At 38.8% G+C, this 576,716-nt stretch overlaps 5 protein-coding genes and 1 pseudogene across 12 annotated transcripts; 2 read left to right on the top strand and 4 right to left on the bottom strand.

Moving 5' to 3' along the window:
• Positions 1 to 20,395: 20,395 nt before the first annotated feature.
• Positions 20,396 to 25,390, bottom strand: CTLA4 (cytotoxic T-lymphocyte associated protein 4). 2 transcript variants are annotated; one of them, XM_061204142.1, is made up of 4 exons: positions 25,282 to 25,390; positions 22,351 to 22,698; positions 21,783 to 21,892; positions 20,396 to 20,500 (listed from the first exon to the last, which is right to left on the bottom strand). In XM_061204142.1, the coding sequence occupies exons 1-4, from the start codon at positions 25,388 to 25,390 to the stop codon at positions 20,396 to 20,398; spliced, it is 672 nt and encodes a 223-aa protein (XP_061060125.1). The 2 variants fall into 2 exon arrangements, with proteins under 2 accessions (XP_061060125.1, XP_061060126.1); XM_061204143.1 differs by lacking the exon at positions 21,783 to 21,892 and having other exon boundaries at positions 20,433 to 20,500.
• Positions 25,391 to 140,443: 115,053 nt separating this feature from the next.
• CD28 (CD28 molecule) lies at positions 140,444 to 167,671 on the bottom strand. The gene is made up of 4 exons (XM_061204141.1): positions 167,482 to 167,671; positions 146,489 to 146,842; positions 146,113 to 146,237; positions 140,444 to 140,663 (listed from the first exon to the last, which is right to left on the bottom strand). The coding sequence occupies exons 1-4, from the start codon at positions 167,669 to 167,671 to the stop codon at positions 140,535 to 140,537; spliced, it is 798 nt and encodes a 265-aa protein (XP_061060124.1). The 3' UTR covers positions 140,444 to 140,534.
• Positions 167,672 to 245,793: 78,122 nt separating this feature from the next.
• Positions 245,794 to 246,001, top strand: LOC133100166 (large ribosomal subunit protein eL38-like; annotated as a pseudogene).
• A 69,454-nt stretch (positions 246,002 to 315,455) lies between these two features.
• RAPH1 (Ras association (RalGDS/AF-6) and pleckstrin homology domains 1) lies at positions 315,456 to 406,054 on the top strand. The gene is made up of 14 exons (XM_061186668.1): positions 315,456 to 315,515; positions 347,675 to 347,794; positions 351,391 to 351,496; positions 352,322 to 352,827; positions 377,762 to 377,839; positions 378,289 to 378,448; positions 380,498 to 380,619; positions 387,751 to 387,816; positions 389,126 to 389,269; positions 390,146 to 390,256; positions 394,103 to 394,201; positions 395,255 to 395,375; positions 399,078 to 399,220; positions 401,882 to 406,054. The coding sequence occupies exons 2-14, from the start codon at positions 347,675 to 347,677 to the stop codon at positions 403,850 to 403,852; spliced, it is 3,747 nt and encodes a 1,248-aa protein (XP_061042651.1). The 5' UTR covers positions 315,456 to 315,515; the 3' UTR covers positions 403,853 to 406,054.
• Positions 406,055 to 410,199: 4,145 nt separating this feature from the next.
• ABI2 (abl interactor 2) lies at positions 410,200 to 500,489 on the bottom strand. Of its 7 annotated transcripts, none has more exons than XM_061186625.1 (12): positions 500,139 to 500,489; positions 471,151 to 471,318; positions 453,788 to 453,964; positions 444,982 to 445,079; positions 441,602 to 441,748; positions 440,740 to 440,861; positions 434,804 to 434,962; positions 425,522 to 425,608; positions 422,856 to 423,029; positions 414,704 to 414,796; positions 413,182 to 413,397; positions 410,200 to 412,590 (listed from the first exon to the last, which is right to left on the bottom strand). In XM_061186625.1, exons 1-12 carry the CDS (start codon positions 500,253 to 500,255, stop codon positions 412,427 to 412,429), a joined length of 1,722 nt encoding a protein of 573 aa, XP_061042608.1. In that variant the 5' UTR covers positions 500,256 to 500,489; the 3' UTR covers positions 410,200 to 412,426. The 7 variants fall into 7 exon arrangements, with proteins under 7 accessions (XP_061042608.1, XP_061042601.1, XP_061042616.1 ...); XM_061186618.1 differs by having other exon boundaries at positions 440,740 to 440,864; positions 500,139 to 500,488; XM_061186633.1 differs by having other exon boundaries at positions 410,200 to 412,568; positions 440,740 to 440,864; positions 500,139 to 500,488.
• A 12,750-nt stretch (positions 500,490 to 513,239) lies between these two features.
• Positions 513,240 to 576,362, bottom strand: LOC133100155 (cytochrome P450 20A1). Its single transcript, XM_061204139.1, has 13 exons — positions 576,199 to 576,362; positions 571,681 to 571,730; positions 570,891 to 571,057; positions 568,238 to 568,380; positions 547,566 to 547,733; positions 541,347 to 541,425; positions 537,767 to 537,882; positions 536,876 to 536,930; positions 534,040 to 534,160; positions 529,731 to 529,842; positions 528,496 to 528,560; positions 513,734 to 513,823; positions 513,240 to 513,584 (listed from the first exon to the last, which is right to left on the bottom strand). The coding sequence occupies exons 1-13, from the start codon at positions 576,268 to 576,270 to the stop codon at positions 513,434 to 513,436; spliced, it is 1,389 nt and encodes a 462-aa protein (XP_061060122.1). The 5' UTR covers positions 576,271 to 576,362; the 3' UTR covers positions 513,240 to 513,433.
• Positions 576,363 to 576,716: the final 354 nt, after the last annotated feature.

Raw genomic sequence — 576,716 nt, 5'->3', positions numbered from 1 at the left:
AAAAACATTAGTACATGGAAACCTCACAAAAGGAAAGTGGGACTCGAAGAAATGAATAAAACTGTCGAGCAGTAAGTTTGAGTCCTGGCTGGGGGGTAAGGCTGCCCTTCTGACTCCAGAGGATTTGCTCCTTCCATTTACCATTTCTTCAGAATTGAGACAGGGGACAGGAGAGGGAGAAAAAAATACAGGAAACTTAAAAAGACATTTGTTTCTTTTCATTTGTTTCTCTTTTCCCCTACAACTTTTTAAGTCTCCTGGACGCCAGGAAAGCGCCAGACATTTTGTAAATAATAGCAGACAATATGCGCATTTGTAAGCAGTCTTGTGCTAATGATATCCTACATTTTCTAACAACCCCTAAAATAGCTGCTGATCTATCAAGTTTTCTTCCCCCCACCCCCCAGGATAAAAAGTACAGAGAAAATAAAGCTATAGCTCTCTTTTGCTTTACTAATAAATGTGCTCCATTAAAGAGGACTTGAAAAACAGTGTTGGTCCCAAATCCCAGGGGTTTTCATTGTAGCCAGTGAGAGACGGTCTGATGAGGAAAGACATATAGAAGAGGCTGAGTCCGTAACCCTTCACAGGAAGGGAGTTAGGCGCAGCCTCTGCTTTGGACAGTCTAAGTCCAGCATGCTCGCTTCCTGCGTCCACACCAGTTCTGAAAGGGACAAGAGGAGGTATATGATTCTTGACCAGCAAAGTTCAGATGATGGGTGAGGGCATGGCGTTTTCTGCCAGAAAGACAAACATGTCCATTAACAAAGGTGGCCAAGAAGACCTTGGGTCATCAGGTATTTGGAGGGATATAGGAAAAGGCTGTTGAGGAAAAGGAAATTGAGGCAGCAAATCCCTGTGTCCACATGAGACAGGGATGCTTTTCCCACAGCCAACGTCCTCGTGTATCATGGTTCGGAACACAAAGCGTTCTAGGTACTAGGGAGAATGTAACCACTGCGATCTGGTTCCTCCTCTCGGCAGACTACTCTCATTTTAGGGAATTTGCTTATACTAGAAAGATGGAGGCTTTCTGCTCAGATTCCTCAGAAACGGTGTGAGAAGGGTGGATCACATCCTCAGCTAAGCCAGAGCCCTGATCAGAAAAGGGGTGGTCCTTGGAGCAAAGGGACCAGAAAGCAGTATGAGAGTCCCCAGCCTCAGTGACCCAGAGCAAAGACACAGGGTCTCAGAAAGTTCACCTGGCTCCAAAGTGACTAACTCTGCCCGTCCCAGTTCTTGCTGAGCAATCTCCAAGCTCCTGAGTCTTCCTGATTCATAGCCATCAGCCTTTCCCTGACCAATACATTTTTTTTTTTTTGGCCTGGGTTCCCTCTGAGTTCGAGTGCCCATTCCTTAGTTCTCAGCATCCCTCTTTTGACAAGTCCCATTTCTAAAGCCTAATAAACCAGAATGGTGGTGCCCCACTTGACCCTATCACATCACAATAGATCACCGAAAGAATTCTTTATGTTCAGTGTTTCTGGTGCTGTGAAATGAGATTGTTATCTTCTTCCTTAGTCATCCAAGTTCACATTTGAAAATGAATTCCTTTAATAGGGATTCTGGAAGCAGGAGGAAAAAAAAACACAGAAATATTTCCCTGCCCTAATTTTATTCCCCAATTGGCCATGACAAGAAATATTCAGTTGCACATAGCAGCTTGTTCTCATCGAGCCCTTTATCTGTGGTTCTCAACCCTGGCTACACATTAGAATCACCAGGGGAGCTTTTTAAAAGTGAATGCCTGTGTCCAAGCCCTGGTGGTTCTGATTCAAATGATTTGAGCTGGAACCCAAGCAACGATAGTTTTTAAAGGATCCCCCGAGATGATGATTGTAATGAACAGCTCAGGCTGAGAACCACTGCTAACTTCATGAACAGTGCCTGACTGTAGCCATTTTTACGAGTCAGAATTCTATGTTCATCTCAGAGGAAAGAGGCTCAGAGGAGATATTTCCTTCGTTCATGAGCTGCTCTTGCCTGTCACGTACATTTTCTTCATAATTGACTTAGACATGCTATGACTCATTTCAAAAGTCAAAAAAGCCCAAATTCCATTTTAGGTAGATCTGAACAACTACAACAGTCTTCATGCTCTTGCGTTTGAAAAGTGCATTCTACTTGACAGACCATTTTCTTGACAGCATCTCATTCCATCCTCACCACAGTCCTAGGGTAAACAAGTCAGATGTTAGTCTCCCATTTTAAAGAAGAGGAAATCAATACCTAAGGAGAGGGAGTGATTTACTCAAGATCACACTGAAGGAAAATGGCAGAACTGGGTCTAGAACCAGGTCTCGTATCTCAATCTGGTCTTCTTTGCACCCCCAAGGCTGCCTACAGTCAAGTTTGCTACCCAATTCTATTGGCCCAGTATTAAGACCTGCCTTTATTTGCCACCTAAAGTGCTTTCTTAATCCCAAGGTGCCTGCGAATCACCTGGGGATCTTGTTAAAAATGCAAAATCTGAGTCACTGGGTTTGGAGTGGGGACTAAGAGTCTGCATTTCTAACCTGCTCCCAGTGGCACCGATGCTGCTGGGAACGATACTTTGAGTAGCAAAGTCATAACAAAATCACAACATACATTCCTTCAAATAATACTGACGAAAAAAATTAAACTGAGCTGCACTCCTCTACTGGATGCTCATGAGACAACACACATTTATTGAAGCAAATCATCCAGATCCTTGGCAGTTCTCTCTCTGGCTAGAATATGTGTTATTCTTTTGGCAGCCAAATCATCATTGTGCTCATGTCTGGAATCGTATCAACAGCTGGAGTTGCAGCAGCCACTGGCTATAATTTCTCTTTCTCTTTCTCTCTCCCTGTCTCCCTCTGCTCTGCTCTGCTTCTAGTTCTCAGGCCAGCAGGATAGGCCCACTGGGGCCAGAGGGCCATCTGGCTATGCAGCTGGCCTGGGCTTCTGAGTCTGAGAACACAATGATGATTCACTGCATGCAATCCAAGTCCTTAGATGATACCTTAGGTTCCTGGAAATAAACTACCAGGAACAGTTATATTGACAAAGGCTTTTGTCTTGAAATCCACTCAAATAATATTGTATTGGCACTGATGGAGATGTTCTTTTTCAGTTTGTTCTTACCCTTAAAGTAACTTATTGTTAAATACCTTTGCGATACATAAGAATGTCCTGGAGAGCACAAAGAACAAGGACCCAAAGACTTAGGATTAGTTCCTTTCTTGCCGTGGACTAGAAAACTTGGAGCAAATGTTATTAGCTTTCCATCCTTTAGAAAATTAAGTGATAAAACCATAGGCTGTCCAACAATCTTTCCTAGCACTAATACTCTTTGAGACAGTGGTTCTATCTTCACAAAATAGTAGGAGAAATGATTTTAGAGAAATTCTCTCTCTCTTCCTTGTACTTACTCATTCCTCTCCCCCAAAGTCTTCCTACATTACAACTGCCCCACAGGCCATTTGATAACTGCCCGCTATACTATGGAGCCATCCCATATTAAACAGTCATTTTTAAGAATGACCCATTTGTATGTCATCCAATTTTAAAAGGTACCATTGAACATGTGCAGCTATGTCTTAACACGCGGAGAACCCCCCCTCAATCCCCCGTGAGTTGGATTATTTCTTCCTAGTCCCCTTTCCCTCTCCTTTTACATCCCCTGCCATTTTGATGAATGTGTACATTTACATTCATAGGGTTTTTAAAGAATAATATTTTGAAATAGTAATTTATTCCCTTTCACTTCTTCTCTCTACTCCCCCCACCCCCCCCCAGCCGCCATGTTCTCATAACCTGCTTCTGCTCTTATTTGCCTCAAGGAAAGAATGTGCCAGAGAAAAAGGCAGAACTACTCCCATTGATCTTTCTGCTTTTTTTTAAACAAAAGTCCTCAGGGTACAGGAGGCTCTCCAAGAAGCGTGAACTGAGGATTTCCCTCAGCCCCGAAAGAGACTCCCCCAGAGGTCGGGGGAGAGAGAGAGAGAGGTCAGGGAGCAAAGGGTACCTGTGCCTCATTCCCTGGAGACACCACCTGGAAAATATCGATACCACAGAGAAGACTGGGAATGGCTGTAGGGTACACACAGGCCAATGAGACCAGAAGCAGCCTCACCCAAGACCCCCCTGCCCAAGCTGCGCATGGCTGTGGCTGAGACCCACCATACCTGAAGGGTGAAGAAGACAAAAAACAAAAAGAAAGAAAGAAACTGGACAGGTGTGGAAAGACCTGATATCAGCCTACCCTAGTGTCTTAATATTGCACAAGATCCAGAAGTGTGACATAATCCTGGGGAGAGATGGGGAAACCCCAGGAGGGACTGAGGTTAAGATTTCTTTCCACTAGCCTAGCAGAATGAAGCTTGCAGTCAGAAATCAAAATCTGAAATTGAGTTACTAAAATTAAGAAAATGAACTGAAATATATATTATCCCTCCCTAAAATTCATAACTGCTCTCCATCCATAAGGTGTTGTGCTGTATTGCCTTGCATGATCAACTCCAGTAGGAATCGACACTGCAAAACACTAGGGAATCTAAAATACTATTCATTCAGTATTCCTTGGGAGCTAAGCATCCTTGAAGTATCTGGAGCCATGCATGGCATACAGCAGTCTCTGTGAATACCGTTTGCTGGCTGGCTGGTTGTCTGAATGACCAGCATATTTAATGAAACACTGAAACAACTCCCTTTCTTTATTTTAGTGTGCTAGTTTGAATAGCGAAAGGCAGAAAACTATTTGAATCAGTAAAATGTGACCTAAGACAGGGCCCTTAATATTAGCTTTTACCAGATCCCGTTTCCTCAGATTACTCCAAAGATCCAGCCTGTAAGAATTTCATCCTTTCCAGCAGAGAGCTGACCCTGGAAGGCAGACAGCTGCCATACGTGCTTTTACAAGGACTGTAAAGGCGTTAAGAGTTTTGAAGCTCCAGGACCACTGTGAAATCTGGGATGCTATGTTTTGAAGTGTGAAGTTCACCTCTGGCAGCTGTGCTATAACCAGCCATGCCCGGGTGTTAACTGAAATTGAAAATAGCCTTTCAACAGCCCTAGGTCCTCATTATTTTTAACATTATAGTTCGTGCTGCTAAAAATATTCCTAAACCTCTCCCTTTTGATAATTTGGAAGGGGAGGTATTATACTAAGAAATAGATGAATAATAACCACTCCTTACTGGAAGTACAGGATAAACCCTAGTGAAGGCATCAGGCTCCCTCTCAGAGGCAGCCGTATAGGATTCTGTTTGTTGCTGCAGAGGTCTCTCTCCCACTGGCTAAGACACACTTCAAACAACAGCTTCTGCATTTCTTCTCATCTGAAAGTGACATGATTTCACATCTCACTTTAACAGTGACTGCTCAAAAGTACTAACTTACCACCCACGAATCCTGTTTTGTTGCTTTCTTTCTCTTAAAAAAGATTTTTTTTTTTAAACGGGGCTTGGAAATTTAAGTATATAAGAAAACAGGGAAGAGATATGATTTTAATGCTCAATCACAAATGGCAGGATTGTGATCCTGGTTCTTATTTCAGTGTCAATCTTACGCCTGATAAGAATGACTTCCTTACTGACGTTTTCCATCATAGCTCTATTTAGCTCACTGCCCAGGTGATTTTACTAGGTACTGTACACATTAAACCCAAAGCAAAAAGAATGAAGTGGTAAGATCAATTTTTACTATCCACATCTAGAAGAATGCCAAGGACTCTGCAGACACTAAATAACTGACAAGAATCTCATCTCTAAGTTTTCAAGACAGCAACTATAAAAGGAAAAGCCACAGACCCAAGATTTTCTAACAAGTCAGAAATGTGAATCTAGATTATAGGCAAGGATAGAAACATTCTCAGCCTACTTAGCCTAGATACTCTTCCACAAGCTTAGTTAGGTCACTTGAAATACTCCCCCTTCCCTAAACCCCACACAGTCACACAGGTCTTCACTGTCTGTGTGATGCCTGCTCCCCAATTCTAATCTTATGGATGAAGGTAATAATAGTTCCTACCTCATCATAGGAAGATAAACTAAATAATTCAACTTTCAGCATTTAAAACAGTTTGGGTGCATAGCCAGCTCTAAATATTTGTAATTATTATCCCTGAAGACTCTGAAGGGTGTTTCCTAAATGCACACAAACACAAAGATATCACTTGCCAATGTTATAGAAATGCCATTTTCATTGGATACATCCTGATAATTCTAGAACCTGTAGGTTAATTACGTAGTCTTTGTCAGGGTCTTCTCTTAGAGTGCTGAGTCCACCATCATTTTTCCTGTAGTTCCTTGGACAGGGCAGCCTTTGTGATCACCCACCTCACTTAGAGTTTCCTTATCACACAGTCAATAAGACACACAGAGGCATCATAACTGAATCTAAGCTTAGCCCCATTGACCCAGAAGCCATCCCTCCATTCTCGGTCTGAGAAAGTCCTTTCTGCCAACCTACCAGCAGCAGGAGAGAATGTTGATTCTGCAGCTGTACAGAGACAGTTCGGGGCTCTTCAGCTAGATACATAATCAATGAGGGATGGCTGAAGAAGATTTTTCAGGTGTAACTCTGCTGGAGAAGCTGCACTGGGGAATCTCAGAGCATGGCTAAATCTCAACAACATTGACCAGTGCTCATCTCCTGTCCTCCCACTTTGCCCTCTTCTCAAGTACTAGGACTTGAAGCCAAACAGACTACCAAGGGTTATGACAGCATAACCCTACAGAAAGGAGGCGATAATTCCCAGTCAAAAGTTGTTAGGACAAACAGAAAATTTGTAAAGTTGGGGCAGATATCACAGCTCCAGAGTGACTACACAATCAAGCTATTACTCAAAAATGGCTGCTAAGACAATGAATAGATATCCCATAGGTTCCCAGTCCAGCTTTTCACAGGCTTCCAAGGGTTCCAGCCAACAGGCAGCGCAATCCATTTTTGACAAATGTTCAACAGTATTCTTTTTGCGTGACCTATCCCTCAGCCTTTCCTGATCTCAAAATCACAGCAGTTCACCTGATAGCTCTGGACTTGGACTAGATACAGTAGTTTAGGGCTGAAAACATTTACTTAATTCTGACTTCTTAAGCAGCCACAAATTACCAAATGATCTCCTCCTGTTCGCTCCCCTCAACAGTCCTCACCCCACCAGCCCCCATCTCAGTTCTTCTCTTTCATCTCACAAAATCTCATGCCTTTGCTGCTTCTCTGTCCTTCCCAGATCTGTCTTAACTTAATGGCTGTGTGGAGGTAAATGATCAGATTCTGTGCAAGCTTCAAGGAGAGATGCTACCAAGAATGTGTTTGTGCAACGTGTTCTTATTAAGCATGATGTGTACTTGCCCTGGTAGCACTGTGCTAGGTACTCTAGGAGATACAGCAGAAATGCAAGGCATAGGCTTGACCTCAGGAAGCTTATAAACATTAACCTCCTCTAATAAACAGCACCTCCCACTCTACTATGTTCTAAGAAAATGGTTAGTCAATTCCATGTGTGGAAAATGATGTTATGGTGTAATATGGTGACAGTAAATGGATGCTAAATAAATTCCCTATATTCCCAACCCCAACCCAGCAAAAGCATTAAGTATCTCTAATAATAAGAGGGCCTTTGAATGAGAAAAGCCATCAAATTATATGATGGGATCATCAAAGGCATGTGTATACACAAATGAGTCAAAGGCTTTTCTCTAAATCATGAATCTGAAGTCCTTTTGCTAATTCTTGATAAGTTGGCCAAGTTCAGGCTATGCGTCCTTTTAAAAAATTCACATCTGTTTCTTGTAATTCATTAAGTGGCAAAATGCCACTCTCCTGGTTCTGTGCACCTATTGTTTAGCTCGGCTCTGTTTCCAGCAGTCTGAATAGTGTTCTTTCAGATGGACAATGTGTTTATTCATGTAGCTGTAGCTGTTCTGTTATATGAGAAGTGTGTCTTTGAAACAAACTTATAACGTCTGGAAGGAAGAAAAACACCCAGAAGAAAACAATTCAACGTATAGCATTTTTTCTTAATGCTCTTTGCCCCCTATCCAAATATTAAACACATCCTACTCCTCAGCATGTCTTTATGAAAGATGTAGTTACCAAAAGAGTAGTAGACTATCCTGAGATTGAATCTAAGTGGATTAGCTTCTATTTCTTATTGCTCAAACATTGATAGACCTTCTCAGGATGCCTTGGTCCTTATGAAAATGCTTCTGCTCCTCTTATAATGCTAAAAATGGCAAAACAAACCCTCTAGCTCAAAGAAAATGAATATCTTCGTTATCATAATTTGTAGTAAAACAAATCACTCAAGGCACCATTTTGCAGTGCAGGGAGCCTAAGATTTTGAATGGCAGTATGGAAGGAAATCGGAGAGAACTTCCTGATGGAATATGTCAACAGAGATGAAGAGAAGGACAGTGGGGTCCACCTGATAAGGATTCGACATGTGAAAACTTAATGACTGCTCTTGGGAGAAGAGACCTTATGACCTCTTGAGTCCCTCCAAGCTCTAGGGTGGAATGATTCCATAATAATAATGTGACTGTTTTTGAAAAGTATTGCGGTGACCAGATTGGCCAAGGAGATAACATGAAGGAAAATCTGAGTAATGAGTGAAGCTGCCTGTCAATCATAAAGGAATTCAATAGGTGAAACAGAAAGAGGTCTCTTGAGAAATGGTTGGCCACAGGGTGCAGCACCTCATCACATTTCTTGCTGGCGAAACGCTCTTGCTTTGCCTAGAAGGGCTCGTTTGCTGAGCTTTCACAGATGTAGAAATATGGACTCAGCAGATTACAAAACCAATTGGCAGTTTCAATCATGTCACTTACAAGAAGAATTTGATAACCAATTCAGAAATGAATTGTGCTCCTTTCCTCTCTTGATTAGCACACCTCACCAAACCCATTCTGACTGTTCCAAGTGTGCGGTCTCAAGTCTAATTTGTTATGGAGCTTATGTACTGAGTTCCTTCCAGAAAGCAAAGCTCTGAGGTTTGGGGTGGGGGGGGGGAGGGAGGGAGGGAGGAGAAAAGGGCATCTATTAAAAAATCACATGACTTTCTTTTCATTCAATAATAAAAATCAATGTTCTAGCAAGAAGGAACTAGAACACAGCCCATGTTGTATAAATTTTACCTGCTTATTTTAAAACTTACAGAACAGCAACTATATTAACATTTATGTTCCTTATCAAATATATCACAAAGTCAGCACCACAATAAAATGAAGCTGAAAATGATTGATCAAGTAAACACTTCCTGTATGAAGGTCTGGGCTAATATGAGCCTTTTTCTTAACTAAGTTAATTAACATCCTTAAACCTTGAACTTCTCATCTCTAAGCCATGACCAGCTTGGCACTGCCTACTTCTTAGGGTAGTGATGATGATCAAAGGAAATACCATTTTCTTTGACTACTTGCATTTCAGCTATGTACATGAAAATGCTTTTAAAACAGACGTATGTTCCTCAAGTGGAAGGTGGTGAGAAAATTCAAGCCCGGAGAAGTTAAGTGGCTTGTGTGAAACTGGCAGGCTGATTAGCGATGGGTCTGGGACTCAGAGCTAGCAGTCTTTATTTACGATCCAGCAGTATTTTCTCAGGAGAGTCTGTTATCTTTCCAATTTCTCCTTGTGAACCAATTGTGAAACCAAGAGAGCAATTTGAAAAGACATGCTTTAGAAATAAGCACTACACTCAGGTCTTTACCACCCAAAAGGAATGGAAAGAGTTTAACATCACGATGTGGAACAGATCTATTTGAAGAGTCCTGTTCTAACTAAAATGACTGAATATTCTGCTTTGAAACTAATGTTTGAGAAACATGTAGACACAGTCCTAGGTGGTCCTTCTCTGGGTGACACACTCCCAAATCATCCACCAAGGAGACGTGAACTTCTGCTTGCTCTTCTGCTACCCAAGGCCTCCTCTGGCATTGACCACAAGCCAGGTCTTCTTCCAGCCACTGGAGGAACTCCATTAATGGAGTCTTGTGCTTGAGGTTTGTTCTTTAAATGTGCAGAATTCTAGATTACAGCTTATTCTTATATCATTTCCTGGGAAGTAGGTTGCAGGTCTATACCTACTAAATAAAGACCCTACAAGCCTTTGAGGTTCCCTCTTATATTGGTCTTAGTTTCATTCAACTCCATTGAATGATTATAGCCCCATTTTCATATTCAATCAGGCACTCATTCTACTAGAGATATTTACTGAAAACCTACTCTGTATCAGTAACTGTTCAGTGTCCAAGCCGTTAAAGTGGAAAAAATTGGGCAGAGTGAAAAGAATACATTCTCAAGACCCTGACACCACCAATGACAACACACCAATCCCTGTACATTGTAATTTATGTCCAGGATTACACTCATAATTGGCCAAGATACAACTTGTTCTACATAGTTCATTTCCCGGACACAGGGACTTGAGATGTCCCTTCATATGAATGATGACTGCTCCTTGATCTACCTTCAGGCTCTAACAAAGGGAGGAAGGGAAGAAGGAAAGAAGAAATTGATCTTAGTAGAAGTCAGTTACCATTTTCAATCTAACTCTGGGTTTCTTTTCTCTTAAGTTCAGCTCTTCTAAATTACTGAGCCGAATCAAATCACCACACCCTAGCCTAGCGTGTGCAGTGACAAGCAACTCCAGCGGACCACCTTGTACTTCCTACAGATCACACTCCGCGTCTATCCCCCAGATTTACTCAATGTGGGCAGCATCAGCACAGCTTACTCATCCTGGAGTTTTTTGCTTGTTTCTTTCTTTCTTTTTGCTGATGCACTTGCACACAGCCAGCCGTTTATCACCTGACATTTCTATAATTTTGCTTTTCCTCCCCAAGCACACCCCTCTACACTTGTTCTTAATGGAAATTCACCTTGTTTATATCTGAAAATCTCTGCAGCTTCTCAAGGTCGCTCTGAATTCTAATGCTAGCTCCATAGGCTTTCAGACCTAGAAGGGACCTTGGAGGTAGCGAGTCTGACCAGCCCCCTTCCACTATAGAGAAGGAAATGGGGATCCAGAGGCACAGAGGACATTTCCAAGGATCTGTAATTTATCAGTTAGGATCTCAGCACAAAGCAGAGTTCATCTCAGATGGTTCAACTGAAGAAACTTGAATAAAGGGACTTCTTACAGAGGTGTGGACAGCGTTAAGGGCAAACAGTGGTTGTTGAGATTCCTCAGCAACCAACAACCACAGAAATACTTTATTTTCCCTAGAGCTTAAGGAGAAGAGGGAAAAGTAGTGACCAGAGCTCAGTGAGGGCAGGAAATGAGGAGAAGAAGCCACCCAACCAGAGCTGAAGTCAGGGAAGGACACAACTACTGCCCTTGATGTTGTGTCAAAGCAGGGATGACTGGAAGAAATACCCCAATCACTGTCTCTCCAGGCCCATCTCCTGCTGGTGCCTTCCATCCATCATGATTTCCAGAGGGCAAGGAAGGCAGGTGTTGTGGTCCATTCAGGTCAGCTTTCCCCACACAGAGCAGAGTAGGAGAGCATGGAGAGTAGATTTGGAGGAGAATAACTAGGGGATACAGTGAATTCAGCCACCCAAACTAATGCACATGTCCATTTTAACCAGTAGCAGTCTTATTTAAAAGGCTCTATCTGCCTAGCAAATATTTGCTGAAGGGGAAATGAAGGAAAGGTGCAAGAAAGGAAGGCAAACAGGAAAAATGTAGACCTGACCTGTGCCAGGCACCGTGCCAAGTATTATAAGGGGTCATGAAGAAATAATACAAGTAGTCTGTAGTCATACAGTTACTATGTATATTGCTGCACAACACAGAGTTCAGCCCATGCCAGGCCCATGCAAAGCACTTTATAAACACCAACTCATTCAATCTGCAACCTCGTCCTACAGAAGAGGAAACAGAAGCATAGAGTATGGAGAAGGATTAGCCCCAACCCCCTTGCAGCAGAGGTCATGCTGTAACTATTACCCCACACTGCCTCCATGAAGTAAAAGTCTCTTGGGGAATTCAGTATGTATTTGGGGACACGGTAATATTAATGCATGGGTACTTAATTATGAGCATTAAACAATAACAAATTACATAAGTACAAGACAGTGTAAGAATAAGTCTGGGGATGGGAGTTTAGCTGGGGCTAGCGCCATCAATGAAGAGACCAGGGTGGCTCTTAAAGGGTGCTTAACCCATAAATGGTTTCAGGCAACTGCAAACCCACTGGGGCAGAGCCAAGAGCAGAACGAGGTCTCCTAGCTCCAGACAAGGACTACTAGTCCATTTACCCTTGACAATTCACTTTTCAGGGCTCCACAGACATTTCCTTGGAGACAGGCTTCCAAAGGACAGATCTGGTACCTCACTCCGCAGGACAGGACCTTAGGGGGTCACCTTGGCCAGCCTCCTGCCCTCAGGCCAGGACATATTGGTATGCTCTCTTGTCAAATGGATCAATTTTTCTGCACTCATTTTCTTGATTCTGTGGAAAAGCCAGTGACCAGTATTTTTAAGGAACTGAACATAGACTTATAAATCTATGCACAGGAAAACATTCAAACAATGGAATACAAGCAAAGTAAGACCAACCTTGTATATTACACATTTGTCTCTATTATCATCACTTTTGAATATAATTTAGACTCCGGGTGGATGGTACATTTGCTTTCTTAACCGTCTCTTAGAAACATGAAGTATTTAATAAGAATATTAACAGAGGTCCTTTTGTTCAAGGGCAAAGCATGTAATTTTCTTCTCATTTGCACATGCATTTTGACCCTGAAGGGACTAGACATCACATTTGGTTTTATGTTATTGCTGTGTGGTTTTCCAGTTAGGTTTCTGTTATGTTCTGCAAATAGAAAAACCAGTCCGTATCTAATTTAATACCTATATATTTCCACAGATGGTCACAGAATATTGTAGAGTCTAGTGGATAAAGATTTTGCTGCATGTTTTCAATTCATGACTTAAATTTGTGTTTCTACCACATTCTTTTTTTATTAAAAATTTCCATTGACTATTTTGTTTCCAGAGAGTGAGATTATAAAATAATTCTCTCAGTTTCACTAGGCATAGTGATGTCTGATTTGAAAAAATTTATAGGTTAGGCAACCAAGTTAGACAGCATTAGTACAGCTGTGACTGATGAAGGCAAAAGTGTTAAGACAGTTGGCAAAAGTCAGATTCATCCAGACTAGTTTGATCCCAGTGTATATAAAGCACCATACAAGAGGAAAGCTTCTGAGGGTGGAGTCCGGGATTCCACTTCCCCTGATTCTTTTCCTTCCCCACCAGCTGATGTTGATGAGGCTCCAGCAGGCCTGCCCCAAACCAATCTGCAATATGACCCATTAGAATTCACTCTCCCTGGCTCTGAATCCAAGTCTACACATTAGAAGGAAAATCGTGCTAAACCTCCTTTCTATCATGTGCTCCATGGAACACCAGGGCTGAGTGCTCCAGGAAGCCCACAAAGCAAATCTAGCTCCTCTTTCACATGACAGCCCTTCATGTCTTGAACACAGCTCTCGTGCCCTTCCTAAGTCATCTCCTCAAGCACAAATTACAAACACCATGAGCTCTCAAATCGGCACGAGGCCAGTCCAGGGTGCTTAGCTTCGCACAGGCTTAAGGCGCTCCATTCAGCAGTTCTTTTGTGATGTTCCCCATAATCAGCTTTCACCCCTGCACAGTGCCCACCCCACCCCACACACATACCTGCCTCCACCACCACCCATCCAGAGTGGAACCATTGCCTTTCATATTCATTCCTGGCAGGGAAGGGTTTTTTTTCCAGTGGTTCCCACACTTTGACTTCTGGTAGGAATTACATCTACATGGCTACTTCAGTCACAGTCTCAGCTGGATGGTCCCCTGCTTCTGACCTGGGCTTCTCTCAGTCTTCTATGTGGCCTGTGGCATTGGGTCTTCCTTGACAATTTTGTTCACAGAATATGGGTCTACTTCATTTGCCATTTGGGGGGAACTCCAGGCTTCTGTCTTTTGTTTCTTTCTTTTGTTCTCCTCAAAGGGACTCATTGATATTTTCCAGGACCCCTCAGCCCCAACTCAGAGACTCTCCTTTCTCTTTTCCCCCATCCCCCAAATTCACCTTCTATTCCAAGCTGATTATTATCCTTCTAGAAACTAGCCCCATTCCAGGGGTCACAGGTATACATGCAAGGTCACTCCCGCTGACTTCCACTGGTCATTACTTTCTTTTACCTCCAGCCTGTTTTGAACGGGGAATGACCCCATTTACAAGGAGCATGCTATGGTTATGCGAGAATCGAATCTTCCCATTGGCTGTATTAATGGTTTCCATTTTCCCCATTTTTGAGTGAGAAGCTTTAATACCCAAGGCCAGCCAGCAACGTTGCTGCATGGACTTCAGCGCCAGTGACTGGGAAAGCAGCTACTGCGTAAACTGTGGATTGCCACCCATGGTCCATTTTAAATGTCTTCGATTTCCTGTTTTCCTCTTTCTCCGGTGACAATTCTCAGCTGCTGGAGCTAATCTCATAATGAACACCTTCAAAAAGCCTTTTAAAACACTTGTTTTGAAACAGTTATTCAAAATAAGAATATTTGCTTATTCTGAAACCCAGGTATAACCCCCATGAAACACGTTTTGCTTCTCTAGCACTTTGGTCCCCATTCACTTTCCATTTTGCCCTTTTCCTTTTGCAGATAGACCCCCAGAATTCAGACATGGTCATTTGAAAAGAGCCTGGACTTTGGAATTCAACATCAGTTCTAATCCTGACTCTGCCACTTACTAGCTGTGTGGGATTGGGCAAGTAATAAAACCCCCTAAAACCTCAGCTTCCTCAACTGTAAAATGCGGGTGATGTCAGTATCTCTTCTCCAGGGATCTTGTGAGGATTACTTTAGCTAATTTACACCCATGCAGTGTTGAAGCCTTCATGAGTCGGTTTCCGTTCCCTCTTCAATCCAAATAAGGAGCTCATGAACTGTATCCAGCATGGCGGCTTCCTCAGTAGGAAAGCAACACTAGAGAATGCTAGTCTTCATTCACAAATCCAAGCTTCCTGTCCTTATAGTCATGGTTAAGGATAACTTTGATGTGCCAGGGGCAAACAGGTGCTCACGGGAGACTAAAGACTATGTCTGACTTGCAGTTAACTACAAGGAAGGAAAGCAAGGCTCGTGTTCAACCCATTGAAGAAAATAAGATAACAATGGGATGACTACTGAACAAACTAAAATGTTGTCAAGGTGAAGCAAGAAGAAAAAGGCAATGTCCTCAGAAAAGTGTAGTTCGTGAGACATCACTTTCGTTGCATTCTAAAATTTGAAGTCACCTCCTGAAATATATTTCTTACAATTTCTCCCAGAGAGAGCCTCCTCTTTTTGTTCGAATAGATAATATCACTTTGGGTGACTAATATCATGTTTTTAAAACAAGGTTGGTTGCTATGGTAACCTGATGGCATGTGATTAAAAAAAAAAGAACATGTGTCTTTTCACTGGGTTGTTCCATGACTTCCAGCAGAATTGAGAAGCTTTCTCAGGGCACTGTAGGCTTTGCTGACAGAAGGTTGGCAGCAGTTGTTTTGTCTTCTCTTCTGCTGCATCCTTCTGCTGGATTGCTGAGGATCACCCGAGACCCTCTTGCTAGGGCCCCGGAAGGTTAAGGGAGAGATAGAAAAGATGGAGCCAACATCAGGCAGGAAAGAGTAGTAATGGTCACACTGAGACTTAACAGAGCAGCTGGGGTGGAGGTGAGAAGAAAAACAGGTTTTCTAGAGGTAGCCTGGGGTGGTGGCAGTGATGTTCCAGAAGCAGCCTAAAAAGGACAGTCCCTGAGCAGGAAGGCTCAAAGTGTCACCCACAGCACAGCCCTGATGTGAAAATCTACAGACCTGTCTTCTCAGACTTCGTGACCTTGGACAAGTTTCCTAATGTCTCTGAGCCTCGTTTTCTTCTAAAATGTGAAGACAATTTCCAAGGTCCTCTCTCCAGTCCTAATCATCTGTGATGGTAGGCTCCTGAGTTAGACCAGGGCATCTGAGAGTAAGATCTCAAAGACTCACTGAAGAATTAAAATCCCTCAGGCCCTGCCTCAGATCTTATAAACAAGAAGCTCTGGATCTGAGGCACCTCAATCCACATTTTTTCCAAATGTTCCAATAATTATTGTGCACAATCAGTGTAAGAACAGCTGTAATAGCATCCACCCATGAAAGCAAAGATTTCCAAGAAGGGTCTGAATGTCAGACTCCTCACCGTATAGAACAAAGTGAGTTGACCTCTAAGAAAAAAATTTAGTAGATAAGTAACTGCCACCTTTGTAGGACCCATTAGCCCCCAGCGATACTGAGCATCCATCCAACATGTGCCCAGGAGTGAGAACAGGAGATTGTGTTAGTACTGAAACAGCAGCCCTGGTCTCAGGCTGTTCCTGCCCAGAAACTCATGGGGAGGGGTCTCCAGAACACTTTTTATTCACACCATATTAAGGTACAAAGTTTCCTGCTGATAAGGTTGTCAGATCAAACACAGGGCATCCTGTTTTTGGGTTTTGGGGTTTTTTGTTTTTTTTTCTTTTGGTTGAATCTGGCAAACCTACCTATTAACTCCTATCCCAGCCTGTAGACAAGGACACATAAAAGAGGAAGTAAAGAACCTTTCCTCCGTCTCCACCAATAGGATGTGTCATCTTTCTGGTCTGAACAAAGAAAATTGACCTGAGCTGAGAAAAACAAATTTATAAAATAAAACAAGGTCTCTAAGCCGCCTAAATCATCGCTCTAACCAGGTGCAAAAGAGAAGTAAAACAATAGAAATAGCTTTCCAGAGAAAGCCAGCTTCTCCTTCACTTTGAGAACTCCAAAAACAATAACTTAAGTGTATAAATTCTTAACCTTCCCGACTGGTCTTGCTCCAATTAACAGCACAGTGACATCAACAGTTTTGGTCCCAAGTAAAGTAAATGTGTATCAACTGTGGAGACAGACGAAGGTACAGACTCAGTATAAAAATATAGTCAGTTTTAGCAGCAACCCACAGTTCAAAAAACAGAGAATAAAAATGAGAATTCATCTCCCTCCTCCCCAAAAAAATATTGGAAGATTAGATTGAGATAAAAGTAGAATGCGTGGGGCAAAGGGAGCCAGAGGGACCTCACATTCCAGTCTTAAAGGCTTAAGCTGAGAAACAGATTGACCTACACATAATTCTCTTGGTCAAAGAGGAAGGAGATTAGGCTTGAAGCCACCTTCAGAAGCACAGCCATGTTCTGCATAGAAGACATGTCCCTCTCATTGTCCCAGATGTCCTAGCTCCCCAACTCTCCAGTGTACTTATTTGAGCATCTATTGTGTGCCTAAAGCTGTGATGATGCCTATTTTGGAGAAGTTTCCATCCAAGCTAGGGAGAAAAGCCATGCGCATCTGAAATTATTAGAGACGAAACTGAATATAGCTGCGAAACAGAAGAGAAAAATCCATGTAGGCTTGAAGTCTCGGCACATACGATGGACGAGGCAGAATTTGAAATGAGTGTTTATGGATGCAAAAATGAGGGATAATGATATTTGGGGGTGATGAATAGGGAAACAGGAAGTGGCAGAAATGAGAGTACCATATTGGAATAAGGGAGATGAGCAGAGGTATGTGCTGGGAACTGGTAAGAGTTGGGGTTGACCCAGGCAACCCCTGGTAGCTCTCTCTTGCTCCTCTTGTCTCCACATTCCTACCTGAGACTAGTGGTTACAGGAGGAGGGGCACAGTGGACCCCTCCCCTCTCAGCCACGGTGGACCAAGCCTCATTTGATGATGACTGGAGTCTTGGGGCTTCCCCAAGACCTTGATCCCAGAGATGGTGATGGTGATGAAGGTTGGAAGGCCATAAAGCCATTGGTCCTCTGATCTGAGGGCAATGCATCTCTCTGAGTATTGCTGACAATGGATCTACCCTCATAAACAAGTTAGGGATTAGAAAAGGCTTTCCTTTGGTCCCCAGACACCTCTACCCCATATTTGCTTTCCACCCTTTCAGGTCACAGTATTTCTTGCCTATTTCTTCTACCATAGGAGAAACTCTTTGGAGCCAAAGAGTATTTTATTAATATGTCTTCAAAATTGAGACTGAGTGAAGTAGGCAATGCTTAACTCAATGAATAGCTAATGGTAGAATTTCAGATGATAGTAGAGGAGATATTAAGCTTATGTAAAGTAGTCCATTGTCTAATGGTGTCTGAAAGATGCCCGAGAGATCCCTTGCCTAAGGCCCTCTGTCATTTAGATCTTCCATCAACTATGGAGAAGAATGATCTCTCTAAAGACATTTGGAGGAGCAGAAATGGTATCAGACTATCCATTGGGCCTCATAAACTGTGTGTTTCTTCATGGCTTCCAACCGAAGACCAAGAAATCAAGAGAAACAGTCTTCTGCATAGTAGGAGCTTATTCTACGTAAGTGCCATTACCATATTTGGAAGACCTATTTCTTTTTATTTAACACATCTTTCTGGAATGCTCACTTTGTGCTCTCTCATTTGTTTGTTAGCACTTGCTTGCAAAAAAAGAGAGAGCTTTAGTGAGCAAGAGAGAGAGAGCTGCCTAAACAGCAATCCTCAAAACCTGGGGGGGTCTAAGAAGCACTGAGGAGGCTGTTGGGAGAGCAAACTCCTGGCCCCATCGCCCAAAGGTTCTGATTCAGTGCATCTGAGGTTAAGCGCTTGAATCAGCATTTTTAGGAAGTGACCCAGCTGATTCAATTATAGGTGATCCCTGGCCACCCTGAGAATCGTTGCACAAAACAACAACAGGATGTGGAGGTCAAGAATGAGAAACCTTAAGTGGAAACCAAGCAGGCTGAGGCTACATACTGGTTAACCAAGAATCACAGAGCGGATGTGTTCCTCACATTTGTGAAAGAGTCCCTCTGGAAGCCGCAAGGGAAAGCTCCAGTTTACTACAGAAGCAGAGCAAAATGGCTGCCAGGACCACGGTTGACAACACTGGAGTTGCCATGGCAACTGTAATCAGTGCTCGAGTAGAGCTGGGAAAGGTCTGGGTGAGAAAGAGGGGGTAAAGAACCTGTGCTAAAGGGAACGCTGTGTGATTTATCAAGGGCTGCTGTAGCTGTGGTAGCTCGCTTCATATCCCAAACAGTGGTGAAGCAATCGAAAGGACAGAGGATGAATTCCTTCCAAGAATGGCTTGCAGGTAAAGGGCTGATTCATGAAGCATTATTTGCCCTTTTGGGTTTTTTCGATTTGTTCTCAGTATTCCTAATATTGGAGACTCAACCAACTGCTAAATGAATCAATCAAAAATAAACTCAAACACGATACTCACATATAAGGAACGTCAAGAACAACTCTGGAAAACGACCACCACAGATTTTTATTTAATTAAAAATATTATACATGTTGTTGCATTTTCACGGAAAATATCAAGTTAAAAAACACCAACAGTGTTAGTTTTCAGAGACCTTCGCATCCTGTTCTGCCATCTGCTGCTTTTTTCTGTCTGTGGCATTAACCATGTGTAAGGAATTGGGGCCCCCATGGAACTGGAGCTTCCTTGAGGTTCATACCCACAAGACTCCTGAAATGAGCCATTTTCTCTATGATGAAGGTGCTCTATCAAGTTAACTCAGATACCACCAGCTTTGGCTTCCTTGCAAACCAGTGGAAAGAGTTGGCATAAAAGCCCAAAGCCCATGTCAACACCAATTCAGCCCAACACGTCTGCAAGAATCAGCTATGACCTTATCCAGTTTCCAAGCCAGTTGGCAAGTGACCTTGTACTCTACCTGGTGTATTAGTGTCCTGAGTCTCTCCGCAAAACTTCCCCTGAACCCATGGTGGGAAGACACTGCCATATAGTGTTTATACTCAAACTACCAGCAAATACACAAAAGCACATGTGGCCCCCATGCACAATACTATCAAATAAAAAATACATATTGTTACAATACAACCTTTGGAATCACTGGCTAAAATATAGCCATGTGAGTATTTTTAAAGTCTTTATGTAATTATATATTTGTTAAGAAAAATAACACAGCATAAAAATTTTACTTGAAAACGTCATTTCAGCTATAAACTTCTCACAGGTAAATACAAGATGTATACAATACCATCCTCTCTCTTACTTCTTCCTTTGCTTTCTTGGGACTGTACCATTCCCTAACTTATGTCCTTGACTCCACATTGTAATGCTGCATCCCCATATTGCTCCCAAGTGATGCTTTTACTAAAATTGGATCAGATGTGACAGAACCAGCCCGGCTCTGTTTTTCTGCTCCTTTGTTTTAAATTGTAGTACGCTTAATTTGGGTTCTGCATCCTGCTTTATATTAAAGAGAGATGAATCCCCCCAAATATACAAACAAACAAAAATAGCTGGATAGCAAAAAGTTAGAATTGCCTCAGCTCTTACAAATTGGAAAATAGTCTTTTTTCTTCATAATGTTCTCTCAATTGATGGGAATGAAATAAGGCTGAAATTGCTTTTCACATTCTGGCTCTGTTGGGGGCATTTTCACATAGACCCCTGTAGTAAGAGGGCTTCTTTTCTTTAGCTGCCAAACATAAAAAGAAACAGTAATTAGTATTGAGGAATACAGAAGCCACTTCTAACTATAATAGGATTCAACAAATATGGGGTCCCTACCCCACTGAAAAATAGATGTTCACAACATACAGAATTATAAGCCCCAGGAGATTTTCTTGATTCAGCTATTAAAATTCATTTCGCGTAAATAACTCTGTGCTATTGACTTAAGATAGAAATCATTTTCCCTGACTGGGAGATAGCAGAAAGAAACTTCAAGAAAGCTTTAGAAAGAACACCCAAAATGCCTATGATAATGGACTGGATCTTGTTTGTGAAGGGATGAGCTTGATAAGATAATAAACTTCAATTATTCTCTTTGGGAACAGCATGCCTCATCTCTACTCCTCACATACTCTTTATTACTTTTTTCTCGGTCCACATTAGTTCCCAGTTTTTATCACCTCAGTAAATTGAGGTCTAGTCTAGTAGTTAGTGTGGCACTTTGTAGCAAATGAGGTAGAAAGAAGCTACAGCAACAGAACAGATTGAGTAGAGGATCTTGGAATAGAGTGTAGGGGTGCGGGAGGGAGAGAAGGAGGGAGTAAGGGAGTGGAAGAGAAGGGGAGGGAGAGAGGAAGGGGAGGGAGAGGTTTGTGATGGCAAAGCCAGCCTCAGGCAAAGGAGGTTGCAAGCGACTGTCAGAAATCTTGACAGAAGTCCGGATTCCATACCTCTGCTTCTTCTACAACAACTGTAGTAAATGAAAACTGGGTTCTCATTTACTGGGTTGGAGAAGAGCGTAAGGCTTGCCAGTCGAGCAGACTGGGTAACAGGGAGCCCTGGGCAGGTGTTATGTGGATGCCTACAGCTTGGTCAAGGAAGGCTCAAGTAGGGTGGCACAGAGAGATGCCTTCCAGGTAAAGCAGAGGGACATTAACCACCCCTGTGGTCTTCTCCAGCAGCATTTTGCCCAACCTAAACTTATGTTTCAGGGTTATTAACTTAAGTACAATTGTCATGAAGATAAAGAGCAAACCAGCTGCCCCGTGTTGTTCAGCTACTCAAAATGAAACCCTGTGCAAAAGCACACAAACATTCAATGTCAAACACACTCATATAAAATATTAGTCATCCAGAAACCTCAAAGGCCAATGCCAAGGGTTCTAGTGTGTTCTTTACCACTGTCCTTCCTCTTCTTCGTTTATTGCTTCATCTCAAGAAAACTCGACTCAACAGCATCATTTGGCCAGTTGTTATCACTAAAGGTATTCTGACCAGGGATGGTGTGTTGTCGGCACTGCACTCACCATTTTGCTCAAAGAAACAGCTGTGATGAGGAAGCTGTAGAAAAACAGCCCTGAACTAACTGCTGCCAGGATCCAGAGGAGGAAATCAGAATCCGGGCATGGTTCTGGATCTGCAACAGAGAACAAAGCAGAGCTTCCCTGAGATGCTTTCTAAATTCTAGGGCGGTACTCCCCCCATTGGTGAGAGAAGGAAGAAGTTCAAGCTTCCAGACCTTGATGTCCACCCCTAAATGGAATCGCTGGACCCCAGGTAAGTCTGACTCTTGGAGCTACTTTGCCAGGAGTTTCAGATCAAAGGCCAAGGCCAAATTTCATGCTGGGTATCACTCCAGTGTGAGTGCCCCAACCTGCCGGGAGGAAAAACACCTTCCCCAGCTCATTTTATTTTATAAACAGAATGCCGTTTGCCTCGCCACCCATACTGAGTAGGACTACCATGCTGTATGCCAGAGAACTCTTAAAGAGAATTCCCACAATCCTAAACAAGAACAACCTGAAATCAAGGAGCAAAACTGTTTGCACACAAAGAAGAGACAACAATGCAAAAGGCGTCGTCAGTGATGCTTACCAATGACGTAAATTTGGGTTCCATTGCCCATGCCCACATAGTAGGGCGGCGGGTACATGAGCTCCACCTTGCAGATGTAGAGCCCGGTGTCCGTGGCCCTCAGCCCTTGGATGGTGAGGTTCACTTTGTTCCCACTGGAGGTGCCGGCGCAAGTGGAATCCTCCAGGAAGGTCAGCTCATCTTCCACCATGTAGGTCGCAGCGCAGACTTCGTTCAGCTGGCCGCCTGCCTTCCGCAACACCGTCACCCGGACCTCGGCGGCTTTGCCTGACGACCCATATTCACACACGAAGCTCGCAACACCCCGACTGCTGGCCAGCACCACTGCGGGCTGGGCCACGTGCACCCCTAAAGCAGGAAAACCAAAGGGAACTCAATGAACTCATGCTCGCCCATGACCAGGTCCAGGCAAAACCCTCGGGCCGGGCAAAGTTGATCTTTGATGGCCCCCTCCAGTTTCACCTGTCAGCCTTTCTCTCCCCAAATCAACAAACCCATCACGCTCCCCTACCCCCTTCCTTCTCCACCCACCCCAGCACCGCTTCCATCTCGCCACTGTCTTCCAGTTACTCTCCATGAAGGTGCTTCCTTATTGGAAAACAGTGCCTTGAAGGCAGTTGGTTGTGGCATGAAGAATACTGATGTGACAAAGAGAAGGGCTGGCTCTACCATGAAATACGTGATTTGGGGAAAGCCATGCCTCCCCCGTAGGCTTCATTTTTCCCTCACATGCAAAAGAGGGGATTAGATCAGATGACATCAGAGTGCCTTCCCACTCTGGTATTCTAAGGTTATGATAGAGCTGTAGGACCTATAAGAGTAGTAGGGGAAAGTTTGGAGGCTGAGGTATAGAGTCTTGCTTTATCCCTCAAAGTATACCGTAATAACCTCTGCCCACATTGATCTGGTCCTGGACCTCAATCGCCCACGTGGAGCTGAGCCTTGGCTCACGGTGCCGGCCGCCCCCTTCCCTGCATTATTACCAGAGAATGAGGGATGCTGCTTGATGAAGGAAGCCACCGAGCCGAGGGCACCGGGTCATTTCCTCTGTAGGCTGAGGCAACCCTGCTGTTAACCCTGCTGTTACTTCTATGGGCTTCCCCTGCCACTGTCATCACCTCTTCCACCGCCCTCTCTCCTTCACTTGAACACCTTGTGTTCCTTTGTTCTTTTCCCTCTGGCTTCTACAGGAGAAGGGAGGCCAGCTCTCCATACAAAAAGGCTCACATCATCTAAAAAATGGTGGCTTCATGACAAATTACTTTCCTGTAACTAACTGGGCCCCTCTCTAGTCAATCAATCACACAAGTGACACTCAAAACTTGGATTGAACCATGTCACTCATTCTGTTCAAACCCTTTCATGCCTTATATACCACTGATTACAAACACAAATAACATTCACTGTCTCCATAATCTGATCCCAGCTCACCACTCCAATCTGAGCTTCCAGGACACCTCTTCCTGTGTATAAATCACTTTATTCTGAAAACATTAGTCCTTTCCCCCAAGCACCTGTAGTAGACAACCTGTGTCCTCAGAAGAGAGAACAATATGGCAGCAGCCATTGCCATGGTTAATCCAGCAGCCCTGTTTGGCTAGACAGTAGTTTTCTTTCCCAACACTCATTTCTGTCTATCAGAGTTGCCCTCTGAGCATCCTTTGTACTATTATAACTCCACCACAGTACTTAATCAAATTCGGCCCTGTATTAAAGGTTTTTTGTGCATTAATCATTATATCCTGCCCATTTGTTGTGTTGACTCTAAGCTTGAAGAAGACCAAGTTTCCTGCCCTCCCCTGAGGCAAGCACCCAATTATCACCACTAAATCTGGTTGCAATTTTCCAATATCCACCATGGGAGGATCCCAGTTACAGGTTGAGATAAATTTTCTTAAAAGTAAATTTAACTTATTTCTCTGGTATTTCTCTGGTATTTTATATGTTCTAAACATGTAAAATAAGAAAATGTGTATGAATATTTCTTACACAGTAAAAATTAATAATCAAATATCTTTTGAGCACCTACTTTACATAAACCACATGGTTTTTCAACCGAGAAGGTCTAGAGGGAGAGAAGGTTGAAATTCACCTTCTGGTAAAATGGTCACCATTTTACACCATTGTAACAGACCAGGTATCAACCTCTAAAGAGCTTTATTTCATCTGAAAACTGGGGAATCTGCACCTAAAGTCCAGAGATAAGTCAGGCGGCAATTAAGTATCTTATGCCAAACAGACCTATGGCTCTTTCTTTCTTTCATTCTTTTGTTCTCTCTTTCATTCATTCTTTCTTCCTTTCTTTTTTCTTTTTTTTTTTTTTTTTGTTTTACTACTTCAAATTGCTTTCATTTTTTAAAATAATTAGCTAACTATAGAGTTGATTAAGAGGACCTTAAAACCCTGCATTGAGTAAAGAATGCTGAAAGTTTAAACAAGCAGGCTAATCCGTTTATAAAAGTGAATCAGAGGACCTTAAAACCTTGAATTGGGTAGGAAAGAAACTTCCCATAATTTGCCTAAACCAGTGTTGTTTAAAAAGGGAAATCTTGAGCTAACCCTGATTCCAAGCCCAAATGGATTTAGGATGGTGGGTATCTTTTCTCTCTTAAATCACTTAACTTTGCAGTATTCTCTTCTAATCTTATAGAAGTGTCTGAAATTGCTCATGTCTCCCAGACCAACTCACATGTATTCATTAAGCTCCCACTCCATGCCCAGCAAACTGCTAAGAGCTGTGTCTCTGCTGATTTGCTGCTGCCAGCTGTCCCCTGCCTGCCTTGGAATATAGAGCTGCCCAAGCCAGGAGATTGGAGTCTCACCTTTAGCTTCTGGATTTGCTATAAATCACTGCCCTTGACTGCTAAAAGAAATGAAACCCAGGTGGGAGAAACACCTCCTCCACCTCCATGCTCCAATAGCCTCACTCACCTTTAGAGAAAACGGGGATGAAGAGAAGAGAAAACAGGGCAGTACAGGGCCAGGTCCTAGAAGCCAGGTCCAGCCGAGCCCCATGACTCTGGAATCCAAAGCAAGCCATGGCTTTATGGGAGCGGTGTTCAGGTCTTCAGGAAGCAGAGCGAAAACTTTCAGGATCCTGAAGCTTTGAAATGTGTTTGAACCCACACAGAATCAAGGACTTTATATAGCTGGCTTTGATCCCAGGTATGTACTACACATGTGCACACACAGAAGGCACCTGAATTTCTAGCCTTTTTGTTTTGGTTTTACGAGAAAGGAAGCCGTGGGTTTAGCTGTTACGTCGAAAAGATAACCTCAAATACTCAAAGTAAAACTGAACAAAACAAGCCAATCCATGGATGGAAAATGCACTCAATTTGAAACTGAAGCTTCTTGTTCATTTTGAGGATAAGTGGAGACTTGGAGAATTTCCTGGAGTGCAGGAGTCCCCCTAAGTCCCAGTTTTATCCAATTGTCTAGGCATATTTTATGACCCAATTTATTTCATTGACACCCCCCCCCCCAAACTGCTAAGTTGCTGGCTCTCTGAGCCCTTGTGCTACAGACAGAATTAGCCTGGGCATCATTAATAAAAGCTTTGCATTCCACCTGTGAGGCACCATCTTTGGCATGCTTTGCAAATCAGAGTTTATTTCTCCTAGCTCCATTTAAGATTTTTGTTAAGAGAAAATACCAAAATCACAAGAAATAAATTGATCTGCCTCTGGTTTTGCAGATTAGGAAAGAATTCTGGTGCTCTTGAAAGCCTTAACTCAACAAAGACAAAACAGAATTGAAGAAGAAAAAGTCAATGAAAATGATCCAAGAAATTCAAACCTTCCATCAGAGAATAGACTTTTTTTTCCTAATGGGAAGTTTTCAAGCAGAAAATCCAAGGACTGAGGTGAAATATGACTGAAGTTCTTAAATTTATGAAAGTCGCAGACAGAGCAAATGTTCATCCTCTAAGAAAATACTAAGCACAGGAGACTACCCCACTCTTAAAACTGGGGAGTTTTCTCATATTTCAATGATGAAAGACATGTTTATTGAGAGCCTATGATATGTCAGAAATTGTGTGCGTGTAGGACTGAATGACGCCAAAACAAAAATGTAGTCAATGCCTCAAAGGACTTCCAGAAGACCGACACACAAGCAGACAGTATGGTGTTTGCTTCCTGCAGCCCTTCATGGTTTCCCTTGCCCAGGCTCCTCAACACAGCAAAGGAGGCTGTGTAGAGTACGGGTCTGATGCCTCTCTTCTTAGACTATCTTCCAGCATCCCCTCACATGCCCCCTTCCTCTGCTCATCATCTCTCCAACACACCTCTTTCAGGTTTCATCAGCTTAACCAACACTGTTCCTACTGCCTTCTCCCTCCCATTATCTTGTTTTATCCTCCAGGTGTTAGCTAAGGTGTCACCTCTCTCTTGACCTGCCTCTTTCCCATACTCCTCAAGCTCCTTATGTAAGCCTTCAAACCCCACCTGAAATGCCAGCAGGCAGTAACAACTTAATGGACGCTTAACTAAGGGCCAGATCCCAGTCTGGGCACTGGAGATACAAAAGTGAAAAATGTATGTTCCTAATCTTGAGAGGAAGCCACAGCAGTCACAATGCAAACATTTAAACCCATGATCATGAAATTGTGGATAAATGCTGAAGTTGAAGTATTGCCGAAGCCATAAAGAAGCAGAAGCCATTGGTTCAGCCTGTGGAAGTCAGAAAGCGCTTCTCAGAGAAGTAAATGCTGAACTTATTGTTAAGGACAAGGGGCAAGAGGCGGGTATTCAGACCAGAAAAACAGCATGTGCCAGGCTAGAAAGGGCATAAAAAGCATTCATTACAGCCAGAGAACAAGCCTAGTATGGGGATCACCAGTACGTGGCAGACTAGGTTCTTAGTCTTCAATGCACCATAAGGAGCAAATAGGCATGATTACGTGCACATTATAGAGAAATTCCCCCAGCACAGAAGGAGGGGTGGTGAGGATGAGTTCAAGGAGGAAGAAGATATAACCAGGAAAACCAGGAAGGAGACAATTGCAATACCACGGGCAACCAGGAATTGGCAAACTGTTTTCTATAAAGGGTCAGACCGTAAATATATTGGGCTTTGCAGGCCATATATAGTGGGCTCTGTTGCCACTACTCAATGCTGCTGTGGTAAGGTGAAAGCAATCACAAAAAATATGTAAATGAATGGGCATGGCTGTGTTCCAATAAAACCTTATTTTTAATGTCAATCATACCTCAATTTTTAAAAAAATTATTTACAAAAACAAGTGGAGGCTGGATTTGGCCTTCCGGCCATAGTTTGCCAACTCCAGGTCTAAACTAAGGCAATGACAGCAGTGGTGACAAGGTCCCTAAGGGGACTCATCCTCAAGCAGTGAGTGGATGGAGGAGTTTAGGGTGACACCAGATTTATGGCTTGGTGCTGCCAGGAATTGTTCAAATGTTTGTCAAGTTTTATCTGATTCAAGTCTCCAAACCATCCTACAAGGCAGGGATTATTGGCTTTCCCAACTTATAGAGGAGAAAACCAAAGCACTGAGAGTTAAGGAGACTTATCCAATCCCCCATCGTTGGTAGGAGAGCCAGGATTTGAAGCCAATGGTGCTGTTAATCACTATACTAAAGCAAAGGCTTTGAAGCCAAAGAGAACTGGATTTGAATCCTAGCATGAAGACTTGCTAGCTGTTTATCTGGGGCTAAGGGCCCAATGACCTTCAGAAAATAGCTGCAATTCTATTGCAAGGATTTCATGAGATAATGCATGTAACGTATATAAAAGACCTATTACGGAGGCTGGCTACTCAGTAACTAGGAGTCCTTTTTATTACAGAGTCACTGAGAAAACAGAAGTGTAATTTACTGGAATAGAAAATATAAGAAGAGCAGATCAGGAAGTGAAGATGATGAGTTCCATTCGGGCATGTTGACTTTAAGGTATCCATAGGTGGTAACGTGGAGACCCTCAAAAGCAATTGCCAATGTGGATCTGGAGCACAGGAGAAAGAGCCGAGCTAAAGATATTAGCTTAGGCAACCATGAAGCCACAGGTAAAATTTTCACAGTGCCAAGGCACATGATGAGCACACTATAAACATTTTAATAGATAAATGAATGAAAACAGTTTAACATGAAAAGAGATGAGGGTCGTAGTAGAAACTTGTAAAGAACTCTTACCAGCTCCCCTAATTATACTTTTATGAAACTATTTCTGCCAAGCAACAGTTGTAAAAACCACTGGGTGAAAGAATGCTGGTGAAAAAGATATATTCACATATATCATCCCATAGATGACTTGATAATTACAAAGGGGAGAAAATAATGGGTAAATCTAGCATATACTGCCTTAACCAAGTGATCAAACTGAAGATCACCTGTGATGGGCGTTCTGACATCAAGCCCAGATGCAATACACTGAGAGGAACACACCTCTGTAGTGTTATTGCCAAAACTGCTTAAACTGAATCCAGTTATGAAAAAACAACTAGAAAAATCCATAGTGGGAACATTCTGCAAAACAACTGGCCTTCAAAACTGGCCTTAATATCATGAAAGATTAAAAAATAAAAAACCTGAAAAACTGTTGTAGATTAAAGGCGATTAAGGAGGCATGACAACAAAATCCAATGTGTAATCCTTGATTGAAAAAAATTCAACTATAAAGCGTATTATTGAGATACTTGGGCAAATTTGAATACATACTATATTTGATAATTGCATTGCATTAATTTTAAATTTGCTGAGTGTTATCTTATTGGGGTTATGTAGGGAAATGTCTTTGCTTGGGGGTGATATTTGCTTAAATATGTAGGGATAAAGTCTCAGGATGTTGGCAAATAACTCTCAAATGGTTCAGCAAAAATATGTGTATATGTTTGTGTCAGCAGAGAGAAAGAATAATAATAATAGAACAACAATGACAAAATGTTAACAACTGGAGAATCTAGGTGAAGGTTATATCACTGTGTGCATAATACTTTTCTTATAAATTCTTTGTAAGACTGAAAATTTTCAAAATCAAAAGTTGAAAGTAGAAATTATAAGGCCACTATTAATATGGTAGGCACTATAGCACAGATAAGGAAACTGAAATTTAGAGAGAGGAGGTGATTTGTTCAAGGTTATTCTCCATCCCCTTCCCTCACAGCCGTTCTCCACGTGGGAGACAGACGCCCATAGAGGACTGGGTTCTCAGGCAGGTTAGCTTCCGGGAGGGATCAGCTGATTTGAGGCACCAGCAGAAGATCAGAGGGCATGAGGATGGAGGTCGGGGTACTTCTTCCCCGCTCTTTCCCAGCTTCAGACCCTGTCTCTGGTAGTGACAGTAGCTCTGTACAACTATGGCTCCTGTCGGGTACCCCCACTTCTATGATGCCAATTCTCACTATTTCTTGCCCTGCTTTTTTCAGTCCTGTAAGTGGTATGAGCTTCCACTGTTGCTAGAGTCTGAGTGCATTAATATCGTCTGCCCCTGCCCTCCTTAAGACCTCTAAAATACAGTTGACCCCTGAACAATAGGGGTTTGAACTGCATGGTCCATTTATATGCAGATTTTTTCAATCATAAATACTACAGTACCACACCATGCTCAGTTGGTTGAATCCACAGAAGCAGAACCACAGACATGGAGGAACCATGGATACCAAATGTTGACTCTAAATTATTTGTGGATTTTCCCAAACTCCTGCACTGTTCAAGGGTCAACTGTAGTCCTTTCGCTGAGTCTCTTATTTGAACCACCTGTTTCCTGTAGAGTCGCTGATTGACCCAGTCCCTCAGCTAGTATGTGGTGAAAACTGGATTTAAATCCTGGTCTCATCCCGCCCAGTACTTCTTTTCCCCTATTATGTCATGTGCAGTAATAATATGTCATGTCATACCGGTTTGTATTTATTACAGTTGTGTGCAATTCTGTCTCCCCTATTTCAAATTCTATTGATAATTCCATCTTGCACCCTCATGCCACACCTAGCATCTAACTAGGACCTCCTTCGTACATAACAGATGATGGAGGATTTCTGCATTTCAGTTTTGTTCTCAACACTTTTTCGAACTTCTCTGATCCCCAGCTATCTCATCTGTAAAATATGGCTAGTTATATAACCATCTTATAGGGTTATTGTAATGATGGTTATTGGCATTCAACTATGCCAATAAATTGTTGAAAACTGGACCTAGAATATAGTACGTGCCCAGTAAACGTTAACTCATCTATTAAATACAGAGAAAACTATGGATTTCAAAATTCAGCTGTTATATAAAGCCTTATTTCATTATCAGCGCTAGTGAATGGATGGTATATTAGACTAACATCAGGTACTTTCTTTTCTAACACTCACACATTTATTGAATTTCTGCTGCTGTCAGTGTCTCTATCGGTATCTGGAACCAAATAGCTTATTATCTGCTACCTGATTGAGTCTGAAAACTCACAACGCTAGACATAATCTAAGATTTCTCTATTGTGAGCTCTCAATTATTCAGTGGTTGAATATTTAAATGTCTAAGGGTACCGCATCCTTGGATGTTTTCATTTCAGGGAAGGAAGGGGAAAATCAATTTTGTTATTTACTTTTACCACTCCAATTAGAAAAGAAAGGTTGGTGGTAAAGGAAATGAAAATAATTGGCTAAAATTAGGGTTCGGGGATTCACTGTGATTTCATTTCCTCACCATCTTCCTATATCCTACTAGTTTGACTAAACCCCAGACTGGTTTTGTAGTACTCTTAGTGGTTACTGGATTTGAAAGATCTCTCAAGATTTGCATAATTCACAATGATGCCTAGAGTGAAGTGCCTTCAGAATTCCAGAGGAGATACGGGTTGGGTAGGGTAACTGTGTTGTTTTACTTAACTGTGAAACTCCTCTGAATTTGTAAAGCTCATCCTGAGCTTAATTGAACTTTTAAAGGTTTTTATTTTTTCTGAACATTCTCCTATTATCCTTTCCCCAACTGGTACACCACCACCACCCCCCAACCAAAAAAAAAAAAAAAAGAAAAACACCTTTTGTTGAAAGATTTGCACCTGGCATTGACTGTGGTACATACTGCAAAACATCCTTTGCTTGATGGTTTCAGATGTAACGGGAAGAATGAAAAGTCTAATATTTGCATAGCGTGCAGTTTCAGGACATCCCGTTACGTTGAGCCTATAATCATGCCTAATTAAGGTTATATACGCTGTGTTTTTATGCTAATTAGCTCATCACAGTACATCTTCTTTCAAAATCGACTTCAAAGGAAAAAGAAAATCATCTACCAAAGTGATTGCTAAAGAAGGATCTAACAATCATCTCACTGCGAAAGAGAGTTAAAGAGAAAGGAAATGATATGCAAAGTGACTGGAAAGAAATTTTAGCTTCATTACCATTAAAGGGTGAAAATATGGGCTGGGCAAGAACTTACTTAAATAAATGTGGTAGGTGAATTTTCAGTCCCTAGGAAACTGTAATCTACATCATAAAGTCACGTAAAAATGGATGGTTCTGAGCTGTGGACTTTCTGCCAATCCCTTAGTGGGGAAATAGAGCAGATTCCTGCTGGCTTTTTAGTCTACATTGTCCCCTCGCTGGGGGGAAAGTGGAAACTGTTGTCAGGGAAGCAAAGCTTTATTTGGTGGTCTGGATGACAAAATGAAATGCAGGGGCTGCTTCAGCTGAAGGTTAATCCTTACCTATCAGAGCTTTACTTATGCAGAGATGAAGACAAATATTTTTGCGTGAATAAATGACATAGTCAACTGTGATTACAACCGTCACAAAGTTATGTGAAGGGGGAATCTATGTTCTAATTACCCAAGCTCTTTACTTTGTATGATTGAGTGCTTTTGAATATCTTACCTCCATTTATGGATAATGATCTCATATTTCTGGTGTCAGCCATTAACATCACTGATTATCTCTCAATCTTCTTAGCTTCTCACACCTAAAAAGTACAATTAAAGTTAATTGTGTTTTATCCTTAATCCTTCACCCCTGTTGCAACACACCCAGCCATGAATATTTTAAGTAAGTGACTTTATCAAAAACCAAGAATAGATGTTTTCAAAATATCAATAGGTGATACTTTTATAGATTGGATAACCAATGCTGAGAAGTAAATTGGCTTGCCCAGGATCACATATCTAGGCCTTATTCCTTCATCATCAAGGACAAATAGACAGAAAGGGAAGGATAAATAGTCCAATACTTAACCTGTGATGCTGCACCCCAGCTCTTTTCACCTGAATGGTACTCAAGAGCCTGCCTGATTCCCATTTAGAACAAGTTGAGATGGCCCAGTATCATTTCCATTTTATGAAAGAAGAAACTGCACAAGTCACTGTTTACTTGCCTCAGTGAAAGAGGAAGAAACCTTGGAGTATGACTCAAAATTGTCTTTAATGCTGAATAACCCACCTGACACCCAAATAGTTGCTAGCTATAAATAGTGGACATTGGAACTGTCAAACATTTAATGGAACCCATTTCTCCCATGATATTTGTGGCTGGGTAATCTCAGCCTGAAGCACTTATTTCAGATTCTTGGTAACAGAGATAATCACTGTTTTCATATTTTGAGCTGTGTTATTTCAAGCCCTGCTGCTACTGCAGCATTTATGATTTCAGGCCATGACCTCCTCCACACATCCAGTTCAAAGGAAACTGTTATAGTCACACCTTGAATACAGAAAAGGAGCATCTTTAGTCCTTTGCAGTGTGAGTGATAGCAACTATGATGGTGGAGAAAGGTGTGTTAGATGATAAGGAACACCATGGGTTTGCACAACATGTTGCAGGCACTGAATCCTAGAGGAAATGTGAGTTCTGCTCTCCCATTGTATAGATGGTAAACAAAGGCCCAGGGAGGCGGACTGATCTACCCAAAATTACGCGCACATCCTGTTAGTGGCAGAACCAAGATGAGAGCCCAAAAGTCCTTAACTCTAGTTTAATTCTCTTCTCATGCTTCCACCATCATTCCCCATCTTCCCAAACCCTATTAAATTAACAGGGCTTCTGACTCTAATTTCCTGCTAGTTTGCAACTTGAAACCCAGCCCCACCAAACTTCCTGGTTTCAACTGATGAATGGATAAACAAAATGAGGTATATCCATACAATTGAATATTATTCAGCCATAAAAAGGAATGAAGTACTGATGCATGCTACAACATGGATGAACCTTGTAAACATTACGCTGAGTAAAAGAAATCATACACAAAAGGCCATATGTTATATAATTCTATTTGTATGAAATATCCAGAATAGGCAAGTCCATAGAGACAGAAAGCAGTCTATGGATGGCCAGGGAGAGGGGGGAGAATCAGGAAATGAAGAATGACTGCTTGATGGGTATAGGATTTCTTTTGGGGGTGATGAAAATGTTCTTGAACTAGACAGTAGTGATAGTTGCGCAACACAGTGAATGTATAAATACCTGAATCGTACACTTTAAAATGTTTAAAATGGTAAATTTTATGTTATGTTTATGTTTACCATACACACACACAAATATATAGTCAAGCCAATGGATTCGGGTGGCATTCACCATCTTAAAAAGCATATCATTGATCTTACAGTACGTATTGGCCATACTTTTTTGTTCTTCTCTGAGTGTAATCTGGACAGAACACATAGGCAATTTTGCTTCTTTCCGAGAGTAAAAGGGATGAACTGGCAAACGTGTCATTATCTGGCTGAGGCAAGGGAGAAAGATTCTGGTTATTCCTCATCGCCTACAATTCTGACCACACATCACACTGAACCATTACCAACCAGAATCTAAAATATGGATTATTTGGCTCTGCCTTCTCCTGGGCACAATTTTCTAATAGGTTACTTGGTTGTAGAAAAACTAAATGAGATAGAGGGAGGGCATGGCAGGAAACTTTGGCTCAGTGAACTGTATTATTCAAGCATGCTTTAGGAGAAAATAATTTAGAAGCAGCTGGTTACATTTAGCAGCTTTCCTTAGCAGGCTCTATTTCATGGATTATGCTCCAAGAGGAAACTCTCTGGCCCAGAGCTTCATCCATGAGTAGGAAGCTAAATAATTGCACTTACTTGGTCACATCAGGACCTGTTGAAGGCAGCAAGGGTGATACACCAAGACTAAAACCCAGGATCTTTAAGTTTTGTCTGGCACATGTGTAGAGCCCAGTTTCTGTACTCATCTAAGAGCATAATGTTACAGCAATGAAGTTGCCTTTAAAACCCTGAGGAATCCATTTCTTGTGTTTTTGCTATTTCTCAACATTATTTAAATTCAGTCTGATCACATAAAGTTCTCACCATTTCTGGTCATTTTTTTACATTGGTTGAGAAATGCTGACAAGTAGAAAATACCAGAAACATTTTTTTCCTGTCCTCCCCAAATATAAGCAGGTCAAGAAGCATTGGTCAACTATCTCCCCTGCATTTCACTCTCTGGATAAGAGAGACAGACGTGTGCTTAAAACCAAATGAAGTTGTGAGGAATTTTTGACTCACAATATAAAAAAGAGCTAAAGGAAGTTATGACTTATAAATATTAAGTCTTTGCTACTGGAGTTTATTATCTTGATCTATAGGTTAAATTCAGTAACCAAGTTTATGGTGATAAATATTGTTGAGTAAATACATTTTTTTTCTCATCATTTGGAACCACTCTTTTCATTTGAGAAAATAAATCACTTCCCAATTCTCTGGCTCGCTCTCTAGATATCCAGGCCTTCTTTTAACTAGCATCATAAAATGTCTATGTAAGTGAATGCCATTTGTATAATCTGAACATATTGATTGACTTCAAAATCTCTTATAGCAAAGAAAAACTTGGGGAAACATCCTCAGGATTTTTAAGAGAATGGGAGTAAAGAGGAATATGAAAAGAAAGAAGAAGAGAAATGAAAGACAAATGGATGGAGCTGAGGAAGGCAAAACAGAAACTTTTTTTTAATACATCTTTATTGGAGTATAATTGCTTCACAATGTTGTGTTAGTTTCTGCCATACAACAAAGTGAATCAGCTATATGCACACACATACCCCCATATCCCCTCCCTCTTGGGCCTCCCTCCCACCCTCCCTATCCCACCCCTTTAGGTGGTCACAAAGCACGGAGCTGATCTCCCCATGCTATGCGGCAGCTTCCCACCAGCCATCCGTTTTACATTTGGTAGTGTATGTATGTCAATGCTACTCTCTCACTATGTCCCAGCCTCCCCTTCCCCCCTGTGTCCTCAAGTCCATTCTCAACATCTGCATCTTTATTCCTGCCCTACCACTGGTTCATCAGCACCATTTTTCTAGATTCCATATATGTGCGTTAGCATACGGTATTTGTTTTTCTCTTTCTGACTTACTTCACTCGGTATGACAGACTCTAGGTCCATCCACCTCACTACAAATAACTCAATTTCGTTCCTTTTTATGGGTGAGTAATATTCCATTGTATATATGTGCCACATCTTCTTAATCCATTTGTCTGTCGGGCATTTAGGTTGTAACCATGTCCTGGCTATTGTAAATAGTGCTGCAATGAACATTGTGGTACATGTGTCTTTTTGAATTATTGTTTTCTCAGGATATATGCCCAGTAGTGGGATTGCTGGGTCATATGGTAGTTCTATTTTTAGTTTCTTAAGGAATCTCCCTACTGTTCTCCATAGTGGCTGTATCAATTTACATTCCCACCAACAGTGCAGGAGGGTTCCCTTTCTCCACACTCTTTCCAGCATTTATTAAAACAGAAACTTTAAATGAAAGATAGTTTTCATATATTCAAAAAAGTATCAATTCTGACCTACCTGACAGAATTAATCAACAATCAGAGAACACTGGTTTTGATTGTGGGTGAAACTTTCATAAAATTCCAAAAAGCTCTCAGTATCACAAAACCCCAAAAAAGATGCTCTGTTAGATGTTTTTATACAAAGAATGTACAGATAATGTCACTCTAGTACTAAATTTAGCAAATAAAATTGATAGTAATTGATAAAACTGATTCATAGAAACTTTTTTTAAAGTCTTTAACTCAAATTACCACAGTATAAATGGTTTTTTTAACTCACTAGCTTAAAAGTCAGGAAACTCTTACTTAGATTTAACCACATTTCTATTGATACTGGCTTAGATAATAAAGTTTTAAGATTTATAGCAGTTTGGGATGTACCAAGATTTAATGCCGCAAAACTGGTTGTTCTGGCAGAGAGGCCTCAATTTGAAGCTTTAAAGATTGAAAACCAATCAAGAAGATTCACAAATTATTTTCTATAAAATATTTTTAATAAGTTCTGAGTTAGTTAATCTTTCCCACTATGTTTCCCAGCAAACATTCAGCCAAGATAAAACACATTAGGGGAAGATAAAGACTTTCTCATGCTCCCTAATTCCAACTTATTGAGTCAGACTTTAGTTATACTATATAAGAGATAAAATGCATAAGATGGTGCCATGGGATTTAAGAGTTTGGAGTTATAGATGTGGCTTTTATGCTACCTAAGTGGAAACCACTTTAGTCATATAATTTCACTATAGAGTTTAATTTTTGCATCTATGAAAATGAAGAGGCCCAATTAGGAAGAATCTCTAACTTTCATGATATGTAAGTGGAAAAAACAGGTTAGAAAATTATATTTAGAATATGATCCATTTTGTAAAAATAAAGTGAAAATACATGCAGAATTTAATACAGCAACATGCTAATGGTGATTACATAGAATTTTTATTCTCTTATTTCATCTACTTCTATTTTCCATTTTTATGAATGTACTTGTACTATTTGTAGTCAGCAAAACAGATAAGATATTACAAACAATAAAAATTAAAAGTCTTGTTAATGTTTATAGAGCACTAAGTGTATGCCAAGTTATCAGAACTTTAGCATTCCTATTTCTGTAAAAAGTTTAAAGGAGATAAGATATGGATATAGCTTCCTTTTCATGCAGGGATTTGAAATTCAAGCTAAGTCTATATAAGAACTCCAGTTTCTAAACTATCGACCAAAGAAGAATTTCTCCAGTGCAACATATTGTGCCATCAGCTACCCATCACCATCACAATAATCTAAAAGCATTTCTTGTGTTAATTTTCCTAGAATACTATAAAAAATACTGTACCCGTTAAGAAACACATTCCTTTCCCCAAAGATACATAATGTTTATGGGTACAGTTAATTAGACATGCAAATAAATGGATTATGTGACCAACATAGGAGAGAGACATTAGTGGGCTAAATTTTAGAAGAGGAAGTTTATTAAATGTAGTCTGAACTCTTCAGGTCTTAATTCATTGAGACGTTGAATGAGGGAATCTTAAGTTTAAGGTCCATCTCTTACTGGCTGTGACAAGGAGAAACTGATCCTTACAGGCAGATAGATAAGCCTGGCTTCACATCCCACTGAAGACTTTCCATTCTCTGAATGCACGTCCTTGGTTTTTAACTTTATAGAAACTGCACAAGATACACCAAGCAGGTCATTCAAACAGATGACCTGCAGTTTAAGGTGGACTTCAGGTGTCAAGGGGTAAAAATGTCAGAATCAGGTATCAGAGAATTCCTAGAAATTCTCATATTCAGTAACATAAATTAGACATGATCTTGAGCATAACAAGGGCAGAAAATTAAAGGACCAATCCTAAGCAATTTAAGAAATTCTCTGGCCAATTTCTCTATGTCAAAATTGTATTCCTACTTAAAGATACTTTTCCCTTTATGCTATGGGAGTGTAGTCTAAGGCCCTCAACCATGCCAGCCTCTTCTCTGGCAGAAAGAGGCAAGGGGAAAAGAAGAGACTCAGCTTTCTTTAGCACAGGGAGTTCTTTTATTTATCCACACTTAGGCTACACAGTAACATTAGAGGAGACATCGTCACTGTGTCACAAGGAGAATCCCAAGGAAATGTGAGGATGACTAGCTCCCCACAGCTCATTATAGCTGGGAAAACAAAACAAAACAAACAAAAAAAAGCTCCGAGTGATGAAAGATTCAATTGGTTCATCTTCAGGTGGATATGAGCATAAAACTGCAAATCCAAATGGTGGCAGTTCATCAAATATGCCATCTTGGAAGACTGTATTTTTCCAGTGACGCTGTCATTGTTCAAGACATCCCTGGGACGCCTCTTTTGAAATTATTCTCACTTTTGTGGTGGAGAAAAAAATTCAGTGTCTTGTTACTTTACAATTATATTTTGGTTTTGATACAAAATTGGAAACACCTGGTTTGGTCACCAAGGTCCCTCAGTTAATGAAGAAATGGTTGAGGGAAAAATACCATATTCATATTCAGGCAACAAATAAGTGCTACCTTTGAAAATGTTGGAAGGCTGGTGCTACAGACCTTTCAATACCAAGAACATTTCCAGTAATGGTGGCATCACTAGAACAAAGGATGAGCTATCACATCTTGGATTCGAGCAGGAGATATAATCCTGCCACACAAGTCATGTGGAGATGGAGAGGAAGGCTGATTCTCTCATTACCCATCACTAGTGCTGGACTGAAGATAAGCTTCAGGCCCGTGGGGGATCAGATGAGGGGTTATTCTAAACCTTCACAAGGCACAAGTAGCAGTACTGAAGCCCAAGGAAAAGACTGTATACGGTGAGTAGAACACAAAAAGTAGGAATCCAGGTAGATAGTAACTGGATACTTCTTCATTCAGAAGGTTTCCCCACAGACTAATGAGTCCAAGGTCCCAAGATAGAAATTTTCTGGCCTCAGGGAAAGGGCAAGACAGAGCAAGACAGTCAGAAGTCTCAAAGCAGAAACTCAGTCCTGAGATCCAGACAAAGGGACTTGGAAGAAAGCTGGGCCTTGCCTGACTATGGAGAGAGCCTAGTGACTATTTCCCAAGGTATAAGCCCAATAGTCAAAACTTCTTTGGATCCAAGTCTTGGATAGTTACTAATGCTAAGCGTCATTCAGTGAAAGACTGAGAATTTTAGGAGTGAGGTAAAACAGAGTCTGAAGGTGAGGTGAGACATTTGGAAACACAGATGAAATAAACTGATCAAGATAGTTTCTTGATTATTTATATTAACTAATGGCTGATTGGATGTCCAAGGTCACTTTCTAAAGTGATCAGCACTCATAAATTCTGATACATTTATTTTAGAATATCTATCACTTTACTGACAAACCTAACAAGAAAAATAACATTTCCCTCTGGGTTACTGCCCTTAGAAGGGCGCTATTATATTCCATTGGTTGGTGGGATTTTCCAGTCACTATTTTTTTCAATTAAACTATCCAAGTTTAGATGGGTTGAAACCACACTGTGGTTTTCAAAGAGCAGGCAAATTGAGACCAGACTATATTCTAAACTCCCCCATGTTCTGGTTTCATTACGTTCTTGAAACCCAGATCAATTTTATGAAAAAGTTGATTAAACTGGGCTTGATTATTAACAAACCTGACCCAGTTAGAATTTGAGGTTGGAGTGAATTCAGCTTTAATTTGGGGGTGCAGTGCTCACAGTAGAAGTGAAACTAAATGTGTGCAAGTGTGTAAGAACTGAAGAGGAGGAAAAAATTATTAAGTGATAAAATTATTAACCCAACTCTCGGAGCAATGAGTGGACAATACCTGGTAAGAATATATTTCCAAATCTAAAAGCCCAGCAATTACTCTAAGACCATAATTCAAAAATAACTTTTCTGATTAAGTGCAAACTTTCCAAGAACATTCACCCTTTATCCGAAACTGAACCATGAGAAATTTCAAACTATAAGTCATTGTTAAATGTTTGCATGAGAGTTGCATTCTCAGGATGGAACTATCAAGTAATCATTGTTATTTTCTTACTACTATATTGAGGTAAGAGACAAGAAGTCACTGGGGCCAGAAAAGAGAGAGTGGGAGGGTATGGAGGGAGAGGGAGAGAGAGAAAGAATGAAGGATTGAAGGAAGGAAGGAAGAGAGGGAGGGAGGGAGGAAGGAAGGAAGGAAGGAAGGGGAGAGGGAGGGAGCGAGAGAGGGAGGGAGGGAGGGAGAGGAGAGGGAGGAAGGGAGGGAGGAAGGAAGGAAGGAAAGAAGGAGGGAGGGAGGGGGAGGGAGGGCAGAAGGAAGGAGGGAGGGAGGGAGGGAGGAAGGAAGGAAGGAAGGATGGGAGGAGGGAGGGAGGGAGGGGGGAAGGAGGGAGGAAGGAAGGAAGGAAAGAGGGAGGGAGGGGGAGGGAGGGTGGAAGGAAGGAGGGAGAGAGGGAGGAAGGAAGGAAGGGAGGACGGAAGGAAGGATGGGAGGAGGGAGGGAGGGAGGGAGGGAAGTTAAACAAGCAGACAAGGATTATTAAGTCCGTGCATTCTCAGAGCAAGCCAGTTCTGACCAAACCCCTCAGGAACAGGATACTCTTAGTCAGACTGCTTCTCAGAAACATCATTTTCCTTGGTGCAGCATCTGCTATCTGGACCAAACCCCGAGAGCTCTATCTCCAGGGCATCACAAAACAGTTAAGCCAATATTGATGCCCAACTCCCATTGTTATTATCTCTCTAAGCCAGGGTTTCTCAAGCTCAGGACTATTGACATTTGGGGCCAAAATGTGATTAAACATACAAGGGTTTTGTTCAGGGAATTATCTGTGACTGAAAATAGGGAGGGAGATAGGGATTTCTGGGATAAACATCAGATCAGGATGCAAATCTGACTCCCAAGGAAAGGAAAGAGGGAAGGAAGGTTGAGTGGAAGTGCTCTAGACCCCTGTGCAGTCTAAGAAAGCTTTGGCCAGACTGTCAAGGTCCTTGAGCCGAGGTGGACCCCCTGGAACAGGTTTGCTTTACAGTTCCTGCCACACACAGTGGGAAGCAAGAGCTCAGCATAAACAGGGTGGTGGCTGGCAGAGCGCAGCAGCTTGGACCCTTGGCCATTACCCTTCTTACAGTAGAGGGTCTGTGAGGCTCATTCTCATGGATGCCATAGTCCACCCCTTGTGTCACGGAGATCCACTTCTCCACATAGGTTCTGGTAGCTCCTCTTCCACAGTTCCTGTGGGCCTTTCTTCCTGAGGGAAAACTCAAAAGAGGAAGATTAATGAACAGACAACAACCCCCCATAACTGTAATTGATCTCAAGCCCACAACCAGTCTTCCTCCTCCACTCTAAATTTCTTCCCAACAGGAGGAAATCCTCAGACAGGTCTTGGTGGCTTCCCTGGTGGTGTGACCCAAACCTGCATTCCCGAGGGGTCTTAGCCTTAATAATCATACCCTTCACAGTTTGGGGTTGCTACACATGTTTGTTCACAGTTACAATGGGGCGAGATCCAAGAAGTGGATCATCTGTGTTCCACTTGTATTCTTCCATCCCACTGTGTAGAAGCAGCCATACCCCCTCTTCTGATCAGGGTCAATTATCTCTACCAATATGGTGACTCTTCTTCCTGCCTGCTGGTCCTGGGACACAGGACTTCAAGGCATCCTCCTGGCAGCTGGGACATTTGCTATGTCTTCTACCAAGAATGTGCTCCCTTGGAGGAGCAGAAACAGGAAGCACAGAAACCCCCAATGGGTCATTCAGTGCAAGTGATGGTAAATGTGCCCACATCTGCTTCCATCTCTTCATCCCTGGACTCGTGTTCCCCTCCTACGGGGTCACAGCACCATATAGGAGTCTCCGACTTAATAAATACATTGCATTCTAAAGGATGATACCCTATCCTTTCAGAGTATTTCCCCAAAGCTGGCATTTCAACTGCTCCTTTCAATGGACATTGCAGCACCACGTGAGGCTGACTGTCTCTGGCTACAGTATGTGATACAACCAGTGAACATGAGTCCATTCCAACACCTCCTTCAATGTGAAGTGTGTCCCTTGGTCAGATGATATTCAGAAGGGAATTCTCTGCTTGTGGATTTGGCATTCTAGAAGTCCCTTGATAATAATATTGATATGAGACTCTGCAGGCAGAAAAAACAAGTTTATCCCCAGAATAGGTATCTGTCCCTGATGAACCACTGGCCCTTCCAAGATAGAAAGGTCTCAATGCGGTCAACTTTTCACCAAGTGGCCAATTGATCTCCCCAAGGAATAGAGGCATATGGGGGGCTCAGTATTGCTAACAATTTGGACATCCATAGATAGCACTAGCTAGATCTGCCTTGGTAAGTAGAAGTCCGTACTACTGGACCAATGTGTCACCTCTCTCTTTTCTGCTCTATTCATGTGTCCGTCATACCAGTTCTGGAGTGATCAGTGATGAAGGCTGGTTAATGTTAACTGGCCAAATCATTTTATCCACTTAGTTGTTCAGTGCTTCTTCCACGGTGAATACTTTGTGGTGGGCATTAATGTATGGAACAAAATATTTGCACTCTGTGCCCTTTTCCAAATGTTTAGCCTCAAGACTCTACCCCAGGCCTCCTTTTCTCCAATCTTCCAATCCTTTTCCTTCCAAGTCCTTGATCAAATGTCCATGCCACTGACCATGCCCAAAGATCTGTACTTTCATTTTAGGCCACTTCTTCCCACACAAAGTGGATGACTGGGAGCATGACTCACAGATCTGCCCACTGGGAAGATTTTTTCCTCCTCACTGTCTTTCAGGGCCACCCCAGAATAAGGCTATAATGCAGCCACTGTCAACATTCAGCTTGCACCCAAGTACCAAGCAGAGCCACCCATAAACAAAATTCTGGCTTTTTCCCCCTCTCTCAACTGGTCATTCTGGAATATGCATTTGGTCATAAGAATAAGCTGGGGAAGGGCACTGATACAACCGTGGTGGATGACATGTGATCTGGGCCACCTGCTCATGCAGCTTACTTTTGCCCTCTAGTTCTTCTTGGGCTCAATCCCAGATATACCATTTCCAGCTTATGACTGACTGTTTTGGTGTCATATGACTTGATGGCTTGGTGAATCTAACAGAACGCGGCTTATAAAGGGCAGTTCTGGATGCATAGTCACTTGGAGTTCAATGGTCAAGTTCTCTACCTCTATTGGCGTCCAGTCACAAATCAAGAGCTATTTCTTAAAAAATAATGCTGCAATAACATGGCCTTACTCCAGAATCCCAGAGGCCCTCACTATGATTCTCCTGCTAGAGCTTTCAATACCACTGATACCCTCTGCACATAGGGTCTGCAGAGTCATATGACCCAAGTGGCAGGGCTGATTATAATACATCCTGGATCTCTGCAGTGCCCTTTTCTGCTTTGAACTGAATGCAAAGCTGGCAGCCTTCCATGTCACCCGGTACAGGGGTGGGAGCAATATTCTTAGATGTGGGGTGTGTTGCCTCTAGAACAGCAGTCCCCAACCTTTTTGGCACCAAGGACCAGTTTCATGTAAGACCAGGGACCGGTATTCATTTTTCCACGGACCAGGGCCGGGGGATGGTTTTGGGATGATTCAAGCTCATTACATTTACTGTGCACTTTATTTCTATTATGATTACATTGTAATATATAATGAAATAATTATACAACTCACCATAATGCAGAATCAGTGGGAGCCCCGAGCTTGTTTTCCTGCAACTAGATGGTCCCATCTGGGGGTGATGGGACGGCCTCAGCTCCACCTCAGGTCATCGTCGGGCATTAGATTCTCATAAGGAACATGCGACCTAGATCCCTCGCATGCGCAGTGCACAGTAGGGCTCAACCCTCCTATGAGAATCTAATGCCGCCACTGATCTGACAGGAGGAGGAGCTCAGGCGGTTATGCGAGCGATGGGGAGCGGCTGTAAATACAGATGAAGCTTCGCTTGCTCACCTGCCACTCACCTCCTGTTGTGCAGACCGGTTCCTAACAGACCACGGACCGGTAACGGTCCATGGCCCGGGGGTTGGGGACCCCTGCTCTAGAACTCAAAGAGGCCTACCAGATGCTGTTTCTTTTCTTTTTTGAGTTTGTGTGTATTTGAGTGTGTATGTGTGATAGGAGATACAAGATGCAGCAATTTGTCTTTAACTTTGGAGGGGATATTCCAGCATGGCCCTGAACACTGGACCCTAAAATCTGGCCCTGAATCTTCCCACCGACTAGATCACATATGGTTTACCAAGGTCCTGCATGCCAGTCATCTCTTGCTTAACCTGTTCAATCATCATGATATCATTGATGAAATAGATCGGCTTGATGTTCTGTGGGATGTTCAGGCAGTCCAGGTCTCTTCAGACTATTCTGTAACAGAGGATGGGAGAGAGATAGACCTGAGACAAAATTGTAAATGAATATTGTTGCCCATGCCATGTGAATGTTGTTTCTGATCCTCTTTCCTAATTGGAATGAGAAAATGCATTTGCCAAGACAATAGCTACATACCACAAGCCTGAGTCCTTACTAATCTGCTCTAGGAATGATTCCTCATCTGGTATAGCAGCTGCACTTGGAGCTGCTACTACTATTGTAACCTACAGAACTATTGGGATCCATCCATTTTCTAGAAGGGACTATTCTGGTAAATTAAATGGAGATATGGTAGCAACCACCACCCCTGCGTCCTTTAGGTCTTTAATGATGACACTAATCTCCACCATCCCCTTTCCCCAAGATATGATATTGGGGGGGTCTATTATCTTGGATGGGACAGAAAGGGGGTTGGGAAATTTCAAAGGTTTCCACTTGGCCTTCCCTGCTATGATAACTCTTATTCCACAGACCAGGAAACCTGTGTGAACTTACTCCATTTCCAAATATATCAACTCAATTGTGCAATCCTCCAGGATTCCATTTATTACTTGGCCTCCATAGGCTCTAATTCTAACAAAGGGTACCATGGTGACACTTAGGGGTTCCAAGAATTGATGTTATATCAGACCCTATGTCCATTAACCCTCGGTATATCTGGTTATTCCCCTTTCCCCCATCTGAGTAAGTTGTCATAAGTCCCTTGGGAGAAAGACAGAGGTAATTGTCACAGTATATTCTTGCCACAGTGCTGAAGGGTCCTTCCTCCTAGGTACCTGGTCACCTCTTCAGTTAATGGATTCCAGATCTGAAAACTGGCTCAGGTCAAGGAATTGAGAAAGGGATTTTGACTTTTTATTGGCGCAACAGTCCTCAGCCTCTTGATCCTCCACTCTTGCCTCATTTTTTTTTCAGTCTCATGGCTTCCCAGAGCTCCATCATCCCCACGGATGTTAATAAGCCCAGATCTGTGACTGCCTGTCCTACCATAATCTCTGGCATCCAGAGGAGGCAACCACTGAGCTGCTGATGCCCCTCTCCCCAGCACATTCCCTATGGCCTTGGTGAATGATTTGCCCATGCCCACTTCTTCAGGGTCTTTATTCCTTCTTTTACCATCTGCCAGGGCACCTCAGGCATTTCCACGTCGTGAGTGGTGGCCATTGCTTTATCCAGACTTCTAAGAGTTTGTGAGTTTGACCCATCCCCTAACAACTTCACTAGGATGATAAATCCCATGTCTCAAGAAAATGCTCTTAAGTCAATTAATTCTTTCTTATCCAGTCTTACATTCCAGCCCCCTTGATCAAACACCCTCAAAATTCAATCCCATGAGTATTCCCCTGGCTCCTGCCAAAACATGCTAGCTAATTATTACAATTCTTTGGATGTCAAGTCTCTTTCATGCTGGGTTGAGGCCCAGCGTGACCTCAACCATGGTATACTGGGGTTTAGCCTTAGTTAATGGCTTGGCAAGCAGGAGAGGAGGTGGGGTCAGGTCCTGAAGGCGGCCTCTGTTATGGAGGTGAGATTTCTGCAGCATACTTCAGCACCATAGGACTGCTAGCTCTTAATACAGAAGGTGGGCCACCTCTGCAAGCCTAGAGAGTTTGTGAAGGTTGCAGAGTCAACATCCTCAGGGCACTATCTAGATATCTTTAGCCCATGTTTCAGTATTCTAGATTTTCCCACCAGATCCCTGACCTTTGCATAATAGACCTGCCTTGGCTGAACATTCAAATGTCTTTGGAGTTCTGTGACTCTAACAATTAGGTCCTCAATCTGCCTTTAATTACATCTGTGCTTTTACTGCAGGGGATACGGGGCTCTTTGAGAGCTACCACAGAAGTTCTCTGACTTTCACACTTAGCAATGCTTCCTAACATCCTCAGTCTGCCAGTATCCTTCTGCGGGGCATTAATACAACATAGTAGTAGCCAGCCAACCCCACTATCTTTGTTTGCATTATTCCTTCCATATTTTTTAATAGTCTGGATCATCGCACCTTACTCAGTACTCCCCTCCACCTGGACATTTTCTTAGGTCACGATTGGTGAAATCTTTAGCAATTGACCTTATGTCAGGGACTATCCGTACTGCATCTACTAGTGAGGACTGTGTCCTTTCACCTGCTGGTTGATGGGAAAGCTAGCCCCAAATTCCAAGATCAAGGCATTTGTCTTCTCAGAAGAAACAAATGTCAAAATGAAATTAAAGATTTTATTCAAGCAGATGCACAGGATACAATGAGGAAGGAACTGGAGAAGGCTGGGAGAGCCATCAGATTATCATGCAACTCTAATCCTGAGTGAAGGTGGAAGGGAAGGAAGGTTGGTTAGAACCTCCGTAGTCTAAGAAAGGTTGAGCAAACCTCTGGGGAATCTTCATGCTAAACACAGCTATAAACAGTGTCATGTGTCTCCCATACCTAGGGATGCCTGCCTAGGTATCCCTGCCACATTCAGGCATTAGCTGGGAGCAGCCTGTGGGAAGACTGGCTTCAGCACAAACAGTGAGGGGCTTTAGAGTGCAGCCTCTGGAGGCCTTGGTCAATTATGCTCCTTGTAGATGAAGATCTGGAAACCTGGAAGTTTGTAATTTATTTATTTATTTTTTACTGTGAGCTCATCTTCACTGAAGTTGTTTACCGTTGGCATCCCAGGGTGTTCTAGTTTGGAGATGTCCCGATTGAGCAGTTTCTAATTTGCTTCTGCTGGAACCCTAAGTGTTTTACCAGATAAAGACTAGTTTTAATGTTATTTCTATTTGGATTACCTACTTCATGCAGGTAGTTCTAATTCAAACTCCATGCACTCACATGTAGGCTTACTTAAAGCTTTCTCAAATAACAAGCCATAATTTTCCCAATCTCCTCTTCATTGGTGGTGTGACAGTCATTCATGTTCCTAAAGTTACACAAAAAAAACTAAGTCCCATATTTTATCTTAAAATCAAGGATTAATTTTATTCTAAAAGGTTAATTTCCAGCAGTGGGACCATGAGTCAAAGAATTGTATGGCTTTTGACATACATATATAAAGTTCTGGGCAAGTCTATTAATTTACATCCCCATCAGAAGCATATAGATTTTGCAGCTTTTCTGATATTCCTATCTTTTTTTAATATCCACTAATTTCATAAATGTGAAAGTTTTCTCATTATTTCAGTCTGTTTTTATTAATTAGTTTTTGCTCATAAAACTGAACATTAACTGAAAGAGAAACAGCAACCTGAGGTACTGCTGCCTGGGGAATGTTTAATAATATTCCACAGAATGGTCGGGAGGATGAAGATCCAACTTCCCTGGAGGTTGCTGCCTGGCTCTTAAATCTTCCACATTCCTGCGCCCTGCTCTTTGGTCAGACCAATCCACTTAACCTACCAGGCTCTTTGAAACTTATTTTGCTTATGTAACTCCTTCTGCCTGGGCTGCCCTACCTTTTCATTAGCCTGGCAAATGCCTACTTTTTCCATGAATTCTTTTCTTCTTTCCCCCTCCCTCATCTCCACCCCAATAGATTTACCACTTTTTCTTCTGCCATGATGCACCTAATCAGCAATTTTTGTTAATTTACAGGTCTTCTCCTCATATTCTATTCCTTGAAGGCAGGGACCATATCATTTTTATTTTCATGTCATCAGCATTTTGAATAGTGAGTGTGCACATAATAAATAAATAAAATGCTTCAGGATTATCTCCCAGAGGAGATGGGAACATGTAGCATAGCTTTACATTTATGTTTATTTTTTTTCCTTATCTGCCCTCTTTGCATTTCTTTTCTTTGGTCAATCAGCACACTCATTTATCCATTCTATCAGACTGCCTTCCATTATGGTGGCTTCTCAAAGGCAATAACAAAACCTTTCCAAAAGTACAAACAATCTGTGTTCACATGTTTCGAGGTTCCAGGCAGGTATCAAAAATCACAATGAATATTCCAACAGTCAGGCACCGAGACTTTTTAAAAATCTAGATGCGGAATGTTAAATTGAAAAACATATGGACGGGGGCTTCCCTGGTGGCGCAGTGTTTGAGAATCTGCCTGTTAATGCAGGGGACACGGGTTCGAGCCCTGATCTGGGAAGATCCCACATGCCGCAGAGCAGCTGGGCCCGTGAGCCACAATTACTGAGCCTGCGCGTCTGGAGCCTGTGCTCCGCAACAAGAGAGGCCGCAATAGTGAGAGGCCCACGCACCGCGATGAAGAGTGGCCCCCGCTTGCCACAACTAGAGAAAGCCCTCGCACAGAAACAAAGACCCAACACAGCAATAAATAAATTAATTAATTTAAAAAAAAAACAAAAAACATATGGACGCCAAATCAGAACTTTCCATTTTAACCTGGACACAGCCGTACTTTTACTAGGAAGCTGGAAGGAATGCTGGTAAGAATCACAGCTGCTCTTATGAATTTGCAACTTCCCAACTGCATTAGAGTTGATAGCACTTGTTTAGTCTCCAACATGCACAAGGAGGAGGTCCTAAATGGTTTCCAGATGTCCATGGAAAGAGATTTCCAATGGCTTTGGGCTGAGAAAAGAATAATGCTATTCTTAAGATTCCTGCATCACAGCCTCTTTACACCTTGCTTTAAAGCAACCTTGAAGTGAAGGTATAACTGTCAGGGTCACACACACACACGACCCTGGTCCCACACAGCGAATATCTCAGCAATGTTCTCCCTATCATTCCCAGAATAGTAATAGCTTAACAGTGAGCTTGGAGTGTGGGAGAAACCCCTCACTCCTCTTCCCATCTACATTCTCCCACAGTTCTAAGCCTAAGCTTCACTCACATTGGTCCAGAAGAAACATAAGGCTTATCATATGCTTGACTGTGGGCCATGACTTAACATTAGAAATGCATGAGGAACAGGGTCTGCTGGAAGGAAATCAAGCAAAGGCATCTGTGAGCTGAAAATATGTTGAAAACATATTACAACATGATAACCTAGAGTTTTGGTGACTTCGCTAAGCCAGAAAGAAGGAAAAAAGGAAAGAAAACATGTTTCTCATTTCTAGATTTGCATCATCTGGGGTAACTGAATACTTGTGCAGTAGACTTCCTCAGGTCTCAGGCTCCAATAAAGCTGAATTTAAAAGATGTTGCACCTGCTCGGTCTTCCTATAGCCTATAAAATTCAGGATTATTGAAACTATGTCTATAAAGCAAAAGAGAGTCTTTAAACCAAGTCTGGTCAGGATGGAAGGGAAGGCAGAAAGTCTGCCTGACACAGTTCCTACTTCTCTCCTTTCACTGTACAGCTCCTCTTTCAGCCAATACAGCTGAGTTCAAGGTGCTTCCCTGTTAAAGTCACTTGACTACCTTTAGTTCGTGTCCAGTCTTGTTTGGTCCTGGAAGAGGGACTAGTTAGAACTGGACAGAAAATCTCAGGGAGTACTCCCATACTACGGACCGATCTGAAATACACTGAGACGTACTGCCACTGACTCCTGGCTTCCTTACCAGGAATTATTACTCATTTGTGTATCATGTAGTCTGAACCAGAAAAAAGCACCAGAGTGGAGAGAAAACAACAGGAAAGATGTCATGAACAATACTTATGCAGCCAGATATTGATATACCCATACATGTTATGTGCATAATAAATGAAATGAACTTGATTTTTCTCCACACAAAACTGGTAGAATATTACTGATGACTTGGATATAGAAAAGAAAGGATAGACCGTGATGAAAAAAAAACCAGTGCAAAAGAAGAAGAGGGCAGAAAAGAACATGATTCATAATACATAAGGCATCTACTGTATTAGGAGAGCATTTATGTTCATTTTTTATTATTTTTTATTATGAAAACAATGTGGTAGCTATGTATAAGTTGGAAAATTCATAAAAGCAATAGAAATTTCTATATCCATAAATAGTGTGCTAACACAGTGCTGAATGTATACTTACTAGACTGTGAACAAAGTACTCTACCAGTCTTGTTCCCCACTGTTAATGAATAGTCCTAGGCAGCATGAATTGAGAGATTTTTCTATACATACATACATATAAAATGGAATTATCTTATCACACTATTTTGCATTTGACAGTATATCATCGATATATTTTCATGTCAATATATATTCATCTACAGCATTTGCTTGTTATATTTTATGATGGTTGTTTGTACCATAACTTACATAAGGGATTCTTTTTCTATCTGAGACCACTGGTAGGAGGCCTTTCCTCCCTTCTTATTCTCCTTCATCAGAGCTATTCCTCATTCCTTCTTCTTCTTTTTCCTTATGTTTTATAGCAGCATTCTCATACTTTTATAAGCATTATGGCTTCCTGAAGAGCTGGTTAAAAATTCAGACACGGGATCCCTGCCCCTAGAAATATGAATTCATTTGACTGAAGCCAGTCATAAGAACCTGTACATTTAAAAAAGATCCTTAATGCCATTTGCAGCAACATGGATGGACCTAGAGATTTTCATACTGAGTGAAGTTAAGTCAGACAGAGAAAGACAAATATCATATGATATCACTTATATGTAGAATCTAAAAAAAAAGGGTACCAATGAACTTATCTACAAAACAGAAATAGAGTTACAGATGTAGAAAACAAACCTATGGTTATCAGGGGGTAAGGGGGGAGGGGGAGGGATAAATTGGAAGATTGGGATTGACATATACACACTACTATATATAAAATAGATAACTAATAAGGACCTACTGTTTGCACAGGGAACTCTACTCAATACTCTGTAATGGCCTATATAGGGAAAAAATCTAAAAAAGAATGGATATATGTATAACTGGTTTATTTTGCTGTACACCTGAAACTAACACAACATTGTAAATCAACTATATTCCAATAAAAATTTTTTTAAAAACCAATGAATAAAGAATCTAATGCATATAAACACAATCAGATAAATGAAAAAATGATCAAATAAACACTGTAAGGTTGGGAAAAAAATAAATTAATTAAAAATTAAAAATAAAAATGGTCCCAGGTGATTCATCTGCAGGGGGGATGGGGAGACATACTGTGAGAATCACCATTTTGCCAAACTACAGAATACTGCAAGCATGTTTTCACTCTTTCTCAATACTTTCAATCTTCCACCCTCTGGAAGCCCTGGCCCTGTTTTGAGAGGAATATAAAAGGTCTGCTTCTAGATCCCAGAAATCCAAAGTAAAGGACTTGGTGCTTACAGGTCTTAGCCATAGGAGGGGCCAAAACATATAGTCAGTCAGAGACACCCAGGCCTCATTACTTCTGCTGGCTCTGAAAACAGCAAAGATTTGAGACAAAACAGTGACAGAAGTACCCCCTCCTAAAGTCCTCTGATAAAATTGTAACCTAACTCCAATTTTACAGTTGCCTTTGAATGTGTGTGTGTGTGTGTGTGTGTTCAGTTATACCGTACCTCCGATTAGCCTACAAAAAGTCCAAAAAAGTTAGAAGACATACTGGGAAGTTCCTTTGTTGTTTGTCCTTGCCTGCCCCAAGGGTGAAAGATAGGGTGGCAGAGTTCAACTTAGAAAGCCACTCTTTGTATTAATGACCAGAGCTATCCAGGAATGAAACAAGTTGACTCAAAAAGCAGACAGTGTCACTGGACGTGTTCAAGCAAAGGCAGGATGATCACTCAACAGGACACAAAACAATTAGAATTAGAGGGTGGTTGGTGTAGATTATTAGGTGACCCTAAGGCTTGTACCAACCCAGACTCTATGGTTCTAGGGTAGGCTGGGAAATCAGTGAATGTACAGCTTTGCTGAAGGCTTAATAAACACATGAATTTGTTCTTATGGGCTGTAAAAATCTAACAGAGGATTAGTGGGGAGCGGGGTTATCTAGCAGAACATACAGCCCCATAGCCAATTTTACTTATCTTATTTTCTAACACCCAAGTGTATTATGTAGTAGCTGCCTTATACAATATTCCAAGGTTAAGCTCAGAACTGTATTATCTTTTTCTCAAACTATACTTAAAGTTGAACTGATGGAGTATAGTAGTAGAGCAAATGGGTGCTCCAACTGAACCTAAGCAGAAATCATGAATGGATATAACAGAAAATGCATTAGTCCCAGCACAGGGAAAAGACAAAATGGGACAGAGTGTGGAGGAGGTAAGTCACTCTTCTATGCCATCATCTCTGGGCTGGGTTCTCCTTCCCAGGCCCCTCACCCCCTACACACCTGTCACGCTTAGCCAAATTCACTTCTACTTGAGGGCTTTAGCACAATTTGCCCCCTCTACCTGACATGCTCTTCCCACATGTCTTAATAATCGGTGCCTTCTTGTCATTCAGATTTCTACTTAAACCTCATCTCATCAATGACATCAGTGACCACCCATGCCAGTGCAGGCCCACAAGTCCCTCCCTATATTCATTTTGGTGCTGATCATAGCCTGATACTATTTTATTTATTTATGATCTGTTTCTCCCTATCAACTCAATAGTTCCTGTGCCTAGAGCAATGCTTCACACATAGTAAACACTCAGTAAATGTGGGTTGAATGAGTGGATGACTAAATGAATAAACACGCTTGTAAAAAACTTTCTTCTTGCAGAGTCTGCTGGGCAGCTGTGTTACTCGCGGTACTTTAAACCTAAGCCCTGACCGTAACTTAGCCTTCACATCTTTGCGGCATTGATGGGAAGGGTGAAAACTAGAACCACCGCTTCAAGGCTGTAAACACTTTTCTGTCTCGCAAGGTGGAGACTCAAAAGAATGTTTGGTAGAGACCAATCTGTGGTTCTGGGAAAATTGTTGGAGTAGGCCTTCAGTTTATAGAACAAAGACCCTAATCATAAATACAGGTGTCTGAGACGTGTCGCACCAGGAAAACGAACTGCTCTTCTGAGAATGTAAAAGGTTGTCTGTAGGGTGGGGAGACCATGCTTCCTTTGAAGAAATGTTTCTTTTCTAAGAATGAACTTGGATGGTGCTGGGCCTGCATGTTTGTGCTGGTTCCCATGGAGCAGGATTTTGTATGAAGAGAGGCATGCAGAAAGTCTGTTGCTAGGACCTTGAAAATGCAGGATGTACAGACTATTTCACTTCACGGAAAAGTCAACTGGCCTGGGCTTGGTGGCACCCAATCAGAACTCTGTCCTTACAACCCAACTTGTGGTGCTATGGAAACCCATGTGACCCCAGCTCTGAGAAAGGTTTAAGTCAATCCATCAGTCAAGCAATCAATAAGTAAGCTGCCCTTTACTTTTGGAATTCAGAAAGGGAAAATATAAGACCTCACACACACACACTTACCCACACACATATACCTCTGTATGTGTATTGTCTGTAAAAATACTGGCCTGTTACATTCTGTTGTGATGGTCTATAATCTACTCTGTGAATAGGATTGACCTCCTTCAGAAATAAACTAATCTAGGAAATAAAAAGAGCACTGGGAAACTGGACCTTGGAATGAGTTAATAAGGAAAAGCCTCCCACTGTTTGGGACTCACTGTTCTGAACCTGGACCCTGAAAATTTAAGATGTTTTCAGAGTGCTCCTTACCAATTGTTTTTCTTTATAGTGAAATGACAGTATTTGTGACAATAGCATCCTAAATTATTATAATAAACCTTTCATCCTCACAAAATAATTTGTTTCAGTCATTTGGTCATGTGATAAGTATTTGTTGATCACCTGCTATGTGCCAGATGCCTTGTAGACACTGAAAAAACAGTGGGGAGCAAACCAGACATAACCCCTACCCTTGAGTTGCTCACAATATAGTGGGGAAAGACACGTTAGTCAAATACAACAACCCAATTTCAAATCATGAAGAGAGCAAGGAAGCCATGGAAATGTTTAATAGAGAGGCCTCTAGTCTAGGGAGCAGAGGAGGCTCTCCTAAAGAAGTAACCATTCTTGAGCCGAGATCTCAACATTGAATAAGACTACCCTAGGCAAAGAGGAGGGGAAGAATATTCCAAGCACAGGGAGTAGTGTGTACAAAAGCCCCGAAGGAGAAGAGAACATGGCACATTCAAGGACTGGGAGGCAGGTGAACAGGCTACAGATACATCGAGGTCCAGGATGAGGATAGAAACACAATGTGCAGGAGTCAAATCATGCAGGTCTGTGGGTCATGGTAGAGATCTTTGCCTTTATTCTGAGATCATGAGAAGATTTGGAGGGCTTTGGAAAGGTCATTCTGGTACAGGGCGGGGGTTCCATTGGAGAAGGCAACCAGTGACCCAGGAGAAGCATTTAGATGGACCAGTCATTAAGTGATGGTCTCTCAGCTCAAATCAATTCTTCTATACTCTGCATTGTGATGCTGAGGCTAGGAGTCTGAAAACTACGTTTCTACTTTTGACAACTGGATCCATTTAGGCTCTTGCCAATAGAGGCTCTAGAAGGAGACTGCAAGGCTGAAGCAGCAAGAAGGGACTTGCTCTTCTCCATCTGGCCCATGTTTGTGTGAACATCACCCCAGGGCACCGCGGCAGCAGCAGTGCCTTCCATTAGCATCAGCTGAATCCACTTAGCAATTTTTTCTAAGATGTGCAGAGCTAGTTTCATTACCCCTACCCACACTCCCCAGAGACACCAGCCCTAACTGGCTGGAGACCCCTCCTCAGAGGTCTGGGTTCCAGGCATACAAGGCTCCTCCTGTACGTTTCTAAGTTTTAGTCTTTTTTTTTTTTTTTTCAATTATTAGCACCTTTAATTATTATTTATTTATTTTTTTTTTTTTTTTGGGCTGTGTTGGGTCTTCGTTTCTGTGCTAGGGCTTCCTCTAGTTGCGGCAAGCGGGGGCCACGCAGTGCGCGGGCCTCTCACTATCGCGGCCTCTCTTGTTGCGGAGCACAGGCTCCAGACGCGCAGGCTCAGTAGTTGTGGCTCGCAGGCCTAGTTGCCCAGCGGCATGTGGGATCTTCCCAGACCAGGGCTCGAACCCGTGTCCCCTGCATTAGCAGGCAGATTCTCAACCACTGCGCCACTAGGGAAGCCCTAAGTTTTAGTCATTTTATTAACTTTTCTTCTCGTTCCCCCTGCCCCAGGGGTGGTCGTTGCTGTTGCTGCCTCCATGATACATTAGAGTTCTCTTTTTGCTTCTCAATTACCTAGGTCACATCATTATGCCTGGTTAACAGTTCTTTATGTTAAATTCTCTCTGTCCAAATAGTGTGCTTTCTGTCCCCCTACTGGACCCTGGCAGATACAGGGAGCTACCGTAGCAGACAGTTAGGGGTTTAGAGAGCAAGGAAAATGGGGAAACATAGCTTTTTACTTGAAGTTTCTATTCCTACTTGATTGCTCCATAATTGATTTGGTCTTTAAGATTATGAGGAAAGGGTCTGTCTTTTTGTGAGTAATTGATAGAAACTAGGTTCAAAAAAGGTACCTAATAAATATTTATTGAATTCATTTAAATGGGTTTTATAAGAGTTTAAAAGTTCTCAAGGAACATCTTTATAATTTCTAATTTATTCCACCGTCTTCTAAATTTATTCTACCATCTTTCTAAACATATATGTTTAGAAATAGGTATGTCTAGAAATCAAAGTCTGGAAAGATATAATTGCCCAGTTGACTCTACTAAAATAAATGGGAATATTGTCTAATAATTTTAATGCCGGATTTCATAAAACACCCTTGAATCCTACTCATTGATATGAGGCACAAGTTATTTTGCCCAGCTTGATAACAGATTCCCTTTCAAAGACTATTTCCTCAGCAGAAATGAAACACACGGACGTTGTTTGATTTAAGGTACATATTTAAATGCCTTGGGAGAATAAAAGCCACGAGCTTTCATTTATCTGGATTATGAAAAAGCAGCCTAACATCCCCAATGCTATTAATAAAATATTTAAACTGTGCAATACCTCTATGAAAATGTTAATTATTCTTCAAAGAATATAACTTTTATTAAATTTTTATTTCAATTTAATTTAAAATTGCAATGATTTCTTTTAATGTTTGTGTCACTGTACTTGTCAAGGCTATCAATTCACAGAATCACTACTCTATGTCAAGTTAGCCAATTTTTTTTTCCTTGAAATATCTAAATTTTCTATTAGAAAATTAGTCTATTAGATTCTAGCTCATCTTTCCATATTATAGTATTTCAAGCCACATGATTTTCTCTTATCAGTTGTGAAGTCCTATCGATTTTACCTTGTCAGTTCTTTCACATCCACACCCTTCTACCAGTTTCTTCTTGCACTGCCCTGGTTGGCCTTTGTTACCTCTTACTTGGACTATTGCAGTAGCCTCCTAAATAGGACTGCCAGATTTAGCAAATAAAAATACAAGTAACTCAATTAAATATGAATTTCAGATAAACTACAAATACTTATTTTGGTACAAGCATGTCCCAAATATTGCATGGGACATTCTTAAACTTAAAAAAAAAATATTTTTTGCTTATCTGAAATTTAAATTTAACTGGACACCTTGTATTTATCGGCAATCCTACTCTTAACTCAGGTTTTTATCCTCTCCTTGTTCCAATTCACCTTTTATATATTTCTACATATATCTAAAAAAGTACTTCTGATAATATCACACCATCACTACTACCCTTTCTCTGCTTTTAATTTTTCAGGCAAAAGGAAGTCATTGATGATTTTAAAATACAGGCACCTTACCCTAGCATTCAAGACTATCACAGTTTCCACTCAAAATGACATTTTGGCATTTTAACTTCATTGTTCTCAATTGAATTTCTGCTATTCACTGACCCCATAACTCCATGTTTTCCTGTTTCCATGTCTTGTCAACATGGGCCAAATTTTAGAATATCTTTTTACCATTAAAAAACATTTCAGAAACAAAGAGTAATACTACCTATACAGAAAGCACTCAATAAATATTTATTTTTTAATTGTAATTGTAAAATTATAATTATCAGCATTGTCTTGAGACTCTAAGCAAAAAAAGGAAAATGGATGAGATTTTATTTTTAATTGAAGCAAAATAATAATCCAATTCTTATTGCACATTTACTATTTTGAACCCAAAAGCTCCAACCTGGAAAAGGATGTAATACTCTATAATAAATGTGAACACTATTGTGGAAACTAACAATGCTAAATCCTTGACACATGAGAAATCAATTAGAATTATCTAAAATGGAAAAACCTGGCATCTATAGGTTAATGAAAACACCCCACCCATACCCAAAATGCTGCTCCAAAAATAAGCTGTAGTTGTTTTCTACTTTCTACTATCCTTGAGTCACAATTTGTTCTTTCTATTTATATTAAAGAACCCTTTTGAATTTCTGAGAGTTTGTCCTTTATTCTAAAATTTGGGTATTTAGCTTGAACTCATATGAAATACATATTTTAATTTCGCAAGTGTGGTTTAAAAAAAAGAATAAATAAAATAATCTCAAACATCCCAAATAGATTTTATTATAAGTTTATACACACACACACACACACACACACACACACTCACTCACACAAGCCATCAGGATCCCAGCTTTTACATTAATTTCCAGCTGGGTGTATTAAGAAGGGTAGCTATTAACTTTATTTTTAATGGCCCTTTTAAATTTTTTTCCTTCAGAAAGAAAAGCATTTTTATTTATGTATTTTTTTTTTTTTTTTTTGGCCACACCACGCGTGGCATGTGGAATCTTAGTTCCCCAACCAGGGATCGAACCCACTCTCCCTGCATTGGAAGCATGGAGTCTTAACCACTGGACCACAAGGGAAGCCCCTGTATTTTTTTAATTGAAGTATAGTTGACCTACAATGTTGTGTTAATGGCCCTTTTTAAACACCAGTAACAACAGTGCTTGCATTATGCTTTCCTTCCCCCATAATACCAACTTACATGGAAACTTAAGGTGAGAAAAGAGGTTGGCTTCTGAGAAATGATATAAAACAACTTACAGTACCTGAGTTCAATGACTCAAGATGGTGAGGTAGAAACAACCTACTTCTCCTTGACCTCTAGTTTTACCAGTTTACACATTTCTAAGTACTCTACATAGATGCTTAACAACCTGCTTCCTTCGCCAATCTTCAAAAAATCTCTCTCCCACTTTGAGAACAGTTAAATTGCTTCTGTATTAAGAACACCAGATGCTAGTCATAATGGAAGCCCTGGCATCCTCGAAGTGCTTGGGAGAATGAAGCATGGGCGTGGTTAAGGGTGAGACCTCAGACAACTGGGAAATGACTCTGGTTCTTACCAGGGTCATTCAGTCCCCACGATAATGAATGGATGAGCCAGCACCTTCCCCTACTAGAGCTGCTGAGTTGGCCTCCAGGAAATGAAATGTCTCCACCAACACCAAACCCCAAACTAATGAGAGGAGCAGCGCTTCTGGCATTAATCATACCCCCACTCAGCTCTATGGAAACAAGACTGCTGGCTTGCAAAGAAGCCAGAAATAACACTTCCTCTACTGGTTCAGGCAAGAGCTGACAGACATATTGAGAGGTTACCGGGTTCCTGCTTCTCTACCTAGAGCTACGTCTTATTTACAAAGCATTTTGGAGACTTGTACTTTTGGTTGGAGAAGGGAAAAAGAGTGCCAAGAAGAGAACTGTAAAATCATAGGCATCACTGTGCCCCCAGTGTGAACACTGTGCCTGGCACAAATTAAGAGCTCACCGAGTGGGTGCTGGAGCCGGCTGCCCCCGGCCCACGGAGCCAGTGTTTAGCCTCGCTTCTCAACTCCCAATTCAGTGACACCATGTGGTTAGTTTGAAATTAGCTGCGGTGGGAGTATGTACCCCCTGGCCATCTGCAATGCTACGAGTCCTCCTCCTCTCCTTCCCCAGAGAGCCGCTTATTAACCATTTATCAGCTCAGTTAATGCTTATTGCCGAAATGTATGGATTGCTTATTGTATTCCAGGGATTTTTACATATACCATCTCACTTGATCATCACAACATTAAAAGCTGAATATAATGGGCAGATATTAGTGTAAAGTAGCTGTGATATCTGTCATCCCTCAGAGAGCCAGTGTTCACTATCATTGCCTTCATTTCACTACACAGATGAAGAGACAGTGGCTCACGTGATGAAGTAATTGGTCCAAGGTCATCCAGCCAATATGGGCTATTGAACCAATACTGGGGACTTGAACCAAGGCTGGCTGAAATGAAAGCCTCTGGAGGCTCTGTCACACACACCACTGCCTGACCAGGGCAAACCCAGCAGGGCACTGAGGGCTCTCTATAGCGATACTACACAAAGAATAAGAAAGTTGAGTTCTTAGTTCTCAGTTTATTTGCTAGAAGCAGCACTGCCTTGCCCTTGGAACCAAGCAAGCAGTGCCCCTACCCTGGCCCATTTCAGGAGCACCTGTGATTTGGAATGCCTTCCTTGAGCTCCTCTCCAGTGCCTGGGAATACCCAGGATCAGCAGTACCATCCAGGCAGGAGCACAAACAGGGACCTATGTTGGCCCGTCCCTGCTTCTCCCTTCGGGGATGTTCTTCCACATTCCAGCCCTCTACCCCAACCCCTGCACCCACCTGGGGAGGGGACCACATGGCCCAAGGAGCTCTGGGCTCATGCTCATGTGTAGTGCCAGGCCCCATGGCCAAGGTTTGTTCCAAGAAGGTGGACTGCTAAGTGGATTGTTCCTGCTGGCCAGTGGGGTATTTCTTTCATGAGTCCTTACAGTTATTGAGCTGCCAGAACGGTGCTGACATCCTAATTTGGGATGAAGCTTATTCATATCAGACACAGGATGAATTCAGCGTTTAGGACAACCAGCAATCCTTGTGGTAGGCAGAGTGATGGCCTCCAAAGATGTACATAATCCAACCTGGAACCTCTAGATCTGTTATGTTATATGGCAGAAGGGACTGTGCAGATATAATTAAGGTACAGACCTTAATTAGGGAGAGTAGTCTGGATTATCCAGGTGGGCCCAATCTAATCACATGAGCCCTTAAGAGCAGAGCACTTTCTCTAGTTGGAAGCGGAAATGAGGCAGAAGGGAAAATCAGAGAGATTCAAAGCATGAGAAAGACTCAGCCTGCTGCTGCTGGCATTGATAATGGATTAAAAGGGGGCCACAAGCCAAGGAATGCAGGTGGCCTCTAGGAGCTGAGAATGACACCTGGTCGACAGCCAGCAAGGAAATGGGAACCTCATTCCTGTAACCACATGGAACTGAATTTTGCCAACAATCTGAATGAGCTTGTAAGCAGATGCATCCCTAGAGCCTCCAGAAAGGAACACAGCCCTGTCCACACCTTGACTTTGGCCTTGTGAAATCTGCAACAGAGAACCAGCTGAGCCATGTGTACCCAGACTTCTGACCCATGTGACTGTGAGATAATAGATGAGTTATTTTAAGCCACGGATATGTAGTAATTTGTTATGGCAACAATAGAAAACAAATACAGACCACTGGTTTGAGCCACGTGTGCAGGCCGGTACATGGGCTCTAATCTGTCCACGTCCTGACCAAAGTGCTGCCTCTGGCTACAGCACTGAGGGAAGCAGGATGGGGACAGGCGTGCTTTAGGCTGTGCACCCCTCCCCCCCCCCACAGTCCCCCCTCTCACCACAGGCTCTTCCAAGTGATGTCCCCCTTGCCTACAATTGGTTGGTGACCTCATGCTCTCCTGGGTCAGTGTTAAGCTGTGCCTGGCATGGGACACCCATTCCTTATATGAGTAAGACCACACTCTTCTCCACCTGCCCACGATCACTTCACCTCTCCTCCCAGCTTGGGTGGTATATGAAAGAGGGAGGTGCAGTCATCGTGGAAGAAGATCACGTTGTAGGAATGCAATGATAATGATCTAACAATTTCAAAAGAATATGTGATTGGAAGATACGCTATTCCACCTTATGCTACAAAATTCTGAACATGGCCAAAAACCAAATGATCGTGCACATTTTCCTGTGCACTCTGAGTATGACTTGCATTTGTGATCATCCTCAGAGAGGTCCAATAACAATCTCAGAGACAGGCACCGGAAGCCAGTATTCACAGGCAGCCTGATGGACGAGGCAGTATCATGACTAAAGCCGTAATCAGCATTAAGTAAATGAAATGAAGGGATGGCAGAGGCTGGAAGATCTAGACTGTTTCAATACAAACAGGTTCTGAAGAACCATGGCATTGTGCTAACAGCGTTGTACCTTTTCTTCGTGGAAGATATGAAATTATCCAGGAACAGTGCATTTGACAACAAACAGGTGGTTGCCAGACCTAAGCAAGGATCTTCATGTGCATTAACTGGACAGTAAGTAAATCCGTAAGTACCTCTTCTCTACCCACTGTTCTATATCTTCATTGACAAATCATATGGGCCTCACGTGGATCCATATATTTTTGTGATATGTTTTTAATTAAGTCATTTATATAGACAGGGACTCTGGAAGAAAAATTTGCCCAGACCCCTGCATACCCCAAGGCAAACTTGGCATTGTTAAACCCTTCAGCAATGTGGTGGTGACTGGCTGATTGTTCCCCTCCATGAAATACTTGATCGCTGACTCTCAGCCGGAACTCCCCTCACATCCTAGACAACAAGTGGAAGCAGCAACATGGAGCAGAGGCAGGGGCTTCTCCCAAGGCCACCGCCACCCTGCCTGGAATGGAACCCACATCACGCCTCTCGATCACCCCATGTACATCCCCCCACTCCCCCATTAACTGTTGGGGGACTCCCCATGTTCCCTGCCTGCATAAATAGGGGGTGGTGTGTCATAGACAAGACACTCAACATAGGACCTTCCCATGGTCCTGACCACTGGTCTTGACCGACAACTTCTGATTGACTTTTCTGCAGAGGTTAATGCCAGGTCACTAGAGTGTAATTTGGTACAAACCATCAGATCATAGATCATTAGAGGCAGAAAGCACCTTAGAGAATCATCTTCTCCAAAGTCCACACACTGCATGTTAGGATACTGAGGCCCAGTCAGTTCCTCAAGTCTCCACAGGACAGACCCAGGGGTCTGCACCCAGGGATGGCAGATGGTAAAAGGATATGAGCTACAGAAGGTGGTGGTTAAGGGCTTGAGCTCTGGGATCAGATTGTTTGAAACTACAGTTCAGTTTTTCCATAAGAAAAATGAGCATAATATTGGGTTGGCCAAAAGGTTCGTTCGTTTTTTTCTGTAAGATGACTCTAGTATCACTTAGTTGTCTTTAACTTCATTCGAAACAATTTTGTTAGATTGTATTGTGACAGCTGTCATATCAGAGTGCATTTTTTAAAAAGTTATCAAAATTGGCGAATTTTTGTGTAGCCCTTCTAGTATTGAAGATGGAAGAAAAAGAGCAACATTTTCGGCATCTTATGCTTTATTATTTCAAGAAAGGTAAAAACGCAACCGAAATGCAAAAAAAAATTTGTGCAGTGTTTGGAGAAGGTGCTGTGACTGATCGAACGTGTCAAAAGCGGTTTGCAAAGTTCTGTGCTGGAGATTTCTCACTAGACGGTGCTCCACGGTCAGGTAGACCACTTGAAGTTGATAGCGATCAAATTGAGACATTAATTGAGAACAATCAACGTTATACCACGCAGGAGATAGCCGACATACTCAAAATATCCAAATCAAGCGTTGAAAATCATTTGCACCACCTTGGTTATGTTCATCGTTTTGATGTTTGGGTTCCACATAAGTGAAGCAAAAAAACCTTCTTGACTGTATTTCTGCATGCAATTCTCTACTGAAACGTAACGAAAACGTTCCGTTTTTAAAACAAATTGTGACGGGCGATGAAAAGTGGACACTGTACAATAATGTGGAACGGAAGAGATTGTGGGGCAAGCGAAGTGAACCACCACCAACCACACCAAAGGCCGGCCTTCATCCAAAGAAGGTGATGTTGTGTATATGTTGGGATTGGAAGGGAGTCCTCTATTATGAGCTCCTTCCGGAAAACCAAACGATTAATTCCAACAAGTACTGCTCCCAGTTAGACCAACTGAAAGCAGCACCCGATGAAAAGCGTCAGGAATTAGTCAACAGAAAATGCATAATCTTCCATCAGGATAACGCAAGACCGCATGTTTCTTTGATGTCCAGGCAAAAACTGTTACAGCTGGGCTGGGAAGTTCTGATTCATCCGCCGTATTCACCAGACATTACACCTTTGGATTTCCATTTATTTTGGTCTTTACAAAATTCTCTTAATGGAAAAATTTTCAATTCCCTGGAAGACTGTAAAAGACACCTGGAAGAGTTCTTTGCTCAAAAACATAAAAAGTTTTTGGAAGAACTTTTGAAGTTGCCTGAAAAATGGCAGAAGGTAGTGGAACAAAACAGTGACTACATTGTTCAACAAAGTTCTTGGTGAAAATGAAAAATGTGTCTTTTGTTTTCATTTAAAAACCAAAGGAACTTTTTGGCCAACCCAATAATAATAGTGCCTAACTCATAAAGTCGTTATGAAAATTACATGAGAAAATATATGCAAATGGCTTAGGACAATGCCTCGTGCCTAGACAGCACCAAATTCACATCACTCATACTACTATATAAGGCTGCCTCACTGGTCAAGCAAGTTTCACCTAACTACACCTAAGCCAGTGCACAGCAGAGGAAGGTCATTCAACAGGCGTGAGTGTGAACCTGCTACGTGCCACATAATATGCTGGTCCCTGGGGGAGTCTGCACAAAGACTTCACAAGATTACAGACACAGATGGTAGGAGCTGCCACACTCCAACCTAGAGGCCATACTTGCATGTAAAACATGTGGTCCTTCCTCCTGCTGATGTTATCCTTAAACTCACTGCAGCCTGTCTTCTGACCGTGGTACTTCCTTGCTCTTGCTAGGGTCACAGGATTGCCAAATTCAGAGAACACATGTCTACTCTTATCTTTATTGATATTTGTCTTTCTTTAAACCATCCTTGAAACTCTCTCCTCTCTTGGAGTACTAATCTACTCGAGTTGCCATAACAAAATACCACAGGCTGGGTGGCTCAAACAACAGACATTTGTTTTCTCATAGTTCTGGAGGCTGGATCTCCAAGATCAAGATGCTGGCAGGGTTGGTTCCGGGTTGGCCTCTCTTCCTGACTTAAAGATGACACTATCTCTCTGAGTCCTGACATAGCCTCTTCTCTGTGCATGCAGAGAATGAGAGAGAAATCTCTGGTGTCTCTTCGTCTTCTTATAAACACACCAGTCCTATTGGATTAGGGTCCCATCCTTATGATCTCCTTTAACCTTAACTATCTCTTTAAGGTCTATTTCTAAATACAGGCCATTGGAAGTTAGGGTTTCAACATACAAATTTTGGGGGGTGGGTGGCACAATTCAGTCCATAACACTTTGCTTCCATAACATGACTCTCTCATGATTCCCTCCTACCTCTCTGGCCACTTGTTTGCAACTTCTCTGCAGTCCTTTCCATTCTTCTTCCTCTAAATGCTAGAGTTCCCCCAGAATTCCACTGTCTGACTCCTTCTCTTTGCACCCCCCCCCGCCCCAATACACATTCCTTGAGCAATCACACTTATATGCATGGCTTTCACTACCATATCCATGCAAGATGGTGCCCAAATCTATATCTCAAGCCCAGATTTCTCTCCTAGCTCCACATCTGTATACTCAACTACCTGTTGGCTGTTTTTTATGATGTCTTACAGAAATGTCAAACTTCCCAAGGCTAAGCATCTTCCCACATCAACCTACTGCTTCTGGGTTTCCTGGCCCATCATCTAAACTAGAAATATGGAGTTATCTCTGATCCTTTCTTCTTCATATATTGTACAATCCACGAGAACAAGGAAGACATCTCTCTTGTTGTACCCTGTATTTCCAGAATTTACTACAGTACTTGGTTTAAAGCAGGCACTCATTAACACTATGAATAAAATTAAAATTTAACCCAGATATAGACATATATAAATATAGTCAACTGGTCTTTGACAAAGGATCAAAGGCAATACAATGGAGCAAAGACAATATTTTCAACAAATGGTGCTGGAACAACTGGACATTCGTAGGCAAAAAAAAAAAAGAAAAAAGACTCTAGACACAAACCTTATGCTCTTCACGAAAAATAACTCAAAATGGATCATAGACCCAAAGGTAAAACTCCAAACTATAAAACTCCTAGTAGATAACATAGGAGACAACCTAGGGTATGGCATCTTGGGTATGGTAATGACTTTTTAGACACAACACCAAAGGAACAATACATGAAAGAAATAATTGATAAGCTAGACTTCATTAAAATTTAAAACTTCTGCTCTGTGAAATACAATGTCAAAATAATGAGAAGACAAGCCACAGACTGGGAGAAAATATTTACAAAAGACACATCTGATAAAGTACTGTTCTCCAAAATACATGAAGAACTCTTAAAAGCCAACAATAAGAAAATGAACAATCCAATTTAAAAATGGGCCAAAGCCCTTCACAGACACCTCATCAAAGAATATATACAGATGGCAATAAACATACGAAAAGATGTTCCCTATCATATGTCATCAGGAAAATGCAAACTAAAGCAACAAGATACCACTACACAATTAAAATAGCCAAAATCCAGAACTCTGACAACAGCAAATGCTGGTGAGGATGTGGAGCAACAGGAACTCTCATTCATTGCTGGTGGGAATGCAAAAGGGTACAGCCACTTTAGAAGACAGTTTGGTGATTTCTTACAAAACTAAACATACTCTGACCATATGATCCAGCAATCATACTCCTTCTTATTTACCCAAAGTAGTTGGAAGCTGTGTGTCCACACAAAAATCTACCCATTAATATTTATAGCAGGTTTATTCATAACTGCTAAAACTTGGAAGCAACCTAGATATCCTCCAGCATGTGAGTGGATAAATAAACTGTGGTACATCCAGACAATGGCTATTATTCAGTACTGAAAAGAAATGAACTATCAAACCATGAAAAGACATGAAGGAAGCATAAGTGTATATTACTAAGTGAAAGAAGCCAATCTGAAAAGGCTAAATACTGTATAATTTCAACTATATGACATTCTGGAAAAGGCAAAACAATGGAGACAATAAAAAGATCAGTGGTTGCCAGGGAGTAGGAAGGAGGAGGGATGAATAGATGGTGCACAGAGGATTTGGAGGGCAATGGAAATACTCTATATAGCACTGTAATAATGGGTACATGTCATTACACATTTGTCCAAAACCATAGAATACACACCAAGAGTGAACCCTAATGTAAACTATAGGCTTTGGATAATAATGTGTCAACATAGGTTCACTGGTGTAATAAATGTACCACTCTGGAGGGGGATGTTGATAATGGGGAGGCTGTGCATGTGTGGGGGAGGGGTATATGGGAAATCTCTGTATTTCCTCTTAATTTTGCTATAAACCTAAAACTACTCTAAAATACTTTAAAAAAATTAATGGATCCCTCATTCATCAGATCCAATCAGTCACCAGGTTTTGTTGACTCTACTCTCCAAGTGGCTCTCAAATCTGCACCCTTTTCTTCACCCACATTACTTCTGCATTTCTTTCTAGCCCTGTTTTAAATTCTCTCTCCCCTGCACCTCTCTCTCTCTCTCTCTCTCTCTCTCTCTCTCTCTCTCTCTCTCTCTCTCTCCTGTTTACATGCACACCAACCATGGAACAGGTTCTCACACCTCTACGCCTCTACACATGCTTTTCCTGTGGAAACATCTTGGTCATCCTTCAATCACTTAGCTCAAGTTTTACCTCCTTCAAAAAACCTTCATGAACTACCTCCCATCCAAACTTTGGCTGGGCTCCTGGACACAACAGTATTATAGGATGAAACACATGGTATGGTGATGTCTCTTTTCTGATGTCCAAACACCGCTGAGGGTAGACACTGTCTGCCAGTCAACTCAGTATCCGGAGCACCAAAAATCATGAGAGACAGTGGCTAGAATCACAGACTTTGGAGTCACGTGATGTGGATTCAAATTTTCCTGCCTCTTAAGCTCTCTGAACCTCAGTTGTCTTATCTTTCAAATAGGGGAAGGAATTAGATCTACTACATAGGATAGGGCTGTTGGAGGGATTATTAAATGAGGTAATAAATGTAAAGCACTTAGTGCGATGCTTAGTACATAATAGGGTCTTAGTAAATGGTTACAGAGTGAACTAATATATATATATATATATATACCTACTCCCTATGTTCCCTTGGATCAAGACTTGCTATTGGCAATGCGGAGGTGAAAATCATATTAGAACAACCCCAATTCATTTGTTGCAACAATGTTGGACTAAGTTGGACTGTCTGAAATAACTGGACCAACACCAGCAGGGTTTAGGAAGGGGAGTGCTCTCTGGAGGGTAAGCTTGCCCAGCACGATTCAGGAAGTTCCATTTCCTGGCTTCTCGCCCTTCCCGCCAAGTCACTCTCTCCTTTTCTCACCACTATGCCACATGCCCTGCACTCTGAGACTGCACCTCTGTGTACGAGTGAAATTTTATGAACTGGAAACTTATGGTGCCAAAGTGACACAGTACAAACCTAGTGAGATATGACACTTTTTTTCCCATCTAAGTAGAAGTGGCCTTTTTGGCTCTAATTCTGATTTCTTGTAAAATCTAAGGAGATATTGACTAAACGAGTTAAGAAAAACCTGATTATCCCCACAGAGGTTTTAAGGACTGAAGCTCTCCCATTTGGAAGTTTCTAGAAACATAACCACTATGTACAATTCATCAATCTCCATGAATGAAAAATAACCCATACCAATCCAATACCATAGCCCACCAATAATGTAGATTTCTAAAGAGGAGAAAGAAGAAGAAAAACTCCCTTAAAAAATATTTAGAAGAAGCCAAAATCTCCTAGTAGAGTAAACTTTAAACAATTACATTTGAAATCATTCTCATGGTAGCCATGATTTTCAAAGTTAAGGAATAAAGCATCTCCTTGCTATCGTGTTTACTACTGGTAGTTTTTGTTTTGCTTTAGTTTGGTTTTTAATAATCTGTGTACAGCAAGGTCTTTATCCTCTTTCTTGGGGAAGGTGATACTGGTATAGTTTAGTTCATATCATGGACAGTTTTCACTCCTTTTGACTGCCTACCATTTATTTGAAGAGTTGTCTTTCTTATGAGTCTTCAAGAAAGGCAGAGCCCACTTGCCACTCTAAAAACTGAAATGTTGGATACTACCTTTCCAGGCATCCCCTGCAAGTAGTTATGGGCCCAGGATCCAGGACCCACCAATCAGAAGCACCCACTCTGTACTGTGAATCAGGTACTAGTGACACAAAGAAGCAGCGACTCTGAGACCCTCTCTAGCAGTGGCGGCATTTGCAGCAAGATCATGTTTCCATGGCAGCAGTGGTTTCATGCTGTCCCCATCCTCTACCTGGAGCACAAGTGTTGCTGCGTCAGCGACAGAGTGCAGTGTCTGGCAAGGGCAGTGGCAGTGGTGCCCTCACCAGAGCACTGTGGGGCACGATTGTGGGTATCGTGCCCTGCTCCTGTAGCTCCAAGCCTGGTTCTCCTATTCTGCCAGCAACCCTACAAGCAACCCAATGTCATTTTAATAAGTGAGGTTAAAGCAGCTGATGTCTGGTTGCATTGCCTACAACTAAGAATTCTGACAGATTCTGAGAACCTAAGGGGAGAATAAAAATTCAGAAAGGTGGAACTGGGCTGTTCCCACCTCTGGGGAGTCTTAGGCCAGTAGTGATGTCTCCTCCTTTTCAGACCCACCACCAGAGAGCTGGCCACCTATGGATGGCTTTTAACATCTCAGCCTGCAACTATGTGTTCAGTGAAGCATAAAAGAAAATAGATCAAAGCAATGAACTGTACTGTACTGAATGTGGAAGTGTCAAGAGAGAGCAAGCAATGGGCACCCATGTACTGTCAACATTTGAAACCACATATTGAAAATCTGTGCTCCCTTGGGTCTTTCTCTTAGTCTGTTTTGAATAAGGCTCCCATTTCTGTTAAGGTAACTCCAGAGGTATGCAAATAAGTGGTTCAGACCATTTACTTTTAAAAAAATTAATTCAACAAAACTTCAGCAAGGCTGTAGCATGTATAGAGTACCTAGTGGGGTTTGTGAAAGACTCAGAAATGAATTAGATGCAGGCGTCGACATCTATCCATTTATAAAAATGTCACGTTACATGCTCACACAGTACTCCAATTAATTCCAAGTGTTGCATTCTTTTAATACTTCCTATAATAAATATTTTCTGTTAGCAAGGTAATCTTGTTTTTTTAAAAACAAAATGCTTCCAACATGCGTGAAAAGAGTTTATTCTCCTACGTAGATAAAACATACTTATGCAATCTTGTATGCACTAAACAATAATATCCCAGACATTCTGGAAAATCAGAAATTCTGGATATAGAAAAATCTCTACCTGGCCCATAGATTACAAACTTTAGATGTACGTACTCTTTAAAATATTTGTTTCTACAAGAATTCAGAAAAATCCTTCATCTTCAGGATTCCTCAGCCAGGGCCTTTGGGGTGACATTATGAACTCTGATTTTGTTGTGTGAATGCCAGATAAAAGAGAAGGAAATAATTTTACTTAACACACAGTTTTGAGAGTACAATATGGAGTCAGATTTCAGTGTGGTCTCTTTCCAAATTAGACTACTTCCAATAACAGGAATGAGAATAATAAGATTTCAATGCAGGCCCCTGGAGGATGGCCTGCTGGGCCTGGGGCCATCCTGGCACACATGTATAAGGCTTATAGCAGGACCAGATACAGTGTGTTCACAGGAGCATACAGCTGGCCTTTGGCCCTGCATTCTCCATCCCACTGGGTAATGTCAATAAGTATCCTGTGGTACCAAGAAAGCCTAGGCAAGACCTACTGCTGCCCCACAGAAAGCCCGGGGTCCAGATCAAGTCCATGGCCACATGTTTGCTGTCACTCTGGGTCTTCAGATCCCTGGGGCTGCCCCAGGGATCCCTGTATTTGGTGTCCCTCTCTTTTGCAGCTTGCCTTCTCCTGCTTCTCCTCTGTGGGTCCTTAGAACGGGTCAGTTCTGAGAGACCACTCACTGCCCATCTGCTGCCACACCCCAAACAGGGAACGCCCAAGGAAGAGAAGACATAGAAATTCAACTTACCACACTTCCACGTGCTCCATGTTCTTTGTCCTGTGATCTAGGTCTTTGGGGTGACAGTACGGACCTTCCCTTCTGGAAATCAGTGGCCTACAGTCCAATTGCCCCACAGCTTCCCACTCTTCCCAGTGCCCCACAACCAAGGTATTTTGGCAGAAGTCACAGAAAACCTCTTAAGTCAACAACAAAATCTTTTCAAGATTTCATGCTCAATTTTTACTCAGAAAGTAACCCTACAGGCTCATCCACAAGGGTACAAGAGGACCACCTAAGGCTGAACATGATCCATGTTGGACATTGTGGTCGAATAATAAATATACTTGGTCTTTGTCCCTGGTTCCTGGTACAGAGCTCCTAAAACCTTGGAATTTCCTGAGTGATAGGAATGTCTTTTACTATTCATAATGAGCCCCTTTCAATCACACCTGAGTTTATGCTAATACAGTGACTTTGGGTAGGGCCCTTAGATAACCTTAGGGTGGAGCTGATCACAAGAAAAACCAGGTGATCAGAGCGTTGGAAATTTCCGCCCACTCAACAGTCTTGGAGTCCGGGAGGGAGGGACTGGAAATTGGGTTATAAAAACTCTTGAACAATGAGATTGGGAGAGCTTCTGGGTTGTAAATACACTGACATGCTGGGAAGGTGGAACGCCCGCAGAGGGCGTGGGAGCTCCTCGCCACACTCATCTCATACCTTACCTTATGCATCTCTGCCATTTGGTTGTTCCTGAGTTTCATCCGTTATAATAAACCAGTAAACATAAGTAAAGTTTTCCTGGGTTCTGTGAGCCATTCTAGCAAATTGCCAAACTTGAGGAGGGGGTCATGGGGGCCCCCAATTTATAGCTAGTTGATCAGAAGTACAGGTAGCTCGGAACTTGTGACTGGCATCTGAAAGGGGGCAGTCCTTTAACTTGTGGGATCTGATGCTAACTCCAGCTAGATGAGGTGAACTGTTGGACACCCAGCTGGTGTCAGAGAATCGGCTGGAGTCAGAGAAAACATCCGAAGCACATCCATGACTCCACTCTGGGAAAGACTTGGTCACTAGGGCCTTAGTAGACATGGCTTATAAGTGCCGCAGCTGAGGAGTTCCTTCTTTTCCAGAATCTAGTTTATTTTTCTATTCCCTTGCCAATGGAAAAAGTTAAATGCAAATTCTCGCAGAGGCCACAGACCAATAAATCACAGTCTAGCTCTTGAGGGATGAGATATATTAGTCTGCTTGGGCTGCCGTAGCAGAATACCATGGGCTGGGTGGCTTCAGCAACAGAAATTTATTTTCTCACAGTTCTAGAAACTAGATCAAGGTGCCAGCAGGGTTGTTATCTGGTGAGAGCTCTCTCCTTAGGTTGCAGATGGCCACATTCTCACTGTGTCCTCACACGGCCTTTCATTTGGGTCCACAGAGAGAGAGGGAAAGAGGGAGAGAAAGAGAGAGAGAGGGGTGGGGAGACAGATCTAGCATCTCTTTCTCTTCTTATAAGGACAACAGTCTTATCAGATTAGGGCCCAACACTTTGACTTCATTTAACCTTAATTAACTCCCTAAAGGCCCTATCTCCAAATACAGTCACATTGGAGTTTAGGGCTTCAACATATTAATTTTAGGGGGACACATTCAGTCCATCATAGGAGGGATGCCTGTATTTGTTTTCTAGAACCAAGCTGCATCACTACCTCCAGTTACTGGATCATAGGATTATAGGATGTGAGAGATGGAAGGGACATCACCTCCCTTACCTTATAGTGAGGAAGTTGGGTTCCAGGTGGGTGAAATGACTTGCTCATGGACATAGTTTCAGAGTACTGAGGCTGGGAGTAGAACCCAGACTCTCCCCTGCCACGTCAGTGCTCTTTCCACTGCCTCAGCAATGCCCAAGGGGTAGCTCTTAAGAAGAAACTTTGAAGAACTTGATATTTTAGCAAAGGAGGGCTTGAGAACATTACCTGCTACCTGACAATGAAAGATTTTCCTTGGGGGAGACAACGGTATGGCCAATAAAAACCCAATACACATTCCTAAATCCAACACTTGGGGTTTTCCCCTGTCAGAATAAGGATCATGGTGTTAGCCAGGCCGGATTCAAAGATCGTAGTCAACTCCGGGTCTATAGCCTAAGCAACTCCCTCTGAGCCTATGAGGGTTTTTCTAAAACTTAAAGGGGTGTCAGTGAGCCTTCATATGCCTTGACCTCATTACCAGGGAAACATACTATTATCATGGTACAACCATCAAGACCTAGTGTCCTACCCTCCCCTTGGTCATTCTCACATCTCTTTGGCCAATCAGGAGTCAAATGACCAAGACTGAATGCAAACACCAGTTCCTACTTTTGTCTCAGCTTTGCAAAACCAGGTGCTTCCTGCTGGCAACCCAAAGCGATCCTCTGATGAGCCTCAAATAATCCTGGCACTAACTGCTGAGCCAGGTGCCCCCTGACAGCTGGTCTGCCCCTCTGGGACCCTTAGCACCCCAAAGACTCTGAGCCCCAGGTCTTCCTTCAGACCGTGCTTCGTGGATTCGGTTCCAGCCCTAACACTCACCGCTCTTTCCTGGGCTGGTCTTCTCCAATTCAGCCTAAATACTGCAGCCAAATTAACCTCACAGGATACCTTTTCTCTTTCTCACCTTCAAAATAATATATACATTATTATATTTTTAAACATGACCTCAAGACTTTATTGTATTCATGATAAAACAAAAGATGAGGCTTAGAACTGGATCACTTGGCCCTTCTCACCTTACCTCCTCTCAGTTCAGCATGCTTGGATCTGGAGTTGGGCTCAACCCATTCAAACCTCAGCACCATCTTCTTCGTGGTTTATGTATAGCTTATTATATATTATGATGTATACTTTAAAAGGTTGCACTATGGACATAATTCACCTTTCCAATTCTCCTCTGCACTCTGGGAAATGCCTTTTCTCAATTAATTCAGGGAGAAAAGTCCACTCTCCCTTTTCCTGAGTTTGGTGATCTTATCATGCTTCAACCAGGGGCCCCCCTGCACAGTCACCGTCCTACTCCACCCCCAGGGGCAGGAGTAACAATAGTAGTTCCACCCCAGAGTGTTTTCCCTCCTCTGCCCACAGGACCGGAGCGCCTGCCCCATTTCTCGGCTGGGAAAATGGCACCCACAACATTCTCTCCCCCAACCCTACCATGCATCAGTGATTGAGCACAGTTAGCTTGGCTTCTAAATAAACCTTCAAAGAAAACTTAATGATGGAAGAGGTACAACTTTCCTGCTCTTTTTCTCCTCCTGACCCCTCCATGGAACTCTTACTGGACAATGGGGATACAGACAGTCCCACACTTGCAATATAGAGAAGACAGGTGTTGGACCTGTAACCCCACAGTTGTGATGAGAGTTCCAAAGGAGAGGGAAAAATGCAAAGCACAGCGTGCACAAGGAGATCCCATAGAGTCTAGGGTATAAGGCAAGGCCTCCTTTAGGAAGTGACTTTTAAGCTGAGATCTACAGCATGAAGAGGACTTACCAGGGTAAGGATGGTTCCAGGCAGAGGGGGGCAGCAGATGCAAAAACCCGTGGTGATTGCAAAAACCCACTAGTGTGGTACTTTCCAGAAACTAAAGGAGACCAGCATGGTTGGACCAGGGAGAGGGTAAGGGAACTTTGAATGGAAACAGGCAGATGACAAAGACATGGAGACTCAAAGGAAGAAAGGTTAATATGAGACAGCCTTATGAGAAACAAGTTTCTTCTTTTTATGTGAGGTCTTCTTGATCTGTAGAGAGGACAGAGGGGCTTCTCCACCAGCCCATCCCCCTTTCTTGCCACCCTCATTTTTTCTAAAATCCAGAACCCACCTCATGCCCTCTAAACAGTCCTCCCTGACTTCCCTTGCCTGACCCGCCCTTCACAGCACTCGAGGTTCCCTGTGTCCCAATCAGTGGGTTTCCCTAGGCCAGCTGGTGCAAAGAATAAAACACTGGGACAATAGAAAGCAGAAATCACTCCAACTCCTGGTCCATCCCCTTTTCCAGTGAACTGTGGGAAAATGCAAGCCTCATCAGATTTTTTTTTTTTAACATCTTTATTGGAGTGTAATTGCTTTACAATGGTGTGTTAGTTTCTGCTTTATAACAAAGTGAATCAGTTACACATATACATATGTTCCCATGTCTCTTCCCTCTTGCATCTCCCTCCCTCCCGCCCTCCCTGATCAAACTCTTAGAGGAAAACATAGGCAGAACACTCTATGACATAAATCACAGCAAGATCCTTTTTGACCCACCTCCTAGAGAAACGGAAATAAAAACAAAAATAAACAAATGGGACCTAATGAAACTTAAAAGCTTTTGCACAGCAAAGGAAACGATAAACAAGACCAAAAGACAACCCTCAGAATGGGAGAAAATATTTGCAAATGAAGCAACTGAAAAAGGATTAATCTCCAAGATTTACAAGCAGCTCATGCAGCTCAATAACAAAAAAACAAACAACGCAATCCAAAAATGGGCGGATTTTTTAAATGACCTCTTGGTCATTTAATGTAGAAAGAAGGCTTTCCTGGCTGTGAGAAACATGTTAGCAAATGGAATCCCGGGCATGCAGTGCCCTCTTAATGCACAGCTGCATCTCAAGGCAAAATTTCTCCCCTTGTTCCAAAGAGAGTACTATTGATAGTCACCAAAAGTGTTGCATCTACCAAAAACGAAAACAAAAACAAACTAAAAAATGAGAAAGGTTTTCACCGGCAAAAGGGAGGTGTGACTAGTTTTTAAAAATCAAATCAACCACGTTGTGTCTGAAGGTATCACAGCCTACTCTCCTGATATTGCAGTAAAGCATATGGACCCATAGATGGCGCAAGGTGACTGCTGAATAAATACCTGATTCCAGATCACGTCACAGAACGAGTCAGGTCTAACCCCCGCTGTCTCAAGGCTGGAGAGCCTCCAGTCCGTCTCTCATCTTTGCTACGACCATGTGGCTTCCACTTCTCTATTTCAGTTAGATAATCATAGAGGAGGACTCAGATTTCACTATCTCTTCAAAAAATCTTTCTGGTATTTTAAATTCGATGCTGAACGGAAATTAGCCCAAATTCCTTAGACTGGTGAGTTTCATCCCACCCCTATCCTCGGTGGACAGACATGAATCTGGCCCAAGTGCACTGCATGACAACTCCAACTCTTTCTCGTGTCTGTCCTTGGCCTCTGAACCTTCATGTTTTCCACAACCTCCTTTGGTTTTACTGCCAAGACCTGGTCACAAACACCAGATCCGTTTGGACAACGACGGTTTGAAGGGCTACTTCAGGTTGTTAATCTAAGTGTTTTTATTTGTTTTGTGATCATCATTTATAAAGCCCTATCTTTGCCTAAGTCCTCACACGATGCAATGAATGTGGTGGAGTTACTCCAATTTGGAGGCAAGAAACGAATTTAAGAGGCCAAGTGTTAGCATTTTCTAGGCTTGTGACATCAGGCCAAAGACAAAGCCCAGTGGCTTTTTCAAACCATCTGGCTGTGTCTCTCCATGTTTTGTTCATCTGTGTCCTCCTAATTTTGTTTTTTTGTTGTTGTTTGTTTGTTTGTTTGTTTAATTACCAGAGCTACAGAGGTGATCTATAGTCAGTTTGCTATTAACTGTTATAGTTTAGAGAATTTACATTCCTGGGTATAATCATAATGTCAGTACTGCTAACACTACCCCCCTTTCAGAGCCCTTCCAGAGCGCAGGCACTTTCTAAAGTACTTGCTTAACCATGTCAACGCATGACAATCACGTGAAATAAGTAAAGCACTGTCATTAATCCCCAATTTATAGGTGAGGAAGCTGAAGCACAGAGAAGTTAAATCATTTCAATAAAGATCACACAACAAATAGTAGAGCTGGGATCTGAGCACAAGCCATCTGGTTCCGGTGACCACATTCTAACCCACTAGACTAATGCACACTTAGAACTGTTACTGGGGCATGAAATGAACTAAGTTCATCTTCCCTCTCCTTGATAAATTTGTGACAGGTTGGCTTGAGGTTGAGCGTAGGAGTGGAAAGAGCTCCCTCCTGGAACCTCATGGTTCCAAGTCCACACTGGTCGAGGGAATCCAGTATAGACCCAAATAAGGCTGCCACATGCACTTGGTGAGGCTTCCTAAGTGCAGAGTCAGGGAAAGTTAGTGGAGCTCTCATTACCAAGAGAAGAGTGGGTAATATCGCTGATTTAGCCTCTTCCATTTGTTTCTCATTTCTAAAATGAAAACTCTATACAGCTCACTTTAGCCTATACTACACAAGAGTCCCTTAATGGAGGCAATGAGCAGTATTGCCCTGCTGGGGGTAATCCGCTGGGGGTAACCTGGGTCCAGAGTAGGTGGCCCCTTTCTATCAGAATTTCAATGTGTGGTTTCAACACTGGCAAGTTTGTCAAGACTAAATAAAATGTAAAGTGCATTTGGTGGATCCTCAAAAAGTTAAACATAGCATTACCATATGATCCCTAGGTGGGTGGAATTGAAAGCAGAAGAATTGAAAGCAGGAACTTGAACAGAGGTCTGTACCAATGTCCCTAGCACCATTATTCACAGTAGTGAAAAGCTGGAAACAACCACTATGGTCTGAATGTTTTTGTCTCCCCAAAATTCATATCTTGAAATCCTAATGCCCAATGTGATGGTACTAAGAGACAGGGTCTTTAGGAGGTGAATAGGTCATAAGGGTAGAGCCCCCATGAAAGGGATTAGTGTCCTTATAAAAGAGGCCCCACAGAGATCCTTCACCTCCTCCACCATAGTGAGAAGTCGGCCTTCTACAAGGCAGAAGAGGGCCTTCACTCAGAACCAGACCATGCCGACACTCTGATCTTGGACTTTTCAGCCTCTAGAATGGTGAGAAATAAATTTCTGTTTTTTATAAGCTACCCAGTCTCTAGTATTTCATTATAGCAGCCTGAATGGACTAAGACACAACCCAAATGTCCATAGACAGGTGAATGGATAAACCAGATGTGGTATATCCATGCAATGGAATGTTATTCAGTCATAGAAAGGAATGAAGTACTGATGCTTGCTACAACATGGATGAACTTTGAAAACATTATGCTAAGTGAAGCGAGTCAGTCACAAATGGATAAATGTTATATGATCACTTATATGAGGTACCTAAAATATGCAAATTCATGGAGGCAGAACGTAGAATAAGGTTATTAGGGGCTGAGGGCAGATGGGGATGGCGATGGGGTCATTGGTTAATGGATACAGAGTTTCTAATTCAGCTGATGAAGTTCCGGAAATGGATGGTGGTAATAGGTATACAACACTGTGAATGTACTTAATGCCACTGAATTGTATACTTAAAAATAGTTGAAAGAGTAACTTTCATATTATGCATATTTTACCACTATAAAAAAATTTTTAAAGTAAATTGCCTAGGAAATATGGGAGAGATTGCCAGTTGCCTAGCCAATATCCATTCTCCTCTTTTTCTTTACTAACAGAACCTGATTTGTTGGGGGAAGCAATGAGCCCTGCTAAAATTCGATGTTTCCCAGGCTCCCTGCAGATAGGGATGAGCATGTGACCGTAAGCTGTGCAATGAGATGTAAATTTCTTGCTACTGAGTGAAACTTCTGGGAAAGTTCCTTAAAAGGTGGGGGTGGGAGATGCTGAATCATCTGGCATACTCCCTTTTACCTTTGACTTTTTCCTCCTTCCAGCATGGAACATGGGCATGATGGCTGGAACTTCAGCAGCCATCTAGAAACCATGAGGATGGAAGTCAGCACTGGGGAGGCAGAGCAGAAGGAGAGAAGGAACCTGAGACATTAATGGCATTGTGGAGCTGCTACACCTTTTGTGGAATGCTTATCCCTGAACTTTACACATTACATGAGCGAAAAAGAGAGCTCCCCTCTAGTTTAAACCAGAGTTTTTAAGGTCTCTGCTACATTACTAACTGATTCAGCACTTTAATCCCTAGTGTTATTATTGTTGCTAGTGGTTTTACTACCAAGAAGGGGGCTCCCCAGGCCAGGGTTGGTTTGGCAATATCAGAAACACCTATAAGACTGGAGATGTTGTAAAATAAGATATCCACAGGCCTGATGGATGCTCACTAGACGCCAAAGGATCTGGTAAAACAGACCCGCCTGTTCCACAGCCACACAGGCCATCATAAAAAATGGAGACATCGTTGCCTGTCCCCGGAGGCAGCCACATTTTTTGATGCACTTCCTCTCCAGCAAGCTCAAGTGCGGAAGAGTTTTCTGCTCCACAGAGTGGAAGGAGGACCGGAAGACATCGGCATCTTTTCCTTGCCGGATTTAAAGGAAAGCTTGAAGGTTTCTCGAAACGCCTTGCACAAGATCATAACGAAGTCACCCGTATGGAATGACTGGCTCATCATCTGGGTGAGTCACTCCGACACCTCATTGTTCCTTAACTTCCTCTGCTTCGTTGACCTCGCCAGCACATCACCCCACACCAACAACTTCCGGCTGCGGCCACACCCTGGACTTCGTCAGCGGCAGGAGCTGCTCCACCAGAATCCCCATATCTCACATCTCACTGTGGCTCGGCCCCTCCCCGCTGCACTTCTGGTCTTTGACCTCCTTATGACGGTCAGTCCCATGGGCGTGTATGTTGGTTCAAGGGCTTTCAGTACTATCTATCAAATTTAAACGCACATGCCTTTCGACTCAGCAACCCTCTACCTAGGCATTTATCTTACAGATCATTGGCATGTGTTCAATTCACACGCATGCAAGATAACATATCTGGAAGAAAGATTTTTTTTTAAAAAAAACTTATCAACGAAGGACTTACTAAATTAATTGTGGTACACCCATCAGATTGAATGCTAGGCAGCTATTTTTTAAATTGAGGCTTTTAAAATCTATATGCAATGATATGAAAAGTTCCCCAAGATACATTTGTAAAAGAGGCACAGTAATCTATATGTACCACTTGTGTGGGTATGAATAACATATATATTACCTGTACCTATAATATATATATACACACATATATAATACCTATATCTATAATATGAGTATATATACATAATCCCTACTATACTATCTCTAAAAGGATATACAAGACACTAGCAATAGTAGAAGATGGAGGTGGATGATGAGAAAAGAAGACTTATTTTTCACTGTGTATTTTTTCATACTTGAATTTTGTTCCATGTGCCAATATTACCTATTCAAAATAATTTTCCAAAAAAATGTTCATCGCAGAAGTGTTCCCTGCTCTCCTAGTCTCCTCGTAGGTTTGCTGCGTCTCTGACCCTACGAAAATGCATGGTCCATCTGTAGCAGACACTCTCAATGCCCAGTCTTATCCCCTCAGGCCTTATCTTTCAATGTGCACTGGTAGACCAGACTTCCAACAGTCAGTATCTCTTTGACTGAGGCTTTCCTCTGGCCACCAGAGTCCTCTGTATTCACACGTGTGGCAGCCCTCAGCCCATGCATGTTTGCCCCGGAGCAGTCCTAACCCATGGCTAATGGGAAGTGGTGTGTAAGGCCACAGTCCCCCATGCCCCTCAGGGGAGATAACTCTGAGATGCATTTCCACACTGGCTCCCAGAGTCCCCCTGCAGGATTAAGCTCCCCTCCCATCGTCTGCAGTGTACACCCCTTATTGACTTGTCTCACTCCCCGTCTCTCACTTACAAGCATTTTTCCTGTAATCACCTCCCAGTAAACTCCTTGCTCTTGACTCTCTGTCCCAACGTCTGCCTTCGGGGATCTGAAACAAAGATGCAGGCTTTTCAAATACACTGTCAATTTCTCTTGACCTTCTGTGTACCTCCCATGGCAAACCTCCAAGTGCTCCTACCGCAAACAACAAGCAGTCCGGTGCCCCTAAGAAAATCACTTAACCATGCCACATAACCCTCTCCAAATTCAGTATTTACAACCTCAAGCCGGCTCGTCAATGCTGCTGAAAATTCCTGGTCAGTTTCTTTCTCCTTTCCCGGAAGCAGCATCTTCAAACTGTAACTAAGCTTGAGTCTAGAGTCCTCCTTACTCCCATTTCCTTCCTTCAGAGTCACCACCTACTTCCCCAAGAAAAGAGAAGCATCGGCAGTGAACTCCTGGTGATTTCTATATCTAAGTATCGCGTACATGCTTATTTTCCCTGATGGATAAGTTTTCTTCTTTGGGATTTTCTTTGTGTGTGTTACAGAATGACTATGGCACCAGATGAGGGAGGTAGGTTCACATCCTGATCTGCAATTTACCAGTCTTGCGACCTTGGCCAATTGACTCAATCTCTCTCCTCTGTAGTAAAGAGATAAGAACAGTACCTACTTCACATGGCTGTCTGAGGAGTAACTGAGTTAATATAGGTAAAGCACAGGGATCAGAGCCAGACATCTTGGAAGTGCCAAATAAATCTTAGTTATTAGTTTTTGTATTTTCCAAATGTTCTGCAATGAACACTTGTTACTTTTGAAATCAGAAAAACTGAGTAGTAGTATACGTATATGGATGGAGGTTCACATATCGTTTCTTGCAAGACCAGAGGTCTCTATTTCCCCATGATAATGCCTCCAGCTGTACTCCCTAACTCAGCCTCTAATTTGTCACCTAAAACTCTGACCCATTACTTGTCCCCCTTCTCACTTCTATCTTCGTTCTCTCCTTCTCCATCGAATCAGCCTCAAATATGCTCAAATTTTTCTCATTCAAAGAAACAAATTTCCTTCCACCCTGCTGTTATATAAAATTACCTCTTTCCTGTCCCCTGTTGCCTACCTTTCTCACCTCATATTGCCCACCAAAATCAGACTCTCACCCCTGCCATTCTAATAAGCTCCTCTAGCAATGGCTTCTGACCTCAGTTACCAAATTGCCATTTTTTTTAAAAGTTCTCTTCTACTGAACCTCTTTCTACAGCATTTGAAAATATCTGTTACCACCTCCCTCTGTTGAATGATTCATCATGACTTATGGAGCATTTACCACAAAGGTAGTATTATGTACTCTTTTAGGCACCAGAAGTATAGTGATAAGGTCCATCTAAGGTTGTGTTCCTCCCAGGAAGCAGACCCAGAGACAGGAATTCAGTATCAGTAGTTTTCTGGGAAAAGGGATCCCTGTAAACACTGGTAGGGGAGTGAGGAAGTGAACAGAGGAAGTGAAAAAGCCAAGCAGTATGGGTAACTTGGCTCAGTCCTGCTTTGGACCTCTCAGAGACAGCAGAAAGCAAACTTCAGCACTGTCCCCCACAGGAGGTGAGGAAACAGCTATTCTGCCACCAACTCTCACCCCTCGGTAACTTCCCAGCACCTCCAGCAGGCCTCACATGGGGCCAGCGTGCCAGAGGAAGCCTCAGACAGAAAGTCGCAGATGCCTGCAGTGAGAAGCTGCTGGTATCTATGGTAACAGGGATGTGTCAGGGGCATCAGCGGAGTCTGCTCCAAAGACAGGCAAAGTTCCTGTTCTGTGTAGCTTCCAGAGACAAAGAATAAAATGCTAGCAAAACATGAACAATGTAATTGCTGATAGGGCCAAATGCTATGCAGAAAATGAAACAGTGTGATGGGATAGCGATTGGATATGGGTGTTATGGGTTGAATTGTGCCCCCTTATATGCTGGAGTCCTAACCCCCAGTACTTCAGAGTGTGAGGAGATAGAGGTAATCAAGTTGAAGTGAGATCATTAGCGTGGACCTTTATCCAATATGATTCATGTCCTTATGAAAAGGGGAAATATAGACACAGAGAACCACATAGAGGGAAGACAGTGTGGTGAGATGCAGGGAGAAAACGGCCATCTGCAAGCCAAGGAGAGAGGCCAGGGGCAGATGCTCCCTCACAGCTCTTAGAAGAAACCAACCCTCCCAACACCTTGATTTTGGACTTCTAGCTTCCAGAACTGTAGACAAAAAATTTTTGTTGTTTAAGCCACCCAGTCGATGGTACTTTGTTACGGCAGCCCCAGCAAACTAATACAGTGGGTGTCTGCTAGTGAGATGGGGTGGTCAGGGAGGACCTCTCTGTGGAGGTGATATTTAAGCTGAGGCCTGACTTAAGACAGAGCCAGAGTGCAAAGTCTGGGGCAGAGCACTTCAGACCAAGAGGGCAGCAAAGGCAAGGGCCCTGGGGGGATAGACTTGGTATGTTCAAAGACTAGAAAGAAGGCTGTTGTAGCTGGATTTGGTGAGTAAGGGGAGAATGTACAGAATGGGGTCGGAGAGCTGGGCAGGGCCAGATGTGGATCCATTTAAGTCATGATAAAAAGCTTGGATTTTAGTTGAAGTGCAATAGGAAATCATTGGAGGATTTTCATCAAGGAATGGTGTGATCCCTACTTTGTGCTTTTGTAGAGTGTTCTGTCTTCTGGGTGGAGAATGGTCTTGGTTGAGGGGGGGACAAGATCAGAAGCCGGGGGACCACCAAAGAGGCTGTTGCAATTGCCCAGGGGAAAGATAGGAGGGTCTTGGAGTCGTGAGGTGGGGCGTTCTGGATAGAAGGGGAAGAAGTGAACAAATTCAAATATGATTAGGAGTTGAATTGCTAAGACTTGCTGATGAGAGAAGGGGGGTGGATAATCAGAAAGATACCTGTTTGCTTACTTAGGCAGCTGGGTGGAAGGTGAGCCATTTACTGAGATGATGAAGCCTGGGAGAAGACAAGGTTAGGGTAAGAAGGGAGGAGAACCCTCCTCTTCCCTTGGCTTTCAGGATACTGCCCTCTCCTGCTTTTCTCCTTCCCTCTCTGTGTTTTTTCTATGTTTCTTCTTGGCTCCTCTTTCTCTATCCACAGAAATTTTGGCATTTCATATTCCTTTCTCCTTGCTCCCCGCACTCTCCCTGGGTGATTTCAGCCATTCCCAAGACTCTGGTACCACCCATCTGCCAATCACTACCAACGCTGCGTGTCCAATCCAACCTCTCTCCAATGGTCCTGTCAACTGTAAAAAATGCACAACGTGCGAGTTGTGAATTAAGTTTTATTTGAGACAAAATAAGGCCAATAGCCTGGGAGACAGCATCTCAAATAGCTCTGAGGAACTGCTCTGAAGAGGTAGGTGGGGGTCAGGGAGTGTCAGTACGTACATGATTTCGGTGAAGAGGAATACGTGCCATCAAGCACACATTTTGGCAGAAGGTTGCTGCTAGTCATGAGGAGCAGATGTCTCTGTTAATGATTTTAGTGCTTTTCTACATATGAGAAGATGCAAGAATTTGGGCTCATAAAATCTTCTCCTAAAAAAATATCTAACAATCTGAAGGCCTGTTCTGCCATTTTTTCCCAGAGCACAGAGTGCCTCATTCCTGATCTCCACCCTGAACTCCTTCAGGGTGTGATGAAGGTCAGCAACTGCAGTGGCTAGTGACTTAATCCTTATAGAGGCAAATGGCGAGGGACAATTTTCAGTTGGCATTCCAGAACTATAGTTTCAACTGCCTTGTAGGTTACACACCTGGAAATTCAAACTGATGTGCCCAAGCCTCTATAAGCCCATCCATGCAGGTTCATCCTCAAATCTACTCATCCTAGTTGATTCTGCAACTCAGCTAATGGCTCAACCATCCATCTGACCTCTCTTGTTCTCATCTTCTCCCACTTCCACCCCACATTTTTCCCCAAGCTCCATAATGGTTAAATGTGGTTATGACAACTGTCACTGTGGAGATTTAAAAAACAGGAGAGCATTAGGCATTAGGATTTTAAATAGCATTAATGATTTAGCTGGAAATGGAAATCCTGTTTCCAAGACATCACTCTAAGGTTATGTGAAATATTGTGAGGTTATCTGAAATATTTAGTGATTGGAATGATTTTTTTTGATGAAAACATAAGTCTCCTAGAGAAAAGAAGAGGGAAAAAAAAAATCCCTGGGCCGGAAATTAGGAGCCAAACATTTAAATATAGGCTATGTCACCTATTTGCCATTTGTTCTTAGCTAATAAGTCATTTACCACCTCTGTGTCTCAGTTTTCTAATCTGTCAAATGGCTATGAAAATTAATACAATTCCTACTCAACTCACAGGGATGTTTCACTGTAAAGGAAAAAAGATTATTATCATGAAAAGTGTCAGGGAGGAAATAAATGGAATCAAATAGAATATTAAAAGAATAATCTATCATGACCAAGTAAGGTTTATAACAGAAGTAAAAGCATAGTTTAATATTTGGATATCTATTACATTAACAAATCAAAAAAAAAAAAAGAAGTCATACAATCACTGAGAAAGATGCCCAAAAACCATTTTAAAAAATTCAACATTAATTTATGATTTTTAAAACCCTTACCAAGCTTAGCAACTTTTCTTTTAATTTTTGGCTTGCTCAGTTACATTTGTTATGTGTTTCTCGTAAGTGTAGTTTTAGGGTGAAAAGTTTCAAAAGTCGATGCTTTCAAAAATTCTTTTCAATTAAAAAAAACTACCAAAAATGCTTATCAGTGACAACAAGCATGAAGGAATAGAATTTGAAATAGAATTTTGTTATTTGAAATCATCTTAAAGGCTTATACTTATTGCATTATTTTCTTTTTGTGAATATTATTGGTCATAGTCTTAATTTATGTGTGCACAGTCTTAAATCAGAAATGCAATCTCTAATAACATCTGTGAAAGAACACCTGCTCTGGGAGCAAAGATGAGCTCAACAGTATAAAGGCAGTGGCACAAAATGAATTTTGATATTTCTTTTCCTTTTTTTTTTTAAAAAGAAATTGCAAGCTTTCCTGTCTCTTTCTAGCAACTCATGCTGACTATATCTAATTGGACCACAAAGACCAGTCATTCAGCTCTCCCACCCCTGGCCTTTCCCGCAGCTTCCACACCATGGAGTGAATGCTGGCAGTCCTGAATCATTTCCAAGTCACTGGCAATGCAGGGAAGTTAGCAGAGCTTGTATTTGTCTATTTTCTTCAGTGTAAAAGTGATTTGCCTAGATTTCAAGCCATAGAATCATGGGGCACTGTTATTGAAAGGAATCTGAGCAACCCAGTCTAGACCAGTGGCTTTCAACCCCAGCTGCACATTACAAACACTTAATGATGCTCAGGCTTCACCCTCAAAGAGCTGGATTTAGTTGGTCTGGTAAGGGACTCTGACTCTGGTATTTTTGAAAAGCTCCCCCAGATGATTCTAACATGTAACCACAGTTCAAAACTGCTGCTCTAGTTTAATCTTTTCATTAAATGAGTAAATTTAAACCCAGAGTGACCAGCCGATAACGGCAGATCTCATTGACTTATAGGTAATACTTACCTCAAGAAGATTTCCAAAACTTAGAAGGAAGTCAAAAAACTGTCTCTATTTAATGCCTTCTTAAAACACTTAAGCCCACCCAACAGTCATCTGACTGTCCAGGGGAAAGTAACTTTTATTTTACTTACTATTACTATTAACTAAGGTCCTGACATTTTTAAGTCTGTAAAGGTTAGATGTTAACTTGTGGAAAATGAATACTATACAAATGAGTTTTTATATAATAGAAATAAAAATTATTTCTGTTCCACTGAGAAGATAAACTGAAAGGTTATAATTTTATTGGCCTGTGGGACATTAATAGTTTTATATCTAATTGACCTAACTTATTCCAACATATTTTTCAATTTATATTCTCTCTCCCTTTCCTTCCCTTCCTCCTCTCCTCCTAATAGATCTGCCTTTATCATCTTTCTGGTTACCTCATTAATGAGAAATAAAACTTTGACACTTGCTTACTGAGTATTTATATAAAAATTATGAGTGTAAAATCATGAGAATTATGTTTCGACACTTGAAAATGATGTAAGTTTTATTAGGATGTCCTAAAACATTAAGAGACTTTAATTGATCATTCAAGATGTAATTTATTCTGTTCTCCAAATAAATTACTCATCAACCACATTCAGAAGCCATAAAGTTGGAGACTTTTGCTTCAGGCAAAATGGAGTAACAAGGACCTAACTAACCCTCCCTCTAAAAAGAAGACAAAACAAACAAACAAAAAACCACTAAAAATAAATGGGAAAACTATATGAAATTACAATTGTTAGAATTGGACACCAGGCAGCAGAGGACAATGATTTCTTAGAGAGAAAACAAATGAGGAAAGCTCTATTATTGAGCTTACTGCCTTGAAAGAGTTTCCAAGACACAGTTCAGGGAGGAGATAAAACTGGGAGTCCAGCAGCCAAGGCAGCTAGAGTTTCGCAGAGCAGAATATCAAACAAGTATCACAGAGAAAGCTCTAGAGATCTTGAGAGGCTCCCCATTCAATCTTCAGCTAGGAACTGGTCAGTGTATACATATAAGGAAACTACCTGAGGTCAGGGAAAGGATTAGAGGAAATAATACTTGTTGCTCACACAAGGCTGGAAATAGTTCCTGTTCCTACCAGCCAGAGTAGAAAATCTTATATTTCATGACCTATTGGTTAGAAGAATCAGTAGTGAGGAAAAATTGCCCCTAGACTGAAGGCTGCTCTTGGTCCCACCTACAAAGTTTAAAAGCAAGCCTGAAAAGAATCAAACTTTTTCCAAGTAATTTAGCTGTATCCCAGAATAAGTAACAAGAATATTCATAGGAATATAAAAATAACCAGCATCCACAATGTAAAATTCACAATGTGTGGCATCCAATCCAAAATTACCAGGCATGCAAAGAAGCAGGAAAATACAACCCATAATAAAGAAAAAAAGCAATCAATATAAACAGATCAAGAAATGACAAGAGATATTAGAATTAGTACACCAGGACATTAAAACAGTTATTATAACTGTTTCATATGTTCAAAAAGGAAGGATTAAGTATGTTTTTTAAAAAGACATAGAATATATAAAAATGACCCAAACAGAACTTCTGGATATTAAAACTATAATGTCTGAAATGAAAAATACACTGGGTAGGATTAATGGTGGATTAGGCATTGTATAAAATAGAATTAGTGAACTTGAAGACATAGCAATAGAAATCATCCACAATGAAACTCCTAGAGAAAAAAAGACTGAAAAACAAATGAGCATCAGAGATCTTCCAGCAGCCTAATATGCATGTAATTGGAGTACTGGAGTCCCTAACAGAAAGTGGGAGGAACAGAAAAATATTTAAAGAAATAATAACTTAAATTTTTCTAAGTTTGATGAAAACCATAAACCCACAGATCCAAGAATCTCCAGCTAACCCTAGGCATAAAAAACAAGAAGAAAACTTCATTAAGGTACAATATAATCAAATTGGTTAGAATCAGTAATCAAGAGAAAATCTTCAATGCAGTGAGAAGAAAAACACCATAAAGTGCAGTATCTTCCCTAGATTGTTTAATGTTCAATTCTACACATCCTGGCCTTGTAAACCATAGGAGGTAGAGCCCAGGACCTCTGCACCTAGGGAATATAAGCTTTACTTTTCAAGTAGAGCTCAGAATGCAAACAAAATTTCTAATGTTCTCTATGAATTTTTTCCTCATTGTTGTTCTTCCCTAGCAGGGCAGGAACTAGGGTGAGGCAAGTAAGGCACTCACTTCAGGCACAAATTTTATTGGGATGCCAACAAACTCAGGAATTAAGACAAATAATATTTTAATGTAATATTTTTAAGTCAGAATGAATACAAACAAATCCATGATAAAATATCAAAAGTTTGAATAAAGATGGGACCTCACCCTGTACTTGCATGCCTCAGTCTCCTCAGTACCAGCCCTGCTCTTTAGAAAAACTCCTGAAATCTTCAGAGAAGTTCCATCTCATCTCCCCTCTGCATTACCCGTGTTAACTCAGCTCTCTACCCACCGTCCACTCCAATTTCATTTTGATGCCTAGACAAGCAACCTCTAAAGCCATCTCCAACTTTATTAGTTTGTATTTTCTTTGTTTCTCCCCTGGTAAAGTCATAAGAGAATTATCTTTTGCAAGTACAGATTGTATTTCTAAAACTTTTGCCTCTGTGTTAGAAAGTGTTATCAAGAAATCTTCTAGTGATGCACTTTTTCTTTTAAATATAAATATCTCGAGGATATTTTGAGTATTTTATTAGTAGTTATAGCAGTTATAGTAGTTATAATTCTCAATGTTATTTAATTTTTACTTCAAAAATAACAGAAACAAAACCACAAATAAGCAAGATTATTTACTCAGCAACAATGAACATACAGCAAATTAATACATCTTTAAAATATGTATTTTCAAAATCCTGAGAGATGATACAATTACCACCTTCTATCTATAAAATTCATTTTTTTTAAATATCTTTATTGGAGTATAATTGCTTTACAGTGGTGTGTTAGTTTCTGCTGTATAACAAAGTGAATCAGCTATACGTATACATATATCCCCATATCTCCTCCCTCTTGTGTCTCCCTCCCACCCTCCCTATCCCACCCCTTTAGGTGGTCACAAAGCACCGAGCTGATCTCCCTGTGCTATGCAGCTGCTTCCCACTAGCTAGCTATTTTACATTTGGTAGTGTATATATGTCCATGCCACTCTCTCACTTCGTCCCAGCTTACCCTTCCCCCTCCCTGTGTCCTCAAGTCCATTCTCAACGTCTGCGTCTTTATTCCTGTCCTGCCCTTAGATTCTTCAGAACCATTTTTTTTTTATTTTTAGATCCCATATATATGTGTTACGATATTTGTTTTTCTCTCTCTGACTTACTTCACTCTGTATGACAGTCTCTAGGTCCATCCACCTCATTACAAATAACTCAGTTTCGTTTCTTTTTATGGCTGAGTAATATTCCATTGTATATATGTGCCACCTCTTCTTTATCCGTTCATCTGTCGATGGACACTTAGGTTGCTTCCATGTCCCGGCTATTGTAAATAAAGCTAGCAATGCACGCTTAATCAATTGGATAAAAGGGAAATAAAAATAGACACAAAACTTTACTTATTAGTAAAAAGTGAAAAATGGAAGGGTGGTTTTTTGGTTTGGTTTTTTGGTTTTTTTGGTCAATTAAATGCAATTGAAAGAGGTTTTTTAGCATGGCTTTAATAGGACTATTGTGTTGCTATGGTTGCAAGTTTGCATTGGCATTTTCACTAGGAAATGATGTGGTCTGAACATTCCTCCCACTTCTCACATCTGCCCACATGCTCCAGACAAGGATTTAGTAACCTGATTTCCAGCCCCAGGCTCCTCTGCCACCCCAGTGAGTGCATATTTCTCAATGCCCTCTCAGAAAATCTGAACTCCTCCAAGATGTGAAGTTAGGCCCTGGCTCCTACTCAACGTGTGTTGCAAACCCCAGGACATTGATCTGCTTCCTTTGTGCAACTTAATAACATTTTACCTTTTAGCATGATATATACATGAGATCACTATGACATAATTCATTTATTTTAATTATGAGCTCTTTAAAAATGCATTTAGGGGACTTCCCTGGTGGTGCAGTGGTTAAGAATCCACCTGCCAATGCAGGGGACACGGGTTCAAGCCCTGGTCTGGGAAGATCCCACATGCCGCGGAGCAACTAAGCCCATGCAGCACAACTACTGAAACCCGCGCACCTAGAGCCGATGCTCCGCAACAAGAGAAGCCCCCGCAATGAGAAGCTCGCTCACCACAACCAAGAGTAGCCCCTGCTTGCCGCAACCAGAGGAAGCCCGTGCACAGCAATGAAGACCCAACACAGCCAAAAATAAATAAATAAATAAATAAGAAAAAAGAATATTTAGGAAAAATGCATTTAGAAATTAATTTATTTTAGGACCTACTGTATAGCACAGGCAAGCATACTCAATATCTTGTAATAAACTATAATGGAAAAGAATATGAAAAAGAATATACATATTATATACATAATATATATAGCACTGAATCACTTTGCTGTGCACCTGAAACTAACACAACATTGTAAATCAACTATACTTCAATAAAAAGTTTTTTTTAAGTTTTAATAAAAAAGTGCATCAACATAAAAAAAGACATTAATTTATTTAAATTTATCTTCGTCACACTAAAGAAGATATCCAACTTGAAATTCTGGGTTTGTTTTTTCTTTTAAAGCAATCCTTAAAAGATATTTTTGCAGCCTAAGAATGACCTCTTGATGATTCTTCTTCTACGTTTTATACATTCATATATCTTTTCTCTCTTTCTTTCTCCTCGCCTTTTTACGTCTTCTCCACTCCTCTCCTTACCGGTTTCTTTTGTAACCTTTATACCCATCATCCAGGAACATATCTCTGAAATCTGATTCTCAAATCTGCTCATTGGAATGTCTTCTAAATAAAGAGGCAGTAGGCAAAACATTCCCAGGATCAGGCCTCCTGAGGACCAGCCAGTGGCAGCCACTGAAAGTGATCGTTCTCAAGCATGGGATGATCACTTAATCAATTGGATAAAAGGAAAATAAAAATAGGCACAAAGCTTTACTTATTAGCAAAAAGTGAAAAATGAACTAATGATAAGAGCCTTAGTTCAGGCTCTTATTTCTAACTGGTCTCCATTTCTGGACCCCCTTTCCAACTTCTCCCCGTATTCCAACCTGAGTGATCTTTCTAGACTGCAATTCTATCACTTGAAATTCTCCTCTGGTTCCCTATTGTCATTAAGATGATGTCCAAGCTCCTTAAAAGGAGGCCCTGAGTGATCTGGATCCTGCCTCCCACTCTGACCTCATCTCTCAGTGTTCATGCCCCTCCCCATCCCTGCCAGTCCTCTCTCTCTCTCTTTCTCTCCTTCACTTAACCACACTAACTTCCTGTCGTTCCCAGTTCCCCTAATGCACCATGTGTTCCCAAGCTACCATGCCTTTGTACTTGAGGCTTTCTCAGCCTAGTACCCCCTTTCTTCCTCGTCCCTCTATCCCAGCCCAATGGTATCAAATTATAATAATATAGTTTCAAGGCTAATCTTTTATCCTGGAAGAGTACACCCTGTCTCAGACCTTTCATTGTCTCTAACCTTTGCAGCCAATTTTATTTATAACCGTGAATTGGAATTCTCTACAGTTGTGGTTTCATGATGTCAGATGCCAGCAGGAAACCGAACACTTAAATCAGTGATCCACATGTTTGAAAATATGTGAATGCTTAGTGCTGTGTAGCTCTGGTCCAAGAGGAAGTGAATAATTAGCCAGTCTTTGGGTTACCACTCTCTGAAATCTCTGAGTACTTTTAAATATGTCATCTCATTCACTGACTCTCTCTCTGTGGCCACAGTGACAACATTCACATTCTGGTGCTCTGCACAAGGTGCTTGTTATGTGCAATGGCAGCACGAATTCTGACTGCCCAAGCCATGAATAGGTGTGTAGTGGCTTTAATGCTCCCTGATGTGTGGTCCACCGCCCCCCTGGGCACGCCTGGGCAGTGAGCGCAGGGCTGCTCTAACCCACATATATAAGAAGCACTGTGATGTAGTGGAAAAAGCACAAGGCTGCAGGTGACAAGACTTGAATTTAGACTCTCACTCTATACCTCTGCCTCTATCATGCAATCTTAAGACATTTTCTCTTGCTCTGTCCATTTATCTCAGCTGTAAAACTAGTGAGTTGTACTAAATCAGTGTTTCTCCATCTGGAATCCACAGACTGCCTGCATCAGAATCAGGAGGGATGCTTTTTGGCAATGCAGACACTTGGGTCCCTCCCCATCCTATTGAACCATACTCTTTAGTGGGAGTGGGGAGGTGAAGGGAGTTTTAGAGAGTAAGAGAAATCCAAAATCAACATTTTAATAGCTTCTCAAGTAACTCTTATACTTACTAAAATTTGGGATTCACTGAAATAAATGACCCGGTAAGCAGTGGTTCCCTACCATGGTCTCACCACACGGTGCTAGGTTACTATCTGTTGTGAGATGTGTTATAAAGAAAAAAAAAAAAAGTTTTATTAATGATTTTTTAATTATTAAAGTTTAGAATTGTATTAGAATGTAAAATTTAGAATTGTATTTAAAAATTAATTCTAGAGAATGCAAGGTGATCACTATCAATTGCCCCGTGTCCATTCATTTCTTTCTCTTTTATTTCCCTGAGTGGGAAAGCAAAGCACAAATCTACTCCTAAAACCCTAGGAATAACATATTAACTTGCTTCTTATTGTATCTATTCACAAGCTACTGTAGCAGATTTCTTTGGTGCCGACATCACTTCCCAACTCACCTCTGATTTCAGCATGGCAGTAGTTGGCAGTTTCATGGGAACTCAAATTCATCTTCAGCTGGCAGTGCCCCACCTCAAGCACCCACCAAGTAGTTTGTTTGATTTTTCAGTAAAAGCTTTACTGAGATAAAATTCACATTTCATAAAGATCACACTTTTTTAAAAAAGTGTTCAACTCAGTGATTTTCAGTATATTCACGATGTTGTGCATCAATTACCACTAATTCTTTATTAACCTGCTTTCAAGTTCACTGATTCTTCTGCCGGTTCAGAACTGCTCTTGATCCCCTCTAGTGAATTTTTCATTTCAGTTATTGTACTTTTCAACTCCAGAATTTCTTTTCTTTTTTTAACTGAAGTATAATTGACATATCCAGAATTTCTATTTGGTTCTTTTTTATAATTCCGAACTCTCTATTGATATTCTGTATTTGATGAGTCATCATTCTTATACTTTCCTTTAATTCTTTGGACATGATTTTCTTTATATCTTTGAACATTTTTATGATTGCTAATTTAAAGTTTTTGTGTAGTAAGTACAACTTCTGGGCTTCCTCAGGGGCAGTTTCTATTGGCTGCTTTTTTCCTGTGTATGGGTTATACTTCCTTGTTTCTTTGCATGTCTAATAATTTTTTGCTGAAAACTGGACATTTTAAATAATATAATGTGTCAACTCTACAAGTCAGATTCCCCAGCTTTTCCAGAGGTTTTGCTGTTGTTTGTTTGATGACTTTCCTGAACTTGTTCTTTAAAGTCTATATTCTTTGTCCTATGCAACCACTGGAGTCTCTGCTCTGCTAGCTTAGTGATCAGTTAATAATTGGACAAAGATTTCCTTAAATGCCTTAAACCAATGAGTCTCCCAGTCCTTGCCTATGGGTTGTTCGTCTTGGGGTGCACCTTCAACATTCCTATAGGCCATTTCCAGCTCTGCCTTTGCCTTCATTTCCTGCTTGTGCTGAGCTTTGAGGTCAGTCCAAGGTGAGAGCTTAAGGCCTTCTAGGACTTTCTCAAGCATGTGCACAGCCCTGTGTACTCACGTGGGCTTCTGGATTTGCAGGAATATGTCAGAGCCTTTTAAAACATCCTATGGACATTTAATTCACCAGTTTTTCCGCTCCAGTTTTGTGGTGAGCCTTGGAATGCCAGAATCTTGCTGTTCTTACTAAGATTTGGCCATTTTGCTTTAATAAATAGTCCTTAGATTATTGCAAGCTTTTAATTTTCAGCGTTCTAAAAGAGTTGATTTTGACAGTTCTTATTACTTGTATGGAAAAGCAAACTTTTGAAGACCTTTACTCCACCATTCATTCAGAGGGCTCCCACCCCTGGTTTGTTTTTGTGTTTGTTTACCCCACGGCCTTCTCTAAATCCCAACCCAACTATGTGCAAAATAAGCCCAGAATTTCAGCACAGTTAAGCTCCCTGAAAACCCTCAACAATGGATGACTGATGACAGCCCTTCAGATGAACGATTCTGAGAGGCATTCTATATGCTTCTCCCAGGTTCTGGAACAATCTGGCCCCATTGCTTAATGTGACAGCCTCAATAATGCACCCTTTGTTAGCTTTTCCTCCTTTCTCACCTCACTCTCTCTACTCCTTTACTCCTGCTTCAGAGGATCATCTCCCAAATAAACTACCCATACCTTAGTTCTTATCTCAGGCTCTACTTCAGAGAGGACCCAAACTAAAACACCTATCAGTTCCGGTGAACTGTATATAGTTGTGACACTCATGAATTACCGTGTGCTTTCCTTCACCAAAATTTGCTGCATTTTATCAAATCTGGATACATTCAATGGGAGTAACACTCATGTGTATCCCAGCATAAAAGGGGAGTAGGCATTAAGAAGAGTTGTTCTAAAACACAATGATTTCTAGGACAGAAAAAGAACTCCAGCACATGGACTTGGGAGAAAAAAAGCAGGATGCCTCCATATGCCACAATCACTTTGCTCACTAAGCTAGATTCTATAACTAGAAAGGCAGTCTTCCTTGCTCTAAATTCATCCTGCAATTAACTAGAATGAGGTCTGGGCAAGTTCTTTCTTGGTTGAACCCTCAGATAATAACCACAGGACCATGTTAATGATGATCATGATGCCAACAACAACAAATAATAGTTACCATTATTGACAGCTGGCCATGCCAAGAATTCAGCATCACCACTTAAAGCTTAGACTACTCCAGCTAATGAGAGTTACCACCTGATGGGAACATGTGTCTGAGTTGCATTCCTTTATTGGGTGCCAGAAGGCCATGGTGTTTGTCCAAAGTGAATTTGGATTTACATAAAATGCATGTGTATCCCCTGACTTTCAAATGTTCTTTTAACAATATAAAATCTCATTTGCAGCATCCTTCCAACTGGAGATTCTTGTTGCTATTCCAAGTGGCCATGGGATGCATTAGCCACTGGCACACATGGTTACTGTTACCAGGTACTTACAGAAAAAATTGCACTAGTGGTTTCTATCAAGAAGCCTAGCGACAGACTTTGGAAAGACTTGAGGGGTCCGTGTCATCGCCTCGCTTGTGAGTCAAGGATGATTCTCACACCATCAAGAAGCCTTTCAGCTACCACTGGGCGAGGGGGCTGGCCTGACTCAGTGGCAGAATTACTGAAAATATAGGCTGCCCTGATTCAGAAACCAAAGGCATCTTTCAATTAAGCACTTGACAGAGGCGACAAATACCAGTTTAAAAATTGCAGAGAAATACTGAATCTACTTTGTGGGATAAGACATATACAGTTTTATGCACTGTTAATTATAAGTGGCATTTAACACACTGTGGTATCAATTCCTCTTCAATGGAATAGTTGTGAAACCCTTTGGCAAGAGTAATAATAATAATAATAACAGCAACAACAGGTTCTATTTTTTGGGTACCTATTGCATTGCCAGGAACTTCACATTCAGAAGTACTCTGTAAGAAGGTAAGTAGTACTCCATAGGAACTCCATTTTACATATAAAGAAACTGCCATTCACAGAGGTTACCTTGCCTAACTTAGCATATGATATTTGAATGAATGAATATTTGAATGAATGAATAAATGAGAATAAATAAATGAAATTAACTATTTTAATAAAAGGGGAAGTGGGACTGTTCTAAAGCTGGTCTGGTAATGCTTCTACTTTTGTCATATTAATTCAAAAGTAACATTTTTTTTTTTTGACCTCTCTTCAATACCTCATGCCAGGTTAAGATTTCCCTGATAGTGGAGCCAAAATGCTAATTTCAGAGAATTCTCATATTTTTCTGTCTGCAATTTCTTTTTTTTTTTTTTTTTTTTTTTTTTTAAACATCTTTATTGAAGTATAATTGCTTTACAATGGTGTGCTAGCTTCTGCTTTACAACAAAGTGAATCAGTTACACATATACATATGTTGCCATATCTCTTCCCTCTTGCATCTCCCTCCCTCCCACCCTCCCTATCCCACCCCTCTAGGTGGTCACAAAGCACCGAGCTGATCTCCCTGTGCTATGCGGCTGCTTCCCACTAGTTATCTATTTTACATTTGGTAGTGTATATATGTCCATGACACTCTCTCACCCTGTCACATCTCACCCCTCCCCCTCCCCATATCCTCAAGTCCATTCTCTAGTAGGTCTGTGTCTTTATTCCCATCTTGCCACTAGGTTCTTCATGACCTCTTTTTTTTTTTTTTCCCTTAGATTCCATATATATGTCTGCAATTTCTTATAGTTACTTTTTGAATGCAGAGATTTTTGACCAAACTAAAGACAACTTACTGACAACATATGTATTTCTGCCTTTATTTAGTATTTCACAAATCTATGTAATGCCAGAAATAGTGAAAGAATGACTAATAATAATGTCTACAAAATACTTATAAAGGCTTTGTGTGAAAATAAACTTTTGTACTTGAATTAGAAAAGTATTTTTTAAGTTTTTTAGGTTTTTTGTTATAAAAATATTGCAGACTAATTATAAGTTTGACAAAACAGAAAATAATAGGAAGTACTATTTATAAACACATATGATATCACTTTTGAAATATAGCCTTTGTTTGCATTCTGTTGCACTGTATTTCCTTCCTGTCTTCTTTCTGTGCATAAGGTTTTGTTTTTGTTTTTGTTTTTGTTTTAGGGAAGGGTATTTCCAGCCTATCATTCTTTGTTTCTCTTAACATTTAATCTTAAAAAAGTTTTTGGCCATCTTTTTAAACATCATTTTTAATGACAGCACATAAAAGATACCAATTGCAGTATTATTTGGGACATAATCTGTATGTCCAACAACTGGAGAATTTAAGGACATCTACTTGAAAGCATTTAGTGCAAAGAATTTTCAAAATTTAGATTTATTTCCTTAGGAGATATATATATATATAATCTTAACTTTCACAGGTTTGTTTAAAAGCCATCCATTTGTTTCCTCACTAATATATTGCTATTTAACTAATGCATGATCACAACTGCTCATGCATGCTACCTTGGGTATGAGAGAAAAGATGGCAGATATTGCTAAGGTGTCTTCCAATTCTAAGGCCAACCAGAGGACCGAATTGCTAGCTTTTACTTGCTTATTGAAACAAGTGAAACAATACAGTTTAAAAGCATATAAAAGCAAAGCTAATTATATCCCTGAGCCCCCGCTTCTCTGCTTCCACCCCCTGAGGTGACTGATAATAACAGTTTGGTGTGCACCCATCCGCATCTTTCCTCTTTCCTAGTTCATGATACCAGTACAAACAAACATAAAGATACATGTTGGAAATTCATACTGAAGTATTTCTAAAGTGTTATGGCATTTGGGATTTGCTTAAAATTATTTATTTGCTTAAAAATTTATTTATATGCAAATACACACACACACATACATCCTTTAACATAAATAGAATTCTATTTTACATGTTGGACCATTATAGGAAAGCCTTTTTTGTTGTTGTTTTGCTTTTTTTTTTTTTTTTAACTTCTATCTCCCACCTCCATCTCCTCTCCACTCACCCTTATTCCTCATGTTAACTACCAATGTGTACCCCGCTGTACTTTGTACAATATATACTTTTGGCTACATTTATTCATATTTATTCATATGTAGTGGGTTTTTGACATTGTTTGCTTTACAAAAATAGAGTCATAGCATGCTACGTATCTCTGTATGTTACTTTTCTTCTTTGACAATACTCTGTGGCAGTCCCTGGGAGTCAACAAATCAGCTGAATGAATTCACATTCTTTTTAATGACTGTGTGATATTCCATGCTGTGAATGTATTCTAACTTATTTATCCTTCTTTCCTACTCATTAGGCATTCACTTTGTTTCCAGCTTTTTCGTCACTATAACAATGCTTCACTAAGCATCTTGCTTTTATTTCTATGAGATTGGTTCCCCACAAGGGGATTGCTCATTCAAAGGGCATATGAATTTTTAGTTTTAAAAGAAAGATGTATTGTTACTTGTAATTATAGTTGTCATTAGCTTTTAAAAAACAGGTTTTATAGTATTTGAATAATCTCATTTTTTCCTATTTTGCTTATAGTTTTTATTAGGAATGATTAATCAGTGTTATCAAATGTCTTTTTAGCATCTATTGATATGATCATATGTTTCTTTCTCTTTCAATTTATTAATGAAATAAATGGTGTTGATAGAGTCTTGTTTTAAATCATTCTTGTAATCATGGAATAAATTCTATATGATGATGGTATATTATTATTATGGTATATTGCTGGGTTCTATGTGCTATTAGATTGTTTCATCTATATCTGTTAGTAAGTTTGGTCTGTAATTTTTTTGTTTTTGTTTTGTACTATATCAAGTTTTGGTATTAACATTATGCTGACATCATAAGAATTATTCTATTATTTTCTATGGTCTAGAATAGTTATATAAAATTGAAAATACTGTTATTTAAAGGCTACATAGAACTAGCTATAAAAACATCAGGTCTAAAGCCTTTTCTTAAGTGGTAGGTCTGCAATTACCTAGCCCAATCTTCTACGACAACGTTCCCTAACTTCATTGATGACAGGAATCAACTGGAGCTCTTGATAAGTGTAGAAATTACTAGGTCCCAACACTGAAGATTCTGATTCATTGGATCTGGGATACAGTCAGCTGTAGGAATTTATAGTTTTAGCAAGTAGAGGCGATTCTTATCTATAAGAATCTATAAGAGTTATAATCTATAATCTATTCTTATCTATAAGAGTTATAATTACTATAACTCTATAGTAATTAGTCTAGTCAAGTTTTCCAATGAATTTTGGGTTAACTTGGGTAATTATATTTTGTTGGAAAATTACCCATTTCTTCTAAGTTTCCGAAGTTGTTGCAATTGAGTTATGTGTGGCATACTGAGTTATATGTGGCCTTTATCTTTTAATCTTCTACTTTTCTGTGGTTACGTTTCCTCTCTCATTCCTAATTTTATGTATTTTTGCTCTCTATTTTTTCCTTAATGAAGTCCTCAAAGAACTTATCTACTTTATTGAATTTTACAAAGAACCAGTTTTCAGACGTATTTAGCCTTTGTATCATTTTTAAATTTCATTATTTCATTAATCTCAACCTCCTTCTCTATTAGTTTCCTCTTAGTTTTTACACATTCAAATAGTCTATGGTTATCCGTTTTGACTTAACTATATGTATCGCAAGATCCCTTCCTTACCACTGTTTTCTCCCCTAAATATCTTCCCCTATCTTGAGTTCTATGGATTTTTATTTATTATTTGTTTAAAGTCTTTCCTCAAGCAAATTCCTCAGATTTTGTTAAGGTCTGTTCTGATTATTTACTCTTCTCTATGACTGCTGGCTCCTGGGGCGTAGTGCTATTTTCCTTTGTCTATTCTTGGAGGTACTTTAGGGTGGAATCTTGAGAGTGGTGGAAGTACAGCAGTCTCTTGTCATGTGACACATTGCATTGAAGAAAAGATTTTCAGTCCTTTGCTGAGGATTGGGAGGAGGCCTCTTTTCTCTGTGGGCTTCTCATGCTCTCTCAACCTCAGAAGTGGAGAAGACCCAGCCTCTTCTTTGGCTTCCCGAGGGCCAAAAAGGCAGGCACGCTCATGCTAGCCAATGTCAATCTTTTCCCTGGGTGCTCAGTGATGTCCATGGGCCAAGCTCTCCCCAGGAATTGCAGCTTTCAAATCTTTCCCCAGGCTGTATCTGGGCTTCATCTGGCTTTAGGGTGGTAAGGGGAAGGGAAGCCCAGCCCTCTGTACTCCACCTGCCTTCCAGCCCTAGCTCCCAGTTAGCCCAGAAGAGGTTTTGGGTTGGAGTTATTGGCAATAAAAGGGAAGAGAAAGTGGGACTTGTTGAGACATCGTCTTCCCATCATGCCCTGTGCCATGTTTAATATATACTTTTATTATGTAAGTTCTGCAAAGATTTAAAATTATCATTCACAGATATAGTATGTGCCCCTCCTTTGAGCAGCTCCCTCCCATTACCCAACCCCACCTGGCCCAACTCCACCTCCTTGAAGAGCAGTCCTGCTCAGCTGAGGAACCAATAAATCCAGCTCCAGGGTACCTGGTCCAGAAAGTATGGACATTCATCTTTTTTTCTGAACAAACTTCTCTGGGAGATAATTCCTCACCATCTGTATCTTGAAGTGAAAGCTAAAAGCCCTGAAAGATAAGGTAAAGGATGTAGGTTCTACCAATCAGATACTTTCAGCAGGGACTTTGACTCTAACCGTGGTGACACAAAGATCTGGAGAAGGCTGAGATTGTACACAGCAACAGCACCAGAACCATGAGTCTAGTAAGGGTGGCATTGATGGTGGTGAAACCTGGCCACGTTTACTTCATTCAAACCTCTCTTGGCCCTTGTTTATTTTCCAAGCCTAATTCTTTAGTCCTCCCACCAATTCTGTGAATTGCCCAACAATTCTTTTTTCATATAAGTTAGCTGGGGTTGATTTCTGATGCTTACAACCGAAAACCCTGAGGAATACAGAAAGCCAGAAAACTCCTCTGTGCTCAAGAACTGATTAGATGACTGTGCCCCAAACCAGATGAATTTCATTGCCAAATCCAGGATGGCATGCTACACTGGTAGTTACGACTTTTGCCAGTTCTAAGCAACACCAGTTTTTCATCACCATCATTTTAAATCCTACTCTACCCACCCCTACCCCCCCACACACACTCTTACCTTCCAGTAACTAAAACCCCTATAATAACCAACATTCCTCTCCTGAAATGCAGCCAGATTAGGTCATAGAAGTAAGAAAACCCAACATTTCAGATTACTTATTTTTTTGCTTATATTTTTATCTTAAGATGAGAGTCATACAATTTTGTAATAACATCCTCTGGGATATCCTTGGCTTTAGTGCAACAATATACAAAATATTAAAATAATAAAATATCAGGTTGAAACTGGGTGAAGAAATCTTACAGAGGTTATTAGAGGTTATTTGGTAAATTTTTTATTTGGCCCACACAATTTTCTTCAGATTCACCCAGTTTTATTAAGACCATAATTAATTTACTCCTAACTCACTTCTGTTTTTTTCCCCATACACCTAAGCTAAGAAAATAGGAAATGCCTAGCAAATATTTCAACACCCAAAGTATTGGAAAGTGAGAATAGTCAATTTGTTCATTTCTTATGTGAAGTTTCTTACCCTACCTCACCACCTCAATATACAGTGTAAACCAAAAGAGGTAGTTTTCTTAAAATTGGTTAATTTTATTATTACATACAGAGTGTATTTGATTTTATAATTAATTATGTGCCTGTAAGAGACATGGTCTAGAGAGCAACAGATTTTCCCTATATAATGGTTTTGACCTTTAATCTCTTCTGGTTTCCAGGGAAATAAATAAATACATACATACATACATACTCAGGGTAAATTTGACCAACCTTTATCTTTGTTAACCTCATAAGACTGCTTTTAAGCTTTCTGGCTCATATGCTAGAAATCTCTGGTTCTGACTCAACTTGCTGGAAAAGTAGATATAATATTTCTTATCACTTACATGACCCCTGTTAAGTCATGTGTTGTCTATTTGGACATATGTTAATTATCTGATAATCTTCTAACTTTTATAACTTCTACTTCTGCCTCTACAGAGAAGTATCCCAAAGCATTTGCAAGATCAATGCATTCCCACTGGTGGCCAAGTCTGTCTCATTTGGGGAATTTTGTTGCTTTCGTTCATCTTTTTCCTTTTTATCTTTTGGTTCTAAAACTAGATTGTGGCCTGTGTTTCTGTAAGTTTCAGAGTGTTTACTCTGATCCTGGCACTGCACCAAGTGCTTAATGAAAATTATCTCATATGAACCTAAAACTCTATAAATAGGTATTATCGCTAGCTTCATTTTATAGATCATGAACTGAAGCTGATAATTAGGCAACTTGCCCAAGATCACACAGTGAGTTAGTTGAGCTGCAACTGGAATCTTGGTCTAATTTCATCTGTGCTGTAACCACAAAAAATATTGCCATTTTTAGCTGAGCTGTACTTACATACCATTCCCAGCAGAGAGAACAGAAAGGTAAGCTTTCCCCTTTAGTTAATTACTTGGTTTTACCGTCATTATCTAGGAAAAGTTTCAATACATCATTGGCCTGCCTTCTAATTACTCTTCCAAAGTAAAGCTCAATATCAACTATATCAAAAACATCATATGTGGTAGATGACCAAATATTCTTCTCCAATATTTAACTGACTTATGGCTAACAACCTTATAAAGCAAATCAAGTCAAGACACCTAAGCACATATTTTGTAATCCATTTATGTTGGAGGTTTCTCTAGAAAGTGTAAATTCTCAAAGCGAGATAGTCTGTCGGTATGTTATTGAGCTTTAAATATTTTGAAAACTAAAATCATTATGGCCATAATCTAACAGCATGGTTATTTAAATCTAAATTAAATTATGTAAATTAAAAGCTCAATTTCTCTGTTGTACTAGCCATATTTCAAGTCTCAATAGCCACATATAGCTAGTGGCTACAGTGTCAGGCGACACAGATGTAGAGTATTTCCATCATTGCAGAAAGTTGGATTGGACAGCTCTGGGTCTAAGGCATACAATTTTGGGGTCTTTACAATTGTCTCAGAAAATTGAGATTCTGTATCGTGTTTCTATAATTTCTTGTTCAACTTATAAAATAACTTTTTTACAGTAGGACTATATTTCCGGATGTTTCTAATTAAGACCATCTGGAGAGTTTATTTTGATTGAGTTAATTAAGACTTAACCAATGAGGTCATAGTCAGCAGATCAGTTAGCACAAAATTGGTTATTATTTAGGATTAGCAGTACGCAAATAATAATAGTGGCTTAAATAACACAGTCGTTTATTTCTTTCTCATATAAAAGAAATCTGGAGATAAGAGGTCTTTGGCAGGTATGACCCGCCCCCACCCTTCATGAGGTCAGAAACCCAGGTCCTTCTATCTTTGCTCTTTATAACTAAAGTTCTTTCCTTGTCTGCATTTTCCAAGATGATTTGCCATGCCAGCCACATTCCAGACCCCACAAAAGAGGAAAGGGAGAAGTAAGGCATATTCCATCCCTTTGAAATAGTTTCACAAGTTTACAAATTACTTCCGTTCACATCGTATCGGCCATAATTCAGTCACGTGGCTATCCCTCACTGTCTCTATTCTAGGTATTCCTATACCCAGCTAAAAATTCTGTTACTATGAAAAAAGGGGTGAGTAAATATCAGTGCAACAAAAGTCTCTTTACAGTTTACAAATAAAACTTCGTATGGAAAAGAGAGTTTTCTACTTTAACAGTTTTTTTTATCAAAGATACTACAAATATAATCTTTTAAGCATTTGAACCCTCAGAATTATGTCAGCAGTCTTTGAAACTATTAAACTATTAAAATTTCAATGTTTTTTGAAATTTTTTTGCTTTTTTAATTAAAGAACAATAGACAGAAACTCAGCATAATGCTAAGAAACATAATAAGGATTAAATTAACCCAAATTTTATGGTGACTGGTATGCAAATATTTTCTAATACACTTTCTTGTCTTTCAAAACAAGATGTTCAAAGCCAGCTCAGTATTTTGTATTTCCAAAGCCTATGTATCAACAGTTCTTCATCATTTCAAGTGTGCTGTTACTAAATATTTTCAATTACTGATTTCAGCTTAATTTTACTGAAGGCTGAATCACTAAATTTGGGGTTTGTGGTTTTCTTTTAGTTCTACAATAATCCATTCTTCTGTGTGTTGGAATCAAGCCCCAATTTTTTATATAAGAACATCCAGAAGCTCTCTCTGCAGACCTGTATTCTCCCCTTGCACACGATTGGAGAGGGGAGATGACAGTCTACTTAAATATAGAATCTCAGTGAGTTTCTCCAGTTCCTTACTGCCTTAAAGGCAATGGCCAGCATAAAATATTTTCACTTATCCAAAGGTGTAACCTAAAACTCACTGCTGTTCAAGAAGTAATATTTGGAAGGACTTATTCACTGCACTGGATACACTAAACATTTATCCTTAGTTTAAATCAAATCTTCAGAAATTTGCAAACTGAGTTTTGCCCCTTATTGAATTATTTTATTGAGTGAGCTTTGGTATCATCGTGCCATAGTCAGATATTAAAATACAGTGTAAAGAAACTTGTTATTGTAGTTACAGTAAAGATGTTAAAGATGGTGTTATCATGAAAGGATGCTCAACATCACTAATCATTAGAGAAATGCAAATCAAAACTACAATGAGGTATCACCTCACACTGGTCAGAATGGCCATCACCAAAAAATTCTACAAACAATAAATGCTAGAGAGGGTGTGGAGAAAAGGGAACCCTCTTGCACTGCTGGTGGGAATGTAAATTGATACAGCCACTATGGAGAACAGTATGGAGGTTCCTTAAAAAACTAAAAATAGAATTACCATACGACCCAGCAATCCCACTACTGGGCATGTACCCTGAGAAAACCATCATTCAAAAAGAGTCATGTACCACAGTGTTCACTGCAGCTCTATTTACAATAGCCAGGACATGGAAGCAACCTAAGTGTCCATCGACAGATAAATGGGTAAAGAAGATGTGGCACATATATACAATGGAATATTACTCAGCCATAAAAAGAAACGAAATTGAGTTATTTGTAGTGAGGTGAATGGACCTAGAGACTGTCATACAGAGTGAAGTAAGTCAGAAGAAGAAAAACAAATACCGTATGCTAACACATATATATGGAATCTAAAAAAAAAAAAAAAAAACTGTTCTGAAGAACCTAGGGGCAGGACAAGAATAAAGACACAGACATAGAGAATAGACTGAGGACACGGGGAGGCGGAAGGGTAAGCTGGGAAGAAGTGAGAGAGTGGCATGGATATATATACACTAACAATTGTAAAATAGATAGCTAGTGGGAAGCAGCCGCATAGCACAGGGAGATCAGCTCGGTGCTTTGTGACCACCTAGAGGGGTGGGAGGGAGACGCAAAAGGGAGGAGATATGGGGATATATGTATATGTATAGCTGATTCACTTTGTTATACAGAAGAAACTAACACAACATTGTAAAGCAATTCTACTCCAATAAAGATGTTTTTTAAAAAGATGGAGTTAAAACATTATTCACTGACTTGCCCTATGATCATAAAAAATTATTATTGTCCCCTCATAAGAAGCAGTAGGTGGAATCCAGGTAGGTTGACCTCAGCTGCTCTTATACCTGGGCCACAGGACAATTGTCAGAATGACCTTTAGCAATGCCTACAGAACATATGTTTGGAAATCATAGCATTTGCCCCTACAATAAAACCCAGAACATGACTCCCTAAATAAACTTAAGAAATTACATTTGTGGAAAGAGCTCCAAGTGTGTTTTGGGGACAGAAGAGAGAAGCAGATCAAGAGCCAAAGTAAACACACACTCTTGACAGTTAGGACACTTGGAACAGAAATAGGAGCTGCATTGATTTTTGCTTTTTAACAACGGCTAAATCTGCAACCTGGATAATGAAGATAAGAGAATCTGGATTCAGACTGACATATTAAAGGAGAAAAGGGATTACTATAACAATAGTTACCTCCTAGAGGTATAAGAGCTAAATGAGGTAATATATGTAAAGCCTTTGCCTAACACATGGGAAACCTTATGTAAATGATTATTATTGATATTATTATTTACGAGTTTTAAGTCTGCCTTTAGCATCAGCAAAAATGAACTGGACTTAATATATCATTCAAAGGGTAAAGACATCCAGTTTAGCAAATAAGAGGAAAGAAGAAAAGGAGGAAAGGAAGGAGGAGAGAAGGATGGAGAAAGAAAATGAAAAAGGAAATAAGGAAACAAAATTCAGAGCCTAAATTTAAAGTTAAAAGATTATAAGGTCTGGCACTTGTCCTGTTATGAGTTAATCTAAAATTATGCCATACAACTCCACTAAATTCAGTCAAACAATATATATTTTAAACCAGTGCTTCCCAATCAGAGAGCAGAAAACTCCTAAAGTGCTTGGGGAATTATGCCGTTGGGTGCATAAATCCCTAGATACAGGTATTGTCACATTTCTCTTTAGGTAGCATTGATAAAAGATGCTGTTGATAATTATATTCATATAAATTATATTCAGAGACATTTTTAAACAAATTTGTTTCAAAGTATTACCAAATTCTTAGAGGCTTCTTGTTATTATCTCCTCATGCAAAAGATAACTCTTCTGTGGGAAAGGTGATAAAGAGATAAGGGTACATGATATTCTTAAAAGAGATTCGTACTTCTATTTTCAATAATGGCAGGCTAGGTTTTTAGATCAGTCCTTTTACTGAAAATAAATAAAGATATGTAGTTATCATTTTTATGGACTTAATGGGCTTTTTTTGGCATTTGGGAGCCCAAAATGAATAGGTTATGGTCCCCATATTCAAAGAATTTATAAAGAAATGTACAAAGTGGGAACTATCATAGTTGCCGAGATGATACAGAAAAATCAAAGTGGGATAAGTCTCATCTGTAAAGGCTTTTTGAAAGAACTGAATTTTGAGCTATTCTTGGAGGATGCGAATTGCCAGAATGATGTGGGGGAAGGCATTCCAGGTGGCAAAAGCACAAGCAATTTTCCAGAGGAAGGAATCTAAGTCCTGTGTGTGGACAGCAAGTGAATGGACATGGCTAGAACAGAAGGACCCTCATAATCTAGAATGGAAATCTCTAAGTTCCTATTGAAGAGGATCGTGGCTGGCACTTCCACGTGATCCCAACACAGGACCTAGCACAGGCCATTTTCTGAGCAGGTAATGAATAAATTCTTGTTAACTGATTGATTTAACCTGACTCCAATGCAACACATATTTTATCCAGCACTTACTCTGGATAAGACATGAAGCCAAAGAGAAATGAGGGGGTTGGGAGGAGGAATTATCATGTGGAGGGAATATCATTGGCCACCAATTCTGAGAAACTGGGAAACTGAAACTAAACTATCTGAACAAACTCTTCCTGGTATTCCTGTTTACTTGGGTCTGTCGAGTAAAGGCCAAGAGATACACAGAGAAATTCCCCCAAGATTCTGAAGCAGAAAGATATGGGTGACTCCAGTCGAGATAACCTTCTGGTGTTTCACTGTTTCAGTTCCTTGGCCTGCTTAAACAATTTGCATGCCTCTCCTTTCCACAGGCTTCTTTCCTACATGATAGCAAAGGGTAATAGGGGCACATTCAATATTTGAACTGGCTCCTGGAGAACCTATCTCTTTTCCTTTATTCAATCGAAGGACTATTTCTTAAGCAATTGATTCATGGTCATAAAACAAACCAACAATGTATTTACCACTAATCTTTAGATTCAAAGTGAAAATATTTAGATTTTTGTCATCGGTCACTGTTGCTCTGCATAAAGTAGGATTTTTGAAGGAACCGTCAAACTAATAAGCTAATAACCTAATAAACGACAACAATGGCTTTAATTTTAGAAACCCATCTTGATCCTTGGCTTCCTGCAAAAGTTCACAATATCAGTTCCAATACTCACACTATAGTGTTTAATACAGATTTTAAATCACACAGCACGACTAGTGTCACGGCTACAGAGACCCTTTTTCTAAGTCTTCCCTTTGTCATAAAGACAGAACTTCTGTGTTGTAATAGAAAATGGAAATGTCTCAGAAAAGTCAGCCTCCAGAGGTTATACAAATTGCTAGTTTAGCTTTAAGATTCAACTCTTTTCCCTCAAATATATACCAGGGTACCATGAATTGTTACGGGGTTTTCCACACTAAGGAAAATTTCAAAGTTGCAGATTGATAACCTCCATTGAAACAAATGCATTATGTCACTTGAAATAAGAGCATCTGTAAATGCTTTACAAAATAATGTTCTTTGTTCAGCAGAGGAAGGCCAGATGATGCAATATCTAGCTTCCGGCTGCGCTTCCCTCCTCTGGTAATTCAGCTTCTTTTAGTGCTGTTTGCACGACTCCTGACCACTTACTGTGCCATTCTGATGATGTGCTTAAACTCCGTTCTTCATCTGATCACTTACGAGGAAGAGGGAATAGAAATTGTATGAGAATGCACGTGTGTCCGTAAAACATCAGCAAGATGGTTATCTTTCTCTTGGGCATTATTTTTTAAACACAAACAGTGCCGAAGGAAGAGGAAAATCAGTCAGAGACCTTGGGGGATTCAGAGTGAAGGAAATCCTTCCACAGGATGAAGTTATACATCCCATAGAAATTACATAAACAGCATTATAACCTGGATATGGTTGTGATTTGTCTGAAGTTTTACATTTTCCAAGCTTTTAAAACCGTTCATCGTTTTAGTTTGCCAAAATAGATGAACTAATAGGTTGGCTGCCCGCTTTTAGGAGGTTAAAAGACAAGCAGAGAAAAATCCCTAAATGGACCATAACAGAAATATTTTAGTTGATTTAAACTTATTCTTAGCACTTAGAATTGATAATATTAACAGGGCCAGATGTTAAGCGGTAAATAATGAAAATCAGAGTGTTGAGCTAAAACAGCTGTTTAATCAGCCATCTAATAGAGGAGGGGGTGGAAGTGGCCAGTTAATTGTTTTCTGTTGTGAAGAATAAAACAAAACAAATGCCTGATAAGATTTTTTAACTTTTCAACTTGGTATATGGTCTGAATCCAGAGGACTGGACTTTTCCCTATTTTCTGTAACTTTGCCCCAATATCAATGTCCTGTGCTCTGGTATACTGGAAAAATTTTTTTTTAAAGATTTATGACTTGGAAATCTCTTATGCGGACCTTCAAATGTGTCGTGTTGTACCACCGTTGTTGTTGGGATGTGGATTAGACTCTCCAAAGGAGTCAAGGGTCTTTCCCTCTCCCATGAATGCTCTCTGACCTGCACGTAATTATGTGCACCAACACCAAGTCCCCCCAAATTAACTACCCTTTGACCCAAAGAGCCAGGTGGGGTTTTGTTTGTTTTGTTTCTGCTTTCAAAACCTGGACCCAGCCTGTGTTGGCAGCCATGGGAGAAGTCGAAGGAACTCTCTGATCTTGTCCCCAGCTTCCCTGCTCGGTACCATCACCCATGTGTCCCTCCAGGTCATGATGACCACTGGCATGTTGAGATTTCTCAGATGGAGAAAGAACTTCAAAGCATGAATTCTTTCCACGGGGATGCAGCCTATAAATGTCTGTTTTTCATAACCAAACAACAGAAAAAATGCAACCATTTGAGGATACACTTAACATTCCTAGTACTCTGGACGTTAACACCAAGCTCACATAATTCTGTACCTGGAATGATGAGGTAGACCCTGTGGTCTGAGCAATTCATGGCAGATACTTTAAGGAAACATCTAATCTAATGTGTTGTGAAAAGAAATACTGCCTGAGGCTCCTTGGTTCCTAAATGGGTCAGCATATGCAGTGCATCTTGCACAGTGCCTGGCCCACATTAGACTTTGAAACTTTTTCCTTGCAGATGAGCTTCAACTCCACAGAGGCTGTGAAATGCATCCAGTTAATTTTCCACTCATTGTAAACAGATCTTGATCCAGTACCTGCCCCAAATCCACTTATGTCATCCCATCTGTGTTTCTCAAAATCACATCCACAGACAACCTCCATTGCAAAAACTTGGTGGAGTGAGGGTTAAAAATGCAGATTTCTGGGTCCTGCCCAGACCAACTGAATCTGCAGCTCTAGGAAAAGGGCCTAAGAATCCACCTTTTTATCAAGCTCCCAAGGTGATTCAGTGAAGCTCGAGAATCCCTGATACAGAGCTTCACAGTTCTAACCTTCCATTAACTTAGACCCTGGAAAAAGAATTTTTGCTCTGTAGCAACAAAGCCTGTTGCAAAAAATGACTTCATTGTTACTTCTTAAAGTTATGCCCTCTGTCTTTATGGATGGCCGATTGAAGAGCCATCTGAGGGGCTTCCCCAGTGGCACAGTGGTTGAGAGACCACCTGCCAATGCGGGGGACACGGGTTCGAGCCCTGGTCTGGGAAGATCCCACATGCCGCGGAGCAACTAAGCCCGTGCACCTCAACTACTGAGCCTGCGCTCTAGAGCCCGCAAGCCACAGCTACTGAAGCCTGCGTGCCACAACTACTGAAGCCTGTGCGCCTAGAGCCCATGCTCCACAACAAGAGAAGCCACTGCAATGAGAAGCCTGCGCACCCCTACGAAGAGTAGCCCCCGCTCAGCACAACTAGATAAAGCCCGCGTGCAGCAATGAAGACCCAAGGCAGCCAAAAATAAATAAATAAAATAAATAAATTTATTTTTAAAAAAAAGAGCCATCTGAGGCTTTGTTTCAGTATCCTCTATACTGCTGAAGTTAAGATTCTGTTCACTCCATAAATCTTTGTGTTTTATACAAGAACCCCATGCCATTCATTCGTGATTTCATTTAGTTTCAGGGGGGAAAAATCTCTGTTGATGGATTTATTTGCTTCCTGTTGTCAGAAAATGAAAAATATATAACTCTGCGTTTCTCCTGTAGCTTTAGCAACTGGAAATCTTACAGCAATTTTCTTGCCCAGGTGTGGCAATCTGTTCAACTCTGTTGTCTAAATATATTTACTCTTTATCCTCCTTGTAGATGAACTCTGTTTTGTTTTACATTTAAATGACACATTGTACTGCTGTGGTCTGTAGTCACCTCTGAACCACTGACACAGGGTATAAATTTTTATAAACTAGACAGTGTACATTTTTCTTGCAGTGTTTAATTCTCAGCATGAAGCAATTCCTGAATGGCCACTTGAATCAAGATTAAAACCTTGCTTGTTATAATATGCGGGATTAGTAGTACTGTATTCTGTGCAGTTGAGTCTCTTTTTTTTTTTTTTTTTTTTTTAATTTTATTTATTTATTTATTTTTGGCGGCGTTGGGTCTTTGTTGCTGTGTGCGGGCTTTCTCTAGTTGCAGCGAGCGGGGGCTACTCTTCATTGCGGTGTGCAGGCTTCTCATTGCGGTGGCTTTACTTGTTACGAAGCATGGGCTCTAGGCAGGCGGGCTTCAGTAGTTGTGGCACACGGGCTCAGTAGTTGTGGCTCGCGGGCTCCAGAGCGCAGGCTCAGTAGTTGCGGTGCACGGACTTAGTTGCTCCGCGGCATGTGGGATCTTCCCGGACCAGAGCTCGAACCCGTGTACCCTGCATTGGCAGGCGGATTCTTAAACACTGCGCCACCAGGGAAGCCCCAGTTGAGTCTCTTAATTGGATTGGATACTGGGTCCAGTTGTGTTGGTTTTACACATCTACTTTTACAAATACAAGCCAGAGACAGGAAGTTATGATGCATTTCCTATGCTTTCAGAATCTATTCCTTCTTTGTAGGCTGTGAATTTCTGAAGTAACAAAGTGTCTCCATGGCTACCTGACAAAATTACTAAGGCTGCCAGAGCCTGCTCCTATTTGGCTATGAACTAAATTAATCACTAGAGCCAGCACATGATAGATAATTCGCATCTCCAAGCCCTGCAGGGGGAGATGTTGAGCATCCAATGAAAACTCAGCAACACTCCTTACAGTGGCTCTATCAAGATTTGCTTTGGTACTGGCTAAATCCTCACACGTGGGAATTGGCGCCATGGGTCATTTTCATTCCCCAAATCTCCCAATACTGTTTACCACTTATGGCAACCACATACTTACGGCAAAGTTTGGGTTGGACCAGCAGTAGCTTTTAAGTCTACTTCCCTGTATGATTCCTCAGTTTCCTCAGCACCCTCCAACACAAAAGCACTAGTTACTCAACAGAGCTTCTCGATGTTCCCAGAAGCTTTTTACACATTCCTATCATGAAACGCCTTCCATGTCTATCCATTTCTAAGTGTTAGGTCCCTAAGGACAGTATGGCATAGGATTTAAGTGCACGGGCTTTGGGTTCAGAAAGACCAGGATTCAAATCCTGACTCTGCCCCTTACCATCTGTGTGCCATTTGGGCAAGTTACTTAACCTCTCTGAGATTTGGTTTCCCCATTTGAAAAGTAAGGATATTTATAATAATACTACCTCAAGAGTGGTTGTTATGATTAAAATGATAAAGAATTTAGTACAGGGAGATGCTGGTCAAAGAGGACAAACTTCTAGTTACAAGATAAATAAGTTCTTGGTGTCTAATGTACGGCAGGGTGATTATAGTTAATAATACTGCATTATATACTTGAAAGTTGCTAAGAGAACAGATCTTAAATGTTCTCACCGGAAAAAAGAAATGGTGATTATATGACATGATGGAGGTGTTAGATAACGCTATGGTGATAATCATTTTGCAATGTATAAGTGTATCAAATCAACATATTGTACACATTAAACTTACATGATGTTATATGTCAATTATATCTTAAAAATAAGAATTTAGGACATAGTAAGCACTTAATAAATTATTATTTCTCAGTACTCACAAAGTATCTGTTCTGGGATGACCAGGTCTATTGAGAGCAAGCTCTTTCTTATACTAAACAGATTAAAATGTGTTTCATAATAACATCACTCTTTGTTCCAAGTTCTGCCTTCAGAAGCTACCTTGAATGTGTATATTCCTTCTTCCACATAACAGCATTTTCAATATTTGAGGAAGCTATCATGTACCTCTTTTCATATATTTGGGGACAGCTATCATTTTTCCAGTATTACTATTTCTAATCCCTTCAACTGTTTTCCATATGCCTTTGAATCTGTCACCACCTGTGGCAGAGCTGGCTAGATGCTTACCAATCCTGTTTCCTCTTATTGGGCACACGGGAACATTCCATTTCCCAACCTCCCTAGATGTAGGTTGGTGTCATGGCACTGGGTTCTGGCCAAGAAAACAAGGGCAAAATGTACACGTGCCACTTCTACATCAGGTCCAATGTCCTGTGAGAGCCTCCTTTCTCTCTTTCACTCATTGGCCTGTGTAATGCAGAGGATCCAGTGGATGATTTCAAGGATACGCAGATGCCAGAGACAGAAGCTTGAATCTCTGAATCATTACATAGAAGTCTACCTGTTAAACACCTGCCAGACTGTGACACGAGTGGGAAACAAACCTTTATTGTATTAAGCCTTTAAGACAAGGATTTATTCATTACTGCAACATATCCTACCATACCAAGGCTAATACATCTTTGTAGTTACCAGTCTCTGGATATATACCAGCTTGTCAGTGGCTCTCTTAAAAGATGATACAATTTTTGCATCATCTGAATACAATTTTTTCAAATGTAACCAAACTGCATACAACTTTTCAAATGTGACCTGGCCCTGATGAAAGAAAACTACCTCCTTGTTTCCCTGGGTACCACATTTTTATCAATGCTTTTTATCCAAGGTTGCTTTATGCTTAGCAACACATTACACGTACACAGGTGGCACAAGTTCAACTTGTAGTTGACAACAAAAATGATATATTTTTTCAAACCAACTACTGTTAAGCCAGGGGTGGCACGGATAGCGTTCACCAAATATCCCGTTTGCTCCCCTACACTTCCCAGCCTCCCTGGCAGTTTGGCTGGGGCCAGGTTTACATTTCTAAGAGCAGAAATGGCATGTGTCTGGGCTGAGGCAGTTAGGAGACAGTATGTCTCCTCCATCACTCTCTTCCCTGCTGCAGTGAACTTGGAAGACATACGCTAGATGAAGGTAACCTTTACAACCTGCATAGGACTTGGCATAAATGAGAAATAAATGTTTATTATACTAAAACACTAAAATTTCAGAGTTTTTTGCGGCATCTGACATTAATTAACTTGACTCCCCAACCTGGTACCTGTGTAATTCATTTATTTATACTTTAATTCAAAACTTTGTATTTACTGCCATCAATTTTAAATTATTTATTAATTATATTCCTACAGAAAAGTGTCATATCTTACGTGAATTAATGAATTTTCACACATTGAATGTACCTGCATAACTAACACCTAGATCAAAAAAGAGAACATTACCAGCACCTCAAAAGTCCCTTCATGCCCCTTCTAGACACTATTTGCCCAAGAGTAGATACTGCCCTGATTTCTAACAGCAAAGATTAATTTTTATCTGTTTTTGTGTTTTATGTAAATGGAATCATACAATATGTACTCTTTTGGGCACATATTATGTTTGTGAGATTCATCTATATTGTCATGCATGGCTATTATTGGTTCATTCTTATTGCTAGATAATACTTCATTATGTAAATATGCTGCCTTGTCATTTTCTTAATGGTATTTTTGATAAAAACAGAATTCCTTAACTTTATGTAGTCCAATTTATCAATTTTTCCCTTATAGTTAGCACTTTTTATGCCCTATTAGGAAATCCTTGCCTACTGCAAGATCATGGAGTTGTTCTACCTTTCCTTTTAAAAACTTGTTTTATCTTTCTAATAGATTAGCAACTCATCTAGAATTAAATTTGGGAGTATGGTATGAGGGAAGGATCAATATACAGTTTTTTCCATTTGGATATCCAACTGACTCAATGCCATTTATTGGAAAGACCATCCTGCCCTCCTTGCATTGAGTTACTCTTTTGTTGTAAATCAGGTAATATATGTATGCAGATTCTGTTTCTAGACTTCATGTTCTGTTCCTTTGGTCAGTTTGCCTCTCTTTTGCAAATACCACACTGTTTAACTCAGTACTGATGTATCTGGTAGTGTACATCCTCCAACTTTTTTCTTCTACTTCTGAAATGCCTTGGCTATTCTTGGTTCTTTGTGTTTCCATACGTATTTTTGAATTATCTGGTTAATCTCCACAAATTAATCTGCAGTGTTTTAACTGGAACTTTGTTGAATTCATAGATTAACTCATGTAGAACTGACTTCTTAACAATGCTGAGTCTTCCAACCCATTAGCTTGGTTTCTTTCTTCACTTGTTTAGACATTTCTAAATCTCTCTCAGTAGTGTTTTGCAGTGTTTAGGGTAAAAGTCTTGCACATCTTTTGTTAAATTTATTCCTAGATATTTAATGTTTTTTGATGCTTTTGTAAATGGTATCTTTTTTTTACTTTATTCTGTTCATTGCCAGTATATAAAAATACAATTGATTTTTGTATATATGCCTTGTATACAACGACCTTGCTAAATTCACATATTAATATAGCTTGTAGATTCTTCTGGACTTTCTACATATGCAACCATGTCTTCTGTGAATAATGACAATTTTTTTCTTTCTTTCTAGTCCTTACGCCTATCTCTACTGCATTTTATCTTTTAGTTTTAAGTCCAAAATTCCAATGGGTTGAGGTAATTTCAAATCATGATTTTATAAGCCAGAACATTAGCTGCTTCCCCAACAATTTCTCAGATTTGTGAATGATAAGCATGCATTTTATATGCTCATTCAAATCAGTGTCCAAAAATAATTTTTTAAACAAGAAAAAGCTGAGAAAAAGGCACAGAGAATGCCCCAGGAGACTTATTTTCAAGTTGAAATTAATCATTAATTAGTATTCTTTGTAGGCAAGTGTTCAGCTATCACTTGATTCACCCATACATTTCTCAGCCAGTATCCATTTCTTCACTAGAATATCCCAAGATGCTTTCAAATTTCACTTGAAATCCACATACACTTTGTGCCACTCTTATCTCTTTAGACTGAAGATCCTATGTAAAATGTATAGCGTTTACTCCTTTCTCTTAATGAACCTATGCTGGCTTCTTAGTAATGACTACTTTTCTTTTTAAGTAGTCATAAAATATCTGCTTAATAGTTCATTCTGTCATTTTTCTGGGATGCTATGAATGTGAATTTTCTGTCCTTTTTTGGAGACTTCAAGGACCACAAATGTTCATATCTAGTTTCCTGTCATGCCTCCTATCTGCCACAATTTTTAAGAATTATTAATAATAATTCTTAGAGTGCTGATGCAAATGATTTCAGTTCCATGGGTCACAATCTGTATGTGTCTGAGAATGTAAATGTCCTAAAAGCAAAAGGGAAATGTCTCACTATATCCTCAATTAGTGTATTAGTCAGGGTCCTGGCAGGACACAGAATCCCCTCCTCACTCCCAGAGAAGAGACTTTAATAGAAGGACTATTTATAGGGTTGTGGGCAGAGTTAAGGAAACAAACAGGGATGGTAAAGCACCAGAGATGATGGGAAGCTGGTAAGACCTTGAATCTATCAAGGTACCAGCAAGACAAAGATGACTAGAACTATGACCCAGTGACATTTGGCTACTTTCTCACCTCCCATCTTTTGGATGTGGACTTTTAAACTCTGAGCTCACCAGCAAACCCTCCTGCAACTTTATTGGTTCTGTTAGTTGTTTCTATGTTTTCCTTACTATAATCACTTTATATCACTTCGTCAACATTTCCTTTTACAGGATTGCCATCCACTTTGAATTCTCTCCCCACTTGCAGTCTCTGACCATGAGAAAAACCTCCAAAACATTTGAAATCAGTTTCTGTAAAACAGACTAAGCCCAATATTGTCTTCATTGACTATTTTATGAGCTCTAAAATGAGTGTAGTCACTTTTTCCCCAAATGTTGGCTTAACTTTCACTGTAACTATTTTTTCATTGCTTTTCAGTTACTCCAGAGTTATGGTTCTTCTTATTGTGTCCCCTTTATCCTGAAGGATTGGGTCACTAGTAAACTGTGTTTTAAAAAAGAACATATCAATTGTTTCTTTTAGGAGATTGAAACTTCTATCAACGTCTCAATTTTATGCTATTCTGTGCATAAAATTTTATGCTATTCTGTGCATAAAATAAACAAACTTAATATATACCTGATAATAAACATCAACATAATAAACACACTGATGTGGAATCCTCAAGCCACAGTGATTCATTAGGGAGTCCTACATTTTTTTTCCACAAACCTGTATTAGTATTCTTACCCTGTTTAGTCATTTGCTGGGAGCAACTCATCGGAAGTTTAGGCCTTGGTGTGAGTGAACATTGCTGAATCCAGTAAGAGGGCAGCTGAGGCCATAGCCAATCATGCTCCTTGAAGCAGGATAGACGTGACACATTTCATGGGCATGACAACCACATTAATTGATACGACTAGAAAAGCTTTATTATTAGCTTTAAATGATGTAGGAAAAAATACCTGTTTTAGTTCAATGTCCATTTGTGATTTTAAAAGAATCATTAGCAAATAAGATTAGAAGTGAACATACTTAAATTGGTACAGTCACTATGGAAAACAGTATGGTGTTTCCTCAAGTAATTAAAGATAGAATTACTATATGATCCAGCAATTCCTCTTCTGCGCATATACCCCAAAGGATTGAAAGTAGGATCTCAAAGAGATATTTGTACACCCATGTTCATAGCAGCATTATTCATAATAACTAAACCGTGGAAGCAACTCAAGTGTCCATCAGTGGATGAACGGATAAGCAAAATGTGGATATACATGCAATGGAATAGTGTTCAGTCTTAAAAAGGAAGGAGATTCTGCAGTATGTTTACAACATGGATGAACTTTGGGGACATTATACTAAATGAAATTAGCCAGTCAGAAAAAGATACATACTGTATGATCCCACTTATATGAGGTACTTAGAGTAGTCAAAATCATAAAGACAGAAAGTAGACTGGTGGTTACCAGGGGCTGGGGGCAAGGAATAACGGGGAGTTATTGTTTAATGGATATAGAGCTTCAGTTTCACAAGATGAAAACAGTAATGCGGATGGACAGAGGTGATTTTTGCCCAACGATGTGAACGTATTTGACACCGCTGAGCTGAACTGTACACTTAAAAAATGGTTAAGATGGAAAAAAAATTATTTATCATGAAATATATCAAATACAAAGTGTAAATAAAATACATATGTATAATTTAAAGAATAAAAAAAAAGAAGTGAACATACTTAACTGGTAAAGAGCATCAAAACAAAGCAAAACTAGAGCAAATCTCAAACTTAATGGTGATGAAATCATTCTCTTTTAAATAAAAACAAATATAGTAATAACTGCTCTCACCACTTCTATTCAGCATTGTATTGAAGCTCTTAGTTACAATGAAAAGCAGGAAAAAGAAATAAAAGGCATTAGCGCTGGAAAGGAAACCATCGTTATTCTTATGTGACTGTCTAACATATATAACACAAAATAATAGCCAGAAAATTATAAGGATTAAAAAGAGGGCTGGGCAAAGTTGTTGGATATAAGATCAATGTGTAAAAGTTAATTACATTACTGTATACCAGTAATAAAACATTAGAAAATGTATCTGCTATTTTCTTCTTTAAGTTGTTATATATTTTCTAGATTGATTCCTAGATACCATTTTTTTTTTTTTTTTTTTTTTTTTTGCTTTTTAAAATTGTATATCTTTAGAAGGCTAAATACGTGGAGTGATACACTATGTATTTAGATGGGGAAACTTAATATTACAAATACGTTAATTCTCCCCAAATTGACCTTGAAATTCAATGAAACTCCAATCCAATTCCCAGCAGGATTTCTCATGGAACTTGACAAACTAAAATTAATATAGAAGACCAAGTAGCTAAGGTACCCCTGAAGAAGAAAGTCAGAAAGCAAGATTATAAAGTGATTGTAATTAGTGGAAGGTAGTTTTAGCTTATCAAAATAGATAACTAGACAATTGGAGGAAAGTGGAGAGCCCATAAATAGATGCATACCCATATGGAAGCTTGATGAAAAGGGTGCATTGAATATCAGTGTAACAGTGGGACAAATGGGATCTATACAGAAAAAAATAAAATTATATTCCAACCTCATGCTATCTTCAAAAGTCAATTTCAAATAAATTGTGAACTTAAATGTGAAAAGCAAAACTTAAGAACTTTTAGAAGAAAATATGTTTATGATCTCAGGGGAGAGAAAAAATTTTTAGATGAGACAAAAAACACATAAAACTGAGGGGAAAGACTTATAAATGGAAGTTATCAATTTTATCTCAGCCAAATTTATTAGGCGACACCATAAAAATCAGGTAAAGGTAAGCCACAGGATGCGAGAATATATTTGTAACACATATAAATAGCAGAGAACTGGAATTCAGAAAATATAAATAATTTGTTTAGGTAAATTATAAAACAGCCCTCCAAAAAAATTTTTTTAAAAGGCTTGTACAGCTATTTCACAGAAGAAAAAACACAAATATCCCCCAAAATTGAAGGAAATGTACTCATTTGTAATCTGAGAAATGCAAGTAAAACACATTAAGATACTATTTTATACCCATCAGACTAGCAAAAATTAAATGACAATGGTGTTGGCCATGATGTGGAGAAACAGAAATCTTAAACATTGATGATGGGAAAGAAAATTGATACAATAATTGGAAACATTTTGCCATTATCTGGAGAAAATTAGTATAACCAATAACACAGCAATTCCACTCCTAGGTATATATATTCTTTAAAGAAAATTTTTCATGTACACACAAAGAGATAATAGCTTCCTTCCTTAAAATAGGGGGGGAAAACTCAGAAAACAATTTAAATGGGAGACTGGACTGAGATATAGTCAAACAGAAAAATTGTAACTCAGTGAAAATGAAGTATCAAAATGGATAAATATCTCCTGTCTAATAGTGAGCAACAAGCAAGTTGCAGTATGAAACATACAATAGACTCCTTACATAAAGGTCAAAAACATGCAAAACTAAAAAATATATTGCTTGAAGAGGCATACATACATGATAAAATTAAAACAAAGCAAGAAAATAACAACGCAAGCCAATATTTTGCTCTGGCAAGGAGAGACGGAGGTGGAAGAGAAGAAAGATACAGGAAGCTTCCAGGGTACTGGTCATGTTCTAGTTCTTATTCTAGGACATGTGTACACAGGTTTTCATTATATTGCTTTATTTTGAACCACATGTATGTGTGTATACACACACAGACACACACACTGATTGTACAATATTTGTTCTCTTTTGTATGTATGATATATTTTGTAATAAAAATAACACACACAAAAAAGAAGACAAGCTCATGAGGGCTTTTGACCCTTTAACCTTCTTTCAGAATGTTATATAGACATGATTCAAGAAATGAAGCATATAACATGCAGACTTGAGGCCAAGAGCCACATGCTGAAGGTGGTGGCACAGGAGGATAGAAGCAGCCTGGTTTTGATCATGTGGTTGAGCTCCGGTACCATCCCTGGGCAGCCTAGGAAACTTCTTGTGATGTGGGCAATTTGTTACTAAAGCAGGGCTGTCTTTCACTCTCAGCCGAATGAAGTCTTCGAAGATAGAGTATTAATGAAACTCTCAGGATTCTAGCCCCTACTAGAGTCTTCTGTCTTGATCCTCTGGTCACATTAATGTCAATGTGATACGTTGATTCATACCCCATTCTTGTATCAAATCTAACAGGCACAGACCAATTACAACACATCCCCAGTTTCCCTATCTGCTAGAATTTCCCTAACCCACACTTTCTAATTCAACCACTTGCCTCATTAACTATGTCTCTATTGGTATAGCTCATAATACTCCTGAATGTTATTACATATATTCTATGTAAATGCCGAAAATTCAGGAAAATTCAGCAAAGCTCCGGTAGGGAAATACGTTCTAGGATATTATCTTCAAATTATCTCCTCCAGAAGACCTCCACCAAAAAAAAATGGGTTTTGTACCTATAAAGATGATATTTTTAGAGATCTCCTTACCTGAGGCAGGAAAAAAGTGTGGCTTCTGGGCTTAGTGTGACCTGAATCTCTCTCCTCCATTATTCATAAGTCTTTTCCTTCTTATGGTTGTTTTTTGATTCATACTATGAAAATTCCTCCCCCCCTTAAATTCAATAGCTTGACCTAAAAATTATGTTTCTCGACTCATCAAGATCTTGTAGTCTAAGTATATCGTGCCTCACACAGCTGTATAAAGACATACACATGCACTCACACAGAGGCACATGCATATGTATTAAAGATCAAACCTTTGATTCTTGAGAACAGTATTGTGGAATCTAGAAAAATGGTACAGATGAACTGGTTTGCAAGGCAGAAATAGAGACACGGATGTAGAGAACAAACGTATGGACACCAAGGGGGGAAAGTGGCGGGATGGGGGTGGTGGTGGGATGAATTGGGAGATTGGGATTGACATGTATACACTAACATGTATTAAATAGATAACTAATAAGAACCTGCGTATAAAAAAATAAAATTCAAAAAAAAAAAGAATCCTTGTTAAAAACGTTTGGCTCTGACTATTCAGAAATCCTTCTGGGAACTAACAAATATTATTGTCCTTGTTTTAGCCATGCTCCAATTACAGGGATAAGATGTTCTGCAATACAGCAGCAGTGCTTTTTGTGCCCTTTCTTCCCAGTGATTAAACTGTTTAGATTTTAAAAATTAAGACTAATTCAAACCATACTAAGCATGGAGTCATTATGGAATCCATGTTAATAAACAAAATAAACTATTTTGTCTAATGTCCATTGGAGATACTGAAGATGGATAGATTCTGTACCCTTTGGTCTGCCCTGCCAGAGTAACCCAGGCTACTCTCCTCTCCTTAAACTACTTTGGTCTTCTTCAGGGCAATTCTCTGAAGCTGGATGCTGACCTGAGGAGAACAAGAAATCTCTAGCAGGGAGTGTTGATCATCCAGAGAGAGACTAGGAAGTTCACTGATATATATGCAATTACACACTTCTCTCTCCTCTCTTTCATCAATCCCCAACCCAGCTCGTTACACATGTTTAATCAAGTAAATAGATTCACAAAAAACATTTTCAATAGCATGATCAATATGGGCTTGTCATTTAAATGCAGAAGACTAGGGTTCAGCTCTTTTCTCTTCTATGTGTGTTACCATGACAACTACTTAAACTCTCTATTCCTCATCTATAAAATTGAAACAATAATGTCTACCTCAGCGTGTTCCCATGAAGATCAACAGAGTAAGTATATGTGATAACATTTCATAAATTGAAAAGTGCTATGTGATTTTGTTATTATTATTATTACTATATTAATTCTCAGCTTCAAACAGGATAAGACTGGTATTAGCAACCTTGTATAGAGGCCAAGGGTATAACCAAGGAGGGTCCTAGACCAACATCCCAAAATGTGGTACAGAACACTAGTTCCATGAGTTATTAATAGATATCATGTGTTCTTTTTAAGTAAAAGGATCAAAATTAGTTGGGAAATATTTGTTTAAAAGGTAAATCAGGGTTTTTTTAATTACAGGACTTCTCAGAACTTTTAATATGTAATGTAGTTGGTGACACTCCGAAAGGAATATCATCTGTAGTGTTTACCCCAAATATTTGCACCCCACAATTTCTTTTTGCAAACTGCAACCTCCAGCAAGTACAATTTTATCTTTTGCCCACTCTCTTCAATTTCTGCACTCCTATTTTCTGTTACCTAATTCTTAGAACACTTTCTCTAATTTCTGTTTTGTTGGATTTCTGTTAACAGGCAGAGAAAGATTTTCCAAAACAATGTTTTATTGGAGCAAAAACCACATGGCTAAGCCCACTCTATATAACATAGTTACAGGAACTCAAGGGAACAAAATATTAACAGGAAACCAAAACATCAAAAACATGAATTGCACTGTAGCAATACTTACCCCTCTCTGACCTACAAAGCAAGATTTCATAAAGGTAATTAATCAATCATCATCATTTATATTTAATTATTCCTTCTTATGAAACAATACTATGATATGAAATCTTAATCACAGGTCTCTTTACTTTAGATTTTTAAGACCTACCATCTCAGCTACATATTTTCAAGTTCCATGGTAATTTTAGGGGCTTGTACTCTAAGACATGGAGCTCAACAGGCACTGGTTTTACACTAATATAAAAACAGAGTGCAAAGTAAGTTTTTTCACTTGGCACATTTTAGGCCTTAGCATAGCCTAAGTGACACTCACTTCCTTATTTGGGGCATAAGAAAGTTCCAGCACACTGTCAAAGTCACAAACTTGCTGGCCTCTGTGTGTGCACTCCTAGATGCCTGAAGCACACACCTTCCCCTTCTCTCAAATGTTTTCATGTCTATGAGTCAGATCATAAGTTCTTGGGCCAAACTCAGCTCCCCTGCCCCTCTTTTTTTCCTTTTGTAGCATATTTAGTACTTATGATCCTTCCCAAACACCCAGAGGCCACCCAAGTGTAGTGTATCTCTGATTGTGGCAGTTGTCTTTCTAAACTTCACCTATACCTCCCCCACTGTGACCTCCACACTCCCACAGACCCTCATGGCTCATTTTCTCCACTCCGGTTAGGGCAGCCAGGTACAAGCTCCACCTCATTTACAAATGACTACATCTGCCAAAGCCTGTCTGGAGTCAGAAAACAACCTTGGGTTTGATTTGAGTGTGAAAACCACTGTACTCACTTGTTTGTTAAAAGACTTATGAAGATGTGTTAATCATTTCAATTTCTGGACCTCCCTACATCCCCTAAAAAATGAAGAAAAGAAAAACAAGTGGGAAGGAAACCTACAATGTTGTTTCACCTCCTTTTGTTACCATGCTGTGACACAAAAGTTCACAGACTTGTAGAATCTCTGAATGAGAAGGGGTTTTAAGGTCAAGATGGTTTAAAGCACCTAACCCATGATGAAATTGACACGTGTACTAGTGAAAAGAGAGTAGGCTTTGAAGCCACACAAAATGGGTTGGCTTTGCCACTTCCTAGTAACATGGCCTTAGACAAGTTACTTAACTTCCCTGAGTCTCAACCCCCTCAAATGAAAAATGAAGAAAATAATGTGCAAGGTTATCATGAAGATATGAGGTTATGTACTTAAGATGCTTCATGTTGTGTCTAGCACCAAACAAAAGGTAGCTATGATCTTATTTATTTATTTACTTACTTATTTAATTTCTACATACTTGACAAATGATCATCCAGCTGTCTTAACTCCCCTTCAGGGATGAGAAACTCTTTGCTTTCCTAGTCAGCCCATTCCATCTTTGGAAAGTCCTCCAAGAGTTACAAAGTGTTTCCCTATTGTTGGGATTGCCAACTTCCCAAGGAGGAAGAGACTGGGGTGGATGGCTATGTTAAAGACTAACAAAGGAGGCTGTGGATTCAGATCGATCCGAAGAGAAAAAAATTCAGGCTCAATCAGGTCAACATGTGCTCATTAGCTCTCCTACACATGTATGCATACCGACCCCTCAAGCCCCCTAGAAGCTTCACTAGATCAAAGTTCAAAGTTCAAAGAAGGTTCACTCTCCAGCCTTTCCTGTGTGGATGGATGGGAGGAAAAAAGGCAGTGTGAATTAAAGCAAGGAATCATTATTTCCCCATACTGCCATCTTAGGAAGTTTGGAAGTGGTGTTTAGGAGATACTGGCTATTTGTCCCTCTTATAAGATGTTGTTAACCAAAGCTCTGATGTCAAATAGGTGGATACTCTTTGGGATCCACGTGCCCATTAATAGATCAGGCGTCTTCCCCTAACACTTTGGATTGGGATGAGGAATTTGAGGACCAGCATCCTGGTCCCACATTTTAAAGAGATCACCCTTCCTGAGCCCAAGCAAAGCACCTCATTCTTGCCTTAAACATATATCTTTTGCCATTTTGGAATGAAAGGGACAGAGGCTTCAATCATGTTGTTGAATTTAAATTGGTTCCTCTAGGATTTCAACTCATTGGTCCTCATTCTACATCTGTGGGCCACAAAAAAATGAAACTCATCTAATGCTCTTCTACCCAGAAGGTTTTGAAGACTGAAAACAAATTCATGGTCAAATATAATATTCAAGTATCTTGTTTACAGTATGTCAAACACATGATTTCTGGAAATATACAAGCAATTAACTGAATTTTTCTTTGGACAGAAATGACTTCAGACTTGTATATCCTCCTGTGAACTGATTCATCATGAGGATGAGTTCAAGAATACACATTCCTAGGACAAACAACAATAGATCCCTTGAGAATTGTAAAGATGCCCAAAGTCACAAACACCATGACATACAATTTTCCTTCTTTTTTTTTTTTTTTTTTTTGAGGATCTGGGTTATATATATATACATATATTTTTTTTATGGCTGTGTTGGGTCTTCGTTTCTGTGCGAGGGCTTTCTCTAGTTGCGGCAAGCAGGGGCCACTCTTCATCGTGGTGTGCGGACCTCTCACTGTCGCGGCCTCTCTTGTTGCGGAGCACAGGCTCCAGACGCGCAGGCTCAGTAACTGTGGCTCACGGGCCCAGTCGCTCCGCGGCATGCGGGATCCTCCCAGACCAGGGCTCGAACCCGTGTCCCCTGCATTGGCAGGCAGACTCTGAACCACTGCGCCACCAGGGACCCCCACCCCCCAATTTTCCTTCTTAAAATGCAGCTTTTGCACTGTCTTCTTTAGGAGTACTTCTCCACAGGTCCAAGAACTACAATAAACACCATAAAACAAGAGGCAAACTTTTGTGTGTATGTGCTTTTTTTCTGGGAAAAAAAATTCATAACTTTTAAAAGATTCCTAAAAGGGTCCATGACCCATCAAAAATTAAGAACACTTGAATTTGTTGGTGGCTCACATATGTAATATGAGCAAGTCTACAATACATCTTACACAGCAAAAAAAAAAAAAAGATGGAGGAAGATTCATGAAACTTTGCTAGTAAATAAGCTAATGTGACATTCCAAAATTTTTATTTTCTTTTGAAGAACTAGAATTTCTTAGACCTGTGTTAGACACAAATTGGGTGGCAGCTCAGCTGACAATGATATCTCCAGAAACCATACCTGTCCTCTGATTCCCTTCCTCCAACAAAGACCCCCTTCCTATTGGCACTTGATCCAAGCTAAGCAAGTCAGAACAATTCCCTGAAATTTTTCAGGCTGAAAATCTTGAGGAGGAAAGAGAATGAGAGAATGGAGATTACATCTAGAAAGAAGCAGAAGCAAGAGGTTGAATGAAGTCCTAGGAACATGGGGGTCCTGGTTCCATTGTCTCCTCCCTACCCTACATACATGAGCTGCTAAACCCCCCTTTTTTTTCTACTTGCACTAGGTGAAGTCATGTTTCTGTCATTTGCAACTAAAAGAGTCCTGACCTCTTTATTTTCAACATCAGCTCTACCAGTTATCTTCATTTTCAGGCTCCTTCTCAGTAAAGGAACAAAGATACCCTCACAAGAAGAGGATATCTGCCCTGGCATGCTCTTAGCAGAGCTCATTCTCTGGGTAAGTGACTTGCCTCCACAGATGAACCTCATGGGCAAAAATTTCATATTCACGTCTAAGAACAATTACAAATTACCATAAGACCTGGGCCCTGATGGTTCTCAACAAGTTGAAAGAAAGAGACTATATAAAGCAAAATGATTAAAAATGTGCCTCTGGAAATAAATTCCCTGAGTTTGAATCCTTGACAAGTCACTTAAATTCTCTAAGTCTGAGTTTCATTGCCTACAAAATAAACAAAATAATAATAAAGCCAAGTGCATAGAAGAGTTGTGAAGATTGGATAAAACCATGTATACAATGCACATGTTATGGACTTGATATTTATAAGCATTCTCTAAACATGGACCATAATATTATGATTGAAGCTTCAAATGTTTGCTTCTCGAATGCCAGTATGTGAAAGCTATAAATATATACATGCCATTTGAAAGGAATTTAGACGTTATATGAGATGCTGAATATTCATGAAGGGTTTCCAGCAAACGTTGACTTTTATATTGTCTTTTGACATCTCTACCTCCAAGCTTCTAAGGCTATGGAGAGTGTTAAGTGATCTTGCATAGCAAATTAGTCACCAGGTTAAGTCTCCTGATTCTAAATTCTATAACCTATCCACTTTGCTTTGTTTCATTGCATTGTTGTTGATTTGGGATATGGTTATTTAAAAATTCTTTGCCCCTCCTTCCATCTTGAGATAGAGTCTAATTCTCCTCCCTTTGAATATGGGTTGGTCTTAGTGACTCACTTCACTAATTTCTAAGGCAAACTGCTTCTGTCTGGATCTCTCAAGGGATCTTGACCCTTGGACCCCAGCTGCCATACTATTAGGAATCCCAGACCAGATGGATAAGCTCTATGTAGGCCAACAGCCTCCAGCTAACAGCATCCTCTGAAACCCTAACTGGAAGCCAACATTGGCTGCCAGACTCTGAAGAGGCTTTCAAGAGGCTCCAGAGACCCAAGTGAGGATTACCAAATTGAGCCCAGTCAACCATCAAACTGTAAGAGATAGTAATAATATATTGTTGTTGTTGTGTGCCATTAAGTTTGGGATGGTTTGTTACATATCAACAGATATGTAGATAACAGAATGGGAGCAGGGGTACAGAGAGAGCACTCATACATTTGGGCACTATTTGTAGGTGTAGGCAACAAACTTCACAGAACCAATTGATCCCATGTAGGCAAGGCTCAACTGCTCTGCCCACACATAAAAGGAATATAGTGCAAGCTCTGATGATTTGTCTTTGCCCCTCTAATATCAAGTCACCCTGTGCATTTTGCACCAAGAGAAGAATAGAAGAGCTTGCTTTGCAGGAAACAAATCCCCCATAGTCCATTCCTTTCCATTCAGCGCATAGTGCAGCAAAAAAGTCGGGAGCAGCTGAATGCAATGGCCTTTCCCCACACTCTAAAAATAATGGATGCTCAGTGCACTCTGCACATATGTGTATGGATGAGAAGGAGACCAGCATCCCTCTCCAGACCAAGATTCATTGCTCCTCCTTCCAACCCTCTACTCTCTCACCTTCCCCAACACTACCACCCCACCTCATTGCTCAAGGATCTTTACCATCTATTATTTTCTTATTCCTTCAGCTTTCATTTCTCCATTGCTACTAGATGCCCTCTTTCCTTAGACAGCTTAAATCTTTGCCTTCTAACAAAAACAAAACTTTCCTTTATCTTATTATTTTTCTCTTGCTCTCCAATCAACAAATATCTGTGAGCCTGCCATGGCCCAGTTACTACATCGTGTGCTGGACTTTGGAGATGCCATCAAGGAGCTCCCAGACCAATAACGGAGCTCAGGTGCCAAGAAGCTTCTCTTCACAAGGAAACTTCCTGCCATAAGTTCAACTCTCTTGACCTCCTATTCTTCACTGTCTGATCACAATTTTCCCTGCTAGGACCTCACTTCTAGTCCCACCAGCTCACTGCAACTACTCTTGCCAAGGTCTTAGTTGCTAAATCCATAGAGCTGATTTCATCCCTCATCTCACTTACCTAACGGACACTGTTGACCACACTCTCGAACTTAGAATTTTCTTCTCCTTTCTCTTCTTTACATTAAACTATATGAAGTAACAGTTTTTGTAAATCAAAAACAGTCAAATAGCCAAGATTTGGAGGAAGAAAGGATGAGTAGGTGGAACAACAGGGAATATTTAGGGAAGTGAAACTATCCATATGATATTATAATGATGAATGCACATCACTATACATTTGTCAAAATCTGTGGAACGTACACCACCAAGAGTGAAGCCTAATATGAACTATGGATTTGGTTGGTAATGATGTGCTGATGGTGGTTCATTGACTGTAATAAATGTACCACTTGGGTGGGAGATTTGATGTGCGGGAGGCTGTCTGGGGTGTGATGAGGGCGCGGAGAGAGTATAAGGGAACTAGTTGTACTTTCACTCAATTTTGCAGTGAACTTAAAACTGCTCTTTAAAAACTCATCTATTAATTTTTCTAAAAAGGCCAAATATCAGCAGTTTTACGTGGTTCAACCTAACAGTTCTACTCTCTTCCTCTCTGGCTATTCCTTCTAGGTCTTTTCAGGCTTACCTCCCTCAGTTCCTTTCTTAGCTGTTGGTGTTCTCCAGGGTTCTGTGTTTTCTTCTCACTCTGAGATCCCCACAGGAAAAAGCCTTCTATCGTTAGAATCCTGCATATCAGGCTCCCAAAAATGCTCTTCCACATCTCTTATCCTATGACCTCAAAATACTGGGCGACCACCTCCAAATGCCATGAAGGTTGTAGGTTGCATCTCTGCCAATCTCAGACACAAACACTGCTTCCAAGTTTGGGGAGGATCGAGTGCCAGGAACTTTCCATCAAAGGAAAAGAAAAATTAGCCTTTTAAATTCTTCCTCTCAGATAGCATGAATGCAATAGGTGCTTTTATGAGAAGATATCACTTCCCACTACTGCCAAACATCCTTTTTCTTGCTTCTCTTTGGGTTCCGATTTGTGGCTCCAGAGGTGCTCACAAATTAGCACAGTGTTTGCAATAGTTCCACATGATATTTTGGAACATTTTGCAATATTAAGCAATTTAAATGATCCAAAATATGTATATCTGTAAACCTAGACATCATGCATGAAAATTGATGCTGATTTTTTACTATCATAGGTTAGGTTTCCTGGGACCAAACTCTGAGACTGAAATTTATTAGAGTTTTACAGGGAAAAAACACTCAGTGGGGAGGGGCAGTGAGGGAAGCAGGATTGGGCAACAGGGAGCAATTGAACTTTGATGCAGTTGTTGATGCAGAGCCTCTGTCAATACTACTGGAAGCTTCGGAGAAGGGATGGTTGGCCCTTCAGAATTATCCCAGTGGTAGCACCTCAAAACTGACCTACCATTGAACAAAGGCAGCTCCCAGGGAGAAGGCATAACCTAGGGTGAGGCAGGTCCCTTCAGCAGAGAGCAATTCCTGGCGAGGGAGCCATCAGAAGCAAACACTGCAGCAGCTGCAGAAATGAGGCCTCAGTCCTGCAGGGAATCTGGATTGCACATCTTAGTGTCCATCACGTTGATGTGGGCAGCTAAATAGACTTTAGATGGTAGAATTGCAAATTCTATAATATTTATTAAAATTTTAATACTGTTTGTTTAAATCTTGAAAAAGTTAAACAATTTTCGTTTTATTTTGTTGTTTTTTTTTAACTGTCAAAGGAAAGCCTATGAAAATGACACTAACATGGTTGAAAAGAAAAATGTATACAAGCCAGAATTTTGGCCAAAAATAGAGAAGTCACATATGTCTCACTGTTTATACTTGGCACTGTGAGTTGTGAGTTCGAATGTGCTGCAAGTAATGACATTCTTTGGAAGAACTCAAAGATTACACACAATATTTTACGGATCTGGTAAAAGACAGAAATCTTGATGAAACACATAGCAAATCTGACCTTATAACTGCTTTGAACACATGATAAGAATGCCCACTAAATACTATTACACTAAAGCAATTAGACTTAACTAAGTCTAAAATAGATGATACATTAGAATAATTATGTGAAATAATAGAAAATCCTCAAATAAAGAACAAATTGTGGTCTTTGTTAGAAAAAGAAATTATTTCTATACTTGTTCTGATTAGTTATTTTGTATGAACTATTGTTTATTATTCATTATAAAAATAAAGAGATCTAAATGTGGATGTTTTATTTTTAAAAGAAATTTGAAGTATTTTCATTTTAGAGTAAATTATTTTTCTAGATGAAGAGAAACTACATGTGGAAAAAGGCAAAAAAAAAAGTGGCATTTTAATTAAGAATAAAGAAATTATTACAAAAGCCAAATCTGTTTGCATAGATGTGAAGGAGAAGATTCACCTATAAATAATCCTGAAACTAATTTCTCTAGAGACTATTTTCTGGCCATTTGAGATCAAGGCACAATCTCAATTGAGACTAAGAATGACAACGAATATAGATAAGTTGTCTCATTGAACAGGAACCCCAAAGAAGATCACTGTTGCCTGGGGAACCACTACCAGAAGCTAAGAGAGATTGAAAGGATAAGGGTCCAGGCCCAGTATACTTACTTTGACCTTCTGATAAGATTTCATTAGAAGAAAAATGGGGAAGGATTCTGCTACTTAAAGAAAAAACTTAAGCCACTGATCTAAATTAACAATGCGATTTTTTAAATTTACATTTTTTATTATAAGTATATTTTGAATTTTAAAATTTAATATTTTTTCAAATATTTATTATTTTATACCTACTAAGACCTATCTTTCCTATTGGCCCCTGCAGTTTAAGGTGGCATTTGGGAACACAGGGGTAAAAGAGACCACTCAGCTAGAAGAATATTGAAAGACTTTACTGGTGTGTGGTATCCTATACTGCAGTGAAGTAAGCCATTGTTCCCATTTTTCACATATATATTTTAATTCAAAATATGACTATAAGTTCCCCAGGCTCCTTCCAGGAGGTGTTCCTTCTCATTAATTCATGTAACAGAAGGAAAAGAAGGTAAAGTCTTTATGATATCTTGCGTGGGCCTTGAATTTTCTGCTGTTCTATGGTCTATAGCACCCTTAAGAGGCAATGTGTTCAAAGAAGCCAGTGGCCCAGATTCAATGTATCAGTAACTATGGATACTGTTCCAAGTGTAGTTATAGCACTTATTTAGTCCAAGTTATCAGAGACTAATTTGAACATGTCAATAGGACAAGATATTGAGGCAAATTCTTTGTATCCTCAAGTAATTAATTCATGAGTATTTATAAACATCAATAAATGTGAAGAAGGAGTTATCAGTTAGAATGCTTTAAGCTTCATGCAATAGAACATCCAACTCAGAATGGCTTAAATAATAAAGCTATGCGTCGTCTCATATGACAGGAAGTTGAAGGAAGAACAGTTTTAGTGTTAGTTCAATCTGCAGCCCAACAATGTCTTCAAGACCCAAGTTCCTTCCCTCTTTCTGCTCTGCCTACACCAGCATGTTCATCTCAGGCTAACTCCCCTCATGGTCCAAAGACGGCTGTCCAGATGCCACCTGCAAACACAACACTCTGGATCAGAAAAGAAACTGTTCGTTTTCATAGATCTCTTTCTAAGAGTACTGAGAAACTTCTCCAGAGGCCCCTCAGAACAAACTGTCAGGGCTATTGGTCAGAATTTTGTAACATGTCCACACTTAAAACAATCACTGATGAGAAGGCTGGGACCACTCTTCTGGTTTAAACCAATCATTATCTGCTCCCTGGGACTCCTTAGAAACACATGGCGGGTAGATAAGCGAACACAATTAGAGTTCTGTTTGTTGCCAAGGAAGGGTAAACAGCTTTTGCTTCTGAATGTCTGAACAGTGTCTTAAAATGTGTATTCATACAATCCGTTTCAACAATTTAGGAAATGGTAAATCTTTCTCAGTAGCCCTCACTTTTCCCAAGTCTTTTTATAGTACTTAGTTAGACCAAAACAGCTTGCAGATATTTATCTAAAGAAAGATATTCATTCATCCATCCACTTATTCATTCAGTTAAGATGTTCTGAGTACCTATCATATTCAAGATATGGTTCACTTATGGAAGACTCAATAAAGCAAAGTTTATGTCATCACTAAATTTATTATTTGGAAAACGCCAAACTTTAAAAATGATGTAATAGTTTCTCATGCCATAATGTGAAGGTGACTTTCAAATTAAATTCACCCGAGTTCCACAACATTTGCAAGATTTCTAGCCTAAACTTACAAATAAAATTTTCTTAAGAGAAAGTAATGGAAACAATTTGGATAAAGTATTGAATTTAAGAGTTACAGGGGAATTCCCTGATGGCCCAGTGGTTAGGACTTGGCCCTCTCGCTGCCAGAGCCCCGCTAAGATCCCACAAGCTGTGCTGTGCAGCCAAAAACAAGGAAAAAGAAAACAAACAAAAAAACAGAGTTATAGGAAATGGTAGATTTATTCCAACAATCCTGATTGACAAATATCAAACATAAAATACTTATGTCTGTAAAATTTGGGAATGTGATGATGGGAGAAAACCCAAAACAATGGCATTTATTTTGGGATGATTATCCTGGAAGAGTTATAATAACAAATTTGAAAACTATTATAGGAATTAGACTTGAGGTTATTTAGTCTAGCCCCTCCATGTACTGATAACTACGAAATAAGAGAAGACTCTGCCATTAACTCAAAAATTCCAGGGACATCCTAAGAACTAACCCCAAACCTGGTATTCTCCAGGACACAAAAACTTATTTGTTTTCCTTGGAGATCTGAACCAGGAAGTTTCTTCTCACATTACTCCTAAAAGACAACCCCACCAGATGCATGTCAAGAAAAACCAACTAACTGAATTAAAGTGTGCAGAAATGCAGGGAAGAGAAAACTAAAGAAGGGAACCCAGAGAGAAACTGTGATGGTATTAAGAACAATTCTATGTTTTTGTTTTATTTTATTTTAACTATTATTCATCCTGGATAATTCCTGTTTTGAAAATGGGTATCTAACTTATTCTATAAAGAGCTCAGTAATCAAGTGGCAGAAAGGTAGGCATTCTGTCAGCACCTCAATAGCTCATAGGTGTGGGCATTGGAGAAAGGCACCCTCTCCAGGTGGGCATAGCTTTTCCAGGAGAGTAGCTTAAGAAGGGGATCCTGACTGGATTTCAGCCCCCTCGTCCCCTTGGCTAGGGGCCCTTGCTCAGGGCACACAACACATAAATGTACACAGTGGCCATGCATGCTGGAGGAGAAAAATTTGGAATTCCTGAGGTTGTTCACCCAGACCCAGAACTTGAATGCCATGTACAAAGTCAGAATAAATCCACTCTACCAAAATCTTTTTTCATTACTGGTATCCTCAACTGTTGGCACAATAATCTTAATCATCTGACCTTTTAGAGGCAATTTCCTCATCCTGGCTGGACAGATCAGGCTAAATGCTGAGTTTGGCCCTATTTTTAAATTGCCCAGATGGTGTGAATGGGTGTGTGGCTCAGGGTGCCCACATAGGCTGGGCTCCTTCCAAGGACTATTTGTACCTTGGGTGTAACCAGCAGCTGTAGACAGGAGTGGGGAATGTAGGTGAAAGAATGGTAAGGGTAGGGTCAGTGCCTTTCTTATCTGAGTAAAAGTGATTTCACCAATTACCCTGGGAAATGCTGAGCCTTAGTTTGGATTTCAGAGGGGTCACTCTTGGTCACCCATAAAATGGCAGCCAGGTACACAACTCCCAAGTTCACACATAGTCACACAGCCAAACTGATTCCTTCCAGCCCTACCAGTGTAAATGGTGGCTGGAACTCAAAGACAAGCTTCTAGCTAAAACTGTGGCTTGGGTCCAAGCCCAAGCCAGCAAACTGCAGCAAACTGCAGCCTGCAGCCCAAATCCAGCCCACCGTCTGCCTTTGAGCAGCCCATGAGCTAAGAATGGGTTTTTACATTGTGAATGGTTGGGAAAAAAAGTCAAAAGAATACTAATATTGTGTAATGTGTAAAAGTTACATGAAATTCAAATATTCACAAATAAAGGTTGATGGGAACACAGACATGTTCATTTGCTTCCATATTGTCTGTGGCTGCCTTTGCACTCCAATGGCAGAATTGAGTAGCTGCAAGAAACCGTATGGTCACAAAGCCTAAAATATTTACTATCTGGCCCTTTCCAGAAAAAAGTTGTCAATCCTAAGCTAAGACATTAAACATGTTAGAGATGGTAGATAAGAACATCTCAAAAAATAAATTTCAGGCAAACCAATAAGACAAAGGCTATCAAATAGCCACATTCCAGTCTGAACCCATAATTAAGACTAAGTGATTACCCTGAGGATTAGGGTATTAAAAAAAAGAAGGGACATACAACGTGTACACTCTGCACTTGGTGAGTGTGGAGATAATAACACCGTGTTGCTTGCTGCCACATCTCCATCCTAGGCCACTTCTTAGAGCTGGGCAGGTGCTCATTAAATAGTTATTCAGTGAATGAAAAGGAAGGGAGTAGGAAGAAACAAAACAAGTGAAGCACGAGTTGCATAGGGTTAGGAGTGCAAAAGGGACCCCAAGTACAACGATTTGTCTACCCTCGTGTAATATGTGATGATTCTTAAAAGGTAGTAGAAATGCACGTTTTGGAAGCTAACATATCAAATGCTAAGTGCGTGTCCAGGAGACTAAGAAATGACTGCGTAACTATGGTGACGGCCATGATGCCCATTCAAGCCCACCTTGTCCCACTCCCTTCCTCAGTCACCAGACACTCGTCTATTTAGTCCAGAGACTAACTTCAGACTTGGAGATTAATGAGGGGAAGGAAATCAAATCTGAACCTCACGAAATAAACAGCACCACTTGTCACTGTTGATCTTTGATTAACTGGCTCTTTTTTCCGAACCAGGGCCTCTATCTCTCTCTCTCTTTCTCTCTCTCTCTCTCTGTGTGTGTGCTTGCAGGTGACACCCACACATATCCTTCAGTGTTGGCAGAGATGCTCACTCAGATAACAACTGGAGTTCATGCTGCACATTTTCATCGTCGTGTGTCATCATCACCAAGCAAAACCACAACTATAGGAAAACAAAGCTGTTTGCTGCTCTTCTGTCTCAACTGACATTTCCACCCAGCTCTCACAATTTGTTCTTTGGAGCCAGAGGAGTGTTTCAATCTGTCATTGAGATAGCTATGCCAGTTGAAGTGTAAGTAGAATCCGATCCACCCCTACTCGAAGATAAATTCACCTTTCTGTGACTTTTTGTCCCCTAGAATTCCCAGCATTCCAAAACTTTTCACTGAGTTCACACAGACAAATAAGATAAGGAAATGGGCTTGGGAAGTACACATTCTGGCCTTTAGAGTGGCCTCAATAATGAGGTCAGCTCAGAACAGATGAAATATTCTTGGGTCATCCATATTTAATCCTTAGTGTTTTTCAAGCGTGGAACCCAGTGTCCATACCTTGAAAAGAACAAAAGGCACACTGAGGAAGTGTGCTCCATTCTTCCCTGGACAGTGGCCTGGGTCTCTAAGTGCTGAGAACCTCGGAATCTTCAAGCGGAAAGCGCTCATTCCTTTGGGATGCCAAATCAGAGAAAGTTGGGAGGTCCACCCACTCAGATTCATTCCAGAAGAACCAGACTTTTTCTGAGCACCACTATTGAAAAGCCAAGAGTTAGTGCCTCAGCTAAAGAGATACAGATAAGGTAACAAACAAGTTTCTGGTGTGACTCCCAGACCATCCCATTTGCTGCTGCTTAGGGTGGTGGTCAGGGCCCCCATTTTGATGGATCCAGAATTTTCTTTGATTTTTCTCACTCATCCATTATCTCTGTTCCAGACAAGGGGAGAGAGGAGAAAGTGTACTGCTTTAAAAGGAATCAATCTCTTTTATCAGGCTGGATTAAAAAAAGTGAATTCAGGGCTGCAGCAAATTACACTCTTCACCTAGTTATGAAGTTAGAACGTGGTGGGAGGTCTGTTAGGTGAAGTCGCGAAGTTTGCATTTTATTTCATTTTGCACTTGAGTTTCAAGGTGCTAGAACCTTCTCACAGAACTAGGTTACACTATTTATATTAGCCCAATAAAGGAGTGCTTATTGAGCCGATACATTTAATGCCGGAGTTTTTACCAACTTATCCTTCTCCAGTTGATTTGGTTTGTCCAATCAAACTCATGAGCTAAGTCTTTTTTGGAGTAACAGGTTTTGGTTATCTTTATTAAGTTCAATGAGCTCCATTTCAACGAAGAAAATAGTCCGTTTGGAGATGAACTCATAACACACCTATGTGACTTCAGGCCACACTCAAAGCACAATTTGCAATGAAGTGATAGGAGTTATTACGTGAAGTATCAGACCAGCTCTTGTGTCTCTTGTTCAAGGGCCTTTCCCTACCCACAAGAGGATAGCAGTGTGTGTGTGTGTGTGTATGTGTGTGTGTGAGTGTGATGATTGATATGCCTGATTTGAATTTTCAACTTGCTCCAAATGCCACAATTTTGTTTGTCGTTGTTCTTTTATTTTTAAACTATTGCAAGCCATTAGCGTGTTCAGTTATGACAAGAGCATGACAGGTGAAGAATCTGAAATTGTCTGTCCCCAGCATTCCCGTCCTTGAGCTCTTTATGAATCACAGCCAGGCAAAGCATTTATAGAATTTGTTGGGGGCCAGGGGAGAAAAAATAAAAAGAAAGAGCAGCAGTTTAGTAGTCGGATGGGATTTTAACAACAAAGGCAACATTTTCAGAAGTCTTAGACTAAAGGCATGTTTAAAACATAGTCAATACTCCATTAAGAGGGAAGTTAAGGACTTCAATGGGAAATCAACTTAATTTCAACTGTGGCTTATTTAGTGTGACTTTTTAAGATGACTCTAACAGTATTGGTTTTCGTCACTGCACAAACATTTCTAAAATGTAAATGAACTTATAGCTACCAGGTTTTCTTTCACCAGGCTTGGCTGTGTGTATGTTTTACATCCTGTCTCACTAATAAAATGGATTTTTGAGCTTATTAATAGGAAAGTGGAAAACAGAACTGACTCTCTCCTTCTCAGAGTCTGATTCGTACATTTAGACTGACCATTAATTCATAAAGGCATGTGAAATTCACTCATCCAGTCGATAAATATTTGTCACATGCCAGGCACTGTTCTGGGCACTGGAGATATGGCAATAAACAAAACAAAGTTCAATCCCTCCTAGAGCTTACATTCTAGTTTGGGGAATTAGACAGTGAACAAATAAATAAGTTTAAAAGTCAGGTATAAGAAATGGTGAAATGCTATGGAAAAACAAACAAGCAAGGAAAGTAGATGGGGCTTGGGGAGATTTTACTAGGGTAGAAGGTGACACTTGAGCAGGGACATGAAGGAAATGAAGGAGCAAGCCAGGTAGATATCTGGGGAAGAGCATTCCAGACAGTGGAAACAGTATGTGTAAAGGCCCTGAGGTTGGAACATGCCTGTGATATTTGAGGAGGAATATATCAGAAAGTATGTATATACTTATAAGAAAGAGATTTACTGAGCCTCAAGTGCCCTTGCAGATACCAAAACCTGGGTAGTAACAGGTCTATAGCAGTGATGATTTTGGTTCTAGGTTCATCATTGCCACCATCTCCAACCTCCAGCATGTAGTTAAATAACACTTTGGGATCAATCCCCAGGCCTACTGTTGCTCCTGTGCAGCAGTACAAAAGGCCAGGATGAGGGATCTGATATCCATTTAACCACCAACATCCCCATTAAATTAGCCATGAGAACTAGTGGCTCAGTTAGTTAACCTGAGGGATTGATGGAGTCAAGGCTGAAGTTTGATCTCTCTGATAGAACATTTACCTCACACAGAATGCACAGGTAAGCCCAGCCTGACATCTCAGAGATATAATCCATTGGTCTGATGAGAAGTTGTGACTAAAGCCAAGCAAACAAACCAGAAGTGTACTTTGCTTTGAAATGAAACTAATATTTAAAAGTCTGGATTTTTTTTTTCAAGGCTAAACTAGAGATTTATAAAAAGGGTTTATCCCATACCTTTTTTAAATAACAGGTTTTCTCCAGATTCATCACCAAAAGTGAAGCATACCTGCTCTGAAAAACAGTATTAAAGCACAAATTTAAAAACAGGCACATGGTAGTTCAGTAATTTTATCACTGAACACAGAACATAATGTATACTTGGTCTCTTTAAATTGGTATGCTCATCCCCAAATAAGTGAGCTCACAATCAAAAATCATAGAACCACTATTAATTATAAGACTCTTACAATAATAGCAGCAAATGGCATTGTTTTCTTCATAATTGCCATATCTGAAACTGTAAAAGCATTGCTCCAACCACTGTTCTTAAACCATTTCTTGGTTCACAGTAATAGTGAAAACGGACTTCCCTGTTCACATTTCTACTTTGGTTCTGTTCAGAGTGAGTAAGAAAAATCTAAAGTATGATTCATCTTCAGTAAACCTATTTTTCCCATCAGAAAATAAAACCATTTATTACCAAAGAGCAAATCTTTCCATTTTTTAATTTATTTTTTGTCATTGCCCTTTCTAAAAATTCTCCAGCTCTGTCCTTTTCAAATTCAATCTGATAACTTGGATTAAGGAACTCTGTATGCCAAGAGGCTGGCAATTTGGCACACGTGTCTGTATAAATTCAACAGTTTTCATCACCCAAGTACTGCTAAGTCTGACCTTCTTTGAAATAATTTAATTCATGGAATGGAAGCCCATTTAAAAATCAACCAAAGTACAATATCCTCTGAATGGAATTATAAGATTTCGACCCCTCCCCATGTTACAAAAAAAAAAAATTAGAGAAGACCTCTTTATATACATAAAAGTGAGAGGCAGAATGCTGTACATTTTATTACAAGCTAAAATATTTGAAACAGGAAATGGGAGGGAGTTTAGAGGATTTCAAATTTTGTAGCACCTCATCCCTGGGTAGTGAATTTAAATTTGTGTTATAATAGTCTCTTCCTTCTCAGGTCATTGCCCAGTTTAATTTTTATACATAGTTTATCTATATGACAATAATAATAATAGCTAACATATGTCAGTCATGGTACTATGTGCCAGGGACAAGCAGAAAAAAAAAAGACAAACTTGAGACATGCCCTCATGGAAATGATAGTATAGGAACAGACCTTTGTGATCATTATCTTCATTTTATAGTTGAAGAATCAGAGTCTTAGAAAGGCAGTGACTCGCCTGAGGCCAACTAGCAATAGTACTTGAGCCACGCCTATCTGCCTCTAAAACCAACGTCTGAATGAATCAAAGCACTGAACAAATTATAAGGGCAGCAGTAAAACCATTCTTCAAGGTCCCCAGACATACTCCAGTTGACCCAAACTGGAGCCAGAAAAATATTCATGGTGTTTCCAGGGTCTGGCCTTGCCTGGTATCTTGAGAACTTTGATGCTATCTCAAAAGCATCAAACACTTTTCCATGTCGATGGACCTCCAGCGTAAACAGGCAACTGAACCACAGAGTTCTGGAGCTCTGAGCCCTAAAGCACAGAAAGTCCCAGAAAGAAGCTCTCGCCATTTCTCCTTCTGCCTTCTGTCTTCTAGAAAACTCCTACCAGATGTCGGCCACCCCTGCGGCACGTGGCAAGAATTGTGTCGTTCCCTTCAGAAGTTTCTCGAGACCCATCCCTCATACGCTAATGGATACTAACATCCCTTTGTCACAGTATCATCACTTCTCCAGTAGATGCACTCTCAGCATCCCGCTGTAGATCTCCATGCAGACAATAAAGAAACCAACTGAGCAAACCTAAAATACATGGAACAGAAAAGTCCCCTGTATGATTCGACTGAAATGAGCTGCTAAACAAATAACCCTTCATAGTATTCAAATAATTTTGACATCAAGTGACCTTATTTCCTGACACATTCTTCCTTGGTGTGGCAGGACTACTTTATTCTTTTGAAATCATGTTGTGAAGACTACCTTGAATTCCCATCACAGGGAGTAAGGAAAGCAAGTTGGTTTACCTCCCATTGCTTTGAAGGGATTCCATTGGTCAAAATGACTAAATAGGACCAGAATTCATCAAAAAGAATGTCTACATCTTTACAAACTAAAATAAAACAGCATTAAATAGGAACTAAGTGACTCATTTCATGAGTGACAGACAGTGTTTTAAGGGTTTTTTAAATGTTTATGTCTCACCACTCCCTCCCCCATTCCAACTTATCTCCACCCTAAACCCCCATTTAATCAAAGGGAATGATTTCCTAACCTTTTCTTCTCCATCTAAAAAGTCTTTCGATATCATACTTCACTTGGCCGCAATATGCAGGTGAGTTAGAAAGGAGTGGAACTGGAAGCAGATGTCAGGGCTAACAGAATCCACTCACTTTCAGTTTTCTACCCTAACCTCTCAGTCAAGTCAATAAATACATGGTGAGTTTGAATCTGGGCCATGGCACTACAAGAGTCTGCCACAGTAATATTCTTTAACTTCATTTCAGAGTCTCAAAATGATGTTATTCGGTCTAGTTGTTCAAGAAAAATTGGCATTGGTGGCCTAACAGGAGGCCAAGGTGGCTGGCTGAAGACGAGGCAGTCCTTTCCTATCCAGAGCAATGGTGTTGAGCAGGCGAAGAGGGGCCAGCCGGCTTGCATCTGGATAGGCGTCCGTGTCAGGAACGGTAGGCTGCAAAGTCCCGTGCTGGCACGTAGGGCTGGTAGTGCTTTCGGGTGGGCCCCGGCCTGCGAGGTGTCATGTTCATGTAGTCGCTCTGAAGCATCCTGTTTCTCTTACTCTTCATCTGCAGAAAAGAGAAATGTCACTGTGAAGGGGGCCAGGGAGACAGAGGGAGATACCTGGGAGGAGTGCTAAGATTTGGGGGCAGCTCTTCAGAACACAGACAGTCAAAGGAAGCTGAACAAGCCAGAATTCACTGAGCACCTTGGACTTGCATAATGACCAATCAAACCCAACTACTTTGGACTCTTCCAAATTAACCTGAAAAATCTGAATCAAAGAAAGTATTTTAGAGAAATGCACCCCTGTTACTCTCAGTGCAACCATTTGAACTGAATTCCAAAAGCATATCTAATTAACATATCTGCTGCTGATATGTGAATATTCTTGAAGGCCCTTCCTCCTTTGAAAAGGTTAAGCATCCGCATTGCAATCTTCTTGTATTAGTCATTTGCTCAAGAAGCCGTTTTTTTTTCATGATTAACCAAAGAGGACCTTCAGCCCTCCAGAGTCTGGAATAGTCACAATTTCATAGCAGTGGGGCCCAAATTAATTGGATGTTACAGTTCTAGACAACTAGATACAGTCCTATTCCTTTATATGTATGTGTATTTCCATAAAGACAATAGCGTCATTCATCTCCATCCCTCAGACACAGCTCCCTCTGGATGAATTTCTACCAGGAATGAGGGGTGATACTAACCCTAGAATAAGAGTTATACTCACCACGAATCTTAGCAAAGTTTTGACTGAGGGTTAGGAACATATTTTCTCAATCAGTGTGATGGTAAAATTTACATGTTTGATAAAAGTCCCATAAAAATTCTAAAAGTAGAAAGCCATCCAGATTTCTGGATTCAGAATTCTCTAGAATGAAAAAAAAAGTCTATTTCTTGGCACATAGGCCTGGCCTGATGCATAAGTAAATATTGATACGTTGGACATGAATGTCATGAACACCAGAATAAATAAACCAAAGACTGGCCTTATTTCCATGCACTCCTACCTGAGCCCTTCCCACCTTCCTTATCAAAGGGGCAGGAGTAAGTGTTAAAGGTTGGTAAAAAAATGGACCTCCATATCACTAAATAAAACTAACATGTTTTCAGGCCTCATCTTTTGAGCTCTCAGCAGCATTCTGGATTATCCGTTCCCTTCTGAAATGCTTCTGTTTTGCCTTCCGTGAGGTGCTACCATCCCAGTTCTCATCCTGCCGCTCTGTGGCCACTCCCTCCTTGCCTCCTCTGCAAGCTCATTCTTCTCTAACTAGCCGTTCAGCATTAGAGTTCCTCACAGTTTGGTTCTAAGCCTTCTCCTCTACTCATGCCATCCTCTCTCCCTAGGCAACCTCATCCACATTCACAGTTTCAATCGCCACCTATTCACCCAAATTTATATCTCTGGACTCGACCTCAAAGGTACTTTAAACTCAACATGCCCAAAAAGAAACTCAAGATCTTCCCCTAAAATCTGGTCTTTTCCAGTGTTCCTCATCCCAGTGAGTGACACTACCATATACACAGTTGCCCATACCAGACCTCCTAAGCCTCATCCTTGACACCTCCAACTCCCTTATCCTCTGTCCCAGAGGACATTTTACAACACCTGAAGACATTTTGGGTTGTCACACTGGGATGAATGCTACTGGCATCTAGTGGGCAGAGGCCAGAGATGCTGCTAAACATCCTACAATGCACAGGGCAGCCTCTAACAACAAAGTATTATCCAGCTCAAATGTCAGTAGTACCAAGACCGAGAAATCCTGATCTGAAGAGTCTGATCGTGAAAAAGAAAGGAATGAAAATGAAACAATGGATACAAGGTATATCACCAAGTTAGAATGAACATTGTTAGACTGCCTGAGTCTTCCTTCTTGCTCATACTCAAAGATGACTGATGATTTGAGCCTGGGTGATCAGGAGGTTGATGGTCCATCCATAAGTATAAGGCAAGATGATAGGAAAAGTGGATTTGAAAGAGGCTATCAATTCAGCTTTGGTCATTTGGGATTTGAGATGATGGATGGGGTTATCTAGCTGAAAGTAAGAAGAGGACAGCATTAAACAGACATAATTGGGGGATGCATTCAGGGAGAGGTAGCTATGGAAACCAAGGGGGTGAGGGAAGTTGCCCTTCAAACATCTTGGTTCTACATCCTTTCTATAAATAAAGGACTAGAGTTCTCTTGGGCACAGGGTTATGGCAGGGCAGGAGTAAGGCAAGGAACTGTCTGCCCCCAAATAAATGTGGAAGGCTGCTGCTGATATCCTGGGAGGCATTAGAGTACCTACTCTTAACTCTGATGACTTCCCTTGCCAGACTCCCAAGAGACAGACTTTGCTTCTGGACACTCAAATTAAACTATAGCTAGTTAGAGGGGCCCCCATAATGAAGATGTCTTGGCTCTGAGGTTCTCTGGGTTGCACCAAAATTATGAAAGATCTGTTGCAATCCGTTCCCATGCTTACCCTCATGCTGTTATCAGATAGCAGATTTAGTCATTTTCACCCTAACTGTAAACACAACAGTGGGATGGAAATGAGACATGCTGGGAACAGTATACAGAACCCACAGTGTCCATGTTCATCTAGCATATGCGTATACGTGTGCAGAGTACTCACCTTACATGTCTGTGTGACTAAGTCATTTAGCCCTTCAACATTCACTGTCTGCTAAAGATGTGTGATTTCAGGACCACTCCTCCCTTCCTCTTCCTTCTACTCCCATCCTTACCAACTTGTTTCTCGGAAGCAACAGAAAGACACAGGCACACACAGGGCAATTCATTTAAAAGACATGGTCTTCAAGAACCCACTGGATTTAAAGGCAGATACTACCTGTACATACACTATCCACATTCCCCACAGTGTGATTTATAGTGGAGAAAACTGTGTTTTTTAAAGCCTCCTTTAGACTAAGAAGGAGAATGGGTTTACCAGCTCAACGGAGTGAATGGAGGATTGAGTGAGAATAACAGGTGCTGGTCTGTGGCTGCCTGGCAGAGGGGAGCTCTTTATTTATTCAAATGTCAGCAACAGGTCAAGAACTGAGATAGAATCTGCAGCTGTTCCCAGAAACCCACTCAGCCTAGAACTGCCTACGGCAGTACATCACAGACCCTCAGGAAGTTCCGGAAAACAGCAGCTTACACCAAGGCACAATGCAGACCAGCCAAAAATAGGATCCCAGAAAAGTACCCTGGAAATGGCTAAACTCGAGGGATCCCTGATGACCTGGCTGCCTATCTCAGCAAGGTACTGGTTGCTTAAACAGTATCCGGAAAAGATGAGCCCTGGGTAAAAATGCTCTGTTATTCTATGAAATATACATATATATTTATTTCACACCCTTTTGGTCAGAGAGTACAAAGACCTATGTTTGAGATGCAAATAAAGGGTACTTCTTATTGCGTAACCTAATTAACCACAAGAGGCCACAGAAGAAGATAAGGTATGCCAAGCACTGGGACTTCCCAATTTTCAGGGAGCTCATGAGACAGAATAAGACCAAAATAAGTTTTCTCAAGACAAAGCAAGATGAACCTCACTAGGAATTAGTAGTGCTGCCAAAGAAAAACATATTGCATTTAGGATGTTTCCAACTTAAAAGTAAACTTTTTAAACTCATTAAAAATAGAAGCTACTTTTGTCCCTTTGGGTAATTCGAGTCACTTAGCAAATTAGTCCCTGCTTATAGTAACTGATATTCTAGTGTATATTGACAATAAGTTTTAAATGGTGAGCAGTACCTTTCTGGCCACTGAAAGTTAAAACGGTTTTCCAAAACTACTTCTCACAAAGCTAGTAAAGTACATTGACCTAGGTCAGCATACTACAGGGGAGCACCTGTCCTGGAAATGTACCCCAAAAGGCACTGCACCTGGCTTTTAGATTAAGAAGTTGATATTCCAAGGGGATCAAGATAAAAACAAGAACTGAGATTCTAAATTCTAATGTTATTGGCAAACTCCACAGAGGTTCAAAGATGAAAGGTAACTAGGATGAAGACACCAAGATCCAGACTCAACTGACATCAGAGGAAGAACTTAGGCAATATTTCACTACATAAAAAGCCCCCATCAGGGTTGGGCAACTTGAAGAAGGCAGGATAGGCAAATTCTCATGATCTGATATAAAGGATTTCCAGGAACAAGCAGCCACTTTGGTGGTTACAGATTTTGTTGGAGGTACAGATTAGGCAACAGGCAGCCTGACAAGCATCCATCTGCCCCCTAGTCTCCCAAAACGAGAGAAGCATTTGGGGAACAAGGGAGAGGCAAACTTTGGCAATAGGCCGACAAGAGTTTAAAAGGATCCCAGGCTGAATCTATCCTTGGCATGACTGTGAACCCAGGGCTGCCCTCCTCCACCACCCCGACCCTGCCCAGCACCAAGGCTATAGTAAATAGGATGGCTTCAACATGGCATGGCTTCCAGAAATCACTGATCCATGTATGAATTCGTTAGATGTATGGAATATGCCTTAAAGATAAGTATGATACTTCAGGCATACTCATTTAAGTCCTTAGTTTGCACTCTATGGGGGTTATCAATTCATCAGTTCATAAGCATTCTTTAAGCACTAAGCTAAACGTACTTAATACCAGATGGATGGTGAATGTCAAGAGAAATAGTCCTATATCCTTGAGAAGCATACATACCCTGTTGAAGAAATGATTCATACATGAATATAACTTCTAGAAAAAAATTCAAAGACAATATGGAATCAGTGCCACACTGTATACATAAGAACTGGAAGTTTCTGAGTAAGAGAAAGGAAAGAAAATAAGGAGGTCCCTGCCTCACAGTAGATATGGTTATCAATATGCATTCAAATCTAGGCCAAAACTTCAACGTTGAAGAAGGTAGAGAAAAACACACCAAGTTTATTGCATGAACATTTGCAAAAGTTCGTAAACTCCAATTCAGTGGTAAGAGCTCAGAAAAGTCTAACTCCCATTATAGTTTCATAATGACAGCACCATACTTGGCCTCTCAAAATTCAACTGCTTCGGAGGAGATAAAAATATGACTCAGATAAACAGACCTAGTTTCCTTGCTAGGTTTGAATGCATAATTTCAGTAGACAAATTTCTCATGATTTTTGACCCTGAACCAAAGTTATTCATTGGCTTCAGTTTCTTAGATTCCCAAGTCGCTTAGATTTTTATACATATGTATATATTAGAGCTATTTTATATGTCATAATGACATTGCAAAGTGGGGAGAAGAAAGGTAATTTTCTACCCTAATTTATCTCCCACACTTATTTACCTGTTTAGCGTCTTACTCTGCCTGGCCACTTAATCAGCGCCTTCTGGAACATAAACTAACATCAGATTTTTATCTCAGATAAAGTTGGATAGGCTAAAAGAGAACCTACTGAAACCTAGCAGGGAAAAAGAAAATAATCACATGTTCAACAGAAAATAAGCCACATAGGCAAAATTCTTGAATATGTCCAATTGCATATGCAGTAGAAAAGTTACATGAAAACAATGCTGCTTCTCTTACCCAGCAGTTAGAAAGAGCCACTGTTGCTAGCAAGCTATAGAAAGCTAGGACTCCGTTTACCACCACAAGTGCCCAAAATGGCTTAGAGGACTCAGGAGACCGGGGAGCTGGACAAAGATGTTTCTCTGAAAAATAGAATAGATTAGATTAAATGATATGGGAATGGCACTTGAGTACATTTCCTTCCTTCTTCCTAGAGGAGAATGTGAGAGGAATCAAAATATGCAAAATATCACTGGCTTAAGAGGTGTAGACTTCCTCATTGGTCTGTCCTCTTTGGGAGTTAGCCAACCCCACCACTGATCATGACCTAGTTTTCAAGACTGCAGTTGAAAACCATTACTTGAGAGTGGACATTGGTCGAGCCGTGCGTTACCTTTCACATGGATAATGGTCCCATTACTCTTCTCATTGTCTATGTAAGGAGGAGGATACAGAACCTCGATTTTGCAGAAATAAATATCCGTTTGGTTAACGTACAAATCCTGGAGGTAGAATGTCACTGTTTCGTTGCCCAAGTTCACAGTGCAGTTGAATTCCTTATTTGTAGACTGAAGTGACTTGGAGTGATTTCCATTCACAGCACAGACCTCCACAGCACTATCTACTCCCTTATAAAGGGATGCCCGGAACTCCTTCGAGAAGAGGTTGTAGGTATACTTGCAGCTGAGGTTGACCTCATTGTTGTTTACCACAAGCATGGGCGACTGATTCACCAAAATCTTGTTTTCTGGATGGGGAAAAAATCATTTGCTTAGAACAAGAATATAAGGACTTTTTTTTCTGAAGTCAAGATATATTAATTAACAAAATAAACAGATCTCCAGCAAAGGATCTCTCTTGGCAGATGAAGACGCAGGAGCTCTTTGGAAGATAATTATCCTGCGAGTTTACATTTTGATATTATTTTCATCCTCCTTTGAATGGAACAGTGGAGCATGGTTTCACTTGGAAGGCAGAACGTGGCCTTCTGTTGGCATTGAACATCACAGCTATGCATTTGGAATTTTTGAATCTGTGCTGAGGTTCCTAACATGTTAATCATGCTCAATTAATTTTCTAATTGAGTGTTTTACTTGGAAATGGCTTTTAACACCTGACACAAACAAATAGATTTGCAGTTTAAGTTGTGATTCAGCCTTTTGTGAAGGAATTTAAATGTTTCCAAACATTTTGACTTTTTTTTATTGGCTGTTCCAAGAGTAGGATAAAGAGGTAAGAGAAATGTAACCCCAAGAATTTAATTTATCCTCCACAGCAAATTCTGAAAACAGCCTTGTCAGGAAGTTTGCGTATTTGTTTCTTTAAATCACAGAAGATGGAAGAGGCCCAAGAGGCCCACGAGAGTTCTTTCTCTAGTCCATCTTCTACCTTTATGCTCTCCTCGTAAACGATCAAAGAATCTGGAGACCACCTCGTTCAATCTCTCCACTTTTAAAGCAAAGAACCTGAAATCTGCATGATGGAAGAGAACATACCTATTCTATCTTGTTTCTTTCCCACTATACCCCATTCCCTAGCACGTGACAATATATTCCCTTTTCTTGTAGTGACTGTATGAGGTCTAGAAACATTGGATGATCCGTCTAATATCACTGGGCAGATGGTGAGCAAAGCAAGGACTGAAACCCAAGCAAACTACAACCACCTGAGCAATGGGCCACTTAAGCACTGAGAGTCGACTTTGCAACCAACAGTCCAAAATTTCTTTAAAACAATAAATCACTTTGTGTCTTTGATTCAAAATTCAGTACAAACAAAAAAACATTTTTGCTACCGTTTTTAGGTATACTAACAATTGTCTGCCTGTTCACATTTTTTTTAAAGGGTTATTTGAAGCAATACCCCCCATACACATACTAAAGGGTCAAATAATCTATTAAAATGAAATTTACAATCTAACCTGGATTTGAATCCATGTACTCAAGTATTTTGTTTTTGCTTTGGAGAAAACAGAGCTGCATAGAACTAAATCACTAATAGCTTTTCATCTCTTACATAGTTCTCAATGCTAGCTGTACATCAAGAACCTGTGCCTGGGTCCCATTCCCAAAAATTCTGATTTAACTGGTCTATGCTGGTGGAGAGAGGGATTGATTCTTTTCGTTTTTTTATAACAACTGATTAAGATATAATTCATGTACCATAAAGCTCTCCCTTTTTTTAAAGTTCACCCTTTTAAAGTAAACTTTAAAAGTTCAGTGGCTTTTTGTTATATTCACAAGGCTGTGAATGGATCACCACTCTCTGATTCCAGAATATTTTATTACCCCCCAAAAGAAATCCCATACCCATTAGCAGCCCCCTCCCCATTCTTTCTTTTTTCCAGCCCCTGACAATCACTAATCTATTTTCTACCTCTATGGATTTGCCTATTCTGGACATTTCATATAAATGGGATCATCAGTATGTTGCCTTTTTTTTTTTTTTTAACATCTTCATTGGAGTATTATTGCTTTACAATAGTGTGCTAGTTTCTGCTTTATAACAAAGTGAATCAGCTATACATATACATATATCCCCATATCGCCTCCCTCTTGCATCTCCCTCCCTCCCACCCTCCCTATCCCAACCCTCTAGGTGGTCACAAAGCACCAAGCTGATCTCCCTGTGCTATGCGGCTGCTTCCCACTAGCTATCGGTTTTACATTTGGTAGTGTATTTATGTCCATGCCACTCTCTCACTTTGTCCCAACTTACCTTTCCCCCTCCCCGTGTCCTCAAGTCCTTTCTCTAGTAGGTCTGCGTCTTTATTCCCGTCCTGCCCCTAGGTTCTTCATGACCTTTTTTTTTTTTTTAGATTCCATATATATGCGTTAGCATACGGTATTTGTTTTTCTCTTTCTGACTTACTTCACTCTGTATGACAGACTCTAGGTCCACCCACCTCACTACAAATAACTCAATTTCATTTCTTTTTATGGCTGAGTAATATTCCATTGTATATATGTGCCACATCTTCTTTATCCATTCATCTGTCGGTGGACACTTAGGTTGCTTCCATGTCCTGGCTATTGTAAATAGAGCTGCAATGAACATTGTGGTACATGACTCTTTTAGAATTATGGTTTTCTCAGGGTATATGCCCAGTAGTGGGATGGCTGGGTCGTATGGTAGTTCTATTTTTAGTTTTTTGTTGCCTTTTGTATCTAGCTTCTTTCACTTAGCAGAATGATGTCAAGGTTCATCTATGTTGTAAACGTATCAGAACTTCATTCCTTTTCATGGCCAAATAATACCCCATTGTATGGATATACCACATTTTGTTTCTTCATTCATTAGTTGCTTCCACTTGTTGGCTATTGTGAATAATGCTGCTATGAACATTCATGTACAAGTTTTTGTGTGGACGAATGTTCTCAATTCTCTTGGGTGTACACCTGGAGTGGCATTGCTGGGTCATTATGGTAACTCTGTATTTAAATTGTTAAGGAACTGCCAAACTGCTTCCTAAAACAACTGCACCATTTTACATCCCCACCAGCAGTGTATAAGGGTTCCAGTTTCTCCACATCCTTGCCAACACTTGCTGTTGTCCATCTTTTTTATTATAGCCATCTTAGAGTTATGAAGTGGTAGCTCATTGTGGTTTGATTTGCGTTTCCCTAATGACTAATGATTTGAGCATTTTTTTCATGTACTTACTAGCCATTTGTATATCCTTTTTAGAGAAATGTCCATTTAGATCATTTGCCCACTTACCTGGGTTGCCTTGTTAGTGTTGAGTTATCAGAGTTCTTTACATATTTTTGATGCAAGTTCCTTATCAAGATATGTGATTTGCAAATATTTTCTCCTATTTTATGTGTCACGTTTGGCATTGGTTTAACAATTCCCCTGGTTGATTCTAATATTCAGTCAGGGTTGAAAACCACTATAGCCTAACAGAGTTCTCAAGCTGACAGCATATTAGAGCCATCTGGGATCTTTAAAAACCCTTGATTCCCAGGCCAATTAAATCTGAATCTTTGGGTGTAGGACCCAGATGTCAATATTTTTAAAGTTTCTCAGGAGATTCTAATTTGCAGTCAAGTTTGTGAAGCAGTGGCTTAACAGTTGAAACTCACTTTTAATCCTCAATTCATAGGCTTCCACTAGCATTTCCAATCTCATTTCCTCGAACCAAAACCCTCCCAGTTAGCCAGATCATTTAGGGACACACTGTGAGTACTCATCTCTCTGTACTTTGTTCACCGACTCCATGGCCTACAATGTCTCTCCCTTCTCAGGTCTCAAAATGATTACTCTCTGTTCTACATTTTGAACATCTCTTGTTTCATAGGCTTCCATTTGTTTAACTTTTGATTTGTGTGTATTTCCTCTACACCCCTAGTTTCCAAGTCCCTTTTGAGCAAGGACAAGAGGTTATGCTTCTTTGCATGATACTGTGCAAACAATAGCATCTCATTAAATAATAAGTGAAAGATGGTGATCAGACTGTACCATTCTTAGCAGCAGCTAGCTCTGCCTAGCATCTCATTAAGTCCTCATTCAAAATCTGTCTCAACAACAACTTTAGCTTCATTTATTATTCATTATAACAAATACTCTCTAAAAGCACTGAAAAGTAAACACGTAAAGACTCAAAACGTTCAGCCTGTCTTGATAGGAAAATCCAACTCATTTTCTGTTTTGTTGTATCTTGCTTGGCCTTTTTCTTTGCTTACTTAGCAAGAATCACCGGGCCGGTTCTGATCGGAAGAGCCAACCCCAGCAAGAAATGCCAACATCTCCTCTCCTTTTCAGCTTAGGTATCTGTGTTTCTGCCTATTGAGGACTCCAGGAAGTGTGTTTCTGTTATTAATTACTTGAATTCTGTTCTAATGGGCATTCAAATTCTTCCTGATCTTCCTTTGAGAGCTGATGTAAGAAAAGATGAGAATAGGACTCCTTTGCAGGGATTTTTAAAAAGCGGGGAGGGGAAGCATGGGCAAGGAAACAGAGTAAGGCTGAAGAGAAATCCTGGATGGTTGCTCAGTTTGGCCTCCTTCTCCCAGCACCCACAGCAAGCTGGAGAGGGAGGGGGGCCAGAGAAGCTCAAGCATCTACACTCCAGTAGTTTGCTTAGTGCCTCTTGCATAACTCAGGGTGAGACACCATCCCAAGAGGCACTGGGAGAGAGAAATTGATTTCCCAAAGGTAAGCAGGGCTCAGAATCTATCCTTGGGCAGCTCACAATCTGGTGGGGGAAGAAAGATACAAAAACAGACAGCAACTTTAAAAAGAGCGGCAGAGTGATCTGCAAGTGTTTGTGAGGGCAACTGGGGAACCAACTAAGGATTTCTGGAGGAGGTGACTGCTGACCTGAGTCTTATAAGGATTATGCACACATTAATTCAACAGGTTTTTATGAAGTAAAAGTTATGCTAGCTAAGATGAGTCTTTGTGTTAGGGGGCGCGGGGGAGGTAGGAGAATGTGTGGTGGGGTAGGGGTGAGGTAGGGGACTGTGGGGAAGATAAAGACAAAGAGAAAAAAAAGAATAGTCTAGGCAGAGCAGATGAGGAGGGGAGAAAGAGTATGGCAGGTGTTGGGAACTGCACCTACCTGAATTTGCTGCACCTGAGTTGTAAAAGACAAGACTGGCAAGGTAAGCATAGTTCATAGGTTGGACTCTCTCCTGCAGGTAATGAGGACCTTTTGAAGGATTTCGAACAGAAGAGTCATACGTACAACTTTTCATTTTATATAGATCCCTTTAGCACAAAGGTGGAAGGTGAATTTGAAGAGAACAAGAGTAAAAACGTGGAGACCAGTTAGGATGCAATTGTAGTAGTCTAGGCAAGAGGTGATAAGGGTCTGAACTATGGTTAGAAAGAGGTGGATGAACTCAAGAAATATTTCTAGGCTGATGTTGGCAGAACTCAGCATGGGTTTAGATGTGATGAGTGAGGGAGTTAAAAATGCTGTCCTCAGGCCACACCGACCAACCAGTAAGTAACACTGTTTTCCTTTTGCCTATGTCTTTTCTTCATTCATTCCATGACCGGAGCAGACAGCTCAGAAACTGAGGTGAACTTTGGACATCTGGGCTGTGAAGAAGACATTCTCCCAGCCTAGCGGATCATTGAAAAGAAAAAGGAAATTACCTCAAAGGTTCCTGGGCACATAGTTGACTCCCTGGAGCTTAGTCAGTGTTTGCTCTTTTTCAGAAGAGGGAGGAGCAGTGGTCTTCCTCTGCTTTCCTTCACAGAGCATGATATAATGAGATAACTGGAAGATAGATTTCCCTTCTGTTCATGATGGGGCCTCCAAATTCAAACCTCAGCATTGTTAAAACTGATCACATTTCTCCTGAGCCCATTCTCCCTCAGCGCTACAAAGTGAGAAACTTCTTAGGGAAGGACAATCTGAGGTCCTAGGATCTAGGCTGGCTGTTACTTATTCAATAGTCCCCTGGTTGATGGCCTATCCAACAGTTGAGCAAGGGAAGGAAAAGTCACTTCTTGTGTGACCCTATGTATTAATATTTTGTTGGAAAGAGCTTGAAAAATATTGGTTACATGGTCATTGGAGGGAAAAGAGATGTCCAATTTATCTGTCAAGGTTTACTTTCCTCCCTCTTCTATGTCAGCACAGATCATTTTAAAATTAGGCACTATGCTTGAAGTATCAATAGTTCTCTTAATATATGCTAGTGTGTGACAACAGCCTCCTAGCTGAGGGTGCAACTTGAATTCAAGTTTGACTGATAGAACCTCTTGTTTTTTAACATGTATCTCCTTATAGTACTTGCTTCCACCTTGATTCATGTCAATCATTCAGAGAAACCTAAGTGAGAAGCCATCTCATAGGACTTCAAAATCTACATCTGCTTTGGAGAGACACTAAAGGAAGGAAATTCACTTTGGGTGGTAGGAAAAGATAATCAATTGCTCTAAGTGATATTGAATATTTGTGATCATTATGACTTCCCATAGACACAGTAATCCTGATTGCTCTTATTTTTTCTTAAAAATGGAGCATGTGTGAAAATGCACACCCCTTACTCTGTGAGAGTAAAGTAATAACATGCATCAGTCAAAGCAACAAGTAACCAGAACACCAACTGACATTTGGCTTTGATATGTATTTTGGTTGTCTGAGTTTCAGGGAATCTACAGTATGTCAGATGATTTAAGGACATATTTAAGGACATATCTAGACTCATATCTAGACTCAGAAGAAGAAATTTAAGGACATATTTAAGGACATATCTAGACTCATATCTAGACTCAGAAGAAGAAATAAGAGAAATATTTAGCTTCCCCATACTAACTTCTGTTTGATTCCTTTTTCCTTTCCAGTTAGTGCTAGGAGTGGGAAGCATCCTTCTCATGTTAATTTTTTCTTAGCAGACCTACCCCTTTCCCTGTAAATATTCAGTTTTCCCTCTTGTGAGTAGTTAGGCAAGGTCTGCCTAGGTCAAACCTACTAGGTTAAAAGAGAGACATTGTCAATCTATCAGTTGTATTCGCTTCTGGTGTCAAAAGACTGGCTTGACTGACATGTCTCTAATTGAATTGGCAAGTTGTTTTGATGATGAATTTAGTGCTTTGCTTTTCAAAGCCTTTCCTAGCAGCTAAACTAGCTAAAGGTGTGGAGACAGGAAGCAGTAACCTCAAACCTCTTTCCCTCACAACTCCTCCTTGACAACAGGCAACATGAAGAGTAAGATTGGAGGTGAGAAGGTACTTATCTGCTACTTATGAGCAAGGCAGTGAGAGCTGAAAGATTTCCCACAGATAATCTGTGAATTTTGTGATATAGTTGACTTCTGGAAAATTGAAAGTTGCTTGTGCTTCCATGAGAAAGGGGGAAGGGAGCTTGGTTACCAAAAACAAAACAAAACAAAACTTTCCCTTTTTGCCTATGGTAAATAGGTCAATTACTATAATAATAAACAACTCTCTGCACAGGTGGAGTGGATAACCATCTCTAAGGTGTGGCTCCAAACACCAGAGAAGGAACCCTGACCCTAAAAGGACACTCCCCACCAGCCCAGTTAATGTTTTGATTTCAAAATATGGTGAAGCCTAAAATGCAATGTGGGAAATACATTGACAAATTAGTAACTATGGTCTATATTCATAGGGCTACAAAGTGCTTTCTCCTATTTTATCTCATATAAACTCCACATTAACCTGTGAAATAAATAAGCAGGACAGTTATCTTTATGCCCATTTTATAGATGAGGAAACTGAGGTCAAAAAGGTCTAATTCTTGCTCAAGGTTACAGGACAAGTACATGACCCTTAGGACTTGGCTCAAGCCTCATCACTTCTAACCTAGTGTTCTTTTCCCTCTGCCAAGTTGCATCAAAATTTCAATCAATTTTGGTGATTGTTTCTAGACCTTCTCAAAGTTGGACTTGATAGTTGGATGGCACAGAAGTGAGACTTAGGGAGGAGAATACCATTGAGCAGGGGAGTAAATGGAGTGGGAAGAGGACAGGACCAAGATAAATTTCATTTTCTACCCCGTTTTGCTGGAATACCATCCCGCAAAAAGTGCTCAGCTGGAAGGGAAGTTGGAGATGATCTCAGCCAATCCCTTATTTTACACAAGAGGCAACTGAAAACCAAAGAAGTAAATGGCTTTCTAAACAAGGTCACAGAAATTGTGGAAGAACTAAGATATTATTTATTTATGATTCTAGGAATAATATTTTAAATCATGAATGAATAGAAAACCAATTTTGTACATTCAGCAAGTTTGACTTGATTTCATGTCAATCTTGACTTTTTCATATTTAGAAAAAGTCTGTTACCAAACTTGCTTTGTCTCTACACAAAAGATTTTGCTTACAATTGCAGAGACTTCCTGAAGGTCATAGATGGATCCCAGATAAAGCCTACAGACAATATAGTCCCATGAAATGCCTCTTATAAATTATTTCAGATCCACACGCAATAATTACACCATTGCAGCAATTCCATTTCAGCTTGCCCACGTGTCCAAAAGAGTTTGAACACAAACATTAGTCAATACATAAAATCACTTTCAGTCTAAACCTCATTGAGCAAACCCTTAACTTCAGGGCCTTTGTGAATTACATTTATTTGTCATGATTAATTTACAATATTCCATCTTTCCTTTTCCTTATCACAGCAACATAGAGAAATCAAATGGCACACAGAGGCTGGTGAACCAGAGAGTGGAATACACAGCACTCAAGACTGAAGGCCGCATTCCTTAACTAAAGTTAAGGAAGCCCTAAAAAAGATAGAGTACAAGTTTCTTTAGCAATGTCATTGCCCTTTGACCTCTTGACCTTGTCAATGTCCATTGACCTCTTAAGAACTTTATTGGGTTCCATCTCTGCACACCATGATCAGAGTTTCTTCTGCAGTTTAACCATCAGGTTGTAAAGATCCTAATCACGTTGCTTCCTTTTTAAAATTCTGACTGAACAGAATTTAGCATGTTAGATGGGAACCAAAGAAAATGAAGCTTTCTCTTTTCAACCATCTTGCCCTGTGATGTTTGTGAACACATTGTGAAGGTGACACTGGTTTCCCTGGCACAGAACACCTCCCTCCTGACCACAGAGCTGGTGAAGTTACCGTAACTTTCCTCTGAGCACGTTTCCTGTTCAGGCCCAGGATACCTTTCAACACATGGCCATCTGACCACTTCCTCCTTTTGCAGACTCCATAAGGGGCAGGCTGACCATAGGCCAATGCAGTGTTTGCTCAGGAACTTGTAAGGCGAACTGTGCTTTCTGGGAGGAGAGGGATGCTCAACCATCTGTGGCTCTGGTAACTCTAGCTTGTGGCTTGGATTCATAGAGATGTGAGAAAGAGGAACACAAGACACTCAGACTACAGCACCTTTCACCATCCTCCTCAGTGAAAACAAAGAGAAAAACAAAGCTATCAAACTTTGAATGGCTCCAGACTCTCTGAAATCCATGTCAAAATGGGAAAAAAGAAAAAAAAGTAATTCAGATTATGTTTTCAAAATAACTTTGTGGTCATTTCATCTAGTTTCCTGTTGACTGTCATCTTGAAACTCTCCTCATTTTCACAAGGAATAGAGATTTAAGGAAAGCCTCTCCAAAAAAAAAAAAAAAGTCTTTGAAAAAGCATGGTCCATATACGTATACATGGTCTCATTCAGGATCTTAGCAGAAAACAGATGGCACACTCAAAACTGGGCAATAGGAGGTGGGTTTATTTATAAAAAGACTCTTGGCAGTGGTTTGGAACCACAGGGGATAGTACTAGAACCTGTAGCTCATAGCAGCAGAGTTATAATCACACTCAGATCTAAAGGGGCAAGGGGAGGAAGAGGTTCCAGAATCAGAAGGAAAAGAGAGTTGTGTAGAGGAGGCCACCATGACAGAAGCAATGACTTCTGTAGGGAAAAACAGTCAGGCCAAGCAACCAGCCCTGCCCAAGATTGCATATGCACAACTAGCAAGTTAGATCAAGCACATTAACTCTTACCAAGAGCAAGTGTGACTTTCAAACAAAATCTAAAGAGACCTTAGTTCAAACAAGTACATACAATTACAGATGATAATAGAAATAGAAGTTGCTATTGGCCAGCACCAGTCTAAGCACCACCTTTAGCCTTGATCTGTGTTTCCAGACAGGCAGACACTGTCATGTAGAGGACCATCATCCTTGGCCTTTTAAAAAATTGTTGTGCTCCAGGCCACTGTCAGAAAATAACTCAGAGGTCAGATAGTAGCAAAAAGTCCCATCCAAGCACCTAGACCTAAGGTACTAATTATTGAGAGAGAAAAATTATCAATACAATCAATGAATTCTTTCTGAAAAGAAATTTCAATGTGTCAGAAAATTGTTCTGGTATTCTGACTTCTGCCTTGACAAAGTCAAGCATTCACTCAGCAAATAAATAATGGGGCCTATAGTACTAGGTTCTTGGGAGATGGGAAGATGTAAAAGAAGCTGCAGCCTCTTCCTTCTAGGAGAAGTCCTAAAGCAGGTTCACAATTAGCTACACTACAAAACCAGGTTTGGTGTGTGAACCCTGTAGAGGGTCACTGACAGTCACACGGAAGAGCCCTTGTTTCCAGACAAGATGAGTCTTCTTCTGTACAGACTGGCCTTTAACTGGGCCAGGAACTTTGGAGTAAATTCAGACAGGCTAAGGTAAAGGAAATGCCCTTTAGTGTAAGGGCTTATTGGGAACAAGCTGAGCATTCCATTTACATAGGGGGGAAGTAAGTGAAGATGGCTGATACCAATAATGGACAACCTTTATAATGCCAAGAAAAAGGCACATGGATTTTACTAGAAAGGCAATGGGAGACATTGAAAACACCTGAGCTGAGACTGGGATGGTAAGTACCACTTTGGCAAGATGAGCACAGAGGGGTGCGTGCATTTGCTTGGAGCGAGGGCAGGGCTGAGGCAGAGACCGGTCAGGAGGCTGAGCCAGTAGCGTCAGTGTGAGCTCCTAGGGCCTGAGCTGTGGAGGTAGCAGCTGGGATGGAAAGGATGGACAAGGTGTTGGTGCTGGGTTATGCCTGGTGATGGTGAACAGGAATGAAAATGACGTGGAGTTCATGGACTGGGTAAGGGACTATTAACAAAATTAGCTACATGAAGAGAGGAAATCTGTTTGGAAAAAAAGCTGTTGGGTTTTAGATATGTTGGGTCTGAGGGGTAGGTAAGGCATCCTGGAGGAAAGGTCCAGGAGTTTGATGAGTCGGACTAGAGCTCAAGAAAGTCAGAGATAGACATGTACATTGGGATGTCATCTGTATTAGGGTGACAGTTATTATTAAACCTGCTAAAAAACCACTACCTGTACTACAACCCATCCCTACCACTCAGAGACACTACCCAGCAATGCAGGGTATGAGCACTCTAGGACCAAAACTTCCTAAACACAAGGCAACATAAACTTGGGTGTGATGTGACCCAGGCCCTACCACTCAAGGGTCTGTGTTGTCCTCTCAGCTCCTAATGCTGGAAGAACCGTCTGAGAGGACAACTGACAGAGCACCTTAATTTATATGAAAGAGCTACCTATACCAAAAGCCACCAGACCATTCCAAAAATCAAATTTTATTACCTTAAAAGGTTACCTGGGGGCTTCCCTGGTGGCGCAGTGGTTGAGAATCTGCCTGCCAATGCAGGGGACACGGGTTCGAGCCCTGGTCTGGGAAGATCCCACATGCCGCGGAGCAACTAAGCCCGTGAGCCACAGCTACTGAGCCTGCGCGTCTGGAGCCTGTGCTCCGCAACGAGAGGCCGCGATAGTGAGAGGCCCGCGCACCGCGATGAAGTGTGGCCCCCGCTCGCCGCAACTAGAGAAAGCCCTCGCACAGCAACGAAGACCCAACACAGCCAAAAATAAAAATGAATAAATAAATAAATAATAAAAATAGATAAATAAAGGAATTCCTTTAAAAAAAAAAAAAAAAAGGTTACCTGTAGGTCAGATAGCAGGTAATCAGGGCTTTATAGCTTTCTACATAAATATTATGACAGTAATCCAGTTAACAGATACCCACAGGTATCTAGAGACCTCATGTATTAATATATTATATCCTAAATACATATTTTAATCTGGTAACCAAATTTGGGAACCATATTTTCCTCCTGAGCCACCATCATTCTAAACCCTCATTCAAAACAACTCTGTAAAGAAGACGACAGTACATTTTTCCTGTCTGTTTCGTTCTCCGTGAATCTTATACCTTTGCAAAGTCTGCTTAGGGCCACCTTAGCACATTCAGATTCTTCTACATAAGAGTCATGGCTTGGAAGTTTGAAAATAATTACTGTGTTAAACTTTAACATTATGTCGGAAGATAGGGGAGAACAAAGGCAATATTGTCCCCCAAAACTCTGCAGTCATTTCTAAGCACATTAGCGTCTAAGATCCTGGTTCACAATCTCTCCAAACGATTTCCAAGACGGCTGGGTGCAGTTCTCGTATTTTCTCTATCATATCATAAGAGCATCCACAAAGGGGTGGGGTGGTTGAGTTGCCTTGCTAGAGCTGATAAAAGCTAGAGCTTTTATCCCACTTAAGAAGCATTTTTGAGCCAGAAATAGACCTGAGATGCCTTTTCGTCCAACCCCCTCGTATACCAGATGAGGAAATGAAGGCCTAGAAAAGTTAAGTCAGAGTGTAACAAACTAAAACTCTTCATTACATCCCCTTACCTTGATAAATCAGGGGTTTTAGATTTTGAGTTTGGAAAAAGAATAACAGACGTGGCCTCCCTAAAGTCAAAGGCACGCCACCATGTCCTTTCTCTGAAAAGCACAGAGAGTTGTTAAGATTAACATCCCTGACTGGAAACTGGAGCCCTGCCTGTGATGCTGGGCAGGCTTGGTCTGAACCTTGTGACCCTGTTATCACAGCCGTGAGCTGAGGCCAAGCCCAGCCACAGTGTGCAGTTTTGAAGATTCAAGCAAATTTACATTACAAACAGGTTAACTCTTCAAAGTCAAGGTATGTACTATCCCAGCGGCCCTTGATGAGACAGGTTTAACACTATGACCTGTCTTGAGAGAGTCAAATGTATATATATATATTTGCCAGTATGGAACCACTCATCTACCCTGGCTTCATCCTAACACATATCTACCCCTATAAATCTCTTCCCTTCCTCCCATTCTTGTTAGACATTTGTCCTCCTCTCGCTAATACTCCCATTCTCCAAATCTCCATCCCCATCTCCTCAAGAAAACTGCCTCCATTCTCTTGTTTTCCTCTCCCTCTTCCTCTTGTCTTTCGTAATAGCCCTCTCTCTCCTCCACCCATGCAACACACACACACTCAAAACCAACACTTGGCTCCTTCCACCTGTCGAATATAATTAAGTCACTCAGTTGCAAACATTCATTACACACCTACTATGTACAAAATACCGTGGTAAACATTATAAATGTTATAAGTTCCTGATTGTCTTCACTTTATCTGGCAATTTCCTCTCCTTTTCACTCTCTCAATTTTGTCCCCCTCCACCTTTTCTTAAACCTTTGAAGTGTTATCTTCCTTCCCCATCACTTGCCTAAACTCCGAAGCCCCAAATGGCCTCCTTTTAGCCAAAACCAATGGCCTTTCCAAGTCATTACTCACTTCTCCTTCCCTTATGCAGTCAATGCCATTAACCACTGTCTCTTTGGAAACTCTTTCCTCTTCTGGCTCTAGTGACATTCCACGAGCCTCATTCCCCTCTTCCCTCCCCAAACACGTTCTCTGTCTCCTTCACTAGCTCATCCTCCTCTTCAGCTGACTCCGAACCAGGCCTATTTTCCAGACTCCGTTCAAAACTCTGCTTTTCTACAGTTATACCCTCTCCTTTCTATTAGCCATCCATTTCCATGGCTTCAATTTTATTCCAAAGTTGAGGATGCCTAAATATTTTATTCTTACCCAGTTCCCATGTCTTCAGCTTTGTACCAGACATCTTTCTGATACCTCAAGTCCTTACTTCAGACTCAGTGTGTCTAAAGTTAAACACTAGTTTCCTCCAGAACTCAGTTACACAACATCTCGATTTCAGGCGGAGACACCACCATTCCTCTTAAGCCAAAAATCTTGGCATCATTCTTTATCCCTCCCTCTCTTTCACAAACCGGGCACTAAGTCCTGATATTTCTACTTTCAAAACATCTCTCAGAATAGTCACTCCTTTCTATTCCCACCTTTGCCACCCAAATCCTATGACCCTCTTCCTGACAAAGTGACAGAGTGTTCTAACATGATCTCCTGGTCCCTAGTCTCCATACACTCTAGACCATCCTGCTTCCACAAACTTTCAGCTGTTTCCCAATATCTTGAAAATGAAGTTTGAATTTCTACTATCAGTATTCAATCCTTTGTTGGACCTGACTCTACCCTGCCTCTCCAAGCCTCTATACATTCAGACTGGTCAACTGTTCCAAGAACATGCAATGATATTCCTGGTTTAATTTCTTCATTTGCATTTCTTCTCCTTCCTGTGGCAACATGGCTTTGGTAAGAAGATGAACCCTGGAGCAAGTGTGTATGGATTGGCTCACTTACTGTGTGACCACAGGCAAGTTGTTCTATCTGCTTCATGCCTCAGTTTTCCCCTTCTTACAGACAAGATAATCATAGTAACTACCTCAAAGGATTTAAGGAAAGAATAAATGATTTAATACAGGGAAAGCCACATAGAACAGTGTCTGGCACATTATAAGAGCAAAATAAATATTAGCTGGCAATTATTATTAATAACATCATGCATTCACATCCTATCTAGCTTTAAAGTCCAGCTTAATTCCCAGCTTTCCGTAAAAGCTTACTATTTATTTTATGCTGCCTCATTTTAGTACTAATTCATTCATTTCCTTCAACAAATATTTGTCCAACACCTACAATGATTCCTGCACTGTACATAGTACCGAGGTTATAAGGATGGATATGACATGATCCTGTCTGCAAGGAGCTCACAGTCTAGGGGGAAAAAACAGATGTATCAACACACAATAATAATTTTAGGAACCCTGATGAGGAAAGAAGTCCCTCACTTTGCCATGTAGAGTCTCAGAGAAGACTTCTTCAGATGAGAGGACTAGAGGACACAACAGATTACAAGAATAATATATGCAAAGCCATTAAGGCATCAAATAGCATGATGAGGTAGGAAACTGCCAAGTTTCATTTATCTGTTTCCAGCTGTTATATCCTGTCACATATAGTCTTCTCAACTAGATCTGAAGTCCATAAAAGCACAGAGAACTTGATTAATTACACAAGCAGTTCTTGTGTGCTAATGAAGTCTTTATATTTCTTTTCCTCTTTTTATATTCCTTCAGATCCCAATAGAGGCTAAAATATAACAGAGGTTTAATAAATATTTGTTAGATTGTGTTACACTCCCATTGGGGCTCCTCTTATAAGACCGTAATAAAGGCTGAATACCCAGGGAAAGCTTCCTCAGGGAGATGGATCTTGCACTAAAGACATAAAGTGAAAGTCAAGTAGGATTTGGATGTGTGGAAAGGGAGAGGGAATTCCAAAAGGGAAACAGCATCAGAAAGGTCATAAACGTGGAGTGCAGGTGTGTGAGACATTGAAGAAACCCTCAGTATTGAGGTTAAGGATCTTATATTAGGGTATAAACGGAGATAGATTGGATAAGTAAAATGGGTCCAGCCTAAAAGCATCCCAAAATGCCAGGAAACATTGCAATGTCATCTTTCTATTAGCATCTTCGAGGAACCATCAACACAACTTCCTCTTCTATAAATTGAGAGATGTCTAAGTTCCCTCCCATCTCTAATAAATGTCTGTGGTTGAATTCAACAGTTCTGTGGATGCTTTGGCTTATCATTGTTTTCCATAAAATAAATTAGCATGGATAGGAAATCATTCACAGTGGTCCTAAACTGAAAGAGAAAAAAAATTCTGGAAAGGTTTCACAGTTCTCATTTTTAACTTCATTGTAGCTCAAACTGGGTTTTTGTATCAGTCACAGAACCTAAAATAGCACGTAGAAGATGTTAATAAATACCTATGGAATGAGCACATGAAAGAAGATCTGTCTTCCCAAAGCATAAGAAGGAGCAGGAACTTTAGAGAACAGTAACTTACTAACACCCTGTTTTAGTCCCCACAGGAGTCTCACGGTGGGAGGACACATTCTTCTCCTCCTATGTGCCCATTCTCATCCACCTTCTATGGGATAGAGTCTGTGAATTGGAAATGGAACCCTCCTGGACTCAACATTGCTGAAGCTGGTCTTAAATTATGTACCCTTATTATTAGTACTGTTGAATTTCAACACAAGTCGTCCGGTCACATGCAAGCTGCAAACACAGCCACAGTGATGTTCTGACACTTTATCACATGTCAAGTATTCCTAAGAAATGAAAAGCACAGCCCTCTATCTTCTCAAGTTTAAAAAAAAGAAACACCCACCTAAGTCCTTAACAGGGGAATCCATGTCATTGTTAAAAATGTAAGACATGTCAATAATTTAGATTCTTGTGTGAGAGAGTGGGTAATGACCAGGAGTTACTGTTATAATCAATACGTTAAGTGGTGGATTGTGAGCCAGAGAGGTGACTCAGATACTGCAGGAAAGGGCTCACAAGCAGATTAGAGGTCAGAGTGAACTGTGAGTGGGTGACTCTTATGACACCATCAGGAACCATTAACCTGGTTACCTTGGCAACCAGAGTCCCCAAGATAATAAAGATGATGACAAATGAAAAAGATGACGGTAATGGTGATGCAGAGATAAAGTTGCAGCTCAGAGTTAAGTAAGAAATTCACCACCACCATGCGTTTGTTTTCCAACAGTGAAAATATAAACTCACATAACCTGAATGGTCACACACAGACTAAATTAAGATGCTTATGAAATCAGCATTGAAATCCTAAGGCCCAAGAAGTCTGAACTCTCTTTTTCACATCCTCTAATAAAGGGCTGAGTAGCCCTCGAACCCTTCCAGGACACCTCTCTTCTAGTGTTGAGAGTCATTAAAATGAGAGTGATAAGCAAGAAATCAGACACCTACTTTCCGTAGGGCTTGGGTTACCTTCCCTCCAGCTTCTGGGACCAATTCTCATGCAACCATTCTCAGACCGAAAGTTCTGGGTACATTTTTTGATGACAACATCATGTCATTGACCAAAAAGGGTCAAAGAAATTAACATAAAAGAGACATAGATTCCTCAACAAGTCTTAGAAAACCAGACACCCCTTCAGTCTGTCACAAAGCCCCCCAGATATCATTTTTTTCCTGAAGTTCAGCTAAACTATCTACTGAGAAGAAAAGTCCCAGCCTCTGTGAAGTTTTATAAATAAGAAATGTCTTGAAGAAAAAGGCAAACAAAACTTTAACCAAGATGAAAAGGAAAAAGGATAAATAACTGTGCTCTGAAGGAGGGCCTGCCCTCTGATTTTCAGACAAGAAAGCCTGCAATGAACTGTGTATCCTTATCAATGCCTATATGCGTTAATAAAGAGCTATTGTTTTAGAGATGATAAACCACAAACGGAATTTTCTTCTGGGATGTTGGTGGCCTAATAATTTTCATTTTGTAAATGTCAACACACTGCATGCAGGAAATACTTGGAGGAAGATAGCCACCCATGATAAAAGGTGAATGGTAGTCACATGGCATTTTGATACTCATGAAAATAGAGTAAAGATATTAAAAAGGAGGACGGTTTATGTTTAAAGGAAAGGCAGCGAGATCCTCCCCCACCCCCCATAGTAAAGGTTTGAATGTGAGAGATTCAGAGTAATGATCACAGATTCATTTCTTTTTCTAATCTATCTGTGAAAATGACTCATTCTATTTCCTGGTATTGATATATTGGTATTAATTTTACATTCCTTGCTGTAAAAGTTCTTTCTGGATGGTTGCCTTTAAAAAAAAAAAGTTATCTTAGGGTGTGAAAGCAGAGTAAAACCAATTCTTAAGCAATGGCTACACTTTTGAAATGTCCATCAAATTTACTGGAACTGACAAAACACCCAGTCAATTTTTTAACAGTCAGAAGAACTGGCTACTGTGTATGGGGTGTCATGTAGAGACAGCAAGCTGCTGGTTACATTTGCATTTTCTATGTCCATCTTTCTACCTTACTTCCCCGAGCCCCGCCTTGGAGCAGCACTTTCCTAAGAGAGGTAAATGGTTCTTTTTGTGTACAACTACCTCAGAGGGGTCATTTGCTGAACTAAAAATAAGGTCTTTAATTACCTTGCTTTGCTGATGGTTTTTTATTAAATACCAATCATTTTCCTGCCTTCTGTGCCTCTCTCAGAAAAAGAAGTGCTGGGGGGGGAATGCAGCAGCACTGGAGAAACCAGTCGTGTTCAAATTGGCCATTTTTGACAGTTTCTTTGCTAGGGTTTGGGAAGAAATGAAAAGAAATGCTCTCGTGAAAAAAAAAAAAAGTGTTGTCCTGATTTTTGCCTTCATCATGGATGATTAGCTTGCTGAAAAATAACCAATATTGGCTGAAAAACCTATGAACAATACTATATATTATAGGCACACTTCTATCATCAACCACAAATTGATTCCCTTTCAAGGGCCTGCAGTTCTAAGCTGGATTCATATTCCAAAATCCTCTATCGTGGATCTCAATTGCATAATTATCTGGTAGAAAACATATCATGTTAGTAAAGAAACTGTGTCAGTTAAGGTTTTCTCATGCTTCCTAAATCATACTACTTTAATTTAGCCATAAAGATCTTTCTATAGTGTTATTAATCATGAAGCATCAGGTTAGGTTTAAAATACTTCATAGAATAAGTATTTTAAGCTATGCTGTGAGGCGATGAGTTAGAATTATTAAATTAGTCGGGGGAAAACTCTTCTTCATACACACACACACACACACACACACACACACACACACACATACACACACATATCTCAACACAGATATAGAAGTAGTCTCTCACAATCTTAGGGAGGACAAGTACACTTTGACCGGCAAATTTCCTTAACTGTAACTTCTTCATGGAGGGTAAAGACAGAAACAAAAAGCACATGGAAGATTTTGTACCACTGATTAGAATGGATCATTAGACATTTTTGTACGTTGTAATTATTTTTTCTCATAAGTTTTCTTACTGGAAGAGACATTTTGAAAGTGCCTTCTCTACCTCTTTCCTACTTCATTAGATGGCCACTCAGCGTCAAATCTTAAAAGTTTTTATGGGGGTGAGTTGGCATTTGAAAAGTAGAAGTACCTCAAAGTCAAAAACAGTTTCCATGTGTATGAACTCTTCACTGCTTTTCTAGCTGTCCCCTTTTAATAAATGTTCTAAAGGAAGAATATAAAGCTTTGAGTCTTACAAAAAATATCTTCAAAGGAGAGTGAATGAAATGATGATGGATGGCTCTCCACAAAGAAAAGTATTTTGTGTACAATTACCAATTTTAAAGTTTTCTGTCAGAGTGAGGCTTCTCTCTCTTTTCTGTCCATTCTTTACTGCCTAATAAATTAAGAAATTTTAAATACTCTTTAAAAATAAATTTTAGAAATCCCTTAAAAACAAAGTTTTTTTAAATCGATGTTGAAGATTCTTTTAAACTATACTTGGTAACTCTCAATGCTGGGTACCAGCTATAGGAGCATAACCTATCTCATCACCTGTTCATGTCTTTTATTATATCAACACCTTTTATAAATACACACAATTTGTAAACGTGCTTACTGGCACCTCAGACAACAAAATGGATGGGTATATATGTAACTAGCGTACTTGTGCACGTTGGGTAATTATATTCTTTGGAGGTCATGTACATAATATTTAAGAACAACAAAAAATCATGCAGTCCCCACACTACCAAAATAAGTGAGAAAGAAAATGGACGATACTGGTTTTTCAATGTATCTTCAAGGGAAAAATAACTATCCTTATTTCAATATGCCGATTAACCCATATCAGTCCAATTTTTGAGCCAAGTGGGACCCTCTTCTAACTCTGAGAACAAGTTGAACAAACATCTGACTCCAGCCCACATAAGCAACAAACTCTTTCTTTTTGGAATTGTAATTTTGCAAAGATGATTTAACATTGGACATATCTGGAGCTAAGAAATTATAAAGCACATCATGTTAGGTGGAGTAGCACAGGCTCTAGAGTCAGACTAAAGTAGTTCAGACCCTGGTTCCGATAACTCCTATATGTATATCCTTAGCCAAATTAACATTCCTACCCCCATCTCTTCATCTGAAATGCAGTTAACTGTGATAGTGTCAAGTTTTTTAGTCTCACCCCATCACCACTGGAAACGTAAAAGAATTTCAACCTAAGAAAACAGATTTCAGCCAACTGTTAAAAAAAAAAAAACTAATTTATTAGCATCTGTATTGTACCAGACAACTCCAGAATTCATTCTGGCACTCATTCAGTTCAGGTAGACATGGTAATTACAACCAACATTTATCTTGCTAGCCAAGCACTGACTGTGCTAAACATTTCACATGGATTGTTTCCTTTTATCCTCACAATGACCTTGAGATGAGGTTATTATCATCCCCATTTTACAGGCAAGGAAACTGAGGCTTAGAGAGTTTAAACACTAGCCTAAGCTCAGCTAGCAAGAAATGGATCTGCGCTGTGAATCCAGGCAGTCCAAGTCCAGAGCTTTCAGAACCAACCTGCTTACAGCAATTTTCTCACATTTCAAAATATATATGTATAGACAAAAGCTAACAATTATTGGGACACTATCAACTGATAGCTAAATAAATCTGATTTCATTCCAAAGGCAGTTCATTAAAATATTTTGCTGGCCGTAGTCTGAGAATCAGTGAGTTTCTAAATAACAGGTTGCCATTCATAGCAAAAACTACGCTTCAAATGTCCAAATTTCATGAGTTCTTTGAAATTTGAAAATGAACCAAAGACCTCAAAAGAAAACGTTGGGGGAGGAAAGAAATCAAAATTGTTTACCTGCTACTTGAATTGAGGGGAAGAAGTTGAGAGCCAGGACCAGCCTGAGGATCATCGTGCTAACGGTGGGCCAGGGCTCCCGCCCCTCCTCCCTGAGAAGCCCAAGTGTGAGGTGAGCTGAAGACGCACCTGAGCAACCTGACTCGTCATCCGCAGCCACCACCACCGACTTACTTCTCTCAGGGCACATGATTAAGGCACTCAAACCACTTACTTCCCTCGGGGCACATGATCAAGGGACTCAAACCTCAAACTTTTGTGACTGCAACATTTCACACAGGATATTGCATTGTTTTGATGACTTTTGACTTTTCCTCTTCTTTTAAAGGCAAGTCTTTTCTTGTCACTGAAAGACAATGTCAGTCACTCTATGATGGGCTCGTGGAAATCATTCTCAGTGGACGGGTGTCAGAGCTGTGAAAAATGGGTGCTTGAAATCCAGCAGGAATGTAAGGGTAGAAAAACAAGGTGTTCTAAAGGGGGAAGAGATTTTCATAGGATGGAGATAGACTGTGTCCAAAAGGCACCAATAAGAATTATATTGAGATTTGAGAAATATTTATCAGTGTTGAAAAGAGTTATGAATATTAGGAATTGAACGTTTGTGTTGGATGTAAGCGGCCCCATGGAGCATTTAGCACACACACTGCTTGGTTTATGCCAAGCCTTTCCCATCTCACTTCTAGGAACTTTGAGAAACACATTTGCAAGCACCCCGCCTACTGACTATCTGGAGGAGGTCCCCTAAGCAAAGGGAGAGTCAAAAGTATCCTTAGGAGGACAGTAAGGTAACCAAAAGCCCATTGGTACCTCATGGTATCCATGTCCCTCAAGGATTCAAGGCTAAGTGACAGGCGTGAAAGGAGGCTCCGTAGCAGCCTCCCCAAGGCTGGTGACCTTGCCCTCTGGCCAAGCCTTCTGCATTTAGGGTCATCCCCCTGGCGTGGCCAGCTCCACTCTCCTCTTCTGGCACCTGGGTCAGGATCTTGTACTCGATGGCTTTCTCAAAAACTTTCCAGTAACTTTTTTCTGCTTTCCTGAAAAACCTAAGCTTTATATGATTACCCTAGTTTGGGGTTTGTGTATGTGGTTTTTTTAAAAAACACAATTTGTATTGATTTTTATTCTGACTATAAAAGTAGGACATATTACATATAGAAAATTTAGAAAAAAGACACATTTTACTTTTTTAAATGTCAAAAATAATCAATAAAACAAAACTTACCCATGATCTTATTGCTCTGATATAAACACTGTTAACATTCTGGTCCATTACCTTCCATGTGTTTTCCTATTAAGATTTTTACGTATTTAATATGAGGTTTTATGTATCATTTTCAACAGATCTATACTATTATCTGTTATATCTTGAATATTTTTCCATGACCTGTAAGTATTCTTTATAAACATCATTTGAAATTGATGCATAATATTTCATCCTATAATCACCTCATAAGTTGTCTAACAATCCCCTGGTGTTGTCACCAAATTTTTGCTATTTTCAAATGCTACATTGAACATCTATCATGATTTAGCTGAAGTGAAAGAAGGCTTCATGTCCCTTCCTCTTTGTCTGATAAATGACAGATCAAAAGTATTTCCCCTCCTAATAGACCCTCTTTGTCCATATTTCAATGTTCTCACAAACACAGTCTTTGTGACCCCCACCCATACCAATATATCTTTCTGCCCTTTGGAGCAATTTGTCCTTGGCTACGGTTCACTTACACTTCTGAACTAAAGGTAAATGATGAAGTCATGTCTCCAGTCCGAGAGAAGATTCACTTCTAGAATTTGACCCAGTATTCCTAGCTCTGACTCTCTAAGATATAGGGGAAGTTATATCTTACCCAGGGCCTGATGTCTTTCTAAGGACAATTTATAGAAAGCAGTGTGCCCTTCTCTAAAAGGTTACCCTTATTCAGGAGTCCCCAGACCACCCAGATCTAGAACAAGAGACTCTGAAATTCATCATAGAGATGAAGGATATGTACAGTAGAAACAAAGACTCCCCCAGATTTCCTCTGATTGATAACAAAAGGTTAAGGAGCAAATTAATAGCTGCTGTGAAGCATTTAAAAGAAATATGCTTCAAGCATGTAGCATGTAGTTAATAATATGCATATGGTAATGCTTAATTGAATCAACATTAGCTGGAAAGAAGGAGTGCAATTATCTGGTCCAGCTCCTTTATTTTGCAAAGGAGGATGCTGAAGACCAGAGAGGTTAGTTGATTTACACAAACCCACAAACAATAATTAAGTATACTTGATTTTATTAATTGACTAACCGTATTTGGTTTTCACTCTTTAGAATAAAAAGAAACACAAACTTTGGCATTTGCCTTCCTTTTTTTGCACACTAAAGAAACAAATCATTTCATTAGAGTCCTTTCACATTTGCTCTTGAAATTCAATGGCATTCACTTATACTAAGAAGTAGAAATGATAGAGATGAAATAAGGGACCTTAAATCCATCAATGCATGGAGTACTGAGACCCTCCTACATTTCCTATAATAATAACAGTTATGAACCAAACACTTTACATGCCTGATCTCATTGAATATTCACACAACCTGTAAGAAACATGCTATAATTATCCCCATTTTACAGATAAGAAGACTGATCCCGAGAGAAGGTTAAGAAGTCTCAGGAAGCAGTGGAGCCAGGATTAGAACGTACACCTTTCTAACTTGAACTACCAAGCCATAATCACAGCACTAGACTGCCTCCCTACTGTCAACCCTCTCTAGGATTGTAAATTCCTTCAGGACAAAAGGATAAGGAATGTACATTACCTTTCTGGTACAAGTCATTTAACACTATGTCTTATTAGAGCCTGAGTGACCAGGGGGTGGAGAGGAAAGGGGGTAGTGGCCCAAGAGGACACTGGGCAGACTTAATCAAACTGTGTTTCATAAAAACCCACCTGTACTTTTCTGGAGAAATTCCAGATTCCTTAAATCCACACGTGCTCTTGAAAGTCAAGGACAGATGCTCTGTGATGAAACAAATGACCTTAATAAATCAACACGTATACTGAAGTCCCACCTATAATACATGGCTCGTCAGAGAAAAATATAATACACATCACCAAATTCTATAGGCTGTTTGAAACATAACAGGAATTAAGCCTAGGGGTAAGAGCCTTAAAAAAGAAAAAGAATAAAACTCTTTTTTGTGATATATTAAGAAATATGTATTTTGGTCTTCATCCTTGGCTCCTAGCAAGAGCTTCTAAAACCTGTGAAATTCCCTAATCAATAAAGATGCTAGGAGTATCTTTTGTTTTAATAGTTGGGTTTTGACCCCAGTTCCTGACACAGAGCTCCTAAATCCCTTGGAATTTCCTGTGTGACGGGAACATTTTTTTTTTTGTCCTAACGAAGGGACTCTTGGTGGGCTCCTGGAGAGCTTTAGGATGGGAGCTGGCCACAGAAAGATCAAGTCATTATTAGAAGTTTGGAACTTTTAGCTTCACCCCCTATTCTCCGGGGAGGAGAGAAGGGAAGGAGATTGAGTTAAAAATTAATCATGCCTAAGTGATGAAAACTTCATAAAAATCCCTGAACTACAGGTTTTAGGGAGTTTCTGGGTTGATGAACACATCACAAGCTGGGAGGGTAGTGCACCCCAGTTTCACAGGGACAGAAGCTCCTGCACTTGGAATCTAGAACTCACCCTACATATCTCTTCATCTGGCTGTTTATTTATCATTTCCTTTATTGTGTAATAAACTGGTAAGTCTAAGTGTTTTCCTGAGTTCTGTGAGCCACTCTAGCAAATTATTGAACCTGAAGAGGGGGTTGTGGGAATCCAACTTGTAGCCAGTTGGTCAGAAATACAAGTGATAACCTGGGACGTGTGGTTGGCTTCTGAAATGGGGGCGGTCTTATGGGACTGAGCCCTTAACCTGTGGGATCTGACACTAACTCCAGGTAAATAGTGTCAGAACTGAATTGAATTGTAGGACACCCAGCTAATGTGGGGGGGAAAATCACACATTTGGGAATTCCAGTGGCTAAAAGCACAGGACTTGAAGTCCCATGGGCTTAGGAGTCAAATCCCAGTTGGGTCACCTTGTAGCCATATAATCTTAGAAAGTCATAATGTCAACTCCTAGTGTGTAAAATGGGGATCAAAATGCCTCACTCAATAAGTTGTTCACATGTCACACAATGTGTGAATCTCCCCCATAAGATTTAATGAATCTCCACATCATTCTTATTATAAGGGGCTGAATAAATGTTTGTTGGATCAACAAAAATAGACCATTGAATATGTGTTCCATCTATTTCTGTGGATTGATTTTACTTCATAGCAAGAGTGCCATCAGAATCATTTTAGAAATTAGCCCAGTATTCCTCCTTGCCAGGCAATCCTTTAATAATAACACAAACCAGTGTTAACTACAAAGTATCACTGAAGAGTCTTCAAGAATCAGAGTGGCTAAGCTAGTCAGTGGGAAACCCTTGGCAATCTCTAACTCATATAGAGCAAGCCTACCAGGATAATATCTTCTTTGATCTAAATTCCAGCTAGAAGCTTGCCTTTCATTTTAGTTTCTAAGTTTTCCCAAACCTCTGTCTCACAGAGGTTCAAATGCTCACATGGCGATTGTGGGAAAATAATGAGGCCTTAGATTCTCCCTTTGAGCTTTGATTCTACCCCAGGTGTTTGTATGAAAATCTTATTCAAAAAATAGACAAAAATGAAGTCTAAAAAGTCATGCATATTATCACAAGCCAGCAGGACCAAAGCCTGAAAAAAATTAGGCTACCACTAATAAAAACAAAAAACAAGAAATAACTGCCATACTGATTGACTAATCCCACCAAGTAAAGAAATATTACAGAAAGACATATATGCAGGAACAATCTGGGAGGGTTTACCAAGGATTACATGAAAAAATATGGTGAAAAGTAGCTTAAAACAATTACCTAAAAATCTTTTGACCACTAACAGAGGCAGGCCTATCTCTCCATACGGTAAAAGCAGTTGCTAACATTTCCTTGGGGGCTGCCGGCTAGCAGGTGTGTGCTAAGCATCAGGCATGCATTATCTCCTTCTATCTCCACAACAACCGTAGGAGGTTGCTACTATTAATATCTCCATTTTATAGGTAAGGAAACAGAAGCTTAGAGAGGTTGAGTAATCTACCCACAATCACACAGTAAGTAGCAAAGCAGGGATTTAAACTAGAGTCGAACGTCATGGGAGAAGTAGACACCATCCCAATCAAATCAACCAACAGCTTGCATCTGTGACTGATAGTGCAGTGGGTAGGAGCATTGTTTCTAAAGAGGCATGTATCCTCTTGATAGACACACCTATGATTCAGCACCAACTTCATAAAAATTCAGCAAGAATTCCATAGGACTTGCAACGTCTTCCTCAGTCAGGAGTATGGGATTCTCATACTCCCCTGCTGACCCTATATTCATGGAGACCCAGTCAAGAGGAAAAAACAAATTTTGTGTATTCCTGACATCATCCTAGAGGAATGAATCCTGACGAGACCAGGAATTTGTGTGCTGTCAGCAAGGATACATCACGAGCCCGGACAATGCTGATCTGAGCTTTAGGACGGTTCTATGACAACAAGTTCATCCACTTGGTAATCTGAAAAAAAGCAGAAGGGGAGTGGTAGATACAGAAAACCTCGATCACTGTCGTTAAAGTTTGAGAGAGACTATTGCCAATCAGACTTGGGCGAAACCATTAGGACAGTGTGACAAGGGACAGTCTTAGGACCCAAAGATGTTGTCATCAAAGAAGTCTACTGTGCTGCTCTCCAGTCCTATTATTCTGGAAATCTAATGGTCTCATGGAGCCACGTTCCTTCAGTCTCATAGAAGACCACCCCCTGCCTTATTGTCGGCATTAAACAAAGGTACCAAGGGTCCTGAGTTGGCTGAGTTTTTAAGTTTTTGAAGCCGCTGGGACATTTTGGATATTTTCTAGAAAGAGGAATGTTAATTAAACATGACTGAGGTTGGGAGGGCAAGGTAAGGAATGTATTTCACTCCACAGCTTGTCTTGAACCTGATTTGACCTTCTTCTATAACCCGGCTTTGCAATCGGTGGAATGGTAAGGAGGCAACCTCTGACCTCTTCAGGAAGTACAATCTTGTCCAGGCCTTGGGAAAACCATCATGCCTGGCTTTCCTCCTTTTGGAAAAAATGTAAGGGCCTTCATCCCCTCACATGTTTTTTAGCACAGAACCTACAGGAAATAGGACTGTTAACTTCAACATTGCTTTCAATGGTCTCTCGTGTTACTGGGAGCCCATGGGAAACTTCCCACCCTCCCCCTTCTTGTATCTTCCTCCCCCCTACCCTTTCCAACCATTCCCACACTCATTGAATAAGGAAGGTCAATCTGAATACATCTGTCCCCATCTCTGGAATGCCACAGAGGAGTAACAGCTGTTGACCTCTGTTCGGAACACATGATCCTGTTTGTCCCAAAAGTAGCTTGGGTGAACTCCAGATAATATATACAATCTCCACTTCCTATGGAGAATGTAGGGCCAGGAGAGTATATTCCCCACACTTGCTTTATTATAAAGACAGCCTGCTTTCAAGTACTGGATCCTATGCCTACTAAGAGTAATATTAATAATTATAAATAGAATTGTACCTAAATTTTTTTAAGCATTATGCTATATGCCAGATATAGTACAAAGTTAGAAGCATCCCAAATTTTTAAGCCTTAATTTTTCCTTTAAGTTTTGGAAAAAAGCAGTACTTTTCTTTCTTTCTGTACTTCCATATCTTAATACACACACACACACACACACACACACACACAAACACACACACACTGAAAACCTTTGCTAACCTCCTGTGTGTACAGGCAATAAGATTGAAGATTTTGTGTTTTCTTCTAGAAATATTGGAGGGGAAAAAAAGGAAGTTGAGGAGAAAAAAAAAAAAAAAAGCCTTGGACTTCCCTGGTGGTGCAGTGGTTAATATCCGCCTGCTAATGCAGGGGACACGGGTTCAAGCCCTGGTCCGGGAAGATCCCACGTGCCGTGGAGCAACTAAGCCCGTGAGCCACAACTACTGAGCATGCGCTCTAGAGCCCGCAAGCCACAACTACTGAAGCCCATGTGCCACAACTACTGAAGCCCGTGCACCTAGAGCCCGTGCTCCTCAACAAGAGAAGCCACCACAATGAGAAGCCCGCAGATCGCAATGAAGAGTAGCCCCTGCTCACTGCAACTAGAGAAAAGCCCGTGCGCAGCAACAAAGCCCCAACGCAGCCAAACATAAATAAATAAATAAATTTATTTTTTAAAAAAAAGCTGTAACTGGGATGTTACAAAAGCCCAGTAGTAAGAGTAAGGAGCAAGAATACAGAGGCTATGGCCCAAGGCAAGTTCTCGACAAATCTAGGATTTGTCTAAAAATCCATCCAGAGACATCCATTAACACCACGGTACATATGATGTCTTTTATACATGATCTTAAGGAAAATTCCAGACTGAACTTGTTCTCACAGCATTTAGCTTCTGTTGTATTATAGGCTGCTTAGAATTGGGGTGACTACAACCTCACCATTCTTTTCATTGAGGGGCTAGAATCAACATTGGAAACATGGGGAAATCTCATCCATGTCAGGAATCTAACGTACTCTGCTTTTTCATGCTGTTGCTCATTGTATGAAATGTGCCCAGCTTTGCTATCCCAAATTGTTACAAAGGACTTTTCTAGAAAAATTGGAATTGTTTAGAGGGCTTCAAAGCGGAACAAACAAGAGTAGGAACATCTAGAATGACCTTGAAAATGCACTCATTCTTCCAAGAAACCTGGATTCAGGGCCAGCAATAGGGAAGGCTTTGTTCTACACCCTGGGGAGCCAGGGGAGATGACAGTGGTACCCATGTTCCCAGGGAACTCAAGTCTGGAAAAAATACTGAGGAAGAAGCCCTTAACTTACCAGGAGAGGCTTTCAGGGAAGAGATGCTATGACATGGAGGCTAAGCAAAATTGGACAGAGCAGCAAAGGGGAAGAATGGGACTTCCCTTCCAGGCAAAGTATACACTATTTGCAAAAGCCTATGGTGCATGGCTTGCTGGGGGAACCAAGGAGCTCAGTGTGGCCGCAGCAAGAAGAACACTGAGGAAGGGCAAGGGAGGTGACAGGCAGTCGGGGCTGGTCAGGCCATGGTGAGAAGTTTGCTCTTTGTACTGAGGGCAATGAGGAGACATCACAATATGGGTCAGTGTGCAGGTCAGGGATGCTGTCACCAGTTTAGGAGGCATCAGAATATTGGATCCAGGCTTTCAAATAGGTTTAATCTCTTACATTAACTCCAGCTGATCGTTCTCAACTGCCTGAATCACAGCTGAACGGGATTTCTGAGACCTCATACCAGATTGATGGGAGCATGGGAAGGACACGAGGGAGGATAGAAAAGGCTCTCTGACTCCCTGACCAGAATTATAATAAAGCTATGACCGCAGATCAGATTGCAGGCTGCTCTTCCCCACCTGTCCCCTAAATCTTGGCATTTTTCCATTTTTGGGGTTTGAGGTGGCTAAATTATCCCCTTCTACTTGCTAATTCAGTTCTTTTTTTTTTGAATTTTATTTTATTTTTTTATACAGCAGGTTCTTACTAGTTATCTATTTTATACATATTAGTGTATATATGTCAATCCCAATCTCCCAATTCATCACACCACCACCACGCCCCGCCTCGCCACTTTCCCCCCTTGGTGTCCATACGTCTGTTCTCTACATCTGTGTCTCTATTTCTGCCTTGCAAACCGGTTCATCTGTACCATTTTTCTAGATTCCACATATATGTGTTAATATACGAGATTTGTTTTTCTCTTTCTGACTTACTTCACTCTGTATGACAGTCTCTAGACTCATTCACGTCTCTACAAATGACCCAGCTAATTCAGTTCTAAATCAAATAAGAGGGGCTAGGGAAGACAAAGGAGTCACGGTGGTGGAGATGCATATATCACTGATAAAGTACCACTGGAGGATGTGGCTAAGTGTGCAGCCACAACGAGCATCCCAGACTCACACAGACTTACCCGCCAGTCATAGGCATTGCTAGAAAACCACAGGCCCTGCCTGCAGGGGCGGAGTCTTTACCATTCAGCTACCGCGATGCCCAGAGCAGAACACAGGCTCCCTGCAGGAAGGCAGGTCCCAAAAGTGGGGGCAGGAGGCAGCAGGAGCCAGGGGGAGAGGAGAGGTCAGGGGAAGGTTTGTTTGGAGTGGAGAGACAGAGGGAAGCATGTTTTCATGCTCTAGATGTGGAAGACATCGCAGAGAGAAAGAATGAAGAAATAGGAGAGAGAGGATAATCTGTGGCGGTAAAATGGAGACGATAGGAAATAGGCCTAGGACATAAGCTAACACCTTAGCATTAATGAAAAAGGAGGAAACTACTTTGAGACCATCACGTTTGTCTAGCAAAATGGAAGTTACAGGAGTTAGAGATTAACTAACGTGGACTGTGCACGTTTCAACACACGCACATTATCTCATAAAATCCCTGTGTAGGAGCCATTACTGTAGGTCCATTTTATGGATGAGAAGACCTGGTAAGTAACAGAAAAAGACTGAAACACTCTTCTTCCAGCTATGAGACTGTGATCTTGGGAAAGGTGACAAACTCCTTGAGTATGAGTCCTTGCTCTTTGCCATTAAACCACCGCTTCAGAAGGAGCTTCCTCTAGACAGGGTGAATCAACAGGCGAGGCATCTTCAGAAATGATCCTTCAGTTCGTGTGGTGGAGGCTGGAGGGTCGGAGTGAGTGAATAGCCTCTTCAGCTTTCGATTCAATTTCCAAAATCTCTGAAGAAGTGAACAAACATCTCTTCTTCCCTCTCCTCCTCTCCCTCCTTTCAAGATGCAGAAGTAGAAGCATGTAATTTCAGTAGAAGCATTTTAATTTCAGCATTTTCATTTCTCTGGATGCCACCTCAGACTTTTGGGAAACTGGGCTGACTTCTCAGGGCTTTGCTGCTGGTACTCCGTCTCTGCTGAGAAATTAGACTTCCCCAAAATAGCCTCCATCAAGTGGGAGAGCAGTGGGAGGTGGCAGCTGCCTCCTGATTTGTACTGGGCTAGTCTCGGTCATCTCTGAGTACATGAGGCTTCAGCCCAAGGGAATGGGGAAGGCTCAGGCTGGCTGGCTGGACTGTCACCAGGTCCTGCAGGTCAGAGGCTCATGAAAATGACGTCTGTTTTCCCAGATCTTTAGTTAGGAAAGGTTTGTAGAAATGTACCCTTTGTAGCCAACATGGTAGGCATGTTCTATCAGATCTATCTCTAGTCTCCCTGGACCTATCACTCTCTTTTTGTTTCTCAGGAATTCAGTCTCTGAGATGGTCTACAAGCTGCATAAAAATATGTATGTGCTTCTGCACAGATATGGGGTTAGCAAGTACCTATTACCTCTTTCCCTTTTCTACTCGGTCCAAATACAAAAATTGCCTCATACGAAAGTGGATGTGCAGCTTTTTTGTCCCCAACATTCCTATTACATAGTCCAACTGACAAGACTGTATATAATAACTCTGGAAATTCTTTTTTTTTTTTGAGTTTTAATATATATATATTTTTAACATCTTTATTGGGATATAATTGCTTTACAATGGTGTTAGTTTCTGCTGTATAACAAAGTGAATCAGCTATACATATACATATATCCCCATATCTCCTCCCTCTTGCATCTCCCTCCCACCCTCCCTTTGTGGACACAAAGCCCGAGCTGATCTCCCTGTGCTATGCGGCTGCTTCCCACTAGCTATCTATTTTACATTTGGTAGTGTATATATCTCCATGCCACTCTCTCACTTCGTCCCAGCTTACCCTTCCCCCTGCCCGTGTCCTCAAGTCCATTCTCTATGTCTGCATCTTTATTCCTGTCCTGCCCCTAGGTTCTTCATGACCATTTTCTTTTTTTTTTTAGATTCCATATATATGTGTTAACATACGGTATTTGTTTTTCTCTTTCTGACTTACTTCACTCTGTATGACAGTCTCTAAGTCCATTCACCTCACTACTAATAACTCAATTTCATTTCCTTTAATGACAGAGTAATATTCCATTGTATACATGTGCCACATCTTCTTTATCCATTCATCTGTCAATGGACACTTAGGTTGGTTCCATGTCATGGCTATTGTAAATAGAGCTGCAATGAACATTGTGGTACATGACTCTTTTTGAATTATGGTTTTCTCAGGGTATATGCCCAGTAGTGGGATTGCTGGGTCGTATGGTAGTTCTATTTTTAGTTTTTTAAGGACCCTCCATACTGTTCTCTATAGTGGCTGTATCAATTTACATTCCCACCAACAGTGCAAGAGGGTTCCCTTTTCTCCACATCCTCTCCAGCATTTATTGTTTGTAGATTTTTGGATGATGGCCATTCTGACTGGTGTTAGGTGATACCTCATTGTAGTTTTGATCTGCATTTCTCTAATGATTAGTGATGTTGAGCATCCTTTCATGTGTTTGTGGCAATCTGTATATCTTCTTTGGAGAAATGTCTATTTAGGTCTTCTGCCCATGTTTGGATTGGGTTATTTGTTTTTTTGATATTGAGCTGCATGAGCTGCTTGTATATTTTGGAGATTAATCCTTTGTCAGTTGTTTCATTTGCAAATATTTTCTCCCATTCTGAGGGTTGTCTTTTCGTCTTGTTTATGGTTTCCTTTGCTGTGCAAAAGCTTTTAAGTTTCATTAGGTCCCATTTGTTTATTTTTGTTTTTATTTCCATTTCTCTAGGAGGTGGGTCAAAAAGGATCTTGCTGTGATTTATGTCATAGAGTGTTCTGCCTATGTTTCCCTCTAAGAATTTTATAGTATCTGGCCTTACATTTAGGTCTTTAATCCATTTTGAGTTTATTTTTGTGTATGGTGCTAGGGAGTGCTCTAATTTCATTCTTTTACATGTAACTGTCCAGTTTTCCCAGCACCGCTTACTGAAGAGGCTGTGTTTTCTCCATTGTATATTCTTGCCTCCTTTATCAAAAATAAGGTGACCATATGTGCGTAGGTTTATCTCTGGGCTTTCTATCCTGTTCCATTGATCTATATTTCTGTTTTTGTGCCAGTACTATACTGTCTTGATTACTGTAGCTTTGTAGTATAGTCCGAAGTCTGGGAGCCTGATTCCTCCAGCTCCGTTTTTCTTTCTCAAGATTGCTTTTGCTATTCAGGGTCTTTTGTGTTTCCATACAAATTGTGAAATTTTTTGTTCTAGTTCTATGAAAAATACCATTGGTAGTTTGATAGGGATTGCACTGAATCTGTAGATTGCCTTGGGTAGTATAGTCATTTTCTCAATGTTGCTTCTTCCTATCCAAGAACATGGTATATCTCTGTATCTGTTTGTATCATCTTTAATTTCTTTCATCAGTGTCTTATACTTTTCTGCATACAGGTCTTTTGTCTCTTTAGGTAGGTTTATTCCTAGGTATTTTATTCTTTTTTGTTACAATGGTAAATGAGAGTGTTTCCTTAATTTCTCTTTCAGATTTTTCATCATTAGTGTATAGGAGTGCAAGAGGTTTCTGTGCATTAATTTTGTATCCTGCTGATTTACCAAATTCATTGATTAGCTCTAGTAGTTTTCTAATAGCATCTTTAGGATTCTCTATGTATAGTATCATGTCATCTGCAAACAGTGACAGTTTTACTTCTTCTTTTCTGATTTGGATTCCTTTTATTTCTTTTTTTCCTCTGATTACTGTGGTTAAAACTTCCAAAACTATGTTGAATAATAGTGGTGAGAGTGGCAACTTTTTCTTGTTCCTGATCTTAGCGGAAATGGTTTCAGTTTTTCACCATTGAGAACGATGTTGGCTGTGGGTTTGTCATATATGGCCTTTATTATGTTGAGGTAACTTCCCTCTATGCCTACTTTCTGGAGGGTTTTTATCATAAATGGGTGTTGAATTTTGTCAAAAGCTTTTTCTGCATCTATTGAGATTATCATATGGTTTTTCTCCGTCAATTTGTTAATATGGTTTATCACATTGATTGATTTGCATATACTGAAGAATCCTTGCAGTCCTGGGATAAACCCCACTCGATCATGGTGTATGATCCTTTTAATGTGCTGTTGGATTCTGTTTGTTAGTATTTTGCTGGGGATTTTTGCATCTATGTTCATCAGTGATATTGGCCTGTAGTTTTCTTTTTTTGTGGCATCTTTGTCTGGTTTTGGTATCAGGGTGATGGTGGCCTCATAAAATGAGTTTGGGAGTGTTCCTCCCTCTGTTATACTTTGGAAGAGTTTGAGGAGGATAGGTTTTAGCTCTTCTCTAAATGTTTGATAGAATTCACCTGTGAAGCCATCTGATGCTGGGCTTTTGTTTGTTGGAAGATTTTTAATCACCATCTCAATTTCAATGCTTGTGATTGGTCTGTTTATATTTTCTATTTCTTCCTGGTTCAGTCTCGGAAGGTTGTGCTTTTCTAAGAATTTGTCCATTTCTTCCAGGTTGTCCATTTTATTGGCATAGAGTTGCTTGTAGTACTCTCTCATGATCCTTTGTATTTCTGCAGTGTCAGTTGTTACTTCTCCTTTTTCATTTCTAATTCTATTGATTTGAGTCTTCTATCTTTTTTTCTTGATGAGTCTGGCTAATGGTTTATCAATTTTGCTTATCTTCTCAAAGAACCAGCTTTTAGTTTTATTGATCTTTGCTATTGTTTCCTTCATTTCTTTTTCATTTATTTCTGATCTGATCTTTATGATTTCTTTCCTTCTGCTAACTTTGGGGTTTTTTTATTCTTCTTTCTCTAATTGCTTTAGGTGTAAGGTTAAGCTGTTTATTTGAGATGTTTCTTGTTTCTTGAGGTAGGATTGTATTGCTATAAACTTCCCTCTTAGGACTGCTTTTGCTGCATCCCATAGGTTTTGGGTTGTCGTGTTTTCATTGTCATTTTCTAGGTATTTTTTGATTTCCTCTTTGATTTCTTCAGTGATCTCTTCGTTATTTAGTCGCGTATTGTTTAGCCTCCATACGTTTGTATTTTTTACAGATTTTTTCCTGTGATTGATATCTAGTCTCATAGTGTTGTCATCGGAAAAGATCGTACTTGATACGATCTCAATTTTCTTAAATTTACCAAGGCTTGATTTGTGACCCAAGATATGATTGATCCTGGAGAAAGTTCCATGAGCACTTGAGAAGAAAGTGTAATATGCTGTTTTTGGATGGAATGTCCTATAAGTATCAATTAAGTCCATCTTGTTTAATGTATCATTTAAAGCTTGTGTTTCCTTATTTATTTTCATTTTGGATGATCTGTCCATTGGTGAAAGTGGGGTGTTAAAGTCCCCTACTATGATTGTGTTACTGTCAATTTCCCCTTTAATGGCTTTTAGCATTTGCCTTATATATTGAGGTGCTCCTATGTTGGGTGCATAAATATTTATAGTTGTTATATCTTCTTCTTGGATTGATCCCTTGATCATTATATAGTGTCCTTCTTTGTCTCTTGTAATAGTCTTTATTTTAAAGTCTATTTTGTCTGATATGAGAATTGTTACTCCAGCTTTCTTTTGATTTCCATTTGCATGGAGTATCTTTTTCCATCCTCTCCCTTTCAGTCTGTATGTGTCCCTAGGTCTGAAGTGGGTCTCTTGTAGACAGCATATATACGGGTCTTGTTTTTGTATCCATTCAGCCAGGCTATGTCTTTTGGTTGGAGCATTTAATCCATTTACGTTTAAGGTATTTATTGATATGTATATTCCTATTTTCTTAATTGTTTTCTGTATGTTATTGTAAGTCTTTTCCTTCTCTTGTGTTTCCTGCCTAGAGAAGTTCCTTTAACATTTGTTGTAGAGCTCATTTGGTGGTGCTCAATTCTCTTAGCTTTTGCTTGTCTGTAAAGGTTTTAATTTCTCCATCGAATCTGAATGAGATCCTTGCTGGGTAGAGTAATCTTGGGTCTACACCCAAGATTTTCCACTTTCCCTTTCATCACTTTAAATATGTCCTGCCACTCCCTTCTGGCTTGCAAAGTTTCTGCTGAAAGATCAGCTGTTAACCTTGTGGGGATTCCCTTGTATGCTAATTGTTGCTTTTCCCTTGCTGTTTTTAATATTTTTTCTTTGTATTTAATTTTTGATAGTTTGATTAATATGTGTCTTAGCATGTTTCTCCTTGGATTTATCCTGTATAGGAATCTCTCTGCTTCCAGGACTTGTTTGACTATTTCCTTTCCCATGTTAGTGAAGTTTTCAACTATAATCTCTTCAAATATTTTCTCAGTCCCTTTTTTTTTCTCTTCTTCTTCTGGGACCCCTATAATTCAAATGTTGGTGTGTTTAATGTTGTCCCAGAGGTCTCTGAGACTGTCCTCAATTCTTTTCATTCTTTTTTCTTTATTATTTCTACCGTAGTTATTTCCACTGTTTTATCTTCCATGGTAGTTATTTCCACTGTTTTATCTTCCAGTTCACTTTATCCGTTCTCCTGCCTCAGTTATTCTGCTACTGATTCCTTCTAGAGAATTTTTAATTTCAATTATTGTGTTGTTCATCATTGTTTGTTTGCTATTTACTTCTTCTAGGTCCTTGTTAAATGTTTCTTGTATTTTCTCCATTCTATTTCCAAGATTTTGGATCATCTTTACTATCATTACTCTGAATTCTTTTTCAGGTGGACTGCCTATTTCCTCTTCATTTGTTTAGTCTGATGCGTTTTTACCTTGCTCCTTCATCTGCTGTGTGTTTCTCTGTCTTCTCATTTTGTTTAACTTACTGTGTTTGGGGTCTCCTTTTCGCAGGCTGCAGGTTCATAGTTCCCATTGTGTTTGCTGTCTGCTCCCAGTGGGTAAGGTTAGTTCAATGGGTTGTGTAGGTTTCCTGGTGGAGGGGATGGGTGCCTGTGTTCTGGTGGATGAGGCTGGATCTTGTCTTTCTGGTGGGCAGGACCACGTCCAGTGGTGTGTTTTGGGGTTTCTGTGAACTTATTATGATTTTAAGCAGCCTCTCTGCTAATGGGTGGGTTTGTGTTCCTGTCTTGCTAGTTGTTTGGCATAGGGTGTCCAGCACTGTAGTTTGCTGGTCATTGAGTGGAGCTGGGTCTTAGCGTTGAGATGGAGATCTCTGGGAGAGCTTTCGCCATTTGATATTATGTGGGACCTGTAGGTCTCTGGTGGACCAATGTCCTGAACTCGGCTCTGCCACCTCAGAGGCTCAGGCCTGACACCCAGCCAGAGCACCAAGACCCTGTCAGCCACACGGCAACTCACTGTCCGCCAACTGCGGGATGCGTTCAAGTTCGTGTGACCGCGGGCAAACTTGGGGCGGCGGAGTCTCCAGGCTGTGCCGGCACTTGAGAGGCGGGTGTCCATGGCAGCTTGAGTTTTAATATTTATTTTCACTCTCGGTTTCATACAAGTGGGCAATATGAAACTGAATTTCAACACTGGACAAAGTACAGGGCTTAGAGTCCATCAAAGCTAACTGAAAATGCTTTAAACTAGATTCATAGTCTGTGTTCACTTTGAACATAAGCCCAAGTTGTAAGTGAAATTCCTTGGCTAGACAAAAGCTGGGATCAACATAAAGCACCTCTTGAAATGCTTTAATTGCCCTTCCAGTAGTCAGACTGTAAACTGTAGTATCTCTGATAAGCAAATAATGCTTTTGGATAATCTTCCAATAAGAGGTTGAAGTGACCAGACAAAAGAATTCAGGGGCTTCCCTGGTGGTGCAGTGGTTGAGAATCTGCCTGCCAATGCAGGGGACACGGGTTTGAGCCCTGGTCTGGGAAGATCCCACATGCCGCGGAGCAACTAGGCCCGTGCGCCACAACTACTGAGCCTGCGCGTCTGGAGCCTGTGCTCCGCAACAAGAGAGGCCGCGATAGTGAGAGGCCCGCGCACCGCGATGAAGAGTGGCCCCCGCTCGCCGCAACTAGAGAAAGCCCTCGCACAGAAATGAAGACCCAACACAGCCAAAAATAAATTAATTAATTAATTAAAAATTAAAAAAAAAAAAAAGAATTCAGACTCCACTTTTCCTTCAGCTTTTAAGATTAAAGATGCGTAGCAGTGAACAGCCCTCCAAAATCGAGTCCATCAACTCGCAGAAGTTTGTCGATTCCTTGCTCCAACTGCCAAGTGCTGGGGTAGCCAGTGATGCTTCAGGGAATTTTGAAGGGAAGATCCTCAGTACAAATGGTCTCGGCAGCTGCTGGGGCCTTGCCCCAATATCGCCTGACTGGGGCCAGCTAGCCACAAACAACAAGGTTCCTGGCTGGCTAAGCCAAATTTGTTACAGGCTAATAAATTGGGAGATGAGGCAAGGGATACAACCTTATTCGGCAAACCAGCAGACTGAGAAGAAGGCGGACTAGGGTTCCCAAAACACCATCTTCAGTCTGGCATTTCTTAATCTTTTTTGTGTCAGGGACCCCTTTGGCAGTCTGGGAGCCTAAAAGCCCCTTCTCACAATCCTATTCTGAAATGCCAAAAAAAAAAATAAAGCCCACATAGGATTGCAAAGAAAACCAGAAGGATTGAAATGCAGTTTTTAAATATTTTTTAAAATGTGATATCATAAAAATTTGCTTTATTAATACATTAAATGACAAGATCTAGCTATGGTGTGGTAACTACTGTAATTTTGAAGTAGTGATTAGCATAAGTGATATTTTGAGACACCTGCAACAACTATGTGATATGAAAAGATCTGTAATTTCTATTGATGGCAAAGTCACAAGTACTGCTAAAATTACTGTGGTTTGTTGCCTAAATACATTGCTGAAATGCTAAATTTCAGTTAGAGAGGTTAATGAAAATAAAGATGTAATTTTTTTCCTGCCCAAGATTACATCAGACCCCTGGTCAAGAACTCCTGCTTAAGTCAGTACATCTGGCTGCCGTCAGCATCTCATCAATCTACATGTGTATCACACACACACACACACACATCAAGCACTGCGTGCCCTATAATCTCAGTACTGGAATCTGACAGCATCTTAATGACACCTATAAAAGACACTTCCCACATGTCTATATCCTGGAAGATCAAGGAGCAGAAAGTGTACATAACAGTGTAGATCTGAATGTCAGTATTCTCTTTAGCTTCCAGTTCCAAACACTGACCAGGTGTGGATGGCCACTCTCAACCGTGGTTTGCTCATTTTAGCCTGATACTTGGGTGACAATACTAAGCTCTACAGTTCCACCTGCACTTGCTTTTCTCCTACATTTCAGATGAATTCCAACTTTCCATTTTGCTCACCATTACTCGACAGAATGGGACATATAGTTGCTGAGACAAGACTTTGAATATGTAGTGGAAGGACCACACTCAAGCTCAAACCTCTTCCTCTGGATAATGATGTCAAGCCCCCTAACTGCCCTGTAAATGCTCCACATCCTCAACCTGATATCCTGTCCTCGACAGTAGATCAAAAAATCCTTGGAGGACTTCTGCCAGTTAGGGCAACCTCTCCCTGTCACTCTGCTGCAAACCCATGAGCATTGTTTTTCTTTTATCCTCTGAAACACCAATTTCTTTTAGGTGTCCGTTCCTTAATATGAACTCTTTCCTCTGCCTGGAAAGTTCTTCCCCTTCACACTCTTCCCAGGGCTCGCTCCTCCTCCTGATAGTCATTTCCGACCACTTTATGTAAATTGGGTACTTCTTTTATTCCCTACCTCAAAATCCAGTTTGTTTTTCTTAAATTTCCACAATTTGTAATTTTTCTCTATTTTTGGTGTGTTTTCTGTCTATCTCTTCTATTAGAGGCTAAAATCTTAAGGGCAGGGACCACATCTGGCTTGTTCACCCCCAAACCCCAGCACCAATACAATGCCTAGCACATAGCAGGCACTCAATTAAAATTTGGTGAGTGGGTTATTCAGTGGTGAACATTGTCTTTTATGATATGCAGCTCTGTAATCTGTAACATACGTGTTATACTCTTAAACCAGAGCAGCAGTGGAAGGTAAGGCAGGGTGAAGTATCAGGTAGTATATATTAAAAAGCATACCTCTGCTTTAGGACCAGAAGTAGTATCCCATTTGGCCTCGTTTGATTGTCTGTCCCCTGTTGATCCAGCTGTCACATTTCACTCTACTTGCTGTGCCAGTATGTAACACATTTGTGTGGGAAATTCTATGCCTATCACTCCAGGGAAGATGGAGTTTGGAAGCACAGAACTGTTTAACCACTGGAACCATGGAGTTTGATAGCTCAGGGATGCTCCAATCTTGGCTGGCCAGACATACCTTCTGGTAAACTCTCTCATCTCATTGAAATGGTACCAAGGAAATCAGTTTTGGAGTAGTAGTCCCCTCCCTGGAATTCACTTCCTTCACAAGCTATACTTTCATCCACAGATAGTTAATGAGCACTGCATTCAGTGATGGGCCCATTAGTATGGTCTGGGAAGACAAAGGCAAATGAAGCATGCCCTCAAGTGGCTCAAGACAGACAAGTAAACCAATAACAACTTGTACAAGGTAAGTTTCTGCTTTTACATTGATAGGGGCAGAGAGCATTATCTTGGCTCCTAAAGACATTCTCCTTCTAAAACATCTATAAAACTATTTAAATGAACCAACATGATAAGGGCACCCACAGACATGCTACTCTATGTGTATGTGTATGTGTATGTGTATGTGTATGGTCATATTTGCCATCTCTCATAAGATCCTGAAAGCATCAAGTAGAAAATGGATCTCCCTCCAAGGGACATATGAATCAGACTTTATCATTCAGCACGATTATGTTTCCTTTAAGGGAATGTCTGGAGCTGCTGCACTGCCCAGCCCAGTAAGCACAATGGAATATTTTCCTTGGGATTACCTCACTCCCTGTGACCCACACAGGAAATAATTATTTTGGTAGTCACCAGTAAACAGTGAAACACACTTACTTAAAAAATAAGCTCTTTTTTTAACCCTGCAAGGCAGTGGCTTCACAAGCATAGCTAGACTTAGTTTCTACCCAAATTCAACAATTTTGTATGTAAATGGTGCCTTATTCTTGGATTGTGGGTTCCCAGATCCAGGCCACACTTCAGAGTTCTGCCAAAAAGCCACAGCAAACAGTGGTTTTCTTGTATTGCTGGATAAAGAAGAATGTGGCATCAATGAAAAATTAAATTTCTTTTTCTGGGATAGAATATGGAAATTTCATAGATGTCCTAACAACAGGTTCAAACAGGATTTTGGGGTCTAAGTGAAAAGTCTAGATCTCCACTCCCTATTCTATCTGAGGCCTAATTTCATAGCCCTTTCTTTCTCTGTGTAACCCCCCAAAAGGCAGCACCCTAATTGGAAGCTACAGAGCTCTGAGAAGAGGAAGGCTACCTGTTGAAACAGATGAGTTAAATTAACAAGGCAATGTTCTCAACTAAAAGACTCTATTCTATTGAAATCCAAAGTTATCAACTTAAGATAGTCCTGAGACCCAAGATAATAAGGGTTTAAACACAATAGATGGTTTTTCTTTTCTCATCTAACAGTCTGGGGGTAAGTAGTCCAGGTCTGGTGTGGCAGCTCGAGGCTCAGAGACCCAGGTGCCTTCTATCATGTAACTTTGCCATCCTTGGACCCACATGATCCAAGATGGATCACCTTCACACTCACATTCCAGCCAACTGGAGGGTAAGATGGAGAAAGGGATGGCCTGCCCCTTCCTTTAAGGACACAACTCAGAAATGGCATCACTTCTGCTTATATTCCATTAGCCAAAACTTAGTCATATGACCAACAGAACTTCAAGGTTGTTCAAGCTACATATTGGAGATTCTGTTACCATAGAAAAAAAGGGGGAGAATCAATATTGGGAGACAGCCAGTGGTTTGCCACAATGGTCAATTTTCAGATTATTCCTTTGACAATGGATAAGTTATCAGAAGACCTAGCCTCTTTTCCTTCAAAGCTATTGCACTGTGCCCCCTTCCAAAATTATTCCATTTATCAGACCACCTATGCCTGTACGATATACTGGTATGCTTAAGGAAGAAAAGGCCATGAGAAGAGAGCTACGGTGTCCATGCTCCTTTGTGTGCTGACATCTGGCCAGATCAGTAAGCTAGGCTGTACCTCCTCCTGGGAAACTTCCTTGATGATGGATCTGGGTGGGTCTAAGTAGTGTCACCATTTATTCTACAGACCAAAGACCCTGCTTTAAGACCAGAGGTTATCCCATTGTTGTAAGGATTAGCTTGTCTCACTTTGTCTTCTCTCTAGCCCTAAAAGGAGAAAAAAGTAGTAATGAGTCAGGAGTGCAAAACTCCCAGACAATTTCACCTTTGGAAAGGGGGGAGGATTTCTCCAACCTTGAAACCCTGAAACCCTGTATAACCTAGTACAAAAAAAGAGGGCTACATGTTAACTTGGAACTTTCCTGTGTGTTTCTGAGGTCACTCCAAGAAATATGCGGTGAATAGGGGAGGCATGGGAGTCATGGATCCAGCCCTCTTTTTGGGTCCTTTTAGAGTGAGACTCACTGACTTCAAAAGTTTTAGAGAATTTCTGAGCAGGGACTTTCCAAAGATTTTCATTCATTCAGGAGGAAAGAGTAAGGGACTCTGTGCTGAGTGGATTAGAATCCCACCTGGTGTTTACACTGAACTGCAGGATGTGCTTAATATCCTGTCATGAATAGGCCATCACTTGGCAGCAGCAGGCAGCACCTGTTTACAGTATCCAGTCTGGTCATACAAACCTCATGAAACCTCCTCTAGGATCGAGTGATATAAAAACCAAAGGTATGGATGTTCAGTATGTCAAAGGTGAGCCGTGAGATGATTCACCAAAGGGGGCCAAGTTGAAAAAATTTCTACCCAGAGGTATGAAACAGAAGAGTAGATTTGTCTTTCATTATTAGCAGACATTGTGATATACGACTACTAAATTATGATAAATTCATAGCAAAAATAAATGTTTGAGAGAATTCCACTTAATAAAGAGAAAATCATCTTCATTTGACATAAGACCTATATAGAGAGAAGTATAGGAATTTCACCAATCTCACAGCTGATTTTAGTGATATTTTTGTAGCATATATATCACGGCTGTTATATAATATAGTTGACACACACATATACATATTATAGGACAACAGAATCTTAACAATGATTTTAATCACAAAACGATTCCGAATTCCAACTTAGGTCTCTAGTCGGGGAACATTAGGAAATCCTCTTCCTGTTTCTGCCTTATCCAAAAGCTGGAACAGAACTCTTGGAAGGGGTCCAAGATGTCAGGAAGAAATTAAGTGCTGTTATGCTTGGGAGGGACAGCAGGGCAGCATGAATCGAGCTCTGTATCTGACTTCATGTATAGTAACAATAAAGACACCACTATGTTCATCTCTGGCAGTGGACAAGGGAAATCACACAAATGTCGTACACATAGACCTGCGTAGTCAGTCCTTCCTCTCCCCCTTCGCACGCTGTACATCCCTCCATTTGCACTTACCTCATTCATTACACTGTAATTATTTGTTCACAAGCCTGTTTCCAGCACTGACCTGTGACATGGGACGGAGTTAAGAACACTAGCTCTGGAGCCAAACTGCAGGATTTAAATCCTAGCTCTGCCCCTAACTAACTGGTGACTTTAAGCAAGTCCCTTAACATTGCTAAGCCTCAGTTTCTTCAAATTGTAAAATAAAGTTAGTAATAGTATCTGTCTAATATGGTGGCTGTGAATATTTCATGAGAAAGGAATGAAAAATACATCCTGCCTTAAGGAGCATCCTCAGTAACCATTAGCAGTTCTTATTATTACCATCTAGGGATAAATCGTATCCTCTTCATCATTGCATTCCCTGCATCTATAGGATGCCTAACTCCTGAAAGCATCTAAGTTGAATGAGTCAGTGAATGAGAAACTGTGGTGGAGAAAAGGCAGTCCCCTCCAATGCCCTTCCTTCACTCTGCTCCAAGGCAGTGGAGAGACCTCTCTGCCTGGTAAGTTTGAGAAGAGTAACCAGGCACATGTGGTCCAGCCTCACCCATTTTCCTCCTGGGCGTGAGCTGCCCTCAGAGGCCATACACTGGGCTTTACACTTCCAGCTTTGCCCCTGTGGGTGGGCCTGCCCCTTTGTTCCCCATCTTCCTTTGAGGAAGGGAGGCAAACTGCCCACAGAAAGCATACATTTCTGCTTTCTCTCCCACATGGTTTGGTGCCATCTGAGACAGGGTGGAGAAGACTGACGAATTTTGGGCTCAGCTGTGGATTCATAGGTCTTCCCACCAAGCTGTTCCCTTCAACCTAACTTGACCAGTCACAAACATGGTATTTTGGCTTCTACCTGCCATTCATCTGGATTATTCCCCAGTATGTTCTACTTACTGAGCCCAGTTCTAAACCCATCAGTGGCTTAATAACAAAAATAATTTTTTCAGATTTTTAATTGAATCAAAGTGTTGAAAAAGTAGGGTGTTGGTCGTTCTCTTTTTTTCTCTCCAGATCTATTCTTGGCTTTTCTCTTTCTTGCTGTAAGAGGCTGACCACTTTGGCTACATCATCTAGGCCTTCTGGCTTCCAGTTGGATTCCACCAACTGAATGAGACTAGAGGGTGAGAAGAGAGAGACCAGGGTATTTGTTCTGTCTGCACCTCCCCTGACTGGCAAGGTTTTGGCAGTGGTGCATTCCTCTGCTTAGGGCCACAGCACTTGTTGGTTGCCCCTCTCCATGGCTACAACTCATGCTGGGTTTTGTAATGCCACTCACTCTCCCTGTCCCTTCAGGCCGAGGAACATTAACAGCATCCCAAATATGCTACTCCCCTAGGTGCTTCATCATGTTTGTTAGTTCCCTTAACTCTGCCCACACCCCTGTAAAGAGTCCCTTTGGTAAAGTCTCTTCAATGAAACTTTTGAGTGTTCCATCTCTTTCCCACCAGGACCTTGATTGAAATAAGTGATGAAAGACCCTTTTGGAGGTGGACACATTGGGAACACATAGCTTGATGTCACCAGATATTTGTCTTGTCAAAAAAGTACCCTTATTCTGATTACACCTCAAGTAGAAGCTTTCTGGTAACTTGCCTTTTCATGTTGTTCTAGCTAAAGAAATAGAAGACCCTGGTCAGACTATTCCTATATATAAGTTCTCGTGAAAGTTCAATATCTCTTCTCAAATCAGTAAATTGTTATTGTGTGTTATAAAAATAGTGAATGGAAAGCCAAAGGGAAGTAGAAATGGCAGAATTAACTTAGTTTACTTTTAGTTCTATGGAAAAAACCCACTAATTTGAAGGTGTGGCATTCTAAGATAAAGAGTTCTAAGATCAGGGTTCAAACATAAAGACTCTGAGGTTTACCAGACACAAGCATCTGGAAATATAGCCTATTGAGTGTACACTAAATTTTTGTTTTCTCATCTGTTTCCACCTGTCCTTTTATATTTTAATGTGTTTGACTATTTACCTCTGTTTACAAGTATAGGCAATTTCTCACAGCCTCAAATCTTCAATGCAAGAGTGAATCTGACTCACATGATAACATCAGTAAAGATTAGAGCTTTGAGAAAATTTGAAAAAGGCAGCAGCCAAACAATCATTACTTTTCTACAGAAAAAGTTAAAAGCACAAAAACAAGAAACCTCAGTCCAACATTCCAAACGTTTCACAATCTGAAGCTGCGATACCTGGTAAACTCACCGACCTCAAAATCATACCATGCTCCTTCCTGCCATTTGGTCTTTGCTTATTCTGTGACCCACAGCTTGAAACACCTTCCCCTGTTCTCTCTGTCCATCCCAACCTGACTCTTCAGCCTTCAACACCCAGAGGTAACCCCATTCCTCCAGAACGCTTTTCCCAGATATGGCAGCCCACAAGCTTCTCTGTCTTTTATATATTTGCCACTTACTAAATCGCATGTCACTCTTTCTTCCTTGAGCCATTTCACTGTCTCCCTCCAACACTATTCCTGGAATAGTTCTTGGTGGTTTCAATATCCATCCAATATAACCTGGCCTCTCATATCTTTTTTATTGACCCCTATTCAGTTGTCCTCTACAACACTACAACCACCCAATCCTACTTTGTCATTACCATTAACTGCACCCCCTCTGTAATCTCAATTTCAAGCATTCCATTCTCCAGTTACAACCTCCAATATTTCAGATGACTCTCTTACCCCCAACTCCTTCCATTTGACCAAGCCTACCCTCTTTTCAATGTCTCTCACAACCTTCATGTTCTCATTTTTCTCCTTAGCCATCTTAAAGTCCAATATCCATCACTATACTCACTAACTCACATATACCTTTAACTCCCTAGGTCTTCTTTTCCTCCTTCATAGCCCTCTGGTAAAACCCCCAAATTGGCTAAATCCAAAGCTCTACCTTCTCCATACCTGAACTTGAATGTGGCTGGGCACAAGTGTACAACCACCTTGACCCTTCTCAATTTAAATTTGTGACTCTCTTTATTGGTTCTCTCTAAAGCATTCAACTTGGTGTTTGTAGAAATAATAATCCTCTTTCTTTTTCTTTCCTACACTTGCCTGTTATTTTCTTGAATAATAACTAAGTATGGTAACAAATGCAAATGGCATTAACAGGTTTGGGAACAAACCAAGTTGACTCTTGGTAAGCATATGACTCAACTGGGAAGAACAGAAGCATGAGCTGTACTAGCAAGTAGCCTACCAGCCTGGAGTTTTCCAAGTGCCATGGACCTCAGCCAGGATGTATTACAGAGGGTATGTTAGAGGGTATGTTAATCTGGCAAGTTAATTAAGAGAATGGCTACTGTAAATGTACACATGAAAACTATAGATTCTGTAAATAAGCAAAGAAGGATTTATGTCCTTCCCCTTTTTTATTGCCAATATAACGAGTCTGTTTGGGTCCTTCTTTGTTAGATTTATAGTAAGGCTATTGAGAAGCCTATCAATTTGTCTCAGGCTCGTCTGTCATTTATTAGCTGTGCTACTATTTTGACTTCATCCTACCATGGTCATTTCCTAGTTGATGCTGTAACATAAATATCAAATTCTTTAAGATTTAAGTAATTTTTAAAAAAAAGAATAAATGACCAATCTTACAGCAAAGAAAAAAGATTTAAGTAATTTCACCAGAAGTAAATTATCTCCTCTACACAGCACAAAGATACCGTCAAGGGCGGTGTTTCTCAAGCATTTGTTTTCATTATTGCCTTCCCCTGAAGAACCTTTTTAGACATTTTTTAAAATCACTCCCCTCCTCCATGAAATGTTAATGTGATAGATATACTGTGTATAAACTAATTGTCAACTCCTTGGCGATGATATCACCCTGCAGAGAATGCATGATTTAGGGCATACGAAGTGCATCTTATATATGTTTTTTAATAAAAATTATGTATATTTAAGGCATACAACATGATTTGATATACACATACATAGTGAAATGATTACTACTGTCAAGCTAATGAACATGCCATCTCCTCACGTAGTCACCTTTTTAGTACATGTGGCAAGAACACTTAGCAAATTTTCAGTATTTGCTACAGTATGATCAACTACAACCATCATGCCATGCATTAGATCTCTAGACTTATGCATCTGACATAACTGCACCTTTGTACACTTTGACCAACATCTCCCCACTTCCTCTACCTCCCCGCCTGTGGTAACCACTGTTCTATTCGCTGCTTCTTTATACAGTTCTTATCTGGCTGTTATCTGTGGCCAGTAAGATGAACAGAGACGGGACATTGATTTGGGGAAGTATCTACTTTAGTGGTGATGATGTCAGTGGTGTTTCACTCTTTTATTTTTTCATTTCTTTTATTCCATCTTTCTTAACTTGCTATCTTTATTCTTACCAATTCAGCTCTAGTATTTTTATTAAAACAGTAAGCAATTTAACAACAGACTAGGACTAAAGATCATATTTTCACAGCATTAAGCAACAGTAGTAAATAAGCCTTTCCTTTTCAGATTATTATCAGTTTCCTTGACCTGAGAAATCAAATATCTGTGGAAAGTATTCTCCAATATCATCACACCATTTTGTGTGCCCTCTCCCCCCATACTTGTTTACTATCTATCAATAGCATATGTATCATGAATATTAGCAACACAGCTCAGAGGTCCACATGATAGCATTCAGGAAAAAAGAAAGAGAAGGGAAAGGAAGGGAAGGGAAAGAAAGGGGAAGGGAGGGCAGGGGAGGGGAGTGAAGGAAAAGGAAGGAAAAAGAAGGAAAAGGAAGGAAGGCAAACAAGAAAAAAAATAGAAAGAAAAGAAATGAATTCTGGGATTTTTTTCTAATTAATGTCCACAAATTTCAAAAGAGACTATGAAACATCAACTGACTAGTAGTATGTTGTCCTGCCATATTAAAGAGGTTAGTTTGCCCCTCCAGTGTCTACCTTCTAATACTAAAAAAATTAAAAGTTATTTTAAGTTATTTTCTTAGATCTGGAGCCAGAAAAAAATATGTTGGGCTATGTATAATTATTTCATAAGCTTCTAAGAGTAGTCTTCCTGACATTTGGATAGCAGTGCAAATGACTGTTACTCATATTTTATACCTCTGTATCTATTTGTCCTTTCATATTCTTAATGTGCAAGAATATACACCCCTGATTATGGATGTTGGTAATTTTTCAGAGCTCCAAAACTTCCATGCAAAAATGGAATTCTGACTCACTCAATATTGGAAAACAACTTGGGGGTAAATCAGACTGGTGTTTACCCCAAAATGCGTTTTGCCATTGGCCATCGAGCCGAGCCAAGTAATAAAATAACTAAAATAAACAATAATTTATGATATTTTTACTATAGAAGTCTTAAGTTTAAATAATTATTGCAGGAGGATGAGGGGAAGAGAGGAAGAAAACATGAGTTACATCCAAAAATCGAACAAAACTTTAAACTTTCCTGCTATATTCAGCTAAAATCTTTTTTTTTTTTTAATTTTTATTTATTTATTTTTTGGTCGCATTGGGTCTTCGTTGTTGTGCACAGGCTTTCTCTAGTTGCGAGAGCAAGGGCTTCTCTTGTTGTAGAGCATAGGGTCTAGGCACACGGGCTTCAGTAATTGCAGCAAGCGGGCTCAGTAGCTGTGGCTCGCAGGCTTAGTTGCTCCGTGGCATGTGGGATCTACCCAGACCAGGGATCGAACCCATGTCCCCTGCATTGGCAGGCAGATTCTTAACCACAGCACCACCAGGGAAGTCCCAGCTAAAATCTTTTATTTCAATGTTTTTACCTACATTGCCTCTTTTGATAGACTTAAGAACTAGATACCTGAGTGATTATTTATATGAAGTCTGTCTTCCTCCATCAGACTATACACTCCACAAGAGCCAGTACAATGTCTATTTTGCTCACCATCGTATCTCCATGACAAACACAGGGCCTGCACATGGTAGATGCTCAATAAGTTTGTTAAGGATTGAATAAATTGTATGGGAAGAAGGATATTTTGATATACTTTTCTCAATGCAAGATGATGCTGTGAAAGCAGCTATTTTTTTTCTTCATCCATCTTGACTTCTTTATTTACTCATCATAGAGCTATATTGTACCTGAACAGAGACTATTAAGACATCATCCCTCATAGAGAACAGACTTGTGGTTGCCAAGGGGGATACAAGAAATAATAAATGTTTATGCAAGGGTTAGAAAAAGAGATAGCAATCCAATTATCTCCTGTTGAAATTAGAATTGTATCTCTGGCAGGCAACCATCAAAGGGTAGGAAAAATAAAAGATCTAGAACTGAATTTTTGTCTTGTTTTGTAACAGGATCATTGAAAATGAAGCCGAACTAAACTGAGGACTTTGTCCATCTAACCTCTTTCAGGTCTTGGCTTAAACATCACCTCTTTAGGGGAATGTCCTTTGATTCCTCTTCACACACACACACAAACACACACACACGGGGTTAGGTCTCCTGCCATCCCTTCCACTAGAGTGGGAAGCCCATGAAGCCTAGTCCACTGACTATTATATATCCAGAGCCTAGAACTATCTCTGGCATATAGCAGGTACTCAATAAATGATAAATAAAATCTTCCTTGCAATATATTTATTTTTCTCTTTTCAAACCAATTTATCTCATTTTTCCATTCTATAAGTAGGAAAAGTAATTCCCCTCCCTAAATAATGCTATTTGACTTTTCCTTCAAGACGGTTGTTTTTCTCATTTTCAAGACATTATCATTCAATAACTGGAAGTAAATTGCATTTTATGCATCTACACACAATGGGGAATTGGACCTGAAGAGTACATATGAGGCTGCTTCCTCCACCCCTGCCAGGTTCCTTAAGGTACATATTGCAGACTCTCAGAATAGGTTCCCCATGAGGTTTTTCCACATCTCTTATTCACACAATTTTCAAAGGATTTAGGCTGAAGAAGGGAGCCTTTCTTCTGGAAAGTAGTTAATGACTAATAATGTGTTCTCAGAGGAATGGTGAAATGTCAGCATTCACTGTCTGTGCCCCAAATCAATTCTTACCCTCTGCTTTCGCTAAAGGTAGGAGGAGAAGAGGAGCCAGATCTTGGTTTAAGGCTTGAAATGCTCCAGATATTTAAAAACAGAAACTTAAAAGGTATCCTGAAAGAGCTTGCAGTCCTAAGACACCAAGTTCTAAGGTCAATGAGGCTTGTGTTTGGTGCTTCCCCAGGCCATCTGGCAACCAGAGAGAGATATTTTAAGTTACGGCAAGGCCATGTGGCAACCTCAAAAACCACACCCGTTGAATGTCAGCCTCCTCCACTAACACGGGGCAAGTCTGATGTATGACAAGAAATAACGGCTGAGCTATAGTGATATAGGCTCCACTGACATGCTCTTGCCTTTAAAAAAAAAATGATCAGTATAAGTTCCTCATTCTTTTATTTACTAAATATTCTGTTGAAAACTCAGTCAAATTTGGATGTTTCCAAATGTCCAGATGTGTCCTAGATACAGCCTAGATGTCAGGAAGAGACTTGAATTGATTTAAATATGAGGTATTTTTTTCTCAGTGTAGAAATATCTCTTCTGAATTATACACAGTCTTTCACATGACCCTTGGAGAAAACAGGGAAATACAGTTACTGAAGAGGAATAATGTTGGCCTTCATAAATACTGGCTAAAAGTAGGCATATGATTAGAGTAAAAAGTTTGAAAGTTTCTCTTACTAGTGTCTTTTTCACACACACATATATATATATTGCTATTAAAGTTTCAACATATGAGATGTTATATTATTATAAACCAATTGTAACAACTAATATAACTGAAATCTCCTGGGATCACCTATTAGTTATTATTCCGTCTATATAGAAACAGGGATTTCTCCTGATATCCTTAAACTAACTCAGATTTAGGGGAAGAGTACCACATTATTAGGTCCTGAGATGGCAGCAGGTAGAGCATCTCTGGATGATTTGGGTTCTAGTACTATCTCTGCCACTTACTATTCACCTGTAAAATAGATGAAAGAATATCTCTAGGGTTCCTCCTCATGCCAGTATCTCACAGTTTTGTAGTCCCACACAATTATTTTGGAGACAAATCAGGGGAACATTGATTCAAGTGTCCAAACCATGTCTGCCTAGATACACCATGCAGCTATTTCCTCACTGAGGTCTTGTCACTTCCTCCCAAGACTTGTGAGCCTAGAAAAATCTGCTACTTTGTATTTTGGGTTTTGTTTTTATTTTTGTTGAGTGGTAAACCAATGGGGAACAGAAAATACTGAGATATATCAGCTAATGTTTCAAAAATGGCAATAAATTTGGGAGTCATAAGCTTATAAAATACATTTGAAGCCAGAGATTTTAATGGAATCACCATGGGAAGATACATAGAGTGGGAAAAGACATAAGACTGAGTGCTGAGTCCCCTTGACAATGGGAAAGGGATGAGCATAGTCTAGAAGGAGACTGAAAAGGAGAATCAATGTGGCTAGTAAGAAAACTGTGGTGCTTTGGAAGTCAAGGGAAGAGATTGCTTTAAGGAATCAGGGATCAACAAAGTCAAAGCTTTCTGCAAGTCATGTAGGATAGGATTAATTCATTAACTATTGTTATAGGTGCCTTTAAAGAGGCACCTATAAAGAGGTGAGTGGCAGGCGAGCAAGTGAAGCTTCATCTGCAGCTCCCCATCGCTCCCCATCACTCTCATTACCACCTGAACCATCCCCCCACCCCACCATCCGTGGAAAAATTGTCTTCCCTGAAACTGGTCTCTGGTGCCAAAAAGGTTGGGGACCGCTGAACAATAACACTGTGGAGCTGCTATTAGCAGCAAAAGTCTCCATAGGGTGGTGGTAGCAAAAGATAAACGGCAAGTGGCCTGAGAAGTTTGTAAGAGCTGGAGCTGCAGACTAAGCTAACATTTACCTTCTCTCCATTATGAACGCTCACACGAAATGTTGCAGAACTATGCAATATATAGCTGAGCTTTACAAGAGAAGGACGGTAAGGCCAACTCCAATTGATTCTACAGTGATCCAAAAGTGAGCGTGGCCAAAAGGATCAGTTACAGAGTCTAGGGAGGCAAATAAGGAAATGATACCAGAAGACTGCTGATAGGGAGGAATGTATCAGTTGAGGAAATAAAACAGTCAAGGAAATGAGAGTCTAGTGGGGTCCCAAAACAAGTATGACGGTACTGAGAGCAAAGAACAAGTTTGATTCCCATCTAATTTAAATTCAGATCTAAACAGACCATTATTTCTTTTTTTTTAATCTTGTCCAGCTTTCTTACTATAAATAAGCTTTAAAAATAAAATTAAATAGAATAAAATTTTTGAAAATCTGAAAAAAAATATAATCTATAGGGCTCTGCAAGATGTAAAGAACTAATTTACCATTATGTCTTCCAAAGTTGAAGTGTGTCTTAGGAAGTTATCAGTCTTTAAACTATAGAGAGCCTTGAACTCTATTTTACAGTTGTGTGAACAGAAAAAAACAAACAAACAAAACAAAAAACCAATCATCTGTTCAACAACCAAAACTTCATTGGCTCTTGCGGCAATCAGGGCACAGAAATCTAAAAAATATCTAGGCAACAACTGACCTTTCATGTAACAAAATGTAACACACATTTCCTTTGGTAAAGTTCACTTCTATTTTTCTGCATCATACATCACTGACTTGAGGAAAATAACTCTTACAATGCTTGCAAGGCCCGGTAAGTGGAAACTTTATTTCTAGGCTCAGTGTATTAAGTATGTAGCTATAAGCTCCTCAACAGGCCTCCATCTAATGAGCTGCTTTTAATTTTTAAAGTTTCAGCTCACATACTACATCCTCCTTAAGCCTTCCCCAACTTCCTCAAGCAGAATGTGTCATTGTTTCCTCTGTATTCCCTCTTCATATTGGTAGTATGGTTAATATATCAGTTATTCTAGTCTACTTATAGTACAAGTGTTTCTATAAATCCTCATTTCTCTTAAGATTATAAGCATCTTGGGGACAAGAACCACTCTTTTGACTTCTATTCTGTATAAAAGAAGGGACAATAAATATGGACTATAGACAGTAGGTCCATTTTTCAGGATAAGGAAGCATGATTTTGTTTTGTGAGCATTTTATTTTTCTCCTTTAAACTAAAGAGGTTGCTTGGCCTAACAGTACCAGGCTGACAAAAGAGGATAATTGATCTTCCAGAACATGCAACCAAAGTTCTCTCCACTCAAAAGAGCTATACTACCAACAAATATAGAATGATTTAGTTCAGTGTATTTTGATATTGCATCTTTCTAATTTTTGCCTTAACTAGAAACAAGTTTGACCAGTACCCCTACTTCTTTTTTTTTAAATAGATCATTATTGGAGTATAATTGCTTCAACAGGCCTATCAAAAGTAATGAAATTGAAACCATAATTAAAAATCTTCCAACAAACAAAAGTCCAGGACCAGATGGCTTCACAGGCGAATTCTATCAAACATTTAGAGAAGAGCAAACACCTATCCTTTGCAAACTCTTCCAAAAAATTGCAGAGGGAGAAACACTCCCAAATTCATTCTACAAAGCCACCATCACCCTGATACCAAAACCAGACAAAGATATCACAAAAAAAGAAAATTATAGATCAATATCACTGATGAACATAAATGCAAAATTCCTGAACAAAATACTAGCAAACAGAATCTAACAACACATTAAAAGGATCATACACCATGATCAAGTAGAATTTATCTCAAGGATACAAGGATTCTTCAATATATGCAAATCAAGCAATGTGATACACCACATTAACAAATTAAGGAATAAAAATCATGTGATCATCTCAATAGATGGAGAAAAAGCTTTTGACAGAATTCAACATCGACTTATGATAAAAACTCTCCAGAAAATGGGCATACAGGGAACCTCAACATAATAAAGGCCATGTATGACAAACCCACAGCAAGCATCATACTCAGTGGTGAAAAACTGAAAGCATTTCCACTAAAATCTGGAACAAGACAAGGATGTCCACTCTTGCCACTATTATTCAACATAGTTTTGGAAGTCCTAGCCATGGCAATCAGAGAAGAAAAAGAAATAAAAGGAATACAAATTGGAAAAGAAGAAGTAAAACAGTCACTGTTTGCAGATGACATGATACTATACATAGAAAATCCTAAAGATGCCACCAGAAAACTAGTAGAACTAATCAATGAATTTGGTAAAGTTGTAGGATACAAAATTAATGCACACAAATCTCTGGCATTCCTATAAACCAACAACAAAAAATCAGAAAGAGAAATTAAGGAAACACTCCCATTTACCACTGCAACAAAAAGAATAAAATACCTAGGAGTAAACCTGCCTAGGGAGGTGAAAGACTTGTACTCAGAAAATTATAAAACACTGATGAAAGAAATCAAAGATGACATAAACAGATGGAGAAATATACCATGTTCTTGGATTGGAAGAATCAATATTGTGAAAATGACTATACTACCCAAAGCAATCTACAGATTCAATGCAATCCCTATCAAACTACCAATGGCATTCTTCACAGAATTAGAACAAAAAATTTTACAATTAGTATGGAAACACAGAAGACCCCGAATAGCCAAAGCGATCTTGAGAAAGAAAAACGGAGTTGGAGGAATCAGGCTCCCCAACTTCAAACTATACCACAAAGCTACAGTAACCAAGACAGTATGGTACTGGCACAGAAACAGAAATATAGATCAATGGTATAGGATAGAATGCCCAGAGATAAACCCATGCACATATGGTCACCTAATTTATGACAAAGGAGGCAAGAACATACAATGGAGAAAAGACAGCTTCTTCAATAAGTGGTGATGGGAAAACTGGACAGCTACATGTAAAAGAATGAAATTAGAACACTACTTAACACCATACACAAAAATAAACTCCAAATGGATTAAAGATTTAAATGTAAGACCAGACAGTATAAAACTCTTAGCGGAAAACATAGGAAAAACACTCTTTGACATAAACCACAGCAAGATCTTTTCTGACCCACCTCCTAGAGTAACGAAAATAAAAACAAAAATAAACAAATGGGACTTAATTAAACTTAAAAGCTTTTGCACAGCAAAGGAAACCATAAACAAGATGAAAAGACAACCCTCAGAATGGGAGAAAATATTTGCAAATGAAACAACAGACAAAGGATTAATTTCCAAAATATACAAAAAGCTCATGGAGCTCAATATCAAAAAAACAAATAATCCAGTTAAAAAATGGGTGGAAGACCTAAATAGACATTTCACCAAGGAAGACATACAGATGGCCAAGAGGCACAAGAAAAGATGTTCAACGTCACTAATTATTAGAGAAATACAAACCAAAACTACAATGAAGTATCACCTCATGCCGGTCAGAATGGCCATTATCAAAAAATCTACAAACAATAAATGCTGGAAAGTGTGTGGTGAAAAGGGAACCATCCTGCACTGTTGGTGGGAATGTAAATTGATACAACCACTATGGAAAACAGTATGGAGGTTCCTCAAAAAACTAAAAATAGAACTACTATTTGACCCGGCAATCCCACCACTGGGAGTATACCCTGAGAAAACCTAATTCAAAAAGTCATGTACCACAATGTTCATTGCAGCACTATTTACAATAGCCAGGACATGGATCCAACCTAAATGTCCATCAACAGATGAATGGATAAAGAAGATGTGGCACATATATACAATGGAATATTACTCAGCCATAAAAAGAAACGAAATTGAGTTATTTGTAGTGAGGTGGATGGACCTAGAGTCTGTCATACAGAGTGAAGTAAGTCAGAAAGAGAAAAACAAATACCGTATGCTAACACATATATATGGAATCTAAAAAAAAAACAAAAACAAATGGTACTGATGAACCTAGTTGCAGGGCAGTAATAAAGAGGTAGACATAGAGAATGGACATGAGGACATGGGGCAGTAGGGTGAAGCTGGGGCGAAGTGAGAGTAGCATCAACATATACACACTACCGAAAGTAAAATAGTTGGCTGGTGGGAAGCAGCAGCATAGCACAGGGAGATCGGCTCGGTGCTTTGCGATGACCTAGAGGGGTGGGATAGGGAGTGTGGGAGGGAGGCTCAAGAGGGAGGGGATATGGGGACATGTGTATGCATATGGCTGATTCTCTTTGTTGTGCAACAAAAACTAACACAATATTGTGAAGCAATTATACTCCAATAAAGATCTATTAAAAAAAAAAAGAAGGGGACATGTTAACTAAATTACTGTAAATCCATATGATGGAATAAGGATGCCTCTGTGAAAAGAATAAGGTAGTTCTGGGTCATCAAAAGCAAAAGAACAAGTAGCAGTACAATGTGTAACATGTTTATTAGAACAAATAAATAGATGCATATATTATGTGAATATATGCATTAAAACATTTTCTGGAATGAGTTACAGGAAACTATTATCAGTGGGATGGAAGCTGGTGTTAAGAGAAGGAAAGAAGCTCTCACTTTCATTTTGTATCTTTTACTCATTAAATTTTTTATCTTATACATGTTTTATATATGACATTTAAAAAACTGTCAGCAGCAGTTTCCTTTTCTCTACTTCTCCCAATGCAGTGTCCAGAGATACTTTTTGGGTTTTTTCTATATGTATATAATAAAGATGCAAATATGCATCTTTGCATATGCACAATTATAATTTTTGTTATTACAAAAATGGTATTATATAGAGTTCTGCAATTTGCTTTTCCTATTTTATATACCATTCACATCTTTCCCTTTAAAGCCATACTGCATAAAATTTCACAGTACGAATATACTGTAACTTATTTACCCATTCTTCCATTAGGTTCCTCCCATTTTTTGCCTTTACAATCAATTCTACGATGACCACCATTTTGTATATTTTTTGTGTACATGTGTATTTCTGTAGGATCAATTCCCCAGAGTGGAATTCTAGGGGAAAATGTAGGTGACAGGAACACAGGAGGTCAAGCCAAACCATGCAAGTGATTTAAAGCCTGTGTTCCCATCACATCTTTTAACTTTCCACTGGACAAAGGCAAGTCACATGGCCAACCCTGTCAATAGAGAGGGAGAATTACACTCTGCCCATCATTCAGCCATGGTAAGGATAGAGGAGGAAGCAAGACTTTTAGATATATGTACAATCTGGCTTAGTCTGACAAATAAATAGAAAGGGTGTCTGTAAAAAAAAAAAGCTTTTCACAAAATTCAACACCCATGTATGATGAACCCCACCTCTTTTTTAATGATTTGCTAGGAATAATTCCCTGGAGAATCATTTAAACCATGCATGTGCTCCAAATGTACCAACCCTCCTGTTAAGCCCATGAAGAGAATCCATTATCTGAGTGATTCATTACCTATGTCAAAGGCTATCAAAACATGGGCCAGTGTTCACAATGCCTAATGAGAACCTTATTGAAATATTTTCCTCTCATTTCCACCTTCATCTGAGAAAGAGGACAATTGATCAAGAGCCAAAATCTCACTGGCTCTCAGGGCAATCCTTGTCAGGGGTCCCAGGTTAGGATTAGATTATTACAGCTACAGCTGTAGCAGGCCTTAGACAACACAAAGCCATAATGACACATTAGTGTCAATTATTGTCTAAAAATAATGCTAAATGTGTTTAGGTACCAGAACTAAAATCTAAGAGTCAGAATCTAAGTCTCAAGTCTTCAATTCCTGTTTTCTGTAGCATAGCAAGGTAATTTACCCTCCAAGTAAAACAATCTTCTGTTTTCTGGATCAGTGGTTCTCAAAGTGTGAAGTTCCCAGATCAGCATCACCTGCAAGCTGGTTGGAAATGTAAGTTATCGGGCCCAACCTAAGACCTGCTGAAGCAGAAACTCTGCAGGTGAGACCCAGCAGTCGTTTTAACAAGTCATCCAGAAGATTCTGGTGCACAATAAAGTTTGAGAACCACCTCTCTAAACTAGACCAAAGTGTGGTCTGTGGACTAGGGCAGGGGTTTCCAACCCCTGGGCCAGGGGTCAGGGTACGTGGCCTGTTAGGAACCAGGCTGCACAATAGGAGGTGAGTGGCGGGTGAGGGAGCTTGAAGCTTCATCTGTATTTACAGCCGCTCCCCATCACTCACATTACTGCCTGAGCTCCTCCTCCTGTCAGATCAGCAGCGGCATTCTCATAGGTGTGCGAACCCTGCTGTGAACTGCGCGTGTGAGGGATCTAGGTTGTGTGTTCCTTATGAGAATCTAATGCCTGATGATCTGAGGTGGAGCTGAGGCAGTGATGCTAGCACTGGGGAGCGGCTGCAAATACAGATTATCATTAGCAAAGAGGTTTGACTGCACAGAGACCATAATAAAGCAATTGCTTGGAGATTCATATCAAAACCCTATCAGTGAGTGCAAGTGACAAAAAGCTCAGGGCTCCCACTGATTCTGCATTATGGTGAGTTGTATAATTATTTCATTATATATTACAGTGTAATAATAATAGAAATAAAGTGCACAATAAATGTAATGCACTTGAATCATCCCAAAACCACACCCTGACCCCGTTCTGTGGAAAAATTGTCTTCCAAACCGGTCCCTGGTGCCAAAAAGTTGGGGACTGCTGGACTAGGGCATCTCTGGGAGCATGTTAGAAATGCAGAATCTTGGGCCTCACCCCAGACCTACTGAATCAGAACCTGTACTTTAACAAAATCCCCAAGTGATTTGTATATACATTAAAGCTCGAGAAGCACAATCAAGGATGCAATTGAGCAAATTAATAATCTGAATAAACAAATAAATATGACACTACGGAGTTTACAATGCACTCCTTTCTCATTTAATTATACCTCACTGTACCTTCCACATTTAATCCTCTCAGTAACCCTGTGGACCAGGTATTGTTGTGACTTCCATCTCACATGTGAGACACAAGGAGACTGGCCAATTGACCTGATGTCACAAAGCCAGCAAGCAGAAGACCCACAATCTGGACACAGTTTGTCTCTGAAATCTAGGCTCTTAGCCACCACCTCTAGCTATTCTGCTTTTAACTCCGGGGAATGGGAGGGGAGGTCTTTTTTATTTAACCACGTCACATTGCCTCTCTAATGGCAAGTTTATTCGTGAGTAACGAGTTAAGCCTTCTTTAAAACTAAAAATAATATATATCCATTTTAGTTGAACAAATATTTATCAAAGTCTATTTATAACAAACAACCCTAACCTGGTGGGGCTTACAGAGCTAAGCCAATAAGAGTAAGTGCTCGATAAATATTTTTTGAACCAATGAATCAGTGAATGAATTTATTATAATATGCTAAGTGATACAGAGCAGAGATGGGGTGCCTGTACACATCCTGAAACCCAAGACGTTTCCTGTAATTGATGAATGCTGAGTTGAACCCATAAAGAGAGGAAGAGTCAACCAGACAAAGGATGAGGTAAAGGAGATTTCAGGCATTCAAAGACCTTGGGCTTTATCTGAAGATGATGGAGATTCACTACAGTATTTAAGGGGGAGAAATGGACTCAAATAGATATGTGTGACAGCATATATTCATAAACAGTTACATACAATAAATTCAAAATATCAAGAACGAATCCCCCAAAGCCATCAGAACTTCAAGTCTAAAACTAAGCCACCAGGATTTGAGGTTATTATCTATCCTATCCTGTCAGAGGATGGAAATATGTGGTTTGTAACTAAGGTCTTTCCTCTCTGTACATGGGGACAGAGAGAAATGAATTAGTACCCTTAGTTGTCTGCAGAAGAGAGAAGGGCCAAAATGAAGAAACAAAGACTTGGCCTGGGAATTGTCAGAAAAGAAAATGGAAGCCCTCCCCTAGTTTCAGTATCAGTTCTTAGAAAGAAAGACTTAAAGAAAATAGGAGCAGGAGAACTAAATTTGAGTGACAAGCCAATTTTTTCTTTGACAATTAAGTGACACTCCATTAAGATGTCTGCCCCTGAGAATTCCTAGCAAGTGGAATTCTTCTCTTTAGCTTTGTGTGCACTTTTTTAAAGTAGATTTTCTTGGAACTTTTATTAAGAATTATAGACACTCCAGGGAGAATTTCCATATCTTAGTGCCTATAAACCGTAACGGGGAAAAACTATCATTTTCCCTTCTCGCCTATTTTTGCTTACATTATGCTTTCTCTGCAAAGAATTCTAAAAGTATTAAATACAGGTTAAGTAACAGTATTTAGGGAGACAGGGTTACTTGTATCATCTGCTTTATACATCAAGATTTTTCTTCATCAAAGAAACCATCAAAGAACATTTTCCTATGTTCTTTATTAAGGCTCCAGAATTGAAATCGTTTCCCTTGAGGTATTTTATAAAGCACAAACGGTTCAAAAGAAAAATGCTTTCACTCTCAGTTGCCCAAGCCAAAGTTCAGACTTGTAAGGCGCCCTCTTCAATAGGGTATGTTGGAATCTGAACTGGGACAGGCAGTCAAACACCCCACAGTCAAAAGTGCAGATACAGCGTTTCTTCCTTGTTCAGACACCATCACAGACTGAGAATCCTCAAAAAGAGACATGACCCAAGAGATCAGGGTTGCTTGCAGGTCCAGCAGAGATCAAAGCAGCCCTCCTTCTGAGGGACCCCTCAACTCCCCAGCCTGTCCTTACAGAACACCATCAACAGTCTGTGCGAGGACAGAAGGAAAGGAGATGAGGGGTGGGATGGGGGTGGCCAGTTCACTTCCTGCCAAACGACATGAAAGCAACTCGAGAGAATGTCCACCACCTGCAACAGCCTTGTTTGCCCTTAATCTTTTTTCCCTCCATATCCTGGTACCCCCAGTGAAAACAAAGTCACCCAAATATTCTAATTAAAGATCTTCTAAGAACAGACTCAGAGTATTGGAACAACTGTAAACGAAACCAACATAGCAATGAGAAACCCCACCACAACCACTCCTTATATAAAGACTTGGTTCAAAGATGAATTCTTGATGGTTTTTTTTGGTTATAAAAGCATTAATCAGGGCTTCCCTGGTGGCGCAGTGTTTAAGAATCCTCCTGCCAATGCAGAGGACATGGGTTCGAGCCCTGGTCCGGGAAGATCCCACATGCTTTGGAGCAGCTAAGCCCATGTGCCACAACTACTGAGCCCGCATGCCACAACTACTGAGCCTGCACTCTAGAGTCCACAAGCCACAACTACTGAGCCCGTGTGCCACAACTACTGAAGCCCGCGGACCTAGAGCCTGTGCTCCGCAACAAGAGAAACCACCGCAATGGGAAGCCCGCGCACCCCAACAAAGAGTAGCCCCCACTCGCCACGACTAGAGAAAGCCGACGCACAGCAACGAAGACCCAACGAAGCCAAAACAAATAAATTTATTTTTTTAAAAAGCATCAATCACATTGAAGGGAATTTTGATGAATAAACTTTAAAATTATCTACAAATTTCTACCACTTTAGCACAAATATTTTCATGTGTGTTTGCTTAATTATATAAGCAAGAAAGTATTTATATACAAAGTTATGGGTCTATTTTTGAAACTACCTGTGAAAATGTTTTTCTGTTTTGCAAAATACTAAAGTGAAATGAAGGAATGATCAGCTAAAGAGCATATAAAGATTGTGTCTAACATTATACCAAAATTATTATCCATTCCCATTACCCTCAAATTTTGGAGACATAAGCAAAGCTGGATAAATAGGCATTTGATAAATAAATCTGCTTGGTTTCCTACCCTTTAAAAAACCATGCACTTTTGTTTTACCTCAGCAGTTTGACTCTCTTGGTTATACAAAAAAGTGGGTTATCGAAGAGAGTAATATACTCACATTTCGTTTTATAATTGCTTTTGATCTCTAAGAGAAGTTAAGAAATGACAATTGCCAGACAATGTCAAGTGGTTGATCATCTAGTGTGATATCTTGTCTCTGTGAGTACAGTTCAAATATGGACTGTGTGAAGCCATGCTTGTCCCCCAAAATGGTAAAGGATAAATGATCCTCCTCGCAGAAAAAAAAGGTGCAGTTCCCCTACTAAAGGCAAACCTCCCCTTATGTGCTCTCAATTCTACTTTTTCCCATATCCTCTGGGAGCTTTTGAGCCATCCCTTATCCCAACCACATCCCACCCCCACCCATTTAACTACACAAATGCCTGAATCATTTATATCTTCTCTCAATCTTCAGCTCTTATTTCATCTCTCTTCATCAAATCTCTTGCAATCTACACTCTGTGCCTCCAAATCAATCCTTGCAATTTGACTTCAAAACCGATAACTATGAACCAAAACATTATTTTCTCAAAGACACCAACATCCTACTAAAGATCAATTCCACTCACCCCTTCTGAGTCCTCATTCTCATCGGCTTCTCTTCCGATCTGTAATGGGCACCATCCCAGTCTAGGCTCCCCCTTTGCCTTGTCCACTATCTCCTCCCATGTGGCTCTAGCTTCTCCTATCTCTGTCTGCCTGGCAGGCTCCACTTTCTCTTCTTGTCCTGCAGATGAAGGCATTATGCATGGGTCTGTCCAGAGCCTCTCATCTTGCTGGACTTCGTTCTTCTGATGATCCTTTATAGACTAAAGATGCCCAAATGTGCCATCTCTGATCCAGGTCCACATTTCTCACTGCTAGAGATCTCCACCTACATCCAACTCAAACCCAGTGTGTCCAAACTGGACTTAATATTCTGCCAAGCCTGCTTCTCTTTCCCAGACATTAGGAGAGAAATCTGAGTCATCTTCAATTATCTCCTCTTTCCCAACTTCCACATTTAGTTACTGTGTCCTATATATTCATACACATTCCCACTATCACCACTGCCTTTTGTCTGAATTGTCCCAAAAGCCCAGAGGTGGTTCCACATATCCAGTCTCTCTCTTCTGACCCTCAATATATCCTTTTTTTTTTTTAATCACAATTTCAATTTCATTACTTGTGATTGGTCTGTTCATATTTTCTATTTCTTCCTGGTTCAGCCTTGGAAGCTATACCTTTCTAAAAATTTATCCATTTCTTCCAGGTTGTCCATTTTATTGGCATAGAGTTGCTTGTAGTAGTCTCTTATGATGATTTGTATTTCTGCAGTGTCCGTGGTAACTTCTCCTTTTTCATTACTAATTTTATTGATTTGAGTCCTCTCCCTCTTCTTCTTGATGAGTCTGGCTAAAGGTTTATCAATTTTGTTTATCTTCTCAAGAACCAGCTTTTAGTTTTATTGATCTTTGCTATTGTTTTCTTTGTTTGTATTTCATTTATTTCTGCTCTGCTCTGCTTTATGATTTCTTTCCTTCTACTAACTTTGAGTTTTGCTTGTTCTTCTTTCTCTAGTTCCTTTAGGTGTAAGGTTAGATTGTTTATTTGAGATTTTTCTTGTTTCTTGAGGTAACATTGTATTGCTATAAACTTCTCTCTTAGAACTGCTTTTGCTGCATCCCATAGGTTTTGGGTCATTGTGTTTTCACTGTCATTTGTCTCTAGGTATTTTTTTATTTCCTCTTTGATTTCTTCAGTGATCCCTTGGTTATTTAGTAATGTATTGTTTAGCCTCCATGTGTTCGTGTTTTTTTACATTTTTTTCCCTGAAATTTATTTCTAATCTCATAGCATTGTGGCCAGAAAAGATGCTTGATATGATTTCAGTTTTCTTAAATTTACCAAGGCTTGATTTGTGACCCAAGATGTGATCTATCCTGGAAAATGTTCAGTGTGCACTTGAGAAGAAAGTGTAATCTGCTGTTTTGGGATGGAATGTCCTATAAATATCAATTAAATCTATCTGGTCTATTGTGTCATTTAAAACTTGTGTTTCCTCATTAATTTTCTGTCTGGATGATCTGTCCATTGGTGTAAGTGAGGCTTTAAAGTCCCCCACTATTACTGTGTTACTGTCGATTTCCTCTTTTATAGCTGTTAGCATTTGCCTTATGTATTGAGGTGCTCCTATGTTGGGTGCATACATATTTATAATTGTTATATCTTCTTCTTGGATTGATCCCTTGATCATCATGTAGTGTCCTTCTTTGTCTCTTGTAATAGTCTTTATTTTAAAGTCTATTTTATCTGATATGAGTATTGCTACTCCAGCTTTCTTTTGATTTCCATTTGCATGGAGTATCTTTTTCCATCCCCTCACTTTCAGTCTGTATGTGTCCCTAGGTCTGAAGTGGGTCTCTTGTAGACAACATATATAGGGGTCTTATTTTTGTACCCATTCAGTGCGCCTGTGTCTTTTGGTTAGAGCATTTAATCCATTTACATTTAAGGTAATTATTGATATGTATGTTCCTATGACCATTTTCTTAATTGTTTTGGGTTTGTTTTTGTAGGTCCTTTTCTTCTCTTGTGTTTTCCACTTAGAGAAGTTCCTTTAGCATTTCTGGTAGAGCTGGTTTGGTGGTGCTGAATTCTCTTACCTTTTACTTGTCTGTAAAGCTATTGATTTCTCTGTTGAATCTGAGTGAGATCCTTGCCGGGTAGAGTAATCTTGGTTATAGGTTCTTCCCTTTCATCACTTTAAATATATCGCCACTCCCTTCTGGTTTGTAGAGTTTCTGCTGAGAAATCAGCTGTTAACCTTATGGGAATTCCCTTGTATGTTATTTGTAATTTTTCCCTTCTGTCTCAGTGTGTTTCTCCTTGGGTTTATCCTGCCTGGGACTCTCTGCACTTCCTGGACTTGGGTGGCTATTTCCTTTCCCATGTTAAGGAAGTTTTCAACTATAATCTCTTCAAATATTTTCTCAGGTCCTTTCTCTGTTCTCCTTCTGGGACCCCTATAATGCGAATATTGGTGCATTTAATGTTGTTCCAGAGGTCTCTTAGGCTGTCTTCGTTTCTTTTCATTATTTTTTCTTTATTCTGTTCTGCGGCAGTGAATTCCACCATTCTGGCTTCCAAGTCCCTTATCCATTCTTCTGCCTCAGTTATTCTGCTATTGATTCCTTCTAGTGTATTTTTCATTTCAGTTATTGTATTATTCATCTATGTTTGTTTGTTCTTTAATTCTTCTAGGTCTTTGTTAAACATTTCTTGCATCTTCTCGATCTTTGCTTCCATTCTTTTACCAAAGTCCTGGATCATCTTCACTAGCATTATTCTGAATTCTTTTTCTGGAAGATTGCCTATCTCCACTTCATCTACTTGTTTTTCTGGGGTTTTATCTTGTTCCTTCATCTGGTACATAGTCCTCTGCCTTTTCATTTTGTCTATCTTTCTGTGAATGTGGTTTTTGTTCCACAGGCTGCAGGATTGTAGTTCTTCTTGCTTCTGCTGTCTGCCCTCTGACCCCCAATATATTCTATATGCTGCTTCCAAAGTAACCCATCAAAATATGGTTCTTATGGCATCACTCTCCTACAAAATGAAGCAAATATCTTAACATGCTATTCAAGCCCCCACAAAATTGCCCTGTCTCATCACAACAGCTTATGACTCCTCCAATACAATGATACTGGACAATTCAACAACCAGAGTACCACTTTGCCATTGTTCATGGCTGTAACTTCTGCCTGAAACGTTCTCCACCTCCCAAACCCTCTCCATCCATTAAATTTAAGGAGCATTTCAATTTCTGCCCTTCTATGAAGTCTTCTCTGTTTTCTTAGTATTTTTCCTTTCTTTATGGGACTTAGGACTCTGTTACATTAAGGTAAAGAGATGTTTTTAATAAGCTTACCAGTGTGTGTGGAAATTCTATTTTGTGCCAAACACTGCACTCAGGATATAGAGAATACCATCCCTGCCTTCAAGACACTTCTGCTTATGAGGGAGAGAACACACTTAACATACTAAATTGTAATCATGTGTATGTGTGTTCTGTGTTACAGCTGCTCCCACTGGCACAGGGAAGGAGCACATAACCCAGCCTGGGGCATCAGGATGACTTTCCACAGGAGCAGCTGAGCTGAGCTCTGACGGAAGGATAGTTGTCCAGGGAGAGATGGACATGTGCTTTTCAGAAATAGATAATAGCATGTAAAAAGGCATGAGAGACCATATCTCATTTTAGGAATTCAGGTAAATCAGTTGCCTGAAAGGACATAAAGTGGTGATTGGACATGAAATTAAAGAGGTAGACAGGGGTCACACTGCAAAGAACCTTGACTGCCTGTATCAGTTATCTATTGTCCCAATGATGCTGCATAACAAATCATCCCCAAACTCTGTGACTTAAAACAATAGCCATTTATTACTGCTCATGAGCCTACAGTTCAGCTGGGTGGCTCTCCTGGTCTCACCTGGTGTCACTCACAGGTCACCAGTCAGAAGTGTACACTGGGGAGGCTCTTCCACTGATGTTGGCTGAGCGTTCTCACATGTTTGGAGTTGGCTGGCTGTCAGCTGGTTTAATATGGCCTTGGCTCTTCTCTAGTTGTTTCTCACACATCTGCAGTAGGTTAGCCTGGGCATGTTCACAACAAAGCAGAGATGAAAAAGAGAATACACCCAGTCGTGCAAGAGGGCAAGAGAAATCACACATGTTTTTCAAGCCTCTGCTTGCCATCGTATTTGCTAACATTCCATGGACCAGAGCAAGTCACATGGATGTACCCAGAGTCTAATTGGACAGAATTACAAAGATACAGGGCAAAGACTGGAAACTGGGACAGGCCATTAATGCAATCAATCTACCATAGTGCCCTATAAAGGAGTTTGAATTTTTGTACTTATGCACATGTCATCATGCCTATTGATTACAAACTCTTGAGCATAAGGATTGTATTTTATTATTACTATATCTCATATAGCAGTTAGTATAATAACATACACAAATACCCACTCAAAAAATTTTGGTAAGGTACAACTGAATCCCTAGTTTGCATAATAATTTATTATACATACACCGTCCCTGAATTTTCTAAACCCTTTTCAACTCTATTTATATTTTCGATCTATCAATATGTCATCCTTGAAGTCTATAGTTGTATATATTTATTATCTGCTGTGCAAAATAACAATTCCTTTTCACTGCTTAAATATCACCTCTGTAAGCTTAGCCAGGCAAATTCTAATGTTGAAAGGAAAGGTGAAAAAAAACCTGTATTTTTTTTTCCCCATGCTCTTCATAATTTTGCAAATTTCAAACTGACCTTCATTCTTCCAGAGAAAAGACTTCAAACTTCTCAGCCTGCCCTCCAGCTGCTTAGACAGAGTGTTCTCTCTATACCCTCCTCTCTACACTTCTCTCATCCTTGAGGAGGAGTAAGTAGAACTGCCTTCAGGATTCCAGGGGAAAATATTTTGGTTTGGGTTTAAGGTTTCCCAAATATCATTACAAACTCTGGGTACCAAATGGATAGATTGAACCAAAGCTATTTATAATTATGCACTGAGAAACAAGCCACCTAAATCCCCATTCTGAGCATATCCTGCTTCCTTGTGACCTCATTCCTGTCTCCACAGTCCCACCCACCATTCACATCTAGAAAAATTGCCAAGGGAAGGGCCATTTCCCTGGGCACCAAGTGGAAAATACCTTGGAGTCATCTTTGTCTCCTCTCTTTCTTTCACACTCCACATTCAATCCACCAGCAAATCACGTCAACTCTATCTTTAAAATACACCCAGAGTCTGACCACTTCTCACCACTGCCACCACTACCATCCTGGTCCAAGCTACCATGATTTCTCACCTGGATTATCAAAATAGCCTCCTACCCACTCTCCCTGCCACCATGTCTCCCACACAGCAGCCAAAATATAAGCCTGATCATGTCACTCTTCTGCTCAAAACTCTTCAGTGGATTCCTCTCGCTCAGAATAAAAGCCAAAGTCTTACACTGATCTATAAGAACCAATATGATTCTCCCCTCACCCTCCATCTTACCACCTACCAGTGCCGTCCTGGCTCACTCTGATACAGTCACAATGGTCTTCTTGCTGGTCTTGAGCTTGCCAATCACGCTGCCACCTCGGGTTCGTTGCCTTTGATGTTCTTCAGCCTGGAATTCAGTTGCCACAGATACCCACGTAGCTCACCAGTTCTCTGTTCAAATGTCACCTTATCAGAAGTCCTTCCCTAACTACCCATTGCGCATTAGCACTGGTAGCTCCCTTCCCACCCCATGACTCTCTGTTCCTCCCTTTCTGCCATATCGTGTATTTATTTGTGTACTTTATTATTTTCCCCTCCCAGGAAAAACAATGGAAACTTATCTGTCTTATTCACTGTTTTATCGCCAGAGCCTAGAATTTAGACTCAGTACATAGCAGACCATCAACGAATGTTTGAACCAGGTATTGGCCCAGCCACACTGCATATAAGCACTAGGCACAGCCTAACTCTGAAATGTTTTGGGTTTTATTCACCCCTTCTCTTTCTGGCCCATTTCTCAAAACTACTCAGAATTACATTTGCCTACGATACTATGAAAGTTGAGGAATGAATTCTGTGGTATTTAAAAGGGATCAACTTCAGATATTTGCTTTAAGACAAAGGGAAAGAAAGTTTCCCAGCCAAATTTCTAAATTAATGTGCATATGAATGAAATAAACTTGGCCAATCTCCTTCGAATCACTTGGGTGATTTGACGTGGAGTGATAATACCACAAGCTTCTCTAAATGCATGCCAGGGACTTGTCAACCTAATCCTTTAATACCAAACAAGTGACAACTTTTAAGTATATATATTTAATATTGTTTTCCATGTATCCATCTCTAAATCATCAAACTATGAGAACCCATTGAAATTCTTGACTCATTATCCAGACTTTACCAAGCTACCTCTTGTCTAAATGTCTCCCAAAGCAGCCAGCTCTGAGTGTCACTAACATGAAAAGCATTGTCATCCCACCCAGAGAAGGCAAAGGTCTGCTTTCAGATGCCAGTGTAGCACCATTTGGGCAAGCTCCCTCAGATGCAGTTCTGTTTTTTCATTCTGCTCTTTTATCATGATTTACTTTTCAAGTATATAGGGCAGTGGTTTTTAAACAGTGTGCTATGGCACCCCAGAATTTGAAACTTCACCAAATTTTGCAAAAAAAAAATTATCTTTGCTGCTACTGAGTATACATACTGTTACTGAGATGTCAAGATTCATCCTGCAAAGAGTAACAGCAGACCAGCAACAAAGATTGTATGTTTTCTGAAACCTGTAAACAGTTTTTTCCACGAACATATTATACATCAAGGTAAGGGCAGTAAACAGCTGTCCTTGAACCTAGACATAGCACAGAAAGGCAAGCACACAAGCTGTGCCCTGCTGTAGTTATTTTTATGAACACTGTGAGATATTGTTTTATCATAATGGGGATGGTGGTGTAGCTTTGATTCTCTGAAGTCCTTCATTTGTGTTGCCAAAAATTCCAGCACTTGAAAGTATGTTACAAACACAGAAGATTGAGAACCTCCAATATAACAGAAAGCTCTACACTTTTGTGGAAGACCTGGGGAATTCACACAGATTTTGGTTATCTGTATGATTATCTGGTTTCGGTTATCTGAACATACTCCCTCACAGGAAATCTGGAATAAGGGGAAGCCTTAATTTAAGGAGGGGTTCTGCATCCCAGAGGCCATTTTCAGAAATGAGTAGTCAAAGTAAATTAGACCAACCCTAAATCTAACATCTCCATCAGAGGATATTACATGATGCCGGAAGTTCTCTTTTCTGCAGTTTATGCTTTGAGATGCAACTACCCCTGAGGGCACCAAAAATAGGAGGTTATGAACATCAGAGCGCTCAGAACTCCCAAAAGTGTTCCTCCTCCTTCTGTCTCTCTAGCTTCCAGCTAAATTTTATTGGCAGACTTTTTCTCCCCTGGAGGTTTGTATCTGAACCAGATACACTGCTTGGGCCTCTTCTGGAGAAGCTTTTGCTTCAATAAATTGTATCGGAGAAATAAATGTGAGAGTTTTCTGTCCCTGGCAATATCCATTCAAAATAATAGCACTTGCCAGGATGGGAGGTTGTGGGGAGGGAAGTTAGAGAGCGGGAGGAGATAATGTCAGGAATTGTTCCCCTGCAGCTGGTATTGCCCCGTAACAACTGTTCCTGCAAAACAAAAGCTCACTTCAGAAAACCAGAGACAGACAGAGAGAGGCCAACAGACAGGGATCATTATAACCCCATTTTAGAGATCAAACAGCTTGAATTACATTTGCTCAAGCCGATTTAAGTCTCTTAGTTGTTTCAGATAAACATAACAATTTAACATACTTGACTATAACAATATAATATTAATATTATGACAAAGAACTAGTCCCTCCAGACATCTACCATCTAGCAGGTTTCTTATCTTCTACGTAGCTTCCACTATGCTGGGGAGAAAAGAAGAAAGTTGTTCTAACACAGAGAGGCAGTGTAGCACATTGGTTAAGAGCATAGGCTTGGCCTCATAGCAGGATACTGTCCCAGCTTTGCCTCTTACTGTGTGACCTTGGGCAACTTTCTCAGCCTCTCCAAAGGCTCAGTTTCCTTCACTGCTAAATGAAGATTGAAACTTACCTGCTTGACGGTATTGTGAGAACTAAGAAAGAGATTGCATGGAAAACACTGAGCACAGTGCCTGGCCCCATAAAGAGCACCTAGTCAATGTGTGTGTTTATAGTCAATAAACGGGGAAAGAAACTAATACTTTGTTTTTCCCCTTAGTCTTCCCATTTTCTATCCTCATCCCACCCCCAGTCTAAGCCAACAGGAGGGAAGTCTTTGGAAGTAGTCACAGCATGCTTGTCATGTCATGTTGGTTGCTAAAGCAGAATGCCATGTCTCTAATTGGCTGGACTCAGCTTTGTTGTTGGATCAAAGATCTGCTCCACAGCTGTGCTTGCTTCTGCGGATTCCTCCCCTCACCCCTCTGGTATGTCCCCTCCCGTCACCCAGCAGCCACCGTGCCTGTCCATGTGGGAGGTGAGTATTATGTGTAAGCACTTAGGTAGGTCCCATTCAGGAAGTAAGGATTACACAACTTTTATGTAGAGACACAGTCTCCTGGGGCAAAAGTCCACAGTGATAACAAGTGACAGGCATGGGGGGTGGGGTAGGAGGCTTCTGAAGAAACTACGTGTCTTTTTTATAGACAAAAATATGAAGTGTTCCTAGCTTTAGATCTTAGCTATTTCCCTAAGATGTTTACTTAACTGTCTATAACTTCTTCAAAACAATATCAAGACTGACCACATAGCACATAACCAGAAAAAGACAAGGGAACATTATTTAGGTCTATGTGAACGATGAAACCAAGGAGGAATTTTACAATTACAGGTTTCCTTTGACAAAAGAACCAAAAGGCCCTCTGCATGCCAAACTGACTTTATGACTGCTTTGGCCTCCGAAGAAGTGGGTGTTACCGTCACTTGCAATGGTTTATGGACTATCTGCATGCCCGCATCAGCGAAAAGAAATCTGTTCACATGCAAAATCTGACTGCTGCTTCAAATGAGTTACTGTTAAAACAACGTTTTAAAAAAAAATGCTTCCTAAAGGAATACAGAATGCACTTACTGTGAAGGTATTTGCCTGTGTCAGAAGTTACAGAAGTGCTAAATGACATGGAGCTTAGCTGGCCTAAAGCCAAGTGAAGCACTTCACCCTGAAGGAAATTATAGTGCTCTCATTGGGTTGTAATAAGCCTCTATAAAATGAAGCATTGTGTTTCTGCTGAGTCTTAAACAAAAAATGAATCAGGATCTGGCTTCCTTAGAGGAAGGAGAAATGTGTCTTTGCTTCCATAGAAGAGGATATTCAATTGGTCTCATGAAGTATATATTTTGCTCATCTTTTTTTCTTTTTAATTCTGCCTTTCAAAGAGAGCTATCTTTGACCGAAATTTGCAAACACTTATTATGTGCAGAAGATGTTGCCACATTTGGTGCCACAGATTTTTAGAAGAGCACTCACTGCTTATAACCAGCTTAATATACAAGAAATTTGTGTGGAGGGAAGAAAGTATTGAAAATATGACACACAGGTGACGCTGAATTTTTCTGAGCCGTCTCTAGCAGCAAATGCAGAAACCTGGTTGACACTTTAATGAGCAGGTCCACAAGATGTTCCTGCATTTTTAAGACCCAACTGTTACATGGAAAATAAGCTCAGGTACATATGCTCAAGTACAGTAAGGCAAGCATGGTGAAAACCAATAATGGTCCTAGTGCAAAAAAGGTTAAAGAAGTTTGTCATTACGAAAGGTCAGTTGCTAGTTAGGAAAGAACAAAGATCACGATAGTTCAACGTTCACATTTTTTTTTTATTCTCTGGAATTGTATAATGCTTTAGGCTAGAGACTGCTTGAAGTTATTTTTTAACCTAATAAAATACGGTTACTCCTATCTGGCCCAATCCTATTCTTCCCCTATTTCAATCAACTGAGCACCTCTATCAGTTTTGAAAACCAAAAACTTAATTTTTATCTACAGACATGTTTCAGATTGATTTTGTTAAGAGTCTCAGACCTAATCTCTATTAACATTTTAGCTTCTGGTTGCCTCCAATACAGAAGTTGATGTGTCCACAAGAGTAGAAGGCAGAAATAGCCAGTGATATCGTATTTTGTTTGGAGGGTAGGTTTTGTTTTGTTTTGTTTTTTAGTATATCTGTTCCTTTGAGAAAATAATACAGCTACTGTTTATCAAGTGTTACACTAGGCACCATGCTAAAGGCTTTAAAACATGATCCCTTTAATCTGTACTTTCTGAAGTCAAACCAATTACCTTCATTTTACAGAGAAGGAAATTAGGATTTAGAGGAGTTACGCAATTTGCCCAGGGTTATAGAGCTAACAAAATCAGAAAGCCAAAAGTTAAACTAGGCCTATTTAACATCCATTACACAATGCTGCCTCCCAAGCTCCAAGTCTGTTTGCCCTGGGCAAATATTACTCTTATATCTCAAAAGCCAAAGGAAAAGAAGGAGATGGAAGCTGCTAAATGAGGGAGAAGCAAACAGAAAGTTTTGTGTTTATTTATCCATCTGCAAAGTTTACAGAGGGACAGACACAGCTTACAAGATCCTTGCAGCGTTGCAGTACAGTTCCTGCCTTCAGGGAGCTAACATTTTAATTGGAAAGACACCTAAGAATATAAGTGAAAATCAGATATGTTGCATTAGAGGTATATACAAAGTATTGTATGTAAGAGTGTGGAGGAAGAACTTTTTTCTGACAGCTTGGCAAACAGTCGGAAAGACTCGTTTTGCCTACTAATCCTTAAAGTCACATCTGTTTTAATCTACTCAGTAAGAATGACACGTGTTTGCCAAAATTCATGTATATTAGTATTGAATATTTGAAGACTTGCAAGTCAGTGAACTGAAGGATATGCTACCATATTCTCCAATGTTGTCGGTAGCAGTGAAAATAGGTAAAATGTAAAAAGAAGTTTTTGGACAGCAAATGAGTGACATGGATCAGACTTATAGGAATTTATCTGTTTTACTGGTAATTCTACATGTATAAGCACTACTATATACAAAATAGATAACTAATAAGGACCTACTGTATAGCACAGGGAACTCTACTCAATACTCTGTAATGGCCTACATGGAAAAAGAATCTAAAAAACAGTGGTTATATGTATGTGTATAACTGATTCACTTTGCTGTACAACTGAAACTAACACATCACTGTAAATCAACTATACGCCAACAAAAATTTTTAAAAAGATACATGTATAAAATGTTAACTCAGCCCTTGCTTATTATAATCATAACTAGAAACAACCTAATATCCATCATTTGGGGATTAGTTAAATTCTGGTATATCTATACATGGGGCGGCTACATAGATGTTAAAAGGAATTTAACACTTATTAAAGGAAAGAGAATCTCCATGACAGATTGTTGAGTAAAAAACAAAGTACAAAAGAATATTATATCATTTACATAAATACACACACACAAACGTAGATGGACAAAATAAATGCATAGAGAGACATCGGGGGGAATGTTTACCAAAATGTTAACATTTCTTGGGTATTAGGATGACTTTATTTTTTAATACTTTTCCATATTGCTTAGATTTTCTCCATCAATCTATTATTTTTGCAATCAGTAAAGAAAAATGAGAAAATGACCTTATTGGGGGAAGGGGGAATATATCTCCTTCTAGACTTACATTTCATAAAATAACATATTCCAGAAATTACATTTCAAAATATATTTCTACTGAAGTAATCATAACTCACCTTGAAAAAAACCTTTTCTCTCTCAGATCATAGACTTGAACATGCTTTGTGGATTTGGCATCATCAGAAAACTACAATCATGTCAAAGACAGTGGTCATGCAGTTGGACTTGGCTCTGTTGTTCTTTAATGCAGAGAGACCGTCAAAAAGAGCCAAAGATTTCATTTAGCATATAATGTATATTCTAGCAGAGAAAATGTAGGTCTATGCCTTTTATTTATGGCCACTCTAGAGGCAACAAGGAATAAAATATCACTGACTTTGAGGGCCTTTCTAAGGTGATTCTGCTGACTTATAACCTGGCTTCATGCTGAAGAGCCCAAGTAGCCGGAAGAAATATGCTGTACATTTACTTGTTCTATCTTTACCAGTGATTCTATGTTTATAAACTATGTTTATAAATGCTTTTGGGTCCAAAAGCATTCCCAACTTTGCATGTATTATAATATACACCTCCAAAACCAAATCAACTAAGGGAGCAAGCATTACAGATTCATTTAGTCAGTACTATAAAGAAAGGACATCATTTACTTTAGGTTATATGACTCAGATTACTGGCTGATGAGAGAAACCAATTTGCACTTGGGCTTTTGTTTTCTGCTGTGCAAAATTAGTCCTCTTCCATGGTTATTCTAAGATTGTATTACTTAGGGCTCTAGCAAATGTGCTCTTGAGGGTTTAAAAGTTGTATGATTCTCAATACATAACACATCAGAAAGAATTTATTCCAATTATGGGAGTAAACTGATGACATGAGGAGTAAGTGTTCTTGCTACATTCCTGTCATTGCTAAAGAGCACAGTTAACAATCTCTAAAATACAGTTCGGTGGATTTGATGTAAACAACATCATGCCATGTGCTGAGATGTAATGGAAACATAACTCAGTAACAAGAAGTGGAAAAAAAGTATCAAGAGGAAAAGAATGAAGGAAAAAAATGTTTTTAATAATGAAAAGTATAGAAAAAGGAGCTTTAAAGACTTCTAATGAATTAAATTGAGAGGAAAGAGCCAGAAAAGGAGTGCCAGTCTCTATAACTAAAATGATATAGAGGTTTATGCAATTTATACTTTTACATAAATTTTTCTAAATTGTCTCAGATTCTCTTCTTTGTCATTTAAACTATTCTTACTACCTATAAATACCTTTAAATAAATGATGTATCACAGTTCCAAAACAAGGAAAATCCTTAACTTTCATATACATTTCTGAGGTTATAAATCAAATCATTTTCTACAAAGGCATATAATTTGCAAGCTTCCCCAGACCAAAGTGAAAAGAAAGTTCTCAGATGCTCAAGTAGTTTGGTTCACTCTTTCATAAATTTTAAATATTTGCATCTTTGACAGTAGGAAATTTCTAGAAGTTTCTCCATCAGTAAATCCTCACCTAAAGTATTTTCTTCCATAACTTTGTTAAACACTGAAAATGAAACAGAGAGGAAATCATTTGTTGCACTAAAGAGCAGTGGGCTAGGAGACAAATGGATGTGTCACTGGCCCATGGCAAAGACTTGGGCAATTCACTCAGCCTCTGAGCTCACTTTCAGCTTTACAGCCTCTCTTTTCAGAATTACATTCAGACCTTTAGAGTTCTTAATGATCTCAGTTCAAATCCCAACTCTGGTACTTACCAAGTATGTGTGAATTTGAGCAATTGATTTTGAGTTTGTTTCCTCACCTACAAAAATGGAATAAGAATACTACCCACTTAGTAGAGTTGTTGATAATTAAATGAGAAATTATATCATATGCTTACAGAAAAAAAATACTTAATAAATGTTAGCTCTCTTCCTTTCCAGCTCTCCTTTTCTATATCCCTGTCCTATATCTTTAGAAATGTAATACAATATTTTATCATATATTTAAAGTATAATGACTTTAATCACTTTTTTAAACTTTTTAAAATCGAGGTATAATTTACACACAATAAAGCATGTAAAAGTACACAGACAATTTTTATACATGTATACACCAATGCAATCAGCACTCACAGCCAGATATGAAACATTTACAGGCCCCAGAACATTCCCACATACCACCTCCAGCCACTACCCCTTCAGAGATAACAATTATTCTGACTTCCACCATTATCCCTAATCTTAAATATTTTTAAACAATAGCAAAAAAGTGGCAATACATCTATACCAAGAAATAAAAAAGCAGTAGTTAAAACAAAGGCAGCAGATCATATATACACTAACATGGAAAAATCCCAAAAAATATTGGTCTGTATTACTGGTGTAATTGAAAATTAATAACAAGTGATAATAGAAAGAATGGTAGATGGAAAAGAGAAAAGTGGGACTTCCCTGGTGGCGCAGTGGTTAAGAATCCGCCTGCCAATGCAGGGGACATGGGTTCGAGCCCTGGTCCAGGAAGGTCCCACATGTCGCGGAGCAACTAAGCCCATGCACCACAGCTACTGAGCCCACCTGCCACAACTACTGAATCCCGCATGCCTAGAGCCTATGCTTCGCAACAAGAGAAGCCACCACAATGAGAAGCCTGCGCACCGCAATGAAGAGTAGCCCCGGCTCGCCACAACTAGAGAAAGCCCGCGCAGAGCAATGGAGACCCAACGCAGCCAAAGATAAATAAATAAATAAATTTGTAAAAAAGGAAAAGAGAAAAGTAATACGAGGAGTAAAGCTATTTTGAGTGTAGCTTCATTTAACAGCAGAGGAAGCAACCAAACTGAAGTCAGCCACCGGCCACCTATTAACACACTGGAAGACAGCAAGCGGCATCCACGGACCAGGTATTTACTGAATGCACTCCTATCCCTCTAACTTGGACCCATCACATCCTGAGTTGAGACTCCTCATAATACTTGCAGGGCCCAACTTCCCTATCGCCATCCAAAGGGCATAAATGAGAGGCAGAGAACCCTTCATTGCAGTCTTACTCTGCAATATTTTGGACACCAGCACTGGGGTTTGTCAGACTGTTCCTAAAAGTCACAACCAAATATAGTTTCTTCCAAGACGTGGTAAATAATATAGCCTGCGAGCATTTTAGTTGCTGTTAGCCAAAACCAGTCGAACGGGGCAGGGCCTTGTCTCAAGAAATTGTGAACCTATCTAATTTACGTCTATAACTTCAAAGTAACTTTTTGTTAATAACTGAATTTAAATGGTAAACAACTATATGATATAAGCCAAGGGTAACTGGTTTGTTTTCAAAATAATCCAAAAGCCAGTATCTGAATACCACCTTTCTTCTTCCTTTGAAGGTAAATGTGAATGAGTTGTATCCCCATAGTTGTACATAAATTCTTTTTCTTTTCCGATGCCAGCATGAGCTTTGACAGCTTCCTCGGTAAAATTCTAACAGCCCAAAACCTTCTAAAGTGCAGTGTAAGCTTCTTTCCTCTTGTCCTGTTATTTGTGGAGATGGGAAACAACTGATGTCTTTCATATAGTGACCCTTCAAATCTGTTAGACCTTTATTCTCTAAGCTAAATAACCCCACAGCTCTGTGGCCTTTCCTCTCAGCCCTTATTTCCCAAGCCTTAATTACATTTTTGCTCTTCTTTGGAGTTATGCCAGTTCCCCACATCCTCCTTAAAGGGGAGACACAAAGTGGCCACAGTTGGGGTCAGACCAGTGCTGGGAGAAGCTGACAGGCCACTTCCTGCCCTTTGCCTTCCCTGCATCCCACTATCTTATTGGCTTTATAAATAAACAGTGCTCATTCGACTATTTCTACTGGGGCCACCACGTTGAGTTGAAGTCCGCCTTTCCCCATCTTGCATGGCAGCGTTTTGATTTTGTCCTGTGAACTTTTGGTACTTACCCCTTTGAGCTTTATCTAATTCAAAATATCTTGCCCAGTGAATTGTCTGGCTCACTTTACATTTGATCCCTCCTTTCTCCACTTCTCCAAAAAAGATTTTGCAAATTCAGCAAGTGCCTTCCCGGAAGCTGAGTCATTGATCAAGATTTTCTGAGAGTTAGATGGGACCCTGGAACAGAAAAAGGACATGAGATAAAAACTAAGGAAATCTGAATAAAATATGGACTTCAGTTAATATCAATATATCAATACTTGTTCATTAATTGAAACAAATGTACCTCCCTAATGTAAGATGTTAATACTAGGGGAAATGGCGCAGGGGCTATCTAAGAACTCTTTGTACTATCTTGCTCAATTTTTCTTTAAATCTAAAACTATTCAGAAATCAAAGTCTATTCATAAAAAGAAATAAATAAATGGGGAGGGGAGTCTAATTTAAACAGGCTGGCCTGAGAAAGCCTCACTATGGAGTTAGTTTGAAGCCTAGACTTGAAGGTCTAGGTCAGATGAGGAAAAGAGAAAGTGTTTAGAGCTTAGGAAACAGTATGGGCAAAAACTCTCCAGGAACAAAAAAAAAAAAAAAAGATTTACGAGCTTTTCCCTATCTCCCCCATCATCCGCAAGGCAAGTGCTGACACTACTGTGATAATAACCACCGCTTATTGAGAGATTGTGCTGGGAAATTTTGCATACATTATTTCCTCACAACGGCCATATATAAGGCAGATCTTATTACCCTCATTTTATTAAAGAGGATCCTGAGGTTAACTAGATTAAGTAATTTGCTATGGCCACAGAGCAAGTGAGTGCCGGATTCAAACCTGGGTCTCTCTGACTATAGAATTCTCTGTGCCACAATGCCAGGAAATCAGTGCTCACTGGCATTTGGGTGTAACCCACTAGGCGAGTGTGACTCCACTTGTCAAAGACATGTATGGTTTATCTCAAAAATCAACCAAAATCATGGGTGCCTGACTGACAGAAAAAGGAAAAAGGGGGAAAGTAAAAGAGAGAAAAAGACAAGAAGGGCATCAAAATCTGTAAGGTTTTCAGGTGCCCCGTTCTTTCTGATCATAAAAGTAATAACATGGGATAGAAACAAGTTGTTTAAAGGTCCAGGCAGAGTGTAGCTCATTTCCTATGTTCCCCTGGTCACTAACAAAGAATTACCCAAATGTAGACTGGCGTAATAGGGTCAGAGAAAAGATTCCCTAATGAGACGCATGTGTTTAATCGGTTGTTTGAACTGTTAATTTACTACTAACTAACTGGAGGAGATAAATATTATTTGTCCTTTTAAGTCTGGTACTGCTTTATTGACAAAATGAATTTGGTGAAAATGGGATAGAAATGTGAAGGGAAAACTCAGAAGTCTATATGTGCCAATATAGTTGTATGTGTATGTAAACACCTAGAAACCATGCACAGAACTACAGCTGGAAATAATCTGAGGAGGAGGGTGGGGGGAGTCTTTCAAATAATACCACCCGAATCTTTTATTACAAGAAGATGTTTGCCTATTACATGGTTTTTAAATTTTTTAACATGTCATCTACCCCAAACCCATTTTAAGGAATTTTATTATTTAATAGAAAAAAAATCTCAGTTCTCTGGGCAAAATATGTTTTTAAAAATACAGTAAAATAATGTAAAGTAAAATTTAATAAGAAATCTGGATTTGGGGAAGGTTGGCTTTTAAAAATTGATTCTCTGAAATCAATTTTGAAAGCTCCTAAGCAGAAATAGAATTCTTAGTTCTCGATCGATATCAGTTCTACAAACCCAATATTATTAGGAAGAATGCCCCAAATGTTAAACTTTTCCTCAAGGATTTGATGAACTTTCTCTACTGTTAAAAAAAAAAGTCCTACTTTTTATTACCAATTCTGACTAAAACTGGACCCATACTAAATCAAATAAGAATTACTTTAACTTTTTCAAACAAGTTTCATGAGTTTTCTAATAGCCTTAACCTTATATATCTCAGTAACATATATTTATAGAAAACTGACAAGTTTATTCATGCTTATTTAAATGCCAACAATTAGAGAACCTCTACTGTGCAGATTTATATGTTTATCTTATGGAATAAAGACATTTGTTTAACTTCCTAAAGAAAATAGTTTCAAGGTTTCTCAATAGTCCTTCCTAGCCTTCTTGCCTCTGTAATCTGCTTGGTTGCAAAAATAAATTCATTTCAATCACTGCCTGGCCAAAGTTTAAACTTAAAAATCGACTTAACAGTTAATCAATAGGCTGATCTGCTGATGCAGTGGAGTGTAGCTACACCCGACCAGAGGGCATCCTGTTAAAACAGTAAACAACTTATTCATGATGCAATTCAGCATTGAGAATCCAACCTAGCTGTAAAACTGCATCACATGGATTAAGTTATATGCAGGTCCTCTGAAACTGATGTCTTATCAAATACCTGTGTGTTAACTTCCTCCATTGTATGATACCATGACAATAACCTGTAAAAGTTTAGGTCTGCAATCAAGGTATTGTCTATTTTTCTACAATAGAATTCCTTTAACACAGTATGTTTGTTATTAAATAGTGTAAAGAAAGAGTAAATATATAAGTCCAGAACCCAAGCCAAAATTAATGTTCTCTGTGTTCCTGGATGTCTCTATACAAGAAAGTTTTGCAATGAGAAAAAAATATAAATGGTTCTATGCAACCTATATGGAATTATCAATTTAAACATGATCTAATTAGGCCACCTTCTGGTCGAATCTGCACCTGACTTAAAATTTGTACGAATAGTGTTAAAAGAAATTTAAATGGCAAACATCTATTCTTGGTTTTGTTCTTAAAGGGCTGTATTGGCCTAGATTGTCTACAGGCTCAAAATGTTTGGGAATCTTGCAGAGTAGCTTTGAGAAAAACATGTAGTCAGTTTAAGTTCACAGTAAATTCTCCTCATCTGATAGTGACTGAAGGAACCAGTAAAACACTAAACAATTTACTATCAGGTAAGTTCCGAATCGCCCATTTTGGAAGTAAATGCATCCAAAATCCACTGAACCAAGACCAATGAGGACAGGCAAGTAACATCATTAACATCTAATTGAAAGCAGCAGGGCAGAAAGTCCTGAATTTTCTTCCTTCCTCTGCTAGAATGTGATGGGCAGTCCTGGGTGATATTTTTATGGTATTTGTGCCTCGTCTTCCCCTTCTTTGCTCACAAGACTCCTTTGAATTAGATGCAAGCCTTAGCAAGTGTTTTGAGTGTCTTGAAATCACCACCTGGGCAAGTATGTCATCTAAGGTAGAGGCCTGTGTACAAACATAACAGACAATGAGGTAGAGTGATAACAGTGGTCCTAAGCTGAGTCCCAGCCTCACCACAGTGGCAAGGAAAGGCCAGGGACCGAGATGCTCAGATGCAAGTTGCGGAAGCATGGTCGAAGGTGAAGGCCCTGAAGCCAGACCATCTAGGTTTGTCTCCCAGCTCTGATACTTCCTAGCCAGGTAATGCTTAGAAAGTGTCTTTATTGCTCTGAGACTCAGTTTCCTTTTCTGAAAATGAGTGATATTTAAGAATGCTGTTGCAAATATTAAATTAAATAATGGTCATAAAGCACATACAACAGTAGTTGGCATATGAGAGCACACAGTTCATGTTGGCTATTTATCATTATAACTAGGTATCTCTTTGTCACTGTAAGTCTCTAGATGGTTTAATGCTTGGATTTACTAATAACATTGATTGCCAAGCCTCTAGTTTCTCCCTCCTCTGAACCACCTTACAGATGCCTGCCAAGTAAATCTTTCTAGTAAGTCTCTTCCATCATTTTACATCTCTGCTCAAAAACTTTCACGGGCTCCCTACATCAGGAAAAGGCCTGAATTCGTCAGACTAGTCAGAAACACTGTGTATAGCCTGGCTCTGATCTGCTTTTCCAACTTTCTGCTCCAGCTAGACTGATGGCCCTTTTCTTTGTATCACCCGTCTGATACATATTTCTATTTCACTTTTCATATACAACTACTAGGTACACAATAAGTGGTTAGAAACTATTTGCTAGTGTTATTTTTGCTCTGGCAGACAGCTGTGGTCTAACTAGAGGAAAGGATTGCACAGAAACTCCGGTTTGAGCACAGTGGATGCTGGGAAACTCAGCAACAGTAAGAGGGGTAAGCTAAGGCCATAGCATGGAGCTACCATAATGGTTAGCCTCAGATGTGCTCAAGGAATATATACCATGTATTAAAGCTATTTTTAAATAATATCCCTAATGAAGAGTTTAGAGAGAAATTCTCAGGTGAGAGGTCTCTAAGGCCCTAGAGGATGGAAAGCCATAGTTGTACCCTTGACTAAATATTATCATCCCAACTGTAAATCTTATCCATTCAAGCTTCTCCCCATAGGGGCACCCACTTTAAGAAGAATTTATTTTGATTTATTTACACAAAGCAACAAAGTAATCTCTCCTTCTAATCAACAAAAACTTCCGTCCCTATTCACAGAACTGACTTAAAACTCACTGTTATGATGGCTTGTTTCCTTTATGGTGCCACTGGGGTTTGGAGAGGACATAGGATGGAGCAGAGTGTGCCTGGAATTAAGGAGAGGCCCAGAGTAGTGTGCTGATAACCCCTGAGGTTAGGGTGGAGTGACAGGCATTCGCTGAGTGTTTACCCCTAGCTGTTCATTGAGGAAGTGAAGGGCAGCCCCCCTGACAATTTCCAAAATGAATATCTTCCTTCCAAGGATGTGGTCTTCATTTTATGACAAGAGAAAAAGAACAGGGGAAAAAAAGGAATTTTACATCATGACAGGAAGTTTAGACAATAAGCTTTCCCTTATGTAAAGCAGTTTTACCAGACACTTTCAACAAATAAATATAGCCTGAAATTTCAGACCCTCAAAGTTGAGTTCTCACTACATAGCAGTCACAAACTGATGCCCTTGAGTAAAATGCAGCTCACAGAAATGTTTTGTTGGGTCAGCGTGGTGTTTTTCAAAAAAAAATTTTTTAATACCTTTATAGCAGATAAGTGTGTTGCAGTTTGACACAGTTCCCACCATTCCCTATAGTCTAACAATCTCTAACATTTATATTATCCACCAGAGCCTTCCTAGAGGCATTTGAGTTTGCAATTCCAACCAGAGTCTGCCTCTCTGATGGGCCTCTTATGGATGGACTTAGGTGATACACCCAGCATGCGACCCTCACACATACCCTCATTTCCTTTCTACCTCTGTACATCATTTTCTTCAAGTTCCTATCAGTTTTATACTTGGTTCCTTCTCTGTGCAATATACTGCAGAGGTCCCTGGAGGCTCTTTTTTTTTCAATCATGCAATGAGGAGAGGCCACCCCCACTTTACACTTTACACTCTGCTAACCTCAGCCCTCACTTTATCCACAGGGCTCAGCCAGATTGATGGGGCTTTAAGAAGTCAGTTCACACCGAAAAACCTAGCCTTGAATGTGCCATCAATAGCTTTTGGCTAGACAATATCCTAAGGAGAAGAAATTATCTTCTCTAAAAGGAGATGTAGAAGATAATAAACTGGAATCTTAGTTGTTCGCCATTTTCAGCCTGTCCTAAAACCTCTCCCCAGTTCTGTTCTACCGCCTGCCTTGTCTGGCCCACCAAGAGACTGAAGCAGGCTTTGTTGCCTTGGGTTTCACCAGAACATTTCATGTTGAGTAAAATGCATGGCATTCCATTTTTTGGCCATGAGAGAGGAGAAAGGACAGAGTCAGCTTTTGACATAAACAAGACCCATCCAGTAAATAGCCAGAGGAAGATGTTGGCAACATGCAATTAGCCAGCTGGTCATCCTCTATTTAAATCCACTCTCTTCTCTAAATGCCAAGTTTTGAAGAGCTAAATATTTTAGCATACCAGGCATAGTTCAAAGCCAAATTTTGAACTATGTTTTCACGTTGCCCCCGTCTCCTTAGCCAGTTGCATGTACAAACTATGGGTCAAGTAAGTTAATACCTCAAATAGAAGGGTGCTGAAACTTTTGGTTGGAGCCAGTTGTGAAGTCAGTATAAACATTTCTTGAACTCTTGCTCAAGAAGAAAACTTCTTGAGTCTTAATTATCTTTGAGGCTAGAATGCTCAGAGCTCATCTCACAATCTAGGATAGCTCCTTTGGTTAGACAAATATTTCCTTTATGCCTGAGTTACAAAAGATATGCTTCGTTATCGAAACAGACCCAAAGCATGCATGAAAACCACGGCTGCACTTGACAAGACCCAGGTCTCATCTTTTTTGCCCTTGCAAATCCCAGTCTTCGGAAGCCTGGGAAGTAAACAGTCTTTCCTGGGATTTTGATAGATCTACAGCCCAGGGCTCCCCCTTCTTTTAGTTCAGCATTCCACATGCCACCTCCTCCTCATCTCTCTCCTCAACTTGGAATGTAGTTACTTCAATTAAACTAAATGCAAATGATGTAGTCCTAATCAAAGCAAGAACATTTCAGCTCATTAATTTTTCTTTTCACCTTCTGATATTCAAGTCTGAAAATCTCCATAAGTTTGGATAGTCTTGGTCAAGAAATGGATAGTAGGGGGTCACAAACATAAAAGGGTTGGAGTGTCTTATCATGGAAATGTAAAAATCCTGTCTCACATTCTTCTCAGGTTCAACAGTGAACAGTTGATTTGTGACTTCAGGAAAAATGACTCTCCCAAAGGAAGAGCTTGAGGCAACCACTCCACTTTGGGGTATTCATTTACTGAGATAATTTCCAATTTTGTTATTATTAGTTGCTCTTTACAATGCATAATAAACATTTTTTAAAGTTCTAGTTTCAAAGAGAAGCGATAACATGTCATCTTTTGCTCTTCAAACCCCAGAGCTAGACGTTGCATATAAAATTTCATGTATATCCTCTTAGGAGTATTTAGTCTCGCCAAATATGCTACCAGTTCTTATGGGCTTTACGTGTCAGAAAAATACATGATTAGGACAACTGTACGGTGTAGCTCAGTGTGTTTCTCACAGAACATAGAGCCAACACATTTTTTTCTTTTATGACTCCTGGGAGAAAAATGCTTGTCTTTTTTCCTACCTACTTCTTTTCATGCCAGACTCTCTGATGTGGATCTGGGGTCAGATGCTAAGTAGATACCATGAGCCAAAGACAACCGGATATGCAAGTGATAAACAGCATGGGACAAGATGGGAGTCATTTGATAGACTTCAGCAAATTACTCTTCTCCTTCACTAACCCCAAATTCTTCTCTCCCCATGCCTGGCAACATCGCCCTATTTCTGAAACAGTTTCTTCCTTTCTTGTTCTTAGCACCCACCTGCTTGGCTCTCCTTGTTCCTGCCCAGTTGCACTGACCCAGACCCTCAGCTCCTGGCTACCTATGGCTGGTAGTGACTCAGGTACCCTCTCTGCCCAGTCGTTATATTATGTTGGGTACACGGGCAGGTTATTGCCACATCACTCGGTTTCAAATCCCCTATAGTTTCTGTTGTGGGTTGAATTGTGTCCCCGCAAAAAGATATATTCAAGTTCTAACCTTGGTACCTCTGAGTATGACTTATTTGGAAATAGGGTCTTTGCAGATGTAATCAAGTTAAGATGAGCTCATACTGAATTGGGGTCATACCGAATCCAATATGAATGATATCCTTATAAGAAGAAGGAAATTTGGACACGGGGACACAGACACACAGAAGAGACATACACAGATTGAGAGCACCATTGTAAAGACAGAAGCGGAGACCGTATGGTATAGATGCCAGTCAAGGGATGCCCAGAATTGCCAGCAACCACCAGAAGGCAGGAGAGAAGCATAGAACAGACCATTCCTCAAAGCCCCCCAGAAGAAACCAGCCTTACTGACATCTTGATTTCAGACTTCTGGCTTCCAGGATTGTGAGAGAATAAATTTCTGTTGCTTTGAGCCACCCAGTTTGCTCTACTTTGTCATGGCAACCCTAGGAAGCTCATACAGCTTCTCTCACACTTTAGGCGAATTGCTCAGCTCATTTAACAAATATTTATTCAGCACCTACCGTCTGCCAGGGGCTCTGCTAGGTGTTGTGAAGACCAGCACAAGTGAAACACAGTTTCTGCCGCTCTGAGACTCTTATGCAGCCTCATTGGTGAAATGATGTCACGTGATACAGGCAGTGATAGAGGCGCACACAGGGAGGACACTTACTCCAGCTCAAGGTTAAGGGGGACATCTGAATGAGATAACAGCTGAGAAGAGCCTTGAAGGATTCGCTTCCTAGAGGAAATCTGCAGGAGGCAGCCTCTCCTGTTCCACACCCACCTCTGAAAGCAGCCTCTTCCTGCAGCAAAAGTGTGTAAATGGCAAGTTCAAGCCATGTTGTACCATAATATGATCTTCTCCAAGTGCTTTTCCCCAGCCTGAAGTTTCTTGCCAGTTGGTTTTATGAGAAAAGAAAAATATAAGTCCGTTTCTTGTTAGGCTTATTGGGTAGGGATGGGGAGGAGCTATTTATTTTTTACCTTCTATATCTAGAGTTCATACAATTGGAAATATTAATGCAATAACATTTTTCTTTGTAGATATTGTTGCCCTTTAAAACACAAAATTCTTTGGATTAAATTCAAGAAGGTTAGGTGTAGGCTCTTTCAGAAAGGAGAGTTTATTGGGTCCTTCCCATTGCAAAAGTAATATAATATATAAAAAAGTAAAATAACTAAAAGAAAAGGTGATGCACAGATAATTAGGAAAATAGAAAACTATAAAGATGATTTTTAAAAGATACTCTTAGCCCCACTATCTAGAGGCTATCATTGCATTAACATTTCAATGGATTTCCTACTAGTTTTTCATGCATAGTTTTTATTTTGTTTGTTTCTTTGTACTCTGTAAACGATCTTGTATCCTGCCTTTTTCACACAGCATTATAGCATAAATATTTTCCCAGGACTTTAGAAACTCTTTGTAAACGTAATATTAATGACTATAAAAAGCTTGGTTGCATAGATACCCATAGTTTACTTAACTGGGCTCTGTGTTGGCCATTTAGATTAGATCATAACTTTTTAAATAGCCTTCAGATAAACTGAATGAGTTTTAAAATGGAGATTTTAAGTAATTTCATCATAGACACAGTCATGTGATGATACAAGGACTATTTTATCATGAGGAAGTTGATTTTAAAACAAACAAAAAAAGACAAAGATGTTGACAGCATCAGCAGCTGTCCTCTCTGCTTCCCCACTTCCCCCCACAGTGTGTGTGTGTGTGTGTGTGTGCGTGTGTGTGTGGTGTGTGTGTGTGTCCCCACCTCACAGATTTCCCTTCAGTGGCTCTCTATTGCTGGGCCCATTCTTTTGCCCCTTCATGTGCTGCTTACCCCAGTTTCCTAGTCAGCTTGGCATGAAGAAATAAGTACTCTGGAGCAGCACCCCTCTCCTTGGGCTGAGTACTGATCAAGTCTCCCTGCCATTCTGGCCCGTGATGAGTGCATCATGTTAATTCAGGGTCCTACTTTGCACCCCAAGTCATACCCTGTGGGGTTCACTTGAGTTTTCCTTACTGCTAATCTGGCTCAGAACACTGGCAGAGCTCATATTCTTCCCAAGTCATCGTTCCCACCCACCTCAAGGTGTTCCCTAATAAAGAACCTTTCTCATTCAAGTACCCTAGACAGTGTCTCACACACACACACGTACACACACACATTGATACAACTGAGCTTCTGCATCAGTCCCTATTTCTTCAGTTTCTCTTATAGTAACCTGTGTCCACTGATGCCCTCCCTAGCCCTTGACCTGAACCTCAACTGCTAGCTGATACCCAGATTCCCTTACCTGTGCCTGGTACCTGGGCTTTTGAGAATCACATACTTGTGGGATACCCTGCTACTAATTGAATCCCTTGAAGGGACCGGCCATTTGCCTGATTCGTGGCTAGAAATTACTGTGCTCCTTAGGTAGAACACCTTTGCCCCCCCAGCTCAAACTTTGCTATTGGATAGGCTCACCCTTCCCCCCTCTCCCAACATACCTCAATGTCCATCTTGCTGCACAGTGGGCAATGCTAACAGCAATTCCAGACCCCTCCCCACCATTCTGACCAGCTGTGAATGAACAAGACAGCCTAACAACCACTTTGAAAGATACTTGGGTACCAGTGCTACATACAGGTCAACCACCTATTTACAATTCCCAAAGGCAAAAAACTGACAACTCAGAATTCTTTTCATAACTCATTTGGCAGCAAAACCTGACTGAATTAGTTTCCTATGGCTGCTGTAACAAATTACCACAAACTTGGTGGCTTAAAACAATAGAAATGTATTCTCTCAGAGTTCCAGAGGCTAGAGTCCAAAATTAGTTTCACTGAGCCAAAATCAAGGTGTCAGCAAGGCCACACTCCCTCCTGAGGCTCTAGGGGAAAATTCGTTCCTTGCCTCTTCCAGCTTCTGGTGGCTGCCAGCATTCCTTGACTTATGACTGCATCACTCCAATTTCTGCCTTCATGGTCACATCACCTTCTCTTCCATGTGTATCAGATTTCCTTGTGCCTTCCTCTTATATGGACACATTTGATGACATTTAGGGCCCACCCAGATAATCCAGGTTAATCTCACATGTCAAAATCCTTAACTCAGTCATGTCTACAAATATCCTTTTTACTACCAGGTAACATTTACAGGTTCCATGGATTAGGACATGATATCTTGGGGTGGCCATTATTCAGCCTACTATATGGATGTAAATGAAAATGAAGCTATTTATGATCTATATTTATCCCTTCTAATATGAATAGTCATGTCTTGCTAAAAAAAAAAAAAAATTGTCCCTGTGTGACATTATAGGATGCTGCCTTAGACCTCAGTAGGGTTAAGTAATATGCCAGATGGGCACTATTTTTCCTTTCTAAAATCAGAAAAATGCTGCTTCATTCTGACACACGTTTGGCCACAAAGTTTCAGATAAAGGTTTTGCACCTGTTTCAAGTCCGCACTGTCTGAGGCATGACATAAAGTAGGTAGTTCTGAGTTACCCTGCCTCAAGAACAGAGGTCCTTGCCATCAGCATAGCATTGTATAGCCCTTTCACATTCGCCGTCTCAGTTACCCCACGCATCAATCCTGTAAGGCAAGCAGTGCAGGTATCATTACCCCTGTTTAGAGGTAGGACCCTTGAGGGGTTGAGTATCTTGCCCAAGGTCCCATAGTTTGTCAGTAGCAAGGATGAGAGCCAGAATCCGTGGTTTTGATTTTCAATGCAGCGTTTCCAGTTCATCAGAACTGCCTCCCCATAGAGAGACAATATGAAGTGAATTACTCTTGAAAGCCTGCAATTTGAATATTTTTACTGGTGAAGGTTAGAAATAGCACTTTGAATCCTGTCAAATGATGATTCAGATAGGCCCTGAGCCAAGATCAAACAGAGGAGACAGGAAAGGTATGAGAAAATATTGTCTAGGAGCCAAAGGCAGCTATGAAGTCTACATTGCTTATTGACTTGCCTTTTTATTTCTGGGTATTATTTGACTTTCTATGTACGCATTGTCTAGTTTTGCAATTCAGGAAGAAAAATCTGCATTCCTATGGAAATTCACATCATGTTACAGGCAAGTTGACATATCATTTATAAAATGAGGATAATGATGCTTCCTTTGCAGGATTATCATGAGAATTAAATGCATGTGAAGTGCCTGATGAGACTTAATAAACATGAATTCCCTTCCCTCCTCCCTCTGCCACTTTCCCCTCCTCTCCCACCAGTCGCAGTTCAAGGAATCAACCCCATAAAGCTGAGTCTTCTGAGACTGTCCATTTCAACATCCCCACCTCCCAGGATGCTGAACCCGTGTGTAACCTGGCAGCCCAGCTTCCACAGCCTAAATCCTGACCAGTACCACTTTGCACACAATGCCATTTGGAACCTACATGCATCCCTGCCAGCCCCGGGCAGGAGCCAAAGTGTAATCCTCTCATTTCATCCCTCTCCTCCCCGTCTTTACATCCCCATCACCCATGGGATTCTACGTCTTTTGTACATGAAACAAAATGAAAAGGTAGAGTGGATAGCATGCCGAGAAAGTCTATGTCTTAAACAAGATGAGGATTTTATACAGTGTTATCAGCTCTTTTCTTTTCTTCAAGCCCTTTATTATTCTTTAATTACAATGTATAACATCTAGTAGCATGTTGTTTAGTCTCCACATGTTTGTGCTTTTCCCATTTTTCTTCTTGTAATTGATTTTTAGTTTCAAACCACTGTGGTAGGGGTGGGGGGAGACTTGATATAATTTCTATCCTCCTAAATTTGTTAAGACTTGTTTTGCAGCCTAGCATGTGATCTATCCTGGAGAGCATTCCATGTGCACTTGAAAGGAATGTGAATTCTGCTGTTTTTAGATGGAATGTCCGGTAGATATCTATTCAGTCCAACTGGAATATTGTGTCATTTAAGACCACTGTTGCCTTATTGATTTTCTGTCTGGATGACCTATCCATTGATGTAACTAGGGTGTTAAAATCCCCTACAATTATTGTATTATCATCAATTTCTCACAATGTGTAAAATCTAATCAACCTTAGCATCAAATTTCCATGATCTCCTTGACTCTAATCCGCACGTGCATTCCAGCCAAATATCACTGACTCCAATGGCCTCATCCAAGGTCCTGTCACCACCTGCAACTGCTTCACCTCTGAAATCTTGAGCACTCATCTCCAGGGTTCTCCTTATCATCCATTTCTCTCATACCTGCACTCCAGTTCCATATGCTCTTCCTTGAGTTCAACTGAGAGTGGGTCAACCCCTTGGGGGCATCACTTCTCTCCCTATCCAATCTCCAGGCTTACAGTCCATAGAGGATTACCTACTTTACTCTCTTACCTGCACTGTTCTCCCTTACACACCTGTTTCTTCTAACTACTTTGCACATCAGCACTGCATGTTCTACCCCAGGTAATTTACACAGACTATCTCCTCTGCCCACTACCTGGGCTGCTAACTTCTCCTGGGGAAAAAAAAATAACAAAACTGCACAGATTTTTGCTATTCAGCATTCATGTTGAACAAACTCAGCTTTGCCCTTGTGCCACTAGACAATTCTTTCAACTGTCTTGATCAGCAACCCTTGCATTCTCTACTAAGCAGTTACTCCAAAGTTTCAACGCTCTCCTTAAATCCCCAAGCCACATTTTTCTCCCTTCACTCTCAGCGTATAGCTTTATCTCCTCACTGAAAAAAAATTTTTAAGCAATCACAATTTGCCTCAACGTCCCAATTACAAATGTGTCCAAATTTGCCACTATCTCCAGCTTTGGAAAATGAATCACCCCACCTCTGGTTCAAGGTCAATCCCTCCACCTGTGCTCTGGACCCCAATCCTCTTCTTGCATCATCATTTAACACTTCTCTCTTGTACCTTCCACTTTCCCTCTCTGGTAGCTCCTTCCTGCAGCCGTTAAATATTCTCTAATGCCTTCCATTTAAAAATTTGACTCTAAATTTGACCTTATTTGACCCTAAATCCCATTCTAACTGCTGTCCTTCCTCTTGCTTTCCCTTGTCAGCTAAGCTTCTTGAAAAAGTCATTACACTCCTCACTCTACCTCCACTTCCTACCTCTCATCACTTTTCAACCTTCTTCAATAGGAATCTGTTCTGTCTGATGCCACCAATGACCTCCATATTTCCAGGCCCAACAGACACTTTCCAGCCTTTAACTCCCAGGACTTCTCTGATACATTTGACATCAGATCAAATGTCCTTTAGGAACCATTGGCCACTCCATTTTTCTGAAACTCTCTACTCCCTTGATTTCTGTGGAAATACAAATTTGGGAGTAATCAACATTTAAATGCTCATTAATGACCAGTGGTGAAAAGGATGACCTTATCCTCAATGGTGTCTAGAGAAACGATCTGGCCAGAGGAACCTTGTACAATAGAGAGCCCACTCTAGCCCTCTGTCACCCCCTTCTCACAGGCTGAAGAGTCTGCAAGGCCTATGGAGTGTATCAACTTGAAATCCATAACCTGCCCAAGACCAGGATCCTGGCACATCCTCCCCAGATAGCCTTCCAAGGCTTGTACAGTCCTGTTGCCCAAATCCTGAAGGTTGACTGCACCATTAGGATGCTCACACCTAGGCCTGAGGGGTGGCTGGGGCAACTGTTTGCAGCAGTGTGGGCAGAGCTTGGATATGCAGGTTGGGGTGGCCACACGTTTGCATATAAGATTCTTCATAATATGACTGAAGATATTAGAAGAAAAGTGGCAAGCCATGGCCGTGGCTGTTTCTCTCCATGCTGTCACATTCCAACATGGAACTCGAGGAGCAGGAGAATTCCGGGTTATAGTGAAGCTATATTTTTCAAGATAGAAAAGTAAAACATACATTATTTAACAGTTTGTTAGCTTAATTTATAACTTTTAAATATTTAAACATGTAGTATGTGGCCTCCATTTGTACTCTTCTCCAACACCACAAATGTTAAGACTAGGCCTGTGTGGGAGCTGAGTGTTCATATTTAACAAAGGCAGCAACTAACTTTCATGAACTTAGATGCCACCTCCAGTGGATCCATAGCACCTGACTGGGGAACTGCTCTGAGAGTCAGCAAGGAGGAATTCCTGGAGAGATTAGTGATGCCTGCCCTGGGCACACCTAACACTTCCTTGACCTGTCACACCTCCTCATTTCATGTAGGAGAAAATTGAAGTCAAGAGAAGTTAAAATGCTTTCCCACTCTAGTGAGGGGCAGGGTAGCCCCTGGATTCAGGTGCTCTGACTCCAGATCTGTTCTTGTAATACTGGAGGTAGGACATCCTCATCCTCAAAAGACATATGAAGAAAGGTCTTCCCAGGTTGCCCACAGGGCTCCTGGGCTTGTGTGCAGAAAAAGGATATAAGAGAATGGAATAATTAATTCAAAAAGATGTCATCTGAGAAAAATGCAATTAGGGATTTTCTAACAAAGCCAATTGTGTTCTGAATTACTGAGAAATTATTCTGGTTTAATTTTAATGAAAAGGATATGAACAATCAGTTTGGAGACACAAGGAAATATTTTACTAGCAAGACTGAGTTTGAGGAATCTAAATGGGGATAAACTAGTTGGGTCTTCTCAATGGACTATCTTAAGGGGACAGACATAAGCTAATACTTAATATTACTCTTGTAACAGGTCATAGGACATAAGTGGCAAACATTAGGTGAATAAAAGAGGTGACTGATGTGGTCTGGAACCTGCATCTGTGGTTGACTAGCTGCATGGTCTTAGACAAAATAACTCCCTTAATTACTCTAAACTTGAGCTTCCTCACTTATAATACAGGGGCAATCATATCTAGTTTATATTGCTATGACAATCAGAGATAATAGTGAGATAGAAGACATAAATGCAGAGAGCAGGCATTTGTGTCATTATCTATGTGAACTGTATCATTCATCCAGTCATACAATAACCCTTGACTGAGCATCTATTATACACCAAGCTCAACTGTGCTGTGGGCCCTACTTCACCATCAAAGGGAAGAGAAACAAAGCGAGATACCACCAAGTACCCACCCAACCCAACTACCATCCTCTTTTTGCACATTCAGGCTTGTCACCCCTGGAAACCAGGTTAGTTCTGAGAATGTTTCCAATCTTCTTCATGGGAGTATGACAGAACCTCTGAGGACCATTGCAACAGATAGCGCTTTGTTTAGTGTAAGAGGCAGTTCAATGCAATGGTTAGACACACTGTGCAGCCGATGGCATGCACAACTTTCAGCTGTGCCACTTACTAGCTGAGTCAGTTACTTAACCTCTCTGTACCTCAGCCTCTTCTTCTGTGAAATGGGAATAATAATAGCGCCTCTTCATAGAGTTGATGTGAAGTCTAAAGAAATTAATATATGTTAATGTAGCTAAGACAGGGCCTGGCAAATACTCAGTGCTATATAAATATAATTATCATTATTTAAATCTCCACTCATCATTGACATCTAAGATTCTCCTATTTCCATTGCAAACATGGGTCTGTGCATTTGGAACTGTTCCTGCACTGGGAGTTGCTTAGAAGAAATGTGGTGTGAAGAACCTCAAACTATTGGCACTACACAGGTAAGCAAATTATAGGTTCTTAGGAAAATTCCAGTACGCACCCTGGCACCACTTAACACAGGGTCTAGCTTACACATAACAACCTGTTTCACGCCTGAGTCAGCCTAGTAATTCCCCTTCAGTCTCAAGGTTGAGAAAAACAACCACATGTTTAGAATGAAAATACTCTTTCCAAATCCTTTGAACCAATGATTTCCCTTCTGGAGAACCATCCTAAGGTAAATTACCATTTAAGAGAAATTGAGGGACTTCCCTGGTGGTGCAGTGGTTAAGAATCTGCCTGCCAATGCAGGGGACATGGGTTCAAGCCCTGGTCTGGGAAGATCCCACATGCCGCGGAGCAACAAAGCCCCTGCGCCACAGCTACTGAGCCTGCGCTCTACAGCCCGTGAGCCACAACTACTGAGCCCACGTTCCACAACTACTGAAGCCTGTGGGCCTAGAGTCCATGCTCCACAACAAAAGAAGCCACCTCAATGAGAAGCCCGTGCACCGCAACAAAGAGTAGCCCCCGCTCGCCACAACTAGAGAAAGCCCGTACACAGCAACAAAGACCCAATGCAGCCCAAAAATAAATAAATAAATTTATTAAAAAAGAGAGAGAGAAAATAACACTCCCAAAATATTTTTTAAAAAAAGAGAGAGAGAAATTGAAAGATATGCATACAAGCATCTTTGTAACAGGAATTAAAACTGAAGCTTCAACTGAGGCACAAAGATACAAGTGTTGCTGCATTCCAAAAGAAGTATGAGTCCATGTGCAAATTACTTTTAAGGATTTAAGTAAAAACTGGTTACATAACTCTTTTAAATTCTTGACTCACATTGGAGATGTTAAAGGGCTGAGAGAGAGTGGGGAGAAGGAGGGTTTGGGGAAAGACCATCTTGGGGAGGAAATTGTGCTGTGGGTCCCTCTTCCACACCAAAGGAGGAGGTGATGCTTCCCCTTCCTCTCAAACCCCAGAGGGGGATTCAAAGGGACCATTTAAAAAGCATGGTATGGAAGGAGTGGGACTCCAGAACAACTGTAGTGATGGATGCTCTGGTTGAGAACTGCTCTCAGAGGCCATCCCTTATTCAGTACACAAGGGTCTGGATCCCTGACCCTGATGAAGTGTGGCACTCAGCTGAATTAACCAAGGACTACCAGACAGGTTCTAGAAAATGTCCAGAAGCAAATTCAGTCCATATAGCTACCTTCTCCCCTTTCATCTGGGTCTTAGAGACCCTCCCTCAGACAGAGAAAGTGGAATGGACTGACCTGTACCCCTGCTTCTCTGGAACATTGTTGTGGCACCCCCATTCTCCCATCTTCCTTTTCTAAATCATTATTTTTTAAAAAATAAAAATAAAAAGCTTGGTATGTTTAGCTATGTTTGTTCATTTGTCTTATTTTTTATATTCCACATATAATTGAAACCATACATTATTTGTCTTACTCTGTCTGACTTATTTCACTTAGCATAATACTCTCTAGGTCCATCCATGTTGTTGCAAATGGCAAGATTTTACTCTTTTTTATGGATAGTAATATTCCACTGTATACATATACTACATCTTCTTCATTCATTCATCCATTGATAGGCACTTAGGTTGCTTCTATGTATCAGCTATTGTAAATAATGCTACAATGAACATAGGGGTGCATACATCTTTTCTAATTTGTGTTTTCATTTTCTTCAGGTAAATACCCAGGAGTGGAGTTGTTGGATTGTATAGTAGCCCTATTTTTAATTTTTTGAGGAATCTCCATACTGTTTTCCATAGTGACTACATCAATTTACATTCCCACCAGCAGTGCACAAGAGTTTCCTTTTCTCCACATCCTCACCAACACTTGTTATTTGCTGTCTTTTTGATAATAGCCATTCTGAGAGGTGTGAGGTGATAGCTCATTGTGGTTTTGATTTGCATTTCCTTGATGATTAGTGATGTTGAACATCTTTTCATGTGCCTGTTGTCCACCTGTATGTCTTCTTTGGAAAAATGTCTATTCAGATCCTCTGCTCATTTTTCAACAGGGTTGTTTGGGGTTTTTTTGATGTTGAGTTGTATGAGCTTTTTGTATATTTTGGATATTAACCCCTCATCAAATACATCATTTGCAAATGTCTTCCCCCATTCAGTAGGCAGCTTCTTCATTTTGTTGATAATTTCCTTCACTGTGCAAAAGCTTTTTAGTTTGATGTAGTGCTGTTTGTTTATTTTTGTTTTTGTTTCCTTTGCCTGAGGAAACATATCCAAAAAAATATTGCAACAGCCCATGTCAAAGAGCATACTGCCTATGTTTTCTTCTAGAAGTTTTATGGTTTCAGGTATTACACTTAGGTCTTTAATCTATTTTGAGTTTATTTTTGTATGTGGTATGAGAAAGTAGTCCTGTTTGATTCTTTTGCATGTAGCTGTCCAGTTTCCAAATACCATTTATTGAAAAGGCTGTGTTTTCCCCATTTTATATTCTGGCTGCCTTTGTCATAGAATAATTGCCCATATAAGTGTGGGTTCATCTCTGGGCTTTCTATTCTGTTCCATTGAGCTATGTGTCTGTTTTTGTGCTGGTACCATACTCTTTTGATTTCTGTAGCTTTGTAGTATAGTCTGAAGTCAGGGAGTATGATTCCTTCAGCTCTGTTCTTCTTTCTCAAGATTGTTTTGGCTATTCAGGGTCTTTTACATTTCCATACAAATTTTAAAATTATTCTACTTCTATGAAAAAAGCCCTTGGTATTTTATAAGGATTGCATTGAATCTGTAGATTGCCTTGGGTAGCATGGTCATTTTAACAACATCAGTTAATATTAATTCTTCCAATCCATAAGCACAGTATATCTCTCCATCTGTTTGTGTTGTCTTCAATTTCTTTCATCAGTGTCTTATAGTTTTCCAAGTATGGGTCTTTTACCCCCTCAGTTAGATTTATTCCTAGGTATTTTGTTATTTTTGATGCAATTGTCAATGTGATTGTTTTGTTCATTCCTCTTTCTGATAGTTCATTGTTAGCATTGTTAGGTTTCTGTATATTAATTTTGTATCCTACAACTTTACCAAATTCATTGATGAGTTCTAGTAGTTTTTGTTGGCATCTTTAGGATTTCCTATGTGTAATATCATGTCATCTGCAAACAGTAACAGTTTTACTTCTTCCTTTGCAATTTGGATTCCTTTTATTTGTTTTTCTTGTCTAATTACTGTGGCTAGGAAGGACTCCAATACTGTGTCGAATAAAAGTGGTGAGAGTGGGCATCCTTGACTTGTTGCTGATCTTAGGGGAAATGCTTTTAGCTTTTCACGAAACATAACAAAACAGATAGAGTCAAACAGATGGTTGCCAGAGGGGAGGGGAATGGAGAAAGGAGAGAAATAAATGAGGGAGATAAGAGGTACAAACTTCCAGTTCAATATAAATGAGTCACAGGTATGAAATGTACAGTGTGGGGAATATAGTCAATAATTACGTAACATATGTTATGTTACATTATATAACATATTTGTATGATGACAGATGGTAACTAGACTTATCATGATTGACCATTTTGAAATGTACAGAGACATCAAATCATTATGTCATATAAGAGGAACTAGCATAGTGTTGTAGATCAATTATACTTCAAAAACAAACAAACAAACTCATAGAAAAAGAACAGATTCGTGGTTACCAGAGGTGGGAGTTGGGGGAGGGGGAACTGCATGAAGGCAGTCAAAAGGTACAAACTTCCAGTTATAACATAAATAAGCACTAGGGATGTAATGTACAACATGATAAATACAATTAACACTGCTGTGTGTTACATATGAAAGTTGTTAAGAGAGTAAATCCTAAGAGTTCTCATCACCAGGAAAAATTTTTTTCTATTTCTTTAATTTTGTATCTCTATATATACCATGATGTATATAATTCAAATCATTATGCTGTACACCTTAAACTTATACATAACTGTATGTCAATTATATCTCAATGAAACTGGAAGAAAATAAGAGGTAATAAAATTGAAAAAAATAATAAAAATTAAAAGGTTGGTTTGCACTCCCTGAAGTTCAGAGTACAAGGCACCGGCTCCTAACGCACACTTGACTCATATTTGAGAACATTGTAGTGACTGGCAGCAGGATAGCGAGTTTAGTCTGGGAGGTAATGCAATAGATCAAATGTGCATGTGCGTTCATCTCAGGAACCCAGTGCAGAACTGTCTCCCTGAGGTCATGTTGAAAGGGATGCCACATGGGTGGCAATGTTAGAACCCCAACAGAGAGCTTCTCAGTGAACTTATGCCATAGATTTTACATCCAAGTACCCAGGACTGTATGTACTATCCTTGAAATAACTTAAATTAGGAGCCAAAATAAAATATGGCAATTCTATAATATATACATTTGTATAATACTATAACTGGAGAAAGAACGACCGACTTGGAGAAGGAACCTGAACCTGATGAAAACACAGAGAGCTGTACCATTCCATACCACTCTCCCTGGGAGAGAGCATGTCGGTCTTGCTCCCTAGCAAGAGTAGTGAGAATGTTTCTTACCCAAAAGGGCCCCCAATCCACACACAGAGTTTGGAAATCTAGGTCAACCAGCATCACCCTACCACCTTGCTATCTCTGTTTTATCCTGCTTCCTTTCCTGCCTTCTTCATCTATACCCCAGGCACAACTGGGGGTACCCAAGGGCACTGCTTAACCACTAGCAGTCAAGAAGCCCCTGCCCCCCACAGTCATGCAGCCTAGCCTGGGCCACTTCTCCCCCGGTCCTCTCCCTTGTTCAGTGTTTGCAAACTGTGTTCTGTGAACCATTAATTCCAAGATATGCAATTCCTATTAACACATTAAATATGTTTAATGCCTTGCAGAAAAAGTAATTCCTTGAAATGTATTCAACCCGGGATTTTCCACCCTTTTTTTTTTTTTTTTTTTTTTGACCATAAACAGTGGTTAAAAATACAAAACAAAACAAAATTCAGCAGTTCAGCTTCTTGCCGCTCGCTGTTCCGGCCGCGCTCTCCGCTCCGCGTCATCATGCCTCGCAAAACTGAAGAAATCAAGGACTTTCTGCTTACAGCCAGGCAAAAGGACGCCAAGTGACGCCAAGAAAAATAAGGATAATGTGAAGTTTAAAGTTCGACGCAGCGGATACCTTTACACCTTGGTCATCACAGACAAAAAGAAGGCAGAGAAGCTGAAGCAGCCCCTGCCCCCAGGTTTGCCAGTGAAGGAGCTGAAATGAACCAGGCACGCTGATTTGAACTGTATTAACATTTTAAAAATTAAAAAAATAAATTAAAAAATCATCAGTTCAAGCAACTAGTGTTCTGGGGAATCCTGTTTGGGAAGTGCTACCCTGATTTTCAATTCAATTATTACTATGGAACTGGGTGGCTCTGGGAGCCCACTCCATTCTTTCCAGCAAGACTTCCTGACATAAATCTTGCTGCTTTGCCCCTTAATAGAAAACAGAGGAGGCTCACCCCACCCATTTTAGCCGGAGATAGCTAAAATGAAGGGAAAATAGAACTTTGATTGAAGGATGCATCCAAGTCAGAGGACTTTTAGAAGCAAAGTTATAGCTTGGAGAGTTTCTCTGGACTTTGTTACTTTACACCTCAATGCTTTTCGTTTTGAGGGCGATTTCTCCCCTATGTCTTGGGTAGATGCCACTCTTTGTCTTGTTGAAGTCCAAAGTTGGAGTGCCTTAAATCAACGCTGTGACTGATCTAAACCTAGGCAGTAAGAGCAAGTTGTGTAAGAGGAAGGAAAAGGAATATCTACCTAACCCTATAAATTCAGGCACAGAGATCTCCCTGTTCCTTAAAGTTGCCTGGAAGTAGGGACTCCCTAACTCCCTTCCTATTAGCAAGGCCCCAAGGAGTCATCTCCAAGGCCAGTTAGCTGCACAGAAAGCCTTCAGAGCCACTAACACAGTGGTGCATATGGTGTGGGCCTAGGTCCTTTTCTCTTTGCCAAATAATTTCCCACAGGGATGCCACCCAGTGACTTGAGGTCCTCTGCAGGAATTGACATACCACTTGGGATTTCATCACACACACCTAAACCTTAACCCTCCTGGTACACAACTTCATTCCTCCTGATCAAAAGTGGCCAAGCCTTGTATCCTCTGACATAGTGAGAATTTTGTTTTTGTTAGTTTGTTTGTTTGTTTGGGGGGTAAGTATAATTTCACTACATAATGATTGAAACTTTCTTCTTATACATGTGCAATATTTATTTCACCCAATTTTATGTTTCTCAAATACTAATCTCTTAAAACACTGACTTTATCTCCATGTTCCCACTTTTGAAACTGAGCAGGGAAACTCCCGAATGCTAAGCATTAACAGATAAACGCTTACATCCAGAGGGAATCGAAGACATTTTTAAGACCAGCTGGAAACCATTTCATAAATGTGTGGGAAGTGTTTCCTTTTATAATCTATATTTCACTTTAGAGCTACGTGACCGATAGTGGCAAGAAGTGTGTGGTTTAAAACACAGTAAGTGGACAAGAAAATACTGTGACCAGAGGAAAAAAATGTTATATTAGAAAAAAACACCAAAGGCATAAATAACATATTGAGAAGGTCACTCCGTGTGAGCATCCAAGTCACTCAGAGTTATTAAAATCATTCATTATTTATGGACCCATTTTTACAAACCATCGTTCTGCCTTTCTCCCACCTGTGTTCTGAATGGATGATGCTGTCCCTCTTGTGCTGTTCTGGTTAATTCAGAACTTCAGTAATTCTCCTAACGGAGAAAAATCAAACTCATAAAAAATGTTCACTGACTACCTGGCAGAGGGCCTGAGACCACATTCAGGATGTGATATAACACATTTATTTGATTGCTATCTTTTTTCAGCACACATTGGAACTCTCCAGAATTAGTTTTGCCTCCATTCCAAACCCTGTTGGCACAGCTCTTTCCTAGGTCCTCTGAGGGAGTAAAAGTATCCACTGTTGGAGTCTTATCCAAGGAAACAGATGATACAAGTGAATAGGTCCAAATGGAAACAGTCTAACATGAATGTCATGTGAGAATTCACCTTGATGCAAAAGGAGCCTCTGAGAACAGTCCCAGGCAAATCATGCCTGAGGCCACAGAACAGAAAGGCTCAAAGACTCAAAACTGAATATGCTCATATTGCGTGTTTTAGTAAACCAATTAAAATACACCATTAGAAGCAAAGGGAAAGAGATGGGGTAAGTGAATACACTTAGAGAAAGGTGCAAGTTAATGGAAGGACCACACTCATATCTCCTCTCTCTCTCTCTCTCTCTCTCTCCCTCTCTCTCTCTCTCTTTTCAGACTTCCCCATGGATGGTGTGATTATGAGGACCAGAGATTCGGATGCAGCAAGGGGGACCATAGACAGAAGGTACCCTGGGCTGGTGACACACACTTACTACCTCAGAGAAACACAGGGGCAAGTTCACCTGGCTATAGCTTCCCAATAACTGCTGAGAAGCTCTGGGGTTTATGTTCATTTCTTGGGCAGAGGACATGTGGGACCAGAACGGGTATCACCAATGGGTGGCCAACTTGGGGATGACATAGCTGTCTGCCCAGAGGTGGCATGATCATGACCTGACCTCTTCATCCCTTTCTATCTATAAGCAACATGCTTGTCTTTTCCCATAGATATTTTATTTATTCTATCTTTCTTTAACATGTTTTAAAGACTGATAACTTACTATCTGTATGTAACACATCTTATGAATTCTGCTTGTCTCACAAGCTATTTCCTTACTCATCATCTGTATATAACATCCTAGGAGTTCCACCAATATCTCATAAGTTGCTAGCTTACTTTCTATGCGTATTCAATATTTCTTGTGAGCTTTATCTTTCCCATTTGCTTTCTTGTCTTCTACAGCAGAATTGAACATATAGAATCAAATGTAGAGGCTATGAGCAGTACGGCAAATAGACTTTCTCTTGTGCCTTTCAACAGAACACACAGAGAACATCACAAGAGGCAGTGAAATACTAAGCATTGTCTTCAGCCTTCTCTTATATTTTACAAACTTTGATTCCTTCCAGGAGAACATGAATAATTATTTTAAGTGTATTTTGAGTATTGGTCTTGGGGGCTTGACCTAAAGCAGAGAAGACTGATTACCCTATAAAATCCCCAGAACCATGGACTGTTTCAACTCCATTTTGGGGTCATTTAGTTGAGCACATGCAAAAGACAACCCTTAAGCTAATTTCTCCTCAGAAAAGTCACTTAGAATGAATCAACCATGTAGCTAGAAAAGAAGCCTGGGAACATCACCCCACTGAGACAAGGTATAGAATTAACAGTGTAGAAGCTGGCAACGCGAATGCTCAAGTGATCAAAGGACTCGGCAGTCCTTGCACTGGGATGCCAGAAACAGAATCATTCCATGAGATGGAAACTCAGTCAAGGCATCTGCTGACACCTAATCTCCTGTATATGGCCATCTGTGCAAGAAGGGCAGGATAAGATACAGAAAGAAAGAAAGGTAAGGAAGACCTCTGACCTGTTTCAAAAGGGTCCCCTCAAAGCTTAGCTTTCCCCAGTATGGCACAGAGAGTGAGTCCACCCCCAGTCTCTGAAGGCACATGCACAGAGGGTCAAATCCCAACTCTTTAACCTTACTAGCTGCATGAGCTAAGCAAATTACTTAACCTCTCTGAGCCTCAGTTTCTCCATTTATAAATTGATCATTATAATTACACCCACTGTAAGGCTTACGGTGAGGATTAAATGGAATGATTTACATAAAGGGCGTGGCACACTAGAGCTTAGCACATGCCATTCAGATGGTTGCTGCAATCATCGTTATTACAATTGTTGTTGCTGTTATTATTAGCAAGGCCAGCCTTAGAGTGAGAATTATATTATTTTAGGAGTAGTGCTCCCAAAATACTGGATAATGCCCTAATGTCTTCAATGAAATAAAGTCTTCTATTTTAGAATTGGTGTAGGATCTTAAAATGAGACTTTCTCCTTGGAATTGTGACATGTTGATTTAAATTCACAAAGACCTAGATGTCTATGGCAAATTCCTTTTCTGTTGGAGGTTTTGAAAAGGATAGGATAAGAAATAGAAGATACCTGAAAAAGAAGAGAGTCAGAGTGGGAAGATTGGAAACTTTCATCAAGTTGCACAGGCTTTGAAATCAAACAGAATGGGGTTTGATTCCAGACTCAATCACACCAGCGTCGGTGTGACACTTTGTAACCTCTCTGAACCCCTAAGTCCTCATTTATAAAATGGGGATAATTACGGTACCGACCTCCTGGGGCTCTTTAAGGGTTCAAAGAGATACAGCATATAAAGCACATTGGCTGACACTGAGATTCTCATTACAGATCATAAGGATCGTTCCTGCACATTTACAGTGCTGCCTGGAACTGACTTGTTTTCTCACACTGGGTTCTCCCTCCTGGCTAGTGCTGGCTTTCCTACAGACCATGAACAGAAAGATCAGAGATTTTTAAGATTAGATTTCTGTGTGAAAGAAACAGCAAAGAGAAGCTGTATGTTGATGATGTAATTTAGCTAAGAAATCTAAACACTATCACCCTGCTACCACTGCCAGGAGATAGCTAAAGTCTCTCTAGCCCTGGATGAAATTCCAGACTGGAAGTCTTCAGTTCATCCAGACCTGGGTGACCTTCCTAAGCCTTGGATTTCCCGGGACTGCAAAATTCACCTAAGGTCAGGCTGGTTAGCAGATAGAGCTGAGAGTTCTGCCCTGCTCTATAGTCTGGAGTCTTCTCTGAGCCTCTGGGTCTTTCTCAAGAACCTGGGCTCTGCTGAAGCACTACAATTTCAACTGGTCCCCCAGATCCTTGGGGCCATCCCTGAACCCCCAGGGCTGAGCCTGGGAGAGGGAGGGCAGGCAAGAGCTCTCAGTGCTCTTGCACAGCTAAGGTTTCTGGGTCTACCACTTTCTCGCCACTGATGTGTTCCTGCTCAGGTCCCTGGGAGACAGGGGATGGTGCCCCACAGATCTGGGGAATTGAGGCTTTCCTAGTAGCTCAAATTTAAAAAGAGAGGATGAGCTATACAGTCTGAGAATTCCAAGATTGGAGGTAAGGAGTGAGGAATAGGTAGGAGAAGCATCTAGTCAACAAAGTTCTCTTTACAAAATAATGAAAATTATTAACAGTTTATATGGTGCTCACTGTGTGCCAGGCAGTGTTCCAAGGGCTTACTTCATTTAACCCTCACAATCACCCAACAAGCTGGTAATCTTTTCCCCATTTTACAGTTGAGAAAACAGGAGCAGAGGGGCTGAGTAACTTGCCAAAGATTGCACAGCCATTAAGTAGTAAAGGCAGGATCCAAAGCCAGACATGCTGGCACTGGAGTCTATGTGCTTAAGCATTGTGCCTAAACCATAGTGACAGCAAATGTTTATTAAGCTCTATATTCCAGGCACTGCACTAAACTCCTGTTTTACATGGACCATCTTCATTTAATCTTCACAGTAACCCCATATGATATCACTTTAATTCCCATTTCACAGATATGTAACTGAAGTTTAGAGACACTGATGATTTGTCCAAGGTCTCAGAGGTCTAGTTTGCCCAGATCGACAAAGAGGAAAGCTATGAAACCGAAAGAACCCCTCTGCCATCCCATACCACAAAGCCAAAGTCTTGAGCTGTTGCTAATGAGTAGACGTTAGACAGTTTTTGCCACATCTACTTCAAGACTCTTCATTTTTATTGTGTATGGATATTAGGGCATTTTTTTTAAAAAAGGGTCTATATGAGGCTAGAGGCTTCACGTGTGCTTTGTTTTACTGGTCAGTAAAAATCTAGGCTGTTCATGCTGCATCAACCATGGTTTTTATTTGTGTTTCTTCTACCCAGTTGTAAAAGACATTAGCTAATGAGTTCTGTGCTTATGTCGGGGAGGGAAGGGACTCTATTATTCCTCAGAACAATGACAGTCCTTTCTACGTCCTCTGATCATCTGAAACCCATCCCAGCTAATGAATATTGCATATAGTAAATGATTCTAGTTTTCTTACTGCCTAAAAATAATAAAGCAACTTCTAAATTTCCATATTTTTGATGATTTTTTGCCCCTTTTTTCTTTTTGCAACTAGTATTTGACTTCAGTCACTCCTCAGTGTCCTCTCGCTTCCTCAAGCATGGTGAGTTGATGGTATTTTTGGTTTGGGGTTTGAGGCAGGGGAAGTCTGGGGAGGAAGCAATGGAGCAATCTGTGATTTCTTCTTAAGTCATGCGCACAATTGACATTGATTCCGAAAAGAGCGAAATTAAATGTGAAGGGATCCACCAGGCCTGACTCTGAGGTAAGCCCCACCGGAAAACCTGGCTGGCAGAAGACACAGCTGTCTGAGTGATGGCAAAGGGCTACTACATCCTGGAAGTGAAGAGCGATGTTGTTGGGCGTGGGAAGGATTTTCCTGGGGTTGTCCCACAGGAGCCAGTGAAATATGTCAGGTCATCTCTCGGCAGCAACAGAGGTTGCTTCCCTTTTGAGCTCCAAATCAGGGCTGCACCCTGGCCTCGTTACTCAGACCCCAGCCCTGCCCTGACAACAAGCAGGACTTAGACTCGGCTAAAAGAGCCCGGGCAAGCCCAGCACCTCAGCCTGCGGGAGCCCTCATTTGTGCATTCGTTAGCCCTTGGACAGAACCAGAGATTGGGAGCCAGAAATGCCTGGAAAATCTATCTGCCCTTGAAGCACAAGGAAAACAGCAGGATCAAGAAATGGTCTCCGCATTTGCAAACTCTTGCTTCCATTTCTTTCCTTCTCTCTGTTTTGTAGACCATCTTTCCTGCAATTCACTTCCTGAGTTAAGGCCTCCTGTTTCTCTGTTTAAATCAAGTGAAAGAGCATTTATCTAAGGCCAGGCCCTACAGGGAGTACAGAAGTAGATACGACAGACCCCTGCCCTCAAGGGGTATACGACTCATTGGAGAGATATGGAGAACCGCAGGGTGGTACTTAGGGGCCAATCAGGACCACCACGAGTACATTTGATGTGAGAATCTGAAAAGGCACCCCTTTGGCATGGAGAAAGGAGCATGGGCTGGATGTCTCCCACACACAACTCCTTGAGAAGAACACAAAATACATGTGAAACATGAGGGACAACCCTGGGCACAATAATAAAAATGTTCAGTCCAATGTAACCCATGGCAAATAGGCATAGCACAGAAACCACCTGACATAGCCAGAAAAGGGAGTAGTAAATATTGGTTAGTTTTATTTGGAAGGCTTTGTGTAGAAGGTGGGCTTCGGGCTGGTAGGGTAAGCTGGGAGAAGGTCACTATTCCCAACAGGGCAGGGCATTCCAGAAGGAGAAAAGTGGACACACAGAGACACGGAGGTGAGAGAGAACATCAGTCCTGTACTTCTTCAAGTCCTTTCTTTTTCCCTTTTGCTCTTAAGTGCCTTCATTTAAAAGATTTCCTCAGATTCCTCAGTTGCGTTAATCCATCTTTTTTCGGCAGATCCCCTTAGGAAGGGATGGGCAGACACTCTGCTTACATGAGGAAGCCTGTTCTGGTTCTGTCAGAGCTGAACCACCTCAGTGGTAAATAAATCACCAGTCTCCATAGTTACTAACCTCGATCATGTCATAAGCTTCAGACACACAGTAAAAATAAAGATACTTTAGGCTGCATAAACATCAGATTTCGTGAGCCTCTGAAGTGACGTGGCGTTGGCCCTCAGCCCAGCAACTCGGTTCCCAGAGCCTGATTTTTCATGATTATTCTCTTATTCTTTCGTCTCTGTGTGTAACTGGTTTTAAGGGAAATGGCTGAAGAGTAAGAGACATCAGCACTGATGTGCCCATGGTCGGTGGATAAACAGAAATAAGATTGACATAAACATATCAGTGAGTCATTTATCTGGACCAGCCTGCATCATATTTTTTCAAATGGAATTTTCTTTTCAGACCTCTCTCAGCTCTAGTTAGCAAACTGACAGATGAAAACATAGCAGGTTGCCAGAATATTTCTTTGTTTATTTCCTTCTCAGTCCAATACAAATAAAATAACAGTTATGGAAATGAAGAAGATTGTCCAATGTCTTTGTCCATTCAGGAATTCTTTCTACAATATCCCTGAAGGACTTTTATCAAATCTCCACTAGAAGAGTATCCATGACAGAGTTCACCACGACTTTGAGGGGCCACATCTTCCACTATTGGAAAGAACTTCCTGGTTTTTTCTTAAAAACTTCTTTATGTTGCATTTACTGCCTTCTGGTTCAGCTGACCCATTGGTCCTAGGTTTGCCTTCCACAAGAGCACAGAATGTGGAAGTCTTAAGTTTTCTATTGCTTAAGGTAATTGAAAGAGCACTAAACACAAGTCAAGAAACCTGCCTTCTAGTCCCAGAATCTCCATTCAACTGCTATTCTGTTTTGAGCAAGTGAAGTTTACCTCTTTGACCCTCGTTTTCCTCATTTACAAAATGAGAGCAGTATCAGCCTCGTCTACTTCACAGGCCAATGTAAGAATCATGTTAAATAATAAAAATGAAAGAGCTCTGAAGATTGTGAGGTGCCATATATAATGTAAGGGATTACTGTTATTCACATGCAAGCCCTCCAAATATTTGAAGACAGCTGGTATTTCCTTAGTCTTTGCTGCTGTAATAGTTTCTAGATTTCTTTCCCTGCCAACTGTCCTCATCTAGGAGCTTCCCATTTGTCACTGTGTGCTTTAAACTTGGTGCTCAGAATAATACCCCAGAGGTCATAAAACCAGCAAAGAAGACGGGAGTGCTTCCCCCTTCCTGCCGAATTGAGCACAGTACAACACTTCAGTGACTGCTGCCTAGATTGTATCAGTGCTTCTAACAGCCTCTTTGGACTGTTGCTAAACATTAAGTTAAGGACACCTAACACCTCTATGTCTCTTTCACATGAACTGCTGTCAAATCAGGTCTGACCTTTCCCGAATTCATTTAATGTTAGGGTTAACATCAATGAATAGCTTTATATTTATGCCCATAGAATTTATCTCTGTTGATTTTCATCTCATTGGTATCAGCTCATGGTCAAGGAATAGAATGCCGTTCCATTATTCTCCAGCTACTTCAACTGACCTTGGTGTCTTGAATGGGGGTTTCTGCAGCAGTGTATAACCCAAAGACTTCTGAGAAGTCCCAAAATGTTCAGTAAACAAAAACACTTGGAGAAAGATCTATGTACCACAGAAGGAAATCTCCCTAATCAAGGTCTCATAACTGGCATTCCTGTGGTGAGGAAAGATTGTTTTAATAAGATTTTATTATTAAGATGATTGATCTAGTAAAGTATTTTTAGCATTAAGAGACATTTCCGTTTCTAGAGAGCTGCAAACATAATTGCAGTTCCAAAGTTTGAAAACATTTTTCTATGTTCTGAGCATTTAACATGAATTTTTTTTAATTAAAATACTTTTCCAATAAACAACACCTACAGATTCACATTATCCATCATGTGAAACAGAAGTGATGAGACTTTTTCCAAAGGAGAAGCCAGTTACAAAGTCTGAAAGCAGGAGAGTCTTGAAGAGACATCAAAAATGCTACTTTATCCTTGGTCTCTTTGAAGGGAATTAGAGGAGGCCAGGCAGATGAGACAAGGTGTCCCTTACCTCCAACAGGCAAGGATTAGGTAGGAGTTCTTCGGTTGCAAGTGACACAACCCATTGTCAAGTGGCTTAAGCAAAAAAGATAATTTATGTGGTTTATGTGGTAACTGAAACACCCAGTAGTTAGTTTCAGCAATTCCACTCCTGGGTATACCCCCAGACATGTGTGAAGATGTCAACGACAACATTGTTCATGGAAACAGGGAGATTGAGTCAACCTGGGAGCCCTAACTAAGTCAGGTCAGTGAATTTCAGACAGTAAGGCAATTAGAGCTTAAAAACACAGTATTGAGTTGAAAATAACAAAAAAGGAAGAAACTTAGTGAAGTCTATAATACAGTGCCATTTATTTATATTAAAAACACAAATACACAAAACCATGCCAATATATGTTCTTTGCTATGTGTGTACGTTTGAATAATATAGAAACACATATAAGTAGGCACCTGTAATGGAAGGAGAATGGCAGAAGGGATAGTGGATGAAGGAGAACAATAATTTTTTAAATGAGAGGCATCTTTTACAGACCAACAGTGATGTATGACAAGAACCGTGGGGGATGATTATTGTCAATTGACAATTCTAATTGTCAGCCTGTTCATGCACCTACCTTTGTGATAGGGAAGGCAAGGCCCTTTGATTAACAGCCCCACTAGCAGTGACCACCACCCATGACAGCAAAGCACCTCCAGCACAGTCCTGGAGTTCAAAGAAGTCCTAAGCAGACCAAACTCAGAGAGAACTGTACTCTGACAAAAACATGTTTATTAATCAGGCTGGACTTTGTAGAGTGCAATCAGGAAATTACTTAATTTTTCTCCCATTCTTGTGCTTCAAACCTGCTCTGGCAGATCTTTTCCTGACCCCAGACAATAACTTGAGCAAACTATATAACTTCTCCAGTGGCTTTTTCCTTTTGTAGCAGTCTTGTTTCAAGGCTTTATACAGGTTCAATTTTCTCTAATATCCAAACTTCACTCTTTTCTCTTCTTCAAATCTTCCTCCCCTATAGTCTAGGTCAGGTCTTCATAGGTCTCAGTAACCTGCAATAGGGAAGGGGCGGGGGGGGGGGACAGTCCTTCTTCCAACCACACCCCAGTCTTGTTTGACGTTCCTTCCTATTTGAGGTGTGGAGGAGAAAGGAGAAGTAAAGAAGCAAAAAGTTTTTCGTTGTTTGGCTGATGCCATTTTATTTGGCCACTGATGTCCTCTGTGAGACAGATGCTCAAAAGCCAGCCAACTCTCTCCCTCACGTAAATGCGGAACTTTCCTGTGTTCTTCAGAAAACCCCTCAATCCCCACTGGGGATCTCCCACACTTCCCTGTTCCCTCAAGTGGACACTACATTCTCCTGCTGACCATTCACAAGTCTCCCTTAGCTCTTGCTCAGACAGTAATCCTACAAAGACTGTGTTCTTGGGCAGGGTCTTTTTAAGATGGTTACACCTCCTGTAGAGTCCACGCTAGTCCTTGTAAGACCCAATCATTACCCTGCTTATTATGGAATTGTAGCTCACTCCCACTACAACCTCCTCTCTCCTCTTTGTTAGGGGGGCAGCTCCAGCCAAGCCTCATGACCAGGCAAGGAACAGACGCCATACTCTGTGCTCGCAAGCTCCAGAGAGACAGAGGTCAGATTCTCCCAAGACCACACAAAAACATGTATGTTAATGTTCATAGCAGCATTATGCACAATAGCCCCAAAGTGGAAATAACCCATATGTCCATCAGCAGATGAATGGATAAACAAAATGTGGTATAGACATACAATGGAATGTTATTCAGCCGTAAAAGGAGTGAAGCTCTGATTCATACTACAACAGGGATGAACCTTGTAAACATTATGCTGAGTAAAAGAAGCCAGACACAAAATGCCACACATTATATGAATCCATTTAAATGAAATGTCCAGAATAGGCAAATTCATAGCAACAGAAAGCAGTTGAGTGACTGCCAGGGGCCAGGAGAAGAACAGACAGGGTGTGACTGCTAATGAGTACAGGTTTCTTTGGGGCGGGTGATAAAAAATGTTCAAAAGTTAGATAGTTGTGATTGTTACACAACTCCGTGAATATACCAAAAATCATTGAATTGTACACTTTGAAAGGGTGAATTTGATGATATATGAATTATATCTCAATAAAGTTTTTATTAAAAACAATTCTCCCAAGAGCTCTCTTGTTGGAATTGGGTGAGGGACCATAGGTCATAGAAGCACTTGGGGGCACCTCTTAGCAAGCCCTGGTGTTGATCTAGCTCCTCTTGATGGAATGTGGAGGTACTTGTCTCCAACTGTGCTCTGCTTTGGTGTCTCAACGTGAGCCCACAGGATCATCCCATTTAGTAATTTTACACAATTTCTATTCCAGGCTCTAAGAGTGATCAGGAGGCACATAGCGTCCTTGACAACTTCCACATGAGCTATTCGCTTTTCAGATTTTTCAGCAGAAGTAGAAATTCTTACCCACGCAGCTGCAGAAAAAGCCACTCTTCAAAAACCAGGGACACTCCATCCACTGCCTTGTGATCTCAGACCTAAAGAAGTGATATTGACTAAACATCATCATGGAAGGTACTACATGAAGCCCTGGAAGCTTAACCTCACACAGAGAGGCTGTTTCCTATTTTGCTCACCTTGTAGCATCATGCAGCCGTTTCCACCGTTGATGATTACAATCATTGTTATTATAGTCTTAGGAGGAAGATGCCTTACTCACCCACAATTTTGTTGAGGGTCTACTATTGCTGGGCACTCAGGTGACGAGGCTGAATAACATAGGCAGGCTCCCTGCCCACCCTGAACTAACCTCATTTTGGCATCAGCTAATAAGTATTCCAGTGATGATGCCATGCTTCTGTCAGTGATTACCGGTGATCAAAAGAAGATGATGGCTCTAGCAGATACCAATGAGTTGCATTATATAATCAGAAAAAGCACCTAAGCTATTAAAAATATAATAACACACACACACACACACACACACACACACACACACTGCATCATTAAAGCACTAGAATTGAAATCCTTCAAGATTATGTGTTGCAAAACAGGTACTCTTGTGGTCACACCCTTTTCTGACTAAGTATTAGTGCCATAACATTGTACCTAACACAATGAGAGGAAGAGAACGGCTCCCCTTTCCCAAAATATTACAGTAAGATTCTTATGCAAAGATTAAGTAATCCATTGTTTCTAAAAGGCATTTCACAGCTTTGCATTTGTAGAAGTAGTTACACTTTGAGGGCTTTTTTCCAAAATTCTAATGGTTATGTTGATAACTGGGGTGGCTATGAATGTGGGGGGCTGGAGGTGTATGAGAAATCTCTGTACCTTCCTCTCAACTTTGCTGTGACCCTAACATTGCTCCAAAAAAGTCTTTAACATTTTTTAATGGTTACCATGTTTCATTAACCATCATAAGATGAAAATTTGTAATTGATGTCTGGTTTGCTTCTCCCTAAAAGGAGATACTTTCCAACCTCTCCCATTCTCTAATTCCTCCAAATTTGCACTGAACCGAACCAGCTAGGACTTGCCACCTCACTTTACCTAGGATGAATATTACACCTTTTCAAGAACTAATCATCTCTTCCTATATCCCCAATTCCCTTGTTCTTACAGCTAGCAACACCCCTTACTTCGGGACTGCTTGACTTCAACTTGTGGGTCCAAAGTAGTCCTTGGGGTGTGTGTGTGTGTGTATGTGTGTGTGTGTATGTGTGTGTGTTCACATTCCTCACCTGTCCGAGGTTGAGTAGGGGAAGTAAATATGTATACAGTTGTCCCTCAATATCCGCAGGGGATTGGTTCCAGGACTTTCGTGGATACCAAAATCCAAAGATGCTCAAGTCCCTTAACACCCTTATATAAAATGATGTAGTATTTGCATTTAACTTATGCACATCCTCCAGTATACTTTGAATCATCTCTAGATTGCTTTTAATACCTAACACAATGTAAATGCTATGTAAATAGGTATAAATACTATGTAAATAGTTGCCAGCAACAATAAATTCAAGTTTTGCTTTTGGAAATTTTCTGGAAATTTTTTCCCAATATTTTCCATCTGCAGTTGGTTGAGTCTGCGGATGCAGAACCCGTGGATACAGAAGCCAGGCCAACTGTACCTGTTTAAACAAATGTCATCCAGACTTAGAATCAGAAGAAAGCATGTAGACCATCAAATCTAAGTCCCTCACTTTTCAGATGAAGAAACTGAAGCCTGGGGAGATTAAATGGCTTGCCTAGAGGCACACAGTTAGTAATCAACAGTGCCAGAGCTGCAAGCAGTGCTGGATCTTTCCGGCTCCCACTCCAATGGGCTTTTTTCCCCCAGTGCAGTTTTTACATTATCCTCCTGCAATCTTTCTCTGCGCCATTATTTCCTCATCTACAGAATAAGAATAACAACAGTTCTGCCAACTTCACAGGGCTGTTGTGAGAATTAATGAGATAACATATGTGAATGTGCTTTAAAACCCTTGCAAACGTCAGATGCTATTTCAAATGAAAATTATTTCAATCAAGAAAATAAATGCATACCATAAAGAATAGATAATAGAATAATTCACAAATGAGAAATACTCTGCAGATGACTTCGAGCACTTACAATTAAGTTTTCAATCAGACCTAAGTACCCAATAGAACTGAAGGGAAAATAAGATTGTCTTGTTTGCATAGGGGTAAAAGAAATCAGCAGGTGCCTAATGGAAATTAGGCAGCTACATGGGGCCTAATGAAAATGAGGTTACTTCGATAAAAGCAGGGGATTATGCTATGGCCTTTATTTCCCTTCCACTGTTGCCTCACTTTCGCGACACCCTCGTCAGGAATGGAGCTTTGAGGTTATTATCTTAATGGAGATGATTGCCTTTTCTTACTCAAAAAGAAAGTGGCATGTTCAACAGAAGTGAATCCATGGAAAGAGAAATTTGTTGGGCTAACATCTAAACTATATTCAAGTTTTAGAAAACTCTGAGGAAGCAAAAATAGGAATGATGGGGGGAGAAAACAGAGGGGAAACCCATGGCTTCCTGAAATGTTTAACCTGTATGCGAACACTAAGATTGAAAGATAGGTAGAAAGAACTGAAGTCAAAAACCAGAACTACAATATTATGACTTCATTAACTGAAGAGTTGTGGGACAATGTTGTATGACTAGTATTGAGGAAGACTAGTTATTCAGGGGGATAAATTACAGTAGTGAAGAAATTTCCTTAATTTGGGCCTCAAGAGGAGAAAGTCCCCAAGTAGCAAACTTTATACACAGCCACCCCCTCGTAAGCAGACCTTTGCTTGTGCACAGTTATTTATTACAGCTACCCCCTAATACATTCACCCCCCCCCCAAATCCCTTTCAACCAGCATCTGAACTGTGTAGGTCACTTCATGAGCAGCACAGAGAAGATCTGACTCAGCCTTTTTTCCTCACCACCTTCTTTCTGTCAGTAAAAAGATGAAGTGGTGGCAGAACAGCCCTTATGTAAGATGATAAGAACTGAGACTAAATACCTGCCTTTGAAGGCCAGGCAGAAGCTTGGGAAACAGGCACTTGGGAGAAACCAGCCGCATGGGCAGGGCATGGAGTCAGGAGAATAAAACGAGAGGGGTGAGTGAAGCATAGCAATGGGGAATCCTGGAGCCAGTCATGTTCAGAGATCCAGGCAGCAAAAAGGTCTGGCTGCTGGTGTCTGGACTCCTGCTTGGAGAACGGTGTTCAAGGGCAGACAGGCAAGATCAGGGCAGAACCTCTGCTCCGGAAGAGCTGAAACCTTGACCAGAAAGTCAGGCAGAGGCTAAGGATGCAGGAAAATAGGACAAAGACTCAGTCACTACGGCGAAGATACAAGATAGCAGTTTGGTCCAAAGAATGGGGTGAAAGGCTCATTTCTGGAAATAAAGTCCGAGATCAGGACAGGCTAGCCTGCGCTAAGCGGCCCTGATGCCCAACAGCCAAACTCTGACCTGGCTTTTTTTTCCTACTCTCCTGAGTTGGAAGAGGTCCTCAGCCTGGGACAGAGCTGAGTGGAAACAAAATTTTGATCTTGCAGTGGGACTAGACACTCTTACACATATACCCTGGGTATATCTCTATGGTTGCACTTATTTATTTAACACTAGATAGCACTTACTATATTTCAGGCACTCTTTTACAAATTTTATAGATATTAACTCCTACAACAACCTTATGAGGTAGGTACAATGACGCTCCCCATTTTACAAGTAGACGTGTAGAAATTAAGTAACTTGTCCAAGGGCACACAGATAAGAAGTGGCAGAAGAAGAATTTGAACCCAAGCACTCAGGCTCAAAGTTCACGTTTCTAGCCATTATCCCACATCACTTTGCTACCTTTGTCATGATCCGTCTGTGCTTCTCTTCCCCTCTAGAGTCTAAGATATGGTCCCTGCCATAGAGAACTTGGGTCATCTCTGCATCTTCAGTGCCTAGTGCAATGCCTGGTACATAGCGGGCCTTAATAAATGCCTGACAGATGGATGGACGGATGAGTAAAGAAATGAATGAACAAATGAATACTTGCTGGGCATATTAAACACACAAACACCAGGGACTGCAGGGGCCTTGACAAAGGGAGTAACAAAGCGACAAAGTAACACTCCCCTTGACAAAGGGGACACTGAATTCGGTTAATGTGATCTGTAAGGCTGTGCGAGAGACGGCAGCCAGGATGCAAGGTGGGAAGTGGCTGGTGGAGCTGTGTGGGGATGTGGCCCATAACAGGAGCTGTGGATCAGTGGCTTAAAAAAGCAGCCGAGGTCAGAGGAGGCTGGGGCACAGGAAATGGTTGTACAGTAATGTGCTACTTGTCAGTGCCCCACCTCCTACTTGCTATGTGGTATTTCAGATGCTCTGCCCCACACCTGAGAGAACACATGGATTTGGTCAACCATGATTTGTGTGCAGAAATGACTGTCCCCATAGATCACTGTCAACAGTCTTACAGGATTGGCACGCCACAACTGCTGGGTAAAATAAGCTATAATAAGCATGGCTTGAATTCAACCATCGAAAGGACAGAGCAATATTAAAAAGAGAATTGATCTGCCTGATAGCACAAAAGCCAGAAAGATCACTTCTGAAAGAAATCTTCATAAATGTATGAGCACTCAGTGGGCCCGATTTTGTTCTGGGGCACGGATGTGGGTACACATAGGCATTAAGGTAGACAGATGGCAGATTCATACACTTCTCACTCTCCTATAATTCCCTTTCCAACCATAACCATCAAGCTAGACCATGAGTCAGAGGTCAGTAGGTATCACCTGTAATTTTAAGAGAGGGAGAAAGTAAAAGTAGCTAATGTTTATTGAGCACTTACTCGGTGCTGGGGTATATTCCAAGGGTTTCACATATATTAATTTATTGAGACTTCATGACAATCCCTACTTTACAGAGGCAAATAAAGAGGCATGGCAAACTTAGGCAATTTGTCCAAGATCACATGGCAAAAAACTGGTAGAGTCAGGTTCAAACTCAAGGCAGTGCTTAGAACCACAACTCTACCGGGATCATCCACTCTGAGTACAGCAAGTAATGGAATGACTGGAATGTAAAACTGGCTTCTAGCAGCCACACCCAGCTCACCTTTGTATACCCATTTGGAGGCCATGGACTGTAAATTACCCAGAATGCTTATCCTCTATGATTAATAGAGGTAAGGGAGCATAAGCATCCCAAAGGCATCCATAGATGGACAGTATAGTCTCAGGATAGAGCCTTCCCTAATCGTTGGTGGAGCACAAACAGATCCAAGAAATATTCTGTCCAAGGTATGACAATGAATTCTGCTCCAAGCTAGGTTTGCACAAGCTACCATTTCAAGTGACTATTTTTTCAAGCCACTATTACTGTGTACCCTGGGCTCCCCAACACACTTTCTTCAGACCAGTCTTATTCAAATTAGAGAATGACTAGGAATGACTTCCTCTACATGACTAGGAAGCCTTTGGCATCAAATTTCCACCTTGGCAAGGAAACCGAGTAAGAAGGCCCTCCTCAGCCCATGAGGACCAAGCCCATCCAAAGCAAACAGTTCCCATAACTGTTTACGGTAGAACAAGCTTCTTCCTTTAAACAGGGCAAATGTGGAAAATCACCCAGCCAGACGTTGCTTGTTATTTTAGCACTTCTGAAATTCAGGGAGGAGGCCATCCCAGGCAGAGATCCATCCCCCTCTTCAAATGGGGAATGCACAAGTTAGGAAACACATCAAATGTCCTATTGGAGGCTGTAAAGATTTAGTTGTTCTCTAAAAGCTTGTTCTTATCATAATTACTTAAACAGTGACTATGTTTAATATCTCCACTTAACTAGCACCTCCTGGCACAGCTTGCAAATCCTCCCTACTTTTTAGTGACACTACCCAGAGGAAACTCGCAATCTGTATTCCTCTGGCCCGGCACTAGCAAGACCAGGGAAAGAGCCTTGGTTGAGTTGCTTCCCAGTCATTGGCTTCCACTGCTGGATGATTCCAGCTTTCTAGTTATAAATAAGGACTATTACGTGATTACTGACGTACTTTAAGACTACCAGTAAATTTTTAAAGAAAATATTTGCGAGTATTCACAGAGCCAAGTCTGAAATTTGGTAAGCCAAAATAAGACATCTAGATGATATGAAGGTTAGTTGACAGCTTTACGAAACACCAGATAAGGTAAGTATAAGGAATATGACATAAGCTAGTCTCTGAGTGATTGGAATAAATCTACGTGGATTTGAACTTGCCTCTTTTTTCTAGTTTCCCAAGAGCCAGACATCCATTATGCAAGCTTAATTGAGCATTTACTGTTTTAAATTCTAAAATGACTAGGCCAATTAAAATAATAGATGGTATTTATTAGAGAAATGCAAATCAAAACTACCATGAGGTATCACCTCACACCAGTTAGAATGGGCATCATCAGAAAATCTACAAACAACAAATGCTGGAGAGGGTGTGGAGAAAAGGGAACCTTCTTGCACTGTTGGTGGGAATGTAAATTGATACAGCCAATGTGGAGAAAAGTATGGAGGTTCCTTAAAAAAAATAGAACTACCATATGACCCAGCAATCTCACTACTGGGCATATACTCAGAGAAAAGCACAATTCAAAAAGACACAGGCACCCCAATGTTCATTGCAGCACTATTTACAATAGGCAGGTCATGGAAGCAACCTAAATGCCCATCAACAGACGAATGGATAAAGAAGATGTGGTACATATATACAATGGAATATTACTCAGCCATAAAAAGTAATGAAACTGGGTCATTTGTAGAGACATGGGTGGACCTAGAGACTGTCATGAAGAGTGAAGTAAGTCAGAAAGAGAAAAACAAATATCGTATATCAATGCATATATGTGGAATCTAGAAAAATGGTACAGATGAAGCAGTTTGCTAGGCAGAAATAGAGACACAGATGTAGAGAACAAACGTACGGACACCAAGGGGGGAAAGCGGGGGGCGGGAGTGGTGGTGGGATGAATTGGGAGATTGGGATTGACATGTATACACTAACATGTATAAAATAGATAACTAATAAGAACCTGCTGTATAAAATAAAATTCAAAAGAAAGAACTGTATAAAAATAAATTAATAAAATAAAATAAAAGCCATTGAATTGTAAAAAAAAAATAAATTTGAATGTTTATAGTAAAAAAAAATAGATGGTATTAAAAGTATTGGGAATCGGAAAAATATGTTTAATTTTTATTTATATGGGAGTCAATTCTAAAAATGGAAAAGACTCTAGACAGCACGCAAAGAGAAAAATCACTCACTTAAATCTCCATGCTCCTATACCATAAAAAGGAGAGGGGTGGAGCAGGAATCTTTAAGAGGGGCTTACCTACTTATGTTTAAAATAAAGTAGGTATCTGGTGCCTTCCAGGGGTTAATTCGTGATTACCCTAGATCCTGATAACCAATGATCCACGAAAAAAACCTCCTGGGATGGAAATGACCATCAGAACCTCTGGCTTTTCCCTTCTATATGTGCAGTTAAGAATGAGAAGGCCTTTGTGGCAGCATTTGCTTCTCTTTGTCCCGACGTGAAAGGCTGAGAGGGGACATCAGTGCCACTGTCAGACTGGCCAATGTGCTGGCCCGCAACAGCTGCACGTGCCTCCAAAAAACTCTCCTTCTCCCCACAGATCAGCTTTTGTATTTCTAATCCCAGAATCAGGGTGCCACTCATGGAACTACAACCTCGGCTGTTATCAGTCTGGGAAATAAATAGCACCAGCTTCAGGCCCCAGGGCTATCAACGTGTTTATAATTCCAAAAAACGGTAAGAAAAAAAAAAAAACCCACAAACATGTACATTTTGTACACATATTTTAAATGAGGACTGCTTGAAATGTAAAAAATGTATTTTACTCAGCTGTTTCTGCTTCTATTTGTTTTTAAAGAAAGAGAGATTAATTGTAAAGAGCCTTGGCTCTTATATAGAGAGAATGTTTAGTTTTGAGCAGAGGCAAAAAGATGAAGAAATAATATTATAATTAATGCTGGATTATTTACAATTAAAAACAGAATTTGGAAACATATGCAATGAGTATTTAATACTCTAATGACTATTATTAGCATGCTGTTATTTTGTTTTATTAAAATGCCTAATACACTTCCCCATTCACTGTCATTTCATATTCTCATTTGCAGGGCACTATAATAATCATTCTATTAATCACATGATTCTTACAAGTTTTCAGCACTATAGATGATTCTTTGAGACGATGTTGAACAGTGATTGCATATATATAGACTCCAGCTTTCTCTCTTATGCCGGGTTGAATACACCCACCACACCAAACGAAAGCCACAAATTTGTTTTGAGACACTTGTGTTTGTTTTCCATTTATTTACAAATCCTGCCTCTTCCCAGAAAGGATTTGAAGCTGCTGTTACCATCAGTTAGTCACATCAGTCCTTAGGACTCCAACTGTTGGTAGAAACCAGTATTTCTCGTTCCTTCCTGCCTGTGGAACCTCACAGCAATCAGAGACCTGTGCAGACTGGCGCAGATAACTGCCAGTGGAACTGGCCATTCTGGCTTCCTTCATCAGCCAAAAGTGGAGCCAGCCAAAGTCATGAACTCTATAGATACTATGTCTTTCTTATCAGTATGGAATAGGCAATCACTACACAAATACCCCTCCCTCTCCCAGAAAAAAAAAAAATACCAAACTTCAGAGCAGTTGCTCAAAGACACTGTGTCCTAGAGTCTGTCAACTGTTGACACAGTCAACATAATCACACTTCTGCCAACTCATAGGGTACACATCTGTGTTCTGTCATCACTGTACTTTCTTCTCATACAGACAGCTTTCCAAATCTAGTCTTCCCATTCACATATTTCTACTGTTCATTAGAAGCCAAAGATTTTCCAGGGAATCCCTGCTAAGTGACCCGACGGATGATCAATGTTTTGATAGCCCATAGACACGATGTTCCTTCTGGGCTATGAGCTTGTCACCCCTCATTTAACCCTGGACAATTCTTATATAAGAGCTCCCAGAGAGAGGGAAAAAAATCTGATTCCACAGAAACCGAGATTGATGACCTCAGTGGCAATTTTCTTTCCCAAGTAGGAATTAAATCAACACACCAGTTGAAACATGACCTCCAGTCCTGACATATTTTGATTTTGTGAAAATACAAAGATATTCATTAAAGGAATATGATAGAAAGGATAACTTGATTCATTCTTAAATTTCTCAGAGCTTCTAGTTAGAAGCTGCTCTTGACTTTCTCTCTTCAAACCTATTGTGAAGTCTTACTGGTGCAGAATAACCAGAGCACAGTTCCTCAACCACTTACTGAAGCCCAGCAGAGCCTCAAGTCAAAGCTTTATCCGAGAGTTCTCCAATCTCCCTTCTGCAATCAGCCTTTTTTCCTAAGGTTCAGCAAGATTCCTGATGGAAAGAAAAGCTGGCTGCGGCAGCCTACTCCTCATATCGTTCAGGAAGTTCACTGTCAGCCTTCCCTTTCCTCTTCCGCTCCTACAGCCACTGACTATCAGCAAACTCTTCTCCAACTCCAGGTTGTTTCAAGGCTTTCAGGAGAACTTCTCCTCTCAAAAGAATATTATGTCCTTCACCAAAGCGACTCTATATCCAAGACCCAGCACCAAAGCTGGCACATAGGGATATCAATAAATGTTAAATGAGTGAAAGAATGCATGAATGAATGGTTTTCCTTCTCTGTAACTTCCCCCTTGTAACCCCAATCCCCTGAATACCCCTTCTTTAACTCTAAATACCTCTAACTATTATCCATTAACTGTAAGAGCTTTTATAGAAGGATTGTCAGATTGAAAGGGGGGAAAGATTCTTTAGCAATAAGGTAAAGTCAGATGGCCTTACCCTAACCCTTTATATTGTTGGGTATGTTTTTTCCACTTTCAGCATTACTTTCAATAAATAAAAATAATTACCTAATTTTATTTCAATGATGTTTCCGTTTATTATTCTTTTACGTAGAGTATCAGTATTGGATATTTTACTCTCACAGATGTCAGGAATTATATCTAACTACCCAATCTCTAAGAACACATAAGCTTTTAAAAAATAATGGTACAGAAATATTGTCTATCTACATATCTTCTATTTAACTAGAGAAGATAAATCGCTTAAAAATAAAAAAAGGAGATACAATGGTGCTGAAAACAGTCAATAAACAAATCATATATTCCCTCTGTCCCTTTATTCCCATCCAAAAGATCTCTGTTTATCCCTAGTAGAACTGATTAGAGGTCAAATGGGAGCATGTATGCAAATAGGGTTTGAGAGGTAGAAAGCAATATAGAAATGAAAGATATTGTTGTTGCAATATAGAAATGAAAGATATTGTTGTTGAATCTTATTGTTATTTCCATAATCGCCAGCTAGTTAATTCAACTGAAAGGAGCAAAAGGGAGGTTTGCCAGATGATTATGTAACCATAGACCTATTGCTTAGTCTGCAACCACTCAAAACACCATTAAAGAAAAAAGCCTGGGGCCCAAAGAGAAGCACAGAAGTAAAGAGGAGAAATCAGCACTCCAAGATAAGGAAAAATCAATGACTCGAGTGGCTTCACATGCTAAGCCCTTTGAAGTGGCATCTTCTCTGCTATTTTCCATCACCTATTCCAGACATCCCCCACTTCAGTGCCTTACTATATGTAGTTTCCATTGGTAGTACTAACAAGTGTGAATGATACAGAAGACAAGCCACTCAATTATCTCAACAAAGGGTTTACATTAGCATGTGTGAGAAAGACTCAGATAACCTCACCAAATGGTAAATTTTTTAATGCTTAATCCATCGTGAAATAATTTCCTCTAGCTATTGCATTATTTCCCTGACATTAAAGAGCGTAGTAGCTGTCCTAACATGAAAATTTGTGATCTTTGTGTAATTTGTTTTGTATACTTCAGCAAATTTTTTTTTTAATTAATTAATTAATTTATTTATGGCTGTGTTGGGTCTTCGTTTCTGTGCGAGGGCTTTCTCTAGTTGCGGCAAGCGGGGGCCACTCTTCATCGCGGTGCGCGGGCCTCTCACTATCGCGACCTCTCTTGTTGCGGAGCACAGGCTCCAGACGCGCAGGCTCAGTAGTTGTGGCTCACGGACTTAGTTGCTCCGCGGCATGTGGGATCTTCCCAGACCAGGGCTCGAACCCATGTCCCCTGCATTGGCAGGCAGATTCTCAGCCACTGCGCCACCAGGGAAGCCCCCAGCAAATTTTTAATAATTAATCTGGTTTCTGTCCCTGCCATTCTACTGACACCGCTCTCTTAAAAGGCGTCAGTCACCATCTAATCACTAAACCCCATTTCTTCTTGGTCTGTATCCTCCTTGAGCCCTCGATTGCAATCCTTGCTGTTGCTCAACTTCATCCTGAAATCCTCTCATATTTTATCACACTGCATTCTCCAGGTCCTCCTATTGCCCAGATCATTCCTTCAGTATCTTAATACCACTTTCACTTCTTTCTACTGTCTCCTATACCCAGATTTTCCCTGAAAGTTCCCAGTGCTCTTCTTGTTTCTCCTGATGTGGTTTTCCTTGATGATCTTATCTCCTCCACAACTCCTACTATTATCTCTGCAGGTCCAGCCACATTCCTACTCTCAAATTCTCTCTAGCTGGGCTTCCAACCACTTCTCAAACTCAGCATATTCAGAGGCAAGCCTACTCCTTCTCCGGACTTCCATATTTCCATGAATGGGGCCACCATCTTCCCAGTAGCCCAGGTTCTTGGAGATTCACATTTATGACCTTCATTTAACTTTTTCTGGACATTCTTCTGCTTCAAGCCACCATGGCATATTGCATGTAAACTCACTTATGGCATCTAACACATCCTCCTTTGTAATTTAGTCAATTGTACATTTACCTATGTTCCCTACTCTATATAAGCTCCTTGAGAAAAACACCATGCTTTCCTCAATTTTGTACACCCTGCAGAGTCTAGCACAGAGTCTGGAGCATAATAAGTATGTTTAGTTGAGAAAGTAAACCTGAGCATTCATCGATACATTTTATTCACATGTTTCACTGTCCTTTGTCATCTACAGTCAACAACACTAAACTAAGATCGTACTTAATCTCAGTACTCTGAGGAAAACTATGAAAGAAACATTCTAAATAATACCACAACATGCAGAGCTCTTGCTGTACTGAATTTATTGTGTGTGCAGTCCACAGTTTCAGCCATTGGTTCCACATGAAAAAAAAGTTTTTTATATTTGGAAGGGACACTGGAATGTGTGGGGAACCAAATTCACATCTCATGCAAAAGCTATTCCCTTGGTCTGCTTCCTCAGTAGTGGAATCCCTTCTGTAGTTCCCTATAATTTGCTTGTTCTGTTATTACTCCCGCACTCGGTTATGAGAGCTCTGTATTGTTAAAAGCTACACTCAAAACATTGCAACGTTAATTCAGTGAAAGCACGCACCTCTGAGGGTGACTCACCGTTGTCAAGATGCCCACGCTCCTGTTTTTTGCTGATCACTTCACCGACTCTGGGTTTGGTGTTAACTGAGAACAGATCACAAGTTTTAGGTTTAGGGGCTGGTTTTTGTTTTGTTTGATAACAGAATAAGTAGGGTAATGGAAAGTAACGTGGTCAAGCTGTCTGACATCCTGGCCAGCATTCCAAAGCCAGATGCATGGCTTTAAATCCACCAATAGGAGGAGAGCAGATGTTGGGTTTATTATAGCCTGGGGAACTGAAAAGAAGCTTGCACCAACCTGCACTCTGACACACACAGAGGTTTAAGAAAATTTGAACAAATCATTCCACTGGTCTCTTCTTACTTAAAGGGCTATGAACAGGTAAACTGATAGATTCCTACCTCTGCTCTAAGGATTTTTCCAGATTCATCATTTTATAGAAAAAAAAAATAGGCAATTCATGCTCAAATCTGCATTTTCAAGCGCAGTTCATCCAGCTCAACAGTAAATTTTTTTTTTTTTTTTTGATGCCTGGCTAGTGGACAGTGTAATGCTAACATCCATACACCAACACCATTCACGTGTGAAAAGTTTAATTTACTAAGTCAATCAGGAACGCTACAACCACAGAATTGAAGACGCATTTACACCTCAAGTTTGTTTCACATCTAATAATGGTTGACAACATCTCAAGCTAACGTTTGGACATGAGCGGATTGTTGAACATTAGCTGAAAAGAGATCTCTCCCTGAAACAGTGCTGCCAGATTGTTTTTAAGGAAGTAAAGTTCAGACAGTATCACTCATCTGTTTACTCTTCCCCACTTCCTACAACCTACTTCTCCTACCTGTTTGCAAGCCCTCTTTCTTCACGCTCCCACATTCCAGCCAATTGAACAACTCACTCCTCCCCTACACCATCTCTGGATTTTTGCCTCTGCACATTTAATGTTTCTGCTCTGATCTCACTCTCAAATCTCAGTTCCAATGCTACTTCCTCCACAAGCCTTGACCCTCTTTCCTCCAGCCAAAATCTCACTTTATCTGTACCTCTCAAATAATTCACATCACTTTCTATTTTGCATTTTTAAATTATCTCTGCCTATCTTGATTTCTCCTGTTAACATGTAAACTCTCTAAGGAAAAAATCCACAGAGAATTCTCTTTTTTTAATATATATATATTTAGAGTACAATTTTTGCATGTAGAGGTCTATTAATATACCTTGGAATAAAAGCACAAATGCTTCCCAAGGTATAAATGAGAATGGAAAACTGTCTGTGGCTTGACTGTACTCTGCAGGTCAACAATCTCTGAGTCCTCCCCTGAGGTTAAGAGTCATTGGTATGATTAGCATGGCCTCTCGTGACTTTCTTTCCTCAAAATGAGCCACTTCATGTTTGCTGGGTGCCAAGCTCATCCATTGTCAGTTCCTGTTTTTCAGCTTCATGACACAATTTCCATAAGCTCTGTTAAAAGCAAGTGTGAGACATGTGTTTTATAACTTGCCATGAAAAAGAGAAAAAAAAAAAACTACCAGTAAGTAGCAATTTTACTCTTTCTATTCTAAGGCAATGCCAGCGATCCTGAAGCAGCCAGCCCATGGTCACTAATGTCTTGCCAAGTGTTCTTAAATTATCAAGACCATTGATGTCAAAGCCAGTTATCCCTATTGTCTACTGTTTATTCAGTTGCCACATAATGTTTGGCATCAAACTGAGCACTTGAGTAAAAATGTACCTTAACTGTTGAAAGCACAGTCCCTGAGTTCTTGGAATTTTCTTCTGAGTCAGACCACATTGGCATGAAGTGTCACCAGTAAGTTACAAAACTAAATTTCCACAAAAGAATCTGAAGTTAGATTTTTAAAGCAGTCACCTTGGAAGGCAATGTAATTCCAATGATGTTGGCATTGCCTAAAGTTATGTTAGCGCTTTAGAACTGATTTGTTTTTAAAGTCACCTTCTATGCCACATCTATTGTAATCTTTCATCAGGATTTAACATAATTACCACATTTTGTTTTGTTTTAACCTCAAGTGGAATTATCCAGCTTGATTACCCAGAACTGGCTCCAAATGACCGTTGGTGGTTTTTGGAAATCACATCCATCTTTGAAAGATGAAGATTTTCCACGACCAAGGACATTTCAAAGAAAATGCTAAAGGCCCTGAAGCTTATACTAAACCTATTTTGAACAACAGCAGCATTATTCAAGTAAACGTAAAATCTTACTGGGAAGGAAAAAAAGACTTGGCATGTTTGTATTTAGTCATATTTACTGTATGGTCACACTTAGCATGTTTCCCCAAAGAACTATAAAAAGCATATAGAAAAATCATTTGGGATTTTTTTCTTGCATTTACGCGTATCACCTTTTAAAGAACATTTTCAATTAATAAGAACACATCCTCTGATGAGAATTAACTTATGTGGGAGCCAAAACATTGGGTCTGAGAGCCAAACTGGACTCAGCAAAACCTACAAACACACCTCACAGCTATGTAGTTATTGGAGAATGGCCCACAAATTTTAGTTGTTTCTTATGATTCAGTTTAATTTGATTTGGGTACTAAAGGATCTCTCTCGTTTTCTAAATCATGCAAAAAGTTTAATGAATTAGGGCCTCCAACATAGATGTTTTGCATCTCTGCAGACGCTCTCCAAACCTGATACATAAGCGCTGGAACCTTAGCTGCACTTGAACTTGGGGGCATTAAGATGTCACAGTGGACCCCACAGGGTATTTGAGAGAGCGCAGCTGAGCCACACCATTTGGTCACATTATACTGTGTCATAAGGGGAAAAAATGATCAAGACCAAAGGTGGTGAGGTAGACCCAGTTTCCTGTGTCGTGTAAGTGTACATTTTGTCAGTATTATATGTGTTACAAATACAGATTGACTTTTCAACCACTTAGCTGATCTGCTAATGGTATAGAAAGAACCTACCTAGGATGATCAAAACAATCTAAGCTATGAATATGCTAAATAAAGTCCTGCAAATAATACATTGCAGAATTATTATTATAAACATCATCTTTATAGAAATAATGCCTTAAGAAAATACCTCCAATATTACAAAGGTTATGAATTATTTAATGAAGAGTTCTAATAGTAAAATAGTTTCAATAGTTAAATAGTAGGGATTATAATAGCTCCATTTACTGAGCACCTATTATGTACATGTAGTGCATTCTTTCAGGTAACTATTAACTGTCCTCACTTGACAGGTGGAACAAATGAACCTCAGAGCTGTAAATGGGTAAGGTCTATGCTGTGTGGCTAGACCCAAAGTGAAGGTCTTCCCTGGAGGCTAATTTCTGTAAATTTATCTCAGTTTTCACGAATAATTTGAGTGGTAATCAGAGAAAGAAGGAAAGGAAGAAGGGAAGGAAGGAAGAAAGGAAGCAGGGAAAGAAGGAAGAAGGGAAGGAAGGAAGGAGGGAAGGGAAGAAAAGAGGAAGGGAGGGAGGGAGGGAAGGAAGAAGAAGGAAATAGGTACTGCAACATAATATCCATTGCAGATACTCTATTCGTGGTTTCAGTGATTCCATCTGCAAACTGACAACTCATTTACATGCTATTAGTTCTCTCTTTTTAGTGAGCCCAAGGGAGTACACAGTCATTTGCCAAAGTGAGAAGGGAGTTGTTGCTGGTATAAAACAATGCTAACTCCATATATTATAGTCCCTACCTTCCTGAGCTTATATTCTGTAAGAGAGTTTGTCTTTTTTTCTCACTAACACATCCCCAGTGTGTTAGTGGCACAGTGCTTGTCAAAAATTGTGCCCAATATATTTTTCACAGAACTAGAACAAATAATTTTACAACCTGTATGGAAACACAAAAGAACCCAAATAACCAAAACAATTTGAGAAAGAAGAACAGAGCTGCAGGAATCACACTCTCTGACTTCAGATTATACTACAACACTGCAGTAATCAAAACAGTATGGTAGTGGCACAAAAACAGACATATAGATTAATGGAACACGTTAGAAAGCCCAGAAATAAACCCATGCATTTATGGTCAATTAATCTACAACAAAGGAGGCAAGAATATACAATAAAGAAAAGACAGTCTCTTCAGTAAGTGGTGCTGGGAAAACTGGACAGCTATATGTAAAAGAATGAAATTAGAACACTCTCCAATACCATATACAAAAATAAACTCAAAATGGATTAAAGCCCTAAAAGTAAGACCAGATCCTATAAAACTCTCAGAGGAAAGCATAGGAAGAACACTCTTTGGCATAAATCACAGCAAGATCCTTTCTGACCCACCTCCTAGAGTAATGGAAATAAAAACAAAAATAAACAAATGGGACCTAATGAAACTTAAAAGCTTTTGCACAGCAAAGGAAACCATAAACAAAACAAAAAAACAAACTACGGACTGGAAGAAAATATTTGCAAATGATGGGCTTGACAAGTGATTAATTTCCAAAATATACAAATAGCTCATACAGCTTAATATCAAAAAACAAAAAACCCAATCAAAAAATGGGCAGAACTAAATAGATATTTCTCCAAAAAAGATGCATATTTGGTCAACAGGCACAAGAAAAGATGCTCAACATCATTAATCATCAGAGAAATGCAAATTAAAACCACAATGAGCTAGCACCTCACACCTGTCAGAATGACTATAATCAAAAAGAACACAAGTAACAAATGTTGGCGAGGATGTGGAGAAAAGTGAACCCTCATACACTGTTATTGAGACTGTAAATTGGTGCAGCCACTATGGCAAACAGTATGGAGGTTTCTCAAAAGACTAAAAATAGAACTACCATATGACCCAGCAATTCCATTCCTGGGTATATATCCAAAAACACGAATCTGAAAAGATACATGCACCCTAATGTTCATATCAGCATTATTTACAATTGCCAAGGTATGGAAGCAAGTGTCCATCAACAGATAAATATAAAGAAGATGTGGTATATATATATGTGTGTGTGTGTGTATGGTAAAATACTACTCAGCCATAAAAAAGAATGAAATTTTGCTATTTATAACAACATGGAGGGACTTGGAGGGTATTATGCTAAGTGAAATAAGTCAGACAGAGAAAGACAAATACTGTGTGATATCATTAAATACTGTATGATAGCACTTATATGTGGAATCTGAAATATACAACAGTCTAGTGAATATAACAAAAAAGAAACAGACTCACAGATATAGAGAACAAACTAGAGGTTACCAATGGGGGGGGGAGGAGCAATATAGGGGTGGGGGAGTAGGAGGTACACACTACTGGGTATAAGATAGGCTCAAGGATGTATTGTACAACACAGGGAATATATCCAATATTTTATAGTAACTGTAAATGGAAAGTAACCTTTTAAAATTTTATTTTAAAAATTTTTAATAAAATTAAATTTAAAAACAGACTCACAGTTATAGAGAACAAACTAGTGGTTACCAGTGGAGAGAGGGAAGTGGGGAGGGGCAAGATAGGGGTAGAGGATTTTTTTTTTTTTTTTTCTTTTTTGGCTGCACCACACAGAATGTGGGATCTTAGTTCCCCGACCAGGGATTGAATCTGTACCACCTGCATTAGGAGCACAGAGTCTCAATCACTGGACTGCCAGGGAAGTCCCAGGGGTAGAGGATTAAGAGGTACAAACTACTAAGTATAAAATAAGCTACAAGGATATATTGTACAACTCAGGGAATATAGCCAATATTTTACAATAACTATACACAGAATATAACCTTTAAAATTTGTGAATCACTATGTTGCACACCTGAAACATATATTATACATCAACTATACCTCAATAAAAAGAATAATAATAAACTTTTAAAAAACTGTGCCCAATAAATATTTGTTGCTGAAAGCATGTTGAAAGAGTATTTTCGGGGTGGGGGGGTATGGGCAAGTTTAGGGATGAGGTTGCCTGAGCCAATCATAGAGCAACAGAAACCAGCCCTACTCAAAAGAACCTCTCAGGGACCTACCACCACTTGGAATTCCAATTGTGTTAATAGGTTTCTCTTTGAAAAGGTAAGATAGAAGTCATTCACATCTCAGTGCCAATGTTTTTATTAGGTAAACATCTTTTGGAGGGACAGGGGGAGTCAAAGAGAAGGGATTGGGGAGTTTAAAAATGTAACTAAGAAAAAGATTCCTATTGCTCCCCCAACTTCCTCCCCTCTTCACTCCAACTTTTTAATAAGTTGTCTTCTTGGGCAAGAGAGTCCTTTATTAAAGACTGAAATGTATCTAACTGCCATATCAGTGTCTCAATAAGAAGATGCCTCAGTTTGTGCCTGACCTCAGATCTAACTTCTGTTACTTTTATGCATAACTACAAATGTGTATTCTTAGCCTAGGTTTTTTTGGTTTGTTTTGTTTTGTTTTAATTTATTTGGCTGCTTCGGGTCTTAGTTGCGGCATGCGGGATCTTTAGTTGCAGCATGTGGGATCTAGTTCCCTGACCAGGGATCCAGCCCAGGCCCCCTGCATTGGGAACGTGGAGTCTTAGCCACTGGACCACCAGGGAAGTCCCTAGCCTAGGTTTTCTAATTCACTAATTCACCATTTGGCTTTAATTGTATAACAACATCTATGTCTTAAGCTGTGATTCTCACAAATTATTTTTCCAAGTGCATGGAATATAGTAATATAGAGTTATAAATAAACACACAACATAGTGCAAAATAACCTGCATTCTTCTAAATAGGAACTGGTTTGCTCTGAGTCTTTAGCAGTGTCATGGAAAAAGTGATGCTCTTACGTTCACAAGTCTCCAAGTCCTAGCCCTGCTATTTATTATGTGTTTGACCTTGGGCAAGTCACAGCCTCCCTGAGCTTCATTTTCCCCATCTGTAAAATTTTATAATAGCGTATACCTCACGGAGCTGGTGGGAAAATTAAGGCAATAACATATGGGAAAGTACATTAAAAACTATAGAACTCTATAGAACTCTATACAAATATAAGGTACTATCATCGTTTGAAGAAGCAGAGTTATAGGAGTTAAACAAACTTGGATTCCAATCCTGGCTCCACTGCTTTTGAGTGGTGTGACATTATGCAATTATATAATCTGAATTTCAATTTTTTAGTTTGTAAAATAGAGGTAATAATAAAGACCTCAAAGGTGTGTTGTAAGGATAAAACAAGACAGTTCTCCTGGAGTACTGCCTGGAACACAGTAAGTACTCAATAAATGTTAGCTCCCTTTTCCTTCCCTGCTGCAGTTTTAAATGCCTTTATTTTCCTTAAATCAGAATCACTTCCACCACTCTCTTGCCCAGTAATAGCCAAGATGAATCCTGAGGATATGATGAAACAACAAAGCAGAAAATCAATGATAAGACCTAAGTTGTGGTATTTTCCCATCCAGTAGTAATCTCTCATTGTGCTGGAACCATCAACAGCTAATTACATCAAATGCCAAATAAACAGCCAAGGAAACAGCATGAAGCAACCATGGCAAGGTAAATTAACCTGGAAAGCTACCATAAAAATATGAGGAATAACCCTGAAAATATTCCTATTTGTACTCAAAAACATAATTGCAAATTGCTTAGGCAAGCAGGGTATGTTCAATTAGATTCTTGAAATTTTATCAGACAAATGGTTTTGGCTCCCTAAGACCTTGTGGTGTCCTGGGCTCACAGTACACAAGCTATTGTGCAATTTATTTGGGATTGCTTCTTACCACAAACAATTTTTTTAAATGCAAAATATTGCCTACTCTGTCACTAAGCTCTGCTGTGTGTTATTTGCTAATTAAGGATGCAGACAGCCTGTGCAGTAATGGTGATTGATGTCTGCTGCACGTCTTAGTGAGAAGGATGGTGAGGACAAGCATTAGCTGCAGCGCACAAGAGAAACGAGGTAATTGGCATTGCTCACTGCACTGCAAATCACGTCTTCCTGGAATTACAGAAGAGGCACTTAAGAATAGAGAATTATCCTGCCTAAAATTGTAGTTGTGCTCATGTTGAAGAACAATCCTGTGAGGTCCTGTTTTCAATTATTTTTGGTATATAAATTAATGACAATGTAATTTTTATCATTTCACTTCAGTTCACATCACAATACTGATAATTAATAATAGTTCATTTCTGACTTTTTAACATGGACCTCTTTTCATCTCTTGTGTTTTAAACTTTTTTGTGTCTGGAGATCAGTCTTCTAATCTGGATTTATACATGCTAGCTCGAAACCAACAATTTTAATGGTAATGGTAATAACTGTCCTTGAAATAATGAGAAACACTTAATGAATAAAGATCAAGTTCAACAGCCAAGCGTTGGCTCTTGGCCCACTCCCACCATCCTGCAGCTCAATCTCTCAGTAACTCACTTCTTTCCTCTAAAATGAAACACAGTAATTATCATCAATTAACAAACGCCACGCACAAGTAATACAAGTGACTGTACCAGGTATCATGTCGATTTGGCAGCATTAGGAGAGCTTTGCCTACAGAGACCATGCCTACTACTAATGAAGAAACACAAAAAGTGGTCTCTGCTCTGAAGAAGACACTTTCTACCCCAAATTAATCTTATAAAGCAGACTTCTCTAAAAAGTGTGGTCTCTTTATCTATGCTCTCTGATTTATCCAACTAACAAATCAAAAAGTAGAGTTAAAATGTTCAACTGGGGACTGGTTCAATAAACTACAGCATACCCAAACAATGAAATATAGTGTACAATCATAGAAAAGAAAGCAGAAGTGGATGAATACTGTGACTTCGTTTATGTAAAAAGAAGGAAAAGTGAAAGAAAGAAAGAAAGAAAGAAAGATAGAAAGTTGAGAGTAGATTTAAAAAGTTATCACCACACACACACAAAATATGTAACTATGGGAAGTGGTGGATGTGTTAACCTTATTGTGGTAATCATTTCACAATATGTATATATATATCAAACCACATACATTGTATACCTTAAACTTACTCAATGTTGTACATCAATTATATCTCAATAAACCTGGAAAAAATAAAAATAAATAAATAAAAACAGGCTCTGGTAAGAGACTCAGAGAGCCTCTATCTCTTGGTTTCCATCAAGAGAAAAAGGAAAGAGAAAGAAAGAGAGAGAGAGAGAGAAAGAAAAAGAAAGAAAGAAACAAAGAAGGAAAGAAGGAAAGAAACAAAGAAGGAAAGGAAAAGGAAAGAGAGAGAAAGGGAGGGAGGGAGGGAAGGAGGGAGGGAGGAAGAAAGAAAATAAGCATATATATGTTTATATTAATTGAAAATTTCTGGAAGGGTTCTTATAGATCCTCTTCACTTATTCATATTATTTACCTTGTTTGCTTATAACTTTTTAATTGAAAGCAAGGGTAGCTTGGATCTAAAGTTCTCCAAGCTCTGCAAATCTGTTTTATCTTATTGCTGCTTTGATCAGGAGCAACTCCATTCCAATACAGATTCCGATGTGTTTCTTTTCTCCCATGGAGCACATCAGTGAAGGGACAGAAGGAAACAAGAATGACAGACCTGGCCTCTCTCTGACCATGACACGAAGTGTGAGAAAAGATGTCTACCCACATTTACCTAATGATTTCCAAAAATCAGAAAGAATGCAATAACTGGATTTTGTAAGAGGCTAGGTGATTTTTTAAGGGGGAGGGAAGGTCAGATAAACTGGCACTACCATTGAAAGTGGTCCTGAGTGAATCAGAATCAGCCTTGGTAAATTTCGATGCATTCTCTCTAAAAGGCAATTTTGACCAATTCTGAAAAGAAAGGAGGGAGTAAATCAGAGACTTCGGGTTCAATAGGACAGAAGAAATTGAGTCGTTTGGGGCTATTTCATGCTCCAAGTGAGGAGCAGTGTCACTAAGCAGTGGGTTCACAGCTATGCTAAAAAAAAAAAAAAATTAAAAGTGAGTACAGGCCCAGCTAGGTGGGGCTCAAAGTGGGGCAAATCCGACCACTGGGCCATTGCTCCCTGATTAGGAGCCACCGTCCACCTGAGACAACAACTCAAGCTGAGATCACAGAGCTGAACAAGAATTGGAAAGCTCCTTCAGCACTTGGCCTTCAAGTTCTCTGGCTTTGCAGGGACAGAAACGTCAGGGACAAGAAGACTCATTATTCCCTTACCCGGTTCTACCTCACTGTGCCTTCTCTGTCTTAGTAGAGTTGTAGAAATTTAGAGCTGAACAATCCTCTCATTCTACCAATGTGGAGAGAGAGGTTGGGGACAGGGAGTGATTTGCTCACACAGCTAGTTATTAGCAGAGTGGTAATTAGAGTTTTGTCCTTAGTCCCCCAGTGGTGGTTCTACTATAGCAGTGGCCTCCTGTTCTTAAATCTCCTAATGTTACCCAAAATGAATGAATTGCTTATCCCTGAGGTGCTAATAGCAAACACTGGTCCAATGTTGCCTTTCAACCAGCAGCTTCTGAATTTTAAACATTTCCTGGAATGAAATATTTGACTTCAAAGGCATGAATCTCAAATGATGGGAATTATAGGGAACAGTGCTGTCTGCTAACAGCACTTCCTTTCATTTCTTTGCCTGCCTTCACTGAAGTCACACAGCCAGCAGGGATGCCAACAAACTTGAACTTGATTAAGTTGGAGGGGTTGATGGCATGAGCTTCCACAGGCAGTTCCAAACTTCAAGGTTGTACACATTATGTCTGATTTTGTAACTACTGGGCTTTCCAGCTAGCGCCATGGCTATTTTTCTGAGTCAGTTTCATTGTTCGGAAAGTAAATAAAAGAAATATCTTCATTTCCCAAAGATATAATTTTAAATTCAGATGTTTAGAAATATATTGCAGGAAATAACTGCAGAAAAGAAACAGACATTGGATATTAGCATTTTCAAACAGAGCAGGGGAAAGCTTTTGTTTTTCAAGTAAGGATTAAGAGTTCTACTTGCAAATGGAGAAAGATGACTAAATATTGACATTTTACTATAATTAGAATTATATATACAAGAAATGGTTGACTCAATAAGTCAGACAAAAGCACACCTAAAGCAATTCTCTTTGCACGTGAACAGCAAGGAATGATGCCTTAGAGTGAGGTATTATAAATATTCAAGCCCCTTTATTCTGAATTGCAAAAATTACCTAAGATTCTTCATTTGTAAAAAGATGACCTCTCAGGTCCTCTCCAGCTCACAGGGAGCTTTTCTTCCTTCAGCAGGAAAGGAGTTAGTCAAATTAGCTAATTGCAATGAATCAGTGACGATATGACTTTTACCCTGGGCGATTCTTTCATGTCTTTCCATGCTAAGAAAGTCCCTGGATTTAAATGAAAACCCACATGGTTTCATTTGTAGCTTCAGAAATAGGAACGAGATATTTTTCCTTATAACAAACCATTTATCTCAGAAGGCAGAATAGTGAGAACCTTTCCAGATCTTTTTATACTGTTTTTTCAGTTTCCATTGTGTTGAAATCTGTTGACTAATTGTTCAAATAGAGTACTGTCACAGGATAGATCCCACAGGAGATCCCCTGGGTTTGAGAAACACAGAACAGCATATTTGGTAAGAATACTGCCTTCCCATAGCAATGTGTTAATTCCCTTTCAATGAAAAACAGATTCAGCAATTCAGAGGGTTACATTCTTCTGACCATTTCCTTTTTCTTCTAATCACACTTAACTTTCAAATTAGGCTTTGCATAGGGCAATTAAATTGTTTCTAGTAAACATTTCAGTGCCCAAAACAATCTGATTCTTACACATAGCCTTTTCTTGAAATAAGCACTTAAGATTTTTTGTTTGTTTAATATACCTCCTACACAATTAAATGCATATCCTAGTTGGAGGGAAATTTACCACCACTGTCCCCAAAATTTAGATGGCAAATATAATTATAATGAGGGGGGGCGGAGGCAGAAACTCAATAGTTTCTTCTTCCTGAGAACTATAGCTTCCTAAGAACTTAAATTTGAAAAATGTGAGGTTGTTTTGTTATTTGAATTTGGATCAACATTACTGTTCCCTGACTAAGAAGGAGTGTTGTCTAAAAAATGAAAAATAAACTTGAACCTCTGACCATAATGCTTCAAGTACCTATTTATTGCTGCCATCATGGTTTTCTTCCACTCAGTAAATTATCCATTCTGAAAAGTAAATTACATTTTTATAGTCCTTTGCAAATAACTTTTATATGTATTATCTCATTTAATCCTAACAACAAACCCATCAAATAGGTAATTGTCATCCCCATTTTACAGATGAGAAAACTAAGCCCAAGAGGGTAAGTGCTACTTAAAGCAGACTTTCTAACTCTAAATCCAGTGTTCTTTGCACTAAGCAAACTGCTTCAGATCGTTAGAAATATCAAATTTTGCATGAGGTCTGTCAGTGGTAAAACATGTTTAAGATCAGTTATCACTAAGGGGAATTAATAAGTATGAGCTCCAGAGGACATGACCAAACAGTTATATCTGTTTGTGACTTCCTCCAAAGAATCCAAGAGCAGACTAGAAGCAGAGCTGGAGATAGATGGCCATCAGAAACAGAAAGGTCTTGGCAGGTACCAATCTCTGCTAGGGAGCTGGGACCGAGAGCAAGAAGTTCAGGTCCAAGAGTCCTAGAGAGTAAGATAGAACTCTAACCCCAAAGAGGGTTGTATCTCAAGTCAAGGACATGGGCAAAAGGGAACAAGTCAGGGGCCTAATGACTATAAGTAACATTCACTTATTTACATTACGTTATAGCTATTGTATTATATGATATGCATTACATACATTATGTATTATACTTATTACATTATATCTATTTATTTATGTGCATCATATTATCCTTTAAATATAATGCAATTAACTAGGGGGAAGCTCAGACACTAGGACCAAAATTCGGAGGTCTTCCATTCACCCTACTCTACCCCATGGCCTAGGGCACCCAGGACAATTATTGTTTCCAATACACAATAAGGGCCTTGGGAACAAACTAATCTATAATGGGTCCCCATAGCAGATAATCAGTCTAGGTCATGATTAGCTCCATCCTGAAAATCTAGGTCCCTCTTTCTCCTCCTTCCTCCTGCCCTTGTTTTGGAGAGCTTGTGGACAGCTAACCTCACCATGCCTATCACGCAGAGCTGCCACAAAAGGCTATGCAGGTTGTGCACTACTTGGGGGGACACATCACAAGGCACTAGCATCCTCATTATTTGGTCACACATCCCCCTCCCTGCCAGGTGCAAATCCCTCCTACAATCTGCCTTCTGTATTTTCACCCATGGTTCATCACTTCACCCAAGCCCTGCAATTCTCTTTTGCCATTGCCTTTCATTTCACCTGTCTAATAAAATCCCAATCCTGTCTTCTCTACTCCTATATTCAAGCTACAGGGGACTTCTGGGGGAAAAGGCACTGCTGTGCATACTGGATGTGGTTAAAATATACGGCCTTCACCAGCAGAAATGTTATATAAGCATAAAATAAAACTTCTATTGTGTTAAACCACTGGAAAAAACATGATCTCAAAAAAAAAAAAAAAAGAGACATCAGTCATGCCTACAGGTTCTCCCAGGGAACCCTCTCACTCTTTCAGTTTCCTCACTCTCCTCCAACCTCCTACTCCATCCCCGACCCACTCCCTCTGAACCAAAGACTAAGCCTCCTACTTCCCAAGACAATGGTGACAGAAGAGAATTCCCTCAGCTTCAGTCCCCCCACCTTCCTGCATCCATACCCATCCTGTTTCTTTCCCTCCTGCCCCAATGCAAGAAGGGTCTCTCCTATCCACAGTTGACACCTCCCCGCAGCTGCTCCCTAACCCACCTTAGAGACTCTTTTCTCTCTCTCTCTCCAATTACCACCCTTATCATCTTCTTTCTCTGCTGGCTCTCTACCACCAACATTTAAACAGCTTACCCTTCAACTCCGCAGGCGTCTCTACCTATCATCTCCATCTCTCCCTTTTTAACCTCTCAAATTCTTGAATCCACTAGCTTCCCAAACTCACTATCCTCTTGAATCTTCCCACCTGAATTCTACTCACTCTCCTCCATTCCTCACCTCCCATTCACCTCTCAGTCCTCTGCAACCTGGCTTCTGCCAAACGTTCCACTAAAACTCTTCTCGCCAAAGTGCTCCCTGTCGCAAATGGAGTATTTTCCCTTCTTATCTCATGCACTTTCTTAGCAGCATTTGTTGCTCGCTCCTGCTTTCTGAAGTGACTTCCCCCTTTCGCTTAGATAACACTAGGCACTTCTGGATTTTCTCCTGCCTCTCCAGTTACTCCCTCTCAATATCCTTCAAGGGCTCTTCTTTCGCTCATGTCTCCTCAGTGATGGTCTTTCTCGGTGTTCTTGGAACCTCTCTTTTTCTCCATCTACTCAGCCTCCCTGGATAATCTTAACTCTACTTCTAGACCTTTAAGTATCCTCGTAATGCTGACTGCTTCTAAATCTTGTCTTCAGAATTGAATATCCAGCTACTCAAAATACATTTACACAAGCACTTCAAAGACCACGTGTGAACTCGTCGTTTCCCTGGCCCGTCCTGTTCCCCTAGTGGTATTTCCCAGTGGCCACTCAGTGGAGCAGAGGATGGAGCAAGAAGCTCGGCATCTTCCCAGCAGGGGCTGCAGGCAGAGCAGACTTCTTCCAGCTGGACCCCTCCAAGTAGATGTCTGCACTGCAGCAGAGTGATCTGTTTAAAGCGGCAACTTGATGCATAATTTCCCTGTTTATCCTGGGGGCAACAGGAATTCAGTAAATGTTTTTAAAGTCCAAACTTCTTACCATGGCACACAAGAGTTTTCTTTGGCCTCTCCTTATCTTTCATTTCATACTATAGCTAAATGATAGCAAACCCTTATTATTATGCAATATGTCCGGCATCATTCTAAGTACTTGAACATATTAAGTTTATTATTCCTCACAACAATCCTATAAGGCAGGTTCTATTATTATTTCTATTTTACGGATGAGGAAGCTGAGGCAGAAAGAGACTAAGTGTCTTGACCAAGGTGACACAGCAGCAGTCTGAATTCAAATCTATGCAGTCTGGCTTTGAGATCGTGATCTTAACTACTATGTTGTATTGCCAAACAGAGCTACTTAGAGTTCCTGGAACATGCTATTCTCTGCTTAACCTCTGGCCTGTCTCTCTCTCTCTATAGATAGATAGATAGATAGATAGATAGATAGATAGATAGATAGATAGATAGATAGATAGATATAGATAGATATATAGATAGATAGATAAATAGATATAGATGGATAGATAGATAGATAGATATAGATAGATAGATAGATAGGTATAGACAGATAGATAGATATAGATAGATAGATAGATAGATAGATAGATATAGATAGATAGATATAGATAGATAGATATAGATAGATAGATAGATAGGTATAGATAGATAGATATAGATAGATAGATAGATAGATAGATAGAGATAGATAGATAGATATAGATAGATAGATAGATAGATAGATAGATAGATATAGATAGATAGATAGATAGATAGATATAGATAGATAGATAGATAGATATAGATAGATAGATAGATAGATAGATAGATAGATAGATATAGATAGATAGATAGATAGATAGATAGATATAGATAGATAGATAGATATAGATAGATAGATAGATAGATAGATAGATAGATAGATAGATAGATAGATAGATAGATATAGATAGATAGATAGACAGATAGATAGATAGATAACACACACACGCACACACACACACTTCTTCCCTACATACTTAGGTAACTCCTCCTCACCCTTCAGATCTTGGTACAGAAATCAGCTCTTCTGGGAAGCTTTTTTCTGACTCCCCCTTCTGTACCCACACCATGTTCCCACTGCTGGTGCCTCCCCTACGGGCTCCCACAGCATCCTGCCCTTGAGCCTGTCATGGCACTTACCACTCTACTGTGATTGCTGGTTAACTTGTACATCTTCACTTCAAAATTGAAAGACTCTCAAGATGAGGACTATGTCTTGGTATTTGTTGTGTCTCCATAGCTTTACACAGTGCCTGGCACATGGCAGGGGATGAATGGTAGCAGAGGTAGGTGTTGAAGAAATACTTGGCAAATGTTCAAATGACATCATCAGACAGAATGACTTGAGCCTGAGTTGTCCAGATACTGGCCTAGGGCTCTTTAAATTGTTCCAGACCTGACCGAGAGCTGTTCCCAAACGTAAGTGTAGGACTGAGCCTATGAGTGAGGGCTTGGGGATCCCAGCTGTTAGGACCAAAGAAGAGGAGATTGATGAGAGCCAGGAGGAGACTGAAGCATTAGCCTTGATAGGAGCCTGAACGGATCTTATAAAATGGATTAGGATATAAGAAAAATGAAAGCAGATAAGCAGGAAGGACAGCAAAGGATTAAAGAGAACATTATTCTGGGAGGTTAAAATAAAGAGGGAGTGTGGGAATTTGATATGGGAGCTTTATCTAAATTTAAACTGCGGCGTTGAAGGTTTCCCACCCCACATGACTGATTTGGAAAATGTAACCAAGTCGACAGCAGTCGTAGTGTATTCCCAGTAAGTGTTTTTATATGATCTGAAGGGTGCTCCAAATGACGATAATGGTTCATTTCGTGTAGGTAGGGGCAAGCCTGGTATTTTTCTGTGTTTATTTGTAGCTCTGGAGAGTAGTGTTGGAGTCAACACAGCAAAGAATAAAACTCCTATTCTAGTTGAAGGTCCATTAGCAACCCTTTGGTATGCTTTCTGGATGAAGATTGATGTTAGGTTATAATCATTCCATTCACCAACTCTTTTAATACGGTGCCTGGGTCTAGGGCAGAAACATTAACAGTACTGTGGCAGCCCAGGCTAAGAAAAGCAACTCGGTGAGAAAAATCACGGCAGTTATCACCACAAGCAGTAAAATAGCAGAAATATGAGAAACATGTCATGTTTGGGTATCTATTTTAATGAACATTCATATTTACAATAAATCTTCTTATAATTCTGTTAAATATCCTTCTTTATATTAAATTCATTATCACAGATTCATTAATTTAAAATATGTGATAATCAGTCCTAAGTTTGAAATATAAAAGGGAGCTTTGCCTCTCAATACAGTTTTACTTTTCCCTCAATAGAAGTCTTGCACTTTTTTGTCAGATTGCGATATTATATAAAAAGCACTTAGAGGGGGAGGGAGAGTACAAACTACTGGGTGTAAGATAGGCTACAAGGATATATTGTACAATACGGAGAATATAGCCAATATTTTGCAATAACTGTAAAAAAAAAAAAAAAAGCACTTAGAACAGTGCCTGGCACGTGACAAGGGCTGTACCATGTTAAATGTTATGCTGTGCTTGTACTGAAATTAAGACTTCAAGAAAATAGTTTACCTCAAGAACATAAACAGTTATTAAAGACTTTTTTTAAATGTCTCCATTTTTTGTTCAATGGGTACACAGTTTCAGTCATGCAAGATGAAAAAGTTCTAGTGATCTGATGTGCAAAAATCTGCATACAGTTAACACTTTAATGTACAGTTAAAAATTAAAAGGGTAAATTCATGTTATGTGTTTTTCACCACAATAAAAAAATCTGTGTCCAAAAGTTCTGCTAATTGCAAGTGAGTCTCATCTGTTCATTCAAGTAAGTCCAGAAGAATCTCTTTTTGGAGATTTCTAGTAAATGACAGTAATAAGGATACCTGTATTGCTGGGATATCACGAGCTGCTGTAACAAGTAAATTCCCACTATCTTGCAGCTATTACACATTTTGAGGTCTATTTCTTGCTCATGTAGTGCTTCTGGTTGGCAGACAGCTTTCTTCTAGATGGTGACTTGGGGACCCAGGTTCAATTCATCTGCGGCTTCACCTCCATTAGGCCCCCATTGTCATGTGCCTCCAGCCAGATGGAGGAGGACAAAGAAGAAAAGGAAGAGGAAATTGCAGATAGAAAGGCATACTTGCTTCTTTATTAAAGGCTTGGCCCTGAAGTGACAAAAGTCACTGCTCACGTTCCATTGGCCAGAACTGTCACATGGCCCCCCCAGATGCAAAGGAGGCTGGGAAATCCAGACCCTAGCTCAGCAGCTATGCTCTCACCACGGCTCTAACCACGAAAGGGACAAGGGATTTTGATGGACAGCTGGCCGTCTCTGCCACAGCACTTGAAAATAGTTTTTAAAAACATGTTTAATCTTAATTTCAGACTTCTCACAAAATCAAATTATCATTCTCTTCAGTACTCTAAATGCACTTTAATTGCAAAAATACTACAAAATTATTTTACGATTCTCTTTTCTCATAACTTCTTTCCTTTTACTTTTGTCATGTCCTTAACTTCCACATAGCATACTTTTAAATGTGACTTTATTAATTTTTTTTATTTAACATCTTTACTGGAGTATAATTGCTTTACAATGTTGTGTTACTTTCTGCTGTATAACAAAGTGAATCAGCTATATGTACACATATATCCCCATATCCTCTCCCTCTTGCATCTCCCTCCCATCCTCCCTATCCCACCCATCTAGGTGGACACAAAGCACCGAGCTGATCTCCCTGTGCTATGCAGCTGCTTCCCACTAGCTATCTATTTTACATTTCGTAGTGTATATATGTCAATGTTACTCTCTCACTTCGTCCCAGCTTACCCTTTCCTCTCCCCAGGTCCTCAAGTCCATTCTCTAGGTCTGCATCTTTATGCCTTTCCTGCCCCTAGGTTCATCAGAACCACTTTTTTTTTTTTTTTTTAAGATTCCATTTATATGTGTTAGCATATGGTATTTATTTTTCCCTTTCTGACTTACTTCACTCTGTATGACAGATTCTAGGTCCATCTACCTCACTACAAATAACTCAATTTCGTTTCTTTTTATGGCTGAGTAATATTCCATTGTATATATGTGCCACATCTTCTTTATCCATTCATCTGTCGATGGACATTTAGGTTGCTTCCATGTCCTGGCTATTGTAAATAGTGCTGCAGTGAACATTGGGATGCATGTGTCTTTTTGAATTGTGGTTTTCTCAGGGTATATGCCCAGTAGTGGGATTGCTGGGTCATATGGTAGTTCCAATTTTAGTTTTTTAAGGAACTTCCATACTGTTCTCCATAGTGGTTGTATCAATTTACATTCCCACCAACAGTGCAAGAGGGTTCCCTTTTCTCCACACCCTCTCCAGCATTTATCGTTTGTAGATTTTTTGATCATGGCCATTCTGACTGGTGTGAGGTGATACCTCATTGTAGTTTTGATTTGTATTTCTCTAATGATTAATGGTGTTGAGCATCCTTTCATGTGTTTCTTGGCAATCTGTATATCTTCTTTGGAGAAATGTCTATTTAGGTCTTCTGCCCCTTTTTGGATTGGGTTGTTTGTTTTTTTGATATTGAGCTGCATGAGCTGCTTGCTTATATATTTTGGAGATTAATCCTTTGTCAGTTGCTTTGTTTGCAAATATTTTCTCCCATTCTGAGGGTTGCCTTTTCGTCATGTTTATTGTTTCCTTTGGCACGCAAAAACTTTTAAGTTTCATTAGGTCTCATTTGTTTATTTTTGTTTTTATTTCCATTTCTCTAGGAGGTGGGTCAAAAAGGATCTTGCTGTGATTTATATCATAGAGTGTTCTGCCTATGTTTTCCTCTAAGAGTTTTATAGTGTCTGGCCTTACATTTAGGTCTTTAATCCATTTTGAGTTTATTTTTGGGTATGGTGTTAGAAAATGTTCTAATTTCATTCTTTTACATGTAGCTGTCCAGTTTTCCCAGCACCACTTATTGAAGAGGCTGTCTTTTCTCCATTGTATATTCTTGTCTCCTTATCAAAGATAAGGTGACCATATGTGCGTGAGTTTATCTCTGGGCTTTCTCTCCTGTTCCATTGATCTATATTTCTGTCTTTGTGCTAATACCATACTGTCTTGATTACAGTAGCTTTGTAGTATAGTCTGAAGTCAGGGAGCCTGATTCCTCCAACTCCATTTTTCTTTCTCAAGATTGCTTTGGCTATTCGGAGTCTTTTGTGTTTCCATACAAATTGTGAAATTTTTTGTTCTAGTTCTGTGAAAAATGCCAGTGGCAGTTTCATAGGGATTGCATTGAATCTGTAGATTGCTTTGGGTAGTATAGTCATTTTCACAATGTCGATTCTTCCAGTCCAAGAACATCGTATATCTCTCCATCTGTTTGTATCTTCTTTAATTTCTTTCATCAGTGTCTTATAGTTTTCTGCATGCAGGTCTTTTGTCTCCTTAGGTAGGTTTATTCCTAGGTATTTTATTCTTTTTGTTGCAGTGGTAAATGGGAGTGTTTCCTTAATTTCTCTTTCAGATTTTTCATCATTAGTGTATAAGAATGCAAGAGATTTCTGTGCATTAATTTTGTATCCTGCTACTCTACCAAATTCATTGTTTAGCTCTAGAAGTTTTCTGGTAACATCTTTAGGATTCTCTATGTATAGTATCATGTCATCTGCAAACAGTGACAGCTTTACTTCTTCTTTTCCAATTTGTATTCCTTTAATTTCTTTTTCTTCTCTGATTGCTGTGGCTAAAACTTCCAAAACTATGTTGAGTAATAGTGGTGAGAGTGGGAAACCTTGTCTTGTTCCTGATCGTAGAGGAAAAGGTTTCAGTTTTTGACCATTGAGAACGATGTTGGCTGTGGGTTTGTCATATATGGCCTTTATTATGTTGAGATAGGTTTCGTCTTTGCCTACTTTCTGGAAAGTTTTTATCATAAATTGGTGTTGAATTTTGTCCAAAGCTTTTTCTGCATCTATTGAGATTATCATTTGGTTTTTCTCCTTCAGTTTGTTAATGTGGTGTATCACATTGATTGATTTGCATATATTGAAGAATCCTTGTATTCCTGGGATAAACCCCACTTGATCGTGGTGTATGATCCTTTTAATGTGCTGTTGGATTCTGTTTGCTAGTATTTTGTTGAAGATTTTTGCATCTATGTTCATCAGTGATATTGACCTGTAGTTTTCTTTCTTTGTGACATCTTTGTCTGGCTTTGGTATCAGGGTGATGGTGGCCTCATAGAATGAGTTTGGGAGTGTTACTCCCTCTGCTATATTTTGGAAGAGTTTGAGAAGGATAGGTGTTAGCTCTTCTCTAAATGTTTGATAGAATTCGCCTGTGAAGCCATCTGGTCCTGGGTTTTTGTTTGCTGGAAGATTTTTAATCACAGTTTCAATTTCAGTGCTTGTGATTGGTCTGTTTATATTTTCTATTTCCTCCTGGTTCAGTCTAGGAAGGTTGTGCTTTTCTAAGAATTTGTCCATTTCTTCCAGGTTGTCCATTTTATTGGCATAGAGTTGCTTGTAGTAATGTCTAATGATCTTTGGATTTCTGCAGTGTCAGTTGTTACTTCTCCTTTTTCATTTCTAATTCTATTGATTTGAGTCTTCTCCCTTTTTTTCTTGACGAGTCTGGCTAATAGTTTATCAATTTTGTTTATCTTCTCAAAGAACCAGCTTTTAGTTTTATTGATCTTTGCTATTGTTTCCTTCATTTCTTTTTCATTTATTTCTCATCTGATCTTTTTTTTTTAAACATCTTTATTGAAGTATAATTGCTTTACAATGGTGTGTTAGTTTCTGCTTTATAACAAAGTGAATCAGTTATACATATACATATGTTCCCATATCTCTTCCCTCTTGCATCTCCCTCCCTCCCACCCTCCCTATCCCACCCCTCTAGGTAGTCACAAAGCACCGAGCTGATCTCCCTGTGCTATGCGGCTGCTTCCCACTAGCTATCTATTTTACATTTGGTAGTGTATATATGTCCATGACACTCTCTCACCCTGTCACATCTCACCCCTCCCCCTCCCCATATCCTCAAGTCCATTCTCTAGTAGGTCTGTGTCTTTATTCCCGTCTTGCCACGAGGTTCTTCATGGCCTTTTTTTTTTTCCTTAGATTCCATATATATGTGTTAGCATACTGTATTTGTTTTTCTCTTTCTGACTTACTTCACTCTGTATGACAGACTCTAACTCCATCCACCTCATTACAAATACCTCCATTTCATTTCTTTTTATGGCTGAGTAATCTTCCATTGTATATATGTGCCACATCTTCTTTATCCATTCATCCGATGATGGACACTTAGGTTGCTTCCATGTCCTGGCTATTGTAAATAGAGCTGCAATGAACATTTTGGTACATGACTCTTTTTGAACTATGGTTTCCTCAGGGTATATGCCCAGTAGTGGGATTGCTGGGTCGTATGGTAGTTCTATTTGTAGTTTTTTAAGGAACCTCCATACTGTTCTCCATAGTGGCTGTATCAATTTACATTCCCACCAACAGTGCAAGAGTGTTCCCTTTCCTCCACACCCTCTCCAGCATTTATTGTTTGTAGATTTTTTGATGATGGCCATTCTGACCGGTGTGAGATGATACCTCATTGTAGTTTTGATTTGCATTTCTCTAATGATTAATGGTGTCGAGCATTCTTTCATGTGTCTGTTGGCAATCTGTATATCTTCTTTGGAGAAATGTCTATTTAGGTCTTCTGCCCCTTTTTGGATTGGGTTGTTCGTTTTTTTGTTATTGAGCTGCATGAGCTCCTTGTAAATCTTGGAGATTAATCCTTTGTCAGCTGCTTCATTTGCAAATATTTTCTCCCATTCTGAGGGTTGTCTTTTGGTCTTGTTTATGGTTTCCTTTGCTGTGCAAAAGCTTTTAAGTTTCATTAGGTCCCATTTGTTTATTTGTGTTTTTATTTCCATTTCTCTAGGAGCTGGGTCAAAAAGAATCTTGCTGTGATTTATGTCATAGAGTGTTCTGCCTATGTTTTCCTCTAAGAGTTTGATAGTGTCTGGCCTTTCACTTAGGTCTTTAATCCATTTTGAGTTTATTTTTGTGTATGGTGTCAGGGAGTGTTCTAATTTCATACTTTTACATGTATCTGTCCAATTTTCCCAGCACCACTTATTGAAGAGGCTGTCTTTTCTCCACTGTATATGCTTGCCTCCTTTATCAAAGATAAGGTGACCATATGTGCGTGGGTTTATCTCTGGGCTTTCTATCCTGTTCCATTGATCTATATTTCTGTTTTTGTGCCAGTACCAAACTGTCTTGATTACTGTAGCTTTGTAATATAGTCTGAAGTCAGGGAGCCTGATTCCTCCAGCTCCATTTTTCGTTCTCAAGATTGCTTTTGCTATTCGGAGTCTTTTGTGTTTCCATACAAATTGTGAAATTTTTTGTTCTAGTTCTGTGAAAAATGCCAGTGGTAGTTTGATAGGGATTGCATTGAATCTGTAGATTGCTTTGGGTAGTAGAGTCATTTTCACAATGTTGATTCTTCCAATCCAAGAACATGGTATATCTCTCCATCTATTTGTATCATCTTTAATTTCTTTCATCAGTGTCTTATAATTTTCTGCATACAGGTCTTTTGTCTCCTTAGGTAGGTTTATTCCTAGATATTTTATTCTCTTTGTTGTAATGGTAAACGGGAGTGTTTTCTTAATTTCAATTTCAGATTTTTCGTCATTAGTGTATAGAAATGCAAGAGATTTCTGTGCATTAATTTTGTATCCTGCTACTTTACCAAATTCATTGATTAACTCTAGTAGTTTTCTGGTAGCATCTTTAGGATTCTCTATGTATAGTATCATGTCATCTGCCAACAGTGACATCTTTACTTCTTCTTTTCCGATTTGGATTCCTTTTATTTCTTTTTCTTCTCTGATTGCTGTGGCTAACACTTCCAAAACTATGTTGAGTAATAGTGGTGAGAGTGGGCAACCTTGTCTTGTTCCTGATCTTAGTGGAAATGGTTTCAGTTTTTCACCATTGAGGACAATGTTGGCTGTGGGTTTGTCGTATATGGCCTTTATTATGTTGAGGAAAGTTCCCTCTACGCCTACTTTCTGCAGGGCTTTTATCATAAATGGGTGTTGAATTTTGTCAAAAGATTTCTCTGCGTCTATTGAGATGATCATATGGTTTTTCTCCTTCAATTTGTTAATATGGTGTATCACGTTGATTGATTTGCGTATATTGAAGAATCCTTGCATTCCTGGGATAAACCCCACTTGATCATGGTGTATGATCCTTTTAACGTGCTGTTGGATTCTGTTTGCTAGTATTTTGTTGAGGATTTTTGCATCTATGTTCATCAGTGATATTGGCCTGTAGTTTTCTTTCTTTGTGACGCTCATCTGATCTTTATGATTTCTTTCTTTCTGCTAGCTTTGGGGTTTTTTTGTTCTTCTTTCTCTAATTGCTTTAGGTGTCAGGTTAGGTTGTTTATTTGAGATGTTTCTTGTTTCTTGAGGTAGGATTGTATTGCTATAAACTTCCCTCTTAGAATTGCTTTTGCTGAATCCCATAGGTTTGGGTCGTTGTGTTTTCCTTGTCATTTGTTTTAGGTATTTGTTGATTTCCTCTTTGATTTCTTCAATGATCTCTTGGTTATTTAGTAGCATATTGTTTAGCCTCCATGTGTTTGTATTTTTTACAGTTTTTTTCCTGTGATTGTTATGTAGTCTCACAGCATTGTGGTTAGAAAAGATACTTGATATGATCTCAATTTTCTTAAATTTACCAAGGCTTGATTTGTGACCCAAGATATGATCTATCCTGGAGAATGTTCCATGAGCACTTGAGAAGAAAGTGTATTCTGTTGTTTTTGGGTGGAATGTCCTATAAATATCAACTAAGGCCATCTTGTTTAATGTGTTATTTAAAGCTTGTGTTTCCTTATTTATTTTCATTTTGGATGACCTATCCATTGGTGAAAGTGGTTAAATGTGACTTTAAATGATTCAAGGATCACAGAATTCTTTTCTAGACTCTAAAAAACAAACATTCGATGTTGACAAAAATGACCTCTAACAGTTTTTTCTAGCTATAAAAATGTATTTTTATGTTTTTAACATACCCACAGCATATGTTGAATGTACAGTAGGGAAAATAATATCAGCCAAATTCCAACTTAATTCATACAGAACACTCAAACTTTTGCACTTTAAATTCATAATGCAGATTCATAATGCAATAATTTTCTGGTAAAATAAATACTTTATGCAATATTTTAATAATCATTTACTCAGAGATTAAAATGGAAAATAAAAACTCCTGAGTTGGCTTTAGAGGTGAGGGAACTCCTAAGAAGTAAAAGTAAATGGAGATAAGGTATCACAAATATGAGGAGGGATGATAGAATTTCATCTTCTTGCTATTTGAGAAAGAGAATCCACCAACAGTTTGGGTGAATCACCTGGATTCGAGCATTTTGTGTGTTTCTGTCACAAGTAACCTCTGCTCATATGTACATTTGTGTTGTCATCATTGTATTCTAATTCACAGAAATAGTAACTTAGATGTTAAATAATAGCTTCCTGTGGAAACTATTCTGTCTAGAATGAAACTGCTTTATAGTGAAGTTGGATACACACAAACATTCACACTAATCTTTCTCCATAATGAGAAGTGTGCGTTGTTCAATTGAAAAACCGTATTCTTCAGTGGAATAAATGACATTTGCCTTTAAAAGTCCCCACCTTCCCCTCTTAAAAAAGACTCATCTAAGTATTCCTGCTCCACGCAGGTCTCTCTCCACCTCATCACCCACTCCAAGGACCCAGTAGCTTCCCTCAAATCAGTCACTTAGACTTGTCGATTACTTGCCTATTACCCTGGTATGAACGAGTTTCAGTCAGTGTATCTCTTCAACTAGGCATTTGTCTCTTATCTCTAATTGTCCATGAAAGGACTTGTCAAGAAAAGAAATTTCAGGCATAATCAAGCAGGTAAAGAGATCTCTGTGGGGTCAGGGAGACTCTAGAATCACCTATGCCCACCCTAAGTGAAGGATTAGTTATTTTCCCATATGTTCAGTGTGGCAGAGCCCCTGTTGGGATTCCCCTAGTAAGTGGAGGACAGACCTCCTCAACAAAATTACTCTGTCTCCCTGAGAAAGGGGATCACTTCGATGTAGCCCCAAGTCAGGCCAGAAACTGAGGTCTCCCTCATTATTCTTGCTCCTGATCAGATTTCTTTCTTTCTTATTTTTTATAAATTTATTTATTTATTTATTTATTTATTTATGACTGCGTTGGGTCTTTGTTGCTACGCGCAGGCTTTCTCTAATTGCGTTGAGCGGGGGTTTGCTGCAGTGCGCGAGCTTCTTATTATGGTGGCTTCTCTTGTTGTGGAGCATGGGCTCTAGGCGCGCAGGTTTCAGTAGTTGTGGCACGTGGGCTCCATAGTTGTGGCACGTGGGCTTCAGTAGTTGTGGCTCACAGGCTCTAGAGCACAGGCTCAGTAGTTGTGGCACACGGGCTTAGTTGCTCTGCAGCATGTGGGATCTTCCCAGACCAGGGCTCGAACCCGTGTCCCCTGCGTTGGCAGGCGGATTCTTAACCACTGCGCAACCAGGGAAGTCCACTGATCAGATTTCTTAGAAGGAGTCAGCCGTTTGGTCCGTTGGCTGAAATTTCTTAGGGAAACAGCCTTAGGAACCAAGTCTGAAATCAAAGAGTAGGGTCTTTTGAACAGCAAAGTGACTCTGCATCAGTGCAAAGTTGACAATGAGTTCAGGCTTCCTAGGAATGAGACCTCGGTTGGACATTACACTTTGTTAAAGGCAATTCACACCCCAGGCTCTATCCAGTGGATCAAACTCTTTCCAGATGTTGTGCTATGTAATCCAGTGGACCAGTGCTTTTTTTCGGTGAGCCTGGAAATTTGACATCAGGAATATCCAAAGTCAGGCGAGCAGACATCTGCCCCAACCCACAGTTAAACTCTAAAACCATCGCTATATTCAACATATACCCTACCTGACTTCAGGTAATCTTTATGCCTCCTGCTGCCTTACCCCACACCTGACCTCATCTAAGATGCTACTGCTCTGCTCCTACCTGTAAAACTGTGCCTGGTACTATTTCCTAGCCAACTTCCTGCCAGTCAGAGAATAGGGAGATGTCAGCTATGATTACTTTCTCCCCCCTGGAATGTCTTTTTGCTCTCTTTGGGAAGGATGCTAGACTCTAGTTCCCGGAATTCTATTCCCAGAAGATAACAGGATCAGAGGAGCAAGAGTCTCATTTTCACCACTAATGTCCAGGAGGGACCCCAGTCTGTCCTCAGGGTCCCTCTGTCTCCTAGAGCATAACTCCCTGCTCCCTCTAGAACAGCTATGTTCTCACCTTTCAACCCTACACTTACCCCTTCCCTTCTTTTTCCCCAAGACTCCCAGATGTAGATCTTGGATTCCCAGAATGTTTTCTCTAATTCCAGTTAGAATTTATTTATATATTCAGGCAACAAGTCTAGTTTCCCTACAACTTACACCTTCTCTATTTCTACTTTTTAATAAGTGTTTTAACCATCTTTAAATGTGACTCATTTCATTTGCTAATATAATACTACATTTAATGCAAAACTTCAAAAATATACTACATTTATATTATTGTTATACTTTTTATACTGAAATAAAGTCTTCATAGGTGTTCGTCTTGTAAGATAGACTTCATAGGTAATAGTCCTATAAGATCTCTGGACTCTCATTTTTGTAATTTAGATCAATCACGTTAATAGACATTTTAACCAACTTATCAATGAGGGAATAAACTTTGTGATTTTCTAAGAATAACTCTGGCAAAATAGTGTTTACTTTTTTGGTTTATATGATATGAGACATTGTCTTGGAGCTCTTAAATAAAGGGATGAAATTTTAAGAGGAATTTGACAATGAAGGACATAGACTTTGATACTTTCTCTCTCCTTGCTCCCCAAAACTTTCCATGCCCTAATCTAGCCCCCTTGTCCCAAAACTCTCCATGCCCTAATCTAACCCCCTTGTCCCCCTCCTAGGTTCTGAGTCCAATCCTCCTTCTGGCTGTGGGGAATTCAAGAAGCCTAAAAACCAGCCTTCAGCCAGTGATGCTCTGTCTGAACGCATTCCCTTGCTCTAATCACTGAGTTTTGACCTCGTTCCCTATACGCCATCTCTCATCTCTTACCCCCACTTCAATAGCTAGATCCTCATCTCCACCACTTATTTTCCATGAAGTGTCCACCTTGGTTTCTATTTCAGTTCAGCATGTGTTTGACTATGTGTATTTCATATAGTTAAAAATATGTAAGCAACAGAAATCCCAACAGTGGTTTAATCAAACAAGTGTGTTTTGTTTATCTGTTTTTGTTTATTTGTTTCAATTACAAGAAATCTGGAGGCAGGACATTTAGGGCTGGGGCAGTAGCTGCACAATATCAAAGACCCAGCCTGTTTCTCCCTTCTTGTTCTACCATCCTTAGCATGTTGCCTTTGATCATTATATACTGATGCAGCATGCAGCATGCTTATATTCCAGGCTGGAAAACAAAAGAAAGAAAAGGTTCTTGTCAGTAGTGCTTAGCCCTAATTATCAGGAAAGCAAAATATTTCCCAAAAGCCTGCCCCTTAGTCCCAGCAGACATCCCGCAATATGCCGTGCTTTGGAAGTGGATCACATGGCCACCCCTGACTGCCAGGGAGGGAAGCTGGGGATGCTTTGTGGTGGCAAGCAGCAGTATCTTTTGTAGTTCCCACTCTGGTTATTCTAGGCCTGGGATCCATCTTGCTCTTGTCTTCCTTAGAACTAGAGTAGCGCCTCAAAACCTAGACCCATAACCGTGTCAGTGCAATCTATTTCCAGGCCTCCCTTCTGCTGGCTACCTCCCCGAGGTTCTGCTTATCACTCTGACATGACTCATGGCTGTCACTCTCAGGAGACTACCTGGCTGAATAGCTTCCCATCATCTCCTTAGCTGGCCTCATTCTCCAAGCACCCACTCTATGCCAGATGCTTGGCCTGAAACTCTGAGCCCACCATGTTCACCCTTCAAGCCCAGCTAGGCGGTAGAGCTGAGCTCCCATCCTGACCCAGCCATGGGGACAATTCAGCATTTCCGTCCTAGACTGCCTTTGCTTTTATGTTTCTAGGAATATACCCAACACATGGTAAGCCCTCAATAAAAGCTTTTTGTTTCTGAATGAATATCCAGGTCTAGGTAGACCTGGATTAGAGTGAGAGAAGTTCAGGCAAAGCCAAAAATCTAAAGGGAATCATCTATGATAATTCTTTGTTCTGTATGACACTCTAGGAGTAGACATTTCTATGTGAGAAAAATCGGCATGCAGATGATTTGTTCTTCAGTTGCTATACTGCTTAGAGAATGTTGGAGGAAAAAGTTTTTTCTCCCCCTTCCTGGAGCCTCAAGGAAAGAAACAGGCACACATCCTCTCATTACCCTGAGAGATAATAACTTTTTTGGTTGGCCTTCCATGCATGCAGTTTTCATGCCCCTGATGCTATGAACCATGATATAGAGACGTGGATCATCAGTGGCAGGTGCACGTCTCTTCCTCTAGAATAAGTGTAAAGAAATATGATCTAGCTAAGGAACATTCTAAACAAGCACTGATATTTAATTAAAGGTCCCTTTGGACAATACTTAAAGGAAAGAACTTTTTGTTACACAAAAGCATAAAATATAAATAGGAAAGACGGTAAAAAATATTTAGGAAAAAAATCTTTCACTTAGAGTTTTGACAAATATTCTACATGGATAGCCCTTCAAATACAAAAATGCATGAGAGGCCCTTGTGGTTTCCCATTATTTGTTGTGGTAACAGCAAAGAATCTCTGGAGTGTATATATATATACATATATATACACACACACACATACTACTCATTCTACATTACCATGATATTCTAATTAGAACTTTTACTTAGCATTGCCATCACAGGCATAAATGTACCCAAAACTGGAGCAGAGGAACAGAGAATATGAAATCTCCAGACAAAATGGAAACCTATGTTTCCCTTTGTCAACTCGTACGTTTCTGGAAAAAAAAAAAATGAAACAGTAATTATACAGTAAAAGTTATCACAGAGGTTGCAAATACATCAGTGAAGAAACTACTGGTAGTGACTTGCCTTGCTCTTTACCAAATTATTTTAGAGAAAAAAAATCAATGAATGAGTTAAACGTAAATGTGAGGAGACTTCCTACAAATCACATGGTGATTCTTCTTACAATGTAATTGTAACTATCTAAATTACATTGTCATCAACATTTTTTAAGGGAGAATCAGGCTCTCCAAGGACAAAATCACTACCGAAATTTCCTAACTTTATCAACTGGCCTGTATTACAGGTGCTCATACTTCTAACATTTTTCCTACTGGTATTAGTAAACCAGTAGGAAAAATGTATTGTATTAGTAAACGTGATATTAGTAAACGTGAATTATGGAATGTATTCCATGCTTTTCTTTTCCTCATGTCTCTGATCTTCGACTTTTCCTTCTCAGTCAGAATGTCTGACTGATACCAAGTGCTTTTGCACTAAGGCTTCAGGCAAAAAATTCTCAGTCAGCTAAGCAAGCCTGGGCAATCTGATGCTGTGGGAGGATGAGGCTTTCAAGATATGTGTTTATGGCCTCCTCGAGTATTTTCCTCTTTTCACATCCTATCCTAAATTCAGGAAGGTAGTAAGGCCCCGTGCTTCTTTGCCTCGAGGGAGAATTCACATGTCCAAAGCAGGAAAGCAGAAGTTGCCTGCAAGATACTTCCCTTGTTGGTATTTGCAAGTGTCTAACCCCTCCAGAAGTCTCTGCTGGATTTCCTGAAGGAAAAAGAGAAGTGGGTTTGCCTCTGAGGGGAAAAGGTATTTTCCTTGAGGAAAATGAGAAATGACTGTGCACCCTGCCCTCTTTTCCCTTTGAGTAGCCTGAGGATGTGACCACACATTTCCAGCTCATCAAAGACTCAAGTACCCAAGGGTTGAATGAAAGCAACAGAGTCCTGAATCTGAAGGACTCCGAACTAAGGCAGTGGGCGCGTCCACAGAACCCAGCGGGGGCGGATGACGGAAGGGACCTCCCCAGGGCTTGGAGGCTACGTGAGGCCTCTGTACTTCCTTGGCAGGGGGTAGGGAACCACGGGGGAGGGGAGCCCCAGGAATGAATGAGGTTGAATTTCTTACATTGTGGAAAGGGAGACTCCAAGTCAAAATTAATTCAAGAAATGTGATATTTTTGCACATCAGTTTGAGGACTAAGATTTATAGCCAGAACAATTGAATATGGCTGCTAAAAAGCACAGAAAGGAATATATACTGCCTCCTCCTACTGAAAAAGGGTAGTGATCCCTTCCACCAACAGCTGATATTCTTTAGAAAAAAACCCAGTTGTGCTTACTGTGGGGAACCATGCATAAGAACTAGCTGTGTTCATTTGAGAACGTGATCTTGAAATACATATGAAGCATTTGGTGTACCAGTGTGCATTTAAATATACAGTCCTATATCATTGCTCAAATCTTCCCCATTCATTCAAATAAGTATTTCCTTCCTCTCATTCATTCGTTCCCTGAGCTCAGACAGCATTTGTTCCCTGAGCACATTCCCTGCTATGTGTTCCCACATACCCTTTTACTTGCCTTTAATAATACTCAGTGCCCAACTTCTGCACTAGGCTGGAAAGGCCATAAGAGAAAGGGTTTGGAAAGGAATTATACTTTCTGGAAGCCTGGCATCCCCATTGTTTGTTCAACTTCTAAAATACAGTGTAATGATGAGAAGAGTGAATAAAAATACTAACTACTTTCTATCCATGAAGGGAAGCATTGATGTCAATATGGCTTTTTTTTTTTTCCTCAAAATTAAGGCCAAAATGGATTGCTGATATAGAAATGGAAAGGGGAAATTTGTTCCAAGTACTTTCAGTTACTTATGGAGGACAGTTAGGTATTCTCCCTAATATTGGTTCATAGTGAGTAAACAAAGCAACAAAACAATGTCCATGGCTTCAAATTTAATTTATTTTCAATGAGACTATGATCCTTAGAGGATTTTCCTGGGTATTTAAAAGATTGGGGAGATAATTTATTACAGACAGATATTGGTTATGAGTAATATTCTTACCAAAAGATAGCTATCAATATTTTATGCTTACTTTCTTTTCCCTAATTAAGGATCAATTCAGGTGTTTGGAATCATTTTTTTTTTTAATGAGCCTTTTTTTTTTTTTTTAAAAAGCTTGATGGTATTCACATTGCTTAATTTGTGTCATGCTTTTTATTTTATTTTATTTTATTTCTTTATTTATGGCTGTGTTGGGTCTTCGTTTCTGTGCGAGGGCTTTCTCTAGTTGTGGCAAGCGGGGGCCACTCTTCATCGCGGTGCGCGGGCCTCTCACTATCGCGGCCTCTCTTGTTGCGGAGCACAGGCTCCAGACGCGCAGGCTCAGTAATTGTGGCTCACGGGCCCAGCTGCTCCGCGGCATGTGGGATCTTCCCAGACCAGGGCTCGAACCCATGTCCCCTGCATTGGCAGGCAGATTCTCAACCACTGCGCCACCAGGGAAGCCCTAATGAGGCTATTTTTAAGAGCAGTTTTAGGCTTACAGAAAGTTTAATTGTAAGGTACAGAATTCCCATACATTTCCCTTTACCAACTCCCCACTGCCCATTGCCTTATTATTAACATCTTGCATTCGTGTGGTACTTTTGTTACAATCCATATTGATGCATTATTGGGTTTTTTAAATATTTATTATTTGGCTGCACCGGGTCTTAGTTGCAGCATTTGGGATCTTTGGTTGAGGCATGCAGGATCTAGTGTACCCGGGCTCCCTGCATTGAGAACACAGAGTCTTCACCACTGGACCACTAGGGAAGTCCCTTGATGCATTATAGTTAACTAAAGTCCATAGTTTACATTAGGGTTTACTCTTTGTATTATACATCATATGGGTTTTGACAAATGTATAATGACATGTATCCACCATTATAGTATCATACAGAATAGTTATACCTCCCTAAAAATGCCCTGTGCTCCCACTCACTCCCCCCTCCCCCTGGAATCACTTTTTAGCCTGGCGATGGGTATATTGTTGGTGCTTTTCTGGTCCTGATGGACAGTTCTATACAGAATTGGGCTCTGTTTTGTGTTCATGTTAGAATTATTGGGAGAAGGGTGTCAGTGTCCAGGTAGAGAATATTGTCTAGAGGTTTTAATACCTGATTTGGACTTTAAATTTACACTTCCACTTGAGGCAAAAAAAAAAAAAAAAAAAAAAAAAAGGCAGAAAAAGAGTTACATCTGAACACAGTTAAGTTTTTCCTTGGAAGAAAGCAGATGAATAAATCAGGCAAAGTTTTTAACTTATCCCGGTATGTATTTGGAGCAAGACATTCTCCTTCCATGGAGAAAACTGTAAAAGCATCTGCATACATAGCTATAATATTTAAATGTCATAAAATATTTTTTCTCCTCTCTTTAAGATTAGTCTTATAAAATAGACCCTTACAGTTATTAAGAAATTTTTGTGGTCATCTTACTCAACTCCTTGCCTTTAGAAATACATTCTACAAAGTTCAAAATTCATTTCATTTTTTGACATGCTTATGGTGAAAAACCTATCCAGGCACACCTAAATTTCATTTTGTGATTATATGCTTATTCCCTGCCTCAATCTTAACTCCCAAAGAGGGAGAACCCTACCTTCTGTATAGCAAATTTTCACAAATGTTACGATTGTTGTTAGGTTTGCTTCCATTTTTTTTTTCCCATGGCTAAATGATTCTGGCTTCTTCACCTTTTCCCATCAGGTCTTACTTCCCATTCTGAAATTATCTTCGTGGAAATGATGAGAAAACACGCAACATAAAGATGACAACTTAGTGTCGTGAAACTGTCCTCCAATGTACTGGACCATTTCTAACATAAATATTCTCTGTGTCCACTGTGCTTTCTTCCAAAAAAGACTGCACCTTAATGTTGCTGAGCTTTTGCTTAACGTGTAATTTAATCAACCAACATGAACAGCTAGCTCTACTTGTAAAACATGGATGGCTCTTGTCCTCATGGGGTTTATCATTTATTTGGAGTCATCCTGAACCATAAAAAGTGGACATAGGTGTTGATTACAGACCTCGCATGTTATAAACATTCAGAGAAGGAAACCTTCCCTGGCTAATTTGGGGGGTATTTCATGGAGTTTCCTAGAAGTAGCTGGGAAGGTTGGACAGAATTTGGATGGAAAGGGAGGGGAGGTGAAAATAGTGCAGACAAGGAGAACAACAAGAGCAAAGCCACAAAAGCGAACACCATAAAGTGAGTAAGGAAAGATGAGAAGGCCAGCCAGAGCGAAGCAATGTTGAGAAGTGGGGCAGAGACAGTGGGGGCAGGTGAACAGCTTTGAAGTCAGTCAGAGGAGCTAATTTGAGACAGTAACAGGCAACAGGGAATTGTTGCAGGCTTAAAAACATTCCTAACTATTTTAACCCAACTCTTATTACAAATGGTAGAAACAGCCAGTTTTGGCAGAAGGAGAAATCTAGCGATTTATATATCCAAACCTAGGTAAGGAGATGAATATAGCTCGCTGGTCCTCAGACACCTCCAAACCAAGGATGCAAATACCATTTAGGATGGTAAATTAGGATTTACCCTCTCTGTTTTCCTCATCTCTGCTTTGCTCTCATGTTTCAATGATATTAGAATCATAGTCACCAAAATTTTCTGGTTTGCCTTTCCCGTCAGAGAAGAACTGACTTTTTCTCCTAATTCTAGGTAAAAGAAAAGAAGAACAAAAAAATGCTGGAACTGCCTCTGGTTATCCCAGTAGGATCACATGCTCTCACCTGTAACCCAGGTAAAGAGGTACCATGGTTGGCAGCAATCCTTAGAACCGCACAGTTGAGTTGGAGGCTGTGTTGGGAGGAGTAGTTCCCAAAGAAACATCGTATCTCCAGAAGAAGAAAAGAGGACAGGGCAGGAAATAGCAAGTGTCCTGTATAGTGACATTTACTGTTTCTGTCATCATTCTCTATGAATAAAAAAGTAATGTAAGATTCTTTTGAAAACTGGGAATATATTGATCAAGCACAAAGAAGTACAAATTAAAATCACTTGAAGTTCTTAATGTAGAGATAATCAACCTGTTAACATTTGGGTTAGACAGAATAATGCCCCCCCGCAAAAGATATCCACGTCTTAATTCCCAGAACTTGTGAATATGTTACTTTACATGGCAAAAGGGATTTGCAGATGTCATGAAATTAAGGATCTTGAGGGGGCTTCCCTGGTGGCGCAGTGGTTGAGAATCTGCCTGCCGGTGCAGGGGACACGGGTTCGAGCCCTGGTCTGGGAGGACCCCACACGCCGCGGAGCGGCTAGGCCCGTGAGCCACAACTACTGAGCCTGCGCGTCTGGAGCCTGTGCTCCGCAACAAGAGAGGCCGCGACAGTGAGAGGCCCGCGCACCGCGATGAGGAGTGGCCCCCGCTTGCTGCAACTGGAGAAAGCCCTCGCACAGAAACGAAGACCCAACACAGCGAAAAATAAATAAATAAAATAAAGAATTATAAAAAAAGAAAAAGAAAAAAGAAAACGCCCTGAGTGTAAAGGGAAATGAATTAAAAAAAAAAAAATTAAGGATCTTGAGATGGAAAAATGTTTCTGAATTATCTAGATGGGCTCAATGTAATCGCAATGGTGCTTATAAAAGGGAGGCAGGAGGGTTAGAGTCAGAAAGAGAGAGAGATTAGAAGATGCTCTTCTGCTGGCTTTGAAGATGGAGGATGGGCCCATGAGTTAAGGAATGCAGGCAGCCTGTAGAAGCTAGAAAAGGCTAAAAAATAGATTCTCCCCAGAGCGTCCAGAAGGGATGCAGCTCTGTCCACACCTTGATTTTAGCCAGCTGAGACTGATTTAGGACTTCTGATCTCCAGAACTTTAAGTTAATAACTTTGTGTTGTTTAAAGTAACTGAGTTTATGGTAATTTGTTTCAGCAGCAATAGGAAACTAATACAATGGATATGTATGTAATACAGTGGATGTAAATGTATATATGTATGCCTGTGGGTTGGGGTTTTCTGTTTTCAACCAAATCAGGATCATACAGTACTTGATATTTTGTGATTTGTGTTTTTCAAAATAAAAACACTGTAATTGGGGGGGGGTGTTTTTAACAGAAAAATGATACAGTGAAAATGGTCCTGGTAGTACTAGAGATTGGGTCAGAATATTATGCAGGGTGTTTCAAAGGGAGAAGAGAGAAGCCAGTGGGAGATAAACTCGCAGACTTTTGCAAAACCCTAGTTTGACGATGAAAATCTTGAGAGGGATGGTAGCAAAAAGAACAGTGAAGAAGGGACAATTAGAGACATTTGAAAAGCATGACTGATGAAAATCAGTGACAGCACTTCGGTGATGTCATGTTCTTTGGCATAGACTTGCCTCAAGGCACATAACTGAACAAATGTTCTAGTGATCAGCTATTCATCTGTTTGCTTTGTTTGTTTTTCCATGACATATTTTTCAAATGACTTTTCCCAAGTGGTTCAAAGAATCATACAAATATGACATTGAGGCAGCAAAGGGAGAGAGTCATTTCTTAACTCACTCATCAATTCCCTAGATGAATTATCAAAGAAAAAAAAGTGTTAAATGATAAATATATAATAGTAGGAGAATCTAAATTGTTTTCAGTAAAATAACAAGACTTTGATACTTCTAATTGTTCCCCCAAAACACATTTTGCCTATGCAGTGCATATATACATTTTGACCACAAAGTCTGAAAACCTAGATAATGTTTTATTTTTTTATGGATTGAACACCCCTGATTACTTCTGAGATGCAAATCATCTGAAGCAAAGAATCACAGATGGATGTGCAGGGGTTAATGGAAAGACCACATTAATACACCACGATCATTGCAATTTTGCACAGTGCACTGAATTATACATAGCTAACGAGGAACAACACATTAAACATATCATGGAATGCCACTGAACACAACATGTATTTAATATCAATAAACCATTTATTATATGTATAATATCAATATATATGTATGTATGTGTGTTTCCAGTCTTTATTTGCTGTTTCCAGTCTTTATGGCCACTAGGTGTATATGTATTTACCTCTTCAGCCTTGATTTCTCATCTTTGATGCAGTCCCTTCAATTCAACAAATATTTATTGGGTAGCTGCTATGTACTGAATTTTGTTCCCCTCCTGCCCAAATTCACATGTTGAAGCCCTAACCATCCCCTCATCTGGAATGCTTTCCCCTCTTCATGGTGGCAACTCTAGACCTGGCAATACCCCATACTAAAGACATACTTGATGGGAGTTCACAGTCTGCCCTGTTCTTTCTCATTGCAGTCATTTTTGGAGACAGGGTCTTTATAGAGGTAATTAAGTTAAAATAGGATCTTTAGAATATACTTTAATCCAATATTCCCGGTGTCCTTGTAAAAAGAGGAAACTAGGACATAGACAGAGAGAGATGACCATGTGAAGGCACAGCAAGAAAGGGGCTCTCTGCCAAACAAGGAGAGGCCTCATAAGAAACCAAGCCTGCCGACACCTTGGTCTCAGCCTCCTAGACCTCTAGCCTCCAGAACTGTGAGAAAATAAATTTATGCTGCTTAAGCCACCCAGTCTGTGGCACTTTATAATGATAGCCCTAGGAACTAATACAGCAATCTACTATGAATTAGACACTGTGACAAAGGACAGAGACTAGATATTTACCAATAGAAAAGACACAGTTCTTAGCCTTGAGGACAATCTAGTTCTTGATTTCCAGCAACCTAAACACCAGATCCACTGGAATGTCTCACCATTATGTACTTCAAATGCCACTTGTCCAAAACTGTGGCTTCCCTGGTAGGGAACAGGCTTTACTTTCTAGAGTACAGAAGGGTTCTAGCTCTTCCCTGTGGCCTCCCTCAGCACAGTGCCTTGAACCTGAGAGGCACTCAGTTGCTGTTGCTGTAGCAATGATATTAGTCCTCTGCTTTCAGCATTCTTCCAGCCTAGAAATCCTGGAGTCATCTTGCACTCTTCCTCTCCTTCACACCTTTGTCCACTCTGTTACCTAGGCTTGTCAGTTTTTCCAAGTGTACTTTAGTTTCCCTCCTTTCTCATTCCTCGTCACTTCACACGTGGATTAACCCAACCAGCTCTCCAATTGTTTCTCTTACTCCAACCTATTTTTCAAAATGTTGCCAGATGTTTCTCAATCATCTCTCTCATCCTTTAATTTGACAAACATTGTTGAACTTTTCTACGTACAAGATGCTATGCAAGGCGCTGGAGAAAACACACATGTGAATAAGACATAGTCTCTGCCCTTTGATGAACTCATGGTCTTTTGGAGGAGTCAGACACATGTGCAAAAATTCCAGTACCAATGTGCAAAGTTTGGGGGAGCACATAGCTGCAGCAAATAACATTTTTCGAGAGGAACTGGGGATAAAGGAGGAGACATTAGAACTGTAATGAACAGGAGCAGGACAGACAGAGAAAGGGGACAGGACATTCCAGACAGAGAAAATTCATAATTACAAAGGCTCAGAGTTGAGGACATGGCTGGCACATTCAAGAACAGAATTGATTACTTCCTCTACTACACTGTTTCCCAAATCTAATGCTTGGTCACCAAGGGCCTTCATAATCCATCTTTCTTTCATCTCATTCTTCCTAGATAGACTGCTTCAGCTCTAATAAAACCATTTTCCCCATTGTTTACTAAAAATAACCTGCTTCTTTCTGCTTGATGTATTTGTTACACCATCCACACACCTGGAATGCTTCTGCCTCTTTACAGTGCAACTCTAGACCTGGCAATACCCCACACTAAAGGAATACTTGATGGAAGTTCACGGTCTGCCCTGTTCTTTCCCATTGCAGACATTTTTGAGATGGGCATAACTTTTTAGTTTATTATTAGGCACTAAAGACAAGTCATTCGTTTTCAATTAGTATGTGTAGCTAATACTAGTAGTGGTAGTTTAGTTACTGAGCTCGAAAGCTGGCTTAGCACTCTGTAATATGTGTGTAATCAGAGAATTTCTGAGTTGCAGTTGGTTGAATTCATTTGTGGTCTGATTGTGGACGTCAGAACACTCACATGGGAGCAAGTTATGATAACTGTTCTTGCATAATAGTTGGTGTTTGTTCTAGGCAAATATCTGGGAATGTCCAGTTCTACAGATTTTACAGATAAAATGCCCCCCAAATGAACTACTCTTTAAAAATATCTACTGTAACTTCAAAAATATATATTACAAAGGATATGTAATACTCTATTTACTATATATTTATATTATATAGGGCATGTAAATCCTACATGTATGAAAGAAGCAGAAGCACCTTTATAGGCAAAGATCAAGTGTTCTGCAGTTGTTAATGTTTGACTGGTAGGGGTGAGATGTACCTAGGATGGGCCATGCGAGGCTCTTGCCTCACCTTATAATCTCCCCTTGGCATTCAGATTCCGAGTACCAGCTAAGTCTCACTTCTTCCGTGAAGTCATCTTAACCTGCTCCAACCCCAGTAATTTCTCTCTTCTCATAACTCCTATTGTACTGTATCTGTATCTGAGCTGAGTATTTCATTGCTTGCTGATTACTTCATGTTTTCTTGCCTTGTCTCATCAACAGTTTCTTGAATGCAGAAATCCTTTTTAAAATTAAAATTAACTTTTTAAAATCAATTTATTTTATTTATTTATTTTTGGCTGCGTTGGGTCTTCGTTGCTGGGTGTGGGCTTTCTCTAGTTGCGGCGAGTGGGGGCCACTCTTCATTGCGGTGCGTGGGCTTCTCATTGCAGTGGCTTCTCTTGTTGTGGAGCACGGGCTCTAGGCACACGGGCTTCAGTAGTTGTGGCACGTGGGCTCAGCAGTTGTGGCTCATGGCTCTAGAGCACAGGCTCAGTAGTTGTGGCACACAGGCTTAGTTGCTCTGCGGCATGTGGGATCTTCCTGGACCAGGGCTCGAACCCATGTCTCCTGCATTGGCAGGCGGATTCTTAACCACTGTGCCACCAGGGAAGCCCTAACTTTATTCTTATTAAATAATATACACTTTGTGTGTCATCTTCAACATTTTGTTTTAGAGATTTATCTTCATAAGTATTGATTTAGTTCATTCATTTTAATTGTCAATTAAAGAAAACACATTCATCATTAAAAGATAAAGAAATAAAAGAAAATACCATAATCATACCACTGTGCAATAAACATTTTTGTCTTCCTGTTGTATTTCCTTCTAGATTTTTCCTATATATTTTTTCATGAGTTCATATTGTATATAGTGTTTGTAATTTTTTTATTGATTAACATATTGTGAACACCTTTTCATATCAAAAATGATTCTTTTAGAAATCATCATTTTCATAAACTCATTGTTGGATATTTAGGGGATTTCAAATTATTTGCCATCATCCCATAATATCCTAGCTGATGTTTTGTTCTTACTCCTTGGAATAAATTCATAGAAGTGAATTTGCTTGATTAAAGAGATGCACATTTTAAAGTATTTTATCTAGTGTTAAACTACCCTCCAGAAAAAGGCTGTAACAGTTTATATTCCCACCTGCAGGATATGAGAGTGTGTTTCTTTTCATCCTTGCCAACAATGGGTGGGGTCATTTTAGAAAATCAGAGACTATTTCTTATATTTCTCTAGTACTCCTTAAAGTGATCCAACAGAGCTGGGGACACAGTGGACACTAAGGAAATAGTTCTGATATATTAATTAATAAGTAGTGTTCTTCCCACTACTTATAACTACTGATTTAAGTAAAAAATTATTCATTATAATTTTGATGGTCCTTGGTCTGCCTACTATAAATGAATACAGCATTTAGAAATGAAACAAATACTTTATGAATTACTGAATCATAAATTAAGACAGTGATAACTAGTTTCAAAGGTAATGTCTATAGAAACTACTCTTGAAATGAAAGCTGTCCTATCGTTCTAAGAAGTCTCTTGGGAACAAACAATTCATCTCATTTTTCTAAAAATAGGAAGTACTAAAACTTCTCCTCTGGGAAATAGAACTGTGAAATTAGGATATAAAAACCTTCCCATCCATCAGCTATTAGAGTTTTAAGAATCAGGGGAATTGTGCCAGAGAGGAAGTCAAAACCTCGTGTGGATTTTCATAGTCTCAGCATATTTTAGAAACTGTCCTTTCCTTCAGTATGAAGGGGGGGAAATCAACACTAAAATTTCTGGGGAGAGTTTTAATATTTCTATCCATTTGTGAAAGTTCATTTTATTTAAAGCTACCTCAGGGCTAGTGCAGATAGATGGATGTCCTATTTATTGTTAGGTGATTTCATTCTACAAGGCTCCTGCTGAATTATCAGAAAGATAATACTAAGGTAATAATTGGCTCCACTTTTTCCAATGTACAAATCTTTTCATCTTACGTAGAGTAGTAATCATTCAAAATTAGCATAGCTTTAAAAATAACTGATTTGAAACTTCATTTAAATGGATATATCTTATAATTCTTTTATAGTATCTTTCTCTCCAGGATTGGTTGAAGGTACTGGAATGTGTTTGTAGCTTATAAAGCATTATGCAGTGCAAAGAACATGTGAGTGGGGTCAGGAGATATGGATTCTAACCCAATATCTTCCAGCAGTGGCTATTTAACTTTAGGCAAGTCACTTCAGCTCGAGGGTCCATAGTCTTCTCTATTATAAACCAAAAATCTGGCTTAGGTCAGCACTCCCCATGGTGTGTTCTATGGAACACATGTCCTATGAGATATTCCATTGAAAAAAGCATTTCATGTTCGAATGCATTTGGGAAACGCTGCGAATTTCTAAGCTGACAGTTACCTCTTAGAAATTCACAGTTCATATTAACATATTAAAACTACTGAAAACCCCTCTAGTTTAGAAACCTGTCGAACTTTAATATTTCTCATTTATTTGATTAAAGGGAATTGTTATTTTTTTGGAATCACACCTACTAAAATCCTGTGACACTAGAGTTCCAAAGAACACGCTTTGGTAAATGATGGATTAAGATCGTTTGAGATGCCTGGATGTGTATTACTACTCTTTCTCATACAGGTATTCAGCCAGTCCCCTGAAACCTGCTCTTCCTTCTGGGGTCTTTATTTCAGCGAAAGCCACCACTGCCACCCAGTCTGTCTCCCAAACCAGAATCCTGAGGGTCATCCCAAGTGTCTCCCTCTTATTCACTCCCTCATATCCAATCATACATCAAATCCTGTGGATTCTACCTCCTTATTATTTCTCCCATCTAGTCCCTCCTCCCCATTTCACTGCCTCTGCTTTTATGGAGACTGGCAACATATCTCTTCTGGGTTGCCATCACCTCCTAGTTTACTCTTGCCCCCAGTCTGGTTTCCCTGGTCTCCAAAACACAAACCCAGTTGGGGCTTAAAATACTCCAAAGATTTTATTTTTATTTATTAACTATTAATTAAAATACTCCAAAGATTTTTTGTATTATTTATTATTATATTTCCCAAAGTATCAAGTTCAAACTCCTTAGTTTAGCACATGAGCCCCTTTGTTGATGAGACCCTTCTACGTTTTCCGCCCACCGCTTTGACCCTTCCCTGTACCCATCCTGACAAAATGGAACTACATGCAGAGCCTCCAAGGCATGGTGCTCTTCGGTGCCTCTATACATGCCCTTGTCTGGAATGCCTGTTTCCTCCTTCTTCACCTGGCTAGCTCCTCTCTGTCCCTGAACATTCAGTTCAAGAATCCCCTCCCCCAGGGAGGCCTTCTGACTTGGGAATGGACTCCATATTCCAATTGTGATTTCTTTGCCACCTTTACTCACTAGACGGTGTGCTTTTTGAGGGCAGGAACCATCTTGTCTTGTGTTTCTTGTCTTTGCATTCCTAGGCCTTAGTTGAAGCTCAATAAACCCTTGTTGAATAAATGAATGATTTTATGGTTTAAAGGAACTGATGAGAGCCTGCTCACTTTTCTCAATGGCTGAAAGTGACTGTTTTCTAATTAGCCTTGACCAACCTGTGCACTGAGAGGAGAGAGAGTTAGCTTCCCTGGTGGTGCAGTGGTTAAGAATCCGCCTGCCCAATGCAGGGGACACAGGTTCGAGCCCTGGTCCAAGAAGATCCCACGTGCCGTGGAGCAACTAAGGCTGTGCACCACAATTACTGAGCCTGTGTTCTAGAGCCCACAAGCCACAACTACTGAGCCCGTGTGCCACAACTACTGAAGCCTGCGTGCCTAGAGCCCGTGCTCCGCAGCAAGGGAAGCCACCGCAATGAGAAGTCCGTGCACCGCAAGGAAGAGTAGCCCCTGATCGCCGCAACTAGAGAAAGCACGTGGGCAGCAATGAAGACCCAACACAGCCAAAAAATAAATAAATAAAATAAATTTAAAATAAATAAATAAATAAAAACACTCAATGGTCTATTTTTTAAAGGTTTCGATGAAGTGAATATCTTCCCTGTGCAGTTATCACACAGCCTTGTTATAGCATTTGATGAGAATACGGCATTACTATGTTTTGCACTCAGGTGTGTATAATTCCAACAAACCTGGTCATGAGGGATACGGGGTGAAAAGCTATAGACACATTTGTATGAATTATCACTTAAAATGTTTAAAGCATTTGTTAATTTAAAAATATTTATTGTGCAAGGTACTATGCTAGACATTATGGCAGATATAAGGATGAATAAACTTGTATTACATTCATTAGGAAAGATCATAACTTATTGAAATAATTATAATTAGAGGTAATGAATGATGAATTCCACAAGAAAGGAACAGAAGGCTATAGGAATTGGTCAGCAGCAGCATCTTCATTTATATGAGATAACATTATTCTACACAAGAATATTAAAGCGCCTTCTAGACTTAAAATACAAAACTACAGTTATGTTTCTAAAGTACAGATATCTCAAGTGTGAAATGCAACTAGTAACTGTATTGTATGGTTCTAAATACCAGTTTGAAACCGATTATGTACCAGTTTGGAACAGATTGTGCAAAAGAGACCAAACCACTTCAAAGTCCTCAAGAATATCTGAAAAAAGGAATGTAATTAACCAATCCAGGATTTGGCCCCAGGACAGAGAAATGAACACTCTGGTTCTTAGAAAGGGAGCCAGGATCTCAAAAATGTACAGTAAATTTTTTGTGAAAATTCCAGATACAGATACTCTTACTTAGCAAGCAGATGGGAAGACATGGAAAAGGAATATTCACTGCAACAAATTCCAGGTCACACTCCGGATTTGTTAATTGTTTCAGTGCTGTCAACAAATTTGCTTTGCATGTAGCCAGGCAAAAATGATTTAATTCTAGTTTTTTCTTTCTTTGATCAACTTTAGAAGGTCAAAATAAAGATATAAATTAAAATTTAAGTCCAAGTCAAGCCTACATCAAATTAAGCAGCATCTGAGTAACTTAGAGCTTGGTGATAAAGAATAAAGTAAGGTGCTATCACCTTACTCCTAAACCATTTCAATAAGGGGTGTGTGTGTGTGACAGAAATTAAGAACGCAAGATAAGCAAATTGCAAAGCTAAAAAGTAATCGAAGATAACTGAAATGTCCAATTTCTAAAAGCTTCCTAAAATAGTGCATGAAACTGCAGAGAGAGTCGTTGGCCAGAATGTGATTTCTTAAAAAAGGCCTCACACTGCAACAAAGGTCAATTTAAGTGCCTAAGGCCGCATCTGATGGGTTGCTGGAGTCTTGGAATACTCCAGCAGGAAGGTGCACGCATACAAGTCCTTGATAGACGTGCTCAAGGCTTCACTGTGTCCCAGGGCCCTCGGAGAGAGGCCGCTGGACCTGCTTCCAAGGAAAAGCGAGCAGGGGTGGGACAGCACCGTAATTTTCCTCCCTCACTCATTCATTCTCCGATTCACTGGTTCCTGGAGGCGGTTCCCAGGGACGCGCGGAGGAAAGGCGGAGCGCGGGCGGCCCCCGCTGGGTGCGGTCGGGCGCCTGGGGCTGGGGGTGAGCCTGGCGGGCCAGGGGGCGCGGACGGCGGGCGCCCGGGAGGGGCGGGCTCGGCTGCCTGCGCCGGAAGTGAGTGGCGGGTGGCGGGTGGCGGGTGGCGGGTGGCGGGCGGGAGTCGGGGGAGCGAGCGGTCGGGCTCGAGTCGGTCAGCCCGGCGGCCGCCCAGCCCTCAGCCCCGCCTTCTGCGTCTCGGCCGGACGCGGCTGCATTCGGATCCGCCGCCGCTGGGCGCTGCGGCCGCCCCGCCCGCCGCGCGCTCCGCCCAGCCCCCGCCGCCGCTGCCAGGGCAGTCGGTCAGTCAGTCAGTCACGGAGCGCGCGGCGCGGGAGCTGCGGACCCTCGCGGCGTCTCCGGAGAAGGAGCGCCGCGCCTGGGGAGGAGGCGGCGGCGGCGGCGGCGGCTGGACGAGCGCGGGCTGCGGCTGCCCAGCCCGGGGCCGCCCCGGAGCCGGGCCCGCCGGAGGACCGAGCCGTTGCCACGGTGAGTGCTCAGCCTCGCTCTCGGGCCCGGCCGGGCGCGGGGCTGGGAAGCGTTGCCGTCGCTCCCGCCTCCATTTTCCCGGCGCCCGGCCCCGCCATCCGGGCGCGGTGCGGACGGCCGAGCCTGGGGCGGGGTCGCGGCCGCGGCCGCGGCCGAGGCCGGGGCCGGGGCTGGTCGGACCTTGCCCGGCAGGCGGCCGGCCGGTGTTTGGGGGTCGGCGGGGCCTGGGCTGTACCCTGCGCCCCTGGGGGCCGCGACGGAGGGAGACAATGAGATGCAGGGCCGCCTGGGGAGGGTGCGGTTGGGCTTCTCAGACCCGGCACCGGTGACTGGTGGCCCGGGACCGCGGGAAGGAAAGGACTATTCCCCCGACTAGCCACAGAAACCAGTGACTCGGTGTCTGGGGCTCCCCGGGTTTCAGTGCTCCCCATCTTTCGTAAATGAGTTCAGTGCAGAGATTTAGGAAGGCGGGGCACCTTCTGTGTCTTCTTTCTAATTAAGCAGGCTGAGTAATTGCTCCATTGCTTTTGAGCCCATCTCTTCTGCGTCTGTGTGCATTCCCGCCGGAAATCCAAACTGCAGTTCATGCTGGGGGGGAGGGGGGAGAAGGAAGGCAGTGTAATAGTATTAGGATGCCTTCGTTTTAAGACGGTTTGAAAGATGCGGCTTCTTATTCAGGCGGCGTCTTAGGGTGTCCCCGCGGTGTGAGCTGGAAACCGCGTAAGTCATTGCTTGTAAGCATGAAGACGTGGCTTAGTATGAAATAAGAGCTTTGGGGAAGGGTGTAAGCGTTACATCAAATGTGACCTGTTTGTGTGTATCTCATATATTCTGTGGGAAGGGCAATTGGGGAAATCTGAGCGAATTGAACGGTTCTTCACTTAGCCTCCAGATGAGGGTTGGTGTTGTCGGCAGCATTTGTCTTGGTGATGTGGAGAGCTGCCTCTGTGTGTGAAGTCCGCGGTAAAGGAACAGTAAAGGTAACCGGCTAGGGATGGGGCGTGATGGGGTTATTAAAAGGATGGTAGTGAGTCCGTAGGAATATTAAATTCAGCAAGTATTTATGGAATACCTACTATCTGTTAGGCAGGGTGGGGGCCATAAAGTGAACAAGAATGCAGCATATAGTGGTGGAAAGAGCTCTTTGAAGCCAGGGAAACCAGGGGCGCTGTAAGCACTGGAATTGGCTGGTAGTGTGACGTTGGATAAGCTGTTGAACTCTCAACAGTACGGTTCTCTATCGGTAAAATGGGAATAACTAAGACCACCTGCTTACCTCCCGAGATGGCTGTCAAAGGATTAAATGAGATAATGTATGCAAAATGCCTAGCACCTTGCAGGGCACCAAGGTGTTTTAACAAATGTTAATTCCTTTTCTCCCTAGCCTACTGCTCCCAAGATTTTCTTGGGGGAAGGTGGGAGAAGAAGTGAATGTAGGTAATTGTAATGCAATACATTATATAATAAAATGTTGAAGGAGAGGTGCAAAATGGGGAAGTGTAGAGGCGAGGGAATCATTCTAAATTGGGAGCACTGGGGGAAAATTCATGGAAGCTGTGGCATTTAAGTGGAACCTTTAAGGATGGGTAGGATTTCAGCTGATGTAGATGGGCAGGGTGAGGACATTCCTAGTAGAGGTGGAGGAATTGAGGAAGAGCAATGGGGGAAGGGCAAAATTAGAGACACGCAAAGGCTTTTTAGCTCTTGTTGAGTCTGACCTTCAAAGATTGTCTCTGTTATTTTGCTTTCTGTGTTGTGAATTTACCAGAAACCAGATTTAGTCTCTTCAAGTAAGTACAGAAATGTCTACAAAGCTCAATACATGATTTTTTGGATGAGACATTTTGTGGTATTTGGACTGCTTCTCTCTCCTGTTTGAATTTAATAAAGAATTATTTGTAGCTAGTTCCTTGTGATGAATAATAGTTCTATTTGGCAGAAAAGGCCTCTGATATGTCAGAGTCAGAGGTCTTACTAAGATTATATAGTGAGTAACTGGCTGAAAGATATGGAGTAGTGGGCACATATTGGGTGTGTCTCAAACTCTTGATCAGTATCGTTTGTTTTCACAAATATTTTAACACTTAATTTTCGGAAGAGGTTTTTAACCATTGTCTTTAACAAGAATTAAAATGGCTTTTCTTTTGGTTTTGCTACCTTTTGGTTCCCACTCCATGCATAATTATTTATTACATTAGCATGGTGGATGGCTATCACAATATTATTCACAGATTCTTGGACACACATTATAAAATCTCATGACTTTGCCTTGGTTCTGAAGTAGTTGAATGTCAACATTAGTATTGTTGATCTCAAACACTTATTTTAGGAAAATTAATATTAGCAAAACAAGATATGCGACCTCAAGCAAATCACTTTTCTTGGACTCTCAATTCCTTTACCTATAAAGTGAGAAATTTGGGTTAAATCACTGGTTTTCAATCTGTGTTTTACTGAACTCTAGAATTTTGAAGAGGACCTTCAGAGGTTCTCCAGATGTTTGAATTTGATTGCATTAAAATTGTGTTTTAAACCCAGAATAATAAAAAGCAACTACTTTTTGAGATGCACTGTTTTAAGTGCTTTACATGTATTGACTTATTTCATCCTTGCTATAATCCTATGATGTAGGTTCTGTAAATATGTGAAAAAACAGGCACAGACTACAGAGCTATAAAGAGGCAGAGCTGGGTTTGAAAGCAGGCAGCATAACTCTTAAGCTTGTGTTCTTAACTACATTCCTATATTGCCACCATAATAAAATAAATAACACACGCAATTTTTTTTATTGTGGTAAAATATACCACATAAAATTTACCATTTTAACCATTTTTAATTGTACAGTTCAGTGGTATTAAGTACATTCGCATAGTTGTGCACCCATCATCACTATCCATCTCTAGAACTTTTTCATCCTATCAAACTGAAACGCTACCCATTAAACATTAACTCCCCACCCCCTTTCCCTCTGGCCCCTTGTAACCACTTTTCTACTTTGTCTCTGTGATTTTGACTACTGTAGATACTTCATATAAATGGGATCATGCAGTATTTGTTTTTGTTTTGTATCTGGCTTATTTCAGTTAGCACAGTATCTTTTTTTTGAATATCAAATTTATTTTTATTTATTTTGGGGGGGCATAATTAAACCTTTTATTTTATTTTATTATTTTTTTAACATCTTTATTGGAGTATAATTGCTTTACAATGGTGTGTTAGTTTCTGCTTTATAACAAAGTGAATCAGCTATACATATACATATATCCCCATATCCCCTCCCTCTTGCGTCTCCCTCCCACCCTCCCTATCCCACCCCTCTAGGTGGTCACAGAGCACTGAGCTGATCTTTAAGGTTCGTCCATGTTGCAGCATGAATCAGAATTTCATTACTTTTTAAGGCTGAGTAATATTCCATTGTATGTATATACCACATTTTGTTTATTCATCTGTAGATGGACATTTGGTTGTTTCCACCTCTTCGCTGTTGTAATACTGCTCTGAACACTGGTGTACACATATCTACTCAGGTCCCTGCTTTCACTTCATTTGGGTATATACCCAGAAGTGGAATTGCTGGATCATACGGTAATTCTGTGTTGGATTTTTGAGGAACTGCCACACCGTTTTCTACAGCAGCTGCAGCATTTTACACTCCTGTCAGCACAAGGGTTTCAGTTTCTCCACATCCTCACCTCAACACTTGTCATTTTCTGTGTTTTTGATAATAGCCATCTTAATGAGTGTGAAGTGGTATCTCATTGTGATTTTGATTTGTATTTTTCTAATGATCAGTGATGTCGAGCATCTTTTCATGTACTTGTTGGCCATTTGTGTATCTTCTTTGTAGAAATGTCTATCCAAGTCCTTGCCAATTTTAAAAATCGGGTTGTTTTGCTATTGTTGCGTTGTAGCAATTCTTTATATACTCTAGATATTAATCTCAGATCCATGATTTACAAATATTTTCTCTTATTCTGTGGGTTGCCTTTTCACTCTGTTGATGGTGTCCTTTCATGTCTAAAAGTTTTTCATTTTAATGATGTTCACTTCGTCTATTTTTTCTTTTGTTGCCTGTGCTTTTGGTGTCCAAGAAATCATTGCCAAATCCAACGTCATGAAGCTTTTCCCCTGTGTTTTCTTCTAAGAGTTTTATAGTTTTAGCTATTATATTTAGCTCTTTGATCCATTTTGAGTTAATACTTGCATATGGTTTTAGATAAGGGTACAACTTCATCCTTTTGCTTGTGGATATCCAGTTTTTCCAGCACCATCTTTGAAAGAACTGTCCTTTCCCCGTTGAATGGTCTTGGCACCCTCGTGTACATATATATAAAATTTTCTCACATTGAAAACAGTAGTGCTGCATTGGTTACACCTGCTTAATTGGGGAGGGGGAAGCATTCCTTAGATAAAGCTTCTTTTACTATCTCTGATTATTTGTGAATTTTAAATGGGTAAGGAAGTAAGTTTTTTAAAAATTCAGTCCTGTGCATGCCTATTCATATAGAATTGTCTAAACAGTACATTACTATGGCATATAAACTGCGTTTGGTTAAATGACAGGCAAGACTCAAGCCCATTCCTTTGGGGGTATACTCATCCTGTGTAAGTCAATTTGTTTAGTAACAAATGAACATGTAACACTAAGTCCTGATATCATGTTACAGTATAGATGTTTTATAGCTCATTGCAAGTTTTAGGTTTTTCTTGTTTGCCTTGTAAGCAGTTTTTAGATACTGTTACTAACTCATTTTGAAAGAAAAAAATTCTTATTTAAAACATTTCTCAAATCAATTTAATTGAAGCATATCCTGGAACTGCAAAACAAACCATTAAAAGCTACTAAGAAAACAAAACAAACGCTGCTACCTACTTGCAACTACTTATCTGAGTGAAATAAAAACAAAATTTTGCAGAAATAAATGGGTTGCTTTGGTGTCAAGACTAACATCTCTAACCCTCATTTGTCTCTTTGAGTTTTTAATAAATTATATTTGAACATAAAATGGTATTAGCAGTGCTTTTGCAGTTATATATATTTGCCATGCTGCATAAGATTTCTTCTGGAAAAGTTTTGTTGTGAAATATTAGAAACCCCCCAGATTATATGATGTCTAAGCTTCATCCTATGCTCTTATCACTGTTATTTTAAGATACAGTATTTACCACACTTTGGGGCAGATGTCTTAAAATACATCACTCATAACTTATAAATTGACTTTTTAAAAAGTATATGTTCTGCTGTTCATAAAATGTATATTGTTACTCTGCTTTAGGCAGAGCTACGCATAATGGAGAAATCAAAGAAATAGGTATTCTCCCCTCCAAAATAGAGAGGATACTAGTTTAAGTGCAAGATACAAGAATCCGTAGAGAATGTAATTTAAGGGAGCAGAGTGTAAAAAGAAACAGAAGGGACTGGGGTTTGTTAGGCTTGGAAAAGAAGGGACAAGTCATCCCTTTACATGAGAAGAAAAGCAAGATTGCGTGGCCCATAATTGATGTCTTGTCATTTGTGTAGCACTAAAAATGTAAGCCCCCTGATGAAGAATGGTGAAATCTGGAGAAAATTAGAACTGTGAACATATTGAATAGGCCCAAATATTGTAGAATTACAATAGTAAGTACAGTTTTTTAATTGTACTTGAAAATTAAATGCTTTTTTTGAAATCAATTTTAGAATGATCTTACTAAGTTTGATATGTTTGAAGAAGAGTGTTAGCTAAGTCAGTACAGCAAAATAACTATCAATGTGACTTGAAAATACAATATATTCTTTATGTATCCCAGATTGTACGTGCCTCTATCCATGGTTCCAAGCATAGTTTATTTTCCCTAATTTTTCTAGTCAAAATTCTACTCATCCTTTGAGTCCCAGTTCCATTGCCACACACCTTTGTGAAGCTGTTTGATACTAAGTAGAATTCATTGCCGTCCTCTTCATTCCTCTAGACCTTACTTGATTTGCCCTATATTGTAAATAATTGTATACTGTCTTAAATCCCCGATTCTGGAGTATTGGGTCTAGTTTTACTCATCTGAAATGTCTCTCAGTCCCTTAAATATAATAGAAATGCAATAAAAACGATTTTAATGAGGACTTCCCTGGTGGCGCAGTGGTTAAGAATCTGCCTGCCAATGCAGGGGACACAGGTTCAAGCCCTGGTCCGGGAAGATCCCACATGCCGCGGAGCAACTAAGCCCGTGTGCCGCAACTACTGAGCCTGCGCTCTACAGCCCGTGAGCCACAACTACTGAGCCCGCGTGCCACAACTACTGAAAAGCACACTGCCTAGAGCCCATGCTCCGCAACAAGAGAAGCCACCACAATGAGAAGCCTGCATACTGCAACGAAGAGTAGCCCTTGCTCGCCGCAACTAGAGAAAGCCCACGTGCAGCAACGATGACCCAACATAGCCCTAAATAAATAAATAAATAAATAAATAAATAAAGGTTTTAATGAAAGCCATCATTTGAAGAATTCTTTATGGTTGGTGTTACATCTCCTGAAAGGATCCATAAAAATCTAATAATGTTTATTTTATTTATAAAGAAAATTCTTTCTCGCCTTATTTGGTTTATTTTATAATGTAACAAATGACTTTAGAGACTTGTGAAGGGAATCAGTGATCCTCTTTATCTGTGAATAGAGTTCTTTATAAATGTTAGTAATGGCTCAAAAACCTTTTTGTTTACCCTAAAGTTTTAAAATAAATATTTGTTTTTTAAAGCAAGCGTAATGAATACAGTGCATTATGTTTGAAAAATCTTGGTTGTACTGCTTAGTAATACAGAAATTCCAAAGTCTGGATCTTAAATTTGTTTATTTTGGTACTTGGTTTTAATGCTTGTCTTAGCTAAAAGGCAGCTCATGCAGGGACACGTACCCCAAAAGAATAACTGCCTCTTTGGCTGTACTTTCTAAATGGAGATACTCATTGTTTAATTTCTATCCATCAGTTATGCAGATTTGGCTAGCAAAGTTTGCCCTTTCTGTGCAAACCAATGTGAGGATTTGCATTTATATGTTTTTAATAAATGTATTCAAAATCCAGAGAAACTATGTATGGAAGGCATTTGAAGAGTTAGAAAATGGTTTCTCTGTTTTTAGAGTGTGCAGGTATGAGTATTCAAGATGACACACGTTGACTTCTTTTGAAATACAGTTATTTTCTTACTAAAAAAATGCTTCATTTACCTTTAAGGTACACATAGATTAACTATGTTTTTGTTTTTAAAAACAACTGCTAGGTAGCATACTGCTAACCGTCACTTATCACAGAAAGTCAGCAAATTTAGACTTTTTGTGTGTGTGTGTGTGTGAAAGATAAATGCTTAACTCATCTTTAAATTTGACAACTCTTTTAAAATACTTTGCCATGAGACAACCAATAAACCTGTTTTGTGTAAAATACTTATGGTCACTCCTCAACTACATCAGCAACATTCTGTATCACTTGGTGCTCTTTCTGCTTGAGCTTCTCTTTTGCTGCAGTAGTTGCATTTGAGGTTAAACCTTACTTCCCCTGCCCCAACTTTCTTTTGTTGAGGTCAAAGCAGCTGCTTCATGAAGGATTAGATAATGCAGTTTTTCCATAAAATATTGTTTCTGTTAAGGAAATCATTTACCGTAAGAATATGTCTTCCCTGGAACACCAGTCTCTTGTAGCAATTTACAAAAAGGTGCGTTCTTTATTTCATTTTTGAAAAAGATTCCAGCAAATACTATCACTCTTCCCTCCAAATATTTAGAGTCACTTAGTACCAGAATACTTAGACTACTTTACATATATGATGTGTGACTGTCTGACGGGTGGCCGTAATGAAGAGGCCAGTGTCGTTTTCTGTGTTAAGGATACACATGTATTATATTGTATATGGTACTTATATGGTACTTATATGGTACTTAAAATACATATGTGTATTAAGATAAAGATTAAATAGAACTCCTAATATGTTGTTCTTATACCCTAATGGATCATCACTCATACTTCCTGGGTTATAATCACCTCCATTTTGGAAATCGCTCTACAATCTTATTGAAGTACTGTTGGTAATAATGAACCTTTTATATTAAGTTCCATTTCATAGTATATAATATACTTGTATGAAGCCATCTTAAAAATAAAGCACTTGGGACAAGACATTCTGATTTTCTTACTAATTAGAAAGAAATGTTTGTGGAAGAAAAATAGATAAATTTCAACAAAGTGAGACCTTAATAAAATTTATTCTTTTTTTAAAAATTTATTTATTTATTTATTTTTGGCTGCATTGGGTCTTCGTTGCTGTGTGCGGGCTTTCTCTAGTTGCGGCGAGCAAGGGCTACTCTTCGTTGCGGTGTGCGGGCTTCTCATTGTGGTGGCTTCTCTTGTTGTGGAGCACGGGCTCTAGGCGAGCAGGCTTCAGTAGTTGTGGCACGCAGGCTTCAGTAGTTGTGGCACGCAGGCTTCAGTAGTTGTGGCACGTGGGCTCTAGAGTGCAGGCTCAGTAGTAGTGGCGCAGGGGCTTAGTTGCTCCGCCGCATATGGGATCTTCCCGGACCAGGGCTCTAACTCGTGTCCCCTGCATTGACAGGCGGATTCTTAACCACTGCACCATAGGGAAGCCCAATAAAATTTATTCTTTACCACAATTGAAGTTATTAGCTTATTTTAGAAGCTTCAGTTTGGATTTTACATTATGCTTTCAGGAATTAGGGTGAATTAAAAGTACCCATTTAAAATTTAATTTAGTAATTCAGTAGTGTTGATAGACATAATTTTTCCATGTCCATAGTGAGCATTTTTTTTCTCGAATCTCTAGCAAGATAGAAAACATTTCCATGACTCTACCCTTTATCTTTTCCTTTCTTCTCTACTTCTGCAACTGCAGCCACAGTTGCTTCATCACAGATACATTTTGCCTGTTCTAGAATTTTGTATTAGTTGAATCATATGTATGTGTTCCTTTGTCTCTGACTTCTTGCCCTCAGCATGATGTTTTTAGATCCATCCATGTTATTGCGTGTATCAGTAGTTTGTTTCTTTTTACTGTGGAGTAATATATGCAATTGTACGAATATTGAATGTACCATAGATTTGTTTATCCAGTTTCCTGTTGATGGGCACCTGGACTGTTTCCAATTTGGGACTACTGTGAAGAAAACTGCCATGAATATTTTTATACAAGTCTTTTTGTGGACAAATGTTTCTTTTCTTTTGGATAAAGGAGTGGAATTGCTAGATCATACATAGATGTTGCTCTTTTTAAAGACTTGTATTTGAAGAACAATATACACATGTATCATAAACGTACACTTCTACACCTGAATACTCCTGTGTAACCAGAACATAGATGAAAAAATTACCAGTGTGCCAGAAACCCTCCTCATATTTGCTTTTCTATACGACTGCCCTGTCATGGGTAGCCACTGCCTTGACTCCTAACTCTAATTTTGCTGTAAAGTTTTTTGGTTTGCTTGTTTCTTTAAAAATTTTTTTCTACTTTATAGAGGTATAATTTCCACATAATAAACTGCACGCATTAAAGGATACTGTTTGATAAGTTTTCATAACACCTGTGAAGCCATCACTGCAGTCAAGATAGGGAACATATTCATCAGCCCCCAGTTTCTTCACCTCCCTTTGCCAGACATGCTCCCCTCCACCTCTGTCTCCGTGCAACCTGTCACTGTAGATTAGTTTGAATTTTCTAGAATTTGATGTATGGAATCATACAGTGTTCCCTTTCAGTCATTCTCTCTCTCTAGTCTGGTTTATTTTTATGCAGAATAATGATTTTTTTTAACAAGTGTATACAAAACTCTTTATTTTAACATTTAAAAGAAAGAATCCCATGTTCTTTCCCACAGCTTTACCAGACTGAACCATCCGATAAGTTACATGCACACAGGGACTTGGCAGGTTATTGCACAGCTTTTCAACGGGTTGAGTCAGGACCAAGTGGCCACCTTCCCCACAGCTGGGCTCTGAATAATGATTCAGAGAATAATGATTATAGATTGATATAATAGAATAATGATTTTTAGATTGATCCATATTGTTGTTTGGATTAAGTTCCTTTTTATTACTGAATGGTATTACATTATGTGTATATGCCCCATTTTGTTTATCTGTTCACCTGTTGATAGCTATTTGGGCTGCTTTCATTTCTAGCTTTTTACTAATAAAGCCGCTGTGACATTTTGTACAAATGGAGACAGATATATGTACACATATATCTTCATGAATATGTTTTTATTTCTCTTGGATAAATACTATGAGGACATGCTGAGTTATATAGGGTACATGTATTTTTAATTTTTTAAGGAACTGGCAAACTTTTCCAAACCTGTATCATTTTATGTATCCAACAGCATTATATGACAATTTTAATTACTCTACATCCTAGCACTTGGTATCGTCAGTCGTTTTCATTCTAGCCACTGGAATGGATACATAGTGGTATCTCATTATGCTTTTAATTTGCATCTCCCTGATTACTAATAATGTTGAGCGAATTTTCATGTTCTTATTAGCCATTTGGGAAGTGACTGTGCAAGTCTTTTGCCCATTTAAAAAACTGGGTTGTTTTATCTTTTTTAATTTAGTTGTAGCAGTTCTTTATATATTCTAGGTACAAGTCCTTTATCAGATATATTTGTGAATGTTTTTTCTTAGTCTGTGGCTTCCCTGTTTATTTTTTAGTGGTGTCTTTCAGATAGCAGAAGTTTTGATATTGCACTTCATCAATATGATCAATATTTCCTTTTATGGTTAGTGAGTTCTTTGTCCTAATAAATCTTGGCCCACACTAAAGTTGCAAAGATATCTCCCTATGTTTTTTCCTAGGAGCATTATAATTTTAGCTTTCACATTTCAGTCTGTGATCCATTTTGTTTATGGTGTGATGTAGAGGTCGAACCCCACCCCCCATCCCATGTTTATACAGTATCTATTTGTTCCAGCATCATTTATTTAAAAAAAAAAAAAGTGCTTTCCATTTTTGTCAATTATATCTCAGTAAAGCTGAGGAAAACCCCCTTTCCTTTCCTCCTTTCCTACTTTGACATCTTCGTTGAAAATATTTGACAATAAGTGTGGGTCTGTTTCTGTACTCTCCATTCTGTTACATTGATGTAATTCTCTCTTCTTTTGCTAGAACTACATTGTCTTGATTACTTAGCCTTATAGTGAGTAAGAAGTCAAGGTAGAGGATATCCCCCAAGTTCTTTTCACAGATTGTTTTGACTATTTTAGGTCATTTGCCTTTCCATATAAATTTTAGAATTAGATATTGGGATATGTGTTATAATTAAATTGGATACCTAGTTCAATATGGGGAGTATTGGCTTATAACAATATAGTATCTTCCAATCCATTAACATGGTATATCTGTCCATTTATTTAGATCTCTAATTTCTCTCAGCAGTATTTTATATTTTTCACTTGGCATAGAATAAACACTGCTTGCTGTCCTATTTGTATCAGTTTTTTTTTTTTTTTTTTTTTACAGCCAAATCATACTTTACACAAGCTTATTTTTATAAGTAAAGGTTTGGTATAGAGAGTTTCCATTTGATAACCTTTATCTAATGCATAGATGAAGGGACCACCTGTTCTGATGTGACAGTGCTACAAGTAGAGGAGACTGAAACATATCTTTAGAAACATTAAAGCAGAAGCTTACAGCTTTATAGTTATTGGCATAATTCTTTTGACTTGTATGGTTGTGGATATTAATATTTAAAGAGACTTATCTTTATTAGCATAGCCTAGTATTTTTAGAATCAGAAGTAAAACAGAACCTTATCAGTTTAATTGGGGCATTAGTTCTTACCAGAGGAGTTTGCATTTTGTAGTTTGCCTTTTTCTTCCCCCTTCCATTAATAATACTGATGGAAATATGCAACTCTCAGAAATGTATAAAGAAGAAAATAAAACATAATCCTACCACCCGGAACTGATTACAGTTAAAATTTTTGGTATATTTGCTCGTGTGTGTGTGTGTGTGTGCACGTGCCTGTTTATATACCTCATTATAGTATGCATAATTTAGTTCTTCTTTCATATAAATGCTATATCACTAGCATTTTCCCATGCATTAAATGCTTTATGAATAATTTACAACATCTGCATTATAATCCAGGATGGACAATAAAACACACTTGAATTTACTCAGTTTTTCTTTTCTTGTGGGATATTTAGTTGCCTTTCCCCCTCCGTGTGTGTGTGTGTGTTTAATATTTGGCTTTAATGAGCATACTTGTTCACAATCTTTGTCCGTATTTTTAATGTCTTTCTAACATTGTTTTAAAGTCGGAAAAGTTTTAAACCGAAGTGTGAAATATGATAGACATCTACATACTCATCACCAGGAGTAATCATTGTTTATATTTTGCTTCAAATAATTTGTTGAAGGAGAAGTAACAGATAAAACAAAAATCCTCCCCAGATAACAATTTGTATTATTCTGGTGCATATTTTAGTGCATTTAACAAATGTGTGTCCATAACATTTTACTTATTACTGTCTGTGCTTTTGAATTTTATAGAAACAATAAATTATATCTTCTAAAATTTGCATATTTTACTCAACTGTGTGGTTTGAAATTATTAGTACTGGTTCTTGTAGATCCAGTTCATTCTTTTTATCAGAATAAGCCAGTTTTTCCATTCCTCTTTTGAGGAGGGTTAGTTAGGTAGATAGGATGCCACAGTGAACATCCTTTACGTTTCTCCCGGTGCTTGTATCTTACATGTTTGGGCACTTAGAAGTGGTATTGCAGGATCATAAGGTGCATGATCTCCAGAAGGCTCTCCAAAGCGGTGGGGAGTATATGTCCCGACCAGCAATGCTCTCATTGCTCCACATCCTCCCCACCCCCTGGTTTTTTGTTTTTGTTTTTTAATTTTATTTATTTATTTATTATTTATTTTTGGCTGTGTTGGGTCTTCGTTTCTATGTGAGGGCTTTCTCCAGTTGCGGCAAGCGGGGGCCACTCTTCATCGCGGTGCGCGGGCCTCTCACTATCGAGGCCTCTCTTGTTGCGGAGAACAGGCTCCAGACGCGCAGGCTCAGTAATTGTGGCTCACGGGCCCAGTTGCTCCGCGGCATGTGGGATCTTCCCAGACCAGGGCTCGAACCCGAGTCCCCTGCATTAGCAGGCAGACTCTCAACCACTGCACCACCAGGGAAGCCCCCCACCCCCTAGTTTTATCAGACTTACTGTTTTTGCCAACTTGGTGAGTACGAAATGGATAATATTTTTTTCTTTAGTATGTTTTTAGAAATATTGTTATTAGGATGGGAGCACAAGGTTCTGTAGCATATTCAGTGAAACTTTTTATCCTTGGAAATTGTATTCTTTCAAATATCCATTAAGAAATGTTTTCTAATCACACATTAAAACTTTTAAAGAGGTTTGAAAGCATTGTTGTTTATGTTTATTCACAGTGGGGTATAAGTGTTTTGTCTAAAGAAGTATTATCTGTCCTGGCTATAAGACTGATACTGGAGAATTGCCTAAAATGCATTAACTCTATGTTGTGACATCTGTGTAGATAATTTAGATGATTATTTGGCTAACAGAACCCTTGACTGATTTTACTTCTTGTGAGCTTTTTGGGGAAACATTTAATTTTTTAAATCATGTACAGTCAAGTAAAAATGTAATATCCAGTTGTAATTTTTTTCATTTCAACAACTGATGACTGCTTTTGACATAAGAGTAGAAATGATTTACTGTGGAAATTCTGAATGTATTATTCCTACAAAAGTTGTCTTCTCTAACCCTTTTCCCTACTGTGTGTGTATGTGTATAATAATAAACATTTCCAGTTTAAAATATTGTAACATGTAGGCACATTAATTTTAAAAGTAAAGAATATAAAAGATGTAAAAGTTCTGTTCTCTGTTGGAGATTGTAATAAAAACTGCCTGAAGGCAGGGACCATGTCTACCCTTTAAATAGCTGTATTCTCTGTGTTTTTCTGTACAGTGCCCGACTCATAGTAGTATTTCACTAAGTATTTGTTGGATGAACGATATTATTTCTTGCTAAGTAGTAATCTTAAGTGAAAAATAGCTGTACTTTTTTAGTACAGATAAACACAGACTTAATTCTGTGTGAACCTAGAATTCTGTCAGTATTTATTCTTAAATGGTAATATTTAAGCTTTGGTTTTTCTGGTCTTCTGAGTGAGAAGCATGCAAGTAATGGCAAAAAAGCGGTAGTTTTTATTATAAAGAAACTCAACTCTGGATCTATTTTTAACTGAAAAAGAAAGCTAACTTTTTAGCCTAAGAATTCACTTGGAGTCCCTCTGCATGATTTAGGTGTATTTTAGCCTGTGAACGTCCAGTTCTCTCGCCATGACTTCTGACTTGACTTCCTTATTGTCTCATCTCTCTGCTCCTGTATCTTTGCCCCTAGTCCTTGTGGGCACAAAGCTCTTTCCTTTATGAGCCAAGGGTCTCATAAATTTAGTGATTTTATTGACCATTTGGAGGTTTACAAGGGAGAAATCACATGCTGTGTAGCCTTTTACCATCTTACAGCCTCTGCACCCCATCTGTGGCTACTTTCCCCAGCCAGCTCTAAAGACCTGCCACCATTTTTTTTATCCTGTAGAGCTTTCTCAGAACTTTAGTCCCCCACTCTCAATGTATTTTCACAAGGAGTAGCACTATGTTGTGTTGTCTACTGCTGTGCAATGGATCACCCCAGAACTTAGTGGCTGAAGACAGCAACAATCATTTTATTATTATTTCGAATGGTTCTGGGGGTTGCCCAGGCTTAGATGGTCCTCACTGGGAATGTCTCATGCAGTTGCAGTCAGGGGCAACTGGAGCTGGATTCCTCACTTACCTGTCTGGTGGTTGAAGCTGGGACCTCAGCTGCGGCTGTGGGCTACTTTCTACACTTAGCCTCCTTCTGTGGCCTGGGCTTCCTCACAGCATAATGGTGGGTTCCAACAGCAGCTTTCCAAGAGAAACAGGAGGAGGAAGCTGTTAGCACTTTTGATGATCTAGTCCCCTAAGTCACTCAGCATCACTTCCTCCATAGTTCATAGGTCCTCCCCAGAGTCCAGGGAAGGGAACATAGACTTTACCTCTCAATAGGAAGAGTGTTAAGGCAGATTGTTGTGAGAAGAGCAAATGAGACTGGGGATATTGTTGCAGTCATTTGGAAACTATCATCTATCTTACTATATCAGGTAGGTTTACTGATCCCCAGCTGAAATTCTGATGAACAAAATTTCATCCACCTTCTTTTATCTGAAAAAATTTCGTTACAGATGATGAGGAAGTTATAGATACGTTCAAATGCCACTGCCTTTAAGAATGAAGGTTAAAAAGTAATCTTTAATCCTGCTGTCTCTGTTCTTTGGAGAATTTAAAATGTACAAATGTGTGGACTCCATCCTAGTCTCCCAATAATTAGAATGTACTGGACGGACCTCAGGCATATATTAAAAGCTTCATGACAACTTATTAGAGAGGCTTCAAGCCTTCTGCCTGTACTCCACGTGTATTTACCAGTGCCACACCACCTTCCTATGGACTCACTAACATTTTGAAACTTCCCTCCTCTCTTTCTATTCAAAGTATATGATATCAACAGAAAACAGTGGTAGTCTATACTAGAGTGCTAAATAGTGTGATATGACTAAGTAAAAACACGAAATTTAAAAGAACATACATGCTGTAGTCATCAGGGCAGTTTCATGAGAGTGAACTTAAATTGGATCTTGAAAAATAGATGGAGCTTAGATATGTTTTGTATTGATGGGAAACTCTTCTACTCAATTGGTTGTGAACATTATTTTTTTATTGAAGTATAGTTGATATGAACATTATCTTTAATCATTTAAACAGATATCTTGGAGATGGTCAAATGGATCATCTTGCTCTCAAATGTGAAGATTAAATGCAAGGGATCTCTTTTTGCTATAGTAGATATTTCTATTTTGCTTATCTGTTTCAGACATGGTTTAACAAAGTCAAAGGCATTCCTCCCTGTGACAGCCTCTGAAAGACTACTGTAGCAGTTTATCATTTTTTTCTATGCCCAAATTATTAAATCTGATTTTAAGTAAATCTGCCAATGGTGTTTAAACCCTTTTAAATGTTTTCATCAACCACCTTCTCAAATAGAGAAGTAAAGAAAGCTGGACCACAGTGAAAATAGGAAGCCCTCAGTAGATGTTACCTATACGCCAGACACTGTAGTCTTTAATGTAGATTATTTCATGTATGCTTCACCATAAGGATGTGGGATGATTTTACAAATGAGGAAACAGGTTTAGGAAGATGTAAAAGGACTAATACAAGTTCATGGAGCTATTCAATATTCAAATCAGGTAATCTAATAACTGGAGAGCCCCAGCTCTTAACCAAATCAAGAAGTTCATTTTCTTCATCTGGGAATGCATATGAAACAGTGATGGAAGAAAGGACACCACTTAGCCATCTGTGGAATGACAAATTGCAACCAAGAATGTCTTCTTTTTTGTATATTGTGGATATGGCTCCAGTCATGTGAACCTTTTAGCTATGATCAAAAACAGTGCACCAAACTTAACACTACCTGACCATTATTAGATTTGGCCAATGTGGTGAGATGAGAATCACTGATATTTTGAAACCTACCCCCCCCTTTTTTTTTAAATTAATTTATTTATTTATGGCTGTGTTGGGTCTTCGTTTCTGTGCGAGGGATTTCTCTAGTTGCGGCAAGTGGGGGCCACTCTTCATCGCAGTGCGCAGGCCTCTCACTATCGCGGCCTCTCTTGTTGCGGAGCACAGGCACCAGACGCGCAGGCTCAGTAATTGTGGCTCACGGGCCTAGTTGCTCCGCGGCATGTGGGATCTTCCCAGACCAGGGCTCGAACCCGAGTCCCCTGCATTGGCAGGCAGATTCTCAACCACTGCGCCACCAGGGAAGCCCCCCCTTTTTTTTTAACCCCACATGCTGTTTAGCCAAAACTTATAATGGTTAGGCATTGTTACTGGTTTCTTTAAGGTTGTAGGAAGATTAGTGAAGTTATTGGGTTTTATTTTTATTTTTTAAAAATTTAAATTAATTTTAATAAAATTTAAATTTTCTGTTTAAATTTTATTGAGAGGTTAATAAAGAACAGGTAAGTGTTTTTTTATTTTATTTACTTTTTAAAATAATTAATTAATTTTATTTTTGGCTGCGTTGGGTGTTTGTTGCTGCGTGCAGGCTTCCTCTAGTTGTGGCAAGGGGGGGCTGTTCTTCGTTGCTGTACGCGGGCTTCTCATTGCGGTGGCTTCTCTTGTTGCGGAGCACAGGCTCTAGGTGCGCGGGCTTCAGTAGTTGTGGCACATGGGCTCAGTAGTTGTGGCTCGCAGGCTCTAGAGTGCAGGCTCAGTAGTTGTGGCACACGGGCTTAGTTGCTCTGCGGCGTGTGGGATCTTCCCGGACCAGGGCTCGAACCCGTGTCCCTGCATTGGCAGGCGGATTCTTAACCACTGTGCCACCAGGGAAGTCCCAGGTAAATGTTTTTAATCTTTCCTCTCTCTGAGACTTTCTTTGAACTTCAGTTTCCTCATTATAAAAAGATGGAAGTGATACCACCTGCTTTCCTGCTTTTTCAAACTAGAGCAGTGTACTCCCAGACTCCCCTAGGTGTGTCTGTGCAAGTGCACACAGGGTTAGGGATTCAGAGGGGTTGGGCATGCAGAACCATAGAATAAATGTCACCATTATCCTGGAGCTCTAAATTTATTTTATGATAGGCAGTTGTAAACACTTTTTCTATTTTAACTTATAGAGCAGAATGTAAAATTAATATGAAATTTTAAGATAGTTGAATTCAAAATAAATTTTAGGTGTACAGCAAGCCCACTCCAGGGATATTGCTCATTCTGTCACTGGCAGCCACTTTTCATACTTCTTGGAATCCATATTTTGTTGTGCAGTAAGTCAAATTTAATTCTTTCTTGTAATCATGACCATTTCTACTGTTCAGACAAATGAATAGATTCTGGGAGGTAAAACCGAAACCCATAAAAACCCTAAAAGTATTAAATTATTAGAAGTCAAGCACCCTGAACAAGTTCTAGACTTCTGCTGAGACTTCATTTGTGTTGGGAATTCGGGTTGCAGAGAAGGTGGAAAAGCAAGCTCCCTCAAGCCTCTCCCTCCCCTTAAGCAGTATGCCTAAAGAGTAACTGGAAAAGAAGTGCTTTTCCTCTGGAATTAAGACTGGAGAGAGAAGACTGATAAATTTGAAGGGATTTAGAGTGAAGTCAGTAATTAAATAATAGAACTTCAATCAAGAATAGGTTGAGAATGGTAGGGAGAGGCCTTTGGATTTAACTAGTTCTTTTTTTTTTTCCCAGACTAAAGAAATGAGGCCTAAGGATTTAAATGATTTAGCCCATAGTTTCTGCTAGTTAGTGGCAGAATAAGAATTTCCAGTTTCCTGACTCCTTATCCCAGCTGGCTTAGGCTAGGAACATCTTGCAGACTTTCCTTAAACGGACCAGCCTTTCAGTGTTATTAGATAATAAAGGTTTCTGCTCTTACTAATTCATATTTAGGGCATAAAAATGAAAGATTTACTTACTTGAGTTTTCTTGTTAGCCAGAATTTGTGTTAAAATGTTAGAGGATGTTTATTTAGCATCTATTGTTTAAACATACCACAAACTTGTTCTGAAAATTTCAGTTAACTATAGACTCTCTCCTCTTTACCCAAAACAAATCTTGACCATCAGTCTTATTTATTTCCATTTTTGGCTGGTTAATGTCAGGAATAATGAGCCGTCTCTGGTTGTTTTTCTGACTCCTGCCACAATAAAATACTAAGATATGCAAAGATGGAGGCAGAACTACTGTATGTGGGATTTACTAGTAAAGTGATTTCTCCCCAACCTTGAGTTTCTATTCAGAATTCTCATTAATTCTAAACATTTGTTTTAGCAACTGTATAAATTTTGGATTTTCATATGCAGGAATTTGGATTAGCTCCTTTGAAGGATACTGAGAAAGGGAAATAATGGAACAGAATGAGGAGAATCTAAAGCCATGGTATGTATAGCAGGTTGCAGAACAGGATTACAGAATTTTAGAATGGAACCTTGGAAAGGAGAGAAAGGGATATAAAGGAGGTTGAGAGAAGAGATACATTGTGATAAATGTATTGATAAACTTCCTTATACTTTTAATTGAATAAACTATTTGCTTAAGACTAGTTTGAGTTAGGTTTCTGTCACGTGCAGAAACCCTTACTAATACTCATTTAATTTTTTTTTTAATTTATTTTTGGCTGCGTTGGGTCTTCGTTGCTGTGCGCGGGCTTTTCTCTAGTTGTGGCGAGCGGGGGCTACTCTTCCTTGCCGTGCGTGAGCTTCTCACTGCAGTGGCTTCTCTTGTTGAGGAGCATGGGCTCTAGGTGCGCGGGTGTCAGTAGTTGCGGCACAGGGGCCCTAGAGCGCGTGGGCTTCAGTAGTTGTGGCTCGAGGGCTCTAGGGTGCAGGCTCAGTAGTTGTGGCGCATGGGCTTAGTTGCTCTGCGGCACGTGGGATCTTCCCGGACCAGGGCTCGAACCCGTGTCCCCTGCACTGGCAAGCGGATTCTTAACCACTGCACCACCAGGGAAGTCCCTCATTTGTTAATTTTTATAAGAGAGTCATATAACACAGCTGTTGAATCAGATCATATAATATAAAACTATTCTGCTGAAACTAAAATGCATTGTAGAATTTTCTTTTCTAAACCATTCCTCTATTATAGAGAAATTAATTTTAAATGTGTTGGTTCCTTTAAGTTAGTATTTTTGAGAGCCGGATAAATAAGCCTTTTTTTTTTTTTTTTTAAGAAATGCACCTTTAGCTTTGAGTCATCTTAAATTAGATGTCATCTTAAATTTTAAGTCATCGAAAATTAGAAATATTTAACAAAAAAAGTTGAAATTCAGATGAAGAATTGATTCTTCGGTAGTTGCTCTGGGGTGAAAAATGAGAACCATATGGTCTCTTTCTAGAAGCCTACAACCTAGTTGGGTGTGGAGGGTGATAAGGCAAGTGCACAAATAACCACCACACAATACAAAGCTGATTAGTGATAAATGCCATAGAGAGGTACAAAGTTCATGGGCCTCTCAGAGGAAGTAGTACCTAATTCTTCTTTTGTTTAGCACAGTGTTTAAACTTTTTTTTTTAGTTTTCTTTAAATTAAGATATACATACATAACATTCACATTTTTAAAGTGTAAATTTCAGTGGGTTTTAATATTCACAGGTTGTGCAACTTCACCACTATCTAATTCCAGAATAAACTTTTTAAAAAATTCAAATATTTTTAGCTATGATATGCCCTCTAGTTCTCAGGCTCCACCACTCCCTACTGGTTTACATCTGGCTGCCTCTGGTCTTTATATTGGCCACCTGATTCCTGAAGGCATTTAAGTTTGCCTCCAGGCTTGAGGAGTTGTTTCTCTAGTTTCCTTTGCCGTGGAAGCAAATGCCAGCATTACCCTGGGGTTGCAGGTGTGGGGAATACTGGCTGCTGTCTTGCTGAGCATCCTTTTCCCCACCTCTATCCCTTTTCCCACTCTACCCTCTGACTCCTCCAAGAATGGTCCCCACCGCTGCTGCAGCCTTTTGAGAGGGATGACTTCTATTGCCTTCGAGAGGGCTTCCTTGGAATAAAATCCAAACTGCTTTTCTTGGCTTACAAATCCTTACATGATCTGGCTTTTTCTTCTCATCAGACTAAGCTTTCTGTTCCATGACATAGCAAACTTGTACCCTCTGCCTGGAATGCTTTTCTCTCTGATCTTTGCATGTCTGATTCTGTTTTGTCATTCATATCTCATTTTAAATATCACTACTCAGAAAGGTCTTTCCTGGTCATTGAATCTAAAGCGACTACTTGCTCACTTTCCACACAACCCTAATTTATTTATCACCACAGTTGTCATGGGTCTGACTTTGTTGCTGTTGTTAATAATTTTCTCTCTTCACTAAAATGTAAGTTCAATGTTAGTGGGTCCCTTGTTTGTCACATGTATAACTGCATCCTGAGCTTCTAGAGCAGTGTTTGGCACATAGCATGTGCTTAATACATTTATTTGTTGAATAAATGGTTGCTTTGAACTATGGCTCCTGCACTGGTTCATCTGCCAGTATGATTCCATTTCTGTCTTACAGAAATTTGCCAGAAATCTCAGGTCCTTTGATGCCTTTGCCGTCTCCAGCTCTCACTGCCTTTATGAGTTAATTCCCTTTTGTAATTGTTTACTGTCATTTCAATGGAATGAAGTGTATTCTGTCTGTCTTTTGACAGGTTGAGATGTTTTAGTCAGGTTGAAAACATGAACAACAGCCAAGTTAGGAAAGCCTGGCTTGTTTTTTTTGACAATACTAAGTAGTTTTGGTTGATTGAAGGGTAGAAAATAAGGTTGAGAATTTAGGTTGAGGCCATGTCAGAGAGGGTCTGAAATCATTTGATGAAGAGTTTGTACTTAATTCAGAATGTCCTGGGGAACCCTTGTGGGGTGTTTGAGCAGAATCATGACTTGAAAAGAGTTTTTAAGGAAGATTGGTCTGACAGTGATGTAGTAAAGAAGAGAGGTCAGTTAGGAAGTTACTAGAATAATCTGAGGACGATTCATTGTGAATCTGAACCAAGATAGTGGTCAACAAAATGAAAAGGAGGGCAGGGAGTTAGAAAAATATTTGAGCCTCCTGGTGCTGACACTGATAAATTTCTCAGTGATAATTACAGTTCAGCAATGTGACTTTTTTTTAGATGGATTGGTTGATTGTATGGGGAACTGTATTGAATATCTTCTGTCAGTAATGTGTTATAAATGTCTTTCTTAGAATTTTTACATTTATGAGAGAGATGAAACAGAAAGCAGACATCTCAGCTTTGTTGAGTCGGGGATATTTGGTCAACTCTGGCACTTCATATCTCTGGATGTTGGCAAGAGGTCAGGGAATATGTTAATGAATAATGCAGGGTGGTACAAGTGTTTCACTGTTTAACTCCCTTTGTTCTCACTAAATGTAACAAAATTTTAAAAATCAAAACATCTTTTAAAAATCCCATCTTAAAGTCTGTATTTAGCTTTAGCCTTATTATTTGATTAAATAGTAGTCTTTGATTTAGAACTGAACTCTGATTTCTTCCTGACCTACTTGTGATGTTAACCAACTTTTTTTTTTCACTTATTTACTTTATTTTTACATCTGAAGTTTGGAAATGATTGTCTTTTGCCTCTGAAAGAATTATCTGATGAGTAATTATTTTTCTAAGATGTTAAGCTTTTATTTCCGTTAAGTAAAACTAATTTTATGATGACCAAACTAACCTTAAAAAGTTAACTGAGTAAACCAGGCAAATGCAATTTAGGAATGATAACACATGATACATAATGAAAACCATATGTTGGAGAAATATGCAAGTGTTTTTTAGGGTTGTTAGGTTAAACTGCATTATTTTATTTGGTAAAAATGTTTTCAACCTATGTTTTTTTCTTTAAGTTTATTTTTGAATTTTTAAAAATTCACGCTCTGTTTTCCTAACTAAACTACAACTTCCTGAGGGTAGAGACTGTTCTTTCTTTTCTTTATCTCCCCTGCCTCCCTTCTCTCTCTTCCTTAATTTATTTTGATATAATTTTAGACTTACAAAAAAGTTGTAAGAAGAGTACAAACAACTCCCATATTCCTTTTACCTAGATTCACCTATTGTTTACATTTTGCCTACTTATCATTACTCTCTCCCTATATACATATTTACACACACACACACTCACACACACACATTTTTTTCTGAGCCAGTTAAGGATAAGTTGCAGACATTATGCCCCTTTATGCCTAAATTCTTTAGTGTATGTTTCCTAAGAATAAAGATATTCTCTTATATAGCAGCAGTACAATTATCAAAATCAGGAAACGTTTCATTGATACAGTACTATGATCTAATCTATAATCCATAGTCAAATTTTGTCAGTTGTCCCAATATTGTCCTTTATAGATTTGTTTATACACTTAACATTTTTTCTCTGGGTCCAGGATCCCGTCCCAGTATCAAACACTGCATTTAGTCGTCCTGTCTCTTTAGGTTTCCCTTAATCTGGAACATATCTTCAGCCTTTCTTTGTGCTCTTGGCCATTACATTTTTGAAAACTACAGGCCAATTATTTTATAAAATGGCTCTTATGATTGATTTAGTAACGAATTTTTGTCAGGAATACCACAAAATGATAATGTGTCTTCTCAGTGCATCATTACAGGAAGCATAAGGTTTGCCCCAATATTGATGTTGTTAAGTTTGATAACTTGGTTAAGGCAGTGTCCCTCCAATAATTTGTGGGGCGATACTTTGAGAATATGTAAATGTCGTATCAAATATTCACCCACTAGTTTTAGCATCTATTGATGGTTCTTGCCTGAATCAGTTGTTATTGCAGTGGTTGCAGTGGTGATCTTCTGTCATTTCTTCTATGTTAATTAGTTGGCATTCTACTGTAAGGAAGAACTTTCTCCCCTATTATGTTTATTTATATCAGTATAGATTTATGGATTCTTGTTTTAGTCAATGTGTTATACTTTTTTCTGTCATAATTTATTTTGATGCTTAAATTGTCCCAGAATAGGCTCCTGGAACACCCGCCCCCCCAGGCTTGCTCCTGTGCCCTTATGACATGTCCCCATCTTTATTGAGCAGTTTTTGGCACTAGATGTTCTAGGGGCTCATTTTGTTATTTTCTCTGCCCCAGCCCTGGAATCATTACTCCAAGGATCTCTGGTGACTTTTTGGGTAGAATATGTATTTAGAAACCAAGAACTGGGAACTAGGTATTCTAATTGCTACTGGGGTGTTACTGCTACGAGGCCCTTTCAGTGGACATACCTATAAACACACATACACATAATATCTGCCTTTATTTCTGCCCCTCCCTTTATCTCTATCTGTTTAAAACCTTGAGTTCATACTGATGATTCAAAATCCAATCCAAATGGTTTCTCTGCTGCAGGCTACAGCTGTCTGGCAGTCTCCCTTATCCCGCAAAGTATGGGCTGCCTTGAGGGGCTGCATTTCCTGCCGTGCATTTGCCTGTCTTACAGGAGAATAGGGCAAAAGTGGAGAAAAACAGTAGTCGACCATCACCCTGATGAGGCTTTCAGTAATTTCAAGACAGTTTCTCCTACCCAAGAGAGTAATAAAGTTGTAGCCTCTACTTTCAGTTGAACCTGAGAGTGCATGAACAGTATTAGCCATCTCCAAAGATAACTACATACTTATGTAGTATAGCAGGAAAGGTCCCAAGTGTGGAGCAAGATGAATATCCCTGGAAGCAGTTGTGGAAGCCACACCTACACACCCACACCCACACCTACACCTACACCTACACACACACACACACACACGCACATATGTATATATACTGTATTAGTTTCCTAGGGCTGCTGTAACAAATCGCCACACACTGGGTGGCTTAAACAACAACAGAAATAATTTTCTCACAGTTTCTGAAATAAACTTGAAAAGCTGGAATATAAATGAAAGAATTTTACACTTATTATTTTTTGGTTTTGTTTTTCAGTTTTTGTTGTTTATTTTTTAGTTGCCCTGTGATTTCAGATTATGGTTTGTGGTATACTGTGTAATAAGTAATTATAAAATTGATCATTAGAACATCTTATTTCTGGGAATGGTAGGAGTTTCTTTGTAGAACATTGAACTAAGATTGTTTTTTCCACTTAGATAAGGAGTTCCTGTTTGGGGTTTAGTAGATTAAGAATATCTAGTATTATGAAAATCCAGTATAAATAAAAGAATGAATATGGTTCATCCTGTTCAAAGAATTCCTTTACTAGGGGCTGTGTTTAAGTGCTTGATAAATAAAACATTAAATTAACAGAATTGCCTTTGATTTGACTTTTAGCTCTTAGGCATTATAACCTCTGTCAACTGTTACAAGAGCTCTTGCTTGTTTTTATGCTTCTTTATATGATCTTCAGTTACCTCACAGTTAATGTACATGATAGTGAAGAGGATGTGTTAGTTACATCCTGGGTTGTCAAAAAACAGACATAAATAGAGGAGTAGGTATAAGGGTGTGAATCACCTCCCCAAGTATTTCTCTTTCCTCTGAGTAAGGAGGGGTTCACAGTGGCTGGCCCAAGAATAGTACATCTCTGTATTTATTAGGGAGGTTCAGTTCCATGTGGAAACTTTACAAAACTTAGTTCCAGGTGTCAGCTCATTCCCAGAGGACCAGGCCATGCAAGTTCGCTCATGGCCAGTGAGTTTACTGGGCATCCTCCTGCAAAGGCTTTGGATGATATAGTAATTTGCTTCTTGTCTCTTTCAACACTTAGGAGACGGTAGCTTCCTTTATGCACAGGCCTACAAAAGGAACTTTGTTCTTAGAGAATTTGTTAATCAAGATACCTCTATGTTTACCACCTTTCCCCGTAGTTAGGATTAATGTTCTCTGAAGTCATGGAAGATATTTTTTGCTTTCTTTGTATCTTGCATAATGCTGTTTGTAGGCAAGGTGTTTTGAAGTGTTGGACCCCAAGTAGAACTTGGGCCTTTTCTGTTGAGGGCCACTAAACTCCAGAAAAAACTTAAGTGATTGGATATACAGAACTTTTGATTTCTTTTTTTAAACTCATCTGATTTATAAATTAATAACAAGCTATAAAATGATGTTTAAGAAAAGGTTCACACTGGAAAAGGATCCTCAAAAAAAGAACCTAGTGTGTTCATAGAACGTAGATATATATAAATAAAAGAAACACATCAAGCATGGGAAATTTAGAATTGGGGGAAAAATCAGTTTAGGTTCTCACTTTCACATGTTGCGAAACTAAGTTACCTATGTAAAATGCAATAATTACATAAAAGAATGAATAATAAAACTAAAAATTTATATAACCATTTATCTGATTTCTGGGTGGAGAAGAATTTACTGAACAAAACAGTGTAAGAATGTTTTTCACTATTTGTACATTTGATAACTTAAAAAATGTTTAGTGGTGTCTTAAAAAAAAAAAGTCCAATGAAGTTAAAAGGTAAAACCTGAGGAAAATGTTGCTATACACACAACATGTTTAATATCTTAATTCTGTAAAGTGCTCATGTAAATTCAATTAGTTTATTTTATTTCATTTTCTCCTCTTCTTCTTTTCTATCAACCTTGCCTTTATACTGTTTCAATTGGTTTATTAAATTCCCAGCTTCCATTTGGGCAGTTTACACTTGCTACCATTTAGTTCACAGCAGAACTGGGTTAGAGTTGAAGGTCCAGAGAGAAACATACCTCTTGGTGTCCTATTCAGATGAGTACTTAATAGCCCTCTATCCCCCACAGTTCTCACTTCATTTTACATTTTGTTGTGTCCTGTTTCTCTCCTTTTCCTTCTTAGCTCTGACTTCCTCCCTCCTTTTGATGGGTTCTCTTCCTCTTTTCTCGCCAGAGTTTTTTTTAACAGAGTTTTTTTCCTTATTGTTTCTTTTGCCTGATTTAGGTTTCCTTCCTCTTGCTTTTATTTTGCAAGAGTTGTATCTTGCGCATTTGGGGGCACTCTTTGAACCTGGAAGTCTTCACAGCCCCCCTTCTCTGGTGTCTGTTTTTCTTTAGAATTATCAGATTAGAGCAGCATAGGAGGTATTTTTCAAAACTGTTTTTTGTGATAGAGCTACTGAAACGTAACTGGACATAAAGAACTGAAATTTATTTCTAAATAACTGAGAAGAAGCATGGAACTTTTGCTTCTTCCATGGAGGAGGAGTAATTGGGGTATGTTAATTAGGAGATCCTGATGCTGCTTAGTTTTTTTATGGTCTTCGGGAGTACTTATTCTAGGTTGTTCTGCCTTTAACCAAATTGTGGTCATGCAAAACTGCATTACTTTTGTCTTGGAAGTCCTCCCAGTAATTATAACACACTATTGCAGTTCTCAGACTTTTGTGGGCATAAGCAATTCCCTGGGGGGACTTGTTAAAAATGTCCCCCTCCTGGAAATTGGTATTCAGATCTTGGGCACGCCATTTTAAAGCTGACTTTAAGAAGAACCACCCCAGGTAATTTTGATATAGGTCATTAGTAGACCACAATTGGAAAAATGTTGCCGTATGGCATCAAGTCCAAACTCTTTGATATGGCTTATAATGTTGCCCCTACCTCCCTCTCCAGCCCCATTTTCCATGGGTCTATGCCACACATCCTATGCTTCAGGAATGTTAAGCCACTTAGAGTTCTCAACGTGTCTTAACCTTCTCACACCTTTATATACCCTGGCACATGCTGGTCCCTCTGCTTACAACCCTCTTCCCCATCTCTGTCTTGCATATTCATTCTTCAGGTTTCCACTGAAGCATCACACCTTTCCTCTCATCTTCTCAAACGGAATTAAACTCCACTCACATGACAAAACTCTATTATAGACTACACTCACATAACAAAACTCTATTATAGCACTTAACATAGTGTTTCATCATTGTTGGTTTCCTGGTCCGTTCCCTACTAGATTATATGTACTTAAGGACAGAGTCTGTCATGTTGATCTCTGTTCCCCCAGTGTCTGGCACATGGTAGATGTAGAGTAAATACTAAATAATACCAAAGCTTCTCTTGCCTCTTTGGAACATTAAGCGTGCTAGACCTAAGGAAATGCTGTAGTAGCAGCTCTGCACTCCTGTATTCTGAGAGTTTTCACGTGTTTTTAAGTATAGAGCACTTATTTTTACAAAAAGCAATTATTCTTTAAGTGCTTTTACTAAAAGCAAGTATTTTGAATTATTTTTGAATTTTTGAATTAAAGGGACAAAAAAGAGTTCGGTAATAAATAAGGCACCCTGGCTATATACCATGTATTTTTCTTGCCACTCGTAAGTATGTGACTTGTATAAGTTATACTTCCTCTCAAGACTTTAATTTCTGTATCTGTAATTAATTCTCTCTAACTAATACCCACAGTGGCCTTCAATGGTCTTTTCCTTTTCTAATAACTCTTATACAGGTACCATGTCCTCTGACTAAAATACCATTTCTCCCCCTACCTCCTTCATTTCTGTGTTTAGTTCTTCCCAGTTGCCTTCTGGACGAAAAAAATAGGTTTGGCTTTCAAGGCTTTCCTGTATGACCGGGTCCTTTCTTAGTCCTTGACCTTTAAATCTCACTCTTCCTTCTTGTTTTATTTGACAGTCTCACAAAAACAGACCTTCTTCTTTGCTCTTTATAATTAGCCCTACGTGGAATATATTTATTCAAATCCTTAAGTCCTACTCTAAGCCCCACCTTCTTGATAAAGATCACCATTCCATCTTGCAGTGAGGAAATTGAATAGTAAACCAAAATATCTTCCAAGAGGAAGGTTAATAGGGAGAATATGCTTGAATGTTTTAACTTCATGGAAAATTTAATGGGAATAATATGGTTTCATACTAAGGCATACTAAATGGATAGTTTCGTTATGTGTAGTGGAGCTTACTATGTATATTATACGTTTTCACCTGTAGTAATTGAAGCACAATTATTCACTGTTATTTGTGAAATGAAACCAACCAGCATAGAAGCAATTATGGATCATTCCCCCATTATTTCTGTTTTCACTTCATTAATAAAATAAATGTAAACTAGTTTAAAATGTTAGTTATTATTAGCTGTAATCTATTTTTTTCTGTAATAAACATATGATTTTGAAATAATATTCAGGCTGACTAAACTTTCTCATTACCTGAGTCCTAACTTCCTCGTTTTTTTCCAGTTGGATGTTTGCTAGGCATCTCTCAATCTGTCTTCAAAACAGAATCCACATTCTTCCTCCCCCGCCAACCTGCTCCAAGGAGCAGCAGTGGGCAGGACTGTGTGGCTGGAGTGGAGAGTGGGGAGAGTGGGAATAGAGGTCAGAGAGGTCCCTGAAGGCCAGGATCACTCAGGGCCTTCTCGACCTGCCAGCGACTTAGGGCTTTGTTCTGTATTCAGTAAGTCTGCACTTTGGAAGCGTAAACCTTTTCATTTGTGGCAGGGTACATTTGTTCTTTAAGGAAATAGTTTCCCTCAGATATAATGGAGCAGGGAATTTGAGTGAAACCTTAGTATGTTCCTCCTAAAGTACCTAATTTAATAGAGTAATTTACTAGTATTTGTTCTAGTATGTATTATAGTTTCCTTGGGCCTATTTCTACATCATTAAGGAAAAACATCACATTAGAAGCTATCCATTTAAATCCTATTTTTAAAAAAATTTTTTTAACATCTTTATTGGAGTGTAATTGCTTTACAATGGTGTGTTAGTTTCTGCTTTATATCTAATTATTTTTAAAACAAAATTTGTAAGTTCTCTTTTCTTCTTAAAAAAAATTTCCCCTTTTTGTTTGGAGGGACAGTTGACTGACTAGTGTATAATTTAATTTGCATTTTCTGCTGTCATCATTTCCAGCAGGGGCATTATGTTGGGAAAATTCAGGTTTAGAATTGTGATTTAATTGGAGACAGGATTGATATATAATAAGGAATGAATTGCCTTACCAGATTTGCTGACTTTTTAGACAGTGCAGAGCCTATAAACTTTCTTGGGGCTCCTCATTTGGTGTGTGTAGTAAACAGAAACAATGCCATATTGGGGGTAGGAGAATAAGGATTAACATCAGCTTCTAGAGAATGGAGAGTGCTGTTTTAGAATATAGATCCTTTAAGAAATGTTGTAGGACCTAAATTTTTATTGGAAAAGTCTCTGAATAAAATGTCTAAAGTTCATTTTTGTAAAATAACCCATGTGGTGACAGAAATTCAAGAAAGGACAAAATTGGCAAAAGTTACATAAATAGTAAAAGTCTAATAGTTACTTTAAATTTTCGATTTATTTTATGACTCTGTCATTGTTCCTTAGCATATGTTCCTTTACGTGAGTCAATAGTAGTCTAGATAAAACAAAATTATTAAAATATTTGAGAGACTTTTTAAAATCCAAATAATTATTGGGTTTGAATAATAGGAAAAAAACTCACAGAACACATCAGACTTTGGTGTGGAGTCTGTAGTTCTATTTGGATCCGTGACAATTTAAAATATTCATATTCATTTTGAACCGTTTAGTGTTTGCGCTGTAAAACTATATTCCTATTGTTTCATTTTTTTCCAGTGTAGCATCTTCCTTATGGGCATTTGCAATGTGTGCTCAGAAGGGAAGTGTAGGCGTAAGTGTCATTATCTCAAAGCAGAATTCTCCTAGAATATTTTTGCTTCTGGGTTATTCCAGTGTTTAGTTTTGAAGATTAGGGAGGAAAAGGAAGTTGACTGTTAACATTCCCCGTTCTGTTGCTTGTTGGCCCTCATTATGAAAACTGAGTATTACTACTCTTAGATGTTCTCAAACTAGCAACTGTTATTCGAATAATTAAGTCACCTGGTGATGAGGTTTTTCTTTGCACTAACTTTTTGTTTTTAATGGGTAGATAACTTTTTAAAAATTTTTATTTATTTATTTTTGGCTGCGTTGGGTCTTTGTTGCTGCACGCGGGCTTTCTCTAGTTGTGATGAGCGGGAGCTACTCTCTGTAAATAATTCAATAATGAATGAAAATCTTAGAAATAGTATTAATACAAGTGAACTATAAAAACCAAATGTCTTTAAGAGCCAAATTTATGCATTGGAAAATTAGTTGATCCATTTTCCATTTGTCAAGATAGAATGCCCTGATTTATACATGCTTATAGTAGTGAAATTAAGAAATGAGAATCTCTTAAGTGGTTAAATGGGATATGATCTGATTTTCAACATTATTAGAACTAAATTCAGTTTTGATTTTGCAACATTATTTGACCGTTTCTACAAAATTTTATATGGTAAAATAAGGTTTAAAATTTAACTTCATGGCACCTCATCAGATAGCTAAAATCCTTATGTATCTCATAACTGTGTTTAAGGACCGCAGAAATAATTTTGTTGATTGCTGCTTTGGAGGTATAAGATGTATATAAATTCTTATTCTAGATTAAGGATATCTTTAATCTCTGAAGAACTGTTTAAGCTAACTGACAAGTTGTATTCTGAATATTGCCTAGATCCACTAGAACAAAATTTGTGTTTTCATAAACGTGAGTCAAGAGTATGGCATGTACAATGAAGATATTCATTGTGTCCCTGGGAAAGTTAATGGGTGTTACTCCAAGTTGAAGGAAAAGGATCTGTGGTCAAGTAAATTTGGAATATGTTGGTTTAAGCAAAGCTAAGCTTTACTGAAGATTTCTCAGAGCCTTTAATATTGAAATATTTTATATTAATCAGATTAATTTTACTTTAAGAATTTTAAGTATCTGGTCAGTCATTGATCTTACTTTGTTTCGTGTAATCTTTTCCTCCTTTCACAAAATAATATGCAAGTTCTGTGTCAGATATCACGTTATTTTATTAATGGGAAAAAAAAATATCTCTTCTTTCAAAGGACTTACACGTGAAAAGTCACCACATGTAGGAAATTTTGTATATGAATTTCATGTTTTCAATTCCAGTTTTCTATTTGAATTCTCGTTCCTTAAATTTTGTAGGGACTGATAAGGAAGTTAGTAAAAGACAAATGGGGTAGAAAGTAAGAGTAAGATAGAAGGAAGAACTAATTCAACAAACTGAACTAGATTAAAGGTTTTTGCTTTGTCTTTTCTCTGAAATGCTTTTTGGACTAAGGTTTTCATGATACATACTTATTTGAACAAATTTTTACAGAATAAATAAGATAATAACTTGCTCATTAAAGTCTTCTGAAATTTTTTTCTGTGGTGTTTGGGGGTGTTGCAGGATCTATTAGTGGAGCGAACTGTACTACTGTAATATCCTCTGATTAATGGGAGTGGTCTGTGATTTAAAAATCATTGTTGTAAAGCAACTATACTCCAATAAAAAAATTTTTTTTTAAATCATCATTACTTGTGATTCTGGTTATAATCTGATACAGTTTGTTCTTCTTTCACAATTTCCTAAAAATGTGAGACTTAATTGCTCATTTCTACTCACTTGTTAACCTTGTCTCCACTTATGACTTCCAGTTTCCTTTTATAATATAATCTCTAGTTTTCAAGTTTTGACTCCAGAGAGTTGCAATATGTATCAGAATATACACTGCATGATGTTTCAAGTTCAGCCTATAACTATTCATTATACACAAATATCTGTATTTCAGATGGAGCAGCTGTCAGATGAAGAAATTGACCATGGCGCTGAAGAAGACAGTGACAAGGAAGATCAGGACCTGGACAAAATGTTTGGAGCCTGGCTGGGGGAGCTAGACAAACTCACTCAGGTTGGAAATTGTGCTTGAAAAACTGGTTGAGGATTTTAAGTCATCACTATGTGCTAAAACTTTACTGCGTAGACATGAGGATATGAATATAGTTTATGTTTTAAAATACTGCTATAAAGGGAAAATGTCCAAAACATTAACAAGTAAATGAATAGTAACTCTAGAACACAAGATATTGTCTTCTGTGGTTATTTTAAGGAGTTTCAAAAAAAAAATGCTTTTGACAGAGGCTCTATGCATCTAGAGGGATTTCTTAAAATCTGTTTCATAAATTGAGTTGCTGCCTAAAAAGTTTTAAAGCCTAAAATGTAAAAATCTAAATTTTAGCAAATCCTATTCTATAACTTAGTGAGTATGAACACATTTTACAACATAAATAATATCCTCACATGCAGATATTTTCTATTACATGATTCCAGAATACTGACAAAATTTCATCCCTGGCGGCATTTGAAATCAGTGGCAGAGCTTTTTCATTTTGTTTTATTGGATCTTCGGTTTTTAAAAAAAAGAATGACTTTATCCTCTAAACCAGGTCACTTTTTAGAATAAAAGCGTGTACTATTACTACCGCAGTTAATACATTATATTCAATATATATGAAGATAGTTATGTTTATTAAAGCAACATTAACTTTATGACAATGAGAAAGAACATTAGAACAAAACTTATTTTCACTCATCCTTAAATAATATCTCTGGGAAGAATTTTTGTGTAAATAGCTAAGTATGAGATTTGTTAACCAGTAGAAAAGTAGGTGGTAAGGTGGAAACTTAAAGTACTAGTTTGTTTCTGTATCTCTTTCTATAGCAGTCTGGGATTGAAACTAAGAAACTCTTCAGGTAATTCTTGCTAGATCATTTTGAAAAGCAGACATGTTTGTGACCACAGCCCGTTAATGATGAATTTTGAGAAGAACGCTTTCAGTCTTACTAGGATTTCATAAGGATCATGCTCTTCATCTCCAATCAGAAGAAATAACAGTATTTGTGGTGATAAAGGTCTTTTATGTAGTTACCAAACCATTTCAGTTTAATTCTTAATTTTTTTTTAAAAAAAAGTGATTTTGGCATGGAGATGATGACTAGGCTATGCAGTTCTGTGCTGAGGAGAAAAAGGAAAGAGGAAGCAAAGAAGAGGAAATAGAAAATGATAATGCTTGAAGGAAAGTATGTGAGGGCCAGCTGTCATGTGTGGGGTTTCCTTTTTTTTTGGCCACGCTGCATGGCTTGTAGGATCTCAGTTCCCTGACCAGGGATTGAACCCAGGCCACAGCAGTGAAAGCCCGGAATCCTAACCACTTGGTCACCAGGGAACTCCCAGGGGTTTCCTTGACTGTGGGTTTTATTGTCCATCCCTGGCGAGGGGCCAAAAAAGAGAAAAGACAGGTAGATATCAGTCCAGCCACTCTGGGAGGAGTGGACTCCATGCTACTCCACTGTAGATGGCATTTCTACTGAATACAATAAAACCTTGTATTCGTCCCTATATTTTAAATTCCCTGACATACAGATGTGAAGAGCCATTCATCAAAAGAGTTGGCTCCTAAACTAATGCTGTGACAGTTCTTTTTTTATGTATAAAGCTGTCTTTAGAGAGAAAACAGGTTAAAACTATTGCATAACGTGGCTCGCTGCTAGCAAGTTGCTTTTTAACACTTCAGAAATTTTCAAAAAATATTTTACTTACTAAGTTGGTGGCTGAAACTTAAATTCTTGTTTATTTCCTCATTTTAGTTAACTACAGAGTCATCTATGCACCTGTATTACCCAAACGATGTTAATGGGTTTTCAACTTTATATTAAATCAGTTTTAAGTTTTAAGTGGTTGTTGAATCATCTGAAATTGTTTGCAAAATTTTATATGTATTTGCATTTTTCTGGAAGAAGGTTCATAGCTTTTATCACATTCTCAATGACCTCCACTCCCACCCCGACTCCACCCCCTGCCAAAAAAAAAAAAAAAAGTTAAAAAACCACTCTACTAGATTACCCATTTCTTGGCATCAAGGAGTATTTCTTATTATTTCCCTTTTTGCCCCAGCACCATGGACACAGCAGATAATTATAATAAGTATTTGTTTATTTGAACTGATGAATAGATTGAGTTTTAATATGTTTTCAATTATATTCAAGTTTTACTGAAAACATTACCTACGTACTATTCTTCATTTCCACTGAGAGAAGGAGGATTAGGCCTTAAAGTGCAGCGGAAGAATTTGGTTTGAGGTTAAAGGAGAATTTCCTAGCTGTTTCCCGAAACTTTGAAATAAGACACTGAATGGCTGTGGATCTCCTTCAGATGATAGCTTTAAAAACTGGATGGACACTATCTAAATGGATTCAATTGAAACAAATGAATAAAGAAGACAGCATTCTAATCTAATTCCATGATTCTACAAATAGACTATTCAGCATTCTTTTTCATTTGAAATCTATTTGATAATTATAAAGAGAAATTAAAAATTTAAAAGATTAATCGTAATATTTACAAATTTATTTAAATAGACCCTAAATAACTATTGACCCTTTCCCTGAATTTCTCTGTTGTAAACACCTTATTTTCCTTATTGTAGAAAGGTTGGAGAGAAAAAAAGTGTCATTTAAAAAGATGGTGAGTTGGGACTTCCCTGGTGGTCCAGTGGTAGAGAATCCACCTTAACAATGTGGGGGACACGGGTTCGATCCCTGGTCAGGGAACTAAGATCCCACATGCCACGGGGTAACTAAGGCTGTGTGCCACAACTACTGAGCTCACGCGCCTCAACTAGAGAAGAGAAAACCCGCACGCCACAACTAGAGAGAAGCCTGCGTGCCGCAACAAAAGATCCTGCATGCCTCAACGAAGATCTCGCATGCCACAGCTAAGACCCGATGCAGCCAAAAATAAATTAAATAAATAAATAAATAATTTAAAAATCTTAAAAAGAAAAAAAGAAAAAGGTGGTGAGTTAACTTACAAGACACCCTACCTTGAAGTTCAGTGTGATTGTAGACTTCATCACAGGCAGTATAGCTGGTTACAGTTTGCCCTCACCTTAGCAGAGCTTGAAAACAACAAGGATATTCCATCATTGTTTGAAGTTGTAGCCACTTTCTATTAAGATCTTGGGTCTCATAATTTTGAGTCCAGAATTGTGCCTTATCTTCAGGGTAATTCGTTCCAAGAATGAGGCTCTGTTGGACAAAAAACAAATTCCTTTGAGGAGAGAGAAAACAGAATTCTCTGCATTGTTCCTTTTTATTTCTTATCTTACCATGCCCATATTCATGTACCTAGCTTATTTTATAGTGAATTTATGTAAAACGAGCTCAGTCACTATACTTGATGTATTCAGTATTTGGAAAGATATTTACTCCAAACTGTAACTATCTCAAGTGCCTTAAGTAAGCATATATCTAAAAATTGAAGAAACTATAACCAAAATGATGTGAAAACCAATTATACTTTTCCTTAAGGCTATTACTTAGAAGAACTTTGGTTGTATTAAATATTATATGACAGTTCACTTAATCATACAAAAAAAACTTTATTCATCTTTTTATTATAATTGAAGCCTGAATTTAATATGACTTATTAAACTTTGTTTTTTAAAGAGTTTGGATTCTGACAAGCCCACGGAACCAATAAAAAGATCTCCTCTTCGCCAGGAAACAAACATGGCCAATTTTTCTTATCGCTTCTCCATATACAACTTGAATGGTAAGATGTAATTGGAAATAAAATGTAAAACAGTGTATTAAGTTATATAATGTGGAAATAATACAGTAACAATTACAAAATAGCTCAATATAAAAACCATATATGCATTACTTGACTGAGTTCTTATATTTCTTGATTTGTATATTTTATTACTAATTCAAATGATCACAGAAAAAAACAAACTGGAACATAACTAAAATAGTTTTCTAGTAGAGTTATTAGTAATTGACAGAGTACATACTCAGGTAGAATCCTACAACAAACTTAATTGCATTGTTGTATTTTCACTGGAATAAAGTCCAGTGAAAGTGAAATTACTTGTTATTAATTTAAAACCAGCCCCTCTGGCCTTTATTTAATGAACTCTACCTAGTCAGCTTTTAGTTCTTAGAACTGACATTTCAATCTGTAATTTTTTTAGGGCTTAACATTTCTCTTTTTATGCCCTCAGATCTTTAGGTATTAACATCTCCACCAGGGCAGTGGTCATATTAACAACTTAGAGCCTCTGGTAAAAAATTGCATAGGGGATGTGGTTAAAACCATGGAACAGTATACAATTTTTCCATTATTTTTATCTTTCAACTCATAATTTTATTCTCATCTGATTACTACAAATCTTAAAAGATGGACTCTTTGCTTCTAAAATTTTCTCTTGGAATTTAAAACAAAAAAACTGTTAGAAATCCTGTATTTGATAGGCGTTAGGCCCAATAGGATGAATTTTTTTGCTTTTCCCCTGGCATTCATTAACTGATTTATAATAGAATGTATAAATTCTAATTCATTGTGTTCTGGAAAAATCATGCATGTTGTTCATTGCAGAAGCTCTGAATCAGGGAGAAACTGTGGATCTGGATGCCCTAATGGCCGATCTTTGCTCAATAGAGCAGGAGCTCAGCAGTATTGGTGCAGGAAATAGTAAGCGTCAAATCACAGAAACAAAAGCCACTCAGAAGTTACCTGCTAGCCGACATACATCAAAACATGGCACCTTGAAAGGATTGTCTTCTTCGTCTAATAGGATAACTAAACCCTCTCATGCCAACTACTCCCTGGATGACATCACTGCACAGTTAGAACAGGCCTCCTTGAGCATGGATGAGGCTGCTCAGCAGTCTGTGCTAGAAGATACTAAGCCCTTAGTAACTAATCAGCACAGGAGAACAGCATCAGCGGGCACAGTGAGTGATGCTGAAGTACGCTCTGTTAGTAACTCCTCTCGTTCAAGCATCACTTCTGCAGCCTCTAGCATGGACTCTTTGGATATTGATAAAGTAACACGCCCTCAAGAACTGGATTTGACACATCAGGGGCAGCCAATTACTGAGGTAAGTGGATGGAACTTTCTTCCCTGGTATTTCAGTATTAAAATAAGGAAGAAATGATATTCTTAAAATGCAGTTCTAATCAACTTTCCTGTTTTTTCTACATTTAAAGTTTGTCAAGAATACCTCTGAGCTAAGCTTTAAAATCAGACTACAGAATATATTACCAGATATAGCAGTGTCATAAAGATGATTAAGAAGAGATTTAGTTTCTTCAGTTTTATTCTTGTGACTATTTGAAGTCCTTAAATTAATGTCAGTTGTATCACATGATTAAAAAACTTGAAATGTAATTTATATTTGATGATATTTTGCAAAGTTATGATAGCTATTAAGCTGATAATAATTGCTTTCTAATATATGTTTATTACAAAATAACCATTTGAGAAAATGACTCGTATCCCCATTATAATTCTCCCAGATTCTAGCTCTCAGGGTTTACTCCATTTTATTGTCAAAGAGTCAGTGTGATGTAGTGGAAAGAGCCACTGGGCTTGGAATTGGAAAACTTGGTTCCAAGTGTTTCACTACCCATCAGACCTACATGAGTTATTCAATCTTTGTGAACTTCAATTTCTCATAAGTAAAGTGGAGCTAATAGTACATGGTCTACCTTCCTCATACTGTGGTTCAGAGAATCAGAAGAGATATAATATGCATGAACAGATTTTAAAAGATGAAGTTTTTCTGGATGTGATGGGGTGAGGGTAAGGAATGGATCTGTGATAAAATAAGTTTAGTAAAAGCTGAGCTTGATGAAGGTGAATTCTTTATTGAGTTTTTTTTATCAAGGAGAAGGCAATTTTGTTATAAGGTAGCAGCAAGAAAGAAGAAAACCTATGGGGCCGAATAAAGCCAGCCTTCCATTCAGTTTATATATATAGTGCTCTCTAATACAGGGTAAAATAATTTATATTAATCAATACTAAGGTAAAATCTTATAAAACATTGTTTAAGGAATTGGAGAGAAATTCAAAATTTACACCTATTACTCAACATTATTGATTTTCACCCCATTGATTTAATTCATTAGGGTAATTTCCATCAGTCAGTAACTCTTGGTATCCACTAGTACTTTGTTCTAGGCACTGTGGAGCACAAAAGAAGCATGAATCATGGTAGTTTGGAGATAAATTTAAGTTTTATTGCTTGTAAAGAAAGTTAGCAAATTACAGCAAAGAGTAAACTTTCATTTATTTAAAATGAAACTTTTCTAAGCAGTATATATTCTATAGAGAACTTGAAAATTTATTTCTACCTTGTGATACCTGGGCGTTATATTTAGCACCAGCTACTTAGCATGCATCACTTCTATCTTTTAGACTTACCTGTTGGGATATGAGCAATATTTTATTAGGGATGAGCTTGCTTGGTTATTCTGTGTTTTATATGTTGATATTCCTTCTTTCCAATCAGATTATTTTGAGTTGGGTCAAAATGCATGAGGACAGGTTATGAACTAATTAAGAATCTTGGTGTGTGTGTATGTGTGTGTTTCCATCTGTAAAATACACTCGTTATAAAGTTCACTCTGTAAAGTACACTCATTATAAGTAACAATTGAAGAGCAAATAAAAAGTGAAGTCTTCTCCTAGCAAACACTTCACACAATATCTAGTGGTATCCATGGGCAAGGATACCAGTGTTCAATGGTATAATATTTAATATAAGACTTTAATATAAGGTTTGGTGAGTAAGCCAGCAAAAAGCAGGGAAAGGAGTTAAAGTCTTCTCTGTCCAGCCTGTTCTTTTGCCTTGCCCAGATGGGTAGAAAGGTGGTTTAACAAATCTGGAACTTGTTTCAATGTACTTTTTTTTTGGATCTAGTCTGTTCCAATTCAAACCAAGAAAACTAAGGGAGGCTTGCTAGATCCCAAACCAGTGTATCAGATTACCACCAGACTCAAATACAATTTTAAAATACTTTAATTAGTTTTGCATGCATGGAGTTAAGTCATATAGTTCTAGGGACTTCCCTGGTGGCACAGCGGTTAAGAATCCGCCTGCCAATGCAGGGGACAGGGTTCGATCCCTGGTCCGGGAAGATCCCACATGCCATGGAGCAACTAAGCCTGTGCGCCACAACTACTGAGCCTGCGCTCTAGAGCCCGCAAGCCACAACTACTGAAGCCTGCGGCGTGCTCCGCAACAAGAGAAGCTACCGCAATGAGAAGCCTGTGCACCGCAACGAAGAGTAGCCCCCCTCACCTCAGCTATTTAAAGCCCGCACGCAGCAACGAAGACCCAATGCAGCCAAAAATTTTAAAAAATAATAAATTAATTAATTTTAAAAAGTCATATAGTTCTAAAGAGACTTGTTACCAAAAACAACTTTGCTACACATGCACACACACACTCATGCACCCTGTATTCTGCTCGCAGAGGTAAGTGCTTTCTACTCTTTTAGCTGATTCTTAGTGTATTTACCTATCATTAAATCTATAAGTATATCGCTATTTCTTGATTATTTTTTTCAGTTGTATGTATTACCTACTTCTTCTCACTTTGGAAATGAGGATATACTGCTCCTTAGACAGTTCCCCTCTTTTCTCCCCTCCCGTTCCCCCATCCTTCCAATATATTTTGGTTGGGTAACTATTCAGTGTTTATATTATCATGACTGTATACATGCAATTTACTGCTAAACTGTATATACTTCTGTTACATTTCCTTTTGGGGACATTACCTTTTGCTTTTCCTGGAATTAAGAATTGTCTTTAGATTTCAAAATAGCTTTTTGTATGTTTATCACTATTTCTACTCCAAACTTTCTCCCAGTTGATTAAATCTCTTACTTGGTTTGAACAAAATTGGTGTTCTATTAATTTCATCTTCTTAAAATTCTTCTCTGTCTTTTGTAGTCTTTATTCTAGTATCCTTCTTAGGTCTTTTCTCTCAGGTGGGTAAGCTTCTCCAGAGAAGATTCTTCCAATCCCCTGCATGGAGGGCATATGCTTGGCTGCCAGTGCTTTAGCACTCATTTGGGAAAGAAGGCATGGCATGTGGAGTGGTCCTCAACACAGCCTTCCATTTAATCCTTTTAGGTCAGGACTGTTGACATCTGGACTAGATAATTCTTTGTGTGGGAGCTATCCTGTGCATTGTAAGATGTTTAGCAGCATCCCTGGCATCTACCCACTAGGTGCCAGTACTACATACCTCCCTCCAGTTGTGACAACTAGAAATGTCTCCAGACATTGCTACGTGTTCCCTGTGAGGCAAAATTGCCCTCATTTGAGAATCACTGTGTAAGTAGAAAGGGTTAATAATAGCAGGTCTGAGCCCTTTTTTTCATGGGAAATGACCTTGGATTTTCCTTCTCCTGGCATTGTTTTACTAGAAACTTGATGAATGAATATATAACGTATCCAGGTAATATTGTTTATTGTAAATTGATGCTGATTGGTGAGTGCATATGGATCAGGAAGACTGTGAGTGAACTATAGAAGCCTGTGAAAAGACACTGAACTTGACTCCTGTTGTGCAGTGTGTGACTCTTGTAAGTGAGCATGAACATATCCCTCCAGGGGCCCCGGAACCTACACTCATTGGCTGTTAAAATATGCTCCTGGTTCCTGTGGAGCATGAAGTTTCCCTAAGCCAGGGTGATTTCTGTACTTACTCACATGATCTCTTTCTCTTACAGCGGTGGGTCCAAAAAAGGCCCCTGGTGGGCTGTATAAACCCCTTCTGAAGGTAGCATGCCACATGCTAGCATGCTGTCTTTGTCTTTGTCTTTCTGCAGAACTAAGTGAACCTGGTGCCAAGCTGTGGTCTTTGGGGTCCTATGAATGAATATCAGTCTGAACCTGAGACTGCTGCTGGTGGCAGGAAAGGAGGAAATCTGGGAATTAACTGCTTTCTTAAATATGCTTTCAACCAGTCCTGCTTTTAGTCCCCCCTTCACTTGTGCTGTTTCTGGAGTCATTTGAGGTTACAGAGTGTAAATTGGGGCACTCCTCTGCTTTTCTCCAGTGCTGGCTTAGCATTCAGCTTTCCTTGGGCCTGCTGAGTTTGTTTTTTTTTTACCACTCAGCCATATGCTTTCTAGCTTCCAAATTTTTATCATGTCTTCTTATGAGTTTGTCTTTAAAACAGCAGCAACAACCAAACCCTTTATCTTTGTTTTAGTGAGATTTGGGGAGGGATTGGAACTACCTCATTGGCCATTCACAGTCTCCTTTTCATGTCTACTGTCTCTTGACCTTGGAGTGCCCCAAGGTGCAGTCCTCAGACTACCTTTCTGTCTGTATCTACTCCTTTTGTGATCTTACACACTGACAACTCCCAAATTTTAATACCCTATCTCATTTATTTAAGGCACATTTCCCCCCCTACATCTTAGTCCCTCTAAAAACAATGGTTCTCAACTGGGAGCTATTTTGTCCCCCAGAGGACGTTCAGCAATGTCTGGAGACGTTTTTGGTTGTCAGTGACAGAAGGGTGCTCCTGGCATCTGGTGGGTAGGGGCCAGGGGTGCTGCTAAAATCCTGCAATGCACAGGACAGCCTCCACAGCAGACAAGCATCTGACCCAAAATAGTGCCAGGATTGAGGAGCCATGTTCTAAATCAGGTGGCATCGGTCACTCACTGTCAGCAAGATGGCAATTACACTGTGTTGTGTGAAGCTGTCTGTTGACAGTTTCTGATAAAGATCAAGAAATACCAGCATTAAATCATCTTAGGTTCAAGGGAATACAGGTTTCTTTAGCCAGCGCCTCTCCCCTGAACTCCAGGCTCATACATCCTATTTCTAATCAACATCTCTATTTGGTTATCTAATAGGTAACTCAGATTTAACTGGTCTAAAACTGAAGCCCTGATTTTTTTCTCCCGAACTTATTCCTCCCGCAGTCTCCTCCATCTCAGTTAATGGCTGTTCTGTCCTTCCAGTTCATCAAGCAAAACCCTTGGAGTCTTTATCTCCTTCTCTTTTTTTTTCCCCATCCTGCTTCCAGTCCAGCAGCCAGTTCTGTTGCCTTAACTTCAGATTATATCCAGAATTTGATCACTTCTCACCACCTTCACTGCCACCAAGCCAACACTGTCTTGATATAGATTTTTGCAATAGCCTCCTGATTAGTCTTCTGTGTTCACCGTTCCCTTAACAGTCTGTTATCCACATGGCAGCCCGAGTGGTCCTATTAAAGGTAAGTCAGATCTTGCCCCTCCTCCTTTCAAACCCAAAGGCTTTGTGTCTTACTCAGTATAAAACCAAAATCCCTGCAGTGGCCTGCAGGGCCTTACCAGATCTGCTTTGCTGTTGCCTGCTCCTGTATTCCTTTCTTTCCTCCCTCCCTTACTCTGTCAGCCATACTGCCTCCCAGTTGTTCGTTGCCAGAAGTCAGAGCTTGCCTCAGAGCCTTTTCTCTTGTCCCCCTGCCTGGATGCCCTTCCCTGTGATAGTACCCCTTTACTACCTTTAGGGATTTGCTCAAATGTCACTTTCCCAGTGAGGCCTTCTGTGATCACCCTATTTTAAAATTGAACTCCTCTTCCTCTGCCCTGTGATACTTTTTATCTCCCTTTTCTGCTTTATATTTCTCTTTATTTTATCACCATTTAAAATACTATATATTTTACTTTTAAAAAAATAAATTTATTTATTTATGTGTGTATGTATGTATGTATGTTTGGCTGCGTTGGGTCTTCGTTGCTGCGTGCGGGCTTTCTCTAGTTGCGGCAAGCGGGGGCTACTCTTCATTGTGGTGCGCGGGCTTCTCATTGCAGTGTCTTCTCTTGCTGTGGAGCACGGGCTCTAGGGGCACGGGCTTCAGTAGTTGTGGCACGCGGGCTCAGTAGTTGTGGCTTGCGGGTTCTAGAGCACAGGCTCAGTAGTTGTGGCGCACGGGCTTAGTTGTTCTGCGGCATGTGGGATCTTCCCAGACCAGGGCTTGAACACGTGCCCCCTGCATTGGCAGGCGGATTCTTAACTACTGTGCCACCAGGAAAGTCCTTTACTTCTTTTATTTTGCTCATCTGTCTTCTCCCACTTGAATGTGAGCTCCAGGAGGAGAAGAATTTTTTGAAAAATTTCTTTGATTCCTGTTGTGTCTTTAACACCTAGAACATTATTTGGCTCGTAAGAAGCAGTCAGATATTTGAATGAGCATTTAAATATATGCACATGTTCAATCCATCTTTGTCTAGATGTCTTGCAGTCTAAAATTATCAGCAATTATTTTCTTTCAAGATGGTGGACGGAGTGCCATGAGTGAAGTAATATGTAAAAATTCTGATAGTGAAACTTTTTTTTTAGACACCACTAAGTTCTTTAGAGGAAGTAATTATACCTGTTTTAAGAAACCTAGGACAGTGTAGTTACTTGCACTGAAGTTTGGTGATACAAATATCAGTTGGAAAAATCAGTTTGAGATTGGTACTATTTTGTCTTGGGGATGTGGGTATTCAAACTGCCCATTCAAAAATAAATAATTCTGTGGCTTATCTTTCTGCCTCCTTGCTCTCTGAAGCCAGCAGGGATAGGCACAGTATAATTTCACATCAGGGAGAGTATGACTTTTTCCCCTCCTTTCTGTTTCTTGACTGTTGTTGAAATACTGTGCTTCCAGGCACTTCACATATGTTTATTTCATTTAAGCCTTCCGCTATCCCTTTGGTACGGGCATTATTCCAAAGAAGAGATTAAGTAGGTCAAATAACTGGGAAGTCTATATTTGAATTCCAAAACTACAACATTTGCCTCCCAACTTTTATCAATATCTTAAAAATAAAGTGAAGCTGATTATCAAAAATGATTATTCCTGAATGTTAAAGAGTGCTTTAAGCATAAAAATATTTTCCATGGATAAACATAAAAATGAATTACAGAATAATTTTAGTTAGTATTCTTAGGAAATCCATCAGTAATGTTCATTTGCTAAGTTTTTAAAATTAGAATTCATTGTAGTTGAAGTAAATTAGGGCTCTTTATATCTAAAGCAATGTGAAATAAATGTTGCAGCTGACTTGCTGGTACTTTTATTCACATTAACTGATAAAACAATAATTTTTAATAAGACAGCAGTTTTCAAATTTAAATAGTAATTTCATGTTATAAATTTTATATAAAGTAGGGTCTACTGATAAAAGGTTAGTGCTAAAATGTACCTGTATGTTTATTTTCTGGTGGGATTTAAACTAATGATTCCTCTGAATTTGGAATTTTATACACAAAAATGTGTTTTTAAAATGAAAATGCTTTTAGAAGCTTTTACTGAAGTTTATGGTAGATTCAAAAAGTTTTGCTGAATCTTTAAGAATATTTGATGATTGTATTATAAATATTTTGATAGGAAAAATTTCCTAAATATCTGAGCTACTAAAACTTTTCAGTGTTATATATTTTTTCCTTATGTATATAGGGTTTTTTAAATGAAATATTTCATGGATACACCATTATAACTTGTGATATGCAACACAGCATATCATAGCTTCAGTGCAATTCCTTTACTTCTTTCACTTTCCCAAACTATTTCAGGAATTAATGTGTGCAGAGATTTTGAGGTATTGGAAAGAAAACAGCAATTGTGTTGTAATATCAGGTAGCATTGGCATTGAAGTCCCAAATTATTCTTAGAAAACAACCTTTTGCTCTGAAGTATTAACCAGGTGGGAGCACAGGGCTTTCTGAAACTTTAAGAGGCCTACATATCTAAAAGATTGGGGTTATTAATTATCACAGCTACATTTCGCCTAAAATTCTAGTGGCTATGTTGCTGCATCTCAGTGAAATTTATTCACATGTACCAACTTGGTGTTTAATTCTAGATTTCACTGGCCTAGTGAGATTAGTAGAAGGAATAGGTATCAGATGAAAGAAGAACTGAAGATTGGTGAAAGCCAGGGGAAAAGCCTGGTCATCACTCATAAACGCTTTTCAGACACACCACCCAGTCAACACTGGCATATATGCCCTGATCCTTATTGTGTGGGTTTCTTAGAAATATGTGCAGTGTTTCCTTGAGGAAGTGAAAACGCATCTTTATTTGGTTTTAGGTCTGTTTTTTGTTTTTCTTTTCTGCTTTGTTTTGTGTTGGGAGAGCTGGTAAAGGACCTTATACTGGCTATATAATGGCCAGTTACATATCTAGGAGAGGAATAAACGGAAGAGGGGGAAAAAGAGAAAATAATATCAGCTACTATATTGAGTACTTATTCTGTGTCGGGCATCGTGCTTTACATGCTTAACGCACTGACTCTGTACAGTGCCTGGTGGAATAGGTACCATTACCTCTATTTTACAATGAAAGGAACTAAGGCAGAGTGACTAAATAACTTTCCCCAGGGTTTGAACCCAGACAGTCTGGTTATAGAGCTCATACAGCAATACCTTGCTGCTTCGTCACAGAATTGAAGGAGGATCAAGACAAAGCTAGACTGGCCAGTGCTTCTCAGATCCAGACCTAGAGACAGAACTACATGGGCAGAAGAAAAAAGGCAAAGAGATTTATGCAGTAACATCCCCATCTTGTGGTGTTTTAGTATATTCCTGAATATATTGTTAAAATTTAACAGCTATAAGCTAGCTCTAATCTAAATGAATTGAGGCTTAAATAAAATTCAGGTGATGGCTGGTGGTTTCCCACTTTTGATATAATAGTAATGTAATTATTACTCATTAACGTTTATAGCAACTTTTGGAGATAAATGCTGTCATTACACCATTTTACACATGAGGAAACAGGTTAAATAATAAGCCCAGAGTCACGTTGCCGGGAAACGACTGAGCTGGGGCTTGAAAGCAGGCCCTCCGGCTGCAGGGTCTGGATTCTTAACCATCATGCTATATTTATTTTTAATATTTGCGAAGAGCACATACACATATCAGTAAGAGATGATTAACGTTTTATTGAAGCATTAATGTGTGTTCACAAACCTCCACTTTCTTCCAGTTGTTATCTAAGGTGTGAGCTACCAAAACGAAGTGTTTTATTTTGTAACCATGGCTTTGGTAGAAGGTCATTTCTTGATTATGGTTGGGCTCCTGTGTTCAGATCAATGCTTCTCTATACATCCTCCCCCCACAAGATTCTGGCTCATAAATGGTACTTTTAACACGTTACAGATTCAGTTCAAGAAAGTAGTGATCCATAACTTTGCAGAGATTTGTGGAGAGTTTTTGAGAGATTGATAGAGAACGTGATAGCTTTATAACAAATGAAAGTTTTTGAAACTGAGAAGGTATGGAGCAAAATTTGTGTGCAGAATTGACCTTCACATTCACTTCTCTTATGTGTTTTGAGCACAGCTTTTAGATTTATGAAAGTAGTGATGAAGAAAAGATAAAAATTAGATTTGGGAAGATAACTTTTTTGTAGTATTTAAATATTTTATGGAAATGGAACCTATTTAACATTAAATAAATGATTTCTGTCATTCCATAATCCCTTTTCATCTTCATTAAAGTAACAACATTTAATCTTTGTTTGTATATGTACTGTTTTCTATTGTCTTTGTTACTTCCCATATGTATATTCATTTTTGGTAAGGATATGTTGAATTTTAATAATATAATGTTCCATCATACTGTTTAACGTGGCATATAGGCAGCCATCTTTTGTTGAACACCTTGGATTGTGATTTTTTTTTTTAACTAACCAATAAGTGTTTAGAAATATGATGGGAGCTTGTGTGAGATTGAGCCTAGAGAGAATATATATTTTTTAAACTTTTTATTTTGAAATAATGTCAAATTTACAAAAATTTGAAAGAATAGTACAAAGAACTCATGAAACTCTTTACTCATGTTCACTAATTTTTAATGTTTTGCCACACTTTATTATTTTTTATGTATATACATTTTTTTCCTGAACCATTTGAGAGTTGGTTGCATTTATCATGCCTTTTTAGCCCTTAATACTTAAGTCTTTATTTCCTAAAAATGAGGATAATGGCATTATAGATTTGATAGGCCTCCCATTGATGCAGTGATTGACACAGTGCTATAGGATATGTTCACTGAGAAAATGTATAGAGAGGAAAGCAAAAACAGTCTTGATCTGGCCAAGCAAGTGGCATGAAGGCCAAGAAGTAATAGTTATTCATACATTCCATAAATATTGGAGCACCTAGACACTGTGTCGGGCTGTAAGGGATAAAACTGTGAACATAATACACAACGTCCTTAGGAGATTATAATTTATTGTCTGAGGAGAGGGGTGTCAATACAGACAACCAAAGAAGCAATTTTAGTACAGTGAGGAAAGTACTATGATAGGAAAGACAGAAACCTTGGTTAAAAGGTCATTGATGACTTTGAGAATGAATTACAGAATGCATTACAACTCAAAGGATGAAGACTTCGGAGAAGAAAGGTGGATGCTAGACTGCAGGGAATTAAGGGATAAGTGCAAGAGGTACACTGTAGCTGAATTCAAAAGTAACAAATAATGAAAGTAAAAAATAATAGTTTAACAAGAGGAGGGTACCCAGAAGAATTGAATATTTTTCTGTCCTTCTCAGCCCCAATAAGCTAGACCAGTTGAGTATCAGAGACTGAGATATTAGAAGGGGAATGAGTGGGATCTAGGACATGGTTAGCTTTGGAGGGGAAAAAAGGGTATTTACTCATATAGAAGTGGAGAGAAGGATGAGAATATGGGTGTAGTTATAGGATACATTTTAGGGATGAAGATCCTCATGATAGATGCAATTTTCTTAGAAATGGAAGGAAGTGAGGTCATAGGAAGAGGTTGAAGGATGAAACCAGGAAGTTGAAGAACTTGGAAACTGCTTGTTTCTTCTAAGAACAAGCTTAGAGGGAATGACTTAGAGAGAGGAGAAAAGATTAAGAGTACTGCCAAAGAACAGTTAAGGCCCAGTTGAGGTTCAGTATGAATTGGTACTGGACACACTGTTTCTGTGTAGTTCTCCGATAGAGCTCTACTGTCCAGAAGGAGAGTGAGGTTATCCTTAAATTATCAAGGGTTAGGATCATCTGGTTCTTACCTTTTCTATTTTTGCCCAGTATAATGAGGTGCATGCAACTTTTCATTACTATTTTGTTTCAGTGATTCATTTCAGTGATCTTTTTCTCTTCCTGCATGATAATGAGAACTGTCCTTTTCCACCTCCTTTACCTGTCATTTTCTTCCTTCCTGCATTTTCACAGCATGCTATTTCTCTGAGATGTCCCAGCAAGCAGGCCAAGCGTCACATTGACTTCACAGAAGAACAGGCTGAGCTGACACCTGTAAGTTCTGTAAACATGTCCATTGGGACTACTTAAATTTTATCAGCGAAGAGGAATGCATTCTCTAGAACTCCTGATGGTGAAACCTTGCCATATATCTCAATTTTTTGAACACAAACAAAGCTCAATAAATAAGCAGAAACAAATGAGCAAATGTATGATACAGTACCATTGAATATTAAAACTCATGGTAAGATTATGTTGGTGGTTGTATATCTGGTATAGAGAAATTTTATATCAGAACCTTTTTTATTCTTAAGCTAAGGGCTTCTGTAAATTTCTCAAGATATTACTAAATTTAGCTGTTCTTCAGAATGGGGATATCAAGTGTAATGACTCTTCTGCACTGAAGCTTAACAGAAAACCTAATTTCTTCAAAAATGTATCCTCTGGTCAGTGGTTGACAAACCTGGATGCTTCAGAGCTGCGCTGCTCCATACGGTAGCCACTAGCCACATGAGGCTATTAAGCACTTCACATGGTAATCCAAATTGAGATGTGCTATAAAGATAAAAACACATACTGGGTTTTGAAGACTTAGTATGAAAAAAAGAATGTAAAATAAAAGATGCTAGTATTAGTTTATTTCATCATTTTCTTTTTACTTTTTTAAAAAAGTGGTTACTAGAAAACTTTAAATTACATTTGTAGTTCATATTATATTTCCATTAGACAGTGCTGCTTCAGAGTCATCTATGAAGCATTAAAAAAAAAAAAAATCCCTGACCCCCCACCCCGTTGAATCAGATTCCCTCTGACCTTCCCTTCTGCCCTCCTTCCCTTCCTCCCTCCCTCCCTCCCTCCCTTCCTCCCTCCCTCCCTCCCTTCCTCCCTTCCTCCCTTCCTATCCTTTAAAAATACTGGTAGTAACCCAGTGAATTGATTCCACAACCCACTAATGGGTTATATCCTGCTTAGTGAAAAACACTTCTCCAACCTTACCTTTGGCCCCTCCCCTACATTCTTAAGCATCAGCCACTCGTACTGTAATATTTGCATTGTCATCTACTTGTCTCTTCCGCCCAGGCAACAGTTCTCAGTCCTTTCGGTCCCAATACCCCTATTTTATAACAAATAATTTATAACACTACTTTTACTATCCCAAATGAAATTCATAGATAATATAACTTACCTACATACCTGTTTTATTTTGTTTTTTTGGTTTTTTTCAGTGAATTTAATGCCCTAACACCTAGTATGAAGGAGAAATAGCCAAAAATAATTTGTAATATTATAATGTATCTATTTCAGGTTTTAAATTATTGGCCATTTAAAAACTGTATTAAAAGACACAATGAAATAGTCAAATCCTATACCTACTTATAATTAAGAACTTTGGATTTAAGAAAAGTGAGATCAGAAGTCATTTTTACAGGAAAAACAAAGCAGAAATATGGGTGGACCCAGAATTAAAACATGTTATGGCACATAATAGCAGACAAAACGTTCCTGTATGTGGTAATTTTAGAAAGGGAAATAACCTTTAATGAAGTAGGGATAATGTGCTGACACAATTTATAGATTGCCAAAGAAAAGAAACTGGTGAAGTACAAAATTCTTGCAAATAAGATGATGCTTATTTATAATTGTAGTGACAAAATTATTCCCTGCCTTGTAGTGTGGGATGAGGTAGCGATAAAATGATTTTTATATTTGACTTTTTACATTACAGATTTCTCATTGTGCTATATTTTAAATAATTCTGAAAGATAGAGTAATTGAAATATTTTAAAATAATCTGTGTTAATGAAACTCAGTGAAATTCCTGCCTTTCATGTCTTTTCATTAATTTAACAGTATCTGGTTCTTAATTCTGTTAAAAGGAATATCAACTCTCTCCTGTCATTTATTTGCATGTGACAGAGTGCACACTGATACTACCAGTTCTCGTATTGGCAAATCTTACTTCAAGCTGGGTTTCCATTGGTGAAATGATTTTCCAACATAATGAATAATTCTTGGTAAATGTTGAACGGGAATTAAGGGCAGGCTTCCCTCAATTTATTTTACATGGTAAATAGCATTCCTGGAAGAGTCACTGAATATCGAAATTATATAGAAATACTTTGTTCTTATGTGTAAAATGGAGTTACTGAGTTCTAAACTCAGATTGTTATCAACAGGAATTCCCATCTATAATAAGGACATTAAAAATTCATGTGTGATGTGGGACTTGTTATTATATGACATTGTTCCGTGCTTGCAGGGCATCTAGCATTTCTGACTTCCCTCCTCATAAATACCAGTAATGCCCCCTTCTCCTCATTGTGACAGCTCAAAATATCCCCAACTTTTTATGAAATGCCTCCTTGAGGGAAGCACCACCCAAGTTGAGAACCACTGAAATCTCCCTTTGCTCTGTCTCTACCCTCCACCCCACCCACAGCTGCCTCCTACTCATCCTCCAGGACTCTAGGCTTTTTCAGAAATACTTTGCTGAGCCCCTAATTTGGGTTTAGACACTGTCTCTACCTCTTACTTGCTCCTATACCACTTAACATACTGTATTATAGTTGTCAGTTATCTCCCTATTAGACTCTAAACTCTGTGAGAGCAGGGAGTGCCTTTGCATCTCCAGTGCCTGGCATGGTTCCAGGTTCAACATTGAATAAATAGTGAATAAATGAAAAAAGGAGGGAAATAGACGAGAGAGAGAAAATGGGCTAATAAACCAGTGAAATGGATTAAAAATAGGCTACTGACTTTGTGTTGTTAGTTGTAAATGAAAGAAAATATAAGAAGGCACTATTTAAATGAAGCTATGTGCATTTTTGTTACCAGCAACGTGCACCAAGACTGAGGCTGATTGAACAGTGTGCCCAGAACACTGTGTCTTTCCCTTTTCTCAGTCCTCCACCTGCACACCACTCTCTTCATCCCTCTCGCATCTTTCTCCAGTAACCAGTTCTGGGCCACCCGCACCGCCCTCCTGGGCAATTCTAGAGCACTGTGTGACGGGCGCCAGTAGGGGAAGGTAGATAAGGCATTTATTGAAGGAAGGTGTTAGCTGCTTCTGGTTTCTAGATTTTCTTTTCTTTCTGCTACAAATAGCTGTAGCTTAGAGGGAAGGTGGAGCCCTGGCTAGTGGTTGAGCAGTGCACGGCTGAGTGTCCCAAACACAAAGGGCTTTATGATCTTGTTCAGCTACTGCTTGTAGTCTCATTTTTTTAGATGCGGCGTTTTCGGGGGTCACCAACCATAATGATTATCCTCTTTTTATTTTAAGGTATTTAAACCTTTCAGTATTTTAAAATCAGTAACTTCTACTTCTGGGTCTTTAAACAAATACAGTTAGATAATATTGTTTCTTACTGATCAGATATAGATTTTTTTAGTGATTTGAAGTCTTGAGGTGATTTGAGTTTGAAGACTGAGTGAGTAAATTTTGTAAGATCTTTTTTTTAAGTTTCAACTTGAATTTAATGTCTAGAATTATATTTACCAAAGAATAGTTTGTTTCGATGGCCTCAAGCAGACTTTTTTTTTAATTTGAAAAATAATTATCTGAATATAGATATTCTACTCATTTGGGGGATCTTTATCTGAGAAAGTAACTTTTATGAGTAAGATAAATAGGACTAGGTTTTCAAGAAATTATTTTCTATATGTTCTACATAATTACGTAAGAATACGTTTTTCCCATTATATATGAATAACAAAAAATGAATGGGAATAAGAGCAATGAAAGTTATAGTTGCTCTTTTTAATTGTCCTTCTCAGTTTTCTTCCTGGTCTTAGCTGATTGCTAACCTCAAATTAAACTGAATTTTCAGAAATTTCTGCTTACCTGGCGTTTTTATAGGTGAGCCAACTAATCTTTACCTTCAGGGGATTATACCATCTAGATAAATGAGGACCTAGGGATAATTTTCTCTGTTCTTATTATTGTTTGACCTTTTAGTACTAATATTGATGAAAATGTCCAGTTTTTGTTTTAAATCTTAGGGGTTTGTTTGTTTGTTTGTTTTGGTTTTTGTTTCCCCCCCGCCCCAGGAGTGGGTGAAAGGGGCAGGTGTGCTTGTAAGGTTCATCTTGAACTAAAAGCTAAAAAAAAAATACAGGCAGTGACATACAATATAGCAAACCCAACTCAACATAGTGTAGATATGAGCAAAGATTAAGTTAATATTATTTTCTGTAACAGTGTTTTAATTTTGAAGTAGTGTATCTTGTTATCTGTGACAATGAACTTTATGAGAGTAGGTGCTGTTCTAGTATTTTCTCCAAAAAATTTGTTTCTCAAGAATAACTTGATATATACTTAGATTTATAAAATATAATATTACAGAATACTTTCTATAACTCCACTCAGCTGTGCCATGCATTGTTTTAAATGGTGGTTAGTAACTACATAACATTAAAAAATAAATACTAAGAATTATTTAGGGATAAGCAAGTCTGAATTACACATATATCAAAACAGCTGCAATTTATACTATATGAGTTTAATAAATACAATTGCAAAAGCATAACTTACAATGTGTTACTAAAAAGGTTTTAAGGGGGAAGAGGACAGTTAGGGACTATGTTATTCACAAATCATTTTTATGAAAATATACTAATTGAATTAATTTAACCAATTTAAGGGAAAACACTTCATAATATTTTGTTTATATCATTCATTTGCTATACAAGTCCTTTACTTGGGCAACACAGTACTAGTAATACTGATATAATGAGTGAATTAATAAAATTTTACTGAAAACAAGTGATACCATTAGGCAAAATATTTATGGACATTTTTCCTCTTGGTGTGGCTATCATTGATTTGGTCAGAAATACTTGCAGAAGTTTTAAAACTGAGGAAGGAATAGGGATAGTCATTCGTCTTTGACACCTGTTTATTTGTGCTGTGTGCACAGCACTCACAAGCACAGCCCTAAAAGACAAATTGCTCTGTGATCTTTGCAGGGTGTGATCCATTTTCCCAGAGCTGAGGGGTCAGCAGGAGTGGGCTAGGGCATGCCTACTGGCAAAGGTGGTGTCTTTCCCTCCCCCTCCTTTTCTTTTTCTTTTTTTAAATTTGGTCATAGTTCATTGAGTTTAGGTAAAATATGAAATTAATGGTAGAGAATCATTCTTGCTTTGTCAACGTTATATTTTAATCACATAAAACCTCCACTGACTTCTATTGCCTTTTTTGTTTGTTTGTTTTTCTCTCTCTTTTTCTGCACAAGCACTCCTATCTGGACAGGGAAACCTCCCTTCTTCTGAGAAACATTGCAGGAAAACCTTCTCATTTGCTGACCAAGGTGATACTTCTTCTTCCACCTGCATGTAAATATTTATTGCCTTATAGGTAGAATGTAATTTCTGTTTTTGACTGTGCTCTCAGATTTCTCAGGTTGTGCTTTCTTATTTTTGCACCTTTGTTCTTAATAGAGGTATTTTTTTCTCTTACTGAAGGTAATTATTTACTGTTCTTAATAACTATCAGAAACTACTGAGAGTAGAAAATATTTTCAGTAATTTTTCACTAGTTTTTAACTTTCATAAATACCTGACAGCCAGTCCAAGTGTGTTGCCCTTTTCCAGTTTAACATTGTATTTCATTTTGAAGTCTAAAAATCATTGCTTAATTTTAACTTACTTCTAATGGTCATCCATGCTGTGAGGTACTTTAGCAAACTTTGTTTTTTAATTTTTGTTTATATTATCAATGCCTCATTTAATTAAACATTTATTTATATAAACAGAATCTTACTTTACATTAGTTTAATCAAATTGGAAGAGAAGGCTGCAATTTAAATTTCTCAGTTCTCTGCCCTCAGAAAGGTTTGAATCAGTCCAGCTGGTTTTTCATTGGGCTGGCATTTTACAACAATTTAAAATCACTTAGCCACTGTCATCATTAACTCAGGAAGAACAGAATAGGAAAGCTGAATAGCTTTCTACCTCTTCACAAGTCATGTTTTTATTTTGTTATTTTATTTAAATAATGTTAAATTCAAGCATGTCAGACTTGGTTATAGATAGTTTCTGAAGAATATACAAAGTAATTATGGTTTATGTCTCTAAGTTTTTATTATTGTATCAGAGGTTTTCTTTAAAAAATTATTTCTTCTTAACTTTATAAACTTGTGAAAGAAGATGGTAAAGCTAAAATTAAAATCTCCATGAATAACAGCTCAAAGAGAAGACTCAAGAATCAGCAATAAAACCCTTTCTTTTGCTTGAGCTTCTCTCCTTAAAGGAGATCTAGGAATAGGGTAGAAGCAGCTTAAAGATGAGGGAAATTTAGAAATCTTAAGCACATGGTAGCCGTATACGTTATAACCATAGCAAAATTCTTCCCTTTTTCTTAGCTCTTCCTTCTCTGTTCACTCCCTCTCTGGAATCCACTCCCTCTCTGGAATCCACTCTCATAGCTTCAACTAGGATCTCTGTTATAGATCAGGTCTCTCTTCCTGAGAGGTCGCTGTCAGACATTTCCTGGAAGATGACCAGCACCTCCAGTTCTGCAGGCCTTCAGCTTCCTTAACCACACTCTCCCTGGGGCCTCACAATTTATATCTGTTTTCTTCTTTGACACCTCTGTTTCTGTTCACAATGCTGCCACTCTCCCAGTTACCCAGGTTTGAGCCATCTGGTGCCTTTCTTCTTCTCACTCATTATCTCAAAGCTCTAATAAGCTTGTCATAATCTGTAGGATTGGTTGAGTTCACCCATGCATTTCATTCCCATTGCCACCACCCTAAAGCAGCCTCGTATTTTTTATTAGAGCCATGACTCTTGTCTCTATTTTTGCCTGTCCCTCCTCCAGTGCATTTTGTATACTGCTCTCAGATGAAGTGTAACATATTACCATTTCCATTGCCTATTTATTCAACAAATATTTGTTTAGTCATGTACTGCGTTAGGTGCTGGGATATACAATAATTTTATATAAAGTGGACATCTTCCCTGCCCTCAGCAGCTCACAGTCTATTTAGGAATATAGATAAATGTTTACAAGCAAGCATGTAAACAAACTCTAAATCATGTTAAGTGCTATGAAGGAAACAAGGTAAGTAATAGAGAATACTGGGGGGAGGATTAAGGCTACATTTCCTTTAGATGGTAACATCAGCAAAGGCCCTTATAAGGGGTGACATGTAATGTAAAGCTTGAAGGATGAAAAGAAGCCAGCTTGAGGGTGAAGGGAAATGTTCCAAGTAGAGAGGTCCAGGGAGAAAAAAGCTTGGCATGTTTGAGAAGCTGAAGAAACATTATGTTGCTGGAGCCACAGTAGTTGAGTAGTTGAATGAAGATATGAGTATCTTGATTTAGGTTTGGAGAGGTAGACAGGAATCAGATCATTCAAGGCACACTAAGGAGTTCCCCCCACCCCCAAATGCAGTGAGAATCTATTGAAGAGAATAACTTCATTCAACAAATATTTACTGCATACCTATTATGTGCCAGACACTGTTTACAACCCTTGAGATATGGCAGTGAACAACAGAGTTCCTATCACAGGGAGAGTAGGTGTTTGCAAGTTTGGAAAAAATGCAGGCAATTAACTTCTCATCTCCCTTTGCCCAAGAGATGTTGATACTCACTGCAGCGTCAGAGCCATCGCTACTCAGATCCAAGTGGTGGCATTACTGGTGTATGTGGCCAACATCTGACTCTAGCTACCTCTATATACTGCCCTGCTTTTATACAACAAGACATTTGATCAGGAAGGTGACTCAGTAGCATAGAACCTAAACATTTAGGGTGGAGTGGGGGATGGAGTCAAGGACGAGGGGGCAGAAATTCCTAGATAACCAGAGCCACAGGGACCTCTAGATGTCAGTGCCCTGTACCAGAGCACATGGCTGTTTTGAAGCTGAGTTGAGTTTGTACCTCTTTCATGCCACCTGTGTGGCAGTCTGGTTCCCCTTACCCAAAAGCATGGTGTCCCAGTTACTGACTCACCTCTGACCTGCACTCTTCCAAACTAGGACTTTGTAACACTCGGTAGTTAGAACACAGTCAAATGAACACAGTAACACTGCTTAGGCCAAGAATGCAAAAAGAATGCTTTGTTTGTTTGTTTCCATCACCAATCCAGTTGTCATTATATCACTGTTAATGAAATAACTACCCCATATACAGTTCTGAGCCGGGAGCCTCTGCAAAAACAATGCCAACCTATTTCTTCTAGGAGCAGCATTAGTGCCAGCACAAGACTATTTTGCCATAAATGGGAGCAATGGGCAAAAGACACATTGCTGATCTGATGCCCTTAAGTCTCTGGGTACCATTTGAAAGGCTTTCCCTGACCTCCTGAAATAATAATGCATTTTTTTCACTCTTTACTCCCTTAACCTGCTTTATTTTATTTTTTTACCTAGAACTGACCACTAACTGACTTATCCCATACCTATTTCTTTCTTGTCTCTCGTTAAATGTAAGCTCCATGAGAGCAGGAACTCTGTATCCCCTGCACTCAAGCCCAAGCCTGCACAGTCTCGACAAACATCTGTCATGTAAAAGAATGGTCCTCTAGTGACCATCAAGGTTTCAAGGACTGCTGTACTGTTAACCACCCTTTTCTTTGCTTCAGAGAAGTTGTAAAAATGCTTTTATATTACTGAAAGACTTTTATTTTTGATAAGCAGTTTTTATTTACTGTTGTCCCCAAAGTATATGCTATAATCCTTAAGGACAAAAGGGACTGTGACATGGTAGAAAGAGCAAGTAGTTATTCACTTGGTAACTGCCTGTATGATCTTTGAAAGATAAGTCTTTCTGGGCCTTAATTAGTGCAGTGGACATAATAATAATAATGTTAGCCCCTGCATTATTTAGAATTAAATGAGATACATGCCTTGTAGTGTGTGGCAAGTAGGTGTTCAGTTAATATTAGTTCTCTTCTTAGTGAGAGAATCTGTTTCGTGATTTCTTCAGGGGGAAGTAGACTAGTTGTTACAATATATTATTATTTTGGCTCTAAGCAGTTTTATAGAATAGAACATTTTGTGGGCATTAAACTGTTCATCACTCCAAGTTTTCTTTGAATCATTTTAATTTACACAACTTTATTGTAATCTGTGAAACAAACTTGACCTCAAAGAAACTGCTAACTACTCTTCAGCTCCTTAATTTCAATCCCATTGGTTCTGAACCCACAAAGCCTTAATAATTTCTTAGTTGAAGGAATTCACTAGCCAGTTCTTTGCAACTGTAACTCTTTCTGTAAGTATTCTAATTTTTACACTGAAGAGAATGCTGTAACACTTTGTAACCACAGCATTGGCTTTCATTTAATCATAAGATCTTAAGGGAGTTTTTGTCCTTTATGTAAATTTGAGGAGGCTTGGCATTTGATGGTTATTGATAGCCACACAGGAGTTTTTCAGGTGGAAAAATAGGTTGTCTCTTGCCCTTTTAAGGGAAGGGGTAGGAGAGAAAGTTAAGTTGTTATATGTGTGAGGTATCTTTTACTTATGTTTAGGATGGTTGTGAGACAAACAGTGTGAACAAAGGGATAGCCCAAAGATAAGGGGCAGAAAACTTAAGACCTGAGTTTATCAACTTTAACAAACAGAAGAGAACATGGGATGAATAAAGCTTTGTTCTTTGTATTAAACTTGGCCTGCAGACGTTGAACAGAGATTTGCATTGCCTAAATAAGTAAACTATTAGATGTCTTCTAAGTATATAATCTAAACGCATCAGCAAAGATTCATTGACCTTTCCTGTATTGCACAGCACTCTGAGCTTAAAACAATTTCTTCCTTTCTATGGTTGTTATGGTTAAAAGGTATGATTCTAGCTTAAATATAGTAGATACAAGCCAGCTTTCTGAGGAAGAGCTTATTACCCATGGGAAGTATAAAATACTATGAATCTTGCAATTTGATACAAATATTTTTATTTCCTGTTTTGCTCCAGTGACATTCAAACTCTAATAGTTAGAGGTATTTTGATCAATTGTTTCTTCTAAAAGCTTCTAGCAGGGATTGATTATCCTTGCTAATAAACTGGAGAAGAATAAACTAAAATTTGCCTAGGTTGAAATTAAGCGCACAGTTCTTAAATTCAAATTTGACCAATTTATGTATTTATTAAGAGTAGTATTTTGAGCAAATGGACGAATAGCTGAGTTTGGGTGTTAAAATAGGCCCACCTGGCTGCTCTACATAAAAATGGTTTCTTATTGATGGCTAGGAAATCTAATTGGTTTAATGTATGTTAATTGGTTGTTTCTCTTGTTTCTTTAATCCTTTCTTCCTATGTGTCAGCTTTTTAGCCTGTGGAGCAGAAACTGATCTGGGAGTTTAAATTAATCTTACAATTGAATGACTTTTTATGTCAGTGCTTCAAAAGATAGGAATGGTTGTATTCTATTGTATTTGGTAAATAATATCATAATAAAATGGGAGTATGAAAATACTGTTTTGGTATTTATAACCAATATCAGAATGCTATATTTAAATTTTTATATTCCATTTTTGAATAGACTATTTTTTAAGAGCAGTGTTAGGTTCGCAATAAAATTGAGAAGGAGGTACAGAGGTTTCCAATATACCGCTTGCCCTCACACGTACATAGCTTCCCCCTTATCAACATCCCCCACCAGAGTGGCACGTTTGTTATAATTGATGAACAAGTGTTGACCATTATTATCACCCAGAGTCCATAGTTTACATTAGGGTTCACTCTTGGTGTTGTACATTCTATGGCTTTGGACAAATGGGTAATGATGTGTAGCTATCATTATAGTATCATACAGAGTAGTTTCACTCCCACAAAAATCCTCTGTACTCCACCTATTCATCCCTCCCTCTCCCTAACCTGTGACAACCATTAATCTTTTTACTGCCTCCATAGTTTTACTTTTTCAGAATGTCATATAGTTGGAATCATACAATATGTAGCCTTTTCAGGTTGGCTTCTTTCACTTAGTCATATGCATTTAAGGTTCCTCCATGTCTTTTCATGGCTTGATAGCTCTTTTTTTTTTTAACACTGAATAATATTCCTTGGTCTGGATGTAGTACAGTTTATCCATTTGTCTACTGAAGGATATCTTGGTTGCTTCCAAGTTTTGGCAGTTATAAAGAAAGCTGCTATAAGCGTCTGTGCGCAGGTTTTTGGGTGGAGGTAAGTTTTCAGCTCATTTCGGTAGATATTAAGGAGCTTGACTACTGGATCATATTGTAAGAGCATGTTTAGTTTTGTAAGAAACCACCGGACTGTCTCCTAAAGTGGCTGTACCCTTTTGCATTCCCACCAGCAATGACTGAGAGTTCCTGTTGCTCCACAGCCTCACCAGCATTTGATGTTTTCAGTGTTTTGGATTTTGGCCATTCTAATATGTGTGTAGTGGTATATCATTGTTTAAATTAAAACAACGATAGCAATTCTCTAATGACGTATGACATGAGCATCTTTTCACAGGCTATTTGCCATCTGTGTAAGCTTTGGTGAGTTCTGTTCAGGTTTTTGGCCCAGTTTTTAAATTGGGTTGTTCATTTTCTTGTTGAGCTTTAAAAGTTCTTTGTATATTTTGGATAATAGTCCTTTATCAGATGTGTCTGATAAATATTTTACAAATATTTTCTCCTAGTCTATGGCTTGTCTTCTCATTCTCTTGAATATTCTCTTTTTCTTAAAAATGTTTTTTGGCTTTGAGGAAATCTTCTAAACATTTTTTAACTTCTGCAGATTAATTATAATATCATAAAAGAATTTGGCCTTTTAGAAGCTCATGTTTATGTTCCAGATACACAAAGCATTGATACTATCAGTTTTTCCTCTTCAGACTTTGAGATTTAAATTTGCTTTTCAGAAATATGAAGTGAAATTCGAAATTATGCCTTGGTAAGTTTTTCTTCTTTATAGCAGCCATTTATACCAATATAAGGATGTGGCAAATGAGCCATGAAGAACATAGAATCATTATCCCATTGAGAAAACACTCATAAAACTTCTGCTTCCCTCATTCTCTTCCAAAATATGATGAAATAACTGATTTCATAAAAACCGCTGGAAAATGCTAGTACTTAGAATTCCTGTATAGAATAGTGCTCTACTCATCAGAAACACATAGGGTTTGGTAATTTAATGATTTTGTTTCTCTAAGACACAGAATTCTAGAAGCTGAGAGTTTTAATGACAATAGTCTAGTTTTCTCATTTTGTAGCCTGCTTTAAAAAGAAAAAAATGTATCTTATGTTAAAATATACAGTCAACATATTTTATAATTCTGTAATTTGTTTATTTGCATAAAGGTGGAGGTAGGATGATTTAATCTTTTAATCAAAGGAGTATATCTAAGAATCAAGTCTTATCTTACTCCTCTCCATTGTTAAAATGCAATTCTTTGTTCTGTGTCTAATTGGGTTTACAGATAGTATTTCCAGACCTTAGTTATTATGTTAATTCACTGACTGCTTTCATTGAAATGGATCAGATTTCTGGCAAACAAACCCACTGTCCTTCCTAACCACTGTTTTCTTCTCTGTTCCACAGAGTAGTAAATACTAAGCTTGAAATGAGGGGAGTCAGCCTAGAGTGTGAAATGGAAAGAGAAGAAGTTAAAAAATAAAAAAGCCAACAGAATTTAGGAGAACAGGGAATAATCTATTAAATAAATTGAGTTTTTGTTTTTGTTTTTTTGCCCTAGAAACTTAAGCTTTTTAACGAAGAATAACACATGGATTGTGGTTTTTAATCACAATCCAGAGCAGATAAAGTTTGGCTGATGTAAATAGGTTTCTCTCTCTTTTTTTTTTTTTAAAGTCATATTAAGTAAAGAAATATATAATATGGCATTTTATGTTTTTCTCAGGTATTTTAGATATTTGCTAGAGCAACCAAAAGCTTAGAATTAAAAAGGAACCCTTTATTATAAGCAAAGGTTTACTTACATGAGTCTTTTTCAATTGGAGATTAATGCTACAGTGTACTATGGCCTATTGCTGGAAAGTACAAGTAAGTACCAGTATTACAGTACTATATGTTGTTCTAGGAGAAAATAGGCAAATGTTTTAAGTATAGTTTTATTTTATTACTACTTGTAATCTAAATTTTATATAGTAGAAATTACTGTAAGTTAAATATTTGGAAAATTATATTTAGTATTTTAAGAACTTTTATCCATGAATTAATAAAAACAAAATTGCATTTAGAGACATGAGACATTGATTATATTGTGTGATTGTTCCAAAGCAGAGTAAAACCTAAGAATTTAATGCAGCCTCCTCTATTTGTATTTGTATATTAATATGAACATACCTACATTTTTTATTAAGTATTTTTATATGGCTGCAAAGAGATAAATTGATACTGGTTTTTTGCTATTTTTATGATGATGATATGTTTTCAGTGTAACAGGACAGAACATTACTATGCAAAAGATTGCCTGTACTTTGGAGGGGGTATAAATTCAGAGTCACTGGCAGGCCCACAGATACCCTCATGTTTTCCCTATCCTGAAACCTGAAATTTATCTGCTTCAGATTGACAGTCGAGAATTAAAGTGTTGGATTAAATTAAAATTAAATTAATTTACTACATCACTAGAATATGAAAATCTAGTCGTATTATAAGAGATCTTCAAGTCTGCATCTTAAAAAATGTTCCTTTATAATATGTCTGCTCTCACTTTGTGAACACGGTTATTTTTAAAATGTGCTCTATATAAGTGTGTGAAGTTATATTCTTACTGAAATTCAATTTTAGCAGCATCCTTAAGGATAAAAAGACTTATCAAAAAATTCTCATTATTTTAGCATTAGTTTATCTGAAGTGCTTTGTGTTCACAGGAAGAACAGGCAGCAAAATTGAAAGCTGAGAAGATCAGAGTTGCCCTAGAGAAAATTAAAGAGGCACAAGTGAAAAAGGTGATATTTGGGCTTTTTCTTGGTTTGGGATTTTTATCTGTTTTACGGATTTATGAAGAATTGCCTTGTTTACGTAACGTAGCTCTAAGATATAGCAAGCTATAGAGAGGTATTTCTTTCTAATACATTTTTCACATGTATTTTTTTGTGGATAAAATGCATTATAAAAAAATACCTTTCTGGTTTTAAATTCTAAAAGGGTAAAACAAAATAGTCTTATTATTATAATCTTACCTGTTATTTTAATTTTTAAAAATGCATTAAATTTGTTTAGTTAGGTTATCTGATACCTAATTTTAGAGTATTTTTCTTGCATAATAAAGTCATTATTTGTGTTTTAATTTATATTTTAGTTAAGGACATTACTCAGAACATTACTCAATATTGGAAGAAATTTCTAGAATGCCTGTTTTTTGGTTTGTATTTAATTTCCTTTTTTCCTGTTATAGCTGGTGATTAGAGTCCACATGTCTGACGATAGTTCTAAAACAATGATGGTGGATGAGAGGCAGACGGTGAGACAAGTGCTGGATAACCTGATGGACAAATCTCACTGCGGTTATAGTTTAGACTGGTCTCTGGTGGAAACCATCTCTGAGTTACAAATGGGTTAGTAGTATCATTGCTATAATTACTTTTTAATTTCTATGTAATTTCAACAGTTTTCATGTTGATAAAAGCAACTTGAGATGTCTTTATACTGTATTTTTTTCTATAATATAACCCTGGCCTTTTTACATTGTTTTTTTTCCCCCCCAAGTATTTTGACATTTCTTTGAGTACAGTATCGTTGCCAGTTCACTTCAGATTTTTTTATGGCCAGAACAAAGTTGTTCTCTTTTTTTAAGGTAACAAAATATTTTTTTCCCTTCAAATAAGAACCGAATATATTGAACACATTTACTAAAGACCGTTACATTTATTCACATTTGTACTGAAGTCTTTATACCAACATTTGACTTTCAGGGGAAACATAAAGCACATCTTATTTTAGCTAGATGTACTAAGTCTTAGTTTCCTATGTTTTGTAGTTTGGTATGGTGTTTTCTAACTTTAAAAATCCCTCATTTTTTATATCATCTTTGACTCTTGTAAAAAGTGTTCTTTTTGTAATACTGTTTGATTACAGAAACCTCGCAATAATTATTTTATTAGGCTTTATTCAATCAGTAATCAGTTTCAACTTGCTATTTTGTTTAAAAAATGTATTTGCATTGCTCTTACTACCTATGATATCTTTAAATATTTCACAGCAGTTTCCAGAGAAATAAAAATTTAATTATTAACACTTTTCTCTCAGAATGCACATACACAACCCCCAAAACCAAACCATAAGTTAGAAGTTTATTAATATGTATAAACATGTATTCTAATAATACTTCCCTATAACTATTCTTAGAGAATTAGAAAGGTTTGAGTTCATAGATGTAGTGTCACCATACACAGAAAATGTTTGGATGATAGTTTTTAGAATATTTCCATGGCCATAGTTAAAGATCCATAACTATCATTTAATCATATTTGGCACAGTGATTCAAATATAATATGTAGTCATTCAGTACTTGGTGAATGAATAAAAGAAAAGAAAACAAGGGACTACTAAGAGCCCAAAATAAGATGGTGGAAACAAACTATTACAAATGTAAATCATTCAATTAAACAACAGAGATTATTAGAAAGGATGAATGAACAAAATGCAACTGTTTGCTGTTTACAAAAGACCTTTTACCTAAAGACACAGAAAGATTCAAAGTAAAAGGAATGTGGAAAGACACTAACCAAAAGAAAGATAATATTAACTATGTTATTATCAGGCAAAATAAACTTTAAGCAAAGTGCATTACTAGAGATAAAGAGAACCATACATCTTCATCAGGAAGATATAATCATTCGAAATTTTATCTAATAATAGCATTAAAATGTATAAAGCAAAAGTTGACAGAACTACCAGGAGAAATTCACAAGTCTACCTTCATAGTAGAAACTTTTCACCTAAGAATCTTTTCAGTGATCAATATAATCAAGCAGACAAAAATGAATATAGATATATTTAGAATACTAATAACAGGAAAATATACATTCTTTACAGGCAGAAATGGAGTATTTCCAAAAATTGATTCTGGTATGAGGTTATAAGCAGCTCTCAAGAAATTTCAAAAAATCATTATCTCTAGAATATGTTCTTTGAACATATGTTCAATATATAGGACAAGTTCTTTGATTCCTAATTTGGAAATTAGAAAATACATCTCTGTTTAAATTTAAACAAAACTCATAGATCAAAGAAGAACTCATCTTGGAAATTTTTTGAATGACAAGAAATGAATGCTGTTAGAAGCACTTAATACCAGAATTTATGAAATGCAACTAACATGTTGGGGTTTTTTTAAGGGTGGGATGGGCAAAGGCTGAAGAAGACCTTGAAGTCAGAAGACCTAGATTCTAGTCCTGATCCTTCCATGTAGCAGCTGTGTGACCTTGCTGAAGTCACTTAACACCACGAGGGCATGTTTCCTTATTTGAAAATAGAGGGAAGACTAGATAATCTCTCAGGGGTGTCAGTTAAGGGTTTTGCTATGAATTACTTCACAAGGTTTCTTGTCTTTTATGCAGTTCTGATGAATACTAACAAAATACTGATATTTTATTTTGGGACAGAGAGAATCTTTGAAGACCATGAAAACTTGGTTGAAAATCTTCTTAATTGGACAAGAGATAGCCAAAACAAGCTTATATTTATGGAGCGTATAGAAAAATATGCACTTTTCAAAAACCCACAGGTGAGACTATAGCTTACAGAGGTCAGGATTCTTTTTTTTTTTTTTTTTTTAATTTTTATTTATTTATTTATTCCCCCCCCCCACACACACACACTGTATTTTATTTTTACAAGAGATAAATAGACTGACACCAAGCATTGTACATGGATGACCACAACAAAAGCAACAATGATTGCAATTACCAAACATGAAACACACTCATACTATGTCATAATATTGACATTCAGTCCAGTAATCCTCCACTGTAACAGCTCCTTTACTTTGCAGTGAAAATTGATTTGTATATTCTTTGCCTCTGAGTCCTTGTGGGATTTTTTCTTTTTTTAAATTCAAACAGAAAGTCACAAAAATTATACTCATCCTCATCAGTTCACTCAGTCCCATGTAATTAATTTTTTTTTTTTCATCTTGATCTTTTGTTAGCACTTTTATGAGCTCATCAGTTTTTCAGTAGAGTTCTGAAAATGCTTATTCATTCAGTTCAGCAGTACAGTCAGGTACCAGAAACCTGTACTTGTCAGAGTCTTTTCCATGAATTTCCTGAAGATGAAACCCTTTTATAGGAACATATTTACAAAAGCATCAGAGTACACCCAGAACTGTCTGTAAATGACAAAAGACTTAAAAATGACCACGGTTAAAGATTTGATGAAAGTTCATAATAATGCAGTTGACAAGAAAATTAGTTATTTCTGAGATATACATTTTAAAGTAATAACTAGGATTATGACTTATAACATTATACCAGAACATATAAGATTTCTAGAAATTTCATGTAATGTCTGAAACATTTATATTAACATATTTCCATACAAATAACCCAATGAAAGTTTAGTATTAGTTGTTTTGTTTGTTTGTTTATACTGCAGGTTCTTATTAGTCATCCATTTTATACACATCAGTGTATACATGTCAACCCCAATCGCCCAATTCAGCACACCACCATCCCCACCCCACCGCAGTTTTCCCCCCTTGGTGTCCGTATGTCTGTTCTCTACATCTGTGTCTCAACTTCTGCCCTGCAAACCGGCTCATCTGTACCATTTTTCTAGGTTCCACATACATGCGTTAATACATGATATTTGTTTTGCTCTTTCTGACTTACTTCACTCTGTATGACAGTCTCTAGATCCATCCACGTCTCAACAAATGACTCAATTTCGTTCCTTTTTATGGCTGAGTAATATTCCATTGTATATATGTACCACAACTTCTTTATCCATTCGTCTGTTGATGGGCATTTAGGTTGCTTCCATGACCTGGCTATTGTAAATAGTGCTGCAATGAACATTCGGGTGCATGTGTCTTTTTGAATTATGGTTTTCTCTGGGTATATGCCCAGTAGTGGGATTGCTGGGTCATATGGTAATTCTATTTTTAGTTTTTTAAGGAACCTCCATATTGTTCTCCATAGTGGCTGTATCAATTTACATTCCCACCAACAGTGCAAGAGGGTTCCCTTTTCTCCACACCCTCTCCAGCATTTGTTGTTTGTAGATTTTCTGATGATGCCCATTCTAACTGGTGTGAGGTGATACCTCATTGTAATTTTGATTTGCATTTCTCTAATAATTAGTGATGTTGAGCATCTTTTCATGTGCTTCGTGGCCGTCTGTATGTCTTCTTTGGAGAAATGTCTATTTAGGTCTTCTGCCCATTTTTGGATTGGGGTGTTTGTTTCTTTAATATTGAGCTGAATGAGCTGTTTATATATTTTGGAGATTAATCCTTTGTCCGTTGATTCGTTTGCAAATATTTTCTCCCATTCTGAGGGTTGTCTTTTCGTCTTGTTTATGGTTTCCTTTGCTGTGCAAAAGCTTTGAAGTTTCATTAGGTCCCATTTGTTTATTTTTGTTTTTATTTCCATTACTCTAGGAGGTGGATCAAAAAAGATCTTGCTGTGATTTATGTCAAAGAGTGTTCTTCCTATGTTTTCCTCTAAGAGTTTTATAGTGTCCAGTCTTACATTTAGGTCTCTAATCCATTTTGAGTTTATTTTTGTGTATGGTGTTAGGGAGTATTCTAATTTCATTCTTTTACATGTAGCTGTCCAGTTTTCCCAGCACCACTTATTGAAGAGACTCTCTTTTCTCCATTGTATATCTTTGCCTCCTTTGTCATAGATTAGTTGACCATAGGTGCGTGGGTTTATCTCTGGGCTTTCTATCTTGTTCATTGATCTATGTTTCTGTTTTTGTGCCAGTACCATATTGTCTTAATTACTGTAGCTTTGTAGTATAGTCTGAAGTCAGGGAGTCTGATTCCTCCGGCTCCGTTTTTTTCCCTCAAGATTGCTTTGGGTATTCAGGGTCTTTTGTGTCTCCATACAAATTTTAAGATGATTTGTTCTAGCTCCGTAAAAAATGCCATTGGTAATTTGATAGGGATTGCATTGAATCTGTAGATTGCTTTGGGTAGTATAGTCATTTTCACAATGTTGATTCTTCCAATCCAAGAACATGGTATATCTCTCCATCTGTTGGTATCATCTTTAATTTCTTTCATCAGTGTCTTATAGTTTTCTGCATACAGGTCTTTTGTCTCCCTAGGTAGGTTTATTCCTAGGTATTTTATTCTTTTTGTTGCAATGGTAAATGGGAGTGTTTCCATAATTTCTCTTTCAGATTTTTCATCATTAGTGTATAGGAATGCAAGAGATTTCTGTGCATTAATTTTGTATCCTGCAACTTTACCATATTCATTAATTAGCTCTAGCAGTTTTCTGGTGGCATCTTTAGGATTTCCTATGTGTAACATCATGTCATCTGCAAACAGTGACAGTTTTACTTCTTCTTTTCCAATTTGTATTCCTTTTATTTCTTTTTCTTCTCTGATTGCCGTGGCTAGGACTTCCAAAACTATGTTGAATAATAGTGGTGAGAGTGGACATCTTGTCTCGTTCCTGATCTTAGAGGAAATGCTTTCAGTTTTTCACCATTGAGAATGATGTTTGCTGTGGGTTTGTCATATATGGCCTTTATTATGTTGAGGTAGGTTCCCTCTATGCCCACTTTCTGGAGAGTTTTTATCATAAATGAGTGTTGAATTTTGTCAAAAGCTTTTTCTGCATCTATTGAGATGATCATATGGTTTTTATTCTTAAATTTGTTAATATGGTGTATCACATTGATTGATTTGCGTATATTGAAGAATCCTTGCATCCCTGGGATAAATCCCACTTGATCGTGGTGTATGATCCTTTTAATGTGTTGTTGGATTCTGTTTGCTAGTATTTTGTTGAGGATTTTTGCATCTATATTCATCAGTGATATTGGTCTGTAATTTTCTTTTTTTGTAGTGTCTTTGTCTGATTTTGGTATCAGGGTGATGGTGGCCTCATAGAATGAGTTTGGGAGTGTTCCTTCCTCTGCAATTTTTTGGAAGAGTTTGAGAAGGATAGGTGTTAGCTCTTCTCTAAATGTTTGATAGAATTCACCTGTGAAGCCATCTGGTCCTGGACTTTTGTTTGTTGGAAGATTTTTAATCACAGTTTCAATTTCATTACTTGTGATTGGTCTGTTCATATTTTCTGTTTCTTCCTGTTCCGTCTTGGAAGGTTATACCTTTCTAAGAATTTGTCCATTTCTTCCAGGTTGTCCATTTTATTGGCATAAAGTTGCTTGTAGTAGTCTCTTAGGATGCTTTGTATTTCTGCGGTGTCTGTTGTAACTTCTCCTTTTTCATTTCTAATTTTATTGATTTGAGTCCTCTCCCTCTTTTTCTTGATGAGTCTGGCTAATGGCTTATCAATTTGGTTTATCTTCTCAAAGAACCAGCTTTTAGTTTTATTGATCTTTGCTATTGTTTTCTTTGTTTCTATTTCATTTATTTCCGCTCTGATCTTTATGATTTCTTTCCTTCTGCTAACTTTGGGTTTTGTTTGTTCTTCTTTCTCTAGTTTCTTTAGGTGTAAGGTTAGATTGTTTACTTGAGATTTTTCTTGTTTCTTTAGGTCGGCTTGTATAGCTATAAACTTCCCTCTTATAACTGCTTTTGCTGCATCCCATAGGTTTTGGGTTGTTGTGTTTTCATTGTCATTTGTCTCTAGGTATTTTTTGATTTCCTCTTTGATTTCTTCAGTGATCTCTTGGTTATTTAGTAACATATTGTTTAGCCTCCATGTGTTTGTGTTTTTTACGTTTTTTCCCCTGTAATTTATTTCTAATCTCATAGCATTATGGTCAGAAAAGATGCTTGATATGAATTCAATTTTCTTAAATTTACTGAGGCTTGATTTGTGACCCAAGATGTGATCTATCCTGGAGAATGTTCCATGCGCACTTGAGAAGAACGTGTAATCTGCTGTTTTTGGATGGAATGTCCTATAAATATCAATTAAATCTATCTGATCTATTGTGTCATTTAAAGCTTCTGTTTCCTTATTTATTTTCATTTTGGATGATCTGTCCATTGGTGTAAGTGAGGTGTTAAAGTCCCCCACTATTATTGTGTTACTGTCAATTTCCTCTTTTATAACTGTTAGCAGTTGCCTTATGTAATGAGGTGCTCCTATGTTGGGTGCATATATATCTATAATTGTTATATCTTCTTCTTGGATTGATCCCTTGATCATTATGTAGTGTCCTTCCTTGTCTCTTGTAACATTCTTTATTTTAAAGTCTATTTTATCTGATATGAGTATAGCTACTCCAGCTTTCTTTTGATTTCCATTTGCATGGAATATCTTTTTCCATCCCCTCACTTTCAGTCTGTATGTGTCCCTAGGTCTAAAGTGGGTCTCTTGTAGACAACATATATATGGGTCTTGTTTTTGTATCCATTCAGCAAGCCTGTGTCTTTTGGCTGGAGCATTTAATCCATTCACGTTTAAGGTAATTATCGATATGTATGTTCCTATGACCATTTTCTTAATTGTTTTGGGTTTGTTTTTGTAGGTCCTTTTCTTCTCTTGTGTTTCCCACTTAGAGAAGTTCCTTTAACATTTGTTGTAGAGCTGGTTTGGTGGTGCTGAATTCTCTTAGCTTTTGCTTGTCTGTAAAGCTTTTGATTTCTCCATCAAATCTAAATGAGGTCCTTGCCGGGTAGAGTAATCTTGGTTGTAGGTTCTTCCCTTTCATCACTTGAAGTATATCATGCCACTCCCTTCTGGCTTGTAGAGTTTCTGCTGAGAAATCAGCTGTTAACCTTATGGGAGTTCCCTTGTATGTTATTTGTCGTTTTTCCCTTGCTGCTTTCAATAATTTTTCTTTGCCTTTAATTTTTACCACTTTGATTACTATGTGTCTTGGCGTGCTTCTCCTTGGGTTTATCCTGTATGGGACTCTCTGCACTTCCTGGACTTGGGTGGCTATTTCCTTTCCCATGTTAGGGAAGTTTTCGACTATAATCTCTTCAAATATTTTCTCTGGACCTTTATCTCTCTCTTCTCCTTCTGGGACCCCTATAATGCGAATGTTGTTGCGTTTAATGTTGTCCCAGAGGTCTCTTAGGCTGTCTCCATTTCTTTTCATTCTTTTTTCTTTAGTCTGTTCTGCAGCAGTGAATTCCACCATTCTGTCTTCCAGGTCACTTATCTGTTCTTCTGCCTCAGTTATTCTACTATTGATTCCTTCTAGTGTAGTTTTCATTTCAGTTATTGTATTGGTCATCTCTGTTTGTTTGTTCTTTAATTCTTCTAGGTCGTTGTTAATCATTTCTTGCATCCTCTCAATCTTTGCCTCCATTCTTATTCCAAGGTCCTGGATCATCTTCACTATCATTATTCTGAATTCTTTTTGTGGAAGGTTGCCTATCTCCACTTCATTTAGTTGTTTTTCTGGGGTTTTTTCTTGTTCCTTCATCTGGTATATAGCCCTCTGCCTTTTCATCTTGTCTATCTTTCTATAAATGTGGTTTCTGTTCCACAGGCTGCAGGACTGTAGTTTTTCTTGCTTCTGCTGTCTGCCCTCTGGTGGTTGAGGCTATCTAAGAGGCTTGATGGGAGGCTCTCGAGGTCAGGATTCTTAAGTGTTCATATTATATAACTCTCTGACTGCTAAGTTAATAGAGTTAAAAGATTGGTAACCACCTGGTTGGAGCATTGTGGATGCAAAACCCCATGGGAGCATTCACTACTGCCAAGGTGGCAAGTCTGCTGGGGCCCAGGTGTCAGGCCTCAAAGAAGTTGCCAGTTTTGCAGAGCCAGATGGGATGAGCCTTTGGGGAAGCAGGATTACCTCCAGGGGGTTACCAGGTTTCTGTTCTCTCTAATTCAGAACCATTTTGAACCCAGCTGTTTATTTGGTGAGTTCCTTATCCCTCAAAGGAAAGTACTTGCATATTTAAGTTTCTCTACTTTTGTCATTTATCCAGTTGACACTTTGATTTATTTTAAATTATTTTTTTGAAAACCCAGTAACCTTGATTATAAATGGTTCCACATTCTAATATATGTTACCTTTATCTATTTAGTATCTTTGCTTATTCCAAAATAATACTTGAGTTAATCCTTCCTAATACCCAAATATTTTATAAAAATCAATAGGTGAGAGAAAACAACCCCACTATAAAAAGTAGTAATGAGAAAAATAGTAGCAGTGTTAAAGTTATTGAATAGTTATCCTTCAGGCAGCTTAATCATGACACATCTTTACTGGGTATTTTTAGTGAAGAATACACATTTGGGAATACCAACAGATCATTGTATGGATGACTGTGAAAAAATGTTTCATAAGGCTAATAATTAGAATTCAGATTTTAGTTGAGTCAAGCAAATGAGATCACGGCAGTCTCAGAAAATTTGGGATTTAGATTAAATTTTCTCCATCTGGATCAGTTAAACTCAGCATATTTTAAGGTAATTTGCCTTACTTGTTGTACTTAATAATTTGTAAACCTTTAAGGTCCTGTAAGTGTAGCTTTCATTAGATATACAAAAACATATTTGCTAGCTGTTGCATGTAATATCACCTCAGGATTTGGGGGAGGGCAGTTTACGGAATAATTCAGATACATGGATAAGGTAGGGAGGAGGCCAGTGTTAAGCATTTCCGTGAAGGTCCCACGACCAGGTTGCTTTTCAAAGGGCTGTTCCCCTCACTCTGTGTCTCTAGAAGAAATCATATACATACCTGTGCCAAGGGAATAGTAGAGTGGGTTTATCCTTTAACTTTCATCTATTCATTTTTCCAGAATTATCTTCTGGGAAAAAAGGAAACAGCTGAGATGGCAGATAGAAACAAAGAAGTGCTGTTGGAGGTATGACTTCCTTCCCTCCTTCTCCTTTTCCTGCACATTATAATATTCAAATATTAAGCACCTTTTTTGAAGTCCAGAATGTCAGTGTTCTATATTTATAATTACAATCATAAATAGGGAAGCCTATTTTCTTCCATAGCCTGTTGGAGAGAGTTCAGCTGTGTGAACATTAGAACACTGAAGAACCTTGTAAAACTTATTATTTTGCCAAGCAGTATACTAGTGGGCTAAAAGGAGTTATGAGCTTTTAGTAGCTGACAAGTGGGAGAAAAGGCTGGTCAATGAAGGATGTGATTGTACTGTTTTATCTGCTTACCCAGAGAGAAATTTGAGTGTAGTTAGCTATTTACAAAATATTTCAAACCTTGGCCTGAAATAACTCAAATAATTTTAAAAATCATAATGATTCTTTTTAAAAAATATATACATCTCTTTATTTTGAAGAGTAATAAGACAAATTCAAACATAATTGAATTTTTGGCTTTTGCTGATTTTAGAGAACTAAGGTCAAAGACGTTAGTATGTTTGAAAATCTGAATAAACTCATTTAGCAACAAGGCTATTAGGAAGATGAAGATCAGCACTAAGCTTTTCATAGGGATGCTAGCTATAATTAAGAAAAATACTCTTCATAATTCCTAATTTTTTTTTTTTGTTTTGGGGAGAGAGAAATTAATTCACCTTCATGTGTTCAAGTTTAGTGAGGTTTTCTACTTTTCCTTTACTAAATACATGATTGATTTTTTAAATTAAATTTTTATCTAAGTATAGACATTAGAATCCAGAATTTTGAGTTTGTTTATATTCCTTTCAACCTAGTATTAAATATTCTTTGTTTTAGAATCATATACATTGATAGTTTTTAAATTGTGAAAGTAATCATTCATTTAGCATGTTGCTTTCTTTTAAAATATATTCCTATTTAACGTACAGCTAATCTAAATGTGTTGTTAATTTGGAGAAAAATAAAGTCTAATGTTTATGTTAGCTCTGACACTGATTAAATTTAGTGTAACTATGCTGTTTACAAATGCATTTAAGTACTTTGATATGCAACTCAGTTGACATTTCACCTTAGTTTCCTCAAAACAATGTTAGGTAAAAGTTCTTAGGGATTGCCATAGTTGTTCCAGAGTAAAGCCATGTAATGTTTAGAATAGAAAGTTCTAATTGAGGTAAAATTAGCAGCATGGTTTTTACACAGAGGCATTTTGGTTTAATCACAGTGTCATGCATTTCACAGGGGTAAACACAACTTTGTTCTGAGAATCCAAGGATCATGTCTTTCCAAATCATCTTCTTATTTTAGGAGTGTTTTTGTGGAAGTTCTGTAACTGTACCAGAAATTGAGGGAGTCCTTTGGTTGAAAGATGATGGCAAGAAGTCCTGGAAAAAGCGTTATTTTCTCTTGCGAGCATCTGGTATCTACTATGTCCCTAAAGGAAAAGCAAAGGTGCGTCCCTTCTACTGACTTTTAGCTTCCTTATCACGCTGATTGATTTTAATTTGTAGTGAGCATGCTAATAAGGTGATCCAGGCTCTGATTTGTTTCAGCTCGTGTAGGACACACAGAACATTGCTTTGTTTATTGATCTATTATAAGAAAGAAGAAACCTGAAAATGTTCACTCTCTGCTCATTCGTTGGGCCCATCTTGATTCTCCTGGCAAATTTGAAATCATGGTTTTATTTCTTATTTTTGGAGCTTCTGCCAGAGTCATTTTTGCTTGTTATTGTTTGGGGAGAATACCTTTCTAGGATTACAGGCGTTTCAGCCTTGCTTAGGTAACGTGCTTCTGCTAAGGGCCCCCATGGTAGCTGTCACTTCTGTGCTTACTGGGGGCCCAGCACTGCAGAAGCTCTTTACAGGGTCATCTCATCCAGTGTTTACCACCATCCTGAGAGGTACATGTTGTTGCCCCTGTTTAACTGGCGAGGAACCCTGACTTGAGAATTGCTGTACTTGAGATATGCACTACAGGCACTGAGCTACATGATATCTCTTGTTCTTTCCAGAGAGCTCTATCATACTATATTGTATTTCATATAAATACTATACTATATTTAAAGTCTCTTTAAAGTGCCATCCTTTCCAAGCAAGTCAGTGTTCCTTATGAATGGCAAGACAGTAAGTGAAACGGACTGCCTTTTTTGTTGCATCATGGATTTAAAGAAGAAGCATCTGCAGAGAATCTCACTGTCTTGTCTTCTGCAAAATAGCAATAATTTCTACTTGATAAAGTTTGATTCTCAGTTAGAAGCTGTTACTAGTGATATCTGCTTGTTTACACATTACTGTTAATTCAGTCTTTCGGGTGTTTTTTTCACAGGTGTCTCGGGATCTGGTGTGCTTTCTCCAGCTGGATCACGTCAATGTTTACTATGGACAGGATTATCGGAATAAATACAAAGCACCTACAGACTACTGTCTGGTGCTCAAGGTAAACATATATCTCTTTTTAGGAATTTTAATTGATGTTAGACATAGAGGGGGTTATTGGACATCTTAAAATAGTTTGGATCTCCATCAAGTGTCCTATTTTTGCTTTTTTCTGTATAGGTTTTTAAAGGAATGGTGAAGGGAATTCCCTGGTGGTCCAGTGGTTAGGACTCGGCGCTTTCAGCTCCCGGAGCCTGGGTTCAATCCTTAGACGGGGAACTAAGATCCCACAAGCTGTGCAGCGTGGCCAATAAATAAATGAAGGAAGGAAGGAAGGAAGGAAAGCCTGTGCTTATCCCACAGCTGACCCTAGTTAGAGTGATGATACTAGGAAATGGATACTGAATTGGAAGCTTTAAGTCATAATATATAAAATGGATTAGATTATAAATTTGAGACTCTCATTTAATAGCTGGCTTAGTTTAGGAAAACTTAGATCAGAGCCAAATGTGGGGGGGAAGGGTTCTTTTCCTGTCCTAACTCAGCAGAACCAACAGAGCCCGAGTTCAAAGTAGACTGGTTCTCATCTGGTCCAGAAATAATTCTCGTCTCCCTTTTCTCCTGAACCATGGCTCTGATAGCCCACGCATGTATTATGATCCATCTAAGCTGTTTTTAGTGATTTTTTTTCCCCTATATCCAAACTTTTGAGTTTCTCATACTCATCATATCTGTACTTTTGAGAACTGACATTTTTAGTGATCTATTGGAACATTAGGAAAAGGTAACATTAAAAAGTTCAGGATAATTATGGAGATGATTACGTTTTTCTCATTGGTCCATCTCAGTAGCCCCGTGGTAACTACTTAGGTCTGCATGTTTATATCATCATTTGATTTTGCTTTTGTCTGAGAATTGTCAGTTAGGTTTGAAGAGGTGGTATTTGTTTAGGGTTTTGGGGTAGAGTTTTGATTGCTTTGATAAAGTTAGGTGTATTATAATGGTAGCCCTTTATGAAGTGATCGTTTTTAGAGAATACCCTATATCATTTAGTTACAGTAGCAAATAATTTTTTAAAAGTCAGTATAAAGTAGCTTAATCCAGCAGTTTTCAAAATGAGGTCTAGGGTCCCCTGGAGTCCCTGAGACCCTGTAAAGGGACCTGTGATGTCAATGTTATTCTTCTAATAATGCTAAGATGTTTTTTGCCTTTTATACTCTCATTCTCTCACAAGTGTATGATGGAGTTTTCTAAATGGTTACATGACATGTGATGATATCTTTGCTCCCCTGGGTAGTGGAATGTGTATTTGTATACTCTTAATATTTAACTTTTTCTCAGCTTTAATTTCTTATAAGGTAAATATCAATATAAATAAAAGTTATTTGGGGGTCTCATAACATGGAGACAGTAAGAATTGGTTATTTCAGTGGCTCAAAGTTGTCAGTGAGAACCTACATTCTTTCCATCTTTCGCGTATGGAACTTAATAAGCTGCGTATCAGCTTATTCTCAGACCGACTTACCTCAGTCACAAATGGCCACTGCCATTTGACCCAACAAAATCCAGCAGAGGAAGAGGGACTATTTTTCCCTGTATTTGTCTTTTTTTAAGAGGAAAGAAATATTTCCCAGGAGTTCTTCTAACAGCCCTCCCTTTGAGGGCCGTTGGCCTGGAGTACATGCTCACTCTTACACCAGTCACTGGCAGGGAACAAAGCCACCATTTTTGGTTTACACTAGTCAGAATTTGCTCTCTGAGGTGAGGGGTAGACATCCAAACAAATTGGGGTTCTATCAGAAAAGAGGTAGAGAGGAGGAGATAGCTGTGGGGAAGGCAATCAACAGTGTCTGTTAGGGCCAGAAGTAAGTAGGACCACTGACTAGTAGTTTAATCCTTTTTGCAGCTCATAGAATTCTTAGGTTAAGAATATTTTTGTTCTAAGTGTTTTCTTGTTTGTTTTTATAATAATGATTTGTATGCTTCATATTTGCTTTTAGTAAAGTAGGTTAAGCTAAATTTATGTATTTATATTGCCTACCTATTTATATCTAGAAATATTTAATGTATTGAACTAAAAAAAACACCATACCACTGGGTGCAAATAATAGTAAAAATAATGGCCACCATTTACTGAGGAACTCCAGGGTGGAAGGTGCTGCACTAGAAGCACTGGACATGTCCATCTCACAAGTCTGGTCTAGAGTTCCCATTTTCCAGATGTGGAAACTGAGGTTTAAGGGATCAATTTGCCTGAGACCACTCAACTATTAGTATTTAAGACATGTCTTTCTTTCCTGTAAGTCTACACTAGATTTTGCCTATGTAAGTGTTTTATTCTTGAGCATATGAGTTCTGACAAACAAACCAAAAAATGCTGCCGCACAGGGTCTACACAAATGCAAATGTAAATATTTGTAGGGCCTGATCCCTTTCATCAGCTTTGAGCTTTAATGACTGAGTCTGAGTCCTTCCAGTGACATGCAGGATACAGGAAATATATACACACTTGTAGGAAGTAATAAAACACACCATTTGGTAATTAGTTTTTTAAGATAATAAAAATAAGGGAAGAGCTTATTCATGAAATTTGACAATGTAGAAATAAGATATGTTGATGTATTATCTGAAAGACGTACACACTTGGGACACATATGTATGCGTGTATAATTAAGTATCTTAAAGGAAACCTGTGTTTTTAAAAAATGTATACCACAGCAATTGTTGGAATAGAGCTCAGCTTAGCCAGGTCTAAATTTTCATCCCTTGAGGAATGAGGCAAAGTAATTTAATATGTTAGGTGGGAAGGAAAAAAATGGTTAGGATTTAGGGATGGAGTATGAACATGAACTTCTCAAACACTGTTATTAATAGAAGGATGTTATACATGATAATCATGGAAGTAACAGGGTAGAGTGTTACAGTCTTATTTTTTAGCTTCTTGCATATTAGTTGAGAGAATTGATTTTCAGGCCTATATTGTTTCCAAAGTAATAAATGGGTTGTATATATTCAGTAGTTTCTTTTGGCACTTGGACTAAGATTTTAGAGTATCACTTTTAGTTACAGGTTAGGAATTACCTGTCTCAGTCTAATTTTTGGAAGGAAGGGTTTTTTCTTCCCAGGAAACTAGTGGTTGTGGCCCAGTGGAGTTAAAATACCCTGAGTCTGTTCTGGCACTTGCATTTTGTAGCCAAGGTCAAGTCACTCACCTCCTATCCAAGACTCAACTGAAAAGTACATTGGGCTGTGAAGACTAAGTCTGATGATGCAGTTGAAAAGCTGCTTATTGCCCAGAGGGCACATGCTGTGGGTAGAGGGGCCTGCAGAGCAGTGCTCAGTCCACAGCAGGGATCAGCACCGCAACAGGTGTGAGCACCCATTGCATCCCAGGTGCTGTGCCCTGTGCTTCCCCCCACCCAGGTGTTCACCTCCGGAGAAGCACTGGAAGCTTTACCAAAGACTCTCTCATATGGAGTCTTCTGATTCCATGAGTTCAGTTAATTCAAAGTGAAGTAAACATTCTCCTCCCTTTTCATAGTCTTATATTGATAGATTAAAACTTCCACTGACTTTGTTAAGCTTGGTAGACTTTGTTTCTTTGAAATGTAGAAGGGGTACTTTGGAGTTTCCCATGATGTGAAGGTTTTTTTGTTTTTTTGTTTCTTTGTTTGTTTTCTAACTGAAACATCTTGACCTAAAATTTAACACAAGTTTCTTTCTTGTTTATTTTGTAAAAATACTTAGGGCCATTTTATTTGGCCTTATGGATGTTTAAGAGGTATAAATTATTTGGCCATTATTCCAAAGACCTGTAATTTGTCAGGATATGTTTAAGCTTTGATAGAGTTTGTTTATTTCTTAGTTCTCCAGGGGACTTAGTTGGATTTTGCCTTTAATCTTGCAGCACCCACAGATCCAGAAGAAATCTCAGTACATCAAATACCTTTGTTGTGATGATGTGAGGACCCTGCACCAGTGGGTCAATGGTATCCGCATCGCAAAGGTAGGTTTTCTTTTGGTTTGATAATGGAATGATGGGTGTTTAATGATATGGTTTTGGTTGTCATGATAATTATCCTGTTTGTTTCATGTTCATGATTTTGCCAGTGTCTAGTTTCCTCAGGCCTAAGTTTCATGTTTTACATGTCTTTTTTTCTTGGTGATGGGGATAAGCTTTTAACACTTGGTATCCAAGGAATAATACTGCTGGTAAAAGCTTATGTCGCATCAAAGTGATTTATTTGGGCTTTGGAGAATGCACTGTATGATTCTTATATAGCAGAGTTCAGCCTAAACAAAAGAAATTTTTTGAAAATTAAACTACCTTGGGGTTGGGGGAAGAATGAATAGGTGGAGCATGGAGGATTTTTAGGGTGGCGAAAATACTCATACTCTGTATGATGCAATGGTGGGTACGTGTCCTATACATTTGTCCAAACCCGTAGAATGTAAACACCAAGAGTGAACCTAAGGCAACCTATGGACTTTGAGTGATTACTACATGTCCATGTAGGTTCACTGATTGTAACAAATGTACCACTCTAGTGGGGGATATTGATAATGGGAGAAACTATGCGTGTTTAGGGGCTGTGCATGTATGTGGGAAATCTCTGTACCTTTCTCTCAGTTTTGCTGTGAACCTAAAACTGCTCTTAAGAAAGTCTTAAAAAAGGTTTTTTAAAGGACATCTTAAAGATGATTATACATAATGCTTGAAAGGGTATTTATTCAGTTACTTTTAAGTTAATGTAACTAAAAATAAAATTCATTATAGACATAAAATCAAAGTTGCTTTAAAAGTAACTGAAAAAAAAATCTTTATATTGTTAATGAACATAATCAGAATCAAGTGTTGACTTCTTGCTGCCTTTCTCAAAATGAGGACAAATAAGAGTGGATTATAATTTACTGGTATGAAAAGAATGTTTGAAGTATTATAGGTATTTTAATACAGACTATGAGTCAGTAAACAGAAATGTGTCCCCTTTTCCTATCCCACGCATCCATACCATACCCAGTAAAGTACAGATGTCATCATTTACTGCCTTCTGTTTAGTACGGGAAGCAGCTCTACATGAACTATCAAGAGGCCTTGAAGAGGACAGAATCGGCTTATGATTGGACTTCCTTATCCAGCTCCAGCATTAAATCAGGATCCAGTTCTTCCAGCATCCCAGGTAGTTTAAAATGTCCAAAGAGCTCTTTACTACCAACAGGAAGGTTTCTCTATAGAGACTGATAGAAGACCTGGTTATCTCAGAGTGATTTTTTAAAACTAGAGCCATGCCTGATTTCTAAATTATAATCAATAGGTACATGTGCTTTTATTCATTTATTTTTTAATTTTTAGAGGGGATAATATCATGGGCTAGTTCACAAATGTGTTTGAAATGGAAAACCGGTAAAGTGGTAAAGCCAGGAGTTTTGTTATATATTTATAAAGTTTATTTGAAACTCATTCATATTGCTGAAAACAACTGTTGATGCATAATTGGGGGTAGAATGTTGCCTGGAGAAGAGTACTCCGAATCATGATGAAACTGCCCTCCTTCCCCACAGGTTTCCTGACATTTCAGCAGAGTGGAAACAACTGCAATTAGTTCAGTATCACAGTTAAGGAAGCTATTTAAGTCATCAAACTTTGTAAAGTTTTCAGAGGAAATAGTGATACTCAAAAGGGGCTTATTTTCAGATTCCCACATCCTTTAAACAAGGATGCTGTGATCACATCTTAAGATAAATGCTTCTTTCCCTTCAAAAGTTCCGTAAATGATATCTGTGTCATCTAAAATCATAATTTTTTTCTTTGTTCTAACAGCCCATGTTATGAAGTAATTACTTTAAGAAGTATTTGATTTAAAAGCTGTATGACTAGATCTCATCCCTAAATAAGTAAATAAAAACACATCGAGAATGTGTATATACATGGGCTAGTGTACACACATATATTCTCTATTCTGTCCACTGAGAGGGCTAGAAGCAGTGACACCCCAGTAGCAGTGAGAACACTAAGAACCTAGACCTCGGTTTCTCAATGCCATTTTCCAAAACAAAGGAGCCAGGGCTCTGGAGTGGCTGATTCTAGGGCTGTGGCAGAAAATATATAAGATGAGCCTGGAGCATCATGTGACAAAGGAAGTACTCAAGAAAACACAGCAATGGGAGTCTGTAAAAGGGACCCAGGACCCAACCTGAGAGAGTGCTCAGTGGCCAAAGCTGGAACAATTTGAGCAAGAAAATAACATAGTATAGGACTGTAATCCAAATTATAAAATAAATAGCCATCAGTCCATGGGGATATAAATAAATTATTGAATTAAATAAATAAATGGAGAAGAAGAGACAAATCTCCTGTACAGATTTCTAAATAGATTTATACAGATGCTCTGCCCTCAAGGAGGTGGCACTTAACTCCCCTCTTGTTAAGTGTGTGCTGTGTAAAGTGACTTGCTTCCAAAGAGCACGGAGTGGGGAGGTGTAACCTTATATCAGAGAAAGCTGACAAACCATACCTCGGCCAGGTGATCAAGGTAATAAGTCATATTGATAGCATGTGCCCTTGATGCAGTGTGATGAGACTGGCATTTTCCCTCTCTTGGTCTTCCTCCCCAAATCCCTTAACCTCAGAGAAAAAGCATCAGACAAATCAAAATTGAGAAACATGCTGCAAAATACCTGACCAGTACTCCTCAAAACTGTCAAGGTCATCAAAAACAAGGAGAGTCTGTGAAACTGTCATGGGAGACATGACAACTATCTGTAATATGGTAACCTGGATGGGATCCTGGATCAGAAAATGGACATTACGGAAAAACTAGTGAAATCCAAATAAAGTTTGGAGTTTAGTTAGTTTTTTTTTTAAAGTATTGTTTTATATTCTTTTTTTTTTTTTTAATTTATTTATTTTTTGGCTGCGTCGGGTCTCAGTTGTGGCGTGCAGGATCTTTTGTTGCGGCACATGGGCTTCTCTCTAGTTGTGGCGCATGGGCTTAGTTGCCCCGTGGCATGTGGGATCTTAGTTCCCTGACCAGGGATCGAACTGGCATCCCCTGCATTGCAAGATGGATTCTTAACCACTGGACCACGAGGGGGAAGTCCCAGAGTTAGTTAATATTAACATATGAGTGTAGGTTCATTATTCGTGACACATGGACCGGAGTATTGTAACATGTTAATAATGAGGTAAACTGGGTGCTAGGTATGTAGGAACTGTGCTAGTTTTGCAACTTTTCTGCAAATCTAAAACTATTCTAAAATAAAATGTTTATTAAATTGGGGGGGAGAAACCTTTGTGGCAATGGATTAGGAAAGGCAAGGTAAGAAGAGCATGTCACAAGTAGGATTGTAGAAAATGGAATTAAGGGAAAGATGGAGGGAAAAAAAGATGTATACTATTTTTTAGAAACTTATATAGCACTTAACAATTCAAGTGCTTCCACGTGTTACTTTATGAAGTGGTATGGTGCCTTTTCCCACTCCAGCATCATCTGTTTGTATACATCGTGTTAAGTATTAGGTAGACTTTTTCAGGTAAACTGTAAAATCATACATATTCATGCTGAAGAGAGCTCAAGAAGTCACGTTCCAGCCTCTTGTCTTATAGGCTGTTGTCCTAGATATTAGATAGGGATGAAGAAAATAGAGTAGGTTTTATCCTATATTGCTTATATTTTTACCCTGAGGATACCGTCTTAACTTTATCTAAAGGAGTTTGTGGCTGTTATCTTTGCAGTACTTTGATGAACTTGGCTGGACTTGCTTAATACTGCAATCTAATAATACCCACGTCTCACAGAGTGACTGGATGGGACTAGCTTTAACATTTGAGTCTCCACCAGATGCCAGACATTGGGCTAGGTGCTTCTGCAAGGTTATCTCACCTGACTTGGAGTCCAGTGAAATAATCTTTCCAGTTCCCTCACCCTGGATGTCAGTCAAATTACACTGTATCCTCAGCCATTCCCAGGTCCCTTGAAGATGTCTTCATGCCCTTCAGGAAGCCAGGCTATGACACAGCTGCTGTCTTGTGATGTCAGTACCTGAATCCCTAGGAAACACACTTCTTACTGGGTATCAGATTCTCAGTATCATTCATTACTGGGATAAAGGAAGTAATCATCATGTATAGATCTGAATTCATAAGTGAGAAATCTCTGAGATGGCCTGGAGCAGGGGTATATAAAAAGATTGATTCTCAATGTAATGAAGATATGACTGAACAAAAAAATTCACTATTCTATTCATGGTTCATTAATTCTCTCTCTCTCCTTTTTAAATTTATTTATTTATTTATTTTTGGCTGCGTTGGGTCTTCGTTGCTGCCCGTGGACTTTCTCTAGTTGCGGCGAGCAGGGGCTACTCTTGGTTGCGGTGCGCGGGCTTCTCATTGCGGTGGCTTCTCTTATGGAGCACGGGCTCTAGGCGCACGGGCTTCAGTAGCTGTGGCGCACAGGCTTAGTTGCTCTGCCGCATGTGGGATCTTCCCGGACCAGGGCTCGAACCCGTGTCCCCTGCATTGGCAGGCGGCTTCTTAACCACCACACCACCAGGGAAGCCCTCATTAATTTTCTTATTTGCTAGGAGTTCTTACAAGACAGGCTGTTAGGATACCAATAATGTTACTTGAAACTTTTATTGCAATTATCAGTTTTTTGTGGTGAACTATTTAAAAAGAATGGAGATTTCCTACTTGCCCTAGGACAAGAGAAGTTTTCTAGGGGAAAACGTGGGCTGTGTTTGTGTGAAATGAGTCAGGTAAAAGTAACTTGCTGCCGTTCTGCATCGCATCTGATCTTGAGTGAAAGTTATCCAAACATACATATTCATATGTCACAATACTGACTTATTTAATCTGATTTTTGAAAATCTGTTTCAAACAGAGTCTCAGTCCAATCACTCCAATCAGTCTGATAGTGGAGTGTCTGATACCCAGCCGGCAGGACACGTCCGTTCCCAGAGCATCGTGAGCTCCATCTTCTCCGAGGCCTGGAAGCGAGGCACGCAGCTGGAAGAGTCTAGCAAGGTAACACGCTCGGGTCAGGGTAGAGGGGAAATCTGTAGTGTTCCAGGGGTGTAGCTTGTTGTTCCTCTATTAGGAATCTTTCTTGGCCTTATTTCAGTATTCTTTCTTTGCTTCTCCTCAGAAATGGACATTTGTGAATTGGCTCTGATGATCTAAGATCTCAAAAAAAAAAAAAAAAACCTAGCAGTTTTATCAGTGGCTCAGGATTTTAAGAAATAACACTTTCCACTCTTAATCAGTTTGGTTGGAGCAACAACACCCTCCAGTGCCAATGCCTTAATTTTGTTCCAAAAAAGCTGCTAAGTGTTGATTATTTCTTTATTCGTTATTAATTTAGTTTATTCAGACTCATTCCTCTATCTTCCTTTCTTTTATGCTTTTTGGCATTTCTCTGCCCATTGATGAATTTTCTCAAATTATAGTGTACGTGGAAGACTAAATTCCAATTAATCCCCTTAAAATTTAGGATCCCTGAGCCTTGCATAGAAGGTTGTTCATTGACCCTGAAGGACACAAGTATAATTATTGCAAGACTGTTTAGAAAAATAGAGAGGTTCTTTAGCCGGGTTGAAAGATACCGTATCAAACTGCCTCTGAAGTCCTGTGGGCGACCGTGTCCCAGCAGTGCTCACGTCTCTGCAGGCGAGGGCACACACCGTCGCAAGGAGCCAGTAGGACACCCGGCCTGGCCATTTTGTTTTCACCCAGCAATCATTTTGATTTTTCATCGTTGTCATTCTTGTCTGAATCACTTACATCAGTACGTTCATCAGTGAGAATTAAGTGGCTATTTCCCCTCAGTTTATTCCTTTATTTGCATATGTGGTTGATCCGCTGGACATGGAGAGGGTGGAGGGAGGCGTATGTAGCCCAACGGGGTGGAACACTTTCTCTTAGAAAAATTAATATTTGAGAATTGGTTCTAATGACCTAAATTCTCAAGACACTGGCAGTTTAACTCCCTTATCAGAGGCTCCCACTTTTAAGAAACACTTCTTTTTCCTTCCCAGACTTAATCAATTTGAGTGGAACAGCGCTGTTTGGTGCTGGTAGTCCATATATGTCGTAGAGAAGCCGGGTTTACACAATTCAGATACCTAAGGAAAAGTCCTTTACCTTACTAAGCTTTTAATGGTGTTATCCATGTGCATTTTAAATTGTAGAACTACCCAGTTGTTATGAGAAAGGCCAAGGAAAGCAAAGGTCCACATGGTCTGTGACGAAGCAGTGTAGTCCGTCACGGCACGTAGTGTCAGAAAGACCACGAACCCTGCCATGCAGCAGTGACAGTGTGTTTGAGTCTTGACCCCCTGTGTGTTTCTTGTCCTGTTACCTCAGTCTCAGGTGCCAAATGAGAAGGCCAGCACAGCTAAGGTCTACTACACCCCTGCAGCAGCCAAGACAGGGTCAAGTTAAGGTCGGGGGCTGTTCTTTGGAAACACATTAACCTGGGTGACTCCTGTAACCAGATCTTGCAGACTAATGCTTTTATTTTGATGTGCAATTATTAAAGGAACATGTGAATGTCCTGAGGGGCATTAGAACTCAGCCCCTTAATGAGCCTTTTAGTCTACTAACCTAAGCATTCTTGACGCTAATTAGATGTCATTCAGAATTGGAAACAAATGGTTTATCTTGGAACCTCATAGTTTGTTCAAAGAGCCTAAAAGATGTACCCAAAGTTATTAAGCCAAGAGTTCTTCCTCTGCTCTTTCAGAAGTACTTGAACCACATTCATGCATGAGTAGCTCCATGAAATAAATGACCGGATGTGGTAATTTGGGCAGTGCCAAGAGGGGCCCACATGGGCTGGTCAGCAAGTTGTTGGCAAACTGTAGCTCCTATTTCTTGGTACATTTCCTTTACTCTAGCCTTCCAGAGTTTCCTCTCATTTTCTTCTGGCTTTTTCTGTATGATATTTTTATGATCTTTTGCTGTAATGTTTATGAAGCATTTCTTTATGTATTTTCCAGTAAAACAAATGTAAAGAATACCCCCCCTTTACCTGCATTGCTGGACTTCTGTGCATGTTGGATGCAAGTGTCTCACACGAACACGAGTGTGTGTGTCAAGCTCATTCATTCCTGTGTGACTGTGCACGCCTGCTGAACATTCTCATACTCTCACGTGTCTGCTCACTAGCATCAAAAAGCCATCCTCATTCTTCGGGAGGCCCTCCACCAGCACTCCTAAACCCAGTTATGGCATCTGCTTGATGTGGATGCGGTCCTGGACGGAAAGGTGAACTCCAGCCATCACGTCTCCCTTTGCCAGAGTCCGGGGGGTGGGGGGGTGGGGGTGCAGTTCCGTGCTCAGAGGCCCTCTAACTCGGGGCAGGGTGTGTGAAAGCCAGAGGCAGAAATCAGAGGGCCCAGCACCATCCAGACAGCTTGTGCAGCAGGAAGTTTTCCCCAGGTCGTTAGGCAGTCTGGCTGTTTGAGAAGATCGTTGGGTAAACACATTTTCTCCCCGCCCTTGTTGCCCAGGGAGTTAGATTTTAGCCTTCCCGACATTGTCCATCTTTATGATCACCAGCTGCTGCATCCTTTCATGCATGTCTCTGATTCCTTGCTTTTTAGTTTGACAGTCAAAGCTTACCTCTGTAACTGTTGTGTTTGTTGTGTTTTCTCTCTCCCAATCTCCCTTTTATCCTCCTTTTAGGCCAGAATGGAGTCTGTGAATCGAGGCTACACTTCTCTCATGCCCCCTTTGTCCCCGCAGCCTAAGCCGCTCACCCCCTGCTCTGCCTCACAGCCCTCGCCGCCCCTGCCGCCCCCGCCCCCGCCGCCGCCTCCGCCCCCGCCGCCGCCGCCGCCGCCGCCCCCGCCCCTGCCCAGCCAGTCGGCCCCTTCTGCGGGCTCGGCAGCCGCGATGTTTGTCAAGTACAGCACAATAACCAGGCTGCAGAACGCCTCTCAGCATGCGGGAGCCCTGTTTAAGCCTCCCCCGCCAGCAGGGATGCAGCCTCCCTCCTCGACCTCACAGGCAGGGAAGCCTCAGATCCTGGTGCCGCCCGGCGGCGCCGTTCCCCCACCGCCGCCCCCGCCACCTCCCCCCACCCCCGGCTCGGCTATGGCGCAGCTGAAGCCCGCCCCCTGCGCCCAGGCCCTGCCGCAGTTCAGCCCTTCCCCGCCCCCGCCCCCGCTGAAGATTCATCACGTGCAGCACGGCGCTCCAGCAGCCCCTCCGGCGCCGCCCCCACCTCTTCCCATCCCTGCACCCCTCCCTCCCCAGGCCCCCCCCAAACCCCCTGTGAGCGTGCCGCCCGCCGTACCACAGGCTCTGTCACCTACACCTACTCCTCCCGTCCCTCCAGTGAAAAAGGCGGCGCTTCCTGTGTCTCACGTTCCACCCTCTCCCCCTGCTCCTCCTGGCGCGGTCCCCCCGCCCACGCTACCCAAGCAGCAGAGCTTCTGTGTGAGGCCCCCTCCCTCTCCGCTGTCTCCGGCGCCTTCCGTGGTGAAGCAGATAGCCAGCCAGTTCCCCCCGCCTCTAGCCGCCCCCCCCGCGGAGGCGGCGCCCTTGAAGCCCGCCTCAGCCGCAGCAAACGTCGCCCCTCAGTCCCCGCCTGCTGTGAAAGCAAAGCCCAAGTGGCAGCCCGGCTCGACCCCTGTCCCTCCTCCGGACTTCCCTCCTCCTCCCCCCGAGAGCAGCCTGGTGTTTCCTCCGCCTCCGCCTCCGCCTCCGCCTCCGCCTCCGCCTCCGCCAGCCGCACCCACTGCTGCTCCTGCCCCTGCCCCTGACAAAAGCGGATCTCCGGGCAAGAAGACCAGTAAGACGTCCAGTCCGGGGGTAAAGAAACCTCCCCCGACCCCGCAGCGCAATTCCAGCATTAAGTCCGGCAGCTGTGCAGAGCACCCTGAGCCCAAGAGACCCTCAGTAGACAGTCTAGTCAGCAAGTTCGCAGCGCCGGAACCCTCGGCGTCTCCCGGCAAGGAGACGCCGCCACCTCCCGCAGCGCCCCCCAAACCTGGAAAACTCAGTCTTCCCGGAGTTCTCCAGCAAGGGGGCGTGTCGGCAAAAGCATCTGTTCTGAGTGGGCGCGGCAAGGACTCCGTGGTAGAATTCCCTTCTCCTCCGTCCGATTCTGACTTTCCACCCCCTCCGCCGGAAATAGAGCTTCCTCTGCCCCCCGTAGACATTCCCGCAGTGTTCTCGGGAAGCACGTCTCCGAAAGTGGCAGTGGTTAATCCGCAGCCACAGTCGTGGGCCAAGACGTCGGTCAGGAAGGCCCCTCCGCCCACGCGGCCCAGACGCAACGACAGCACCCGCCTCACGCAAGCCGAGACCTCCGAGCAGCCGCCAATGGCCACAGTCGTGCCACAAGTGCCCACCTCTCCCAAGTCCAGCCTTAGTGTCCAGCCTGGATTCCTGGCTGACCTCAACAGGACACTGCAGCGGAAGTCCATCACGCGGCATGGCTCGCTCTCCTCCTCGCGCGTGTCCAGAGCGGAACCCACGGCCACCATGGATGATATGGCATTGCCCCCGCCACCCCCCGAGCTGCTCTCTGAGCAACAGAAAGCCCGGTATGGAGGCAGTCATATATCAGGCTATGCAACGTTGCGGAGAGGGCCGCCTCCCGCTCCCCCGAAAAGAGACCAGAACACCAAGCTTTCAAGAGATTGGTAGCTACCGTAGGACTTTAATTTCCGTGGGATCTGTAATCAGTTCTACAGTCAGCTCACCTGATCATCTACGAATTCAGGCGTTCAGAGCCTCTTGGTATGATGTTGCTGTTGTTATTCAGGTAGTGTTCAGCTATATGTGTGTGTACGTGTGCAGGTACACACATAGCTATACATGGATAGGTAGTGTATGTATATATATGTATACATATATGTATATGTATATATATAGCTGAAAGTGATTCTATTTATTCTTTTTCTCTCCTAATCTGAAAATGGGTTTTGTGTATTTTGGGTGGCAGCGGCATGGAAGGGGTTGTGTGTCCTGCCTGTCCCTTATGATTTCTATTATCTATCATGTGGATTGGACCAAAAACTTCTGACTTAATTAGAAGGTATTTTATAAATGTCCACGCGCGGCCTATCTGTGCATGTTGTATATTATATATTAAGGATAGATGTATAATGTGCTGCTTCTCAGTTTGAGAAGACAACCAGAATGTTTGGTGTATCTATGGGGCTTTTGTGTTTGTTTTTTCCCCAGTTGGCTGAAGTTAGAACTGCTTGACTGACATTTCATTACTATACATAAAGGGGCACTTTAATCAGGAAAACCTCTCAGCTTCATAGAACGGGTAATAGTGCAGTGTGGGGAAATTTTCAGACACTTATCTGTACGTGGTCGGTCGTGCATAGAAAAAAGTAAATACATGGTGTAACTAAACCATTCTAGTTGCAAAACTGTTGCCATGATCCCACAGGAATCTAGGATGTGTTCTGTCACAGGTAAGCTCTTCGCCTGTAATACATGGATAATTTAGTACTATAATCCTGCATAGTTCTTTTTGTACTGTTGGGATCCTTTTCATGAGCTTGTGAAGCTTCAAGTTTGGCTTCATGATTCTTGCTTTGATTTATTGTAAGAGGATATCCAACACGATACCCTTGGAATGCTCTGTCCCAGTGTGTCTTTCGGTCACCAGTTACCTCCTTATAGTGTGTGCTGTAGGTAGATGCCGATACTAGGTATCTGTAGACAATTGCTATATCAGGTATACGCAATCATTTGTCCAGTCCAATATGTTGCACCATGATGAAAAACAAAATCACCTTCTGAAATGCATCTTTTTTGGATATTGCTCTCTAGAAGGATGGATGATTAGAAAAGAGAACAAAACTGGCCCCTGTGCAGCTGTCATTAATCAGGTTTTTTTGTGGCTAGTAACGTGAAATACAAAGAATTCATTTAGGTGTGGGGCTATCATAGAGGGAGGGGGAAAATGAGTTTTTTGACAGTTTCACCCATAGCGACTGGAGCACACTAGGGTCCTTGCTTGTTGTAGCCTGGTTGTAGAGATTTGTCCAGGTTACCAGGTGTTCTGATGGGAGTTGTATGGTCCAAGTACAGTAAGTGACATTACATATTATGCATATGCAGTTTGGTATAACATGGAATCATTGCTCTAAGGACACACTATAATTTCTGTATGCTTCACACTATACTTCTAGATGCTTTTTTTTCCCCTGTGAATTTTCCTCGGTATATGAGAGAAATGTGTATTGGGTCATCAATTTGTGATGATAAATTGACCGTCAGGTCAATCTCAGAGCTGCTCTTAAACCAGAGAATAAAAACTAGCCTCCCCAGCAGTGACAAATGAGCACACCTTGTAATGAGAGTCTGTGCCTGTTATGAATAGGGATCACCAGTGCAAACTGCAAAAATCTCTGACACTATCCCATAAGGAAAAAGCAATGCCAGTACAGTGGGGCAGAGATAGTAAATAATTCAAGAATAAGCAGAGTTGTGCTATGGAAACAGGATTTCCCTGTAACCCATTCTCCAACAAAGTACTTCATCATAGAGAGTAAGAGGCACCCCCCAACTGTCACAGATGTGACAGTATACTCATGTGTTTATAGAGCAATAAGAATATATACCATTGTGCATTTGTTACGGCCCTGCTTCTTTAAAAGATACTTTTTAGATCTTTTCAGTTGTTCACAAAGTTGTGTGTGCTTGATATTGTTATGCTTATGAAGTGACCTTTAACACATCTGCGTTGTTAATTTAAGCATGCACAGCAATTTGAAAAGCATTTGAGTAAGACTGCCAAGCTCCACTGTGACTCATGAGTGAAGTGATTTCCCATTGTCTTCTGCCTGCAGCTTTATATTCTAAGGATCGCCCTTATTTGTGGGATAGAGTTTCTAAGAATAGGAATCCAATGATATAAATATTCATCACTAGGGTTTTTTGTGGTGGTGGTGGTCTTTTTTTATATGAAGGTGGGCAACTTCAGCTCTCCTTGAGGGAAAAAACTCATGTGCCCTCAGTCTTCATTCCCTCCCCATTTGAGCCCTAAGATCCAGCCTTTTTTTTCAGTGGGGAATTTCCCGGGCCTTCTTGCTTGTGTCAGTCCGGATGGTAGCCATCCTGAACTGATGCTTCTGATGTATCGTTTTTCTGAAAGAGCAGACATCCTTTAGAACACTAGGGACACCAAGGAGAACAAGGCCAGAGGAGGAGCTGTTTCATTTTTACCCCAGTCAGTGGCTTGTTGACTATTTGACAACAGGCTGTTTCCCTTTGTATTTCTCCAAAGACAGAAAAGGCTATTTAATCAACATTTTTTCCTCTGTGTGTGAAACAACTGAATCAAAAAAAAAGCAAAACAAAACCAAAATGATACTTTAGATACACTTCTAGTGTTTTACTGCCTAGTGGGTTTTTTTTTTGGAATTTGGATATTTGTTAGGATGTGGTTTCGTCGGGGGTCGGGGCTTTGGAGATGACTGTTATTTTTGTACTGTTCTTCTTCCCTGGTGTGTTCAAGGAAAAAAGGTACTGCCAGATGACACTAGCACTGCGCCTTCTTTCACTGCCTTCTGCTGAGCAGCTCTAACTCAGCGAAGCTTCTTCGGGTCAACGAAGAAGATCTTGGCAGCTGTCTTGGCTGTACTGAAAGATGAACAGCATAGGTGAACTCATCCTGCTGTGGAGGGCAGTGCAAACAGGTGCCCATTAGAGCTAGTGACTAGATTAATTAGTGACACCCTTAACTTCTACCACATAATTTCAAAATTGGATCCAACCTATGCTTAAAGTTTTGGCACCAACTCTGAAGGGTAGCAAAGCCTGCTCTGGTTAGATTATTCTGTACTGAAGCTTTTACTACTCAAATGCATTTTTTTTTTTTCCTTAGCTGCTACAGAATTAAACTCTTGGAAAAAGTAACTAACTAACTACTACTGTAAAGGTTTACAGGTACCCACTTAACTGTAAATTGGATTTTTTTTTTAATTTCTGGGGCTTTTTAAGATAAGACTGCTGACTTCAGAGAAGTTATAGGAAACAATTTTCATCAGAACGCCTCACAGTAATGTAGACGTGCTGACGTTTCACAGTCCTCCGACATCAAGGTGCTCCTGCCCACTGACGGCATATCCTGCTAAGGAAGGGCTGTGAACTCTCTTGGAAGTCCCCTCTCTATGTAAGTTTACTTGCCACTGAAAGCAGTCCTGAGTTTATCAAGAAAGTAAGTTAATCTAAACAAAATTGGGGGATCATGAAGAATAATTCAATAGAGTAACAACTCTGAGGTCAAGGTTATTAATAGCTGTGCATCCAATTAGAGTTTCATAAGCTGCTATTCTGGGAGAATACAACTGCTAATAAGTTCATGTCAAGGATGTAAAGCTACGATTAGCCTGAAAAAAACTTCAGGTAATGGTAGGATTGGTTTGATTTGACTATCAGGCCACCAGCAGAACCCTTTGTCACCTTTTTTCCCTCAGCTAAAAGCAGTTTTATGTTACAAACACAAGGTGATTTTAAACAAGCAGACTAACCTTTTCCTCGTTTTATATATTACCAAATTTTTTATACAGTTTTCACATAGTTATAACTTATCTCACAGATTTAAGTTCAGACCAATTAAAACTGTATGACCCTGTGTGATTATAGGTGTAATGACTTGCTTTCAATAACATAGGCTTCATAATTTGGATTTATACACTTGATAAGAGGACGTCTCTTTCTAAAAAAATCACTTTAGGTTGCAAGTACCTTTTGCCACTTGGAATTTTGTTTCATACACTTTATATCATTGCATAAAGCAAGTTATTCCTAACCCTATAGGAATATGAGACCACTCACAAAGTTGAGATTTGATCCATGGACAGATGCAAGTAGTGCAGAATTAAGTATCCCAATATCTTTTAAGATTTATTTTCATTTAAAAATTGAATAGAAGATCATTGTTTTAACCCCTTTACCAGACTCCCTCAAACTAAACAAGTGCTCGGTTCTTAATTGTGCCCTTGGAAGATCTATATGTAAATGAAATCTGAAATTTAGCCGTAGTATAAACTTGCTAAGTAAAAATAAGCTAAACGCAATATACTTGATAAACAAACACTCGAAGGAAATAATCTCCAGTTGGTTTGCTCTTTGCTTGTTGAAGTAATAAACCATTTAGAAGAGGAAACATCTGCTATAACCCCCAGTGCCTTGAACTCTTTTGGAGGATTAGCATTTAAAAAAAAAAAAAAATCCAACAGGCAAACTTTGAGGTGCTAATGAAAGAGAAGGAAGGTGTTTCTAGTTTGTGCAGAAACAGGAAAAGTGATGGTCTCACAAGAGATGGGCTTCATCTACCTAAACGGGGTCTGGCTGCTTTCTACCAAAGACATTTAGAGAAGTGAGTCGAGTCAGGGTGATGGTGAATACTACATATTTAAAAGATGGCCAAGTTCAGAAGTGAATGTTGATCATGGATGGCTGTTAACACCAAGCTCATCATCGAAGCCTCAATCTCTTCTTAGGCAGAACATGCTTGTGGCACTTAAAAAAAAAAAAAATCTGCATTTTGGAAACTGTCCATTGTTTGTTAAGTTTATTGTAACCTAATACCAAAAACTGCCATTTTTCATGATTACCACCTCCTATATTTTTCTCTCTACTTGTAAATAATTCCTCCTAGAAAATAAGCATTAACTGGAATGTTTCAAATGATTTTGCTTAATTTTATTATCAGCCACTAGTGAACTCCTTTTATAGAAATGTACATTTAAAATATTAGCTTGTGCTAAATGTCATAAAAACATTGTTTACTGTTTTAAAGAAAAATTGCACATTATATTTAACTGGGATTGCTCCCAGTTGCTGACATCTAAGCTGTGGGAGCTTTGCCATAAATAGATACAATGTAGGAATATACCTTACTAAAGCATGATAAAGGCAAAAGGAACTGCATTAAAAGTACTTGATAGAAGACGTTAATCAGATAATTATGCACAGCTCAGTAAAGATGAAGTTACAGTTTTTCTTTCAGCTTTGTAGCTATTATTTTCTTCTGCTTAAATGTACGCTCTCATTTAATTATGTGCCTTGCTCCCTGATTGTGCAAACCTATATATATATATAGATATATATAAGAGATATATTCAGTACTACTGACCATGTTTTTGTTCTACTGCTGGATTAAGTTATTTTCCAAGTTACTCTTGCCAGTTACTGTCAGTAAACTATTGTAATGGCTTAGGACAGTAGTCATACAGTCAGTGTAATTTTTCAGCTACGTGTTTTCCTTATGTCAGCTTATCCAATCCTTAATAAAAATACATAGATTTCATTTAAACGTCAGAACTGTACTTGACTGTTTGTTTGTGGATCGGCCCCACTAAGAACCTGGTTTTGCTGTTTATGTCAAGGTACCCAAAACAGAGAGGCTGCAACACGCACGTAAAGTGTGAAGGTAAACAAACTGTAATTTGATGTGTTCAACTGATTGATTAGCCTTTAAGAAAATAACTTTTAAGATTTTTTTTCTTTAAACAAACAAAATACAACTAGGTACAAACTAGTACAAAAAGAGGTGCTTTTTGTTTCAAAGCCTTGTTACCACAATCATGTCTTGGACTGCCATGTCAAGGTATGTATAAATGTGGATTCGAATGTATTTACAAATCATGTTATCAATCATTTACCAAACTGGGCAAAAAGAACAGACGGTCTCCTTTTTTATATTAAAAGAAAAGAACTGTATGTATTTGGTGGAAAGTGATCAAAACCTCAGGTTCACTTACAGCAAAAATAGGGACAGAAAGTAATTATTTAGTGCAACAGGGAAGGATTCTCTCTGACACACTTAAACTTACTTACCACCTTAGAAAGGAGGTTACGGGAGTTCCCTGGTGGCCTAGTGGTTAGGATTCTGGGCTTTCACTGGTATGGCCCGGATTCAGTCCCTGGTCGGGGACCTGAGATACCGTAAGCCACACAGCACAGCCAAAAAAAAAAAAAAGGAAAGAAGTTACTTGCAGAAATACATTCACAAGACATTTGGATATACTTTGTAGGATTTTATTTAGGCCAAGTTCTTAGTACACAGCAACAATTAACTTGAAATACAATTTCAAAATTAAAAAGTGAGTGTTCCCGCAACTCATCTGGAGGTGGTTTAATGGCACGCACAAGAAACGTTACTGGCGACAGACTGCTCCCTCAAATTTTCCTACACAGGTTTTCACTCAACTCGTAACACCAACCCTCCCTCCGGGAGCTAAAAGTATAACTGACCAGATCACAAATTGTTTACATTCTTTTTTGTAAACCATCTTGTTAAGAAAGATGCATGGACACAAATATGATAAAAACTGTGTTTCCATAGAATTCTGAAGTTGCAAAAGACGTTTCCATTTTAATGTGAAAATAAGCTTTTTGTCTTTTGTTTGATTTTTTACAAAAAACCTCAAGATATTTAGCAAGGATCATTTATACACAGCTAGGCCCTGTCATTTGTCAATTTTTTTTTTTAAAGAATTATGAGATTCTCAAGAAATAGGAACGAAGATCAGCATAAAATAAACATAAGGTAATGAGCGCAATGCCTGTTTTAGAAGTGTTTTCTAAGGCTCTCTCAAATAAGGCTGTGCTGTGCTCTTTCCAGTGCCGAGACACTGTAACATTTTAGCTACATACACCTTATGGAAAAGACCATTTGTTCTGAGTGTAGTTTTAAAAGGGTTAAAATGAAGATTACTTTCACTAATTAAGGCTACACTCAATACACTCCTTTAAACAACACTCTGAATGGTATTTATGGAGACATAGCATATCTTTTCAAGTATCTTCCTTAAGACATCCAGTAGAACTTTAAAAGAAACATACAACACAATTAAGACAGTTGTAGAAAGAGTACCAGGTGCTGAGTCAGGAATTCTACCTTTGTTAACTAGCTGTTATTTGAAAAGGAAACATCTAAACCTCATCAGTAAAATGGGATTGAACTAAAATTTCTGAAATCTCATCTAGCTCTAAAATTCTATGACTCTAAGGAAATCATGTGAGGGAAATCATCACCGTAACACTGATCAGGAGTTTCTGGCCAAAGAAGTTCAGAAGTGAACAGATGGGAAGTGATGCAGATCCCCATTCTTTTCCAAGACGTAGCGACCACCTGCCAGTTCCTCCATCAAACACTTTTCAAAGGGAGAGGTGGCCTTCAGGACATGCCATGCTGTCTCCACTGAGGAGAAAAGGTGGTAAGAAAGTACCAAAGTACCAGTTCTTAATGCAGAAAGGACACCTGCTAAAAGCAAATGAGCATATAGGATAAAAGCAAACTACTATCATTTTGATGCCTCTCAAACAGAAAAATCTTCAGTAATATCAAGAGACTGCTGAGGAGCACAGCTACATTACAGAGACCACTGTGAAGACACATAAAACAGTCTCTCTAGCTGGGTAATAAACAGCGGCAGGAGGGGAAAAAGAAAGGGAGGGATGAAAATGTCTCACCCAGTGACTCTTAGGAATGCAGCAAGAGTAGCAGGCCCTTAACCCTACTGTAGGAACAGCACGTGCCCCTGGAGAAGGTAGAAAGCAAGTAGCCAAAAGATGGGAAACACTGAACAAGACATCTTAAAGGTTTCATATGTATTTCAAACACAGAAGGCTGAATCTCTCAAGTCTAGATTTTGACACATTGACACTTTTGGTTTTCAATTTATTGCCTAGGCCATGATGTCAACAAGGAAGTATATTTTCATTTACATCCCTATGGCCTTTCAAATAGTAATACTTTAAAAAAGGGAACAAACTCTTAACCCCCGCCCCTTTTTTTTTTTAAGGAAAAAGGTTGTGGACACAAGTCAGAAACACTTCAAGAGGAAAAAGATTCCCTCTAGCCTGATAAAATGGTTGCTTACTGGTCAGCAGATTTTAGACTTGGATCATCTTTGCCACAATATTATGTAGCATGTAAGATTTCTGCACTCATTTAGAATTCCTACTACCAACCATCTTGTAGTGTATAAAAAGATAAATGGGGGAAACTTAGAATAAAACAAATACTACCCTCACATACTATTAATAGCATGCAATCTATGAAATGTTACATACATTAAAAGTCTCCAGTGACTTTAGGCCTGGCCCATCATTACACAGTATCCTTCCAAAACGATATATAGAATTCAAAACTATACAAAAATTTAAAATATGCAGAAAATCCAACAGGTGTTATTTTTAAAACAAAAAAATCACACACGTTAGTACTAAAAAATAAAGGAAAAATCAGCTGACCCATGGATCCCTCTGCGGCAGGTCTTCAGTCTGAAGGACTTCACTGACGTCTTCTCCGTTCCCCAATCCAGCAGGGGTCCAACAAGCAAGCTGACCACCACCAACTCCTTTTGCACAACTGTCTTCTGGGCTTCTGTAGGTGTGAGCTGTGGGCACTATTTATTGGATTTCAAAATACCCTCTGCCTTATTAGTCCAGTAAGTTTTCTCAGCGAAAAGCTATTTAAATAACTCTGAACATCTAATTTCCAAACAGTTTTCCTAGTCACACACCAACACTAAGAAGAGTTTAACCTCTCCAAGTATAGTCTTGGTTGCAGCCGTAATGAAGCTGAAGGCTCAGAGGACACTCAAGGGCCATTACTTTGAAGGAAGACAGGGAATAAAGGGTGTCAAGGTGACCTAACAAAGCATGAAGTGTAATGTGTACTGGAGGCAAGTTAATGAAAACTAAATTCAAAGTGCTGGAGAAATCTAAAAAGAGCTAACTTGCAGTGTGTGAGAAAAAAACCTGCAACCATAAAACAAAAATCTTGATACGAAACACTGTACCTGGGTCTCAGTTAAATGGTGGTAAGTTTTCTGCTCTGACAACAGATTCACAGGTGGAATATTAACTCTGTCAACACCATGTGAACTCCCTCACACCTACTACACTTGTTCATTTTCCAATCAAGTTCCTCTCTCTGCACTACCTATTATGTTCAAGGCCCATGTTTGAAATATTTGCAGCCTACCACCTCTCACCTTTCCCCCAGCACTGGGAAGTCACCTGGCAAAGGTCTCTTCTGGCCAAGTCGCTGGGACTGGAAAGGACCCATGGTAGCTTTGGCCCGTGAGCTGGTTTATCATCACAGTATTCACCTGCTGAGCAGCAAGGCCTCCTGGATCTTTTTTCAATATTTCTTATACTGATTAGAGAAGAGATGATTAAAGCCATCTGCCTTCCAAACTCCACTGAATCTGAAGTTGTAATTGTGCAGATGAAAAAAAAAAATACTTGAATAAGTATTTGGCCTTATACCACTTATCCCACTATCCTTAGTCTGAGAGATAAGGTTCAAATCCTTACCAAGAGCAGCTACTTCAAAAGCCAATCACACAAAATCAGGGGAATATTTACCTTTTCTAAGTGAGTAAACAATTCAGCAGTAGCTAACACCTGCCATAACATTCAGAGAGCACAGCAGCAAGCCTTTTATTCCCAGTGACTGTCGAGACTTGAAAATAACTGCTATTTAAAAAAAAAAAAAAACAAAAAACCTATTTTTCTAAATAGTGAAAGAAGTAAAGAAATAGTTGGTCGACCTCTAAGGTCCTACTCCTCAAAACAGCACCTAAGGCAAGGGTTTAGGATGCACTTCTGCAGTTCAACCTCTCTGGAACCTCAGGGACCCTCGTGTCTACCTCTGCATGCCCGCTTGAGCGCACGAGCCGGGCTGCACCTGTCACAGCCCGGGGCGCACTGCCAGCAGCGGCAATGCAGTCTCACGCAGCAGCAGCAGCAGGAGAACAAAACCACCTTCAGAATGTTTGGAGATTCAAATCATTCTTATAATCTACGAACTGAGAAACATGAAGGGATGCAAGTCAGCTCAACACTAACTCACTTGGTGCACTCAAGTGCTGACTGAATGCAGGATTTACAGTGTTGAAGAGGAAATAAGCCATGTGAAACAATTATAAAAATGGTTATGTATGGTATTTAAATATTGGTTCCCCCTCCTCATCCAAGTGGAAGGAAGTGTGGGGCTGGGGCACGCCCTGGGCCACGAGGCTAACCACAGGCACTGCAGATCATCCAATGCCACAGATTCCGCAGGAGGAGAACTCCCACGCGTGTACAGGATTCCTGAGAAAGATCCCAGATTTCTTTTCTGAATCAGTTTTAACCTGATTTGTTTCACATAGTTATGCTGTTATACCTCTGATATATTCAGAAACGTCACTTTATTTCAGTCCAAACAGCTCAGCATAGTATAAGTGACGGCAGAAAGAGCCATTTGTTCCAACTCAGCTTGCTTTTTTGTTCTAATACTGAGGGATAAACCAAAAAAAAAAAAAACATAAGTAGTTTTTGTCATTTGAATCCTTCATTCATTTCACTGGAGGGGAATCCCCAGGGCCTTTTGCTAATCTGGGAAGACCTGACTATTCCTGTGAGGGAAACACAGCCTTGCTGAGCTTTACTCAGAATAATGCATGATAGACTCCACATAATTCCCAGGAAAGAGCCCAGTCACTCCATTCATAACTCCTTCATACCAACCATCGTCATTCTTCTTGATGACATAAATAATGGCTCCTTCCTGAAAGGACAGCTCATCTTCCTTGTCTTTTGTATAATCATAAATTGCCACAACTAGAGAGGGGAGAAAAAGGATATGAAAAAGAATAACGTTCCTAGAAAGGTAGAACCAAATAAATGAACACCTATCCTTTCCGAACTTCTGCAGCACTTCAAACACAGTGACTTTCTAAACAAAGGACCCTCCCTGCAAATTCTGTTTTCTAATACCCAGTCCTACACAGTGGAATCCCATCTTGAGGTTAGGTTCAAAACTGTATAAATGGCCAAAAATAGTATTTAGTCACACTTACTGTTCAACAGTCTCTGAAGAGATACAATCCCAGAATAGGGAAAGATGGCTGTTTCTTCAGTTGAGCTTGTGTTAAAGCACCATATTATGTAAAAACACGTACCTTTAAACATTAGAATTAGACTAGTGCAGTGAGATACACTAGGAGAGGCCAGTGAGAAAATGAGAGAGACTGAGGGAAGAGCAGACTTCTGTCTGCTTTCTCACACTTTCTAGAGCCTATGCCCATGCACTGAGAATAGTGGTTGAATTCCCACAGGTTATATGTGTGAATGACGGGCGTCTACTATATATATTCTTTCAAAACACATGCTGCATTATGCCACCAATTTAACATATCCACAGTAACAGACTAAAAGTGTTAAGAAAACCAAGATACCTGTAAGCTCTCCTATGATTTTCATTACTTAAATAACTTGGTAAATGGGGCCTTTCAATGATATCTGGGACAATCTCTGGTTCCTAAGTGTTACATTTTCCTCAACAGTTTAGTTAAATTGGGATACCCTGTAACTTGCTCAGATCCACTTGAAGATTTATCTTTTTTATAGAAAGATCCTCTGTCCCTTTATTATACCACTCAGAATTTCACTCAATAAATCTCCATCTATCCATTTTAAGAAGCATATATTGACTTTGTTTCCTATGCAACCTTAATCCTAAATAAATAATTAAGAAACAGAAACTAAAACAGGGACTTCTGATATAGTGCAATTTGTTCCAGTTAATTTGTTCCTGGCCTGCTTTAAGTAAAATTCAACAGCTTTCTTAAACTCTGAATATTTGCCATTACAGTGATCTAGGATGCCAGAAAACACTTTAGAGGGACCTAGAAAGAGTTTAGTGTGTATTTCTAACACCTAAACAGATACAATTAAATGACATACAAGTTTAAAGAGAACACAAGATAGGTAGAATACTTCGTATTTCTAGTCAATGTAGTATTTTTTAGCTTTTTTGGGGGGGCTGATAACATTCTTGATGCTTATAGAAATGCAAACCCACCGAAAAGTAATTCAGAGGAAAATATCCACAAGTCCTTTTAATTCTACACCTTCTAAATCTCTCAAGCCCAAACACTTTTCTCCATCATCACACTCACCGCCCTAATCAGCGCAGCAGTCTTTAAACTGGAATACACGTATCACTGTGGGGTACCTGAAGATTTCCTAAGCAGCATGAGTGACAGATGATTTTACAGAGTTTCTTTCTTGATCCTCAACTTTTATAAATCCTGCATCTAAATCTGATCTGCTTGAGATGATACCCTCTGTCAAGCATCAGTCACAAAAGTTCTCATTTCCTGTATATCTTTCTCCTACTTAACAAAAATACAGTGATGTACTATGCTTAAGTATAAAACACCCTGAGTGCCAAAGGGACAATTCAAAATACCAGTGTGGTATTAAGAAAGAGAATTACTCCACTGACTATCCCAACCTTTTTGCAACTTAAGTGGCTCCCATTCTTTTGCTTTTAACAAAAGTTAAGGTGGACTTTAATGGGGTTATCAGATGACACATCATATAAAACATGATTTTTAAAGATAGAACATTATTTGATTTTTGGCAAATAACTCTGAAGGATTTAAAAGAACTGACAGTGCTGCATGAAAAATAATTCCATTTGCATCTACTTATTTATGTGAACAAGGTTTTCAGCCCCACTGCCTCAGTTGAGGACCTAATCTCTTGCTTAGAAAGATACCCAACCTGGTCTTTCCAACTCCTATTTTTCTTTCTTTCTAATGCACACTACACTATTATCAAGTATCTTTTTTCAAAAATTAAAGTCCAAATACATGGGAACTTAACATTAACCTACTTAAAATCTTCCACAATTTCCCTCTACTATCAGATTTTTTAAAAAGAAAAAAATTCAAAACACCTCAGCCTGGTATTCAAGGCCTCCCATCATTAATTACAACTTACTTCCCTTCCTACACGCTTAGCTCACCCACCCCCTCCCTACAACCCACCCAGGTCCCCGCACAGGACATTACTCACCATGCCCTTTTGACTCAGAGGATTCCCTCTGACTGGATGGCCCTTCCTATCTCTCTCCTCTGCCTGAGAAACTCATACTCATCATTCAAAGCACATCACATATACCATGTCCTCTGAGCAGCTTTCTGGACTCCCCAGATAGAATTAATGGCACTATTCATTTTCTGACAATCATTAATGGAGCATCCATTCTGATTTTTAGAGATACAAAGATGAATAAGACAAGGGACCGTCACAGTCTTGTGAGGACAGAAGTGTTACCTGATAAATTACCATACACTGTTTATGCTTCTACCAAGAAGTTATGTCATTGAGCTAGAAAAACACAAGAACAGATGGCTTGATAGAAGAAAGGGAAATAAAACAGGCACTGACAAATAAGTCAATTTGTCACAAATAATTTAACGCTAGTAAACGTTAGAGCCAAGACTCAATCCCAGGTCTGTCAGAGTACTAGCTTAAGACAATGTTAAGAATGTGGGCTCAGGAGTTATGCCACCTAGTTCAGATCCCAGCTCTACCACTTACTACTTTACAGAACATACTTAACTTTCCTAAGCTGCTTTTTACTCAGCTGTATAATGGGTAATATAATAGTGCCAATACCTCAAAGCATCGTTATATTAAATGAGGCAATGTACACACGATACAGGGCCGTGTGTAGAGTAAACATTCTATATAAATGTTAGCTGCTTTTATTACCATTAATAACTATTATGATATACTGACTCCTGCAACACAAACATCTTCTGTCATATTCTGTAACATAATAAATTATTTTGAACCTCAATTTCCTAGTTTGCAAAATGCGGAAACTAACTGCCTTACATATGTAATAAGTCTTGCATCATGCCAGGCACATAATAAATAAATGAAAATATCTTTTCTCTACCCAAGTTAAATAAAGATACTTACATATACAAATTATCTCCACTTGGCTAATAATCAAGGGTTAAGATAAACCTGTGCAGTGGTTCTCAACCTTGGAATTATCTGAGGAACTTTAAAAAATTCTGATGCCTGGGTCCCATGTCCACCGATTCTGATTTAATAGGTCTGGAAGTGCAGACATATTAAACATTCCCTAGGTGACCCTAATATGCAGGCACAGTTGAGAACCAGGTCCTAAGTCTAAGACAGCAAAATAAGACATTAGGCAACAGCCTCAACATTTATGCACACTCAAACAAAAAGCAATCAAACATAAGCTGAACACGGTTATTTTTGTTTTGCCAGAAAGAGTAAGGAGGAGCTTATTTGATTTTCATGTCTTAAAAGATTTGAGCTTAACAGAGACTAACTTTGAAAAATATCTTAGGAAACAACTCAGGCATTTTCTTTTAAACTTTAAAGAGTTATTTGGACTGAAAATAAACTTACTTTCCTCTCTTACAAATCTCTCCAGATTTTAACATGTTCACCGAAGAGGAGATTTTTAACAAGCAAATCTCTTCATAAAGCTTTTCTCTTAAGGACTCACTGAGCTGGTTTTACACAGCTGAAAACTGTCATCACTTTGTCCAGGACAGTGTTAAAATCAGCTAAGGAGTCTGTAAAACATGTCAATGTCCAAGGCCATTGGACATTGGTACCCTAGTGTACCTTGGGCTCTTTTTTTTTCTTTTCTTAAAAGCAGCTTTATTAAGAAGTAATTTAGACACAGAACACAATCACTTAAGTGTATATTCAGTGAGTTTTCACAAATGTATGCACCTGTATACATGACAAATGAACAACTTCCACCACAATCATTACAATGGCCATTATCCCAAATTTCCTTATGCCCCTATGTAGCCACTATTGATCCCCCCAAACCACTCATCTTCTAAATTTCATTTAGATGGAATCATAAAGTATGAGTCTTCTGTGTCTAGATTCTTTCATTAGCATAATGCTTGAGATCCATCCATATTGCTGTATGTACCAGTAGTTTATTCCTTTCCATTGCTGAACAGTGTTCCATTGAATGGATGGATAGCCCACAATTAGCTTATCCATTCACCAGTTGAAAGACGTATAGGTTGCTTCCAGTCTTGGCTATTATGAATAAAGCAGCTATGAACAATGAAGTTCAAGTCTTTGTGTGAACATAATCTTCATTCCTCGTAAATAAACATCTAAGAAGGGACTGCCAGACCACCTGGTAGGTGTATATCTAACTTCATAAGAAACTGCCAACTGTTTTCCAAAGTGGCTGAAACGTTGCATTCTTACCAGCAATGTACACTGTACCAGCTCCTGTTTCACCACACTTTCTCTGACACTTGGTATTATCAGTGTTTTTAATTGTAGCCCTTCCAGAGGGTGTGTAGTGATAAGTAGTTTGGTTCATCGCAGCTTCACTTTGCATTTCCCTAATAATGTTGAGTATCTTTCCATGTGCTTATTTGCAATTCATGTATCTTTTTTGATGAAGTGTTTCCAAACTGTTTTTTTCTACAAGTTGTTTGTCCTCTCCTGAGTTATTTTGCAAATATTCTTCCCAGTCTTGGGCTTGCCTTGTCATTTTCTTAACACCATCGTTAAAAAAGAAAAGTTTAATTGAATGAAATTCAATTTATCATTTTTTCTTTTAAGCTTCATGTTTTTTAATGTGCTCTCTACAAAAAGTTTCTCCTAACCCCAGAACACACAGATTTTCTCCTATATTTTCCTCTAGAAGTTTCATAGTTTTACATTCACATCCAAATACATTTCGAGTTAATTTTTGTGTATGGTGAGGTAATAAGGGTAGAAGTTCATGTTTTGCATATGGATATCCAATTGTTAACAGCACTATTTTTGAAAACACTATCCTTTCCCCATTGAATTACCTTGCACTTTCGTCAAAACGTATGTGTGGATCTTCTTCTGGATTCTGTCTTTTTTTTTTTCTGGATTCTGATGTATATTTCTATACTTATAGCACACTGTCCTGATTACTGTAGCTTTATACTAGAACTCTGAAATCAGGTAGTTTAAATCCTCCAACATTAGTCTTGTTTTTCAAAATTGTGTTGACTAAACTAGGTCTTCTGCATTTCCATTTAACTTTTAGAATCCCCTTGTCATTTTCCGTAAGAATGACTGCTGGAATTTTTACTGAGATTGCATTCAATTTATAGATCAATTTAGGAAAGACTGTCTCTTAACAATAATGATCAAAAAACATATTTTACTTATTTATTTCAATTTAAGGCCTTTATTAATTTCTCTTAAGTCTTATAGTTTTCATCATACAGGTCCTGCATATATTTTATTAAATTTATCCCTGGGAATTCCCTGGCGGTCCAGTGGTTAGGACTCTGAGCTCTCATTGCCAAGGGCCCAGGTTTGATCCCTGGTTGGGGAACTAAGATCCCACAAGCCACACCCCACCGCCAAAAAAAAAAAATTTATCCCTAAGTTTTCATATTTTTGATGTTATTACAAAAGGTATTATTTTGTAAATTTCAATCTCTAATTGTTTGTTGCTAGTATATAAAAATGCAATTAATTTTGCAAATCGACTTTGTAGCCTACCATCTTGCTAAATTTGCTTTTTAGTTCTACCAGCTTTTTTGTAGATTCCTTAGGATTTTCTACATACAAGATAATATCTTCTGCAAATAAACTTTATTTGATATTGTTCCACATATCTGTTGCTCTGTTTTTGGTCTTGGTTTTTTTCTCTGTGCCTCGTTTTGGATAGTTTCTAATGTCATATTGTCAAGGTTGCTAATCTTTTCTTCTAAGTGTCACTTCAGATACTATATTTTTCATCTCCAGAAATTCTATGTGGGTTTCTCTTTCTCTTTTTTAAGAAAATATATTCTGCTTCTCTCTCATGTGCATGTTTTCCTTTGCCTTCTTGGATATATGTGGCATTTATAATAGCTATACCCGTGTCTGGTAATTCCATCATCTTGGTCACTTCTGGGTCTGTTCCTATTGACTGGCTTTGCTTTTAGGTATAAGTTATGTTTTCCTGCCTTTTTACATGCCTTGTAATTTTTGATTGGATGCTGGTCACTATGAATCTTACTTTTTGGTGCACTGGATTTTATTGACTCCTTTGAACAATGCTGGGTTTTGTCCTGGAACTCAGTCAAGTTACTTGAAATCAGTTGGATGTTTTCAAAGTTTGCATTTAAACATCTGTTAGGGCAGTTCAGGGCAACCTATAGTCTAGGGCTAATTTCGCCCCACAACTGAGGGGACACACTTTTGAGGCCTCTTCTCAATGCCGTGTGTATTACAAGGTCTTTCTGTTCTTGCTGGTTCGGGAACATGAACTATTCCCAGGCCTGTTATTTCCAAGACTTTTTCTGCCTACTCCTTTCTGATTGTTCTTTCTCCAATCTCAGGTAGTTTCTTCACATACATGTACAGATCAGTACTCTGTCAAAGATTCAAGGAGACCCTTCTGCAGATACCCAGAGCTCTGTCCTTTGTCTTTGAGTAGTTACCTGTTCTCCATGGTCTCCCAAAACTCTGTGATCTCTTATCTTCTCTACTCAGTGAGACTTCCAGGCTTATTTGGGTTCCACCTCCTTGCACTGTGGCCTGGAAACTGCCTCTAGATAGCAAAGCTAGGACACTTAAGGGCTCACCGTGTTTGAGTTCCTTCTTCCTGGGACCATAGTCCACCAATGCTTGTTATCTAATGTCTGAAAACCATTATCTTTTATATTTTTTCCTGGATTCATTCCTAACTGTTTTAGGAGGGAGGGTAAATCTGATTACTGTTGCTCTATCTTAGCCAGAAGTGGAAGTCCACTATTCGTTAATATAAGCTCCCCAGGTGATTCTAATGTGCAGTCAGTTTTGAAACCCAGTGAGTTAGTAGCTTTAACTTTCTTAACAGAAAATTTCCTTCAAGACAGCACACATTTATTCTGAGCTGACTAGTCCTGATGACATTTGTAAGCCTGTGTCCCAAAAGTGTCATATGATGGTTAGCTAATATATTCAGAGAAACTTTTCACCAAAAGAAATGCCAAACACCTACTTTGCAAAGAAACTGAGAAACCATATTCTTTGGAAGAAAGTTTCATATGGAGATACTTAAACTGGAATATCTGATATAAGATGCCACAAAAGAATGCTTTAGGGACTTCCCTGGTAGTCCAGTGGTTAAGAATCCGCCTTCCAGTGCAGGGGACACAGGTTCGATCCCTGGTTGGAGAACTAAGATCCCACATGCCGCAGGGCAACTAAGCCCACGTGCTCTAGAGCCCACGCGCCACAACTAGAGAGCTCACATGCCGCAACTACTGAGCCTACGTGCCACAACCAGAGAGCCCGTGTGCCACAACTACTGAGCCCGCGTGCTCTGGAGCCTGCGCGCCACAACTAAAGAGAAGCCCGCACGCCACGACAAAGAGCCCGTGTGCCTCAATGAAAGATCCTGCACACCACAATGAATATCCCGCATACCACAACTAAGACCCGATGCAGCCAACGTAAATAAATAAATAAATATTTTAAAGGAAAAGAATGCTTTAAAGCATGGGAGTGGGAATAACATAATTTGGAAAAATCATCCTCTTCCTGAGTCATTCCAGAAAAAAACCTATCTTTTTAAAATTTTTGCCTTATAGAAACCATTCATAAAAAGCATGTTCAACGGGAACAACATATAATCGTCAATAAAAATCAGTCACAGGATTTTACCAGCGTGACTTTCAAAATCATGAACCTTGTAAACTAAATTAATTAAAATATACAGGCTAATACAGGCCAAACTTTACTTATAAGTAAAAAATAAATAAGATTCTCTTCAGTACCAGCAAATTTCATTTCTATGTACATAGAGGTTTCTTCCCATCCTTCCAGATATCCCTCTGAAACTTACCCTTTTCCAAGTAAGACCTTGGAGCCCATGGTGGGTCCTCTTCAGCATAAGGATCACTATACTCAACCACGGCTGCCTCTTCCTCTTCGTAATCTTCTGGAGGAGGAGGTGGTGGTGGGGATTCATCAAAGACTGGTTCTTCCACAGGTGGTGGTGGAGGTGGTGCATCTGAAACTAAGAATGTATCAAGCTGATAACAAAACTACACATTATGCAAAGTTCAGTGTTTCCTATCCAAGCTTCTATGTTCATGGAGTATAAACCTAGACTTGAAAATAATAATCTTTCAAAAAATAAGTAGGCAAGAGAAGTGTTCCCACCAACTATACTGTTCCAAATCCCCAAGCTTGACTTTCTCCTCCCTTTGGGTTAGTGCTGATGGATGCTGAATAAAGTTTAGCCAAAATGATTACTATTTTTTACTTAAAATGTTCCAATTACTCAGTTAGCACTTTACAATACATTATTTCATTTAATCTTTACCTTGGGAGGTGGTGTTTTTAATCCTTATTTATGGATGTGGAAACTGGCTTTCCAAGATTAAGTACTCCAACAGTAAGTGGAAGAGCACGAATTTGAACTCCAATGCCTCTTATCTTAAAAGCTACACTATTATGGAATGAGATCAATTCAACAACTTTAAAGTCATGTTTCATTATTCATTCAAAAACATCAACTGAAAGCCTACTATGGCCAACTACCATGCTCAGCACTGGGAATACAGCAGTGAGCGAAAGTCATGGAGACATGGACAACCAAACTTTCATTTATAATTAAGTGCAGTAAGTGTTTTAAGTCATCATGGAAAACAGAGCAGTAGACCACATCTCTTATGTGGGTCAGGAGAGGCTTCCTGGAACCTGAAGGATGAGTAAGAGTTAATGGCCCGGGGTGGGGGTAGGTATTTCATGTCAGATGTAAAGGAAAATAACAAATACAAAGGTAAGAAAGCAGGAGCCCTTCAAAGAGCTGACCAAAGTTCAGTAGAAAGAGGCATGAGGAAGCTGAACAGTACTAAGCAGAAAGGGCCTTGTAACAGTTTGAACTCTATCCAAAGAGCAATGGGAAGCCAGAGAAGGGTTTAAGAAGAATAACAGAATCACAGCTGCATTACTTAGCCCGGTATAACTGGTTCCAAATAATTCCAGACTTCTTCCAAACATCAAACTTAATATAGAGTAAATATCTGCTACCACAGAGTTATCTTCAAAATAATGTACTTGAAAGCTATAAAGATCATTCCAAAAGATAGGTATATATCTTTCCAAGGTGAGTGTTTTGAAGAGGACAACATTCATTTGAATGTATAAGTCCTGCTATGTCTGTAAAATCAGCCACGGCTCACCTCATATACAAAGTTTCTTATTTTTATACATTTTGTAGGTGAGAAAATGTATATGACTATGGAAAGAAATGAGAAAAGATCATCCTAAAAGGTAAATATTGCACACTGTGGTAAATATTGGAGGTGCTCATTGGGGTACCTTCCAATAAACAGAGGTAAAATAGACTATTTTCAGAAATTAGCAAACAGAGATGCAAAGGCACCTGAAAGAGATACTGAGCCCTCAGGCCAATAAGACTGGATTATAACCAGTTAAAATACAAGAAAGAAATGTGTCGTTACAAAGGGAGCATTTAGTCAGCTATGGAAGCACACAAAAAAGGAGGGACTCAAAGTGTCTGCTCTGTGTCAGATGCTTTACTAAGTGCTGGAGAAATAGCCAGTGAAAAAAACAAGCAAAAATCCCTGCTCTCATAGAGCTTACATTCTAGTATTGGCAATGCCCATTTCCAAAGGAGCAGGAGTCCTAAGCAACAGAATGCAAATATTTCTATCCCACGGTTGAGGCCATCCCTGTTATGAGATGCATGCATTAGGCTACATCAGCCTGATGACATTATCTCCTTCATTAGTGTAATTCCCCTAGTTCAGATTCCACACCCGTTGTACAGCCTTATGATTGTGACATGGTTCCTATGTAGACTGCTCACAAGAAGAGAACTCATCTGTCATACAGACTATGCTCACTGCTTTAGCAATTCCTCACTAAATACAGATACAGGCCTCCTGCTTTGTAGACATCAGTCTCCTCAGCTTCCTTAATGCTTCCCTAGGAGAAAACTTGACCTGTCAATAAAATTAGTTATCTGATCCTGCATGATTCAACACCAGACCACAGGCCAGCTTAAATTCACTGCCAATCTATGAGGCCTCTTGGGAGACAGACTGACAATTTGGTCCCCTGGGACCCACCATGGCATGGCCATTTTTACACCTGGAATCACAGAATTGGAAGAAGATTCTCAGGCCGGCCACAAAACCCTAAAACTCCAGTGACAGACCACTAATTGTCTGAGCAACCCAGAGAAAAGGGTGGGATATCTGGTGATTAAAGAGCACCTCCTCAATTAGATGTGATCTTTCTTTTTACATGTGCCTTATTTTATATTTATTTGTCTTCACTACCAGATTTCAAGTTGTGTGAAAGTAGAGAATTTCATCTTAATTATTTTATCATCCACACTAGCTGCTCATACAATGACTGTTCATAATATTCAAATATCTGAAGTATCAGTGAACGAATGACTATTCAGCCAATCATATATAAATGACATTTTATGCCTAGAATCTGATCTACAGCATAAAGAAGACATAAACTTACTATTTTCTTGGACTCTGGCCACAAATCCCATTAAAGGTAACTGAGGAGTTACCTGTAGGATGGAGGGAGGAGGAGGAGCAAGAGATACTGCAAAAACAAAAAAGGTGCGGAGGGTAAGGGGTAAGGGCAAGTTACATTAAAAGGAAAGGATACCACAATAAAACAAACATATAAGGAGGGAAACCGCTATGCATAAACATTTTACAAGCTATCTTAAGGATCCTCTTTTGAGGGATAACTCATTAACACACAAAACAAAGTATTAGGGAAGTTTTAAAAACTTAACAACAGGAAGCATTTATCATATACAGATCTAGTCTTACATACAATGGCAAATTATCTTTTCATGTCAATAGCATGTCTTCTTAAAAAAAGAATTTCTTCAGATTACCATGAATAACTTGGTTTTCTGAATTTTACCTTGAAGGTTATAAGTTTAAATGTTCATCAATACAAGGGAAAAAACCATTACATGCCAACATCCTAATTTTATACTTTTCATTACTTCATTAAACAGCCAAAATTAATTGGTTTTCAGCCATTGATTAAACAAATATTCACTGACTTCCCACTAAGGGGCAAGCACTCTGCTAAGAGACCAATATTGAAACCGTTCTCTTCGAGTCAGGTCTGTATCTTTACAATTTCTCACAGTCCCAATTCATACCACCTATTCCAGGTACATTTTCTCCCTGAATCTACAGAAAAATGCCAGCCTCATTCAAATCATTCCTCTCCCCCCAAAGCTGTCTTTCCCTTTTAAACACCTGGTACAGCGCCTAGCACTAGTGAGCCTTCAACAAACATCTGACGTAGATAAATACACAAATAAGCCAGGTACATGCCAAACAACTTCCCAAGATTAACTCTACAGTTACGGTTTCCTTCGGAATGGGTATACAGTATGGTGTGCATCTTCTTATAAAGAGAGAACATCTTTATTAGCTTCAAATCACAGTGAAGACTAATAAAACTAAAAAGATGAGTAAGAGTCACTGCCCTCAAAAAGATCACATTCTAGTTACGAATGGAAGACAAAAATAATAACCCCAACCCAACAACATCTGTAGCACTTCCCTGCAGGTGGTGGTGGTGACGGTAGTGGAAGAGGCACTGGTGATGGTGTGGCGTCATGGTGGTGACGGAGAGGGCGGTCAGGGTTTGAGTAGGGGTGGGGCTACACAGAAGTAACCTCTGAGCAGGTGCTTGAATAAAAGGAGTTCGACAAGCAGACAAGGGTCGAGAAAGACGAGCAGAGAACCAAGTGAGGGGCAAAGGCTCTGAGGTATAAAATAGCATGACCAGTTCACAGAACCAGAAATATTTCCATATGGTTGGCATAAGATGCCCCAGAGAGAAAGTACAAAACCTGGAGAGATGAGCAGGTAGATATGCAATAGGGAAGAATCTTATATGTTAGGTGAAAGAGTGCTTAGTGGGAACACCTTGGACTTAAAGTCACCTAGCATCAAATCCCTGATTTGCTATTTCGCTGCTATTGGAACAGCAAGTTATTTTTTGAGCCTAATCCATAAATGTGAAATGAAGGAGGTAATGCAACCTACTTTACAGAGTGACTGCAAAGATTTTTTTTAAAAAAACAATGTATGCAGAAAGTCTAACCCAGGGCCTGGCACACAAAAATCAAGGCAATAGAAGTGGAAAGAAAAGGAGAGAACTTAGTACAGTGTGGACAAAAAGAGTATTTGGTATCTAAGGATTTAGGAAGCATATGAAGGAGAGAAACAGCTCAAGATGGTCTTAGATTTTTATCCTTCCTAACTATGAAGGTAGTGGTGCCATTAACCACATTAACCTTGGTGAGTAGTACAAGGAATGAAACGGGTTGGTGAATAGAAAAGTCAGGGAGAAATAATGAGATGTAGGAAAGTAACTTAAAACATAAATATGGAAGGCAACTGGAAAGTCTGGGTTGAACCTGTGGGAAAAATCAAGAGGTACAGAGGTGGCAGTAATCAGTAAAGATAACAGTTGTGCCATGGGTAAGTGCAGGGAGAACATGTACTTATAATGGGCAGACAAGAGTTAAGCAGATAATCCTGAAGAATATCTCAGATTTAAGGGACAGAGTCACATAACCCTAGAAACTGGTACCTTTCTTTAAAAGATACCTTGTGGTTACGTTTTTCCCTGAAGTCATACTTCTTGGTAGTAAACCCTTAAGTTGTGTGTCTGTGTCCCACTCTCAGAGGCTTGGAACAATTGTTGATATGTTCACGACACCCTGTGTTTCCAAACTTGGGGTAAGAAGACACAATGAACAGAGAAGGCAGCAGAGACAAAGCAGATAAAACTGAGAAACAGCGGCAAACAGCAACTGTGCTAGGAAAGTGGGATATAAGATGCTGAAATGTTCCTCTTCTGTTAGCACCCATCCCAACCTCCCCTGTAACAGAAAAGCAGGAAATTTCCCACTTCAGTCATGGTTTCTCATCAAAAAAAAAAAAAAAAAAAATGACTTTCTAGTACTCAGCTAAAAAAGCATGATTAGGTACTTAACTTAGAACAGGGTTTTTGTAGGTAGGTTGAGTTTATTATTTTTTTAATGAATATATATATTTTGTTCTTTTCTTGTTTTGAAAGTGAAAGTCTGAAACTCTAGTGGGTTTTTAAGAAGTCTATCAACAGCAGCCCAGGTAAAAACCAGTCCCAGATCTTCCTTAAACAGAATTACATCATAACAAAACAAGTTAGATTTTTTTCAAAGCCAATCCAACACATGTTAAAAAATTCAGTTCCAAATGGAGTTTACAAAGGTTGCCCCAAATTCTACTTTTTTTGCCCAGGGCAAACTTTTTACATCATGGTCCAAATTAATTTAGTTACCACAGCATTTTCTTTCTGGTCATTGAGATTTCATTAGAAAACCTGTGAACCAGAAGGTCCTACTTTAGACTAGATTTATCTTCCTCAGAGTTGAACTGAAAATGAACTATTTTAGGAGAATTTAAGCAGGACTTTGATGTGAAGAACGTTTGCAATAATCAGTTCTAGTCTGAGGTATCTCATGAACAGGCAAGAGCAGAAAGTAACTATCAATTTGTTTCCATTCTATTTAGCTAAGATGATTCCTCACATGACAAAAGCCTTTCCCTATAATCACCGAAAGGTCTCCAAACTTAGATTCAGTAATATTATGTTCAAACTACACAATAATGAAGTTAACGTGAAGAGGAAGGCTCAAGAAGAGACTGGAGTTTATAGAGAGATCTTAAGTAGAACTACAAGAACTACAGCTTACATTCACTCAGCAACACGGAGGTATATAAACTGTAACAGGCTCTGCAAGCAAACCAAACTGAGAGGATGAGTCTGTGCTGATGAAATATACAGACCTCCTAAGCATGACCTTCCTGGTTATTTACAAAATCCTGGTGCATCTTCTTTGAGGTTAAAATGTACAAAGAGTTTTGAAGAAAACTTAGGCTATTAAATCTTTTTTTTTTTACTGCTTTATAAATAGTCTAAGAAAATTAGACAAAATAACCACTCTAAATACTATTTCTAAAACCATTAAAGATATCACCTTTAGAGGCCATACATTTGTAGCCCATTCAAGTTTAGTTGCAAATATTTTACATTCCAGTGAGGGAAATAATTTAAGCAATTTATTTTTAGAGTGAAATATTTTCTAAACATGGATAGTAACTTATAACAAGGAGTATTTAAAAGTGAACCTAACTAATCATACTCAGTAAGGGAAGCTTTTTTGATGGAAAAGAATAGAGTTACCAAATAAGTATCACTCCTGTAGTCTCAGAAGGGTTAAAAGAATTGGGCCATTTTTCTTATTCCTTTTCAAGTGAAAAAAAAAACATCGTATGACATTATGCTGAGAAAAAGTAGCAAATTAATCCACACAGTTTAAAAACATAACTTGTGTTTAATAATCGATGTAAAGGGTCTATTTGGTTTACTTGGTCATCTGGGAATATACTTAAACTTTTCGGTTTTTTCTAGCTTTTTTGTTCTCCCTAGAGTAAACATTCACTAACAAAAGCTAAAGACTGCCTAAAATGAGGACTCGAAAATAGCTTCTTGATTGCTCTCTATTTATACTTTGCTAAAGCCCCACCACATCTGTATTCTTCTGGAGATTTACGGTAATGCTGTAAGTTAACTATCATTTAAAGAATATGCGTTATGGCTTTTCTTTTACAGTATCACCAACCCAACATTGTTTTCTCACTGTTTCTTTTTAGTTGTTTTTAATATCATTCAGGGAAGCCTGACATCTTCCCTGTGTAAAACACCATACTCATTCAGAAATTCCTCTTTCTCATACAACTATATACACTCACACTGCTTGGAACCAACATTCCACTTTATGAATTAGATTTTTTTAGTCTTTGTTGTAAGAAAATATGAGTAGTGAAATGTAAGATATCTTTTACCAAAGGCCTTAGTACTTAAACACCACATTACTGATTCCTTACTGTTAAGGACTGAATGTCTGTATCCCCCCAAAATTCATATGAAATCCTAACCTCCAATGTGATGGTATTAGGAGGTGGGGCCTTTGGGAGGTGATTAGCTCATGAGGGTGGAGCCCGAATGAATGGAATTAGTGCCCTTATAAAAGAACTCCAGAGACCTAATTAAACTGAAAAGGTTTGGCACAGCAAAGGAAACCATAAACAAAACAAAAAGACAACCTACTAAGTGGGAGAAAATATTTGCAAATGATATGACCAATAAGGAATTAATATCCAACATATATAAACAGCTCATACAACTCAACATCAAAAAAACAACCCGATTAAAAAATGGAGGGGCTTCCCTGGTGGCGCAGTGGTTGGGAGTCTGCCTGCCAATGCGGGGGGCGTGGGTTCGGGCCCTGGTATGGGAGGATCCCACGTGCCACGGGGCGGCTGGGCCCGTGCGTCTGGAGCCTGTGCTCCGCGGCAGGAGAGGCCACAGTGGTGAGAGGCCCGCGCACCGTGATGCGGAGTGGCCCCCACTTGCCACAACTGGAGAAAGCCCTCGCAAAAAAAAAAAAAAAAAAGGACAGAAGAACTGAAAGGACCTTTTTCGAAAGAGGAAATGCAGATGGCCAACAGACACATGAAAAGATGCTCAACATCGCTAATCATCAGGGAAATAAAAATCAAAACTACAATGAGATATCACCTCACACCTGTCAGAATGGCTATCATCAAAAAGAACACAAATAACAAATGCTGGTGAGGATGTGGAGAAAGGGGAACCCTCGTACACTGTTGGTGGGGATGTAAATTGGTGCAGCCACTGTGGAAAACAGTATTGAGGTTTCTCAGAAAACTAAAAACAGAACCACCATATGACCCAGCAATTCCACTCAGGGGTATATATCTGAAAAAAACCCCAATAATTTGAAAAGATACATGCACCCCAATGTTCACAGCAGCATTATTTACAATTGCCAATATATGGAAACAACCTAAGTGTACATCAACAGATGAATGGATTAAGAAGATGTACACACACACAATGTAATACTACTCAGTCATAAAAAAGAACGAAATTTTGCCAAGTGCAGCAACATGGATAGACTTGGAGGGCATGACGCTAAGTGAAATGAGTCACACAGAGAAAGACAAATACTGTATGATATCACTTATATGTGGAATCTAAAAAATACAACAAACTAGTGAATATAACCAAAAAGAAGCAGGCTCACAGTATACGTATAGAAAACAAACTAGTGAAAGACAGGCTCAAGGATGTACAATATTATACAACATGGGGAATAGAGCCAATATTTTGTAATAACTGTAAAATGGAAAGTAACCTTTAAAAATTATATTTAAATTTTTGTTTAAAGGCATTGCCAAAAAAAAAAACAAAAAAAAAAAACCGTGGAGAGTTTTCTCTCTCTCTTTTTCCACCATGTGAGGATACAACAACAAGACAGCAGTCTACAAGCTCAAGAGGGTTCTCACCAGAACTCAACCATGCTGGCATGCTGATCTCTGACTTTCAGCCTCCAGAACTGTGAGAAATAAATCTCTACTGTTTATAAGCTACCCAGTCTATGGTACTTTGTTATAGTAGCCCAAACTAAGACACTTACCAAACTAGGTTAATGTATGTAAATGTACATGTACAAATACGTATGTATATTCTTCTTTACCACCAAGGTGCTTCATATTTATATTGAAAGTAAAAACTGTTAAAACTTGTGATTAGCCCTATTTGTTTCAATGACACTCCTTGCTGATGACAAGATGAATGATAAACTAGTATTCCTATTTCTTTGGCTGGATTAGACTAAGAAACAGTGAGAACCAAATAAGATTCATTTTATGTTCTGAATGAAGTGTTCCTTTCATTAACTTGCTTCTGAAATAATCTCATTAGAAAACAATTATTGTGCTCCTAGGACTTGGCACTACGCACCGGGTGCTCCATATTTTAATTCCTATGTTATAACGCCATTTCAAGCTCAAACCCAATATAGTAGCAGTGCTGTTAGATTTACATCGCACAGAAAACCTCACTGAATTTACAGTCACATGAATCCCAGCCTGTCAGCTCACTTCCTCAGAAGCACAAATCCATGTCAAGCCTCCAGCTGCAAAAAATATGCTCATAAAACACAAACCTGGGATCACTGTTAAACCAGGGAGTTAGCTACTCGAGAAAGCACAACAAATTTTCTCATTTTAAGTATGAAAAAACAAGGACCATTTTAAGACCAGCGGGAATAATACAAGAGACTTACATAATAATCTAATGCAAATAAAATGAAAGTGCATCTAACAGCCTTAGAATACTGGCTTACAAAGCATTAAGTGTTGCAAGAAGAACTTTTCAAAGAACATAATTTAGTTAAAATTTTTTTTTAGTTTAGAAAAAAGCACTCGGATTATTCAACTAAGTTGTAGCCACTCTCTTTAAACAGTTACCAAATCCCCAGAGAAGAAAGGCAGAACTTAATTGAGAGAAGTACATGAAAACAAACTAAGTTGCCTCACACATTATGCTGAAGGCTCAAAAATCTCAATTCACTTTATACTTCCCATGAGTGTGAAAAATACTTTCATTAACATCATTCCTTAGAGTAGGTTATTTTTCTACTTTAACATATACTTTCAAGTATTTTAAAATCAGATTTACAAAGAAGTATTAAAATATGTACTTAAAACACATTTAAATAAATAGCCTTCAAATAAATTCCACCAACAGGTGGAATTTTTAATCAGGGTTCTCTTCGCATAAGACCAGTGTTTTGGTGTGTACAGGTATACAGCATGAAATATCCTTGTATATACTTTCTGAATATCATGTACACTTGGTCCCAAGCTGTAACAGTAAAGCATCTCTCAGCTCCATTACAGAATTGGCCCATTTTGGACTGACACCATTCTTTCAAAACTCTATTTAAGGGTAAGGAAGGGCATAAGGGCCATAAGAAATAATTGTCTAGACTTCCAAGAGGGTCAGGGAGAGAGCTTATCTTCAGCAGAGCTATGAAACGGGCCATATCTAACAAATTAAAATTTAAAAATAAAATATTCATTTAACTACAAAATAGCACCTGTACAAATATGGGTTTGGAACACATGATTTAAAAGTAGAATGTGAGAAAAGACAGGCGTATTTGTCAAAATGGAGCTCAAAGTGAGTTAAAAAGAATGGCACACCCAAAATCATTAAGTGTGGTCAAAGATAGCAGTGAGACAGATAGATAGATAGATATATGTATAACTGAATCGCTTTGCTGTACACCTGAAACCAACACAACATTGTAAATCAACTATACTTCAGTAAAACACAATTTAAAAACAAATAAGAGAAGAATAACCCCTCGAATTTTAAGGTTATAGATTTTAATTTGGTCATAGTTAACTACTAGGAAAAGAAAAACTACTCCTTTTTAAGACTCATGTGATCGCTGGGTAAAAAAATGCACATGCATATTTCTCAAAATAAATAATCTAATGTAAATTTTTTAAAAAAGAAGTCTATTTCAACTAAGGCAGATGGTAATCACACTACAGTGTGCACTAGTTAGACTATATAGTCATTTATGGCATTTAATTTACAAGAAGGACCCAAAACAATGAGGGGATCTGAATAAAGTAACAAGAGAGTCACTTCACATTCAACAAGTAGTTACTGAGCACTATTCCCAGGATATAACAGATTAAAAAACTGACAAGGTCTCAGGTTCTCATGCACTTTACATTACAATGTGGGCATCCTCCACCCCACCCTCCTACCCTTGGGAGGGTAAGAGAAAGGTTTTTTTTAATATGAAGGTAGGTAGGATAGGATAGTACAATAGAAATAACATGGAACTTTGAGTCAGATGACCTAAATTCAAATCCTAACTTGATTATCACCTCAGTCTGCTTCCTCACCTGTAAAATACAGATGAAAATGATCACATGATTATAAGCATCAAATGATATATATAAAAGCATTCTTTAAGCTCTGTTTATGTAAGAGGAGGATCAAATTTCTTCTGCAAGACTTCAAAGGATATAACAAGGTTTCACCGAAAGGTAGATAGATTTCAGCTCCATACAATTCAGGGCTCATCCAAGATGGAATGGGCTGTCCCCTAATATTACAGGTGATCACACATGGGCTTACTGGCCTCTTGGCAAAAATCCAGAAAAACACAGTAAGTTCACATAACATGTTCACAGTAGTCACAGAGTATAATATTTGCTCTTACCCTCTCTGGGGAAGAAGCAAAACAAATGATTATGTTTAATATTAAATATGTGCCAGATTAGTTCTTCTGTATGCATGATGCAACTGAAAGGTGATTGTTATATCTGGATCAATCTGTCCAAGTCCCAGTTTTTCCATCATAGGTTTGGTAGGAGAATTGAAAAAGATAGTGTTAACTGCCCACCATAAAGCAGCTTCAAAAATGTCATTTCCCTTTTCCTTTGCCACTTATAAACTCTGTTCATGTATGCTCAACTTTCATTATTTGCTATTCATAGAGCAAGGGTATCTGATTAAATAAGAAGGAAATACTGTTCAGCACAATATTATTTTAAAAAACAAATAATCACTAACACATTAAAAAAGATTCCGTTCAAAAAAATTAAGTTCTACAACTTTATATGGAAACCATGTTGATTTTTAAAAAAAGAACTGGAAGATAACAGTATTAGCAACCTTGTATTCATTCTTCCACTCATTCAACAAATAGCACTAACCACCTACCATGTACTAGTCATTTGCAATTAAAGGTTTTTTTCTGTGTAATTGAAGATTTTTAATTAGGTATATTCCACAGACTGCAAAAGAAAATCTAACCTGGGTTCTGGCTATAAAAAGGTCCTCCGTTCATCTGATTCTGAAGGCTTGTTTGTGAAGTTATGGAAGGAGGGCGCCTATAGGGCAAAGAGCCCCCTATTGTTGGGGGAGTATGGCGAGTGGCAGGTCTATTCATGCTGTAGAACTGAACAGGATGACCTGGGAAAGGGACAGAACATAAATTTGTCACTAAAAGAAAATTATCTCAGACAATGAAATACTTTAGGTACAATGCCTGAATCTTAATAAGATTATTAAAAATAACAATATTTAGCTAATTTAATTGCCATCTGACAAATATTAATGCAAGGTGACAGTTATTGCTCAGTTGACAGTATATCCAAGTGCAAAAGCAGGAAAGCAGGTAAATAAAATTATGATTAGGTTTGGAAAAGCTATATCTAAATAGATTACTAATTAATATTATGATTTTATTAAATTAGTAATTTGATAGGGTTTCAAAATCATCAGAATTAAAATTTATGGGGGGCTTCCCTGGTGGCGCAGTGGTTAAGAATCCTCCTGCCAATGCAGGGGACAGGGGTTCAAGCCCTGGTCCGGGAAGATCCCACATATGTGCCGTGGAGCAACTAAGCCCACGCACCACAACTACTGAGCCCACGTGCCACAACTACTGAAGCCCGCGTGCCTAGAGCCCGTGGCTCTGCAACAAGAGGAGCCACAACGATGAGAAGCCCACACACTGCAACGTAGAGCAGCCCCCGCTCGCTGCAACTAGAGAAAGCCCACGCACAGCAACGAAGACCGAACACAGTCAAAAATAAAAACAAATAAACAAATTTGAAAAAAAATAATAATAAAATAAAATAAAATTTATGGCTCACTTCCTCCCAAAACACACCAGCAATTAAACACTGAAAACTAAACTCAACAAGATAAGAATAACGTTTAGAAAAGCAAAAGAAAAAAATGTTTGACACACAGTCTTATTCCAAAATAATAATAATAGTAATAAATTTAAAGTAGCAAACCAATTTGTTTAAAGGAAATCATAAAATATTTCAGCAAAAGGTCAAGTGACATAATTCCAAATCACATTTCTCAATCAAAAATATCCTTCTCTAAAGTTAGATTATTTTGTCTTAAAATTAGAGTTTAACAAATTTACAATTATGAAAAAAAGCCAAGATACAAAAGTGTATCAAAAATATCTAATTTTTAGTATCATCCTGAATGTGTTCATATTTATCAGCAATTTCATACATTTTGCTCTCTGAGAGCACTTCAACAACTAATGCCAACAGAAGACACTCTTTCCTAATCCATCCAATTGCCTAGTTCAATCCAGTTCCTAAATTTTATCTTGACTCCACTTCTACTTAAAACCATTAGCTAAGGGCCTACTGTACAGACAAACCAAGTACTAGAGCACCCATGAGAGAGCAGGCAAGAAAAGAGAAGAAGGGGGAGGAATGGGGGAAGGGGAAGAGTGAGGGAGAGAAGAGGAGGGAAGAGAAAGGTGAGGGGAAGAAAAGGAGGAGGGGAAGGGAAAGGAGAAGAGAAAGGACAAGGGAAGAAGGGAAGGGAAGAGGCGAAAAGAGAAAAACACGACAATTTTTCTTCTTTTCCATGATTGTAAAATGGTTTTACATGACTAAAACTGATCTTCAGGAACTGTTAAATTTATCAAACTTGGATTCATATGGATACTCATATAAAGAATATTATAAAAGCACTCAAGAGCTACTATAGGATTTACTCTTCGTACATACGACAGTATCAAAACCTAAAACTCAATACTGTTGTATAAAAATCTTGAGTAGTCAAGTTCAAACATAATCCACTGTCAAGTTTATAGAGCCATGATAAAAATGTAAAAGCATGTAAACTAATAAGCTATTTTTTAAAAGGTATATTTTGTCATTTGAATCACACATTACTGGCATTTTAGGCATTAATCTGTAACACCCTAATACAAACCTAGAATCATCAAGTTAAAAACTCTGATAATTAACACCATTATGAATTTTATATAGTTAGATCCAGTCTAAAACCTCACATGTTATAAGCCATCAGTGATCCAAAGACACTACATAATAAAGACTGTACTCAAACCATTAATGAGGCATTTATTTTGCTTTGAGCTGAAAAACAAAACTATAGTTTAATTACCATAGACCTAACTATAAAAACCTGAAACTAAAAACTTCTAGAAGAAAACAAGACAAAAATCTTTTGTGACCTTGTGTAAGATAAAGAGTTTGTAAACACAACACCAAAAGCACAATCCCCAAAAGAAAAAAGAAAAAAAAAGAGCAATGAACGAGACAATCAAAATAAAGAACTTCTGCTCTTTAAAAGATACCATTAAGAGAATGAAAAGGTAAGTCACAAAATGGAAGAAAATATTTGCAAATCACACAATTAATAAAAGGCATATTCAGAATATAAAAGAACTCAATAAGAAAACAAACAACCCAATTAAAAAGGTGTGTGAGGGGAAGCAAAAACATTTGAACAGACATTTCACCAAAGAAGATGGCAAATGAGTATATGAAAAAGATGTTCTACATCATTATTCATTGGGGAAATGTCAATCAAAACCACATGAGAAACTATTATACACCTATGAGAATGGCTAAGTTAAATATACATATATATGTGTGTGCGTGTGTGTATGTATATATATAATGACAATACCATGTGCTAACAAGTACGCAGAGCAACTGGAAGTCTCACTGCTGGTGGGCATGCAAAATTGTACAACCACTTTGGAAAACAATTATGCAATTTCTTATAAAGTTAAGCATTCACTTACCAGACAAGCCAGCAATCCTACTCCCTAGGTATTTACCCAAATGAAATGAAAGCCTATGCTCACACAAAAGTCTGTGTGTGAATGTATTTGGCAGTTTTTTCATAATGACCCAAAATTGGAAATAAACCCAAATGTCCCTCAATTGGGAAAGGGATAAACAAACTGTGGTAAATCCATTCAATAGAACACTACTCAGTAATAAAAAGGAACAAAATAACAAAACATGTAATAATGCATAAATCTCAAATGCACTGTGCCAAAAAGCCAGACCCAAAAGGTTACGTTACATATGCTTCCATTTATGATATTATTACAAAGGCAAACTTTAGGAAAAAAAAAAAAAACAGATCAAGAGGTTGCCAGGGGCTAAGAGTGAAATGAGTGAAATGGAAGGACTGCCTACAAAGGGGGCATGGAGGAAATCTGGGGATGATAGGACTGTTCTATACCTTGACTGTAGCTGTGGTTATGTCACTGTATACATTTGTCAAAACTCACATTAGTCCATACTAGAAAGGGTGAATTTTACTGTATATAAATTATACCTTAATAAAAAGAAAAGAAAAAATAGTATTTGGTGGGTGATTCAAAGACACTACATAAAAGAGATTATATTGATATAAGTTGTTAATAAGGCATTTACTTTGCTTTTTGTTAAAAAACTGTAATTATTCACTCATACAACAAATGCTGATTCAGTGCAGACTAGCAACCAGCACTTGTTATTAAATTATAATTTAATTACTAAAATGTTGACTCTAGGTGAGGGTGATTTGTCCTTTCTGGGCCTACAACTGATTTCAAGATGTATTCCTTACTCCACTGATGCAGGAGCATAACAAGATTTCTATATTTAACTAGCTAGAGTGGCCTAACAGAGTGGTATGTAGATCAAAGGACAGCTCATGTTTACATACACCCACTGCAGAAAGCTTTTCTTAAAAAGTGCTGTTACAGAAGCTATGCCATAAAACACCATCCAAAATGAATGGATTAACATGGATTTTTTAAATGTCTTTTAAAACACGTAAACACCTAGATACAGCAGCAGCACTGCACATATATTCTATGAAGTACTTTATTAACCAGCTAAGGTGATGTGTGTCCAAACACATACATTTTTATAGTAGATAAGAACTTGTTTACTAAACCAGCATCACTATTAACTTTGAAAATATACTTTGTAGCAATTGAGGCTTTTTCTCCTTAGCCATGAAAACAAACTTTAGGTTGCAATTTTAAAACAGTGAAACACCAGTCAATCTTAAATTACAAATAAACTTGAAATCCTTAAAAAGCCCACTGACTATGTGTTTCCAGTGCTGCTATAATAAGCAACAAATTCTGTTATAATAGACTTGTACTTTCAAACTGTTATATCAAATATTTCCTATAAAATATACCTTAAAATTATTGTCATAGACTTTTCTTTTTATTAATGACATAACCTGTAACAACGAATACTTCTAATGACAACTTCTCAAAACTGTATAGAAGGGACTTCCCCGGAGGTCCAGTGGTTAAGACTCTGTGCTCCCAATGCAGGAGGCATGGGTTCAATCCTTGATCAGGGAACTAAGATCCCACATGCCCAACGGCACAGCCAAAAAAAAAAAAAAAAAAAAAAGCAAACTGTAGAGAAGACAGCTCCATACTAAATTTGCAAATCGCTAGTAAATAAAATTCAAGCAATAAAAAATGTATATTTGTGCTATTCTACTAGAAAAATGAGAAACCTTACCCTGATCCCCTCAGGAAATTCTATTGTTCGGTCACATGCCATTTTCTAGTTAGTACATTATTCTTCAGATTTTTTTTTTCTATACAAACCACAAACAAACAAAAAATCATAAAGCCAGAGTTCCAGGTAAGAGAAGAGCCAGACAAGTGGATCTGCCTGCCAAAGAATAAACCAATACTCACCTGTAGGGGGAGTGGAAGAAACAACAGGGGGAGCTGGAGAAGTGAAGCCATCAGCAAGGGTCTGGGCACCCCCAGCGGCAGTGTCTGGGGCAGTGGAGGGAGGGACAGTAGCAGGAAGAGGGGCAGGGGCAGATGCAGAAGTAGCAGGAAGGGGAGGAGTACCAGCAGAGCCAGCAGGGGCTGAGGGGAAAGAGGAGTAAGAGGCAGCATTAATGAGGCAGTTCCATTAGGCAGGATTAGAAACGGCATTAGAGAACTTAATGTTAGATACTCGGTGCTCATCAATCACCAAAGAATAGAAGAGAGTGTTAAAAAAAAAAAAGAATGAAGCTTATTATGTTAAAGGATTATTAAGGTTTGCAGCAAATAATTCAAGATGCTAAGGGTAATGTACAGGTTTTTAAATTCATTAAAAGCATTCCTTTTTACCTGATAGCCACTACTCTAGAAGAAAAGTGCTCCCTTTATATTGTTATTTTTAACATTCTGTAAATATTGATAGTATACAAAATGAAACAAAACACACTAGAAAATGACAGTATTCCATTTTGAAGTATACAAATCAGAAACTAAAAATATTCTAGACATAAATATCTTATCAGGTAAGAACAGAATTTAGAAAAATACCTCTTTTTCATGATTTTTTAAAAGATATTATCTATTTGTTATTATAAGTAAGTTAAATATGTAATATTCTATCCTTATGTCTTTCCTGTCATGTTTTTAAAACTAAATTTTAACTTTGTGTCCTCAGATTAAACAAGTACGTTTTTCTGTTTCAGACAAAAGAGGGTAGCATTTCAGTGACTATCAAGTTCTCAGAGTCCATGAGACTGAACTGTCAAAATTATATCTGCCCAATCCTTTGCTACCAATATGGTTCTCACACTGAGACCCCACTGTGCCCAAAGGCACGCACTGTCATAACACCAGCTGGAATTAAACATGTAACTCATTCCGGTGAAACCTCAACTCAAAGCACCAACTACGCCACAGCACCAAAGACACAAAACCAAATAACAGAGAATTATGTGAACACAAACTCACAAATCATTTGGTTAAAAATAACAAACGCAAAAATAAATAAATAAATAACAAACGCGTAAAGATTTTTCAGCATTTACAGAGTCTTCGAGGGAAAAATACCCTGATTATGAAGAAAGCCCAGTGTAATTAAATCAGAAATTGAATCCACACTCAGCAAGGTGAAGATGAAGCACAATTCATGTTTTACCTGGAAAGACACTGGGAGGAGAAGGAGTAGGAACAGCAATGGGGACCCCCACACTCCCACTTCCACTGTTCTCCCGACTGCTGCTCCGACTACTAGGGTGGCTTCCTCCGCTACTCCCGCTGCTGCTAAAGAAATAGGAGCCACCAAAACATGAGTATTGATATACAGCAAGATACCGCCAGCATTTTCCAAAATTTTCTGAAACGAATATAGCTACAAAATGATAATTCAAAAGCCCTCCACTTCAAAGATGAATTTCTTAATAAAGTAAGGAAAAAAGCTGAGTTCAAGAAACTTGTTTTGGCTACCTTTTGATAAGCATGTATTAAAGAAACTGAGAAAGAAAAAAAATTCTCCATAAACGTAGTGATAAATCATGGGGCTTGACACATAAAAATAATATTACTTTCTTTTATTCCAGTTTAATGGCCATCTAAAGAAACCTCTTTTATAATAAAAACAGTTTTCCTAAACAAACTATTTGATTAATTTTATTTGTAATGACATCATGATACACTATCCCATATTAATGTTCTATTGCATATAGTTTTTCATCTGTAAAGTTCCACCAAAAAACAACTTGAAATTTCCTACATCTGGTCAATCATTTTTTTCAGGTCAACAATAACTATTCATCTTGCAGAGAAATTTGCACTTTGAGATGTCTGTTCTCTTTCAACTTCCTGGCTGCTCAAAGTGGCATCAGAACATGAGAAGAGAGAGGTGGAATCAGATGAGGTTTGGGGGAGCAGAGTGAGGAAAAGAACTTAGTGCTTGGAAAATGAGAGAGATTTAACTGAAGTTAGCTGAACAAATTATGGTACTATGACCATCACATTTTGCGCTGAGGTAGAGAAAATACCTGTAAGTTCGATTTCTTTGATTCACAGAAGCTGTCCTCACAGGGCTCTGCTGCGAGGGAGCCATAGTACGGGCTGGGCTAGGTACGTAATCATTTGGTACCACTGGAGGGCGCACTGGCTCCAGTGTGCGATAGGGGGAGTGCCGCCTACAAAAAGAAGAGCGTATGTATTGTGTGATTAGCAAGTTTCGGCACAATCAATTCAGAGCTGCCAGTAGTGAAATACAGTTTGTACTCGGAGGTAGTAGAACGTGTTTTAATAAAACCCAGCTACCAATTTCAGTCTTCCCTTAAGTATCACTTCTCCACCATTAGGGTTTTGATGCATATTGTTGTATTTTCGTCTCCAACTTCATTTCCCTGTGCTAATGCGATTTTGTTCATTCATTCTGAGAGCATGAAGATTCTACTACCAGGTAAGCCAATGTTTCCCAGACTCCCTTCTTAGATGAGTTCAAATTATTTTAGTGCCATGTCAAATTTCCCCAACTGCACTGCATAAATGCACTAATTATCCTCCTCACCCCTCTCTCCCTAACCAAAAATACTCAGATAGGGTAAATCAATCTAGAACATGGCTCCACAACCCCCACGCTGATGATCAATAGCAACCCTAACAATTCACTTCCCTTTCTATAAGGTACAGAAATAAAACCACATCCACACACAGAAATACATAATTTAATCTCATCTCCTTCCATTCTCACTTCACATCCTCCTTCAGCTTTCACCTTGATTGCTCTTACCTCTTACCCTCTTCACAGTTCAAGATTTAAAAGGGAGAGAAGGAAAAAAAGATCACCTAAGTCTTTCTACCTTATTTGAAGTACAAAACAGACTGGATTTCATTAGCATATCTCTCTCTTTTTTTCAAAATTTCCTTTTAAAAGAAAAGAATGATAAGAGCAAGAAAGGAAATATGATAGGAAATAGGATGCACACTGGAACACTAGTAATTATTAAGTTAGTTCTCATCTTTAAGTTTCCAAATAACTTTATGACAATGATAAATACTCAACTGACACAAAACTGATATTGTGTAGATGAGATTCTGGTCTTTAACTGGATCTCAAGATGTGAAAATTAAAGAGCTTTCTTTTCCTAAAATGATGTTGCTCACCTGACTTATGTATTTCTCAATAATTCACTTCCCAAAAAGCTCCCAAGGTTCCTTTAAATACTGCTCTCCTGGACCACTCGAGTTTTGGCTCATTGATTCTGGATGAGGTTACTCTGCAATGACCCTGTCTACTACGCTCAAAATCTTCTTGCATACACAAATATACACATTATTAAAAATAAATAACAGGCACTAGACAAGATATTGGGTCAAAGAAAGAAAAAGGAATGTTAGGACCTTGGATTTAAAATACAAAAAAGGGGCTTAACCACTGGTGGCGCAGTGGTTAAGAATCTGCCTGCCAATGCAGGGGACATGGGTTCGAGCCCTGATCTGGGAAGATCCCACATGCCGCGGAGCAACTAAGCCCGTGCACCACAACAACTGAGCCCGCGTGCCTAGAGCCCACGAGCCACAACTACTGAGCCCGCGTGCCACAACTACTGAAGCCCGCACGCCTAGAGCCCATGCTCCGCACCAAGAGAAGCCACCACAATGAGAAGCCCGCACACTGCAACGAAGAGTAGCCCCCGCTCGCCGCAACTAGAGGAAGCCCGCGTGCAGCAACAAAGACCCAACACAGCCAAAAATAAATAAATAAATTTATTTTAAAAAATAAATAAAATAAAAGACAACACAGTTTGGGCATCTCTGAAGTTATGATGTAAATATAAAACACCATAAAATATGAAACTGATTGATTTCCAATTTTTCCCAGACAACAAAAATGTTGTTTCATGCAAGAAAAAAAAAAAAACCTTTGCTGAGAACCATACAGTGAAGACAATGATAAAAAAAAACAAGGTAAAAAACTAGGGGCAGAGGACAAAACACGGTAGCTGGGCAAAGACCATGAAAAAGCCAGGCTGTGACCATCAAGTGGCTAGTGGTGCCCAGCCACTCTGGTCTCTGAGGACCCTGCAGAGCCCTTGCTAATACACAAGGAAAACAAATACTAGTGTATGAGTAACTCTTTAAAATTGGGGAGCAACAGAAATTTTTATTTTACTAGGGTTATCTTGCTAACAATCTTGATTCAAAACCTAATAAAATCCATTAGATACTATACATGATAGAAATATAGACATTCCACAGGAAAATAAAACAAATACTTCCTCTTGATCTGATTCTCCACTCTTACCCTGTACAATTATAACCTACCACATCATCTACATTCTACCCTGAAGTTTAAATCTGATTTAAGCTACTAGATTCTTTCCTCTCTAATCTAAGCAGAATTTTTTTTGTCCACCCCAAATAAAATCATCCTATTCCTGGCTGGAAATCATTCTTATTCTTTTGTTTCACACTCTCCTAACTATAATTCCTCCTCCAACATTATCTTTCTTTGCTTGATTAGGTTGCTGGGTTTTTTTGTTTGTTTTTTTTGTTTGTTTGGTTAGTTTTTTGTTTTTTGCTTTTTTTTTTTTTTTTGGTGAGGGGGCCAAAAAACAAGATTGCCAATTAAAAACTTTTAAGCATATATCACAAAGCCAATGGTAGTCAAAGCATTTCGTCTTACACATTTTTAAAAAATCCAATTCATGGTACAGTGACTCTGAAAAGTTGACAGAGGACAAATTACCCCCTTTTACAGATGAAAAAACTGAACTGCTAAGAGGCTTACTATGCAACACGACACAGCAGGAGCAGAGCTGGACCACGATTTTAGTCACCTGACTTCTGGGTGATATTATGCCCACCTGATCACAAATCTTGATCATGATAAACCAAGTTTTTATACTAAGATGCTATAGAGGAAAAGAGTCAAGCTTTTCCATTAATTGACCATTTCTCCCAGTCAAATCCAAAGCCCAAGTCTGTAGACTGAATGAAAGCTCAGTATTCCCATAAAAACACAAGATATACAGAATTCTGTAATATGCACAGCATTTTCTTCGGAAGACTAGTTTGAATAAGAAAAGTCAACTATAATACAAAAGACTAAAAATTTTCTGAAAATAGGAATTAGAGTGTAATTTATAATAAGCCATGAACTCAGGTTAGGATTTACCTAAAATTTAAAATGCATTAGAAAAATAATTTCTAAACAAAATATTTTTAAAGTATAAACATGTTTCCCAGGTACAAAGTATAAAAGATGTTTTCCTTTTGGAAAAGTTACACACAAAAAAGATAATCCTAGGAAGAAAATGTTCTCTTTTCAAATATTTAAAAATAGTTTAAACATATATATTGTTTAGTTTCCACACAGCACTACATGAAATGGTTTTCAATTATTACTTAGTTACATACTCACCCAAGCGTCCCTTTCCCTGACATAGGGGGACTGGGGGGTTTCTGAGTTGGAGGTGTTGTACGCGGGAGCCCACCCATCTTCATGTTCTGGGTACTCACCTAAAAAAATTTTGAGGAAAAATCAATTTAACCTGTATGCAGTGAAACAAAGTGGCACTTTGAGGAAATAACATTATGCTAGTTAACAAAGGAGGGGAAGGTTTAAATAGGAAAAAAAATTAGAGGCCATGCATTTCATATGCAATTTCTACTCTACTATCATTCTACAGTTGTACTCAAAGGACTCTTCCTAACATGAGATTTTCAAATGATTATAAAGTTGTATGCAAAGACTTTATTTGCCATTAGGCCATCACACCAACAGATCACTGGTTAGACCATAAGATACTACATTCAACTGAAATCAAATAGGATAACTATAAAAACTTTAGTTTTAATAAAGAGTAACTCAATCAGACAATAATGCCTTTAAGCAATTCCTTGTTTTTTAGATAGCAAGTTTATCATAAGAAACAAAAGACATGTTTCCCCCCCAAAAAATGCAACTTTAGTTTTGATCCATTGTAAGTAGAAAATATAAAGTTATATCATATACAGAGAAAATTCCATTTTTTTAAATTGTGGATCAGCCTTACAATTCAGATTTAATGTTCTCTTATGAAGGAATCACCTACCTGAAAACTGCCAGAAGTTAAGGCATGTTCCTAAACATCTGAACCAGAAAGGTAGGGCTGAGGTATCCCATTCAACTGTGAGTGGTACAATGGCCACTGGCAATGTCCTAGTTCCAATGGGAATTAAACCCACTCAGGCCCAAAATGAAGATTAATTTAGGCATAGGAAAGATGTAACATAGTCCTAAATCAGAGCTAAGCCATGATTCCTCACTATTCTATCCCCAACTGAAAATGCAAGTGTGGGAAAGTTGGGTGATTTGGGAACCATGGATGCCACCAAAGGAGAAAGTCAGCACTTACACAGAAAGCCCTAGAAATCTCGGTACCTTAAAGAGTTAAGAGAAGTCATGCACAAATATAGATCAAATGCAATCTCAAGTTGTTTGAGATTACCAATTGGTTAGAATTAATAATGTTCACCACATATGTTCATACTGACCCTATTTTAAACCCCTAATATTCTGGATTGCCAAACACTTCAAAAAAGGATCTTAACTTTTCTAATAAGAATACGTCCAGAGTATTCAAATTATACTTATGAAATGAAACTGCAAGACTTTTGAAATCAGAATACACTTATAATTGTAATTTTAAAATATAAATTTTAAGAAAAAAAATCATAATTATATACAGAGTATTGAGGCTGACAAAATTAACTCTGGCTTAAATGGAATATTTAAAAATCCTAAAATACTACTTGTTATCTGAATAGGCAAGAAATAATATATCAAGAAACAAACTCTTCAAATGAATAGCCCAGTGAACAAGTTGTGTGTGATGTTAAAACAATCTTTAATGACAAATGATACCTTTGAAATATCAATATTTTTAAAGTTAAGCATTCATCTGTAATCCTTTTGTTATTGCTTTTAAACAACAAATACAAAACAAACTGGTTATCAAGGAAGAATAAAGATTAACTTATCCTTGCTCTCCCCCTCATTAATAAGCAGAGGGTATAATTGTATCTTAAAATGAAAATGTCAGAAGTTTTAAAAAAATTAATCCACATTTGGGAAAATTTTAGGAGTAATATGACAAATAACCAATAGCTTTTAAAACTGTATATCTTAATTTATGATACCAGAAGATTTTTAAAAGTAGTAACCAAAGTCCTTTAAGCTCAACCTTAAACAACATAAAACCCAAAGTCACTTTAAGTGATGAAGGAGAAGTAGGTGAGCCAAACACTAAACTACATCAATTTGCTAGAAACAGGAAGGAAGAGGAGCAGGGACAGAAAAAGAGTTAAAACAGAATTTTATTCTATACATGGAATAGCTAAAATACTTGAAAACAGCTTTCCAACTTTGATTTAAGGTTTTGGTATGTAAGGTGTTTTGTTTAAATTGCAGTATCTTCTCTGTAAGTCTTTTAATCTACCAAAAAAATAATATAAAATAAACAATCTATAAATTAAAATCTGGTGGACATTTCTATACATAAAACTTGATATATTTTATGATCTGTAGAATCATCAAATGGTTCTATTTGTTTGGTTAATGGGGTTTGTATGAGTAACTTAATTCACTTAAGAAACCAAAGAGTCCCTGTGGAATGTCCGACTAATCTATAATTTTATACTTCACTGATGCTGTACTACCTCTGTATTAAGCTAAGAGTATTCAATATTTCTTCAAGGTAGCTTTCCTTGTGAAAAATGTTTCTACACTAAGTAAAACAATGAATATGCTATGCAGAATATACATACTGCCATCTAATTTGAGGAAAAGGGAAAAGAACAGGAATAATTGCCAAACAAAACTTAATTAATTATAATATAGATCTCACCTATGATAAAAGTTAAGAAACTGTATTTCACATCTAAAATAATTTGGTAAAAAATTACTTACTGGATAGCCATCATGGTTCTAAAAACTACTTTGAGGGAAGCTACAGGGGGACACAACGCTTCCTGAAAAGGAGCAAAACACATGACTGAATTGTGAGTGTGGTGAAGGGGAACTTAACTAGAGAGAGAGGACATACCACAAACTCAGGATAAAGCAACACTGCATCCACTCTATAATAGCAATTCCACATGAAGCTTTATAAAATGTAACACACACAGGCAAAACTATCATCTGGCACATAAACGTGTAGTTAGTGGTCCTGAATCATGAATAGGAGTGCTCATGATACTTTTCAAAGTTTTACTTGGGAATTGCAATGAAACTTTGGTGGCTGATTCCAACAATAATTCAATTAATGTGGGTATTTTTTGATGCCACAAAGGGAAAAGTCATCATTGAGAGCTGAGCGAAGCAGGTATTAGGCACATGGAGAAAGAGCAGGAAAGGTCCCTTTTTTTTCCTGCCAGAATGAAACTCTCAAAACAGAAGAAATACTTCATTTAGGTGATGAAGGTTAATGCATGATCACAGCTCCAATAGTTTCCCACTGGCCTGGACTAAGAAATGCAGATAATACCGAGAGTAAGAGCAGTTCCTTTATGACCAGAGTGGTCTGCTCTCCCAGACTTTGGAGATCACTACAACTAGAACCAACCATCAGGCCAATTATTATACCTTATTACTGCTTCTAAAGTGCTCCTATCTTTCCTGCTCTACCCTTTGTTGGTAAATGCAATACCCTCCTTGAACACTGATATATATATAGTATCAGGTATTTCATATATAACACTCATTACACATCTTAGTGATTTCCAGTACCCTGTGAACTCCAGTATTTTTTATAAAGCTGGCCAGCCAGGTATCTCTAGTTCACAAGGCACATCACCTCTGCTATGAAGAAATCTCCCATGAATAGATGGCCTGCTGCAACTTAACAGTGGCAGACACATTCTAAAATGATATCTGTGGTATATCCCTCATTTAAACCACCTACCACCAGACTACTAGGCACAAGGGTAAAAGAATATGAAAAATAAAAGAAGACAAAGGTCTGTAAAATGATTTCTCTGCTTTTAAGGAACTTATTTTAGAATAACTAAGACTCACATGTTTAAAACAAAAAGTAGTATCTACAAATTATATAGAAATCTCCAAAAAAGAAATATCAATGTAAGACGAAATAGCTACAGAAGGTTTCATAGAGAAAAATCTGAGCTGGAGTGTTAACAAGTCTTAAAAAGAGCAAGATTTAAATATACTAAGAGAAGAGGAGTAGTACGTATAGGTTGTGTCTGGATGTGGCGTAGTGAGAATGGGCAGCAGCTGTGGTCAAGCACCTCTAGGCTTTCGTTCAATGCCCAGTATCGTTCCCCATTAGTTCCATCCAGTGCATAATTTTCTGGCTTCCTAGAGATCTTCACCCCTCTCCCCAGAGGATATATGTTCCTACTTCAATTCTCAGAGCCAGCAGGAAAAGGACCAGGAGATCCTCTGAAGGAGATCAAAGCTGAAATCAGGAATTCGAGTATGACTTCAGGAGAGATGTAAAATTTTTAGTAAGAGAGTTAGAAAGACAAAAAGCCTAAGGTGCCAAGAGTCCTAAAATAATCTAATACAGAGATAAGGGAATAAGAGATTAGGAGTAAGGGGGGAAGAACAAATAAAGAAAGTAAGAAGAAGAAAACAGGAATAAAGATGGACAAACTTCTGCTTGATTCTGAAAATAGTTTCCAACAACTAGGTTTTGACAAGATAGAATTGGTGGCTCAAATCTGGAACTGATAGGCAAACCCAGATGAGTCTTCCAAAAGTTGCTGTTATTGTGGAGTTTTTCTTCCAAGTGTTGTATCAAATAAATGCTTAACAATGAACCCTCAGCTATACCCGAGAGCTAGAAATGTGAGAGGCAATTTATCATCCTTCTGTACTGTAGGGAATGACACACACAAGATCACATGCAAAGTGAAAAGGTTAGCCCATTTTTTACATAAAGTTATGGATCTTCAAGATCCCAAGCAAAATTTTCAGAAGTGTTGTATTCTTAATGTGTTAACTGTAAAAGAAACTCCTAACCCCTCCTCATTAATTATTAAGAATCTGCTTGTACAATGTTCATCTGAAATACATACTACAGAAACAGATCAGAAGTCTTTATTTTTTTTGCATTAAAGTAAATACACTTATTTTAAAAGTACTTAAGCTTAGCTTCATTAGTGACAACTTTAAACTTTCAACAGAAATATCTGTTTCAAACGCATCAGTAACAAGGTCTTAAAACTCTTTTACTAAAATAAAGAGTGGGGAAAGGGTACCCCAGTTCAAGGTACATTCCACTTTTATATGGCCTCAGGTACATATTAAAACCCCTCCAATATGGCATTCTATCCATCGGCTTTTTGTACCTTTTTCTTTAAAAATATCACCACGTTGTTTTCAAAGGTCTTATGAATTAAACTCTACAACTTCTCATTTGACTGAAAATTAATCCAAAATATAGATGAAAAGAACCATTAAACACAACCAGGACATGCTGTATAAAAGGTTAAAAATTCAACTTTTAAGCATGGCGGTCTCTTCTGAGTCAAATCCCATGTGTCTTGTCCCAAAGTATGATATTTGTTTAGAGTATATCTGAAAGGCATCAAGTCTGACAACAATGGGAGCAAAGACAGAGCTCATAATGAGCTGAGCAGGAAATCAAATATCAGGAGACTTCCAGGGCACCTGATATACTCCATAGGTCTCCAAAAAACTCAGCTGGAAAACTAGTGGACTAGTTTACTATCTGCAGTCCCTTCCAACTTTTACATTTTTAAATTCTATTTTCTATCTTAATATATTCAATTATTCCATTAATCAACCTTCTAAAGCAATTCATTTTTTCCCATCAACATTAAAAAGAGTAATGATTTGCTATATGCTGAATATTTTTTCCACTCTACTTTGTTTTGGTTCACCCAAAATTATTAACTATGTGCCACAAGTTTATAGAGACGACAGACATACTCAGAAAGAAAGATAAGAAGAAAGAGACAGAGAACTGGCACATTCTAGCTTCTAGGATGACCTCAGGGTACATACTTCTCACCCTGTCAACCCCATCCCAATATAGTAGAAACAGCTACATAGAGCCACCGTACTCAGGAGTGGAGCTTTTTTGGTGCAAAGAGCAAAGATGTTAAGGAATCTTATCCAAGTGTGATGTTCCCTTATTAGATCTTTCTTTCTTGGAAGCTCTCATTTCCCACTCACTCTGGCCTCTCACACAGAACAGATCCTGAACCCAGAAAGATCAAGAAGGAATCCTGGTAGGGTTTGGAAGAAATGAGCTAGGGATAGTTCCTTAGGCAAGCTGGTCTGAACTTTAAGGGGAAAGAATTGGTCCATTTTTTTTTGTCTTTCCTTTAGTTAATCTTTCTGTGCACTTCTATCACTTTGGAGGTTAATGTATCAATAGCCAAAATCTGAATACAGACTTTAAGGGAAAAAAGCCAAGGTAGCCACAAAGACAGCTTTTGGTCTAAATTCTACCTATTTTATGCGAAGGAATCTCCTCACTCACCGAGACTGAGGGCTTGGAGTCAACACTCCAATATACTTTATGTACACATGAAGTACATCTGCCTGGGCTCCTCCAGTCACATCTCTCTACCATGATCTGTTAACCTTCTGTGGCCGTGGTTAGTAGCTAGTTAATGATTCAGATCTCAGTCATCTTGTCTTCTTGTTATCACTTTCTACACTGAAGACATGGCAAACAACATGGTATATGGTAAGAATACATATTTGAAAAGGAATTATAGAATTCAGCTAAGAAAAAAAGAACAAAAATGAAATGCATGATCAGTTTGGTGACAATAATTTTAGTGCCATTCTATCTGACAGGCTTCTTGATTATTCTTGAATGTCTTTTCCCATTTTTCCCTCCAAAATACTAAAATGTTACTGAAACGAGTAAGAAAAGGAGATATCTTTAATTCTTAACTTGTATTTTGTTAAACACTATCATGAGCTTTTGATGTTTTGCATATAATACTCGGCTTGAAAACCTCTTAAAGTGAGTTTATACTGAAATATATAATTTATATAGCAATTTGAATAAAAAGACTAATTTTGTTTTTTGCAAAATACATGATACTGCAACTTAAAAAACACCCAAAACACTGAATATTTTCCAATTTTCAATTTTTTTAAGAGTAATTAAGAGTCAAGAGATAATGACATAGTGGCCACAAGGTATATAATAAAGCACACCATTTATAGAATAAAAAGGCTATTACACAGGGGGAGGGTTAAATGAAGCACATTAGCAGCCCTCCAATCCAAAACAAAATTTCTACATTTATAAAAGTCCAGCTAATTTTATTTCATAATGACATTTTATGATAGGGTAACTTACATTTCAGTTTCACAAAATATATTAACATTGCAAAATAACCATTTTAGTCAACAAATATTTACTAAGTGTCTAATGTGTGTCAAGCACTGTTCTAGGCACACAGGATAGGGCAATGAACAAAACAGTCAAAAACATCTGCCCTCATGGAACATGAAGACACACAAAGTTTCATGACAAAAATAAAATAAAATAAAATAAAAAAGAGGAATTATTTGTCGGTTTTAAAAGGCCAAGTGCCAAATATCTCTTCACTCCCCATATGTAATATTCTACATAGGAACAAAGAATGGAAATCCAGCCCTGGAATCTCTTACCTTAAATCTAAGCAACCACTTAATGCATAAATGGAGCAAATAAAAGAGGTAAGGGAAAAAAGCATTGAAAGGTTAGTTGGAACTTCAGGATGTGAAGAGAAAGGAAAAAAACAAAGAAAAAACAAGTTAAGCATTCAGCATTAAAAAATAATGTTTCAGTAGATCACAGAAAGAGTGGTTAAAGCAGAATGTGTCATGAACAGGAGTTTCTGGATGAAATTATATGACACTTTTATTTAAAAACAACTTTATTAGAGATTTCTTCAAATTAGTGACCCCTAAACACTAAAAAGTACAAAAAATGAAAGGGACTACAGATTCCCTAAAGAACATTTACTTGAGGATTAAATAATAATTGGGGGATCACTTTTTTATTATATAAGTGGGGAAGTACAAATATGATGTTTTATATTCTAAGTGCCTTTTTGTCATTAAATTCTGACAGGATCCTAAAATTTTTTATTAGTTGTTAGCCTCAAATAAATCTCAAAAGATTTTCCCAAGTTAGAATAAATTTCAGTTATTAATTATCCATCCAATTGTACATCCTATTTTAACATGCTCTAATTAGTACTGTAAACTAAATGCATTAGGTGTTCATTATAAAATTAAATATCAAATTTCAGATAATGGTGCTTATATCAAAATTGTAAAAAAGAAAAAGATTTTTTAAAAAAATTTATACCGTACATGTTCTTTTACCTAGATCTACATTAAATTTAGATTTAACTGATTTCTAGCCATACTTGTGTGAGGTATATTTTTTAAATTTAAATTTGCTTATATTAGACACAAATCAACTGCATGAACCGTACAGTTTCACTTATAGACATATACGTATTTATTCAGCACCACATTTGAAAAGTCACTGTCTTTCAAATCACTGCTGAGATGCAAACTTTAAATAACCTACTACTTAGCTGAAGCTCTGAATAGTTTCTTAAGTACGAACACCAATTTAAATGAAAGTTATATGTTCCTCAGTTGTGATTATGGTACTTTACATACATAGCAGGCACTTAAATACATTTTAAAAGATAGCCAAAATATATAATGACTATCTACTCAAAAGCAGTGGAAATACTAATTCACATATTAGTTTTATCTACATTATTCTCACCCAAAATGTTGAGATAAATTTGTTTTAGAAAAATTCGAAGTACATGTTTGTTTATATGTGTTCTTTCTGAAAACAAATGCCAAAAGTTTGCTGATATTTTTGAGATAAAGCAAATACTTTAATAACATACTGAATAATTTTTAATTAGTCATACTAAATCATTAAAAGATTAGAAATATAATACCACATTTATTTCCAGATCTATATGAGGTAGTTTCATAACTGATTAAGCAAAAGCAATTCAGTCAAAGATGACTGTTTAAAACTTGAGAACATAACACTAAGAAGAAAGAAGGATAACATAGTTATAGTGGTAAGAAATCTTCAGAACTACTAGTAGGCCAAGACTTGATCCTTTGGAAAGAAAAGATAAACGCTTAATTTTCTAAAGAGTTAGTTCCATTATGGGCTATTGTTTTTAAGCTGGACAAAAATTATACTTACCTTTACTCCATGTCCAATATCATCTAGAATTGTATAGTCAATAGGTTTTCTAATATAACGAACTGGTCGTTCAAGGTTGGCTGGAGCAATAATCTTATGTGTCCTTGAAGTGTTTTTATTGGTAGTCAAAATACCAATTTCTCTTCTTGCAACTTTCTCTTTATGAATATCAACGGTCTACAAAATATAATATAAACACAACACAAAAATGTATAGCTCTAATATCCAGAAAAATAAAAATATAAATACTTAGAGGTTTAATATCATTATTCATATTCTTAACCACAACTGCTAACTTCTCCTTTTGGGACCAATACTGACTTTCTCCCTTTCTAGGCTAAAGCAAGGGATGGGAAACCATGGCTGGCAGACCAAATTTGGCCCACCACCTATTTTTTACAGCCCCAAAGCTAAGAGAGGTGTTCACATTTTTTTAATGGTTGAAAAAAGTCAAAAGAAAAATAAGGTCTTGACATGTGAAAATTATATGGAATTCAAATTTCAGTTTCCATGAACAAAGTTTTATTGGAACACAGTCATTCTACTTGCTTACATATTTTCACAATATAATGGCAGAGGTGAGTAGTACTAACACAGACCTCATGGCCTGCAAAGCATAAAATATTTATTAGCTGGCCCTTTACAGAAAAAGTTTGCCAACCTCTGGATTAAACATGATACTTTTTCCCCTCTCCATTAAGACTTAACCTTATTAAGAAAGCCCCAGTGAAGGAATTCCCTGGTGGTCCAGTTGTTAGGACTCCATGCTTTCACTGCTGAGGGCCTGGGTTCAATCCCTGGTTGGGGAACTAAGATCCCACAAGCCGTGCAGTGCAGCCAAAAAAAAAAGAAAAATCCTCAAAAACGAAAGCCCCAGTGATTAATCTGGTTCCATTTAAAAATAATCTACTAGGGGGGTTTCCCTGGTGGCGCAGTGGTTGAGAATCTGCCTGCCAATGCAGGGGACACGGGTTCGAGCCCTGGTCTGGGAGGATCCCACATGCCGCGGAGCGACTAGGCCCATGAGCCACAATTGCTGAGTCTGCGCGTCTGGAGCCTGTGCTCCGCAACAAGAGAGGCCACGATGGTGAGAGGCCCACGCACCGCGATGAGGAGTGGCCCCCACTTGCCACAACTGGAGAGGGCCCTCGCACAGAAGCGAAGACCCAACACAGCAATCAATCAATCAATCAATCAATAAAATTTTTTTAAAAAGTGATTTGCAGTGTTTTTGGTGTGTAAAGATGAGATTTAAAAAAAAAATAACCTATTAGTATAAATTCTATTAGTGTTTAAATATTTTTTTATTAAAAAAGAGAGGCCTAAACTATAAATACAATGTTAAAAATAAGAATCATTTTTTACAGAGAAACTTGCTTACTGAGGCAATGCTGCTTATATTTTATCATAACAAAATGCTTGTAAAATATTTCATTATTTTATTTATTAAATGTTCAAAATAGGATATAATTTAGTACATAACAACAATGTGTTTTTACTCAGTTTTCTATTTGCTGAGAGAGGGCGAATTTAAGCATGGGTAATTAATACACTAAAGCAGCATTTTTCAAACTGCAAGGTGCAATTTAGTGAGATGTGAGCAGCAATTATTTTAAATGAAAACAGAAATATCAGACAACATACACATAGTAAGGTATTTTTTCTGAAAATATGTTATGTATATAAATACATAAATTGTGTACTGGATGGAATATAAAATGTATTTTCAACTGTGAGTTGCAGTTTAAAAAGTTTGAAAAATACTTCACTAAAATTGTTCACACCTCTTGCCACCATTCCTGGCTCAAGCAGCAATTAACAGACACTTTTGCTATTTCCTCCCCAAACCTACTTCAATTTACCCTGTCTAAAGAATAACCAGGTAGTAACACAGAAATGGAAATCAAAGATAACCATCATGACATTATTAAATATGACTTTAAGAAATCTGAACACTGATTATTTATCCTTCTAAACTACCTAAAGTGTGAAGGAAACCTGAAACAAATTTGAAGCCTCCCATTTCAACCAACAGATCTTAGAAGAAACAGAATCTATAAGTTCATAACTAATAAATATCTAAATGAAGCGTCAAATCGAATACTGGCCAAGGTAGTGACCTTATCATTTTAACTATTTCTTTTTAAGACAAAAATAGGTTTTGAACTTTTTCGGTGCATATTAGAAAAATTACAAAATCTGCTTTCCTTTTCAACTGCTTAAGGGAGCTATAACAGAAAAAAAAAGGTTGCTCATTAGTGACAATATTGGAATTTACTTATTTTTAACTTCAGAGAAATGGAAATTAATCATATTTTACTTTTGAATAATTTTTAATGAGTCTTTCTGAATTATTAAAAATATGAGCTAGGAAGATTTCATACTTACCAAGTATACTTCAAAATAACCAAAAAACCCCAAAATATGACACTTATTTTTTATATATAACTGGTCTTTGTTATACCAATAAAAGAAAATTTATTAGAGAATGTAATCCTCTTTCAACATTGTTTTCATTCTGCTTAGATAGAAATATAATTATCTTATTCAGAAATGAAAACAAAAGAATGTAAACCTAATCAACAATAACAGAATTCTAAACTTAGGGCAAGCTGGAACTTCAAATTTCAAATTTTCCTGCTAGAAATATTCATAAATCTCTGGAGAATGAAAAGAGGGGTAACTTTTCATTATTATTTGCACTAATATACAGTTATATTTTATAACAAGCACATATTTTAAATTGTTTGAAAAACTGAGACTTTTTTAAAAGCATTAAAACAATTAGATCATACCTGGGAATTGGGGGCACTTACGTATTACTTATATTTTTTCTTTATGTACACATAAACACACAGACCAAACCTGTATAAGCCATTACAGTAAGCATAAAAGAAAGACCAACACAGCAAAAGAAACGATCACAGAACTTTTATATATAAGCCGAAATAAGGGATAGTTGCTACAATAGGGCATAAAATTAGGCTCTTAGCTTCCTAGAGAAGGCAAAGTATAAATAATGAGTTACAAGAAAATATACACCCCTTCATTAGAAAAGTGACCATGTGCCCAGCACTAAACTCTTAAAGGAACTGGTTGAAGGAATTATGAGAAAAATGTTCTTTTTTGCTTCTTATATTAATTCTCATTAAAACTGAAGGCATATTTTAAAACGTAATTCTTAACAGCATATGTCTATATGAAGCCAAAATAATCTAGTTTGGTTATACGTTTCTAGTTGTCTACTCTAAAAGAATACTAGAGCAGGGTTTCTCAACAGCAACACTACCAGCATTTTGGGCCAGATAATTCTTTGTTGTGGAAGGGCTGTCCTGAGCATTGTAGGTTGTAGAGAAGCATCCCAGTAGATATCTATAGCACTCCCCACCCCAAGCTGTAACAACCAAAAATGTCTGACCTTGCCAATTGTTCCCTTGGGGGTAAAACTGCTCTGACAGAGAACCAGTGATGTAGAAGAAGGACTAATTCATTTGACTCTTACATTATTCACTCTCAAATGTCAATTGTTTCCAAACTTTGTACAAGAGTTGATTTATGATTAATGCCTCTAGTGACTGCCAAATATCAATATTTGATGTCATTAACTTTTAAAAATCATCTAAAATAATAAAAGTAATATATGGTCAAGAAAACCCAAAGGTATAATTTGTGAATTGCCATCCTAATACCACAATGAATTGAACTGTAGGAGTTCCCGTGGACAGAATCAAACATACCTTCAGAACATGGCTATGATTTTATCTTAAGTCTGAACAACAACTTTTAATGGAGAACAATAAATCTATTACATAAATAAGGAGGAGAAAGTTTGGTCCAGAAGATTCTGAAGTTTTCAGCAATTGCCTAATTCACATTTTTCAAAGATTTCTCTGGTAGAAAATACAATCATTTTCAAATTAGAGTAATTTAATGAATACCCTCCATATACTTAACATCCAGCTTCAACATTCATCAACTCACAGCCAATTGCCAGTTTTAAAAGAACTTTTGTAAAGCTCCTAAAACATATTTTTAAATATGGCTTGTATGTTTTTCCTAAATCAAACTCGTAGCTTTCAGTAATTACCATTGCCTTTGCCTTCACAATATACTTTGACATTACAATGCTGAAATGAATTAAGTTAAATTTTGGAAGTACGAATTGAACACTGATAGCTAGTCAGAATTTTAATAGTAAGAAAAGTATTTTCCACTTATCCTGGATTTCTAAAGTTACTAGTTATATGCCAATAAACTTACTCTCATTTAGAAGAGGCCTCAATAACAGCACTCACCTATGGCAAGTGGAAAATGTGTTTAACTAGCAAAGAAGACCAAAACTAATGCAAGTACACTGCTATTAATACTATTATTGTTTGCCACCTGTTAACCAAAAAACACGCCAAGTAATACTGCTGCAACTGTGCAAGAGTTAAATATCTTTTCTCCCACAGTTCCTTAACAATGTGTTTCTCCATCCTCTAACAGCTATTGCCAAGCTGGTCTCACATGCCGCAGGCTGCCCCCATGATACTTCAAACACGCAGTGCCAAACCCAGGCTCCTCTAGAATACCTCTCATGGCCTTGACTTTCAGCTCCTCTGCAAGCCTGAGCCCCCCTCCCACACCTCCATCATGGACCCAAGCACATGCTCAGGCCACAGCAGATGCCAGGAAGGTATGTACAAAGTATTTTGTTTTAGGGTTATCCATGCATTGTCCCATTACCACAGATAACTGAAAGTAGACTGTACTGGATAGCACTACCTCAGTCAGCTGCCCATCAGCGTGGGAAAACATCTGCAGTCAAATAGTTACAGTGGGTTAACTCAACTAAGTTGGGTGTTTTAAAATGTGTCTCCATTTTTTTACATTAGTAAGTTAATGTTTCAAATAAGCATTTACTTATTTTAATTACAAATATGCTTTACACTATTCATCTTTCATAAAACAAATTAGTTATTCACAAACTGAATGGGTAATTTTCAGTTATTTATTTTTTATAAAATGATATAAACTATAAATATAAACTTAATTAGGAACTGTATAAATCCTACTTTCTATACATAATTACACATTGATAACCATTAGTGGGATTTCCTTAATTTAAAATTGGGAATTTTTAAACAAATCTATATACATAAAGTTTTTTAAACAAAAAATTACCCTACATGGTGAGTTCCTCAGGGTTTAGACCTTCCATTGCCTTTTAGTAGTCCCTAAACCCTTAAGAAGAATCACTTCCATTCCTATATTATTTTACAGTCATTCCTTTCTATCTCCTCTACTTGTTACGTGCTAACTACTTCAACACCTGGCCCAGTAAGTTCTAGTTAGCTCTTGGGAGGGTGGGAGAAACACTGCTTTGTAAGTTATGTTGCCTTTTGCCCTTTCTTGATCTTCTTCTAAGCCATGTTGAACTGAATACATGCAGTATTGACTGTTTTTAGTAGTTATGAGAAGAATTTTAATTTACAGGTTTATAAGAATTTTAGCTTGAATAATGTTCTATAAATGTTTTTTTACCTTACCAGAAATGGACACAGTAAATAGCACTCATCCTTACACATGCTATACTGACTTAACAGCAGCTCTGTGTGCTTTGCTTATACAAGTATTCAGTAAAAATTAAATGTTTGCTCTGACAACTACACATTCTTGAAAAATATTTAACATTAATTTAACTCTTACTCTCGGCTTGAAGATTAAAAATTTCATTTATCTTTTAAATAATATGCTTCCAAAGAATTGATAGCATAACAGCAACAAAGCTAGAGGTGGAATTTCTTTAAAATTTAACACCCTTAAAATACCTAAGGTAATCCACATCAAGAACCTATCCTAACACTGTCTTACAGATACAGTGAGTGTGGTATAGATTAGTACACTACCTAATACTATATGGTCTTTTTAGTACAAAAGGTTTCTGATACTAAATATTCATAATCAACTCTATCTTGTTTTTCAAAACATTTGCCATTGGGAGAATGGGTTGTTACTTTGTTTTGTTGAATTATTTCTTCCTGATACATAGTTGGTAGAGTCAGTGGAATTTCCATCCTCGGATTCAAAATGAAAGTAATCTGGAAATAGTTCAGTTACATCAGAGTGATAGAGAGTTGAGGTGAGTAGGGCACAGACTGAGGTAAACAGCAGAGCCAGCAGAATAGAAAGAAGAAAAAAGCAAATATAAATCAAGTTCATTTGTGAGAATCTCACAATTGTGAGAATAAAAATTCAAAATGGAAGACAGCTCATAAATCATCTAATCAGTCCTACCATTTTACAGGTGAGAAAACTGAAGTTCAAATAAGTCAAATATCACACAAGTCAGCAGAAGGACCAGAGTAAAATCTAGATCCCCCATCCTCTCCCTCCCAATCCTCAGTGTTCATCTCTATTAAAATGGAGAAAAGAGCTAGAGCACTAGGAGGCTGAAAAGTGGTAAGGTTCCTACCTAGGAGACAGGAAAAAGATACTGATGAGGAAAGAAATTGAATACCTCAGATATCTAATATCTCCTGGTCCTTAATCACTCTACCAGACAACCCTTAACAACAACTCTTGACACCTACCATTCCAATATACATGTGATCTCATCTTTGACCTGACTGAACCTCCACTTCTTTGCTTCTTCAACCCCACCTTCTCTCCAAATTCTCCCAACCTAGTATTTTTGCTCCAAATGCAAAAATAAATATGACCTCAAGATATCTTGAGAACATTGTAACTCCCTCTAAAAACATAATAATGTTTTTAATAAAGCATAATAATAATAAAATTTAAGTACCAAACATTTGAAGACCAGTATTTTAGAGCAAGAGCCTACTATACCCCACATGCCAAAACTGGCCTGCAGCCTGCTTTTATATGGTCCACAAGCTAAGAATGCTTTTTACATATTTAAACAGTTGCTTAAAAACATACAGCACAGGAATTCCCTGTCAGTCCAGTGGTTAGGGCTCCACACTTCCACTGCAGGAGGCACGGGTTCCATCCCTGGGAACTAAGATCCTGGATGCCATGCAGCGTGCCCAAAAAAAAAAAAAAAAAAAAACATACAGCACAAAGAATCATATGAGACTGAAACCCTATGTGGCCCACAAAGCCTAAAATATTGACTATCTAGCCCTTTACAAAAAAGTTTGCCAATTCTTGCTTCAGAGTATTTACTGAGCATTTGCTTTATAAACAGAAAACGTTCTCTTATACTATGGAATCATATTTCATTCTAAAGAGCATCAAAGAGCTTTGATATTCAATTCACTTTTAAAACAAAGGACTCTACGTACATTAAATGTAACTGAAAAAAATTTCAATCCTTAAGGTAAATGTGAAAAGTACATAAATTTTTAAAAATTTACTCATTTCTTAGCTATAGCCTCTATCAGCCCATTTCTCCTACTCAACTCCTCATCCAACATACTTCAATATATTTCATATAAACTTAACAGCTGTTGTAGAGTTGCAGATCCCTTGCTTTTCCAAGTATTGCCCTCTAGACACTCAACTCCAAAGGAAGGAGGCTCAACATATTCTTGACAGCTCTGACTCAGGCCCCTGTTATTTCTGACCTACCAATCTCTATCCATTCATCTCTCCCATTTTTTACTTATTCCATTAGAACAGCTTTAAAAGATAGTATTAAACCATATTAATTAAATATATAATAGATTTATGTGATACTCAAAAAGAAAATGTTCTCATTAACTGAATACATATACTTATAACTTAAGAGTAAACTTAATCGCCTTCTTCCTTAAGGTTGCTACACTTTTCTCCCAAAGAACTACAGAATTCTAATCAGAATACAGATGATTACTTTCACTGTCATTTTCCTACTGCCATTATCTACCCACAAAATCTCTCCTACTTTATCTCACAAACTAATAAAAAGTTGTCCCTCCTTTTTAGGAACTCTAATATATTAATTTCTCTTCTGCATTTGCACTTTTCTTCTTAATTTCTTCTTTGAGTTCTTTGCTAAGATTTCAAACATGCAGAAATTTTAAGACTCTGAAGTATAAACCTCAAAATTCTATATCAGATTAGCAATATGTCAACATCCTTTTTTCTATAGAAAACCAAGTTCATCTATTCCATCATTTAAAATGCCACTGACTATTTCCTCTAGGAGGTCCTTTCAGAATAAAAATCTACCTCTTGCTCATTAAAACTCACCAATACTTTTTTTTTTTTTAGTTTAAGACACAGCAATACAACAAGCAATAAATGATATGATGTCTACAGAAGTTCATATGGGATGTGAAGAAACCGTTATAGGGGCAAATTCAGATTTAAGATTAAATAATATTAAATAACAAGAAATTCCTCTGAATGGTCTGATGGATTTAACAGAAATATAAGGTAGGGGTGACCTTCAAGATGGCACAAGAGTAAGACATGGAGATCACCTTCCTCCCCACAAATACATCAAAAAGACATCTACATGTGAAACAACAACTACAGAACACCTACTGAACGCTGGCAGAAGACCTCAGACTTCCCAAAAGGCAAGAAACTCCCCCACGTACCTGGGTAAGGCAAAAGAAAAAAGAAAAAACAGAAACAAAAGAATAGACATGGGACCTGCACCTCTGGGAGGGAGCTGTGAAGGAGGAAAAGTTTCCACACACTAGGAAGCCACTTCATTGGCGGAGACAGGGGGTGGGGGGGGGGGAAGCTTCGGAGCCACAGAGGAGAGTGCAGCAACAGGGGTGCAGAGGGCAAAGCGGAGAGATGCCCACAGAGAGGACTGGTGCCGACCAGCACTCACCAGCCTGAGAGGCTTCTCTGCTCACACACCGGGGCGGGTGGGGTCTGGGAGCTGAGGCTCGGACTTCAGAGGTCAGATCCCAGGGAGAGGACTGGGATTGGCTGTGTGAACACAGCCTGAAGGTGGCTAGTGCACCATAGCTAGCAGGGAGGGAGTCCGGGAAAAAGTATGGACCTGCCTGAGAGGCAAGAGACCATTGTTTCAGGGTGCATGGGGAGAGGGGATTCAGAGCACCGCCTAAACAAGCTACAGATATGGGTGTGAGCCACGGCTATCAGCTCGGACACCACAGACGGGCATGAAACGCTAAGGCTGCTGCTGCAGTCACCAAGAAGCCTGTGTGCAAGCACAGGTCACTATCCACACCTCCCCTCCCGAGAGCCTGTGCAGCCTGCCACTGTCAGGGTCCCGTGATCCAGGGTCAATTTTCCTGGGAGAACCCAAGGTGTGCCTCAGCTGTTGCAATGTCACGCCGGCCTCTGCCACCGGAGGCTCGCCCCACATTCTGTACCCCTCCCTCCCCCCGGCCAGAGTGAGCCAGAGCCCCCACAGGCGACCTACACACAAAGGCGGGGCCAAATCCAAAGCTGAACCCCAGGAGCTGTGCGAACAAAGAAGAGAAAGGGAAATTTCTCCCAGCAACCTCAGGAGCAGCAGATTAAACCTCCACAATCAACTTGATGTACCCTGCATCAGTGGAATACCTGAATAGGCAACGAATCACCCCAAAATTGAGGCGGTGGACTTTGGGAGCAACTGTAGACTTGGGGTTTGCTTTTTGCATCTAATTTGTTTCTGGTTTTGTGATTATCTTAGTCTAGTATTTAGAGCTTATTATCATTGGTAGATTTGTTTATTGATTTGGTTGCTCTCACTTATTTTTTTAAATATATATATTTTTTTCCTTTTTCTCTTTTTGTGTGTATGTGTATGCTTCTTTGTGTGATTTTGTCTGTATAGCTTAGCTTTTACCATTTGTCCTAGAGTTCTGTCCATTTTTTGTTTTTTGTTTTTGTTTTGTTTTTTTAATATAGTTTTTAGTGCTTGTTATCTTTCGTGGATTTGTTTATTGGTTTGGTTGCCCTCTTCTTTCTTTTTAATTATTTTTTTATTTTTAATAATTTTTTAAATTTTTTATTTTAATAACTTTTATTTTATTCTTCTTTCTTTCCTTTCTTTTCTCCCTTTTCTTCTGAGGTGTGTGGCTGACAAGGTCTTGGTGCTCCAGCCAGGTGTCAGGCCTGAGCCTCTAAGGTGAGAGAGCCGAGTTCAGGACATTGGTCCACCAGAGACCTCCCGGCGCCATGTAATATCAAACAGCGAAAGCTCTCCCAGAGATCTCCATCTCAATGCTAAAACGCAGCTCTACTCAATGACCTGTAAGCTATAGTGCTGGACACCTCATGCCAAACAACTAGCAAGACAGGAACACAACCCCACTCATTAGCAAGAGGCTGCCTAAAACCATAATAAGTTCACAGACACCCCAAAACACACCACCAGACGTGGTCCTGCCCATCAGAAAGACAAGATCCAGCTTCATCCACCAGAAAACAGGCACCAGTCCCATCCACCAGGAAGCCTACATAACCCACTGAACCAACCTTAACCACTGGGGGCAGACACCAAAAACAGTAGGAACTACGAACCTTCAGCCTGCGAAAAGGAGACCCCAAACGCAGTTAAGTGAAGCAAAATGAGAAGACAGAAATACACAATAGATGAAGGAGCAAGGTAAAAACCCACCAGACCAAACAAATGAAGAGGAAATAGGCAGCCTACCTAAAAAAGAATTCAGAGTAATGACAGTAAAGATGATCCAAAATCTTGTAAATAGAATGGAGAAAATACAAGAAACGTTTAACAAGAAACTAGAAGAACTAAAGAGCAAACAAACACTGATGAACAACACAGTAAATGAAATTTAAAATTCTCTAGAAGGAATCAATAGCAGAATAACTGAGGCAGAAGAATGGATAAGTGACCTGGAAGATAAAATAGTGGAAATAACTACCGCAGAGCAAAATAAAGAAAAAAGAATGAAAAGAATTGAGGACAGACTCAGAGATTTCTGGGACAACATTAAACGTACCAACATTTGAAATATAGGGGTCCCAGAAGAAGAAGAGAAAAAGAAAGGGACTAAGAAAATATTTGAAGAGATTATACTTGAAAACTTCCCTAATATGGGAAAGGAAATAGTCAATCAAGTCCAGGAAGTGCAGAGAGTCCCATACAGGATAAATCCAAGAAGAAACATGCCAAGACACATATTAATCAAACTATCAAAAATTAAATAAAAAGAAAAAATATTAAAAGCAGCAAGGGAAAAGCAACAAATAACATACAAGGGAAAACCCATAAGGTTAACAGCTGATCTTTCAGCAGAAACTCTGCAAGCCAGAAGGGTGTGGCAGGACATATTTAAAGTGATGAAAGGGAAAAACCTACAACCAAGATTACCCAGCAAGGATGTCATTCAGATTCGATGGAGAAATTAAAACCTTTACAGACAAGCAAAAGCTAAGAGAATGCAGCACCACCAAACCAGCTCTACAACAAATGCTAAAGGAACTTCTCTAAGTGGGAAACACAAGAGAAGAAAAGGACCTACAAAAACAAACCCAAAACAATTAAGAAAATGGTCATAGGAACATACATATCGATAATTACCTTAAACGTGAATGGATTGAATGCTCCAACCAAAAGACACAGGCTTGCTGAATGGATACAAAAACAAGACCCATCCATATGCTGTCTACAAGAAACCCACTTCAGACTTAGGGACACATACAGACTGAAAGTGAGGGGATGGAAAAAGATATTCCATGCAAATGGAAATCAAAAGAAAGCTGGAGTAGCAATACTCATATCAGATACAGTAGACTTTAAAATAAAGAATGTTACAAGAGACAAGGAAGGACGCTACATAATGATCAAGGGATCAATCCAAGAAGAAGATATAACAATTATAAATATATACGCACCCAACATAGGAGCACCTCAATACATAAGGCAACTGCTAACAGCTATAAAACAGGAAATCGACAGTAACACATTAATAGTGGTGGACTTTAACACCTCACTTACACCAATAGACAGATCATCCAAAATGAAAATAAATAAGGAAACACAAGCTTTAAATGACAAAAGAGACCAGATAGATTGAATTGATATTTATAGGACATTCCATCCAGAAACAGCAGATTACACTTTCTTCTCAAGTGCGCATGGAACATTCTCCAGGATAGATCACATCTTCGGTCACAAATCAAGCCTCAGTAAATTTAAGAAAATTAAAATCATATCAAGCATCTTTTTGGACCACAACGCTATGAGGTTAGAAATGAATTACAGGGAAAAAAATGTAAAAAACACAAACACATGGAGGCTAAACAATACGTTACTAAATAACCAAGAGATCACTGAAGAAATCAAAAAATACCTAGAAACAAATGACAATGAAAACACGATGACCCAAAACCTATGGGATGCAGCAAAAGCAGTTCTAAAAGGGAAGTTTATAGCAATACAGTCCTACCTCAAGAAACAAGAAACATCTCAAATAAACAACCTAACCTTACACCTAATGCAATTAGAGAAAGAAGAACAAAAACCCCCCAAAGTTAGCAGAAGGAAAGAAATCATAAAGATCAGATCAGAAATAAATGAAAAAGAAATGAAGGAAACAATAGCAAAGATCAATAAATCTAAATGCTGGTTCTTTGAGAAGATAAACAAAATTGATAAACCATTACCCAGACTCATCAAGAAAAAAAGGGAGAAGACTCAAATGAACAGAATTAGAAATGAAAAAGAAGAAGTAACAACTGACAATGCAGAAAGACAAAGGATCATGAGAGATTACTACAAGCAACTATATGCCAATAAAATGGACAACCTGGAGGAAATAGACAAACTCTTAGAAAAGCACAACCTTCCGAGACTGAACCAGGAAATAATAGAAAATATAAACAGACCAATCACACGCAATGAAATTGACACTGTGATTAAAAATCTTCCAACAAACAAAAGCACAGGACCAGATGGTTTCACAGGAGAATTCTATCAAACATTTAGAGAAGAGCTAACACCTATCCTTCGCAAACTCTTCCAAAATATAGCAGAGGGAGGAACACTCCCAAACTCATTCTATGAGGCCACCATCACCGTGACACCAAAACCAGACAAAGATGTCACAAAAAGAGAAAACTGCAGGCCAATATCACTGATGAACACAGATGTAAAAATCCTCAACAAAATACTAGCAAACAGAATCCAACAGCACATTAAAAGGATCATACACCATGATCAAGGGTTTATCCCTGCAATGCAAGGATTCTTCAATATACGCAAATCAATCAATGTGATACACCATATTAACAAATTGAAGGAGAAAAACCATATGATCATCTCAATAGATGCAGAAAAAGCTTTTGACAAAATTCAACACCCATTTATGATAAAAACCCTTCAGAAAGTGGGCACAGAGGGAACTTACCTCAACAAAATAAAGGCCATATATGACAAACCCACAGCCAACATCGTTCTCAATGGTGAAAAACTGAAACCATTTCCACTAAGATCAGGAACAAGACAAGGATGTCCACTCTCACCACTATTATTCAACATAGTTTGGAAGTTTTAGCCACAGCAATCAGAGAAGAAAAAGAAATAAAAGGAATCCAAATCGGAAAGGAAGAAGTAAAACTGTCACTGTTTGCAGATGACATGACACTACACATAGAGAATCCTAAAGATGCTACCAGAAAACTACTACAGCTAATCAATGAATTTGGTAAAGTAGCAGGATACAAAATTAATGCACAGAAATCTCTTGCATTCTTATACACTAATGATGAAAAATCTGAAAGAGAAATTAAGGAAACACTCCCATTTACCATTGCAACAAAAAGAATAAAATACCTAGGAATAAACCTACCTAAGGAGACAAAAGACCTGTATGCAGAAAACTATAAGACACTGATGAACGAAATTAAAGATGATACAAACAGACGGAGAGATATACCATGTTTTTGGACTGGAAGAATCAACATTTTGAAAATGACTCTACTACGCAAAGCAATCTACAAACTCAATGCAATCCCTATCAAACTACCACTGGCATTTTTCACAGAACTAGAACAAAAAATTTCACAGTTTGTATGGAAACATAAAAGACCCCGAATAGCCAAAGCAATCTTGAGAAAGAAAAACGGAGCTGGAGGAATCAGGCTCCCTGATTTCAGACTATACTACAAAGCTACAGTAATCAAGACAGTATGGTACTGGCACAGAAATAGAGATCAATGGAACAGGAGAGAAAGCCCAGATATAAAACCACTCATATATGGTCCCCTTATCTTTGATAAAGGAGGCAAGAATATACAGTGGAGAAAAGGCAGCCTCTTCAATAAGTGGTGCTGTGAAAACTAGACAGCTACATGTAAAAGAATGAAATTAAACACTTCCTAACACCATACACAAAAATAAACTCAAAATGGATTAAGGACCTAAATGTAACGCCAGACACTATCAAACTCTTAGAGGAAAACATAGGCAGAACACTCTATGACATAAATCATAGCAAGATCCTCTTTGACCCACCTCCTAGAGAAATGGAAATAAAAACAAAAATAAACAAATGAGACCTAATGAAACTTAAAAGCTTTTGCATTGCAAAGGAAACCATAAACAAGATGAAAGGATAACCCTCAGAATGGGAGAAAATATTTGCAAACAAAGCAACTGACAAAGGATTAATCTCCAAAATATACAAGCAGCTTGTGCAGCTCAATATCAAAAAAACAAAATAGTCCAATCCAAAAATGGGCAGAAGACCTAAACAGACATTTCTCCAAAGAAGATATACAGATTGCCAAGAAACACATGAAAGGATGTTCAACATCACTAATCATTAGAGAAATGCAAATCAAAACTACAATGAGGTATCACCTCACACCAGTTAGAATGGCCATCATCAAAAAATCTACAAACAATAAATGTTGGAGAGGGTGTAGAAAAAAGGGAACCCTCTTGCACTGTTGGTGGGAATGTAAATTGATATAGCCACTATGGAGAACAGTATGGAAGTTCCTTAAAAAACTAAAAATGGAACTACCATACGACCCAGCAATCCTACTACTGGGCATATACCCTGAGAAAGCCATAATTCAAAAAGAGTCATGTACCACAATGTTGACTGCAGCACTATTTACAACAGCCAGGACATGGAAGCAACCTAAGTGTCCCTCGACAGATGAAAGGATAAAGAAGATGTGGCACATATATACAATGGAATATTACTCAGCCCTAAAAAGTAACGAAACTGAGTTATTTGTAGTGAGGTGGATGGACCTATAGTCTGTCATACAGAGCGAAGTAAGTCAGAAAGAGAAAAACAAATACTGTATGCCAACACATATATATGAAATCTTAAAAAAAAAAAACAATTGGTTCTGAAGAACCTAGGGGCAGGACAGGAATAAAGACGCAGACGTAGAGAATGGACTTGAGGACATGGGGAGGGGGAAGGGTAAGCTGGGATGAAGTGAGAGAGTGGCACGGGCATATGTACACTACCAAATGTAAAACAGATAGCTAGTGGGAAGCAGCTGCATAGCACAGGGAGATCAACTCAGTGCTCTGTGTCCAACTAGAGGGGTGGGATAAGGAGGGTGGAAGGGAGATGCAAGAGGGAGGAGATATGGGGATATATGTATACGTATAGCTGATTCACTTTGTTATACAGCAGGAACTAACACACCACTGTAAAGCAATTATACTCCAACAAAGATGTTAAAAAAAAAAGAAGAAATATAAGGTAGACCTTACATAACTGATTCGGTTATGTGGACTATATTTAATTATATAAATTAAACCTAAGACTTTGAAAAATTGATGGATTAGTCAATTTTAGAGGAGACCTGAACTTTTAAGATATACAAAGAAAGGTAATGTGCACATTTTAAAACTCTTTTTATTCCAGAAGCATTCTAATCATTTAGTTCTAAAAATAGTATTGAATACCACCAAGTTACTCAAATGGCAAGAGAGCTAAAATAGAAAAGTTCCAAAGATTTCAAAGAGAAGCAGACAGATCAAAATCTTTTCATTTTAATGTTTTTAAAAATGTATTTTGCAATTATAAATTGGTTTTTACTGTAGTAATATTTTAAATGGTCCCAAAATATAGGAATGGTTATGAAAATTGTGATATATATATATACAACATTATGTAGCCATTGAAAATGTTTATGAAGATCTTATAACATCATGAGAAGATGTTTGTTGCAATGGTAAGTTAAAAGAGCAGAACTCAAAATTCCATATATAGTATAATCCCAGCTAAATTTTAAAAATCATTTAGAAGAAAAACATATTAAAAGGAAATATACCAAAATATTAACAGGAGAAGTTTGAGTAGTGGAGAAAGGGTTTTTTTCCTATTTTTTTCTCTTTTCTTTATGACATTTACAATGGAGAAAGTATAACACTAATTTTTTCTAAGTTCTATACAAAGATAATTTTATAAGGTCACTTAATCTTTCCATTACTGAGGTAACAGAAAAATGCATTTAAACAAGTCATCAAGCTATCACATTTTAAGTGTAAAATTCGGTAAAAATTGGAAGAAACCATGCAAATTTTCACCTCAAGGCCGATTATTTTAACTTGACAACTGAGTTTTAATGAAACCATTAAAGTAGACTTCCCAGGACTTCCATGGTGGTGCAGTGGATAGGACTCTGAGTTCCCAATGCAGGGGGCCCAGGTTCAATCCCTAGTGAGGGAACTATATCCTACATGCATGCTGCAACTAAGAGATAGCATGCCACAACTGGGGAGCCCTTGTGCCACAACAAAGGAGCCAGCAAGCCACAACTAGGGAGGCTGCCTGCTGCAACTAAGGAGCCCTGGAGCCGCAACTAAGGAGCCCACATGCCGCAACTAAGGAGCCGACCTGCTGCAACTAAGACCTGGTGCAACCAAATAAATAAATAGTTTTTAAAAAATGTTTAGGGACTTCCCTTGTGGTGCAGTGGTTAAGAATCTGCCTGCCAATGCAGGGGACACGAGTTCGAGCACTGGTCCGGGATGATACCACATGTCACGGAGCAACTAAGCCCGTGCACCACAACTAATGAGCCTGTGCTGTAGAGCCCGCATGCCGCAACTACTGGAGCCCGCGTGCCACAACTACTGAAGCCTGCGCGCTTAGAGCCGGTGCTCTGCAACAAGAGAAGCCACCGCAATGAGAAGCCCGTGCACCGCAACAAAGAGTAGTCCCCGTTCACCACAACTAGAGAAAGCCCACGCACAGCGACAAAGACCCAACGCAGACAAAAATAAATAAATTTTTTTAAAAAGATGTTTAAAATAAACAAAGTATACTTCCCTATCAAAATCACAGAGAAGATAATCACTAGACAAAAAGATAGAAACAAAAAACAACCTACTACTGAGTTTGTATTTTCCAAATCACACATTTGAGTTAACTCACATAATAAAGGCTGCCAGCGTTACAGATTGCCTGTGTGTATTACGTGTCCCCCATAGGCAAAATAGGAAAATAGTGTGGTCTCACTTGTGAAATATGATTGATTGAAGACTCCATCCTTCGAAGCTGGGACGCCTGGATATCCAGCATCTGCAGGACATTGTTGGCCAAGGTATTTATCAGATAGGCAACACTTGCTAAGGACTGGGTGGTGTAGGCTTTGGTTTCTTCCAGGGCTCGCTGCTTATCTGCTGACTAGAAAAACAAACACACAATCACTACTTCAAAGATAACCCATTCTATCAATCTAATCTTCAAAAATGCTCATCAAAACCATTATGTTGCTGAATCTACACACACTAGTTTAAAATGCTTTGAAAACTAATTATCAGTATTCATGTAAACCCAACAACTAAATTATTGACTTGACTTCACTAATATTTTCACATTGAATAGATACATCTTTGTACAGATGCAAATAAAATCCCGAAGCTGTTGTTTAAAAAATGAGATCCGATGGATATTTTGAGCAATGACAGCAAGTACAGTACATAGCTTCTCAAGGTCACTGCTTGGAAAGGTAGCATTGATTTGAATGAGTAAATTCTGGCATACATTTTTCTACTTTCCTGAATTCCTCTTTTCCTTTCACTCTAACATGTAAAATGCATTTATAAAGAAATGTCTGTTTAAAGTAATAATGACAAAATAGTGATAAATAAAAATGATGAAGTAAATAAAATGGTAAGAATCATGATAAGTAATGATAAATTAAAATAAAAGTAATAAAAGGACACTTTCTTCCCAAGCATCTTAAGTATTATAACCCTATGGAACATAAACTGCCACGTATCATAAACCCTACTTGAAAAACGGAGAGTACACAGTAAAAAGTGGTTAAGTGATTATTTCCAAGGTCACAAAGGAAAGCAACTGTAAAGTTACATATTCTATACTGCTGACAAACACCATTTTCTTGCCCTAGTTCTACAGAAAGACTCTATGGTTCAGTAGAATGTACACAAGCGTCTGAATCAGAAACCTTTTATCTTAATGTCAGTTCTACTATTACAGCATGTCATATTTTAAGCAGTTGTGAACACTAAGTAACATAATGAATGTAAAACCACTTTCTAATACTATAAATCATGATATCTAACAACCGTCATTACCTCTTAGAGTAGTCATTAACTGTTCAAAGTCCACTATGTCCTACCCTCCCCTCTCCCACACCGTTTAGGACTCTAAACTTCTTTAGGACTCTAAACTTCGGAACTTACCTTAGAAAAATAGTCAAATAAGAAAAAGACACAGACAAGGATGTTCACTGACAGTTAATGGTGAAAAAGAAAAAAACATGAAACTGATTAAACAATACATTCATATACTACCTTTATGCAGTAATGAAAACAGTATTGTTATGTATTACTGATATGGAAAAGTATCTACGAAATAACTAATTGAAAGAGAGCTGGTTACAAAGTACCTTAACACAATCATCCTAATTTTGTAGGTGCCTGTGTATAAATGTAAGCACAAGAAAAAAGTCAGAAAAAGTAAGGCCCAAAATGTTAACATAAGTTTTCTCTGAATGTTAGGAATATAATTTGAGTCTTTTAATGATTTTTAATATGGTCTAATTTTTTTTTTACCTTGGGCATAAATACTTGCGTTATCAGAAAGAGTAAAGCTATATTATTTTAAAACCATAATGCATGCATTAATACAAAAGAACAAACTTTAAGTGCTCTGTCCTAGTCAACTACTCACAAGGAATATCTGTAAGGAATAAGAGCACCAAAACAATTTTTTTAATCCTTCTAAAATGTATTTTACATTTGCACACTTATTTAAACAATAATTTTGGGCTCAGGAGATTTTTCTTATTTCTAAGTGCCAAATGAAGCTTTAAAGTATTGAGGCTGCTGCACATCTGCTGTATGGATAAGTCAACCCTCGTACATTCACTAAGGTTTTTTTTTTTTTTATAATTCTTTATTTATTATTTTATTTATTTATTTATTTATTTTGGCTGTGTTGGGTCTTCGTTTCTGTGCGAGGGCTTTCTCCAGTTGCGGCAAGCGCGGGCCACTCTTCATCGCGGAGCACGGGCCTCTCACTATCGCGGCCTCTCTTGTTGCGGAGCACAGGCTCCAGACGCGCAGGCTCAGTAGTTGTGGCTCACAGGCCTAGTTGCTCCGCGGCATGTGGGATCTTCCCAGACCAGGGCTCGAACCCGTGTCCCCTGCATTGGCAGGCAGATTCTCAACCACTGCGCCACCAGGGAAGCCCCCCCACTAAGGTTTTATAAGAACCTAATTTTACAAGAGCTGATATTCTAAGTTTTAGAGTTTTGTGCTTGCTTCAGCAGCACATATTCTAAGTTTGAGATTGTTTTCCTATAAAGTTAAGTGCTGAATAAAAACCTGAATAAATGCAAACTGAACCTATTTCAATAAAACTGATATCAAAGTTGCTACTTTAACCTAGAAGCCTTATAAATGACAATAGAGAAGCTACAATATCTTATTTTACACATAAGAAATAGTGAACAGCACTGTAATAGAGATTATTTTGTAATTCTTAAACGTCTGATAAGTAAACACCTGTGACTATATTCTTATCTTTTGCTACAACCAAGTTTAATTATCACAGTTATAGTTCATGCATTAAAGGCACTATGACACCTCAACCCAGTTATCTAATATTCCTACTTAAATGGGATTAAGTTCCTGAAAGAAATATAGATAAAGGAAAAAATTATCATAGGCTTATAGAGGAATATTATAATGTATGCTATGGTAAGTACAAATAGTCCTATGAGAAAAGATTCTTACATAGAATAAAGTGACCTATTGCCAAGATCCATCCTAGGCAATGATTAATCCTTCCTACTTTGTTATTTCTTCACTTTCCCTCATGATACTGACTTCTTATCTCTACACGGAGATGTTCCCAAAGACTCTGTCTTCAGACTACTCTTCTTGCTGTACTTGCAACCCTTAGAAAGAAATTTCATTCCTTCCTTAGCTATCACTTCCAAGCACAGAATTTTTAAGTCTATTTACATCTTAACCTCCATCTCTCCCAAACCCATATTTCTGTTTACATGGCACCTCACCTTGTATAATGTGCCGTATCAGTATATCTATAACTCACCACCTTCCCCAAAACTACTTCCTCCTACTTTTGTTAATAACATTATTACTCCATCACCTCAGATATTTTCCAAGTCTCTGTATCCTACACCTAATCCGTTGCCATGATCCTTATATTCTATCTGTGCCAACACATCATTTCCTTTCTTTCAACTGCTACTGCCTACATTCTACTTCAGGCCCTCGTTGTCTCTTGCCAGGACTACTATACCAGTTTCTGGGTCAGATTGTAGTATCTTACACATGATCTTGCAGATTCATCTTTCTAAATCAGTTCTGAAGCCCCCAGAGCTTCATCTTACCTACTTAAATAAAAACTCCTTTACTTATCATTTACAGTCTTCCTTAATATGGCCTAGAACTTACCTTCCATTCAACCCTACTTGAACCTTAGATTACAGTTTAATTAGACTTAACGGTTCACAAAACAGACCTTGGTTTCTTACCTTTGTGCCTTTGCCTATTTTCTTCACCTGAACCCATCAACTTCACCAACAACCCATCCCCTACCTTATCATCCCTGATTGTGATACTGATCATTTCTTACTGAGAATTCCCACAGCATTTTGTTTTCAGATTTACAGCACATACTTTATAATATCGGGCTGGCCAAAAAGTTCGTTCGGGTTTTTCACACGATGTTACAGAAAAACCCAAATGAACTTTTGGGCCAACCCAATATGTGCATGTTTCATTGACCCAAACTCCCACGCCCCCTAGTGGGAAGACCTTGAGGGTAAGTATTATGCCTTCACATCACATTACACACAGGCATTACATATTATCTGTTGAAGTGTATCTACCAAAATGTTCCAGAGAATCAAAGTTCCTTCTATCACCCAATAGGCAGTGTGGGTGGGGAGGAAGAAGTGATATAAGAAAGATTTCTTTGACCTCCAGAAGCTTTGGCACCATCCATGGTACTCATGCCTTACTGTGTACCCCTAAAAAGAAAGTTAAACTTGTTTTTCAATTTGACGTTCTAGGATGGGTGCTGAGAAATATGAAGAATAAGAACTGTACACCCTCTAGAGCAGCTCAAGACTGTAGTATTATTACCACTAGGTTACTATCATTATTTATTTTTCCTTTTCACTTCTACTAATAGGACGACAGATTTGGTAGAGATTTAAGTATATAGATAATGGGGAGGGGGCAGGAAAAGAATGATAATATTTAAGAAGGACGTGTATGGACAAGCAGGAGAGAATTCTCCTCTACAGATCACACCCTTGAGATCTACTGTCTGTTTCTTTCTCTTCTCCAGCAGTAAATCTCTCACCCACTCTAGTCCAGCCTGTTACTCTACCTGGAAAATATGTAATTATTTTTGCTCTGGGTATAAACTATTACCACATTAGGTAAACTACAGGTACTAAGTTCTCATTCAATCAGTTATCTTATCTAAAGTATTAAACAATTTCTCCTAGACCTGCCATGATTAATTTCATTTCATCAGTTCATTTCAATAAACCCTTATTGACTGAATGTATATTACATGACAGACATTGTACTATGTACTAGAATATGAAAATGAAACACGTTCTCTGCACTCAAGAAGATTTTAGTCCAATACAGAGAAAGGCATATAAAACAGAAAATGTCAATGCAGAATGGTCAGGGATATGAATGCCATCCAACTAGGAACACTATCTTAGATGACCATCCAAGTGGAGTCTCACAGAATGGAGTTAATCCTGCCAAGCAGGAGTAAGAGAAGATATTCCAGGCAGAGCAAACAGCCTACACAAGGGCACAGAGGCATGAAAAAGATTCTTGAATCCAGAAAACATGTAAGTTTGGTATTATTAACATATCATCAGTTCACTACTGTCCCTACTTTAAGACTGAGACATGTGCTGAAATTTAAGATTAGTATAGTAACTAACCGTTTTCTTTCTCACAAAATTGTTAAGAAATTAAAATATCACATATAATTAACCTAGTAAGGTCATGGCAGAGTCATAGCACCTGACTCAATAATGGGGCTGAGGAGAGGGGAGTATTCTTAGATTACCTATTTACTGAGCTTTCAATTCTGCATTCCAAAAAATCTTGTTACTAAACCAAATTGAAAAGAAAGGCTCCATCACTAAATCTCACAGAAATTAAAGTAATAGCTTCTAAAATATATGCCAATCATTATATACAAATAGAAAAATTTTGCCAGAAGACCATACAAAATATTAGAAATATACTTATGTCTTCAGAATTGTTCAAATATTAATTTCTATGATGCCTAAAAGGGAATATATTCATTTGCTTCCAAACTCCTGGATGGAGAATGCAGTCTACAAAAAAAAGTATGGCATTCAAATTAGAATGAGTCATACAAGTCATAGTGAAAAATAGCAAAGCACAAATAGATAAACATGGACAGTTCACCAAGGAAAGAACACAAGACAAACATGAACATGGGAAAACATTCAGTCACACAAATGATAGGGGGAAAAAAATGACAGAAACAAAGCACCATTTTTATCAAGTAATTAACAAGAAAAAAGTTTTAAAGAACATACCTGCATCGTTTTAAATTTGCTTTGTGGTTATCTTGCATTGGTAGACGAAGAAAGAGAAGCACAAGCCAAGAATGCCAAATACTCTTACGAAAGGAAAAGTAATACTGAACGTGCCAGGAGACTGCAGAAATCAAGAGAAAGGACTATTTTAAGAGGACAACATGGTCATGCTACTAAGAAGAAAGATGAGGTCAGAAAAGCATCCAGTAAACAGCTGTGGCAATATGGAATTGCTTGATGAATTTTTAAAAAGCATTTTTAGCTGAGTAGTAGTGTAGAAATCAGATCAGCATGAATTTTAAGAATTGAGATGGACGCTGGGAAAGCAGCCCTAAGGTCCACAGAGCCATGGTTCATTAGAGATGCCACTTAGATGTACAACAGGAACTACCAAGGGGAAAGCTGGATGTAGGAGTCCGAAGCTCAGGAGAGAGGTCAGAGTGGGAAATAAACACTTGTCATTGGTGTATAGATAGTACTTACAGCATGAACCTAGAAAAGGATACCCGAGGAGTATAAATGCAAATCTGAGAATTCATCCCTGGGGCATGCCAACATTTCGAGGAAGGACTCTCCTAAAGAGAAGCCAGCAAAGGGAGAACAAAGGAGCAGCCAGTGAGGTAGAAGGAAAGCCTGGGGAATGTGTAATCATGGACTTAAGAGAGGAAGATATTCAGGGGAATGTTTTCCTTCAGCTGAGTTGAAAGCTGCTGAGCAAAAAAACAAGATGAGAACAAAGACATGGATCCAACATGGTGCTCATCAATGACCTTGACAAGTGACACCTCAGGGGACAGACTATCAGGTGGAGAAAGAACTAAGTTTGAGTACCTCAAACCAGAGGACAAATCAACATGGACTCCTGTCCTCAGAGGAATATGGATGATCTTCCCCCAAGGGGATCATTTGTACTTGCCTTGGAAAGATGAGTCTGATCTGGATGCACAGATGTCTAAGGTGAGACAGGACGTACACAGTTTGCCCAGCCAAGGAACCACGGAATCAGGTCTCCTGGGAGGAGCAAAAACCAGGTGAAGCAGAGAGCACATGGCGGGGAGTTGTGGGTAATACAGCTTGAGCTTCAGTAGAATCCGGTCATGGGTATCTGGAGCTAGCTGGAGGCCCTGAATTCCTGCTCTGGCAGGAGGACCTGCCCTTGAGGAACATGGTGATGGGAATGGGAGAGCCCAGGGAAGAAGAGAAGCTGAATGTGTATATGTTGTGAGGCAGGGTCCGTGGAAGGGGGCCAGAGGGAGAAGAGGTGCCTGGAAGGAGGACCAGTCTGCCAATCTCCTTCTTCCTTCAAGTGCCAATGCCGGCTCTCACCACCTGAGGACATCCTTCTGGAGCCTTTCCAAGGGCATAGTTTAGAGGTCCATCCTCCCCACTCCCATAAGGCCCATGCTGACTCTGGCACAAAAAAATGCTGCCTCTAGGGCAAACTGTTTCTAATTCTCACCTGAACAGGTCCCGTTGGTATTTACAACTGCTTCATGATTTCTCTTTCATTCTGAAATCCTACAACACCCGACTTGTATTGAGTGTCTCCTGTATGCCAGATGACTAAGCACATACCAGCATGAGTACTGAGTGGAGGAGGTGGTGGGTGGCAGGCCTCTCCTGGGTGGAGAGGGTGGCCTTGTGGGTTTCAGTCTGATGCTCCCACAGGTGTCGGTGGTTGAGTCACCTCCCTCACTCTTTATCCCACGTTCTCTGGGAATTCTCTGTGAATTCTGTGAAACTGTCCTCTCTTCACTATACACTTGGGCCCAGCATGTCCATCCTAGGTGTTTTACGTTCCATTACCTTTTCCTTGTTTGGGAGCTTTCATTCTACAGATTAAAAATATTTTTTTGAAATTAAAAAGAAAGAAGAAAAAAACAATTGAAGAAAGCACATAGACAACTCTTTGTAAAATGTTTGGCCATACAGCAAATTAAAGAAATGGAACCAGCTAGAAGAGAATATAGTGTTAAAGAAAGGTTTATTTTAAGGTGGGAAATACCAGAGCAGTTTTACATGCTGAGATAAACAATCTAATGAGACAGGAAAGGTGGAAGAGGCAAAAGGGTTTAAGGAAAGGAACAAAATATTTGAGAAGGGGAGAGCTCAAATGGAGTGACTAGTCTTTGACTGGAGGAGGACAGTTCTTTTAGAAACTGTCATCTTTGGAAAAAAGAAAAAGGAGAAAGTTGCTGCAGTTAAAAGGTTTATAGATTTTAATCTGGGAAGATGAAGATTTAGTCTAGTAGCTTTAATCTCTGAAGTATGAGGCAGGGCAATATATAAAAATGAAGAGGGCAGAGAGATTTGTGGATATAAAAAGAGACAGATAAAAAAAAAAAGAGAGACATGAAGATAAGACATATTTATCTCAGGGCTTCCCTGGTGGCATAGTGGTTAAGAATCCGCCTGCCAATGCAGGGGACACGAGTTCAAGCCCTGGTCCGGGAAGATCCCACATGCCGCGGAGCAACTAAGCCCATGTGCCACAACTACAGAGCCTGTGCTCTAGAGCCCGTGTGCCACAACTACTGAAGCCCACGTGCCTCGAGTCTGTGCTCCGCAACAAGAGAAGCCACCACAATGAGAAGCCTGCGCACCACAACAAAGAGTAGCCCCCGCTCGCCGCAACTAGAGGAAGCCTGCACTCAGCAACGAAGACCCAATGCATCCATAAAAAAATAAATAAATTTATTTTTAAAAAAAATACCATTCTCAATTCTATCTTACTAAAGAAAAAGAAAAAAAAAGACATATTTATCTCAGAAAGTGAAAAACAGGGAGGATTAAATGAGATCATGTATGCCAAGAATTTAGCACAGAACTTGGCACAATAGAAGAGCTCAATAAATGATAGACCTTTTTCTGTTATCTGATCTCCAGATGTAGAAAATCTTTTAAATATAAAGCAATGGTCAGGAAGGACAACTACGATCTCCAAAACTGCTATATAAAAGTTTTTAAATAATATAATAAAGCTTCAAAATATAAACAAGCAAATCAAAACCCAACACCCAACAGGGTAACAAACATGTAAATTTAAATACACAAATTTAAGACAGATAATTTAAAAGCAACTCTGTAAACGACAGTTATATTGAAAAGACGAGCCACAAACTGGTTTAAAATATCTACAAAACATATTTGATAAAGAACCAGCATCCAAAATACGCACGGAATTCTTAAACCTCAACAATAAGAAAACAATCAAATTTTTTAATGGACAAGAGATCTGAACAGATACCTCACCAAAGAAGATATACAGATGGCAAATAAGCATATGAAAAGATTCAACATTATATGTCATGAGGGAATTTCAAACTAAAACAACAAGATACCACTACACACCTATTAGAACAGCTAAAATCCAAAACACTGACAACACCAAATGCTGGAGAGGAAGTGGAAGGAGAACTCTCACTCATTGCTGGTGGGAATGCAGAATGGTACAGCCACTTTGGAAGACAGTAAATACACTCTTACCATATGATGCAGTAACCATGCTCCTCAGTATTTACTCTTACCATATGATGCAGTAACCATGCTCCTCAGTATTTACTCAAATGAGCTGAAAATTTATGTTTATACAAATTTTGCACAAGGATACTCTTATCATATGATCCAGCACTTGGTATTTTCCTGAAAGTGCTAGAAACTTATGTCCACACAAAAACCTATATATAGATATTTATAGAAGCTTTATTCATAATTGCCAAAACTTAAAAGCAACCAAGATGTCCTTGAGTAGGTAAATGGAGAAATAAACTGTGGTACATCAAATAACTGAATACTATTTAGCACTAAAAAGAAATGAGCTATCAAGCCATGAAAAGACATGGAGGAATAATAAATGTATATTACTAAGTGAAAGAAGCCAATCTGAAAAGGCTACATACTGTATGAGTTTAACTATATGACATTCTGAAAAAGGCAAAATTATGGAGACAGGAAAAAAGATCAGTGGTTGCCAGGAGTTTGTGGAAAGGGAGGGAGGGATAAATAGGTGGAACCCAGGAGATTTTTAGGGCGGTGAAACTATTCTGTATAATACTGTAATGGTGGGTACATGTCACTATACATTTGTCAAAACTCATTGAATGTGAAACACCGAAAGCAAACCCTAATGTAAACTACAGACTTTAGTTAATAATTACAATATTGGTTCAGCTTTGATAATGTACCACACTAGTGCAGGATGTTAATAAAAGGGGCAACTGGGCGTAGCGGTTTAGGGGTATATGAGAACACTCTGTATTCCATTTTTTTCTGTAAAACTAAAACTGATCTAAAATAAAAACCCCACAACCAACATTCTTATAAGACAGCTCTATCCCAGCTACCTTCTGTTCTACTTATTTAGCCCATAGAGGGGAAAAAAAATCAGTATTTTTGTCCCTCCAAACTCTAGAAGTACTAGGTCCTCCCAATACAGCTTCCTCTCTTTGCTCCATTCCAGTAGGATTTAACCTTCAGAATTTTCTCAAGAAAAGTCAGGCAGGGCTTCCCTGGTGGCGCAGTGGTTAAGAATCCACCTGCCAATGCAGGGGACACGGGTTTGAGCCCTGGTCCGGGAAGATCCTACATGCCGCGGAGCAACTAAGCCCGTGCGCCACAACTACCGAGCCTGCACTCTAGAGCCCGCGTGCCACAACTACTGAAGCCCGTGCGCCTAGAGCCCGTGCTCCACAACAAGAGAAGCCACCGCAGTGAGAAGCCCGTGCACCGCAACTAAGAGTAGCCCCTGCTCACCGCAACAAAGACCCAACGCAGCAAAAGAAAAAAAAGAAAAGTCAGGCAACAATTTTCATGCCTACTCCCATATCATGCCCAGTTCACACTAGAGTCAGGATCTACTCAGATCTCTCTCCCTGTGCACAGCTCAAGCATTTCTACAGATTAGCAAACCTCAAACTGGGGATGAAATCTCAATCCTCCTTTTTAGTAGACAACCCCAATTTCTATGACTGATTTTCATAAACCTCTCCTGATGTATGTGGATATGAGGCAGAAGCACAGCACTTCCACCACCCTCTTATAAGAAATCTTTACTCGTTTACATACACATATGTAAATGAATGGATATATATACCTATGTATATGTATGTTTATGGATATACAGAGAATAAGGGGTTGAAAAGCAGTCTCATCTCTCAGCAGGTCCTATACGAGTAACATAACAGCCTTTATTAAAACACAGAGGTAACTGTTAAATATTGTCCTTAACTTTGGAGCCTGAACTATATAACACCAGGACAACAAAATAAAGTCTCATTTAATATCCTCTTACACAAATAATTAGAAACCATATAAATGTCCAACAACAGGGAAAGAGTTACATAAATTTGGCACAACTATATCATAAGATATTTAGTATTAAAAACTGTTTATGGGACTTCCCTGGTGGCACAGTGGTTAAGAAACCACCTGCCAATGCAGGGGACATGGGTTTGATCCCTGGTCCAGGAAGATCCCACATGCTGCAGAGCAACTAAGCCCGTGTGCCACAACTACTGAGCCTGCGCGCCACAACTACTGAAGCCCACCCGCCCGAGAGCCTGCACGCCCCAACTACTGAGCCCACGCACCTCAACTACTGAAGCCTATGCACTCTAGGGCCCGCGTGCCGCAACTTCTGAGCCTGTGTGCTGCAACTACTGAAGCCCACGTGCCTAGAGCCCATGCTCCACAACAAGAGAAGTCACTGCAATGAGAAGCCCACGCACTGCAGCCAAGAGTAGCCCCCGCTCGCCGCAACTAGAGAAAGCCTGCGTGCAGCAACAAAGACCCAATGCAGCCAAAAAACAAAAACAAAAACACAACAGGCTCTGCCTTTCTGTTTGCTTTAGAGTTTTCATTCTGTTTTCCTTTATAGTCATCTTCTACACTGTCTCCTGGCCAAAACAAACAAACAAACAAAAAATAACTCAGTACAGGAAAGCAGTATTAAAGATAGTATTATCTCTTTCTTGTTCAGCATCTATTACTGTTTTTCTGGTTAAAGAATTCCGCATTCACGTGGCAAATTCAGTTCACGGCAGTTGACTCCCATTCTCCCTCCACCTTACCCATGCCATAGGTATGGACACAAGACCCAAGCTTACCTAAAGTACACCAATCCTTTGGACACTGTCTGATTTAGAGGACATCGATTCAAGTTAAGCCAGTAAGAGTCTTCTCTGGAACTTTTCTAACAGATTGGAAAATATTATTTAGCAAAGGTTGCTGTGGTGGCCACAGAGACACATGTTCTGACCTCCCTTCAAGAGACCATGCTTTAGGGAGCCCAGGTGACTGACAGCCACCAGCTGCACCTTTAGAGATGGTGCTCATGCTGAGTCACACTTCTCCTAAGAAATGTATTATTCGTGAATAACAAAGTATAGATCATACTTGAAAGTAATTACCCTGATTTTGGTCCTTACTGGTTTCATAAATGATATCAGCAACAAGAGGCAAAAGAGACTAACAAGGATCCTATTTAATCCCTGTGTTGGGTCAACATTTTCAACTCAGAAGTATCCTGATCTTGGAGTCATGCCCTCAAATACTGGCCCAGTCTCTGGTTTGCCAAGCAAACTTCCCTTTCTGCATGGTGGGCTCATCATCTGTTGCTTCTTACCTAGCCCATATAATGAACCCAATTCTACTGATCCCCAGGCAATTTGTTATTCTGAATCAGCTCATCCCTAGTATCTAAATTCTCCTTTATACTCCTCTTGCTGAACTGCTACTTTGGCCTGTTCGTACCTCTCTGTGCTTACCATCTCTGTCCTCCATCACCTACAGTGTTCTAATTCTTCTCCCCTCACATTTACAGCTCCTCAACTGTCCTAACCTAAAAACAACTAAATTTGTTTCCCCTCATCATATCCCACTTCCCCTTTCCAGCTTCTCAAAACTCTAAGTGAAAAAATCCTCTCCACCCAAAACTGCACCTTGTGTTTAAAGCATTCTTTATCTTCTTACAAATCAGAACCTTTGTCATTCATGACTTTATACGTGGCAATACAAATCATTTTTAAATCATTTAAAAGTTTTCTTAAAATCCTAACACAAGATATAGCAACTGAATAGAAAACTTACAAGTGCCTTAAGTGTAAAATCGCTTCAATTTCTAAATACCTAAATCTATATGTACCAGTACATGTACTGTATATGTATAGAGAGTGTCAGTATATATAAATATACTACATATTCTATATTAAGAATATAAGCTATATATTGTTCTAACTATACAGATGAAAAAGGTTAATTCTTTCAGATCAAGCAAGGTATGAATTTGGGATCTTTGTGTAGATTCTACAAATGAGAGAAACTATAGGTGGAATTCTCTAAAATTTTTCAGTGGGTAGAGGTTTAAAAGACTCAAAGTATCAATAGGAAGATGCCTATCCATGCCCACCCTATCCCCACACACACCACTCCTCCACACACACAGAGCCAGAAAAAAGAACAGGCAAGAACTTAGATCAGAAACAAAGCTCCCTATGATTTGTAAGTTATCATGTAGCAATTATAAATGATGTAAGCCTGCTATTAAGAACCTTCCCAAGAGGGTTTTCTATCTCGAAATGTGATCTGGAGACATTTTTACTGATAAAATTAAGATGTCATTCATAGGAAGTCAAGTGAAAATGTAAATCAGTGAAAATTCATCTATCTGCTTGGGAATTAGAAGATAAGTTCATATGGGATTGAGGGAACTATAAAGACATATGTAAAAGACTGAAAAATTGTATTTAACGTGTCATAGCGGATAGCATTTTTATCTGAGGAACATTCCTTCCATCTTGATTAAAAAGAGAAAAGAAACTTCTCTCCACCTCATACCCAGGGTGTGACCTACACTAGGCCAATTCTAATACTTTTGCCCATTCTAGGCCACAGTGATTTTCTTCCAGAGAAATACAGATACATCTCTGGATTTTTTCCAACTGATTCTAGAAGAGAGAACTTTCCTTTCCTCTTATCGCAGATGTATGAGGTCTGAAACATACGTAAGGCTATCTCACAGTGCATGGAGTATGCCTATCTGAAAGGACAAAGCCAACATGCAGAAAGAAACAGAAATGAGAGAGTTTGAGTCCTTGATGCCAGCCATTCCTGCTTTTTCACATGGCTTAGTTAGTAACTAATACATTCACATTTTTGTTATTTGTGATTGGGCAGGAGGAGGTGCTGACTGAAGAGGAACTGACCACCACACTCAAGGTACGGTGCACGCCTGCTGAGGAGTTCAGAGAGTTTAAAGACCAGGATGGATGGGGAGATGATAAAAGGGAAGAGGACAGCCTGACAATCACAAGTGTCACTAAACTCAAAACATCATGGAGACAGCTTCTTGGGGACAGTGTTTTGTTCACCCTGCAAACCTATGCCACAGACTTAAAAACTGAGCAAGATTTATTCAGTAATAAGGAAGTCTACGCCAAACTCAGCTGGAAGGAACAGAACGCTTCACGGGTTTCTTATGATCAGAAGATGACCTTACACCAATTGTTGGAACTGACAAGTTAGCAAGGTTCCCTGTTGCCTGAAGGAGCATCATTATGGAAAAGAACATTATTCTAAGCTGATATTCACTGACGCTTGAAAAGGAAAATCTGGACCTTTTGCTTTGCTTTTCGTATTAAACACCAAGAGAAAAAGTTAAAAAAAGTTTTTTCAAATTGAGCTTCTGTCACTTGAAGCCAACGAATCCTAAAACACTTAAAAGTGTTACTTTTAATAGCTTAATATATACTGGCTTCAGTTCTCAGTAACACGGCATCTTTAAAACAGTTATGTCATCTACCTAGACAACCTATGTATATGCTAATTGGAAACAATTGAGGCAGATAAACTTGATATTCACCTCCACCCCTAAAGTATCAGTGGAGAGAAAAACAAGGTTACTTTAGAAATAAGACAAAAGATCACAGACTAATCTTTTCGAGATTCAAAAAATAAAGTTATTTGCTGAGATTGCGGTTGGCTATTTCAGGAAAACCTATCACTAAAGCCAAAGTGAGGTTTCTAGAAAATGATGAGGATAATAGAAAAGATAGGGCATTTGGGTCCTTATTCTAGCTCTGCTACTATCTTACCAGGTCATAAATAACTCACTTATACTCTCAAGAAATCAGTTACTACTTGTTACATTGGAAAGTCTAGACTATTACATCATTTTCAGCAATAAAATACCATGATTCTTTTCTGGAATTTGGAAGTAGGTCATTTTAGATTCAACTATACATGCTTATCTAAAAAGTGACAGATCCCAAGTTTTATAATAGTATCTATTTTAGATTAGGAAAAAAATAAGTCTGGTAAATCTGACATCAAATTTGTTTCTTAAAACAGACAAAAGTTTTAAAAACACTTTCCTTATTACTTAAAGATGCTCTCTTTTACTCAGTTGCCTTTCTAAACACATTTCAAGTATGGGAGAAAATATTTGCAAATACATGACTGATAAGGAGTTAATATCCAAAATATATGAACAGCTCATACAACTCAGTATTGAAAAAACCCAATTAAAAATGGGCGGGAGACCTGAATAGACATTTTTCCAAAGAAGACATACAAATGGTCAACAGACACATGAAAAGATGCTCAACATCACTAATCATTCAGATATGCAAATCAAAACCACAATGAGATATCACCTCACACCTGTCAGAAAGAAAAAAAAAAAAAAAAAAAGACCACAAATAACAAATGTTGGCAAGGATGTGGAGAAAAGGGAATCCTTGTACACTATTAGGAGGAATGTAAATTGGTGCAGCCACCGTGAAAAACAGTAAAGAGACATTTTAAAAGAATATAAAACCACAAAAAAGGGAAAACAATTTTAGAAACTCAACCCAAGAGGTCCAAATCTGACTAATAAAAACACAAAAAGAGAAAACGCAGCAGAAACATCATACAATTTTTCAGAGTTAAAGAATATAAGACTCCACTAAATGTACTCATCAAATGCTTAGTACAACTGATGGAAAAAGACCAATAGCAAAAAACATCATCATGAGGAATAAATGATTCTACAAGCCTCCAGACAGGGAGAGGAAAAAAAAAAACATATATAAAAAAAAAAATCAGGAAGCAAAATGGCACCTGACTTCTCAAAAGCAACACCAAAAGCTAACAGAAAATGTAGAAAATAGAAGAATGTTTTTACAATCTGAGAGCAAATTATTTCCAATCTATAATTCTTCACCAATCAAACCAGCAATCTAGTGAAAGTTGAATAAGATTTTCAGCACACTTTTTTTTTTTAACTTTCCATGTACCCTTTCTCAGGAAGCACTGGAGGATGTACATCCTCAAAACAGAAAGGCAAGAAAGGAGGAAGCATGGAATCCAGAAAATAGAATCTACATCAAAGAGGCAAAGGAAAATCAAAGACCAATGGCAAAGAAAATTTCTGAGATGAGAGCTGGGTTAATAATTCATACAATCCATATTGGAGAAGAACAGCCAAGGGCTCCAAGAAATATGCTTCCTGGGGGAGGAAATAAAACTGATATTGGGAGACAGTTCTCCACGGTTCTTCTGCATTTTGTACATTGCAGTGAGCAGAGGCACTGATGGCCTTTGTTCAACTATCTTTTCAAGTATGTTTGTACAGAAAACAGTCTTAGAAGATAAAGAGTATCTCCCTCTGGAGCAAAGGGCAGGTATTTTTACTGACCTACATAAAAGATTCAGGTTCCCTAAATTCAGGGTTCCTCCCAATAATGCAACCCACTGCATGTGCAGATATCACCTGGCCTTCCTCATGTCACACTGAGATCAGGGGTTTTAGGAATAAGCGGAGTGCAAGAAAATGCTGATACTCTGGCTAATGTTATTGCTGTGAGTAATAAAGTCTTATGTCTCTGACACAGGAGTCTCATGTCTTCTGCCACAGCAGCCATAAAACTGTGGCTAGCTAGCCTGTTAGGTCGAAAATAGCGTTAAATTTCAGACCCTTCACAGTTTTTGACAACTGATAGATCACTAATATGCTTTAATATATTGAGATAAGATTTATACATCCAGGGGAAAGTTTAGAGATGAAACAGAGATAGATACATAAGTAATTAAGCCTTCGAAGAAGTGAGGTAATTATTAGCCCCAAGGAAAAGAAAAAATTTGCTTAGGAAAGGAAATAAAATCACCAGTCCACTGTATGATTCAGCTGTGAATATTTACATAGATATAATGGACACAATAAATCCAACTGCTAGAAGTTATGTTGACAAGATGGGAAAAAGTATAGGAAAGTGAAGTCACCATTTCTCATAGCAGAATTATCTAAAACTTTAAAAATAGCAACATGAACATGGACACGTGGAGGTAAAAATCAGAAGAAACATAAAAGTTGAAAGAGTCTCCAGACTGAGGGAAATCGGAAGTAAAGGTGGTACTCTTTCTTTTTTTTTTTTTGGGGGGGGGTGGTGGAGGGTGTAGACACTGAATAGAATTACAATGTTGGAAATAATCAAATCTGTGTAATTCAATGTGGCAGTCACTAGGCACATGTGCCTATCGAGCACTTGAAAGGTAGGTAGTAGAAATGTAAAATTTAAATTGAATTTCAATTAATTTAAATTTCAGTAACATATAAGATCAATATACAAAATCAATTGTATATATAGTAATAAACAATGCAAAAATGAAATTAAGAAATCAACTCCATTTACAATAGGATCAAAAAGAATAAAATACTTAGAAATCATTTTAAAAATAGAAGTATAAGACAGACACTGAAAACTACAAAATGTTATTAAAATAAATTAAAGAAGAACTAATTAAGTGGAAAGCCATCCCATGTTCATTGATCAGAAGACTTAATGTAATTAAGATGGCTCCCCAAGTTTATCTACAGATTCAATACAATCCCAGTCAAAATCCCAGCAGCCTTTTTGGCAGAAATTAACAAGGCATCCAAAAATTCATATGGAAATTCAAGGGATGCAGAGTAGCTGAAATAATCCTGAAAAAGAACAAAGTTGGGGGACTTCCCTCGTGGCCCAGTGGTTAAGAATCCGCCTTCCAATGCAGGGAATGCGGGTCCGATCCCTGGTGGAGGAACTAAGCCTGCGCGCCGCGACTACTGAACCCGCGCACCACAACTAGAGAGCCCACGCGCCACAACTAGAAAGAAGCCCGCATGCTGCTACAAAGAGCCTGCATGCCACAACTGAGGCCCGACACAGCCAAAAATAAATAAATAAATAAATTTTTTTTTTTTTTTTTAAAAAGGACAAAGTTGGAGGACACATACATCAAAATTTCAAAACTACAAAAGTACAATAATCAAGACTGTGGTACTGGGGTAAGGATATACATGGATAAATGGATTAGAATTGAGAGTCCAGAAACAAAACAATACCTTTATGGGAAATTAATTTTCAAGAAAGGTGCCAAGATAATTCAATGGCGAAAGAAAAATCTTTTCAACAATCAATGCTGAGATGAATACATATGCACATGCAAAGGAATAAATATGGACCCCCTACCTCACAACATATCAAAAATTAACTCAAAACAGATCAAAGATCAAAATGTAAGAGTTAAAACTATGACTCCTAGGAGGAAGCACAGGAGTAAATCTTTGTGACCTTGGATTAGGTGATAGTTTCTTAGATATAATACCAAAAGCACAGAGAAAAAGAAAAAATAGATATGTTGGACTTCATTAAAATTAAAAACTTGTGCGTCAAAGGACACCACCAAGAAAATGAAAAGAAAACCCACAGATGGAAGACAATACTGTCATCCCTCAGTATCTTTGGGCGATTGGTTCAGGACTCCCTGCAGATACCAAAATCCACCATTGCTCAAGTCCCTTATATAAAATGGCATATCCATTTTATATAACCTCAGCATCCATGGGTTCTGCATCCTCAGATTCCGTATCCTCGGGTTCTACCAATTTGATCTGCAGTTGGTTGAATCCACAGATGCGGGACCCGTTGATGGTGGGTGACTGTATTTGCAAATCATATATCTGATAAGGGGCCTGTATCCAAAATATATGAAGAATTCTTACAATTAGAAAATGAAAAGACAAACAATCCAATTTTTAAATGTGCAAAGGATTTGAATAGACATATCTCCAAAGAAGATATACCAATGGTCAATAAACACATGAAAGGATACTCAACATCATTAGTTGTTAGGAAAATGCATATCAAAACACCAAAAAGCCACGTCACACCCACTAAGATGGCTGTAAGCAAAAAGACAGTAAATAACAAGTATTGATGAGGATGTGGAGAAACTAGAACTCTTGTACAATGCTAGTGGGAATGTAAAATGGTACAACCAGCTTCGACAACCATCTCACAGTTCCACAAATAGTTAAATATAGTTGCCATATGACCCGACAATTCCATTCTTAGGTATATACCCAAGAGAAAGAAAAAATATATGCCTACATAAAAACGTATACATGAATGTTTATAACGTCAGCTGTTAATATATGTTCTGGTAGCATTATTCATAATAGCCAAAATGTAGAAACAACTCAAAAATCCATCAACTGATGAATGGATAAAAAAAATGTAGTATAGTCACTCAGCTACAAAAAGGAATGAAGCATTGATACATAATACAACATGGATGAACCTTGAAAACATGCTAAGTGAAAAAAAATCGATATAAAAGGCCACATAGCATATGATTCCATTTCTATGAAGTGTCCAGAACAGACAAAAAAACCCCAAAAAGTATATTAGTAGTTGCCTAGATATAGGTAGCTGGGAGGATAAGAGGTGGTAACTCAGTGGTATGGGGTTTCTTTTTGAGGTAATGAAAATGTTCTAAAAATTAACTGTACTTATGGTTGCATATATCTGTGAAGATACTAAAAACTCCTGAATTATACACTATAAATGGGTAATTAAATGGTATGTGAATTATCTCTCTATAAAACTGTTATTTTAAAAAAAGACAAAATGATACACTGACATATTACTATATAGTGAACCTTGAAAACATTATATTAAATAAAAGAATGCAGACACAAAAAATCACATATTGTCTGATTCCATTTATATGAAGTGTCCAGAATAGGCAAATTCATAAAGACAAAAAGATTAATGGTTGCCAGGAGGCAGAGGGAGAGGGGGATGGGGAAATGACTGATAAAGGGTACAGGCTTCTTTCTGGAGTGATGAATATGTTCTGGAATCAGATAGTGGTGACGGTTGCACAATCTTGTGAATACACTAAAAACCCACTAAACTGCATACTTTAAATTGGTGAATTTTACAGTATGTGAAATATATCTCAATTCAAAAAATTTAAATGGCCACAAATGGCTACTGTACTAGACAGCACAGCCATAGAGGGTGCCTAAATTCAAAGCAGCCTTCCATTAGCGAGAAACAGACTTTTGTTTTCAGCCATTTGGGAAGTAGGGGCTGGGAAGAGAGCAGGAACAGACAAATTTAAGAGTAGCAAAGAAGTGCTAAACATTTGGACTGTAATTGCTTAAAACTTTTAAATATAAATTCAGATGAAAGTCCAAAAGCTATAGCCCAGGGATGCATGACTTCAAAACAGTGTTTAACCTCTATGGGCATAAGCTTCTGAGTTTATAAAAAGAAAATTAACTACAACAGCATTTCCCAGACTGTGCTGTAGTTCTTATTAATAGCTACTGGGCATCCAAAAACAGTTTTGAGGACTAATACATTTTGTGAAATACTACATGTAGGTAAGTTAAACAGGTTTCTTTACTGCAAGACTTCCCAGAACACTTGAAATGATATTGTGTTTTGTAGGTTCAAAAGGGGCACATTATGCAGTAACTACTTTACAACAAATATTTTTACATATTACACAATGCTGGTTTGGGAAATATTGAACTATGTGAGTTATAATGGTTCCACCAGCTTCAGAGCTATATGAGTTCGATCCCTGGCCCGGGAATATCCCACATGCCACAGAGCAACTAAGCCCATGTGCCACAACTACTGAGCCTGTGCTCTAGAGCCCGCGTGCCACAACTACTGAAGCCTGCGTGCCTAGAGCCTGTGCTCTACAACAAGAGAAGCCACGACAATGAAAAGTCCACGCACCACAACGAAGAGTAGCCCCAGCTTGCTGCAACTAGAGAAAGCCTGCACACAGCAACAAAGACCCAACACAGCCAAAAATAAAAACAAATGAATAAATTTATAAAAACAAAAACGAACAAACAAAAAAACCTATGGGATGCAGCAAAAGCAGTTCTAAGAGTGAAGTTTACAGCAATACAATCCTACCTCAAGAAACAAGAAAAATCTCATATAAACAATCTAACCTTACACCTAAAGGAACTAGAGAAAGAAGAACAAACAAAAACCAAAGTTAGTAGAAGGAAAGAAACCATAAAGATCAGAGCAGAAATAAATGAAATAAAAACAAAGAAAACAATAGCAAAGATCAATGAAACTAAAAGCTGGTTCTTTGAGAAGATAAACAAAACTGACAAACCTTTAGCCAGACTCATCAAGAAAAAGAGGGAGAGGACTCAAATCAATAAAATTAGAAATGAAGAAGGAGAAGTTACCACAGACACCGCAAAAATACAAAGCATCCTAAGAGACTACTACAAGCAACTCTATGCCAATAAAATAGACAACCTGGAAAAAAAGGACAAATTCTTAGAAAGGTATAACCTTCCAAGACTGAACCAGGAAGAAATAGAAAATATGAACAGACTAATCACAAGTAATGAAATTGAAACTGTGATTAAAAATCTCCCAACAAACAAAAGTCCAGGACCAGATGGCTTCACAGGTGAATTCTATCAAACATTTAGAGAAGAGCTAACACTCATCCTTCTCAAACTCTTCCAAGGAACTGCAGAGGAAGGAACACTCCCAAATTCATGGTAGGAGGCCACCATCACCTTGATACCAAAACCAGACAAAGATACTACAAAAAAACAAAATCAGAGAGCAATATCACTGATGAATGTAGATGCAAAAATCCTCAAGAAAATACTAGCAAACAGAATCCAACAACATATTAAAAGGATCAGACACCATGATCAAGTGGGATTTATCCCAGAGATGCAAGGATTCTTCAACAGATGCAAATCAATGAATGTGATACACCATACTAACAAATTGAAGAAGAAAAACCATATGATCATCTCAATAGATGCAGAAAAGGCTTTTGACAAAATTCAACACCCATTTATGATAAAAACTCTCCAGAAAGTGGGCATAGAGGGAAACTACCTCAACGTAATAAAGGCCATATACAACAAACCCACAGCAAACATCATTCTCAATGGTGAAAAACTGAAAGCATTTCCTCTAAGATCAGGAACAAGACAAGGATGTCCACTCTCACCACTATTATTCAACATAGTTTTGGAAGTCCTAGCCACGGCAATCAGAGAAGAAAAAGAAATAAAAGGAATACAAATTGGAAAAGAAGAAGTAAAACTGTCACTGTTTGCAGATGACATGATACTATACATAGAGAATCCTAAAGATGTCACCAGAAAACTACTAGAGCTAATCAATGAATTTGGTAAAGTTGCAGGATACAAAATTAATGCACAGAAATCTCTTGCATTCCTATACACTAACAACGAAAGATCAGAAGAGAAATTAAGGAAACAATCCCATTCACCATTGCAACAAAAAGAATAAAATACCTAGGAACAAACCTACTTAAGGAGACAAAGGACCTGTATGCAGAAAACTATAAGACACTGATGAAAGAGATCAAAGATGACACAAACAGTTGGAGAGATATACCATGTTCTTAGATTGGAAGAATCAATACTGTGAAAATGACTATACTACCCCAAGCAATCTACAGATTCAGTGCAATCCCTATCAAATTACCAATGACATTTTTTACAGAACTAGAACGAGAAATCTTCAAATTTGTATGGAGACACAAAAGACCCTGAATAGCCAAAACAATCTTGAGGGAAAAAAATGGAGCTGGAGCAATCAGACTCCCTGACTTCAGACTATACTATAAAGCTACAGTAATCAAGACAATATGGTAGTGGCACAAAAACAGAAATATACATCAATGGAACAGGAGAGAAAGCCCAGAGATAAACCCACACACCTATGGTCAACTAATCTATGACAAAGGAAGCAAGGATATACAATGGAGAAAAGAGAGTCTCTTCAATGAGTGGTGCTGGGAAAACTGGACAGCCACGTGTAAAAGAATGAAATTACAACATTCCCTAACACCATACACAAAAATAAATTCAAAATGGATTAAAGATCTAAATGTAAGACCGGACACTATATTAACTCTTGAGGAAAATATAGGAAGAAGACTCTTTGACATAAATCACAGCAAGATCTTTTTTGACCCACCTCCTAGAGTAATGGAAATAAAAACAAAAATAAACAAATGGGACCTAATGAAGCTTAAAAGCTTTTGCACAGCAAAGGAAACCATAAACAAGACGAAAAAACAACCTTCAGAATGGGAGAAAATATTTGCAAACGAATCAACGGACAAAGGATTAATCTCCAAAAACTATAAACAGCTCATGCAGCTCAATACAAAAAAAACAAACAACCCAACCAAAATATGGGCAGAAGACCTAAAAAGACAGTTCTCTAAAGAAGACATACATATGGCCAAGAGGCACATGAAAAGATGCTCAACATCACTAATTATTAGAGAAATGTAAATCATATCTACAAAGAGGTATCACCTCACACCAGTCAGAATGGCCATCATCAGAAAATCTACAAACAACAAATGCTGGAGAGGGTGTGGAGAAAAGGGAACCCTCTTGCACTGTTGGTGGGAATGTAAATTGATAGAGCCACTATGGAGAATAGTATGGAGGGTCCTTAAAAAACTAAAAATAGAACTACCATATGACCCAGCAATCCCACTACTGGGCATATACCCTGAGAAAACCATAATTCAAAAAGACACATGCACCCCGATGTTCACTGCAGCACTATTTACAATAGCCAGGACATGGAAGCAACCTAAATGCCCATCGACAGACGAATGGATAAAGAAGATGTGGTACATATATACAATGGAATATTACTCAGCCATAAAAAGGAATGAAATTGGGTCATTTGTTGAGACATGGATGGATCTAGAGACTGCCATACAGAGTGAAGTAAGTCAGAAAGAGAAAAACAAATATCGTATATTAACGCATGTATGTGGAACCTAGAAAAATGGTACAGATGAACCAGTTTGCAGGGCAGAAGTTGAGACACAGATGTAGAGAACAAACATATGGACCCCAGGGGGGAAAGCGGGGGGTTGGGGGGTGGGGTGAACTGGGAGATTGGGATTGACATTTATACACTAATATGTATAAAACAGATAACTAATAAGAACCTGCTGCATTAAAAAAATAAAATTAAAAAAAAAATTCTGATGTGTTAAATCACCTCAATCTATGGAAATTCAATCTCCCTAATTCAGCCTGATGTTCACTTGCATGGTTCACTCCTCTCTGTGGAGGTAAAAGACAAAAGTTACAGGGAAGGATGCAAACATCAGTCCTCAAATTTCTACCTTCTCCTTCTTCATTCTAGGTACGTTTAACATTATTCTATTTGTGAGAACAAACAGAAGTTAAATACAAACCTCCTTTCTGTATACTCTATGACCATTCATAAAAAACAAAGACTACCACCATTAAAAGTCTCTTTTTAAAGCAAGGTATAAAGGTAATATAGAACATGAACATAATATTTTTAAAATATATCATATGTAGATGTACATGTCAAAAAGATTTAAAAGTATAAATACCAGATGTATATTCAAAATGATTAGGCAATTTTAAGTTTCTTCCTTAATATTTATTTGTATTTTCTAATAATTTTTCAACAATGAGCATGTATTTTAATGGTTTTTATTAAGAATTTACAATCTTTGTATCATTTTAGTAACTACTTTTTAATGAAACTGACTAGTAAGCCATGATTCTGTTATCCCCTTATAAACCCTTCCTGCAATTTTTAATGAATTCTGAGAGTATCCTTGCTGATAATGAGAAAAAAGGAAAGCTATTAATGACATCTTTCCCATTATTCAAAAGAAAGATTTCAGATAAAACATTAAGGTAAATTCTTTTTTTTTTTTTTTAAATCTTCATTGGAGTATAATTGCTTTACAATGTTGTGTTAGTTTCTGCTGTATAACCAAGTGAATCAGCTATACGTATACATATACCCCCATATCCCCTCCCTCTTGCATCTCCCTCCCACCCTCCCTATCCCACCCCTCTAGGCAGTCAAAGAACCGAGGTTATCTCCCTGTGCTTTGCGGCTGCTTCCCACTAGCTATCTATTTTACATTTGGTAGTGTATATATGTCCATGCCACTCTCTCACTTTGTCCCAGCTTACCCTTCCCCCTCCCCGTGTCCTCAAGTCCATTCTCTACCTCTGCATCTTTATTCCTGTCCTGCCCCTAGGTTCTTCAGAACCTTTTTTTTTTTTATATTCCATATATTATGTGCTAACATTCAGTATTTGTTTTTCTCTTTCTGACTTACTTCACTCTGTATGACAGACTCTAGGTCCATCCACCTCACTACAAATAACTCAATTTTTTTTTATGGCTGAGTAATATTCCATTGTATATATGTGCCACATCTTCTTTATCCATTCATCTGTCGACGGACACTTAGGTTGCTTCCATGGCCTGGCTATTGTAAATAGTGCTGCAGTCAACACTGTGGTACATGACTCTTTTTGAATTATGGTTTTCTCAGGGTGTATGCCCAGTAGTGGGATTGCTGGGTCGTATGGTAGTTCTATTTTTAGTTTTTTAAGGTCCCTCCATACTGTTCTCCATAGTGGCTGTATCAATTTACATTCCCACCAGCAGTGCAAGAGGGTTCCCTCTTCTCTACACCCTCTCCAGCATTTATCAAAACATTAAGGTAAATTCTTAATTTCTGTTCTTCTGAGCAAAGCCATTTTACTGGATGACTTTGTTCTTAATCTAAACAATGGACAATGGGATTTTACTATGTATCTATGTGAATTAGCACTCACAAAAAAGAATAACTTTCTTTTACCTAAGAAAAGGAAAAATATAAATATGAACAAGTTGGTTTTTCAGACTTACTTTAGGAAAGTAACAAATATAATCTTATTTCATCCACCAAAGCATTAAAGCAACCCATGTTATTATAAAATTCTCCATTTGTAAATATGTAGATTCCAAGTTAATCAAAAATGTTTTAAAAGTTTCTGGACACTCCTTAGATTAGGAATTAATGTTTATATTTATAAATGAAGGAAAAAAAAAACACACAGGTCTTACATATATCTCCAAAAAGTCCTTAACAATAACTTAAATCCTTTTTACAGGAAAGAAAATCAATCAGGGAAGCAGGAAACTGTAGTTATAACTTTTTATCATCACATTTTAGAAAAAATATTTTGACTATCACTTTTTCTAGAGGTTGAAATAAAACAGAATCATCTAACTTTTTACTAAAGATGATTTTTAAATTTCTAATGTTAACTGCATTAGTAACCTGGAAAACTACTACTTACAACCTTGCTGTACCTGTAGATTGTATTTGTGTGTTAATACAGGTAATATTTGATCACTCCTAATGCCAACAGATAACATTTCTGAAGGACATTTTCATGATAGAAATAATTTAAACACGGTATGTTTGTTTTCAGAAGGACAGCACACCATTTTCCTTCCTTTGTTCAATCTTCACACTAAATATAATCCACATTTAGAATATTCTTATTTACCTTATTTTTTTATATTCCCATGCATAAAACCAGCTATTTAAGGACACTGAGCAAAGAACCTTATCATTTGTTACTTATGATCAGTAGATTTGCCTTTTTTCTGCTTTACAGGCAAAAATTATATTTCCACAAAATAAAATGAGTGTTGGGTGAGTTAACTTGAGCTAACGGTTAGGACATGATGCTATAATAAGGCTAAATTGACCATTTGATCACCGATCCCACCAAATGACTTTTCATCTATCGCAGGGTCACAGGCAGCATCGAAACTCCTGCTGGTCAGTTTGCTGGTCACCAAGAAGAGCCAGGCAAATGAGCAGCTGGGTCAGCACAAATCCACTATCACCATCTTCCATTCATCAACTTTACCACAAACAAATCATGTAAGAGTTGTCATCTGGGGAGAGATCCCCAACAATATACCCAATCTTAACACAGATGATAATCTAAGAGGTAAAAGTGTAAAGTTTATTTTAGATGCTAAGTTGAAGAAATAAGATATTTTAAAACCCAAGTCCATTTCTATTAGCCAGTATTTATACTTTGAATTTTAAAATACCATCCCATTAAATTCTGAGTCCCATTGCTAAGACAAATGATGGCAGTAACATTTTTCGCTCTTGAACTGGAATAAATGTATAAAATATATAAAAAGATGACAGTTGTTGATCCCTTTACTCTCTCAGCTTTATTAATTCAGGTACTTTTACCTTTATGTAACAACTGTAATATAAGAGGAACTATACCTTCAAATTACAATAAAAATTATCTTCCAAAGGGAGAGAAATCTGTTTCTTTCTTTTTTTTTTTTTTAATTTAGTGGTGATAACCGCAACCCAATCAGTTTTCCACCCTCAATTTCTCTTCTGACCTGTAACTCTTTCTCATAATATGTTGCACAAGGGATTGTAATTACAACTTCAGTCCTTTTAATTTGCCTCTCCTAGAGACTGAATTCCCAGAGTGAGGACAGCATAGCTTCTTCCTTCTTCCCACCTGCAGCCCATTAAGAGTATAAACTGACACACTACATGGTATTCATTTGCTCACAGATCAGCCTTTCCTACTAACTACACTATGAGATTCTGTGGACACAAGGTATGAATCATCAACACTTGACACAGTGCCAGGCTATAGAAGACTTTCAAATGTATTTAGTGAAAAATTGAGCATCTTAACCTTTGAATCTCTCCTACCACACTCAGTATCAGCAAAGCACCCTATGAATATGGACAATTATACTTTTTGTATGAATCTTTGACCCAAGTCACATTCTTTCTTTTCCTACTAGCCATACTTTCAACTGCCTCTTTGGAGGGAAAAGCCTTGGGTTATGTCTGATTTATTCTCCAATACAAATATTCCCTACAAGAAAATATAGAGTTCAGGATATGTCTAATCAAGCAAAATCTCACAATACTATCCTTGATTAACCATGTATGTGGTCCTTACAAAATTTATGAACCTGTAAATTTCAACACCTATTTTTTTTTGGTTTACACCAAGACTTGAGAATGCTTCTCAATACAGCTGATGTTAAGAAGGATGCCTGGAGAGATGGAGGTGGGAACAGGAAAAAAAGACCATAGTTAAGGAACAATTTAATGTATTTCTTCCATTTCCACCTTCATCCTAAGAGAATTTAAATGGGAAGGGAAAAAATGCAGGTAGAACCTGTGACTCAGAATAAGCTATAAAGAAAACAAAAGATACTGACTTTGCAAACTGTGCGTCTTAAACCATCCTTTCAAATAATTTTTAAAGAGGAATTTTTTTTTAATCCACAGAATCTTTTGCTTCTTCCAGGAGCAGCTGGATTTCATCTCACCCAATATCCCCCGCCTCCATACACATACATACAGCGCTACCACTGAGTCCCTGTGCCAAACCAATCATCACAGGAAAAACTAAACCATGAGGATCATTTCCTAATTCTCTCTGAAAAATAATCCCCAAATTTTTCCCCACAGGCAAATTACCTGTTCTAATGGGATTGGGGGGAGGTGGCGGGACGGAAGAGTTCATTATCATGCAGCTTCTCATTCTCTATAGGGAGAAAAATGGCATTAACTTCCAACAAGGGACAGCTACTCTTATACTGTATCCCCAGTTAGAACCTAAAAACAAGCAAAAAAACAAAAAAAACAAAAACCGATCTTTTGATGCATTCAAATGAATAGAAAGCTGAGACAGTTTACTTTGCAGCAATATAAACCCTTAAAAATCTTCCAGAGCTTGGGGGATGGGGGTGACCCATCAATCCCCCCACACCCTTGCCATATGGGGGAGCAGGATTCTGTCAAATAGAAAATGCCACTCTCCGCCTCCTCCGCCATCCCGAAAATTGACTGGCACCGAGTGCGGAGGCGGCCGAGGGAAGAAGCGAGGAGGCGGGGGACACACCACACACACACACACACACCACACACCCGCACCGAGGGCTGATTCATGGCTTTTTAAAATGTTTTAAAGCTACAATTTCCTCCAACCGAAGAATTCTCACCCATTCTCCAACCCCAGCTCCCACCATGCTCCTCCCCCCCTACATGGGGGTCAGCTGGACTGTGTCCCAGCCGCGGCCTCGACCCCGCGCGTCCTACGCCCCCAGGCGCGCGGCCCCCGGCCGGGGGTCCCCCACGCGCCCTCACCACCCCGAGGCCCGACGCGCCCAGGCCGGGAGACGCGTCGCACCTGGATGTAGTTGTTCTCGCAGTAATCGGCCACCCGTTCCAGATTCGTGTAACTGTCGAAGAGGGCCCGGCGGCCCCCCGGGATTTCCTCCTCCAGCAGCATCTGCAGCTCCGCCATCTTCACATCCTCCTCCTCCTCATACAGACCGCAGAGGCAGTGGCGGCAGCAGCGCCAGGGAAACCCAAGACCGGGAGAGGAGGAGCGGCGGCGACGGCGGCAGCAACCGTGAGGAGCGAGAAACACTCCCCGCCAGCGACAGGGGAGGGGGCAGCAGGAACGGGGGCGGGGCGCGAGCCGACGGACTCCGAGGACGGTCACCGCGGCGACGGCCGGCACGGCGCGCGCACGCGCGCTCGCCTCCCTCCGCCTCCGGGAGCCCGAAAAAGATTCCCACCCTTGGTCCCGCCGCCCGCCCCTCCCCCACTTCCGGCGTCTCCTAGCGACCGCGGGAGTGGGGGCCGGGATGCGCGCGGGAGTAGCGCGCGCAGTTAACCCTTCGGCCCCCGCAGGTTGCGTGGCTAGAGAAGCGCCCCCGGCTGTCTTTGTTAGTCCGGCGTGAACGCCCACCCGGCTCCGCAGTCTTTTGGCCCGCGTCTTCAGCGACTCCCCTCGGCGTTATCCTCAACCTGGGGCCCAACCCCATGGTCATGGGCCTGAGGGATAACATCAGCCCACTAAACTTTCATGCAGCTTTAAGTGCCGCCCCACTTTTCATTTTTCTCTTCATCTTTGACCTCATCCATCCTCTCTGGTACAGATAAGTAAATTTCAATTTCCTAATCCCAAATTTCCTGTCCTTCGCCTTTTTTGCACCTGTTTGCCCATTGACACCGTTTCCCCCTGCCAGGTTAGCCTCTGTTCTGTTCTCCTTTGACCATCCTCCGGACTTAAGCTTTTTGCGCTTGCCCTCTTTGCTTCGCTTCCTCAGTGACAACCTTTTCTGTCATTTCTCTGAGTCTGTCAACTTGACTTTTTTCTTCGTCTATTCCGTGTTTAAAGTTTCGAAAACGGTTTTGCTGGTACTTTCATTCCTCACAGGGCTGTTACATGGGTAAAATAAAAGTTTAAAGCACCTTGGGAAACGATAAATGACACAAAAATTCAAGGTAGATCATTTTGATCTTGCAGTTATTATTCTGTTATTCCTTAGATACTATATCTTTTTTTCCTAAATCTGACTACTCCACACAATGTAATCTTAAAAAACTAAAATTCCTGACAACTGCTGAGATATTATAAAGTCCATGACCTTTATTTGTACTGTGGAAAGTCAAGGTTGACTACATTTGCAGTTTAGAGCAAGATTCATTATTTCAACTCTTGTATTTGTGATCTCTTGGCCCTCCTACAGTGATTTTTTTTCCCCCTCTTTTTTTTTCTTCCCAGATAATGAGGAAACTATATTATACTTTCTCAAAAAATCACTTTAATGCCTTACCATTACACATTTCTGGAGCAATCTCTGATGATGTTATATTGGCTTTATTATATACACATTAGCAAATTGTGTTGAGTTTTCTCTGTGGAACCCAAATTAAAGGATACTGAAAATGTTGTTCCAGTCCAGCTAGTTTTGTTCTTAACCACTTTAAACATCTTCCGTATTAGTGGTTCTCAAACTTAAGTGTGAAGAGCTCTTTAAAATGAAAGCTGCAGGGTCACACTCTAGAGATTCATTAGCTTTAGTGATGGAATGGAGTAGTTACTTAAATGGCCCATAAACATGCTTCAGGGATTAACATATTAGATCAAGCAAACTTTTCTTTCGGACTAAAGTTCAGTGAATCAAAGGGTACTGTTGAGCTGTGAGAAGTCCACCAGGGTCAGTTAAATGCTAAACAGACTCTTCCCCCATTAGTTGTTTCCACCTAGCATTCTTTCAAATACCGCTTAGCAATTAGCCCAATAAACAGTTCTCCCCAGAGGGACGATTCATCATCCTAGGTATCACTGCATGAAGATTCTAGTATGCACTTTCTCAAATTAATATGTGACTTATTTGGATCTTAGCTTCCTTATCTGAAAAATCAAAGGGTTAAACTCAGGTCAGTTCTCAAACTTCTGAGTGGATTGCAATCACCTGCAGGGCTTGTTGAACCACAGGATCGCTAGGCCCCAGCCCCAGACTTTCTGACTCAGTTGATCTGCCCCACTTCATAGTTCTAACAAGGTCCCAGGGGGTGCCAATGAAACTGCCCTTCTGGCTCTGAAGGTCTAAGTGGGAATACTCTGCCCAGAGAAGACCTTTTAATACTCGGCAGACTCTAAGAATTGAAGGACATAGATACACACTTCTGCTGCCACCAAGAACATTTCAGCAAAAAAGAAGACAACTACAAAATCTATACAAAGTACATGCATCCTGTGTGCATATATATTATCTGAGTGGAGGGATTGTAGGGTTTTTTGGTTTTGCGCATCTTAATTCTTCTAAAATGAGCATGGATTATTTTATAAGAGTCCAGTGAGGCTATTATCTCCCCAAATCAGAGAGAATACTTTTATTAATGCATCCCAAGATGACATTTTTAAAGCAATTTTATCATCAGTTTGATTCAAAGTAAGCATTAAAAAGTCGTAGACTTTTTACACATTAACCCAGTCATGCCAAGTGCAGTTGATTTTTTTTAATCTAATTGCAGGTCCTTATATTTATTTCCAATTATGCCTTGGCTTTTTCCCAAATTTAAACCCTCATTACCGTCTCCTGAAATAAATTATCTTGCTTCACATCATCTACTGATTTGATAAGCAAGACTTTGGGGTTCATTATAGCCTTCAGTAAGAATGTTGAAGAAATCAAGGCCAAGAAGAGGGCCTAACGGCTTGGCCCTGGAAGACTCACTTAGTTGGTCAGAGCCACTCTCAGTATGCCTTAAACTGGGCCACTTGTGACTGTACCTTAAAGGATTCACATTTATCCAGTATTTCATCATCATAGTCACATGACTGGTGAGAAAGTATCAAATTCTTCTGCTGAAATAAAGATACTGTGGAATTCCCCTGATGTATCTCATCCTAGCAACTCTATACTTGAATGAGGAAATTAAGGTAAAGCACATAATATATTGCCTAATATTATGGGCTCTAAAGAAATAAATGTTGCTTAACTGAATTGTTTACATCGCTTGTCTTACGATATCTAGAAGACATACCGATTCACTTCAGACTTTCCCCCCAGACTCTTCCTGCACACACTGACATGATAATTCATCATAAACAGGAAGTCAGGAGTCCACAAGTCTCATACATATTTTTTCATTTTTATTGAAAGTCATTTTTTTGTCTCTTTATTATGGAAATTACAAACATACAGTATGGAGAATGGTGTAATGAATACACAAACATCCACTGATGAGATGTAACAATGGCTTCTATTTTACCTTATATTATTCTTATGATACAGAATTTTAAAGAAAATTACAGTAATCATGACATTTAACCCCTAAATACTTTATTATATATCTCTAAAAAACAAGGATATTTTGCCACATAACCACAATATTGTTGCACATCTAACAAAATCAACAATAGTCCCCTTATACTAACCAATACCCAATAAAAAGCATTTTTCAAGAAGAAATTACTCTTGAAAGGAGAGAAAATAACATATACCCAAGATACAACCTGGAAGGATTATATTTAAATATTTAGAATCTATAATAGTTTCCTATAAGAGACAACAAAATAGCTCCCTTTCCTGTGAAAAGTGAAAAGAGGAAAAAAGTTTTTCCATCAAACCATGAATGTGGACAATATAAACCTGAAATTCTTCATGACAACGTATCCCTGTGTATAGACATAACCAATGGGGTAGATAATTTATCTTGAAAGGCATATGTTTTTGAAGAATAAAAAGTCCTCAATTCTTTAAGTTTCTACTAAAATTGGTTTTACATATCCCTCCCCCACAAAAACAGTGAATTTCAGAGCTAAAGCATAAAACAGATCATCCTTTCCCACAGCAGACAGATCACCAATCAGTTCACAAAAATTGGATTTCTAAAATTAGCTTTTGTTCACACTTTGTCTTAAATTATGTTAAAGGTTTCATAGAGCGTCAAGCCTCAAAATGTACTAACTAGGTTTTTATTACTGACAACTATATTGACCTTCACTTAATAACATGAATTGCTAAGAGTTTGAAATATACCAGTTTTTCTGATTATGCTTTAATACCATTAGAACCTGTATGCTGAATATTCACTGCAGCATGTATGATTTTCAAAGCTGCTAACTTTTTTTTATAACAATCTGTTTCTTATCAGTTTCAGTAATATTGCAAACAAAGAGGTTATACTTCGACAAAATTGCTAACTAAACATCATGGTATATGGTAATAAGTCTCACTTGTATAGTACAAGGTTGCTAAGAATATCATTGACCATCGATTGCTATGTTCATGAAATGGAATGTAGAAGAGGTTAACAGCAAAAAAAGTGACTCATGATTTTCCTTGTCAAAGTAATTTTATGTAGCCTCTTCGAAAGAAAGGAGCAGAAGAGAATAACTTTGGTATTTTAAAATGGCAAGGAATACTGAATTTAACTACACTTAAAATACATCAGTAGGATTTCTTCCTTCCTCCTCCACAGGAATTAACAATATATTTCTCACAGATTTCTATTATCTAGATGTCCAACCATATGAATAAGTGAATGACTCATATCACTGAAATATTTCATAGGGTTTTATAATGATATTTCAGGGAAAAATCCCATTTTACCTTCCAGCAGAAAATGTTTGGCAATTATTAAAATACAGGAAAGTAAGAGCTCCATCAGTGAAATGGGGCTTCAGATAAGAGACTTTTAGTGTACTGTATCACTTTTGCAACTTTAATAAAAATCTGTATTATGAAATTGCTTTTAAGTTTGGCATCTATTTGTTGCCTATTTTGTAAATAATTTTAAGACATCCTAGAGAGTTTTAAATCGGTTGATGATAAATCATGAAAAAGACATTTATGGGTATTTGCAAGGACAACTAGCATACAACCAGGAGGCACAGCCCTCAAAAACCACTGAGTCACAGCACCATGCTGTGTAAGGTCAGATGTGTCCAGGGCTAGCTTCATGGGCTGCAACCAGTGCAGTCCCACAGAAGCCCACACCTCAGGAGGACCCTATGTTGGGGTATAACACTTTGAAGGCACTGCAGTGAAATTCTCAAATTTTATTTGTGAATTTGTATTTTGTAAGTGAAGTCCAGTGGGACCCTGGAGCATACGCCCGGGGCTTAGAGTTTACTTCCTTGCCTCCCTAGACATGTTCTCAGTTACCAGCTTCCCGCTCCCCGGTGCCCTGCACCCTGCCTGGCCTCCCTCTAACCATCCCTGCCCATTACCACTGCTGCCTTCTACCCAGAGCAGCAGTAAGACTGCATTAGGAGGAGAGTTGATGAGGGAGGCCCACTTTCTGCCACGTTACCCTCCAGTGGGGGCCTGGGAGCAGGTGTGGGGAGGGCTGGAGTCCAGCCAGCAGTTTGCTCTGCAGCATCTTGAGGCAGGGCAAGGAAGAAGTCATCTCTGCTTTGGGCTGGCCACACCACAGCATGTTCACCAGGTAACTGGGCGGGGCTCCTCTGCCTACCCCTGATCCAGGTAAACAACATTGTCCCAGCATGGAGACTTCAATCCCTTGGGGGTGGGGTGGGGAGGGGGTCTCTCATCAACCATAGGTTAAAAGAGCAGACCCAATGGTGGGAAGGGGGGAGACTGACTTCATCCCCAGCTAAGACCCCATATTTTCATTTTGCACTGGGCATACAAATTATGTAGTTGGCCCCGATTGTGCCTCTTACAATAAAAATAAGCCCCCAAACCTTTATAAACATCATAGCATGCCCCATCATAGATGGGACATCTCTTTTCAAGTGTTTGTTTTTAGGAGACTATTATCCTATTTCTCCCAGTTATCAACAGCATAGTATAGTAATTTAGGCAATTCTTTTTGCTTAGGGGGCCTTTCCTTGGTTTTAAATTCATCCTTTAGAGAATAATATGAAACCAAAAGGAAATCACATTCTGAACAAGTTTGGGGAAAAAAAATTGTGCTAGCCTGGGCAAATTCTCATATAAAATAAGTTCTCTCAGCTTTCATTTCCCCCTTTTATAAGGCTATTGGATTAGAACATATCCGTGGAGTCTCTTAAATGTAACAGTTTTACAACGTCTATTAAGACTAAAGTAAATTCAAAGCTAGCACATTAGTAGATCATACTTCTAATCTCAATTTAATTAATTATCTTCAGGGGTTCTTAAATTGCAAAAAAAAATTATTATTATTATTTTTTACTATACCACAGAAGAACTAAAATATAAAACACAAACAAACATAGCTCTTTAGCAAGCATCTCAAAATCTCAGGCAGCCATGTTAAGAGTTCTCAAAGTCAAGTCATAGTTACCAGAAGGTACCAGTGACTACCCCCTTATTCTACTGCTTAATAAATTCATATTTCCAGAATTGAGGATGAGAATTCCTTCCTCCTAAACTTTGGGTGTCCAAAATCCTAGTACTCTTCTCCTGGCCCGTGACATGCAAAAGAGAGACTGATAGACAAGTGTATCTGAAGTGAGGTAAAAGTAAGTGAAGAGGTCTGATAATGGTATCTCTCTAGGATTGCTGGATTGGAGTTCAGGCCCGAAGGAGTCTCTGGGGTGTCTCTGTGCACATGGCTGGCCATTGTAGAGCTGTCTCTTGTGGTTCTGAGTCAACCTATACTACGGATTAGATTTAGATGATCCCAAGGAGACTGGATCAGTTTGGGGGCTATCCAAGAGATTTAGTCCAAAATTTCCCAAACCTCCTAGGGCCCTCCTACAAATCCTCTAAATATGAAAAAAACAGAAACTCAGAACAGACTCATGGTTCTATTTCAATCCAGAATTTCATTGTGGGTTTGAAGCCAGATCAATCTCTGATCATGGAGAGAACAAGATGACATTTACCTTGGTGGGATCACCATGCTACAGAACTGCTCTGATGCTTGATTTGCATTTCTCAAAATTATATAATTCCCACAGGGCACCATCTAGATAGAAATACACCACAGTGCCCAATTCTTGTGATTAAACCCTGTATTGAGAAAGATGAAAACCTCAGAGACAGACATAAATTTTATACACACATTAAGAAAGGTTGTCATGGCAACTTCGCTTGAAGATATGTATTTTTAAATCCAAGTAAATTTAACATTCAAAACACATTTGCATCTCCCTCAAAGGCTCTGTATCAAGAATATTAAACAAATTTTTTCCAATTCCCTTTGAATCTACACTTCCTTGAAAGCTTAACAAAATCCTATGAATATAATAACAGCACTGACTTAAGCACCTATTTTTGGAAGGCTATGAGAAAATCCAAAATGAAAGCCAAATAATGTTACTCTTCTACTCCCAGAGGCCCTAGATTGCCCCCTCTAAAATTTTAAATTGTGAGCAGGCTATGCCATATAATCTCTACAAGGTCCTTTTAAGCTCTAAAAATCAATTATCTATTAGCTGCTGACCTTGCAACACAGCAACAAATCATGAAAGATGAACACACCTAGTGCTGCAGTATAACTGAACAATTCATACAAATGACTATAATCAATATTGCTCTTTAACCTAGTCAAACCAATTCCTAGCTTTGTTTCTTCTCACTCTGAACAATCTTCAGTATTTCTATTCAGCATCAGTGTTGACAGTTTTCCTTGATAAGATATGTAGTTTAATTCTCTTGCTCATAAACTAAAAGTAACAAAAATAATGGTTTGACTCCGAATGGTTCCTTGTGCTTCTTCCGCCTCTACAGCCTGTAACTGAAGCCTTCTGTTCTTTGTCATGTAGTCAACTACAAGTTCCTTCCTTTGTCCCTTTCAGCCACTAACCTAAAGGGTCCTTGAGTTGCTTCCAAACCCAGGACCTAGAGAGCTCAAGTGCTAGAAAGTTAAGCTTTGGCACATGAGACTCTGGGGTTCTTCCTCCTGGGGTGAAACACAGGAGAAAACACAGTAAATTCCATGTCTGTCTGGCTCAGTGCTATATCCCCAGCATCTGGAATAAGATCTGACACACATTAAGTGACCAATAAAAAAGTGTTGCCTAACTAAATGGGTCACATTTCTTTGGACAGAAATGGAAGTCAGGAGAAGGAGAGAGTCAGGAGAGTAAGAGGGCTCTGTCCTCTGACAGGGAAAAGAGGAGGTGAGGGAGTGAGAGAACATGGAATTCAGGTGCCTTGGTTCTAATACGGTCACTCCTAGTCTGGAGAATCTCTGGACCATGCATAGGTTAAAGAACTACCTAAGACAGATGTTCCTTTAGACTCCTTTTGTCTGTAGATCATTTTGGACATGACATCTATAGATCTATTGAACACTACATCTCCATGAAACACTGGTTTTTCAGGATAATAGGTATAACTTGAAAAAGGGGTACCTTCATCAAATACATTTGGAACACTCAGTGTTACACCAAGTTAAAATAGGTTTCCTTACAGTAGAACTTCTCAGCTCTTCCAATATATTAATATGCATTCTGAGAAAGAATATATGTATATAAACTGCGAATGAATACGATCAAGGAAACTTTTTCTCAGAGTATCTCATAGGATAGGGTACCATGAGACACACTTTGGGAAATAATGCTGTTGCTAACCTAATTAAAAAACTCTGATCCTTAAACATTTCCTAGTTTTAATGATGATCTAGTGATAAGACACAGAAGGAACAAAGGACTACTTGCTTACCAACTATTTTGGTTGATATTTTGTAGAACTATAGGCTATTATAAACCTATGTTCACACCTAATACAGGCATCACTGAAAGATGTCCATACAACATCTTCTTAAATACTTCCAGCAATGGGGTACTTAGCATATCACAAAGTGCTATTAGCATTAGAGGTAGTTTGGCTATCTGGAAATCTTTTTCAACTATTAAGTAACTTCAATAATCTCCTTTATTCTATATGCAGAGAAAACCTCAATGAAGATTTCATTCATTTATTCAAAAATATTTACTGATTGCCTTTTTGGAGACAGGCACGTTACAACTTTATCTATGATATAGTTACAAAGTAAGTTTCATTCACTACTATCGTGTTAAAAATTAAAACAAGAATTTGCAAGTATTTTAGATGTATATAAATGTAGATTTTTAAAAAAACTACCAAACAGGATTATTTGTGACTTATTTGCTCCTGGCAGTTTATCCATGCTATAACAAGATCCATTCCCAATCTGTAGAAAGACAGCCACCAAACTGTAAACTGACTGAATGGGAAGCCAACTGGAAGAAGGAATGTCATTTCCTGCCTTTTGTTTACTATCTGGATATTTTACAAAATGGCTCCCAGCTCAAATTTTATAATTATCCATTCACTCAGTGTCATAAAATTCTGTAAATCAAACATGAAATTGATTTCTATTGTAATTTTAAAGTCTACTCCCACCCCAAAATAAGACCTTACAAAATTGAAGTAACATAAGAAAATGTCTGAAATGAATTAAATGAAAAGTAGACCAAATTGTTCTGATTGCAATAGGTAAAAATATACATATGTGGGAACAGGAAAAAATTTAAACAGTTGTACAAGTGGCAGTTGAGTTGGCAGTATTTAGTTTCCTTTGAGATTTCTTTTAATACTGCTGTTACATTACTCTTTTAATCATTTTCTTTAGCTATTATGAACTGTACATCATTTGAAACTATTGCTTGGTTCTCTCTTAAATAAGAACAAAACCCCACTAAACCCCACTGAAGCTATTAAGATAATCTGAAGTTTAGATCTTTTACTGTTTCTTAGCTAGTATTTGCTGTCTTTATTTACAGTATTTCTTCTAGCAGGAATGAAGAACTATTTTAGTTAGTCCTACCTGTACCTACTATTACTTTCTAAGGACTAAATGAGATGGGTATATAAAGAATTTGGTTTGTAACAAATGCTCATTCCAGTCCCTTGTTCTACTTTGGCAAGTTTCAGTCTCACTCCTTTTTATCAGTGCAGATCACTGACAAGGCTCAAAGCAACACAGTATCCAGCCTTTTTGGCCAGGCTGATTTTCTGACTTCTGCAATAACAGCAACTGCTTTGTTGTCACTGACTCCCTTCCCCCAACTCCTCCCCTTCTACCTTCATCATTGGTCTTAGGAACTTAGGAAACAGGCATAGGACTGGCTAAGAAGAAAAATTAGGTCGTTAGCATCAACTTGTTGACAATATAAAAACCCACCCTTGAAAATAGTGTCCATTTCTCTCGCAGCTATCTTCTCACAGCTACTAAATGACTCCTTGATTCTACTGGCCATGTCTTCACTTTTACACACTCAGTAGAATTATGTTTTTTTAAGCAGTTTTCAATGTGTCAACATAACTGCATGTGAAAAAAAGGTACATTTTATAAAGGGTAACAGTACTTTTTATGGGTCTGGAGAAAAAAATAAACATGTCTTCAGGGAAGAATTTTAATGTTTCCCCCAGAGTCCAAAAACAACAACAAAGATTCTTAAAATGTCCGCTTAAGAGATGAAATGCTATCCTAATTTGAACTTAATTATATTGAAGATTTTTCTTAGGATAATGGAGTAATTTCATTTCTTAAATGCTCATTGTAACACCTAGATTATGCTATGACTTTAGCAACTCGGTTCTACTAATATATTACTGTTTTGATAGAAGAGATGGAGAAGTAAGGCCATTTTTAAAGTTGAAAAGAATAACAATATTTGAGAAGGGAAAGAGGCAGAGAAAAAGACTTACAAGTCTGTGCTTACATTCTGAGTGAGAAGAATAGTAATGTTCCAGATGTGGAAAACACTACTGGTTCATAACATATTAAATGAAGAGAACATTGTGTATAATATGTCTGTAAAAATTACATGTGGATTAAAAAGTAGAAGGATCCACCTCAGACGCTTAACACTGGTTAAGTTCAAATAGTGGTGATGGAGTTTCCTATTTTTGCGCTTCTATGTTTCCTAGATTTTTCTACAATAAACCCATATAATTTTCCAATAAAAAATAGAGCATTTTGTCTTTAAAATACAAACTATTTTAATATAAAGGAAACAAATAAATTTTGATATTAAGTCTATAAATAAGATAGAATCTATTTATATAAAAAAATGAAACTGCACATTTGTGGGCCAAACAGCATGTGAGTTTTTCATTTTTCCCAAACATATGCACAAAATTAATTCTGTTTTGAATTTTATTAGCACAAAGTGTGGAAGAGCCCTTTCATTCCATAAAAATGTGTTGTGTTGATGATTTTAACAATAAACTTCTGAACTATCAAAAAGAATGTAGATCAAAATCAGTGAAGAAATAGTTTTTAAAAAGCCAAAAAGCTATAAAACTTAAGAGTCCTGCTAGAGCCATGCTACGAGCCATCAGTAACACTGAGGCTACTAAAATTTAGGTCATTTGACAAATACAAAGGGCCGCGTACGAACAACAGTGAATGGATAACTTATTTTACATATGATTAACAGTATTTTTTATTTTTTAAAAATCCTCTAGAAAAATGACTTATTTTTAATGTTTCAAGTTATTTATGTAACTCTGGATAAAATATGCTTATTTACCTGATTCTTCTATGCTCTATTTTCCTCGATTCCATCATTATTATACATTGTCTCACTATTGGCTACTCTAACCTTCCAATGCCAGTTTCCAAACCAATTAAGGTACTTGGATAACAAAGGAAGATGCTCCTTATATGCAAAACCATAGAATATGATAGGCGACAGGGAATAAATGTAACAACATGCCTTTGTAGAAACATGATGCTAGGAACTAAGAATACATTTCACTTAAAGTTTCAGAATTTAAATTATTCCATAAATTAAATGTTTTTGTCAGAAATAAAGGCTGCATCTAGTTACTTAGTTTCTATGTTTAACTACTTATTACTAGGTCTAAAATGTTAGCTATATAACCATAAACACAACATAAAATAACTCAATAACTAGGGTACATTCTTGAAACTAAAATTACAAGAGAAATTCAGCAGTGTCAAAAATAAGCCCATCTGCAAACATTTATCACTATTCTTCCTTTCCTCTCTATCAGCACGTGGCATATTTCCTTCGTATCTCCTTTTATCTTTAAAAAAACATATTTTAAAAAAAGAATTCTTCAAGAACAGTGGAACCAAAGAAAGCAAACTAAAATACAATGCTGTCAATAAAAAAGCATTAAATATAAAACTTACCAGTACTAAAATGTAAATTTGAAAGATACTTATTTTTGAAAAATCCCCAATATTTCTTTGCTTACTAGTGAGACTGACCATTTTTCTAAAAGTTTATTAGCTGTTTCCCCTTATAAAAGCTGTTTTGTCCATTTATCTACTGTATGTTTTCTTACCAATTTGTATGAGCTCTTTATATGTAATATGGATATTATCCCTTTCTGTCATATATTTTACAAATATTTTCACCCATCTTTGTTTTCTTTCTTTTAAATTTGGTTTCAGTTTTTAGTTAATGCTCTCTCATTTCTTATGGTTAGGATACGACATAATAATAAATAAATTCAGGAATTTATTTTTTCCACAAATGATGATTAGTGGAGTAATATAGTGCTACTACAATTTCCAGCAAAAAAAGGACAGACAAGCCTCACTCTTAGTTTGCTACTTAGGAAGGACACCACTTCAAAACACATTCAGAACTAACTGTATTATTTTCCAAATGATTCAGAACTGTTCAAAATGATGAGCAATGTATAAGTCATGAAATAAACACTGTTGTCTGGGAAGGCATACAAGCAAATACAAGGTATGTTATTCACTGAATTACTCAAACCTAATAACAATGATTAAACACAAACTGATTTATACTCAGAAAATAAAAATATTAATCTAATAAATAAAATTATATAAAGTCCTTTTTTTCTTTTCCTTTTTATGTAAAGTCCCCTTTAAGAGGATTTACTGAAAGTGTGAATATGAGTTATTTTTCTCTTTTATAAATATTTTAAAAATATTATTGTGAAAAATAATTTCTCTTCAAGAATATTAATTTTAGAGATCAAACTAAGGCTAAGAACATGAAAACAATGACGTACAAACTGATAAAACAAAAGTTAAAAGTAGAAGTCCTCCCATTAAAATTATCACTATATTGATGCAATAAGTATAAAGGTATATGATGCATTAAGAAACTGACACACAAAAATTCAAATTTACATGATGAAGTACTAATAGGTGTTTATATTATACAATGATGCTTGGCTTATAAAAGGATTCAATACATATTTTCTAAACGGTCATTTCCCTCAACAAAGTTAAGTGTATACAATTTTAATATCTCTTTGAGACAGTGATCCAAGCTTCCTCCTTGGATGATGTTACCAGTTCATACTTAGTTTCAATAACTTGTCCCTCCACAGAAAGTAGGTGCAGTCTCCTCACCAGTACACTCAAAAGTACTGTGGTCACCATATATGCAAACCTAGTCAGGAAGAAAGTCAACTGGTTACTAAAGATTAACAACTATACTTTAACTATATAGATTGTTCATTCTCATCAACAGTGATAAACAAAATTATAAGTACAAAGTCTAGCATCTTTCCTTTCCTTTTCGTTTCTCTATCATCTCACCTCAGCTCTGGGCATTCCTGTGTGCCTGAGAATCCAAGCAAGGAGAAAGTCTTCATTACCGATTCATCATCAAACCGCTCTGGATCAAACCTAAAAAGAAGATTTGGGCCTGATCACAACAGAGCTCCACTGGCATGGTACATATTTACACTGTAAGAACACAGGTATGTAATAAAGTTTTAAAACTACTTAAGATAGAAACTGCTGTCACATTATATTTAAATTTGACCTTTTATGTTCTCAAACTATTGAACATATATTACATCTCTTTTTGCTTACTTTATTACTTCTATTTTATTTATTTATTTATGTATTTATTTATTTTTTGGCTACACTGGGTCTTCGTTGCTGTGAGCAGGCCTTCTCTAGTTGCAGCGAGCGAGGCCTGCTCTTCATTGTGGTGCGCAAGCTTCTCATTGCGGTGGCTTCTCTTGTTGCGAAGCACGGGCTCTAGGCGTGCGGGCTTCAGTAGTGGCAGCACGCAGGCTCAGTAGTTGTGGCTCGCGGGCTCTAGAGCGCAGGCTCAGTAGTTGTGGTGCACGGGCTTAGTTGCTCTGCGGCATGTGGGATCTTCCCGGACCAGGGATCAAACCCGTGTCCCCTGCATTGGCAGGCAGATTCTTAACCATTGCACCACCAGGGAAGCCCCTACTTCTAAACAACAGATGCAAAATACATTTCTCTAGAATCATCGAGGAATGAAACTGTAACATGCAACTATATCATTTATGAGATTTAAGGATAAATCATACAAAATCACATAATGAATATTTACATTTAAGAGTGTTCAAAATATGTTACATGAGACCCATCGGATCAATATGCGAGGCATTTTACATTGCCTCTTAAGTCAAACTTTAGTTCTTAAGATTGGAGACACCAGACTAAAAATTCTATTCATCAATTACATGAGACCCAGACTTATTAATAAGTGAGGGAAATGAAGAGGCTAAGAAGGATCTTTTATTGTACAGAAGTTTACTCTGTAAAAAGTCAATGGGAGTTGGGCTTCCCTGGTGGCGCAGCGGTTGAGAGTCTGCCTGCCAATGCAGGGGACACGGGTGCGAGCCCTGGTCTGGGAAGATCCCACATGCCTCGGAGCAACTAGGCCCGTGAGCCACAATTACTGAGCCTGAGCGTCTGGAGCCTGTGCTCCGCAACAAGAGAGGCCGCGAGAGTGAGAGGCCTGCGCACCGCGATGAAGAGTGGCCCCCAATGGCTGCAACTAGAGAAAGCCCTCACACAGAAACGAAGACCCAACACAGCCATAAATAAATAAATAAATAAATCCCATTTAAAAAAAAAAAAAAGTCAATGGGAGCAATTACACTCTAATAAAGATGTTTTAAAAAAAAAGTCAATGGGGAAATGTATATATTAAACGAAAATAACCCACCCACCAAGGAGCATAAAAATTCCCCTCAAAAACAAGTGTTTTTAAAAGATCTAAACTCTAAGAAAAAAAAAAAGGAATCTTGCTTTCATTGTCCTTTTTAAAAAGTGTAAATTACCTTTCACTTTTGGAATATACTATATTTACATTACAGTCTATATAAAAAACTGTATCAAATTTAATCAGCCTTTCCTTTTGTAAACTATCTTGAAAATTGAGACCCTAAATGTTTACTTGAAGATACCTATGTTTCCAGATTAAAAGAGAATCAAACTTGATTTTTCCAACTACTTTTTTTAATCTTTATTTTATATTGGAGTATAGTTGATTTACAATGCTGTGTTCAATTCAAGTGTACAGCAAAGTGATTCAGTTATACATACACATATATCTATTTTTTTAGAATCCTTTCCCATATAGGTTATTACAGAATATTGACTAGAGTTCCCCGTGCCATACAGTAGGTTCTCGTTAATTATCTATTTTACATATAGTAGTCTGTATATGTTAATCCCAACCTCCTAGTTTATCCCTCCACCCTGCAACTTTCCCCTTTAGTAACCCTAAGTTTGTTTTCTAAGTCTGTGAGTCTGTTTCTGTGTTGTAAAAAAGTTCATTTGTATCACTCTTTTAGATTCCACATATAAGTGATATCATATGATATTTATCTTTCTCTGTCTGACTTACTTTATTTAGTATGATAATCTCTAGGTCCTTTCATGTTGCTGCAAATGGCATTATTTCAGTCTTTTTTATGGCTGAGTAATATTACACTGTATATATGTACCACATCTTCTTTATCCATTCCTCTGTTGAGGGATACTTACCTTGCTTCCATGTCTTGGCTATTGTAAACAGTGCTACAATGAACACTGGGGTGTATGTATCTTTTCGAATTATGGTTTTCTCCGGATATACGCCCAGGAGTGGGATTGCTGGATCATATGGCAACCCTATTTTTAGGTTTTAAGGAATCCCCATACTGTTCTTCATAGTGGCTGTACTAATTTACATTCCCATCAACAGTGTGGGAGGGCTCCTTTCTCTCCACACCTTCTCCAGCATTTATTGTTTGGAGACTTTTTGATGATGGCCATTCTGACCGGTGTGAGGTAATACCTCATTGTAGTTTTGATTTGCATTTCTCTAATAATTAGCTATGTTGAGCATATTTTCAAGTGCTTTTTAGTCATCTTCACTAACAACGAAAGATCAGAAAGAGAAATTAAGTAAACCATTCCATTTACCATTGCATCAAAAAGAATAAAATACCTTGGAATAAACCTACCTAAGGAGGCAAAAGACCTGTACTCCAAAGACTATAAGATGCTGATGAAAGAAATTGAAGATGACACAAACAGATGGATATACCACATTCTTGGATTGAAAGAATCAATATTGTCAAAATGATTATACTACACTAGGTAATCTACAGATTCAGTGCAATCCCTATCAAATTACCAATGGCATTTTTTGCAGATCTAGAACAAAAAAATTTTTAATTTGTATGGAAACACAAAAGACCCCAAATAGCCAAAGCGATCTTGAGAAAGAAAAATGGAGCTGGAGGAATCAGGCTCCCTGACCTCCAACTATAAAGCTACAGTAAGCAAAACAGTATGGTACTGGCACAAAGACAGACCTGGAGAGCAATGGAACAGGATAGAAAGCCCAGAAATAAACCTGAGCACCATTGGTCAATTAATCTATGACAAAGGAGGCAAGAATATACAATGGAGAAGACACAGTCTCTTCAACAAGTGGTGCTGGGAAAACTGGACAGCTACATTTAAAAAAATGAAATTAAAACCTTCTCTACCACCATACACAAAAATAAATTCAAAATGGATTACAGACCTAAATGTAAAACCAGATACCATAAAAGAGGAAAACATAGGCAGAACACTCCTTGCCATAAATCACAGCAATATCTTTTTGGCTCCACCTCCTAGAGTAATGAAAATTAAAAACAAAAACTAACAAATGGGACTTAATTAAACTTAAAAGCTTTTGCAGAAAAAAGGAAACCATAAACAAAACGAAAAGACAACCCACAGAATGGAAGAAAATATTTGCAAATGATGTGACCGACAAGGGATTAACCTCCAAAATATACAAACAGCTCATGCAGCTCAATATCAAAAAAAGAAACAACCCAATAAAAAAATGGGCAGAAGATTTAAATAGACACTTCTCCAAAGAAGACATACAGACGTCCAACTATTTTATGAAATACCTCACAATTTTAAGGATTAAAATTAAAATAAAAATGAAAAATAGATAGTTTGGCCTCAAATGCTGAAGGATTTTTTAATCTAAAGTTTTTCAGCTTTATTGATTTATAACTGCGAAACTGTAATATATTTAAAGTGTACAATATGATGATTTGATAAGCATACACATTATGAAAGGATTCCCACCCTCAAGTTAATTAGCACAACCATCACATTACATGTTGTTACCATTTTGTGTTTGTGCGATAATAATACTTAATTTCTACTCTCTTACCATATTTCAAATATACAATATGGTATTATCAACCATAATCACCATGTCATACGTTAGTTAGATCCTCAGACCTTTTTCATCTTATAACTGAAAGTCTGTACCCATTTGTCAACTGCTCCCTACTCCTCACCCCCCAACACTCCAGCTCCTGGCAACAACCATTCTACTCTCTGTTTCTATGTTGGAAGTTTTTTGTTTTTTTGTTTTTTCAGATTCCATATGTAAGTGATATCATGCAGTATTTGTCTGTCTCTGTCTGGCTCATTTCACTTACCATAATGCCCTCCAGGTTCATCCATGTTGTGCAAATAACAGGATTTCCCTCTTTTGTGAGGCTGAATAATATTCTATTGTATGTATATATACACTACATCTTCTTTATCCATTCACCCGTTGACAGACACACTTAGGTTGCTTCCATACTTGTGAATAATGCTACAATAAACATGGGAGTTCAGATATCTCTTTAAGAAATCATTTTGTCTCCTTTGGATATATACTCAGAAGTAGCACTGCTGGATCACATGGCAGTTCTATTTTTAACTTGTTGAGAAATTCCATACTATTTTTCACAGTGGCTGTACCCATTTACATTCACACCAACAGTGTACAAGGGTTTTTTTATCCATATCCTCTCCAACATTTGTTATTTCTTGTCTATTTGATAACAGACATCCTAACAGGTATAAGGTGATCTCTCATTGCAATTTTGATATGTATTTATCTGATTCGTGGTGTTGAGCACCTTTTCATGTACCTGTTGGACATTTCTATGTCTTCTTCGAAGAAAAAAAAAAAGTCTATTCAGGTTCTTTGACCATTTTTTTTTCTTTTGTCCACCATGCATGGCTTGTGGGATCTTAGTTCCCTGACCAGGGACTGAACCCGCACCCTCAGCAGTGTAAGTGCAGAGTCCTAACCACTGGACCACCAGGGAATTCCCCTTTTGCCCAGTTTTTAATTGGGTTGTTTCTTTTTTGCTATTGAGTTGTAGGAGTTCCTTATATATTTTGGGTATTAACTCCGTATCAGATATTTGCTTTGCAAATATTTTCTCCCATTCCATAGGTTGCCATTTCATTTAGTTGGTGGTTTCCTCTGCTGTGCAGAAGCTCTTTAGTTTGACATAGTCCCATTTGATTAGTTTGACTTTTGTTGCCTTTGCTTTTGGTGCCAAATCCAAAAAAATCACTACCAAGACCTGTGTTAAGGACCTTAGCACTATGTTTTCTTCTAGAAGTTTTAGGGTTTCAGGTCTTACGTTCAAGTCTTATTCCATTTTGAATTGATTTCTGTGCATGCTGTAAGATAGGGATCCAGTTTCATTCTTTTGCATATGGATATCCAGTTTTCTGAGCACCAGTTATTGAAGAGACTAAATCTTTCTCCATTGCATATTCTTGCCTCCTTTGTTGGAAATTAGTTGACAACATATGCACGGGTTTATTTCTGGGCTCTCCATCTATGTATCTATATTTTTCTGATCTACATCTCTGTTTTTAGGGCACTACCATGTTGTTTTGGTTACTAAAGCTTTGTAACATAGTTTGAAATCAGGAAGTGTGATGCCTCCAGCTTTGTTCTTTTTTCTCAAGATTGCTTTGGCTATTCTGGGTCTTTAGTGGTTCTGTGAATTTAAGGATTGTTTATTCTATTTCTATAAAAATTGACATTGGGATTTGGACAGGGATTGTACTGAATCTGTAAATTGCTTTGTCTAGTAGGGACATTTTAACAATATTAATTCTTCCAATCCATGAACACAGATTATCTTTCCATTTATTTGCGTCTTCTTCTATTACTTTCATCAATATTTTAGTTTTCAGAGTACAGATCTTTCATCTACTTGACTGAATTTAATCCTAAGTATTTTACTATTTTTGATGCTATTGTAAATGGGATTGTTGTCTTAACTTTTCTTTCTGATAATTTGTTGTCAGTGTATAGAAAAGCAACTGACTTTTTTATATTGGTTTTGAATCATGAAACTTTACTGAATTCATTTATTAATTCTAACAGTTTTTGGTGGAATCTTTAAGGTTATCTATGTATAATATCATGTCATCTTCAAGTAAAGGCAATTTTACTTCTACCTTTCTGATTTTATTTCCTTTTCTTTCCTAATTGCTCTGGCTAGGACTTCTAATATCATGTTGAATGAAAGTGGTGAGAGTGGGTATCCTTGTCTTGCTCCTGATCTTAAAGGAAGACCTTTCATCATTTCACCCTTGAGTATACTGTTAGCTATAGGCATGTCATATATGGCCTTTATTATGTTGAAGCACATTCCTTCTATACCTAATTTGTTGAGTTTTTATCATGAAAAGATATTTAATTTTGGCAAAAGCTTTTTCTGTATCTACTGAGATGATCATACAGTTTTTATCCTTCATTTTGTTAATGTCATATATCACATTCATTGATCTGCATATGTTGAACCATCCATCCTAGATTTACCCCAGGAGTAAAACCCACTTAATCATGGTGTATAATTCTTTTAATGTACTACTGATTTTGGTTTGCAAATATTTTGTTAAGATTTTTTCCATATATGTTCATTATGGATATTGGCCCATAGTTTTTTGTAGTGTCCTTTTCTGGCTTCCGTCAAGGGTAATACTGGCCTCATAAAATGAATTTGGAAATGTTCTCTTCTTTTCTATTTTTGGGAGGAGTTTAAAAAGGATTGGCATTAATTCTTCTGGAAGTGTTTGGTAGAATTTACCAAGGAAGCTATCTGGTCTTGGACTTTTCTCTGTTGAGAGGTTTTTGATTACTGACTCAATCTCCTTACTAATAACTGGTCTGTTGAGATTTTCTACTTTTTCATGATTCAGTCCTCTTGGTAGGTTTTATGTTTCTAGGAATATACCCATTTCTTCTACGTTATCTAATTTGTTGGCATATGATTATTCACAGTAATTTCTTACGATCCTTAGTATTTATGTTCTCAGTTGTAATGTCTCCTCTATCATTTACAATTTTATTTATTTGAGCCTTCCCTTGTTTTTTCTTATTAAGTCTAGCTAAATATTTGTAAATTTTGTTTACCTTTTCAAAAAAACAGCTCTTAGTTTCACTGATCTTTTCTATTGTCTTTCTAGTTTCTATTTCATTTGTTTCCACTCTGATCTTTATTTTCTTTTACTAATTTTGGACTTCGTTGTTTTTTTTTTTTTTCTAATTCCTTGAGGTGTAAAGTTAGGCTGTTTATTAGATATCTTTCTTTTTTCTTAATGTAGGTGTTTATTGCTATAATTTCCCCTCTTAGAACTGCTTTTGCTACATCCCATAAGTCTTGTTATACCATGTTTTCTTTTTCATTTGTCTCAAGATATTTTCTGATTCCCAATGGTTATTTCTTCTTTGACCCACTGGTTATTCAGAAGCATATTCAGTAGACTGTTTAATCTCCATTTTTTTTAATCCAACAAAAAACTCAATTACTCCCACCCAGGATTTTGAAACATTTAATCAAAAAAGAATCTGGCATTTTAAAAGTTAGGTTTACAAGCTTGACACATTCTTAATATTAGCAATTTATCTATTTGTACGTTGTCTAAGAAAATGAGGTCTATGAAGACATCAACAAGATATTTAAGAGTTCATTATAAGCTACAGTACCTTGCAAGTAAGTATGCAGTTTAACTGTAATAAACCACTATAAGCAAATTTAACTACATAAAAATATTAGTTAAATGCAATTCTCTGGAAGTACACATCATACTTACAGCTGTTTTTTAGTGAGATTCTTACTGCTTTCTTCCCCTTTGTGGTCAGAAAGATCTTTGATATGATTTCAAATTTCTTAAATTTATTAAGATTTGTTTTGTGGCCTAACATATGATATATCCTGTAGAATGTTCCATGTGCACATGAGAAGAATGAGTATTCTGCTTCTGTTGGATAGGATGTCCTAAATATGTCTGTTAGTTCCATCTGGTCTAGATGTAGTTTAAGTCCATGGTTTCCTCATTGATTTTCTGTCTAGGTGATATATCCACTGTTAAAAATGGGTATTGAAGTCCTTTACTATTATTTTATTGCTATTTCTCCATTCAGATCTATTAATATTTGCTTTATTTAGGTGCTCCAAGTTGGGTGCATAAATATGTACAAGTGTTATATCCTCTTGATGAACTGACCCCTTTATCATTATATAGTGATCGTCTTTGTTTCTTGTTACAGTTTATGGCTTAACATCTATTTTGTCTGATGTAAGTATAGCTAGCATTGCTTTATTTTGGTTTCCATATGCACAGAATAACTTTTTCCATCCCTTCACTTTCAGTCTGTGTGTCTTTATAGCTGAAATGACTCTCTTATAGGCAGCATATAGTTGCGTCTTGTTATTTTATCCATTTGGTCACCCTGTGTACTTTGATTGGAAAATTTAGTCCATTTATGTTTAAAGAAACTATTAATAGGTATGGATGTACTAATGCCATTTGGTGAACTGTTTTCCAGCAGTTTTGTAGTTCCTTTGTTCCTTTCTTCGTGATTTCATGATTTTCTACAGTGGGATGCTTTGAGTCCTTTCTCTTTATACACTGTATATCTACTATAGGTTTTGCTTTGTGGTTACAAGGATGATTACATAAAATATATTATGGTTATAACGGTCTATTTTAATCTGATAACAACTTAATTTCAAATGCATTGAAAAGCTCTACATTTTCACATTCTCCCCCAATATTTTATGTTTCTAATGTCACATTTTACATCTCTTTCTTTTTTTTTTTTTTAATTTTAATTTATTTATTTTTTGGCTGTGTTGGGTCTTCGTTTCTGTGCGAGGGCTTTCTCTAGTTGTGGCAAGTGGGGGCCACTCTTCATCGCGGTGCGCGGGCCTCTCACTATCACGGCCTCTCTTGTTGCGGAGCACAGGCTCCAGATGCGCAGGCTCAGTAATTGTGGCTCACGGGCCTAGTTGCTCCGTGGCATGTGGGATCTTCCCAGACCAGGGCTCAAACCCGTGTCCCCTGCATTGGCAGGCAGATTCTCAACCACTGCGCCACCAGGGAAGCCCTTTACATCTTTTTATACTGTGTACCATTAATAAATTATTGCAGTTTTAAACACTTTTGTATTTTAACCTTTATACTACAGTTATAAGTGATTTACCCACCACCATTACAATATTTGAGTATTCATATTAACTATATGTTTACCTTTACCAGTGAATTTTATACTTTTATATGTTTTCATGTTACTAATTAGCATCCTTTCATTTGAGCTTGAATAACTAACTCCCTTTAACATTTCAGCTTTTGTTTGTCTAGGAGACTCTTTACCTCTCCTTCAATTCTGAAGGACAATTTTGCCAGGTAGTGTATTCTTGATTGGCAATTTTTTTCTTTCAGCACTCTGTATATATCAGCCCACTCCCTTCTGGCCTGCAAGGTTTCTGTTGAAAAATCTGCTGAGCATCTTATGTGGGTTCCCTTGTACATAACATGTTGCTTTTCTCTTGCTTCTTTTAAAATTTCCTCTTTGTCTTTAACTTCTGACAATTTAATTATGATATATGTCAGTGTGTGTCTCTTTAGAGTCATCTTTTTTGGTACTCTTCAGGCTTCCTGGATCTGGATGTCTGTTTCTTTTCCCAGGGAAGTTTTCAGCCATTATTTCTTTGAATATACTTTCTTTGTCCCTTTCTCTCTCTCTTCTCCTTCTTGGACATCTATAATGTGTATATTGGACTACCCGATGATATCCCATAAGTCCCTTAAGCTATCTTCACTCTTTTTCATTTTTCTTTTTGCTCCTCTGATGAATTCCACTGCCCTGCCTTTAAATCTGCTGATCCTGTCTTCCGCTTCATCTAATCTGCTGTTAAACCCCTGTAATGAATTTTTCAATTCAGTTACTGTATTCTTAAGCTCTGTGATTTCTGTTTGGTACATTTTTATATTTTCTATCTCTTCACTGAAATTATCATCTTGTTCATGCATTGCTCTCCTGACCTTCGTGAGCAATCTTTATGACCATTATATTGAATTCTTTCATTAGGTACATCACTTATCTCCATTTCATTAAGATCAGTTTCTGGAAATTTATCTTGCTCTTTTGTTTGGAACATAGTCCCCTGTTTCTACATTTTCCATGACTCCTTGTGTTGGTTTCTTTATATCAGATAAAACATTCTTCTACTTTATAATGCACTGTGAAAACTTTGAAAAAATGTCATTACTCCGCACCTTGGAACTGAGCACTTGTACAGGATGGAACATCTGTCAGCAGATCTCAGAAAACTGGAAGCAAAGATTTTTCTTAGGTTTAAGGTTCGTAGGCCTGGTATTGTTCCTCAGAAGGCATTTCATAAGCCTCACTGTCAGGATCCAAGGGCATATCTTCCAGAATTCCTTCCTGGGGGGCTCCTTCTTCACTCGGGCTAATATGAAGGTGTCAGCAGGGCTGCACTTCTTTCTGGAGGTTCTAGAGTAGATATCATTTCCTTGTGTGTTCCAGCTTCCTATGTTTGCCCACACTCCTTGGCATATGGCTTTTCACGGAAAGCCAGCAATGGCTTTTCCAGTCTTTCTCCAGTGTCATCACTTTACAGCAGACTATTTTATCTAATAAAATAGACTGCTGTCACAGTCTTGTGTAGGAGATGAAGCTCATTAATTAGCCCAGCCTGACTTCCTGGTTGCCTCTTAAACCTCTGCGATTGTCCAACCCGCTGTCTTTGTTCACAGTTGCTCCCAGTAGTTGAGGGTATGTCATGACCTGTCAGTGTCCAAAAGGAGAGGATCACAGTCAACACCTATACACAGGCTGATTAGAAGATGGACTGCCAGAAAACAGGTAAGGATGCATGTAGTCAAACTGCTTCCAAGGAGAAACTGGGAGATGGACATTTTTATCTGCTCCCTCTGTGCTGAGCCTGGGTGTACAGCCATAGGGGGTGTTCCTGCACCCATTTAAAAACTGTTTGTTTCTTTACTATAATCTTGTGGAACTTGTAAATGCAAGTCCCATAAGCTATCACAGCTGGGTGATGGGGGCCTGTCCCCTGGGTGGCAGATATAAAAGCTGGACTGCTAGATGTGTGGACAAGCGCCTTCCTGGGAGATACCTGCAAGCTGGATTTATTGTTGGAGTAAAGTTGGGGGGAGAAGGTGAGGAAAGTACCCATCAGCTCTTCTGGGGTCCGGAAGATCACAGTCAACACCTAGATGGTGGTAATTAGAAGCCAGACCCTCAGCCAACAGCTTGTGAGGTATGTAGTCAAACTCCTTCCAGAGAAAGACTGGGAGATGGGCATTTTTGCCTGCTCCCTCTGCACTGAAAGGTGGGGGCTAACCACAAATACCTCCATGCCTATTAACATATGCTTCTTTGTTGCTATAGTCCCGTAGGACTTATGGATGCAAGATGTACTAGCTATCAGAGCTATGAGATTTAGGGCATATCCCTCCCTCACATGGCAGCCATAAAAGTTGGGACACTAGATGTCTCTGCAAGGGAGATGCTGGCGACTTGGTTTTATTGTTGGAGTGAACCAGAAGGAGAAGGTTGGGGGTGTGTCCACTGACTCCCCCAGGCTCCAGGGAGGATCACAGCCAGTATACCCAGACGCATGCCAATTAGAAGCTGGACCTTCAGGCAGCAGCTTGTAAAGCATGTAGTCAACCTCCTTCAGAGAAAGACTGGGAGACAGGCATTTTTTGCTGTTCCCTCTATGCTGAGCCCTATGGGGACAGCCATGATGAATGCTTGTGCTCACACTATGCTCCCATTAAGAACTGCTTCTTTGTTTGCTACAGTCCTGTGGGACTCATGAATGCAAGCCCAGATGGCTTTCGGAGGTAGATGTTTTAGGAGCCCACTCCTCAGGTGGGAGTCTTTAAAGCCAGGGCACTAAATGTGTGGTCCAAAGCCTTCAATCCTCAGGGAGAAGCTGGGACTTGGGGGTTCCCTCCTGACTGTATGGCACTGGGCTGGGGGTGGGGTTTATGGCAAGAATGTGTCTCAGTCTTTCCTGTTTCAATGTGGGTATTTTCTCATTTGCCCAATGTGTAGGAGTCACTTAGCTAGCTCCTGGATTTTTCTCAGAGGGAATTGCTCCATGTGTAGCTGTACATTCAATGCATCTGTGTGAGGAAGGAAATTCAGAAGCCTGCTATGTCACTATCTTGGTCCCAGTCCATACTGAGGTTTTGAATGGTTGTCTTCATTCTTTTTTTTTTTTTTAATTTTACTTATTTTTGGCTGCATTGGGTCTGTGTTGCTGCACGCGGGCTTTCTCTACTTGCAGCGAGTGGCAGCTACTCTCCGTTGCAGTGTGCGGGCTTCTCATTGCAGTGGCTTCTCTTGTTGCGGAGCATGGGCTCTAGGCACGCAGGCTTCATAGTTGCAGCACGTGGCTTCAGTAGTTGTGGCTCGCGGGCTCTAGAGCACAGGCTCAGTAGTTGTGGCACACAGGCTTAGCTGCTCCATGGCATGTGGGATCTTCCTGGACCAGGGATCAAACCCATGTCCCCTGCATTGGCAGGCAGATTCTTAACCACTGCGCCACCAGGGAAGTCCTGTCTTCATTCTTTTCAGTTGAGAATTCTATTTCAGTCTGGGTTTTTAAAGTTGATAATATTTCATTATTTGGTATAGAGTAATATTTACATTATGATCCATTTAAATCATAGAATTTGACCCAGGGTTTCTTCCTCTGAGACACTGCCAATACAATAACAGTAATAATGTATTTCCATGTATTTATTTCTGTAAATAAATCATATCTAGACATTTTTCTATAGGGAGAATAAGGTAATGTCAGCTACTCACTCAAAAAAAAACTTATAAAAACCACAATGAAATATCACCACATACCTATTAGAACAATTAAAATAAAAAATAGTGACAATAGTTAATGCTATTGAGGCTGCAGAGAAGCTTAATCTCTCAAAACACTGCTGCTAAGAATCTGAGAAAAATAGCCTGGCAGTTTCTTGCAAAATTAATTATGCACTAACCACATAACCCAGCAATCGTACTCTTGGGCATTTATCCTAAAAAATGAAACCCTATGTTCACACAAAACTTGTACACAGATGTTTATAACAGCTTTATTCTTAAAAGCAAAATACTGCAAACAAACCAAATGTCCTTCAGTGGGTTAAAGTTGAACAAACCCTGCACATCCATACGATAGAATACTACTCAGCCATAAAAAGATATGCAACATCCTTTGTTGACCTCAAGAGCATTAAATATAGTGAAAAAAGTCAACCTCTTCATCTTCCTCTGTGTGACACATATTTAAACTGTAATTAATCAATTATCTCTACAGGGTCTATCTCAGTCTACGAACATTTTTGCTACTGTGAATTAGTCTCTCAAGGATCCTCTCAAGGTGCTGACACAAATCAATCTCTGGACTTTTCACAAGGGATGGGTGATGAGCTGCACAACCTAAGAAAGCTTTTCCTTGGTATACAACATTATTAATAATATTTCTTAAGTTTGACTGCATTTGATTCGTAAAAATGATTTCCACACTTTAGCATATATTCCTTTCAGTATTTTCAATCTGTAATCTAGATTCTCTGAGTGCTTTGAGGATAGGAATAGTGTCAAAAGTTCCAGCAAAGTTCTTATGCTTTTCACATTACGCCTAAAGTTTATCAAAAACTTGGCATTTTTCCACGTGAAATTTTTTTAAGGTTTTAAAATTTGAAATTTTAATTTTTTATAATTATAAGCATACTTTTTTTAAACCAATGTATATCTTTAATTTTGCTATAAAAGCCCCTTGGAATATAAAATTTACTTAATTTTTACAGAAGATTTTGAAGGACTGCTATTTCATTTATTAATAGATTCCCCTTTAATGTCATTGTAATATTAAAAACTAAAATGATAGGAACACTTAAAATGTCCCATCCTTATATTCCATAAGTAGGTTTTTCTACTACTTCAACCATACCATCAACTCTGTCCCCTGCGTTTCACACAGCTCTTAGTCCCAATCAACTCAACGTATAACCTTCTTCCAGGGCAGTAAATCTTAACCCATTTCTTTAAGGCGGATTTACCAGATGCCTACCTAGGAGGCAAACAATATCAGCTTTATTCTTCACCTTTTCCCTCCCTTGCTGTTCTCACACATAGCAATATACACACAACACCTATTTTCTGCATTCGACTAAAGAGCTTAATAATTGAGACCAAAAGAAGGAAAACAAAGAAACTGCACAACCAATACCCACTTACCAGGGCTTCCCTGGTGGTGCAGTGGTTGAGAATCTGCCTGCCATTGCAGGGGACATGGGTTCGAGACCTGGTACGGGAAGATCCCACATGCTGCGGAGCAACTAAGCCTGTGCGCCACAACTACTGAGTCTGTGCTCTAGAGCCCGCGAGCCACAACTACCGAGCTCGCGTGTCACAACTACTGAAGCCCACATGCCTAGAGCCCATGCTCCGCAACAAAAGAAACCACTGTAATGAGAAGCCCGCGCACCAGAACAAAGAGTAGCCCCCACTCGCCACAACTAGAGAAAGCCCGCGTGCAGCAACAAAGACCCAACACAGCCAAAAATAAAATTAATTAATTTAAAAATACCCACTTATCAGTAAAAGAACTCCAAAATACCATTGAAATTAAAGAATAATTGTAGAGATTAAGTAATTAAATACATCTTAGGATAGAAGTGGTAATAGGAGAGACAAAGGGTAGCAGACAGTAGATTCATGAAAGAAAAAGCAGTGAGCAGAAGATACACAGGGAAGGCAGTGGCTTCCTTTTGTTATATGCCTGTTACATATTGAATTTTCTCCTCAAAACTTAAAAAGGAACACAAAACATGCAAACACATAAAAATCAATAATTGCAAAGACAATGACAGAAATTTCATACTTGTATGGTGATGGCCAAGTACTGGGATCCTGAAGCACCACTCCAAGGGCATAAAGGACAAGGGTCTGCAAAAAAAAAATTACTCTAGCTATTCAAGGTCTAACAGAGACAAAATGATGCCCAGAAAGCCAACTTATCTAAATGCTCTTTTAATATAGATAGTGAATACAAAATAAAAATATAAAATAATAGAAGAAAACACAGGCCATTATTTTGGTGATCTCATAGTGGGAAGGATGAGCATGTCACAAAATATGGAAGCCATAAAGGAATAACAGACTTCACTCTATGAAAATTTAAAACCCGCATCCAGTAAAAATAAAACAAAAAACACACCATAAAAAAAAAAAGTAGAAGATAAATAACATACAGGAAAAAAAATGTGCCATATAAGTGACAGAATTAATATGTATAATATACAAAAAGACATATAAACTCATTAGAAAGAAGTTAAAGGAAATACAAACTGTTAATATATATATGAAAAGCTGTTCAGTCTCTCCAATGATCAGGGGAAAGCAAATTAAGAGACAATTTTTCATATAAGATTCATAAATCCAGATGTGGTAAGAATATGGAGAGGAAAAGCATTCTCATAAACTGTTGCTCAAAGTATAAATTGCCTTTTAGAGGGCAATTTAAATTTTACACACATGTGCTGTTTGGCCCCAAAACTCCTTTTCTAAGGCTCTCCCAATACCAGTACAAGTATACAGTTTGTAATAATGAAAAAAATTAATGTCAATCTAAATTTCCATCAATGGGGACTGCTTAAATAAATTATGGTACATTCATACAATGCAATACTATGCATCCATTAAAAATAATGAGTTGGATCCATAGAAAGTGCCAGTTGTATCAATTGCCACGGTACACTCAATAAAAGAAGAAAATTAAAGTACAATATAAAGAGTACTCTTTCACATATGAATTTGGTTTCTAAAATACATACGTATACATGTATATACACACACAGAGTAATACACATATACAGAAAAAGACCTACAAAATAAACACTAAACTATTCACAGTAGTACCTGTGGAGAAAGGAGCCTTTCTTTTATATTGTTTGAACTTTAAAACAAGCACATATTATTTTGTCATTTAAAACATTTGTCTTTGATTTAACAATAGGTAACATATATTGGACACTTTAAACAATAAAATTTAAAAACACACACTAACAGAGTTGAAAAGAATAACTGAATGGGTTAAGTACACCAAATGTTTCCTACCTCCCTAGGAATGATAAATTTGTCAATCTTTCCTTCAATATCTTGAAGCCGGGCAGAAACTGGGGTCAGTCTGGCAGTCCGAACAGTTTCACAAAGCACTTGCCGACAATACCTGTTTTAAAAAAATTTTTTTTGAAGATCTTTATTTTGGGAGAGGCAGTTTGAAATGTATATACATTTTAAAGTGTCATTCAACAATTTTCATAACCTTCCTAATTTGAAATAGTCATATCATAATTCTTATTTGCTTAAAATACATTATATTTTAGAGGTATATAAAGTCCAGGTGAGTAAGGATTTAAACAAATAAAAACAACTTTAAAAGTACCAGAAGAAAACTTGAAACAATATTTTTAAAATTTTTGAGTAGAAACGTCTTTTATTTTTAATAAAGGATTTAATAAAAATTTTAATAAAAGACGTTTCTACTTAAAAATTATAAAAATACTGAAACAATGAAGGATACCATAAAGAAAAACACAAATATTGAATGATATGACTATGGAAGTTTTTTTTTTCATACTTGCAATCATCATAAGTAAAATTAAAAGCTAAGTAGGAAAAATATTTACAGTAAATATATCCTTAATGCATCAAAGCTCTTTAAAAATTCATAATTAAAATGATCAAACACCCCAATAGAAATATGGACAGAAAATATAAAAAAGCAATCCATAAAAAAAAGAAAAAATGCAAATGGCCTGGAAACCTAAGAAATGATACTCAACCTCATTAACAATGGAAAGATTGCCAATCAAAGCAAATTTTTTTTACCTGCCAGATTAGCAAAGATGAACAAGAGTACTGTCACAGACAAACACTAACAAAAAATAAGGAAAAGGTTCTGGTATAATGTTATAAGTCATAATTCTAGTTATTACTTTAAAATATATATCTCAGAAATAACTAAATTTCCTTGTCAATTGCATTATTATGAACTTTCATCAAATCTTTAAAAAAAAAATAAGGAAAAGGACATTCATATTCAGTTGGTGGAAATATAAATTGGTACAACCTTTCTGAAGGATAACTTGGCAATATATATGAAAATATGAAGTGTGCCTCCCAATGAGAATAAAAGCTAAAATGTATTGAAATCTTGCTATGAGAGTTCTGTTAAATACTTTCTTATGCAGTATCTCATTTAATCCTTATAAGAAACTCATGGATGCTATTATTTTTTAATTTTACAGATTTTAAAAATGAGGCAATTGTTTAAGAGTGCACAGCAGGTAAGTGGTATTGGTAGGATTCAAACCCAAGTCTGTTACTCCATAGCCCCTAATCGTAAACACTACACTATTGCATATACTCTTAAATAATAATCTCACACAATGCAATACTATGCATCCATTAAAAATAACGAGTTGGATCCATAGTAAATGCCAGTTGAACCTTATTAATAGAAATAATCAGAAATATCAGCAAAGATTTAAGCATAGGAATGCTGATTTTTGTAATTTCTAAAAGCAACAAAAACAACAGGAAACATCCTTTCCTCTTTGAACAAATATTTTTTGGGTACCTACTACATTAGAAGCACTGCATTAGATATTGAGCTACAACAGTGAACAAGACAGATACCCTCAAAGAATTTCAAAGTCTACTTGGCAGGGGAAGGGACGGAGGAAGGGACATCAAGAATGAACAATTAAAAAGGCACAGTATATTAAAAACGTAAATACAAAAAAAAAAAAGGCACAGTATAAAATAAATGTAGTTTATCATATGTAAATTATACTTCAATAGAGTTGATTAAAAAGATGGATGGCAAAGAAGTCAATGTCAGATCTCCTCAGCTTAGTTTACCATGGCTGTTCTGCACAACCAGTTGAGTGTATTCCTAGAAACACGGCTTCTTATTTAGGGTGCTACAGTCAGGAAGGCTTTGAAATTACTAGTGGAGCTGCTCCATTCCAGAAATTTCTCTGATTGTTCTTTTTATTGACATCTGTTCTGGTTTCAGTGAATGCAATAGCTCGCAAATTATCTGATGATATTAATTGGAATTTTATAATAGTTCTCTCCAGCCTCTCTTTAACCTCTATTTCCTCTGTGCCCATAAAGATAAGTAAAAGAAGTTAAAAAAAAAAAAAAAAAGGGCACAGTAACTGTTATGATAAAGGAAGTTCAGGGTGTTAGGGAACACATGGCAAGAGCACCTAACTAGAGAAAGGACTTTGCAGAGAAATAAACACTTAGGCTGAGACCTGCAGAAAAAACTGGAGTTAGCTAGAGGAGACAGAAAGAGAAAATCTCGACAAAAGCCAGAAGATAAAAAAGAGTGCTTTACATTTGAAGAAACAAAAGAATTTCAGCACAGCTGAATCCAAGGGTATGAAGAGACACAAGTAATGAGATAAGGTGGGAGAGGAATGCAAGGCCTAGCTCCTGAAATGCCTTATAAGCTAAGCTGGTGAGTTAGGGCAACCAGAAGTCACTGAAGCATGTTAAGTCGGGGAGTCTGATCAGATATGACTCCCCAGATACAGAAAGATGACAACCACAGTGATTCTCAACTTTGGCTACAGATTAGAATCACCTGAGAAGCTTCTGAAAATTTCTGATGCCCAGAGATTGTTGGTTTGGGATTGGTCACAGGTTATGTGTATTTTTAAAGTAGCTGAAGCGATTACAGTGTACAGTCACAGGCTCCAACAGCAATCTGGAGAATGCACAGGAGGGAAGCAAATCCAAGGCTGTTGAAATATCCCAGACAAGTTGATGGTGCTCTAGGCAGTGGGGACAATGGAAAGAACTAAAACTAAACTTCCAACTAAATGTTGTTTGGAAAGTAAAATCAACAGAACTTAGTCACTGATTGGATGTGGAGTTACTACGTATAGAAACGCTGTCCACAGCACATTTAAAGAAAAAATGGAATTTACAGAAGTTACATGTTTTGTATTTTTAAATGGTTTTAATTTTTTTGTGTTAAATACATATGTATATATGCATAGAAAAAGTCTGGAAAAACAATACAGATAGTTAACAATTATTATCTGTTTTACAAAGGACATTCACCTTCCACTTCATACACTTCTGTATTATAAAAACTTCAAAAAACAAGCATGTGGGAGGGAAGGAGATGTAACAGGGAAGAGATATGGGGATATATGTATATGTATAGCTGATTCACTTTGTTATAAAGCAGAAACTAACACACCATTGTAAAGCAATTATACTCCAATAAAGATGTTAAAAATAATTAATTAATCAATTAAAAAAAACAAGTATGTATTACTTTTAAAATTGTAATAAATAAAGCTGCCTACATTTTAAAGAATTGGTAACAAAAGTCTCCCTGTGAAACCCATAGCTTTGAGTTCTTTCCAATGGCTGTATCCCTATCTTCTTTTCTATAGTTGAAAGATGATCCAAGGTAAGGTTGCTTGCTACCCAGTCTCAGACTTCCAACCCCCTAAGAAGTCACAGCTGCTATTTTTTAAAATCTTTTTAATTAAGGTATCACTTACATATAAAAAAAGTATCTATTTTACCTGTACAGTTTGATGAATTTTAGTAATTGTATATAATTGTGTGAACACAACCACAAGAAAGATATAGAGCATTTCCCTCACCCTAAAAAACTTTCCTCATGCTCCTTTGTAATTGATCCCCTCCCCATTTCTGGCCCCAGACAACCACTGATCTACTTTCTATCACAATAGTTTTGCTTTTTCTAGAATTTCACCTAAATGAAACGTATTGTAGGCAGTTTTTGTGTTTGATTTTTTTTTACTTAGCATAAAGAGATTTATCCGTGTTGTTGTGTGTACTGATATTGTGTTACTTTTCATTACTTGGTAACATTTCCTTGCATGGATATAACACAATTTATCTATTCACCAGTTGATGAACATTTGGACTACTTCCAGTTTTTGCTATTATAAATAGTATTACTATAAATGTTTGCATACAGGTCTCTGTGTGGACATATGTTTTCATTTCTCTCAGGTAAATGCCTAGGAAAACTGTTGGGTCATATGGTATGTTTAACTTCATAAGATCCTGCCACACTGTTTTCTAACAGAACTGTACCATTCTGCATTTGTACCAACAAGGTGTGGATGTTCCACTTATTAGATATCACTGATACTATTTTATACAGGCTCATGTAAAGGTTTCCCAAAACTACCTTAAGATTTTAAAAAGCAAGTTAAGTTATCCATTAAAATCTGTATGTAAATACTTTTAAGTCCTGTAAAAATATATAGCTTTCCTAGATATTAGCATTAGCTTTAAATTAGATAAACCAATTCAAATTTACCCTTTAATGATCTCCTCTTTCCTTTTATTGTGTTCTTACCTGAGCTCCTCAATTTTCTCTGGAGTTACAGGTCCCTTCCCAAAAACTTGGTCTATCTCTTCATATAGTTTTTTCTGAACTTCTTCATAGGTGGTTAAAAAACAGACTGCCCAGGTGCACACTAAGCGAAAATTTATATTAATAACAATGAAAGCAGCTAATTCACAGTTTGGGTGCAGAATAAGAAACAATTTTTTTATTTTTTGGTATTTTCCTTTTTTTCTGATACAGAAGATACATAAATGCTACCAAAAGATAAAACAAGATTGTTCACAAGATTTGTACTTCACTGAACAGAACATGAATATTTACAGAATATTCCCAAAAAGAGATAGTGAAATCTAGATTTCTTTCTTAAAACTGGCAAGTAATCAAAGGCACTTAATACATTTTACCTTAGGTAAAATAGTAATGATAATAAATAAACTTCACATCTGGGGAAGTGTTAAATGTTGATAACTGTGATGAACTGTTTGGTTCAATCGACCTTGTAAAATCAAAAAATTGATTTATCAATTTCCTCAGGAGCCTTAATTAAATGATTCATACAAATCAAAGTAGCAGGAGATTTACTTACAAATCATTACTCTAAATTTTTACTTGTAAAGGTAGATACACGGTTCAAGAACTGAGACTGATTATTGCTTAGGACAGTGGTTCTCAAAACTCTTCTGGGAGGTGGCTGATGGCACAACCCCACCATCCACAGATCCTGACTCAGTAGGTTTAGGGTGTGGTCCAGGGATCTATATTTCTAACACATACCACAATTATTTTGATGAACACCAACATTGGAAGATCACTAGCTTATGGCTTACTTTTGCTTAAAATGGCTATGGATTATAATCACTGGGGAAATCAAAAGGTAAGAAAATTAATTACATGATGAACATAAAACAGAGGAAACAGAGTAGTTATATTCCCTTTAGGAATCCACTGGGATTACAACTGTTCAAATGGAACCATCCAGACACATAACATCTCTTTCCCTAGATTATGCTTGATATGACTCTATGTACAGCTCCACTTTTTCTATGTCAAGTACTTCTTAAAATGCATTTAATAATTTCTACTTCTGCTTATTAATTATCTCTTTCCTGAGCTAAAGGGCTGGCTTAAATTTATCTCAAAGTTAATTTTTTTAAATGTTTGCCTAAGTCACTTATTATCCAATTCCAATGCCTAGAAAATACATAATTCACTTTCTGCACTAAATATTATTATCAATAAAATCAACAGCTACCTCATGCTCAATTATTTTGATAATTTACTCACATCCAGAGTTCATAAAAGGCATAGGAGTAGCGGACCTTAACTTTTTCCAACATATGTTTCTTTATTATGGCTTTTGAGTGAACTGCAGAATTTCTATTTCACAAATGATATGAAAACTTACGCGGACAGTGTACAATATGTACATGTATGCAATTTTACAACAATATGTAGTAATATATAATATTGAAAGATTTAGCACAAGGATTTGCATACAGTAGGCACTCATATACACTGATTGACTTGATTATCACTTAAAATTAATTTAACTGTATAAGCTTAATAACCTCAAACATTGGTTCTTTTGTACAACTCTATTAAAGAGTATGACAGGGGGATAGCTTTAAAATGGGATTTTAAGCCACTTAATGTTCTTTAATTATAATATTGAATCAAGACACCATTTTATAGTTGAAAGATACCTTGGAGGTCACCCTTATTTTAGAAAAGGAAAGAAATGCAGAGTTCAGTATCTTGCTCTAGGCTAAGACTTGCTAAGTCGCAGAGGAGGGACTTTAATTAAGGCTTCCTGCCGATCTTAACTCTCAAAATTTCAGAGGTGCCTTAAAAAATAACCAACCCACATGCAAAGAAACAGCAATACTCTGAAAATTCCCCCTAAAAACTTCAAAAAAGATTAAAATATTAAATCAACCTTGGAAATGGTCACTTTTTATGGTATCCAGAGTACAACTGATTCAGATTTTTTGAATGTCTTCAGCAAAGATATATTTTAATGTAATAAATTTTTAAACAAGTATTTAAAAGGTTTGATACATTATTTTTGACACATGCTTACCTAAATTCCATTTAATCTATAATATCTGGACATGTCTAGATATCAAAAATTTTACAAAGAAGAAATACAGGAAATTTACATTTATACTCATCCTTTTAAAAATTTTCTTAAACAGAAAGAGTTGTGAATGAAATCCTTCAAGTTAACATAAATTCTTTAGATTTTAAACTGATGTTTTAATACCTCCTTTAGCATTTTATGTCAGTATATTTTTATGGATTTTTATGGATATACAAATTTTTACAAATACTGTATAAACAAATGGTAGTCTGATAAACTAAAAACCAGTAAGGAAACTAGAAATATATCACCCATTTTAGAATTTTAAATAATAATCACCTTCAATTCCACCAAGAGAAGAGTTCTTTTTAAATCATGATTTCTGTGGACTATATCCTCTGTTGGTAGATCTTAATAATAGCAGACTAGATTGAAGTCAAAGTGAAAAGCCACAGCAGGAAATTGAAAAGCTCACAGCTCTGGCTGGAAAGGTGTCAATAGCAGTTCATTTTAAAGGCACTAACTAGAATTCACAATCCATAAACTGTGTCAAGAAATTTATGGCAATGTTCACAGGTGGCACAGAGCATCTGGGGTTTAAAAAAAAGGTGCCTGTGTGAATCAAGCCTTTCAAACAAGAATAGAAAAAGAAGAATGAAGGGAAATTATAAAGAGGTCTTGCAAACAGTGTTTCCTTTATTTTAGAATAGCTTTATCCTTGTATATTTTATAACCTATCTCAAAAACAAATCAATTTATACTTACATTTTGCAGTTATTATGCAACTGGCCAGAGAAAATATCATACTGTCTTCTAGGATCTAGGAAACAAAACTAAGTTTAGAAAGTGTGAAATGTAAGGTGGCCTATATTAGGCCCTAGTAAAATCACCTAGATTACAAAATGGGAGTTAAGGAAAGGGAAAACATGTTATTTCTTTACGAGGTTTTCACTTAAAGAAAATCTATATAATGAAAAAACCAACCGAAACACTGCACTGCATTTTTGATACAGTGAACACTTACCCAGTAATATTACTGGCTCATAATACATCAAACAAACTGGCTCAGTGCTATCATTCTAGCTTGGCCTAGAGCAGCAACGAAGACTCAGGAACAGTGAAGAGCCTGCCACTGTCCTGGAGCCTGATATAATTCCTGCACCCACACACACCCAGAAAGCCGCTTTTGTCTACGAGCACTTGCATGCATAGAGCAGGGCAGAAGGGTCCTACACTGAACAGGTAGGTGTGGCAGTAACAGCTCCACTCCTGTCCTCTGCCTGACAACACCACAAACACACAATATCCCAGTGGTGTGCTGGGGTGACAGACACACACTGGGAACAAGCCAAGCTGCCACACCTGGTCATGTAGGCAGAGCAGCTTAGTCAATACAGGCTTATGCAAGTCCTCCTCTTTTACAGTCAGAGAACTTTGGTTCGATATTTGCTTACTCAAATATTGAATACTATATAGCTGCTTCAAAGAACTAAATAACAGGAGACTAAATACTAAATACTATTTATGGATGATGTACAATAAAAAAGAAAAAAGCCACTGAATTCTAGGAGGGCGTCTGGGTTAAAGTGGATAAAAAGCACACTCTATACATGTCTGATTATCTTTTGTTTGATAAACATTTAACAATTACATCACCTGTTGGTCATTAAGGTCCCCCTGTACTAAGGAGTCAATGAAAATATGTTCACTGAAGTTCCTTCCTTTTCGTTCTTTTATGATTTTCTTTAAAATAGATTCCAGTTGCATAAGGGCTTAGAGAAGAAAAACAAAAAAAGATTTTAGAATATAAGCATTTGTGAGGATTGAACATTTTTCTGTATCTCTACAATGTTCCTATGTGCAGAATAAAACTTTCAAAGTTAAAAGTAGTAACCAATAATGCTTTAAAAGCTAATTTATGTTTAAACTCAGCTACTTACTTTTCTTCTTTTTGCTAAATTTAACACATACACCAAAAAGTGCATAAAACATACACGCACAATTTAACTAACAACTGTAAAGCAAACACCCAGGTCGAGAAATAGAACAATGCTAGCCCCTTAGAGGCCTTTTACACATATATCCCTCCCCTGGTATTATTCACCTTCCTTCTAAATTCTGTCCTCTTAACTCCACTGTTCTCCCAAATCAGGCATCACTCATTTAGAGACTGAAACAGATGTGAAATAATCAGAAAGGTAAATTTATGACACTTGGAAGATTAATCCAAATATCAAGAAAACTATCCACAGATTTCTCAGGCCCCATCTTACTTGACCTATCATAGCATCTGATGCTGGTCACTCACTCTGTAGGAAGCACTTTTTCATTTGGCTCCTAGGATTCCACACTCTCCTGGACTCCACACTTTCCTCCCACTTTACTGCCAGCTCATTCTCAGTATCCTTTGTCGATTCCTTCTCACCTCTCAAATTTCTTAATGATGGAATGCCCAAGGTCAGGGATCTCTTTTCTTGGACCTCTCCTCTTTTTCTATTTATATTCATTACCTTGGTGATCACCATTCTCAAAGCTTTAAATACAATCTATGTACTGAACACTTCCAAATTTATATTTCCATTTAGGATCTCTTTCCCCTGAACTTCAGTTTCATACATCTGACAATCAACTCAACATCTCCACTTTGACGTCTGAAGCATACTAAACATAAACATATCCAAAACTGAAGTCGTGATCTTTCGTCTCAAAACTGGATCTTTCTACAGTCTGCCCCTTCTTATTTCCTATTAATTTCATTTTCCAATTACTCAGGCCTAAAACTCTGGTGTCTCCTTCTCTCTTATACCCCATATCTAATCTGGCAGTCAATGTTGGTGGCTCTAATCTTCAAAATACAGAATTAATCTCTCTTACTCTTTTTTAAAAAATTTTATATTTTCTGCTACCCACCACCTAGTCCAAGCCACATTATTTTTCTTGCCTGGTTCACTGCAGTAGCCCCCTAATTAGTCTCCCTGCTTCTGCTCTGAGCCCCTTTATGACAGCAGCCAGAGTGATCCTTTAAAAATATAACTCAGATTCATAATTCTGCTCAAAATCTTCCAGTGGCTTCTTCGTATCTCATAGTAGCAACCTAGTCATACCTAAGCCAGACAAAATCTGTTCCATCCCCCCAATCTTTCTGGTCTCATTTCCTTCTATTTTTCTTCTGACTCATTTCACTCCAGGCATACAGCTCCCTGATGTACCTCAAATATATCAGGAAGAATCCTACCTCAAGGATTTTGCAACTACTTGTTGTGGATTTACACATGATCTGCATGGACTGGTTTCCTTACCTCTTGCAAGTGTTTGCTCAAGTCACCTAATCTTGGTGAGGCCTTTCCTAATAACCTCCCCACCCCTAGCACTTCCTATCCCCCTTCCTGATTTAATTTTCTCCATAGCAACTTTCATCTTTTAACACACTATTCAGTTTACTTATTCAGATTCTCATCTGCCTCTTCCCACTAGAATGTGGTGCCACAAGGAGAGGAATTTTTGTTTGTTTTGTTCACTGACATCTCCCCAGGACGAAAAATATACCAGGATATTCTAGATCTTCATTATTTATAGAATTGAAGGAGTCTAATAACATGTTAGTGATTAAAATGAGAAATTGTTAACACTGTACTGCAATGGTTCCCAAACTTTGCTTACATTACAATCACCTAGGAAGCTTTTTTTAAAAAAATCATAAAATATAAACCACACCTCATACCAATTACATCTGAATGTTTAGGAGCGAAAGCCAAGCTTCAAAAAAGTTTAAAAGATGCAACGTGTAGCAAAGTTTGGGAACTACTGCTGTACATTCTCAATCCTACAAGTACATGAGGATAATCTGGAGAGCTTTTATAAAAAAAAAAAAAAAAATCTGACATCCAAAGCACCTCTATCCCATATTCTGAATAAACTGATTTAGGGTGGGGCCTGATCTTCAATATTTTTTGTTTTGTTCTAAGTTCCCAAAGTGATTCTAATGTACAGACCAGGTTGAGAATTACTCACTTAAACAGAAGAAGTGACCCAGCCATGAGTTCCCACTCATATAAATACCAAAACATAATCATTTTCAATAAAAGCTCAAATTTGATCTATGCCCATGTTACAGTTCAAGAAGCATATCATACTAGACAATCTACTTTTATTTAGAATCAAAGAATATAAATTATTAATTTTCTTTTTATATTAATTAAAATCAATATTTGTAAAATACATTTTTTATTAAGGGTAATTAATCCAAATGCATCCATCAAGATAGTCAGAATGGTAGACTAGCAGATAGCAGAAAACGTGTCCATTAAATTGGCTTTTCTAGCCTTACGCTGGACACTGAAGGAATCACCAGAATGGTAAGCCTCACGAGGACAGGGATTTTTTGTCTCCTATACATACATAGAATAGTGCCTAGCACATAGAGGCCTCAATAAATATTTGTTGAAAGAATAAAGGAAGAGAATCTTGGGAAGCAATACTATTATCCATGAAAAATAATCCATTATTCCAATGCAGCCTATGTATTTTAATTTACCCTGCTTACTTCCAAAACAGAAATTGCAGCAGCTCAGAATAAAGGTATTAAAGGATTACAATCATTAAATTACTGACAGAAAATATAATACAAAAGAAAAAAGGGGGAGCACACATTGGGGGGCCATCTTAAACTAAAATTGCTATTTTTCAGTGTAGATTTTATAAAGTTGTAACCAACGCTAAATAGTTTTGAAAATATCTTTACTCAATGTTATAACGGCCAAGAATTTTTTTATGTTGCTACATTTCTTACAGATTTATCATGTTGATATTATTTCCTTAGAAATTCCTATATTGTTGGATATTTAGTTTTTTTTTGGTTTTCTACTTGTAGAAATAGCACTACAAAAAAAATTCATGAATATTTCCTTATTTTAGATAATTTCACTCATTATTTATGACTCTTAACATGTATTTCTAAATTACTTTCCCAGGATTGTACCCTGACACTTTCCATTAATCCTGTAGGCTATACCAGCTCTCCAGCACCCTCATTCTGCAGTGGGTGCTAGAGTTTATTTACTAATTCACTGCTTTTTCCTCTCTTTTAAGAAAAACTTTCATAATAGGAAATGTAGGAAAAAAACATAAAGGAAGAAAATATACATGACCTATAAGTTCATGAATCAGACATAGCCCTATTAAAATTAGGGCACATTTCCCTTAGTCCTTACTAAAAATTAATAGTGGTAAAACTTACCATCTTCATATTGTTTTTTCCGAGTTGTACTTTTATCAAGTGATCCATCTAGAAAGCCTTTTCCAATCTCCGACCAAACCTGAAAATAGGAAAACATATCTATTATCTAATATGTAAATTTTCCAAATAATATCAAGCGATCTAAGCTAACAGCTGGAGAACCTCTGTCTCACCAACAGAACTGTTAATTAAACTCTCCCTTTCAAGTGGGCTGCATAATCATTTACTCCATAGTCTTTAAGGATAGGGCACAAATATATTTTAATAATTTCATTCAAAGTACTTTCAAACTAATTATAATTAGAAAGTCAAAAGTTCCCTTCCTTTCAAAGTATATGCACAGGGAGGAAAAGAACATTGCAGTAGAGTCAATTCTCAATTTTTTATTATAATGGCACCAGTGGATAAGTAAAATTCATCGGGAATTCCAAACTTTTACTTCACCTGCAATACTGATAAGTTTTGGCTGAAATACAGAAAAAGGTTAAAGATTAGTCTAAGGTTTAGAGAGGGTAAAGAACAGAATAGGCTTCCAATTATTTCAAAATTGGATAATTAGCCCTTAAAAAAAATTGTTTATAATTCAAAAGTTCTGAAAGAACCTGGGAAAGGACAAAACACTTATTAATCAATGCTAAATATTTTTAAAATAATTAATAAAGAGTCCTCAAGTCTTATCTTACAAAGATATGCTTTTCAGATTATTTAAATGTAAAAAATTAAACTATTAAAAGTACTGTAGGGCTTCCCTGGCAGCACAGTGGTTAAGAATCCGCCTGCCAATGCAGGGGACACGGGTTCGAGCCCTGGTCCGGGAAGATCCCACATGCCACGGACCAACTAAGCCCGTGCGCCACAACTACTGAGCCTGCGCTCTAGAGCCCGTGAGCCACAACTACTGAAGCCCGCGTGCCACAACTACTGAAGCCCGTGCGCCTAGAGCCTGTGCTCCACAAGAGAAGCCACTGCAATGAGAAGCCCGCGCACCGCAACCAAGAGTAGCCCCCACTCGCCCCAACTAGAGAAAGCCCGCACACAGCAACAAAGACCCAACGCAACCAAAAATAAATAAATAAATGATGACTTAAAGTATAGAATCTTTTTTAAAAAAAAAAAGTACTGTAAAAATGTAGGAATACCCTTAAAGTGAGAAAGAAGTTTCTAAGCACAACACAGAGCACAGGGCAAAAATTCACGATGAAGAAGTTGAATTCATTTAGCTACTCCACCCCGAGAGCAAAAAGCTGAACAGACTGAGAAATCAACAAGTCTTCTTGGATCTCTGAGACAGAAGAGGACCCAGGGCAAACTGAGGCCCCCAAGACTGGAGAGACAGGTGAAAACAGTGAGTCACACTTTCCTGGAACAGACATACAAGTGGAAACTACCTCAGGAACCAGTGCTGGGGTAGGAAAACCTGAACTGTAATTGACAAATGGCTGGAGATTCAGTAGGACAACTCTGACAGTGAAAAACTCCAGGAGACCCAGACACAGGGCCCCCCAAGTGAGATTTACCTACGGGAGCGTGACCAGGTTCCCACAGTAAATATAAGAGAAAAATCCCCTTAGGCTTCCAGCAGGGGGACTGAAAAAGGAACCTATTTAAAACAAGCCAGAGCACTCTGCTCTTCTTAACAAGGCCTGCCCTCAGAGGGAACTCATTAGCCAGAGTCCAACCTTCTGGGGTATTAACGGAGCGGGGAAAGGGATATTCAATCCCAGTCAGGTCTAGTCTTTCACGTGGGAGAAGGGAAGTACCGAACTCCAGCCTATTCCAGCCATCCTTTCCCACCTGAGGGGGGAGAAAAAAACAGAGAAACACTTGTGAAGTTCACAGTCCAGATGCATAGGCTCACTAAAAGACAGACCTAATCACAGGATTATGGAATGCTTCCCCTTTCCCCACACCTCACCACCACACTGCTAAAGGCCTATATACACCAGTTTCTTTTACACAGTACATCATGTCTGGCTATCAAGAAAAAGTTACGAGGCATACCAAAAGGCAAAAAACACAATTTGAAGAAATAAACCAAGCATCAGAATGGCAGGAATCTTGGAATTATCAGATCAGGAATTTAAAACAACTATGATTAATTGCTAAAGGCTCTAAGGATAATAGGCTAAGGGCTCTATATGATCCTTAAGTAAAGGATAAAGTAGACAGCATGCAAGAACAGGTAGGCAATGTAAGCAGAGAGATGAAAATCCTAAGAAAGAACAACAACAACAACAAAAAACTAGAGATCAAAAACACTGTAACAGAAATGAAGAATGCCTTTGACAGGCTTATTACTGATAGTACACTGGTTTTGGCTTAGGAAAGAAGGTGTGATCTAGAGGATATATCCATGGAATCCTCAAACAGTTTCTTACAAAACAAAAAATACTCTTTGAATATGATCAGCAATCATACTCCTTGGTATTTACCCAAAGAAGCTGGAAATTTATGTTGATACAAAAACCTCCACAAGATATTTATGGCAGCTTTATTCATAATTGCCAAAACTTGTAAGCAACCAAGAGGCCCTTTAGTAGGTGAATGAATAAACTGTGGTACACACAATGGAATACTATCCAGCTAAAAGAAATGAACTACCAAGCCATGAAAAGACATGGAGGGGGAATTCCCTTGTGGTCCAGTGCTTAAGAATCTGCCTTCCAATGCAAGGGACGTGGGTTCAATTCCTCATCGGGGAACTAAGCTCCCACATGCCGCAGGGCAACTAAGACCACACGCCCCAACTACTGAGCCCAGGCGCTCTAGAGCCCATGCACCACAACTACTGAGCCCGCATACCACAACAAAGAGCCCGCGCTCTGCAACGAAAGATCCCACATGGCACAACGAAGATCCCATGTGCCACAGCTAAGACCCAGCACAGCCAAATAAATAAATAAATTTTTTTTTTTAAAAAAAGAACAAAAAGAAAAGACATGGAGGAAGTTTAAATATTAATACATATTGCTAAGTGAAAGAAGCCAATCTAAGGGTATATACTGTATTATTCCAATGTCATACAATATTCTGGAAAAGGCAAAATTATGGATACAAGAAAAAGATCAGTGGTTGCTGAGACTGGGGGGGGACAATATTATAATGATGGATATATGTCATTATACATCTGTCCAAAGCCACTGAATGTACACCATCAAGTGTGAACCCTTACATAATCTGTGGACTCTGGGTGATTATTATGTGTCCAATGTAGGTTCATCCTTGGCAAAAAATGCACCATTCTAGTGAATGATATTGATAATGGGGGAGACTATGCATGTGTGGAAACAGGGGGTATATGCGAAATCTCTATACCGTCCTCTCAATTTTACTGTAAACCTAAAACTGCTTAAAAAAGAAGTCTTTTTAAAAAAGCACTATAGGGGACTTCCCTGGCGGTCCAGTGGTTAAGACTTTGACTTCCAGTGCAGAGAGTGCAGGTTCGATCCCTGGTCGGGGAGCTAAGATCCCACATGCCTCGCAGCCAAAAACCCAAAACATAAAACAGAAGCAATATTGTAACAAATTCAGTAAAGACTTTTAATTAAAATGGTCCACATCAAAAAAAATCTTTGAAAAAGAAAATAAATAAAAATTAAAAAGCACTATAAATAAAAGTAAAAGCAAATGAAAATTGAGATAAAAATAAAAAGCTCTTACAGATTAGTAAGAAAAAGAAACACATTAATAGAAATATGGGTGAAGGACATGAGAAAGCACCCCACAAAAGACGAAACACAAGTTGTTCAGCAAAAATATTAAACAATGTTTAACCTCACAAACAATAAAAGAATTATAAATTTTAATCATAAAAAATCATTTTTTACTTACAAGATAGGCAAATATTTAAAAGACGCATAACTCTAAATGTCAAAAGCACAAGGAAAGAGCACGCTAATGTTGGTGGGAAAATAACTGGGACAATGTTTTTGGAGGGCAGTTCAGAAACAGTATGCAATTGGGTATGAGGTGAACATTTTTCACATGTTAACACCTGTGAAATGCATCTTATGACTGACGACATCTCCCAAGTGCTGTCAGCCAAGCAACAGTCATGGTGCAGCTGTCACTGCCTCTGCATTCACAACCTGGTTAGTGCTCCTGGTGGCACGGCTGGACAACAGCAGCCCCGAGGTGTTTCAGACATTAAAGATCATTTAAGGCAGGATTTTAAGTCATGTTTATGGTCTGAAAACTTTCCTTTGACAACTTCCAGTAATGTTAAGAAAATATCAGATTGTTACCAAAAAATATATAATTTGAATCTAGTCACACCCAAAAATATGTAATTTGAGTCTAGTCAAACCCAAATGAGGGACAGTCTACACAATAATTATCCTGTACTTAAAAAAAAAATGTCAAGGTCAAGAAACAAGGAAAAGCTGAGAAACTGTTTCACATTAAAGAGGTTTGACCACTAAAAGTAAAGAAATCTGAATGTGGGCTCTGGATAAAAGTATGGTATGAATGCTAAATTTCCCAAGTTTGACAACTATGTTGTTGCTATATGAGAGAATATCCTTGTTTTTAGGATATACAGACTGAAGTATTTAGGGGGAAAGAAGCAAAATGTCTACTTTACTCTCAAATGGTTTGGGTAAGGAGAGGAGGAATGGATGGATGGATGGATGGATGGATGGATGGATGGATGGATAGATAGATAGACAGAGAATGAATGACAAAAGCAAATGGGGCAAAATGTAAACAACTGGTGAACCTGGGTGAAGGATATTATGGGAGTTCCTAGTGCTAGCTGCAACTTTTCTATAGGTTTGAAATTATTATTTCTACTTTGAAATTCTAAGGAAAGAAAGGTAAAGAAAATGCCAGCATAAAAATACCCAGAATAGGAATAGGTATCAGCAGCTTGGAATAAAATTCTGGAAATAATAGTGGAGGTCCCTTTTTAAAATTGCTGTCTCATCAACATGAAAAAAATCAGATATCAACAACCGAGTCAAAAATTGATTCTCCGTTAAAATATGAAAACATTTTAGGAATTCCTTAGCCGATTTGTTTTAGCTGGGTAACCTGAGTAGTTTACTCTAGGAAGGGGAATTAGAGTGATTTTTCCACTTTTATTTTTACGCTCCTGAATATGTGAACGTTTTATAAGAAATGTATATTTTTCAATCATCAAACACAAGTAATAAAACCATTTTAAAGGGAAAAAGGATAATATTAAACAGTGACAGAGTGTTAAGCCACAGTTCCTAGTGATTTTGTTTTACACACATTATATTATTTAACCTGTTTTTATAGATTTGAAGAAAATAAGGGATTTCTCAGAGATCCAAAATGCAGTGAAGTAAATGACTTAAGTATGATTTGAAACAAATAAAGTAATATAATGTTGAGACTAATTAAAATAGAGAATAATAAAGTCCATATGTGAGTTCAGAAAAGGCAAACAGTAAACCTGTTTTCAACTGGATTAGCCTTTCTTCAAATCATATTCATTTCATTAGTATTTTAATGCTCCATCAACTTTAATTTCTTTCTATATAGGACATAGTCTCTATTAAGTATGGTTTTTCTCTTTATTCTAGAATTAGTATTATTTTATAACATACTTGGTTTTGGGTTTTTTGCCACGCCACGTGGCTTGCAGGATCTCAGTTCCCCAACCAGGGATTAAACCTCGGCCATGGCAGTGAAAGCCTGAAATCCTAACCGCTAGGCCACCAGGGAACTCCCGACATACTTGCTACATATTAAAAGAAAATTTTTTTAGTCATTCATTTTTTTAAATTTCAAAAAGTAACTGCTTAGGGACTCCCTGGTGGTGCAGTGGTCGAGAATCCGCCTGCCAATGCAGGGGACACGGGTTCGATCCCTGGTTCGGGAAGATCCTACATGCCATGGAGCAACTAAGCCTGTGCACCACAACTACTGAAGCCCGCACGCCTAAAGCCCGTGCTCAACAAGAGAACAAGAGGAGCCACCACAAGGAGAAGCCCGTGCACCGCAACGAAGACCCAGCGCAGCCAAAAATAAATAAATAATACACATAAATTTAAAAAAAGTAACTGCTTAAAAAAGTAATTCTTAAATTTTTTAAAAAGGCAACAATTAACCTTCTTGCATTGTTGTTTTTAGCCCCAAACAAGGAAATTCTGTACTATAGAATCTTAAACCTTCTTCTTGAGAGGCAAAGTCTACATTATTCAACTATCCAATTTGATGAAAGAGTAATTTTAAATTTGGCCCTAGACTTACTGTGCCATGATTCTTCTGGAAGCGAATGACTTCTTGTTCATCTTCAAATGTACTACCCATTACCATCTGCGTAACAGACTTCATCGCAAAGCCAAGCATATGCTGGCAGAGAGGGACATGTTGGGACTCTGGGTAGGAGAGCCATTTATCCAATAATTCTTCCGAAAGCTGAAAGAAAACAGAAAACCACAATGATTTACTATTTCCTCCTACTAAATCTTAGAATAATCCATCAAGTAGACTCATTTCATAGAGTATACAGTTCAACTCCTTAATCAAAGCAAACATTCAGGTGTTTACTGACCTGTCAGGCTAACAATGGCTCCACCAATAATTACATCCCTAATAGTTTAGTTTCTGATTCTGTCAAAGGGCTGATTTGGAAAACAAAACAAACACAACAATGAAAACAGAAAATATAAGTTAAATGTTCAAAGGCTGGGAAAACCTTAAACCTAAAGGAAAATAAGATATTAAAGTCTTAGTATCTAATTAAAAATGGTAAAGGTTCCCCACAGACTGGCTGTGATATAGTAAACAATCAATAAATATATGAATATGTCAAAGTCCTAGACACGCTTCAGTGACAGAAACCTCTCAGAGTCTCTTTGTCATTCCTTCCTCCAATGAATATTTACCAAATCCCTTGTGGCATAAAAAACAATGTGTAGGGACTTCCGTGGTGGCGCAGTGATTAAGAATCCATCTGCCAACACAGGGGACACGGGTTCAAGCCCTGGTCCGGGAAAATCCCACATGCTGCGGTGCAACTAAGCCCCTGCGCCACAACTACTGAGCCCACGCTCCACAACTACTGAAGCCTGAGCACCTAGAGACCATGCTCCACAACAAGAGAAGCCACCACAATGAGAAGCCTGCGCACCGCAACGAACAGTAGCCCCCACTTGCCGCAACTAGAGAAAGCCCACATGCAGCAACGAACACCCAACTCAGCCAATAAATAAATAAATAAATAAATAAAACAATGTGTAATAAAAAGATCAAAAGCTTTGGAGGGCTTCCCTGGTGGCGCAGTGGCTGAGAATCTGCCTGCCAATGCAGGGGACACGGGTTCGAGCCCTGGTCTGGGAAGATCCCATGTGCCGCGGAGCAGCTGGGCCCGTGAGCCCCAGTTACTGAGCCTGCACGTCTGGAGCCTGTGCTCCGCAACAAGAGAGGCCGCAATAGTGAGAGGCCCACGCACCGCGATGAAGAGTGGCCCCCGCTTGCCACAACTAGAGAAAGCCCTCGCACAGAAACGAAGACCCAACACAGCCATAAATAAATAAATAAATACTTTAAAAAAAAAAAAAAAGCTTTGGAATCAGAAAAACCTTGGGTTTACTTCTGGCTCTGTCACTTAGAAGCAATGTGACTTTGAGCAATTTGCTTGACTTTTACAAGGTTCAGGTGTCTCAACAGTTAAACAGGCATGACATCTCCCACTTTTCATGGTTGCTGTGATAAGGATAATTGTACTTACAGCACACAACACAGTGAGGGTTTTGTGAAATAAAATATATAAAGCCCCTTTCATGTTAGGAACTCAAATTTAAGCTACTTTCTCATATCAACTCCATGAAAGTTTTGTCACAGTGTAAAGGACTTCACTGATCTACACATATGCCACTAACGTAATTCTGAAAATTTATCATATTTATATAATATTTCCCATTACAATTCTCTTTCAAAATGTTCCAGAAGACAGACTGACTTCCACAATGGTGGAGTGAGGACTTTGGTGATCTCACTCTCCCTCTAAAACAGTGAAAATACGTGCAAAACAACTAAACAACTAACATCAACCATTTCAGCACTTTGGCAATTAACCAAAACCCAGTACCCACTGAGAAGTGTCTATTCAACAAGAACAACTGAACCTCGGTAAGACAGTGGGGTCTTCAGTGTTTTAACTTAAGGTTATTTCATTTTCCTTCTCTCCCCAGCTCAACAGTAGCCAAAAGTCAGCAGCATTGCAGAAAACAGAGCTCTATTAAAAGCACCATCACCACTGGTCATCAAAATGGTCACTGAAAATGGAGGACAGGGAATCCCAACACTCTAACCCTCCCCAAAAGCAAGTAATGAGCTGGCAAAAACTGTCAAAATCAACTTCTGAAAAACTCTGGAATACAGTCAAAGACTTACAACAACCAAGGGAAGCCTTGATGAAGAAAGAAGCCGTTGCTTTGTGGTAAGAAAGCACTGTGGCATTTTAAACAGCCTGCCTATAATTCCCATATCCCAGAAAGGCAGCAGCTAAGAGAACAGCAGCCCATACTCCTGGTGCAAACTGTTAGGAAGCGATACAGACATTTTTGTCAAAAAATTGTGGCTGTGGGTCTCAACCTGTCTGGCAACTCCCATCAAGGACTGGTGCAAAGGCTGCCCTTGTTTGGCCCAACTCTGAGCATTTCCAGAGCTAGGACAGGTTCCTAGGTGGCTTCTGCTGAAAGCATTTAAAGGTGCAGGTATTGGCTGCAACAGCTGGAGCATGAAACAACAGCTGGGACAAGCAATTAAAAAGACCAAGAAGCCAGGGAAGGAAGGGGTTGGGAGAAGAGATAAATGTGGGAATGAGAGCTTTTAAAAGCTTCTGCATATACCAGGGAATTAAGAAAGTCATGCACATGCCCAAGACCAGGATAAATGCTCAGAAAAGGTCTGAGAAGACTAGGCTTTCACATCTGGGGTCTTCTGGCTCCATACAAGCAGGAAGTGAGAACTAAGGCAGAGCTGTAAAAAGCCTGGATAAGTGTTAAAGGAGGACTCCAACACAAAGCCAATCTGCAAACACTGGGAGAGTTTTTTAATTTTTCTTTTGTCAGCTTCAAGTGTTTAAGGTAAAATCTGTCAGAACACCAGCTGACCATTAAGCTAACAGAACAGATGCTTCAGTGGCCACACATGACAAAGAACACAGACTTTACAAAAACAGTTTAGAAAAGACTAAACAAGCGAGCAACAATAATCCACAACAGATAGCAAGAACAAACTCTAAGGAAGGTGAAGAATCTGATTTCAAGATTGCCATCCACAGCTGTGCCCCCTCCAGAAGAGTCTGGATCTCAGTCCTGGGAGCATGGGATCTTCCTTGGGTGCTCTGTCTCAGCCCCAGAGTTGGTGACTGCTCCTTTTACCAGCTATTCCTGTATTCTTTAGAGTTATCTTTACTTCTGACTAGCTAATCTCTCATTACTCCAAATCCCCTGATGTAGTTAATAATTCTTTATATTAAACTTTCCCTATTTAAATAATTGTGTGCTTTATCTCTCCTGATTGGACCCACACTGATAAAGACTTTAAGAAACACTAATCAAGAAGAAGAGAGAGAAGGTACTAATAAGGCTAATGACATTAAAAATATAACAGAGGTACTTCCCTAGTGGTCCGGTGGTTGAGAATTCACCTTCCAATGCAGGGGATGCGGGTTCGATCCCTGGTCAGGGAACTAAGATCTCACATGCCGTGGTGCAACTAAGCCTGCACGTCACAATTACAGAGCCCACGCGTTCTGGAACCCGTGCACCAAAACTAGAGAGCTGGTATGCCACAACTAGAGAGAAGCCCGCGCACCACAACAGAAGATCCCACGTGCTGCAACTAAGACCTGACGCAGCCAAAAATATATAAATAAATATTACAAATATATATATATATGACAGAATAATTGGCAATAAAGCATGAAAAGAAATGAAAGGTATTAGGATTGGAAAAGAATAAAACTGTCACTAATCTCAGATATCATGATAAACCATTAGAGTTAATAAGGGAATTTGGCAAGGTTAATGACTACAAGGTCAATATGCAGAAATCAACTGTATATATAAGTAACAAACAAACAATGAAATTTAAAAACGGTACCATTTATGATAGCATTTTTAAAAAACCACTAAATATCTAGGAGTAAATTTAATAAAAGATGTACAAGATCTCTACACTTAAAAGAGAAAAAATTATTGAGAAAAACTAAAGACCAAAAAGTGGGAGGGTATTCTTCCATATTCATGGATTGGAAAATTCCATAATATTGTGGACAAAGAATGTTGCCTACCATTCCAGTAAACAACAAATGTTGCCGCCATCAAGCCATCAGCCACTGCTGCCCCTCCTCCCCACATGGTGCACCCTGAGGGGATTCAGAATGAAGAGAAACAGGATACTGGCCCTAGATATTTAAGATGTATATCTAAGGAATAATTTCAATGAGCCCAGACTCTTACATCTTCTCATACATAGAAAAGCAATAAAATCACTAATTTGAGATATCTGGTTTTTGCGATTAGCAGTAGTCTTCTGATGTTTGACTACACAGTTTTTTTTCTCAGAATATATATGAATATATCCTGGCTCCTCCCTTACCTCTTCAGAACAGTTCCTCAGAGCCTTCTGAGAGGCTATTTCCCAGGCTATTTTTCTCAGTAAGGTCCCTGAATAAAATATAACTCACAACTTTTAGGTTGTGCATTTTTCCCCAGTTGACAATATGTAAAGGTAACTTTACATACATCAAGTGACCTACACAGTTACTTGGTTTTGACAAAGGTAACATTACAGTACAATGGAAAAAGGATGATCTTTCAATAAGTTATGCTGGGTCAACTGGATAACCATATGGGAAAAAATGAATGTCAACCCCCTTCCTCATTCTTTACACAATAATAAATACTAAATAGATTATAGATCTAAGTTCGAAAGGTAAACAGTAAAACTCTCAGAACAAAACTTAGATGAATATATTCATGACATTAAGTTAAATAAAGATTTCTCACATAAGATTTAAAATGCAGTAAATATAAAGGCAAAAAAAATAAGTTAGACTACACTAAAATTAGTACCTGTTCATCAAAAGACAAGCTTAAGATCATATAAAATCAAGCCACAGTAGAAGATACTTGAGATATACACATATATAATATATATGCACACACACATACATCCAATAAACTTCTTAAATTCAGAATGTTTAAAAACCTCTTAAAAATCAAAACAAACAGAGAAAACCCAAAAGAAAACTGGGCAAAAGACTTGAAATAGCACTACACCAGAGTGACTATCCAACTGGTCAATAAACAAATGAAGTTGCTTCATTTTATTCACCATCAGGAAAATGCAAATCAAAATCACAATGACAAGTCCCTCCCTTCAGGGAACTTGCACAAACCTCATAGATAGCCTCATCCACCAGAGGGCCGACAGCAGAAGCAAGAAGAACTATAATCCTGCAGCCTGTGGAACAAAAACCACATTCACAGAATGATAGACAAGATGAAAAGGCAGAGGGCTATGTACTAGATGAAGGAACAAGATAAAACCCCAGAAAAACAACTAAATGAAGTGGAGATAGGCAACCTTCCAGACAAAGAACTCAGAATAATGATAGTGAAGATGATCCAGGACCTCGGAAAAAGAATGGAGGCAAAGATCGAGAAGATGCAAGAAATGTTTAACAAAGACCTAGAAGAATTAAAGAACAAACAAATAGATGAACAATACAATAACTGAAATGAAAACTACACTACAAAGAATCAATAGCAGAATAACTGAGGCAGAAGAACGGATAAGTGACCTGGAAGACAGAATGGTGGAATTCACTGCTAGGGAACAGAAAAAAGAAAAAGAATGAAAAGAAATGAAGACAGCCTAAGAGACCTCTGGGACAACATTAAATGCAACAACATTCGCATTATAGGGGTCCCAGAAGGAGAAGAGAGAAAGGACCAGAGAAAATATTTGAAGAGATTATAGTCGAAAACGTCCCTAACATGGGAAAGGAAATAGCCACCCAAGTCCAGGAAGTGCAGAGAGTCCCATACAGGATAAACCCAAAGAGAAACACACCGAGACACACAGTAATCAAACTGGCAAAAATTAAAGACAAAGAAAAATTACTGAAAGCAGCAAGGGAAAAACGACAAATAACATACAAGGGAACTCCCAAAAGGTTAACAGCTGATTTCTCAGCACAAACTCTACAAGCCAGAAAGGAGTGGCATGATATACTTAAAGTGATGAAAGGGAAGAAACTACAACCAAGATTACTCTACCCAGCAAGGATCTCATTCAGATCCGATGGAGAAATCAAAAGCTTTACAGACAAGCAAAAGCTAAAAGATTCAGCACCACCAAACCAGCTCTACAACAAATGCTAAAGGAACTTCTCTAAGTGGGAAACACAAGAGAAGAAAGGACCTACAAAAACAAACCCAAAACAGTTAAGAAAATGGTCATAGGAACATACGTATTGATAATTACCTTAAACGTGAATGGATTAAATGCTCCAACCAAAAGACACAGGCTTGCAGAATGGATACAAAAACAAGACCCATATATATGCTGTCTACAAGAGACCCACTTTAGACATAGGGACACATACAGACTGAAAGTGAGGGGATGGAAAAAGATATTCCATGCAAATGGAAATCAAAAGAAAGCTGGAGTAGCAATACTCATATCAGATAAAATAGACTTTAAAATAAAGAATGTTACAAGAGACAAGGAAGGACACTACATAATGATCAAGGGATCAATCCAAGAAGAAGATATAACAATTATAAATATATATGCACCCAACATAGGAGCACCTCAATACATAAGGCAACTGCTAACAGCTATAAAAGAGGAAATTGACAGTAACACAAAAATAGTGGGGGACTTTAACACCTCACTTACACCAATGGACAGATCATCCACACAGAAAATTTATGAGGAAACACAAGCTTTAAATGACACAATAGACTAGATAGATTTAATTGATATTTATGGGACATTCCATCCAAAAACAGCAGATTACACTTTCTTCTCAAGTGTGCACGGAACATTCTCCAGGATAGATCACATCTTGGGTCACAAATCAAGCCACAGTAAATTTAAGAAAATTGAAATCATATCAAGCATCTTTTCTGACCACAACGCTATGAGATTAGAAATGAATTACAGGGAAGAAAACGTAAAAAACACAAACACGTGGAGGCTAAACAATACGTTACTAAATAACCAAGAGATCACTGAAGAAATCAAAGGGGAAATCAAAAAATACCTAGAGACAAATGACAATGAAAACACGACGATCCAATACCTATGGGATGCAGCAAAAGCAGTTCTAAGAGGGAAGTTTATACCTATACAAGCCTACCTCAAGAAACAAGAAAAATCTCAAATAAACAATCTAAACTTACACCTGAAGGAACAAGAGAAAGAAGAACAAACAAAACCCAAAGTTAGCAGAAGGAAAGAAATCATAAAGATCAGAGCAGAAATAAGCGAAATAGAAACAAAGAAAACAATAGCAAAGATCAATAAAACTAAAAGCTGGTTCTTTGAGAAGATAAACAAAACTGATAAACCATTAGCCAGACTCATCAAGAAAAAGAGGGAGAGGACTCAAACCAATAAAATTAGAAATGAAAAAGGAGAAGTTACAACAGACACCGCAGAAATACAAAGCATCCTAAGAGACTACTACAAGCAACTCTATGCCAATAAAATGGACAACCTGGAAGAAATGGACAAATTCTTAGAAAGGTATAACCTTCCAAGACGGAACAGGAAGAAATAGAAAATATGAACAGACCAATCACAAGTAATGAAATTGAAACTGTGATTAAAAATCTTCCAACAAACAAAAGGCCAGGACCAGATGGCTTCACAGGTGCATTTTATTAAACATTTAGAGAAGAGCTAACACTCATCCTTCTCAAACTCTTCCAAAAAATTGCAGAGGAAGGAACATTCCCAAACTCATTCTATGAGCCCACCATCACCCTGATACCAAAACCAGACAAAGACACTACAAAAAAAGAAAATTACAGACCAATATCACTCATGAATATAGATGCAAAAATCCTCAACAAAATACTAGCAAACAGAATCCAACAACACATTAAAAGGATCATACAACATGATCAAGAGGGATTTATCCCAGGGATGCAAGGAATCTTCAATATACGCAAATCAATCAATGTAATACACCATATTAACAAATTGAAGAAGAAAAACCATATGATCATCTCAATAGATGCAGAAAAAGCTTTGACAAAATTCAACACCAATTTATGAAAAAAACTCTCCAGAAAGCGGGCATAGAGGGAAACTACCTCAACATAATAAAGGCCATATACGACAAACCCACAGCAAACATCACTCTCAATGGTGAAAAACTGAAAGCATTTCCTCTAAGATCAGGAACAAGACAAGGATGTCCACTCTCACCACTATTATTCAACACAGTTTTGGAAGTCCTAGCCACGGCAATCAGAGAAGAAAAAGAAATAAAAGTAATACAAATTGGAAAAGAAGAAGTAAAACTGTCACTGCAGATGACATGATACTATACATAGAGAATCCTAAAAATGCCACCAAAAAACTACTAGAGCTAATCAATGAATTTGGTAAAGTTGCAGGATACAAAATTAATGCACAGAAATCTCTTGCATTCCTATACACTAATAATGAAAAATATGAAAGAGAAATTAAGGAAACAATCCCATTTACCACTGCAACAAAAAGAATAAAATACCTAGGAATAAACCTACCTAAAGAGACAAAAGACCTGTATGCAGAAAACTATAAGACACTGATGAAAGAAATTAAAGATGATACCAACAGATGGAGAGATATACCATATTCTTGGTTGGAAGAATCAATATTGTGAAAATGACTATACTACCCAAAGCAATCTACAGATTCAATGCAATCCCTATCAAATTACCAACGGCATTTTTAACGGAACTAGAACAAAAAATCTTAAAATTTGTATGGAGACACACAAGACCCCGAATAGCCAAAGCAGTTTTGAGGGGAAAAAATAGAGCGGGAGGAATCAGACTCCCTGACTTCAGACTATACTACAAAGCTACAGTAATCAAGACAACATGGTACTGGCACAAAAACAGAAACAGAGATCAATGGAACAAGATAGAAAGCCCAGAGATAAACCCACGCATCTATGGTCAACTAATCTATGACAAAGGAGGCAAGGATATACAATGGAGAAAAGACAGTCTCTTCAATAAGTGGTATTGGGAAAACTGGACAGCTACATGTAAAAGAATGAAATGAGAACACTCCCTAACACCATACACAAAAATAAACTCAAAATGGATTCGAGACCTAAATGTAAGACCGGACACTATAAAACTCTTAGAGGAAAACATAGGAAGAACACTCTTTGACATAAATCACAGCAAGATCTTTTTTGATCCACCTCCTAGAGAAATGGAAATAAAAACAAAAATAAACAAATGGGAACTAATGAAACTTAAAAGCTTTTGCACAGCAAAGGAAACTATAAACAAGACAAAAAGACAACCCTCAGAATGGGAGAAAATATTTGCAAACGAATCAACGGACAAAGGATTAATCTCCAAAATATACAAACAGCTCATGCAGCTCAATAATAAAAAACAAACAACCCAATCCAAAAATGGGGAGAAGACCTAAATAGACATTTCTCCAAAGAAGACATACAGATGGCCAAGGAACACATGAAAGGATGCTCAACACCATTAATCATTAGAGAAATGCAAATCAAAACTACAATGAGGTATCACCTCATACCAGTTAGAATGGGCATCATCAGAAAATCTACAAACAACAAATGCTGGAGAGGGTGTGGAGAAAAGGGAACCCTCTTGCACTGTTGGTGGGAATGTAAATTGATACAGCCACTATGGAGAACAATATGGAGGTTCCTTAAAAAACTAAAAATAGAATTACCATATGATCCAGCAATCCCACTACTGGGCATATACCCTGAGAAAACCATAATTCAAAAAGACACATGCAACCCAATGTTCACTGTAGCACTATTTACAATAGCCAGGTCATGGAAGGAACCTAAATGCCCATCGACAGACGAATGGATAAAGCAGTTGTGGTACATATATACAATGGAATATTACTCAGCCATAAAAAGGAATGAAATTGGGTCATTTGTTGAGACGTGGATGGATCTAGAGAGTGTTATACAGAGTGAAGTAAGTCAGAAAGGGAAAAATAAATATCGTATATTAACACATGTATGTGGAACCTAGAAAAATGGTACAGATGAACTGGTTTGCAGGGCAGAGGTTAAGACACAGATGTAGAGAACAAACGTATGGACACCAAGGGGGGAAAGCTGCCAGGGGGTGGGGATGGTGGTGTGACGAATTGGGCGATTGGGATTGACATGTACACACTTATGTGTATAAGACTGATGACTAATAAGAACCTGCTGTATAAAAAAATAAATAAAATAAAATTCAAAAATTCAAAACAAAATACCCTTATACATATACCAATACCAAGGAATGGTGAGGATGCAGAAAAAGCAGAATTCTCATATGCTGTGTGGGACTGTAAATGGTAAAACCACTGTGAAAAACTATTTGGAAGCACCTACTAATGTGTCAGTTCATTTAATCCTTAATACTATGTGACAAGTAACTGTTATTGTCCCCATTTTACAAATGAGGAAATGTGTCACAGAAAATAAGTAACATGCCCAGGGCCACACAACAAAAATCACAGAATTCCTATTCCAACCCAGGCAGCTCGATGACGAGCCCAAGCTCTCAACCACTATGCCTCTCTATGTGGAAGAAGGTAAAAAATGTATCTTTAGAGTAACCAACTATGTTCATGTTGGGTAAAAAGGAAACTAAAACGAGATCAAAGAACTTCAGAAACAGAAGGTGTTCTAAGATTAAGGGTCAGGATGTAGGCCAAGAGTAGATTTAGGAGTGAGAGAAATACAAAGTGATAAGCAGTTTGCTGTCAGAAACTCAGAGTTTGAGACTGGTCCCAACATTTAACAAAAGGAATGCTTTTGATTAGCATCACTCTAATATTTGGTTAAAGACCCAGTACCTGATAACCATTAGACCTAAACCTTCTTGAGGGCAGCTTTTTACATTGGTAATCCTAGTACCTAGCACAGTGTCTGGTAAATCGCAGGTACTCAATAAATATTTAGTGAGTTTACCAACCCTTTATTTAAAATGACTGTCCTGCCTCTACTTCAAAAAATAAGTTATGTTTCTGACAGAGTAAGAACTCTCTCAAAAGTTACTACATACCTCTTTCAATATTCAATTCTGTCTTACTAATAACGTGTCATAACTGTATATGTAAAGTCATTGAACATTATTAGCGCTTTCTCTTTATAAAATTTGGCCTTTTACAGTTTGGGGGTTTTAAAAAAGAAAAAAAAATCTGATTAAAAATACTGAACAGTACAAAAACAACAGCAGGGAACATAATTCTCCCCAAATCAACTCCTGCATATTAGCAGCTTCCAGAAGAATAAAAGAAACCAAATACATAGTCCTAAAAAAGTCCATGAATAAAAGGCTTTGTTCTTAGAGAAAATTAAATAAATTATTGAATTTTTGTTTTAATTAGTCAATGAATTATTAAGCTTTGCTCCTAATGAAAATTCAGTGACTATTCAGACTGTCACTGATAGTTGAGTGGTTCATTATTTTTGACTTGTACAGTAATACAGGTTAGTGTAAAAGAAAATTAATATGTAGAAAACAATAAATAACTTAAAAATAATATAAATGAAAATATAGAAATTAATTTAAATCACCCTAAATTCAACCCAGTAGCAGTAATTACTGGTAACATTTTTTTATACAGCTTTTCATGTTTTTCTACAGGTATGTGTATCCACGTATATGTGTACATACATGTGTGCATAAAGGTATACTTTGGACAATGTAATAATACTCTACAAACTGTGGTTTTTTCACTTACCATCTGTTATGGGTTGAATTGTGCCCCCAAAAAGATCTTGAAGTTCTAACCCCCAGTGCCTGTGAATGTGACCTCATTTGGGAATAGGTTCTTTGCAGATAATCTGTTTAAGATGTGCACATTAGGGTGGGCCTTAATCCAATACCATTGTGTCCTTATAAAAAGGGGAAAATTGGACACTGAAACACACACACAAACATATACACACACAGGGAAACTGCATTATAAACATGAAGGCAGAGATTGGGGTGATAAATCTACAAGCCAAGGAACAGCAGAGATTACCAGCAAACTACTAGCAGTTAGGAAAGAGGCATAAAACAGATTTCCCTCACAGCCCTCAGAAGGAACCAACTCTGCCGGCACCTTGATCTTGGGCAACAGCCTCCAGAACTGTGAGACAATAAATTTCTGTGTTTAAGCCACCAAGTTTGTGCTAGCTCTAGCAAACCATCTCCCCATGTCAGTAAATAAATGTCTTTGCCTCCTTAATGTTTTCATTCTAATCCACTGTATGGATTTACGACCATTCAAATAATCCTCTACTACTGGATGTTTAAGTATTTTCCAATTTCTGCTACAATAAACAATGCTTCAACAGCCATCTTTGTACATACATCTATTGCCATTTGACTTCCTTAGATATGAAATTTCTGAGTTAAGAAGTAGTTTTTAAGCTTTTGCTTTATATGGCCATGCTGCCCTGGAGAAAGCCTAGAGCAGCTTACACTCTTACCAGCAATCTCAGTGTCCATTTCCCATACTTTGGAACGTACTAAGTGTTGTCATTTTATAAAACCTCTGTCAGTCTAATAGGTAAAAAATAACTCAACATTGCTTTAATTGGCTTATTTTGTTCTAATTATTGGTAGGGTTTAAATAAGTTTCAAATATTTAATGGCCATTTACATGTTTTCCACAATGTACTGCACGTTCACTTCTTTAGCCATTTTTCTACTGGGGCTTGTATCTTTTCCTTAATAATGTGTAAGAGCTTTTGTACATAGCTGGTTTTTAAATGAAATCCAGGGCGTATCTTTCCTCAGTTCTAAGTGATAGGTAGTTTTCTGGTGACCTTTCTTCTGTGGGATATTACATGTTCAAAAAAAAAAACAAACCTATAAATGGTATTCCTAAACATTGGACCTATAAATGGTATTCCTAAATTTGGACCATTTGGGTCCAAATTTAGGACCCAAATGGTATCCTAAAAACCTATCAGGACAATCTGTGACTTATCAGAGATTTTAACTGTGACTATCTCCCCACAGTACCAGATCATTACTGATTATGCAACTAACCGAGGAAATGCTTTCAGCCTATGCTGGTAAAGCCTTTTTTTTCCCCTTTTTAGCCATGACCATAAAAATTTTATTATCAATACTGTCATTTGTATCACAGAACTGTGTTATGATTTGCTCATCCATTTGTTTTGCACAGTACTCTACAAAACAATGCAAACATTAGAAATGATTTGTGGAGGTTTTTACTCTAGACATACATATCTAGTACATCTGCTAGAGGCTTATATGAACCTCTTTTAGTTTATGAATCTTGACTATGTATATTAGATGGGAATTCTAACAATCTGTTGATGAGCTTCACTTGATAGTGTTAAACCAATGAGTTCAATAATTTTGGCTATTATTACTAAGCTGTCAATTAAGAGGGTTCTGGAAAACTGTCATAAATTCTAAAATCCAGAAATACTTGTTAAATCAGAGTTTAACCCAAAAGTCATAGGAGCATGTGGGGCTGAAGCACACAGAAGAGAGAAGTTACACTCACAGAACTAAAGTGGACGTTTACACACAGCCTTGGAGCAGAGACGGTCAGGGCAGGAAGGAACCAGAACTCACAGGATGAGGTTTGAGAGGATTAGAGAAGAGTCAGAATACAGAATTCAGATCTGGACCAAAATAAACATAAAAATAAAAAAGGCAAAAGATTTATTGTGTCAATATGAAGTACAGCTTATTTTGGAGTGATAACTCTGGTAAACAGCCCTGTTCTCTTAAAGAAAAACCGTTAGTAGGGAGGAAGAGGATGCTCTGACTACAGCCCTCTTCAATCATGTTCTTGCTGATTAAATATTAATTGGTATTTCTGACTAATGAATAAGCTAAGTAACTGGCTTGTGCTACGGGGTTGAAAACATAAACCTGAAACACATTTCTCATGTATGGACCCAGCCTATGAACCAAAGCTTGAAAATATGATGGCAAGAAATGTGAAAACTGGGAAATAATTTTCCACTTTGATTTGCCTTTGATCAGACAGGAGGAGAAAAAAATGCAATACAGAACAAGGACAAAAAAGATTGAAAATTTGGGAAATAGAGCCTACGATAAAAGATTAAAGAAGTTAGAATTACTTAGTTTGAAGCAGAGAAGAAAAACTAATTAAGGCTTTTAACAATAAAGATTACTGAAAAGCATAATCACTGAAAGCAAAGCAAAGAGAAATAGGTAAAATTCCCTGGAGCTATACAATTAAATACAAAGATTCTTACAGACAAATGTTAGGTGTTTAAACAGAACAGAAAGAAAGGTTCTGACTGGTGAATGCTTAGACGGAGGCAACATAACTGCTTTCAGGTAGGACATTCAGGTGTGACAGGACCAGCTATGACAACCCAAGCAGGCAGCCTGAGAGGTCCAGAGAACCTGATGATAAAACACAGTACTGACTGGGACTTCCCTGGTGGTCCAGTGGTTAAGACTCTGCACTCCCAACGCAGGGGGCCTGTGTTCAATCCCTGGTCAGGGAATTAGATTCTGCATGCCGTAACTAAAGATCCCACATGCTGCAACTAAAGGTCCCGCACGCCACAATGAAGATCTCACGTGCCACAACTAAGACCTGGCACAGCCAAATAAATAAATATTTAAAACAAAATAAAACCAAATAGTACTGACAATAATGAGAAGGTGGAAATTTGATATACACATCTCCTGATGGCCCTGTGAATAATGGCTATCAGTTAGAAATAGGAACTGGAAAGGAGAACGACTAATCAGCAGTTGGCCATGGTTAAAGGCCTTGTTCGGTTAGTCTTTGGAAGCAAAACTGTGCAGAGGAGCCAACATGTTAATTAATGCTTCTGGTAAACTCAACAAGCCAGTCTCAAATGTTGAATGAAAAGTGTGAGTTTCAAACAGAATTGAAGAATAAGGAAAATATGGCATTAAGCATTTACTGCATGTAATTTTTAAAAAGTGGATACTGTAGGATGAGTCAAAATGGCATCCTCGTAAGATTCATCAGTTATTCTACAACTCAAAAAAGTCACAAAAGTCTTATAATGCGCAGTCTGAACATTTTTAGGAGGAATGAACAAAGTTACAGAAGGTGAGAAGGAAAAGAAAAGAAACCTGACCAAGTAGCTATTACATGCTAAATACTGTTAAGCCCTTGAAAAAGTATGTCCTCGTTGGTATGATGTCTGGAATCTGTTTAAAAATAATCCGGGCTTCCCTGGTGGCACAGTGGTTGAGAATCTGCCTGCCAATGCAGGGGACACGGGTTCGAGCCCTGGTCTGGGAAGACCCCACATGCCACGGAGCAACTAGGCCCATGAGCCACAGCTACTGAGCCTGCGCATCTGGAGCCTGTGCTCCGCAACGGGAGAGGCCGCGATAGTGAGAGGCCCGCGCACCGCGATGAAGAGTGGCCCCCGCTTGCCGCAACTAGAGAAAGCCCTCGCATAGAAACAAAGACCCAACGCAGCCAAAAAATAAAAATTAATTAATTAATTAAAAAATAATAATAATAATAAACCAGAGAGAAAGCAGGGGAGGTAGGTAGGGGTATAGATAAAGTAAGATTGCGTCTAATTTGATAACTGTTAAAGTTTGGTGATGAGAATACGGATGTTCATTATACTATTCTATTTTTGTTTATTTAAATTTTCCATGATTTTTACACTAATTATTAGAGAAATGCAAATCAAAACTACAATGAGGTATCACCTCACACCAGTTAGAATGGGTATCATCAGAAAATCTACAAACAATAAATGCTGGAGAGGGTGTGGAGAAAAGGGAACCCTCTTGCACTGTTGGTGGGAATGTAAATTGATACAGCCACTATGGAGAACAGTATGGAGGTTCCTTAAAAAACTAAAAATAGAGCCACCATATGACCCAGCAATCCCACTACTGGGCATATACCCTGAGAAAACCATAATTCAGAAAGACACATGCACCCCAGTGTTCACTGCAGCACTATTTACAATAGCCAGGTCATGGAAGCAACCTAAATGCCCATTGACAGACGAATGGATAAAGAAGATGTGGTACATATATACAATGGAATATTACTCAGCCATAAAAGGGAACGAAATTGGGTCATTTGTAGAGATGTGGATGGATCTACAGACTGTCATACAGAGTGAAGTAAGTCAGAAATAGAGAAACAAATACTGTATGTTAACGCATATATGTGGAACCTAGAAAAATGGTACAGATGAACCAGTTTGCAGGGCAGAAATAGAGACACAGATGTAGAGAACAAATGTATGGACACCAAGGGGGGAAAGTGGGGTGGGGGTGATGAATTGGGAGATTGGGTTTGACATGTATACACTGATGTGTATAAAATGGATGACTAATGAGAACCTGCTGTATAGAAAAATAAATAAAATAAAATTCAAAAATTCAAAAAAAATTTTTTTTCCATGATTTTTAAAATTATTTACCATATATAATGTGAAAGTCAGTGGGGTGTATTTGTGTACTTGTGAGTGAATGTGGGTTTAATCTATATAGAACAGAAAGGACTCCTACGTAACCCTCCAAATGGGACAGATATAGGCCCATAAACTATAAAAATGCTGCATGAAAGAAGGAACGCATTAACTAAATTGGAAGCATTAATAAGGAGGTGTAGTTTCAGAGAAGCAGGAAAAATGTAAGAAAGAAGAAATGTGAACAGAACAGAAGAAAGTTGGGAGGCGGGGGGAGCAGCAAACAAACAGCAGGAAAATCTACTTCTCAAACAAAGGAAGGAAAGGTATTTTTTTGAGTAGTTACTGTGTTCTAAGACCTGTTGTTAGGTATTTTACATCATGACCTCATATAATCCTCACAGCAAGTTTGTAACGTGGATGCTACTATCCTCAATTTAAGATGAGGCAATAGGACCTCCCTGGCGGTCCAGTAGTTAAGACTCTGTGCTTCTAACGCAAGGGGCACGGGTTTGACCCCTGGTTGGAGAACTAAGGGATCCCTGCAGAGTGGCCAAAAAAAAAAAAAAGAGGCAATAAAAGCTCACAAAGGCCAAGTAACACACAAAGAATCATGCAGATACTAAATGACAGAAATAAGATTCATAGTCTTTTGCCCAAGCTTAAACTCTCTGCTCTATACAGTACTACTACTTCCCAAGGAGCTACATTAAACATACAACAAAATAAATAACTTTCTTCGAGGTACACAGATTAGAGGAAAGGGGAAGGAAAACACAATACAAGAAGGGAGACAAGAAAGTCAATTAAATTTTGTTATCTAAGTATATCCAGGTTGTCATGGTAGTAAAGAGGGTGAATGGCGGAGGATAGGTAACTAAACTGGATATTGGAAGAGAAGTTGGCCAGGAGTTAGCTGAGGAGAACATAACAAGAACAGACCCACAGAGATAAGAGAAGAGACTATGAATTGAGGACCTGTAAGTTGGTCGGTATTCATTCACTGATATAATAAATATTTACTGAGGGCCTACTGTACACCAAGACCCACGGATACAGTAGAAATCAAAACAGAATAGTGTCTCCCTCCGTGGAGCATACAGCTTAGGAAAGATTATTCAAAGAATTACACATAAAATAATTACAAACTAGGACATGTTGCAAAGGAAAAGCAAAGGGTGTTATGACAGCATCTAAAAGGGGGACCTTCCTAGGGACAGTGGGATGATCAGAGATGGCTTCCCTGGGGAAGTGACATCTAAACTGAGCTGAAGAATAAACATGCATTAACTAGGTGTGTGGATGGTTAGATGAGACAATCCAGGCAACAGGAACAGCATATACAGAGCCCTTGAGATAGGAGAGAACAAGGTATAGAACTAAGAGAAAACCAGGGTGGCTAGAGTATAAGCACAAATGAGAAAGTGGGAAACGAGGCTGGAAAAGTAGGCAGGTCAAACCACATACGGTCTTTAAGATTACATTCAAGACTTCGGAGTTTGTCCCAAGAGCAAAGGGAAGCCAGTGGAGGTTTCTGATCAGGGACTGATAAAATAAGAATTGTATTTTGAAAGTGTCTGTTCTCAGAGGTTATGAACATCCAGTCCATAGATACCAAAGGGTCTGTGCATCCAGGAGTCCATGAACTTGGATGACGGGGGAAAAAAAATCTTTATTTTTCACTAACCTCTAAATAAAATTTAGCATTTCTTTCTGAATATAGGGCTTTTAACGTTGTCGCAATACAAATCTCAAATACGTTCACATTATATTTTGGTTATTGTAAAACTCTCAAAATAATGGTTTTGTCTCTCATAACATCATGACTTTAAAATTGTGGAAGTTTGGGGAAGCATTGCTAGACCTTGTTATTTAATACATTAACAATAAAGCACAGATATTATAATATCACAAGTTTTTTAAAAATAACATTTTGATAACTATATTGGTTTCCTTTGTAGTTACACATTTTCAAATGCTGTTCTCCGAAGGAGTCTGTAGGTTTCACCATGACTGCAAGGGGTATATGTCTTAAAAAAAGCTTAAGAATCCCTATCAGAGGGTAGAAATTGGAGGAGAAGGGCAGAGAGAAGGCAGAGAAACAAGCAATCCACATAAGATGATGGAAGCTTAAACCAGGATGGGAGCAGTGCTGGTGGAGTAGAGCAATTTGAAAGATATTCAGAAGGTAAAAGTGACATTAGAGACGCTTTTCAAATGTAATTTTCTAAGAATATTTACTGTTATAAAAATACTTATCATATAATGGTAAATAAAAACGCAGAGTCTAAAACTATCTATACAGTATAATGCTGACTGAAATTCTACTGTACACAGAAATGACTGGAATGATGGAAAGTATTTTAAAATGTTAAACATGGTTATCACCGGGGAATGAACAGCAGTAAAAATGTTTATTTTTTTTCCTTAGGACTTTTCTAAATGTTTCCATATTTTATAAAGTGACTAGCAGAAAAAGCATAATTTTAGTTATTTTTGGAAATTTTCTTCTCTTTTCTTTTCTTTTTTTTTTTCTTTTTGGCTGAGCCACAGGGCATGCAGGATCTTAGTTCCCTGACCAGGGATGGAACCTCGAAGCCGTGCCCACCTCACCCTCACCCCACGCCCGCAGTGGAAGTGCAGAGTCTTCACCTGGACAGCCAGGGAAGTCCTGTAAATTTTTTAATGATGGGGAAATGCTTACGATACGTTTTACAATGAAAAAGTATATAAAATTGTACATACAATATGATCTCAACCATATAAAAAATCTATAGTCAAATTATGGGTGATTTCTTTATACTATCAGATTTTCCACATTTTCTTCAGCAACCATATATTACTTTTATAAATTACATGATTTTTAAATGGCACAAATGGATAGATTAGCTTTGGACAGAAGGAAGGATTCTTCAAGATTTAAAATAAGAAAAAAGAACCAAGGTTTGCGATGGACAGAGTCTATTGGTGGGGGAACAGGCTACTGAGGGAGTTCACACGTAGAGGGCTCCGTAGTCTCAGCAAAGCAGGAGGCTAGGACATCTACAGCAAGCAAAGGGGCTGGTAGGGCCGGCAGTACTAGAGTAAGGGGGAAGGTCTGCAACAGCCCTGTGGGAGCACAGGGAACTGTGAGGCAGCACAGGGCTTGGCTAAGGGTCCTTAGAAACAGAAAGGAAACGGTATGGATTAGTGTTGTTCTCCGCCTTTGTAAATGATTTGCTGAGCGTCTTAAAAATGTCAGGTGCCCCTCCCAGTGATTCAGTTTGTCCAAGTAAAGGCCCAGTAATCTGCACCTTAAACAAGAGGAAGTGTTTCAGATGAGTTCAGACCATATTTTAGGAAATGCTGGTTTAGAGTCTGGTCTGAAAACAATGGACAAATCTACTGATACATAAAATGTCTTCAGGTTCTCTCTGCTCCCATCATTCCAACTTACATAGGGAGTCTAGATGTTAAGATTTTTGTTTTGTTTTTGTTTCATTTTAGAATTTCAGGAGAATAAAAATCAGCTTATAGGGACTTCCCTGGCGGTCCTGTGGTTAAGGCTCTGCGCTTCCACTGCAGGAAGCATGGATTCAACCCCTGGTAGGGAACTAAGATCCCACAAGCCTTGCAGTGCGGCCTGCCCCCGCAAAAAAAGAGTAAAATTCAGCTTAGAAAGACAGGTAAGAAAAGAGTAGGAAAGACAAAGACACACTAATAGTTAAAATATACAGATGGTCCCCGACATACAATTTTTCAACGTTACCATGGCGCAAAAGCCATAAGCGTTCAGTAGAAACGGTCCTCTGAACTTATCTTGATCTTCTGCTGGGCTAGCGTATGAAGTACGACACTTTGTGACACTGGCAGCGACAGCAGCTGTAGCCCACAGCCAGCCATGGGACCATGAGAGGAAACAGCCCATAAGCTTACAACCATTCTGTACCCACACAACAATCTATTTTTCACTTTCTGTACAGTATTCAATAAATTACACGAGCTAGTCAACACTCTATTATAAAATAGGCTTAGTGTGAGATGATTGTGCCCAACTGCAGGCTAACGTTAAGTGTTCTGAGTATGTTTAAAGCAGGCTAGGCTAAGCTATTACGTCCAGGAGGTTAGGTGTATTTAAATGCATTTTCAACTTATGATATTTTTCAACTCACGATGTGTTTATCAGGACATAACCCCGTCATAACTCGAGGAAGATCCATATACTATTATCTGTATGATAGAACTCCAGGCCAAACTACCTTACCTTTAGCAGGAGAGCAAAATTACTCCGCAGAGAATCAGTCACACCATTTTCGTACAACTTTTTCCTCATGAGGTTTTCGCTCACGTTCCCACTATCAGACTGATACCTTAATAATGACTTTAGCATGGTTTCAAAAGGGTCCGCTGAAACAGACAAATTAAACATTTCAAAGGCAAAGTAATCACTCAAAAAATAAATAAATAAATCTCCAGCAAAAGAACAGAGATCAGGGAGGTACGGGACTGTAGCCAAGAGACTATGAACTTTTTTTCACAACTCCCTTGTCTTTCCTAAATGTGAACAGTTCAAGAGGCAATAAAAATTGGCAAGAAAACAATATTCTGACTGGGAATTCCACTGTAAATCATTAATACTTACATAAATTTTCTACTCACATGACAGCAATATCTTTCACTTTGTAAAAAAAAATCACACCACTGATTTTTAAAGCAAAATTGATGTTGTGTATGTAACTGTCAAGTATTACAGTTAAAATTATTTAGCTGAATCCAAAAATTTCTTTTCTTTTCTCCTTCATTCATTTTTAAGTGTTTCTTGTTTCCTTTTTTTTTTTTGGCAGCAGCGCTGTGAGGCTCGCAGGATCTTAGTTCCCCAACCAGGGATCAAACCCAGGCCCCTTGCAGTGGAAGCACAGAGTGCTAACTACTGGATCGCCAGAGAATTCCCTAAGTGTTTCTTTAATAACTATATTGTTTCCACATATGCAAAAATACACTGTCATTGTAAATAATTAAAACAACATAGATACAAAGAAAATAAATTCATCTAAATCTCACCACACAGAGATAGTCACTGTTAAATATCTGAGATTTTTTTTTTTTTACAGCTGTTAACATTTCTTACCAGAGAGAGACAGACAGAAAACTCTGTCAGATTTTGCAAAGAACTACAGTCCCTTCTTTCAGAGCACGTCTCTCAGTTCATTACTGTGATCATTCGAACACCATTTACATGCTCCCCCCCATTCCCCAGCACTAGACTATAAATTCCACAGGAGCAGAGGCCATGTCTGGTTTTACCTATCTTTGTATTTCTTAACAGAGCCATCCTTCCACATTGCGGAAATTTTGTGATTAAGAAAACAGACCCAGCCCAGAGAGCCTAGCTTCAAGTCCCAGCTCCATCACTAATTAGTTGTGTGACTTTGGGCAAATGACTTAGCCTCTCTGTACATCAGTTTTCTCTTCTGTAAAGTGGGGATAATCATAATACGTACTTCATAAGGTGTTCTGAGGATTAAATCAGTTAACGTGTGTAAGGTCTTACAATAGTGCTGGCATATAGAAATTGCTATATGAGTATTTGAAGAACAAAATAAAATAAACCTATATCATCATATTAACGACTCAATGTATCCTTTAATGCAGCCATTAAAAATTTTTAAGTTTTAAGTTCTTATTATGAATAATACTAATGTCTTTTCTCATCTATGTGATTATCACTTTATGATAATTCCTTGAGATAAGTCAAAGGTCACTGCCAACCTTCTCTCCAGATAGTTTTTAAAACATTTATACTCCATGTTTCTCCATTCCCTCACCAACAATGAGTTTTGCCAACATTTTTCATCTCTTCTAGTCAAATAAGTGAAAATCTCATTTTTATTTGCATCCCACTGATTATTAGTGAGGTTGAAATCTTTTAATTTGCTTTTTGGCTATTTTTATTTCTTCTTTTTTAATTACCTTGTTTTTGCCTATTTTTCCACAATTGCATTTTACTTTTATTTTCTTATTAGTTTTCATTTACTTTATATATATATATATAGGTGGTAAATAGTTCCCCCATCTCTCTTTTAAACTTTTTCATGATACCTTTTTATTTTACAGAAATATAGTATGCAGCCAACATTTTCCTATCTCTCTCTTTTTCATGGTGTTTTTTATTGTACTGAAATTTTTTCATTTTTATGTAGACAGATTTACCCATCTTGTGATTGATGGCTCTTAGGTCTCATGTCATGGTACAAAAGGGCTTATCAACAACCCCCTCAAAAAAATTTAAGATTTAACCATTTTTTCTTCTATTACTTTTATGACTCCAAATTTTAATCATTTCTAATTTATTTTGATATAAAGAGTGAGACAGGGACTGAGATTTATTTTTTCCAAATAGCTAACTAGTTTTCCCAAACCATTTATCACCTTTCCCCTTTATCATAAAATGCTACCTTTATCATATATACTCAGTTTGTCTACTGGGCTACCTACTCCATTCCATCAATCCGTCTAGTCCTATCACAGTACAAGATTCTTTAAGTTAATCAAGTTTTATAATACACTGTTTGACCTGATGGTACAAGAATCTCCCGCACTAATGTTCTTTCCAGATGTTTCTTAACTGCTCTTGTACCTTTACTCTTTCAGACATACCCTGGAACTATTTTTTCAGGTTCCAAAAAAATCCTGTTGGCATTTACACTGGGATATTTTTCGTATGTATCTATAAATTGAAGGAAGAAAATAATCACTTTACAATACTGTGTCTTAAATGAAGTAATTAATATAAAGACTTCAGCACAATGTCTGGCATATAATACAAAGTATTTAATAAATGTTAGCTATTCCTAAGAACAATGCATGGATCTTCATTTATAGACAACTACTCTAATTAAAAAGAAAATTAAACTTACATGTCTTATTGGGGTTGATATGCTGCTTTAGCACATCAACAGTGCCCAAACTAACCACAAGGCGCCTGCCAAACCAGAAAGAGACCACAGGCCCATATCTCTCATGCAAATTAACCAGGAACTCGTGCAAACTTCCACTGTTCACAATATCTGGAAGATTACCATCTCTGAAAAAAGAGCAACATTTGACAAAACAATCAATTTAACATGGAAGAATCAGAAAAACAATACTAGTTGATTCTGAATTAACTGTGTCAACAGATGAGAGCAAAAATACACAAAATTCAAATTACTGCAAAATCCAAAACTGAATTATATTTGACTTCTCTCTTTCGGTAGTTATATTTGGATACGGATTTGTCTGATATTTTCAGAATTCATAACACTTCATACCAGATAAAAAAGCTACACGAGGAACATCTGACTTAGACACCAGAAAACTATCCAATTTTTACAGCAACTCATTCTGAGATAGCAATGGACACCATCATTGGCTATTAAATCATAGGCTAATTTAAATCAGCTACAGCAATTTTTTCTTATTTCCTTCTATCTTAATCCTTTCTTTCTATTTTCAACACTCTCTGGCTAGCAGAAGTGAAAGAAATTAAAGGTTTTGATTTATACAGGCTTCCTTTCTGTTCTTAACAAAGTTTAGGTAGTATGCCCAGAGATAAGTTTAGAGAAAACAAAGGAATGAAATAAACTGAGTAATCTAAAGATATGGTTTAGTTTTGATCCAAAAATTAAGAGTTGACTCTACTTGATTTAAAAAAAAAAAAAAACTCACTTTTCTTCTGTTGGAGTAATCCCTGGAATTCCTGCAGCTTGTCGGGAAGCCTTAGGGAAAAAATTTTAAAGAGTTTAGTATAATGAATTATCACATATCCCATAAGTCAGATGTGTTTTCCCAAGACATCTGCAGGACCTTAAATGATGGTTTTCCAAATTGGTTGAATCTCAGAGATTATTTCTATATTAAAATACAAAAACTGGATTCTTTGTATTGAAAAGAATTATCCTAATATTCCTCCTCTCTATCAATTAAACTAAGGTGTTTGAAGAATTTAACATCCATTCTATATCAATTAATACATAATCAAGTACATTTTTCTTTGTTCTGAGACTATATATGGTCCCATCTGGCTTGGCTTTCAAAAAAAATCAATGTCATGATTATAATAGTTTCATTCCTAAAATAGTTCTCCTCTTTCTAGTCAAAGAATTTACCAAAATACAATGTGATATTCATCATTTGCTTTAATGCAGTTATTATTATCAGGGTCATACAGTCAGAGAGGTGTCTGGTATAGAAATAAATAACAAACTAATTCATAGCAAATTGTTAAAGTGACAACCAACCTCAAGAATGAACTATGAAAAAGTTGGGGGAATTTTCATTTTTTACAATTTTGTACTGGGTTTATGGTTGCTGGGTTTGGAGGTTAGTGTCTTTTTTTTATTTTACAACAAGCATATTACTTTTATAAGATATCTTATAAAACTATTTTTAAATAACCTAAATATTTATAGGAAAAATAACCTAAAATAGTCAACTCCAGAATCAATTCTGAATTTTGTCAATGATTTTAGCTAGTATTAATCAGAGTTTGTTTGACATTCTGCCCTTTTCCCCCCCTACTTAACATTATACAAATAAATGAATATTTATTTATTTGAACATTTAAAGGCTAAACTGTGTTCCACTATGTATCCAGAATTGTGTAATCATCTTCCTGCTATAGTGTTGTAAAACATCTAGGCTATTTCTTTCTTTCATTTTCTCACTGTTATAGGTAGTGCCATGAAAATCTTTGTACAACTTTACTTTTTTCCTCCTTTGGGGTATGTATGCCAAAAGAGAGATACTAGGTTGAATGATACTAACTGAAGAGTTTTACAGTTTGTACTAAATCCTATAAGAATACTATCTAGGGGCTTCCCTGGTGGCGCAGTGGTTAAGAATCCGCTTGCCAATGAAGGGGACACGGGTTCAAGCTGGTCTGGGAAGATCCCACATGCCTTGGAGCAACTAAGCCCGTGCACCACAACTACTGAGCCTGAGCTCTACAGCCCGCGAGCCACAACTACTGAGCCCGCGTGCCACAACTACTGAAGCCCGCGCACCTAGAGCCCGTGCTCCGCAAAAAGAGAAGCCACCACAATGAGAAGCCCGGGTACCACAATGAAGAGTAGCCCCCACTCGCCGCAACTAGAGAAAGCCCGCGTGCAGTAACAAAGACCCAATGCAGCCAAAAATAAATAAATAAAAATAAATTTAAAACAAACAAAAACTAGTAGTCTGAAGTGATAATCTTTCCAAAAAAAAGAATACTATCTAGGCAATAGTGTGTGCAACTTGCATTTAACTGATGACAATGAAACCTGCAACGTAAAATTTTGTCCTACAGTCTCATCAATAATGGAAACTTGTCAAGTTTAATATTATAAAAAGTGGGGAAAAGGATGGAAGGAACTCAATTAGAAAAAGTCAGTCGTATAAAAAAAGCCAACTTTTTATTTTCTAGGTTGAAATTATTGACTGAAACAAGTTTCCTGACCTCTCTTTAAACATGGTAGATTGATAACACTCATCAATTTTCTCTTCCTGAAATCCCACAAAATGAAAGTGAAGAAAAAAAGGAGAAAATAAGGATAAAGAGAATGGGAGAGGAGACAACAGTGGACGAACAATCCAACCAAATTTTTTGGAAGTGTTAAGCTGTTGGAGCAGTGATTAATTGACGTAGTTGTGAGGCCTCCTGTGGGGGTCTGCAGAGGAGAATTCCCACAAGAAGCAATCAGATTTGCACTCAGTAACTAGAAAGGCAGGGTAAGACGCAAGATTTTAACAATTAGCAAAAAGCCAGTATACAGATCCCTTAGACACCATTCTTGTGATTGCCATCCTTCTGGAAAGAGACCTTGAGACTCCAGATTCAGGAACAACAGGCTGGTGGGTGGTGGCCCCTATAATTCTAAGGGAAAATTATTTCCAACTTAGAATTTTATACTGAGCCAAACTATCATTCAAGTGTGAAGCTAGAACAGAAAGATTTTCTTTCACACAAGCAAGATCTCAAAAAATGTGTTTTCCATGCACACTTTCTTAGGAAATTACTGGAAAATGATGCACTGCGGCAAATAAAGGAACTGAAAGAAAAGAGAGAGAGAGAGAGAGACTCATGTGGCACCTAGGGAATAGGGTATCCAACACAGGCAAAGAGAATACCAATTCTGATAGTAAAAGGACGAGAGCTATGCAGCCGAAGGAGATGATAACCACTACTGACTGGGGAAGGATGATGGAAGGCTCCATAATGGATATTTTCATGGGAAAGAAAATACAACTGATGTCTCTGAATACTTGAACGAGTTCACTGAGTAGCATTACGACAGAAATGTCGAAGTATCTGCCGAAAACTACTGATAGGCAGGAGTGAAGAACCTCTAAAAATGTGCAAATACTAAGTACAACCCCTCCTCACCGCACTAATCATGCTTCTACAGCTCCAGCAGCAGGCATGCAGAGGGAGCCTCAGAAGTCTGTGCGCTTTGGATAAGAGGGCTCCTACATCAACCTCCACCCTTCAAGAGGAGAAATGAAGAGTGAGCCCCAGAACACCAGGCAAAATGCTCTCCTGCCCTTTACTACATCCACATCTTCCACACAGCTAAATTGATGAGATCCCCAAATGGGCATGCACCTGGCAAGACCCTGCCAAACTCCCTGACAATCGTAGCCTCACCACTATCATCTACCTTGAGACCATCCAGAATGTTACTATGATCTTTTTCCTTACCTACATTAGACACCACACTAAGCCCAGGACTACTATCCCCAGGTCTTCCCTCATCCCCCAGACTCCTATTCCTACAGAAGTTTATCTTCTTTCCTGACCCATCTGTCCCCGACTCAAAACTCCACCTGATCTCAGCCACTCATTCTCATGGTTGTACACGAGGTCTTGACATTACCAATAACTTCACCATCTCCAGAGTTTTAACATCAAGGATCTAACTCTCCAAGCACTTCCTATTTTTCCTTTTCACTATTTGTAACATCTTGACTCTAAAAACTATTTTTACCCCAAAAGGACTTTTAACCCACCCACTCATATATTCATTTTTCACTCTGTCCAGCTTAGATTCCATGGTCCATTTTAACCACTCCCTTGCCCTGTATCCTTTTGTCAAAAGTACTTAGTAAAACACCAATTCTAATTAAACCCAATATTCTGTCAACTGCCCCTGATTCCACATAGATGAAGAAAAACTGCTGAGGAAAAACACACCCATGCTGACTAGTCTTATTTTAATTTCATGACCCTCAAGTGAGTTGCCTGGAAATCTCATTTCCCTACTCCCGCACTCTCCTAACCTTCTAGATGGCTATTTCTCAGAAAATAAGATTCACTGAAAGTTCCAGATTGTGCAGTTGCAATACTCCAATCCAATCCATTTACCAGCGAGAATACTTAAGGTGTTCTGTCATTGCCAGTGATGTATTTGGCACTGTGCTGCTGCTTTACAACTTCTTCTACCAAACCACCACCTTGCTTTGTAGATGATCCCTCATCCATTAGCTCCTTTGTTTTCAGAACCACCTTCTGAGGCTGAAGAAGGCAAGAAGAGAAAGAAGGCCGGGAGGAGATTCAGAGATAAAGCACTCTGCTAGGTGAAGCTCACAGCTGACCTCCCCCTGCACAGGGCTCCTTCCACGACCCCTTTATTTGGCCCGTGAGGCCCAGCGAGGAGCAAGACCCGGTCTGGACCTTAAGGACTCTGGATTTCAGGAATGAAAGTCGAAAGACAGATGGAAGAGTAGACGACAAAAAAAACACTGGGGGAGAATCCTCGGGAAAGGGGAAAGGCGTGGAGCAGCCTGGAGTTTCCTCCCAGGCACACTAGAAACTGGGACTGGAGTGGGCAGAGTTACTGTCCGAAAGCCACCCAAGCACTTCAGACCCGCCCTTAACAGTGGCGTGGCGAGGGCAGGCGCAGGGAGGCCGGACCCGCGGACCAGCCCTCAGCCCCCGGCGGCCGCGCCCGCGCTGCTGAACCACCTGCCCGCCTCGGCGTCGGAAGGCGGCCGCGCGGCCCGCGCCGCTCCGTCCTCAGCGCCAGCCCCGCGCGCGCCCGCGAGGCGTCACATGCCCCGGGAGCCGGGCCCGCGCGGGCCCGGAGCTGGACGGAGCAGGAGCCCGAGCAGGAGCTCTCCCCGCCCCCCCCCGGGCCCGCCCCCTGCGGCCCGCCGCGGGCAGGGCGACGTGGATGCGGGCGAGACCGAGGCCGAGCCGGCGGTTACCGGGTAGAGGTAGAGCACCGCTCCCACCAACGCCAACAAGAAGGTAACGGCGAAGATCGCGAAGTCCAACATGGCTCCTTCGCCTGGGAGCCACGTCTCGGTTCCGCGCTCGGCAGCAGCGCCTCAGCCTGGTGGGACCCGAGCAACGGAGGGGTGTGCGGGAGCGCCCGCGGGACGAGCGAACAAATGGGCCGCTGGGGGCGTGGCCTGGGCCGCCGGGGCTGACGAGGGGAGCAAGGGAGCGCGGAGGAGCTCTGGGAACCGCGCCCCGAGGCGGGATTCCGGCGGACGCGACTCCAGACACGCCCGAGACTCCAGACACGCCCACGACTCCGGGATCGAGTTGCTGGGGGAAGAGGAACCCTGGCTTGGAGAAAACGTTAGGAGTTATCATCGCTCTGCCCCGACCAACACTTTTACAAGTAGATTTAAAATATATGTAATAACAAAATGTAGCTGAACTTAATTATTGCACATGTCTGGGTGTTCTATAATAATCTAGTGGTGTTTGGATCAAA

The sequence above is a fragment of the Eubalaena glacialis genome, chromosome 1 (genome assembly GCF_028564815.1).
Source record: "Eubalaena glacialis isolate mEubGla1 chromosome 1, mEubGla1.1.hap2.+ XY, whole genome shotgun sequence".
Classification (NCBI taxonomy): Eukaryota; Metazoa; Chordata; class Mammalia; order Artiodactyla; family Balaenidae; genus Eubalaena; species Eubalaena glacialis.
Note: the sequence above shows the minus strand (reverse complement) of the source record. Positions and strands in the feature narration are given on the sequence as shown.

Coding starts and splice junctions, on each gene's coding strand:
- CTLA4 (XM_061204142.1), bottom strand. CDS start 25,390: ATGGCTTGCTTTGGATTCCAGAGTCATGGGGCTCGGCTGGACCTGGCT. Junction 21,893..22,350: donor AACCCAAATTTACGTCATTG/GTAAGCATCACT, acceptor TCTCTGTTGCAG/ATCCAGAACCATGCCCGGAT. Junction 20,501..21,782: donor CTGTTTCTTTGAGCAAAATG/GTGAGTGCAGTG, acceptor TATGTTTGGCAG/CTAAAGAAAAGAAGCCCTCT.
- CD28 (XM_061204141.1), bottom strand. CDS start 167,671: ATGTGCCCTGAGAGAAGTAAGTCGGTGGTGGTGGCTGCGGATGACGAG. Junction 146,843..167,481: donor CCCCTCAATTCAAGTAGCAG/GTAAACAATTTT, acceptor TTCCCCATCCAG/AAAACAAGATTTTGGTGAAT. Junction 140,664..146,112: donor TGGCTCTTTCTAACTGCTGG/GTAAGAGAAGCA, acceptor TCTTTTCTGCAG/ATGAAGAGTAAGAGAAACAG.
- RAPH1 (XM_061186668.1), top strand. CDS start 347,675: ATGGAGCAGCTGTCAGATGAAGAAATTGACCATGGCGCTGAAGAAGAC. Junction 347,795..351,390: donor AGCTAGACAAACTCACTCAG/GTTGGAAATTGT, acceptor TGTTTTTTAAAG/AGTTTGGATTCTGACAAGCC. Junction 394,202..395,254: donor ATGGTATCCGCATCGCAAAG/GTAGGTTTTCTT, acceptor CCTTCTGTTTAG/TACGGGAAGCAGCTCTACAT.
- ABI2 (XM_061186618.1), bottom strand. CDS start 500,255: ATGGCGGAGCTGCAGATGCTGCTGGAGGAGGAAATCCCGGGGGGCCGC. Junction 434,963..440,739: donor TCCTCCCAGTGTCTTTCCAG/GTAAAACATGAA, acceptor TCCCTTTCCCAG/GTCATCCTGTTCAGTTCTAC. Junction 413,398..414,703: donor CATCAAGAAGAATGACGATG/GTTGGTATGAAG, acceptor TTACAACTTCAG/ATTCAGTGGAGTTTGGAAGG.
- LOC133100155 (XM_061204139.1), bottom strand. CDS start 576,270: ATGTTGGACTTCGCGATCTTCGCCGTTACCTTCTTGTTGGCGTTGGTG. Junction 568,381..570,890: donor TATCAACCCCAATAAGACAT/GTAAGTTTAATT, acceptor TGTCTGTTTCAG/CGGACCCTTTTGAAACCATG. Junction 547,734..568,237: donor ATTTTGCTCTCCTGCTAAAG/GTAAGGTAGTTT, acceptor GTTTTCTTTCAG/CTTTCGGAAGAATTATTGGA.